The following is a 575368-nucleotide window of genomic DNA, read 5'->3' as shown; positions in this document are numbered from 1 at the left end:
TATGCTGATTGAATAAGCCTTCCCGAGTGAAATAAGCCTCATCAATGACTAAAACATAGGGTGGAAAATTCAAGTCTTGAACACTTTCTTGGAGAAACCGCTGCGCAAAAGCCACACATGCAGGATGATCTTGGGGGAGCAGTAACTGAACCCTTTGCAGATGAAAGGAGTGTAAGGAATCGTCGTGCCAGACACGCTGTACACTGCAACGAGACACTCCTAAGGCAAAGGCAACGGCACGTGTGCTCGTGGTAGGATTAGTCTGGACGGCATTCAACACACTTTCCTCCATAGCGGGAGTTCGCGTCGAACTTGGTCTGCCCGCACTACTCCTGTTACCTCTAAATAACCCATAATCGCACAAATTTTGATGCACACGGGCAAACAAACGGTGGTCCGGTACATGTCTGTCTGGGAAGCGTTCTCCATAAATTCGTTGAGCGGCTCGTCCATTGCCCTCTGCTAATCCATAGACTAGGTGCATGTCTGCCAGCTCACAGTTCGTATATCGATTCATGCTCTTCGTGCGTCGACTACTGCTTGAATGAGTAAACCAGAAATTTTCCCTCTCGCGAACTGATGAACAGCGCCGTGTACCGACTTACGGTGACGTTTCCGGTTATGGGTTCCTATGCGATTCACATTCCTTTAGATGTTACCTACCTCCCTTAAACGTGTGTACCAATATTTTTGAGACACCCTGTATATATAGTTGTATCGAAAAGTATCATTAGATTTTACTGTATTCACACAGAGATACAACAGTTTTAAAAGAACATATCTCCCCTAGAGAATCAGTTATAACAGTAGATATTTATTTATATCCGGGGGAAAAAAAAAGAAGCTTTTTTCATCTATGTTTTCAGCACTGTATCCACTGGCTTGACCTACTCTGTCCACACAAGATTAAACAAAAGTTAGGTAACGTTCGCAGTGCATTACATTTCGATTTTTTCTTTTAAAGTAATTGAATTTATTTTCTGTGATTAAATTGTTTAGAGTTAATTACTAATTAATTAACTTATAATAATAATATTATTATTAGCCATATGGCGCAAAGAAGCCTGAGGCTTATAATGCACCAGCCAAGCCAAAAAAAAAAAAAAATTCTGAATTACCCTGAGCGACAGAGAGAGAGTCAGAAGTAAATGGGAATCACCAAGAAAGAGAAGAATGATGATATCCAGCTCAGGACCCTGTATAAAACTAATTGTTTGCAGTTCACCTTAACGTAATATTCATAAAACTACCTGTTTTCAATGCACCTTAACGTAATATTCATTAATTTTTTGTAATGGTCTTTGCTTATTTATTCCTAGATTTCAACGACAGTTGAAATATAAACAGAAAGGTATTCACAACAGCAGAAACGTATTTAACGTTTCTTCTATAATTAGCATAATAAGAAAATACGTAGTAATAATTCGTGATTTATATTTTTAGTAAGCTGATAACAAAAAAAAAAGAGCTTCTCAAAAGCAACGAGTTTCATATGCGTGAACCAAGAAACCGAGAGCGCTGCTTTTCTGCGCATCCGTCTTATTGCCATTCATTCCTCCAATCAGCGCACAGCAAGAAATATAATATCCACTGGTTCAGCTACAATATATTATGCTAATTATACACAGTATGAAAAACAAGAAATAATAATAATAATTATCGGATTTCTATTTGTTGTGTTTCTATTAAATGATATTTGGGATGAAAGAAAAACTACTAAATATGACAAAACAATTCATTTATTAAATTTATGCCCATACATATTCATATCTATAAATGAAAGAGAAGTGTGTTTAAAAAGTTCTGGAACTGAACTAATATTTGAGAAATTAAGCTTACCGGCTCTTTGGGTGGATCTACTTAGATGTAATCTCTTTGACACTGTATAAAGCAGTTCCAACGCTTCTGCAACTTTTGGAAGCATTCCTGATTGGCTGCTTTTGGAAGTGCTAGCAGTTTCTATCAACGTGAATAATTTTCCCAGTTGTTTTAAATTTTTGACCGTTCAAGGGGATCAAAAAAAAAATCACAGTGAGCTAAATCTAGGGATTAGGATAAATGAGAAACCACAGTGATCGGATACTTCGCAAGAAATTCTCGAATGGAAAGCACCTAGTGTGCAGGAACATTTTCATGATACAAGCGCCAATTCTCTGTCAGTCAACAAATACATAAACGTACATAAACTTACACAAAAAATACATAACATTTATTACATACTTATCACAGTTTCCCCTTAGGTTTAAATCCAAATAAAATCCTCACAAATGGTGTTTTCGCTTAAATCAAACCCAACGCAACTAAACCTGGAAATCATGGAGTAACCAAGCACAGAGATCTCAGCGTTATCTTCGGCCCTAAACTCAGCTTCAAACATCGTGTTTTTTCGGCAACAAAAACCACTTTAAAAATCATTGCGTCTGATGAGTACTGCTCCTTCGCTGAGTCCTCTTCAAGCACAAATTTTCAGCCCTCACACACACTTCAGATATTACCAAACTACTTAATGAGAGAAAAGCCTCGGAACGGATCTTCATCCTCCGCTTACTCGTCTGAATTAAAATGATAGCGAGTAATCAATACGCCAAGTTTCTGGCAGATGTGCAATTGGAGGATTACCCCGAAACTTTTAAGGACCCTCCTCTCTCTTCAGTGTGTGGTTTGGAGGCTCAGGAGAAGCGACAGATTCCTACCCATGGAGATGCTCCACAATGTCCAGGAGATGGATGTTGACTACAAAAAGTTAATAGAAGACGCATCATGAGGGAACAGCTTTCGTCTTCAGCTGAGTTACTGCCATCGTTTTTTCATCGCCCTGTGTCAAGTATGGAAAAAAAATGTTCTTTCATTTCCCATGTTAATGATTTGTTTTATGTAATTTTTATTGTATTGGTTAATTGTTATGTTAAACCCCTAGCATTGTCACTGTTATGGGTATTGCATCAGGCATCCATGTAACTAGTCACTGATTGCAATAAAGATATTATATAAACGCGATCTTCACATTTGATTGAGATTGTCTTGCATTTTCGGGCTTTGGGGCAGACAGTCTTCCAATGAGACGGCTGAGCCATTATTTTCTTGTACTGTATTGCCAAAAATCTCATTCCGTCTCAGATAAGCTATCTGGTCAGGACTGGAGATACTTTTAAGGATTCCACTAACAGGATTCGAACGCAGACTTTCCAAAGAAGTGAAAAGTGACTAACTCACCATACTGTCACGCAAGACAGTATGGTGAGTTATTTAAAATTTCACAAAAACAAGATGCTAAATTTAAATTTTAAAGGCACTAGGGGAAGCGTTGATTGCGCAGTTTCTATGGGAGGAATATAACTAATACAACTTCTTATAGCATGGTGCTCTTTATTTCATTGATTTTCTGCCACGTGATATTTTCGCAATATGAAGTTCAATTACTCTATTAAAAATGTTGGGACCAAACAAGAAGTTTTTCTTCAGAAATAGTAACAATGGTATCTAACTTTTTTTTTTTTTGTTGGCGTATTACAGGTTTCTCGAAGAATATTGTACTCCAGCTTGTTATATTTTTCCTCTACAATATGTATATTGACCATGTACATTTTCGAGATAATATAATACCGGTAATCACTGACGAATTAACCCAAATACAAATCAGCGCAAATAAAGTAACCATACAAATATTAAAACTTGATAGATATTTTTTCAATGTGTATCATCATTAGCGAAGAGAAACAATTTATGTACAGAATTTTATTCTTTTAATATATATCACAAAGGCTATCAATATACCGTACAGTGTAGCTGAAGCATTGGATATTATGTTTGTTGCCAAGCGCTGGTTAAAAATGAGGGGACATTGTGGCGGATGTGCAGAACGAAAATTTTCCCCTTTATGCATAGTCTTGTTTTTGTTATAAATCATGAATTATTACAATTTGTTAACACGCCTAAAATGTAAACAAGTTAGCTAATGTACGTACTGCGTAACTGACTTTGTTTTTTATTACTTTTACCATTCAAAACTCCATAGCCATTTTTTAAAATTTAAACAACCATGGTTCATAACCCACGTTTCTATAATTTTTTTTTTCTTTTTTTAATCCTTATTTTCAGGGCTCGAATACAAACTTTCACCAAATGGAACGTATGTCTCGATAATATGCAGGGAAGGTACTTTTTTTATCCTCATTCCAAGTGATGAAAAAAAAATTTTTTTTTTTTAACCACACAACCTTTGCCCGAAACCAGCCCACAATACAAAATTCCTCCTTTTTGAGATGAGATTTAAACCCAGTTATAATCGCTATGTTAGCTCCAATGGCGATATCAAAAAAAGGTTCTATGCGAGCATTGCTACAAGATATAGAATATGGAGGAGTCCATTAAAAGGGCGCCTTGACTTTGTGGAGCAGTTTAAGAAAAAAAGCAGAATGAATTCAGTAACCAGTTTTTGGCGATGGAGAAACTTGAGTGATAGGATTTTTTTTGGCAGATGTAGGAAAAAGTTCGCTCTTTTTCATCTTTTAGCCATTCTAATACGCTTGCAGTTTCATCACTTTGGTATTCACGATAAACCCTTAAAAAGGGTTCGGTGTTGGGCACACTGTTGTTTTGTATATCTATCAATGAAGGTAAATCAGGCTTACTGTCGAAGTTTGCTGATGATACAAAGGTTGGCAGGGTTGTTAATGGCAGTAATAGCAGTGTGCTACTGCAACAGGATATAGAAAATTTGGGTAGGTGGGCTGAGAAGTGGCAACTGAAGTTTAACATTCAAAAATACAGTACAAAGTACTGCATATGGGTATATGTAACCCCAGAAGAACGTACCAACTGTATGGTACTACACTTACACTGGTTGAAAATGAAAAAGACCTGGGAGTGATTGGGCAGTCAGATATGAAGTTTTCTGAGCAATGCAAACGGCCAGTCACGGGTATTGTCAATGATATACAGGAATTTTGCTAGCAGGGAAAAGGAGGTAATAATTATCCCTTTGTATAAGGCAATGGTCAGGCCACGCCTTGAGTACCGCATTACAGGTCTGGAGGCCTCATTTTAGGAAGGACGTAGAGTTGTTTGAGCGTGTACAGAGAAGGGCAACAAGATTGGTGAGGGGAACGAAGGGGTCCTCTTACGAAGAAAGGCTAAAGTTCTGCAAATTGCAGTGGCTGGAGACTAGTCACCTGCGAGGTGATCTGATTGAAGTGTACAAGGCCTTGAATGGGTTGAGCACGCTGAATTCTGATGGAATTCTTCCGCTTGCTCAGATTACGAACCTGAGGGGGCATAAATTCAAATTCAGGAAAGACAGTTGAAGAATAGCTGTGTGGAAAGTTGCCTTTAGCCAACAGGTGGTTAATTGACGGAACAAACTTCTCATCTGTTGGGGAAGTTTATGGCTTACATAAATTCAAGGAGGAACTGGACAAATTTTTAGAGGGTATGGTTGTGTGAAATTGTTTTTTTTTTTTTTTGGCTGATGCTACACACTTGTTTTCTTGCATCACATTCCTCTATTACTACTACTACTAACTGTGTCGAATCCTTTTCTCCAGTTTCCCATTATTAGCAATCAGATTATTAAAAATTCTTGACTGTTGCGTACAAGCAGAAAGATGGAGAATTTGCATACAATATATTTTCGTATATATTTTTTAGTGCCGCGGATATAAAAGCATGGTGGCGAATTTGGGTAAAAGTATTAATAATATGATAAATTTACATAATAATATTATTAATAATGATTAATTATAATTTGATATAAAAATTACATATTAATTTCAAAAATGATGTACATTAATGATTCATTCACTTTTCCGATATTTAAACAGTGCAGGGTGAGGGGTAAACATTGCCAAACCCAAAAGGTATAATATACAGTATTTTCAATTTTAATATAATAATTTTTATTTTTAATTCCAGCCTTTATAACCACTTTACTAAACAATATATATGAAAATAAAATTTTCGTAAGGCCCGGGTTCGAATCCCGTCAATGACGCGAGGAACTTTAATGGGCTTTTTTCACTCCGTGACTGAATTAGTCGGTCTCAGGCGTAGACAGCAAGGTTCTTTTTGCTATCTACGGGAACAGAAACTGGGGTTTATTCGTCCAGCAAAACAGGCAAATCGACCAGAGAACACAACGCAATTTACAGACAAAATACATATATGGGTATATATTAGAAATAATGGGTGGCCCTAATATAATAATTTTATTTGATTTGTACTCCTGCTACTGCACATGATGCAAGGAACTGTTATGGACATTTTTCACTCCGTGGCTGAGTTACTCGGTCTCAGACGTAGATAGCAAGGTTCCCCCCCCCCCCCCAAAGAAACTGGGGTTTTTTTTTCGTCCAGCAAAACAGGCAAATCGACCAGAGCACACGCAATTTACAGTCATAATACATATATGGGTATATATGTAAAAGATTACGGATGGCCCGAATATAATAATTTGAATTTGTACTCCTGATAGATTTATTGACAGCGCTGTACAGAGAAATTATCACAGAAGAAAAATGACTTACCCATTTGTAATCCATGATGTAATCCACAATATAATCCCTTAATCAGAGATGTTGACTTTTTTATGTTGAAGTGGCTACAAGAGGGTATTTCTGCGACTCCACGGGCCGAACTGGCTTAACAGTGTTTTGCTCCCTAAGACCTAATGAACGTACGAATAGCGTCTTCCTCGAAAAATAACTTAACTAAATTGCAGCATTCAAGCTTAATTATAAAATTATTTTTTGTTAAATGTATATTTAATTATGAATATCAATTAAAACAAGAACTTTTATTATTTAAACTTCTAGAAATGGTAATGAAGCATATGCAGCTTGTTACATGCATATTAAAACGGTTGGGGCGCATGTTTAGAGGTACAAGTATCCGAACCCTTCAGAGGTTTTGGGGACATCAGAAGACTGCAATGACCAATGCAGCATAACCTGCTTTCATTCCCTTTAACATTTTTGCACTTCAGTAGTCAACAATTAGTTCTAATTGTGGATTGCTTGTTGGGAAAAAACAAGCATGTCTACAATATGTGTGAAAAAAAAAAAAAAAAAAAAGAAATAATGCCATACTGACATCTCACGAGATGCTTGATACCTGATAAAGCGCATTCAGGGTGATAGCTGATCGAAATTTTACCCCATTGGCTTGAGAGAATTTCCATTTCCTGCATGGTTGGGCTAATGGTGGTTGTAGAGTGAGCACATTACAATTGGAAAATGATCACTGCCCACGGGATCATCCATAATGGATGATCCCGTGGGCAGTGATCCCAATTTCACAACTGGAAATGGAGAGCAAATTGCGAGATCAATTGCAAGTCTGTCCAGTTGGTAGCTGTATATGAGCATTAAGAATGGTTAGGTTTTACTTATCCAAAAAAGGTTTCAATCAATCGACCATGCCTAATTTACTAGATTTCCACAACCAGCGGTGGCCACTGAAATTGCCCAAGACAGACCAGGGAAGGTATTAGAAGTTCTCTAAGATCACTGCACAAGGTATGATTTGGTGGGAGATATACAGAAGCTAGTGTTAACATGAGCTGAATAATCAAATGTACAGCAACAGCTTTAATTTCAGTCTGAAGAACAATTTGCGAGTTGAGAGAGAGACAACCACAGGCGGCATTTGACGTATTGCGACCTGGAGAGTAGTGATTATCTTGAATGCTGTCGACATTGATATGAAATCCTCTGTAATTCCATGGTAAAAAAAAGGGGAATTACCTGAAGTTAGTAGAAGCTGGATCTGACTGCTTTTTTTTTTAGCATGTAAGGTTTCAGGTTTCAGTGTTTTTTTTGGGGGGGGAAGACGGCTGACCAGTGTCCATATCTTCTTCTCTTCCACATATACTTCTAGAATCTGATCTTCCTGGTTGGATGAGTATCCATAGATGTCTCTTGAATAGGAACTTTGTGATGTTGTAGCAATCACTGCAAGGGTATTACTTGGCTGGTGAGTGCTTAGAGATATCGGACTGTTGCTGAAAGACTGCAGCCTGAGCCCAGTTGGAGAGTGACATGTTTGAGGGGAATCAGTTTGGGTGGCCATTTTCAACTTTATTTTACAATTTTTTCCTGTTTGCCATCTTTGCAGTTGGGACCTTTGTCAGAAATCAGTGTTTAGAGAACTCACAATTGGGCACATCTTTTTTGGGTGGCCATTTTCAACTTTATTTTACAATTTTTTCCTGTTTGCCATCTTTGCAGTTGGGACATTTGTCAGAAATCAGTGTTTAGAGAACTCACAATTGGGCACATCATCTGAGAGTGGCCATACTTTTGGCACTTAGTACATCTCAATTGGGAATGTATGGATGAATATGGCAAAGTAAATGTCCTGCTTTTACCGATGTATGTTTGGAGACAAACCTACTAAACAAACTTATTCCTAGTAGAGGTAAGTTTATCTTAATTCATTTGATGCTTTTACAGTTTGTTCTTGAAGCTCTAGTCAAGTTTTTTTTTCTTCCTCCACATTTAACAGATTCCAGCTATACACATCACCCTTAGATGTGTTTAGAGTTGCATGGGAAGATACTATTACTGTGATTCTATCAAAATTTGCAGCAGTTTCTCCAAATGCTTGCAATTTAGTTTCCATTAGTCTCCTGATTGCAGTCTCTTAATTGTCTTAGGAGATCCTGCAATACTTTTCAGTTTCTGGATAAGGGAGAGTTTACTTAAATGGTCTGCAAGTGAGTGGATTATTAAAAATGCAGGAGTCTGCTGCAAAGAAACTTTTTTTATCTCTTGGGTTGGAAAGTGTCATGGCAGGTTTCTGTCTGTCGCCAAGAGCTTGTCAGCTCTAAAGGTGGAGGCAGGAGCAGGCACTGCTGATGTGACCAAGCAAAGATTAGTGCTAAGAAAAGCAATAAAGACTTCTTCACTTATATTAACAGTAGGAGTTGAATGACATTGGTCTGCTTGATGTCAATGGTTCAACTGTTGATGATCATGCTCAGATTGCTGACAAACTGAACAGGTATTTTGCATATACATTCACACATTGTTTCCTCAGGGAGGAACAATTCCAGAAGTTCAAAATCTAACAGAGCTATATGATTTAGCATTAGTAGAAGCATATGAAGCAAGAAAGCAAGCTTATGCAGCATCAGCCAAAAAAAAAAAAAAAAAAAAATACCACTCCCATTTCACCCCTCCATTCGTTCGAAATACCTGTCCAGCTGAACCTTAAATTTATTTAGGCTATCAACTTCCACAAGGGATGGAAGTCTGTTCCACCAACTACCCGCTGGCTAAAGGCAAATTTCCACACGTCTTTCCTCAATTTGAATTTATACCCTCTCAGGTGTTTATTCTGAGCAAGAGGAAGAATTCCAACAGCATTGAGCATGCTCAAACCATTCAAGGCTTTATACACCTCTATCAGATCACCTCGCCGGTGCCTAGTCTCCAGATACTGTAATTTGCAAAATTTTCTTCATAAGAGCAACCCTATGTTCCATCACTAATCTTGTTGCCCTTCTCCATACTCATTCCAGCAGTTCTACATTCTTCTTGAAATGAGGCCTCCAGACCTGTATACAGTACTCAAGGTGTGGCCTGACCATAGCCTTATACAAGGGAATAATCACCTCCTTATCCCTGCTAGAAAAATTCCTGTATATCATTGACAAGACACCATGAGCTACTCTTGCAGCCCATCTGCACTTCTCAGAGAACTTCATATCTGTCTGCACAATTACCCTCAGGTCCTTTTCATTCTCTACCACTGTCAGTGTAGTACCACAGAGTTGATACATTGCTCTGGGGTTACTGTTTCCCATATGTAGTACTTTACATTTGTCAATGTTAAACTTTATTTTCCAACTCTCAGCCCATCTGCTCAAACTTTCCAGATCCTGTTGCAGAAGCATAGCGTCAGTAGTGTCCTTAACCCTGCCAACCTTTGTATCATCTGCAAACCTGGACATTAATTTTGTGATAACTGAAAGAGCATTTGATGGTAAACATGAAAAAGGAAACTGGGGTGAATGGGATCTATTCAATTATATTAATGGAGGCAGCAAACCCTTAGCCATAATTATGAGAGCATCCTTGGATTCAGGAGAGATCGCTATGGACTGGAGATGAGCAAATGTATCCCCATTTCAGATAGGGGACCAAAAGGTGACAAGAGTAATTAGACTTAAACTTAACTTCAGTTCCACAGAAAATAAGTCACTGGTTAAAGTAATACAAGATCACTTACACTGCAGTTACAGCATGAATTTGTTAAGGGGCAATCTTGTCTGACCAATCGGATTGGATATTATGTAACACAAAGGAACTAGATGCAAAAAATATTTTTATATCACGTACTTGGATTTCAGGAAAGCATTTGAAGTCAAACATTGACAAGTGCATACCGCATATGGGTAACAGTAATTGAAGATAAACGTACTGTGTGGTACTATTCACGGTAGAGAAAAATGAAAGAACTGGGGGTAATCGTGCAGCCAGATGTGAAGTTCCCTGAGTAATGTAGACAGGCTCACAGGATATTGTTCCATGATATATAGGAACTCTGCTAACAGGAATAAGTGATTATCCTGTTGTTTAAATCGTTGCTCTACTTTTCTCCATGCATAACTGACATTTTTTTTTGCAGCATGGAGAACAAGAGATTCAGCAATAGTATGACTTCCAATTTCCGATGCTTACAAGGATCTGTAGTGTTTCTTCACGAAACATTTCAGACCTTGTATGGTGTGGCCTGTTTTTTGAAAAAGGATTCCTTCTCCCCCCCCCCATCAGCTCTGGATGTCTTTTTAATTTAACAGGTTTCATGCTTTTGTTAGCCAGTTTTTTGTAACATATTGCAAACACAGGACATTGTTCCTCAACACTAAGTGAAGCTCAGGTTCATAATTCTTGATATTTTCTATTCTTTTTCATTCCTTTTGATTCGGAATATGGTGGCTATACCAGAAACTGGTGGTCGCACTACACTTGAAATAACGTTAGTGTCCAAGTTTTCACATATTTACCTTATTAGCTTCTGAAGTATATGTAGCAATATTATTCCATCACTCCTTGGCCGTTTTGTTCTGATTACCCAATCGTCCAGGGTAAAATATACATTTTTTTCTCATTAAAAACGAGCAAAATAAAGTACACCCAAGTTCACATGAAAGCACAGAATTTTGAAGAACAAAATGCGTGAACAGATTTGCTATATAACATATTTACTGCCACTGCATATTCACACCTGACCTTTAGGCAATTTGAGAATTTGTAGGAAGCACAAATTAAAGGGATTACTACTCAGCAGTTGAGTAGTACTGAGAAGTATTAATACATACCGAGAAGACTCACTGCTCAGCTGCTTTGTGTCCACAGCCAGCGAGCAAATTAAGGCATATTCCCAACGTAGACAATATATCAGAATGCCGCCTCTGTCACACACTAACAAAATAAAGAGTGGCAGTAGGGTTCATTCGTATCTTAAGACTTCTTTCAAGTAATAAGGTCTGTATAGAGAGGGGAAAAAAAAAAAAAAAAAAAAATTTAAAAATTGCTGCAACTCCTCTTCTATAAAGCAATGGTTAGGCTGCATCTTGAGTACTGCATACAAATCAGGTCTCATTTTAGGAGCTGCTGGAACAGGTGCAGAGAAGGGCAGTCTCACCAAGAGAGGCTTCAGTTTTGCAAATTGCAGTATCTGGAGACCAGGGGCACCTGTGAAGTGATTGAGAAGTTTAAGGCTTTGAATGGATTGGGTAAGCCCAATCCATTCAAAGCCTTAAACAGCATTCTTCCCTCTTGTTCAGACTACACACACGAAGGGACTAAATTCAAACCGAGGAAGGATGGTTGCAGGATACATGTGTGGATGTTTCAGTCAGCGGGCAGTTTGAATAAAATCAAGAACTAGAAAAATTATTGGAAGGAGATGGACAGGCGAAGCGGCAGTTTTTTTTTTTTGACTAATGCTTTAAAAGTTTGCTTACTTGCATCAAATGCCACCACTACTACTACTAATAATAAAGGACTCACCCAATGAACATGTGCAGAAAATACTAACTTTGATGATGCTGTTGGATTTCTTTCAGCATTAAGAGGCAAAAAAAGAGTTTTCAGATGGACCCAAATTCAGAAAGATCTGCCAAAATCAACAGGGGCTGTTCTCAGATAGCTTCCATTCAAAGGAGGACAGTTAGAACAATTAGTGACAATAAATTAAATTTTAATGAATTACGTTCATACTATGCTCATTAACCATACAATAAAACCACAATTTATGTCTCATGGAATAATAAAAAAAAAGAACTCTGTAATACATATTAACCAAATTTTACAACGTATGTTATACAGAAAGACTATCCTTCAGCTGTGAAACAAAGTTTACTTTGTATAAATGAGAAATACAATTAATAAAAAAAAAAAAAAAAAAAAAAAAAAAAATTGTATAAGGAATACCAATCATGAAAAACATTTTAATAATGACCATCTTCCCCAAAAAATAGGCCTTAGTTTCAGTGTACTGTACATGAGAATTTATTATTTTTTAATATACAGATATACATACTCCTCAAATTTTTAACAAACAGTATGAAGGAATATGTAGCCATCACTTTAGTAAATTTTTGAAACAATATAAACGACTCAGTTACTATGTACTCAAAATGTAGTGAAAATTTTGCCAAAGCAAAACCAGGATTAGGATTACGTTGCACTTCCAACTTGTTGCAACACTTCTTTATAATGCCTACCAACACAGCAACAGGGTAAAGAAATGCTGTATCCCTTTTTAGGTACAGATTCAAACCACACTAGAACTATTCCCCCACTGAAGAATCACCAAGCAGTTTCCAAGAGCTCTTCTTGAATTGATTAGGTTCCACGCGCTTCTGTGGGCAGTCTCTCTCTGCACTTAATTTTGTGCTTTAATTTGAACCTTGCAACACATTTTTTTCTTATATGTTTAAAAAAACTCAGTGAATCCAACACTTGAAAACACTGCCCTAAAGCTAATAATGCCTTTTCTTTTTCCAGCTACATAAAAATAAAAACTTCTTGCTAACTTTTTAAAATATTTAACACAACACATGTATTTCCAAAGAACAACACAAAACTGTTCACAGTAACTTTTATTTAAACAGATGTTACATTATTACACATCAGCAATGGTGACTTCTACTTCAACTCCAGGTTCAATGCTAATAGAGGTCTGAAAATATAAATCAAGGAATGAAATACAAGATATATATTTAATCTGCATATAACTTGCAAACCACTGATGTCGGCAGGGTCCAAATACAGTAAACCCCCGCTATTCGCGGGGGTTACGTTCCTGAGAAATGTCGCGAATACCGAAAACGCGAATACTGAGCTATGGCTCCCATAGTAATAAAGGAGTTCCGTTCCACAGTATGAAATATATAAGAAAAAGTAGTCTAAAATTTTGTCAATCTATGTATTATATGTATCTTCATAATATAACTATGTACATAGACAGTACATAGTGAAATGCAAGCATATGGCATCGAAATGAAAATAAGAAACAATTTAATATTAAATGTAATATTTATTAGAAATTTCAAACAAATCTTTCAAACCAGCGCCTTTGCTAGCTAAAAAAACTTATCCCGCCAGTGCTATCACCAGTTTCGCTAAAGTGTTGATAAAGGAGTTTTGCCCTTTCACGAATGATGAGTGAACTTAACGGAATTTTATTTTGAGTTCAGTCTTCTATCCACAGATTTAAAACCTTTTCCATTTTTTCTAATTTAACATCACGAGTTACAGAGCAAATTTTTGAAGCAATTAGCGCGTTTTCACAGACACTACGGCGGATTTTTTCTTCCGATTTTTGGATTGATCGTACCCTTGATTCATTGATTTTATAATGTTTTGCCACTGAGGAGACAGTTTCACCATTAGAAATTTTATCTGATAACTCAATTTTATTCGCTAATGTCATCACCTTCTTTGATATATTCACATTTCTCTTGTTATTCGTAACCATATTTTTGTAGGGGTTAGAAAGAACTTGTCCACAATAAAGTCTCTTTCTTCTGTTAACACACTCGAAAAAGTCTGTTTTACACTGCAAAACGGTAGATTTATCATTTTTGTAAGCATATCAATTTATAAATTGATAAATTTATAAGCATATAAATTAAAAGCAAACGACGAAACCTTCCATGACAAGCGCATAACACATACTGAACAAGGATTAGCGAGAAACATCTGCACTCGCGATTTTGTCACCCCTCTCCCCCCACCCACTGAGCGCTGTTTTGACTGGGAAAGATAATTTTAGTCAAGCCCATGTTTTTCTATGGCGGAAAATATTCACGGCGCTTTAAAATTCACATTTTTTTAGGTTTCATTTTATATTAAATCGGCGATCGCGAATATGCGAAACCGCAAATAGCGGGGGTTTACTGTATAGTAAATGAGTACAGTTGTGCCCCCATATCCTTTGATTCAGTTACCTGCGGGAAAAAAAATGAAAAACTTAACACGTAGTACTTGCGTGTCCAATACGATGCTTCCCTTTATTTTTTATGATGTCACATATGATTTAGTCACCAACATTATAATGGTTCTTTAGAGATTTAATGGATGCACCGTTTTCAAACTTTTGAATAATTTCAAGTTTTTAAGTTGAAAGCACAACTCTTGCATTTGCCCATCATTTTTGCGATTTCTAAAAGGAAAAAAAAAAAGAAAAAAAGAAAAAAACGGACACCCCCCGACAAATAACGAAACAAATTTGTCCTTTTGCAGCGCGACGGAACACAATAATCAATGCAGAACGCTAAATCAAACTAAACATCTGGTCTCTCTTTTTTTTTGTTTTGAGTGGTAGGTGTAAAGACAGCGGGGGTTGCAAGACAATACTTATAGATAATACTTATAATAGGTACACTAATCTCCCAACGATGACTTGATACCAGTTCTTGTCACTTAATTACAAGTTGCAAAATATCTGTTTATACCTATTCTAGTTATTACTTGAATTTTATGATTTCTGGTCGATTTTTTTATTTATTTGGAGTCTTGAAGTGTCTTGGTTAATCCCATCCTGGTAAATCGAGTCTGCTGTACTTTATTATTACCGTATTCAATGTTGGTAATGTCTTATCATGTGTTTAATTTATCAATTATATACTTTATTATATGTATATACAAGAAAATCACATTATATATGGGGTCAGCAGGTGTTTGCTTATACCTGTGGATATGGGGGGGGGGGTCTTACTGTATTAACTAACAACTTATTCAACTGAGAAAAAATAAACACACACACCTTACCTGAGATATTAACTCAGCCATGGTGTGTGTGTGCGGGGCCCATAATAGTTCCTTCCATCTAGACAAGATTTCAACACAAAATAGCAGCAGCCGCAATCATAATTAGTAGCATAAGGTGCCTAGTTTGGAACTCAATGGTCCCTCATCAGATATCAGGTGGAATCTGCAGTAAGGCTTGCTAAAAATGTAAATTAAATTGGGTGTGATCAAATAATGATTTACAAAATTAAATAATACTATACCACCTTAAAGAAATTATTATTGCAAACTGCAACATGTAATGCCATAAAGGTGCACTGTGGGCTGCAATGCAATCAAAAATTACAAATTATACTAACAAATAATAAAATAAATTTAAAATATTTAGTAATAGATACCAACTGTGTGGTACTACACTCAGGGAAGTGGAAAGTGAAAAAGACCTGGGGATAATTGCGCAGTCAAATATGAAGTTTGCTGAGCAGTGCAGACTGGCTGCCAGGGCAGGTCATGGAGTCTTGTCAATGTTATATAGGAATTTTGCTAGCAGGGACAGGGAGGTGATTATCCCGTTATACAAGGCAATGGTCAGGCCACACCTAGAGTACTGTGTACAGGAATGGAGGCTTCATTTTAGGAAGGATTTAGAGTTGCTAGAACAAGTACAAAGAAGGGCACAAAGATTAGTGAGGGGAACAAAGGGGTGCTCTTACAAGTTCTGCAAATTACAGCACCTGGAGAGTAGGCACCTGTGAAGTGATATGATTGAGGTGTACAAGGCCTTGAATGGGCTGTGGCCCCTCAGATTAAGAACCCGAGGGGGCACAGTTTCAAATTGAGGAAAGACAGTTGTAGATTTGGAGAAATTTGCCTTTAGCTAGTGGGTAGTTGATTGGTGGAACAGACTTCCATCTTTTGTTGTGGAAGTTGTTAGCCTAAATAAATTTAAGGCTGAGCTGCACAGGTATTTGGAACGGATGGAGGGGTGAAATGGAATTTTTTTTTTTTTGGCTGATGCTGCATAAGCTTGCTTTCTTGCATCGTATGTGTCTACTAATGCTAGATGAGCAAAGCCTAAACTCACCCAGGGAAGCAGAGCAGCATGGTCTGCTGCAATAAGTATGGTGAAATTGCTGCCTAAAGCACACAAGGAAATCTCTGATGGCACTAAACACAATGGGAGTATATAGGTACCAATTTAAGGAAGAACACAAAGAGAAATTTAGAGGAACTACAGTGATGACTTCTTCAAGGAGGCACTGGACCTAAGAAAATTCCCAAAACAACTTGGGTATTTCAGTAATGGCCATGGATGCCCCTAAGCAACCAATCGAAACAGGCTACAGAATATGTTTCAAATATGGTTAATGCAATAACTATGTTATAATTGTTCCTCACATCTAGCTCGTGCATAACTGTCTAAATAGCTTACTAGGCTAGTTAAACATGATTTTTCCTTAACAAAACAATATTGTGTGTACTACAGAATGCCACATCATCTAAATGCCCTTGGACTGCACACTTAATCATTGCCACTAAGATTTTCCCTACACTGAAGTCAGACTAACCATTCTGTAGCTACTGACTTCCCTTTTAGAACCGCCTTTATGTACTGATGATACTTTGGCAATTCTCCAATTCAAAAAAAAAAAATCTTTCTTGAGTTCAAATTAACTTCAATGGTTCCATACATGATCTGACTACCTCCCTCAAAATTACTGTGTGTATATATGCCATAAACTCCAGGGACCTTTCCAGATTTTAGGATCAAACTTTTTATATATTTTTTTATAATAAACATTCATTTCTGATTTTGAAACAGTCGCAAATTTCATATTTGGCAGCCTCTCCATAGCCTAAAAGGTCTTTCGTCAGTAAAACTGATGAAAACTACCTATTTAGTTCACCAGCAACATCCCTAGTGCACAAGGGTCTGATCCAATTTGTTTTCTTTGTATTCACATACTTAAAGAACTCTGTACTCCTCTAACATGCTGGTACAAATAATAATAATCTAGTTTATTTAAAACTTTTTGTTTCCCCATGGGGAGGTTCCCCCCCCACTTATTCCAATAAGACATTCACACTTGGTTGCTCATTCCATCTGCATGTAGAAACTCATTGTACTCTTCAGAATTCAAGTGTGTAGATTACTCCCATTCTCGTTATACCTTTGCTTCCAACTAACCCACACCACATGGATTCCATGCTCGCAGCCCTAACTTCTAACCCGGCAAAAAAAAAAAGCTCTTTTCGTGCATGGGATGCTTTTAATAAGAAGCATGACCCCTTCTATCTTTCCTAAATACATTATACATACTATAATGAAACTTGCTATCTCCAATTTCAAGGATGGTACCCACCACGTTTCTTTTACCCTTATTATGGCAGCATTGGTTGTTCTAACCAGGGGATCCACTTCATCCTTTTTGTTGGCAACGCTCCTGATATTACTGTAGACAGTTAAAGTATTCTGCTATAGTTTACTACCCCGACACACCCCTCTAAAGTTTAGGCTTGTTTCCCTAGCTTTATCTTCCCATTCATTTGAAATATTGCCATCTCTAAAAAAAATCTTGCCAACAGCAGCTGTGACAAATAAGAATTCTTCAGATATGTCATCTTAAAAAAAAAAGGCATTCATTTCAAAGTACTTTAATCAAATATACAGCATACTACATACATTCTATTTCTGTAGAAATATTTGCCGTTCAGTTTTTTCTTATAGTCTATTTTGTTTTCTCTCTTAAGTAACCAGCAGTAATCTTTCTTCGTGGTAATATGCCAGCAACCTTGGCACTGCTTTTCCACTGAGAATACGTCCTGACGAAAGCATTCCTTTTCTAGTCGCATCTCACAAATTTTGAGGTGAAGGGGGGAATTTAAACAATTGCCAAGCTGGTAGTTCGATATCCTCTAGCTCTCTTTCAGATATATCATGTTTAAGGAGTTACTATGAGACTTAACATATAAATTCCTTAGATAGCAGAATCCATTTTCTTCTTTAATCTGAGCCTTAACAAAATTTTTCATTACACCAAGCTTTATGTGCAAAGGTGGAAGAAGAATCTTATTTTTTTGGTTCAACCAGTGGAACATATTTTATATTATGTCCCTCACAGTAAAAGTTCCTCCCTGTTTTCCACACAATATGCTTTTCTGTTGTGTGATGTCCCAAAAACAGCTGTATTTTGTGAAACCTTCCTGTTAACCAGCGAGTAATCCAATTATCTTACGATCACCAGAGACATTCTAAGCAGTCATGCCACTTGACTGTACTAAGGACCTTGTACAACCTTTCAAGGATCTTGAAGATGTTTCTTTCAAGTCAACAATTTGAAATAGAGGAACAGATGGGGAATGTATTTCCATTGTGCAACAAAACAGAAATTTAAACTTAATTTTGAGGCATTGATAAATGTACACCATTCATTAGGATTGTGCTCTGCCCAGTTCATTCAGAAGACCACTAATATTTCTGCAGAAATGCCATCTTCCACAATAAAATATTTTTAAAACACCTCTTGACATTTATGATATACTGTAATTTTATTTCTTGCTTTGAGCAACTTCCGCTGCTGTAACCTAGAACCAAGGAGTGCTGCTTGCTCTTCAGATAAATTTAAATCACAAACTGTCATTCAACTCTTCTTGATTAATTGTGTGGTATGTTATAATTTTCAGGTTGGTAGTACAAATTTGTTGAAGTGGATGGTCCATCAACGTCTGCAATACAAGAATCCTTGCTTTATTTCTTTTCTTTATTTCATGATTTTGGGGGATCTGGTATCATGCAAGTCTTCATTATGTGGTATAGGCCTTATTGCTGATGATAGGTTAGGATGTTTGATATTGTACTTACTTGTTTGCTTTTTCTGGACATCCCAAATATCTTTGTCATGCAGAAATATTAATTATCAATGTAGTTGTGCAGTTCTTTCCACATCATTGGAATAGCAAAAGGCAAACTTTTAACTTTCTGAGACTAGCCAAATTGTCAGATTTGTGGTGCAGGTAATACAGTACATATTAGGAATTAAAGTTTTGTCCTGATCACCAATCTTGCAATAAAAATACAAAGAATATGTACATTTAGCAATACTGCACATTTTTTCTTTTTGATTTCTTGTTTCAAACTACACACACAGCAAAAAGTGTTAGGGAGATTCTAATCTCCTTTGGCTCTCCTTAAACATTTTAATAATACAACATTAAGCAAAACATAAGAACAAACACAAACAATATGCAACAGACATGTTGATAAGCTGTACACAGCCACATTACAACTGTAATTTGTTACTGAAGAATAATGGAAGCCAGACAGACAAGAGTGAACATGTTAACCATCTCCAATATTACTGCATCTATGAGAACATGCAAACATCATTATTTGCAAGTAATAGAATAAATCATACCTACTTCCCAAAATTGTAGTCAGTTATACTCGTTATCGGTAAACAAAAACCTGTATACGTAGAAATTATGATATAAAATTTTAAGAATTATATTTGAATTGTACACAAAACTTTACTGCAACAGCTGATTTAATAGTAGTGGTAAAAAATCATATCTAGTGGAATTAACAAATATCCTATGCATTTTTATTTTTGGTCATATCTAGTGGAATTAACAAATATCCTATGCATTTTTATTTTTGGTCACTAGTCTCATCAGTTCATCTGACATCTTTTCAGGTCTAAACTTTGAAAAATATCTTTAAGTTAGTATAAAAAGCTTAGTACTTTAAACACTTTTCATCTAGCATCTGCAATTGTTAATAACATCAATTGGTTCTACTGAAAACAGTTTTAAAATGGTCAAAGGCCATGTGTGAATGTGGTCACTGAGAGAATACATATGCAAATTTACATATTTCAAGACCATTTCAAACACGATTCAAATAAAGCATATATTAAATGCAGCAGTATGGATGTTTAATGGTAGAAAGGCAATTGGGGCTAAATTTGCCTGTTCCTATATTATGATTCTACAATAATTTAGTATCAGTATTGGCAAAAGGCACAAGAAAGCAAGCTTATCCAGCATCAGCAAAAAAAAAAAAAAAAAAAAATTCACCTATCCATCCCCTTCAATAGTTTGTCATTTTTCTTCCTTGAATTTATTCAAACTATCCACTTCCGCAACGAATGGAAGCTTGTTCCAGCAATCAACCACCTGCTGGATGAAGGGAAACTTCTGCACATTTATTCTGCAACCACCCTTCCCCTCGTGTGCATTGTCAGAGCAAGAGGAAGAATCTCATCGGAACTGAGTTTGCTCAAGCCATTCAGAGCCTTAAGCACCTCACAGATGCAGAGTCCCCTGATGCTTCAATTTGCAAAACTGAAGCCTTGTTCCCCTCAACCAATCTCACTGCCCTTCTGTATCCACTACAGCAGATCTACATCCTTCCTAAAATGAGGCCTCTAGACATCTGTACAGAACTCAAGGTGTCCTTTGCCATTGCCTTATAAAATGAGATAATTACTTCCTTATGCCAGCTAACAAAATTCATTTATATCATTGACAAAACTCCATGAGCTGTCGTGGCAGCCTGTTTGCACTGTTCAGAGAACTTTACACCTGACTGCACCATTACCCTAGGTCCATTTCATATTCCAATACCCTGGGTATACTGCTACCCATATGCAGTACCTTGCATTTGTCAATGCTAAATTCCAATTGTCATTTCTCAGGCCATTTCTAAGATTTTTCTAAATCTTATTGTAGCAGCACATGTTCATTACTGTCATTAAACACCCTGCCAGCCTTTGTATCAACTGCAAACTTATAAATTAAGCCTGATACTTCAAACAATATCATTAATAAACACAGAAAACAACAGTGAGCCCAGCACCAAACTCTGTGGGACTCGACAAATAACACTACAGGTAGTTCCCAACTTTACGAGTTAATTTGTTCCTAGCGCACACTTGTAAAGCAGGAATTTGTTTCCCATAGATAATGTTGAAAACAGGGGTTCCGTTCTCAACAATGAAATTAGTTAGCTAATTAGTTTATGTTTGAGCAATGACTAATTTATCCAAAGAAATGAAAACAGCCTGTAAAATCAAGCAAATTATAATTTAAAGAAATTATTTATGACTTACAAATGTTAATGTTTATTCTTTATCATCGACTAAATGCACACTCGTTGATCACTCATTGTTGGGTTGGCACTCGCTGTTGGTTTGTTGCACCAGGAACCAACTAATTCAGAAATGTTTTAAGAGGTGTTTGTTTCCAAAATCTTCTCTTTTCTTTATAAATTTCACAATAGAATGTATAAGCATTTTTTAACAGCACACACAAATTGCAACTAAGAAGATATGTGGGGAGTAACAAGTTTATGAAGCTTAAAAAAAAAAAAAAAAAAGGAATGAATAGAAGATTCTGAAAATTTATTTATGTTCTTTATACGATTGAAGATTGATTGAAGTAAAGGGGAAGCACATTTCACCATAATAACGTAAAAACCCACACAATTCCAGCTATCGGTATTTTCGCAAATGCAATAACATCGAGTTTGCTACCAGTTTATAATTAGCATTAGCAAAGGCACATGATGCAAGAAAGCAAGCTTATATAGCATCAGCCAAACCCCCCCCCTTATTTCACCCATCCACTCGCTCCAAATGTTTGTCAAGTTCTGCCTTGAATCTATTTAAGCTATCAACTTCTACAACGACAGATGGAAGTTTGTTCCAGCAATCAACCACCCGCTGGCTAAAGGCAAACTTCCGCACATCTATCCTACAACCGTCTTTCCTCAATTTGAATTTATCTCCTCTCAGGCGATTATTCTGAGCAAGAGGAAGAATCCCAACCGCATTGTGCATGCTCAAACCATTCAAGGCTTTATACACCTCAATCAGATCACCTAGCAGATACCTAGTCTCCAGACACTGTAATTTGCAAAACTTAAGCCTTTCTTCATAAGAGCAACCCTTTGTTACATTCACTAATCTTGTTGCCCTTCTCTGTACTTGTTCCAACAGCTCTACATCCTTCTTAAAATGAGGCCTCCAGACCTGTATACAGTACTCAAGATGTAGCCTGACCATTGCCTTATACAAAGGGATAATCACCTCCTTATCCCTGCTAGAAAAATTCCTGTATATCATTGACAAGACACCATGAGCTACTCTTTCAGACTGTCTGCACTGCTCAGAAAACTTCATATCTGCCTGCATAATTACCCCCAGGTCCTTTTCATTCTCTACCACTGTCAGTGTAGTACCACAGAGTTGATACGTTACTCTGGGATTACTGCTTCCCATAAGAGAAACTAATTTTTCTTTCAAGAAAAATTAGTTTTCTGTAATAGAATTTTTTTTTTTTTTTGTCTGCTTAATTGATTGCACTAACAGAAAAGCCTAATAAACCGGAAACTGCAAATTATTTTTACTGTTTTATGGTCGCGAAATGTGCTTTAGAAAAATATCACAAAGGTATTCAAAATTGATTCTTATAACAGAACATATGATGACGAAAGTGTCGTGCATTTTAATGATTTGAATTGGTAACTAATACAATTTAAATTATAAAAATGGCCTTTTAGAGAGATAAACAGTTGAGTTATATAACAAAAATTTCAAGTTCTGAGGTCTTGGATCAATTAACTAAAAAACAGTGTTATTGGGTTCACATTATATTTTCACAATACGACGGTGTCTCTGGAACGGATTAATATCGTAAAGTGGGATGCACTATATTGTATAGCTAAAAGCGTGGTTTGAAATGTGGGATTTATGAATGTGTAACATTCATTTTTTGCAATCAATGTTCATATTTTCGATTTTGTTGATGATATGCTGTGGAAAAAACCCGGGAACTGCCTGTAGTCCACGAAGAACAGTGTTCATTGATAACCACTCCCCGTCTTCTCCCACTCAACCATCCCTTTATCTATAGCAGTAACTTTCCCTTAATGCCACAATGCTTGGGCGCCTCCGTAGCCAGGAGCAGCAGTGCATAGCACATGCTTCTTGATTAGACCGGAGTTCGAGCCCGTGACCACCAAATATGGAGGATGCGGAAAGGTCAGGGAATGACCACCGCATATCCCCGAAGCAATATGGCCTTAGTTGCTAATGCTCCTAAAAAAAAAATGCTCCATTTTGTATAACAATCTTTTATATGCAACAGTATCAAAAGCTTTCCTGAAATCCAAGTGTGACAAAATTATTTTTTGCATTCAGTTCCTATGTTCCACATCATAGTATCCAATAATATTGGTTACTATGATGCAGAACAAAGTCAGAGATCTCCCCTAAATGAACCAATGCTGTGACTGAAGTATAACTGCACTTCTGTATAGATGGTCTTTGCTACCTCCTTTAATATAATTGGATAGCTCCCATTCACGCCAGGTGCCTTTTTTTGAGTTTAACAATTTTTCTTCCCCTTTCTTTGCTGTTATTAAAAAATCATTTAGCTCCCAGATAGAATTTAATAAACTTCTGGCATCCTTTTCCCTAAAGAATTCCTTGTGTGTGAATAGAGGCAAAATACCTATTCAATTTGTTAGCAACCAGAGCAGGATCATCAAAAGTTAATCCACTAACATCAAGTGACCAAATGTGATTCAACTCCTTCCTTCCTTCTACTATAAGCATTGAAGTATTTGCTGCTGTTCTTGGCCAGACTTCTCATAATCTGCCTTATCGTGTCTAGCTTCCTTTGTGACTTGACTACAGACAAATTTATATATATACCACAGGATTCTGTATCACCCAATAATTTATATGCAGTCGGTGCACTTTTCTAATCTCTGCAACATGTCTCATAGTTTACCTGACATCCATTTAAGGTCCAAGCCTTGAATAGAATTTCTTGGTATAAAAAGGCTAGTAGCTTTTATGATTATTTCTCTGAATGCTTCCCATTTAGAATTCGTTGTTGGTCCCACTGTTTGGAATTTAAAAACTGTCTGGGACCATTGCAGTCTCCTTTACGAAACCAAAAACCCTTCCCTTGATAGTAGTCACATCTTTAAGTAAATCCCACATCAATACACTGTGATCAGTGCTACTTAGTGTTTCTTCTATCTGAAGATTCTCAATGCACAAAGAATCACTGCTGATAATCAGATCAAGAGTACTAATATGCTGCTGTAAAAAACAGTCATCCAATAAATCCTGCAAGTCTTGCTAGTGTGAGCAACCAACCACAAGTTCTGGTCAATATTTATCTGGAAAGTTAAAATCCCCATTATAAGACATTCTAATTTACTGGCCCACTCTGTATATAGCTGTCCACTATACTCATCAGTCATTAAGCATATAACACATTGTACTATCATTTTTGTTTTCCCAGTGCTTCTGTCACACCAAACTGACTCAACATTGCACTGGCCACTCACATTTACTGGTCTGTATGCACTGCCTTAGTTTTTATGTGCTTCTTAACTAAGAGCATAACCCCTCTCTCTCTCTCCTGTCCTGTGCATCATTACTGTACGCATTGTGCTCCCCATATTGAAATTCTGCAGTCCTTATATCTGAGTGACACCATGTCTGTGATAATTTGGCTTCATTTGGTTGAAGAAACAAAGATTTGCAGTAAAGTAGGGTGCCAATTATCCAGAATAATGTCAGACTTCTTCCAGATAACCAAATTTCCCAGAAATTGAACGCAAGGTAAGATTAAATAAATTCTGTTATAATGTATTAAGGTAAAAGAAGAAGACCTTAAATATCATGGGAAAAAAAAAAAAAAAAAAAACCAATAATAATAGCTTATACATAAAACTTTGCACATTTACACATGATGTATATTCGGATAGGCATTTTACTGAAAATTAAGTAGAAAAAATTTAAAGTGACTTTTTAAAATAATGGTCGATTGTTTTTTTGTTTCATTTGTCATGACCTTTGTTTTTTTCCGCTACCAAATCTCAAGTTCCTTAACAATATTACTGATTATATCACATTATTCCTGTTTCTGTCCATTTTAGTGCGATTTCTTTTTGTTGACATTTTACTGTAAAAAAAAATTAGAAAAATAATAAATTGCACAGTTTCAGGCTGACATTATTACGAAATCTGGAGCTAAACTAAACATAATATGAAACGAAGATTACAAAATATGGGTTCATGCAAGCGAATGACTAAACTACCGCTCATGGCTTCCTAATCCAACATTTCACCAGATATACGAAGTAAAAAAACAAACAAAATAGATAAAAATACTCTCGTAACGTAATAAACATGTCTCAACTACTACCATTAATAAAAAAAATAATAAATAAATAAAAAAAGAAAATCAGCCTTTCAAATTATTCCGGATAACTGGCATTCTACTCTATTTACAACGTGGGTAAGAGCTCTTGCAATCGTGACATTATTCTTACCGAATCTGTAGAAAAAGTACAGAGTGAAAAGTACATTTTCGTTTATGGGAAATTTAAGTGCAATCTAGGAGTATACATTTGACAGTGAGCAGTGATGAACAATGCAAGTACAGTGGGGGATCATCCCCCATGAGAAGCAAAATGTGTTAGGTGTGTATGCCCTATGTGTAACCTTGCAAGTAACAACCTCTTCGTGTCTCTTTTGCCTGAAACTAGAATTCCGTAATTGTGGCCCTTGTTTGATTTGGAGCAATTTGTTTATCTGTGAATTCCAGATTTTGGACCACTGAGAAGTGCAGACCCTTCTTATATGCTTCAAAAACTCTATATATGGTACTTGGTCATTTGCCGGTGCTGTGGTGTGATGTCTGCATTAGTCATCACAACAACAAGTGTGATGCTGCATTAAACAAATTTTCAATTTGTCTAATGCAGACAAATGATGAGATGACAAATTGAAAATTTGTCATCTCATCATAAAACAAATTCATTCACTAAAGTTTTGTTGGATCTCAGACTTCTTGTTATTTATTTTTTAGGAGCATTAGCAACTAAGGCCATATTGCTCTGGGGATATGCGGTGGTCATTTCCTGACCTTTCCGCATCCTCTGTATTTGGTGGGCACGGGCACGAACCCCGGTCTAATCAAGAAACGTGTGCTATGCACTGCTGCTTCTGCCCACCTGGCTACGGAGGTGCCCAATCACACTTGTGAAGTCTTTCTAAATTACACTGCTGGCATTGTGAAAAGTGTTAATATTCTCTAAGGGGCTAATTTAATGGAATATAATTCTACAGGATAACTGCTACATTCAACCAATAGTGATATGGAAACTGTAAAAGAAAACACCAATGGCACAGTCTATTTTCAAACCATCTGTAAGTAATGAAATCCTATTTTATTGACCAACGAACTGTTTAAAAATAAATAACTTTAATCTGAGAATTGAATTACATATACATAAAAAAATAAAATAAAATAATAATAATAAATTAAAGACTAAGAATTGTATAAATAAAAGCGCTAAAAACTGTATACAAGAAACTAAAATAAAATACACGAAACCAATGTAAAACTTGTAAATATTAGGTTGCTTTGAGCATTGTGGTGAACATGACCTTTATGAAGTTGTTTAATGTTTTGATCTGCCAGAATTTCTCTTTTTTTTTCCCCCCCTCACTGCTGAAAACAGGTATTGCAGAGTAGAAGATTTACAGACTGGGGTCGGGCAGGTAAGTCGATCTGTTGAAGCACAGCATACTGTCAAATGAAAGTTCCAAGTGTATCTATTTTCATCGGGTTTTCTGTTATAGAACATTGTCTACTCAGGGTTGAAAAGTAACAGTTGAATGGGATGGAGTAGAAAGCTTTGAAGTTTGGTTGCACTGAGAAGCAGCATTTTCCTTCTAAGGTAAAGTGGAGGTTCTTGTGCTTCCAAGTCTGGACAGGGGATGTCCTAAATGCTCCTAGAGCAATGTGCTGAATGGTATTAAGTCTGGTCAGTGCATTTTTCTAGGCTGAGTCATAGACAACAGCACCATAATCTATACGATCTAATGAGAATAAGACAAGAATGTAGAAGAGCATACCTATTGGCATAGATGGATCTATTAAGTTTCTTTAAACAGACAGTTCAGAGGAATGTTATATGCTGAGGGCGCTGACTCTCTTTAAAAATTACAGCTGTGAATTACAGGCTCCGAAAAAGCGATAAGTGTTTGCCTTTTTATTTACCTAATTGTTATTTTATATTGTACTTTATACATAGTCTTATAGTTACGCTGGTTATTGTTATTTTTAATTTAGATAAAGAGTTTTTGTAGATTACTACTTAATATACCTAAAACCGTTATTTCGTTTGAATCTTGCAGCCATTGTTTTTGTATAGAGTAGTAGGGAATTCAAATTTTTAATTGTGGTAACTAGGTAGCTCTAACGTATAATTATATAGCGTAATACGCATCACTGCATTTAGGATTCTATTAGATGGCGTAGTATTGAAAAATTTTAATTAATTAAATTTATTGATCTTATTAATTTAAAATATCATGCCCCAGACTAGAGCAGCAAAGCAACAGGCACAAAGTGGCAGGAGTGCTGTGACTCGGGGGAGAACTGAGGGGGGGCGATTCTCCAACGCATCACAGCCTAAAAAAATGTGCAACTTGTGAAATGTTTGCCAAACTCTCTGGAACAGAACATGATATTGCCATGGGGGATGTCTTTGTGTGTGCCAGGTGCAGAGAATGTCTAGAAATTAGGCATCAACTCAGCATTCTACTGGGCATCTATGAGATGCTTGAGGTGTAGGGTAGATGCCCTTGAAGAAATTAATGAGGGGACCGTCAAGCTCTCAGCTGCCCAACTCAGAGCTCACTCCTGGGCATCAGGCAACACAGCGGCAATCTCCAAGGCAGAATGCGCTGGTCCCAAAGGAACTAGTTATTGTTGGTGACTATTGTCAGAGAGACGGGGAATATATTATGTAAAAAGGATAGATGGAGCAGGACCAGGGTATGTCTGCCAGAGGCAAAAGTTGATGACGTTGTAAAGCATATTTTATCTTTTAAGGGCACAAAGGGTGATATTGTTGTACATGTTGGCACCAATGACATTAAGAGTAGGAGATCTTCAGATTTACTTAAGTATAGGCCAACGTTGCAAAAAAGTCGTGAGTCAGGGTTAAATTTGAAGGTGTCTGCAATTCTGCCTAGACACAATAGGAGGGAGTACACGATGAGAGCCTAGTCAATCAATTCGGCCCTGGAGGGAATGTACAAGGCTCAAGGGGCAGAATTTTTTTTAAGCGTGGTCTGTGCTTGTTAACAGGAGAGACTGCTTCTACAGGGATGGGATACACTTAAATAGAAAGGGTGCAAGAATATTTGCTGATGCTATCGAGGCAGTTAGGTGGGTCGGAAAACTGCTAGCTTGGGGGGGATTCACTAAAAGTACTTATTCTAAAAGTAGCTGCAGGCAGAGGTGAAGGTGATTCTTGCACAACTTCTATTAGAATAAGTAGCAACCTGGGGCAAGGGGTGCTGGGGGTTTCAGGGACTGATGGCAGTCATCGTGAAACAGGTGGGTATATGGGATGTGTCAGGGTAATTAGAAATAGGTGCATGTATACCAATGCTAGAAGTATAGTAAATAAATTTGATGAATTTGAAGTGTCAAGACATCAAAGGTGGATATTGTTGGGATATCACAGACATGGTGTCACACTGATATTAGGAATGCAGAATTGGAATTTGGCGAGTACAATGTGTATAGAAAGGATAGACAGGATAGGAAGGGAGGTGTCATGCTGTTATTAAGAAAAACATAAAATCAAAAGTGCATCCAGTTTATATAGATGAACAGTGCACTGTTGAGTCAGTTTGGTGTGACATAAGCACTGCGAAAGCAAAAATAAGAGTAGGAGTGTGTTATAGGCCTAATGACTCGAATAAGTACAATGAACAATTGTACAGAAAAATAGAGTGGGCTAGTAAATCAGAATGTCTTATAATGGGGGATTTTAACTTCCCAGATATTGACTGGAACTTGTGGGCTGGTCACTCACACTGTAGTATGACTTATGGATTTATTGGATGATTATTTTCTGCAGCAGCAGGTTCAAGAGGCAACCAGAGAGGGTAATACTCTTGATCTGGTTATCAGCAGTGATCATTCGTGTATTAAGAATTTGCAGATAAAAGAACCACTAAGTGATAGTAATCACAGTGTACTGATGTGGGATTTACTTAAAGATATAATTACCATCAGGGGTAAAGGAAAGAGTTTTTGCTTTCGTAAAGGTGAGTACAGTGGTCTCAGACAGTTTAAATTCTGTACAGTGGGATCAACTGACGATGTTACCAACAGTAAATTCTAAGTGGGAAGCATTCAAGGAATTAATCGTGGAAGCTACTAAAAGTTCCATACCTATTAAGAAATACTGTTCAAGGTTTAGGCCTAGATGGTTATCAAATGAACTAATGAGACTCGTGACAGAGAAGAAAAATGCATGGGATGCATATAAATTATCAAGAGACTTGGAAGCCTATGGCAGATATAAGCTAGTCTGTAATCAGGTCACAAAGGAGGTTAGGAGGATGCTAAGAAAAACAGCAAGGATTTCTTTCCTTATATAAACTCTAAAAGGAAGGGGATGAATCTGATTGGTCCACTTGATATCGATGGTTCGACTGTTGATCCTGCTCAGATAGCAAACAAACTAAAAGAGTATTTTGCATCTACATTCACACATGAGGAGTTATTAAGATTTGAAAATGGCAGGTTATCAAATTGTAGCAGGGTGCTTAATGATTTTTTAATAACTGAGAGCAAAGTGGAGGAGAAACTGTTGAAGTTAAACACAAGAAAGGCACCTGGGGTGGATGGGATCTATCCAGTTATATTAAAGGAGGTGGCAAAGCAACTAAGCAAACCCTTAGCCATAATTATGAGAGCATCCTTGGACTCAGGGAAGGTCCCCATGGAATGCAGATGTGCAAATGTATCTCCAATTCACAAAGGGGGATCAAAGATTGGTGAGGGGAATGAAGGGGGGTCTTCTTACCAAGAGAGGCTTAAGTTCTGCAAATTGCAGTGGCTGGAGACTAGGCACCTGCACAGTGATCTGATTGAGGTGTAAAAGGCCTGGAATGGGTTGAGCACGCTGAATTCTGATGGGATCCTTCCACTTGTTCAGATTACAAACCTAAGAAAAGACAGATGTAGAATAGATGTGCAGAAATTTGCCTTTAGCCAGCGGGTGGTTAATTGCAGGAACAAACTTCCATCTGTCGTTGTGAAAGTTGATAGGTTAAATAAATTTAAGGAGGAACTGGACAGGCATTTGGAGGGAATGGTGCGATTTTTTTTTTCCCGGCTGATGCTGCATAAGCTCATACACTTGCTTTCTTGCATCACATCCCATTACTACTACTACTATAAAGTTGAGTTTGGCGAACAACATTAAACCTAAGAAACAAAAATTACTAGCGAGATGGATTGTTAATTCTTTAATTTGAGTATCCATCCTGGATGTAGCTTTCGCTTTTTGCAAAAGTGAATTGCAACTGTTTTTTGTTCTGATAAACAATATCCATGCCTGTAACTTATTTATAGAAAATTGTAGCTGTCTTTCAATGGTTTGAATAATTTGTGAATGGCAAGATATACTAAGATCATCGGCATACATATATAGTTCTACAGTACTGGGGATGCTCTATGTCATGTGTGGTCTAAATGAAACACGAGTAGCACTGAGTATAAGGCTGAGAAAGTAATTTGATAACGGACTTGAAATGTTCTGTGTTTGAAGAAAATTATGAATGAATTTCAATCTGTCTTGCAATCCCAGGAAATAAAGTTCTCACAGTATTCCATACCTCCTGGTAGTGTCAAAAGCCCATTCAATATTCAGACTTACCATTATAAGATGCTCATTTCTGACAAAAGCAATGTGAATATTAGTCTTGGCTTTAACTGTGAGATCCATTTTGGATCTATTTTGTCGGAATCCAAATTGATTGTTGTGTTTTAGTTTCAAGTACCCAAAGTTGCCTGTGTATCGTTCTTTCTAGCATTTTACTTAGGCAGTTGGTGAGGGAGATTGGTTGGTAAGTTTGTGGTATTGACTGGTCCTTTCCTGGTTTAGGAAAGGCTAAAATAATGGACTGATGCCAGGAAGAGGAATACACACCTTCAAGAAAAATCTGGTACAGAATATTAACAGTAGATTCAAGGCTGTTGTGCTGTTTAGTTGTGTCAGCATTTCATAAGATTCCACCAGGTCCTACTGTGCTTTTGGATCATCTATTTAGCGCTGCTTGGAGTTTAGGTAGATTAAAAGGCTGATTGTAGGCAAAAAGTTGTGTAACATGGAAATTTATCTTGTACCTTTCTGATAGAGCTTTAATATGTAGAAAAGAATTGTCATATGCCGAAGTGGCAGACGTTTCAGAAAAAGCCTCTGCAAGTAAACTGGCTAGTTCTTGAGAAAATATTTCCTGTCCATTCTTGGTTAAGATGAGTAGAAAATAGTAGTTATTTACTATTTAGTTGTCAAATTTTTTTTCCAGATAATCTGACTACTAGTATCCTTTGTGATAGTGGAGGTAAACTGTATCTATGAGTCTTTTTTTGGCTTTTCTTCTAACTGGTCTTGCTTTTGCTTTGGAAACTTCCAAAACAGGTTCCAGGCTTTAATTTTTCCTTTTGGGCATTGGTACATGCCCCGTTCCACCAGTGTTTAAGGATTTTGTGTTTACGTGCAGATGCCTGAGGTACTGCTTTGGAAGCTGTGGTCAGTATTTGCTGGGTGACATCATCAATGGGCTGTAGTACAATCAATTAGCTATCAAAGGAAAGGCAGGCTGAACATTTTCCCCCAATCTGCTTTGGACAATTTCCATTTTACTGGATGATCAGCATACAGGGTTTGTAGTCCATACCTAATTGGGAAATGATCACTATTGCATAGATCTTTTAAAACTGTCCATTCTACACTGGGATACAATATGGGGGAACAGACAGTTAAATCAATTGCTGACGTAGACCCAGTGGGAATTTGAGTACAAGTATTTTGACCAGTGTTCAGTAATGTTAGGCTCAGTCTGTCTAGTAGTATCTCTACCAAGTGTCCTCTATTATCCATGGACGATGCACATTGAAATCACCAAGACAAAAAAAGGTGGTGGTATTTGTTTTATAAGGTCTTCTAGTTCTTTCAACATGCGGATATTGTCAGGTGGAAGATTCAGTGATGCTAATTAGAGCGATACTGAAGTGATGCTATTTTCCCACTGCTACACATACAGCAATAGTTTCTAAGTGGGTCTGAAGTAGAATGTTTCTAGAAGGTATTTTATAGTCAACTAAAACTGCAATGCTTCCACTTGCAGACAATGAAGAGTTTATCTTTTCTGTAAGTTGTAAAATTTTTAATTGATGGAGTTACATTAGTCTCTTGTAAGCAAATGGCTACAGGACTATATTGGGAGATTAAATCATAATGTTATTGGTATTGCTGTGTAAACCTCTACAATTCCACTGTACGTGCTGCATTATTTGAGTTTGAAGAGGGAAGGTGAGTCTGTGTTTCTTGTGAGTGGTTTGCTTTTTAAAGTCATATTTTGTTTTATCTTTTTTAGAAAAAAAAAGGGTAACCGCAATCTGTACTCTCTTCTACATCATCAGTTTGACTAGGTGAAAATCCAGTCTCCATATTATCTTCTGCAGTTATATCTTCAGTGCTTGTGCTGTTTGAAGTTGATAGTGGCAATTTGGCTTGTTGCCTTCGTGATTTATATGGCATTTTATCACTTGGTGTAATTTTAGGCAGAACGGTGATGGAGTATTATTTATTTCATCAACTAAAACAGGTTTGGTAGTAGGTTGATGTGTTGATAAGTACAGATTGTGCCCATTCTACAATGGATGTGTTAGGCAGAATTGATACCTCCATTTTGGTTCAAACTGCTTGGTACTGTACTTTTGCGTGGCAGAAGCATAAGTGTGTTTTAGGATTGTTGACTTTATTTGCTTCCTTGCTTCTTGATATGCAACTTTATTCTCAATCTTATACTTTCATATTTTTCCATTTTCCAGAAGTTGTGCGATTTCAAATAAGCTGGATGATTCTTCTTGCAATTTGGACATTTTGAAGACTCTGCTGTAAACTGTGCTTGTGAATGATTTTTTTGACTTGCAATTAGGATGTGTAGTTTCACCTCTGCATGTTTGAGAAAGACCAAAGTTTTGGGACGTGAAACATCTTAACGGGTTTGGAATGTATGGTTGGATATGGTAGTGCAGGTAGCTGCTCTGAGGTCGGCAAATCAGGTGTACTAAAGATCAATATAAAATTGTTTTGGAACAAGCTTATTGTCCTTCTGAATCATTATTCACCTTGCTTGAGTTACTTTCTGCTGTTGTAATTCCATAACTATTTCTGCTTCCGTGGCACTCAATAAATCCCACTCACTTATCACTCTTGAGTTCAGTGTGTTATGTGGAATGACTTTGATTGGGATTCCACTTATAGAGGACAATTTTAATAATAATTCAGAATGCCTTGCTTGCGCGGTTTCGATTAGTAGATCTCCTGACTGGAGTTATTTTAACCATTTATGGTGTACCAGCCACATTTTCGAGGTCGAGACATCTCTGGATGAAAAAGGGAAAGAGTTTGCTTATCAGCTGAGGCAATAAGGAATGAATTATCAGAAAGGCTGGTGGTTCTGATTTGTTAGAATACGTTCTCATTCTTTTTGGAGGTCTGAGGTCATATTCCATTCTGTGGGTGTCAGGAATGGTGAGAGCCTGTTGGCTCTAGTGGTGGATGTGCAGTGCAATCCACAGTTGCTCTTTTAGCCCAGGGCTAAAAGGGGCAACCGTGGATTATAATCCTACAGTTAGGTATAAACTGCTCCAAAATCCAGTTACTAAAGGCGGTGGAGGGAGGGGGGATGTAAGCAAGCTAAGGCAGATTGAGAGCTCCTTGGTTAAGAATGCAAAGAAAAGTAGCAACGAATTCTTTGCATTAGAAGAAAAGAGCTGAACACTGACCTACTAGATATTAATGGTGTAACTACTGTTGCTCCTGTTTAGGTTGCTAATAAGCTAAATAAATATTTAGACCTACATTCACTTGCGAACAAAATTTTTAGCAATGGGAACAACAGAAGTATACCAAGTTATAAATAGGAGCTGTGAGCAAAACAAATCTTGTTATAACCGAGAAGACAGTGGAGGAGAAATTGCTGAAGCTGAAAGTAAATAAGGCACCTGAGGCCGATGGGAAACTTCAGTTACATTAAAAGATGCAGCAAAAGAGGTAAGTAAACACTTGGGCATAATTATGAGGGCATCCTTGGATTCAGTGGAGGCTCATACAAACTAGAAATATTTAAATGTCTTTCCTATTCACAAAGGGAGATCAAAGGGTGATACAAGCAATTATAGACTTGTAAGCTTGACTTCTATTCCAAAGAAAATATGGAATTAGTAGCTAAAGTATTGCAGGATTATCTTAAAAGGAATGGAATTATCCAATCCGATTAGCTACTAATATCCACAAAGAAACTGGATGCAAACAATAATTTTGACATTATATATTTATATTTCAGTAAAGCTTTTCATACTGTTTCATATGAAAGTTTGCTGTACAAAATGGAGTAGCATGGCATTAGAGACAAGTTACTACTATTGCATGAATAAACAGATGGAGTAGCAGAAGATAGAGGGTGGTTATAAATAGGCACTGCTCTTCTTGGACTGATGATATTAGTGGAGTCTGTTGGGTTCAGTGCTGGGGCCCCTTACTGATTACAATGTTTATTAACAATATTGATGAAGGCATATCAAGCTGAACAAGTTTGCAGATGATACAAATATCAGAAGGATGGTTAATGACAGGGATCAAGGTAGTAGCATTAGTAACATAGCAAGCTTACGTAGCATCAGCCAAAAGAAAAACCCCATTTCGCACATCTAAACATTTGTCCAGTTTCTCCTTAAATTTATTTAAGCCATCAACTTCCACAACGACAGATGGAAGTTTGTTCCAGCAATCAACAGCCCCCTGGCTAAAGGCAAATTTCCACACATACATCTATTCTATAACTGCCTTTCCTCAATTTGAATTTATGCACACTCAGGATCATAATCTGAGAAACAGGAAGAATCCATCAGAATTGAGCCTGCTCAACCCATTCAAGGCCTTATATTATTGTAGTAAGAACTAGGAAAATTAAGAAGATCAGCTGATAAGTGGCAACTGAGGTTTAACAATATCAAATGCACTGCACATGAGCAGCAGTAATCCCACAGTGACATACCAATTAGTTGGTACCACTTAACTGGCAGTTCACTGTAGTAGGAGACTGCATCAACAAGAACTCTTCACTGCAGTCCTTTGGTCAAAATCTGTATCATTTTCAGTGAAAGGACTCGGGACATCCAGGAGCTTACTGAAGCCTTCAGTCAAAACTCCTGTTGCAAAGTTCATTGTCTTCTCCGGACACACCATCCTCAGTAGAAAATACTGTTCTAGCTGTACTAGCTACTAGCTCTTCACTACTAAGACTAGAATATCCACATTGCTGATACCAACTTCATTCAATCCTAGTTGGCTGGCCTGACAATGTCACTGGCAACTGCTACTTCATTCTCTTCAAATTCCATGAAGTAGTGATCTCCAGCAATAGTTTCTTCCAGCTACTGTTCATACAGTTGGTTGTCCCCTCCTCCCGTGTTGCAACAATGTTTCCGATGCCTTTCATAATATCGAAGGATATGCCAATCTCCAAATGACTGCTTATCTTTACCCTGTCTCCTTGACTAGTTCCTTAAAGGTAAATCACAAGCAGCAGAGCTTGAAATTTGAAATGACATTCTTATCCATTGGTTGAATCAGTGAAGTCATACATGGAAAAACACTTCTACAGGAACTAAAACTTGTAGGCTGTTCAAATTCTCAGGGTGGCTAAGGGTACTGTCCAGTACCAACAATGTTCTAGACTCCAGGTCATTTTCCTCTCAATGAAGTAGAAAGTGACTGAATTTTTTTTTGGCAGGTGCAGATGAAAATGGCTAAATGATGCAAGAAAGCTCTGCTTTCTTGCATCATTTAGCCATTTTAATAGTAAAGATGCAGTACACTCAAACAAAAAACTCAGCAAAATTAGTTTGTTCCAAGTTATTCAAAGGTATATGCAAGTTTCATCTTTTCCTGTAGGATTTTTTTTTTGTTTAATGTGGACACTGCTTTTCAAAAAACTCATTCACCACAAATTTACTTTTTCATGCTCTTCCTCATTCTCATCTTGCAACGAGAAAGGTATAATTCTGAAAATAGCACATAACTACCAACGAATATGGCAAATTACAAACCTCAAATTCACCTAAGAATTAGCCTTGCTATCCATAATTCAGTATGGTTTTAAGCTATCTGTTAATATGGCAATGGTGAACATATGAAAATTTACTCAGAATAGGGGAGAAAAAAAAAAAAAAAGGATACAATCTGTTTCACAATTTCCGATGGACTGTGTAAGTCAATAATACGTTTGTGGATGCGCATTTGATAACGATCCCACGTTTTTGATCCTTCTCCACAAGGTGTTTTACGAGTTGTAATGCGGAGCACTTTTGTAGGCATTCGAACTGGCCCCTTGACTCTTAGTTCTTTGTCTTTTGCACCTTTTATCAAATCAGTGCACACTATAGAAAGAGAATAAAATTTACCATGCATTATATAACAAAATTAAATAGTAACTACCATATTCAATATGCACATTTTAATTTAAAAAAAAATATATATATATATCTTAAAATGGCAGTGTCCAACTTTTTATCCCTAAAAAACTTCTGCACATCATATATACAAGTATGATGTTTAGGCGCAGATAAAAGTAAAACGTTTAAAGTGGCAATGTTACCTTTTATGACTTAATATTTGATATAAATTGCCTACAAAGATGGACAGAGCCTATCTTTGGTGAATACAGACACTAGACAAAAATTACTAAAAAATAATAATAAAAAAAATTATCTATGATGCCCTTATTTCAATTTCAAAGAAAATTAAACATAAATGAAAACTACAACAAAAAAATTATAAAGCATATGTTTTATAAGCTTTTATTTGAAGAACTCTACATACTTAGAGCAAAAGCAAACCTACATAATATTCTATAAATACAAAATCAAAAATATATTTAACAAATTATTTCTGTTATCAAAAGGAGTTTATGCTTATTTCAAATTCTGTAAATAGATAATTAGGTATACGTAAAAAAAATCTAAAAGAAGATTTTTTAGATGAAAACCATATACTCCAGAAATAAGAACAAAATATTGGGCTAAGACAGGCCCTAGAGATGAAAGCCTGATTAGGCTTATACTATCATCTTAGAATTGTTGTCTGCTGCCTCCCACATGCAGCAGACAATTCTAAGGTGAAGCAAAAATATCGTGCACCTATCTATGGTATGATCTTCTGGAACCTTTTCCTTTGGGTCAGTGAATCCACTGATTGCTGAACATGAAGTTCTTCACAAACCCCTACATAAATCAAGCAGCATCATGTCTGGTGAACACAAAGGCCAACAAAGAATGAATCTGCCACAACCAGACCAGTTATTACTGAATGCTTTTGTTGTTACTGTTAAAGTAGAGGTTTTGTGCCACAATGGCTAATATGATCAAAGTGCCCCTGTTGGAGTGATGCAAAGCAGATTAAAAGTGAACACATAGATTGATCATTTTCAGATAATTAAAAAACTGAGTAAACTGCTGTCATTTCGTTTTAAGTTTAATCGCACTCAAAGGTTAGGCATCATCAGAAAGATGTGATTTCAGTAGATGGCAAAAGAACATCAGCACTGGACCCTGGATGATTGGAGATGGGTTCCCTGGTCTGATGAGTCCAGTTATTTTGAAAGTTCGGGATGGTGCATACCTGGTGGAAACCACACGAAGCTGTGTACTCATCACGTCAACAAGGAACTGTTTAAGCAGGTGGATGGTTGGTAATATTCTCCTATACCCTCAAATGGCACACATTTGGACCTCTGGTAATAGTGGTATATGAAGCAAGAAAGCAAGCATATGAGTTATGCAGCATCAGCAAAAAAAATTCACACAACCATTCCCTCTAAAAGTTTGTCCAGTTCCTCCTTGAATTTATTTAAGCTATCAACTTCCACAGTGATAGATGGAAGTTTGTTCCAGAAATTACCGCCTTCTGGCTAAAGGCAAATTTATGCACATCTATTCTACAACTGTCTTTCCTCAATTTGAATTTATGCCCCCTTACATCCATAATCTGAGCACGTGGAAGAATCCCATCAGAATTCAGCATGCTCAACCCATTCAAGGCCTTATACACCTCAATCAGATAACATTGCAGGTGCCTGGTCTCCAGCCGCTGCAATTTGCAGAACTTAAGCCTGTCTTGGTAAGAAGACCCCTTCGTTCCCCTCACTAATCTTGTTGATCTTCTCTGTACATGCTCAAGCAAATATACATCCTTCCTAAAATGAGGCCTCCAGATCTATACGCAGTTGTTGTTGTTATTGTTATTTTTGGCGCAAGGGCGGGCTGCTCAGGCCATATTGCGCCGAACTATACGCAGTACTCAAGGTGTGGTCTGACCACTGCTTTACACAAATGGATAATAACCTCCTTTTCCATGCTAGCAAAATTCCTGTATATCACTGACAAAACCCCAAGATCCACCCACTCTTGCAGCCTGTCTCTATTGCTCAGAAAACTTCATATCTGACTGCACAATTACTCCCAGGTGTTTTTCATTTTATACCACCCTAAGTGTAGTACCACACAGTTGGTATGTTTCTCTGGGATTACTTCTACACATATGCAGTACTTTGCATTTTTCATTGTTAAACTTCAGTTGCCACTTAGCCCAAATTTTCCAAATCCTTTTGCAGTAGCACACTGCCATTACTGTCATTAACAACCCTGCCAACCTTTGTATCATCTGCAAACTTCGACACTAAGCCTAATATACCTTCATCAATATCATTGATAAATATACAAAACAACAATGGACCCAACACCAAACTCTGTGGGACTAATAACATTAGTCCACAAAGAGCAGCATCCATTGATTACCACCCTCTGTCTTCTCCCACTCAACCACCCTTTTATCCATTGTAGCAACTTACCCTTAATACCATTCTGATCCAATTTGTACAGTAAATCTTCCATGCAAAACAGTGTCAAAAGCTTTCCTGAAATCCAAGTATTATGATATCAAAATTATTTTTTGCATCCAGTTCCTTTGTAACCACATCATAGTATCCAATCAAATTTGTCAGACAAGACTTTCCCTTAACAAACTCATGCTGTGTCCAAATTATTGCTGCGGTCTTGTCTAGATGATCCTGCGATGCATCTAAAATACCAGTGACTTCGTTATTTTACCTGGAACAGAAGTTAAAGTAACTTCTGTTCGGCACTGCATCTTTGAATGGTCCAGGTTACATGTCCATCCTTGCAGATCATCTGCATCCCTTCATGGACAAAATCAACAACACTGTATTACAGTAAGTAGGGAATGGTATTGTAAATAGTCTGAGAATCATCCCCCCCGAAGTAAAAAGGTGTGATGAGTATGCCCAATTTGTGCTCTAAATCATTACAACCTCTTTGTGCCTGTACATGGATACTGCTTTATTTGAAGTGACACACTATATGTCTGGGCATGTTGCAATTAAGTCCACTGTGTCATACGAATAGTTTATTTATAATCAGTAAAAAGAATCTGGATGGAATCAAAGTCAGAAGGGTCTTTTGCTGCTTGATCTACAAGTTCGTTTCTTAATACACAGCATACCTGGGAATCCAGAAAAATTTTACAGTCTGTTTATTTTGATTGAAGTAGTAACACAGATTAAAGTTTCTTCAGCAGCAGAAGAAAGGTTTGGGAATTATTTAGTTTGGTTGTCACTGCACTTAAAAGAATTAGTACAGATTATAGTCTGTGAATTGAAAAGTGGTTACGGTCATCTTCATTGAATACAGTTTGGCAGTGAACACACTGCATCACTGCAGCAGCAAGACTGAAATAGGAAGCTTTACTGCATTTGTACCCTGAAAGGACAGAATTCACGGGATACCTGATTACTGGGCAAAGGGACGCTATCAACCCTCTCGCCAGTGGACGAACCCACAGCTTGGCAGGTATACAGGTACACTGCATCGCTACATTCACGTTGACAGTAATTCAATGTCAGTATGGATAAACACTTGGTTTTTTTTTTTTTGTAAATAGGGGTTTCATCGATCAAAACATACAATCCAATGATTAGCATTAGTAGAGGCACGTGATGCAAGAAAGCAAGCTCATACAGCATCAGCAAAAAAAAAAAAAAAAAAAACCCTTCCCATTTCACTGATCCATTTATTCATTCCAAATGAATGTCTATTTCTGCCTTGAAATTATTTAAACTATCAACTTCTACAACAACAGATGGAAGTTGGTTCCAGCAATCAACTATCTGCTGGCTAAAGGCAAACCTCCACACATATATTCTACAACTATCTTTCCTCAATTTGAATCTATGCCCCCCAGATCTGTAATTTAAGCAAGAGGAACAATCCGATCAGCACTGAACATGCTCAATCCATTCAAGGGCTTATACACCTCAGTCAGATCACCTCGCAGGTGCTTAGTCTCCAGAACCTGCAATTTGCAGAACTTAAGCCTTTCTTCATAAGAGCACCCCTTTGTTCCCTTCACCAGTCTTGTTGCCCTTCTATGTACTCATTCTATAAACTGTAGATCCTTCCTAAAATGAGGCTACCAGACCTGTACACAATACTCAAGGTGTGGCCTGACCACTGCCTTATACACAGGGATAATCACCTCCTTATTCCTGCTCACAAAATTCCTGTATATCATTGATAAGACCCCATGACCTACTCTGGCAGTCAGTCTGCACTGCTCAGAAAACTTCATATCTGAGTGTAACACCACATAGTTGGTATATTTCTCTGGGGTTACTGCTACCCATACACAGTACTTTGCATTTGTCAATGTTTAACTTCAGCTGCTAATTCTCAGCCCATCTACTCAACTTTTCCAGATTCTGTTGCAGTAGCATGCTGCCATTACTGTTATTAACAACCCTACCAACCTTTGTATTGTCTGCAAACTTTGACATTAAGCTTGATATACCTTCATCAATATCACTGATAAATATTGAAAACATCAACCAGCCCAACACTGAACCCTGAGGAACACCACTAATAACGTTGGTCCACATAGAGCAGTACCCATTAATTACCACTCTGTCTACTCCCATTCAACTAGCCTTTTATCTATTGTTGCAACTTGCCCTTAATGCCATACTGCTCCAATTTGTAATTAGAGGGATGATAGTGTGTCCCGACACATGGGTGGAAAGTGGTACAGAAATTGCACTATCCCTGTTCAACAGTATGTTGTGATATGCCATTTCTGGAATAACATCTCGTCATGGACAGCGCTGTGGGCAGAGAAAGGTGGTGGATGAATGTGGTCATCAACATCTGTCTCGCACTGTTTCAGCCAACCAGGGAGAGACTGTGGCACAAATCACTGCCAACTTCAACGAGGGAGGTGCTAGAAATGTCTCCACCAAGACCAGTCGATCATTAGTGCAATAGGTTATAACAAGCGCCGGCCAACCAGAATCCCTTTGACACCACGACACAGGCCTCTACACCTCAAATGGGCAAAACGACATCGGCACTGGACCTTGGAAGATTGGAGATAGGTCTCCTAGTCCGATGAGTCCCATTTCCAGTTATTTCGAGCGGACGGGAGGGTGCATATCTGGCGGAAACCACAAGAAACTATGCACCCATCATGTCAACAAGGAACTGTTTAGGCAGGTGGTTGGTTAGTAATGGTCTGGGGCATGTTCAACTGGCACACGTTGGGACCTCTGGTATATCTAGATCAGCACTTCCCAAACTTTAGTCAAGGAACACTTTTTATCTCTCAGTATATTTACGGAACACGTATTTATGGAAAACTTACGAAACAAGTTTGGTGGGAGCCAAAGAACTGTTTGCTAATATTTTATTACATACGACGCACTGTGCATCAGGATCATCTTTATTTCCAACAGATTTAAAGCTGAAATTCCAATATCTGTCATCATCCTTTCGTTTTGGTCTTTTATTAGTTGGTTCCTGTTTTTTCACTTCGGATTTTAGGAAACAAAAGGCTGCAATTGTTTATCCTCACTTTGAAGTGTGACAATATTGTGTTTGTTTTCATCGACCACAGTGGCAATACTTGCTCCTCATTTTAAAGTTCCTTTTTTCAATCACAAATTCATAGTCATTTATTTAAATAATAATAATTCGAAATACTGATAATTATCAAAAAAAATTTATACAATGAAGTGAGTTTAGTTATGATATCAGTTCGCTTCCCTCTCTCCTTCAACTCGTGTACTCCAGGCTAAATCGCATACGAATGGCATATTAGATTACAACTTTTTTGTAGATGTCTTTACCTCTACGCATACTTCTCTATGCAAAAGCCCACCAAAATAAAATGTTCCGCGGTCTATCTGATTATTAGTCTATGCCAGTATATTAATTACAGAAAAAAATAAATAATGTTAAAAATTATAATGATACAAAAGTGTTGTAAGCTACAAATATGCAAAATTTATTTATTTTATCTTAATTTCTAATTATTAATTACTATTTAATATGGAACACAGTTTAGGAAAAGCTGGTCTAGATGCATCTCTGAATGGCCCAGGTTACACATCCACCCCAGACCATCTGCATCCCTTCATGGTCAATGCACACCCACAGGGCAATGGGCTCTTCCAGCAGGACAATGCATCAACTTCTACAATGACAGATGGAAGTTTGTTCCAGCAATCAACGACCCGCTGGCTAAAGTCAAACTTCTGCACATCTATCCTACAACCGACTTTCCTCAATTTGAATTTATGCCCTCTCAGGTGATTATTCTGAGCAAAAGGAAGAATCCCATAAGCATTGAGCATGCTCAAACCATTCAAGGCATTATACACCTCAATCAGATCACCTCGCAGGTGCCTATTCTCCAGACACTGGAATTTGCAAAACTTTAAGCCTTTCTTCGTAAGAGCAACCCTTTGTTCTATTCACTAATCTTGTTGCCCTTCTCTGTACTCGTTCCAAAAGCTCTACATCCTTCTTAAAATGAGGCCTCCAGACCTGTATACAGTACTCAAGGTATGGCCGGACCAATGATATACAGGAATTTTTCTAGCAGAGATAAGCAGGTCCCTGCTAGAAAAATTCCTATATATTATTGACAAGATTTAAAATAACTAAATGCACAAGGCATAATACATTAAGAGTTTAATATCTATATAATATCGGTGTTTAGATATACCATAGACAACTCTTAAGAAACTACAAAGTAGTTGTTGTAGGCATCATTTGCTCTTTCTCATGTTGTGCTCTGCCTTCACGACGAGTTGCCATGATATTGCACTACCTCGAATAAGTAACGCTTCACTAATAGAGAAGACTATTGTTACTTATTCTCAGTGAGTACCACCACCCAGACATGTTTCAAGGCTACTGGCCTATCATCAGCAGGTGGGCAGGTACCCTGGTATTGCAGACTTGACGACCCAGTTGTGAAGATAATCACGCAATATGAGAGATGCCAAAAGGTGTATATGACAATATTTAAAATAACTAAATGCACAAGGCATAATACATTAAGAGTTTAATATCTATATAATATCGGTGTTTAGCTACACCATAGACTACTCTTAAGAACACCGATATTATATTATTGTCAAGACACCATGAGCTACTGCGCCAGACCATCTGCACAGCTCAGAAAACTTCATATCTGCCTGCACAATTACCCCCCAGGTCCTTTTCAATCTTTACCACTGTCAGTGTAGTACCACAGAGTTAATACGTTGCTTTGGGTTACTGCTTCCCATATGTAGTATTTTACATTTGTCAAGGTTAAACTTCATTTGCCACCTCTTAGCCCACCTGCTCAACTTTTCTAGATCCTGTTGCAGCAGCGTACTGTCATTAATGCCGTTAACAACCCTGCCAAACTTCGTATCGTCTGCAAACTTGGACATTTAAACTTGATATACCATCATCAATATAATTTATAAATACAGAAAACAACAATGGAGCCAACACTGAACCCAGAGAGACTCCACTAATAACAACAATAGTCCACAAAGAGCAGTGTCCATTGATTACAACTGTCTTCTCCCACTCAACCATCCCTTTATCCATAGCAGCAATTTGCCTACCTCCAATGCCACACTGCTCCAATTTGTGCAGCAGTATCAAAAGCCTTTCTAAGATCCAATATACAATATCAAAGTTATTGCCTGCATCCAGTTCTTTTGTGACTGCATCATAGTATCCAATCAAATTGGTCAGACAAGACTTCCCCTTAACAAACCCATACTGTGTCCGAGCTATAACTGAAGTCTTGTCTAGATGATCCTGCAATGCTTCTTTAACCAGTGCCTCCATTAATTTCCCTGGAACAGAAGTTAAACTAACAGGTCTGTAATTCCCTGTCTCCCCCTTTGATCCTCCTTTGTGGATTGGGGTCACATTTGCACATCACCAGTCAATGGATATCTCCCCTGAGTCCAGGGAAGCTGTCATAATTATGGCTAAGGGTTTGCATACTTCCTTTGCCACCTCTAATATAACTGGATAGATTCCATCCACCACAGGTGCCTTTCTTGTGTGTATCTTCAACAATTTCTCCTCCACTTTACTCTCAGTTATTACAGAGTTTAATACACCTCTGGCATTCCCCTCCCTGAATAACTCCTCATGCGTGAATGTAGATGCAAAATATTCATTTAGTTTGTTAGCTACCTGAGCAGGATCATCAACAGTTGACCCATCGATATCAAGTGGACCAATCAGATTCATCCCCTTCCTTCTAGAGTTTACATAAGTAAAGAACTCTTTGCTGTTTTTCTTTGCATCCTTTGCCAAAGATTTCTCGTAATCTGCCTTCGCCTGCCTAATCTCCTTTGTGACTTGGTTACAGACTGCTTATATCTATCATAGGCTTCTGTGTCACCTGCTATTTTATATGTATCCCATGCATTTTTCTTCTCTGTCACATATCTAATTAGTTCATCTGACATTCATTTAGGCCTAAATCTTGAACAATATTTCTTAGTTGGTATGAAAAGCCTAGTAGCTTTCAAGAGTAATTCTTTCAATGCTTCCCATTTTCAATTTACTGTTGGTAACATCATCAGTTGGTCCCAACATATAGAATTTAAATACTGTTTCAGACCACTGTAGTCACCTTTATGAAAGCAAAAACCCTTCCCTTTACCCTTGATGGCAGTTACCTCTTTGAGTAAATCCCACTTCAGCACACTGTGATCACTGCCACCTAGTGGTTCCATTATCTGCAGATTCTTAATGCATGAAGAATCACTACTGATAATCAGATCAACAGTATTACTCCCTCTAGTTGCCTCCCAAACATGCTGCTGTAGAAAGCAATCATCCAATAAATCCACAAAAGCCTTGCTAGTGTGTGAGTGACCAACCCACAAATTCCAGTCAATCTCTGGGAAATTAAAATCCTCCATTATAAGACACTAATTTACTGGCCCACTATTTCGCTGCACAATTGCTCATTATACTCATCAGATTCATTAGGCCTATAACACACACCTACTCTCATTTTTCTTTCCCAGTGATTATATCACACCAAACAGACTCAACACTGCATTTTCCACCTACATCAATTGGATGCACTTCCTTAGATTTTGTGTTTCTTAACTAACAGCATAACCCCTCCTCATTTCCTGTCCTGTCTATCCTTTCTGTACACATTGTGCTCTCCAAATTCCAATTCTGCACTGCTTATGCCTGTGTGACACCACTTCTCTGATATCCCAACAATATCTGCCTTTGATGTCTTGACTAGCACTTCAAGCTCATCGAATTTATTAACTATACTCCTAGCATTGGTGTACATACACCTGTTTCTACTCTTAGTTACCCTAACACAGCCCATTTACTTGTTCCACTATGATTCCCAGCAGTCCTGGAAATCTCAATTGCCTTGCTTTCCAGGCTGCTGCTCAATTGCATTTCAAATAGAAGCAGTTCAAGAATCACTTTCACCTCTGCAGCGGCTACTGTTAATCTATTAGTCCATGTATCCCCCCCCCCAAGCTAGGAGTTTTCCGACCCACCTAACTCTGCCTCGATAGCATCAACAAATATTCTTGCCCCCTTTCTATTTAAGTGTATCCCATCCCTGTAGAAGCAGTGTCTCCTATTAACAAGCATAGACCAGGCTGAGAAAAATTCTACCCCTTGAGCCTTGCACAATCTCTCCAGGCCCGAACCGATCGACAAAGCTCTCATCATATACTCCCTCCTATCATGTCTGGGCAGAATTGCAGACACTTTCAAATTCAATCCTAACTCACGGTTTTTTTTCAGCATTGTCTCGTACTTGTTAAGTAATTCTGCAGTCCCCTACTCTTAATATCATTGGTGCCAACGTGTACAACAATATCACCCTTTGTGCCTTTAAAGGCTATATGCCCTACAACGTCATCAACCTTTGTCCCTGGCAGACATACCCTGGTCCTGTTCCATCTATCCTTTTTGCACAATATTTTCTCCATTTCCCTGACAATAGTCACCTATACCAACTAGTTCCTTTGGGACCAGTGCATTCCGCCTTGGGGGTTGCTGCTGTGTTGCGTGATGTTCAAGTGCAAGCTCCGGCATTGATGTGGGCAGCTAAGAGCTTGATGGGCCCCTCAATTTAAATCCTTCGAGGGCATCCGTCCTGTCCTTCAAGCTCTCATATGAGCCGATAAGAATGCTGAATTGGCACCCGATTTCCTCACACTCCTTACACTGCATGCACACAAAGACAGTCTCCTTGGCAATATCACGTCCAGTTCCTGATTGCTGCACAAGCATCGAACAAGCAGTGCATTTCAATAGACTGAGTCAGAGTACAACCACCCCACTCAGTTTTCCCGTGAGCCACAGCACTTCCATTAGTTTGAGCCTTTTGCTTTGCTGCTCTGTGTCATGATTTCTATTCAAGTTCAATAAAATTCCAATACAAAATATAACCCCAAACTTATATCCCAATGCAGTTATAACACTATATATATGTATTTCGGTATAGAATATTATCTCCGGGTTACATTATATGGCTTTCTTATCCCCTGTCAACTTATATATATTAATTTATGATATTACGTTCGTAAAAACTATGTTGCTATATTTATTTAGTTAAAAAAGTACAATTCAATTGACAATGAAATTTAATAAGATTAATAAATTAATTTTACCGATTAATTGATATTACTATACTCGCTATCTAGTTTTCAGTTAAACCGTGCGCTGCACACGTATCGTATATCAATGGCGGCAAGTTACGAAAGGTTAATCTATGGACATGAGGTATTATTTACTTTCCAAATCGTGGTATCTTAATTCAAATAAACCACAGAGCTTGACTAGGTCTATAAGCTACTTATAGAAAATAATTTAATCTAACAATTAAGTCAATAAAGCGGCTAATATAATTAAAAACTTTGGTTAAAGATGCATGCAGGATCACCTAGACAAGACTGCAGCAATAATTCAGACACAGGGGAAGTTAAGGGAAAGTCTTGTCTGACAAATTTGACTGGTTATTATGATGTGGTTACAAAGGAACTGGATGCAAAAAATAATTTTATCATATACTTGGATTTCAGGAAAGCTTTTGACACTGTTGTGCATGGAAGACTACTGTACAAATTGGAGCAAAATGGTATTAAGGGTAAATTGCTACAATGGATAAAAGGATGGTTGAGTGGGAGAAAACAGAGAGTGGTAATCAATGGGTGCTGCTCTTCGTGGACTAATTTTTTTTTTTTTTTTTTGATTTGGTAGTTGTTGGCGCATCGGCTTCTGTGGCCATATTGCACCTCCCAAGGTTTTTGCAGTACTTTGATCCAAGCCCGAGGCGGGAATCGAACCCGCGACCTTTGGGTTGCCGGGCAGGTACTTTACCCACTCGGCTAGCCCGGTCGGCTCGTGGACTAATGTTATTAGTGGAGTCCCACAGGGTTCGGTGTTGGGTCCACTGTTGTTTTGTATATTTATCAATGATATTGATGAAGGTATATCAGGCTTAACGTCGAAGTTTGCAGATGATACAAAGGTTGGCAGGGCTGTTAATGACAGTAATGCCAATGTGCTACTGCAACAGGATCTACAAAATTTGGGCAGATGCACTGAGAAGTGGCAACTGAAGTTTAACCTTGACAAATGCAAAGTACTGCATATGGGCAGAAGTAACCCCAGAGAAACGTACCAACTGTGTGGTACTACACTTAAGGTGGTAGAAAATGAAAAGAGACCTGGGAGTAATTGTGCAGTCAGATATGAAGTTTTCTGAGCAATGCAGAGAGGCTGCCAGGGCAGGTCATGGGGTTTTGTCAATGATATATAGGAATTTTGCTAGCAGGTAAATCTGTGCTAAAGGGTAAATCTGTGCTAAAGGAAGTGGTTGTCCCTCTGTATAAGGCAATGGTCAGGCCACACCTTGAGTACTGCATACAAGTCTGGAGGCCTCATTTTAGGAAGGATGTAGATTTACTTGAGCGTGTACAGAGAAGGGCAACAAGATTGGTGAGGGGAATGAAGGGATCCTCTGATCAAGAGAGGCTTAAGTTCTGCAAATTGCAGTGGCTGGAGACTAGGCACCTGCGAGGTGATCTGATTGAGGTGTATAAGGGCCTTGAATGGGTTGTGCACGCTGAATTTTGATGGGATTCTTTCACTTATTCAGATTACAAATCTAAGGGGACATAAATTCAAATTAAGGAAAGACACATGTAGAATAGATGTGCGGAAATTTGCCTTTAGCCAGCGGGTGGTTAATTGCTGGCACAAACTTCCATCTGTGTGTTGTGGAAGTTGATAGGTTAAATAAATTTAAGGAGGAACTGGGCAAACATTTAGAGAGAATTGTTTTGTAAATTTTTTTTTTGGCTGATGCTGCATAAGCTCATACACTTGCTTTCTTGCATCACATGTCACTACTACTACATGATCTGGGGCAACCAAGCTATCCTGTCTTCTTTCCATGAACAGAATATAGTGCACAATGATATTTGGAATAAAACCTGTCCAAATGAATCAGTGAATCAGGAGGTGTAATTTGGCAGTTTTTCTAGCAGTTTCTCCCCTTGTACACAATACTTAACACCATGACAAAGCCTGTAAACAGATTCAAAAGAATACGGAGGTGTGCAAATGTCCAGCTGATCTCTACGACTCTCTGGTTCACAACATGCACAAAACTTACCAAGTTGTGACACTTTTCTCAGTCACTACAAATAGCAAAAAAAATGGTTGAACGGGTCAAGCTGAGTTCTTGTGAAAGTTCAACAGTTATGGCAAGAGCTTTAACTATCAACAGTCATCATCGAACTGGATAGCTCAGCCTAAATGCACTTCATCAACTAAGTATAGCCACAAGACCTAGACTTCTAAATTGTGACTGCTATTTCCTCACGTTTAAGACCTTGTGAAAACATTTAAAGAATTATTTTTGTGGCTGCAATGCATACTACAGCAGATTCCGGTTATTTGGGCCACTTGTTAATCGGGGCAGCCATTTATCTGGGGCAAATCTTTAAAAACAGAAACCAATCAAGAAAATAGCCAGTGTTTACTTCGCTTAATTTGGACAGCATGCCGTTTAATCAGGACAGGAGACCGCAGCACTGGAGATTACCCTACGATTGTCTCCGATGGTACCACGTGGTTCGGTCGAAATTCTGGAGGTCACAACCATAAAACAATAAAAACAATTAGCAGTCACCTGTTTATTGGGCTTTTCTGTTAGTGAAATTATCATAAACGGACAGTAAACTCGATCTTACTGAATTTGCGATAACACCGACAGCTGGAACTCTGTGGGTTATTATGGTGAAATGTGTTTACACTTCCATGGAATCCTCAATCATATAAAAAAATTAATTTTCAGATCTTCTCTTCATTCCTATTTTTAAAGTTTTGTAACTCGTTACTCCGTTCTCACTTGCACGTATTGTGCGGGTTGCAATTTGTGTGTGCCGTGTTCTTTGTTATTGATTGCTTATCTTTTTACTGTTTTAAATTTTAATCCCTACCCACAAATGTCAGTGAACAGAAATTTCAACTAGTTCGTATGTACATATTAATTATTCCGATTATCACGTATATCTTCCGATTTTCAGGTATCATTTAATTTTTTAAATGGTAAGGTAATAAAGGGTAAATCTGTGCTTAATATATCTTTGCTTTTATAGCCTATGGATAATATTCCTCCTATTTTCGCTAATTAGAATCGCTGTTTAATAGAATTAAAATTCAATTCACAAACGTGATCACAATGACCAGCGTTTACTGCACATCGTATAGTGAATGGTACTTTACTATGTTGAGTTCGTCGTAACGTGATTTGATTGTACAGTGAACTAATTGTAAGGGGGGGGGGAGTACTTTGTATTTTTAACTATTTACGTGAAACTTCGGATAATCGGGGCAGCCACTTAATCGGGCCAAAATACAGTAGTCCCAATGTGTCCCAAATAACCGAATGGACTGTATTTTCTTTCTTAAATTCATAAAATGCAATATTAATAGCTGTTCTTATGTCACCTGCATTTTTATTTAAAACAGAGAGATATTACCTACATGTACAGTGGCTGACAAAAAAAAACTGCATCACTTGTTGCAAATAATGTTTTGCACTGCATTGTGGGTTGCAGAAATGCATTTGTTAGATGGGATATATATCTCTGTGAATGAAATCCAATAAAAAGACTCCACCTGATATACCTAATTGCCATAAATATCTTCCCAAAGAGTAAAATGCGTAATTAATAGAAATATGAGAAATCATGCAAATAGCAATCATGACAACCAAACTTATATTTCATTACATTTATGATTACAAACTGAAATGATAAGTTAACGTAATAGTATTATGTACTGTAAATCAGCAAAATAAGTCCTCAATATTTTGTTATTCCTCCTTCAGCTGCAATTACAGCCCTGCAACGATTTGGTAGAGTTAACCAACTTCTGGATACACAGTTGCCCAATTTTTTGCTACTAGACCCTTACAACGCTCTCCTGCAGCTGAATCTTACTTGTTGGCTTCTTCTGAGCAATTTTAGAAGACATTATGTACCAGCAATTTTCAATAGGGTTCAAATCTTAACTGTTGCCGGGCCAGTCCAACACTGTAATGCCAGCATTTCTGAGGTATGACTGCACCTTAAGGGAAAAAAACGAGGGAAAACAGTGGTGTAAGTATGTTTTAAGCCTTGTGACACAAGAAGACAAACTCATCATTAAATCTAAATAGCATAAAACTTACCAATTTTGCTGTGTGGCAAGGTGCTGAGTCCTGTTGAAAAATGCAGTTTTGATCGTCTGTGTGGTGATCCCTAAGAGTGGATTTCAGGCAATAATCCAAGACAGCAGTGTAAGTTTCTGCATTCACCGTTCCATTAACTAAATTTAATTTGCCCTACCCCTTTGGTTGTTATGCATCCCCAGACCATCTGACCTGCAGGGAAATTTACAGTTGGTGTTACAGTCAGGATGGTATGCTTCCAATTTTCATCTTCTGACATAACGCTTCCCATCTGAGCCATGCAGGTTGAATTTTGATTCGTTAGAAAAGATGACGTGTCCCATTGCTCTTTTGTTCATGAAACATGCATTTTAGCCCAAGCAAGTTGCTTCTTCCTCATTTGTTGGGACAACAAAGGTTTCTTCTTGGGCTGATAGGCATATAGACAACATTTCAAAAGCTGTCTAGATAGTTTGTGCACTTGTTTCAACACCAGAGGCCATTTCAAAGTCCAGTTTTAGATCAGGAGCACTATTACGTTTACGCTTTAATCTCAGCACCCAGGATACAGTTGACTGCCTATTTTATCAGCAATAGCACGCATAGAAGGCACTTCCTGGTACAGAGCAACAGCTACACTTTTTTTCCCTTGGTGTCAACTGAACATAATGGAGTCATGCTTACACCTCCACAAAACAGGATACTAATGAGAGAGTACACCCATCCAACGTTACATTAATAGAAACGGCTGATGCAATTACTTGCAATTACCTTGCAATGCGACAAACAAAATGACTGTAATTAAACAATATCTTATATGTTTCACTACAAAGTTGCTTCTTCCTCATTTGTAGGGTCAACAAAGGTTTCTTCTTGGGCTGATAGGCATGCAGACCACATTTCAAAAGCCATCGGGACGTGCATTTGTTTCAACACCAGAAGCCATTTCCAAGTCCAGTTTTAGATCAGGAGCACTAGAATGGCAATTACGAAGGCATAGCCATTTCAAATATCGAACTTGGGAAGGCATAATCACTCTCTTACAGCTTGATCCAGGTCTTCTCTTAACATCACCGGTTTCATGCTTTAATTTCAGCACCCATGATACAGTTGACGGCCTATTTTATCAGCGACAGCACGCGTAGAAGGCACTTCCTGGGATAGAGCAACAGCTACACTTTTTTCCCTTGAAACTTTCAGCGAGTACACCCTTCCAATGCCATATTTATAAATGGCTGATGCAATTACTTGCAATGCGATAAACAAAATGACTGTAATCAAACAATATCTTACATGTTTCACTACAAAGTTATTTTTTTTAAGGTGATGCAGTTTTTTTGTCCCACCACTGTAGAAAATTAATGCCTGCACAACTTGGCATAGAAATATTCCATTTAATGCCTGCAGATATCTATTTAAATAAGATAAGTTTGGCAAAGTAAAATTTAATGACTGATAAAAATAACTGCTATGTTACATCAGAAAATTTTAAACAACATTCATTTTAAATTTTCGTATAATATTTAAAACAAGATAAAAAAAAAAGTAAAGGGGAAAAAAAAAAAATTAACTTTTATTATGCCTAAGTAATTGTGCAAATCTATATTATTAGAACCTTAAAATTAATACAAAACAGATTATCAAACAGCAGCATTCGACCATTATAGATCTGAAAGAAGAGAAATTCACATAAAAATTCAGAAATAGGTGCTTAGCAATTATGGAAATTTAAGTTTCAAATAAACAATAGCACACCGAACTCACCCTTTTCAAGACTGCGAACATTACGACTTGTAAGCGTTATTCGAATGCGATGAATAGGTACATTTTGCACATCATCAAGAGGTTTTGTATCTTTAAAGCTCTAAAAAATAAATCACTAATAAAGTGCTGTAGGCACAATGACAATGCTAACTGTAAGCAAAATAAGAATATTAAAAACAATTTATTATTAAAGTAAAAATCAGTTTTCATTCCATAAAAGCACAACTTAACTAATATAAGGTGTTGAAGGCTCTATCCTGCACATATATGATACACATGCAGGACTGACTGTGAATGGAGAAAATAAAATTGCATTTGTAAAAATGATTTTAATTTTAAAATTGCAAGAAAATTTTTTTTAGATATGGCTCAGTATGGACAATGCCCATGCTAAACTGTAGCAATATGAGGCACATAGATTTTGTATATAGAGTTGGTGATACAATCTGTCATAAAATCGGCAGGCTGCAGTTATTTGGAAACACAGATAATAGCACTCAATGGAAGATTATATACAGCCACTCCCAGGATTTACGCAAGGGTTGCGTTCTGCGGAACTTTACATAAGTCGGAATTTCCCCTAAATGCTTATGCAGCGCTTGCAACATTGAGTGCTGAATTTCATTGAAGCAAAAAGGAAATGTTATTTATTCAATTATTTTTATCTCATGTGCAGGAAAAATTACAAAAGTGTACAAAATTACAAAAATTTAAAAATAAAATTAAAAAAGAGACAGGCATAATTGTCAGCAAGTTTTACCTTTCGAGCATTGTTGCCAGAATTAACTCTCCGGCTGATAAGCACGTCACTGCGGAAGTTGAGGGCTGTATAAATTTAGAAGGGGTTTTTTCCAACACATTGCAAAATTTCTCTGCAGCTGCAGAATCAGTACTGGCGACTTCACCGCATACTTTAATGTTTTGGAAACCAGCGTGATACTTGAACCTATAAAACCACCTTGCAACGTACTTATCCTTAATATCATCATAAATACTTCTTGCTTTTGCTTGAATGGCCATTGGATTCAGGGGCACTCGCTTCTGAATCTGATTTTCCATCCATATTATTAATAGCTTTTCCATCTTCGACATAGCACCTGAACGCTGTTTTGTAATCACTGTCGATCTTAAATGCATTGATCCTTTAACATGCTCTTTTATATGCGCACTCTTTCTTAAAACAGTTGTTGATTCATTGTTGAAGGAGCGAGACCTAATTCGGTGCAATATCTGACAATCTTTGTTTTGCTTCGTACTTCTTAATTAATCATCTTTATTTCTAAATCAATTTTGTTTCGTTTCCTATCACTGAAGAAAAGATTCTGAAAATTTATTTATGTTTTTTATATGATTGAAGATTTCAGCGAAGGGGAACTCATTTCACAATAATACCATAACGTAAAAACCCACAGAATTCCAGTTATTGGAATTATCGCAAATGCAATAAGATTGAGTTTACTACCCATTTATAATAGATCGTGCTAACAGAAAAGAATAATAAACGGGAAAGTGCAAATTGTTTTTATTGTTTTATGGTAGTGACCTCCAGAAATGTTTTAGAAAAACATCACAAAAGCATTCAAAATTAATTCTTATAACAGAACATAACAATGAAAGTGTAATGCAATTTCCATTATAAAAATGACCTTTTAGAGAAATAAATAGCTTAGTTATATAGTGAAAATTTCAACTTCCGAGGCCTTGAAATAAATTATCAAAAAAAAAAAAAAAAAAAATGTGTTATTGGGTTCACATGACAATATTTCGCAATATCTCCATTTATTCCTACGGGATGCAAAATACGTTTCCACGGTTTTTTAAGTTTGCATCGGCCAGCAAAAACTTATGCAAAGTCGAATTTCCATAAGTTGAGTATTACGTAAGCAGGGGAGTGCCTGTATTGATCAATGTGCATATTTGCTTGAAACAACCTTGAAAAATTTATGTATATATATAAATGCATAAATTACATTTGTCTGGATACATGTATCTGAAATTGTTGAACTGGCACAAACAATTCAACTTTAATAAACCTAAGTTACATCACCTGTTTAAGTGTAGGTGTAATTATAAATCTTTCATTAAAAAAAAAAAAAAAATCCCACGTTGACAGTCAATGGCTGTGGAGTGGAGTTAGTGCATATACATATTGGTGAAATGGCATAAAAGAACACATAGATGGTATAGCCCTCCTCGAAGAAGACTCAGGCAACTGAACAGTTCATTACAATTAAGTAGTAAGTTATAAAGCTGTGTAAATTTCCCATGGACACCTGTGCAAAAAAAAAACATTTCACTTTGAGCTGGCGCTTGCTTGACATTGTGCCACTATTTTTGTTTTTGTAAACATTGATCCTTTGGTAGAATTTTTTTCTATTTTATTAATGTATCATTAATAAAAAAAAATTACTAGTTAAAAAAATAAAATCAACGAATTCAGCAAAAATTTTTTTGTTGATATACAGTTGTTAAACTACTGCATTCTCCAAAATCAATAACTTTTCATTTTCCGTAATGAAATTAGCTTCCCAGTATTTATTTATCAAATTACTTACTTTACTATTCGATTTCTTCAATAATTCCAAATGCTTCAAATAATATATTATTCAGCTGACATCTCCTATCACGTTCCTTTACTGTATAAAAGATTTTGCTGCTGCTGTTGTTGTGCTAGGTGTTTTTTTTTGGCACAAAGGCCTCCTGGGCCATATTGTGCCTGTTCATGATTAACTTATGGCTGACATTTTCATAATATAGTTATCAGAGACGATTATATATATTAATGCTTATCAAGTACAGTACTGAAATAGAGCTTTAAAATTTGCATTATTGCCAAACTATGTATTGTAAAGTCAAAGGTTCCTGAAAGTTGGATAGAGAGCAAAAACTGGATTTCAGGAACACTTGAATATTGAGGACACTATGAGAATGTTTGATTGTTAGTTGGGATTGACAGAAGTAACATTGAGGGGGGGGGGGTCTTCCCATAAGAATGTGATTTGCATATTTTACAGAAATGAATTGCAATTGATTTATTTTCTGCTAAGGAATATCCATTTCGTTGTAACCACGATTCTAGTCTGACTATGGATAGCTGAAGTTGCCTTTCAATGGTATTTATAGTTTGTGACTGACAAGAGATAATGAGGTCATCAGCAAACATGTATGACAACTGTTTTTGGTATGTCTTGTGTCATATTTGTAATTCTTATTGTGAATAATGTTGCACTTAGGATGGATCCTTGTGCTACACCCTCCTCTTGTTCAAATGATTTAGATAAGCTGTTCATATATCTGATCTGAAACGTTCTGTGGTGCAAGAAATTTTGTATAAATTGGGGTAACTGACCCCTCAAACCAAAAGAATGAAGGTCCTGGAGGACACCATATCTCCATGTGGTATTAAAGGGTTTCTCAATGTCAAGGTTAACCATAACCAGATGTTGTCTCCTTACGAAAGCATTGTGGATGTTAGCTTTGATCATCAACGGTTGAGTGATTTTTCCAAAACTGGAAAGGAAGAAAAGAAATTTAGCAGATTGTTAGCTTCCAGAAACCAAGTTAGCTACCTGTGAACCATTTTTTCTAGGACTTTGCCTAAACAGCTAGTCAGTCAAATTGGCCTGTAATTATGCGGGATGGTATGATCCTTCCCTGGCTTTGGAAATGATAGTACAATTGAGTGACGCCAGGAGTGCGGATAAGCATTTTCTAAAAATATTTGATTGTAGAAATTCAACAGGGAGTTTATTGCTTTGTTATTTAGCTTTTTTAACATTATATAGCAAACCCCATCTGGACCAGCAGCAGTACTGGATGTTTTATTGAGAAACTGTAAAAGTTCTGTTAATGTGAATGGCTGATTATACAGGTGTAATACCATGGTAGAGAAGTATATTTTATGTTTTTCTGCAGATGACTTAATTTTTTTTAAAAGTTTGGCTGTACGTGGACACTGCTGATACACTGGCAAAAGATTCGGCTAATGCATTTGCTATTTCTGTTGGGTAGACAAACTCTTGTCCTTTCCATTCTAGGATTGAGGCTGGGGACCGCATGTATTTACCATTAAGTGCTTGGATTTTCTTCCAGATGAGTCTGTTGTCCATGTCCTTTTTAATGGTGGAAGTAAAGCTTATCCAGGAATCTTTCTTTGCTTTTCTTCTTATTTTACAGAAATTGTGAGTCTTTTAAAGTTAATAAGATTACCAAGGGAATTTTCAAAATAAATTCCAAGCTCTGTTTTTTTCTTGTTTAGCATGTGTGCAATCCTGATTCCACCAGAAATTTCTGTGTTTACCTTTCCCAGGCACAGATTTAGGTACTGCAGAGGTAGCAGCTTGTAATATCTGGGGGTTGATCATATGATCAGTGACATCTATGGGATGAGACTGGATTATATCATCATCATCATCAAACTGAATTAGAGAGGCGTATCATGCCAGCGAGCCTTACGGAATTTCAGTTGGAACTGCAATGGGAACAAGTTTACTCATGTTTGAATCTTACAAAGGATTGGTAGATGATCACTATTTAGTGGGTTATCAAGAACTGACCACTCCGTATTGGCATATATGGAGGGAGAACAGATTGAGAGATCTATAGCAGTCATGGATCCTGTAGACAAATGGATATAGGTAGGCTCACTAGTGTTTAACAGGGTAAGATGATGAGTATCAAGCAGGGATTCTATTAGTTTGCCCCTTTTATCTATTGCTGGAGATCCCCCACAGCAGATGAGCATTGAAGTCCCTGAATAAGCAGAAGGGAGATGGTAGCTGATCTATTAGGCTCTCTAAGTCGTCTGAGGAGAAAGAGAAATTTGGAGGGAAGTATATAGAAGCTATTATGAGAGTGATACCAATTACAATGCACACTGTCACTACTTCAAAAGGAGTCTGAAGAGATACATGTTTGGATGGAATATTGTTTCTGACAATAATCACCACCCCTCCATGAGCTGGCATATCAATACTCCTATCTCGTCTATAGATAGCATAGTTTTTGACGGTAGGACACACTTGAGAATTTAAGAGTTTCCTGTAAAGCTATGGCAGCTGGTGCATACCAATGAGATCTTGCAAATCATCTTTTGTATTCTGAACACCTCTACAATATCAGTGGAGGATTCTTTCCATTATGTGGTTTTATGGATTGTTTTTGGTTCTGACTACTTTTTAGTTGTATTTTGCTTGTATAGATTGTATAGATTTTTGTTTCATCTTTCTTAGCAAAGAAGGGGCAGGTCACATCCATCTCATCGGTTGTATGTAATTCTAGGGTTCCACATTTGAATTATGATGTTCCTCTATGTCCATTCCAGTGAAGAGTGATACTTGCGGTTTCATGGTTTCTGTTATTTTTGGTTTTATCGTTGATGGAACATCGGTTGGTATGGTAATTAGGGTATTACTGGCTTGTTCACTAGTTTGTTGTGTAGGACACTGTTTTGAAATAGAGAGCAACGAACGTGCCCAATTCGCAATAGATATATTCGGAGGAACTGATACTTCAGTCTGGGTCCCAACAGACTGGAAATGCTGAGCTGCTGTGGCATACGTGCGCTTTGTCTCTGTTTTGATTACCTGTCTTCTCGCCTCTGAGTATATCACTTTGTTTTATATTTTATATTTCTGGATTTTTTTCCCTTGCTTCCATAATTCACATGTTTTTGATAAAGCCAGATGGTTACCCTTACAGTTTTGGCAATGCAGTCTTAATGGTGCAGTCAGATTGGTTATGTTTCTTTGAACCACAGTTGGGACATATTGCCTCACCTCGACATGCAGTTTGTAAGTGTCCATATTTTTGGCATTTGTAGTACCTGATGGGATTCGGAATATACGGTTGGACGCTGCAATGCAGTTAACCTGCTTTTACAGATGCTGGTAAGTTAGGAGTGCTAAAAGTAAGAATTATACTCCTTGTTGGAACCAGAGTACCATCTTTTCTGGTCTTCATAATAACTGTACAATCCTACACCAACCGTTATTAAATAAAATAAATAAATAGCGTTGTGTTATATTAAAATAATAATGATACAGTACAAATAAATGAAATAAATAGAATGATATAATATCCGGTGTAATTATATAACTCTATTTCATTTATTTGTATTGTTATTATTTTAATATAACACAATGCTATTTATTTATTTTATTTAATAACTTATTTATTCTACAACTGTTCTCAATTTCAATCTATGGCCCCTCAGGTCCTTAATCTTAGCAAGCAGAAGTATCCCATCAGCATTGAGCCTGCTCAAACCATTCAAAGCCTTATACACCTCAATCAGAACACCTTACAGGTACCTAAGTCTCCAGATGCTACAACTTGCAGAACTTAAGTCTCTCTTGGTAAGAGCACCCCTTTGTTCCTCTCACCAATCTTGTTACCCTTCTCTGTACTCGTTCTAGCAACTCTACATTCTTCCTAAAATGAGGCCTCCAGACCTGTATTCAGTACTCAAAGTGTGGCCTGACCATTGCCTTATACAAAAGAATAATCACCTTGTCTCTGCTAGCAAAATTTCATGCCCTGCTCTGGCAGCCTGTCTGCACTGCGCAGAGAATTTCATATCTGACTGCACACTTACCTCCAGGTCTTTTTCATTCTCCACCTCCCTAAGTGTAGTACCACATAGTTCATATGTTTCTCTTGGGTTAATGCTACCCATATGCAGTATTTTGCATTTCTCAATGTTAAACTTCAGTTATCACTTCTCAGCCCATCTGCCTAACTTTTGTAGATCCTGTTGCAGTAGCATACTGTCTTTACTGTTATTAAAAACCTTGCCAACCTTTGTATCATCTGCAAACTTGGACATTAAGCCTGATATACCTTCATTGATATCATTGATAAAATGTATAACAATGCTTTCAGATTTGAAGGAAGCAATGTTAGGAGATATTGAATAATCCCATAAAAAAAATGTGAAAATACAATGCCCTGTCTTGACTGCTTATTTAGAAAATAATGGTAAACAGGTGGGATTTCATCATCAATAAAAATTGGAGAAAAACTTGATCGTGTTGTTCTTCTAAATTAATCACCGTGTGCCTATGTCAAAATTTCAGACTAATTTCTTTACTATTTAAAAAAAAAAATCCCACATACCCTTCACACAAATCAGCAATACTATTCTTAGTTCTACCATGCAAAGCATTGTTTCCCCTCCTCCCAAGTACTGCTGAAAACATTCCAGTACATGTCACGATGATACAATAAACTACCGATATAATACTTCCACTTATAGCACTACCTCACTTTCAACGTTCTTTTCAGTTGTCCAACTGTCAATCCTATAAACTGTCATGCATTTTCTTATGGTCAGAGCAGTCCTATTTAAATACATACTTTCCCTAAGGTAAAGTAAAGTAAAAGTAAAGTGCAGCCATTATCAACCCACTGCAGGATGGAAGCCTCCTCAACAATTCATGCTGAGGGAAACGGACCATAATCTGCCACGCTGGTCCAGTGCGGGTTGGCAGATCGACCGTATTCAGCAGTCAGGGGCTTGAACCCCGGTCTACTCAAAGAGCGTGTGCTACTGCACTCCCACTCCTGACCACTCGGCTAAGGTACCAAGGAATAAACCCACATATTTATCCCATCCTTCGTCCTGATTTTTTGGGAATGTGAAGAGAAAGAAACTAACTCTAGGAATTGTTAATTGTTCAGTTTTGTTTGCTTCATAGAAATTGCTCCAAATGTATGTGATGTTTATTTTCTATTTAACTCGACTTTTAAAGGTAGACAGGCCACCCTTTACAACTCAGTGTCTTGCTGTTCATCACTGCATTCAAATACTCTCCTCAGCTTTTTTTCAGCACCTTCTGTGTATGCAAGTATTCAAGACAACATCAATAAACTTCATTAATTACAGAATTATATATGTTAACTCATCATCAGTAGCGTAAAGAATTGTTACTCCTCAAAGCACTGGGGTCAAAATAAACCCATGAATGTGCAATTTTAAAAATCAACAAGAAATAAATAAAAATTGTTTACTTTTTGACGGCAAGTTTATTTTCAATCCTTATTGAAAGTACCTGTAAAAAAATCTGACTATACTTCAGAACATGGGTTTGTGGGCATGGCTGAAGAGTGGAGTGATTATCCAGTTGAATTCTGCGATCGGCTGATTATTCGGAATGCATAATTTACCTCATATTGCATTTCTGATTGTTTGATTGAATACAAATTTGCTTCTGATTTTAGTGGGAAATGTGAAATTGTGGTGCTGTTGTGCTCCCTCAGTTATTGTTATTCAGTGTTCATGGTTTGCAAAAGGATGAATGCAAGACTGTAACTGAATGGTGTACGAGTGTGAATGTTTGATGAAGTGTACCAGCTGCCATTTGAGGATTGGTGAGGTGAGTTTTTTGTTTTCAAGTTGTTTCTTGACTGTTTGATTTTTTTTTGCAGTAATTGTATCAGTTGTTAGTATCAGGTTCTCTTTATATTAGTGGGGCAGCAGCCACCACAAAAAAGCAGGGGTCTGGGTGCTACCACCCCCAGATGCAGGGGCAGTATCCCCAGAACAAAAAAAAAATTGGGGGGGGGGACATTTTTGTTGCCATGCATGAGCAATTCTCATTGTCAATGCACGTGAAATTCTAGTAATGTATGGACGAAAATAACCATTAGTTGCATGTGGTGTTAATTTTTGTTATTTGTTTAAAAATAAGTTTCCATTTTGCAGTTTCTTTTAACTCCAACATATTGTGATATCATTTGACACCCCCCAGTGACAAGGCAAGGAGACGGGAAAAGCAGAAAGTGAGAGGTGCCTTCACCAGCCTATCACTGCCTTCTTCCTGCTCCCCAAAGAATGAGGTTGTACCCACATTCTGGAGATAACCATGCATACTAATACAGAGTTGAAGAAACTGAAATATTTTAATGTTTAACTGTCCTGAATTTACTAGCACAAATTATGTGTTTAATTTTCAAAGATGTTCTCAAAACATGACAAAACATCCCAGCAATCTGACAGATTGTGGCATTAATTCACTGAATTTAGAAATGTGCATTTTTTTTTTTAATACACGGTACAAACAGAAATCCTTTGTCCAGAAAGTCCAGATTATGGGTATACCTCCAGAGGAAGTGGCTTCTTTTGCTTGAATCCATCCCGAATTACTGGCGTAACATAACCTAATCTTTTTTCACTAGCCAAAAATGAAGTCCATTAAAAAACACAACTTCTTTTGCTTGAATCCATCCCAAAACTGGCGATGCCCACAACGCAGTGACATTGGCCGAACTCCATAATCTGGAGTTTGGGCAATCCATTTAATATATATTTTATTATACGTTCTGTATAAAAAAAAAGTTCCCAAATACGATTTTTACGAATATATCTTGTACTATTATTATTATTATGTCTGGAGAATTGACTTTCTCTGAAGTTCCAGACACCAGTTTCAAGGAACCTCCAGCTATGATGGAAAAAACACTGGAAGACAAATTTCCCCCTATTCGAGGACCTTTAAATTCTACTCATACGTTTAATGATTCTCAAGATTGTGAACAAACTGGTAGTGCAGCTATTCTTGACTATCTTTTTCAATTAAAAGCAAATATGCTTGATGTTTTTATAGAGGGCTCTACTGTGACACCTCTCTTTGTTGAGATGTCCAAAAATTGGAACAATATGGTTAGTGGTAGATCTAACTATAGAGAATGAAAAGTTGAGAACAAAATTAAATAATCTTAATGTTGAAAGGAAACAAAATATCTTGCCAACCGTTTCGGCTCCCACTTATGTGGGTGTGGTTGCCTTAGGCGCTGGCAAACAATCTCAAAGTGAAGTTAACTTACCGGATGTTCAAACAAAGTACGTACTCTTAGTTAAAACAAATGCAGATAGTAATTGTAAAACTAGTGAGGAAGTTAAAGCTGAAATTTCTAAGTCTTAAATCTGAATTTAAAAAATTAAAGATTAAATCAATAAGAAAAATAAGAGAAAAGGGAGTTCTAATCGAAACTGATAACAGCAAGGATCCAAATAAACTCAAATCCTGCCCTAAGTTCAAGGAGTTAATTTTCTGTGGATTCCTCTAAAAAATTAAATTCAACTGTCATAATATATGACATAACTAAAGATGTCAATGACTGATTTTCTGGAGGACTTATTCAATAAAAACCTTGTGGATCATGGGATTTCCCAGGAAGATTTTGAGTCTATTAAGGTTCGTTTTAAAATCAGGTCTCAGAACAAAAACAATCAACATTGGGTTCTTGAGATCCCAAATAAAATTAGGAAAGTGTTTTTTGCTTCAAATAGCAAGGTTTTTATCGGATGGTCTGTCCATGGTATGAAGGATTTTTTCACAGCATCATGCTGTTTTAAATGTCTTAGCTACGGACACTCGGCTAAAAACTGCCACCAGTCCGAGTTTACCTGCGGACATTGTGGTGACCTGGGTCATCAAATTCATCATCATCATCAGCCATTTTCAATCCACTGCAGGATGAAGGCCTCTCCAGCAACTTTCCAGTTCCTTCTGTTTTGAGCACTGGCCATCCATTTACTACCCAAAAACTCATGAATTTCATCTATCCATCTCCGCCTTTGTCTTCCAGGTTTTCTTCTAGCTCCTCTTGGGTACCATTCTGTTATTTTCTTAGTCCATCTGTCATCATGTCTTCTAGCTATGTGTCCTGCCCAAGACCATTTTAGTTCTTTAGTTTTGATAAGAATGTCCTTTACTTGAGTTTGCTGCCTAATCCATGTGTTTCTCTTCTTATCTAACAGTCTGATTCCCAATATAATTCGTTCCATTCTTCGCTGTGTAGTTCTTAGCTTCTCTTCCATTCTTTTGGTGAGTGCCCAAGTTTCACTTCCATAAGTCATGGTGGGGAGTATACATTGATTCATTATTTTACGTTTCAGACAAACTGGGATATTGCTCTTCAGTATGTGACTATTTCCTGAATGCTATCCATCCAAAATTTATTCTTCTCTTGACTTCCAGCCATTTATCATTATTACAGCTAATAACTTGTCCCAGATAAGTATATGACTCCACCTTTTCAATTACTGCTCCTTCAATCATTATTTCCCTTTCCGTGGCATACTTGTTCATCATTACTTTTGTTTTAGCCATATTCATCTTTAGTCCAAAATCCTTACTAACTGTGCATAACTGATTAAGATTTTCCTCTAATTCTTTGGGATCGTGGCTTATGACCACAATGTCATCTGCAAATCGTAAATGGTTTAGGTACTCTCCGTTCACATTGACTCCTTTCTGCGACCAGTCTAATCTTCTGAAAGCTTCCTCAAGGGCAGCAGTAAACAGCTTCGGAGATATTGTGTCTCCTTGTCGAACTCCTTTCTCGATTTTAAATTTGCTACTGTCTTTGTCTAGTCTAATAAAGGATGTAGCACTCTCATATATTTTCTTCAAAATCATAACATATGGAGTATCTATGCCTTGTCTTTCCAGTGCCCCAAACATTGCCTTATGCTGTATGGAGTCAAATGCCTTTTCATAATCCACAAATGCCAGGCATAATGGTGTTTTATATTCATTTGCTTTCTCCATCAAATTCAAGACTGTCCTAAAATGGAGGAACCTGCTGTTTGCCCAAATTGTCGGCTTAAGAGGAGGAATAAGGACCATTCCTTCAAGGATGTTAAGTGCCCTGAATTTGTGAAAGCCCAAGGAGTAACAAAAATTCGGACCAACTTTACCTAACTCTGGAATGTCTTGTGTATATACTTTACAGTTAAATTGTCAACGATTTTTTTTATTGGTTTTAAGTGATCTTTGTAAGTTAATGGTCCAACACAAATTTCAACTTTTAGGGTTACAAGAACTGTATTATAAGGGTGTTGTCAAGGGCTTTCCTCTCAGCTGTCGCATTATTTCTTCAAACCCTGTTAGAGTTGGTGACCGGGGTAACGCCACTACTACGGTTTGGGGCGCCCTGGTGGTTGCTGACCCCCTCATTACTGTAACAAAAATTTCTAGTCTCTGCTCTGCTCCACACATGCTGCATGTGCATGCTTGGAAGGCTGTTTTCAAAAAATTTATGTGGTTTCTCTGTATGCTCAATGTAGTCAGGCCATATAGCCATTTCTAAATTACATGGAAGACGTTTTGATCCGTTTATCTAATTTTCTTGTCATTTTTATGATGGATGCTAATGCTCACTCCCAGCTTTGGAATAGCCCTACTACAGACTCTAAAGGTGAACTTTTGGAGGAGCTTATTCAGTCCAATAACCTCACTCTGTGGAATACCCCAGGCCATCCACCTACTTTTGTTTCTTCTCTGGGTCAATCTTATATTGACATTACCCTTTCAAACTCTACTCTTGGTTATGGCATTTCCAATTGGCTTAGCCATACTTCGTGGTGCTCAAGCGACCACAATGTCATCACTTTTATGATCAATCTAAGCAACGATCCTATGGTTATCAGGTGCTGTTTTGACTTTCCGCAGTTTAAGACAAAACACATTGATTGGAATATCTTTGATGTAAAGGTTTGTGAGCTTATTTCAGAAGAAATAATTGTCCAACTTGGCTTGCTTCCTGCTGATATGCAGGTTTCTAGGGTTCAGGAGATTCTAATCACTGTCTGTGAGTTCGCTCTAAAAAAGAAAAAACGAAAAATGAATAGTGTTTCATGGTGGACCCCAAATCTCACAATTCTCAGAAGAAACTTACAAAATGTTCGTCGTAATTTTCAGAGAGCAAAGAGAGCTAACAGGCCCAGAGATGAGATTGACAGACTTCAGGAGTTGTATAAATCCAATAGAAGGAGTTATTTCAATACCATTTTCCAAGAGAAGAAACTTGCCTGGGCAAGGTTTGTTCAGCATAACATAAATGAAGATCCGTGGGAATTACCCTACAAACTTTTACTAACAAGGTTCATCCCGGCAATGTTTTCTTCTATTATTGTAAATGGTAATGAAGACCCTGGACTGGAGTTTGTCAATTAATGCCATCTTGGACGGTTTGCTCCATGAGGACACTGCCTCCTGTGAAAACACCATCCAAACTACGAGATTAGATCATTTATCATACCAAGTGCCCCGAACCGAAGCTCCTTTTACGGATACTGAGCTGGAATCTGCTATCTCTACCTTAAGGGATTGTAAATGTCCTGGACACTTCAGGTTTCTATACTTAAAGATTTTGGAAAAATTGCCCATTAATTATATTAAATCTTTTGAATGCTTGTCTGTTTTCATGATTATTCCCACTGGCTTGGAAACAGGCTAGACTTAAACTTCTGCTTAAGTCCTTTGACAAACCCTCCAATGATCCGGCTTCTTACAGGCCCATTGCACTGTTGCCCATCCTTGGCAAAGTCTTGGAAAAATTAATTGTTTCTTGTCTTCTAAATTACTATTTAAACAGAAATTAAGTTCCCCACTTCAATTTGGCTTTACACGTGGATGGTCTTCTGTTGATGCTATTTGTCAGGTTTGGAGTTCTGTTCAAAATTCTAATTAAGTCCTCGGTCTCTTTTTTTTTTTTATTTCAAAGGGGCATTCGACACTGTTTTGGTGGCCGAGTGTCCTGGCGAGGTCCAGAGAGGCAGGGGTCTCTGCTCCTATTTACCGTCTCCTTTCGAATTACTTTGATTCTCGCAGCAGCATCACAGTTTCCTCAGGATTCTGCTCTGTCTCCAGATTTGTTCCTAGGGGCTGCCCTCAGGGCTCTGTTCTTGGCCCTGTGTGCTGGAACATGGTCCTTGATGGGTGGCTCTCGGTTGATCGAGACAACATCCTTCAGACAGCTTATGCAGACAACCTTGCTATTCTGATTTTTGGTAATTCCCGCGGAGAGCTAGAGTGCAGAGCAAATGAAGTTCTAGAGACCCTGAATATCTGGTGTCAAACACAAACTTCGACTAATAAAACAAAACAAATGTTGCTAAAGGGCTCTCTTGATGTGAATAGAGCACCTGTTATTAAGTTGAATGGAGAAATGATTAGGAGTACTTGGCAGCATAAATACTTAGAAATTTATTTTGATGACCGTCTTAATTTTAATTACCATGCAAAATATGTACTTCAGAAAATAAAAGCCTATAAAATTATTAAGATTACCAGGAGTGCTTCTGTTGTAAAGAAATCTTCCATTAAATTATACTACTCTTGTATATTTATACAATTGTATGTTATGCAGCTGGGGCCTGGGGATACAGAATCGGTAACTACCTTGTTCAAAAATATCTTACTCAAGCACAAAGATTCTTTCTTCTTGCTGTAAGTAGAGCTTGTCGAACTCTCTACAGCTGCTCTCCAGGTCCTAAGTCATTGACTCCCAATCCAATATGAAGTAATGTTACACTATCTTTTATATTGTAGAAGAAAAAACGTTTCTGCGATTGTAAATGGTATAACATATAATACTGACCTACAAGAAAATGTATACATTAAAAGAAGGAGAAATGAATGTTGTAGAGCATAGCAAAATACCTGGTCTACTTCTACCTTGGGCAGGGAGACCGTTAGGTTTTTTCCCCGAGGTTGCTGATTATGATAAGAAAATGGACTGGTTCAATCCTGGCTTACATGTTACGTTTCTATATACCATCATGGCAGTCTTAACTCTAAATTGTTCTCATTCGGATTAAGTAACACTCCTCTCTGGAGTTCTGGTGCTCAAGAAACTGTCGAGCACCTCGTCTTTCATTGTCCTTTGTATGTTGATTTAAGACTGGACTTTCAACTTCTCACAAATGTATTCAATTGCATTGAAATGCCAAGACTAGTTACCTGTTCTGAGTATTATGCTGCCTTCTCCACCTATGTGGAGAAAATGTTTAAACGGAGGAAAAGAATTCTTACTCCTGCAGTTCAGTAAAATACTAACCTAATGTTAATTGATAGAAAAATAGTGCTGTCCGTCGGTTAGTTGGAAAGATTTTACTGGGTTGTTTTTTTGTTAACTTTAGATGGAAGGGTTTAGGGCCCTTTTTGTTTTGGAAACCAGAAATTGTAACCATTCTTTTGGAGTATAAATCTTCTTAACAATCAGCTGGTTGTTGGGGACTGATAACCTTGGCTTGTTTGTTAGACTGTTTCCGTTTTTGGATTCTCTTACCTGATGTACTAATTAGTCTGCTGGACTCCAAAGTCCAGTGTTTATTTTGTATCATTATCATTACCATTGTAAATAACCTTTATGTATCATCATCATTGTCTATAGTTGCTTTAAATTGTACACTGTGTATACTGTTACCTTTTAGCGGCGGATAGGGGGAACCCTTGAGCCCACAAAACTTTAATAAAATACTTAGAATACTTTTGAATTATTACTATTATTATTATTAGCTATAGGGTGCAAGGAAGCATGAGAAAAAAAATCTCCAGTTACCCTGAGAGAGAAAGGGAGCCAAAAGTAGAAGAGAACCACCAAGAAAGAGAAGAATGATGATATCCAGCTCAGGACCCTGGGTGTGCCAAGCCCATACTCACCAGATGTGAGCCCCTGGGGTTATATTTATACGTTTCTGCACAACGTCGTAATTCAATGAAAGAGGTTTCATATAAACCATATACAATTTATATACAACATGTAATTATAAAAAGCATTGTTGTGCAAAAAATAAATAACCAAATAAAAAAATAATGCAACACAACCTTCTCGGTCACTTAAAGATTTATATAAGCATATATAAACATCAAAATTATTTAATGAACAAAGATAGTGACTTGGTTAGGCTTAGGCAACATTACACGTGGCTTACCAACTTATTAAAAAATCTAATTTCAGTTCTTGTACTAACAGTAACGCCATTATGAAGGAGATAAATAAAAATCTAAACATTTCTCACCATTTTATGAAATTGTAAAAGTCCAATGGACACAAATAATATCACCGCTACACCAACGCAACAATCGCACGTTTCTCAAATACAGGAAGAACACCTTGTATAACCTCCTTCCAGGTGGTAGAGCAAACTAAATAACCTCAACCCAGTACTTTAACAAATAGACGGAAACTTACTTTAAATGAATATATAAACAATTAATAAAAATATTATAATATACACTTAAAACTGGTAGGTTGTTGTTGGGTTTTAGGATCATCGGTAACTAAGGCCTTGTTTATTAGTGTATTTCGTTTGTAAATTTCGTGTGTTCTGAGGTCGATTTTCTATTTTGCTAGACAAAAAACCCTAGTTTCCGGGAGAAAAAACATGTTCCATCAATCAACAACCCGCCGGCTAAAGGCAAATTTCCGCACATCTTTTCTACAACTATCTTTCCTCAATTTGAATTTATGCCCCCATAGGTTCGTAATCCGAGCAACAGGAAGAATCCCATCTGCATTGGGCCTGCTTAAACCATTCAAGACTTTACAAACCTTAATCAGTTCACCAGATGCCTAGTCTCCAGACGCTGCAATTTACAGAATTTTAGCTTTTCTTGTTAAGAGCACCCGTTTGTTCTCCACATCAGAGACCTGAGACCTGACCATCGCCTTATAGCATTAGCATTAGCATTATCAAGGGTACATGATGCAAGAAAGCAAGTTTATATATCGTCAGAAAAAAAAAAAAAAACACACCCATTTCTCATTTCACCTAACCATTCGCTCCAAATGTTTCTCTAGTTCGGCCTTGAATCTGTTTAAGCTATCAATTTCTACAACGACAGATGGAAGTTTGTTCCATCAATCAAACACCCGCTGGTTAAAGGCAAACTTCTACACACCTATCCTACAACTTTCTTTCTTCAATTTGAATTTATGCTCTCTAAGGCAATTATTCTGAGCAAGAGGAAGAATCCCATCATCATTGAGCATGCCAAAACCATTCAAAGCCTTATACAAATCAACCAGATCATCTCCCAGGTGCCTAGTCACCAAACATTGCAATTTGCAAATCTTAAGCCTTTCTTTGTAATAGCAACTCTTAGTTCCATTCACTAATCTTTTTGCCCTTCTTTGAATTCGTTTCAGCAGCTTTACATCCTTCTTAAATGAGGCCTCCAGATATGTATACGGTACCCAAAGTGTGGCCTCACCATTGCCTTATACAAAGGGATAACTACTCCCTTATCCCTGCTAGAAAAATTCCTGTATATCATTGACAAGACACCGAGAGCTACTCTTGCAGACCGTCTACATTGTTCAGAAAAATTCATATCTGCTTGCATAATTATCCCCAAATCCTTTTCACTTCTACCACTGTCAGTGTAGTACCACACAGTTGATACGATGTTGTGGGGTTACTGCTTCCCATATGCAGTATGGACATTTATCAATGTTAAACTCCAGTTGCCACCTCTCAGCCCATCTGCTCAACTTTCCTATACCTTGTTGCAGCAGCGTACTGTCATTAGTGTCATTAACAACCCTGCCGACCTTCGTTTAGTCTGGAATCTTGGACAGTATGCCTGATATACTATCATCAATATCATTAATGAATACAGAAAACAACAATGGACCCAACACTGAATCCTGGGGGACTCCACTAATAACATTAGTCCACGAAGAGCTGTGTCCATTGATTACCACTCACTGTCTTCTCCCTCTCAACCATCCCTTTATCCAAAGCAGCAATTTGCCTTCAATGCCACGCTGTTCTAGTTTGTGCAGCAGTCTTCCATGTGCAACAGTATCAAAAGCCTTTCTAAGATCCAAATATATGATATAAAAAAAATATTCTTTGCATCCAGTTCCTTTGTGACTACATCATAGTATCCAATCAAATTGGTCAGACAAGACTTCCCCTTAACAAAGCCATGCTGGGTCAGATCTAAAATTGAAGTTTTGTCTAGGTGATCCTGCAATGCTTCTTTAACCAGTGCCTCCATTAATTTCCCTGGAACAGAAGTTAAACTAGCAGGTCTATAATTACCTATGTCTCCCTTTTATCCATCTTTGTGGATTGGGGTCACATTTGCACGTTTCAGTCCATGGGTAATTCCCTTGAGTTTAAACAAGTTCTCATAATTAAGGTTAAATGTTTGCTTACTTCCTTTGCTGCCTCCTTTAATATAACTGGAGAGATTCCATCCACCCCAGGTGCCTTTCTTATGTTTACCTTCAACAATTTCTCCTCCACTTTACTTTCAGTATTACAAGATTATGTAGCTTACTGCCAGAGTTTAATACACTAGTGGCATTCCCATCCCTGAATAACTCCTCATGTGTGAATGTAGCTGCAAAATATTCATTTAGTTTGTTAGCTACCTGAGCAGGATCATCAAAAGATGAACCAACCAGATCAAGTGGAACAATCTGATTCACCCCCTTCCTTCGAGAGTTTACACAATTAAAGAACTCTTTGCTGTTTTTCTTTGCATCTTTTGCCAAAGATTTCTCGTAATATGCCTTTGCCTGCCTAACCTCCATTGTGACTTGGTTACAAACCAGCTTAAATCCATCATACGCTTCTGAGTCACCTGTTAATTTATATGTATCTCATGCATTTTTCTTCTCTGCCACATGTCCAATTAGTTCATCTGACATCCATTTAGGCCTAAATCTTGAACAATATTTCTTAGTTGGTATGAAAAGCCTAGTAGCTTCCAAGATTATTTATTTGAATGCTTCCAATTTTGAATTTGCTGTTGGTAACATCATCAGTTGGTCCCACTGTATAGAATTTAAATACTGTCTCACACCACCGTAGTCACCTTTACAAAAGCAAAAACCCTTCCCTTTATCCCTGATGGTAGCTACCTCTGAGTAAATCCCACTTCAGCACTCTGTGATCACTGCTACCTAGTGGTTCCTTTATCTGCAGATTCTGAATGCATGAAGAATCACTACTGATAATCAGATCAAGAGTATTGCTCCCTCTAGTTGCCTCCCGAGCATGCTGCTGTAGAAAACAATCATCCAATAAACCCACAAAAGCGTTGCTAGTGTGTGAGTGACCAACCCACAAATTCCAGTCAATCTCTGGGAAATTAAAATCCGCCATTATAAGACACTGATTTACTCGCCCACTCTATTTCTCTGCAGAATTGCTTATATACTCCTCAGATTCATTAGTCCTATAACACACACCTACTCTCATTTTTCCTTTCCCAGTGCTTATATCACACCAAACTGACCGAACATTACATTGTCCATGAACATCAATTGGAAGCACTTCCTTAGATTTTATGTGTTTCTTAACTAACTGCATGACCCCCCCCCCCTCCTCGTTTCCTGTCCTGTCTATCCATTCTGTACACATTGTGCTCCCCAAATTCCAATTCTGCACTGCTTATGTCTTTATGACGCCACGTCCCTGCTGCCCCAACAATATCTGCCTTTGATGTCTTGACTAGCACTTCCAGTCATCAAATTTATTCCAATTCCAATTCTGCACTGCTTATGTCTTTATGACACCACGTCCCTGCTGTCCCAACAATATCTGCCTTTGATGTCTTGACTAGCACTTCCAGTCATCAAATTTATTAACTATACTCCTAGCATTGGTGTACATGCAAGTATACATGCTCCTGTTTTTACTCTTAGTTATCCTAACACAGCCCATGTATTTACTTGTTCCACTGTGACTCCCAGCAACCAGAAATCCCCATTTCCTTGCTTTCCAGGCTGCTGCTAAATAGCATTTCAATAGAAGCAGTGCAAGAATCACTTTCACCTCTGCCAGCGGCTACTATGAATCTATTAGTCCGTGTATCCCCCCAAGCTAGCAGTTTTCCGATCCACCTAACTCTGCCTCGATAGCATCAGCAAATATTTCTTCTTTCCGGGCAATTGTCAGTCCCTTCACGGCAGATTTCGGGTGGTGTTGGTGGCTTTTGGTCATCATTGTCCTTTTCTTTCTCATGATATCCTCCAGTTCGTTGTTAGTCTAATCTATGACCCCGAAGGAGTATATTAGCACTGAGACTTCATGGGTGTTTATGGCTTTAACTGTGTTCCCTCCTTTCAGCAGACTTCTGAGTCTCTGATGGTATCTTTCGGTCAGGCAGGCCTTAATTTCCTTGTGCTGTAACTGCTGAGCCTGCATCATACCCAAATATTTGTAGGCCTCTCCCTCTGCCATGACTTCGGTCTCTTTACCAGTTTGCAGCTGGTAGTTTTGGTTGACTAATTTTCCCTGGTGCCATCCGTGGGTCTTGCATTTATCTAGACCAAATTCCATCCTGATATCATTGCTGAATTCTTCGGTGATCTGGAGCAGTTTCTGGAGGTGCTTATCGGTTCCCGCGTAGAGCTTGGAGTCATCCATGTACATCAGGTGGGTGACGGTGTACAGGTTCTTCCTTCCTCCTTTGAGATTATATCCATAATTTCTACTGTTGAGCATGGTGGATAGCGGGTTAAGTGCTAGACAGAATCACAATGGGCTCAGGGCATCTCCCTGAAAGATTCCTCTCCTGATGGGGATTGGCCTGGTTGTAATGTTTTTGACCATAATGGTGGTACTCCATTTCGCCATCGTTTCTCCTAGGAAGTTTGTCATTATCGGATTGACTTTGTAGATGTTCTGCGCCTCTATTAGCCAGCTATGAGAGACGGAGTCGAAGGCCTTGCAGTAATCTGTGTACATGTTGCGGCGCTTCTTGTAGGCTTGCTGCATAACCGCGGCATCTATGGTTAATTGCTCCTTACATCCTTTCTGCTGTTCGGCTATTATGTTCTGGCTCTCCAAGTGGTCTGATATCTTCTTGGTGATGCAGCTGGTCAGGATCTTGTACATTGTTGGGAGGCAGGTGATTGGTCTATATTTCGCCGGGTTTCTTGTATCTTATTGCTCTTATATTATTCCTCCCTTATTGTGGGTTCTACCTCGCGACGGGTATTGCAACAAAATACACAGGGTGATTGGTAGTTATTATATGTGGATATGATTGGTAGTTATTATTAGTATTATTAGCCATATGGTGCAAGGAAGCCTGAGGCTTATGCTGCATCAGCCAAAAAAAAAAAAATTCCCGGGTTTCCCTGAGAGGGGGGGAAAGGGAGTTATCAGAAAGAAAGAGAAGAATGATAATATATCCACGGGTTGCTCACATCTGGTGAGTATGGGCTTGGCACACCCAGGGTTCTGAGCTGGATATCATCATTCTTCTCTTTCTTGGTGATTCCCGTCTACTTTTGACTCTCCCTCTCTCTCTCTTTCTCAGGGTAACTTAGGAACTTTTTTTTCCTGGTACAGCATAAGCCTCAGGCTTCCTTGCATCATATGGCTAATAATAATAATATCCAGCTCAGGACCCTGTGTGTGCCAAGCCCATATTCACCGGATGTGAGTCCTTTATACACATTTCACTACTTTTTAGAGCATTTAAATCTAGTATTTTTGTGTATATAAATCGTGTCTATAACTCTTAGGTGCGTATATACGGATATTTTGGTTCGGTCTGCTCTAAAGTAAAGAAGTTTACTCTAGTAATACGAAAGTTTATTTAGGAAGAAGTTTATTTGCTTTTTAGCTTGTAATTGTTTACCCATTTGTAATTGTTTTTCATTTTAACCTTTTTTTTTTTAATTTAATTTTTTGTGTATTCTTCGTCGAGAGCTATGCGTTGCGTTTTGTAAACATATCGGATTTACGTTAGTTAATAATGATCGTCTGCTTGATGTAGGTGCTTACGAAGTCGTTTATAAACCTTATTCCACACAGCATAATGAAGTTCATGCTGGAAATTGGTGAAATAAGTTGAATAATATGCATTGGGTGTATTTTTTATTATAATTTCATAGTACTGTATTAAGTATTGATTGGTTTAAAGTGACTTGATGACAGAATCGAACATCGATAAAAATGAAGATATAAATAATAATAAAGTGATAATAACACTAGTCATTACAAATATCTCTACTAGTTTTGAAAAACTGGATTCTAGGATTTTGTATATGTGTGGATTGGATTCTAGGATTTTGTATATGTGTGGATTTAATATATGGATCCCTGGATAACTGCTGAGAGACTTCGTTGTAAAGGTATGACTTTTTCTTTTTCTTATTTAGCATCACGCAAAAAAAAAAAAAAAAAAAACACCATTGCTGCCCGAATAAAAATTTACCGTATTGATAATTTAATATAATGTAATATTACCTAGACTTAATTACACCTTCGGTCAAATGTAAGTATTTTTTCTTTTGTTATTCCATATTTTATCTGCTAATGAAAAGTTATTTTTTCATTTTCTGCAGTCTGTATCATTAATATTGGCAAAATGAAAAAAGAAAGAAAGCTGTAGCAACGCAGAGAGAATGGACAGGGAAAAAAAAAAAAAAAAAAAACGGAAAAAGTGCGAAACATAAAATGTAATGTTACCTTATTTTAGTTACTTACATCACGTCATGTATTTTTGAAGTTGGATAGGGGAACTGCAGTAACTTTGAAAAAATGACTTCACTGACTAGAGAGTTTTTAATGTTTATAGATGTGAAACAAAACTTGAGAATATTGAATGTATACCGTAACGAGTGTTTCTCCGTTATGCATGACTGTGTATTTAACCTGTTTGGTTACTCGGTTTTATATATCGTATGTCTGGTTAAATTAGTTCTCTGATATTAAATTGTCGCTATTACCGATGTTAAATTATTATTATTATTATTAGCCCTGTAGTCCAAGGAAGCCTCAGGCTTATGCTGCACCAGCTAAAAAAAAATTCCGAGTTACCCTGAGAGAGAGAGAGAGAGAGGGGGGGAATCACCAAGAAAGAGAAGAATGATGATATCCAACTCAGGACCCTCGGTGTAACAAACCCATACTCACCAGATATGAGCCCCTGGGGTTATCTGATAATTATCTCTTAGCGGGTAATTTACATTACCATCAAAGAAGCACCGATTTGACTAATATGTTGCCGCATTTAATGTCATTTCTAATTTAATTATAATGAAAGTTTAGAAGTATTAAGATATTTTATTGAGTATATTAATATATCATAAGTCTAGAGCCTCTCAAAAATATACAGGGTATCCAAAAAAGATCTGACCATTTACAAAAGTTAATTTAAGAGTGTTTCATAATATGTGGTATGTACTTCCAGCCCTCAGCCATTCGTCCTGTGACGAATGGCTGAGGGCTCACGTTTGTGTAATGTTTTACACGATAAATCATGTGAATCAGCGCACTACCACCAAAACAGCCCTTACCCATTGGCCTCAAGCAAGTAGGTCTTAATGCTTGAGGCCTACGGCAGGGGAAACCACTGGCAAAGTTCCTCGCGTTCCTGTGGCCCAAATCGCCCCTCATTATTGGGACCTTATCATGTATGGTGGCAGCGACTTCTTGTTACATCCTGATATTTAAAAGACTTGATACAGATCTGTGGAACAGCCCTTTTCAAAACATTGGCTTCCTCAGAGATATGGTAAAAATAACGTATCAAAGTTCGTCGCTCCAGAGAATCGTTTTTCGAGCCTTCAGAGCAGTTCCTCCAAGCCTGATATCATTGCTGTGCATTACGTTTTGTGATGAAGGGTTGTGGTCAGTAGGTTATTCATGAATCCTTACTGATGCAATGTGCTTAGTAACAATAACTCTTGTATGCAAAGCCGGACAAAACAGTGGCTAACCCTGGCAACTTTGTGGGTGTGAGGACGGGAGGGCCGTGCAAATGTGGAGTGCATTGAATGCGCCGTACCATGGCCCCTGATCTACGGGGGCTCCAGTCGAGGGAGCCAACAAAGTCTCAACATAAATAAACGAAGTCCCTTAACCCCTTTTGCATCTGGGCCCCGAACTACGTTTGCACGGCCCTGGAGGACGGTGATTATATCAACTGTGCTGTCTGCGTGGGTAGTTCAGTGATGGGGTAGTTACCAATGCAAAAATGGCATTTGGAGTAGTTCATTGGCTGAACAATGAAAGATATACTATGGAGGAACGAATCTCATACGATGCATGAAGAACGCGTTTGTATGTGGATGTTTCTAGACTTGTACTTCCTGTCAGAGTGTGTTATCTCGACCATGAAGCTTAGTGAAGGTGACCAGATGGTATGTATCTGAGGCAGACTAAGTCCATTGGTAGTAATGCTTGAGACTGTGTAGTCCATCATCTATTTGGTCGATTACGCATTACCCTACACTGTGGCAATACTAGAGAAACAGGCTCGTATCAGCATGATACGCTGAGGGTAATACAGTGAGTGATCTGTAGACATTTACATCAAAAATTGGACTGGATCACTCAGAGCAGGGATCTCAATGCCACTGATTACCTGTGGGAAGAATTGTAGCTCATATTAGGCTGAGGACAAAATTACCTTCTTCCAAGCTTGCCTTGCAGGAGGAATGACGGCTAAATCCCTATTATACAGACTAACGGAGGCGCCACCATTCATTAGGTTTTGAAATAAGAGCCCTTTTGCAATTACCTGTGTATATGCTTAAATACTTTTAATCGTTAGTTTGCATGTTAAATACAAAAAATATTAAAAAAAAGAGTTCAGCTTTAAAAGTTGGACTGAAATTGAGCATCATGTGCCCTGAGGATTTTAAGGCTTCCTCTTTTTCATGATGTTCGAAAGTTTTGTGTTATTGTTGTTCCAAAAGTAACCGGTGGCGGCGGCGTTCATGTAGTCTTAAGTACAGTACTGTTCACCTTGTTTGAGTAGGTCGTCGTGTTACTACTGAAATAATGTACAGTATTTGTTTATACGTCATAATGTCTATTCCATTGCTTGTGAATGTGAGGCATACGTGATCAGAGACAAGTTACGCAATTGGGGCAATACTGATTCCGAACAAACCTTAGTGCTCGCATTTTTGAACGATACGTGATAAACCTCGATCCAGGGTCGGTTGTATTAATCCCTTGTGGTGAGAGTGCAGTACAAGATTAATTTAACATTTAACATAAAAGGTTTTTTAATTGGTACTGTGCACAGTTAGTACCTTCAATTCAATGTGCGTTCTATAATCTATGTTGAAGCTGGCTCTAGCCCATTTGTTAGCGGGGGCAGCTTTAATAGAGAAAGTTGTTGATTAGCCCGTACGTCTTTGAAAAATGCACAGGCTGCCCGTAATAAGTAATTCAGTATTTTTGTATTCATTTGTGCAGGTGAAGTCTTCTGGCCTGTGCTATAATAAAACGGAAATTTAGTTAGCATCAAGTAGCTGGTTGCGTAGAAATTAAATCTTAAAAGAGACTGCTGGAAACTTTTAAGATTTAATTTACGTTTGTAGTTAGTAGTAGTAATGGCAAATGATGCAAGGAAGCAAGCAAGCATATGCACCAGCCAACAACAAAAAAAAAAAAAAAAAATTAAAAAACTTCACGCATCTGTACCCTCCAAGAGTTTTTGTAATACTCCCTTGGGTACTTTAGGCCACTTTTCCAGAAGTTTGCTTTTGAATAGGCAAGCGGAAAAATGTGTGCAAAACGTAGATGCTCAGCTGATCCAAATTACAAAAAAAACAGTGATCTTAAAGCTGTCTAGTACCAAATAGAAAGTTTTGAAGTATGCAAAGAAATTTTGCAAAATTGGTATGATAAATGACTAATACCATAATAATTTAATATGAAAACATCAAGAATATTCATATTTACATAAATTTTTTCTTGTAGTGTAACAGAATAAGCCTTTCTTATGAGTTTTAATCACAAAATAAATAAATTATTATTTTTTTTTTAGCGTATTGTGTGTAATGAGATACATTTTTTTTTTTTTTTTTTTTTTTGTATAAATAGTTAAAGAAATATGTTTCTTAAATACTGAAGTACTATCTTCTCTTGTTTTGTTTGATAACTGATAGCAGTGCACACTGTGCATGATTTCATTTCTTATATTGGCCAATTTTTGTGCTTTAAATAAATAAAAGCCAAGTGTTTCTCAAATTTGTTAACACTTACTACCTATGATCTTGGAACCAAACATTATTAGTTAGGAGTTAATTGAATTATCTTTTGAAAAGAGAAAAAAAAAAAAAAAAGTATCACTAGTTGAGTGAAAAGAACTCAGTGAAATGGATGAATATTCATTCACCAGTAACCTGGAAAGCTCTATGCCAAGGGCGTGTTACACATAGCCACATAACAGGACAAGTACCTCATGCTGTGAGTACTTACTTTTTTTTAACAGGTGCATCTCTTAAGTGTTTATTCCAGAAGTCTGTTTCATTTGAATGGCCTTCATATGTATATGCTTTACATCAATTTATACTTCTGGAAGCAGAAAATGATGAAAAAATGGTAAAAAAAAAAAAAAAAATATATATATATATATGGCAAGTGTGCCAAGCATGCACAGTAGATGGTTTTATGTGAAACATCTTTGGCTTGGAAGAGGTTAGTGAAATCCAAGCCAATAGTATAATTACTCATTTGATTGTAGCCATTTGAATGGCTACAATCAATTGGCAGTATCTTTCAAATAGCAGCATCTACAATCAAATTGTAGCTACGGGAAGCATGATCGCAACAAACAAGTTACGATAATTCTAATTCGCCTCTGGCAGAAGCTGCAAATAACGTCACTTCCACATTGCATTTTTTGTGACTGATCAGATATACTCGGTTGAGGTGCCCCAAGGATGTTTCACGTCAAAAATTATTCTAAAATAAAGTTTGGATATATGTTTCTTATACCATTACATTTCAACAGTGTGAAAATATTAATAGGCATTCAAAAACAAATAGAATATAAGTGAATATGTATATAAAGTGCTTAGCATCATAATACACAGCCATTTCTGAATAAACAGAAAATCAAAAACCTTAAAAATTTTCTGTTTATTCAGAAATGGCTGTGTATTATGATGCTAAGCACTTTATATACATAGTCTAAATTTGTTCGCAGCTTGAGGCTCTAGCCCTAAATGCGCCTTAGCCTTAATATAAGTGAATTTAATATGCCTTTATGGAATTTTATGTAAGTGGTGCCTAATTTCAAAGCTATTGTTTAACTCTGAAAATACAAACATAATATCCAACATTACTAGACTTAAAATTGTAAGATTTAGTCCTCCTTTGATGTGACAGACAATAACTAGCATTCATGAGCCTTCATTATGAGTTTAGATCAAATTTTGAATAATTTTTGAGTAGACTCACTTAGGCAGCACTACTGAGGTTTTCAGTTTCTATAGTTGATCAGTGTATATATTTGCATAGCACTTTTCTGTGCTTTCATACAGTTTTTTTGTTGCTTTTCAATCCATACTTCTTAATACAATTTAAATCTTGATTTATATCCCTTTGAGTGTTGCAAGTCTTCAGTCTCAACTCCTTCGAAGTCACTGTGGTGGAGAGCCTTCTAAATTTGTCAAAATGATTCTAATATAAAGCCCTGGACCAAGAACAGAAATCAAGCCCATAAACTAGAATTAGTAATAGTTTTAGAATTAGAATTTTTAAAATTAATTTTTTTTAAATTTAGAAAATTTTAAATTTTTTATAATTAGTAATAGCTTTAGAATTAGTAATAGTATTTACCATATAGTGCAAGGAAACCACAGGCTTTTGCTGCACTGAAAAAAAAAAAAAAGCCAAGTATATAAGGAAATACAAATAATGTGCCTCAAGTAGATAACTATTCAGTTGACCTTTAAATTTATTCAAACTGTCAGCCTCAACTACCTGCTAAGGTAACTTATTCCAGCAATTAACTACTCACTGGCTAAGAGAAAACTTCCTACAATCTAGTCTAAACCTCTTCAACTGTAATTTGAATTTATGGGGCCAAGTTCTGGAATTCTTTATAACAGTAAATTCCACCTTCATTCATTTTACTAACCCCGCCCAGATCCTTATAAACCTCAATCAGGTCACCTCTTATGTGCCTGGTTGCCAAGTTCTGTCCCACCTAATCATAGTCTTTCTTCACAGACAGCACTCTTTTGCTGATCTCACTGTTAGTTAGCATTAGTAGAGGCATATCATGCAAGAAAGCAAGCTTATACACCAAGAAAAAAAAAAAAAAAAACCTTCCCATTACATCCATCCATTTGCTCCAAATGTTCTGCCTTGAATTTATTTAAACTGTCAACTTCTACAACAACAGATGGCAGTTTCTTCCAGTGGTCAACCACATGCTGGCTATAGGCAACTTTCCACATATGTATTCTATAACTGTCTTTCCTCAATTTGAATTTATGTCCCCTCAGGCGATTAATCTGGGCAAGAGGAAGAATCCCATTAGCACTGAGATTGCTGAAACCATTCAATGCCTTTTACACCTCAATCAGATCATCTCGCAGGTGCCTAGTCAACAGATACTGTAATTTGCAAATCTTAAGCCTTTCTTTGTAAGAGCAACCCTTTGTTCCATTCACTAATCTTGTTGCCCTTCTGTGTACTCGTTTCAGCAACTCTACATCCTTCCTAAAATGAGGCCTCCAGACCCGTATACAGTACTCAAGGTGTGGCCTGACCATTGCCTTATACAAAGGGATTACTATCCCCTTATCCCTGCTAGAAAAATTCCTGTATATCATTGACAAGACATCAAGAGCTACTTTTGCGGACTGTCTGCACTGCTCAGAAAACTTCATATCTGTGTGCACAATTACCCCCAGGTCTTTTTCATTCTCTACCACCTTGAGTGTAGTATCACACAGTTGATAAGTTACTGCTTCCCACTTGCAGTACTTTGCATTTGTCAATGTTAAACTTCAGTTGCCACCTCTCAACCCATGTACTCAACATTTCTAGATCCTCTTGCAGTAGCGTACTGTCATTAGTGTCATTAACAACCCTACCAACCTTTGTATCATCTGCAAACATTAAGCCTGATATACCTTCTTCAATATCGTTAATAAATACAGAAAACAATGGACCCAGCACTGAACCCTGGGCACTCAACTAATAACATTAGTCCACGAAGAGCACTGTCCATTGATTACCATTCTCTGTCTTCTCCCATTCAACCATTTAACAATAGCCACTGGCAGAGGTGAAAGTGATTCTTGCACTGCTTCTATTGGAATGAGGAGCAGCAGCCTGGAAAACAAGATGCAGGGTATATCAGAGACTGCTGGGAGTCAATGCGGTACAAGGAAAAACACATGGGTTGTTAGGGTAGCTAAGAATAGGAACAGGTGCATGTATACTTGCGTGTACACCTGTGTCTACGATTTGGTAAATAAATTTGATAAATTTGAAGTATTGCTCAAAACATCAAAGGCAGATATTGTTGGGATATCAGAGACGTGGTGTCACACAGATATAAAGAATGCAGAACTGGCATTTGGGGAGTACTATGTGTGCAGAAAGGATAGACAGGATAGGAAGGGAGGAGGGGTTATGCTATTACTTAAGGAGGTGAAGCCAGTCGACATCGCTGGACAGTGCAGTATCGAGTCAGTTTGGTCTGACATAAGCATTGGGAGATCAAAATTGAGAGTAGGAGTGTGCTATATGCCTAATGAGTATAATAAGAAACTGTACAAGGAAATAGAGTGGACCAGTAAATCACAGAGTCTTATAATGGGGGATTTTAATTTCCCAGATATTGACTGGAATTTGTGGGTTGGTCACTCACACATTAGCAAGGCTTTTGTGGATTTATTGGATGATTGTTTTCTACATCAGCATGTTCAGGAGGCAACTAGAGGGAGTAATACTCTTGATCTGATTATCAGTAGTGATTCTTCATGCATTAAGAATCTGCAGATAAAGGAATCACTAGGTGGCAGTGATCACAGTGTGCTGAAGTGGGATTTACTCAAAGAGGTAACTACGATCAGGGGTAAAGGGAAGGGTTTTTGCTTTCGTAAAGGCGAATACGATGGTCTGAGACTGTATTTAAATTCTATACAGTGGAACCAACTGATGATGTTACCAACAGCAAATTCAAAATGGGAAGCATTCAAAGAATTTATCTTGGAAGCTACTAGGCTTTACATACCAACTAAGAAATATTGTTCAAGGTTGAGGCCTAAATGGATATCAGATGAACTAATAAGAAATGTGGGAGAGAAGAAAAATGCATGGGATACATATAAATTAATGGTTGATATGGAAGCCTAAGATAGATGTAAGCTGGTCTGTAACCAAGTCACAAAGGAGATTAGGCAGGCAAAGCAGATTATGAGAAATCGTTGGCAAAGGATGAAAAGAAAAACAGAAAAGAGTTCTTTACCCATGTAAACTCTAGAAGGCAAGGAATGAATCAGATTTTCCACTGGATATTGATGGTTCAACTGTTGATGATCCTGTTCAGGTGGCTAACAAACTGAGTATTTTGCATCTACATTCACACATGAGGAGTTATTCAAGAAGGGGAATGCCAGAGGTGAAGTAAACTGGCTGTGAGCTAGATGATTTTGGAATAACTGAGAGGAAAGTGGAGGAGAAATTGTTGAGGATAAACATAAAAAAGGCACCTGGGGTGGATGGGATCTATCCAGTTATATTAAAGGAGGCAGCAAAGGAAGTAAGCAAACCCTTAGCCATAATTATGAGAGCTTCTTTGGACTCAGGGGAGGTGCACTTAGACTGGAGATGTGCAAATGTAACCCCAATTCACAAAGGAGGATCAAAGGCTGACACAAGTAATTATAGACCTGTGAGTTTAACTTCTATTCCTGGAAAATTAATGGAGGCACTGGTTAAAGAAGCACCGCAGGATTATCTAGACAAGACTTCCGTTATAGCTCGGACACAACATGGTTTTGTTAAGGGAAAGTCTTGCCTGACCAATTTGATTGGATACTATGATGCAGTCACAAAAGAACTGGATTCAGGAAATAACTTTGATATTATATACTTGGATCTTAGAAAGGCTTTTGATACTGTTGCACATGGAAGACTGCTTCACAAATTGGAGCAGTGTGGCATTGGAGGCAAATTGCTGCTATGGATAAAGGGATGGTTGAGGGGGAGAAGACAGAGAGTGGTAATCAATGGACACTGCTCATCGTGGACTAATGTTATTAGTGGAGTCCCTCAGGGTTCAGTGTTGGGTCTATTGTTTTCTATATTTATAAATGATATTGATGATGGTATATCAAGCTTAATGTCCAAGTTTGCAGACGATACAAAGGTTGGCAGGGTTACGGACACTTAACAACCTATATGTATAATCTATATAAGTATATAATCTATATATACTTATATATACTATAAGTATATAATCTATATATATAATCTATCAACAATCTATATAAGTGATAAGGACACTTAACACTTATATAGATTAATACGCTTCACTGTTTCTATTAGATAGCGTAGTATTGACATTTAATTAATTTAATTTTTTAGATGCCCCCTAATAACTAGAGCAGCAAAGCAACGGACACAAAGTGGCAGGAGTGCTGTGACTCGGGGGGGGGGGGGGGGCGATTCTCCAATGCATCACAGCCTAAAAAAATGTGCAACTTGTGAAATATTTGCCGAACTCTCTGGAACGGAACATGATATTGCCATGGGGGATGTCTTTGTGTGTGCGCGATGCAAGGAGTGTAAGGAAATCAGGCGACGACTCAGCGTTGTTATGGGCCTATATGAGAGTTTGAAGGACAGGGTGGATGCCCTCGAAAGATCTAAATTGAGGGGCCCATCAGGCTCTCAGCTGCCAACATCAACGCCAGAGCTTGCACTTCACGCAACACAGCGGCAACTCCCAAGGCAGAATGCGCTGGTCCCACAGGAACTAGTAGTTGTTGGTGACTCTATTGTCAGGGAAACGGGTAACATGCTTTGTAAAAAGGATAGGTGGAACAGGACCAGGGTATGTCTGCCAGGAGCAAAGGTTGATGACGTTGTAGAGCGTATATCATCTTTTAAGGGCACAAAAGGTGATATAGTTGTACATGTTGGCACTAATGATATTAAGAGTAGGAGACTGGCAGAATTACTTAACAAGTACAGGTCACTGTTGAACAAAAGCCGAGAATTAGGGTTGAATTTGAAAGTGTCTGTAATTCTGCCCAGACACAATAGGAGGGACTATATGATGAGAGCCCTGTCGATCAATTCGGCCCTGGAAAGATTGTGCAAGGCTCGAGGGGTAGAATTTTTTTCAGCCTGGTCTGTACTTGTTAACAGGAGAGACTGCTTCTACAGGGATGGGATACACTTAAATAGAAAGTGTGCAAGAATATTTGCTGATGCTATTGAGGCAGTGTTAGGTGGGTCGGAAAACTGATAGCTTGGGGGGATACAGGGACTAATAGTTTAACAGTACCCGTAGGCAGAGGTGATTCTTGCACAAATTCTATTAGAATAAGTAGCGACCTGGAGTGAGGTGTGTTGGGGGTTTCAGGGACAAATGGCAGTCATCCTGAAATAGGTGGGTATATGGGATGTGTTAGGGTAAATAGGAATAGGAGCATGTATGCTTGCATGTATACCAATGCTAGAAGTATTGTAAATAAATTTGATGAATTTGAAGTGTTGGTCAAGACATCAAAGGCGGATATTGTTGGTATTGCAGAGACGTGGTGTCACACAGATATAAGGAATGCAGAACTGGAATTTGGGGAGTACAATATGTACAGAAAGGATAGACAGGATAGAAAGGGAGGAGGTGTTATACTGTTAATTAAGAAAAACATAAAATCAAAAGAAGTGCACCCAGTTGATATAGATGAACAGTGCACTGTTGAGTCAGTTTGGTGTGACATAAGCACTGCGAAAGCAAAAATAAGAGTAGGAGTGTGTTATAGGCCTAATGACTCGAATGAGTACAATGAACAATTATACAGAGAAATAGAGTGGGCCAGTAAATCAGAATGTCTTATAATGGTGGATTTTAACTTCCCAGATATTAACTGGAACTTGTGGGTTGGTCACTCACACACTAGTCAGACTTTTGTGGATTTATTGGATGACTGTTTTCTGCAACAGCATGTTCGAGAGGCAACCAGAGAGAGTAATACTCTTGATCTGGTTATCAGCAGTGATCACTCGTGTATTAAGAATTTGCAGATAAAGGAACCACTAGGTGGCAGTGATCACAGTGTACTGATGTGGGATTTACTTAAAGATATAATTACCATCAGGGGTAAAGGAAAGGGTTTTTGCTTCCGAAAAGGTGAGTACAGTAGTCTCAGAAAGTTTTTAAATTCTGTACAGTGGGATAAACTGACGATGCCACCAACAGTAAATTCTAATTGGGAAGCATTCAAGGAATTAATCGTGGAAGCTACTAAAAGTTTCATACCTATTAAGAAATATTGTTCAAGGTTTAGGCCTAAATGGTTATCAAATGAACTAATGAGACTCGTAACAGAGAAGAAAAATGCATGGGATGCGTATAAATTATCAAGCGACTCAGAAGCCTATGGCAGATATAAGTTAGTCTGTAATCAGGTCACAAAGGAGGTTAGGCAGGCGAAGGCAGATTACGAGAAATCCTTGGCAAAAGATGCTAAGAAAAACAGCAAGGATTTCTTTACTTATATAAACTCTAAAAGGAAGGGGATGAATCTGATTGGACCACTTGATATAGATGGATCGACTGTTTGTGATCCTGCCCAGATAGCAAACAAACTGAATGAGTATTTTGCATCTACATTCACACACGAGGAGTTATTAAGGTTTGGAAATGGTTGAAGGTTATGAAATTGTAGCAGGATACTTAATGATTTTGTAATAACTGAGAGCGAAGTGGAGGAGAAATTGTTGAAGTTAAACACAAGAAAAGCACCTGGGATGGATGGGATCTATCCAGTTATATTAAAGGAGGCGGCAAAGCAACTAAGCAAACCCTTGGCCATAATTATGAGAGCATCCTTGGACTCAGGGGAGGTTCCCATGGACTGGAGATGTGCAAATGTATCCCCAATTCACAAAGGGGGATCAAAAGGTGACACGAGTAATTACAGACCAGTTAGTTTAACTTCTGTTCTGGGTAAAATAAAGGAGTCACTGGTTAAAGATGCATTGCAGGATCATCTAGACAAGACTGCAGCAATAATTCAGACACAGCATGGGTTTGTTAAGGGAAAGGGAAAGTCTTGTCTGACAAATTTGATAGGATATTATCATGTTGTTACAAAGGAATTGGATGCAAAAAATAATTTTGATATCATCTATTTGGATTTCAGGAAAGCTTTTGGCACTGTTACGCATGAAAGGCTATTGAACAAATTGGAGCAGAATGGTATTAAGGGTAAGTTGCTACAATGGATAAAAGATGGTTAAGTGGGAGAAGACAGAGGGTGGTAATCGATGGGTGCTGCTCTTCGTGGACTAATGTAATTAGTGGAGTCCCACAGGGTTCGGTGTTGGGTCCACTGTTGTTTTGTATATTTATCAATGATATTGATGAAGGTATATCAGGCTTATTGTCAAAGTTTGCAGATGATACAAAGGTTGGCAGGGTTGTTAATGACAGTAATGGCAGTGTGCTACTGCAATAGGATCTAGATAATTTGGGCAGATGGGCTAAGAAGTGGCAACCGAAGTTTAACCTTGACAAATGCAAAGTACTGCATATGGGTAGAAGTAACCCCAGAGAAATGTACCAACTGTGTAGTACTACACTTAAGGTGGTATAAAATGAAAAAGACCTGGGAGTAATTGTGCAGGCAGATATGAAGTTTTCTGAGCAATGCAGACAGGCTGACAGGGCAGGTCATGGGGTTTTGTCAATGATATATAGGAATTTTGCTAGCAGGGTAAAGGAGGTGATTATCCCTCTGTATAAAGCAATGGTCAGGCCACGCCCTTAAGTACTGCATAGAGGTCTGGAGGCCTCATTTTAGGAAGGATGTAGATTTACTTGAGCGTGTACAGAGAAGGGCAACAAGATTGGTGAGGGGAATGAAGGGATCCTCTTACCAAGAGAGGCTTAAGTTCTGCAAATTGCAGTGGCTGGAAACTAGGCACCTGCGCGGTGATCTGATAGAGGTGTATAAGGCCTTGAATGGGTTGAGTACGCTGAATTCTGATGGGATCATTCCACTCGTTCAGATTACGAACCTGAGGGGGCATAAATTCAAAATTAAGAAAAGACAGATGTAGAATAGATGTGCAGAAATTTTCCTTTAACCAGCGGGTGGTTAATTGCTGGAACAAACTTCCATCTGTCGTTGTGGAAGTTGATAGGTTGAATAAATTTAAGGAGGAACTAAACAGGCATTTGGAAGGAATGGTGTAATTTTTATTTTATTTTATTTTTTTTTTGGCTGATGCTGCATAAGCTCATACACATGCTTTCTTGCATCACATGCCACTACTACTACTACTAGATGATCCTGCAGTGCTTCTTTAACCAGTGCCTCCATTAATTTTTCTGGAAAAGAAGTTAAACCCACAGGTCTATAATTACTTGTGTCGTCCATTGACCCTCCTTTGTGAATTGAGGTCACATTTGCATATCTCCAGTTTGTGGGTACCTCCCCTGAGTCCAAGGAAGCTCTTATAATTAGGGCTACGGGTTTGCTTACTGCCTTTGCTGCCTCCTTTAATATAACTGGATAGATCCCATCCACCCCAGGTGCCTTTCTTGTGTTTAACTTCAACAATTTCTCCTCCACTTTACTCTCAGTTATTAAAAGATTCTCTAGCTTACTTTCAGAGTTGAATACACCTCTGTCATTCCCCTCGCTGAATAACTCCTGATGTGTGAATGTCAATGCAAAATATTCATTTAGTTTGTTAGCTACCTGAGCAGGATCATCAACAGTTGACCCATCGATATCAAGTGGACCAATCTGATTCATCCCCTTCCTTCTAGAGTTTACATAAGTAAAGAACTCTTTACTTCACCTCTGGCATTCCCCTTCCTGAATAACTCCTCATGTGTGAATGTAGATGCAAAATACTCATTTTGTTTGTTAGCCACCTGAACAGGATCATCAACAGTTGAACCATCAATATCCAGTGGACAAATCTGATTCATTCCTTGCCTTCTAGAGTTTACATGGGTAAAGAACTCTTTTCTGTTTTTCTTTGCATCCCTTGCCAAAGATTTCTCGTAATCTGCCTTTGACTGCCTAACCTCCTTTGTAACTTGGTAATAGATCAACTTGTATCTATCATAGGCTTCTGTGTCACGTGTTAATTTTTATGTATCCCATGTATTTTTCTTCTCTGTCATATGTCTCATTAGTTCATCTGTCATCCATTGAGGCCTAAACCTTGAACAATATTTCCTAGTTGGTATGTAAAGACTAGTAGCTTCCAAGATAAGTTCTTTGAATTCTTCCCATTTTGAATTTGCTGTTGGTAACATCTTCAGTTGGTCCCACTGTATAGAATTTAAATATTGTCTCAGACCATCGTAGTCGCCTTTACGAAAGCAATAACCCTTCCCTTTACCCCTGATGGTAGTTACCTCTTTGAATAAATCCCACTTCAGCACACTGTGATCACTGCCACCTAGTGGTTCCTTTATCTGCAGATTCTTAATGCATGAAGGATCACTACTGATAATCAAATCAAGAGTATTACTCCCTCTAGTTGCCTCCCCAACATGCTGATGTAGAAAATAATCATCCAATAAATCCACAAAAGCCTTGCTAGTGTGTGAGCCAACCCACAAATTCCAGTCAATATCAGGGAAATTAAAATTCCCCATTATAAGACTCTCTGATATACTGGTCCACTCTATTTCCCTGTACAGTTTCTTATTATGCTCATCAGAGTCATTAGGCCTAAAGCACACTCCTACTCTCAATTTTGATCTCCCAATGCCTATGTCACACCAAACTGACTCGACACTGCACTGTCCAGCGATGTCGACTGGCATCACTTCCTTGGATTTTATGTGTTTCTTAACTAATAGCATAACCCCTCCTCCCTTTCTATCCTGTCTATCCTTTCTGTAGTCGTTGTACTCCCCAAATTCCAGTTCTGCATTCCTTATATCTGTGTGACACCACGTCTCTGATATCCCAACAATATCCGCCTTTGATGCTTTGAGCAATACCTCAAATTCATCAAATTTATTTACCAAACTCCTAGCATTGGTGGACGTGCAAGTATACATGCACCTGTTTCTATTCTTATCTACCCTAACACAACCCATGTGTTTACTTGTACCGCAATGACTCCCAGCAGTCTCTGAAATATCCTGCATCTTGTTTTTCAGGCTTCTGCTCATTCCAATAGAAGCAGTGCAAGAATCACTTTCACCTCTGCCAGTGGCTACTGTTAATCTATTAGTCTTTGTATCCCCCCAAGCTAGCAGTTTTCCGACTCACCTAACACTGCCTCGATAGCATTAGCAAATATTCTTGGACCCTTTCTATTTAAGTGTATCCCATCCCTGTAGAAGCATTCTCTCCTGTTAACAAGTACAGTTCTGGCTGAAAAAATTCTACCCCTTGAGCCTTGCACAATCTTTCCAGGGCCGAATTGATCGACCCTGGAACCTAGTAGTTGAATGTTTAATCTCATGCACGCATTACTGCACGCACAACTCTGTATTCTTTAAAAATTTTGTCTTTAACATCTTTAGCCGGTTAGAATTGCCAATGAAGGGGTCCATGTAATCCCGAAAGCTACATGTCATTTATCGTTTATTAAACTTTCTGGATCAAACAGCACAGTACAGTACAATAGTATGAATAAGGTTAGAAAATATCGTAGGTGAGATCCTACCTCTTAGTTCTTGTAAGAGTAGACCTGTTGTAGTCGGCTCTCTTGATTTCGTTGTGGAGATGGGTAATCCACAATTTCAATGTATGCAGGCTGAAGTTGAAACTTGCACATCCATGTGAGTGTTGTTAAATGGGGCCTTATAACGGAAGCCTTTAGGAATGATGCGGTTGGATTTGCACCTGTGCGCAAAGGATAAATGTTTGTTATGAGCTACCGAAATGAAGGATTTCTGTAACTGAACACAAGTACTGTATACATTTTGGCCACAAAAAGAACGTATGTAGGTAAATGGGCCTGTAGTAATGGATTCCATGACAATAAATAAGTACTGTGCTGTTTGATCCAGAAAGTTTAATAAACGATAAATGACATGTAGCTTTCGGGGTTAAATGTACCCCTTCATCGGCAATTCTAACCGGATAAAGATGTTAAAGAAAAAATTTTTAAAGAATACAGAATTGTGCGTGCAGTAATGCGCACATGAGATTAAACAGTCAACTATTAGGTTGCTGCTCATTGTTGTTGCACGGACCTGCGTGGATTTGCTGCCAGCGTTTATCCAGTTTCAATATACTGTAGTTGCCTCTAAGATAGGGTGTACCCTTGTGCCCTTGCAGCGATTCATAGTTCTTGAATTGCACAAGATGTTAAGTGACTCTAGCCAGAGGCGGTGGCGAAAGTGGCGGGATTGGTCAATCACTTCGTAATCGCGCTTGGGGTTAAGGTCATGATGGGTCAACCAGAAGTGTTCCGCGATTGCGGACTGGTCAGTCTCACCAAGGCGGATTGACCCGTCGTGCTCTGCGAGGCGGTCTTGTAGGCGTCTTGTACACTATAATTTGTACAAAACTTTTAAGTTTATTCAAATTTCCCATTTTCAATTATAATTTTCGAGTATTACTTCGTTAACTGGTGCTGAAGAGGCTGTAATTACTCACTTTACCCTTTGAAACTCATTTGTGAATAGGACAGATTTTTACACATCTCAAGCTGAAGAGACATGGATACTCTCCTTATTGTGGTTAAAACTTTGCTTGTCTTTCCTTCTGCTTTTATTATAATTTGATAGATTCCATCATCCCGAGGTGCCTTATTTACTTTTAGCATAAGCAATTTTGCTTCCTTTCACTTATCATAATATAATTTAACTCCCATTTAGAATCAGGTATACTTTGATACCCTCCATAAAATTGCTTCACATATGAACATAAATGGGAATTATTTAATCATTTCATCAACAACATGGTTAGGATAATCAGTAATTAATGCCATTCATATACAGTAGGATAGGTGGTTCAGCACTTTCCTTTTACTGCTAACATATGCAAAGAACTCTAATTAATACATGTAATATTAGTATTTGTAACATGAACAAGGAAGCAATGCCTATACAATAACAGCCAAAAAAAAAAAAAAAAAAAATATATATATATATATATATATATCCATTTCTTTTCGTTTACCTATTCCTGCCAAATAACACTGATCGACATCGATTTCTTCCCTGAAATAATTTTGACAGATTCTCGTAAAAATGTAAATATGTTCAAAAACTCGGAAATGTGTTTAAAAAGTGCTCATCGCCCTCAGTTTGCAAATACTGTATCGTAGGACCACAGAGTAGTAAAATATCTTATTACTCTGTGCGTAGGATTGAAAATCATGACATGTGGTTGGTTTAATCATCTTTTCCATCTATTTTATCTATTTATTTTTTGAATTCAGGAATTCAGGAATTTTCCGAAATGTTCTAGAACAGGGTTGGGCAACCTTTATAAATGGTAGGCCAAATAACATGTCTGTGCGGTACACTCGAGCCATTTTAGCTTTCCACGATTTTTAATAAATAATAATAAATACATAAATGTTCTGTTTATACTCCGAACGACCACACGGTCAGAGTTCATAAGGTAGAGAGAATACAAGAAACAGCACCGTATTCAGCAGTCACGGACTTTTAGAATTATTAAAATGGTGTATGATGAAAAATTTGTGATCGATATCTGGATCGATATTTGTAGCAATGAGGAGCATTTTCTAAATTTACATTAGAAATTACATTAATTCAAAAATATTGTATTTATAATAAGTGTCAGGCCGTTTATTCTATATACAGTAGAGCATCCAAAATCCGAACGTCAATAATCAGAACGAGCAGCATTTCTTTCTTTTTTTTTTTATGTTGATGCCATAAAATAATTGCCTGTTATTGTGATCACGTTTGCGAATTGAGTGTGTGGGTGTGTTATGGGTGTTGAATGGCCATAAGCTACACTGGCTATAGCGCCTGTCCATAGAGATGTGTTAGGAAATAATTCAGAATTGAAGGCATTTCAATGTTATTTTAGAAACTATTCAGAATCGATGATATATTCCAATTTTTTTCAGAAAACAGAAAAGTTCATTAATGTTTGCTTGGTCGCCAATAATATGCTCTAGTGATATTGGTTCTTGCAGTTTAGTCAGAGAAAGCAGGACTGATGTCCTGGTGATATTGAGGAGAGATGAGTATGTCCAATTCTCTTGCCCGTGCAAGTACCACTTCTTTCCTTCTAGTTGTTTGGATGTTTGAGTGCCAAAATTTTGGTTCCTGTTTCAACTGGAAAAGTTTGTTATTAGTCTGGGGGTGCCATAGCTCTCTCCACTGTTCATGATGTTATCATGGTCAGAGGCTGGAATATGGACAGAGGTCAAATGTAATGTGGAGGGATTTTTTACCAATATATCCGACAGTTCATTCCCCTTTATCCCTTAATGTGCTGGAATCCAACAAAAGTTCACCAATTGTTGACATTGTTCAATATTCAAGAGCAACTTCTTGATTTGGTTTAAAATAGGGTGATTCGTATAGGAGGATTTTGCATTGCTCTAATTGAGTTGAGAGAGTCTGTGTAAATTAAATTAAATAGTTTGAAGATGGGTAAAGATTCAAATTTTTTAGAGCTAATTTTATTCCATGTAGTTCTGCAGAAAAGTTGCTATACTCAGGTGGAAGGGAAGCTGAAATAATAGTGGAGGGAAACACTGCTGCTGCTCCAAATGATGGGTCCAAATCTCAATCAGCTGATTCAGATTTGGACCCATCGATATATATTGGCAGGAAATCAACATAGCTCTGAATATGACTTGCATGGAGTTGTTTCAGGTTGAGAGTCGGTAGAAGATTCTAACCCTATTGAAGAAAATAAGTATCAAAGTTCAGTTGAGGAGAGGAAGTCCAAGTTGGATGAAAGTAATGCATTATCTGTTGAATATTGTGAAGAGGATCTTTCCAACTCTGTGATATTTCAAAAAGCCATAGGCCTACTGGCCTTATTTTATTAGGTTTATTTCTGTAGAGATTAGGTAGTTGAGGATTGAAGAGGTATGGGTGAATAGGACGCAAACAGCAACTTTTTATTTTGGCTGCATATTTCGGCCCCGGGTGCCAAGCGTTCCGTGGCCAAGCGAATGGGACTTACTATCAGTATCAGAAGAAGAGATAATACAAGAACTCAGGGAACAAAAAGTGACTCATGCGCGGAGAATAATGACCAAAAAAGATGGGAACCTACTACCAACCAGGTCCGTCATTTTGACATTTAGTACTCCGACTCTTCCATCTTCTGTTAAAGCAGGTTATTTAAACTGCAAGATTCGGCCATACATCCCAAATCCCATTCGCTGCTTTAAGTGCCAGAAGTATGGCCATTCTCAGACAGCATGCCGAGGCGATGCTGTGTGTCCTATTTGTGGCTCTAAGGAGCATTCCCAAGGAGACTGTACAGCTGCCACTCCTAGTTGCCTTAACTGTAAAGGAAGCCATCCTGCATTTTCTAAAGCATGTGACCTTTGGAAAACAGGCAAACAAATCCAGAAATATAAGGTGGAACATAAAGTCACATACCCTGAAGCAAGGAAGCAAATACTGTTAACCATGCCTAGCTGATCATACGCATCGGTCTCTAAAAACAGCCGGTCAATTTCAACTCAAACAGATGTCTCCATAGAACCAAACATTTCATTTGCCACCTGGGCCAAAACTATGCTAACGTGCAATAAAAAATCTACAGTTAATGAAACCAGCAACACTCCAATCAGTATCCCAACTGATACCATCTCAACCTTGCCCGAAAGAACAAAATCTGTTAGCGTTGAAAATCAAAAGACAATGAAACCATGCTATAGCAACATTCAAATGGAAGTTCAGTCAGAGGACGAAGACACAGTCCTAGAATTACATGCCAATGACACCATGGATACAGGACGCCCAACCTTTCCCAAAAATGAAAAATCAAAACTAAGCAGGCAGAAACCTCAGAAAAAACAGTCAGATCAATCTTCGTCAAATAAACCCAAGCAATGAACAAATTCCTACAATGGAACTGCAGAGGATTACGCAGTAATATAGATGACCTGAATGATTTACTCATACAAACTAACGCATTAGGAGTATGCTTACAGGAAACATTTTTATCACCAAAAGTTTCACTCAATTTCAAAAACTATACTATGTTTAGGCGAGACAGGGATTCTGACACTTCTTCTCGTGGAGGGGTAGGTATTCTTGTCAAAACTACCATACCATCAAGACATCTCCAACTAGTAACCTCCCTAGAAGTTGTAGCGGTTCGGATAGCAATGGGAATATCATTAACTCTTGCATCTATTTATATACCACCTAATTACCCTTGTTCCCAGGCTGAACTTGACAACCTTTTAACACAACTGCCACCTCCTGTCTGTTTACTCGGTGATTTCAACGGTCACCATCCATTGTGGGGATCCTCCACTATGGATAAGAGAGGCCAATTAATTGAAACATTCCTAGATAACCATAATCTGACTGTATTAAACACTGGCTCTCCAACTCATGTTCAATTACCTACAGGTACAACCTCTGCCATAGATTTATCTATCTGTTCAGGATCTCTTTTTCCAAGTATGGAATGGTTGGTGTTGAATGATCCATTCAACAGTGACCATTTTCCCATCATCAGCTCAATTCAAACTCAGGTCGTATCATGCCCGAAAGCCCGTTTATTTTGGAATTTCCACAAAGCAGACTGGAAAAACTACTCTACTTGTGTCCTACTAAATAAACAGTATGTACAGCAACAACGTATTGATGACGTAACCGAACACATTACCAGCCATATATTATCAGCAGCCGAAATTTCGATTCCAAGATCCAAACAGAGCAAGCGGGTACACCAAAACCATTGGTGGAATCAAGACTGTACCATAGCGAAAGTAGAAAAAAACCGTGCTTGGAACCAATTTCGCAAATTCCCCACTACCGCCAACCTTATAGTTTACAAAAAACTGAGAGCCAAAGCAAGACAAATTAGGAAAAAAGCAAAACGTGACTCCTGGATTAAATTCGCCTCAACTATTAACAAAAATACTGACACTGGAATTATCTGGAAAAAAATACAAGCTCTGAATGGAAAATTTCTACCGTTACATTCTCCAATAATACAGTGGAACGGGCAAGACCTATCTTCTCCTACTGACATCGCAAATGCTTTAGCAGAATCTTTCTATAATATTTCCGCCTCTACCACTTATGCGACTGCTTTTCAGAGAATTAAAACTAATGAAGAACGTAAAAAGTTGAACTTTTCCACTAATCTCCCACTTCCATATAACCAGCCCTTTATCATAGCTGAACTCAAAGAATCCTTGAGTAAATCTCCAAATAGTGCACCAGGACCAGACGGCATTCACTACAGAATGCTTAAACATTTGTGTGAAGCTGATCTGTACACGCTATTGCTATTTCATAACAGGATCTTCTCAGAAAACACATATCCTCTCTCATGGCGTCATTCCTATATTTGTGCAATACCAAAACCAGGAAAAGATACCTCTCAAGTTCAAAATTACAGACCAATATCATTGACCAGCTGTTTGGGCAAGATCTTCGAAAGGATGGTGCATAAGAGACTCACCTGGATTCTAGACTCCCAAAATCTCCTTTCTGATCACCAATATGGCTTCCGCAAAAACAGGTCCACCCTAGATTTACTTGTCAAAATTGAATCCAACATACGTAACGCCTTCATCAGGAGACAACGTTTAGTTATGGTCAACCTAGATATTCAGAAAGCATTCGACACCACATGGCGTTATGGTATTATCAAAGATATGCATCAGTTAGGGTTGAGAGGCTATCTACCTCAAATTATTCAGAATTTTTTAAAGTTACGTACCTTTCAAGTCAGATATCAAAACTTCCTATCAATATCTCATATTCAAGAAGAGGGTGTCCCACAGGGTTCAATACTGAGTCCAACGCTATTTGCAGTTAGGGTCAACAATATATTGGAAGATCTTCCAAAAACTATTGAAGTATATATGTATGCAGATGACCTCACCATATCGTGCCAATCACAAAATATGAATGCCATCGAAAGGCAGTTACAGATTACTCTAAGCAATGGATACCATCTTGCTGAACAGAAATCCACTACCACTCATTTCTGCAAACTCCGGTCATTTCATCCTGATCCTGAGTTAAAGATAAAAAATGTGTCGGTTCCTCTGGTTAACACTGTCTGCTTTCTTGGCCTGGTTCTAGATAGAAAACTGAACTTTCAAGCACATGTGGCATATCTTCGAACCATCTGCTTGAAGAAATTGAATATCCTTCGATGTGTGTCATCCATGTCATGGGGCGCTGATCGGCATACTCTTATCCATATTTATAGAGCTCTCATCAGGTCCCGTTTGGACTACGGTTCTCCAGTGTATGACTCTGCAAGGAAGAGTACCTTAGAGCGATTAAATACCATCCAGCACAGTGCCCTTCGAGTTTCTCTAGGGGCTTTCAGAACCTCCCCAGTCCAGAGTCTTTACATTGAAGCCCATGAACCTCCCTTACACCTTCGGAGGAAAACATTGCTCTTGATGTATGCCGCAAAAATCCGCAGTCTTCCCTCTCACCCGAATTGGAGATGTCTGTACAATACCGAATGGGACTCATTGTACAACAGTAAACCAAATGAAAACAGACCTGCTGCACTTAGACTTAAAGAACTAACTGAAACGTGGAATATTGAAATCGGCAATATATATCAGGACATAACACCGCCTGATCCACCGTGGACAAATATCCCTGCAATTTTCGATGAATATTTCCAACAGTGGGGAAAGAACACCTTGTGTCCCTTCAATATCGCACAGTTACATGAAGCTCACTCTGCTTCTAATTCACAGGCCTGTAAGATCTATACAGACGGATCGAAAACTGAGACCCAAGTAGGCGCTGCGGCGATCTTTCCATCATTCACCGCTTCTGTCTCATTACCTGTAGGATGCAGTATCTTCACTGCTGAGCTTTATGCTATTAACTTGGCTCTAGGGCACATTACTCAACTTCTAATTTCGTCTGCCTTAATATACACTGACTCGCTCAGTGCTGTCTCTGCCATAAATAGTAATACCAACTCCTCTCACCCTGTAATAAAACAAATCCATTCTAAATTACTTATGTGTAATGAATCAAACCAAACTGTGACTTTCTGCTGGATTCCAGGTCATTCTGGGATAGCAGGAAATGAAAGAGCAGATCTTGCAGCCAAACAACCAGATAATTCTCTTTTGCAGACTTTTCAAACTCCATATACTGATTATAAGTATATTATCCGTAAAGCATGTTATAACAGCTGGTCATTAATCTGGAAAGGTCATCCAGGAAATAAACTGTACCAAATAAAACCGGAACCAAAACTGTGGCACTCCAGCTTCCAGAAAAGCAGACGAGAAGAAACAATTTTAGGAAGGCTCAGAAATGGGCATACTCATCTCACACACCTCTATCTATTAACTAACGACAGCGCTCCCCAATGTACATCATGTCAAGTACAACTGACCATTCGCCATTTGTTAGTGGACTGTCCCCATTTTCAAAACATCCGCTTAGACACTTTTAAATCAATTACTAATATGCAGAGATCAATAAATTTAATGCAGATTCTGGGAGATGAGCCTAATAAAAAAGAACTATTTACTTTCCTAAACCGGATAGGAATATATCATAAAATATAGTTATTTATTTCATATTCACCATTAGAAAGACACAATATGGTCCAAGTAGCCTATGTGTCGTTAAACCCAACAGCAACAACAACAACAGCTGCATATTTCAGTAGTATCATTTTTCTGCGGAGGTGCAAAGAAGATTCGTGAGCTTCAATATATAGACTGTGAGTTGGAGATGTCCCGAAGGCTCCAAGTTCAATCCATAATGCACTTGGAGCCTTCAGGACATCTCCAACTCACTGTGTTATATAGGATCCAGCCAGCGTAGTACACTCCTCTTTCGGGCAGTATCGTAGACTGGTGCACCATAATCCAAACGGGATCTAATCAATGCTCTATATAGTCGAAGCAACGAGGTACGATCTGCTCCCCAAGACAGGGCGGATAAAGCTCTTAGTATGTTGAGCTTTTTGAGACACGTATTACGTACAAATTTAATATGTTCAAGGAAGTTTAACTTCTTGTCAAGGGTTAATCCCAAGAATATGATGTTTTTGGCAATCGGAATGGTAAAGTCTGACATGTGAAATTCGGGATCTGTATGTAATTTGCGTTGATTGCAAAAGTGTATAGCGACAGTTTTCTGTTGTGAAAGAAGATAGCCATTGTGCACTGCCCACTTTTGTATTTTAATTAGTGATATCTGCAATTGACGTTCAATAGACCTCATGTTTTGAGAATGGCAAGAAAGAGAGAGATCGTGAGCATAAAGGTAAACCTCAACCGTATTTGGAAGTTCTTTTGTAATGGTGTCAATTCTAAGGTCAAAAAGGATTGCACTCAGTACAGACCCTTGCGAAACTCCTTCTTCCTGCAAGAATTTCGTATAAAGGGAGTTAAAATATCGGATAAACTAAACTACTTGATAAACTAAAAACTAAACTATTTTATTTAGGCCACCAGAATAATTAAATTCATCTGCTGTGCTGTGTGTCTGATGTCTGTTAATTGCGTGTGTTCTATGGTCGATTTGTTTGTTTTTCTGGACGAAAAACCCCAGTTTATGGGGGGGGGGAAATCTTGCTATCTATGCCTGAGACCGACTAACTCACGGGGAGTGAAAAAAAAATGCCCATTAAAGTTCCTTGCGTCATCAACGGGATTCGAACCGCGCCTTTTCCACCCGGTGTGGGGAGAACGGTGACGATACCACTGTACTACCGCGCAGACTTCTACTTGATAAGAACGACATGGCGGATTCGGCCTTGATCATGAGATCTAAGGCAGACCTGTTTTGGCGAAAGCCATGTTGATTATTACTCATTAGATTTTGGTCTTCAGTTATCCAAACGAGTCGTTTATGGATCATTTTCTCAAGGATTTTACCGAGGCAACTGGAAAGGGAAATTGGCCGGTAACTAAAATGACTGGAGGGATTTTTGCCGAGTTTCAAAAAGGCCAAAACTGTGGCATGGTGCCAAGATGTAGGATAGATGTTTTCCAGAAATATTCGATTATAAAATAACAGCAGCAGTTGCAATTGTTTGTCATCAAGGTGCTGTAACAAGATGTAATATATTCCATCGGGCCCTGCTTCACTGTGACGTGCTGTTCTAACGGTTTGTAGAAGTTCCAATTACTGAAAAAGCCGGTTATATGGTAAGATTAGAGAGGTGCGAAAGTTTATGGGTCGCTGTTCAGTGATGTTCTTGATTTTCTAGAATTTCGGGGAACAGTTTGATGCCGCTGAGACTTGAGCAAAGGTTTTGCCCATGGCATTTGCTATAGTCAGAGGAGCAGAGAGCTCTTGCCCGTTCCAGGAAAGGATTGTAGAAGGGATGGTCGGAAACTTTCCAGAGAGCTGTCTAATTTTCTTCCCTATTAATTTGCAGTCAGTGTTTCTATTTACAGTGGACACAAACCGAGTCCAGGAATCCTTCTTGGCTTGTTTTTGAATGAGACGCGCTCTTGCCTTGAGTTTCTTATAGTTAATGAGATTAACTGTTGTTGGTGATCGTCGAAATAAATTCCACGCTTTATTTTTTTCCCTCTTTGCTTTCGTGCATTCTTCATTCCACCAGTAGTTAAAATGGCGCCGAGCCGTAGGATTCGTTACTGGAACAGAGTTTTTAGCTGCTGATAACAAGTGGGATGTGATATATTCTATTACTTCATCAATGGGCTGTAATCGTATAATTTCCTCATCCAGGGTGATAGCTGCCTGAAATTTTACCCAGTTGGCACGAGAGAATTTCCATTTCTGGCAGGGGTCAGTTAAAGGTGGTTGTGCAGTGAGCATATTACAAATAATTGGGAAATGATCGCTGCCCATGGGATCATTCATAACAGACCGTTCCATGACTGAAAACAATACCGGGGAGCATATTGAGAGGTCAATTGCAGAAGTTTGTCCAGTTGGCAATTATATGTGCATAGGTTCACCTGTATTAAGAATGGTAAGATTTTGCCTATCCAGAAAGGTTTCAATCAGTCAGCCATGTGTATCTAATTTAGAAGATCCCCATAAAGGGGATCTTCTAAGACCATTTGCTTCGCTGGGATTTGCGAATTGATCAAGATGGCCACACCACCACGGGCAACGGGCAGCGTTTGATGTATTGAGATCTTTTCGATATATAGAGTAGTTCTTTATGGAGACCATTGAAATCTCCCTACACACAGGGGAAGGTAACTGCAGTAGAAGGTTTTCCAGATCTTGGTAAGAGAAGGTATGATTTGGTGGACGATAGATTGAGACTAGTGTTATCGCAATCTGAGTAATGGAACGTATTACAGAAATTGAAGCAACAGCTTCAATTTCTGTTTGAAGAACAATTTGCTTCACTGGGATCTGCGAGTTGATCAAGATGGTCACACCACCACGGGCAACGGGCAGCGTTTGATGTATTGCGATATTTTCGATATATAGAGTAGTTCTTTATGGAGGTGGAAATTTGGGAAGTTAAATAGGTTTATTGCAAGCAGAAACCCACTGGAGGGTAGCAATGAATAAGGTCATGGATATCGTCGATATTGCTGCGAAGCCCTCTACAATTCCACTGTAAAATATAAGGCATTATTTGAGATGAGTACAAGGGGCTGTATCTGACTGCTTTTTCAGTATGGTAGTTTTATGTCGGTCAGAATTCGGTTTGTCTTTTTTTGGAAATATAGGCCGACCAGTGTCCATTTCTTCCTCCACATATATTTCTAAAATCGGGTCTTCCTGGTTGGATGAGTAATTAGTATTCATGGAGGTGTCTTGGATTTTTTTTTTTTTTTTTTGAGTTGGAGCTTTTACTGTGGGATGCAGTAGCAATCACTGGTGGGGAAGGAGATGTCACTGGTATTGTAAGAGGAGTGTTATATGCCTGTTCTGAGTGCTCAGGGATATTGGACTGTTGCTACGAGGGGACAGCTCGAGCCCAGTCAGAGATTGATATGTTTGAGGGGACGGTAACGTCAGTTTGGTGGACACTGTTTGTGTAATACTGGCATAGGTACGTTTGGGCATAGTATGAGCAATTATTTTCCTGGCTTCTTGATAGCTTACCTTGTTCTAAACCTTATATTTAACAATATTTTTCTCAATTTTCCATCTGTCACACGTTTTGGAATAGGCAGGATGGTTGCCTTTGCAGTTGGGACAAGTTTTTTCTGTCGCCAAACATCCACCCCCTGATCTAGAATATTGTTACATGTGGAAGAAATGTCGGGATGTTTCTGGACGTTTCTAGAACTTTCGCGGAGTTCTCTAGAAACATTGTGAGCCTTCTATAAACTTCTCCACTGGTATATATACGAGTGGGTTCCGCACCAAGCAAGCATTTTCGTATTTCAAAAAGCGTTTCAGAGAGCGAGTTATCAATAAAGTGAACAACTGTTTAGTGCATTCGTGTAAATCGTGAACTGTATTTAAATTAGAAATAAAAATTACAATTTCTTAATTGTGTTCTTATGTGCGCATATCTCAACCATACATGAAATATGCCTCTTTCTTGCCGAAATAAGCCTGATGCCTTTTGATAGATTTGCGGAGAAGTATTAAAATTGCAGCTGAAGCCACTGTCGCAACTTGTAAGAAAAGCCTATGAACTCAATTTTGGATGTAAGGTCGGATATCAAGATAAAATATGGGCTCCAAAGATCTCCTGTAGCTAATGTTCAAGGACACTAACAGGATTAGAGGTAGTATAAATCTAATCTTTTTGCTGTTCCGGTCTCGAGGTTCTACCGGAATGATAATTACTCTTGCATGACCAATATTTTTTGTGTGGGGGGGGGGGGGCGCTGAAATCTAAGCATGAAGTAGACTATCACATTAGGGTCACTCGGAAAGTTATTTCATATACCCACAAATGTATTGTGCCTGTAAATTGCGTGTGTTTTATGGTCGAGTTGCTTGTTTTGCTGGACGAAGAACCCGAGTTGCCGGGGGGAAAAACCTACGCCTGACTGAGTGGTCGAATTAGTCGGTCTCAGGCGTAGATAGCAAGTAAAGTGAAAAAAGAGTGAAAATGTGAAAAATAAGTGAAAAAAGCCCATAAAAGTTCCTCCCATCATTGATGGAATTCGAGCCCTGGCTTTTTCCACCCGATGTGGAGAGGACGGTGACGATACCACTGTGCAACCGCGCAGACAAGCATGAAGTAGACAATAAGTTAGTTGTCGTGGACTTGCCTTTAATTTCATAGTGAATTTGATTACTTTCGAGTGGAAATACTCGCGCCTAACCACCGTAGCCGAGTGGTCTGGTGCGAGGATGCATAAGTACACGTGCTTTGAGTGAACGGGGTTCAAGCTGATGACTGCTAAGTACGGTGGCGTTTCTTGTATTCTGTCTATATTGTGAACTCTGACTGTGTTGTTGTCCCATGTCCAATAATAAACAGTAAATTTATTATTTTAATTTAATAGGGGCGGATACACTTTTCAAGATGTTTTAGGACAGATTATGAGATTGAGATGGGGCTAATGTCTTGCTTGCTTTGAATATTTTTGCATTTAGGTAATGGGAAAAGTTCGTAGTGTGGTGCAGTCATTGAAGGGAAGAAAGGGTATTAGTAATAGCTTGATTGAGAAATAATACAAGGTCAACAAAAATGTTATATTAGGGTTACCCGGGAACCACCCATGTGTATGACGTATATATATGTATGTGTCCTTTGGATGGTTTGCCTGTTATACAAGATCAAAAAACCAGACTTTCTATAAGAGAAAATCTTGCTGTTTTCACCTGAGACCGACTAACTCGATCGCAGTGAAAAATGTCTACAAAATTTCCTAGCCTAATTGAGGAGATTCAACCCTGAACTTTTCCATCCGGTGTGGGAAGGACGGTGATTTCGAAACTATGCCACCTAAAAGTATATATACCAGTTGGTAAAATATAAAAACACTTGAATTGTACTATGCCACCTAAAAGGATATATACCAGTTGGTAAAATATGAAAACACTTGAATTGTATTATGAAGAGAGGAAAATTATCCAAGCCAGCAGTTCCTTTTGAAGGAAGATTAAAAGTCTTCCTTCAAAAGGCAGCTTTTCATTGCAGCTTTAATGATGCCTTCGAGATATAGATGGACTTTTGAATTTTTTTCTTTTAAGGTTGTAAAATTGATTACTTTGCAGAGAAAAGTTTCCTAATCGTCCATGGAGTTTGATTTTTTTTTAAAATTCCTGAAGTGCTTTCGTTTTAATTTAAAAAGTTAATTAAGTTGTGATGCCCACCATGCATTTGAGATCGTAGAGGAGTAAAGAAAGTTTTGACTTTACAATTTTTGAAATAGAATTCTCCAGGTTGAAAAGAAAACGTGTCCGATGTGCGTTGGACAAGCGAGAAGGCTTTCCCAAGAATAAAGATTAAGATCAGAACGAATGTTTTAGACCAGGCATGTCAAACACGCGGCCCTCCAATAAAAAGGCTGCGGCCCGAGATTTAGAGATTTCTTGAAAATCTTTTTTTTTTTTAATTAAAAGAAATGGAAAAAATACTAATCAAGTTTATTTTCACATAATATATTTCGAATTTTACATTTAAGCAATTTTCAATTCAGCGCTCGAAAAAGAGAAAAAAGATAGACCATAATGTTTCATTTTTAAGCCTCCGCCTGCAGCTTCGAGTACTAAAGACCGCAAAGTGTTTGCTCAGTTGTATACTGTATTCGTGAATTATATTTTTAACTGTGTGCAATTAATTTTGTGTTTTATTTGTATTAAATTAAAAATACGCATAAAAATAAACATATGTCAACCCCTAATACCAGTATGAGTAAGAAAAGAACAATCAAAGAAGAACGCCGTAACTTCCAAGAGAAATGGGAACTAGACTTACTGTATCCAGAAAAAGAGCAAAATAGTATGCTTAATATGTAGTAAATCTATTTCAGTCTGCAAAGATTACAATATCGGGAGACATTATGATACACATCATAAAGAAATCTATGATAAATACGTTGAGAAACATCGTAAAAGTAAGTTGTTAGAATTGAAATCAATTCTTAAAAAACAGCAAAACTTGTTTACCAAACCGTCTGCGGAAAATACAGCAGCTGTAAAAGCTAGTTACTTGTTATCACATTTAATTGCAAGCAAATCAAAACCTTTTACAGAAGGAGATTTTATTAGTGAGTGTTTAATTAAGTAGGAACACAGTAGCTAATAGGATCGACGAAATAGCTGAGAATTTAAGAAATCAGCTCAATTCAATGATATTTTGAAGCTTTTGCAATAGAATAAGCACATTTGAAGCTTATTCTCGAAATTATCGAAAGTACAGGCATTCGAGATATTGCTCAACTGGCCATTTTTATTTGTGGATGTGATGTGAGCTTGAAAGTAAGTGAAGAGCTTTTAGAAATTATTCCTATGCATGATACAACCACTGGAGCTGATATTTTTGGTGTACTCGTGGAAATTCTGAATAAATATAAATTACCATTGAGCAAGTTGGTTTGTCTTGCAACTGATGGCACACCTGCCATGCCGGGTATTACTAAGGGTATCGTTGCAAAACTAAAAGGAACATGCAAACAACATGATAATAATCATTTCGAACATTTTCATTGCATTATTCATCAGCAAGTATTATGTTCCAAGGTTTTAAATATCTGACATGTGCTAAAAACAGTCTCCAAAATTATAAATTTTATTCGATGTTGTTTGTTGTTGAGTTTAACAACACATAGGCTACTAGGGTCCAATTGTCTTTCTATTGGTGAATATGAAAAATTTTATTCGAGCACGTGGACTTAATCATCGACAATTTGTTTAATTTCTGGAAGACATAGAAGGTGAACACACTGATCTACCCTATTATACAGAAGTTCGATGGATTTCGAGTCAGTCTTAAAACGATTCTTCGAGCTGCTGGATGAAATCGTAATGTTCTTGGAAACGAAGAATTGTGAATGTACTGAATTAAAAGATGTACAATGGATAAAGGATCTGGCCTTCTCAGTTGACATTACAAGTCATCTTAACCAACTTAATCTTAAACTTCAAGGAAAACATCACATTGTTACAATGTAATTTGATAATATTAATGTTTTTAAAGAAAAATTATTATTTTGGCGCAGACAAATAGAAAAAGAAAACTTATCTCATTTTAAAAGTTGCCAATCTCTGTTGTTAAAACCACGTGACTTAAATTTTACAGAATAAACACACCAAATTAAGTTGTTAGAAATGGAGTTCGATGGAAAATTTTCTGATTTCAAAAACTGTGAATTACAGTTTCGTCTTTTTACTTCGCCTATGTCTATTGGTATTATGAATCAACAGGGCTTACCTTTATTTTTGATATAGGAAGCTTCTTTTCCAACTCTCCTTGTCCAATTCGCTAATAATTCATGGGGAAGGCGATATCAATTTTGCAAGACATTGTCATAAAGTTAGATTTTGGAGGTCTAAACTGGCTAATAATTAAGGATCGATTTTTTCTTTTTGGTGCTGTGGCAGGAATTTTGAGTTAAATTTAGGGGTCTAATAATTGGATATGGGGTGGGGGGGTTATTCTTTACATTCCTTAAGTCGGACTAGAACTTTTCGGGGTGTCATGTTCACAGGAAGAGAGCTACTCACAATTAATCCGAAACTTTTGTCTTATGTTGTAGTGTTTGTTCTTCATGCATGCGTATAAGTGACCAATCGTCGGACAATAGGAATGTTCTACGGATATTGATTGAAGTTGCATGTAGTTTCATCTCTAAAGTTTCTGCAATAAGTAGTTTGTAGTAGTTGTGTTGAATATTTATAATTTTAGTTTCATTAAAGCCGAATGTATGTCGTTCATTTATGGCGTGGAACGAAAGTTCCGATGCATTTGAACGATCCGCCCGCACTGAAACTTCGTGTTGTTTTGCTCGAAGCTGTACCACTCCCATGGTGGATCCTACGTAGACAGCGTCACAATTTTTGCATGGTATACTGTATTGCAAAAATTGTGACGCTGTCTACGTAGCAAAACAACACGAAGCTTCAGTGCGGGCGGGTCGTTCAAATGCATTGGAACTTTCGTTCCACGCCATAAATGAACGACATACATTCGGCTTTAATGAAACTAAAATTATAAATATTCAACACAACTACTACAAACTACTTATTGCAGAAACCTACGGCGCCTCCGTAGCCAGGTGGGAAGGAGCAGCAGTGCGTAGCACACGCTTCTTGATTAGACCGGGGTTCGAGCCCGTCACCACCAAATACGGAGGATGCGGAAAGGTCAGGGAATGACCACCGCATATTCCCGGAGCAATATGGCCTTAGTTGCTAATGCTCCTAAAAACCAAAAAAATAACAAAATAAATAGCAGAAACCTTAGAGATGAAACTACATGCAACTTCAATCAATATCCGTAGAACATTCCTATTGTCCGACGATTGGTCACTTATACGCATGCATGAAGAACAAACACTACAACATAAGACAAAAGTTTCGGATTAATTGTGAGTAGCTCTCTTCCTGTGAACATGACACCCTGAAAAGTTCTAGTCCGACTTAAGGAATGTAGAGAATAACCCCCCCCCACCCCATATCCAATTATTAGACCCCTAAATTTAACTCAAAATTCCTGCCACAGCACCAAAAAGAAAAAATCGATCCTTAATTATTAGCCAGTTTAGACCTCCAAAATCTAACTTTATGACAATGTCTTGCAAAATTGATATCGCCTTCCCCATGAATTATTAGCGAATTGGAAAAGAAGCTTCCTATATCAAAAATAAAGGTAAGCCCTGTTGATTAATAATATAATAGAATATAGGAAATATCGAGCACTTAATAGCCCTCTAGTATCAAGTCTATTGGTATTGAAATTATTGATAAGAGTTTCAAATGGAATTAATTGAAATCCAATGTGATTCTTTGCTAAAGCAAAAATATACGGAAGTTGGAATTCAGGACTTTTACACTTATTTACTCGCAGATCGATTTCCAAAAATGTGATCTTTCGCTACGAATATACTGACTATGTTCTGAAGCACATATTAATGCGAACTACTGTTTTCTTCGATGAAAAATAACAAAACTCCAGAAAGGTCGAGATTAACCGAACACCATCTATCATCAATCTTAAAGATTACATCAGCTCAAGACATTCAACCAAATTTTGATGATCTGCTTTGTGGAAAGCGATGCCAAGTGTCCTCTAAAAAAATGATATACTGTATTGTCCAAACGATGGAGAGTCAATTGTATGTCTTCAGTGTTTTATACGAGTCATCACCCATCAACTTTTTTCCCAGTGAATTTTTTGTCCAATTCCATCTAGTCTTATTCCGTAGCCGAATAATCAGGAGCAAGAATGCAGTTGCACGCTCTTTGAGTGTACTTTAGTTCAAGCCTGCGTGACTACTAAAATGCGATTAACAATGGTATTTCATGATTCATTATAAACTCTTCTGACCTGGTGGTCGTTCTGAGTATAAACAAAGACATAAAGTGTAACTATAAACATACTACAAAACCCCACTTTTTGTAGAAATTCCACCGAATAGGTTTCCCCCACCGCTCAAAACGGAAGCCTAAAATACTGGTAAGTGATTTAATACATTTTATTGTTTATAAGGCTCTTTTTAGATTTTTGTGGGCCCAACCCTCAAATTACCTTTCTTTGCATAGAAAGTTAGTATTCTGCAAAATCTATTTTCCCATATTTTAGAGTTTAACATGGTATTTACATACAGGGTGATTCAGGAGGGATGGTAAATATTTTGGGAGGTTATAGTATCGATTATTCTGAGTAAAAAGGTTCATATAAACATGTGTCCAATTCTCAATGGATATGGAGATACAGTTATTTGAGACTGGCGCGCACAGCTCCAAGAAGCAGTTATAACCTGACGCTGCTTGGTGTTAGAAGTGTTGTTAAGAATGCTGCACATCTTCACACTAGTTGAATATGCCGATATGGTGTTTGTCTACGGTTTTTGTGGTGGAAGTGCTACTGCTGCTTGTAGAGAATACCGTCGACGGTTTCGTAACCGCAGAATACCTTATTCAAGAGCATTTACATCAAACTGCGTGAGACTGGTACAGTTCCCAGCGCTCATATTTCTTCTGAACGTGCAAATAAACAAAATGTGGATGAAATAGAACACATTCTTCTGTCGGTAGAACGTAGTCCTACTATTAGCACACGAAGAATTTCTACGCGTATCGGTGTTCCGCACACAAGAGTATGGCGAGCATTACGTGAGCACGGCTTGTATCCATTTCACATGCAGCGAGTGCAACACCTTCCAACCAGGAGACGACGCCCAACGATTGGAATTTTGTCGGTGGTTAAATGCTAATCGCCGATTAATTCCATTAATACTTTTCAGCGATGAAGCTACTTTCACCCTGACTGTATCAACAACATCCGTAACTCTCATAGGTGGCCAGAAGAAAATCCACATGCCACTATAAAAAAATTTCCAACATCCCTTCTCTGTAAACATGTGGTGCGGTATCATCGACAATCAGTTGATTGGGCTTGTTCTGTTTAAAAATCGTCTTACAGAGCCCATTTACCTAGAATTTTGCAAAACGAACTTCCACTACTATTGGAGGATGTTCCCTTCACTACAAGGATCGGTATACATGCAGTTTCAGCATGATGGAACTCCTGCCCATTATACCCGTCTGGCAGTGGCATAGCTAAGTTTTTTTGGGCCTTAGGCAAGAAATCATTTTGGGCCCCTTATTTTTATTAAAATAAATTTTAATTAGGTATAATATAAAAAAGGTTGAATCATTTTAATAACATAAATATTTATTTTATTTACGATTTCTTTATAATTTTACAAACATGAAAATTAATATTCCAATATACTACTTGTTAAATACAAGTTGACAAACATAAAAAATTATACTATAACTAATAAATTTGAGAAAAAAGATTAAAATGTTACTTTTAGCGCTTTTACATTTGCGAAATCATTAATAAAATCTATTTTACTGACATATTTATAGCCAACATTGCACAGTCTACTTTAATCAGTAGCATTTATTTTATAATCTTTTATTATTCGTAATTCACTAAATGATCTTCTTTCGGCAGAGGCAACTGACAGGGTAAAAAATAACATAAATTAAAAATTTCTGAAGAGTCAAAAAATTGTCTGATAGACATGGCTGCTGATAAATCTTGTACAATAAATGTGATTAAATTACAATATTGAATTGGCAACTGGGGAGAGAGAATACAGACGAATACTTTTTTTTATTATATTTTCACACTCACTTAATATATCAGCATTTGACATTTTTTTCGGTTCTAATATTGCAAAAATAATTTTTTACTAACTTCATACTTTTGAAACGATTTTTAATTTGTATTATAATTTTGTCTAAAACAGTAAAACACACTGATTTAAAAAAAACTAATCTCTATTATCAAACAAAAAATCTGAAGCTAATTCATCGGACTGTCTTTTAGTTCTATGTTGTCGTTTGTCTTCAAATTTGGGATCTACCCCAAACTCCTTGGCTATTTGCTCAGATTTGTATTTAATTTGTTCGTATGAATTTTGAATGTTTTTTTATTTACTGACTCGTTCCAATACAGAAGTACATTCATCGAGGTCTATATCATGCTTCTGTCGAGTTTTTGAAGCATAATTATTTTCGCACATCACGTTATTCAAAAATATACAAATGAAAATAAAATCAAATGTCATCATTTGCTTCATTATTCTACGCGTTTCGTCTCGGTCTGCTTTGTTAGTTGATTTAAGATTAATTTCTTTCAAAGCTTTTATAATAACCCAAGGGAAACGTACCAACTGTGTGGTACGTTTCCCTTGGGTTAGGGAAGTGGAAAAGACCTGGGGGTAATTGTGCAATCAAATATAAAGTTTGCTGAGCAGAGCAGAGCAGACGGGCTGCCAGGGCAGGTCATGGAGTCTTGTCAATGATATATAGAAATTTTGCTAGCAGAGACAGAGAGGTGATTATCCCGTTATACAAGGAAATGGTCAGGCCACACCTAGAATACTATGTGGAGGCCTCATTTCGGGAAGGATGAAGAGTTGCTAGAACGAGTACAAAGAAGGGCAACAAGATTGGTGAGGGGAATAAAGGGGTGCTCTTACCAAGAAAGGCTTAAGTTATGCAAATTGCAGCGCCTGGAGAGTAGGCACCTGCGAGGTGAGCTGATTGAGGTGTATAAGACCTTAAATGGGTTGAGCAAGCTGAATGCTGATAGGATTCTTCCTCTTGCTCAGATTAAAAACCAGAGGGGAGGCATAGATTCAAATTGAGGAAAGACGGTTGTAGAATAGATGTGCAGAAATTTGCCTTTAACCAGCGAGTGGTTGATTGGTGGAACAGACTTCCATCTTTTGTTGTGGAAGTTGATAGCCTAAATAAATTTAAGGCTGAGCTGGACAGGCATTTGGAACGAATGGAGTGGTGAAATGGGAAGTTTTTTTTTTTTTTTTTTTTGGCTGGTGTTGCATAAACTTGCTTCGTATGCCTCTACTAATGCTAATATCCGCAAAACGAACTTTCACAGCTGTTATAGAATGTAATCTACCAGACCATGGAGTAGGGTTGAGTTTTTTTTTTAATGTAACTTCAGATTCCCCAGTAAATTTAGAAAGATCTTTTTGTACTATTTCCAAAAAAATTATACAAAATTTGAAGAATGTCGAAAATTATGAAACGTGATTACAACTATTTACGCTATCATTAATAACTAAATTTAAATTGTGACTTGCACAATGAATGTACTCTGCATTTGATTGGATCCGTTTAATGCGTGACTACACACCCCACTCGTGGCATTAGCCCCATCATATCCCTGACCATAACATTTTTCAATGGGAATATTTAGTTTGTGTAATATTTTCATTATATTATCCGTCATCATTTTTGCCAAATGATCATTCATGTTATAGAATCCTAAAAACGTTTCACAAATTTCAAAATCTTTGGATTTTTCATTTTCGTCGCGAATTATGTGAACATGTCGTACAATAACACTTAACTGATATATTTTTGTGAGATCTTGAGTAGTATCCAAAATTAGTGAATAGAATGGTGCTGAATTAATTTTGAGTGTAACACTTTTCTTTTGTTAATTTGGTTTCTTTTATTAATTTAGTACCTAAACATTCTATTAACTCATTTTGAATAGTGGGGCTTAAATAAGTTACTGGACCAGGTGGCTTATTAATAATTTGTTTCATTATGTCATCATAGTATGAAAGTAAACGGACTTCCGATAAAAAAAATTTCCGTTGTAATCTTCTGAAAATCCTTTCCGATGACTGCGAAATGCTAAAGAATTTTTAGCCAACATAGATAGCGCTTTCCGAAATAACCGTTCTAGTACCATTTTCCAAAATGACGATCTGTTTCTTACTTGTTCCTCAAGATCTTTATCAATTGTTGCGTTCTTTACCACATTTCATGTATAGCACATGCCTCGATACGATGTTGAGAAACACTGAGTTTTTATCCGAAAAGATAAATTTTTCCAATCTCGTAGTCCGGAGTAGCACAGCCACAAACGACGAATTGGACATACGTTGAAGTAGAATAGTAGTACGTGTCACTAAAACTTCTATTTTGTTGTTCAGGATCCCTTGGATCCTGAACAACAAAAAGAAACAATGTTTCTTTTTGTTTCATCGGAAATGTTGATGTCCACGTATTCTTCAAGATCACTTGAAGGAATAAACGGTGCAGTGCGTTCAACACTAAATTTCCGACGGAGGCATCTATGATTGTTGAATTGTTTTGTTGAATCTATGATTGTTGAATTGACGACCCTGCTTGATTTAAATGATCCGCAGATATATTTACACCAGCAGCATTCTTTTTCGCATTTTCCGATTCAATACTGGTCCTTTAGTTTACCTTCTGGGCATAATTCATTACTGTGTTTTGTAAAGAAATGATCTAATTTAGGTAATTTATTGACAGCTTGTTCTTTTTCGGGCTCCACTCTTTCCCTTTTTATCAATTTAATTTTAAATACAAATACAGTAATAAACAAATACATTTTTGTATGTGAATTGCTGTTTTGGTAATGACTTGAACAAACTTGAATGGAAATTAATCAACTAGCAACTTTTGACCACCGTATATGGCTGTGGGGGCCTATCCCCCCTGTCAAGTTGGGGAATCTCGAACACCATACGAGCATACACACATAGTACCGAATGGGTGTCTGATCACTATACAAAGTTGCATTTGTAAAAGCAAAATAAAGACTGCCGCCTGGGTTTGTTATGTTTTGGCGATAAGATATAAGAATTCCTTCCTTATTCTAGATGTATAACATTGTTGAGGAGCTCAGTGAGAAAAATATTTTCATTACATATTGCGTCTGTCTATAGGCCCTAGCATAGTAGGGGCGGCCCCTACTTGCATTTGTTTATGGGTCCTGGTGAAGTAGGGCCCCTAGGCTTTGCCTACTTTTGCTATACGGTAGCTACGCTCCTGCCGTCTGGTGATACAATATAACTAAATCGAACTTTCCCTGAACGATGGATTGGCCGCGGTGGTCCCGTTCATTGGCCACCAAGGTCTCCAAGACCTCACAATATGCTCGCTCGCATTTTGGACACGGCTGCCCTCATAAAGGAACGCCCAGACGACCTCAGAAGAACAACACGTCATATTACCACAAGAGTTGCAAAGTGCATTGAGGTTGGCGGTGGGATTTTCGAACATCTATTGTGAACTGTAAAAAATTTGTCAATTATTTGTGTTTTGTATCATTCAAAAAAGTCAATAAATGCAAACAATAAGTTTGCATTTATTACCTCTCATATCGTTCTTTAATACCTCTCATAAGGGCTTTGTGGGCGCCAGTTTCAAACAGCTGTATCTCTGTATCCATTGAGAATTGGACACATGTTTATATGAAACTTTTTACTTAGAATAATACTATAACCTCCCAAAATATTTACTATTCCTCCTGAATCACCCTGTATACCTTATTTTATTTGTTGTTTGGGCTCTCCTCCTTGGTCACGGGACACTGTGCGCCGCATCCAAGCATCCGCACCCTTCTTACACCGGCTTCTCAGGACTTCAAAGTGTTCCAACGCAAAACTGACACTCGTACATAATGAGGTTCTAAAAATTGCTGAGTACAAAAGTACTTGATTTTAAAAGTACCCGATTTTGGATTGTTGTCTAAATATTCCCCTGCAAGATTTAGTTCCTGAATTTTTTTAGCACCAAGTCTACAAGTGTTTTCAGCTTTTCAATGGACCATAGTTCAAGGGGAAGGGGTCTGGTTTAATTTCGCCACCGTGAATAGTTCCGCCACCAATAAACAAAGTTGTGACGTCACTTTGACACCACTTCACCTGTGTACCGTCCGTCTAGAATCTGTTCATTATTAAAGTAAAGTTAACTTAAATTCACGAAAAGTAACTAGGTTAATTTCAGTTGTGTGTGTTGTTATTTGGTTTTTAGGAGCATTAGCAACTAAGGCCATATTGCTCCGGGAATATGCGGTGGTCATTCCCTGACCAGTTGTGTGTGTGCGTGTTCATTTTATTTGTTAATCTTATGCCACCAAGTGAAGTATATAATTTATTTAAAATGAGGAATGACATCAAAGTAAAGGGTTCATGTTACGTGGATTCAAAACTCATATACTGTATATTTTTAAAAATACTTTTTATAAGGGGTCTGTATTTTTTTTTTTTTTTTTTTTTTTTGGCTGATGCTCTATAAGCTTGCTTTCTTGCGTCATGTGCCCTGTTAATGCTAATAACTTTCAACAATGTCATTAACAAAACCGAATCTAAATGAAAAATTGATTTATAAGGTCGTTATTGGAGAATTAGTTGGTGTTAGAGTCAGTTGACGTTTTCATGACGTTTCTAAAGTTCCTAAGATATTAAAAATAATAAATAATAATAAAAAAAATAAATTTTCTGTTTATACTCCGGCACGACAACCAAGTCAGTAGAGTTTACAATAAATCGTCAATACAAATATTTATCGTATTTAGTGGTCACGGGCTTGAACCCCGGTCCACTCAAGGAACGCGTGCTATGCACTCTCGCTCCTGACCACTGGGCTACGTCAGGCCTATTGAAAATAACTTGGTTAGCTCTCGTGGAATAGCAAAGTTCTTTTAAGACTTTTGTTGAGATTAAAGAATTTTTTTCAAGCAGTAATTGCTATTAACTTAACTTTAGTTTAGTTATGATTATATTCTACACTACACAGGTGAAGGAAGCGACCTAATACAACGTTGTTAATTAGCGGCGGAATTGATCCTGGCGACTGAACTGTTCACGGCAATGGAATTCAACTCCAACCTGTTCAAGCTTTCGTGATTGCTAAATACGGTTAACAATTCTGTTCATTGTTGAAATGATTAACTTCTATTCCTCTGACCCAGTGGTCGTGCTAGAGTAGAAAAAGAACAGAAACTTACTGCGTGTTTTTTTAATTTTTTTTATAGAATTATGAGTTTGAACTGCAAATTTTAACTTAAATTCAACTCGTTTACTGTTTATATGATTAAGTGAATTTGAATAAGTCTGAAAATTTATTAGGCAATAAGCTGAAAGCTATGTTACGTAGTGGTCATTCATGTATCCGTGAATTGAGAAAAATCAACAAAAAAAAAATTTAAAAAGAACTAACATGTTCTGTCCGAATAAGTGGTCTCCGCTGAAGTAAAAAACAAACAAACAAAAAAAAAAGCTCTATATATACAGTATATATAATTTTTTTTAAAATTGTTTCTCTTTAATTGTGGAAAGAATGAAACTCGATGAAGGTTATCTGAATTCATTTTTTCTTAAAGTGTCATTAGTTTGAAGAATAAACAAATGTGCGGTTCCACTTACCATTAACAGGACTTGGGTAATTTCGAATTTTTTCAATCACTTTTTTCATTTAGATATTTCATTTAGAGCGTTACGTTACAAAGGAACACGATATCACATGGTTGATCCTGCGTAATTTTTGGTTTTCTTGGTAGGTGCAGAATGTAGAAATGTCAAATAACCAATTGAAAACAAATAAACAAAAGTTTTTTGGCCAATTCGACCATTAAAGTAAATCTGCGTTCCGAGGATATTAACGTGGGGGAGAGGATTATTATTATTTTTTTTTGGTAGTTGTTTGGCGCATAGGCTTCTGTGGCCATAATGCACCTCCCAAGGTTTTTGCAGTACTTTGATCCAAGCCCGAGGCAGGAATCGAACCCGCGACCTTTGGGTTGCCAGGCAGGCACTTTACCCACCCGGCTAGCCCGGTCGGCAGGGGGAAAGGATATTGGCTCGACTGGACACTCCTGGCGGAGCCTTACTGAATTGTCCAAAAGGTTCGCATTCTCAAAAAGGTTTGAGAATCGCTGCTATAAATCAGCAATATACTTGCCCCTCCATCCGAGACCGATTAACCCAATCGGTCAAAATCTAAAGAGTTTGATAAATTCTTTAGAAGTTTTTGACACAATCACCGACGTGAGGGGATCATTTCTGTCTGACAAGAAATTTCATATTTAGACGACTGGCAAGTGAAATAGCTATTAGACTGGTACTGATGGCCTTAATCTTACAGTTATTACACCCAAGTGAATTTCATTTACAAGAAATACATCCCAGCAGGGGCGGCTCGTTGGTAGGCACTGCAGCACCCCCAGCTTTTTAAATCTAAATATACAGTCAACGGAGTTATATGAAATTTTATGAAGAACAATGCAACGCAATGAATATTTTTATTAACAGGTCCCGCATACAGCATACTCATCCTCTATTTCTAATAATTATTTCAATAATAAACGAATAAAAACACGAGATCGTGTTCAACTTTGAAGTTTAACCGTAGGTGAAACTGTGGGCTACGCATTCTACATTTAGGCCCCAATCAGTGCTTGGTTGGTAGGTTGCCAATTCGCATTTGTTAGAGGTGATAAAACGAGTCAAAGAAACTGCGGAGCGAGCAGTGCCGATTTGAACAGTGCACGAAACTTGAATGAAAAAGTTATTAAATCTATTTTCAACAAATAAAAACCAAAGAATGGATTTTACTTTTAAATAAAATTTCGAGATTACCCAAGAAGTCTGTTAATGGTAAATGTCCAGTTAATCTTTTGTAGTATTTTTAACTTTCTTCTTATTATTATTACCATCTATATCTAGATGTCTTATAACCAGGGCAATTCAATGTAACTTTAAGAAGCAGCACCCCTATACAGAGTCACGAGCCGCCACTGCATCCCAGTTATATATATATATATAAAAAAAAAAAAACCCATATAGCAGAGTTACATTAAAAATATTCATTATGTAATAATAATGGATGTAAGCTTGGCATATTGTTACACGAATAAACAAATGTGCGGTTCCTTACCAATAAGGCGCCTCCGTAGCCAGGTGGGAAGGAGCAGCAGTGCGTAGCACACGCTTCTTGATTAGACCGGGGTTCGAGCCCGTCACCACCAAATACGGAGGATGCGGAAAGGTCAGGGAATGACCACCGCATATCCCGGAGCAATATGGCCTTAGTTGCTAATGCTCCTAAAAACCAAATAACTAACCTTACCAATACGCTAAGAACTATTGTTACATAGTGGGCATTCTGACAAAATTAAAACGAGTTGAATTGTAATGTAATTTAAATCGGCGTTTTTGCCGCGCTCGCGCGTGTGTGTACTATAAGAAATAAATCACCACTATTTCAGTTAATCAATGCATTTATTAAACAGCAAGCTAGATGTTAGTGTTAACCCTATTGGACAATCTACACCATTTACCAGTTTGAACATTCGAATGAATGTTGTCTTTCCCTAGACTTTCTTAGAGACAAACAGACGATCACGTATAACACATAATGATACATTCATCTTTTTTATATGGTGGCACTGGACCATTGTTTATCTAAATGTCAAAAAAAGGACACTTAATATAAAAGCACTTTAAAACACTTCCTGCAACAAGTATGGCAAATCATGTAAACGGAGTTTTTTGGCATGACGAAAGGATGCCTCAGAGGAGAGGATTTCATCTTTCTTCATTATTTGTTTCGCTGCTCGGGAGAAAAGGAAGACCATTTGATAATATATATATATAAGTTTTAAAATTCCGCCTTGCGGATATCCATTTGGCCACTAAACGTATGAACAAGTTCAGTTGAGCATTCAGTGGTGACATCTCGTGGCCCTGTCCTCGAGACAATCCTTTACTGTTGCAACGAGTTCGTTATTTAACAAGATCGCGCGGAAATAACATTTGGCAACTAAAATATTGACAAACACAACTATTTTGGCATTTTTTTCATCGTGAGTATTGCAGCATGAATGGAAGAGTATTAAAAAAAAGATTTTCCAGCACCTTGTATCGAAGCTCACACTCAACACCTAACTAGTGACGTAAAAGTTCCAGTCACGCTGCTTCGGTCCGTACAGTGCTGCCACCTGTCGTCAATCTTAGCACCTATTAATCGACACATTGAGCATGCAAAAGTTGAGCACATAGCCGACCGCTGAAATAAACGAGATGGATGATATGGGAAAACTGATGGTACGAGTGAGGGGGGGGGATTGGCATCGGTGATATTCCTTGTTTTCCATGTCCTGATAATGACACAAGCTTATGACAGTTAAACTGGCCTGTATGTGATGAAGATAGTGATGGAGATGAACAGAACGCCAGATTTTTTTTTTATAAATAAACAGTTAAATACCAGTCGTAGCGGAGTCCTTGAGCAATAAGGGGGCCCATTCAAGGCTTGGCTATTTTTTTTTTTTTTTTATCTCTGCTGTCATCTGTGATCCTTTTCTTTCGTACGCAAGCATCCTTAAAAGCCACACACGGTTCTCTCTCCCACACGTATTCTCACGCACGCACACACTCACTCATACACACATACATACACACACACAAGCTTGCTGTACATGATTCTCTGCTGCTCCGTTGTTATAGCTTCCTCCGTCCCTCTCCCGAGAAGCTTTACCACCATCATTTTTTCTGGTCCTCTTTCTTGGGCTCAACCACTAGCGTGACATCACTGGCCGCTGATTGCTGGTAACTGGCCATTTGTTTGTCTAAAATTTTCAGAGATTCAGACACAAAGTTCTGTACAGCGGATAGAGCAGCAACGATAGCAGGGCTCCCAAAACCATGAGTGATGAGAGAAAAATGAGTCAGATGCCGCTGAATTGCTGGTTCTAGAAGAGTTTGCGGCCTGGTGTTACATAGTGGAGACCGGTCTTGGTTGAGAAGGTCGATGAACTCCTTCAGAACCTGCCTGATGGGGTTAGAGGGGAGGGGAGAAGAAAGAAAGAAAAACAAACATCAGTAAGAGGTAGAAGAAAAATGAAGTTATTTCTATTATATTATAACTAGAAATATGAAAGCTAAAACTCATAAGGTGTATAGTGAATTGCAATAAATTAACTTTTAAAACACTCTAGTCTAACTAGAACAGATTTATAAAAATAATAGCATTCATACATATATATATATAAATTTTTTTACTCAGAATAATACTATAACCTCCCAAAATATTTACTATTCCTCCTGAATCACCCTGTATACCTTATTTTATTTGTTATTTGGGCTCTCTCTCGGAATAATTAGAGGAAGTCTATGGCAATGCCAAGATACTCTCCTGCAAGCATACAGAAAGAAAGCGAATCCAACGGCTAGGACAGTTTCACGGATAACATCGAAATGTTTGTTATATGTTGGACATGCCGTCAAATAACAACGATACTTATTTGTGGTGCATTGGCTTGTAGTTGATCAAGCACTCTATACTCTTTAAACCCGATATAGACAATTTAGTCATGTATCATTGCATGTCCAAATAATTATCTATATGGCGATGTTTAAAGGATTATTCTCATTCTCTGTATAAAATTTCGATAATGCGAACAGAAGCACCTTTGCAAATAAAATTACTATTTGTATGCAAAATTTTAATAATCTACTAGTCTATAATCTAATTTTTAAATGTTTTATTTTTAGTCGCTATATTTGACCATCATATTTTTAGTCATCGTGTTTCGGCATTAAGGACAAAAATAATTTTGGTATGGAATTTAAATAGAATCTTTCCTAGTCTTATTAATAAATCTTTCTAGCTCAATTATTTCTTTAAAAAACTCATTACAAGCAACTTAAATAGTGTCTAGTCTTGTAACGACAGAATTCGGATATGATTTTTTTTTTTTTTTTAATTTAGTCATAACTAGACTACTTGTCGGCAACTCAATTTTAATTGTGAAGAAATCGCAAATACCGAAAATGGAGAAAATGTCCAGTTATAATAAGCATCACTGAAACCCTGAATGGCTGTCATTTACAATCCACTATTAATCAAACTGAAAAGACTTGCAGGAGTGTCTACTCGTTGTTTCCGAGATGTTTTCACACCCATCCCTCAGGCCAAAGGGGAGGTAGGGATTCACAAGCGTTGCCTATTTTAGCAGTTGCACCAGCAGATATTTTGCAGATTTATTGATGTATGAACGAGACATTAATTACTACTATGGTCAGCATACATTTGAGGGTGGGGCACAATAAAAGCCTAGAGCATTTTTTTTTTTTTTTTTACGTTAGGGGTGGGGTGAGAAACAAGATCCACCCATTCATATCAACTCCACCCTCAGCGTTACGTATCCGGTTATAAAAGTTTCGAACTGAGTACCAGGGTAAGCTTCGCCACAAAAATCTGTGTTTATTTTCCTTTGTGTATTGTCCTCTCCACACTGAAATTGATTAGCTAACATCCCCTTATCCTCGCATTTAGATGGCTTTGATACGTACAACATAGTCCACTGATTAGAGGCAATGAAGTTTCACAGAAGTTAACAATATTAAAACATAGCGGATCGCATATTCATGGCCCACCTCAACCAACGTGTTTTGCCAGGGGGATTCTTCAGCGTTCCGGGTCACGGTCAATGACGTGAGTTCGACATTGTAACACAGCTGAACAGACTCATTATAACACATGCTCCTAGACGCTACGGTAGAGGCGATCCTATAATGGCGTAAGGAAATGTAAATATGAATCTGAGAGCTGTAATTGCGGTAACATCATCTTATACATGAAATCTCTGCTCTTAGACAAGCCTTAAGGAACGCAGAATCACGTACAGTACTTCAATTAGGTATCATTGAATATCTGGATGAAATAGTCGTTGACTTACATGGGGAAGGTAACTTTGCTTATTTAACCGTACTTAAGCTTATGCCAGGATTTAAGCTTGTGCTTAAATTCTACTGAAGTGTATTTATAAATTGTGATTGTGCAAAATTCAGATGAGGATCACTGGAGTAGCTACAGATGGGTGAATTACATCTTCCCCCTTTCTCTTTTCTCTTCCCCACGCTAATAGATGAGCCCTCTTCAAGGAGCAGGAAAAATAATCTGGGCTATCTAAACCAAGGAAGATTGCGAAACTGATTAAAAACATTTACTTTATCAGAAAAACAGATTAGATTAAACTTTTCGTTTTTTTTTTTTGTTTTTTTTTTCCCTTTTTTGCCAGACAATCTATGAATCATTAGAACTTCCCCGAAGGAGCAAGCAAGTCCCCATTCACAAAGATGCATATCTACGGTGTTTATCTGAATATTAATGAGATCCTTCTGGCTCCGATGCGGCTCACCTGCCGCCTCTGCTCAGCGTTCCCTACCTGGGCGGGATTAAGTGAAACATCACGGGACATCACGAGGAGGCCCCGATACATGAAATGACTTCTAATTATTCCATGATACTTGGGCTATTAAATGTTACCTTCTTCACTTGGTTCTAATAGCCATTTCATTCTTTTGTCTCAGTATTTATGCCGATTGTACTATGGACGTAATGCCACGGAGAAGTTTTACCTATCAGAGTAGATAAATAAAAAAAATAAAACGACTAAAACGACTGCTGTAATTAAAAAATAAATGGTAAATGGTGATTCGTTTGAAGCACGTGATTAAGAATTCGGCGATCTTACAGTTACAGGTGTCGGTTAAGTGAACTGATTTTAACTTCTCCTAGAGAGATTTAAATCAGCTCATTTTCTGTACAAGTGTGTTCACGGTCGATTTACATGTTGTGAGAGCTGTAAAACCCTTCTCCCTCCGCCTGAGATTGGCCGACTATGGCCTCGATTGAAGAGCGGCCTTTAGAAATTCATCCAGCCTATGACAAGATTCGAACCCAAACCTCTACAAATGAGTGAAAAGTGGCGAAACCACTATACTATCACGGAGGGCTCGCCTTCCCCATAACTATTTGTAGTGCGGAAGTGTATTTATAAAAGTAGTATCCGACATTCCCCACAGACTTTGAACTTTACATGTCATTCCTGCTGCTCGGTTTGCCATCTGACGGCTAGTACCTGAACCTAGTTACCTCCCCCCCCCCCCGCGCACACACGTATTGCAGGCAGGTAAGACAGATTCCCGGTAGTGGCGGGATACTGACACGTGCTACTGCCACACCCGGTGATTAGCGGACGCGGATCCGGGAGGGGTGGGTGCACGTGCGTGTCAAGTCTCTTCTAAGCATACCGAGTGCGACCCCGTTAAACATAAGTAGCTGTTGGCGTAAGAACAAAAGGTTAGATAGGATCGGAGTGCGACCGTTTCGGTCCGAGCTGATAACACGCAATGAGGCACCGAAGAATAGCCCGCGAAATGGGCTATGAAAAAAATGTCACATTCTATAGAGAGGTTCCAACCAGGCTGCCCACAAATATTGCAGGACACTTAGCGGAAAATTCCTATCTTGAGGGTTCCCCTAGAACATCCTTACCATTAATGAATAAGCTGTAATATTTGTTATACCTATTAATAATACTTATTTTTAATCACAGATGTTCAAATGAATGGTCAGTTTGACACCCCACCCACTCACAATTTGGAGATTCGGGTGCCCAGAATTCACTAAATCTTGCTTGCCGGTGTTCTATCAAGAAAAAACGGATAAAACATTTTTAAAAACTTTTCCAATTCAAGCAGTTATGAAAGTATCCAAATACTCCGTTGGACACAGTTTGAGAACAATTTTTCTTCGTGATACACAATGAATAAAAACATTGGATTTGTTTCCGTACCGAAACAAAAAGAGCAGCAGAAACTTTTGTTGTTTGTCCTTCTCCTACATGCTCTTACTGAAATCTCAGGTGTCTCGCTGTTCGCCACAATTTAGCATCCCTAGGCAGCGTTTAGTATGCCCCCCTAATTAAATATAAGGTTTCAAGGTTTTAGATAGTTGTGAAAAAATATGGAGGGGGGTAACGTACAGCCCCTAAGCAGCTGTAAATCTGTCCTTACAAAAGCTGCTGTCCGATGTAGGCATAAAAGTCGACAACTTTATCCTCACCACTGCTGAGCTTGTCCAACTGCTGTCATCCAGGAGATAATCCCTTTACGATGGCTTTCATTATGATTTCATCCTGAAACTTTGGAAAAATGTCAGATAGTACAAAACTGTGGGAGGCATAAAAAGAGAAAACATTTTGTAAGTACGGATCATCTCATGTTGCTACGTCTCCTGAGCTTTGTCCATATAGCTGCAAGAAAATACCGAACAATGTACAAAACAAAACAGCCCATAATGCTACTCTAAGCCTACTGTTCAGCATAATCCTTTGACCACGTATGGTACTTACTTGGTTGCTATGAGCACCTCTTTCCTTCGGTACAGGTCAGTGGGGTCAGTGTGGCCTCGACTGAGGTATTCCGCCACATGTCGCGCAGGGAACTCGGTCTCGCAAACATAGCCAAAGTCACGAGCTAGGTGAATAGCCTCGCCTGCCGGAAGAGGAAGAAAACATTAGCTTATTGGTAGAGAGAATGCAAAAAAAAAAAAAAAAAAAAGAAAAGAAAAAACATAAATTAATAATAATTATATACACATCCATAGAGCAAATATACTGAAATCAGAGAGGGCAATCAAAGCAGATGTTACATCACCGGTACTCAGGGGTAAACTTTGGGAGCATAAACCAAGTTTTTCTTTTTCCCGGACAAGTGTTCAGTTGACTTCGCATATAGCATTTTGCTTAGTTGGGAATCATCTTTATTCATCCAATAAAGAGAGAGAATGTGTGTCTGGGAAAGGGGGAGAGTCACTTGCGTTGTTCGAAGCGGCCTGCTTATTGCACGGACAGCTTTGAAATGCTTTCGAAGCGTTGCTCCATCAAAATACCAAATAAGAAATTCTGAGGCATATTTCACTCAGAGGGGTGTACATTCCAGTGCAAAACGTAAGTTGTACTGTACGTCTATTAGTCGTTGTCATATCTAACGTAATATTAAGTTAGCATAATTTAACCCCATGCATATTAATCACCTCTGAAAAATCTGCCCATATTTCTTCAACTAAAAAAAAAAAGAGATGGGGGGGGGAGATAAAAAGAGTAATCTTAATCATTTTGTTCCGAAAGCTGAAAATCACTAGGGAAGAGCACTACATTCCCAAGTATCTTGGGATGAATTTTGATCCAAAGCTTTTGTTCCCTACTCATATAAACCGGCTTAAAACTTTCTGTCCTTCAGAAAAATGTGGTTTCTCAATTAGAAATTACTACGTACTAACGATCAGGACATTTTTTTCCGTTACATTAAAATGCTTTTTTTTTTTTATTACCTTTGGTTCCGAGACTCAGTCAACAGCTGCTCCTTATTGTCTGAAAGGTTTTCTGTCAATTGAAAGGCGGTTGCCATTATTTAAGCGATATATTTTTTTTTCCAATTTATTTACATATTTATTCTAATACTTATCCTTCTATGGGAGAAGCTTAGTTGGTTCCCATTTGGGTTGAATCCTCCAAGATGCACTAGGTTGAAGCTTCCCTCAGTCCCTTTTGCCTACAGAATCATTTTCTTACACAGGCTTTTCCATATCCATCTCTCAGGCTACACCCAATCTTTGAATCAACAGTTTTGAAACTAGACAAACGCTGGCAGCAATCCCATACACGTCTATTGCACCACAATGAACACAGATCTAGTGAATGAATGAATGTAGTAGTAGTGGCATGTGATGCAAGAAAGCAAATGTATGAGCTTATGCAGCATCAGCCAAAAAAAAAAAAAAAAAAAACACACCATTCCCTCCAAATGCCTGTCCAGTTCCTCCTTAAATTTATTCAACCTATCAACTTCCACAACGACAGATGGAAGTTTGTTCTTGCAATTAACCACCCGCTGGCTAAAGGCAAATTTCCGCACATCTATTCTACATCTGTCCTTTCGTAATTTGAATTTATGCCCCCTTAGGCTCGTAATCTGAACAAGTGGAAGGATCCCATCAGAATTCAGCTTGCTCAACCCATTCAAGGCCTTATACACCTCAATCAGATCACCGCGCAGGTGCCTAGTCTCCAGCCACTGCAATTTGCAGAACTTAAGCCTCTCTTGATCAGAGGATCCCTTCATTCCCCTCACCAATCTTGTTGCCCTTCTCTGTACACGCTCAAGTAAATCTACATCCTTCCTAAAATGAGGCCTCCAGACCTGTATGCAGTACTCAAGGCGTGGCCTGACCATTGCCTTATACAGACGGATAATCACCTCCTTTTCCCTGCTAGCAAAATTCCTATATATCATTGACAAAACCCCATGACCTGCCCTCGCAGCCTGTCTGCATTGCTCAGAAAACTTCATATCTGCCTGCACAATTACTCCCAGGTCTTTTTCATTTTCTACCACCTTAAGTGTAGTACCACACAGTTGGCACGTTTCTCTGGGGTTACTTCTGCCCATATGCAGTACTTTGCATTTGTCAATCAGTTTAACCTTGACAAATGCACAATCTCGCGACCATGTGCGTATCTGAGCACGCACAACTCATTTAGTATTTATTTTATTTTATCTCTAACGTCTGTATTTTGTTAGTATTCTGTATGCGTTTATTCACTTGCTGAAGAAGGGGTTCGTTTACCCTGAAAGCTACGAATTAGTCTTAAATTACTTGTTCATTAAAAATCTAATTATTGTCTCTACTGGATGTGCTGTATTATTATTATCCATCTCTTAGACTGATGAAAGTACACAATACTGATTTTCACATTTCTCTAGATAATAAGCGTATAAATGATATTTTTAAATGCGTTCTACCTGCCTTTATGTAATGTTGTCTTGTAATTGTTGTGATGATATCTGTTCCGCATGTATTGCTCTTTGCGTGTCAATTCATGTTCATCTCAACCTGTTTATACTCTGGAGCGACTATTACAAATCAGAAATTTGCAATTAGTTATTTGACAGGAATATTATCAGTAATTATTTTGTGATCACGTGGATTCAAACCACGGTCAACTCATTGCATATATTACTGTACTTCCATGTTGCCCACTCGGCTGCTACGGCCTGCAGTAGAAAATACAAGCACATTATCGTATTTTTATGGCACAGGTGGGTTCGAACACGGCGTAACTAACTCTGCTTATATAGCTCATAATTCTGATGTGTCTATTTGTATATACATCTGCGCTATACATGTAAACCTTTCTCACTGTGTTATATTGTTCTAACCAGTAAACTGGCATTTATATACTGTATTTTATAGATGCTACTAGTCTATCGCTGTTAAATATTTATAATGCTATGCATAACTGATGCTGACTCAGCTCCATACCGATAATCCGTATGAATTTTGCGCTGTTACACGATAGTAGTGAGGTGTTGCTTTTGTCGACTGTAATTTTCGTTATCCACATGCTTTTCTGATTTGTATCCAACTCATTGAAATATCCTGAAGTATTTCTTGTTACGAGGGATGATCATTTAATTCGCGGACTAGTGCAAGATTTTATGTTTACCGCGCGAACTTTCCATAACTGCCGCTAGGGTGCTCTCCCTAATCGCTACTGAGCAGACTGTGTGCGCATGCCGGTACTTGTCGAGCTAATGTTACGTGAAGAGTTTTTTGTAGCCGGATGTCACTGATGATCGTTTTGAAGCAAGTATCATGTCGGACATACAGATTGAACAGCGATATGTGATTCGTTATTGTGTCAAGACGGGGCTTAAATGCATCGGAAACAGTTAAAGAGATGAATGAAGCATATGGTCATGAGTGTCTTGCCAGGACGGCCATATTCCTGTGTAACCAAACTTACCAGTGTGAAGTGGTTTCTCCATCAAGACAATGCCAGGCCCCATACGGCTGATACTGTGCAGGCAGTGATTCGAAAAATGGCTTGTAAGAAGCATTTAATGCGTGGGTACGACCGTAGAAAAAGTGTGTAAAGTTCAAGGGAGAGTATTTCGAGAAGGAGAAATCCACAGAAGATTCAGATGAAGACAATTAAGATAAGATCTTGCATCAGTCCGCGAATTAAATTATCACTTTCGTATATGTCATCCAAACAGGCGGGTTTGTTTTGTACATCCTTATCGTACATATATTCATTTGTCTGGATTCTACATCTGGTCCTCGGCTTCGTCATTATGCCATCTGCAGAAGATGCAGCAGTCGTGTCTGTTAAAGGTTTCGCAGTTTTAGAAGGTGTCTTGCTAATATAATATGTCTCCAGTAAGTTATTTCCAAATTAACTTGTAATACAGACCTGCCTACTGATATAAAGATCCAATATGAATGGCCACTTCATTGAGTACACCTACAGAAGAGCGAGTAGATCCTTCTCTTAGCCCTGAACAGCTGAATTCATTGTGGCATGGATTAAAGAAGTTTCGAAAGCGTGCCGCATGGATGCTGATCCATGTTGACTTAATTTTTGAGTCATGTCTCTCCTCACGCGGTTCATCCATCTCGGGAATCCACTTTGGAAGCTAAAGACTTTCTTTCCGGTCATATGATGGTACAGAAGACCAGATCTCACTTGGATACAGCAGAGTTGCAGCAGCTTTGAGAATGATGGTATACTGATTTATCTTTATCTAGCTGCAAACCTACAGGTTTCTTGCTAAGAAGTTATCTTTCTTTAGGTATCTCCACCTTCAGCTATCTTTCTATTAGATTTATCGATTAAAATCCAATTCATTCGGTCGCTCTCCTTTTAACAAATAGTTTAGGATGGCTATAAATTCTGAACGATGAAAATGTTTCTTAAGGATTAAGTTGAATTAGGGTGTATACTGAAAATAATAATGAGAATTTTTTTAAAAACTATTTTATTTTATATATAATATACTTACGGGTTTATTAGTCTAATTTTATACTTATCCTAATCTTAATCTTTTTAAACAATTGTCCAAATTAATCTTTTCTTTTTCGAAGTCATTGATAATCGCTGTTATTTGCGAATCACTTTCAGTCTTTCTTCATAAGTATAATATATTAAAATAATATATTATAATAATATTAAAATTATGGAAATTCCTATTATCTCGCTAACTTCTTGATTTAACTTCAGGACTTAGGCAAAGCTTCCGTTACGAGGCCACTAGGGTCCTGGAACAGAAGCTCTGCCCAATCCTATAGTTCTTCAGAGGCATATGGATATGTTTTTAGTTTATAGGCCTAATATGGCGCACTTCATTACAATTCATTTTAAGATTTATTACTCGAAAATATCAGGCTTAGCAATAAATTGGAATGCCAAGAGACAAAAACATCTAATAGTGCTGAAACGTTATTGGTTGTTCTACGTCGCTTCTGATAACAATTCAGAATGTTCCTAAAACAGTTTCCATCACTATTCCACAGGTAATAAACACCCACAGGTATTTAAAAAATAATAACAATAATAAAAGTCATCACTCACGTTTTCAGGTGCAACGTGTTCTAATGTCGATGATTTCTATTTTAACTTCCATATCTATCTTTGTAAAGTTTAGACTAAAATTTGAACTTTTCTCCATAGAGCGTGGTAAAAATTAAAGTTGCATTCCGTTTATTTTGCACAATAACATAGCTTATATTTATTGCATGGTATCTTATTAAATTGTATTCATAGTAGCAGTTTCAAAATCTATATTTACTAGTTTGAGATTCCATTATACAATATTACTTTCAATTAAACGCTTAAAGTTTTAGTTTTCCTTTTCAGTACTGCTGTTGTCTTCGTGTATTATGTAGAATTGGGTGATGAAGTTCATATTTTTAAATACTCCATCCATAAATAATGCGTGGAATTGTAAATATTCCAAAGTTTTTGATGATAAAAAAAAATATCATCATACATACCACCATCCATGAAAAGAAACTGTTCTTCATTGGATAATTGCAATAATTTTATGGGAATTTAAAATTCTTTTCTCAAGGAATTTTAATCGACCCATGTGCTCCTCTTCCGTTCTCTGCGTAGAATGAACCCCATTTCTTTTATTGATGGCATTTTCTCCCTTCATTAAAAAATTTCATATCATAATTCTAACATCCAGTCGGCATACTGATATGAAGATCCAGTATGGAGTGGCCACTTCATTGGGTACACTTACGGAATAGCAAGTAGATCCCTCCCTTAGCCCTGAACTTGTCATGTACTCTACGAAGTGCTGAAAGTGGCACGGGGATGCTGATCCATATTGATTCAATTTCTTACAGTCTGCACAGTTCTGAAAACCAGATGATTGTAGATCTCTCCTCTATACTTCAATTGGACTGTGATTTGGCCACCGCAGTAGGCTGAATTCACTTTATGTTCCTGAAACCAGTTCTGTACAATTCTGACCGTGTGACACGGCATCTTATCCTGTTAGAAGAACCCATTCACTGGCGGATACACTGCATCTTGAAAGGATGCACCTGATCAGAAATAATTTCCAGATAACCTGCGACATCCAAATGTTTCTCCACTAGTATCATTGATCCCAATGTGCACTTCACGCACCATTACACCACCACATGCCTGCATTGGTAACATTTGTAAAGATGGATCCACGGATTTGTGGTGTTTCGCCTTATCCTGATACTCCCATCAGAGTAAAACAACAGGAGCTGCGATTCGTTCAATCGGACCACTTTTTTCCATTCCCCCACTGTCCAGTGTTGATTTTCCTGAGCCCACTGTAATCGTACATTGTTTTTTGCTGACAGGAGTGGAACCGGTTTGGTCTTCGACCACATTACTCCATTCGTGACAAAGTACGAGCTGTGCGCTCTGAAATGCTTCTTTAATTGTCACTGTTATACTGGGTTTTTATTAGATCGACCGTAACGTTTCTATTATCCTGTACTGCCTTGTCAGTCCACGTTGGTCTCTCGCATCAGTGAACTTTTTCCAACCAGAGGATCGTTGTTAGCTGGATGTTACATGGTTATTCAGCCAATCTCGATACATCTGAACACCTCATCACTTTAACCCTACCGGTAAAGTGTCAACGTTATCTGAATTTCCAGATCAGCCAACAACATTGGAGACTTACATGTCTGTCTTATAGGCTCGGTATCTCATGCCAACCAAATATGAATTTAAGGGAAAGTTTCAATGCCACTGAACTGTAGCAAACGTTATCTCAATATGCAACTAAATTTATGTATAAAAATTTGGCTTCAGATCTGGTGTAGTGAGGATCACATATTGCCTCAATTATTAATATTCTAATTTATTGTTCTTTATAATGTACAAATTTTTGTTAATTCCTGCCGCCAACTACAAGACCGTGATGGCCAAAGTAGAGTCGATTCACAAACTCCTCAAGCAATCAACTTTTTTTTGGTTGGGGGGTAAGAATTTTCTTTTTTGCCCACCGTCTGCTACTAGCGTTATAGAGACCCTGGGGTGTACTGTGCGATAAATGTTCGGTTAAGCTGCGTAATTTATTTCATTATCTATCAACAGTTTCTTCAAAATTAAAAAAAAAAAAAAAACATTGCGTGGTGACAAATGTTATGGAAAATATTGGGGGATCTCTCTCTCTCTTTGTCTGTGTGTGTGTGTGTGCATACATGTACGTAGAATCCTTTTCAGTTAAAGTATATTTTTCTTTGCGTCAAAGCTGCATATGATAGGATTTCCATCACATCGTTACTTAACATCCTGAAGAACTACTTCAGGATCTATGATAACCTCCTGACCGTACTCAATAAAATTTTGCAGGAAAGACGGCTCCTTGTAGAATACAATGATCTTTCTCGTTTCTTTACTGTCTGTAGAGAGGTACCACAGGGCGGCGTTTTGTCAGCAGCACTGTTTGCAGCTGCTTTAGAACCTCTGCTGGCGAATTTCCAAAACATGATCTCGTACGCCATGATTTTAAGCTTTTCATTCATTCTGATCAGCCAGAACAAGCGCTCTCAGTCCAAAGAACTGCAATAAACCAAATAAATAAGTAAACATCTTTTTGCATTACATTGGTCTCGAGCTAAATGCCGAAAAATCTGCCCGGATGATGTTCACAAAGAAGAAAAGAATCTCAATGCATGTCTCTAATAAACGGACATCAAATCGTGTTAGTCAACTTTCATAGGGACCTCGGTTTGGTTTGGGATTCGAATCTGTCTTTTCTGGAGCACTTCAAGGAAGCATGAAACATTCTTTGCAGCCCTTTGGTCTGCTCGTCAGGAACTGATTAGTTACGGCAATAAGAGGCTAATATCTAAATTTATCCAAACTTGTGTTGTTCCCGTGGCTCTCTACGCATCGGAAATCTGGTCCTCCGCTCCTCCAACCTACCTGCAGAAGTTCTTGGGGCTTGAGTATCGGCTGCTGCGATCCCTCAATAGGTCTTCAGGACATCCCTTTACTATCTCTAGGGCTATACTACACTCACTGCTACCCCTTGGAAACAAATAATCACTACTCGCAATATAATGACCCTCTCCAAGCTTATTTCGGGTAGACTTGATGCTCACATCATCAATAGGCTTATCATTCTATCCAAAGATAACAGAAGAGCAACTAATCATCAAACATGTAGGATCCGACCTGCCCTCAACCAAATCAGCTCGCTCACTCATATGTTTCCAGTAAACACGATTGGTCTCCTGAACGACCTAAATATTAACCCTGAGGTGATTTGCGTCGACAAGACATACAGATCAAAAGTCTTTGCGGATACCTACGCAATACTGCAATTTTAGCTGTTTCAAGTTTCCTTCGCTCTCCATAGGCTTCTGTGTCTGTGGAGAAACTGCACTCCTCTCCTGTTCTGGACAGCCGTCTAAAACTTGCCTTCTCTCTCGCACTGTGCTTCGAGGGATGCTGAATTTATTTCGAAAATTTAGCCTGAATATTGTATTAGCCTGCTGTAAGAAATTTGAGCTGTTTCCTTTATATTAATGTATATATTGTTAATTTGTTATTGTTATGTTTATCCTCCTAGCAAATGTTTGCTGTGTAGGGATAGATGTAACTTCTCCTTTTCCTTTACTTGAATAAATAATAATAATAATAATAATATATTTCATGACAATTAGTATTTTACGAACAATTAACAACTACTTTCAGTGATGTGTAGTTTCAAAGTTGTGATTTCAGTAAATTGGGGTAATTCAATGGGCTAGCAATGCTGTTGAGTGAGCAACATTAATCCCAAGTTTAGATTCCATTACCCGTTTTGAATTGCTTATAAAAATAACTCAAATTAGATGAATAACTTAAACACTTTTTTTTTTTAATCAGATCTTTTAACTTGTCTCATCCAAGTGCAAGTCAAAGCTCCGTCATCGTTTTAATTAGTGAGCGTGATCGTTGGTGGAGCGTACTATGAGCGATGTCACGGAAGGAGCACATCTGTTTTGGCTGCTGTTCCGCCAATGCAAAATGAAAGGATGATGGAAACACCTGCGTTTAATATTCTGCATAGTCTTCGTGGTGTGGTATCAGTCGGGTTTTGTTGTACAAGAGCCGCCACTTCATTATTTCCCTGCGGTATGCAGCACAAGAATCAGATCCGTCAAACTGCTGCTTTTCCGGCTGCCAGTGAACCGAACGAAGCAAGGAAGAAAAGTTGCCTGTCTCCTTTGACCTCACTCTGTAAGAGTAAGCGATCCGGAAGCGATTTTGAGTAACATCCGTGAGAAGCATCGACGAAGAAGTACGTCAGAGGAGGCTCAGGTAAAAGTTAAAGAAACATGGGAAGCTTCTTTCTCTAAAAGAAAGAATTTCTACTAAATTATCCCCACTAAACTCGGGGAACCTGCTTATTTATCGCCTTGCAGTAATTCTGCCCTCTCTAAAACACATACCTAATTCCTTTATCAACTCCCCAATTAGCTTTATCGCTTTGAGATGCAATTTACTGTATTTTAAATGCTCACGCGGTATCTGCCACCTTCATGTCGAACCTCAGTTGCCCAACACACAGAACTCTCCCACCTCAAAACACAGCAGGTATTAAATCAGCGCAAATATTCTTGATTAACAAAGAAAAAGCACTTCGGAAACAAAAAGGAACAAGAAATAACCCTCCCCTACCCTCAATTTCGTCTTCTTTCTATTTGTCTGCACTTTCCGTGAAGCTGCACGCTGATGTTTCCTAGGAACACGCACGTAGTCTGACTAGTGGTGTCCTTACAGATGGGAAAGACAGGTAACAATGACAATAACAGGAAACAAACTTGCGCAATCATACAATTGCGCATGCGTACAATGAGAAGGAATCACAGTCCAGTGGAGGACTAATTGAGAGAAAGAAACGGCTAAAACAGCGTGGGAAAGACTTAATAGCAATAAAGATAAAAAGGAACTGCTAAACTTCACTTAGGGATTAAATGTAAACATGGCAGTGGTGCGAAACCTATCGACATTGTAACGGACACCAAATATCCACATGACTACAACCTGAAATTCTTATATATGAGCAAAAATTCAGAATGAGAGCGATCGAGAGAAAGAGAATTGTGGGTTACGTGAAATGCGTACGAAAGAAGGGGATCGTAATACTTCATACCCCTCGTTAAAACTGCAGTTTAGTGCTGTATATAACTATTTATGCTTCCTTCTTACCAGATTAAATCCTGAACTTATTCAAGATCTTCAATCAAGAGTGTTTGTATTTTTTATATATATTTTTCCTTTATAAAAAATATCTCGGCTGATCATAGTCATTTCTTATTTCATCTAATACAAGAAAGGAGCCCAGCGGTCAGCGCAAGAATACAAATAGTGCACATTTTTGGGTTTATCGTGGTTCAAGCCGCGTGACCGCTAAACACGGGTGTTAATATTCATTGCCAAATGATTAGTTGTGAACTAACTTATATGCCTTACGTTCAACCCAGGATTGCAGGCATTGTCTCAAACAGTCCTCCAACTAACGAATTCCATCTTCCCTCTACTCCGGAGAGACATGTATAATACCTATGTAGGGCGGCATCCGAACGTCAGTTGAACTCTGCCTTGGTACACTGTGATGGATACAGAACTTTGTAAAGAGCTAGAAATGTGTATAGTGTTATTTTTGTGCAGTCTGTGGTGGTTCTGGCCATTTTGTCACTAGGAAGGCAATCACCTGGAAAGCCTGGCCAGCGTCCGTCTACACCACGGGGAGTTGGCCACATTTACTATTTGATATGTAATTAATTATACTTAGAAGTCACTGTTAAAAATGGGTATAAAGACGAATTTTTTTAAAAGAAATATAAATTCTCTTAGGTTTGCATCTTCTATTATCTGTTGTAATGAAAAGTCATTCAAATCTGCGGGGTTCATTTACTGTCTGCACCAAAGCTGGCAACAACTGTAAAGCAATTATTAATCAGTCAAAACTAGAACTGGAACAAACTGAGTAGAAAACTTGGTTCTTGTCCAAACAGTAGTCGAGCATTCTGGTATCTGGCCAAAGCTATTGGCTGCAACTTTTGACCATCCGTACTCCCACCTATATTAAAACCTGATGGTTATATACAGTGGCGGCTCGTGACTCTGGTGTACGGGGATGCTGCTTCTTAAATTTACATTAAATTGCCTTGGTTATAAGACATGTGGACATAGATAGTAATAATAATAATAAGCAGATTAAAAATACTACAAAACATGAACTGGACAATTACCACAGACTTGGGTAGTCTTGAAATTTTATTTTAAAATAAAATCCATTCTTCGGTTTTTATTTATTCAAAATAGATTAATAACTTTTTCATTCAAGTTTGGTGCACTGTTCAAATCGGCACTGCTCGTTCCGCAGCTTCTTTGCCTCGTTTTAATCCCTCTAAACAATGCGTACTGTATTAGCAACCTGCCAACTAAGCATTAATTGAACCACTGGGACCAAAATGTGGAACTGCTTAGCGCACAACTTTGAAGTTAAACGATTTCGTGTTTTAATTCGTTTATTATTGAAATTTTTATTGGAAATAGAGGATGAGTATACTATATGAGGGGCCTGTTAATAAAAAGATTCATTTCTTTTTGTTGCTCTTCACAAAATTTCATATAACTCCATTGACTGTATATTTAGATTTAAAAAGCTAGGGGTGCTGCAGTTCTACAGTGCCTACCAACAAGCCGCCCCTCGTTATATAGCCACCGCTGCTAACGATAAAGCTGACTTACTAGCATCCAACTTTTCTTCTAACTCTTGTGCCGACGACTTTGGTAAGTCACCTTCTGAAGGATGACAGAAGGGTGTTAGAATAATTTTGAACAATCTTGTTGCTAAGAAAGCTCCAGGTCCTGATGGCATTTCTCCGAACTTATGCTTCTCTTCTGTGTCGCCTTTATACACTTTCTAATTCCAATGTCGTCTTTCCTTCTTGGAAATTTGCTCATATCCAACCAGTTCCTAAATAGGGTGACAAGAACTCTTCTTCCCATTGCGCTTTATTCTTCTCAAAATAATGAAGAAATCTATCAACTGGCAACTCAAACTATCTCGAAATCTATCCATCTGATCTCCATCTTGTATATTTTGTCAGTATCGATCTACCAGTTATGTGTTACTCATCTTTACAAATTGGATGGAAAATTTTGGTGGAGCCCGAGCAGTTTCCCTTGACATTTCTAAGGCTTTTGATCTTATTACGCATAAAGGTCTTCTCCCATCTTATGGATTGCCAACTTTTTTTTTTTTTTTTTTTTGTAGTTGAGTATCTAGTTTTCTTTGACTGCTCACTGCGTGTGTAGGTAAATTGCTCTCTGTCTTCTAACTTCTCCACTAATACTAGTATTCTCCAAGTTTCTATTTTTTGTCTCCCACTCTTTTCCTCTTGTATATTCTTCTTCCGCTGACTGGAAGTCCTATCCATAGTTTTGCTGATTATAGCACAAACTTTCCACCCTACAGTTTGAAAAACCTTGCCCTGCAAAAATTGGCCTCAACTTCTAGAATTTCACCCAACAAATCCTTAAATGTCAGTCTCCAGATAATTTCCCAAATGGGCAAAGAAAACTTAGTAAACTTCAATCATTCTAAAACTCAGTCTCTTGTTTCTCGCAAAGAGGAGTCTACTGCTCATCTTTGACAAGGTCATGTATCTCTATTAGAGATTATCCTGATTTCTAATCTCTTTTCTCTTGGCCTAAGCAAATTGCAAATATTGCTTTCTCTGCATAAAATAAAAAACTGGGTTTACGTTTTCTCCCTCAGCATCTGCACAAATCTCAAATCCATCCTGTCATGGAATATTTTTCCCTCAAGTGGTGCCCCCAAACCATCTGTAAGCTTCTAGACTATTCAAAAGAGAAGTCAAGATAATTAATGAAAAATCTCTTACCGCTTCTGTCTCCGCTGTCTTTTCTGTAGATATTTCTATGAACACTGTTCCTTCTGAATCGGCATCTGTAATTCCCCCACTCTGTTCCAAACCAGTTCGAACACGCGCCTCAATCAGTCAACGTCCATGCATTACCAAACTTCAAATGCACAGAAGTAATTTTTCCTCTTCCTAATTTATCGCCCTCTAATTCTGCTGTCTGAAACAATTTTCCTTCGCACGTATTTTCCGAAAATTACAATCTACAGAAGTTCAATTCTAATATGAACAAGTACCTTCTGAACCTTCAATACATGCATAGACTGAATAGTATAGGTTCTAATACCTTTCGTGTTTGGCATTTTTTTTTTTTTTTTTTGTAATGAAAATGTTCCAGAAAAATTTTCATTAAAAAGGAAAACGAACGTTCCAGTAGCGAGATGTTACTTGGGCTTGACCCGTGGTCAATTCAAAGGCGTGTACTCCCTCCCTTATGCTCCTCTCTCTCTCCTGAACACATTATAATTACCAAAGTTAAATTCCTCATCACCAGCTTTAGGATGATACCACGTCCCTGTTATCCTCACAGTAACTTTAGGAGAACTGTCAGGAGCTCAAATGCATTCCGAGTTTGTTAACTACTCTCCTGGGATTACTACATAAACAATTAGATTTTTTGCTACTTTTGTACATCCATTATACCTAATTAGGTAGGTTTTATTGATTGGTATGTCTCTTCCCCTGCAAGGTTTGAAGGTAGGATTTCAGTTGTTTCTTATATGAGTTTTTTTTTTTTTTTTTTTATTAATTTCATTTTGGTTTGATGTTGTTTTAAGTAATGAACAACTTTCTTTTTATTTTCTTATATGATTTCTTGTCTAATGTATTGAAATGAGCTGGTTTCATATGAATTGATAGGACATTTGTTTTCAATAAAATCTAGTGAGTCTGAAGACAAGTTTTGGTTCCTAAAGTTGAATTTTCTTGATTTGAGAGTACCTTTGTACCATGTCAGTGAAAATGGGAGACAGGATTTCTAATAGTTTAAGTACTCAGTGTTGGCTGTGATCTGTTTGTTGAAGGGAAAAGAAGTAAGAATGTTTTTCTAGTTATTTTTTATGGGTGAATATGGATTTCGCTGATAGCCCTTGTATGCCAATTCAAAGTCTTGTAACAAGTTAATTTTCTTTGCATATCATATGCTTGGCACATATAATTTATACGTACAGCATTGCGATTTATTTATTTATTCAGTTGGAGATCATAATCTCACCCCTGGACAGCAATGTGTTGTGGGGTTTACATTAGTAACAATTCGGTAATTACAATAATGATTACAAGACTCAAGAGATAAATTATTAGTGTATAATAATAATAAAATAGGAGATTTGTGGGAATAAACAAATTAAAGTAAATGTATAACGACAAGAGTAAATTAGATAAATTAATTCCATAAAAATGAACAGAAATTGATCAATACAATTAGTAGAAAAAAGTCTGAAGTCCATTTTGAACTCTATCATAAAAAAGTTGTTGTCATTATTTGGTTTTTAGGAGCATTAGCAACTAAGGCCATATTGCTCCGGGGATATGCGGTGGTCATTCCCTGAGCTTTCCGCATCCTCCGTATTTGGTGGTCACGAGCTCGAACCCCGGTCTGATCAAGAAGCGTGTGCTACGCACTGCTGCTCCTGCTCACGGAGGCGCCTCTCATCAAAAATGACCATTTGCACATCCCAGGAAGAAAACAGCATTCCCAATTGGCCTGTCAGTCGACGACGTGGGGTTTCTGGTTTGTAGAGCTAATGAACCATGGAATCGCTCGTTCTGCGTCAGAATTGAACCACGGAGAAGGTTTCAGCCAGGATTTGTTTTCTGTATATCTTTTCAAAACATATTTTACTTAGGTTTATTTCAAGAATGTTGCAAAAATTGATGATATTCGAAGGGAACATGTATGAAATGCATGTTAGGCTTTAAAGTGCGTTTCTGTAGATAGTAAAGTTGTAATTTTGGTCTCTTTTTCTTCTTCTCTTCCTGTTGCATAAGATGTTGTCAATGTCGGGGGCATCCAAAGTGTGTGCAAAAACAGCTGACCAAGGATTATAACATTCCATTTAACGATGAGATGTTTCCACGGTGGGATGTTCAAATTTGAGAACAGTACCGCCTTGGAGATTGTGAAGGGCTTCCTCGTGGCCCAGTTCAGCCATCACAGTATTCTAATCCAAGACGGCATTTCAGGGAGGAGGGCGGGGCAAACGACTAAATCATTGATTGTCCTTTTTATCTTGATGCGTAAAACTCTTGGCCTTGTTGTTGCGATGGCTGCAGCAGTCTTTTGTTGCAATTATTTTCCACTATTGTTGAAATACACATAATTTATTATATTACAAGTGAAACAAAGTGTCAGCTGAGAGACTGAGTTCAGTTTTTTATAATAAGAGCCACGACAGCGAAGGCCATGAGGCATCAAATATCATGTCTGTTAATTGCGCGTATTCTGTAGTTAGTTTATCCATTTGAGGACAGAAAACTGCAGTTATAGAAGAAAAAATAAACAGATAAAAAAGATAGTTCTTTCCATGTGATTTATGAAAATATTGCAGAAAACAATTGCTAAAGAAGTTATTAATGCAGTGCTCCATTTCACTTTAGTGTTCGCCTTACAGCCATTTGCTATATACTGTATTACTATTATCTGAAGCTCATCTCTTTCTTTGGTTACATGTCAGTATTGTGTGTTGAGGGAAATGCAATTCAGTTTCCGTTAGTGGACAATGCAACTCAGTACCATGACGTTATCAAGTATTACCATAATGGATGGTGAAGCCATTATGGCCGAATTAAAATACAACCGAACTTTTGCTATGAATCACTAAAAAAGATGACGAAAAAAGTACAGCAAATGCCATGCTTTTAAAGCATTTTCCAAGATATTTATTAAAGTAAAGAAAAGAAAGTGGACTTCCCCAGCATTTCGTCAATGACAAAGGTCGTTGACTCCAGCTGAAGCGGTTATCATGGGAACGGCTGTTCATTTCATTCCTTCATGCTTCTCTCGAGAGCCACGCGAACAGAGTTTATTGTTTTTAACTAAGCGATCGTCTATGACGTAACAATGGATTTCAGCCATCATGCAACTCGTGTAATAAAATTGGTCATAGTAGGCAGTACTTACCTTCAACTAGTGACGTCAGCAACGTGACGTTTGCAGCTTTCCGCCTTCCAGCGGGAAGGTTGAGACCGATCTTCTCCAACTTCTCACGTAGCGACCTCCCGCCATTCTTGGACTTGGCCCTGGGAGTAAAAAGCAAAGGGTCAGTACGTGGACAATACATTAGCGTGAGTAGGTGGTAACAACACTGCGTTCAACTTATACATCAAAACCTAATGGCTTTACACCGGCAACAATTGATGGACGGTTCACTTCTGAAACGCCCCCTACCGTGCGGCGAATAATTTCAACAATGCAACATGCGTTGGTAGGATAAGAAACCTTGGTAAAAACGTGATTTGTAGCATTACGGGATACTTTTACGACTTACCTTTTTTTATCATGGAGATATATCTCTAAGTGGGTCCTCATGATTTGTCATTCATGTTACCATAATGTGAAGAGTAGAAAAAGAGAAAACCAGCTTTGTTCTTAGAAATTTGTAACACCCCCCCCTCGTCCTTTTATGGGATTGTGCGCTATATAGTAACTTTATGAACACAGAGATGGCGACACTAGTCATGCTTATATTTAGTATTGAAGCAGCAAAAAGTTATGATCGTTTCTCTGCATTAACGTTTGAGAAATGCGTATTGTCATCTATAGATGTCGTCATGAAAAATATAAGTGGTGTAAATGCTAGTGAATTATATAAAACTTTGAAAAAAAATCTTGCTTTTCAACTTCCTGTCCATATTTTATGTTAAATAAATCGTGACCAACCATCTACAAACTTCCTTTCTTGCTGCTTTCTGCAGTCCAACTCACCATAGAGTTTTAACGTAACAGTTTTAAAAAATGAACTACTACTTTTTTTTGCCTTGATTGATTGTTCAATTCTCATTAGGAATCTGTAAGGGCCATATGAATGTTCACGTATGCATCAAGCTGTGATGTCATGAGCTAATTTCATAGAGATTACTTGGACTTGCTCTGTTTTAATGTATATTTTTTCCAAGACGTGGGTAGCACTGAATATTTTTAAACATCAGTTTTTAATACATAAGTGCGCTCAGTCGGTCTGTTTTTACGATTCAATACTATAATTCCTTGTAGTATTGTGATTTATGCGGTCGTGCAAACCCATAACTTAATAGACTGCGCGTAAACAGGTCTTCATTTTGTTTTCTACTCCTACAGCTTTTTTTACCACTTGAAACTCGCCGAATTGGCAACTTAATTACACATCTGAAAACCCGGATGAAGTTATGAGTAGTCTATCCTCTACTTTGGTATCCCTCTTCCGTATCACTGAGCGCTGGCCTTCGTCACACAATTATCGCCTGCCAAGGATGTGAACTTTGAACATGGCTGTATTATACGTAATGGCAGCTATTGGAGGCAGGTATTAATAGCGCATTACTTGTCAATGAGACCTTATAGAGAAGGTGTGATGACATGCGGTAGATTTGTCAAGAACAAAAAGCTAGTGAGGTAGACGTGGGCGCGGACAAACTCCGGAACTAGGGGAATGATGATCCTTCCTTCCCCTTCTCCAGAAACCTGTCAGTATGCTTACTGCAGTCTCAACGTCACACGGTGACAGTTTCCGTGTGTTCGAGGGGGGGGGGAGTAGATATCAGACCACTCAGATTATTTGTGTGACTTAAAGCACGTGCAATCTTTGGAGTACAAGTCTCTTCTTCCCGCCAACTCTGACTTCATGGGGTGGAGCTCTTTATTCTACCGCATCCCTTACACTGAATTTTTTTTTTTAGATGTTTCACACTATACAGGGTATTTCAATTAACATTACCGAGTCTATGTCCTTTATGTTAAGGCTATTTGTCGTCCGAACTTTTTTTGTCATATTTGGGCTGAAATTTTTGAATCTGATATTGAAACTGGGCTAAATATTTACCTTTATGTTTCAAGATTTATAAATTAAAATTTTTATTAATCAACTTTTTTTTTTCTGTCCTCTGTGTTGTTTAAAATATCAGCGCACTTCTGAAACGAACACTTTTACTTGAAGAAAAAGCAAAATAATAACACAGCGGTTGTATGTGTTATACAGTATTCAGTATGTTCCTGTGGTTTTACAGAACGGCTATACCCTTGGCATTTTTTTCCCTCCCTTCAAATAAAATCGGTTGACGTAATTTTCAGAAGTACACTTATGACAATTTTAGACTATGCCGAGGACAGAGAAGTCAACTTCCCCACTGAAAAAAAAAAAAAAAAAAAAAAAAAAAAAAAAAAAAAAAGGCGGTTGATTAGACAAAAAAAATTTTAAATTTAGAAATTGTAAAATCTAACCGTCATACTTAGCATCAAATTCAAGAATTTCAGCCCAAATAAGCCCCCCCCCCAAAAAAAAAGAGACGATAAACACCCTAAACAAATAGTCCAAAAATAAATGTTATAGACGCCGGTCTCTTTTAATTAAGCACCCAGTATAATAATGCACTTTTTGGTTGGTACCATAATTGACGGTAGATGGCAGGCCAAGTTCAAACGATGAAGTCTAGTAGACTGGCTATTCTAATATTTGCAAACGTTTTTAGAAAAAAAAGGGATAACAGAACTTTGTAGATATGATTCCATTAATTATACTTTTTTTTTGTCTTTTAGTGATTTCTGTCTACGACGAATTAAGCTTCTGGTGCATGGAGTAACGAGGCGCCAGTGCATCTTAGCGCTGAAGAGTGATTACTCTCGTAATAACCCCAACCTTGACCTTGAGATTATCTCAGGTGCTCATTTGGTTGATTCCCTTCTCGAAATTGGGCGTTTGTTTCCACCTGTCATTTGGGTCCCACCCTGTGTGCTTCCGCAGAGAGAAACTTTTGCTACTTCAAGAGCTGTTATTCTCTTTCTATTTTGCTCTTTCGGATTATCTTTTAAGAGCTGTAACGAGGGGTAGGGCATGGGGGGGGGGGAACTTGTCCCAATCGCATCGAAACAGGTTAGGAAAAACAGGATTTAAAAATAATATATTTATTTTACTTTTAACTTTGGAAAAAAAAAATCAAAATCTGGGTGAGCACGATACACATTGTGCAATATTTCATTATTTGTTTGTAATGTTTATTTATGGAGGATTAGGGGCGCAAAATTTTTATTTTACACAGGACGCAGGAATACCCAGTTACGGCTCTGGGTCTTTTGAGACAAATCTTTAAAGGAACCTTTAAAATACCTTCTGAAACAACCGTGACTTTTCTGATAAAATAATGCTTACACTGATCATGAAGCTACCTAAGAAATAGTGATTTTAAACTGGGTTAAAATGTTTGCTGATATTTTCGATGTTCCTATTATTTCAAAACATTTTAAAAATTACTATTAATAATGAATATATAACATTGTACACTTTTCAAGTAATAGCAGCATGAATAACTGATCACATCCACATACATCCTATAAAAGGCCGTCGTAGCCTAGTGGTCAGGCGCGCGGTTGCATAAGTACACGTGCCTTGAGTGACCGGGGTTCAAGCCCGTGACTGCTGAATACGGTGCTGTTTCTTGTATTCTGTGTATCTTATAAACTCCTCTGACCGTTTGGTCGTCCCGGAGTATAAACAGAAAATTTATTTATTAGTTTATTAGAACATCCAACGCAGTGCAGTGCAAAGGTACTTGGGGGATGCAAAAGAGGTTGAGAGGCCTCGTTTATTTATGTTGAGACTTTGATGGCTCCCTCGATTGGGGGTGCCATCAATCCAGGGCCTCATAGATCGGAGGCCCTGGTGCGGCACATCCAATGTCCTCCCCCCGCCATTTGCATGGCCCTGATCCCACGTTCCGGTATTTCTTATTTCTGACGTGCTCCATAGTCGGAAAACAAAACGACCTTGTGATAGTACGAGCTCATATGGGTGATTTTAAGATGTTTAATACTTCGATATATTCGTAAAAAGTATACAATTCTAAAGGCAAGTGACATCAGCGCCTTCACGATTGCCTGATGATCATAAGTGCCTCTACACTGGGGAGTGACAATAAGGGAGGTAGTCGAGTTCCTCCGTATATTTTGACGGGCAAAGTCTATGGGAGCGGTAGGCACCAGGGAAAAAATGTCACACACCAATGAAAACCATCAAATCCTTATCAGCAATAATGTTTTTTGTAATCGGAAGATGGCTGGAATGAAATATTTTAATTATTTCATTTAGTTTTACTCGACTACAAAAATATATTCATAATATCTAAAATGCATCGTTAGAAACTAATTGAGTGTTTACGTACTAGCAGGTGAGCCAAGTTTTCAGTTCATCAGAAACTCGATGACTATCCCCATCTGACAAACACTGACAGATGGGCTGTTTTTACAGCCCAGATATACACAACTGTGCACAATTCAAAGAATGTAATCTAGTTTAACCATATTCAGGGACATCGAGAGAGTCAGCTTTCTCCTGGCTCGAACATTTTAAAAAAATATCTGTACCCCCCCCCCCCCTTACCTGGAAAGGAAAGCCTCTACGGTGACGATGTTTGTCCCAGGACCTTTGGGGTAAACAGCCTCATTGGACCAATGAATGAGAAATATGGCAGATGAACAGAAACGAAATATTTTCGGTTCATGCAACTCTTTTCTTTGGTAGATTTTGCTGTTTACGACTATGTCAATGTTTTGTTAATCGATTTTCAAAGTTGGCAAGTAAGGCCTGGCGAGTAACATATGAGACGCTGGTCAACCTTCATTCTATATGTCCGCAGTCAGTAAACAGGTTAACTCAAATTCCAGGGTCAACAATATGTGCTGGTTACTCTTTTCTTCGTGTACATACCCTAATAATGGGATTCTCAAACGAAGTATTGCCAGTTGCGCCGAATCATTAAAACCTTAATTAAAACCATAATAATAAATAAAAAATTTATTTATTTATTATTATGACTTTTTTCCTTATGGGATTTCTCCCACTCCGTGACTGGTACCGGTACCAAGTGCATGAAGTAGTTGGTTGTGTTCGGTTATTATTATACTTTTGGTCGAGAAATTCTGACTATCTACAGGCGTCCAGGATGGTAGCTTACTGTAATTCCATATAAATGGTCCCTGGAAGTCCTATTGCTGATAGGTTCTTATGGAGACTCTTTGGCATGGTACCATGCCAGTGGTTGACGCGGTGATCGGGATGGTTACTTGTTTCCATGGGAACTGGGTCTTTCTTAATTTAATTATTTATTTACTTCTTTGTATATATATATTTCTACCTAATACTCCCACCTTACCTTGGAACCTCAATAGGCTGTTGCTGTAAGTTTAAATTCCAGAACTGGGATCTTCACTCCCATCCAAAGTCCACAAGCTGCCTGACTGCAGTGTATCCTTAATCAGAAGGTTCCATGTAATGAGGATTCTTATTTTATCCCTTTCTTTCCAAGATACTAAAGTAGTTTCTACAGTGCTTTATGTATTTTACTTAATGATCAGACATTTTTTTTATATTATAAAAATAAGTTTTATTACACAACATACATCTCATGAATATTACAATCGAGAGAGAGAGAGAGAGAGAGAGAGAGAGATAATCTTTTATTACCCTTCACGGCCAAAAAGCCAGGGGCTTACAGTTTCCCAAACTTGGGAAAATTGAACAATCGCTCGCTTAATTAACCATAAACATATAATAACCTGCTTCTTCCTCCTAATCTATAAAATTAACTCTTTCATATAATTCCTTTTTTTATACAAATGTTACATATTCTAAATATAATACTATATGTACACACAAAATTACATTATAACCGCTCTTGCTCCATATACACTGAGTGATCACTGAATTATGACCGCCTACCTAATACTTGGTAGGTCCTCCTTTTGCCCTCAGTACAGCAGCTATCCGACGTGGCATTGATTCAACAAGATGTCGGAAGAGTTCGGTAGGTATGGCCAACCAAGCTGTGTGTAATGCGGTCAGCACAATGCAGGTGATTGGTGTACCAGACGCCCGATATGCCTTTCCATAGTGTCCCACAAGTGCTCTATAGGATTGATATCGAGGGGGGGGGGGTTCGAACGCCAATCGATATGCTGGAAGTCAGAACCGTGTTCCTCAAACCATTCCTGCACAACAAGTGCCCGATGGTTCGGCGCATTGTCATCTTGGAAGACACCATCGCCATTCGGGAAAAAGTGTAACACAGCAGGGTGTACACAGTCAGCAAGCAGTTGACGATAGCGGAGACCACTGATACGTTGTTCCACATGCACCAGGGATCCACGTTCCTGCCAGTGAAACATGCCCCACACCATACAACCGCCTTCACCAGCCTGCACTTTTGATACCTTGCATGATGGATGAAGAGCCTCATGGTGTTGACGCCAAATCCATACACGACCATCCACGGTGTGGAGTAAATAACGTGACTCATTCGACCAGCACGCCTTCTTCCAGTCTTCTAACGTCCAACTTGCATGCTCTTTGCGCCAGGCGAGTCTTTTACGCCGATGAACCTTGGTTAGGAGAGGATGCCGTACGGGTCATCTGCTGGTATAGCCTACGTCCGAGCGTGCGCGTTGCCACCGTAATAATCGACGGCGTGCGACATATGGTCATGCGTCGCATGACCAGTTGAAGAATGAAGAGTTTACTGAATAGTCAACTCTTATTAACTCTTCAACAGTGCTGCGCCTGTTCGCCTGTACGAGTCGTCGGGTCCGACGCTCACTTCTAACATTAACCTTTCGCTGACCTTTTCAGTTTTGACGTTGGGTCGTTGTTTGACCATTCTGACGCCAGTCCTGGTACACTTTAACAACGGCAGCTCTTGAACACCCCACCAGTTCAGCCGTTTAGGAAATCGAAGCACCAGCTCCTCAAGCACCCACAATCTGTCCTTTATCAAAGTCCGATAAATCCTTCCTTTTACCCATCACACTCGGAATTTTACTACCTACTGAACACTGACACCTTGTCTATGCTACGTAGGTCGACTAACTGCGCACTCTCGTACCTCACGTGGTGAACGGGTCGCATTCAGTTTTCATAGGGGTGGTCATAATTCAGTGATCACTCACAGTGTATCTTTGCACATTAACTTCGATATATGACCTTTTGTCCACAGATTCGTACAGATTGCTAACAGTGATTTTTTCACTAAAACACTTCTTTAGGTGTACCTCCATAAGTACCTTCAAACTTATGGCTCTGCACCTATTTCTTTGTCACAGAAAGGTAACACACTCATTCCTTCTCACTACGACTGTTCCCTATCTATACTACCTTACACAAATCTACCTATCACTACTGCATATTACTTTTAAGACTAGCGAACAAATTTCAGTGAACTTACTTTTACTTTTTCTACTCGTTTCTCTTTCCTCGATAGGGTTCTTTCCTCCTGAATTCCTTTAATCTGCCGTCTTCCTTATGGGCTTCCGCGTAGCACTGGCTTGACTTTCTCCTTCCTCTTTTACTTTTCTTTGCATATGAAAGTTCTTTGAAGCTCCTCGTTGCTTAATCTCTATTTCTTCATGCATTCTTTTTCCCTCGCAGACTTTCCGCAGTTACCCACTAAATACATTTCACTTCCCACACTCCTTTACCAAAAACTACCCTACTTTTTCATAACTTTTTCTCTTCTCCTTCCTTCCACACCTTCCCGAACTGGACTCGGACTTTCTCCCAACCACACTCCCAAAAATTCTCTCTCCACACCCCTTTCTCTCCGCGTTTCTCCTTTTTGTTTTTTCCTCTCCATCCTTTCCTGACCAGTCACCGTCAATTTCTCTTTCTTCATCTTTATTCGCTAAGGTCTATCCTCTTTGTCTTGGGAACTTTCTGTATGTACAAGCTATCCCAGGGCCGGTTTTGGGCTGTTAGCCGCCTGCGTGCTGAGATATTTGGCCATCCCTATCAATGCGGATCGCGAGTAGATTCATAACCTAACCCAACCCATGGGAGCCTACTAGTATGTTTTTATGACAGTTCCATATAATAAATAAATAAATAAATTTTCTGTTTATACTCCGGCACGACAACCAAGTCAGTAGAGTTTACAATAAATCGTCAATACAAATATTTATCGTATTTAGTAGTCACGGGCTTGAACCCCGGTCCACTCAAGGAACGCGTGCTATGCACTCTCGCTCCTTGACCACTGGGCTACGTCAGGCCTATAGTTGACGAGGGTAAAAAAATTCATAAAAATTTTTGATATATTTATTTTAATTTTATACAAATCAAAAATGTACAAGATATATAAAACAGAAGTAACAAAATGTACCTATAAAGTGAGAACTGCACTCTTCTTGCTTTCTTATTTGCCAATTCATCAATAACATCTGATAATTCTAAACTTTCACACAATTCCTTTTCTATAGCTAGTCCTAGATCATTAAATCTTTCTTTAGTCATTGACGTTCTTAAATATGTTTTTATAAGTTTGAGTTTCGAAAAACTCCTTTCACCTGATGCTACACTAACTGGTAATGTCAGAAAAATTCTCAAAGCTATAAACAGATTAGGAAATGATGACATCAATTTATTTTTTGTAATATATGTCAAGTTTTTTTTAATGGGTCTGCAATTCTACTGCTCAAAATTCTATATGTTATCAGCTCATTGAAGAGCTGAAGAATATCAATATCCTAAATATTTGTGCTTCCTTTATTAATTTGAAGGGAAACATCTAAATCAAAACAAGATTTTTTAATTTCCTCTTCAGTCATTTCTCCAAATTCACAAAGAAATTTAAATACATTATTACATTCATTTAGATTTTCAAACCTTTCCTGAATGGAATTTAAGGCTGTATCAACAATTGTTAGATAAAATTGTATTTTAAACAATTCTTTTGAATTTATGATTTCTTCATCGAGACTTTCATAATCAAAATGGCGAACTTTAGTTCTTCTTACAACTGGAAATTCTGCCACTACATTTACTTCTGCAGCTAAAACTTTTGCATCCCTAATATATTTATTAAATGTCTCATTAGATCTGGCTACACTAAGAAACTTAACAAGCTCATTCAAAACATTAAGAGATTAATTTATGTTGGATTGAGGGCACTGCAACATTTTACTTACGTCAATTTTTGACAGAATATCGTTTCATATAACGACTGAGCAAATGAACTTGAAAGACGCAACCTGATCTAACAAACATTGAGCTGTACGTTTTGTTTTCATGTCTTGGGAATTATCATCTATTATATCATTTAAACTTTTCAAGACTTCACTTAATTGCAATCTGAGAGGTCGCACTGCTTTTATTCTACTCTCCCATCTTGTATCACTTACAGATTTCAGTGTTAATCTAGTGATATTACGATTTAGTATATCCCATCTGTAAGGGGATGCAGGAAAAAAACGTGTACAATTCTTGAACAATGTTAAAAAAAATTAACTGTTTCAAATGTTACTTTGGCAGCATCATTTACAACTAAATTCAATGAATGAGATGCACAAGGTACAAAAAAGTTCTAGGATTTATATTCCTAATTTTTTTTCTACAACCCACTATGCTTAACCACGCATATTTTTCACGTTATCATACCCTTGTCCAAGCATATCTTGAATATCTAATTCATAATCTGTTGATAGTTCACTTAAAAGATAATTACACAAACCTTCCTCGAACCTTCGAACGCGCGACTTTTGGGTTGCCAGGCAGGCACTTTACCCACCTGGCTAGCCCGGTCGGCTTTATGTCGCTTGCTAAAAGAGATATGATTTCATTTTGAAAAGTATGGCCTAAGTAATGAGGTATACGACATTTAGCAGGTTGAGATTGTGTTATGTTATTGCCATGCTGTCAGATAATGGGGTCAAATTTCGCCAACATTTCTATAGTCTTTAAAATTTAAAAATTTTCCATTATTTGTTTCATAAAATTTATCATTTTTACCTCTGAAAGATAAACACTGCCCTGTTAAAACCTGGACAATTGTAATGATTCTTTCACCTTCCATTTCGTCCTTACTGTCTGAAATGAATTCCGAAGCGACTGTGTTGATGCTGTCGGGTCACCCTCGTCCAACTTTGCGATTTCAGCATGGATCCTTGTAATTTTTCCTTTTCCTTATCACTTTCATTCTTCTGCTTGCGATAAAAAGCACCAGACTGACGACTTAAACATCATATGATTAAACTTAATCATAAGATGATTAAGTTAACACTCACCATCGCCTGTTGCCGCACAGAGTTTTATGTCCATGTATATCAGGTGAGAGAGGGTGTACAGGCTTTTCCTTCCTTCTTTAAAGATATATCCGTACTTGCTGTTGTTGAGCATAGTGAGTTGAGTGTTAGACAGAGCCATAGTGGACTGAGAGCAGCTCCCTGGAAGATTTTTCTGATAGAAATTAGTATAGTCGTGATGTTGTCGACCTTAATGATGGTCCTCAACTTCGTCATAGTTGCTTGTAGAAAAGTGTGTCAGTGTTGGTTTGACACTATTGATCTTCAGTGTCTCTAGCAGGCAGCTATGGGGTACACAGTCGAAGGATTTGCGGTAGTCGATGTAGGACATGTACAGATTGCAGTGCTCTTTTTAGGCTTTATCCATAACTGCCAAGTCAATGGTCAATTGCTCCTTGCATCCTTTGCTTATATCTTTTCTGTTTTTCGACCATGATGTTCTAGCTCTCCATGTCGTCTGATATCTTAGTTATGCAGCTTGTCAGGATTCTGTTCATTGTTGGGAGACAGGTGATCCGTCTGTACTTCGTGGGGTCTGTGGTGTCTTTATCCTTATCTTTCAGATAGGTGATTCTCTGAGTCATAGACTCTGGGATTGTGTCAGGGTGCCTTATCATCTGAGTGAACTGCTCTGCTATGTGCAGCTGAACTTGTATCAGTAGAATAGCTGTGGATGCTATGTATCCCTGGGACTCGCCAGTTGGAGGCTTACTGATCGACTGTTGTACTTTTTCCCTCTGAATCTCCCATTCTGTCAACTTTTGTATGGCCTTGGTTTTCTACTGTTCTAAGTCTATCCGGGAGGCACAGCCATTATGGCTAACTTCACTGCGCTACAGTTTGCCCAAGAACAATATTGAAGAACTCAGGTTCTTCATGGCGACTGTCCGTCCTTGGTCAGCTATTGGCTATTCAGTGACCTGAACAGTCAGGAACAATTCCAACTACTTGGTGTGTATTTTCATTCTGTTCATTGCCATATCGGTCCATAGTTTGGTTACTTCGTAATATTCTCGCATGATAAACGTATTCATATCGCTGCTCCACTTCATGTGTTGGCTTTTTCTTCCTTTCTGGGTGGTCACTAGTGCAATAAGCACTTCCTATTGGTTGGGCTGCATGTTCTTGCCCTTTCCTTGTAGCCATACGAGGAACAGCTCCGCTTTCCCCACACCCTTCCTCGAAAGAAGATCTCCAACTTTTCGAACCAACCCCTCTGGCTAAAGCCTGAACGTGGCTAACTTTATCCTGTGTCATGAAGCTTGTCATCTTCACCCAGCTAAAGAGGACTGTTTAGCTTTAACTTTTTGCATCCAGTGGCGGGTAGCAGTTATTGAGAACGACACCAGATGGAGCCACTCTCTGCCTAAGCCACTTCTGTCTTGGGAGAGATATGTCCGGTTAAGCGACTTTCGCGATCTTTTTCCTTTGCAGCGGGATACACCTCGGACTCTGGTCCATCACATTGGTCTGGCGTCGCAACCACTGCGCCCCTTATTATTTCTCTTTCTTCTCCTTATGAGTTTTATTAACAAGTTTTCATTGTGTAATTTTGTTTTGTGCACTATTAAGGTGAATTGTATCGTACAGTAATATTATTAAGTTCTGTTTATTAAATCTACAGGGATGCCAGCACTTTAGGAAAGTGATGTACACATACAAGGTTAGATGGTCTTACAATTGTCACTTACACTTATTGGAGCGGAATATTCAGATATGCAACAGTTAAAACTGTGACATTACGTACTTAATTTCCTCGATTTATAGGAATTTTCGAGATATAGTAAAATCCCGTTACAACGAACTGGGGTACACAAAATTATTTCGTTGTACCGAAATTTTGTTCTAATGAATATCACTGGAAATTAAAAACGACTATTTGTTCAAATAAATTCAGCTGCACTTCTGAATTACTACTTGTAATGTGCAGAAGTAGTATTTATTTATTTTTTTTATTAGTAAAATAATAAGAGGAGTTTACCTCAATATAGTACGTAGAACACTTTCGTATGATACCCTCCAGAAATTAAAACGGAAAAACCGCAAAAATCGACAACTTACCGGTACATTTCTGGAGGGTATCATACGGAAGTGTTCTACGTACTATATTGAGGTAAACTCCTCTTATTATTTTACTAATATTATTATCAACGTAGAACATATTGAGTATTACAGCTCTGATTCATACTATCTTATTTTTTTATTGAAATATCGACTTTAAAATTCAATAAAAAAGCTAAATGTATACAGTACTACAAAATAAAAAAAATATTTTGTAGAGAGAGAAAATTGTTAAAGGCATATTTTTATTTATAAGAAATGGCACACATTTAAAAAAAATGTACATACAGCTTATTGTATCGAAATTATATTGGAATTCATCTGTAGTGCAATCGACAACGTGTTTCAACTTGCACCAATTCCGATACTTTTTTCTGTGGATCGAGTGAACTTTTAGGTGATTATAAGCGGAAAGGTTGAAATCATGAAAACACGAAGACTGTATCGTTGCTGCTTCCAATTTCCTTTGCATATTTTCAATATCAATATTTTTTTAAAGATGGTCTATAAAAAAAATAATAAATAAATAATAAAAAAAACAGTAACTATTGGTACTTCGAAAATAATTCGTTGTACAGAATTTGTCAAAAATGTTTCGTTCAAACCAGAGTTACGAAGCATTTACAATTAAAACATTTATTCGTTGTAACAAGATTTTACTGTACTTATTTACCTGAATTTATTTACAAAGTTTTTGGAGAATATTATTTAATTATAATATTTTGGACTAGATACTTCTTTAAAGTAACTTGTCCAAACACTATTTCCATTCTTAAGAAAAAAAATATTTTGTTTATTGAGGTCAGCACATCAGTTGAATCTCTCAATAATAAACGTCACTATCCAGATAAAGCTAATAGTGGCTGAATCATTCCACAGATTGGCCTGACAGTTGCTATTCATTCATTCTTACGAATGGAAATCACAAGATGCTTGCCTGGAAAGCATGGGTTATTTTGTGGTTACCATGGATTGGTCAAATTGAAGGTTTCACTGGTTAAAGAGGCAGCAGATGGCAAGTATTTGGTTCATACAGCTGACATCTTCACTGTATTTCGTTGGGACTACTTGTAGCTTGTTGAATATATCAATGGTGTTAAGCTGGAAAATATCTAGTCAGCTCACCCAGGTTGGTGAGAGTTTACACTATGTTCCTATTGGGAGTTTAGTGGGTCTCTGAGGATGATTCGGGATAGAGTTGATGTCAGGAGTGCCACATTGCCAGTTACCTTACCAGTTAATATTTGGTTAAGATCTTCAGGTTCCTCAAGATTATTGAACGTTTCCAAGGTGTTGTGTTTAATTTTAAAACAGTTAATGTACGCAGTCTCCTTGTTAATTAATTACTAAGATTATAATTTTATAGAACACAATAAAACTGTATATTTTTACATTCTCTAAACTTAGCTGTTCAATTTAATTACAACTGTATAATATTCGCTTCAGACTACACTCGCCTGAGACAACTAACTCAGCCACCTTGTAAAAAAGTCCATAAAAATTTCTTCTGTCGGGACGCGAACTTAGGTCTTTTCCACCGGAGTTGGGAGGACGGCGATTCTGCTTGAAGTATGACCATTTATGACAACTAATCGCCTTTAGCCATCCAACGAAGGACCTTGCCCTTAATCCCAATTCTTCGCGATTAACACGACAGATATAATCGCCCCCCCCTTATGGGTTTTATTTTTCACATCCTTGCTGTAGTCTGTCTCACAGGAGGGTTGCATAATTTTTCTCCCAGAAATTCGGACTTTTCGTATGGCAACCAAACAAATCAACCACAGAATACACGCAATTTACAGGCACAATGTAATGTCATCTCACATCCTTAGTTTCTCTGGCGCTTAACGCGCGCGCGTTTACACCAATATGCTGTAGTTTATATATCAGCCTTTCTTGGGGAAGCGCAGCAAAAGCTTTAGTGAAACCCATGTACAATAATGTCAGTGTTGTTTCTCGCGTCTAACTGTTTTATAATTTCGTTATAAATAATTAACCAGATTAAGCAAGAAAGGTTTCCTCTTCACGAACCCATGCTGTGATCCATTAAAAATACCGTTCCCATTGATATAATCCTGTTATTGTATTCTTCATCAGGTATTCCATGAACTTTCCCACCACCAAAATCGAACTCGTTGGTCTATAGTTATTCATCACGTTTTTCTTTTCGCACCGACTTTGCAGATTGGGGGAGACGTTGCGCTTCTGCAGTCCAGGGGGTAACGTCCTGACTATAATGATCTCACTAACCACATCCCCTGCGGAATAATGCTCTCATACGCAGCTTTTTTTTTTTTTTTTTTTTTTATTTATTTTTTTATAGTATAACAGGATGTATGGCGTCTGCTCCTGGTGCCTTTACTTTGCTCAGATTCAGTAGCTTTTCCAATATACTCTGCTCTGAATTTGATATATCAGATAAGATATACCTAATCTAGATAAGTTTGATTCCTTGTTATTGATTCTTCTTGGTTAATGGTCTTTCAACTGTAAAGATAGTTGCAAATCTATTCAACGCCCGCCACAGCCGAGTGTTCAGGCGCGAGGGTACATAAGTACACACGCTTGAGTGACTGTGGTTTAAACCCGCAGAACTACTAAAATACGGTGATGTTCTTGTAAACTCCTTTGGCCTTATTGTGATCGTCCCAGATTATATACAAAAAAAAATTATTCCAACAGCCATCGTAGACGAGTGGGCAAACGCGAGGGAACATGTGCACGTACCTTTAAATTGACATTGATTTAAGTCCCCCTGATAAATACGGTGATGTTCTTGTATTCTCGCTACTTTGTGAGGTTCTCTGAACCTATATGGCCTATGCTTATTTATTTACCTCATCTGTTACTTCTACTAGGATTATATATTCATATTATGTACCTTTGTACTTCAATCAACCTTTGTACCTCATCGGTACTTCAATCGACCTTTGTACCTCATCGGTGAAGACAGGATATTAGAGCTGGAAAAGGAATTAGAAAATGTGAATTGGAATATCATCGGTTTGGCTGAAACAAGAAGAAGAAAAGAATCACTTATAAGTTTATCAAGTGGAAATCTGCTGTACACCAATGGAAACAGTGAAAGGAGTGAAGGTGGAGTTGGGTTTCTGGTCCATAAAGATTTTAAAAACAACATTTTGGAATTCAAAAGTACATCACCAAGGGTGTCAAGACTAATACTCAAGATTTCTAAGAGGTACAAGCTAAAGATTATAATGATTTATGCACCAACATCGAGCCATGACGATGAAGAGGTTGAAGAAATGTACACCGAAATTGAGTCTTCTAGATGAGCAGAAAACCCACTACACTGTTATTATGGGGGACTTCAATGCTAAGGTTGGAAAAAGACAAAACAGTGCAGAAAGGGGAACTATAGGAAATTTTGGAATTGGTGAAAGAAATGAAAGACGTGAAAGACTTGTGGAATTTGCAGAATCTCAAGGACTGTCAGTAATGAACACTTTTTTCATGAAAAGGGTGAACAGAAAGTGGACATGGAAGAGTCCAAATGGATTAACTACTAATGAAATTGACTTCATCCTCACTAACAGAAGATATGTTGTGAATGATGTTACCGTCCTGAATAAGGTAAATGTTGGAAGTGATCACAGAATGGTAAGATGTACACGATATAGATGTAAGAAAGGAAAAAACTGACTCGAGTAAATAATACAAAAGTCTTTGAGATAACAGAAGAGGAGAAAAAGCAGTATGTACTGGAACTTGAGAACAAGTTTGAGCTTCTGCAGACTGTTCAGGACCAAGATATCGACGAGGAATATTACAACTTTCTGAAAGTGATAAAGCCCAAGAAACCTATAGGGAAAAAGAAATGCAAAGAAGAAAAAAATCAGTCAAGAAACACTTGTCATGATGAACCGAAGACGACAAATGAAAAGCAAGAAAAACACTGACAGGGAGAAAATTGAGTATACTGAGTTATGCAAAGCCATTAGAAAGAGACTGAGAGAGGACATAAGAAGATTTAACACAAGAAAAGTAGAACAAGCATTAAGGGAAAACAAAGGATTTAAGTCAGCAGCCATGAGCAGTAATACAGAAAGACAAATGATGCTGAAACTGAAGAATAGCGATGATGTTCTTATAAACAGTAGAGAAGGCGTAATTCAAATAGCAGAAGATTACTATAGAGAATTATACAAGGAGCAGGGGAATGATGCCAGCAGTGGGGAAGATGGATTGCAAAGTAGTAACACATACGACATAACCGATATTCTTCCTGATGAGGTAGAACATGCATTGAAGAAAATGGAGAATCGGAAAGCCCCAGGGGAAGATGAAGTTACTGTAGAGTTGTTAAAATTGGGAGGAAGAGACATAACACAAAAACTGGCAAGCCTGTTCACAAAGTGCATTAGAAAAGCTGTGACGCCTAAGCAGTGGAATAATGCAATCATAGTTTTGCTGCATAAGAAAGGAGATAAATCAGAAATTGGAAATTATAGACCAATTAGCTTGTTATCCCACATCTACAAGTTGTTCAGATTATAAAGAATACTTGATGAGAATCAACCGAAAGAGCAAGCTGGCTTTAGGACAGGATTCTCAACTATGGATCACCTTCACGTAATATCACAGCTAATGGAGAAAGCAAATGAATATAAAACACCATTATGCCTGGCATTTGTGGATTATGAAAAAGCATTTGACTCCATACAGCATTAGGCAATGTTTCGGGCACTGCAAAGACAAGGCATGATACCCCATATATTATGATTTTGAAGAAAATATATGAGAGTGCTACCTCCTTTATTAGACTAGACAAAGACAGTATAAAATTTAAAATCGAGAAAGGAGTTCGACAAGGAGACACAATATCTCCGAAGCTGTTTACTGCTGCCCTTGAGGAAGCTTTCAGAAGATTAGACTGGTTGCAGAAAGGAGTCAATGTGAACGGAGAGTACCTAAACCATTTACAATTTGCAGATGAAATTGTGGTCATAAGCCACGATACCAAAGAATTAGAGGAAAATCTTAATCAGTTATGCACAGTTAGTAAGGATTCTGGGCTAAAGATGAATATGGCTAAAACAAAAGTAATGATGAACAAGTATGCCACAGAAAGGGAAATAATGATTGAAGGAGCAGTAATTGAAAAGGTGGAGTCATATACTTATCTGAGACAAGTTATTAGCTGTAATAATGATAAATGGCTGGAAGTCAAGAGAAGAATAAACTTTGGATGGATAGCATTCAGGAAATATAGTCACATACTGAAGAGCAATATCCCAGTTTGTCTGAAATATAAAATAATGAACCAATGTATACTCCCCACCATGACTTATGGAAGTGAAACTTGGGCACTCACCAAAAGAATGGAAGAGAAGCTGAGAACTACACAGCGAAGAATGGAACGAATTATATTGGGAATCAGACTGTTAGATAAGAAGAGAAACACATGGATTAGGCAGCAAACTCAAGTAAAGGACATTCTTATCAAAACTAAAAGAACTAAAATGGTCTTGGGCAGGACACATAGCTCGAAGACATGATGACAGATGGACTAAGAAAATAACAGAATGGTATCCAAGAGGAGCTAGAAGAAAACCTGGAAGACAATGGCGGAGATGGATAGATGAAATTCATGAGTTTGTGGGTAGTAAATGGATGGCCAGTGCTCAAAACAGAAGGAACTGGAGCGTTGCTGGAGAGGCCTTCATCCTGCAGTGGATTGAAAATGGCTGATGATGATGATGACGACTTCAATCAAGTGAGGGGCATATTCACTCTCAATTTTTGCATTCACATACGAAAAGAACTTTGTGTTCATTTTTTTTTGTTCTTTTTGAAAGTAATTTCTTGTACTGAGCTTTCACACCTCTTTTACGCTTATAATATGCATATAAATCAGTATCTTGCGATAGACTGTAACCGTCTCATACTTTTTTGCTTAATTCGGTTAAACCCTTAATCTCTCTCTGGATATAAAAACTTTCCCACCACCACTTGGGCATCTTTCTTTTGCAGAACATCACCATTGGAACAAATGCATATGTTGCTTTCAGGATAAATCCCTTTAATTCTTCCCATAATGAACTCTCCAACAGCATACAGTTGTCTGCCCAGTTAGAGCCCAAAAATTACATCAGTGAAATTTAGACTCCTCTCTTGAAATTGAAACCCACCCCCATTTTCCTTTGCTCACAGCAATCTCTTTGGACACTACTCATTTTCAGACTGGCGGTCCCTATCGACTGTTGGTTCCTGCATTGTAAAATTTTAGAGCAGTTTGGATCCTTGGTAAGAATCAAGTAGGGAATATTAGAGTTCCTTGTACAATTATCTCGCATGTTGGAATAAGTAACAGTCATCTAGACGGCTCAAAAACCTGTTTAACCATGAGATATTGCTCGTCCACGAAGGCAGGTTGAAGTCGTTTATAATGAGAACAAAAGGGTGCTCTTACCAAGAGAGGCTTCAGTTCTGCAAATTGCAGCGCCTGGAGACTAGGCACCAGCGATGAGATCTCATCGAGGTGTTGATGGCGTTCTTTCTCTTGCTCAGACTATACTTAAGAGGGGGCATAAATTCAAATTGAGGAAGTTGGTTGCACTACAGATGTGCGGAAGTTTGCCTCCAGCCAGGGGAGTGGTTGATTGTCGGAACTTGTATCTGTTGTTGTGGAAGTGGATAGTTTAAATAAAGTTAAGGAAGAACTAGACAAATTCTTGCAGAGAGGATGGATGGGTTAAGTGGCTATTTTTATTTTATTATTATTTTTCGTTGATGCTGTATAAGCTTGCTTTTTTGCATAATTTGCCATTACTAATACTATACAAGTACATACTAAAGGAGCATGACAAAAATCGTTTTGTCATGCTCTTCAGAATCGTCTGTTCTGCAGTACATTCAAACTATCATCTTCCCTTTACCGCACCTCACTTTGCAACTTACACACACAATGTCCATCTGAACTTGATCTGACTGAGTAGCAATTTCCCTGAACCCTTAAGACATCCTCAATGACACTTGCAAAAATTCTTGCACTTCCTCTGTTCAAATGAATTTCATATTCACAAAATAAGTTTATTTTGTTAAATTAAGATAGGCCAGCCCTTGCCCATAATCCTTGAAGTCCTTAAATCTAAAGTTAATCCATAAGGCTTTTATATATATTCCTTCCTATCATGTCTGGCCAGAACTGCAGACACAAGAGATTTGGTCACTTTTCTCGAGACAGTTTTCCAGCACAGTTTTCTTATATTTCTTTATCAAGTAATCAATTTGTTCGCGTTAAAGTCATTAGCAGCACATGGATCACTATTCTCCATTTAGTACCCTTAAAAACTGACAGCTAATTAGTAGCTGTCAGTTTTTAAGGGTTCAATTATCAACTTCCGCACCTGTTGCAGACATAGTCTGGTTCTATTCCATCTGTGTTGTCTTTATTAAGAATATATTCTGGTTTCCCTTACAATTCAATCCTCCAGTGAAACTACCTCCTGTGAAACCAGTGCATTCTGCCCTTAAATGAGGTCTGTCGAGTCTGGTACAGAATGCACCCCGACTCTAGAGAGCAATATGGAATCAGACACTTGTGTTTCTGGCGAATTCCCAGTTCAGATTTTCTCTAGGGCACCATCTCGTGTTTTCAGAGTCTCAATCTCGCCCACAGCATCGTCGAGTTTTAATTAAAGTTGTTGCACTCCCTACATCTAGCACATAGAAAAGAATCGCCGTCACCTTGAGATACTTATGCATACATGCGACAGTGGGAACAAGGAAAAGGCTAACTCACAGGTGAATTGTCAGTGACTCTTTCCCCATCATTCCTAATATAATGGGACATGGTATGAATACCTTTTCCAGTTGAAATACCGGAATATATTTTTACCTTTGTCTTGGCGCATAATAGCCACTGCTGCTAATACGCCAGAAAAATCCAATCCAGCTGAAACCATAATTATTTAAATATTAAAATATTAGCACTAATGAATCGCCTTCAAAAATGTCTTCAAAATTATCAAACTATAATGTCTATCACGCTATAATAGTCTGAATAGGTGGGGTCGACTGCTTAGCGCAGATGGGGTCGCGAATTTGCAGCAAGGCTTGATAGGCTGCGGATTGGTAATTCGCTATAAGAATATCAGTGATATATCACCATATTTTTCCCGTAGTAGTAAAAAAGCTATAGAAATAGTGTAAATGGAATCGAGAGATAAGATACTAAACCCGCCCACTTATTGGATGTAGTGCAATACTCAAGGCTTAGTGGCACACCGACGATAGGCCAACAAGCCTTGAAACGGTGTCGTCTGGGTGGTGATATCCCCAAGAATAAGTAACAATAGTAAATAACAATAAGTAGCAATATATGGTAACTCGTTGTGAAGGTAGTCACAATATGAGCTACAATTAAATCGATGCCATCTAATACTACTTCTATAGTTTTTTTTACTACTACGGAAAAATATGGTGATAACAATACTGATATTCTTATAGCTTATTTATATACAGTGACTTTTTTTTTTTCGATAGAGGTTATTCTCATTGTAACATCTAAAGCTAAGTCCCCTTACAACATGAAGGCGACAAATGCCGATTAAAAAGAAAAAAGGTAAACATAATTAAAATTAGGGCTAAAACTTCGTATCGTTAATCATATCATTCTGCGTCCATTTCTCTGATATCAGATCAATTGTCACGAAACTGTACAGCTTTTTTCTTAAAAATCGTGCAGTTTTTAAAAAAATTAAAAACATTTTCTATTCCTTTTGTTGTCAGAAACACACCATAGAGTTTATGATATGCAATTCTGTGAATCAACTGTAAATACTATTTAAAGAAACCGCGGCATTTTGATAGACAACGACGCTATTTGGCAGATGTAAACGGATCAGTTAACTCACTACATCTAAATGTTCAACTATGCTGGTTTTGACGGTAAGTATTGCATGTTTGAGAGTCGTTTTCTGTCAAGTGGTTCTTAAATAATTCCTCAGTAATTTCAGCATTGAAAACTATTCTCGCTCTCTCCGCATTCTGCACTTACAGACGACATAAAAATATTTCACTGCAATCTCAATATTTGTAAATAGTTTTTCCTTTGATATTAGCTAACAATGCAATCAAGTCGAATTTACGTATGAGTACGCTCTTTGAGTAGACCGGGGTGTAAGCCCCTGACTGCTGAATACGGTCGATCTGCCAACCCGCACTGGACCAGCGTGGCAGATTATGGTCCATTTCTCTCAGCATGAATTGTTGAGGAGGCTTCCATCTTGCAGTGGGTTGATGATAATGGCTGCACTTTACCTTTTTTTTTACGTAATATATCCCTGTACGAATTAAACTGTACTGATTCTTTCAATTTTTGTCAACGTTTTACCACATATTTCAAACGCAATTGCTGAAGCGTGTTTAGCCTACAAAGCCCTACATAAATGTGAACGAAGTGAAAATTATAAAACATTAATTAATGTTTTATAATTTTCACTTCGTTCTTTGAAGCATACACTAAGATCATGTAACATTTTATTTTAAAGCATTTACTCAGTAAGCTGAATAATGGTTTCCTGAAAAATCTACATCCTTTCCACGCATTTAGATTAAACAAAACTTCCTTGCCTGCTTTCTCTTTCCTTGGTCTCCAAAATCTGCCCTCACACATCTCACTATAGCAGATTCGCCAGAGCTTTATTGCCCCAACCAACCAATAAAACTGAAGGCTATTCGCACATCTTTAATTTTATTGGTTGGTCAGGTTATTATGCACTGGCGAATCCGCTTCAGTGCCGCTTGTTTGAACGAAACCGAAATGTTGTTTCTAAAATTTCTCAGTTTAATATAGCTCATGAAAATCTCTTCACTACAGAAAGTCGCCTAATACCGGGGCAATTCCTTATGAAGACAAAGTTTGTTCTTCTGTAAACATTAAAATAATTACATTAAAAAAGCTATTTAAATCCTATTGTGACCGAAAAGAAAAAGAAAAAAAAAAAAAAAAAAAGCGGGCATATAATTTGAATAAGGACAAACAGCATTGGCTAGCTTATTTCATAATTATTAAAAGTGTGTTTAACTGCATTTGGCGCCTATGGCAGAGGCCACATTCGCCATAATTGGCTACGTCACTGACGTTCACACTAATGCAGACAATATATGTGGCCGTAAGCGTATATGTTATCACAGAACATTTCGAGAGTTCATGATGTGCTGTGCAGAATATTAATGTGGAAAAAAGAAAGCGTAATCTCAAGTACTGATGATTTGCAGTATTTGTGGTCACATTCTAAAAATCAGGGACAATCAAAAATTCAGATAGTCAATTCCCGGACGTCTGGTAACCCTATTCTAGGGGATATTACTGGCTGAGCGCAATTGGCAATATGTACTGGTTGTTACGTACTATTATCATGTTTGGCCGGTTCTTAAATGAATAAAGCTCCTGAATTTTCTTTGTACTTGTCCATATGTTTGCACACAACAACAAGGATCCTAGTCGACCAATTCTGATGGAATTTTATATTTGGGTTTCTTTTATAAAGATTTTCCAGGCTATCAAATTTCACTAAAAATTCTACCAAAATGCTACCAAATTTCATTAAAAATATCACAAATCACTAGATATGTTTTCTGATGTTAAGTTATATGTAATTATACGAAAGCTGGTTAATAATTCAAGAGAAATTCAGCTTAATTTTTAATTACTGTTAATCATATCATCTTTTATATCGCCCTCCTAGAAGGCTGAATCAGACCCTATCTGATTTTCTGGAATAAACTTACATCTGCTCTCTGTTGCGCAAAACGTTCTTAATAGAAAGAACTGCATCCAACCCTATAGATTTATGTATGCTTCTTTGGCAGGTCATTCAACAGACCTCCACCTGTACGAAGCAGTTCGTACTGGCATCCATATGGGGGCTACGGAAGGGCCGGCGGCTAGTAACAGCTCACAGGCATCGACATGTGTAGATACAAAAAGTTTGATCATCACCACCGCACGTAAGCTACGCGGAATTTCCTGTTCCTTATTTCAAGAAACATTGAGCTAGCGAACGGAAAGAAGAAGAATAAGAAAAAAACTCTTGCCGGTAATTAGTCTCGGCTGCATGCACAGCCTGCTCAAACAATGAAACACTAGGTTAGACGCGAAATTAGGCCTAACGGATGTCGGACGCTATTGTTTGCACAACCGATACATTTGGCCTTGCCGAAGGCGCCGTTCACGGTCAGGTCTCTGGAAGTAGCACACTGTGTGACAAGTTCCGGGAAAGGCAGGTGTTGGTGCTGTCTCTGTGTTGATCTGTAACGGTGTTTTTTGCTCTCGCTCTCTCTCTCTCTCTCTCCATTTACTAATATGTGAAAGTGTCGCCAGAATGATCAAGCTTAAATGGCCATCATGGAGATTTCGCCGCAGAAGTTGGGCCTATTATATTGTGATTATACGTACTTAACTAACCAAGATGGAACACAACACTTTAATCGCAATCTTATTTAAACTGAATATAATTTAATTTTCTCTTGAAGTTCTACAGGAAACTGGAGTTTCCGAATTTTCCTTGTTTTCCAGACCGTATTATTTATGCTTTTATTTCAAGAGCTTATTTTAAGACAGGAAAAAGATGACGGAAGGAAATTAAATTCTGGGGTTTCCTGAGAGATTTTCAAACGTTAATTCTCTCCTCCCCCAAAGGGATGGATTAGTAGTTACAAAGTGAACCCAGGATGATCCCTAACCTAGTAAATAAGCATTTAAATAAATAAACTTAGGATTAATTAACAATAAAAACAGGTGCATGTATAATTGTGTGTACAAATGTACAATAATGCTAGGAGCATAGTACATAAGTTTTATGAATTTGAAGCACCGGTAAAATCATAAAATGCAGACTTTGTAGAGATATTGGGATTTGGCGATGCAGAATTTGAATATGGGGAGCATAATGTGTAGAGAAAGGGCAGACAAGTCAGGAGGGGAAGGGTTATGCTCTTAGTTAAGCACAAAATCTAAGGCACTGCATTCGCTTTATATGGGTGTTTCGTGTCAGTTTCGTGTGACGTAAGCTCTGGGAAAACAAAAATAAGAGTAGGAGTGTGTTATAGATCGAATGATTGTGACAAATTGAGTAGGCCAGTAAATCATAATGTTTTAATACGGGAGATTTTAACTTTCCAGAAATTGGTTGGAACTTGTCTGTGGGTCTCACACACACTAGCAAGACTTCTGTAGATTTATTCGATAACTGTTTTCTATACCAGCATGTTAGAGGGCAACAAGAGAAAGCAATACTCTTGACCTGATTATCAGCAGCAACTCTTCATGCATCAAGAATATGCAGTTAAAAACCACTGGGTGGTAATGAACACAGTATATTTATGTGAGATTTACTTAATAATGATGTAACTACTGCCAAGGGCAAAGCTTTTGCTTTCGTAAAGGCGACCACAGTGGGTCCACGATTTTAAAATTCTATTTTGTTTATATTATAGAATTTATATTTTGAAATTCTAAAAGTTACCAACAGAATATTCTAAATGGAAAGCGTTCAGGGAAGTAATCGTAGAAGCTACTAGGCTTTGTATACTAACTAAGACGTACTGTTTAAGGCTTAGACCTAAATGGATGTCTGATGAGAGTAGTGGAAGAGAAGAAAAAAATACGGGATGCACATAAAGTAACAGGTGCATAGAAGCTTACAGTAGACAAACTAGTTTTCAGTCAAGTCTCAAAGCAAGTTACGCAGAGTAATTCTCTTGCAGAGAAAAGTGGAAAAGATTTTCATTACTCATGTAAACACTAGAAGGATGGGGATGAATCACATTGGTACGAGAGATATGAATGGGTTAACTGTTTGATCCTGCTCTATTTGCTCACAAATTGAATAGGCATTTTGCATCTATATTCACATGTGAGGAATTTTTTAGGGGTGTCAATTACAGAAGTGTATGAGATTCTAACAGGGAGGTAAGTGATTTTATGATAATTGAGAGGAAGCAAACGTTAAAAAAAAAAAAAAAAAGTACCTGAAGTGGATAGGATTTATTCAATTAAAGTAGGCCCTCGATTTAATGGACAAAAAATTTCTGCCCTAAATGAATTTAGAACCTATTTATATCTGATGTGCGTGACGCTATCAAACAGATGTGCTGAAAATTCCTTCTAATGAAATAAAGGCTGTTTTACTGCCAGATAATGCACCTGCTTACCCTAATGCTGAGAGGTTAGTTAGCAGGGATGGGAGAATTAAATGTTTTTCCGCCTCTTAACACTACTTCACTGATACAGCCAATGGATCAGGGTGTAATCGCTGCTTGTAAGAGGTTGTATAAGAAGTTTTTGGAAGAAACAGAAGAAGATACAAGAGGCACCAGGACACTGCAAAATTTACATGCATACAACATCATATCTGCTGTCTTCAACTTAGCAACTGCGTGGGAAGATATGACGACTACTACAATGGCCAATGCTTGGAAGAAGTTGTTGTACGACGTTGAACCTGAAATGGACTTTGAGGCGTCTAATTTTCGGGACACTCTTCTGAGGGCCGGCAACAAAAATGCAACTGAGAATGATGTGGAACAGCGGCTCGAAAATAATGAAGGTGATCCGGGCTATCAATTTTTTTCTGGGGGAGAGATTGAGGAAAATGTTCTTCATGGAGAACAAGAGGACGATGATGATGATGACAAAGAATCAGTTGCACCTCATCCTAAATTGTCTGTTATAAAACAACATATGGATTACATCATACATTATATTGAATCATCATCATCAGATCTTGATGTGTTTCCTTATCGTGAACATTTTAGAGAATTTTGATCTACAGTAATAAGGAAGCAGCACCAAGGTGTAAGGCAATTGAAGCTTGATGATTTCTTCAAGACCACTTCATCAACTGGACCTGTTTCACCAGAACCCTCTACCAGCAATGAATTAGCACCTCTCCCTCCATATGACAGTTGTTTCTGACTCTGAAAATTGTGATTCTTTCAATTAAGTTAATATTAATATTGAATATCATGTTTCTTTTTTTAACGTTTCAATGTGAATTTAAATGAAATTTAAATTCACATTGAAAACAACTTTGTGTGAGCTTTAAGGGGAAAAAACAAATAAAAGTGGTGGAAGCACTCCATTATATTGTATAGTTTTTGACGTGTTTAATTAAAATAAAGTTTGGTTCCTGTCGTAAATTTATTTTTATATTGTTAACAGATGTTTTAGTATAATTACTCAATGTACATTATAATAATATTTTATTCATACTTATACATTATAACAACATTTTAATACATCCTGTACCTTTTAAGTTCGTTATTAATATACGTTTTTAAAATACATTCGATTTAACGGACACCCCTTCCCCCAATTAGTCCGTTAAATCGATGGCCTACTGTATATTCAGGGAGGGAGCAAACCTTTAGCCATAATTATGAGAGCGTCTTTGGATTCTGGGGGGATTTCTATGGACTGGAGATGTGCGAATGTGACCCGAAATTCACAAGGGGGGGGGGATCAAAGGGTAACATGAATAATTACAGACCAGTTATCTTGACTTCTATTCCAGGAAAAATAATGGAGTCACTGTAGGACAATCTAGACAGAAATGCGGTTATACTGCAGCAACAGTATAGATTTATTAAAGGCCGAACTTGTCTGACCAATATGACTGGATGCTATGATGCAGTAACAAAGGATATGAATGCAAAAAATAATTCTGATATAGATAGGAACTCCCCGACTTATGTAATACTCGACTGATATCGTGAAAATATCGTAATGTGAACCCAATAATATACTGTGAATATATATATATATATATATATATATTTTTTTTTTTTTTTTTGTAATTCGTTCCAAGTCCTTGGAAGTTGAAAATTTCGCTATATTACTAAGCTATTTATCTCTCTAAAAGGTCATATTTATAATGGAAATTGCACTACCCTTTCATCGTTATCATATATTCCGCTATAAGAATCAATTTTGAACGCCTTTGTGATATATTTTTCTAAAGCACGTTTCTGGAGGTCACGACCGAAAAACAAAAACAATTTGCACGTTCCCGTTTATTGGGCTTTTCTGTTAGTGCATCTAATTGTAAACGGGTAGTAAACTCGATCTTATTGCATTTGCGATCATACCAATAACAGGAATTCTGTGGGTGTTTACGTTATGGTATTATGGCGAAATGAGTTCCCCTTCACTGAAATCTTCTTTTGATTAGACCGGGGTTCGAGCCCGTCACCACCAAACACGGAGGATGCGGAAAGGTCAGGGAATGACCACCGCATATTCCTGGAGCAATATGGCCTTAGTTGCTAATGCTCCTAAAAACCCAAATAACAATAACAAACTGAAATCTTCAATCATAAAAAACAAATTTTCAGAAACTTCTCTTCATTCCTATTTACGTATTACAATGATGAAGGGAAAGCGACCAATGAAAAGTGCAAGTGGTGGTAGTGCCAGGAAACGAAACAAAATTCATTTAGAAATGAAGATGAAAATTATTAAGAAGTACGAAGCAGGACAAAGTTTGTCATCTGTTGAAAGGGAATTAGGTCTCGCTGCTTCAACAGTAAATACTATTTTATAGGACAGTGGGCGTATAAAAGAACATGTCAAAGGCAGTGTTGCCAACTCTTAATAATATTTCCCGCTAGCCGCATACTCAAAATCCGCTATTTTTAACACTTAACCCGCCAAATTTTTTAAATTTTCATTTGTTTGTACTTTGTAGTGAATAAAAACAAACAAACAAATAGTATATATAAATAGTTATTTATTTTCTGTTTTTAATATAAAATCAATATCTAAAAATCGAAATTAATTTCGAAATTCAATATCTCCTCATCATATGCTTCTTGTGTACCTATTTTGCGAAGCACTTCTTCAGGTAAAACAATTTTTACAACACTTTTGAGCCCGTATCGTACTGATAAGATTGCATTAACCATGCCAACACTCATTCTGTTGCGTGTTTTGTTTTTTACTAGATTTAAGTTGCTGAATATTCTTTCCACATCTGCATTGGATAATGGCAAAATTAAAATACCCAATGCAAATTGGCTAATTTCTTTAAATGGATTTTCACCGCTTGCATCTGGATATTTCTAAACTTCTGACCAAAACTTCATTGTATTGTTCATGTTTTCCCATTTAACAAGAGTAATGTTTATATACTGTTGCTCATTTTTTTCAATTTGATTCAAAAGATTTGTTTACTCTTTGTACTTCAGATAAGATAGGTTTTAAAAATAAAATATACGCTAAATTACTTTCATCTTTGAACATTGAATAAAGAAGTTGTGCAGTATAACGTTTGTAAGTCAAACGAGTTATTTCAAAATTTTAATTCAATATACTGTTCTAAAATTCTTGTTATAGCAACTTCAATGGATAATCACCTTGTTTGACACGAATGAACTATGTTTTTCGGATCTGCACCATCGTTTATGGCACTGTATAAATATTTGAATTGATTTTGTCGGTTGGTGGATTTCCTAAACCAATTATAAGTTTCAGCGATCATGAATTGTAGACTTCTAGGGAATGTTTCGCGGGTTGCATGAGGTACTGCTAATTGCAAAGAATGAAATACGCATTTAATTAATATCAATTTCGGTACATCGGACTTCAAATGTGTATAAACGCTGTTATTAACTCCAATCATAACGCTAGCATTATCTGTCCCAATGCCCACAAATTATTTAAATTCTGGGTTTAAATCGTTTCAGCTAATTCTTCATATTATTTTTGGTATATTGTAATTATGGAAGGTAGATTAAATGATACTGAAAATAGACTAGCTCTGATGCCGTAGCCTAGTGGTCAGGCGCGCGGGTGCATAAGTACACGTGCCTTGAGTGACCGTGGTTCAAGCCCGTGACTGCTGAATACGGTACTGTTTCTTGTATTCTGTGTATCTTGTAAACTCCTCTGACCGTTTGGTCGTCCCGGAGTATAAACAGAAAATTTATTTAAAGGAAGTTTACAATTTTTCAGCATTATTTTAATTGAATTTGAAATATTTTCAGCGTTACATTGATCTAATTCTACAAGAGCTAAGAATGTAGAAACTCTTTTATCGAATTGCTCATCATAATACACAATTGCAATACCTAATAGTTTTGTTACACTAATATCGTGTGATTCATCTAGTAACAAACTATAATTTGAAAAGCCATTGAGCACTGACTATAATAAATCTTTCTGAAAGTGGGGGTGTAGGATATATTTTATAACGCCGTTGCATTTTGTTCGATGAATTTTTAAAGTTTTGGCTGTTTGATCTTGGAATGCATTCTTACATAATTCACCAAGGTGGTCTATTGCCAGTATTGACGAGTGAGCACAAACAAACAAACTTAACTTTGCTTCAGCTTCCACTATTTGTAAATTCTTGGTGGGAAAATTTAATTTAGATTGGTTGCCTGATCTATTAGGTGAAAATGGTTCTTCTACTGACTTAATATGTTTGAAAGTTTTTAAATGACTTTTAATGTTATGTCGGTAATTCGGATTGCATTTCTTGGAAGCCAATCAAATACGACGAATAAAAATTATTCAGTGCCATTTCTTCGCGGTTTCAAAAAAAGGTGTCATTAGAATTTTTCCCACATTTTTAGATTTGATTCAACAATTAAAGCTATGACCCAACGGTCAGGTAGTTTGACAGCGGGCGTAACTACGTAAAATTGTTGGGGTTCTCCTCAGGGAAATTCCAAGAATAATATAAAACCGATTCTTCGCTTTATAAAAAAAAACAAAAAAAAAAATTATGAAATATGATATCCCTACTATGTTTACGATGTATATCAATAAAACATTTCAATTATGAAATATTTTTATTGTTAATTAAATAATTAATTGAACAATTAATTTAATATTTGTTAAATAAATATTTCTTAATTTAAATGTTACATTGCCAAAATATATAAAATGCTAAACATTTATACTCTTCCCGCTAAAAAATCCGCTATCCGCTATTTCATATTTTAATCCGCTAAACCTGAAGCAATTATGCTAAATCTAGCGGGAAAACCGCTAAAATGGCAACACTGGTCAAAGGATCAATGGACTTAAGATCAACAGTGATCACAAAACAGCGTTCAGGTGCTATATCGAAGATGGACAGCTGTTAATAATATGGATGGAAAATCAGATTCAGAAGCGAGTGTCCCTGAGTCTAATGACCATTCAAGCAAAAGCAAGAAGTATTTATGAAGATATTAAGGATAAGTACGGCGAACCCCAACCCAAGTTCGTGGCAAGCAACGGGTGGTTTAATAGGTTCAAGCATCGCGCTGGTTTCCACAACTTTAAAGTATGAGGTGAAGTTGCCAGTAACGATTCTGCAGCTGCAGAGAAATTTGTGATGTGTTGGAAAAAAATTATTGATGAAAGTGGCTATTCAACGCAGCAAATTTATAACGCTGACGAGACTGCTCTGTATTGGAAAAAAATGCAGGATCCAACATACATTGCCAAAGATTAACATACAATGTCAGGTTTCAAGGCGTCAAAAGATAGGGCCACGCTCTTGCTTGGGGTTAATGCAGCGGGAGAATACAGATTAAAACCACTGCTTGTGTACCATTCTGGAAATCCTCGTACATTTAAGGGCATCAATAAAGCCACCCTACGCGTGCATTTCTGATCAAACCAGAGAGCATGGATAAAAATATCTCTCTCCTTGAGGATTGGTTTAAATGCTGCTTCATTACCGAGGTTAAAAAATATTGTAAAGATTACGACGTTCCTTTCAAGATTTTGCTTCGATTAGATAATGCTTCTGGACATCCTACGCATCTATATGATTTCAATTCGAACGTGAGAGTAATATTTCTACCGCCAAACACGACTTCACTCATCCAACCTATGGATCAGAGCGTTATTTCGAATTTAAAAGCATACTATTTACGCATATTTACTCAGGCATTGACTGCAGCAGACGACGAGAAAGGCGCAATATAGCCGAAGCAGCTTTTGCGCCACAAAACTACCAACAAACAACAACAAATGATGAGAAAAAATTTACGTTAGAGTCTTTTGGAAATCTTGCAATATTTACCACGCCATCTTAAAAACATTAATAAGGCCTGGACGGAAATGAATAAAAGTTGTTTAAATGGCGCATGGAAGAATATGTCCACGGCACGTAAAAGGCTTCGAAGGATTTGAAAAGGACGAATCATATGAAGAGGTTACAGATAAGATGATCCAAAATGAAGAGCAGAGACCCTCCATCACCAGGAGAGAGAGAGAGATGACAATGGCATTTCGTAAAATTGCATCGGCAGTAGTGAGGTTTGAGAAGATGGATTCTGACAGTGAACGATTCTTAAAAGTTTACAGAGGGGTGAATGATAAGGTTGCTTGCTACAAAGAAATCTACGATGAAAAGAAAAAAGGCCAGCGATTCAAGGCCGTTCAGCAGAAGATGCTCGTCGACAGCTCATGAATTCTGTCAAAAATTCAGTCACCAAATACTTCTTAGTAATATCAGTGGATTTCGCCGGGGCCTTTGACTTGCTCTGGTGGCCAAGTATACTACGAAGACTCAGAGAAGCTAGCGTCCAGCAAATCTTTACAGCTGCATACAGGACTATCTTCACAGCAGAAGTGTTACAGTCAGAAATGCCTATCGACAAGTCTCCAGAAATGTCTACAGAGGATACCCCGCACGGCTCTGTCCTTGGCCCTTTCCTATGGAATGTGGTCATGGACGAGTTCCTGAACCTAGAACTGGGGGATGTTTCCACCCAAGACTTCGCAGACGACTTGATACCGACAGTCACTGGAAACTCCAGAGCTTCCCTGGAAACAACAGCCAACGGAACCCTTACAAAGCTACAAGAATGGGCCAGCCTCCATAAACTCCATATATCCCCTGAGAAAACTAAATCAATTCTACTCAGAGGAACCCTTAAAATAAGCAGGCCGGCGCAGATTAAAACTGCTGGCAAAACTATCAAACTGGCAACCGAGATGAAGTACCTTGGGGTAATTCTCGACCCGAAGCTCACGTTTTACCCCGCAATATAGACTACATTCATCGCTGGGGCCTAAATCGCCGCTCACTGCAAATGCTATACAAAGCTGTATTTATTCCCACTATAACCTACTGTGCCGGTGTCTGGTATCATCGTGCACTCATTGTTCATAACCAAAGGAAGCTCACCCCCATTCAGCGTAATACCATTCTCACTATCACCCTTTCCCGCTGCACAGTAAGCAACCCAGCGCTCCAAGTCTTGGCAGGAGTTCTCCCTCTGGACCTGCAGATAATTCGCAAAGGTGTGCACTACCAGCTCGCAAAGGAACTCCCTATCACCATCCTGGATTTCACTAAAACCCAGCAAACACCATCAAAGAAGAAAAAAAGCGCCTTGCAGTCTGCCTTCTTAACGCCTGGCAAAACCGACGAAATACCATCCCCACAGGTTCCATCACTAAAAAAATTCTTACCTGAAATAGCCCAGATCTATCTTAAAGCTCCAGAATGGTACAGTCCAGGTTTATATACCACTTGCCTGATTACAGGCCATGGATCCATAAATCACAAACTTGCCTCTATGAACGTCGTGGATGACCCTCGCTGTCTTTGTGGTGAAAACGAAGACTGGGATCACCTATTCTGTTTGCCGGCTCTACGAGGACCTGCGAACGTTGCTCATATCAAAAATACATTCCTTGCCTCGAGGAAATGAACATTTTCTGATCAATGAGGAAGATCAGTACCACGCTTTCTCTGCCTTCGCCCATGATCTCTTTACGAGAAGCAGATCACTGGTGCAACGTCCTGGAACTGATGCACATTGATCAACACCCTTTTCTCATGTACTGAACATCTCCACCTGAATTGTGACCACTTCTAGCTACTGAACTTGACACTCAGGTCGCTTGAATTGTTTCATCCGTGTCTCTCTTGATACGTGACTGTCTTCCCACTCTCTCGAGGGTCCCCTCTTCTTCCACTTAGGTGGGAGAATTCCCACCCAACCTGCAGAGGATGCCTTCCCTTACATCCTCCGTCGCTCTGTCTATACCTCCTTTCCTTTACTCTCTCCGGTACATCCTGTACCCTATATCTTTTTTTACTTGATTTCTTTCCAGGAAGCTCATGCGACATGGAGGAGACTAGCCAGAGAATTATGGACAGCCTGGCTACCTCCTAGTGGTGTGTGCGGGCAACGTGAGGTCCCACCAAGGGCCCTGTGGCCAAAAGCCAGGACACCCAACAGAACCTAGCACAATACTTCATTTACAACACAAAAATTTTTTCTGGCTTTCACAGTGATACTGTTTGTCTCCACAGAGTTCATATGGCGCAGATGTGGACAACCACCGGACGTGCCTTTCCCCCAACAAACCCCTTCTAAATCTTCACAGCGGCACACTTATCAGTCGAAGACGTCGATTCTGGCAACGATGCCAGAGGAGTAAAACTTACTGACGTTGTGCCTGTCTCCTCTCTTTTTTTGTTAATTTTATAATTTAATTTTTTTTTTAAATTGCACGCTTTTGTAATTTTTCCTGCGCATGAGATAAAAAAAAAATTGAATAAATACAATAAATAATTCTATTTACATGTTCGTCGAACATTTGTTTTTTGATTCAATCAATTCAGCGAGCATAGTTGCGAGTACAGTACTGCACAAGCATGAGGGAAATTCTGACTTACGTAGCGTTCGGCGGAACGCAACCCTTGCGTAAGTCGGGGAGTCCCTGTACTTAATTTCAAGAACGTTTTCGATACTGTTGCTCATAAAAGACTGCTGTACAAATTGGACCACTGTGGCATTAAGGGGCAAGTTACTGCTATGGATATAGAAATGGTTGAGTTTGAGAAAACAGAGAGTGATTATTAATGGACACTGCTCTTTGTAGACTAATGTTATTAGTGGAGTCCCCCAGACTTCAGAATTGGGCCCATTGTTGTTTTCTATATTTAATAATGATATTGATGAATATCAGGCTTTATATCTAAGTCAGCAGATGATACGAAAGCTGTCAGCGTGGTTAACGACAATTATAAGGATATGCTAGTGAAACAAGAGTGTAGAAAAACTAGTCAGATCGGCTTCGATCTGATCGAGCTGTGTAGCTTGGGACGTGTCTTTGAGTTGCTTGCAAAGGCACCACGAGAGTCCATTTCCGTGTGTTCGTATTTTCGGAATTTAAAGCACTTCAAGGGATTCATGTACAATGTATATACAGTATTGGGCAGTGCAGGTACCCAGCTGTGATTGAATTAGGAGACGCTGGTGAGTTACAAGTAAGGATGAAGTTTCTGGGCAGGTACTAGATTCCCATTCGTACGTGCAAAAATTTTCTTTTTGCAGCCGTCACTGATTGTGGCTTAAATTCAGAACAGATTTCTTCAGACCCTGCAAGAAAAGTCTCAGAACAGATTTCTTCAGACACGTCAAGAAAAACCCATTCGGAGACCACACCATTAGATGAATTAAGTATCCCGGAGGAGTGGGGGGTGTAATCGAAATTCCTTGAATAGAAGTGGCTGGAAGAAGCTGTTCGGAATGCTTATTTATTTTGTTTTTATAGGTCACCAGAACTAGCCGTTTCACCGATTTAGAGGGAGCCTGCCAATCGTGCAAACCCTTCTGCATAAACAACGCTGTCATATTACCTATGGGCTTTTCACTATTAGTGTGCATTATCAGTAAGCGTGGCGTAGGTCCTAATATTTCCTCCGTTCAGGGTTTTGCTGCTGCTGCTGTTGTTTTGATTTATTTGTGCAAGGGCTACTAAGGCCATAATGCACCAATTACAATATTATTTGGTACAGGCTTTATAAACAGGTGGATTTAGATTACATGGAATTTGTTTATTGTTGTCTGGATGGTAAAGAGATCATTTATATCTGGTCGGTCTCCAAGAATTTTCTGTAAAGTAAATTGATTAGAGGAACATAGATGTGAAGAGAAAGCTGTTTGTCGTTCTCTTAAGTATAATGGGCAATCAAGAATAAGATGTTTTACTGTGAGTTGAGTTTGGCAGTTGCTGCATAGTAGAGGATCGTTCCGTGTGAGTAGGTAACTGTGAGTTAGGTGTGTATGCCCAATACGCAATCGAGAAAGTACAACTTCTTCCTTCCTATTCCCTCTGGGGCTTAATGGCCACAGCTTGTGATCGTTTTTAATTTGGAAAAAATTTATTGGTTTTGTTTTCCTGCCAAATGAACATCCATTTTTTTTCTTCTGGCACTTCTTATGATGTGTTTGTAATCGGTGTAAGGTATCTGGACGTCTGATGTTATGAGACTAGCATTCTTGGCAGAAAAATCTGCTTTTTCGTTGCCTGTAATTCCAGAATGTCCAGGAATCCAACAGGGGTTTTTCTGCAGTGGTAGTATTATTGGCATTGTTTTCGGGTAGAGACCGTGTTGGATCCCAGAAAAAAGATTTAAATTATGAGGATTCATTAGAATTGTTTGGTTCTGAGATAGAGCTCCTAACACCACCACGGAGCCTATAAGGACACTCACTACTCACACAATAAATGCGGGAGTGGGATGCCAAGGCTCCCCAGGCACCATTCCCCATCTCCACCAGCCTGAATCCTGTCCCTCGTACCATGAGGGCATGGCAATCACATAAACACGATTTACCTTGCAGGCGAACCCACTATTCGAGTGATTCTGTACAAGCCACCTGAGTACCACCCATGTTGTCGAAGCAAGGGTCAAAGTGATGTGTTGAAACTGAACTTCCCCTCAACCTCCAGGTTCCCCCTTAACGAATTTCCATGGGTTGCAGTGCAAACATGCCGGATTTCTATGATATTAGCCTGGAACCTTGGCTGTGGGTGTTGTCATTATTGATCACAGTAATACTAACCTGGAGCACCAGCAGCATCACTGGGATATACCTTCGCCACGTGTAGGTGTTGACATTGCTTTTAATAAAAAAAATACTACAGATGCTATATGACCGAGTAGTATTCTTGAGTTTTGACCTCCTTTTTTTTTAAAAAAAAGGATTAAATTGATTTTTGGAACTTTCATATCAGGGAACCATTTTCAGGTAACGATTATAATGGAAAATACGGGGTGTCTATAAATTATTCACCTGATTATGAACCTCGATTAAAATTTTCGATTAAAACCTCCACATGGCCACCTTGCAGAATGTGAAGATGGTAGCCAATTCCTTCCAATTGTGTTTTGAAGAATCTCTTGAAAAATGGAAGTCACAGCTTGTTCAATCTGGTCTTTTAACTCTGTGACGTTAATTTGTTTTGCATACAGATGGTCCTTTACGTAGCCGAATACAAAGAAATTAATAGGTGTGATATCCGGGGAACGACGAGGTCATGGAATGGAACCAACCCAGCCGATCCACCAGTTAGGAAATTTTTTATTGAGGAAATCGCGCACATGCAAGCTCCAGTGTGGTAGTACCCGATCTTGCTTATAGAACATACGAGGCTGCATATCTTCCAACTGAGGTGCAACATACAATTCGAGTATTTCTAGGACATTTTCGGAGTTCACAGTGTTTTCGTGGAAGCAAAATGGCCCAATCACCTGGCTGAATGGTGCGCACCACACCTTTATCTTGGGACTATCACGCTCGTGTTCATGAACTGAGTGGGGATTTTCACATCCCCACATGCTACATTGTGTTTCTTAACGTTACCAGACAGGTGGAATGTTGTTTCATCACTGAAAACGACATTTTCCAGAAAGTGTTCTTCATTTATGCGATTGAGAATGTGAACAGCTAATCCCTCTCGGTTAGTTTTGAGGCTATAATCACTAGAAGTATTCATATTAATGAACTTGCAGATATTTTACAGAAAAACCTTACTGTTGGCTTGTGCATGGATATAGTATTGGGTCAAGAGTGGTCATACAGATTATTTAGGGAAAGATTCAGTATTTTTGAGAAAAGTAATTGCGATGCTGAAACGAGGCATTCGCATTCACTTATTAGAAAATACACTTTCCTCACACTTCCGTATGTCATGTCTTTATAACGTTGACATTGCTACAAAAGGTATGAAAGGAATGCAAGAAAAACCTGCGGAAGTCGTATTAAGCGTATACATGCGCTATCTTTCGTCTTGTGAGATTTCAAAAACTTAGTGCATGCTGAGCATACGCATCCACAGTTCGACTCATGCAACTGCCCTCAAATTATTTTTCTGCGACTCTTTCACTGCTGAAATTGACTTTTTATATTTGGAATTCTTGGTATATGTTGATAACTGAGGTTTATGTTAATGACCGCCTGTTTTTTTCGATGATATACCCTCCCAACGTAAATGAATAACTTGACATCGCTTATACATTATTAAAATAAATTATCAGTTTTTTTTGTTAGTTGTTGGCGCATCGGCTTCTGTGGCCATAATGCACCTCCCAAAGGTTTTGCATTTTACTCTGATCCAAGCCCGAGGCGGGATTCGAACCCACGACCTTTGGGTTGCCAGGCAGGCATTTTACCCACCTGGCTAGCCCGGTCGGCTTATACTCCGGAACTTCTACATAGTCAGAGAAATTTAAGGACACAGAATGCAAGAATATTTCTGTATTTCTTAGATTTACGCAGTTTCAGTAACTCTGTACTGGCACCTGACCATCCGGTTGTATGCTAGTAAAGAGTTTTTCAAGCTGCGTGTGCAAAAAAACATTTTTTTTTTTTTTTTTGCTTTGTTTCAATTTTTGTCGAAACGTCGCTATCTGCTTATTTATTTTCACTTAATTTAGATTCTTTGATAGTTAAAACAATTAACAAGTTCACATTACTACCAAATTGAGCAATTCGGAGATCAGTCTCCAAATTGCTTTAACTTTTTATTATGGTTTCCATATAACTCATTTGCAAGAAACTCATACTGATTTGCAAAACGAAGTGGAAAAGAAAGTGTGTCATTTCCTCTATAACCTAAAACACTTACCTCCTGAGAACACCTCCTAACAAGGAGGCATTAAGACATTCTGGGGGAGACAGCCGTCTTTGGACTTCTCCAACAGTAACTTTATATTTAGATGTGGAACTGAGGAGAGAGAGTCGACCCGGGACGGAACAGAAAACGTCACCCTGTGCCGCCATGCCGGTAATCACCATTTCCTTGTGGTTGTCATTGTTTCGAGGTTTGATACCTACAGTAGAGAACGATATTTTAGAAGAGCCTAGACTGTAAAGCTACGTTTTTATCTGGATATATGTATAAGAACTTGTATAAATGTTTACATAAAAGAAATGTAGATGGTGACAACATTAGTTTTAATCTCCCAAATAATGCTTTTTCTAATTATCTCTATTAATAACTGCTTTTATTTTGTTTTACGCTTTTTTTTTTTTTTTTTTAACTGAAAACGAGAAAACAAATGTACCCTGCAACATCCGTAATTCGGATTATTTGGGAGGTGTATTCCAAATTATAGAATATAATTATATATAATATTCGCAAGCCACAGTTCATAAAAACAAACAATTTATTCACAATCCAGAATATATGTTAATTTAGATGACGAAAAGAAGGAGAAAAAAAAATAATAATAATAAATGTTATATTCAAAGTAAAGTTAAATACAAATAGTTAAATCAGACAGAAATTCAATTAAACATTAAAAACTAAATTTAATCAGTGGACGGTCACTCTCAAATAGTGTTTTTTTTTTTTTTGTTGTTTTTTTTTTTTTTTAATTAACCCGAAAATTTCTGAGAATCAGAAATTTTCTGTTGAGTAAAGATCCAGTAACGTATTGTCATTTCGTTTTTCATTTTGTTTAGAAATTAAAAATGTTTCTATCCCTCGTCAGAATTAGCAATTTAGCAAGAATATCGAAGCAGCTTCTGCTTTCGTGTAATTATTTTTCTTCTTTACTTCCTTCTTTTTCCTCACTTCCTGTTTCATACAGCCTTTTCTACTTGAAATGCTGTGACTATTTCTTCTTCCATCACCGGACAATATCCAGCTTCACCTTCATGTTTTAGTCATCTTTCCTCTCCCAAATTAATATCATTTTCGTCCCTGTTGTACAACACATTTCGTCACACTTCATCTTTGATTCCATTTTGATCAATAAGGACACTGCCAACATTCAATAGCTTTTCCCCCCGCATTTATTGTCCTATTCTTATCTAATTTCCAACTTCTTTCAGCACAGTAGCATTTTTTATGTAATCATTTTTATTATTGACCACTGTCTTCTCTTGCGTCCTGCTCATTGTCACACTCGCAAAAAAAAAAAAAAAAAAAAAAAAAATTTTCAATTGTTTTCGATACGCACAAATTTACAGCTGAGAACGAGTCCCGGACCCATAGATGGTATGATGACTGTGGTACTGGGAAGTAAAGCCACTTGATGTTATCATCGTTTGATACAATTTCAGCAGGAAAGTATACAGGTACATCATCTAACAATAGCAATGCTTCAAATGTTTTCATTTCGAATTTAAAATTTTTCTTTTGAATAATTTTATTTTTACGAATTGATTATGAAGTCATTCTGAAAGAAGTTCGAAATCTTATCAGTAAATTCTCGTTTAGGAAAAATATCCGTTCTGCATAAATAATAATAATTACAAGTATATCCGCCTTTGCATCGATTGTTTTAAACACACGAAGCGAAACATTAACATGGGCAGTTTCCTTTATTTCGGACAAAAGTTGATTAAATGCGCGTATGCTGGTTCTGCTCACGTCATTTAAATGGCAAACTCGCCATATACAAAACGGCGCCTAGATATTAAGACATTCAGGGATATTTCATACGAAAGGCATTTAATACAATTTAATTGATCATTTGTATGAACTGATGTAATGCGACTTGCCAATTAGGTATGCATCTTATACAAGTTCTGTTATAGATATCCAGATGTAAACGGAAAATGCAAACAATGTATTCACAAGATTATTTTTTTAAACAAAAAAAAAAATAAATAAATAAATAAATAAAATAAAATAAAAAAACACATTTTTCTTCTCTACTAAAGAAATAATTCAAGTAAATAAAGTGCGAAAACACGTATACTCGACTAACAGTTTCAGAGTGGGATGCGTGAAGGTGAAAGGTTTCGGATAATTCTCGATGCTTCCACTACATGAAGTTAGTATACATGACTGAAAACTGATTTTGGTCAAGAGATGGCATGTACGGTCATGAGTAACTTTTAATATGATAAAGCTTGAAATGCATTTAAACGAGATCCAAAACAGAATCCATGAACAGCTTCCCCAATTGCTGGGCATGTGGACGCATTAATTGCCAACACATCATTTCAGGGGGGGGTCATTGATTTCTAGTTTAAAATATGCTAAATTCCAGTTTTCTTATTTTAAATCAGTTCAGATTAACCTACAGAGAAATAGTAGTTTCTTACTTGGACATACTAAGAGAGAGGGTGCCAGCGTACCTTTCCTTATTACACTATTGTGGTCTCCTGAGAACAGTGAGGCTGCATCATCGACTGCTGTCGTCTGTCAAAAAAAAAAAATAAAATAATAATAAATAAATAAAATAAAACAATAATTAATATATATATAAATAAAATAAAGTAAAGTAAAATAAACAAAAGAAATATTGTGAAAAATTATTCGGGGAACAAAGATCTATTCACTAGAAATCTACAGTTGTGCTTGCGATGTAGCAATGATGTTAGAATTAATTCGATTATCTCTCCCCCCCCACCTAATTTCCTAGAAGTAGGGTGGAGAAACGAATATGCAGTTGTATCAATTACCTATATGAATTTCGGGCTGGATCTCTGCATTGTACGTGAGACCAAATTCTGCTATCATTCTCGACGATCCTTTAGGAATATTTAAATTAAACTAATTTTCTTTCTTTTCATCGACTACGAGATGAAAAAAAAAAAAAAAAAAAAACCATACATAAGTGTATATACATACATACATATACATTTCATGGAAGTTATCTACAACTGGAATCACTGCCTTCTTTGTTTCCCCCCCCCCGCGCTTGTCCCGCCATCTATTAACGAACGTTTTGGCTCTCGGTGCGTAAATCGACAAAGGAACGTCCCGACACGTAAGTGCGGTAGATTGGCTTCATTAGACACTCATGTTATGTCGGGGCCTTCATTTTCCCCGCTGCTCGCATACTAATCATTACAGTTGCTTGTGAATGAACACGAGCACGCCCACATTAATGGCCCTAAAAACAACAGTTCTGTCACAGGCTACATAATAGCTTCAAAGAGGAGTTTTGCTCACAAAAATCTCAGCTTCCATCCCTTTTCCCCTCCACAATACCCTTCCTTCCTATCGTCTGCAGGCAACCTATTTAGTGCGATTTCAGGATCCATAAAGCTAGTCTTAACTGACGTGTGCACGAGACGCGACTTCATCGTTTAGCGTTACGCCTCGTTATACTTGACGTGTCCCACGCTGAACCCAATTACGGCTCAACTGAACCTTGCATTGTTTGTTGACTTGATAATCGTGCAGGTAAATTTACAGTAGGTATTACGTAATCTATTTACTGCATGCGTATAGTCAGATGCACTGAAAGTCTCTTACTCAACTGCTGATAAATTCACACTGCTTTCGCTAAATCGGCACTAACCTAAAACAGGAAGAAGAGTAAGGATCTATTTTTTTTTTTTTTTTTTTTAAGTAGGCTGCTTCTTTAACTCAAAAAAGTCGCAAAAAGTAACAGGAAAAAGTTATTCAGGGTGAGAAAATACCAGTACACAGTGAATAAGTATAATTAAGCCAATGACGTCAAATGAGCTGATAATTGACATGTCAATTTGAAATTACTCTTTACTGTCTGAAAGAAAGAGTTGAGGATAGTTTAAGATTTTCTATTAGTTTCTTAAATTTTCTGTATTTTGTACATACATATTTTAAAAAATTTTCAAAAAGATTCTGTTCATCTGAAAAATTGCTTCTTTATGAATTTGGATACGTTGATTTGGAATGTTTTTACTTAGCATCCAATGGTTTTCCTAGAGATGAAAGAATTATGCAATACTATAGCTGATTTATTAACTTATGTACAGAATACAGTGTTAATATTTGCTAACAGTAAACGACAAGCTAAGAAAATACAAATTAAACTTAGAAACTTTGTTCGGAGGGGTTCCAGGCTGCTCTCGTTTTCTTTTTCTTCTCAAGGGTTGATCTACTGTCCTATAGGCAGAAAAAGTAAGGAGGAAACCATTTTGCAAATCCAGAACGAACCTAAGCATCCCGAAGTCCCCACAGACATTCCATTTATACTAGTCGTACTTGATCGTATCTAACACGTTTCACATTTCCGTCGTCTCTAAAGCTACGTTTACAATAAAGCACAACATGCCGGCCGACATGTTGGCCAGCAAGCCAAGCCACAACGTAAACAGTTGTCAAAAATGAAAACAATGTTGACCGGCATGTTGGAGCTGGATCGTCAAGACAGGCCCCGCTTGTTGTGTTTGGGTGTATATTTTTAGCTTGTAAACGCCTAGCCGCTGCTCTCGTGAGTAGCACAGTTGGTAGAATCGCCGTCTTCCTACACCAGGTGGAAAAAGCCTGAGTTCGAGTCCCGTCGATGACGTGAGGAATTTTATGGGCCTTTTTTCACAAGGTTGGTCTCAGACGAGGATTGCGTAGTTTTTTCGTCCAGCAAACAGAAAATCGATCACAGAACACACGCAATTTACAGGCAGTATATACGGAGCAAAATGGCCTTAGTCGCTGATGCTCCTACTACAACAACAGCGACACTTAGCCGGCAAGCCAGCGATGTTGGGGATGGTCTGCGCTACACTACTCGCGTCCAGTCGGTTGTTAACTGTCCTCGGATCAAATCAACTATCTGTTTTGAATTTTTTTATTCATTAATTAATTGTGCGAGCTTTACTATAGTGGATTTGTGTTCCGATTTAATTTTTATAGAAAATGAGCAGTACAAAGTACTCAAGCGAGTGGAACAAGGCAAACACCATCATTTGCCTTGTTCCGTTTTATAAAACACTTCCTGTCAGCATTACAGGAAAGGAGATGCACAACGGTGCGTTGTCCACCATCTGTAAAAGTCGACTGAAAGGCGGACTTGATTTTGCGTACACCTCAGAGCAGGCCGGCTACCTGTTTGTTCCATCATAAACGCTTGTAACTTTTTCCTAACACATTGAGTACAAATGACACCGGCCAAAATGCCGGCAGACGGCTTGTTCCAACGTAAATGTAGCGTAATATGATGGATGCGCAACTGGAATCAATGGGTTTATTTCGTGAAGCAACATATCTTTCAAACATTTACTTCATCTGTCTACGAAAAGACGTCACTCTTCAGGATTGTGATTAATACCAATGTCATCATAAGGAAATTAGCACGGGTTTCTGCAAACATAAAAACATGCTATAAGTGGCATGTCTTTTTTTCTGTATGTGGAAGTCTTGCAGCTGGGATCCATTAGATTCCATTCTTTTGAAGATGTCAGAAGCTTCTCATTGGATTTGGTCAGATTAAAATCCTTCAACAAGTCATCTAATTCTTGCTGATTTGGAAAATGTGACGATCACTTGGACTGGGATTAGGATTATTCTGAGGTATAATCCCAATCTTGTTTATCAGTTTCATCATCCAGTTCTGAAGACTTTTCTGGAAGGTGAGTTGGGAATTGGCAGGTCTTCATTGCTTGACAAAGGAGCACTAAAGGATGGTAATTTTGAGACACTGTTTTTCGATTACAGACTTCTTAATTTTTTTTTTTTTTTTATATTCACCATACGAAAGTAGCTAGCAGTCATCTTGATGGTTTGTAGGCTGTTTCTCCATATTCGAGGTGTATCGAAAGGCATACCATTTATGACTACCTTGAAACCATCATTTTAATGTTGACCTGCAACTACCGCAGCAGACAGGTGCCCACAACTTGTTTTAATCACTCATAAGCATTCGAAATTAAGCTTCATATTTATAGGACATTGCAAAACTTTGTGCCACCAACGATGTTATGGTTCTCCTGTTTCGGAGCTATATCCACAAACATAGCAGAACGCCTCTAGGTATAACGTTTTCTTTGGTTGGGTAACCATAACAGATTTTATAAAAAAATTGAATGATAATAAATTAAATAATAATAAACAATAAAACAAAATAAAAGCTTATTATCCGATTAGTACAGGCTCTTATATACCACAAACTTGGTAAGCACGTATGTAATACATAAAAATCTCGCAAAAACATAGACCTTCAATTTTAGCCAAAATACTGACACTAGGAAAAAAAAAAAAAAAAAATCGATGACATCGTCGGATTCAGCATAAAAAATACATATAAGAAACAGTTAAATATAAACAAAGTTTTTATTATTACAGAGTGTTAATATATTTTTGTACATGCCATGCAGTAATGGCTATTGCACGGCATATACATTGTTATTTTTCTATAGTGCTTTTCGACTGATTAATATATAATTATTGAGAAATACATCAAAAATTTATTACATGTGCATTATATTCGGCGGCTGGTGAACTCTGGACACGTTCTTTCTCACTAAAAGGTAATAAATTATGTAGTCGATTTTAGATTGTCCTGTTTAAGCCTGCGTTATCACAGCCCATCTTTCCTCTCCCTTTAATTTTGTCTGAACGTTTTTGGCCGAAACAAAGGAAGCTGCATTCCGTGTATTTCCATCAACTTACAGATAAGGAACAAAGAGTTTCGAATAAATTCTAGATGCGGTGGTAAGTTACTTTTTGGCACCTGCGTAATGTTTTGGCGTCAAAAATGTTTGGAAAGCATTGCTGTACGCCCTTCTTGCCAGCAGGCTGTTCAGGGATGAACGAAAAATGGTTAATAAATTTGATTTAATAATAATAACAATCGGTAAGCAAAAATGAGAATTATCTCAAATGTCTAGTTGAAAACAATAGCCGTTAAGCGAGGTATAAGTCACTTAACGAAATTTCATTGTGATGACACTTGAAAATTACCACCAGTATTCTGTTTACAACATCCCTTACCTCATTACAATGATACTTTGAAAATAATTTCTAGAAAGCATGCCACTGAACAGCAGCAGCACTTCAACCTGGATAAAAATAAATTGTTGTTGCGACGTTTATGGTATACGGTACCCGGGCTTTATATGGTATGTTGCGTATTACGTCTGTACATGGTATGTTGCGTATTACGTCTGTACATGATATGTGCTCACCGGCTAATTTGCATGTTTTGCGTATCATACACTCCTGTAAAAGCAGAATAAATCACTGGTTTCGGTCTGCACACAGAACATAAATTCATGTGCAAAGAGTATGTCACCCGCTGGTTTAAAAACCAGTTATTATATACGGAAGGCCACTGCAGTTTTTGGATAACACAAGGTTTTTTTATATATAGTCCATGCTAGTAAATATGCGGAATGAATATCATGTGCAAATCATACCAAATATGTTGTTTGCTGTAGCCTAGTGGTCAGGCACAAGAGTGCACAAATACACGTGCTTTGAGTGACTGGGGTTCAAGTCCCTGGCTGCTAAATACGTTGCTGTTTCTTGTACTGTGTGTGAACCCCTTTGACCGTGTGGTCGTCCTGAAGTATAAACAAAAGATTTATTTATAGCAAGCGATGGCAAGATAGTGGTTGGCTTGTCGTCTCTTATGAATTGATTCAATAAAGACACCTTGACATAAACATCTGGGAGTGAGACACCTCCACTTTACAATCAAAAGCAGTCATCCGGTTGACTTTTCGTAGTATTATGTTGATTCTAAACAAACTTCTTTACCGAATGATCAACGATTGTTTCCGTCCGAGGTTTAAAGCCATACGATTCTGTAGCATAATTACATATAGATTGCAGAGCCACTTTATTAGATACACTTTCCACGAAGGGATAAGCCTAGTTGAAAAGAATTTCCAGATATTCTGTGGCAACCACACGTTGCTCCGCTGGTATCAATCGTGCTCCACGAAAAATACTTCCCACCAGTACACTGCCAATGTCAGCCTGCACTGATTATACCGGGAGGATGAGTCCATGGACGATCTGTTTTTGCCATATTTTGGTCCTCCCATTAGTGTGAAACAGCAGGAAACTGGATTCTTCAGTCAAGTAACATTTTTTCCAGTACTCCACTGTTGGTGTTCTAAGCTCACTGTAACCACACCTTGTTCTATTTCTGACAGGAGTGGAACCCAGTTCGGTCTTCGACTGCGATACCACTCGTGACAAGGTATGACAAATTGTGCGTTCTGAAATGTCTCTGTGGTTATCGCTGTTATACTGGACTGTTATTTAGCTGTAATTTTTCTGTCACCCTGCACAAGTCTTGTGAGCTTCTGTTGGCCTGTCGCATCAACGAGCTGTTTCCGACTACAGATTCTCCGTTAGTCGGATATTATTTTATTATTGGTCCAGTTTCGATACACCCAAGACAGAGTCGTAAGTGAAAATCATAACAGGACTACAGTTTCTGAGATACTCATACCAGGCATCTAACGCCAACTATCATGCCACGTTCAAGGTCCCTAAACTTTTCGTCCCGCCCATTCTTGCGCTGAATTGCACATATACATCATCTCTGCTTTATATCGCATGATACGAATATATGATTCTATTACTGAAGGAGTACCTCTCATGGAAAGGTTACGGTACATGTACCTAATGAAGTGGCCACCTAATGTGTTACTTCCTCTACACGTGCCAGTAAATGCAGAACTATTGCTATGAAGATGTGAATTTTTTACCGATATCAGCTCCTGTTATTGCGAGTTTTGCTTAAATTTTGAATATAAGTACGGTGTAAAGATGCGATTAGCCAGTTTCTGTATCCTCACATGGTGCGGTTAGATTTGGCAGAACACGTGATATGATGGATAACACTTGGACACGCCCTACCAAATGAAGACAATGACGGAGCACTTTGTCTGCAGCTCTCTTCAAGAATTCAGTTTCACTTAAGGTAGGCATAATTGAAGAAAGACAAAGTGCCAAACAGTCAGTTGAAGGAGACTCATAAGTTGTTTATTATCGATTAGTTATGACGGACGTGTTTAAGAGCAACGAAGATAGCAAAGAAAAGTTCATGATGAGGTTACAATGTGTCTACAGCTCCGACTCGTATTGCAGCTGATGACAGTTGTGCTTTACAATTTTTTCATTCCCTCAATTCAAATTGATTCCCACTGTTGAAAAAAATCGCACAGCCAGCTAACTTTATATAAACTTGCATGATGGCTCAACGTATAAACCTTCATTCTGTACAAAACAAACAAAATTATATCAGGATCACTATATGAAAGTAAGTATTCGGAAAGCAAACATATATTACAGATTTATAAATGAGACAGCAACACGTAATTACGTCCCAGAGAATCAATAAATAAATATATGGGATCCACGTGTACATTTTTTATTTCTATTGTAAAAGTACAGAAATATTTGAGGGAGGGAGATGGGGGAGAGAGAGAGAGAGAGAGAGAGAGAGAGAGAGAGAGAAAAGAGTAAAATAAGTGTTCCTACTCAGTGGAGAACGCATCTCTGCACGATTTTCATTCTGTTATAGATTATCGAAACCGTTCTTAAATATTTGTTCTTCCATGATATTGGGCTGGTGTTTTGCATCTATAATGATAAATCATATATCTTTCGAAAAGTTACAATTAGAACTGGAATTTATGATATTAAGTTGAGGAGAACTTAATGAGTGAATTGTTAAATAGGAAATGAAGTAATTGGTTCATTTTAATAAATGTCTGACTTGTTACTGTGCTTATAGTATCTTGTTTGAAGTTAGGATATTATAAGCACAATGATAATAGTTGAACCAGTAGTGTTAAGAATTGCATCATGATTTTATTACTTAGTATATACGTGGCGAAATCAAGAAGGTAGCTTTTTTTTTTTTTTTAACTCACTAACTATTCCTTGATTCTTTTGACAGAAAATTGAACGAGGTGATATAAATGAGACAAATAAATAAACAGACAGACAAACATGTCAGGGTGAAGGGAATTTACTAATCAAATAAATTAACCACTGTACATTAAACTGGAACCTTATTTTCAACCTTTATAACGAACCTCGTTGGCATTCTATTTGGATCACAAATATAACAAAGTCAATCACAGCATAATTACTGATAAAATAAAATGTCCACTTTGCATATGTGTCGTAGGAGTATACCAAATGTGTAATCATATTTCAATCTGTTGAAATATGATTATTTCATATGTTTCAATCAATAAAGGTTGAGTTAGTAATCTACTAACTCAACCTTTATAACACGTGTTGTCGAATATCTTTGAATGCATTCGTCTTTGGTACGCCGGGTTAGTTTAGCTTGTAAATATTTCTCGCTTTCTTCCTTTCAGTCTCTCTTTCTTTGAAAAGAAACATACAGCTACCAAATATTTCTCTTGAAATTCAGTAATCTACCTTTATATAGAAAGTAATGTAGTATTATGTTGGATAAAAATAGGTGACTTTTCTTGGTCAGGAAGGAACATAGTTCGTTTACTGCAAAGTGAAGTAGACGTGTATTACAACGAACTGATAAAAATAGATGCTCTTTTGCTTACAGGACAACTAGGAATGAGGGAAGAATATTGTCAAGACATTTTCAAAAATACTATTCTCTAAAATTATCTCAAAATTAAATCCAGTTATCAAGAACTTTGCAGTTTACTAACAGCATATTTCCTGATTATTAACTTGTTTCAAACGATCAATATTCGATATTCAAACGATCGTTTGAAAATTGAAAGAGATTTACTATATGTTTACTAATGTTGCGTATTGGTAGTGTACAGTGGCCAATCTAATGTCTGGTAGGGCAGCTCTGGTGGTAAGCATCTGTCAGTTGAACTTCATATAGAAAATAAAATGCCACTATAGGAATCCCCCTCCCTATCTGCTGCTATTTTATCCCTCTCTAAATTACCATCTAGATGGCAGGGTCATCTAGAAGCGGGTGAATCTAATTGGTCCACTTGATATCGATGGTTCGGCTGTTGATGATCCTGCTCAGACAGCAAACAAACTGAATGAGTATTTTGCATCTACATCCACACATGAGTTATTAAGGTTTGAAAATGCCAAAAGGTTATCAAATTGTAGCAGGGTGCTTAATGATTTTGTAATAATAGAGCAAAGTGGAGGAGAAATTTTTGAAGTTAAACATGAGAAAGGCACCTGGGGTGGATGGGATCTATCCAGTTATATTAAAGGAGGCGGCAAAGCAACTAAGCAAACCCTTAGCCATAATTATGAGAGCATCCTTGGACTCAGGGGAGGTCCCCACGGACTGGAGTTGTGCAAATGTATTCCCAATTCACAAAGGGGGATCGAAGGGTGACACGAGTAATTACAGACCAGTTAGTTTAACTTCTGTTCCGGGTAAAATAATGGAGTTACTGGTTAAAGATGCATTGCAGGACAATCTACACAAGACTGCAGCAATAATTCAGACACAGCATGGGTTTGTCAAGGGAAAGTCTTGTCTGACAAATTTGATTAGTTATTATGATGCGGTTACAAAGGAACTGGATGCAAAAAAATTATTTTTATATCATATACTTGGATTTCAGGAAAGCTTTTGATACTGTTGCGCATGGAAGACTACTGTACAAATTGGAGCAAAATGGTATTAAGGGTAATTTGCTACAATGGATAAAAGGATGGTTGAGTGGGAGAAGACAGAGGGTGGTAATCAATGGGTGCCGCTCTTCGTGGACTAATGTTATTAGTGGAGTCCCACAGGGTTCGGTGTTGGGTCCGTTGTTGTTTGTATATTTATCAATGATATTGATGAAGGTATATCAGGTTTAGTGTCGAAGTTTGCAGATGATACAAAGGTTGGAAGGGTTGTTAATGACAATAATGGCAGTGTGCTACTGCAACAGGATCTAGAAAATTTGGGCAGATGGGTTGAAGTGGCAACTGAAGTTTAACCTTGACAAATGCAAAGTACTGCATATGGGTAGAAGTAACCCCTGAGAAACGTACCAACTGTGTGGTACTACACTTAAGGTGGTAGAAAATGAAAAAGACCTGGGAGTAATTGTGCAGTCAGATATGAAGTTTTCTGAGGAATGCAGACAGGCTGCCAGGGCAGGTCATGGAGTTTTGTCAATGATATATAGGAATTTTGCTAGCAGGGAGAAGGAGGTGATTGTCCCTCTGTGTAAGGCCTTGCATAATGGTCAGGCCACGCCTTGAGTACTGCGTACAGGTCTGGAGGCCTCATTTTAGGAAGGATGTAGCTTTGCTTGAGCGTGTACAGAGAAGGGCAACAAGATTGGTCAGGGGATCCTCTTACCAAGAGAGGCTTAAGTTCTGCAAATTGCAGTGGCTGGAGACTAGGTACCTGCGAGGTGATCTGATTGAGGTGTATAAGGCCATGAATGGGTTGAGCACGCTGCATTGTGATGGGATTCTTCCACTTGTTCAGATTACGAACCTAAGGGGACATAATTCAAATTGAGGAAAGACAGATGTAGAATAGATGTGCGGAAGTTTGCCTTTAACCAGAGGGTGGTTAATTGCTGGAACAAACTTCGTCAGAGATTTCTCCAATCTGTGACGAAATTTGAACCTCGATTTCTCAAAACTAGAAACAGTGGAGAAATCGCTGTACTATCGTGGAGTACATTACAGGGAAAATATATATTAAAACTTGTAGTGCAGGCAAACCTGACATTTGCAAAAAAAAAAAAAAACCGCAATCATCGAAATTTGGCAATTCCTCCTGGGAAACCCCGTACAGCGTCTCCATAGATAGTTACAGGAAGATGTAAGTTGTTAATTCAACTTACATCTTGTTGTTAACTCAACCCAAGTTGTTAATTCAACCTTTTGCGCCTGCAAGCCAAAAATGAACTTGAAACAAAAATATAACGATTTTCGGATGCCATATAGGGGAGAGGGAGAAAAAAATCCAGACCAAAATTAGTAAATAGTAGTTTTTATTGATATTATAAAATGGTAACAATATTTGAAAGTTTCAAATTTCTAATGAGAACTTTGTACCTAGGCTAAGTTAGCCTAGGTACAAAGTTCCTTGAAAATTACTCCAAAAGAACCATTATTTCTTGAAACTGTTTCAGTTGAGGCAGAAATTGTTTCAAGAAATAATGGTTCTTTTGGAGTAATTTTCAAGATATTCATTAGAACGAAATTATTCATGAATCCTCGCCCTGAAATTCATAATAACAAATTTCACTATATTATATTTATAGTGTAATATAACTAGATAGTATGAATCAGAGCTGTAATACTCAATATGTTCTACGTTGATAATAATATTAGTAAATTAATAAGAGGAGTTTACCTCAATATAGTACGTGGAACACTTCCGTATGATACCCTCCAGAAATTAAAACGGAAAAAACGAAAAAATCGACAACTTACCGGTACATTAAAGTAAAATACTTTACTTTACTTTTACTTTTATTAAAGTTTACTTTAATTATTTAATTATTTATATTTTACTTTAATGTACCAGTAAGTTTTTCGTTTTTTCCGTTTTAATTTCTGGAGGGTATCATACGGAAGTGTTCCACGTACTATATTGAGGTAAACTCCTCTTATTAATTTACTAAGTGTAATATAACACACCATATCATGTAACTGACCTTGAGCCGCAAATGACACCCGTACGATAAATTGTCGTTTATCTGAAAGTAAGAAAAATCAATCGTCTGCAACGCCCTTAAAGCAGCGATTCTAAACCTTTTTTCACTCGCGTCACCGTTGTAGTGAAAAACATTTGTGGTACATCTGAAGAGAAATTTCCATTAGTCTGAACAGAATATTTCGTAATCTGGAAGCATCCCACAGTGTCGTGGTCACCCCAGTTGAGAATTACTGAGTTGTGATCGTAGCTCAGAAATCAGTGTGTTGTACGAAGTGGTTGACCTAACCTCATACCATGTGATCCACAAAATACAGAAATATTCTTGTAGTCGCCATCTTGCACACTTCCCTGGCCCTATGTGGCTGTCCCGAAGTATAAACAAAAAATTTATTACTATTATTTATATTTTTTCCTTTTTCGTATTAGCAGGGGTGGAAATAGAATTTCAGAACAAGGGAGAAAGATCAGCTTTATTTACGTAGTTCTAGGAAGATAGCCCAACTCCCATGAACATACATCCATCATGACAACTCTGGAACTAGGGGGTCGGCATCCTCCCTCATCTCAGTTTAACGCTAAGCCTTTGTGCCTGTCACGCGACTAAGTGTAAAGACGACTTCAACATTTAGTTTACTCAACCCTTTTAAAGCCTTAAACAAATCAATTAGATCACCCTGCAGACCCTTTGTTTCCACATACTTCATTAAAACGGAGTTTCCAAGCTTATGGTGCAACATTCAAGATGTGGCTCAACCACTGCGTTATGTAATGGGATAATTAGTGATTTTGGTGTATAATTGGTAATAATTATACAATAGTTTTGGTAATAATACAATAGCTGTATTATTTATATTTTCCCCGAAATATTATTTATATTTCGGGGGAAAATATGGCCAGATATGTATTCTTTGTGATTATAAATTGTACAATAATGAATCAAGAATTATTTTTCAAAGTCTGATTATCCGAAGAGAAAAAAAAAAAAAAAAAGGTGATGAATGTGCAGGTAAAGCGTTAAAGAAAAGTATTTCTTAAAAAAAAAAAAAAAAAAAGTTGCATGTAATGCATGTAGTTTGGTTCTCTGGTCAAAAGTCCAAATCTGACGGTAACAAATATTCTGTACAGTCCGCAATATCCCACCTCGAATTACACAGCTGCCGCAATTATTATTATTAGCCATATGGTGCAAAGAAGCCCGAGGCTTATGCCGCACCAGCCAAAAAAAAATTCCAAGTTACCCTGAGAGAGAGAGAGAGAGAGAGAGAGAGAGAGAGAGAGAGAGAGAGAGAGAGAGAGAGAGAGAGAGAGAGAATTCCTGCTGGTATTGAGAGATTTCGGATCCATCTTTCCACGTAAAATTTCCTTGGACGAATAAATGGAAAATCCCGTGAGCCTTTCTTGTCCTTTAGCAGGTCTTTCTGCTCTGGTCAGTAGTTTTTCCCATTTCAACTAAAACAGCAACCTAAAATGTGTTCCATCGTTGAAAGAGATGAGACTGTAAGAGAGGACGCCTCTTTTTCACATGGAGGGAGGCAATCTGACTATCACGTGCCGGAGAGTCTTAGTGGTAACCTGTTCGACTAGATCCCTTAACTAGAGTGGAACACGTTTGTGGCCTATTTCGTGTCATTCAAAAGGTCCAGCTAAGCTTAACATGCCTGCAGGGAGGATGCCGCTGTTACAGCGTTCCACTGGAGCCATTTACCCCAGCGGCTACGTATCCCCCCTCCCTCACGTGTCCCCAGCTGCGTTCTTTGCCGAGAGGTCGTTGAAAAAATGTCCGTAGGCGTAGATGTCGAAAAACCTGTAAACCAGTCTTGTTCTTAGCAGTTATTTTTTTATTATCATTATGATTGTTTTGTTTTATTTTCATTAATTTGTTGCGTGAAATGTGTAGCTTAACTCCCCAAACTGTGATGCATTCACTTGCATGCTGTCGTAATCCAGATATACTACTTTTTTTTTTTGATATTATGAGAAAATGTGCGAGGTTGTAAGGGTATTCTTACTGATTAAAATATTGTGGCGTTGTGTCATTTGTTTACAGATGGTCTGGGAGCCAATTAGTAGTTTATCCCGACTAATAAAAAGGATGTGTACTTGTCTCGTATTGCAATTTTTTTTTATTATTATTATTATTTAGCACAAACAAAAATGTTCTAAATTATGATAATATTTGGTTATAGCAGTTATGATTAATTTGAAACTACTAGCACTTTTTCTGTAAAACATATATGTGGATATCATTTCAGATTTGCGACATATCATTGGGATAATAGGGAAATCTGAATAAAACCCATATCGAAATAAGTCTACATAGAAAGTTAAACGATTTGAATTCAGATTGACTGCCTCTTAGAAACAAATGAAGTTTATTAATTTCTCTTAACATGCCACTCCTGTGCATACTGTGCTGAAGGGCGCCCTGGAGTGAGGGAAGAGATTCGCGCGAGCCCCCTTTCTCATTTTTTTTAAGGAATAATCCGAGCCCCTTGTCAAAAAAAAAAAAATTAAATAAATAAAATAAAATAAAATTTAATCAGGGATGACCCCTAGCTGAAATTCTCGGGCGAGTCCCGTGTTAGTAAAATTGGCAACCCATCCCCCTTTCTCCATCTTCAATTAAAAGAAAATAAAGTAACTTAAAGACTAAACTAAGATTATTCACATAGAATATGCAATACACACCCATATAAGCAACAGAATTTGAAATAAGTAGCTCATTTCCACACTCAGTCTTTAAATATTTTAAACTGTTAATGTAGCTTGAGGTTTACGCCCTAAACGCTTTATACTGTTAATGTCATTAAAAAGTTATTAAAAGAAACAGCTGGGCTCAGTTCATTGCAATATGTGGCTTAATTAAGCTTAAAAAAAATTAACTCGGACAACACACTATGTTCTTTAAACACAGAAATGTAATTCGTGTTTAATTTATACCATCTATATATACACGTGGAGATAACTACATAAATGACATACCTGAGAGAGAATTTTTTCGTGTAACCCACCCCAGAGAATTTTTTTTAATAACTTCAAACAAGTTAGTGCATACGAATCATATTAGTAGGCAGCTAAACTCTGAATTAGCACAAATATGCAAAAGCGGCATCATTTAAGTTATATCTCAAATTGTGAATACCTTCACAACGAGTTGCTATGATATTGCACTACTTCGAATAAGTAACGCCTCACCAAAGGAGAAGACTGTTGTTACTTATTCTCAGCGGATACCACCATCCACGGCACCGTTTCAGGGCTATTTGGCCTTTTCTAACTTCAAACACGAAATTTTGAAGAACCTATATTACTTTAATACCGAGCTACAAGGTCATTGTCGTAATACACCGTCTTCAGGAGAGATAAAGAGGATTGAAAGGGATTGGTTATTTTTTTTATTTTTTTATTTTTATTTTTAGGAGCATTAGCAACTAAGGCCATATGGCTCCGCGGATATGCGGTGGTCATTCCCTAACCTTTCCGCATCCTCCGTATTTGGTGGTCACGGGCTCGAACCCCGGTCTAATCAAGAAGTGTGTGCTACGCACTGCTGCTCCTGCTACCTGGCTACGGAGGCGCCAAGGGGATTGGTGTGACACTTTATCAAAGGCTCAGTGACCACATATCATTTCAAGTTTTAAAATCTGCAAATCCAACTCGATTTGGCATGAATTTGATTCTACCGTGGTAGATATTTTTCAAATAGAAAATTGTGTCGCAATCAAGCATTACTGAATCAACACGGAAACCTACTAATTTGGTAGAAAGAAAAAATCATTTATCCTAGGCTTTTTTGAATTAGTGTGTATCACATTTTGAATAGTTGCAACTTCAGTTGTCAGTGAGAAGTTACTTGAAAGAGGTACAGACGATTACCAAAAATCCTAGCAAGTAGGGGGCAGGCAAAAACTCTTAATCCCTAAGGTGTTACAGGATTCTGGGACCCTATTGTTACAAAATTGTGTTTTGTATGTGTATGCAAGACTGGCTACCCCTAGACGTCTAGTGTGACTATGCGTAAATACACTACTTTTTTGACTATTATGTACAATAGAATGCTTTGCTGTATCTTATTTGCAATTACAATTCCTTCACTTAAATTATCTACAATTATTTATCTGACTCTGGGCCACGATTATACTAGCTTCGTTCTATGTAGTCATTATGTAAAGATAGAAATATGCAATAAAGTATTTAATTACAGTGGTAACACTAACAATATTATACTTGAGCTGAATTACATGCATAAAGAAATAAAATACGTTGGGACTTTTCCAGTATCATATGAACAATAAAATGCACGATCAAATTCATAGGCTGACACAGAATGACGTTTCTTGATTCAAAAGTAAAAATAAATGCTGAAATAAAATTTAGACTCAATACATGAAATACGTAAGGCTGATCCGTGGAGGAAGGGGAAGTCGGAGAGATAATGGAAAATTACGAGTTATTCCCACTAGACCGTTGCATTATCCCCAAACGAGAGCGTGGCCCTATCTCTTGACGCGTTAAAACCTGGCATTATATTTTCCTCTTTGGCAAAATATGTTCGATCCTGCATTTTTTTTTTTTTTTTTTTAATACAGAGCAGTCTTGTCAACGTTAAAAACTTTACTGCGTTGAATAGCCGCCTTCATCAATAATTTTTTCCAACACATCACAAAATTTCTCTGCAGCTGCAGAATCGGCACTGGCGACTTCACCGCATACTTTAACGTTGTGGAAACCAGCACGATGCTTGAACCTATTAAACCACTCGTTGCTTGCCACATTTATCCTTAATAACTACTTGTTGCTTTTGCTTGAATGGTCATTAGACTCAGGGACACTCGTTTCTGAATCTGATGATTTCCCGTCCATATTATTAACAGCTGTCCATCTTCGATATAGCACCTGAACGCTGTTTTGTGATCACTGTTGATCTAAGTGCGTTGATCCTTTGACATGTTCTTTTATACGCGCACTGTCCTATAAAATAGTATTCACTGTTGAAGCAGCGAGACCCAATTCCCTTTCAATAGATGAAAAACTTTGTCCTGCTTCGTACTTTTTAATCATTTTCATCCTCATTTCTAAACGAATTTTGTTTCGTTTCCTGGCACTACCACCACTTGCAGTTTTCGTTGGTCGCTTTCCCTTCATCATTGTAATACGTAAATAGGAACGAAGAGAAGTTTCTCAAAATTTGTTTTTTATACGATTGAAGATTGCAGTGAAGGGGAACACATTTCACACCATAATAACTTAAAAACCCATACAATTGCAGTTATCGGTATTATCGCAAATGCAATAAGATCGACTTTACTACCCGTTTATAATCAGATGCACTAACAGAAAAGCCCAATAAATCAGAAAGTGCAAATTGCTTTATTGTTTTTTGGTCGTGACCTCCAGAAACGTGCTTTATAAAAATACCACAAAGGCGTTCAGAACTGATTCTTATAACGGAACATATGATAACGATGAAAAGGTAGTGCAATTTCCATTAAATTGCCATTTAAATAGTAATATAGCGAAATTTTCAACTTCCAAGGACTTGGAACGAATTACAAAAAAAAACCAAAAAAAAAAAAAAAAAAAAACAGGTGTTATTGGGTTCACATTATATTTTTACGATACCTCCATTTATTCCTACGGGATGCAGAATACGATTCCACGAATTTGTTTAAGTATGCACCGGCGGCAAAAACTTATGTAGAGCCAAATTTCGTAAGTCGAGTATTACGTAAGTCGGGGACGTCGTGTACTCTGTTTATTTTCATTTGTATAAATAAATAAATAAAACTTTATTTTGAAGTACAGAGTAACAGCACAATATCCCATCACGGGAACGAGCGGCAGGAGTTCACATGTAGTAGATTGAGAAAAACTGAAAATATACGGCATGCAAATACAAGACAGGTTACAAAAAAAAAAAAATAAATAATAAAAAAAAAAAAAAAAAACACACATAATAGCACAATTCGGCTTTGAGTATACACATATTAGAAGCACAGTTCGGCTTTGAGTATAAACTTTTATTAATAGATACTTCAATATATTTAATGTGAAAGAAAATTGAGAGGAAATAAAATGTGCTTCATACCTGGATTTGTGGGTCGGGTCGGTTTACCTATATTTTGTTAAAAATATGCTTTATAAAAAAACACCCCATTCCTCCAAGACCAGGTGCGTTTCCCCCGGAGGGGCACCCCCCGCACTTGGGAATCTCTAATATAGCTAACATATTCAGCGTTATCCTTCATAATCTAAATCATAATAATTTAGATTATGAAGGATAACGCATGGGTAATGAATTACATTTCTACCATTTTAATTATATCTCATATCGTAAATACCTTCACAACGAGTTTCCATGGTATTGCACTACCTCGCATAAGTAACGCTTCACCTATGGAAAACACTACTGTTACTTGTGCGTAGTTTAATTTAACCACGCACACAATCTCTCATATTGTGGAGTTATACTTCATAACTGGGTTGTCACTATTGCAACAACAGGGTATCTACCCACCGAAGAGCCGCCATAAAGCCTTGAAATGGTACCGTCTGGGGGGGTGGTATCCCCACCACCCACACGGTACTGAAAATAAGTAACAATAGTCTTCTCCATAGGTGAAGCGTTACTTATTTGAGGTAGTGCAATGCCATGGAAACTCGCTGTGAAGGTATTCATAATATGAGATATAATTAAAACGATGCATTAAAACTATCTTGGTAGTAGAAATGATGTGTGTGCATTACCCTTGCATTAGTAATGCATACACACTTATCCAACTCTTAGGCATTTATCCAAGAAATATCTTTTAATAGACTGTGTTGGATTCTGTACTCGGCAAGCTTAGATGAGCCAATAGCATAATTTAATGCAGTCAGGACCATTTTAATTTTACCGACGTGAGTTCACCGAGAGTTTTCGATTGCATAATAAAATAAGCACGCGTTTTGCTAATTAAATTATCTAAAAATATTGTCGGAAATCACATGTGAATTTTTTTTTTTTTTTTTTTAGCTAATACAGTAGCTCTGATTCCTAATCTTCACTGAGCGAAAGTAGCCAGCGCTAAGCCAAACTTATAAACACATGCTGCTGGATTGGTCAGGTGTGTAGCAGGCATGCTAAAGAAATACAGATCGTATGTTAAACTCCCCCTCCAGTGTGGGTGTTGCGGTTGTCCAATTATTTTTAATATGCGGCCGAAATAGTGTGATATAATTTCAGCAATCGAATCGCCTTGAAAACTAAATACGATAATGTTCGGTTTGCTCAGTTTTAATTATTCTAAAATATGTTATCGGTTTAGATTCAGGGTAATAGAATCTGTAGTAATCATAACTCATGTACTAATATTCAATTTAATTTTGTAATAATTTATTAAATAACAAAGATGTCTGCCACTATCATTCTGTTGAGTAGCACGTGCATCTGAAATACATCTCAGGATTTTCTAAGGGAGGTTGCTTAAAGCAGTTTTTTTGGGGAATCATTAAGTTTTAATAATCGTTTAGCAGTAAAAAAATTCCAAATTATTCTGATCATAAGAGGGCGCCTCTTTCCCTTATGATCAAATAATGAATAGCAACACTGACACGTTTCAACAGATTGGTTCTCGCTACTACTATAATTTTTGCTGGATAAATGGGCATATGGTGTTTATTTATTTTTTCTTCCCCCAAAGCAACTATGGCAATGAGCAGTGTCTTGTCTGTAAATTACATGTATTCTACGATTGGTTTATGTTTTTTTTCTGGAGGAGATTATGACGAATATCGAAATGGTGCTGAAGAAATAGAATCTCGATGTCCGTGTGTACCACATCGCTGTTGTACAATAGAACTTCCCTCACTGCAAACCCTTAAGGCTCTTGTAATAAAATTGCTACAGGTCAGACAAATAGCAGTCTATATAATGTGATAGACACCCTTGCCATCAGAAACTCCGGCACTAGACAGAAGATCGTTCCATCATTGCATGCACCCACAGAAATGATTAAAAATCTTAGGCTATGGAATTAATATCAGCAGAGAATGAATATGAGGTAAAATGGAATTTGCTCTTACTACGCTTACCTTCTGATCTCTCATCTTTCTCTCTTGTCATAAAGCATATCACGATTTTCTGCATGCATTTTTTTTTCCCTTACGCACCAAGGGTTACTTCTATGCACAGTTACTAAATTGTGCACAGAACTAACGATGAATAGAGGTAAAGAAGAACAGAAGTAAAGATGTATAAATCGCAAATCTATTCTACCCGAAATATCTTTCCTATGCCTGGCGGATACCAGCAAGGCGGGGCTCGGAATTGGCCGGCGCCCACTGTCGCATTCCTGTTCGTCACATGCTGTTATTTGATTATTTAAAAAGAAGATATTTTATTAACGAGTGTTTCAGTTTCGGAACCAGTCGTTAATAAAATTTTCTATATAAAGGTATATTTGGGGAACAGAAATTCTGGAATCACTTATAAGTTAGGTGGGGGGAAGAGGAGCTAAAGTGGTTCAAGCCTAAAAAGACTTAGGTTCAGTCTGACATGAAATTTCTCATGCAACGTAAATAAGTGGCTAGGAAGGCACATGGTGTCCTCTTCGTGATTATAGCGCCTTTGCTAGTAGGAAGAAGGCCGTCTTTATCCCTGTTTATAAGGCGACGATTAGACCGCGTTGGAATATTATATTCAGGTCACGAGCCTGTACTAAAAAAAAAAAAAAAAAAAAACACTTCTAGATAAGTTTCAGAAAAGAGAAGGGCGACCAGATTGATAACGAGATCAAAGCGATGCACCTACGAAGAGTAGAAGGCGGACTGCAAATTTAACAACTAGACATCTATGAGATGTAATTGAAGTGTATATAAAGCACTGAACGTATTGAATAAATTGAACGAGGAAGGTTTCTTCTCCCTCGTGGGTGAGACGAACCAATGGGTTGTCCAACATTGGAATAAGTTACCTAACAACGTGATGAAGGCGATGAATCTAACAAAGTTTAAAGCAGAATTGGATAGCAGAAAATTCTGTTTTATTTTAATTTATTATTATCGTTTTATTTATTTTTGGTTAATGCAGAAAAAAAGTTCGCTTACTTGCGTCATTCGGCTTTACCAATATTAATTCGAACTCCTACTGCAAAGCCATTGTAAAACTCATCCGTTGGCGCAGTTCAGACAAGGGCAGTTACGTTAGCTAATTTATCCTTCTGTTATAAATTAATCCACTTTTTTTTTTTTTTTTTTACACAGATGTACAATTATTGTCGCATGCTTTATTAATTATTTCCATTGGCACTAGTGGTTCTTCCCTCTTTTCGAAATCAATCTGAATACATTCATCATTTAGCCGCCATCCATTCAGTTTTCTTTCAAATTCACTGAACTATCTTTTATTATTATTATTTTATCCCTTTTATTATAATTTCTGTTCTTAATACTCCTGCCTTCTTATGTATTTCCTGACATTTACACCGTACATACTGAAATTCATCAATAATGTTTATAAGTTCCTTCCGACTTTTTTTCAACCCATTCACGGTGCTCGAGTGTTATAGTTTCAACAAATTCTCGTGTTTTGAGATTACCATAAACAAAAAGAAAAAAAAAAATAAATAAATAATTGTAGGCCAAATAAGGAACTATTGGTCCTTCTCTTTCTATAGGTGATAAAAAAAAATATTGTTGCCTCAGAGCATGCAATTTGAGACAATATTTCAGCTGTCGATATTTTGAATATGCGCGCTTACAATTTTTAAATTTAATTTTAAAATGGGGTCGAAATGATTTCTGTACGCAAGGTCCACTCACCCTCTTGATTGCATAGCTCCACGGCACAGGAAGTCTTCTGCTTAGAGTGGTGCCATCTGGTGGCAATTTTAAAAAACCTTGGCTTTCTTTACGATTTGTACATAGAGATGGCTAATTTACAAATATGTAGTCGGGTAAAAAAAAAATAAATAATAACGAAATGTAATAAAATAAACTGAGTTCAGTCAGCAGGATCGGTACTGTACATGAGACGTCTATAGATGTTTCCCGAATCGAATGAACCATGGAATTGAACAATAGCGAAGTGCAAATTTGAGCTATTTTCTACCATAACTGATACTTTAAAGACGTACTACTTAAACTCTGTTTGAACAAAAAACCTACAATATATTTAGACTAACGGATTTCCCTTCCTTCCTCAGTTTTCTACAGTGTTAAAACTGAAAGGAGTGTACGAGTATTACCCACTTTTTTCTTTTTTCAGTGTTTATAGTCTAGAACATTTCCCTCTTTTGTCGTCTCCCAAAATGACACAGTCCTTTCTCCACCCGAGAGAGGCCAGCTCAGTCCCAAGAAGTCCTCTATGTCATGGATAGGATCCAAACTTAGACACCCGAACAGCAAGTGACAAAGCCACTAAAAAATTTAGAGGGCATGGTAAATTCTCAAGTATTGTATGTGTTTGAAACTGACACTGTTTTTATACTCCCTGTAAATGTGGTTCGGTATACTTGTTACACTTCCGTATATGCTTAAATACTTTTTATATCTGTATAATACTATTTGTCTTAAAGACAGTTCACCTACCCTCCTTTTTCGCTGTTCCCACCATCCAGAGGAGTGTGGAAGGAACAAATTGAAGGATATATCACAGTAACAACAAAAAAGAAAACGGAACCAAAACTGAGGTAGGCCAGTTAATGTTAAAAAGGGATGCGCCCTCTTGCATATTTAGAAAGACTTCCTGGTTCCTCAATGTTGTCATTGAGGAAGCTGGAAGTTGCACCCACCTGCTTGAGCGAGGAAGCACAATCAATCAGACTTACCATACCCTCGGCGTTTTCTGCCATGTTCACAAGAACAGGGATTTTAAACAGCGCTACCAGCAATTATTCACTGTGATGAAAGATAGTTTACCTTCGAAGTGTATGTACGCGCCAGGAAATCGGTTTTAATCTGGTGACAATCTTCCAATTAACGAAATTAAAAGGAAGAGAAAACGCTGAAGCTTACCGAAATAAGGAATGAATTTAGGATCTTTTGGGTGTATTCAGAGCTCGAACGAATTCTAACACATCGGAACTCCCGTTCGTTACACGCATTGGGAACTCCCTACGGCACCAAATTTTCCATGATTGTTGTTTGTTTGGGGTTAATGGATCGAGGGCAGCCATAATACGCCTAATTTATGGTGAAAAGTAACGTACGGTTTCTTAAACGGTTTGTGACTAAAACTAAAAGTGCATTATACCATCATATCCCATTGAGGTTCGTAAATATTTTGGCTATATTCGGCATATCTATTAATAGTGAGGCTAAAGCTAAAGGCAAAATCGTGTTGGAAAAATGAGCCAAGTTAGTGTGTCGATCTCTATTATGTACGGGACAGTCGATAACTATATTCTGTGAGTTGTGTATTGCAGCTTAGGCATTCTGGCGGGTCAGTGGCTCTGTGCAGATGAGTTAGGTGGGTATGATCTGCCTGTAGTGTAGCCAGCGATGAGGTGAATCGCTGGCATCTGAGTCAAGCCCTTCTTTGTTCCTCGTACTGATGCGCGATCTGTTTTAGCACCCACAGGACTTGCACTACTGCCTATAGGTACAGAATTTGGTGCATTCAGGACAGCTCGTGAATAGTTGTTGTCCATCTCTTCGTGGTGTAGACGGTTGCTAGGGAGCAGCCTTCGTGGTACTCACTGCTCCCTAGTATCAAAGTGGCCAGAAACAACCAAACAACAATACATATTGCACAAACAGCACTACACTCAAAGCATTTCTGGTCATTTTGCAGTGTTCTATATCACCACAGCATACTTTGGTGGAGTGGAACTAGTATTCAGTAGCCGTCCGACACGAGATACAACACATATCCACATAATCTCAGCTGTAGATATACACAATTTTAAATCTTTGTTTATGCGGAATAAATTGGTTTTCCCATGTGGATATGTATAGTGTCTTTTGGAAGATGGCTCCTCCATTAGTTCAATTCTGCCATGGTTCTATTGTCTGTGATGATACACGAAACTTTGTAAAACAGCCAAGAATGAGTGTAGAGCTATGTTTGTGCAGTGTGTGTGTGTGTGTATTTTAGTTCTTTCTTGCCACGTAGCTTTATTATAAACTTGTAATCTGAGACAAGCGTATTGTTATTTATTAGTTTCGACAGTTAAACCAGCATGCTCGTTTCCCGGATGGCACTCTGACCCAGGATACACCAACAGGCGATGCTCGTCCTGTTTTCATTTAATTTGGTTAGGATATACCATTTCTCTCCCCACCCCGTAATGGGTTGTCATTCTTTTTTTTTTTTTTTTTTTTTTTTCCCCTTTGGGGATCATCTTCGATCCCAAGTTCATCTTTCATGATCATGTAATTCATCTACATACAAAGATCCCCACAATGAGATGGCGAGCAAAACAACACCAATTTCATGTCTCCGACCCCTAGATGACTATTAAATATGCCAGCAGAATTATCTACCCAGAAATCCTATATGCATTGGAAATTAGGACATTCGCCGCCCCCACAACTGCTGACAGAAAGTTCGCTAACGAATACTAATTGTTGAAGTGGATTGCTTACAAACGTCGCGTCCATTCAGAACTTCGCACATCTCATAGCAAGAGCTGTTCAGAGGTTAAATGTCAAAATTAATAATGCACAGCTGTTTGCAGCCACTAAAATGCTCATCAGTGATTTCAATCCTCCTGGTGGTTGGTGAGCTCTTGGGTCGAAACCAAACTTACCTTCCGAGCTATTGCCAAAATCCGCCAATTGAATCTCAAATAAACATATACCAATAATTAGGAACTTTTAAAATAGCAAACAAAGATATAGAAGGGACTTCAGTATATGTCTATTTGGAGCAAATAATAAGCACAGAATACGGACAAAAGGGAAGAAATGGAAAGAAAAATTCTGGAAAAATGAGAACTTATATTTACAGATGAAACATTCCGAGACGTCTAAAACGAAAAAATATGAGGTGTGTTTTACCTGGAATATTATATGGAAGGTGAAACATCGTGTCTAACAAAGACTGAACTAGGCACGTTGCAAGATGTGGTGATGAAAGATGAATAAAAAAAAATAAAAAAAAATTAGTGGAATGGAGATCAGTGGATGGTAAACGAGAAGGGGGAAGAAATGGAGAGATGAAATTGGACGGAAGGAATGCACTGGATGGAAGTTTCAACATGCAAGATGTGCATGAAGAGACATGGAAGAGAACTTCGTCCTGCAGTGAGCTGAAAATGGTTGAAAAAGAAGACAGTGAAGCTATAGTTAGACAAAGATTTATATTCATTTGTGCTGCGACTAACACGGTGTATCCTTAGTTGGACTGATTTCATCAGAGAGCTAATTATCAACGCTACGCCTTAATGTTCCAGATTTTTTTTTGAAAATGAAAACCCCAAACACGAGAGGTATTAGACAACTTATAGTACTTAGTAGCGTGCATGGGTTGAGAAGATGAAAAAAGATACTTGTTGACATTAGACCTGAATTTCTGTAGATTGTAATTTCGAGGAAATACGTATGAAGGGAGGTTGTTCCAGAAGGAGGAAGTTGAAGGAATGAATGAGGAGGAAGAAAAATTGGTTCTGTGAGTTTGATGCGGATTGCTGTTCGGACTGGTTTAGAAGAGAGAGAGAGAGAGAGAGAGAGAGAGAGAGAGAGAGAGAGAGAGAGAGAGAGAGAGAGAGAGAGAGAGAGCGGGAATTATAGAAGACAATTCAGAAGAACAGTGCCCACCGAAGTATTTATAGAAATGGCATTTAGCAGAAACAGAACGTCTATGGATAGAGCGACTTTGTTAGACACGAGTCATTAATTAACCTAACTGCCCTCTTTTGAATGGAATCTAGAGGTTTTGGGGGCACTGCCCCAGATGTGGAAACAATATTCCATGGTAGAGTGGATTTGCGATTTGTATAGAGTGAACAGCTGTTTGGAAGAAAAGTAACGCCGAAAGCAAAAGAGAAAACCCAGTTTTTTTAAATGCAGAGGAAGCAATATTTGCGATGTGCTTATGCCAAGAGAGATTAGAAGTCAGGGTAGTTCCCAATAGAGATATATGACCTTGCCTAGAAATCAGAGTATCATCGAAGATAAGCACAGGAGCAGAAGAAGAAAAGTTTTTTTTACGAGAATAGGATTAAAATCAATTAATCTTTGCTCCACCGGAGAATTACCTGGAGATCAGCATTTAAGGAATTGGTAGCGGATATTCAAGAAGTTTAAGATGTTTGTGCAGGGCAAGGTTTCCCAAACTGGAATATAATGTGCTATCATCAGCAAAACTATGGATAGGATTTCCATCACTTTGTCATCTTTGTCACCGGTCAATGGAAGAAGGTCATTAATATTCAAGTGGAAAAGAGTGGGATAAAGAACCGAACCTTGGGGAACACCAGCATCAGTGGAGAAGTAAAAAGACAGAGAGCCATCACCCGCAGTGAGCGGTTAGAGATAATTGGATACCCAGTTATAAAAAAAAAAAAAAAAAGTCGGCAAACCATAAGATGGAAGCTTATTTAGAAGAGCTTTACACCAAATACCATCAAAAGCCTTTGAAATGCTAAGAGCAACTTCTTGAGTTTCACCAAACTTGGCCATTGAATCTGACCATAGATGGGTAAATAAGCCAGAATATCACCAGTGGATCGACACTGACTGAATCCATATTGGCGATAATTGTTTAGATGGAAGGTTTCTAGGTGGTTTAAGAGTTGGCGGTTAATAGATTTCTCCATTACTTTAGAAATATAACCTCAGGGCTCAACATCTGGTGAGTATGGGCTTGGCACACCCAGGATCCTGAGCTGAATATCATCATTCTTCTCACTTTCTTGGCGATTCTCCCTTTTGGGCACAATACTGACTTTAAAATTTGCATGGGTAATTAAGAATATATTTTTTTTTGACTGGTGCAGCATAAGCTTCAGGCTTACTTGCACCATATAGCTAATAATAATAGTATAAGTAAATGCAATGGGACGATAATTGGATGGGAGGGATTTGTCACCCTTTATAGGAACTGGCTGGATTTGAGCAAATTTCCAAGCAGAAGGGAAAATACCTGTGGAATGAGCAAGTGAAAAAGGAGACAAATGAACAAGTGGAATGGAGAAATGCCATCAAGACGCTATCTTGCTATCAAGGCTGTTCACATTATTTGCACGCCATGCCGATGTGTTACACAATTCCAGAGTAGAGTGGTTATCTGTGGAGTTAGTTTGGATTACTGCCTCTAGATAGGTTTGTTGTTTTTTTTTTGGGCCAACTTACGCCAAATTGCGCCGTATATATGTTTGTAAATTGCATGTGTTCTGTAGTCGATTTGCTGTTTTCTGGACGAAAAACTATCCTCGCCTGACACCGACTAACTCAGCCACGTTGTGAAAAAGATCCATAAAAATTCCTCGCATTATTGACAGGATTCAGTGTTTTCCTCCAGATATGGGAGGACCGTGATGATTATATCAACTGTGCTAAGAAGTAGTCAGAGCAGTGAGACCACATTGTGCAAGGAAATCTCGGACGTCTGTAAAATTACTGCGGTGCAGTATCCCTTCAGTTCCACTGAAGGAATGTACGGATTATTTGGATTCAGAGGAAGTGGATTTTTGCTCAGTTTAAGTTTTCATTTTTTCTCAGAAGTACGGTTTGCCTGTGTCCATTTTCTCTTTGGTATATAGTTCCAGAATCTGGTCATCTTGGTATGATTTGTCTTCAACGTCCTTGCTGTCTTTGATGTTGTTTGCATCAGGCACTGCGGGTACACCAGTAGCTTGCTGGGGAAAAGCACATGCTAGTATAGTTATCGGTGTATTTTCTGCTTTATTGAGTGCTTACTCGGAGCTTGGTTTACTGTTACGGTGACCAGTATTGAGCTAATCCACTGATCTAGGGATCCTCCCGGTGGGATGATTACCTCTGTTCCGGTAGCAATTTATACTCCTCTCATGGTTAACAATTGAGCATAAGTTGGCTTGTTAGGGGCTGGCTTTTGGTTTCCCCACAGGTAGATAATGGAACGCTCGGTTTTATGTCCTATATCCTTTTTTCTTGTTTACATGATTTTCGAAGGTAAGGATTGTGTTCCGCGTGGGAACTAACACACCTTATTGCTTTGTCACGATTCGTCTCATATTAAACACTCCACAATCCTGAGCTTCTTGCTTTGGTCTTTGTCTGGTCCAACTCAGTAATTAAACCTATTGAGTTTGGTTTACTGTTACGGTGACCAGTATTCACCTAGTCCACTGATCTAGAGATTCTCCGGGTGGGATGATGATTACCTCCATTTCAGTAGCAATTGATACTCGTGTAATGGTTCCTAGTACATAAGTTGGCTTGCTCGGGGCTGGTTTTTAGCTTCCTGATAGGTTATGTAATGCACGGTTTTGTATCACTATATGCTTTTTTTTCTCGTTTACAGAGGAGACACTCCTTAGAATAAGCAGGGTGTCCTTGTCTGCAGTTCAGACGTCATAGTTGTGGAGCCAATCTGGTTATATGCGGTAGATCCATATGTCGCGCAGGTGGCTGCGCCTCTGCAGATTGCTTGCGAATGCTCGAACCTCTAGCACTTGTAGGAAACGTAACAAGATTTAACACGGATTAAGGTAGCCTGCCTTGATCATTGTTGGCGGTTTGGGATTGTTGAAGGTAAGGATTATGTTCCATGTGGGAACTAACACATCTTCCTGCTTTGTCATAGTTAGTCTCACATTAAACACTCCCTGATCCTGAAATTCTTGTTTTAACCTTTGTCTGGTAGACTGATCAGGTTAAACTTCGGTAATTAAACCTCTTGATGTATTCAACGAGGCTTCTGGGGAAAATAATAACAGAGATTTCACTAAATGTTGTAAACTTTTGTAATTTCTCAGATTGTCGAGCAGTGACAACTTCAACTAGTAAATCCCCTGATTTAGGCAATGAACTGTATTGGGAGTCCCTGTTGTACTTTGTAGGTAGCCGACCGGGCTAGCCGGGTGGGTAAAGTGCCTACCTACCAACCCAAAGGTCGCGGGTTCGATTCCCGCCTCGGGCTTGGATCAAAGTACTACAAAAACCTTGGGAGGTGCATTATGGCCACAGAAGCCTATGCGCCAACAACTACAAAAAAAAAAAAAAAAAAAAAAAAAAAAACTTTGTAGGCATTTTTTTCACTATAAAAAGCAAGGGTTGATCCAACATAAGATCAACCACTAGGTTGATCTTATGTTGAATGAATAATGAAAAGTGTCAGCCTTTTGATATTTTGTTGGGACAGAACCTAGTTCCTTATGTTTACGAGGATTTTTGTCAGGTCAGTGAACTCAATAGATTTCTGGGATGTAGATTTTTTTTTTTTTGCTCCATTTCGCCCTGGACGGGGGGAACTTTCCGTCCAGGTTACCGGCCCTTCCAAGTGGAGACAGGAGCAGTGCCACCCCGTCACCATTTGGTAGCGGGTGAGTATTAAAAATAGACAGAAAAAAAAAAGAGGAGGGAAAAGATTAGGAAAAGACGTTACGTGGCGATTTTCCATGAAATTTTTCTCTAAATAGGCACTCTTATACCACATGAGTTTCTAGGGTCCGTAGTCTAAAGAAGGACCCTTATGTCATTCGGTTGTCTATCTGTCACAGCATTGTGTCTCTGGAACCATTCAACCTACTGACTTTAAATTTTGCATGGGTTTGTACATCACGTGGGCCAACATAACGCCATATTGATCGTTGTTGAAAAAAAATGTCTGAGAAATGGGGGTAGGGTAAAATGTGGGGGGACAAAAATGTTGTCGACATCCTAAAGCTTATTATACACAGTTGGAAAGAGCTTAACGAGTGGGTTTAAAATATAATTTTAAAATATTTTTAAAATTAAAAATGGCGGCGCCAGACAGGAAAATTGTCCCCCCCCCTCTCCGTCACTGATGGAGCTAAAAATTTAAAAATCACATTAGCAACGTCGGCTTCCAGCAGGCGTCTGGCGGCTAAATGACCAGAGAAACAACGGTACATAACACTACACATTAACAATATCCAGACACTTAAATCTCTGGCCTTCCCAGCGAACTGGTACACGTACAATGAAAGCAACGAAGAGAAACCCCTGGTGCTGTTAGACATCAATACACTTTACACCAGCTATGCGTTATTTGATGCTTATCAAGGGAAAACAATCGGAATCGATTGAAATCTATCATTTATTTTTTGTGATAAAATTAAAAAAACAATTTTTATTGCACTTCAATAGCGCGCTTCTTTGTACTAAGTAACTCTCCTTTTGGTGACAAAACGTTTGCTAAATAGTTAGTTAATAATTCTATAAAGGTCATTTATTAAATTTGCGACGAGAAGTATTTTTTAACAATTTTCAAAGCTGGAGTTGTCCGGGCAAGGAGGTGCTCAGATAGCCAGTGTTGAGGCGGGGGTGGTGGTTTTTTTTTTTTTTTTTTGTTGGCGGTGAAGCATTAGGAGGTAAGGGTTCTAGAAATTGTGTCCATTTTCAAGCATGGCCTCCAGACTTGAACATCATAGTCAGCAGCAATTTTCAATCCACTGCATGATGAAGGCCTCTCCAGCAACTTTCCAGTTCCTTCTGTTTTGTGCAATGGCCATCCATTTATTACACACGAACTTGTGAATTTCATCTGTCCATCTCCTCTTGGGTACCAACTCTGTTATTTTCTTAGTCCATCTGTGAGCGTGTCTTCGAGCTGTGTCCTGCCCAAGACCATTTCACTTCTTTAATTTTGACAAGAATGAACTTTATTTGAGTTTGCTGCCTAATCCATTTGTTTCTCTTCTTATCTAACAGTCTGATTCCCAATATAATTCGTTTCATTCTTCGCTGTGTAGTTCTCAGCTTCTGTTCCATTCTTTTGATGAGTGCCCAAGTTTCACTTCCATAAGTCATGGTGGGGAGTATACATTGGTTCATTATTTTACGTTTCAGACAAATTGGGATATTGCTCCTCAGTATGTGACTTTTTTTCTGAATGCTATACATTAAAAATTTATTCTTCTCTTGACTTTCAGCCATTTATCATTATTACAGCTAATGACTTGTCCAAGATAAGTATATGAATCCACCTTTTCAAATTCTGCTCCTTCAATGATTATATTCCTCCCTCCCTGTGGCATACTTGTTCATTACTTTTGTTTTAACCATAGTCAACTTTAGTTCGAAATCCTTACTAACTGTGCATAACTGATTAAGATTTTCCTCTAATTCTTCGGGATCATGGCTTATGATCACAATATCATCTGCAAATCGTAAATGGTTTAGGTACTCTCCATTTACATTGACTCCTATCTGCTACCAGTCCAATCTTCTGAAAGCTTCTTCCTAGATGTCTCCTTATCAAACCCCTTTCTCAATTTTAAATTTGCTACTGTCTTTGTCTAGTCTAGTAAAGGAGGTACCGTTCTCATATAATTTTTTTCAAAATCAATGTATGGGATGCCTTGTCTTTCCAGTGCCCGAAACATTGCTTTATGCTGTATGGAATCAAATACCTTTTCGTAATCCACAACTTCCAGGCATAATGGCGTTTAATATTCATTTGCTTTCTCCATTAGCTGTGATATTATGGAAGGTGATCCATAGTTGAGAATTCTGTTCTATAGCCAGCTTGCTCTTTCGATTGATTCTCATCGAGTATTCCTTCTAATTGGTTAGTAATGAATCTTGTGAACAACTTATAGGTGTTTGACAACAAGCTAATTGGTCTGTAATTTCCAATTTCTGATTTGTCTCCTTTCTTATGCAGCAAAATTATGATTGCATTATTCCGCTCCTTAGGTGTCGCGCCTTTTCTAATGTATTTTGTGAAGACTCATGCCAGTTTCTATGTCATATCTCTTCCTCCTAATTTTAACAGCTCTACTGTAACTTCATCTTCTTCATGTTCTACCTCATCAGGAAGGATATCTGGTATGTCATATGTGTTGCTAATTTGTGATCCATGTTCTCCACTGCTGGTATCGTGCCCTTGCTCCTCATATAATACTTTATAGTAGTCTTCTACTATTTGAATTATGCCTTTTCTGCTAAGTACACCATCACTATTCTTCAGAATCGATATCATTTGTCTTTCTGCTCAAGAGTGCTAATTTAAATCCTTTGTTTTCCCTTAATGCTTGTTCTACTTTTGTGTTAAATCTTATGTCCTCCCTGAGTCTCTTTCTGATGGCTTTGCATAACTCAATACTTAATTTTGTCCTTGTTTATCTTGCTCTTCATTTGTCGTCTTTGGTTCATCTTGACAAGTGTTTCTTGACTGATTTTTTCTTCTTTGGATTTCTTTTTACCTATAGGTTTCTTGGGCTTTATCACTTTCAGAAAGTTGTTGTATTCATCTTCGATATCTTGGTCCTGAAGGTCTGCAGAAGCTCAAATTTATTTCTAAATTCCAGTACATACTTCTGTTATCTCAAAGACCTTCGTTTTATTTACTAGAGTAAATGCAGAAGTTCAACCTATTAAATACCTAATGTTGTACCTACTCTTAGGAGGGTTCCTAAACTCTTTAAAATGGAAAGCGCTTTCCAAAAGAGGGTTCGAAATTTTATCGTAATTGTGCAGGATTGTTTGGTCAAATGGACTCTTTTGTAATTAGAATCAAAAAAGATGAATTTTTCTGAATACTTTATTTTTTTTTTCGATCTGCTATGTTGAAGCAAGTTGACATATATTCAAAGTGAAAGCATCAGCTGATAACGTCTTCTAAAATAATGGTTTTTATTACATTATTTATATTGGAAGAGACAACTCGCGATAAAAGAGTGCAAAAAAAAAAAAAAAAAAAAATCCAACTTTTAAAAAGTTAAGACCTAAGTGGAAAGGGCTGGGGGAGTTGCAGGTTCGCCGCCTTGTACCTCGGATGAGGACAATTCACATGACGATTTAATACTGTACTATTATACTTTGATAGGAAAGCGTCTGTTTAGTTGTATCTAAACAAACCTACACGCCATTTTAATTCTTATCTCATACGATTATTGGCGAAAAACAAAATTTGATTTAGTATTCCTGAGACCGGTTCTATCCAAAAGACCAAACAGTGCCCGGTTATTCGACGCAATGTGTTCCTCCATCGTCGGATGATGGATTGTGTGATAATGAAACCCAGTTTTCCATAAGAACAACGTCCCAAATTAAGGTTAGGCACTTGCCTAATAGTCAGATATAATTAGGGTATAGGGATACCCCAATTATATTCCCCTAAATAATCCATAAATTTATATTAAATTGATTATACATTTTAAGAACAGTAAGCTACAATACTATATCTATCAAATGAAATTCGCAAGCACCTTAAATACAAAAACTCAATGTACCTATTTATGGTTATCAACAATAAACTCCTGGCCTTATGTGGTGGTGTTCCGGAGAATAATCGGGAATTTTTTTTTTTTTTTTTTTATGTTTAAAAATCAAAGTACCATAAGTGCAATACAGTAAACCAAAATACCATCAATTAAAATAATGTACAATAAAGTAAAAACAAATTACGTTAAAAAATATAGCATATTATGGCACTTTTGAGCAGGGGCCAGCATCTTTTCCTTATGTCTCGAGATCGATCTATTTTAAATAAAATATGTTGCAGAATTGTTATCATTTTTTAATTATGTAAAACTTGAAAGCTAAATCAGGTAAAAAAAAAAAAAAAAAAATCAGTAAGATTTTTGGTACGTGTTCTCCAGAAAATTATATTTTTATTTCTATGCACCCCGATCGACCATAATATGTTTTAAGATCAACTGTTCGATCGTATCTACCATTTGCTGGTGTCTGCTGAACAGCATGGTGTAATGTTGTTGGCTAATCCACAGGGAGTTGACAAAAGAATGGAAACACCTGTGATAACAGTTACAGGTATGAAATGATGGTGTTGGACCACCTTCTGCTTTGAAAACAGTTTGTGCTATGTGGAATAGATTAAAAATCCTGAATTATCTTAAAAGGAATATCGGACTATTGGATCCACATCATGGAGGAACGTTTCAGGCTCCTTCAGTGATGAAGGTGGAGGAAATCCGCTTCTCACTTTCCTCTCCAAATATGCGCACAGCTCAATAACGTTTAAATCTGTGCAGGTCATAGGAGATGCTCAGCTCAGTTTCATGCTCCTCAGCTCAAGACCGGACACATCTGTTTGTGTGTATTGGAGCATTAACATCTTGATACATGACATCGTTTGTGGGGAAAACAATGTTTGTACTATGGGATGAATCTGGTCAGTTCGAATATCATGGTAATCAGTGGCAGCAATTCGCTGTCCAGGGTGTGATAATAGGACCAAGAGAGAGAATACAAAGATATTGCTACCAAAAGCATTGTTGATCCTCCACATTTGAACGGTCGGCACAAGACAGTCAGGATGATAGGCTTCCTCTGGTATTGGCCAAACGTATACCCTCCCTGATGTTGGAAAAGTGTGAGTGATGATTCGTCTGAAAATATGACACGTTTCCAATCTTCAAGTGTCCAATTTTTGTGCTTCTCGCACCATTCATCCTCTTTCTAACATTGCCATCAGTAACGAGCGGTTTAGCAATAGCGGCTCTGCCATAAATTTCAGCTTTATGAAGTACTCGCTTAACTGTTTTGCTCGCAACTGGATCGCTAAGACTCGCATTAAATTCTGTAGTTATTTTTCAGACAGCAGTTTTCGGGATGGAACCCTTTTCAATGTCCGGCAGTCTCTTTCAGTCAGCTTCGAATTTCTGCCAACATTAGAACTATCTGATTTTGTTTTTATTTTTTTATACTTGGTAATTGCAGACATCACTTTCGATACAGTTCTGGATTCGTTAAACAAAGCAGCAGTTTTAGTTATTGATTCCTCTGCTAAACGTGCACCACTAATTTTACCTCTTTGAAATTCAGACAGGTCGGTCATTTTCTTCATGTGCCTTTTTATGTCACCTCTAAATAAACATCAGTTTTATCATCTTTCCTTCACAGTACCCCCCCCCCCTGTATATCCAGAAACATTGCTGTACTGTACCGTACTGTTTAAAAAGTTTCGAATTACTGAATATTACACCTTATAAGAGAGTCAATGCCACAATCTTTTTTTTTTTTTTTTTTTTTGGTAGTTGTTGGCGCATAGGCTTCTGTGGCCATAATGCACCTCCCAAGGTTTTTGCAGTACTTTGATCCAAGCCCGAGGCGAGAATCGAACCCGCAACCTTTGGGTTACCAGGGAGGTACTTTACCCACCCGGCTAGCCCGATCGACAATGCCACAATCATGAAGAATCGGAAAGCGAACAGTCATATAACAAGAACTTGTATTCAAGAAGTACTTGATGTCGTGGATTCCTTCAACCATTATCACTCAACGCTTCTCTAAGAGGTACCAGAGCCATCGTTCATACATGCTTTAGAACTCTAAATACATACAACTTAAAATTAATTTCTTCTATCCGTTACTTAGCCCAACCCTACCGCCTGAATAATCAGACCTTGTAGCGCTGGTTGCCACTCCTGTATTGGGAAGGCATATCTTCCAATATCAATATAAATCACAAGCATGTATTACATGACTTCTTACTATCGCCTAACTTCTACACCAATGTATGTACACTGTGCTCCCACTTTATTAGGTACACCTACCTAGTAGCGTGTTGAACCTCCTATAGCCTTCAAATATACCTGAATTCGTCTAGGCATGGATTGAACAAGATGCTGAAAACGTTGTGCAGGAATAGAGTACCATGAACACACGAGTGTGTCACGCAGTTCCTTGAGATTCGACGGAGGTGTAAGCCTGCAGCGAACAGGCCTTTCCAGCTCATCCCAAAGATGTTCAATAGGATTGAGATCCGGAGACTGAGCAAAGAAGTCATTGTCATGTTCCTGGAACCATTCCATAGTGATTCGGGCTTTGTGCTCCGGCGCATTATCCTGCTGGAAGTAACCATCTGACTGAGGATAAACTGTCGTCAACATGAATGGATGGATGCACTTGGTCAGCAACGATGTTTAAGTACGATGTGGCATTCAGACGTGAATCTATGGGTATCAATGGACCTAACGTGTGCTAAGAAAACATTCCCCACACCATAATACTGCTCCCACCACCTTGCACAGTATTTGTCAGACATGACAGGTCCATGGAATTCATGTTGTTTTCGCCAAATTCTGAGCCTTCCATCAACATGATACACCAGTAACTTCGACTCGTCAGACCAAGCAACTGTTTTCCAATCCTCGATAGTCCAGTGCTGGTGTGGCTGTGTCCACAGGAGGCGTGCTCTCTTGTTGTTCTTCATTGATAACAAAGGAACGCGATGTGGGCGTCTGCTGTTGTAGCCCATTCGCGACAAAGTGCGACTAGTCGTCCGTTCCGATATTTTGTTCTGCGCACCAAGGTTGTATTCTGACGTGATGTACGACATTGTGGCCCGTCTGTTTGCTTGCACAATTCTAGCCATCCTCCTCTGACCTCTTTCATCAAAAGGCGATTTTTTTCCACATAAGTGCCGTTGAGAGGATGTTTTCTGTTCGTTGCACCATTCTCGGTACACCCTTGAAACTGTGGTGCGTTAAAAGTTCAGGAGAACTGCCGTTTCAGAGATGCTTTGTCCAACACTTCTTGCACTTACTACCATGCCACGTTCGAAGTTCGTTAGATCACTCCTTTTTCCCACTCTTGTTACGGTTTATACGCTTAACTGATACTAGAAAGGTTGTTCTGCTGCATTTATATCCACAACTGTTGTCATGTGACTTGAAACGTTGTGGGACAAACCATTTGTGTGCACAACAGGGGTGCACATAATAAAGTGACAGTCAAAATCGTTAAAATCTGTTAGATTGACATTAATGTCAATTTTAATATTGCTCAATTAACGTTTCCCTCCGATCTTCATCATTAATTGTCTTGGAAATGAAGTTGTTTTATCACAAAAAAAAAAAAAAAGGGAAAAAATTAAATAGAAAGGCTTAATTTCATTTTGGCATATGTTGTACAAAGGTGCGCTGTAAAGCCGATTTTGATAAACATCTTAGGAAAATATGAATTATCGTTCACTACGTTTCCATAGTAACGCCGATTGCCCTTAACGAAACTGGTGCTCCTGTTTATAAAGTATGCCAGATGATGTATAGATTAAAAAAAAAATTAAAACATGTTTTCGATAGGAAAAATGCCTTATTTATGGCGGTGTCCACTACAGTATTACAATAAAGAATAGCATCAAAATGTCAACAGTTCTGAGTCATTTGTTGTTGATTTTAAAGTTATAAAATGGTATATTTTATCACAGGGTGCGCTTATCAGTTAGGAAACTGGTGGGCCCATTCGAGGGATACCTGATAGAGAATAAAATCCCACATCAACTGTTCCATATTAGATGCTCCACATATGCGCCTTCCATCCATAATGACACCAAAAGCACTTAGTCTGGATCTTAATACATGCCCTATTACAATCATCGTATCAAATAATCCAAATGCCGCCTGCTTCTTACCTTGCATAATGTACTCACTTCAGACAAAAAGGCAGAATAACCCGGGCCTCATCAAAACCGTCCAACGTGCTGCCACATATGTTCAACTTCTTGTTGAAATCTTAGACTCTTCCTTTAAATCTCTCATCATATGTTCTATCAACGTATGGAGTAGCTCTTACACAATATAACCAAAGAGATTTATTATTCTTTGTGGCAAATTCCAGCATTTTCTTTATATTCACAAAGTCTGTTGGCTCATAACCACCAACAACTGTAAAGAATCGTTGGAAACAGTCCAACAGGCCCCTATCATTAATATCAATTCGGCGATTTTTGTTCCAGGAGAGGCAGAGATTGCTGAAATAAAGATTCCAGGCATTCACTAAAGAAGTGGTCCAAGAAGTAACACGAAACATCGGAGAATAACCTGTAGCCCTTTAAGAAATTAATCACATATTACACTCTGCGCAGGTTGAAATGCTTATTTTCTCACCAATTTCCAATTCCAGGTTCCCCGAGACAACTTTGAACTGAATGGATTAGGGAAGATTAGTACCCTCAACAATGTCATTGCCCATTTCTTCACCCATTACATCCTTCCTGAAATGAGGCTCCCAGACTCGTTTGCAACTCAATATGCGGCCTGAGCATAGACTTGTACAATGGGATAATCACTCTAAGCCTGACATAACTTAATAAATATCATTAATAAATACCAAAAAAGCGCGCCCCCCACAAATTTATGACACCAACGTAAACATCTAAATATGAGAAGAAACACTGCTTGTTTCGACTCTTTCTAAAGATGAACTAAATACGTCTTGGTAATTTTTCAGAGGTTATAAGCATTTATAATCGAATTTTTACATTGCAAACTACAGATTATCACGCATCACCTTTAAGCGGTGTTTTGGCTAAAGATAAATCCTGTTCATTGAGAACTGGTTTTCTTCATTTTTTTTTTCTCAATGGTTTTTATTTATTTATTATTATTATTTTTTTTTACACTCATTTTGGACTAAAGATGGACTTGTTCAATTAACGTACCCATCAGTCGTAACTATTGTTGGAAGACAAAAATATATGCGATCCATTTTGGAAACCAAATTGTAGAAAATGCCACAGAAAATTCTATATTCTGGTTAATACACGCCCGCACAAGTATGACGCTAGTGTGCAGGGGACGATTATTGCAGCTTTAACAATAAACAGAAATTATAATGCTATGTCAAAAACAAAACGGCATGTTAAAACTAGCTTGGTAGTGCACTATTTTTTTAATAACACGTTGCAGCACAGAGCTAAAAAATATTGTCACGCGATCTTAATATGAACACCTGGACACCGAGAGCTAAAAACACTGCTTCCCCACTCCCTTATACCTTGGGTCTCACGTTTGTCATCAACTTAGTACAGGAAACTTCTACTCTTCCAACCCTGCCCCCAACTAATCCCCGTAAATGACTCTGGAGACTGTCACGCTAACTTAAACATCAGGAACACCTGCGTCATCCAAAGTAAATGTATTTTACGATTGTTCTTGGGGGACGGGGAAAGAAAAGAGTCATTACAGGATGATGTGAAAGTCGAAAAAAAAATGTGGCTCTCTTATGACACAGAAGCCATGCCACACATGCTTGGGAGGAAATGTCCAATATCTGTTGTAGCTTTGCAATATTATTTGGATTCAACTAATCGCAGAAAATACCCTTTGGGATGCGTGTGCACATAAGGGACCAGAATGCAGCGTTCCCTGTTACTAGACTCACCTTAGGTAAATACGTTGCTCTTACAGCTATCTCAAGGTTCAGTGCAAGCACGAGCGTACGTTCTGTATACATCACATAAACATACATACAATGTTTATTAGCAGGTGAAGGGGATGGTCTGGGTTAGCTAAATACCATCACGACCACAGGGAAAAAAATGACGCTTCTCTCATACCGGAGGGTATTAAAGGAAACTATAATTTGCTCGCTGTGGATCAGGAAGAAAGCGCGCATGTAGTTGCCTTACCCTTACAGCTCAGTTATTTTCGGTACCTGGAGTCACTGTGCGGATTTTTTGAACTGAAAGGGAGGTCAGAATGTGATGGAGATAATTAAATTCTGATAAGGAAACAAGACTTCGTAGGCCGAGTGTCACTGCAATATTTATTCCATTCTTCTCGAAAACCAGCCCCTCGGCAAAATTATGTGATCTTATCAGGCACGTGTTGTGCTTCTTTCTCAGTGCGAGACCCGCTTAAGTCTGAATCAGGAAGATTTAATTTCGGATCTTGAAAACAAACAGCATCCTGTAGTCGTTGTACCAGCACGCGCACCGTAATTAAATAAATAGAATGGCAATCGAATCTGGTCATCTTGTGCTCATTCTATTTAGTCTTATACAAAATATTTGTGTATTATCCCCTAAACCTGGCAATTTATTTATTTATTTATTATTATTCTAAAACACTTTACTGTAGCATTGTCATATAGTTCCTTTATGATATGAACCACTTTGCGCTGCCCAAGAAGATGGGGTTTTTCTCTCCATCGGCTTGCTTAAGAGATCGGCATATACTTCAGCATCATTTCAATATCATTAATAAATTATTCTGTCAATAATGGGTTTTTGATATTTTCAAAATAAAAGTGAAAAGTTGCGACGTCATCAAATCTGGGAATGTGAATATACATACACTCGATAGCTATCGTTTTGCAACGCAATCTACCGTAGTTTTCGCTTTAGAAAATGCACCCATTGTAAAAACTTAAAATTACACTGCGTCCTGTACAACGAATGTCCAAAGCCACGGAAGCTAAGGGAAAGGGTTCTATTGCAATTAGAAGTCGAACGTAAGTGCACTCATTAAGATGAATAGGTGCACCTCACCGATCGTAGGATGTGATAAAAAAAAAAAAAGTGTTATGTCGACAGAAATGTTTTCTCCTACATTTGCATAGGAATTAAAAGATGCGACCAACGGTAATTTGCACCATCTGACACCTAATATAGCAGTTAAAGTTATTATAGCTGCTAATTAAACATATAATAACTATTAAAGTTTATATTTTTTGATGGCCCATGACCAGAGGCATTTACAACTTTTTTACGAAAGCAAATTGATCAGCGTTTACTTTAGAATGTTTCGTACACTTTTTGTAGCAAATTTACAAATTCCGTATCATTACATTGGAAAATGATCACGAACGTTATGCCAAGGTAACCAGCAAATACAAAAACGCTGAATTAATAATAAAATTCACTGTAAGTTTATTTGGCACATAGTGGTTATGATTGTTGTTTTTCTATGTGTGGAAAAGGAATTGAGTTGGAATCCCGTCTCTCTCTGGTTTTTTCTATCCTTTAAACAGACGAATTTACCATTGGTTATGCTATATTGACTACTCATGGTTTTGGTTTGCCTCGGCGTTGTTCTGAATAACAAATCCAACTACATTGCCCACTCAGTTGCAACTCGCTTTGTCTTTCAAGAACGGTCTGCTCTTAAAATTTACATATAATGTGCACTGTTATTTTAACCATTATAGGAACTATATAAAAAGATTAGAATAATAAAACCAATAACTTATAAACACTAGTAAACACATTTATTTTAGATAAGCCAGCGGTACGATCGTAGTGATCGCCACGAAACATCAATATGTACCCATGAATGTGGTACACAGCGATGGCATGTTTTTACAACAAGATGGTTTAAAATATTTTTTGAAGAGGTGATCACCATTGAATCATGTCACAGAATCCGGGTTTCTCAGCTGGGTGGGGTAGGAAGTCTTGGAGACAGCGTAACGTTTTGGAAAGCGCCTGGAGACCAACGAGGGCAAGACGATTAATGAGTACATTAATCACCACTATGAATCTCATTATTGATGGCATCCGATGTTATCGCCTCACTATTAATTACTCTATAAATATATAGAAAGTCGGTCATAAAATTCGAAAAATGCTGTTCCTCAGTACTGAGGGGTCTCACGCAAACGGTGATATGTGGACAAACTATCAAAGTTCCGGCAGGGCATCAGCAACCTGTCGGAGCCACAGTTTCGAGATATGTGACATGACGTGTTCGTAGAACCTCGACCTGACGGTCTAGGCAACCAGTAATCTGCTGTTCCTCCTGTCTTCCTAGAATGTGCCCCCCCCCCGGACCACTCACCTTTCAGAATTCCCGAATTCTTAGAACAGTGTTCGTAGTATAGCCATGAATTGCTCTGGACGTGCGCAGCCTTATTCAGAGACAAAAGTTAAGTGGCACGTGTATCACAAGAGAAAGTTTCCATTTCTTCGCTAGCCATTAGGCGCTCTTAACCTTTTAGAGTCCAGAAGCCTGCCGCCTCCCACCCCCACTTTACCAAGTATCATTTTCTAACGCTCTTCATTAGACAAATCAAAGCAATGTACAAAACTTGTTGAAAAAAGATTTACTAAGTAAACAAATTTAAGAGTAGTATATTGATGGATTTCGAAAGTTTTTTGTCGAAAAAAAAAATTTTTTTTAAATGCATAACTGTGTTAATTTAAGAAATATTCAAGGTTCTGTTTAATCCTTCGAAGACCTCAAGAATTTAAATGGACCGATATTACAGATTTAACAAACATGTTTACATGATAATTACAGAATAATCATTGGTAGCTATGGAAATTTTTTTTTTTTTTTTTTTGGTAGTTGTTGGCGCATAGGCTTCTGTGGCCATAATGCACCTCCCAAGGTTTTTGCAGTACATTGATCCAAGCCCGAGGCGGGAATCAAACCCGCGACCTTTGGGTTACCAGGCAGGCACTTTACCCACCCGGCGCTAAGGAAATATAAATAACAAATTTTCTGTTTATACTATGGGATGGCCAGAGAGAGATACAAGAATGGCACTTTATAAGTCACGTAGATATACCCGCTAGTAGCTGAAATGCGTGTACTACTGTACGCTAGCGTTTGACCACATAAACATACATACATGAAATAAATTTTATATAATATTTATTTTATGATTGATGATTTTATGATATCAATGCTTCTCGGTTGCTAGGTGGCCAGCAGATTACAAATAGAACACTACTAATGTTGGGTTTTGAGCAGCCCCTTCCGCCACAAGGAACGGCAGTATCCCGTTGAGCACTACTGCCGTATATTGTTTATAAGAAAGAAAGCTTTATATTCAAAATACTATATTTTTATTTGGAATTTCACCGTTACAGCAGACTTCCGATTATTCGGGAGCGGATTAACCGACTTGCACATTAGCCTGTATCTCATTTCACTTTGATTTAGGTGGAGTCCTACTTGAAAACATGAAACGGGGATTGTCTGATTGCACTAAACAGTAGACCTGATTTAAGAAAAGTCTTCTCTTAGTTCGTAGCTTCAGCAAGGGTTTGATCTCTTGGTTGAGCCAAAAACTGCTGCGGCGTGCGATTCCACCAGCGGTTGAACCAGTGCGGTCATATTGCCTTCAGGAATAGGAATGTTCGCGATCTCCGTTTGAGCTGCGTTAAGATTGCAATGATCGCTGAAATAGAAACTGTAACCCCACTTTTTACTAAATGGAAAAAAAAAAAAATAAAAATAAATAAAGGAAAAGAAGTCGATAATTTTATTTGTTTTCATTGGTCTGGTGAGGGGAAGATATAATTCCAATTTTGCGAGATGCGAGCTTGCGTTCTAATCGCACTTGATGGAATTTTCTTCAGTCAGTGCAAACTGACTGCAGGGGAACCATTGATGGAACAACAGCCTTACGTCCTTTTAACAAGAGTACGAATTGACTTTTAGAAAGGATCAGGCAGGTAATGACAACCTCTTTAAAGTTCTCTAGTTTTTGCACCTTTACAAGGAGCTCTGTGCATTCCACAGCTTCTGCATTTCAGTGTGTATCCGTAATTTTATTTTCATTCTTAAGAATATTGAAATGACTCTAGATAGAAAATGGGAGTGCTATCCGTGAATATTCACGCCTAACGTTTTTCCCTAGACGAAGGTAAGATCATCGTGCTGGGAAGGGGTTTTAACAACAACCATGGCGAAAACAATAGGCATCGTCAGCAAACAGTTACAATATGATGAGGAAAATATTGATTTGTTTAGAAAGACATTCGGAAATTCTTTATATAAAAAAAAAAAGTGAGACGATAAATTAGTAATAGTAGTGGAAAATAATGCAAGAATAGAGTATCATAAAAAAAAAAACTACCCATTCAACAATTTGTCTAGTTGTTGAATTTATTCAAACTGCCCACTTCCACTACAGCAGATGGAAGTTTGTTTCAATAATCAGCCACCCGTTGGCTGAAGGCAAACTTCCGCACATCTATCCTGCAAAAGAAATGCAACAAACAAACAAAAAAAAAAAAAAAAAAAAAACAGCCCTTCCTCCCTTTCCAATAAAAAAAAAAAAAAACAGATCATCACGCATTAAATGTAATTAAGGTGAAAACTAATAAAGATGAGGACTTCGTCTTTGTTAATAATGAGCCGTTTTCATATTTCTGTGCATATAACCGAGCAGTTAAGCAGGTCCAGTAGTATGTGCGCATCAGTCGGGCGAGTTCGTAGCCTACACGACTGCTGAATACTGTAATGTTATATTTTTTGAAGATCGAACTTAAGTTTATTTTTCTGGCGTTTTTTGATTTTTTTTTTTTTTTTTTTTTTTTTTTTTGAAATCTATTTCATGAAATTTGTGATTTCTTGCTTTTCATAAGTACATGTGTACACTCCCTCTTAAAAGTTTGGAATCACATTTTATTTTTCTTAATTTTCAAAGTTTTATTAAAATAGGATTGACTTGTTTACCAGTTTTTATTAAAATATGTTCCATATGTATAAAAATAAAAAAAAAAAATAATATTTTTTAAATATTTAAGAAATTTCTAGAATATTCCAGAATATGGTAGTGTTTTAGATGATTCTAGAAAGTGGGAGTAATTGTTTCAATATTATAGAAGATTGCAGATGATTCTAGAGTATTTTGCAATAATATAAATTGAGGAGTAAGAGCTTATAAAACTTATAAAATCGAACACCCGTCAGAAAGTTTTTGGTATAAATTGCGTGTTTCATGATAAACATAGCAACAATAAGGAAGTGAGCGTTGAGAAAAAGGAGTGCTATTATGACTCTGTATAAAGAAAGTTATACCATGAGAAGTATTGGCAAAAAACTAGGTGTTTCATTTCAAGGAGTACAAACTACCATTCAACAATTCAAGGAGACTGCAGTTTAAAGGATAAACGACACCCAATACGACCGCGCATAACACTGGAAAAGACCTGAACACGAATTTCTAAACGCAATCGACAACTTACTGCACTTGAAATACGAGCTGAAGCTTAACAGGAACAGAGAAACTCCAGTGTCTACACCCATCGTAAAACTTCGTTTTAAACAAGCAAGAATGGTCACATAGCGGTCCGAAAATTTTATAAGGGTTGGCTTGGGCTAAGCGCCATCCACGTTTAACAATTGAAGAGTGGAATGTACTCTGGACTGAGGAATCCAAATTTGCAATTTTTTGATCCAAGCGTAGAGTTTGTGCGAGACGAACAACTGAAGAAAAAAACAGTGCAATCAACAAATGTGGTGGTGGTGGTGGTTCCTTCACGATCTGGAGGTTGCTTCTGTGTTTCTGGAGTGGGTGACATCGTCAGAATTGAACGAATTTTATGAAAAGGGTATAAAAACATTTTTGAACATAATTCAAAATCCTCCATACTTTGACTTTGCGAAAGAAATTTTATATTACATCAAAACAATAACCCGTAGCACAGTTCTAAGGTGTGCAGGGACTTTAGCAACTAAACAACGATAGAGGGGGGGGGGGTATTGCAAATTATGGTGTGGCCACCCCAATCGCCTGACTTAGCCCATTAGAGCTTTTATGGGATCATCTAGACCAGGGTTTCCCAACCTACGGCCCGCGGGCCGGATGCGGCCCGAAAGACTGTTTCATCCGCCTCCTGAAATTTATTCTATAGAAATCTTTTTTGGTTGCTATATATCGTATATAAGGATATTTTTAATCAAAATATAATGTAAATGCGTCCAAATATAATTTTGTAACATTGTTGCAACTCTGTGCGCTTCCACTTGGCAGCAGTGTTTCCTGCGATGTCGGAAATCCCAACAGTGCGAGTGCCCAAGGCTATAAGTTTATAGCCTTGAGTATTTCCGGCGAACACGAGTTTCCAAAAAGTGAAATAGTAAAGTTAAAATAAGCGACTGTTAAAACAATTGCTAAACACTAATCTAAATATTAATCAAGTAAGTATTAGTGAAAGAATTGTATGCAGTTTGCAATGCAAAGACGAGTACGCGTATTTTTCTTTCTTCTGGTCAGCTATTCTCATTCAGACCGTAGTCGTCGGGCCGCTGCACTGATTATCATGCGCAACAATTTATTAGTGCTATTTGTATAAATGCATATTATTTTTAATTTTATTTAACTTTGAAGATTTAATTTTAGCGAATCAAGATGTCAAGGAAAAGAAAAATTGATTCCGAATGTCGTGTCTTCAATGAACTTTGGTCGATTAATTATTTTTTTATAAGGGACAACAACCGATGTACCTGCCTTATATGTAAGGAAGCAGTTTCTGTGTTGAAAGAATATAATTTGAAACGGCATTATACGACAAAACATGCCCAACTTACGATAAACTTCAAGGAGAGTTGCGAAACAAGAAATTACAAGAGCTGAGCTTTGATTTCAAGAGGCAACAACAACAGATGACATGTTTCACTAATCAGAATTTAAATTTAATTAGAGCTAGTTTGCAAGCATCTCAAATCATTGCTGAAGAAGGAAGGGCTTTTACTGATGGCGAGTTTGTGAAAAGGGTGTGCCTATCAACTGCAGAAGAAATATGCCCTCAGTACTTCGCTGCTCTAAGTTTATCAGCGTCAACTTTAGCAAGAAGAATCGAAGACTTGTCTGCTAATGTTAAAGATTAACTGAAACAAAAAGTTACAGATTTTATAAATTTTTCGATTGCAATTGATGAAAGTGAAGATATTACCAACACAGCACAGTTACTCATTTACATACGCGTAAATTGATTATAAATCAAAATTTTGAAGCCACAGAAGAACTGGCTGCACTTGAAAGCTTGAAGAATAGAACCTCTGGCTAAAACATTTTATAGCGTATCAAAAGTGTTTGAAGACCTGCAAGCTTGATTGGGAATTGCTGACAGCAATTACGACCGATGGTGCAAAGAATATGGTTGGAAAAAATCTTGGTTTCATCGGCCATGTTAATAAATATTTTGATTCCAAAAACATCGAAAGACCTATGCAATTTCATTTTGTTATTCACCAGCAAACGTTGTGCGGTAAATTTTTGTCTTAGAACTCAATCATGTCGACTATAATAAGCATTGTGAATTTTATACGCAAAAATGGCCTGAACCATCGTCAGTTTAAAATTTTCTTGGAGGAAATCGAAAGCGAATATGGTGATTTGTTGTATCATACGGAGGTGCGATGGTTGAGTCGCGGTAATGTGTTAAAAAGATTTTTTCAACTCAGAACCGAAATAGACATTCATGAACGAAAAATTAAAACCAGTCCCAGAATTAACAGACTAAATGGTTATGGGCACTTGCATTTTTAACAGATATTTGTGAACATTTGAATACATTGAATAAAAAACTTCAAAGTCGCGATCTACTTGTAAATGACTTGTTCTACAATATTAAAGCGTTTCAGACAAAATTAGAATTATATAAAAATCAAATTTAACAAAATAATTTTTCCCATTTTTTGTGTTGTGAAAGTTTATATAATAATATGCCCAATTGTGATTTTTCTACCGAAAATTTTGTCCGAAATCTTAAATTATTGATGGAAGCATTTGTTGATTTCGAAAACAATAGAAAATCATTTACATTATTTCAGAATCCATTTGATGTAAATGTTTCACAAATAGATAAAGATCTAGATTTTCAAAGTAACGATAACCTGAAAACATTATTAAAAAATGAAACATTAGCTTTTATAAAAATTTGACAGAAAATAAATTTCCAGAATTAAAAAAAATTAGCAAGAAGAATAATTTCTATTTTTGGTAGCACTTACCTATGTGAACAAACATATTCAAAAATGATATATATATAAAATCCAAACATCGATCAAGAATGACAGATGAACATTTGCAAGACTTTTTAAGATTGGAACTTTTACTATTAAACCTAACATTTCAATTATTGCTAAATCAAAACAACTACAAACATCTCATTGATTTGCTATTTCTGTAATATCAAATGTGATTATAATAATAAAAATTGTGATTTTTAATATGACTATGTCTTTATTTACAATAAATATCCCTTGTTTATAATTTTTTTATAGTTTTTCTATCTTGTACCCCGTTTGACCTGGTAAAGTCGCTAAAATTGCGTTTTATGGTTTATATGTTTTTAGTCGTCAAAATTGCACCGACTCCGGCCCGCCATTTGTTATGAATTTTCTATGTGGCCTTCAATGAAAAAGGTTGGGGATCCCTGATCTAGACTGTGAAATCTGCCCATCTTTGAAAAATTTATGAGAAACCTTGCGGATTGCTTGGAATAATGTTAGTCAAGACACTATAATAAAATTAATCGACAGAATGCCACATCTGTGTAAGGCATCTGGAGGATATTTTGGTGAAAAATCAGTATGGTTGTTAACGTTAATCATTTCAATATTTTTTGCTATAAATTTTTCCATGCTTAATAAAAAAACAAACAAACTTAAAATGCTTTGTAGTGTTTTTTTTTTTTTTTTTTTTTTTTATTAAACCTTACATTGTCATAGCTAATTTCAAAAAAAATTAACGAAAACTAGTCATATTCTGTGATTCCAAATTTTTAGCCGGGAGTGTAGATCATACTCTATACGAGAACCAGTTAACATTGAAGTTTCTGATTAACTGATAAACCTGCAATGCAGTTCAATTGTTTAGATGAATCTTAGGATTTTTGATGGGTCTGTTTTGGAACGTCATCTTTAGGGTTTTAGGATTTTTGATGGGTTTTAGGTTTTTTCTGTTTTGGAACGTCATGTCATTTTGACGAATTATGGGGACGAGAATGAAATCCTCAATTTTCTTAATGAGTTTTTTGCCTTCATTTGCTTTTGAGGTTGAATAGAGGGTACCTCTCCTTTCCTTGATACGTTAGTTCGTAGAGAGACGGCCCAAGAGAGAAGACAAAAGTTCATAGGAAGTTCATGTGTAAGAAGAAAATTTAAACTTTTATATCTAAAGTCTAGAGATAATGGTTGTAGCCATTGTCTCCCAATGGGAGACCTTTAATCTTGCATGGGAACATTTTCAAATGCAATTGAAGCATTCGTTGAGCAGAACATTGAAATGTTTTAAGTTTACGGGCTGCTTTTTTATTGACTTTTCTGGACTATGCAACTCGGAGGGCTTTAATATTTTTGGAGAATGAACACTGGCCGCTTTTAATTCGTTTACACAGCCTTTCTCTTCAAACTGCTGAGCTAAACGAAGTATCGCGTTCCTTTCAGGTTCTCAATGAGTTAATAAACCTTTAATGTTCTGTTTCATTGTGAGGTGCGAATTCTCTGCCATTTTGCTTAATGACGAGAGCACGTGAGATTCACAAGCATATAAAATGCTCTGACTTATTGCTGCTCCAGCAAAGTTTATAGGAAGTACTGCTATAACTTTCAAAAGAAATTTAGTTCATAGTTCAGTTTCAATTGATGATACAAGAGTGTCAACGTTCCAGCCTATAGATTAAAGTGTTATCGTGGAACATCATGTACATGTTCAAAGAGTTGCAATTCCTTCGGTTGAGAAGGAAAGGAGTGGGATACTTCAATCATCGTCATCATCACACGAGCTCCCACTGTTTCGCATTCAACCTCGTAATAAACAGGCATATAAGTTAGTGCAGGCGCATCATGTCTATACGCAGTAAATTAACCGAAGTTGTTATAGTGACATCGTTTCGTTACATTGTGAATGTCTTCACAATGAGTTGCCTATTCGGTTATACTTCAAATAAGTAAAGCTTTCCCAATAGAGGAGAATACTGTTACTTATTCTTTCTCAGTGAATACCAACAAAACGGCCGTTTCAGGGTATGTATGTGGAGATGTAATGCTCTTTAACCTGCAGACTCCTAAAAGTTGGAGAAAAGCTTAAGGGTCAGCGGAAAGAAGAGGGAAAGTAGGAGACTACAGATTTATCCCGAAATAAAGGAAAGCAGCCACATCCATTTTACTTACACTCATTCATTAATACATGGAATAACGTATCCCCAATAGAGAAGACTATTGTTATTTATTCTTAGTGGATAACCCCCCCCCTCCTCACTAAAAGGCTATTTGGCCCTTCATCGGTGGGTAGGTAGATATCCAAATGGTATAACAGCTAACAACTCAGTTGTAACATTGACACAGTCCTGAAATGGCCGGCTGGGTGGTGGTATCGACTGAGAATAAGTAATGCGTTTAAGCTCGTTTGGACCTGATTATTGTATTCTCTCTACCTTTTTACCTCCTCTGACTGTATGGTCGTCCAGGAGTATAAGCAGAAAATTTATTTAATTTGTTTATTATTTTATTACTTATTCGAGGTATAAATTAGTGAATGTGAGTGAAATGGATGTGGCTTCTTTCCTTTCTTTCGGAGTAAACTTTGGTCCGTTAATAACCTTCTCTCTGCTAACACTTAAGCCTTTATCCAACATTTAGGATCCTGTAGATGAACAGCATTAACATCCCTACATATCGAGGGTTTAATGTCAAACAACGTTAACTACAAAATCATTTTACAAAATCATTTTGTAGTTAACGTTTTTGTAATTAAGAAAAAGTCATTTGACATTTTATTGGTTTACCGGAAATGTGCTTGTAGTCCAAGCTAACTTGTAAAGTATTAGAGAGATACAGTTCTATGACATGATATGCATTGATATTTGTATAAAGTAAAACTAAAGTTGTTTCAAAACAAAAATGCAGTTTTGTAGTTAAGGTTGTTTGACACTAAACCCTCGATATACACCCTGAAACTGCCGTTTGGGTGGTGGTATCCACTGAGAATAAGTAACAGTAGTCTTCGCTATTGGGGGAATGTTACTCATTCGAAGTATAACCGAACAGGCAATGAAATGATGCCACAATAACAACTTCGGTTGATTTACTTCGAACAGGCATGATGCATTTGCACCAACATATATCTGTAAATCTTCCCAGTTTGGGGATTCTGCCGTGAATTTATATTAAATACCTTGTAATAAATTACACCTTTTAATACAAAGACGTATATGATGATGATGCTCGATTAGGTGATATGCTATCAAGCACACTCGCAGGATAACAAAATTGTGACAGACATTTCAAGCGCGACATGTGGTGCACTGGTGCGGTCTTTCCGCTTGTCTGGGCAAGCGAAGAACTTCTTTGACAGTGTGGGCATGTTGACAATATGTGAATTTGGACCTGATTCGCATATTGTCATGGCTTTTTTCTTTCTTTTCCTAGAAGAGAATTCATGTGTTCACTCGTATCATCGGTTGACTTCGTTTTCTCCACTGATACGAGAAATCAGTATGTTAACTGTCGATATTCAGAATGTATAAATTAAAAAAAAGTCATCTTTATAATCGATGTGTTCTCTACCCTTTTCTCACAGGAGGCGTGAGTAATGCATAATTGCATGAATTCTGTCACCTTTGCGCTTCATGTGAAATGCAAGCTGTCACGTGACTTAGATCTGTAGCCGAGGTCCTAAGCACTCGACGTCTGCAAAGATTCATGGTCACTTGGGAAAGAAATGAATCCTTCACGTCAAGTTCGCTTGTAATGCACGAGCGAGAGAAAACCACACATCACGTAGTATGCTGTAAAAAGCTGAAACGTCTGTGTTCGCGGAAAAGCTATTCTTTCTTCGTGCGTGGCTTTACCGGCTCCTCGACCTTCACAGAGCGACATCAGAAGAATGAGGGCGGGTGTTAACTTCCCTGCCGTCCTTAAGGTTATCCTGGCTGTCCAATTAACCCCCGGGAACAGGGGACCGCTCAGGTAAACGGCTAGGAGATAACTGGACTGCCTGCTGAGATGCGACCTGTCCGGCGCCCGATTTCCAAGATCGAGAATAGAACGCCTTCAAGCCGCCATCTTCCGAACGTTGAAGTGGACAGCAGACACACCTTAATACCTTATCAATTCCGTCAGCCATTAGCCACCCTCCCTTTCCTTTCTGCTTGAGCGACTTTTACTTTTCTTAGTTCCTATGTAATAAATCATAGTGGCGGCTTTTGCTAAAGAATCATCGGAAGTATCGCTCACTGACCCCACCCGAGCCTTATTGGATAATTACAACGAGTATGTTGGTTAGAAGAACAAAGCAGTACGTGGACACACGAAAGCTTTCAAGGACGTTGATGGAGCAGATAGAAAACATTATTCTCATACGCTGAGAATGCTTATGAACGGTAGTGCATTGCTTGCTGTTTACTTGAATAAAGTTGAATTCACATGGGGGGGGGGAGCATGAAGCTTTTTAATTGCATTTTGAGTAAAAAGTTACCTTTCGAAGATTTAAAAAAAAAAAAAAAACTCAACCAGAACAAGAACACCCAAAAATAAATACAGTAATAATAAATAAATTTTCTGTTTATACTCCGGGACGACCAAACGGTCAGAGGAGTTCACAAAATAGACAGAATACAAGAAACAGCACCGTATTCATCAGTCACAGGCTTGAACCCCGGTCACCCAAGGCACGTGTACTTATGCACCCGCGCGCCTGACCACTAGCCTACGGCGGTCTTTGTCCACTACCTTCCGCGTGTTTATATGGCTTCGTTTGCATCACCAATTGCAACGGTATTCACTATAAAGTTAAACTTATACGCATTCCCATTTTTTCTTTTTAATTAAGATTTTATTACCCTTACAGATGTTTGCTAGCGCTTCAGAAAGATAGGGTAGGAGAATGTGACAGCAGCTCAGTGTTCAGGATGAATGAGGTGTCAACATCAATTACCTTATTGGAAACCGTTTCTAAATACTTCAAACTAAGTTATCTAACCAATTATTAAATTAGTTCTATAGTAAGAATCATAGGCACCGACTACTCGATACCTATGATTCTTACTAATAAGGTGGGTGGGGTATTCCTATTTCTCCAACTCTCATTTTGCAACCTATACCACTAGTGACACTTCGCAATATTTCTAATGAAATTACGTTAGAAATACAAGCGAGTCACGTACAGATGTCATGGAAAGTTATGAGAAAAACACACCATCAATAGGCAGTCGCCCTTCTAACGGTTTCAGGACTGGCTGGACTTAGTCGTCAATGATTAATATAGTGATGAAAGTATAAACATAGCAAAGAATGTTGGTGGTGGTGGGGGGGCGGGGTGGATAAAATGTGCCACTAGATACAAATAAATAAATATCCTTTATTGTAGTATCCAGTGATAAAAAAGAACGTACAATTTTCTTAAAAGTTTTCTCCATGGTTTATTTCCTTCAACATTGACTTTAAATTATAACACGGATATTTTCGCGATAAAACTATTTTATCCAAAAACATAACATCCCAGAATCTATCTTGAACACAGATGTAAGAAATCAAGCTCAGCAGAAAACTGAAAAAAAATACATTGAATCCTCTTATATCCGGAAATCTTAAAACATGATCCTTCATCGATTTTAGAATTTTCCCCATTTCTGGTGTTCAAATCATAGTCATAAAAAAAAAAAAGTTACGAAAAACATTGCGTTATATCTGTTCAGTTATACAGTAAAATATTTTTTTACCGTACGCTGTGGAAGGGATGGGGGAGAACAGTGGAAGCTAAAAGTTTTACTTACCGGTACTCAACTAAGTTTGTGGATTCGCCTAATTTTCCTAAACAGAGCCATTAAATTGGTGGTGCTGGATAATGAACTGCCAGTTTTGCAGGTATTGCTGTAGTGTACTCTTTAATGCGTTAAACAACAGAAACCAAAACGACAAGTTACCAAGCGGTAGTATCTAATCTTTGAAATCATAAAAGATAAAAATAATAAAAATACGATTTCATCGATGCTTATTATTTACAAATAGTGACATTAACTTTCTAAACTAATGGTATTTTTAAATATATAAGCTATCGTAATTATTATTATTTTTTTTTTTTTTCAGAATAACCAATAGGGCTTTAAAATATAATCCTCTGTTAGCAAAGTGATGGCAACGTGATTATGTGGGGTTAACGTCAGTTTAACTGTACACAGTTGATTAATATGATGACACAAATTATATTTTATTATGTACATTGGTCATTGTCGATTCAGAAATGATGATATTTGTTTGAACGTTTCTGCTATTATTATATTTATTTATTTATAAATTTCACACCCACGGAGTAAGCAGACCTAAAAATTTCGGTTTAAAAAAAAAAAAAACCCAAAAAAAACTCCTCAGCATTTATACAAACTGTCTTAAAGAAACAAAGTGAAGAGTAATTTTTATACACAGATGGGGTAAGAGTATAATCAATGTGATGTTCATTTATTAATAGAAATGAAACTGAACAGAATACTAGTGGCTAAATAGTAAGTAGGAATATGTTCAATGACTAGAATACGTCATAGAGAGAGAGAGAGAGAGAGAGAGAGAGAGAGAGAGAGAGAGAGAGAGAGAGAGACCTTTGTGAAGAAATGACGGAGAATCAATAATGGAGTTTGATATTGTACACAAAAAGTGACCTATGGAGTTGTCGTCTAGAGCCGTGGTTCTCAACGGGGGCCATGCCGTATTTCTGAGAGGCCACAGGTAAAGTCGTAAAATTGGGGGGCGTGGAAACTTAAGTGGGACACGAAAAGTTCACCTCTAAAATAAAATTATTACTAATATATAAAAAGAAAGTAGTAAGATCCGTAAGGATCTCACTAAACTAAGTGACAATAATATTATTGTAATATTTTTTGTTAGGAGCATAATTGTATATTGTGAATAAACAAAATATATGAGTAAAAATTCTATTATAAATAAAGATTGTCGTTAATAAATTCCTTTTTTATTATTAATATTCCTTTTGTATTATAAACAAAACATTTTATAAATAAAAAGTTATAAATATTACATTTATTATAATTAAACAATATGAGGGGTGGGCCACATAGGTGAATGAAAAAATGAAACTTAGGCCACGAGCAAAAAAAGGTTGAGAACCACTGGTCTAGAGGGGGGGGGGGAGAGACGATTCTGAAACTGACAAAGTGATTCATAGTTTCGTTCATGATAGACAAGGTGATTTCCAAACACAAGTTTAATGAATTTGATTCGGATTCGTGCTAGTTTGCGAGAAAACGGTTGCTGTTTTGGGGAGTAAATCATATCGCTATAGAGAAAAACTGGATGTAAACTGTTTATAGAGTAGGATTATAACTTTGTCACTCTGGAAAGCCGAGGTAGAACGTTTAATTAAATACAGAACTTTGGAAGTCTAAGGCTGTAGTGGAGGGTATACGCCATATACCCTCTGGATTTTTTTTAAAGTGAAAGCATATACCTTCTGGTTTTTGAAAGGCTTGAAAAAAAAAAAAAAAACCCAAATATTATTAAAATATTTAATGTTATAGCATTCATAGAGTATACCTTTTGCTAATTTTACGACTACAGCTCTGCTAAGACATAGGATGAAATCGGTGTGGTGGGAGGAATGGTTGAATCGAAATAAGGCACATTAATTCTTAGTGGTATCAGTTAGAGCTATTTCGATTCTTTTGAACATTTATGTAGAATATTCTTTGGACCTTTACACAAAATTTAGCGTCAACAGGCTAAACCATATCTCATGCACCTGCACTCTTCTTCCAAAAGGGGAAAAAAAAAAAAAAAAAAAAAAAGCTACACGAATCTAATACCACGCCTAATTATCACGTTAACATCAGATGGCGACGTCCACCTAATGGGTAGCCATGGCAAATACTCCTTGAGTACTTGTAAACGAAGAGTGGCTATGGAATTGTCGTCTACAGCAGAGAGAGACGATTCTGGAACTGTGACAAAGTGATTCATAGTTTCGCTGTTGAAAGACTAGGTGATTTCCAAAGCATAAGATGCTTACAGACAGCGCTTTTTTTGGGACGGTACGCAACGGCACGTCGTACCGGCACCTTTATTAATAATGACATGTGACATTTGAATGCAGTGCACTTCGAAATTTGTAATATTCCGTAAAAAACATGTGGAAAAAAAATTTTTTCCACATGTTTACCTACTATTCAAATAAGCTTAAAATTACTTAACTAAATTTGCATTTTTTTACTGTGTATTTTTAAGATATTTTCTACATAAAACTGTCTAACCATTTTTAGAATTCTAAATTACTCAGTCGGGCCTCTGTTTAACGAAGTCCTCTTATAGCGAATTATTTTGAATTCCCCTTGGAAGTTACATTTAAAATAGTTTCCGTTGAGTGAAGAAAATTTTCATATAGCGAACGGATTAACTCGGTACGCACTGTTCGCATTTCTGGCCTTCAGGCAATTAGTGCTACTGCGCGAATTAAGAGAGCTAACGCACTATACACCTTAGTGTTATCTGGTAAAACCTATCCGACTACCTGTCCCACATACGGAGGAGTTGCGCTAGTCAAGAGTGAGCAGATCAATTTGTATTCCCAATGGGCTCTGCCCCACCTTCTACTGCAGTGGTGCCCAACCCTTTCCTGTACAGGGGCCATATTCAAAAAAATTCACTTAGATTTCTTTAGTGCGTTATATTTTCCCTATTTTGTTGCATGTAAAAGTAAAATTGAAATATTCGAAAATTTTATTAAGTACAATCACAATTACATTTACTGAATATTACATTTAATGAGAATTGTTTTGATAATTAACAAAATTTAAAATGCTGTTTTAGTTCACCTTCCTAGCGGGCCGTAGGGTGGACACCTTTGTGAATCAACCGTAAGCGCCCCGTTCGAGAATTAGAAAAGTGATTTTCTTTTACCTCCGACAAATAACCATCTGTTGTTTCGCGAAAGTACGTTATCCACATTTTCCGTAAATTTCCCTATTTCTGTTTACATGGTCACAGTACCTGAATATCTGAATGACACCAACATTTTGGGCAGCTTCAAAAAAAAAAAAAAAAAAAAAGAAAAGAAAAAATTCAAATTTAAGAACTAGTGACAATACCTATGAGGAGAGAAGGAAAACGAGGACAACGATGGTATTAAACCTTCTAAACATGAATTATTGGCATTTGGTGAAAGTGAAGTTAGAAAATTGTCAATTAGGTTACAGTTAAATGAAAGAGGCAATTCGTGGATACCCAAATGATAAGGTTTCAGAAGAATTGAAGCATTTGATGAACGCTCTGAGTACGATACCAATTTCATCAAGTGAATGTGAACGAGGATTTTCACAAATGAATCTGATCGCCAGCCCAACCATCGCTTCGTTGATGACAAAAACAATTTCTTCACTACTGTTTCTTAAAATTGTAGGCCCGCTGCCGACCCGCTTCGATCCAGCAAAATATGTCGATTCGTGGCTGCTTCGGAAACGTCATTCAGCAAACGACACACAAAGAGGAAGAAAAGAAGTCGGCATAGGACAGGGGTCGGCAACCTGCGGCTAGCGAGCCGCATGCAGCTCTTTTAACATGTAACTGCGGCTCTTTAACTTTACAGCTCACATGAAGCACAATTTGAAATGGAGTTAGAGGACTGAAAAATCAAGAACATGTGGAGTGAAATACTAAAATGCCTTAAAACTGAAATTGGGGATTTGGAGAGGCAAAAGGCTGCCCATGCAATTCTACACAAATGGACGGCGATAGATGAGTTTAAAATGCAGACCAAATTGTGTTCGATGCGTGATGTAGCTTACCGGACCCATATATAAATTTGAAAATATTTGCGTTTGGATTTCTCTCAATTTTTGGCTCGACGTTTTTCTGCGAGAAAATATTTTAGAACGTGAACTATATTAAAAATAAATCAAGAAACCGTCGTCTGAACAATGCGAGCATGTTTAACGCTCAGCATGTTTAATTACGACATACTCGCATGATGTTGGAAGACACTTGCTCAAGAAGTTCATCAGCAAAAGTCTAATTTGTACCTAATTGGATGTTTGTTACTTTTTTTCAGTATTAATAAATAATATTTAAAAAAAAAAATTTTTAAATAAACGCTTTCCTATCTATTCCATTTCTTAAAAACTCTCGCCCCCCCCCCCTCCCAGCTTGAGCTGAGGTTCTTCGGATTCTCTTTTTTAAAAATTAGATCAAAAACGGCTCTTCACTCCAAAACGGTTGCCGATCCCTGGCATAGTGTGTCGGATGAGAACTTAATAAAAATTTGGAATATTCTACAAAAACTTTATAATGAAATTATTTTTACTTATGTTAATTTTTGTTACTTATTTTTTTATATACTTGAATAATAAATTTATGCTTAATAAACTGTGTGTTAATACACTTAATTTGTTGTTCTTATTCTGAAAATATTACTACTAAAGTAACAATATCAGGAGAAAAAAAAATTTCAGAGTACTTTTCATATCCTTTTAATTCTCAATTTTTTCTGATAGCAAAGAATGAGTACCGGCACCTATTTTTTTTTTTACAAAAAAAGCACTGCTTATAGAAGAATATTTCTTGTAGAAGAAGAATATTTCTAAAGCTTAAGATACAATATAGAAGTTTTTTTAATTCTGTTATTTGATAATCGAACATCCTTGAAATGTAAAGCAAAATGGGGGAAAATTTTTCAGCACTCGTAGTCTGCGAAATTTCTAGCTTTATTTTTCATAAAAATGCAAATTGCAAAGTTACATGTTATTTCAGGAAAAAAAAAAAAAAAAAAAAAAAATCATGTATACCTTTGGAAGAAACCATAATTGACTTTTTTGCATTACCATTAGTAGTGGCAAATGATGCAAGAAAAAAAAAAAAAGCTTATACAACAGCAAAAAAAAAAAAAAAAAACCCACAAAAAAACATATACTTAATAAGCCATATTAAGTACATGTATGCCTAATAAGGTATACCTCATAGAATTCTAAGAGAAGATATCAATTATTCATTTTTCTGTAAACAAGTGTTTTGTTTCGTTGGTGGTGATTCTTCATCAGATTTAGGGGTAGTAGTGGCAAATGATGCAAACCTATAGGTTTGCATCATTTGCCGCATCTGCCAAAAAAAAAAAAAAAATAAATAAATAAATAATAAATAAAATAATAATAATATAATAAGATAAATCCTGTCCATCCCCACTCTAATAATTGCTGCAATTTTTTCTTAAATTTTTCACACTTCCAACAATCAGCCGCTTTCAGGCTAAAAAAAAAAAAAAAAAAAGTGATACATTTTTTGAATCATAAAAAAATGAGTGGTACACGATTTTGAATCATAATTAATGTACGTTCATTGGAAAATTTTCGTTTTACGAGGAGGGTTCGAAAAAGGCTTGTATTTACTCAGTAGTTGCGATAGAAAGATGAAATTTTTTTTGTTTGATACTTTGAAATCTCTGTAGCTTTGGTTTTCGACCTTTTTTTTTTTTTTTTTTAATAACGGCACATAAGATTAATTTATTTTATTTTGCGGCGCCTCTGCTCAATTTTCTGCCTGTTAGATCCGATTCTCTCTCTCTCTCTGTTTATATATAAGATATACAGTATTATGATAATAATAGTGAGTTAAAACTTGATGAAATACCTTATCATGTATCAACTTTTATTTTGCTGATATCAGATTTATTTGCATATTTGCTTTGTTTCCTTATTGATATATAGCCAAATTTACCCGCCCTTATCTGATGCCAGCTACCGTTACTTTTATTACATGTCACTTTATTTTTTATATTACTTATTTCTATCCTTTTAGCTTTGGGCATTCTGTGTGACTTACACTTCCATCATTATATTTTAATAAATATAAATATTATAATACAGTGTATTTATATTTATTATATAAAATGATTTATATGATAAATAATTATATAAATTTAATAAATTTATATTTAATAAAATATTATATATAAACTAAAGTAAAATGTATGCCAGTAGTATGGCCAACCAGTCGAGCGAAATAATTACTAAACCCATAAAATACATAAAGAAAATAACAAAGGGGGGGGGGGGGGGTATATAATGAAGAACATTGTGGGAGGAACGCTCCTACAACTTGCTTTACGATTTTCAGTTGTTTCTTCTTATATATATTATAAAGATATTATGATAGTCATAATAATATACCGTAATTATAAACAAAATTACAATTCACAATACAAATTATATTTACATAATTTTATTTTTTATATAGAGGTACTAAATAAACATCAATTATATAGATCACCACAAAATTAAAAAGATACCTTACAATGTGAAGTTTTTTGGTTTTTTTATTTTTTGGAATTGTAAATAGAATGATCATTTGACATATCAGCCAGCCGCCGTAGCCTAGTGGTCAGGCGCGCGGGTGCATAAGTACACGGGCCTTGAGTGACCGGGGTTCAAGCCCGTGACTGCTGAATACGTGCTGTTTCTTGTATTCTTTCTATCTTGTGAACTCCTTTGGTCGTCCCGGAGTATAAACAGAAAATTTATTTATATGGAAATATTATTTTTGTTGTTTATGGAACACAATAGGGATGTACCTTTTTATAATTAAATAAATATATAAATTTAAAAAAATAATAATAAGTTTAAGTAACTTAAACCGAAATTACGTGGTGCCCTGGCACCACGGTTGAAAACCACTGCTCTATAGCAACCATAAAAATTTTGGTTTCGACCTGACAATTTTTTTTTCTCTTTGCAGCTCCGAGTAAGTGAAGAAGAGTCACAATGGATAGATAAAGTGGAATACAGATCAGTGATTCGGTTCCTCTTTTTGCAAGGGAAAAACATCCAAAGCAATCCACGAATAAAAAATTGGTCGCTGTTTATAGCGAGACTGCCCAGGTTGCAGTGTTGTTGCACATTGATATAAACAATTAAAATGTGGAAGAACCTCAGTGCATAATGAAGAAATCCCAGGACGACCAGCAACTTATAGAAGAATATAAGAAGGTGTTGCAAAAATCGAGGCATTAATCCTGGAGATCACCGTACTAGCGTCAAAGAACTATCTTCAGAGCTCCAAACTAGTGTAGGGTCTGCGGAGAACATCATCCATAAAAATTTGCATTCGAATAAAGTGCCTGTTACATAGGTTTCCAGGCTTCTGACCCCTTACCAGAAGAAAGAAAGAAAGAGCACAATGTTCACATGAATTGTTGTCGATTTGCCAGGAAAAACTGAAATATTGCCGCATTCTCTTTATTCCCACAATCTTTTACTCTCGGATTTCTTCCTCTTTCCTGCCCTGAAGAAGTCATTTCTTCGTGGAAACACTTTGATGCTGATGATGAGGTGATTCCTGCTGCCGAGCCTTAGTATGAAGGACGGCCAGAAGACTTGTACAAAACTGTCCTTTGGAAGTGTATTAAGAAGTGGCAAAAATATGTCATTTTTGCCTGGTGACTTGGTTCAGAAAGTGTAATACATGGTATTGTTCTAACTTTCTCTCACAACTACTACTGAGTAAATACAAATCGGTTTTGAAACCCCATTAAAAGTAATCTTCCAACCAAATATCATTAAAAGCAATCTATCGGGGGGACCCTGGGAGATTACTTTTAATGATATTTGGTTGGTGCCACCTTAAAATAAGGTGGCACCAACTTCAGTATAGATGGCCTAATAAGGCCATCTATACTGAAGTGTTTAGAGGCTTGGATCATTTATCACTTAATCTCTCTCTCTCTCTCTCTCTCTCTCTCTCTCTGAAATTACAGAAAACGTGAAGAGATAGATACCCGCGCCTAGGGTTAAGCTTAGTACAACGCAACATGAAAAAAAAAAAAAAAAAAAGGAATGGTGATGTCAAATGTTTATTATCTTCGAGTCAGTTTCGAGCCCCTGGATGATGTTCACCCCCCCCGGAATTTGAAAATTTGTCTTCAGAATTTAGAATTTTCCTCCACAGAGCTTATCTAGCTAATAGCTAATTTTTGCCAAACGACAAATTCTTAAATAAGTTATTACATCCCTATATTATACATATCATTCATTTTACGAAAACTTGCCATATCAGGAACAAGTGTTTCTAATAAAGCCAGTTATCCCAAAAATTTTTTGAATTTTTAAAAATAATCTTTGAATATTTTTAAAATCCAAATTTTGATTTTTGAAAATTTTAATCCAAAGAGGGTAACCTGGACGAACTCTGGTAATTTTTTCTTAAATTTTCAGGCTGGATAAAATAATTTAAATTAAATCTTAGGTACCTTATATCTACCACGATATGAGGTACCTACCTGCACCGGTTGTTAATCTGGGTGTCATCTACGATGACACCCAGATTTCTAAACAAGACAGGAGTGAATTTTAGACAATAAATAAGACAATAAATTTAAAAATAAGACAGGAGTGAATTTTAGAAGGATTAAGACTAAAGTTTTTTGTGCTTTGAGGAATTATCTGGAGATTGGTGGTGGAAGTTCTAGAAGTTGAGGCCACTTTATGCAGAGCATGGTACTTCTTAAACTGGAAGGTGTAATGTCATGATCTACTAAGGATACGATGTCCAGTCAGTGGAAGAAGGCCATTAATATACAAGAGGTAAAGAATGGAAGAAAAAAAAACTTCGGTTTCCCCAAAGTATTAATGGAGAAGCTGAAAGAAAGGCAACCCATCTACCATCACCTGCATTGAGCGGTCAGAGAGAAAACCGGATACCCCCAAAAAAAAAAAAAAAAAAAAAAAGAAAAAAAAAGAAAAAAAAAAAGTCAATCAGACCATAAGAAGTGAGCTGTTTTAGAAGACCTAAAGAAAACACGATCAAAAAGCTTAGAACTGTCAAGAGCAACTGCTTGTTTTCTCCACGTGCCATCTCCTAACGGAGGTCGGCGTCCACCACGGAAAATGTTTCTCAGTCTCTGGTATATCTTTGAACAACTGCTCGGTGTTCAGTCCCGTCTAAATCTTGATGTTATCTAGCCATGATATGCGTCTTCTTCCAGGCTTTCACTTGCCCTCCATTCTCTCCCAATAATTAGCAGTGGAATTGCATATTTGTTGTTCCACATCAGGTGTCCAAGATAAGCAGTTTTTTTTTCCTTTACATTCTTAACAATTCACGGGTTTTTCCAATTCTGTGCAGGACACTCATTGGTCATCCTTGCTGTCCATGGTACCTCTAACATTCTTCTGTACGTCCACGTACAAATGCTTCTAGTTTCTTGATGTTAGTTTTCAGCGGCCATGTCTCGGCAATGTACAACAAAACTTACCAAACGTAACACCTCATTATTCGGATCCACCCGAGACCGTCATCAACGCATGACAATATACCTACCGCCTAAATTCCCTACTCTCCAGGCATGTCTGGCCAGATTTCAAAAATCCTCCTGGAAAACCGCATAAAATGCTTGCAACTACCTGGTAGAAGCTTGCGTTCTCTGCTTTCTAACGTGAAGACTCCGATCACCTCTTTTTTGCGCAGCGGTGTGGTATACAACATAACTCGCAAAGATTGTGGCAGCTGCTACATAGGGGAGAGCTCGGGACGGCTTCAAGACCGCCTTGCAAAGCACGACAGGTCAATTCACCTTGGTGAGACTGACCAATCCACAATCGCGGAACACTTCTGGTCGAACTACCATTACCTTAATCCCAAGCGTAACTATGAAGTGATTGACCAATCCCGGCACTTTCGCCACTGCCTCTGGCTAGAGTCGCTTAACATCTCGTGCAATTCAAGAACTATAAATTGCTGCAACTATCTTGAAACTGCATAAACGCTGGCAGCAAATCCACACACGTCCGTGCAACAACAATGAGCTGCACCCCAATAGTTGAATGTTTAATCTCATGCACGCACAACTCTGTATCTATTAAATTTGTCTGTAACGTCTTTATCATGTTAGAATTTTGCTGAAGAAGGAGTCCATTTAACCCTAAAAGCTACATGTCATTTGTCGTTTATTATTAAAACTTTACTGGATCATACAGAATTTGTCTGTTTATCTGCTATGGAATCTAGTACTAAAGGCCAATTTGTCTACATACAACAATTTTAATGTTGGGGGGGGGGGGAGCTGTTTTTAACTGGTTACCCAATTTTCATTTCCTAACAGAATGTACGCAGTTCCTTTACGGGTACGGAGTAATATTTGGTGCTATTTTTATTTGAATAAAAAAAAAAAAAAAAAAAAAATGTACTCGCGTCTCTGTTCCTTAGGCTTTTAGCAGTAATGTAGTTTAGCAACAGACTTGATTATTTCTGACCTTGTGACAAATTATCATGTATCCATAGCTCATGTGCACATAGCACACCCCATCCGTGATGGTTGAGTCAGTATCATCGTTCACATATCTCTCATTTTTCTTTGTTGGGGACGCCCAAATTTCTGTAGAATAAGATGGATGAGGTATAACACTGATCCTCCCCGTGAGTTATTTGGGGATAAATAATGGATTTTGATGGCAGGGAGGGGTGTGAGCTCTGGAACGAAGGTCGATCATATCCACCCTAGGAAGTTACGAGTTCACATAGTCCTGTATTAAATGATGTTTTCAGTAGGCCGAAAATAATGAGCTACGGCAACTGTCTTGCACTAATAACCACTTTTTTCTCTCTTTTTTCCCCCAATGTTCTGACGCACTGTTTTCTGTAAATAGATCGACTAAGGTTAACCGTAATCTCAAATTTACAGAAGAGTCATTTATATTAAATGCTCGTTGCAAGTGAAAGATCCGTAGTCTAGTGGTCAAGCATTAGAGAGCGTAAGTACACGTGCTTTGACTGACTGGGTGATCAATCCCTTTACTGCTAACTACGGCAGGGATCTCGTATTCTCTATCTTGTGAACTCCTCTAACCGCGTGTTGTCTCTGAGTATAAAAAGAGAATTTATAAATTTATTTTGGCTCTCTGTTGTCTGCATCCGGAGGAAATATGTTATAAGAAAGGCCCAAGAGATCAAGTGAAGCTAAATAGTATTATTTTCATAATTTCATTCAGTAACGTTTAGTGCTGACCATGGCTTGGAATGGCTTCAGAATACCGTTCCGGTTCGTCATATATACCGGTAATGTCAGGTATACGCGTTAACTGCCTTTTGCACATATTGTCTTGACGAGCGTTCCGTCTAGTAAAACTTTTTACGCTGAGAGCTGCTTCTATCCTATGGTCGCTATGAACTATGGCAATTCTGCACCTTGGTATTATATTTATTCAGTTATATTACATAAAGAATATGATTAAAGCAGTTCTGGGGAAAAAGAAATATCATTTAAATTAATGAAATCACGAACTGGTCGACGGCAGAATGTTTTCACGGTAAAATACATTTTCTCTTATACTGGGTATAAGGGGAAAAAAAAAAAAAAAAACATAAATAAAATAAAGGGAAGAAAGAAAGAGGGAAAGAAAAAAAAACTGTTATATGTATGGATAAATAGCATTATCATTTTTCTACCAGTCGTGCGCTTGTCCACTTGCGTCTAGAATCCGGAAGCGAATTCGCTTGTACAAGTGAAGTGTAGAAGTGAATCTCCCCTTTTATTTTCTAAAAAAGAATATTAAATGTATGTTTTAATGCACTCAGATTTTTCAGTTTAAAACTACTGATCTTTTAAGTGTCAACAGAGGTAAAGTAAGAGAGAAGTTGATCGCCAGAAACTATTTTACAGAACTGGGGTTAGGTTAGTCTCCCAGAAGGGCTTTGTCTTGTTATTTTTGTTTCTGTTGACATTTAAATGATCAGTGGTTTTAAATGTGCTATCTCTCAGGTGCGTCTAGCGCGCTTGCTACCTGGGAGTCTAAAACGCTGATATTCGGGTAACACGCAAAGTTAAGTGGACCTAATTTTGGCAAAGTCCGGTCGGTCTGTGAGAGCCAAATCCTCTGCTTGCGAGGTTGGGATTATTAGTAATTAGTTGGGTATACGGATTATTAGTTGGGTATACGGCACCTAGTATACTGGAGGTGACCAGCCAGGTGCGAACAAACGTAAGCAGGCGTTGAGTTGTGGTGTCCCTCTGTGTTACCAGGCAATACTAGGTGGTAATGACTCTCGTTTACCGGTGCAATACCTCTACTCTGCTTATTGGAGGCTTAGAGTGGCGGAATCCATGTTTAGTTTCCAGAGCAAAGCTCCGTAACCCCCCCCCCACCACCACCACCATCTCTTCTGTCATGGAGTGAGGTTATGATGGACATCCTGGCGAGATCCAATCTTCCTTACATTTCGAGGGTACAGCTCTAAAACGGTGTTCGCAGGCCAGCCGCTAGATAGTCCACCGGACCGAACTTATTGGTTATTCTCTAGGAGGCTTCCGTAGCTGCTAGTGCATAATCTCGCTGCCTTTACTCTGCCAGATAGTGACTGGAGGGAGTCCGAGTAGTGTGCACACGGAGGATATTGTCGAGACCACGTTCTGCCAAGGAGCTGGGTCATTCTTGCCATGTGTACGCCATATCCAAGAATTTCATTACTTCATACAGCATGACTCCCAACTTTTTCTTACTACGGAGTACACCATGAATTGTCAAACTAATAGAACAAATTTATCTGCGAAAAGATCTAAACCCCCTAAACACTTCCTCATTCATTTCATAAATATACGTGGTCTCAGTTCCAGTCTCAATGATGTCTATTTCCACTTACAGTATGCCAAACTCCATGTACTCTTTCTGACAGATTCTCAATTATAAGTTGATTTAACCACTGCCCTTCTCAGTTGTTCATATTATTCTCTGCATTATTCTTTTCGCTTCAAAGGTGGTACTTGTGCATATGTACGCACTGATACTGTTAGCATCCTACTTTTCTTCTAACTCATGTACTGACGGTCTTAATAAACCACCTGCTATTCGTAGTACACTCCATTCAATGCCTCTTGTAGTCTTCCTTCAAAAAGGATGTCAGAATGATTTTGAACAATCTTGATGATAAGAAAGCTCTTCAGATCCTGATGGTATTTCTCCACTTATTTTCAAAACCTGTGCTCCTAAACTTGCTCCTATTATGCGTCGCCTTTTTTCACTTTCTTATTCCAAAGGTGTTTTCCCTTCTGCTTGAAAATTTGCTCATATCCAGCCAGTTCCTAAAAAAGGGTTATAAATCCCTCCCATTCAATTATTGTCCCATTGAACTTCCATTCTACTCTTTCTAAAGAAATGGAGAACTCTATTAACTCCCAACTCAGACTATCTAGAAACTTCAATCTGATCAGTGATCGCCAGTATGGATTCAGTCAGTGTCGATCCACTGGTGATATTCTGGCTTATGTTACCCCTCTATGGACAGATTCAATGGAAAAGGTTGGGGAAACTCAAGCAGTTGCTCTTGACATTTCAAAGGCTTTTGATCGTGTTCAGCATAAAAGGTCTTCTAAATACGCTTCTATTTTGTAGTTTGCCAACTGTTTTTTGTAATTGGGTATCCAGTTTTCTCTCTGACCCCTCATTGCGGGTGATGGTAGATGGCTCTGTCTGCTAACTTCTCCACTAATGCAGGTGTTCCTCAAGGTTCGGTTCTTTCTCCCACTCTTTTCCTCTTGAATATTAATGATCTTCTTCCATTGACCGGAAATTCCATCCATAGTTTTGCTGATGATAGCACATTGTATTCTACCTTCCAGTTTGAAGACAATCAAAGTGCATTTCCCTTGCACAAAACGTCTTAAACTTCTTGAATATCCACTACCAATTCCTTAAATGCTGATCTCCAGGTAATTCTCCAGTGGACCAAAGTAACTCAGTTGATTTTAATCCTTCTAAAACTCAGTCCTGTCTTATATCTTGCAAAAAGGATTCTTCTGCTCCTATGCTTATCTTCAATGACAGTCCGATTTCTAGGCAATATCATATATATCTCTATTGGGGATTACCCTGACTTGTAATCTCGCTTGGCATAAGCACATTACAAATATTGGCGCCTCCGTAGCCAGGTGGGCAGGAGCAGCAGTGCTTAGCACACGCTTCTTGTTTAGACCAGGGTTCGAGCCCGTGACCACCAAATACGGAAAGGTCAGGGAATGACCACCGCATATCCCCGGAGCAATATGGCCTTAGTTGCTAATGCTCCTAAAAACCAAATAACAAACAAACATTACAAATATTGTTTCCTCTGCATCTAAAAAACTGAGTTTTATCTTTCTCTGTGTTACTTTTCTTCGAAATTGCTGTCCACTCTGTACAAATCGCAAATCAGCCCTACCATGGAATATTGTTCCCACATCTGAGGCTGTATCCCTCAAATTCAAAATAGGGCAGTTAAGTTAATTAATCACTCGTCTCTAAAAAGTCTCTCTACTCTCTCATAAGCATTCTGTTTCTGCTGCGCACACCTTTTCTATAGCTACTTCCATGGGCACGATTGTTCCGAATTGTCTTAATTCCCGCTATCTGTTCCAAAGCAGTTCGAACACGTGCTGCAACCAGTCACCATTCTTTTACTATCCAAATAAAATTCACAGAACCTTTCTTCTTCCTCGTTTATTCATTTAGATTCTGTCTTCTTGAGCAACCTCCTTTCATAGGTATTTCCTCAAAATTACCGTCTTCAGCCTATGCACGGCAACTAAGTACTATTGGTTCGTGCTTGTTCTATTAAAAAAAAAAAAAAAAAAAAAAGAGTGCATTATATATATATATATATCTTTACTCAATTCGGAGGAGATGCCCATCGACAAACGAAGTTGAAGGCTACGAATAACATGGAAGGATGAACTGCCCCGACTCATTTTAGTAAATAATGTGCAGAGAAATTCACTTGTATACGCGAATTCGTTTCCTGATTCTTGCCAGAATGGACAAAGGACAGATTGGGAGGAAAATGATGATCCTACTTGTAGATAGTCATTGGTTTTTTTTTTGGTTTTTTTTGCGGGGCCCTTCCCACCCATTAAAGTGAAAATGCAATATCTTGCCACGAAAACGTTCTACACTGGACGGCGCGTGATTTCAATGATGTTATTTATATTAGAATGTTTAATATAAATACCAGAAGGTACAGAATTGCTGTAGTCCGTAAAGGCTTCTAGGCTACGAGTGAACATGACCAAAGGAAATTATGAAAATAAAGCCATTTAAGGCCCATTGACCCTTTTATAACAGACTTCCTTCGAACGTAGACCAGGGAGACAGAATCGTTCACCTGTGATGAGAATTTAATAATGATTTTTCTATAAATTTGAATTTACAATTAACCTTAGTCGAGCTGTTTAAAGGAAACAGTGGCGGATGTATGACATCAAAAGGAAGGCGAAAGTAGCTATTAGTGCACAATAATTGGTACTCCATGAACGTTCATAATGAACAAAAAGTAGCCGGCCTTCGGTAATCCACTTCTATTGTGACGACGGAATGTTAATGTGCTATTTGTAGTGTAGTAGAATATATTTCACAATTAAAAACAGATAGTTTGTGTTGTTTACAGATCACTGATTTCGCAATGCTTATTTATTCCTTAATTTCTCATTTATTTACAAAAGGAAAATTACAATAAAAAAAATGATAAACTGTTGTTTATATTAATAATCTGAATAGGAGTAAATATGAGAGTTACTTTTTTTTTTTTTTTGCAATAATAGTCTTATACTACTTCCTCCTGTACCAGAAATTCAAACATCTGTGTGGTATACAGGAAAGATTAAAAAAAATAATAAATTAAATAAATAAAAATAACTATCATCAGCTCTGCCAACAGATTTAAACTACTGGATCATACTTCAATAAAAAAAAAAAAAAAAAAAAAAAAAAAAAAAGCAGCAGTAATAAGCCCAGCAGCAAAGCTCTAAATCCACAAAAACGTCAGCAACAAATTTCAGCAGGACTGCACAAGAATTTCCAGTTGTTCCTATATAAACTCCTACTTGGTAAGTAGGAGTTTATATGAGAACAACTGCAACCTCAACAATTTTTGACAGATAACAAAATCTGAACGAGGAGTTGTTCAGATTTTGTTATCTGTCAAAAAGTGTTGAGAGGCCGCACGAAATATACCATACATTTTCTTAAGATCAGTGGTTCTCGAACTTATATCATAGAACAGGTGTGGTCAATTGATTAATCCCGAAGTACTTTCTGATCCATCTCTTTGAACTGCTCGTTTTTTGTTACTGTCAAACCACACTAAACGTCTTTGAAGACAATCAAAATGTCGTAACACTACTTCATGTCTGATCAAGTTCATTTCGATTTAAATGGAAAAAAATTTTAGAAACAAAATTTCGGTATCTGGGCTGAAGAATTTAGAATGCTCGTTCACTTCTCAACAGCAAAATTCAGTTTTATATCTTTATGCCAATTTTCATCTTACATTGTCTGCCAGTTGTAGCGTTTTTGAATATTGCGTTTTCTGATGAATTGTGCATTAAAAAAAAAAAAACTTCAGACCAAATTTTATAATTAGAATAAAATTGTTTGACAGAGGCTCAAACGTCTATCACTGGAGCAGGTGTGATCAACTGGCCAATCCCAAAGTAATTTGGAATCCATTTCTATATATTCATTCGATAAAACCATGTTAATTTGAACCCTGGTATTTCGAAATGCTTACATTATATTTATAATTAAATAGAATGTAGGTATTCTTTAAAGAGTGTGAATTTCTGTGCTATTTCTTCATAGATCAACTGGGAGGTGTCTGCATCTCCTGAAGTGATGAATAATTTCAAATCATCGGCATATTGAGGAAGTCTTGGTTGACCGACAGAAAAAGTTCTAGTGCAGCTGCAAATACAATTGAGGATGGATGCCCGCTTATAGGACACATCTGCAAATTATGTAACCTATGTGGAAGTGCTGATATGCAACTTGGAGATGACTGTGTTGAATGAGTGATGCCAGCGCTTTCAAGAGGTCGCCAGTGATGTCGAATAACGTTGTTCCTCGATATCAAGGAGCAAAACGTCAAGTTGCAACTTCACTTTGAAACCTTTTCTATACGGAAAAGGGTATCTAAAAGGTTGGTGGCTGTGGATCTTCCATTACTGCATGCAGATAGGGAGGTCTATAGTTAAAACACTCATCGATTACTGTTGCGTGGATAACTTTTTCAGACATTGAGTAGTGACCATATCTTTTGAACACTTTGGGATTTTAATTTTTGGAACTGGTTTAACAAAGTAACTCTTACAGATTCTTGGAACTGTAGCCGTGTTAAAGATTTCTGAAAAATGTGGAAGAGTATCGATTACATAGGTTCTGAATGTAATCAAATCATGCAAATGACAGGAAAAACAGGAAGACAGGAAGTTTTGCCTTGCCTTAAGAAAATATCAAAAATTCACAAACAATTGTCTTTATTCATGTAATGTTTGAGAAAGGGGAAGGCATGGTTTCTTTCCCAAAAGATATATTTTTACCTGGTTTAAACAGATCATTATGAGGACTGTATATTAAAATGACCACAAAAAGTAATTTCCACTTATTATTTAATGTATGACTACAATTGAAATAATTATATGTCATGTTGTTGTAGTAGGATTTTAGGAGCATCATTATTATTATTAGCCTTATGGTGCAAGGAAGCCTGAGGCTTATGCTACACCAGGCAAAAAAAAAAAAAATAGATAATAATAATAATAAAAAAATTCTGAATTACCCTGAGAGAGAGAGAGAGAGAGAGAGAGAGAGAGAGAGAGAAGGGAATCACCAAGAAAGAGAAGAATGATGATATTCAGCTCCCTGGGTGTGCCAAATCCATACTCACCAGATGTGAGTCCCTGGGTCAGCGACTAAGGCTATACCGCTCCATTTTCTGTAAATTGCGTGTGTTCTGTGGTCGATTTTCTGTTTGTGAACGAAAAACCAGAGTTTCCGGGAGAAAAAAAAAAAAAAAAAAAAAAAAAAACCACGCTATTCTCGCTGAGACCGACTAACTCAATCACATTGTGAAAAGGGCCAATTTCTCATCAAGTTGCTGGAGCCGAACTCGGGTATTTTCCACACGGTGTGGGTGCTACTCACGTGGACATATATGGTGTATAATTTTAATGTAATTAATAATTTTGGGCTGACTGTCGCCTTATTTGGGATTTTTTGGATTACTGCAATGATATGATCTCTCGAAATCACTCCTTAACTGCTGATGGGAAAGGTATTCATAGGGTGTAAGTACCGTACAGATGTATCGGCTCATCAAATGTATTTTCAGACAACTCAAAGAAGGCATGTTCATCAAGAATAGAGTTATGGGATTGTTTGACACAGTTCCGCTTGACTTGTGAAAGGTAAGTGAGAATCCTACAAGAATGAGCTTGCCTTTTTAATGTGATGAAATGGGCCGCCTCTCTTTTTTTCTTAAATGTGATCTCCTGCTGATGTACTTTTCCTCTATTTTCTGAAGGCATTTTGCTTTCTGATAAAGGCTGTTTTCAGGTATATGGAAAACTAAGGACTAGTTATCGAGGAGACCCTGCCAATCAGCTATCTTAAGGTGTTGGTTTGACTTCTCTAGTTTGAATTTTGTCGAGAAAACTGTTTTAGACTATGTGGCATAAGTGCGTGACCATAATCCTTCAGTGGGAAATTCAAATGGAAAAAGCTGATGATTATATCTAAGTTTGAAATTTTGTGGAATGCGAATTATACTGCACAAATTATGATAAATGAGACAAAGGGTTTCAGATCCTCTGGGGAGGAGGAAATCTCTTGTTTAAGCCCAAAGGACTTCAACTTCAGTTCTCAGACAGACATGGACTGGAAAAATTCATCCCTAAAAATAATACTTCAAGAAATGAAACCTGCGAGCAGCAACTAAATATTTAATGATTTTAATATCTGTTGACATTAAAAAAAAAAAAAAAAAAATTCCCGCATTGTTTCCAACTTTTATTCATCTAGAAATATGCGGTGCGGGCAGTTGTGTCCTGCCTTAAGAAAATATCAAAAATTCACAAAAAAAAAAAAAAAAAAAAAAAAATCGTGTCTTTTGTTTTTAACTCCTCAAGTCCTAACTTTTTCATAACTTGAAAACTATATATACAACATTGCCATTAAATATATGTAGTCAACTTTATATTGTCATATAACATCCATATGATTATAGTAGCTTTTAACTTAAAGGCCATCTATCTTGGCAGGGTCATGTAATGTTTGCGAAAGGGTAAGGCATGGTTTCTTTCCCAAAGCATCTCTTTTTATCCAAGTTTTACAGATCATAATGAGGACTGAATATGAAATTGACCACGAAAATTCATTTATAATCATTATTATTATTTTAATGTATATATTAGCAATGTTTTTCCTGTAATTTTACTTCGTGATGCTACCTTATTTATATTTATTAATGACAGAGCCTTAACTGGATATTCCGGGGCCAAATAAAAATTTGGCGGCCGCCCCCTTCCCCTATAAATAAATAATGAATACTCCTTTTACTTAGAGCTGAAACGATCTTCTACTTACCATGTGCTATCATTCTAAATAATCTAGTAATTCTAGTTAAACTTCTCTTTTAATTAAGTAATTCACGTAAAAAAATCTGCATAATTATGTTGATCAGGAAAGATTAAAATAAAAATCAAACTACGTCCGCTAATAACTAGTAAGCGAACATTTTCCATTTTGAAATTTGTACAAGCAGGAAATGTCACCCCTTAAAAAAAAAAATAATAATAAAAAATAAAGAATGCATTGCATAACCCACAAAGAAAGTTATAAATTAGAATATAATATTAGAATATAAAATAGCAAGAATTGAACCACTTATTTTCGATGTACAATTCATTTTCACTTTTTTTCGTCGAAAGATGTGGTTCACTTTATGCCATTTTATATTGTAATATAAAGTTTTAGTTTTTTGAATTCTTGATTTTCTTTGTAGCTTATAAACGGAAGTTCTTTATTTTATTTTATTTATTATTAAGAGTGACAGTTTCGATTTAAAATGCATTTCAATATGGGCAATGTCGTTTAGCTATTAACAGAAATATTTCATCTTTATTATTTTAATCATTTCCTAATATTATAAAAATCATCAGTTATGCAGATTTTTGAGGTGAGTTACTTAAAAAAAGAAGTTTAACTAGGTTATTCAGAACAATGAATAAATAAGTAAATAAATTTTACAAAATTCATATTGCACTCGCTTATTTTGTGGAATTCCAAAAACGGAAGTGGCACGTTGTAATTCAAACTTCCCTCAACAGATGGTGGTACAAGGATTGTCCAAGTAACACAACCAGTTTCGTTAGCAGCATTAAAGTTCCATGTCACGATTTTGCAGTGGAATAACGAACGAATATTAAATTTTGTTTTAAAAACTGGGAAAATCTACAATAGAAACATATGAAATGTTAAAAATTGTTTATGGTGAATAAACGTTAAGTCGTACCATGTGTTTGAATGGCATTTTCTTCTTCTTTTGAAGAAGTTCAAAAACGGATGTGAGGATGTTCGCGATGACCAAACAAGTGGGCGTCCGTCAATCTCTCGAAATGAGGACAGAGTGCAAAATTTTGGGAAATTGTGGCAAGTGATCGTCATTTGATCCTCAAAATGGTGGCTGATGAGTTGGATATGAATAAGGAGACAATTCGTTAAATTCTGCGTGAAGATTTAGGAGAAAAAAAAAAGATCCTGCAAAATTTGTGCCATACAACCTCACGGAAGAGCAGAAGCAACAAGAGTGTCCTCATGCAACGACTTCATCCAGGCTTATTACAATCCTAATTTCCTTGGCTGTATTGTCAGTGAAGATGTGTTGGGTGTTTCAGTGCGACCCAGAGACGAAGTGTCAGCGCATGTAGCGGACTTTAAAATCATCATCAAGAACCAAAAAGTTTCGTTTACAGAAGTCCTAGATCAAGACGATGCTGATCATGTTTCTCATGAGACGGTGTGATTTTCAAGGATTTGTACCCGAAGGGTAAGAAAGTCAGTACTGCGTTCTACGTATACATTTGCTTCAAAGACTATTGAAGTGCATTTCCCGGGTGAGGCCACAATTTCGAGAGAAATTGTGGCCTCAAAATATTTTGTCAGAAATATCTTCACTTATTGTGACGAAACATAGTACTGTACAGATCAACCATCAACCCTACTCTGCTGATCTAACGCCATTGAGTATTGGGTATGTTGAGGGTATAACGGCTCCTGGGATTTCTCCCATCTCCGCGTACGTTCTCTGTGCCCTGTCAATGCCAGAGGTTTGACAGTGTGTGGGTTATGTAGAATGTAGTGCCCATTCATCCGGCCTGTTAGCCGCCGGGCCCTTAGTGCGGCCCGACGTTACCATACCCAGCGACGGAGACGCCGGCCGGGTGTACCAATAAGACTAATTGTACTCTGGAAGGTCTTTTTTTTTTTTTTTTTTTTTGTTAGTTGTTGGCGCATCGGCTTCTGTGGCCATATTGCACCTCCCAAGCGTTTTTGCATTTTCTACTCTGATGCAAGCCCGAGACGGGATTCGAACCCGCGACCTTTGGGTTGCCAGTCAGGCACTTTACCCATCCAGCTAGCAGGTCCTGAGATTTCAGTGGCTAGGGCCTAAAGGGGAAAAAAATTATTCGTGGTTTTCTTAATAAAACGGTTTGTTTAAACATTGAGATCTAACGCCAGCGGACTTCGTCTTTTCCAAAGTGAAAACTGCCTCAAAGGTTGGTTGGTTTGTTATTTGGTTTTTAGGAGCATTAGCAACTAAGGTCATATTGCTCCGGGGATATGCGGTGGTCTTTCCCTGACCTTTCCGCATCCTCCGTATTTGGTGCCTCAAAGGAAAAGAGATTTCAAGATGTTGAGGACATATGGAAAAACGTAACCGCCGAACTGGACATCGCTTCTTTGGACGCCTTTGCTGACTCTTTTCGGAAACTTAACGGTGTAATAAGTGGATTTAATCAGGGGGTGATTACTTTGAATAAAAATGAAACTATCCTTGAGCTCCTTCGCTTTGTGTTCTCTTTATTGCACCAGTCAAGGAACTTTATTGCCACACCTCATATTTATTTATGTCTAAACTAGAAGTTACGTAACCTTTACAGATCAGAAGACACACACACACTATATTTTTAAATCCTATGTTTTTGTGCCCCACGTTGTAATGCGCCTTGGAAAATTCCCTGTCTTTCATGCCTTCTTTACGGCTCTGATTAATGAACATGCTAAATGTAGCTGAAACGAAGCTTGAAAATCTAGATTTTGAATGGCTCGATCTGAAAAGTAGATTTTTACTTTGCACGAGAATTTTATTAAATAAAATTCACTAGCGGCTTTTTAAGCGTTTGAATGTTACCTTGTATAGCTTTTAAACGTTCGAAGAGTATCTTGTGCGGCTCTTGAAATTACTAAAGCTTGTCCACTTCTGTAATAGAAGTAGACAAGCTTTAGTGATCACCACCGGATTAAATGCACTTTAGTAGTTATATTTGTGGTATACCTAACGGGAACTGTACTGAATGGTTTTTCCTGTTCTCGCTGCACGCCTGGAGAAATTCGTGGTACACAGTTCGACAGCTCTGGACGGTGTTCAACCACAATTAAAACACACACATATGCGATATACTTTTAAAATGGAGTGGGTATCAAAAAATGCAACCCTTCCTGAAAATAATAACCCCACGATCTACTTCTATCTTATCAATTCCTGGATTTTTAGTAAGGTATAGCAGTTGTTTCACTGATATGTAAGTAATAAATGTGCAATGGTCACAAATGCAAATGTTCATATCTCGTTACTACTGGGTTGTCGAGGTCTTCACAATGCCTACCTGCCTACCGGTGAGATCTCAAAAAAAAAAAAAAAATTAAAAAAAAGCCGATATCCGGATCTGGGTAGCCCTGTCTGTCTACCCAGAGCAAGTCAAGGTTGTGAGTTTTCCCACATTAATTTCAAGAGGTTCGAAATTCGAGTCTGGGTAGTGGCATACACTTTAAATTAAAAGCAATATACTTTTTCACTACAGCAGTGCTTTTTATATGGAGCAGTGCAATACCAAGACAACTCTACATAACATTTTAAACTGCGTAACACACGTGGGTCGCTTCTCTTCTCCTTAATCCTCCAGTTTGCAGGAAGGGATATTTTATATTCTTAATTGATTATGTACATTTCAATAGAAATGTATATAAAAATTCAAATTTATTTGCGATCTGTTTCTTGAACAATACCTGTACAGTTCTGAAATAGTACAAGTTTTATATAGTTATTTGTATCTGGTTTCTTAGGGAATACTTCCTGAAAACCCTTTGGCTTATGTGTTCTCCTTTCCTTTTGCTGTTATTTCCCTACAATCGTAGAAAATGAAACGCTGCTGTGGTAAAATAAATGCGAACTATCGATTATATAATAATAGTTTTTTCTGGTTTAAGGTATGGCCCCGGCACGAGCATGCATTACTAATTTTCTTTTTGTTTGACTATTTGGCGCTAATGAAACCCATCAAACGAAACATTTCATTTCCAACTTTTGCCAACTTATTATCTTTCCGGTGGAAAGGGCAAAGCCTGGCTAAAATAATTTAAAGATTTATTTTTCTGCTTCATAAATGAAGGCGTAGTAAGTTGTATTTTGTGTTTAACTTACTGATTCACTATGATAAAGAGCACAGAGATAGAAACACTTCAAACTTGTTGATAGTCTGTCTCTCTCTCTCTCTCCAGGGAGGGGCCGATATGAAGATAATATTCAAAATAAACGGTCAAACTGTTTCTACCTAATGTTATCTGTATTATAACGTTTCTCTTCTCTCCATTTATCAAGGTAAAAGAACGCCTTCATCCTTGCGGAAATGATCATCAATGTTCATTTGCTGCAGCAACAAAAGAGCTAGCCACTTCCTAACATTCTTATCTTGCAGCCATAAACTCCAGCACGGAAGAGGGGAGTGTTTATAATATCAGTGTGCAGGTCAAGTATAGGTCATATGCTAACGAATAAGACCACATTATCCAATACAGAACTATTTTTACAGTCCTGTTAATGATATGTCGCAGACACGGGATGCGGCACCTCCCTTTTGTTTTCGTAAGACACCATCAGTCATAAGGACAGCAAAAGCGACATCTAGTGAGTAATGGAGCTATTAGCAGTAACTCATAATGTAGGTGATTTGTCTCAACACTTACTGCTATGGAGATACATCGTTACCTTAAGGGGTTTCGATTCCCCTCCCAGGGGTGAAGCGGACAAATATTATAAAGAACATAGTGATGACATTAAAAACATATTCCTTCAAAACTTCCTCGGGAATACAGCGTTGTAATCCCCACTGTCTAAGCTATCGTCAGGTGTACCGAGGAATTTGCTGCAGGTCACTGACCGACAGTACAGCCGCTGTGGGATGGCATCCGGATCGGTAGGATGGGTAAGTGCGGTTTATAAAAATGGCGGAGGATTAAAAGCAACACGGAACTTGGAGGCGAAAGACGTACAGCAAGAAGGAAGGGAGGGAGGGAGGGTAGCAGACCTGTCCTGTCACACGTGGAAGGCGGGATGGACAGTGGGGAGGAAACAGGTGCACGTGCATGTTGTTCAAGATAGGCCGAAGCAGTAACAGTTTCTCTTGGTAATGTTGTTTTCACGAACGAATGAGTTTTTTTGTTTTGTTTTGTATTTTTTTCCTTCTTTCTCCTGTTGGGGAGGAGAAGTAAGAGGCGCGAGTCTATTTACTCATTTCTTGGATTGTTTAGAACACTTTTTCTTTTTTTTTCAGCAAAGCCTACGAGGCATCAAGGTATTATATGTCCATAAACTTGCGTGTATTAAAATAGATGGTGGGTTTTCTCCTATGGAAAACCAAGTTTCCAGGGGTTAAAACAGGTGCGGCCCCAGCCGGAGACTGACTAACTCGGTCACGGTGTGAATAAAGCCCATAAAAATTGTCATGTTTACAGGTTATAATGCAGACCTTTTCATTCGGTATTTGGAATGACTATCTATATATCAGGTGCCAAGACTTTCCCCAAACTAGAAACAGCGTTAACTAGTAACTTCTCGTGGCCAGTTTGAGGTTTGCAAACCACTTTTTTTTTTTTTTTTTTTTTTCAATGAAATGAATTCGGTATTACTTGTAAATTACAGTAAGTACACGTTCTCGATAACTAGAAGTTGAAAGGACACGAAAGCCAATTCAGGTTATCGAAAAATTCTACTCAGTTTTGTTGCTTTTCTATTAAAAATTAAGTTATTGCATAAAAAAAAATCTGCAAAACTATAATAGACTGTATTCATATGTTGTTTTACCACTGAAATTTTAACTAAATAAAAAAATTGTTTTATAGCTACAGAACTGTATAATAATGTAAGCTTAATTTATACACTCACTTCATTTAAAATATTCAGCAAGAGGTTTGCTGTATCAGGCTAACATTTGTAAAATAAACTCATCTTTTTTTAGAATTTCAGATGTTGCGCTCATTGCAGACAGCATCACTAACATTTGAGTTTTCTTCACAAAAATCTCGAACAACGATGTCATCTCTTTTTTTCGGGAATTCAGTAGCCACCCACTTATCACCAGTAAGTTCTCTGCCACATGGCAAGTCAATGACAGTCAGAATTGAATTTCATCATCTTCTGTAGACCTTTAACTCTGTCAAATCATCCAAAATTCCAATTCTACTTCGTGTCTTGCCCATCACATTTTCATCAGTTGCGTCTATTAGCCAGTCTCTTCCCTCAGTATTTTCCAACCCAATTTTTCTTTCTTTTCCTTATAAATAAATTTTATAATCCTGGACGACCGGGTCAGAGGAATTCACAAGAGAGTTGTTATTTGGTTTTTAGGAGCATTAGCAACTAAGGCCATATTGCTCCGGGGATGTGCGGTGGTCATTCCCTGACATTTCCGCATCCTCCATATTTGGTGGCTCACGGGCTCGAACCCCGGTCTAATCAAGAAGCGTGTGTTACGCACTGCTGCTCCTGCCCACGGAGAGAGAAACAGTACAAGAACAGCACCGTATTTAGCATAGCCGTCACGGGCTTAAACCCTGGTCACTCAAAGCACGTGTACTATTGTACCCTCGAATACTTTCTCACTTTTAACCTTATCTGCCCATTTCACCCTTTCAAAGTCTCCAACCACACCCCGCATCTAAAAAGCCTAACTTCTTATAATATCCCTCCCTTTCTTTACTGGCCATATCTCAGCTTCTGAAGCAAGATGCTCTATACAAAACAATTAAACAGATCTCTTAAATCAGTATTCATTATCTCTGGAAATTTCTGCTTCCTGTAGGCTATATTACCTATTGCTTTTTCTTTTCTTTTTTCCAGTTTTCCGATTTTAGTCTCTCTTTCCATTTAGCACCTTGCCAACGGATTTCCCATTGATAACCTCTTATCCACTTTAATAGTTATTTCCTTTTTATTCCTTTCCATCTTTAACAGATATCAAAGTCAATATCATCTGCAGGTCTCACTGTCTACAATTTTAACTCCTCCTCTCAATCTTTACATAATCCTCCCTCTTAGTATCTCTTTCCATTCCCATCACTTTTCTTACTATTTTTCCCGGATTGACTATAAAGGATCTTTACCAAATTATTAGAATTTTCGCGAATAAGTGTTGACTTTCGAGGAATATTCTTCTCCCGGCAAACCACTTTAATACAAATTGGTCCGCATCTGGATTACTTTTTCATTCGTTACTTCTTACGAAGGGATTGTGCGTACTTTGCTAGTTTCTACATTCCATCCTTTTTACTAGATAAATTGAAAGTAAGTGTATATTAGAAAAAATCCCAAATTTAGCAGCAGTTACAAACATCTTGTTGTCACCCTTTTCTACAGGCCGAATGATCAACTTTGTCTACAAATGAGTCATTAGTTTTCTCTTTGGCGCTATCCTGCATACTGCTGAATCAGGTATTTCTTGAGCTCTATTAACTGAAATTAGTTACTACCATATTCTCTTTGATAATAATGCATTATGGGAAGTGTTTAAGAGATTTATCTTCGAGGCCTCAAACGCATTAATTGAAGTTGAAAAGTACCGCAAAAGAAAGATGCCAAAATGAATGACAAGAGAGAGCAGAAAGACTAAACTGACGAAAGAAAAGAGCATGGGACAGTTACAGGCTATTGTGACATTGCTTCACATGATAACTAAGTAAATATCTAATAAAAGTACTGACGGGGTAAGACTGAATAAGTATTTTTGATGAAGATATTTTGCAATTATGTTTATTAGTAGGTATTAAGTTGAGCTTTAAGCGCCAAAGTTCTGAGGCTCAGTATATTGTCTGCAACTCAATGTATTCTTCGATGGGCTTGCTGGATAAAAAACTATTGTTTTAATGAGAAAGAATTATGTAACTCTCTCCCGAGACTGACTAACTCAGCAACGCTGTTAAAAAAATCCCATAAAGATTCAGCACTTCATTAACTGGATTCGAACTCAGGCTTTTCCCATCCAGTATGGACGGGATGGAGATTATATCTTTGTTACTGAAACCACATTAGTACCAAGGGAAAATAGTGAAACCGAGCTGAACTGTCTCTGATATCATAGGTTACGTATGACGTCAGAGAAGCACCTATGTGAAAACCTGCTAACGCTGAGAGAGTGTAAAGTCCCAGGGCGGATAGTGTACATCTAGTTATAAAGGCAGCAAGTGAGTGCATCCAACCATTAATAATGTTAATGAGATCATCACTAAATTCAGGGATTATTCCCTTGAACTCGAGAAGAGTCAATGTCTCCCCAATCCCAGACCAGTGAGTTTGTGACTTCTGTTGTTGTTGTTGGTAAGATATAAAATCTATGGTTAAAGACAGTACATGACCATCTCGACAAGAATGGTATCTTAAATGGGTATTAGCATGGTTTCATTTAGAGGAGACTTTGCTGACAAATCTGGTAAATTATTATGAAGAGGTCATGAAGCAGTTGGATGCATGAAACTACTTTCGCATTATATATCTGAATTTTTGTAAGGCTTTTGATATGCTTCCTCAAAAGATTATTATATAACTCCGGACTAGGTCGGGATAACAGGGAAGTTAGGGAGTGGTTGAAGGACAGGAGACAGAGTGGGCATAAATGGGTATTCTTTCAAATTGGGCTAGAGTAGCAAGTAGGGTCCTCTCGGGCTTAAGTGCTTTGACCTCTCTTGTTTCTCATCTTTCTTAATGATACTCATGAAGGATACGGGAAAGTGGCACAGTTTGTTGATGAATTTGAGTTTAGGAGAGATGATAATTTTTGGTTTTAATGGTGCAAAAACGTCAAAAGGTTATAATGCACCATTTAGGAGGGTGGTTAGCGATCAGAACCACACTATGCTGTATCAAATTGATTTGCACCGGCTGCAAGAGTAGGGGCTGAAAAATGGCAGCTGAAGTTTAATGCCTAAGAAGGCAAGGGGGCACATGGTGGTCTATGATTTATTGGAATATTGTATCCAGGTCTGGAGGTCACATCTAAAGAAAGATATAGAACTTCTAAAGAAGGTGCAAAGAAGAGAGACTCGACTGGTGACGAACGCCAATCATTGCCTCTATGAGGAGCGGCTTAGGTGGGGTCTCCAGAGCTTAGCAACTAGATATTTTGAGGGAAACGGATTTGATTGAAGGGTGTATATATAAATGAAATGAACTAATATTCTGACTGGGGAGCGAGACAAGGATTATAGGGTGCAAATATAAAATCTGAGGGAGTAATAGTAGGCTGAATCTTTTGAAGCTTACCGTCCGAGAGCACGTTGTAGAACGTTGGCATGAGTTTCCTGCGTGGCTGACTTGGGGAGATTTTGTCAAAATTCGTGGAAGAATTGGACGGGCACTTTTTTTTTTAAATAGGTGTTGCAGAGTAAGTTAATATTACGTGATTTTGCCAGTCAAGTCAGAGAGAGAGAGAGAGAGAGAGAAAAAAATGTTCCATGAAATAATATAAGGATAATACACGTCCTATGAAATAATATATGTGCTGCTGATGCACGTTCTATCCTGTCCATTTATGCTTGGATTTGGCCTGCTCAGAAACATGTTTTAACAGAGTTATACGGGACAAAAATAATAAGAATGTTGAGTAATTGAATTAAATTTATTTCGTTAAATTCGTTTCATTCATTAAAATTCATTAACGATTTTAATGCGTTATTCTTAAGGCACCTCCGTACCCACTAAATACGGAGAATGCGGCAGGTCAGGGAATGACCACCGCATATTCCCAGCCCGGATAAAGGGTGAGGGGTTGGCGTCAGGAAGGGCATCCGGCCGTAAAAATTGCATGCCAAAACAATAAAAACGCTGACTCCATATAATAATGGGAAAAGGGAGAGTACAAAAAAAAAAAAAAAAAAAAAAAAAATCTTACGGATGTTTTAAGAAGAGATTGTTCGAGTTCGAGATATATCGAGGGATTCGACTTACTGCCATTCACTATGGAGATCTGCTGAATTTTAATTACTGGCACCACAACTGCTTTGTTATACACTATCGTTTTGTTTTTCTTCGCATGAAAGAAACAAGGTGCAGAATTACATTTATAGCTTCTTTATGAATATAGCTTTTTAAGTTTAAAATCGGTAAATATAATAATGATCATAACTAATGATTTTTGAAACTACAAAGTTTCAAAAATCAGATCGCAAGATGCAACCACTAGTTTCTTATACCAAGATCTGCCATTGATGTTAACGCCAACAAAACTAAGCAAACATTCAAAAACTTAAAAGAACACCCGAAATTCTACTTACACAGAATACATATCTTGTCTCTTGATCTGCATCGGCAGGCCTCAGTGGACAACTAACGAGCTATAAAAGACATTATTCAGTTCTTAATGCGAAAGCACATTCAATAGTTTTTCAGGTTAGTATACACTTAGTGGCCACTTTATTAGGAACGCAAAATACTCGTGAAGCCTGACGAAGCGGATATGTCATTAACCGCGTCTTTTGCCTAACATTGCATTTCCAATTTCAGCAATTTCTCCATACTTTTGTTTAAAATCACTTCCAAGTGTTTAATTTTTTACTGTAAAAGAAAGCCAATTTCTTATTTTTTTTTTTTTCACTCTAATTCTAGTAAAATATAATTTTGTTAATACTGTGTATAGGGGGTACGTACATTTAACAGTAATAGCACGTCAGTAGGGGAATGCGCTTCTAGCCCACAGTGTGTTGCCGCAAGGTAACATTGCGAGTTGGAAGTGCATTTAACTGTTTTAAATCTCACACAAAACAAGTACACATACTGGCTACTTCATTAGGAAACCTCAAGTGACCTCCAATAGTTTTAATTTTATAGCATATTAATGCTCCAGATTAGATTTGAAAATAACTCCATCTGCACTGGAATTAAATCCTCAGTCCCATTTTTACTGACAAAGACAACAATGGTCTGATTCACCGATGTGATCTCCTCGAATCATTTTACAACTGGATCTTTGCATACCTACTTGTCGACATATAGGGCTTAGGCAATAGTTGCTCTTCTTTGGCAAATTATCAAAAGGATACCCAGTTCGGGGTTCCCAATAAAGTGGCCAATACGTGTATACTGAAGAATGCTAGAACATACAATTCAACTAATTTTACTCATCGATATAAAGAATATCAAAAAATTTATAAAAGTAACAAGCAATCCATTACTCATTTTAGCTAAGAGAATCAGAAGAAATACAATAACTGAACTTCCTCCTTGTATATAACTGCGCACTCAAAATTGTTAAAAGAGAGGAATGAAGTACTTTTATTAACTGGTGAGTATGTTTCATCAATTTTCATTATTTATGTTAATCTAAATTTTCTCACTGAAATACAATGCTGCAGATTTTGATCTTGTTTATGTACAGATATAATCCGTTCATACTATCATATTTCTTGTATTTGCACTTTTACTTCTTAGATAATCTCATAATGAAGTACTAATAAATGAGGTGTACGTTGTAAATACGACATATTATTCACCCTCCTAGTCACCATGTATGTTAGGAATAAACGGATATTTTATTCATTCGTTATTTCAATTGAAGTGAAGAAGGAAGGAGCTGTGAGAGAGAGAGAGAGAGAGACGGTAACTAAAGCCAAGCTACTGATATCGAGATTCTCGTATCTTAGCTGTGAAAAAAATTTCTAATTGCTTATCAAAAACGCGATATTATACTTTGGATAATCATAATGTAATTGTTTAGTACAAATATTTCTGAAGAATTGTACGTAAACAGGTTCTTATGATAACGAAGCTTTGTAAGTGGTAGGAAAAATGCACAGTTGAATTCAATTGAAGAGAAGAAAAGGCTCAAGACGAACAGGAACTAAGATGACCTGTTCATCTCAGAGTAGCGAAACGTGATCTACCTTCCAATTTCCAGTTGTGATTTCGCAATATACTTCTGCACGTGCGAAGATGTTTAAAGTTTGCACGTCTCGTTAACCTTTCAAACACTCACTGGCGAGTTTTTTTATTATTTTTTTTTAATTTCAGATTGAAGTCTACTACTTTGGATATGGCAGCATGCACACTGTCTCTCCTCTGCGAAAATATCCATATTTGATAATGAGTTGATACATTCCATATTTCTTTCTCAATAGGGATGCTTTTTTTTTTTTTTTTGTTACTTTTGAATGAGCCCAGCACCTTTGATAACGCAGTGCACACAATGTACTCCACTGAGATATTTGTATTTGGTAAATAACTGGATTAATCCTACTTTTAAACGACCTTCGGTTTCGGGCAATTGTTTTCATTCTTCTGGAACGGACAATAGAGAATTATTAGTAAAAATTTAAAAATATGCTCGAAGGACTTCCTTCTTCAAGAAGCACAGCCAAGTGCAATGGACTAACTTTGCGCACTCTCCATGCACTGACGACAGTAAAGATACCCAAGTCGTTACTGTTGTTAGCATTGCAAATCAACCACACTAAAAGACAGAATAATCTTGTAAATCCTCGTCTTGCGTTATTTCAGTTCAGAATTATGTGTATGCGTCCCAGGAATTGATGGAATCTGAAAATTGGTCTTCTATTTCTACATCTGGCCAGCTTCAAACAACAAAACATGAAGCAGTGGCGTGAATGCCATCTCTCAAAAACTTACTCAGCTATAACAATGTAGTGACGCAAGTAATAACGCATTGTTCTCGTGGGAACGGGGTGAGCCACCTAACAATTGGGGAGCACATGTGCATGGCTATGTGATTATGTTGGCTATTGAACGCAACAGCCTTTATTATTGTTTTCCAGAAAGAAAAAACTTTTGTTCAGCATTAGGACAACATCTGATTCTCTATTTAGTCTTTAAAATATTTTAGCGCAGGGCTTTAATATTTTAATCAACAACAGTTTGAAAATCCCTAGAAGAGAAGAAAACGAAAACTGATGTTCCCATCCCTCCTTGGAAACGTATATAGTTTCTAAATCATATTCTACAAACTCAAGAATTTCCGTCCCCCTCCGCATAAAATTATCATAAAAAAACAACTGGCATTTCTACTCACTAGCAGTGAAGATACATGTGTGCACACGTCTACACTGTAATAAAACTTAAGTTTAATGGATCCGTATCCAAATTTAAAATATTTCTAATTTGTTATAGTATTTTTTGGAAACTGTAGTGGAACCATGTAATTTCAGTAATGAAAATTCCTTTTATGACTTTGCAAATATAGACAGACGATATTAATTTACGACAGATCCCAGAAAAAAAGAAAAAAAAAACCTTTAATAATAATATCTAGTCGACACTGTCAAAATTTGTTCTCCAGTTGGGGAGGCAAGGAGAGCAAATATGCGAAAAAGTTTTAAAACGGCCATTACGCATAAACGTATGTCACGTGATGAGGCGAAAACAGCGGTGTTTACCATGCTTGATGACGCTAAAATATTAATAAATCAATCTCATGCACGCTCCGTTTGTTGAGCATTAAAACATTAATAAGCTCAGTAAAAATTAAAAGCTTTTAAATTTTTTTGCGTGGTTAACTTATATCTAATTAGCATGTTTTTCTCCCTTTACATTCGCAGACAAAGTAGCCTCAAGATTTTTGTATTTCCGGGAACAGAATTAAATATTACTAATAACAATTAAGTAAATGATATTATAGTTATATTAGATTATAAAAAATAAAATAAAATAATTAAATTATGTGGAGTTGGACTATTTTTCGAAAGTAGTGCAACATCAGAGTGACTCGTGAAGTCAAAGTTTGCTTGATGCCACATTTGCTGTACCGTACATGTACCATTCACACTAAGACGGCCATAGCAGCAATAAACGAATGTCTTTGTTGAAACTTAGGGAGGAGGTGAGGGGGAAAGAGAACTCGTTATGTGATGTGCGCAATATTTATCTGAAAAAAAAAAAAAAAAAAAAAAGTAGTCTCAATTACGTGATGATTTACACTTCATATGAATCATCTTTCTGGTGACACATTCAAAAATCGGGGAGCATTCTGTGGACAGGTAATGAAATCCGCGCACGTCTGGTAACCCTAATCTATATGTTGAATTAATTATAAATATCTTGACTATTACCAGCGTATCAAAGTAATGCGAATCGAAAGTAATAATTCATGATTTATAACAAAAAAAGAAAGGGGGGAAAGTGCAAAAGGCAACTTTTATGCGCGAACCAACGTTTCATTACTGCGCATCTGCCAGATCGCTCACTTATTCCTCCAATCAGCACACGGAAACAAACATGATACCCAGTGCTTTAGCTACAATGGTGCGGTACATGGATAGTCTGTATCGGGAAAAAAAAAATCGATAATTGCCGGATTTCTATTGGTCCAGTTTAGTAAAATTTAGAAATGCTCCACAAATCTTTTTTAAAGGGCCAATATAAAATTTTGTGAACATCCAATCCAGTAGGAGTCGAGTTATTGCGGACAGACGAACGGACATTATGCAAATAGTAGGCGCTTTATGTCCCTCTCCCTTCAGCCAATAAGATTCTTTTCCTAAAATAATGCTGTCGATAGTATAGTGTCTGTATACAGGGTGTCTCAAAAATATTGGTACAAACGTTTAGGGCAGATAGGTAACATTTAAAGGAATGTGAATCGCATAGGAACCCATAACCGGAAACGTCACGGGAAAGTAGTAGCAGAGGCACAAGAAGCAGAAGTGACACAAGACAGTAATTAGTGGCAAACATTTATTTGACATAATAACAACAATGGAATACGAGATGGATGCATTTCATGATGTTACAACAGATGCTCGAAGGTTCCACCACGAGACGCGATGCATGCGTAACACCGAAGCAGCATGGATTGGCGGACACGGTCGAACACACCTGGAGTTTGACAGTAGCAGCAGCGCAGACGAGTCTCGCACGAGATCCATTTCCATCTCCACAGGCGATTCATACACGATAGATTTGAGGGTCCCCCCCCCTACAGAAAGAAATCAAGGCTCGATAAATCAGGTGAGCATGGGGGCCAGGCAACTGGTCCACCACGGCCAATCCATCGACACCCAAAACGCCTGTTCAAATGGTCACGAACACACCTTCCATAATAGGCAGGCGCCCAGTCATGTTGAAATCGAAGGTTGCGTCTCACGGGAAGTCGTGACAATCCTTTCAAAGTATAGGGATCATAAAACAAGATTTGGAAGTTCAACCTCAACCGCTAGATTGATCCCTAAGGTAAAAGGTAAAGTGCAGCCATTATCAACCTACTGCAGGATTGTTATTTGGTTTTTAGGAGCATTAGCAACTAAGGCCATATTGCTCCGGGATATGCGGTGGTCATTCCCTGAATGACCTTTCCGCATCCTACGTATTTGGTGGTGACGGGCTCGAACCCCTGTCGAATCAAGAAGCTTGTGCTACGCACTGCTGCTCCTTCCCACCTGGCTACGGAGGCGCCCCCACTGCAGGATGGAAGCCTCCTCAACAATTCATGCTGAGGGAAACGGACCATAATCTGTCACGCTGGTCCAGTGCGGGTTGGCAGATCGACTGTATTCAGCAGTCAGGGGCCTGAACCCCGGTCTACTCAAAGAGCGTGTGCTACTGCACTCTCGCTCCTGACCACTCGGCTACGGAGGCCTCCGTAAGGTACTAGTTGCCAATCCGAATTTCTTAGCCAGATTTGCAACTAATATTTTATTTTATGCTTAGATAGAGCGTATGGAATTCGTTATAAGTTCTCTCTGACGTTTAGTAACAGTAATACCACAACGCAGTTTCTCTTACACTGTTTTACACTGACATTCCTGCTACCGAACAGTGTACCGCAACAGTGAAGCATAAGAACACGAACAAATCACGACAGCTATCACAACAGAACTAGATTCGAGCTCACAACAAACAGCCAGTTTCTAATAGCAAGATCCGTTGCTGTCGCCGCAGTCTGATGTAGGTGTAATCCAAATCGGAGCTCGACAAACTTTGCGGTATTACTGCTGCTAAAAGGCAGAGCATTTAATGAATTCCATCCTCTATCTCCAGTAGCCAAAGCCAATCCACAGACTCTTTGGGAATTTAGAATTTATTACGTTTAAAAGATGCTGAAACAGTGCAGAGAAGCCTCGCTCAGGGCCTTCTCGGGCATCTAGTTCCACTAGATGCGAATACATAATCAATATTTTAACTAAATGTGTGAGCAGCTGTATCGATCTGTTCTAAAGCCGTCCAAGAGGGGGGGGGGGAAGTTAGTTGTAGGTCTGTACACAGTGTTGTAAAGGCAATAAGTTCATCCCTACAAATAATGCATAACTCAAAAACTGCACCGAGATGAAAATGCTGGAGTTGAATTTTGCGACTGGATATCAATCAATGCAAGGTAAAACCCCTCTATTCTTTAAGATATGTTTCAGTTCAATTTAAAAGGAAACTCCTGTAACTGGAACGATGGACAGTACCACGAGGCGGAAGATGTCCATTCCCAAATCGATTCACGGAGTGCAGTACTCGTCTAATTTGTGGACCAACGGTTATAGCTCCTGTTTTATTTATTAATTTTTGATGAATGCGTGCACCCTGCCATATTGCATTTTTCTTGGACAGAAACGGATATTTCTAAGACGATAATGCATTGTCATTGGGCTCGCACACTGTGCACAAGTGTTCGAGGAACACAGTAAAGATATCACACATCTTGACTAGCCTCCAAATTCGCCAGACCTCACTCCAATTAAACTCCTCTAGGATGTTTTGGAACGGGAAGTGAGGCGCATGGAAACGTAATCGTCATCTATCCCGAGACTATGGAAAGCCTTGCAGCCAGCATGGTTGCAAATCTTTACTGACATCTTCAGACATCTTGTGGAATTAATGCCTAGGCGAATAGTGACTGTTATCCGTGCGAACGGTATCACAACACGATACTAGGTAGGTAGTCATAATTCAGTCATCACTGAGTGTATATATAAACTAAAAACAAGCAAATCTCAGGGAAAAAAAAAAAAAAAAAAAAAAAAATCACAGGTAAAGATACATCTATTAAAATAGAAAGTTAAATGTAACATTTCTAATTTTTTAAAAAAGTAACAATGTAGACGTTGTTTTTGTCAGATAAAAATCTGCCTGAGTGTGTACAAAGCTTAGTCAGATGATGAAAGCTCCAAAACATAAACGGCGTTCACGGATAAAATTTGCACGTTCAATAAACAAGCGCTTGATGCATAAAACACTGTCCTCACATAGGAGGGTCATCATCCATCGCAAAAAAAAAAAAAAAGTGTCGGATGGCTCTGTCCTATGCGGAGCGAAGCTAAAACAGTATTAGCATTAGTAGTAGCATACGATGCAAGCTTATAAACCCTCCCATATCACCTAACCAATCGTTCCAAACACCTAGTTCTTCGTTGAATTTATTTAAGCTATCAACTTTCACAACGTCAGATGGAAGTTTCTAGCAATCGACCACTCGCTGGCTAAAGGCAAAATTTCCGCACATCTATTCTGCAACTGTCTTTAACCAATTTGAGTTTATGTCCCCCTATGCTCAGATTACATACTTGCGGGGAGCAAGTGCGTAATCTGAGCAAGCAGAAGAATCCCATCAGCATTGAGTTTGCTCAAACCATTCGAAGAGTTATAAACCTCAATCAAATCACCTCGCAGGTGCCTAGTCTCCAGACGCTGCAATTTGCAGAACTTGAGCCTTTCTTGATGAGAGCACCCCCTTTGTTCCTTTCAACAATCTCATTGTCCTCCGCTGTACTCGTTCCGCCAGCTCTATATCTTTTCTAAAATGAGGCCTCCAGACCTGTAGCAGTACCCAAGTTGTGGCCTGACCATTGCCTTATACAAAGAGATAAATCACCCTATCCCTGCTTGCAAAATTCCTGTATATCATTGACAAGATCCCATGAGCTGCTCTGCTCAAAATAGCTTCCTCTTTACCATCCCTGTGCAGACCAGTCGGCCATTGTTCAATTACAGGATTAATATCGTATAGCTGGTTTGCAGTCTGCTCATGCCTATGAATGTTGCCACCGTGAAACCGGTTTCTTCCGTATTATCTGCCTGTAGTTTGTATAAGGGACGAAGGTTATTCAGAGATTTCTGATTTGGCGAAACGAACTTAGAGAATCGGTATATATTATACAATTTTGGTGGTGGTGGTGGTAGTGTTTTTATATGATCCAAAGCCAGCTCAACCCGCGTGCAATTCTACCGCGAATATGCCGCATTCGAGGGAGGGGGATTTGCTCGGATATCGTAGTGCCTAGGAAAACAGCTGCAAATCCCACAGATTTTCCTTTCGTGCACATCTGTGCAGATTGGCAAGGAGTCAGAATGTTCAGTTAGATATGCTGAGTAGAACAATGACCTTCTTCCAGTTGTTAAGAGAGAAGTTGTAGGCCACGAGCATGCCAGGGTGGAAGGAATGACCTGAGTGATGGGGCAACCTTGTCTACAGTGATATGTAAATCTCCGAGTAGCCGTTGGATATGAATACCGAATGGATGGTTGGTAGTCTGGCGAGTGTTGTACAGATTTTCCCAGCGTGGCTAAAAAAAAGGTGTCCAAGTGGGATAGTCTGGCAGGGATTTCAGTTTGAAAGCATACTGTAAAGACAACTATTTCCCACGAAGCAATAATAATGGTTCATTTTCTTTGACTGTGGACAGAAGATATTCGAAATGCTCCAGTAACAATACAAAAGGCCTGATGGTGGATGGGATCCAACCATCAGAGTAAACAGAGTCTAGCGTATGTATACCTGGGACCTATAATCTAATTTTTATCGTGCAAGTGCACGATAGAGGCATAATGAAGTACGTCGGTCAAATGTGAAATTCCTAGGCGATGCACTTTCTTTAAATACCAGTGTATATCATAGACAGGACACCATGTCTTCCTAGCCTCATTTTTACACTGAATGGAAAAGTCCATTCTAAGTGAAACGTAACCCCCAAGCCCTTTTCATCCTGAACCACTTTTAACTTTCCCCCCCCCCCTAATTTGTAAGTAACTCTTGTGTTTCTGTAACCTAGGTGCAAAATATTTGGAAATATTCAATTTAGTTACCATTTTTGAGACCATTTGTTCAACTGATTAAAATCATTTTGAAGCAAAATGACCAGGTTTAATTTGTTAACTGCTCCTGAATTTGCTCATCAGTAAAGAATGCAAGGAACAAGCGGCCCCAACATTGATCCTTCAGGAATCAGTGGTTGGGGCCACTTGTTCTACAGCTTCGCCCTAAGATATATCCATTTGTGACTACTGTTTTTTTTTTTTTTTTTTTTCCAGTTAGTCCGCCCTTGATCTAACGAAGGATCCTGCCATTAATCCCAATATGCTATAGTTTATACGATAGTCTTTCATGGAGAACTCTATCAAAAGTTCTACTAACGTTTAAGTAAATAACATCAAAGTTGTTCCTCGCATCGAAATGTTTTCCGACTTCGGCATGACACTTAATTAGATCGGTCAACCAAGTCTTTCTCCCCCCTGCTATGATCTGCCTTTTTAATCATGCCTTGATTTTGCCATGATCTGACTGTTTAATCCTGGCGCGTCCCTCGTAGTAGTTTATACGTGATTTTTCGTGTGGTGTGTAGTGATGATGGTTTCAATTTATTTCAAAAAGTGCATGAGTAATTACAGGTAATATGCAAGTATACACAAGGAAGGTGCAGTGAGATTTTCACTAAGACCCCCACTAAGAATAACCACAGCTATCCATGGCTGTGTCTTGGTATGGATGCTGATCAAATCACTCAGCAATTCTCAAGCGGTTTGTCGCCGAAAATCTGTAGTAAGTTTAGAAGTAATAATTTAAATAAATTGGAAAAAACAAACAAATAAATGAATAAATTTCCCATTCATTTCTCCAATCAGTTCAGCAACAAACAAAATATCCACTGCTTCAGCTACAATATACAGTACAGGAATAATCCATGTGACATGAATGGAGTAAAATAAAAGAAATAACTGCTGGATTTCTAGGGGTCTGATTTTAATGAAATTTGACAAGGCTCGACAGATACTGTCAAGAGATCCAAATATAAAATTTCGTCCGTCCACAGAGAATCGAATTATTACATGTGGACAAAGAAACAATAATTTGCCAGATTTCTCTTGGTCTGAATTTAATGAAATTTGTGAGGGCTCGACAAGGTGTATGTTGTCAATAGACAAGGTCACCTGTATTTAAAAAAAAAAAAAAAAAAAAGGGAAAAAAAGTGGGATGGTATGGAGCTCCATTGATGCACAGATAGCTAAGAAATCATATAGTCTATCCCTCAAATATTAACCCAGAGAGGGGGTACCTGTGAAGAAGGTGGGAAATGGGAGATTCTTAAACTGGCATCTACAGGGAATCCTGAACTGTTAGACATATATATATTTTTTTTTTTAACCAAATCATGACTGGTCCATGCATAAACAATATGCATGTTCATGCTTGTATTATTCTACGTATGTTGAGGAAAGCGCCGTTTATCATCAACTCTATTGAGCAATCGGATAGGTAGATATTAAGCAGGATCATTCAGGTAGAAGCTCGGGGTTAGGTCACGTTAAGGGAGGAGGTCAGCTTTATGCAGCACTTGAGAACTGTTAAATTTACCTAGCATAGGACATACTAGTAATTGATTAAGTTTAATTGTTGCTTTTTTTTTTTTTTGTAGTTGTTGGCACATCGGCTTCTGTGGCCATAGTGCACCTCCCAAGGTTTTTGCGGTACTTTGATCCAAGCCCGAGGCGGGATTCGAACCTGCGACCTTTGGGTTGCCAGGCAGCCACTTTACCCACCCGGCTAGCCCGGTCGGCTATAATTGTTGCTACCTGGATACTGATTTATTTACAGACTTCTTCGCCCATAGAGCACACAGCTCCTAGATAATGGTGAGAAAGCTGAGCATTACAGAGAATCAATACAAAGCAGTCACTAGTATTAAAATATATGCAAAATTTGGATTAATAAAAAACAAAGTAAAGAGCAATTTCTTATACATAGATCGTTTAAGTGTGAGATCAATGTTGTGATTATTCAATACCTGAAGGAAACAGAATAGAGGACTGCCAAGTAAGTGTTGAGTACAAGAGAGAAGCAGTGAAAAATTAGTTTTATAACGAGAATTCAAGCGGAGGTATAGCGAAAAGAAGATAGCTAAGAAAAATAGAATCGCTAGCAGAGTACGATATTGTAGACAAAAAGACTCATGGATTGTTTTCTAGGGTGGAGAGGAACGATTCCGAAGCGAAGGCAAGGGCGATTTCGAAAGCATAGGAATTTAATGAATTTGATTTGAATTTGCTCAAGTCTGTGAGAAAAATATTCCTGTAGTGGGGGCAAAATAATATCACAATAATCAAAAAACGGAAAATAAGCTCCTCGTAGAGAAGAATTATAACTTTGCCACTCTTAAAAATCAAAGAACTCTTAATTAGGCCTAGAAGTTTGGAAGTCCGAGATATTACGTGATCAACGTGACATTATGGGGGGAGGGGAGTTCAGATCAGAATAGGGCACAAGTCCTTGACTGAATCAGTACTTTGCAGTTAGAGTTTCCAATGTAATAATCAGTTATGATTGAGGGTCGAACTGCACGATTTGAGCGAAAGCGACTTAATTTACATTTTAATGGGTTTTTAGAAACAAGTTATTTTTATTGAGGAACAGGAATGGAGTTTATCGCTGTCAGCTGAAGAACGAATAACTTTGTAAAGTTTAATATCATCTGTATAGAATTGCCGTTCAACATTAACAGACTGAAAGAAAGTTGACAAGATCATTAATGTAAACAATAAAGAAAAGCGGACCCAAGGGTGAGCCTTGAGAAACACTTTGCGAAACAGTAAGTGGAGTTGAAGTACTGTCGATTATTACGGATAGTTCACGATTTCAGGAGGGGTATGCATCCCAATTCCGTCCCTCTCTTTGTTCACGTCCACAAAAAAACAACACTTATAATCGACACTTTCAGAGCTGTTGTGCAAGTATAGACGTATTGGCAAACTGAGGGCAAAACAACTATCCATTTATACCGATAAACAAAACAGGATATGCAATGTGAAAGAAGGGTGGAAAGGTTAGTACTTGATAACAGGTCACCCATCTGTGGAGATAGTTACCAGAGAATACAATAGTTAGCAATCCAGACCCATTTCACATATCCTCTACTGTTTAGGGCATAATAGCAGTTGTTCAAGACGACCCTCCCTCTCCCAGACAAACTTCACAGCATTTAGAAATGCAACTCGCGTGATGTCAGCAATTTGGGATTCGACAGTCACTGTTGACCTGCCGAATCTTATTTCATTTTCTATCATACGGACGGTAGACTGCGCATGCTGATAACAACATGAGGCAGTGGACCTAACATATTATCGTACACCGTTCAGGATAGTTGTAGCGGTGTTACAGTGTTTAGGTATTGTTTTGTTGAAAGTCTGAATCCTCTGATGTAATAATCCATCCATGCTGTTTGTGGGTTTTGCAGAACAATCAGAACACTTCCTCCTCTTACTTGCGTAGTCGGCACGAGCCATCGCAGTCTGCACCTGTTGTATCTTAAAAAAAAACATCCAGGGCAGCACATTGATTATATCACCGTCCTTCCGTGGGTTCGAATCCTATCAATGATGCAAGATTTTAACGGACTTTTTAATGTGAAATATCTTAACGCGCACCCCTCCCCTAATTTTCGACACAGAGTAAACTCGCAGCATGTATGTCACAAAATCGGGTGACGGAAGTAATTACGTCAATGCCCCATCACTCAATCGGCTACAACAGAGTGCACCAGTCTCCGCCAGGTACTGCTCCAGTGTGGAGTAACTAGCCGGTGTCATCTCATTTTGTGACAACTAGTTCTACTGTACCGATTTTAAAATTTCAAAAAGTGTAGTTTTAATATGGTTAGGGAAGGACGTTTCGTGGTTTCTATCCATTTAAATTATAATATATCTAAATTAAAGCCACTAAACCTTTTTGGATGAATTGGAGCCTCTGCTTCGGGTCAGCACATTTAGGTCTGAGCGTCCGGCTAGAGGATTCGGTCAGCAGCAAGGTCTAATGATGGGTATCGGCAAGATACCTGAAACGTTACTCAATGTATATTAGTTTAGGTAATACCTAAATAAAATTTTAAGATAGGAAGGGCGGTTAACACTTCGAGCCTGGCCATGTTGTTTAAAAAGGCTTGGATCGATTGCATATATGATCCGAAAAAAATGACAACTAAAGTTTACTGCTTCTAAATGGAAGGTTATCCATATCAAGCACAAGTTACGTTAAGAGGGAAGAGGAGTGAGGAGCTAAAAGTCGTTCGGGAAAAGACTTGGGGGTTATGATTCAGCCGGACATGATATTTACCGTTAAGTATAAATAGGTAGTTCGGACGGAATATGGTGTCCAGTCCTTCACAGAACCTTTGCGAGTTAGGGAGAAAGGTGTCATTATCCCTTGTTGAATCGATGTTTATCTTGTCCTTAAAAATTATTATTTTTATTATTTTATATATATGATATTCTGGGATTAAGTCTATACAAGTATGTGTTGGCATACTTATATATGGCCGATATGCTGCATGTTATTGGCGCTGAATAATACAAAGCGAACCATGGGAATTAGCTTACTTTCATCTGTGATCAGAGGAGGAAGTAGGGTATGTTAACTAATAATTTGAAGCTTTTAAATATTCTTCCCGTTAAATCTCTAACGGAATTCGAACCCAGCCCTCTCCAAACGAGAAAAACGTGATAAATTTCGTTATGGAGGATTTTTAGCTAAAATAGACAAATCTATTTGCTAAAAATCTGTGAAACTGGTTCAACACTTGGTAGTCCTCTGTTTCGTTTCCTTCAGGTATTGAATAATTATAAGATTGATTTTACACTTAATCCATCTGTGTATAAGAATTTTCTCCTTACTCTTTTTTCTTAATCTAAATTTTGTACATTTTAATTTATGTTTTGTATTGATTCTGCAACTGAGTTCTCGCCATCATTTAGGGTCCGTGTGCCCTGTGTGAGAAGTCTGAATATAAATAAATAAATATTCAGTTTCCGCTGTATTCCTTTTCTATGGATATGGAAATGTCCATATTTCAGTTAATTCAAAAGAATAATGTCCTATTCTTCTGAATTAGCATTCGCAATAATCTCTGTTTCTTCCAGATCAGTTCAAAAGGCATTCACAGGTCAACTCCGAACTCATCGAGCTATTTTTTTCATTTATCTCGATCTACTTTTGTTCTTTGGAACAACTTTCCCTTATAAGAATGTCCTGAAGATTATAATGTACGTAAATCCATGTTTAACTTCAAATATATTTTGTTTTATCAATTTTCAGTCTGCACACTATACCATAAATTTCAATACCTTTCGTGTTTGTGGTTACTACATTTTAAAATAAAAAATGAAGAAATAGGAATGGAAGTGTGAGGGCGTAGTCAGCGATTAATTGGGGTATCTGGGAAAAGATTAGGTTCTTGTGCAAACAGGGCCGGATTAAGGATGAAATTACTTGACAAAAATGTAAAATAAGAGTCAAAAGTGTTGTTATTTTACTTTAAAAATAAAGTAACAATAAAAACTATTTTAATAGAAACTTTTAACTTATCATACAATAAAAAGGTATAAGAATAAAATTTAAACACTTAACAAGTTAAGTTTAAGTATGCTTTTATATTACACGTTTGCGTGATTTATTATTATTAGAAATTTTTTATCACTACTTTAGAAAATATTTACACTGAAAATGAGGCCCCTTTTCGGGTGAAGCCCCTGGCCATGGCCGGTTTGGCCGTAGCGTCAACGCGGCCCTCTGTGCAAAACACCAAGATCTTTATGGGAGTCGACTTCCTTGCTTTCATTATCGTTGTCCAAAAACTTGTTATTCTTAGCCTTTTTTAAGGCAGAAATGTTCTTTCGAATCAGATTGAACTAATATCTATAACGACGACATTTTTGAAGCAACTGCGCCACTGAGTCGGAATTTCCGAGATAGACAATTAAAAATTTTAAGTTATCTCCGCATTTGATGAAATATTTGGGTGGGTGAAAAGAAATGGCCCAAGACGAGCAGCAAAGTGGAGAATGTCTCTCTCTTTGCAGCACACTCAATAGTGGGGGTAAACTTTGAAGGAAATTCTGTGAGACTAGCAAGTGCTTAAGTCGAAGGTCTGCTTCGAGGATGTGTAGGAGATTATCTGCAATGCCAGAGTAGTGCTTCTTAATTTGATGTACTAGAAATTATGATCAGAATTTACTTTTCTCAGGAAATTCCAGTGGTCTACTACAACAATATTGATGTCGTGATATGGTGCCTAGGAACTATGAACGAAATGAGGGAATATTATGTATCGACTTTTACAGAACAATCCTGAAAAAGTATTCTTTGCAACTTTAACTAATATTGTTCTCTTCGTCAGGAAGAACATCTTTCGAAAAATATAACTCCTAAAAAGTTGGTTTATAGAACCAAAGTGTTATGTATGTTGTTGTTAGATTTGTTGGTGCATCATCATCTGAGACTATAATGGACTGATTACTGTCTTTTGTCTTTCTCGTTTATCTTACAAGTGACACGAGTTCAGATAAGGAAGTATTTATTAATAAATTTTAGGAAAGCAAATTGTTAATCCATGTCCTGTCGGTCTCCTAGAAGCAGTTTTCTGTTCTCTCAGGTATAACGGCGTTCTATGATGATACTTTTATATTTCTCTTTAGTAAAGTGTTACTTATTTGTAGTTTAGCAGCGAGGAAAATCGTTGTGACAGCCTCACATTATGGGAAATTGGTACCATATATTAAAACCTGTGTCATCAACAGGTTTTTGTTTGCATTTCTGTCTTTTATAAAAATCGCACGTCACCGCAGCTTTTCAATTCTGGATAACCCTTTGATTATAAAACGTTTCATTTCTCAAGAATAATATAATAATAAGTACAGTGGACGCCGCTATTATTGCGATTACTTTGGAACTCAACTAAAGTGATAACAATAACCGATTAGACAAGAATGCTCTGTTTAGCGTTGTTTACTGTTGTAGAGCGGAAATGCGTACATAAAAAGGTGTACATGTATAGAAAGAAAACATTAAAATCAAGCAATACAAAATGCTTTCTAACTGCCAACGATTTATTCGAGAATAAAAATGGAACTATCATCGATGTTGATGGAAACCAATGCAAACCATTAAAAACAATTAACGAAAATATTAAAATAATTAGAAAAGGATTAATGCTCTACTGTAGAACAGTTAGATTGGTAGGAGAACAGATACAGTAATAAACCGCGATAAGACAAAATTGCGATGACACGAACCGAATCTGATAACAATAAACAGCGGGACTCCATAACGTTAGCTGATACCATAATTCGTAAGTGATAACCGTATCCGTGATTACAATAAGAGGGGTGCGCTGTATAGCTTAATAAGATCTTAATGCATTCTTTAATTAGAGAAAAATTCTACTGTGATGCAACAAATACATATAATTTTTGAAGTTAGCTTTCGTAGAATTATCGAAATCACTTTATATAATTCTGTATTGCAATAAAGAGAATGAGTTTGGTGGATGTGAAACTAGTGTTACTGTTAATTGATTAGTGCGGACTAGATAGTTAAGGGCTATTCTCCAATATACATATTGTTGTTGCAGTAAAGATTTCTTTCATTCATATTTATAAGTGGCTTGAAATGGTGTATTGCAAGTGGAGAGGTGGGTACAAACGATAGTCGGCCATCTCTGGACTACTTTGTCTTAATCCATGGTTATTAACCTTTTTGGCCAGGTCCTCAGGTGCCCCTTAACAGGCGGTTTTCGGATTTTTGCATGTATATACTGTATTATAGCGAAACCAAAAAAATAATCGCTACTTTTTTTTTTTCCTTTTTAGTTTAAAATTGTAAGAGTATTATTAAGACTCCAAATTAAAAAATAAACTTACTCGATGAATCTAATGAGAGACCTGCTGAATAGATTTTCAGCGAATGTCTGCTGAAGCGTCAAGTCTGTTTCTCCTTTTTGATTTTGTGTCGCAATATTTGGCAAACTCACATTCACATAAATACGTCGTCACAAATGGTGAAAGTTTGTCTGCTACATTAGGGAAACAGTCTAACAAACTAGCCTAACGAAGACAGCGGAACACTAAAAAAACCTTTTCTTGGAGTGACATGTCACAAGAGATTTCAATAGTTCATCTTTTATAGATAGGGCAGAGGAGTTTCGGTTTTTAAAGAAAGGAATAGCTATATCAACCTGTAATTTTCAGTGTCTGTATCGACATGAAAATATTACTCAAAAGCGATCAACAGCTTTGTGAAGCGGTCAATTATTGCTTTCTGTAAGTCTGAGTCTGCGAACATATTTTTTCAATAAGACATTTAGTAAAAATATCAAAGGGATCAGATTTTCCTGCTTCAGCTTTCTCCAAAGAATACTTTTATCTTTGAATGCAGAGATTTTATAATTAGCCTTGAAAAGTGTCATGTTTTACCTTGAAGAGGCCGCCGTAGCCGAGTGGTCAGGCACGCGGGTGCCGCGTGCATAAGTACACGTGCCTTGAGTGACCGGGGTTCAAGCCCATGACTGCTGAATACGGTGCTGTTATTTGTATTCTATCTATCTTGTGAACTACTGTGATCGTTTGGTCGTCAGAGTATAAACAGAAAATTTATTTTAAGTGATAGATTCAGTGGGTTCAGTTTGTGAGATATATCGGCAATTTTTGCAACTCCTTGTAAATTATAATTTTGCAGTGCATCTCGAGTTGTCTTATAGCTTCAGCTTTAGTGTCTTAAAAATATCTTTCGGTTTCGCAGGAATGTTTTTCGCAGCTGAATTTTCTTCATGGAGTACATAGGAACTACTTGAACAAAAAGGGTATGCTTTTTTTTTCTTTTTTTTTTTTTAAGAAAACCCCAAACACGAGGAATTAGAACCTACTTGTACAGCGCATAGAAGAGTCCAAATGGATTAACAACTAATGAAATCGACTTCATCCTCACTAACAGAAGATATATTGTGAATGATGTTACAGTCCTGAATAAGTAAATGTTGGAAGTGATCACAGAATGGTAAGATGTACACTTGATATAGATGTAGGAAAGGAAAGGAAAGGAAAGGAAAAAACTGACTCGAGTAAATAATACAAAGGTCTTTGAGATAACAGAAGAGGAGAAAAAGTAGTATGTACTGGAACTTAAGAACAAGTTTGAGCTTCTGCAGACTGCTCAGGACCAATATATCGACGAGGAATATTACAACTTTCTGAAAGTGATAAAGCCCAAGAAACCTAGAGGGAAAAAGAAATCCAAAGAAGAAAAAATTAGTCAAGAAACACTTGTCATGATGAACCGAAGACGACAAATGAAGAGCAAGAAAAACGCTGACAGGGAGAAAATTGAGTATACTGAGTTATGCAAAGTCATTAGAAAGAGACTCAGAGAGGACATAAGATTTAACACAAGAAAAGTAGAACAAGCATTAAGGGAAAACAAAGGATTTAAATCAGCAGCCATGAGCAGTAATACAGAAAGACAAATGATACTGAAACTGAAGAATAGCGATGGTGTACTTATAAATAGCAGAGAAGGCATAATTCAAATAGCAGAAGACTACTATAGAGAATTATACAAGGAGTGACGGAATGATGCCAGCGGTGGAGAAGATGGATTGCAAAGTAGCAACACATACGACATACCCGATATTCTCCCTGATGGGCCGACCGGGCTAGCCGAGTGGGTAAAGTACCTGCCCGGCAACCCAAAGGTCGCGGGTTCGATTCGCGCCTCGGGCTTGGATCAAAGTACTGCAAAAAAAACCTTGGGAGGTGCAATATGGCCACAGAAGCCGATGCGCCAACAACTACCGAATCAAAAAATCTCCCTGATGAGGCAGAACATGCATTGAAGAAAACGAAGAATCAGAAAGCCCCTGGGGAAGTTAGTGTAGAGTTGTTAAAATTGGGAGGAAGAAACATAACACAAAAATTGGCAAGGCTCTTCACAAAGTGCATTAGAAAAGGTGTGACGCCTAAGCAGTACAATAATGCAATCATAGTTTTGCTGCATAAGAAAGGAGATAAATCAGAAATTGGAAATTATAGACCAATTAGCTTGTTATCCCACATCTACAAGTTGTTCACAAGGGTCATTACTAACAGATTAAAAAGAATACTTGATGAGAATCAACCGAAAGAGCAAGCTGGCTTTAGGACAGGATTCTCAACTATGGATCACCTTCACGTAATATCACAGCTAATGGAGAAAGCAAATGAATATAAAACACCATTATGCCTGGCATTTGTGGATTATGAAAAGGCATTTGACTCCATACAGCATAAGGCAATGTTTCAGGCACTGGAAAGACAAGGCATAGATACCCCCACATATGATTTTGTGGAAAATATATGAGTGCTACCTCCTTTATTAGACTAGACAAAGACAGTAGGAAATTTAAAATCGAGAAAGGAGTTCGACAAGGAGACACAATATCTCCGAAGCTTTTTACTGCTGCCCTTGAGGAAGCTTTCAGACGATTAGACTGGTCGCAGAAAGGAGTCAATGTGAACGGAGAGTACCAAAACCATTTACAGATGACATCGTGGTCATAAGCCACGATCCCAAAGAATTAGAGGAAAATCTTAATCAGTTATGCACAGTTAGTAAGGATTTTGGACTAAAGATGAATATGGCTAAAACAAAAGTAATGATGAACAAGTATGCCACAGAAAGGGAAATAATGATTGAAGGAGCAGTAATTGAAAAGGTGGAGTCATATACTTATCTGGGACAAGTTATTAGCTGTAATAATGATAAATGGCTGGAAGGCAAGAGAAGAATAAATTTTGGATGGATAGCATTCAGGAAATATAGTCACAATCTGAAGAGCAATATCCCAGTTTGTCTGAAACGTAAAATAATGAACCAATGTATACTCCCCACCATGACTTATGGAAGTGAAACTTGGGCTCTCACCAAAAGAATGGAAGAGAAGCTGAGAACTACACAGCGAAGAATGGAACGAATTAAATTGGGAATCAGACTGTTAGATAAGAAAAGAAACACACGGATTAGGCAGCAAACTCAGGTAAAGGACATTCTTATCAAAACTAAAGAACTAAAATGGTCTTGGGCAGGACACATAGCTCGAAGACATGATGACAGATGGACTAAGAAAATAACAGAATGGTACCCAAGAAGAGCTAGAAGAAAACCTGGAAGACAAAGGCGGAGATGGATAGATGAAATTCATGAGTTTGTGGGTAGTAAATGGATGGCCAGGGCTCAAAACAGAAGGAACTGGAAAGTTGCTGGAGAGGCCTTCATCCTGCAGTGGATTTAAAATGGCTGATGATGATAGTACAGCGCATGGACTGAAGAGTGAGAAGATGAAAGAAAATACTTGTTCCCCCAGTATGCTAGGTGCCGAATTTCACCTAGGAGTTGTACCCAGGGTTACAAACAGTTCCGCCATCGTGAAGGTGCAAGCAGAGGATTTTGCTGTCGCAGACCGACCAGACTTCGCCGAAATTAGGTCCACTTGACTTGATTGTCATACGAATATCAGTTCCATCAGCGCTTTAGACTCTCAGGTAGCAGGCACAGCTTGAAGGACCATACATAGCCTTCGCACCGTCACGATGGTTCAATTTTTTCAAAAATATCAGCTCCTATAGGTGTGGATTTCAAATAGTCACAGATAAGAATGTCTTCGCACCATTATACGGGTGTTTAATAAATACTAACTGCACAGCTAGGCTAAGTCAGACAACTAACACACTTATCCTAGTTATGCAGTTAGTATTTATTAGACACCAGTATAATGGTGCGAAGACATTCTTATCTATGACGATTTGAAAACCACAACTACAGGATCTGATATTTTTGAAAAAATTGACAGCTTTTTTGTGCCCATGGAACTCGATTGGAATAATTGCACAGCTAGGCTACTGTGACATCAGTGATCTCATCCAGTTGCAATGTAAAATAAGGAGACAACTTAAATCTACGAATGAGTTCATTGAGAAGATAGGCTGAGCAAAATTAAAATTCTTCATTTTACGCTAATATTAGAGAGCGGCACCTGTTCTATTTTTGCTGATTCGTTGGGTCCGAATACTGTCTCCGTAGCTAAGTGGTCAGGAGCGGGAGTGCGGTAGCAAATGCTCCTTGAGTAGACCGTGGTTCAAGCCCCTGACTGCTAAATACGGTCGATTTGCCAACCCGCACTGGACGGTGAATTTTAGGAAGCAAAATTGTTAATCCATGTCCTGTCGGTCTCCTAGAAGCAATTTTCTGTTCTCTTAGATATAACGGCGTTCTATGATGATATGCTTTACTGGAAGTTGGCATAAACAGTTATGGTCCATTTCCCCCAAAATGAATTGTTGAGGACGGTTCCATCCTGCAGTGGGTTGATAATGGCTGCAGTTTGTCTTGCATAGGTCAATGACGCATGGCATTATCAAATTTTCGCCAATAGTGTGGACCTCTCCTTGACAAGCAATGCGATATACATATATATATTTCACCAATGAAGTCTTTTTTTTTTTTTTTTTATGTAATACTTCTTTTTCTCTTCGAAAAAAAAAAAAAAAAAACAAAACAAAACAATACACTTAAACGTTCATGTCACGATTATTACTTTCAAAATGTCATCAACGGAGAAGGTTTTATACAGTTATTGCTGAGTTTCTGTTCACATAGTAGACACAGGGATTTGATTCTGTTCGTCACCACAATAATAGAAGCCATATTTCAAATATTCACTTTGATGAAGTCATCGTTTTGTTTGATTCCTATCTGAAGTTGATTTGCTCGTAGATGGACTTGGTGAATGGTCATGACCACACTCGTCACTTGGTCTGTCATACTTAGGTGTTCTCGACTCATCTTAGCATCTATTCTCGGGATTTTCTGTTCTCTTGGTATTTAACTTTCCTTTGTTCCTCTTACCAAACATTTATCCATGATTGGACAGTGTGGAAAAAAAAAAAAAAAAAAAAGAGTTACGCAGACAAAACCACCACGTCGCTCTAGCACAAAAGCGTTTCTGGGAATCTGGGAATACAATACAAAGCGTTTCTGGGAATCCCCCACAGTCCAAATATCGGATGCGACTACGCGATTTCAAAGCGCTCTACTAACTGCACCGGGAGCCACAGCAGTACAGGTCCAACTGTTCTCCCCCACCACCCGAGCTTGACTTGGCGTAATATAGCCTCAGATGCTGATGCGCCATAAAACGCCTAAACAAACCGCCCGAGTGGCGTACAGAGAACACTCTCTTCAATCGCGTTGCCGCATCCGATATTGAGCCGTAAGTCTGAACTTCTACTAACCCCCTGTTTCCTCATAATAGAAATATTAAATACACATATATATTAATGATTTAGAATCTCAATGATTTTGAAATAAGCTGATAAATAGTTTACTAAAAACTAAGCACATCAAAACCAGCCATTTTGGATGCAACGTCCGAGGTACCTCCGGTTGAGAACCACGGCTCCAATCGGAACACATTCATTGAGATTTATGTGTATCTCATGAATCATTTATTTTTTTAATTAACAATGTGTCATGGTAAATAGGTCTACTGTGCATGGTTGATTCTGAGATCCCCCTACATTTTCTTATAACTGTGTTATAAAAAATATAACAAATGTTTAACTACTCACTTTATGTTCAGTCATTGGTGTTTTGCATCCACCGAACCACCATTTTGCATAGCTTCTTTGTTATTATACCTAATAAACAGGCTATGCAATTAATTCTTTGATATAAAATAATAACGCCGACGGATAGCTAGAAGTTTCTATTTATATTACTGTTTCTTTATTTGATCAAAGAACATGATCAAAGGCCGAAAGTGACTTAGTGTATTCGAAATCCAGTTTCAGAAGTATCGTATTAAACGTGGATTTTTAATATTTTTTATTATTAAAAATAAATAAAAAAATCCGTATGTACACCTCCTCCAGCTTAGTGCATTCTAGTAAACTAGTTTTATAAATATAATTTTTACTCCAGTTCAATGGCTAACTGGTGAACAGTAACATCAGAAATTAAAAATAATGATGGATGCAAGTTGAATGAGAGGAGGAAAAGAAAAAGAGATCAAGATGCACTTGGAACTTGTATACTCCTTCAGCTGTTCGCATTATGAAACAAAGGCACACATCATATGACGTCACCCTTCCATTATCTTCATATACAGGAATGCCTACGTCACCACGCATGCGTCATGCAGTACCTGTACTACCTGAGAAGAAGAATGACTTAATTCTGCCGGAAAGGAGCAACAAAATTCTCCGAACTATTCACAGCAACGCCGGATATGGGTGAAACCAAAGGCCGATTTTCGCTAAATGAAGGGAGGAAAGAATCAGGGGAGGTTGGACAAAAGGCATCTGCGAGAGATAAGTAGGCTCGTGACGGACACGTCCTTGACCGAGATTGTCTGCGTTAACGGTTAAAGGTAGAAAACAGAGCAGTGGCCTGCGCTACGGGCACCTGAATTAACGGAGTCCGTCTATGGGGAAGGAGTAGGGGGGCATAGAGAGAGACTAGTGGAATGAACAAGAAAAACTAAGTGTTAAAAAAATGGTGGTGGACTTATTAAGAAGTTAGGTACTCAACCAGTTGAACACTTATGCTACAGAGATATCAGTTGTGAATATGCTCACTAAACTATTTCTAGATTGGACATTGCTGTCCAATCTAGAAATAGTTTAATATGATTCTAACAGGAAGGACAGAGTCTGCGGTGTGGAAAGGAGGAGGCGAGTAAACTGAGAAAGGTGAAAAAATAAACAATGATACCATATGATATAAAGAAGAAAGCAGGTATAAATATTTCCACTGAAAACTCAGGATATATCTTGGGAGGAACCTAACAGAAATGATAATGGATTGACAAGTGAAAGCGAAAAGAACATCCTTTTTATTTTTTTGCCTGTTGTACTTCGGTCATAGTGCGCCATTTCAAATGGAATGCTAATTCATATGACTTTTTAAAAACATGTGCTGCGTCTATAAAGTTTATGTAACCTTTCTGAGTTGCAGGCTAAAAAATCCTGAATAATCCATGGACAAAACCTTATTTCCTTCTCATGAGATAGGCTAGTATACATATCCATTGAAGAGGCCATTAAGAATTATTCTAGTCTGGTGGGATTCGAACCCGCACTTCTTTAAATGATCGACGAATTCAGTATACTGAAGGAGGACGTAGAGATGGGTTGTTTTTACGATGCATCATTATCTTAGGCCATATCGTGACAGTGTATTATGTATGCCTTTACGATGTAAAAAGTTTGTATTAATAGGTTGATGTGCGTGCGTGTGCAGGTGTTGAAAAATCCATCCAGGGGAAATTCCTTCGTGAACTTCTCAAATGGAAGGAGTTTACACTCCTTCCATTTGAGATTAGCCTAATTACAATCCCGATTGAAGAGGCCTTAATTCACCGACGGGATTAGAATCCAGATTCCTCCAAACGAGCTACAAGGGGCGAACCAATATACTATCACGAAAGACTCAGAAGTAACAGTCTGAGATATGTAGGAAGCTATAATTACAAGGGATAATAATTAGAATAATCCGGGAATAAACTGCCACAAGAAACGTAATAATTTCTTCTGTACTGCCCTTGTGGATAGTCCAGCGGCAGCATCCTCGCTCTACTACCCTTTGTGCAAAGGCCTTGGTTTGCACAAAATTTACAATATGCTGAGGATATTACATACGTACGCTTCATGGTTCTCATTTGCCAAACTCCAGTGCTCTTTATGAAATTGCGATCAATGTCGTTCCAATGGACTCTCCTCTTGATGTTCCACCACTGATAAATCTATGTGTTTATATCTATCTCTCCGTATGAGAAGAAGGGCGGAAGATGCATATTCAGAATTTTGTGAATTCTACACTTGGTAGACTAGCGTAAAAGAATATTACGCACAACAATTTACTGGCCGAACTTATTCCCAGAAAACTAAGCCTAGAAGTGGAAATTTTGTAGGGTTCGTAATTTGAAAAATTTATTCTGGAACTCCACAGTAGGTGCTTTTGTATGTATATTTTGTCAAGGGTTCGCACTTTTATGAATTCGCTCCTTCAAATTTGGATATTGCATACCCGAGATCAACACATTATTTTAGTGCTGATAAAATCCTGCTACGTTACGAATGAATGTTAGCATCAGACAGCAATCATTAACTTATGGAGGAAAACTCGACATGGCAAATTCGTGATAATTTCGCTAGAAATCAAAATCCCTTTTAAAACCTAAAAGGGATTATTATTATCCCTTTATTTATCTGCAGATGGAAATACCCCGTGCTGCTATGTGCCACAAGGATGTACTGTTTACAGTACATGTACATCGGATTACATTTAGAGTACATGTGGGCTGAGCCCGAAAATTTATATATACAAAAAGGTACAAATATTTTGAAGACTAAATGCACAAGACATAATATGTTATGGATTAAATTAACTATATAATATAATATATAATATAAATTAACTATATAATATAGTTAATTTAACCCATAACATATGTCTCGTGCATTTAGTCTTCAAAATGTTATTTTTTTTTCTGTTTATACTCCGGCACGACAGCCAAGTCAGTAGAGTTTACAATAAATCGTCAATACAAATATTTATCGTATTTAGTAGTCACGGGCTTGAACCCCGGTCCACTTAAAGAACGCGTGCTATGCACCCTCGCTCCTGACCACTCGGTTACGTCATTATCTTCACCATTTGGCATCTCTCATATTGTGGAATTAACTTCGCAACCGTGATGGCATGTCTGCATTATCAGAGTACCTTCCCGCTCACCGATGGGTGAGCTAACAAGCTCCGAAACGCGTCTGAGTGGTGGTGCCCACTGAGAATAACAGTAGTCTCCTCTACTAGAGAAGCGTTATTTATTCGAAATAGTACAATACCTGGTATCTCGTTGTGAAGGTAGCCACAATATGAGATAAAATCAAACGATGCCGTTAAACTACTTATGTCAGGGGTCGGCAACCTGCAGCTCTAACTTTTAGCCCACATGCACTACAAGTGACATATTTCTGCGAGCAAATATTTTCGAACATTAACTATATAGCACACCCACGGCCCTGAGCTGGATATCATTATTCTTCTCTTTCTTGGTGATTCCTTTCTACTTCTGTTTCAGGGTGATTCAGAATTTTTTTTTTGGCTGGTGCAGCAAAAGCCTCAGGTTCGTTGCACTGTTTGGCTAATTCAAAAAACCGTCTGAACAATACGAGTCTTTCAGCACGCTTAACGATTAAAATTACGGCATACTCGCCTGATGTTCAAGAAGTTCAGCAGCAAAAGTCACATTAAGTCGTACCTAATTGGATGTTTGTTACGTTTTTTCAGTATTAATTAATATTTCGAAAAATATATTTTTTAATAAAACAACTTCCCACTCTCTTCCATTTCTTAACCCCCCCCCCAGCTTGAGCTGAGGTGCGGTTCTTCGGGGTTTTTTTTATTTTTTTTATTTTATTATTAGATAAAAAAAAAAATGGCTCTTCACTCGAAAAAGGTTGCCGACGCTTGATTTATGTAGTTAAATTTATGGGTAAACTATGTAATATATAAAGGTACAAATAATACAACTGTTTGTAGATACATATTGGCTAACAATCTGTTTTATTACAATTAGTAGGGTTAGTCAAGATGAGTTTATTTCTTATTTGCTGGTTGTCGAGTGGCTTGACTCCTTTGCACGGAACAAAAAACCCTCTTAGATTCATCGAGAACATTCCAACTGTTCAAATTTGTAGGCGGTTTATCATTTATGGCATATTTTACATTTGTTTACTTAGGGTCGGGCGATGCACTTGGGTACCCGACACAGCTATTAAAGTGCACCACTCTCTCTCCCAAGCGCTTAAATATGCTAGTTTTTGCGCTCCTTATAATTAGGGTTCATAAGCACTTTCCAGGGCCGAAGCTGGAACAATTTACAAGTAAATTGCGGGGTCCCTATCGCAGTATCCTCGCTTAGCTTTGTGTCTACTGATAATATTCAATAAATTACCTTGCCCTATTGCAAGTTCGCAAGTAATTTGAGAAGTTATTTACAAATCGTAGAATAACAGAAAAAAAAATATTATAGTGAGTGCTGAAAAGAGCAGTCACCTGCCGTACTGTTCCACTGGATACTCTGTAACGTAACATCAGTGAGCAATTTTTAAATTCTAATCGAAAGAGGCGTTGTTTAGCTAGCGAAGTTAAGATAACAGTGGCCTTTTCCCGATTACTCGTGACGTTGACCTCGAATAGATACTTGGCGTAACTAACCGATAACTAAGACAAGTGGAACGATGACTCTACAGTAAACTGGTAATTGGCTCAGGAGCGCTGCTGCACGTTTCGAACGATAATTAAAAAAAAAATAATAATAATAAAATTTATGTGCGCGCTTTAACCAGCACTAAACGACTTAGTCTTGTTTGATTCCAGTGTCTCCATCTAACAATATCCCACTTGAACTGTTCACTTGCACGAACAGGAGAAAGGCGAACAGGTGATGGGAGGTGTATAAGGTAAAAAAAAAATAATAATAACGTAGTCAAAAAATTCCGGCGTGGGTCACAGTAAACGTTTTCTATCCAAATATGCCTATTAATTCGCATGTTGAATTTATGTCCAAACCAGTGACACTGTTGATGAAGATTTTCTTGATTAAACAAACCGGGACAATCATGTACCACAAAAACTCGTACGTAGGATGCTTTTTTTATACATGAATGACGTCAGAGGTAAAGTTCATTAGCAGCGTCCGACTACCCACCTTTCCATTATACTTCAAGTTCAGAGCAGGAGGATTGAGGAAAGGCAGGCGAGAGAGAGCGCAGGTGGAGAAGAGAGCTGACACCTGCTGAAACTTCGAAGAAGGCATTTATTTACTCGACGACTTCCCATGCATCGAGGTGGCATTAATACTATGCTTGTTAAGTACTAACACCGAAGAATGAATTTCGATGAACTCGGGATATGGGCGATGTTACAAACGACGAGTATTTCTGGTCTTCGTGACGTAATAATGGGGTTTTTGAGCGACTCGTGAGCCTCTTTATTGATCTCTTTTATTATTCTGGTTGCTAGAGAGATTCTCTAGAGATCCCGCATCATGTCTAAAAGTAATAAACACACAAACAAGGTAACGTCGTCCGTGCGAGCTAATCCCATTCCCCTCGTTTCTGCTTTCTTATTGGCTCCCGATAACATCTCTAAGAAGTTCGTGAAAAAATTTGACCTAAACATCTCCATAAGGGTCGAATTGCAACGATCAGACAGGTATAATGGATGGGATAGTGTCACATTCGTCAAACGCACCTTTTGGCACGTTACAATTTGATGAACGATGAGAGGTAGAGATGGACCTGAAAATTAGCAATCTATTACACGGATTTCTCGCTAATTAGACTGGAGACCCAGCTACAGATTAAAGTTTATCGTTGCAACACGCTAATGAAACAGTTCCAGTTAATTCCCAGTTTCCGGTCTTTTAAACTATTCTTCCCTCCACACAAAGGCATTCTTCGCGAATTACAAGAAATTTGATTGAGCCTTAAATATCTGTTCTTACAAGAATCAAGAGAATATGCTAATCTAGGTAAAAAAGAATAAACGACTGAGACGCTCAGCATATCACTGTCCATATTTCGATTTTATTACATACTTTTTTTATTTTATTAGTTGCAAATTAAGTCTCATCTCTTTGAACAAACCGAGACGCCAGGTGCGAAGACTACATGATATTTTGCGGCGATGAAGTTTTACCCTTTTAGAGGTGTCAGCTATTAAAAATGCATGTTACGTTAAACTTCATAACCTCACGTGTCATACCTACGGATACCACGAAGCGCTTGTCGGAATGATGACCTCGCCCATCCCGGTCATGCAATAAATGTCCTCCAGGTCCCATGATCGGACCGAAAAAGGGGCCCCAACCGGACTACTGGTAGTTACCAGGTACCTCTGGCTACAAATTTCGAGGGGCCCCGAATTAGGGTTGCAGAGTTGCTCGTGCAGACGACGACATTATATGATATTTATATATACGAACACGTAAAATTCTCGGGAAGAGAGTGTTGTTGTGGTATGTGACGCAAGTGGTTGACCTTTGTTGGCAATGACGGTGTTACTGAAAAATTATAGATTATTGCCTGCTGATGAATCACGTGACGTCCGAATGTCTGAGAAGATGCTCGAAGAGTTTAGAAGAGAGCATGCCGCCTGAGAGATAGCAATGCCTGTACGCGTCGCTTTATTTCCATAACTCGTTTGAACAATGGAAGAGATAATTTTGGGAGGCCTCACCAGAGGGCACAGACAGCTAAATGTACCAGACTCATAAGGATCCTTAACTTTCTAAGAAATCATATCGAAGCATCAAAAAAAAATTATGTAGGTTTATGTGTGGTGTAGATAATTATGCAAATTCTATTCTCCAAGAGCATTTCCTATGTGACACAAAGCTTAGCTATGACCTGTGGCTCCACCTGGAAGGCTTAATTCTTTGATAATAAGGTGTATCAACCATGACAGAATTGTAATGTACTTCGTGACCTTTCTAACCTTCTCGTTTTATGTCTCGCACGTGGATTTAAGTTGGCGACAAAACGAACGGTGCCATACACATGAAACGCAAATGACATGCCTTTAGGGCAGAATCGAAAACACAAAGGCATATGATCATTTCCTTAGCAAACACCAAGCAAGCTATTAATGGAGATGATGGTGGGAAACTGAATTGTTTGGAGAGTCATCAAATGCAGATGACTATTTCCACACTGACTGGAGAAAACTTATGCCGAACTGTAGCTAAATCATATCTGTTCTCACGGGTTGCTGTACTTTTCTTTGGTCACGAGATCAGCACAAAAGATTGGACAACACGATAATGTTACAAGTACAAGAATACACACTTTCGTTCCATTTCATAACATCACTAGGCATAAAAAATAAAAACGAAAAAAAAAAAAAAAAGAGTAAACCAGTAAGATGGAGTTGGCTGGTTACTTTAGGCTTTAATGGTGTATCGGCAACGAGGACAATGATCAAAGTCCAATACGAAAGAGAAATAAATCACTGGTTTTACAGGAAAGTTGAATACTTCACTGTGTAAATAGTAGATACAGCATTACCGAAGATGTGGGTGTTTGATTTTATTGAATCATCTTTTATTGAGCATTCTTGGATTCAGGGAAGGTCCCTATGAACTCGAGATGTGCGAATATCCCCAATTCACAAAGAAGGCTGGATCCTAGGGTAACACAAGTAATTACAGACCTGTTAGCTTGACTTCTGTTCCACGGAAAATAATGGGGTCACTTGTTAAAGTAATGTAGGACCATTTTAACAGGAATGGAATTATACTGCAGTCAGCATGGTTTTGTTATGCAGCGGGCTTCTCTGACCAATCTGATTGGTTACTATCATGCAGTAACAAAGGAATTAGATGCAAAAATAATTCTATCATATACTTGGATTTCAAGAAAGTTTTTGATACTGTTTCTCATAAAAGACTGCTGTATAAATTGTATCATGTTGGTATTAAGGGCAAGCTACTGTTATGGATAAAGGAATGGTTGAGTGGAAGAAGATAGAGTGGTTATTAATGGACACTGCTCTTCATAGACGAATGTTATTAGTAGAGTGGCCCAGTGTTCGGTGCTGCGCCCCATTGGTGTTTCTATATTTATTAATGATATTGACGTATCAAATTTAAATGTTTAAGTTTACAGATGATACGAACTTAGCAGGATGGTTAACGACAATAGTCAGGGTATGCTACTGCATCAAGATCTAGAAAAATTAGGCAGATGGGCCGAGAAGTGACAATTGAAGTTTAACATTGGTAAAAAGGTACTACATGTGGGTAAGAATAATCTTAGAGTGATATACCAACTGTGCGGTACCGCACTGGGAGTTGTGAAGAATAAAAAAGACCTGAGGATAATTATGCAGTCAGATATGAAGTTATCTGGTTAAACCATATCTTTGAGTACTGCAATCAGGTCTGGAAGCCTCATTTTAGGAAGGATGTGAAAGGGCAACGAGATTAGTGAGGAGAAATAAAAGGATGCTCTTTTGAAGAAAGGCTTTAGTTCTGCAAATTGCAGGGCCTGGAGACCACACACCTGTGAGATCTGACTGGTGTTTAATTCTTAGAATGAATTGAGCAAGTTCAATGCTGATGGAATCCTTTCTCTTGCGCAGATTGCACACACGAGGGAGCATAAATTGAAACTGAGGAAGGATGGTTTCAAGATGTACAACAATAAACTACGCGCTTCAGCCAGCGAGTAATTGATTACTGGAACAAACTCTTCCACATGGTGTTGCAGAAATGGTAGTTTGAATAATTCCAAGGAAGAACTAGACAAACTTCTCCGGCACGACCACCAAGTCAGAGTTTACAATAAATCATGAATGCAATCGTTAATCGTATTTAGTAATCACGGGCTCCAACCATGGTGTTCTCCAAGAGTGTGCTACAGCACTACTTATTTTCTTGCGTCATTTGCCATTGCTAATATTATAAGCAATTATTAAAAAAAAAAAAAAAAAAATAGTAAAGATAAATGTTCATTACCACTTCATGAGCAGTAAGAGGAATAAGTAAACAAGAATAAACAGGGGTTGCATATATTGGCACTACTATGTAATGAAATATCCGCAACGTATCACGCCATTTTGTCTTAGAACTAAATGGCTTGATATGGTATCTATAAAAAATATCAAAACTCTGGTATCTACAAAAGTAGATAAACACAAATGAATGATTAAGATCCAGCCGAGCCTTTTTTAATATTTTTACGAGTACTTGAAAGAAACGCTAATACATTCAGATTGTGTGAATGGTTACAGTGCCAAGAACAGCATCTCGTCTTATTTTATCCTACTTCCTCGCGGATTTTCTGGAATCTCAGTATTTCTGTACCCCCTTTAATAGTTAGATTTAATGATGTGAATGTTAGACGAAAATCTTTGAAAGTCTCTTAATAATCGAGATAAACTACGTACAAGTTAGTAACAAATGCATCATATTAGTACACAGCTAAACTGTGAATTGGCAATGTTTTGCAAAGGCGGCATCTTTTAAGTTACCGTATATCTCATATTGTGAATGCCTTGCCTTCAACAACGAGTTGCCATGATATCGCACTACTTCGAATAAGTAACGCTTCACCAAAGGAGAGACTGTTTTTACTTATTCTCAGCGGATACCACCACCCAGACGGCACCGTTTCAGGGCTATTTAACCCTTCTTCAGTGGGTGGGTACCCTAGTGATGGCAATACTGGTAAATATAACTCCACAATGAGAGATGCCTGATGGTGTATAAGATGAATTAAGACTAAGATTCATTAAGTGCTTATGCCTCAGGCTGCCAGAGAATTAGACTACGTACAAGTTAGTGCAAATGCATCATATTAATTCTCTTGCAGCCCGACGCATAAGCCCTTACTGCATCTTAGTCTTAATTCATCTTGTACACAGTCAGGCATCTCTCATATTGTGGAGTTATACTTCATAACTGTTTTACCATCATTACATCACTAGGGTACCTACCCACCGAAGAAGGGCCAAATAGTCCTGAAACGGTGCCGCCTGGGTGGTGGTGGTGATATCCGCTGAGAATAAAGTCTTCACCTTAGGTGGAGCGTTACTTATTCGAAGTAATGCAGTATCATGGCAACTCGTTGTGAAGGCATTCACAATATGAGATATAACTTAAACTATGCCGCCTTTGCAAAAAATTGCTAATTCAGAGTTTAGCTGTGTACTAATATGATACATTTGCACAAACTTGTGCATACTCAGTGATGTAACCATTCCAGTCACTCAAAAGGAAACTATTTAACGAATATATTCTGCCTGCGGTGAAATGGACTCAGAGCTATGCTCAAAAACATGGATGCTGAACAAAAAAACAAAACAAGCTCTTAAGGAAAATTGAAAGAATAATAATCAGAATCACCATGAAAAAGAAGAGACACACATGGTGGGAGAGAGAGAGAGAGAGAGAGACACCCCAGAACAAAGGTAGAAGAAAGAAAAAAAAAAAAAAAAAAGTGTATGGTTACAAAAAAAAAAAAAAATTGCCATATCAAGGTTACCCGAGAAAAATGTCATCCACATACGCAATTTATGGACATTATTATGCCCATATATTTGGTGTGTTCTCTGGTCAGTTTGCCGTTTTTCTGGTTTCACTCAACCACAGAGTGAAAACAAGCCCCATAAAAATTCCTTTTGTCGTTTACGGGATTCGAACTCGGGCCTTTTCCTAGTGTGAGGGATGGTGATTATAATCAACAACACCATTAACAGCAGCCTGCATTATTGACACCTGACAAAGGCGGGTCCGCAGACCCATGCTGCTTCCCCAGTAATTTTGCCCTTCAGGGTGAACCAGCAGGAACTATAAGTCAGCAATAGTATGAAGAATTTTTTCATCGTGCACGCTGGGCCTCCAGATATCAATGAAGCAACATTTGAATATCACAAGTTATCTGAAAGCTGTTCAATAGGTTCAGCCCATTCTGGCCATGCCTCAAGGCCAGAATTGTAGAGAACTAGTCCCAGTTACATGAGTGAATTCAGTCTACTGCGGTGGCCTCCTCAATCATTAAATCAATTCAATTTAGCACCTGTGGGATGAGGTGGAACGAGCTCTTCTGGGTAGCGATTCGCAACCATCCAAATTGCTAAGGCTGTGGGAAGCAGTTAAATCAACGCGAATCACCATTCCTGTGGCACTTTATGGATACTTCATTGAGTTCATGCCACAACGAATCCAGATGAAACAGTTTGTGAAAGCTTTACCTCAGGAAGGTCCCTGCTTCAACTACCTTTGTATGAAATTCATATCGATCACCCAAGAGAAGCCAAAATAAGGTATTTTTGTTGGACCACAAATCCTCCAACTGATGAGAGAATCATGAATAAAGAGAAAAACAGGCATGGATTAGTTTCAGGTCTGTTGTTGAGAACTTATGGAACAAGGATTCAGACCACAAGAATATAGTTAAAATGATGTTAGCAAACTTCATGAAGCTGGACTGCAACATGAGTGTAAAGGTACATTTTTTACACTCCCACATAGACTACTTCCAGAAAATCTAGTTAAGTGTTAGCAGGGTAAGAGGTTTCACTAGGACATTAAAGACAAGGAGATGAGGTATTAGAGGAGGTAGAATGTCAACATGATGGCTAACTATTGCTTGTTGATGAAGAGGCTCCAGCAATAGTAAAGTATAGCAGAAGGATCGGCAAAAATATCAAATAAAAAAAATTTGACCCAACGCAGATCTGTTTTCAAAATGAGAGGCGAGTATTAGTGGAATTTTACCACACTGCCCTTTTAAATGCATGTTGAAAACATTTTTAATGTATTAAATATGAAAGTCTGGTAAAAGTAGAATTTTGTTATAATTTCAGTGCACAAATTCTGGTAAAATAAATAAAAATTTGTGAAAAATCGAAACTTTCTTTCGTGATTTTTGAAGAAACTCTACGTGATGGAAACAAACGGAAGTCATTTTTGAAATCAGCATCAGAAAATGATTCAGAAACACCCTTTTATGAGAAAAGATCAGTGAAAATTTTCAAAAGGCAGATTAGTGTATAATTTTTGACATGAATAGAATTTCTCCTGGCACTTTTTTTTTGCGCTTTTCCAGACATTTTTATAATCTTATATGTTAAATTGAAAAATAAAGAAGCAAAGGTTTATACTCAAATTGATTGGCAAATAATGGGAGGTTATCAATGACTTTGAAAACTAAAGAATTAATTTAAACGACTTAAATGTATTAGGATGCGTACAAAAATTAGAGTTGCATTTATACATATTATACATGAAAAAGAAAAAAAGTAAGAAAAAAAATTTCAGTTATTATTTTCGTTATCCTATTCTCATTTATCTCAAATCGGTAAGACAGTTTCAAACGCTTAAAAAAAAAAAAAAACTTCTTAGGCGTCCTAACCTAATTGCTAACGGATATGAAACTGGAACTCTGCAGTCTGTTACTTTAATCTTCACAAACATATACTTCACTTTGTGAGAGTGAAACCTCATTGGCTAGTTGCCAAAGCACCACTATTTTTTTTAGCAGTTGACCAATGAGAACTTTACTAGGTGATGCGTAATTGTTAATGTTAGGATTTAGGTAAAAGCGAAAAAAAAAGTTATTATTTTTAACGTGGAAACTATCATATTAGTCTCTGGCGTGGAACTGGTAGGAGCTGAACTGTACACTGTTGTTTAACCAGCATGGAAGCTGTATTCGTGAATTTAGTATTCTCATGTTTCGAATTCGCACAGCGAATCTCTTGTTATTTGGACGCATAACCAGATTTCACTCCGAATTAATTTGCCAACACTTCACTGACTTGTTCCTGCTGTAAATCGAGAATTTCGCACCTGTTTATATTCACTGACATAAATCCAAGGTATTAGATTTTCTCGACACAGATTGTAATTTTTATCCAAGAAAATTAATAACGACGGAATTTTGGGGCACTGTTTTACAATCTCGCGAGACTCCTTTGAAAAGTCTTATTTTTTAAGTATGACGTCTATATATTTCATTAAAGATTAAAGAAATAAACATAACATAAAAATTGAAATTGATAATTATACTTCTGGTTCTTTTATAATACCAAGAATTTTTCTTTAGTTTAGTAATAAGAAGTGCATGTCTAAACTGCTCTAACCATATCCACTGCACCATCAGGTACAGTATCTCTGATTTAATTTTGATGGAAAGTATCTTTTTTGATCAACTAATGACCTCATAACTGGATCATATTTACCTTTATGGAGTTTGGATAATCGTCTTTGGTCTGCTATCCTGACCCATTTCAAATCCCATATCGTGTATTTGCAAAAGCTTATAAATACAGTAGTTGTGAATGCTTTGAATGGAATCTATTCCAAAACAAGTTTTTGCAGCCGTTTTTTAAATTTTATTCGCTTTAATTGATTAAGAATTATTCATGAAATACGTTGCTATTGGCAGCAACCAATTTAATTTTTAAATTAACCAAAGGATCGGGATTATTTATTAGGAATATATATGGAATCCCTTCCGTGTCTACTTTCCCATGTGGCCGAAGGCCACAAACGTCATCACCGGGGTTGGGAGGGACGAGGAAGTAAGGAAAACAACTTCAGATCGTTCCTTTCTCCAACTTTTTACTTACGATTAATGTGTCGAAGTTAACTCTTTCACATCGGTCTACATTTTTCCAAACATCGTCTGTCATTCCGAAATATGGTTGTGTTCTTGCGTTTCCTTCTCCCCCCCCCCAAAAAAAAAAACCCTCAAAAAATTCTGTGATAAAGCTGAAAAATCCTGTCGAGTTTGTTTGGTATGATATAAATCCATTAGATATCGTTACAACAGATTTCTGTGGAAGAGTCCACCAAACAATTGGAGAGGGAGGAATGAGTGATCATTTGTTCGTCGTTCATTCGTGCGATGGTAGAGCAATCAGAAAACATGACTTGTCTATCTGCCTTAGTCACTTTTATTTATTATTTTTTTTATTTTTAAATGCCCTTAATTATGAATTCTACACTCACCTGACCATCTTCTATGACGGGGAGGGCGCCAGCGTTGTGAAGGTTAATGAGGTCTTGTTCGGTTAGCCCATGGCCCGCATGCATGAGGACATCGGGCCTTCGGACTGTGGCATAAGTTGGGTCGGCCCTCCGGGTGGAATCTGCGAAAGATGACGGAAGAGCTGCATGCATACTAGTCTGTAAATGAAGGGGGTCGTCTTCCCGCCGAGTTGCTAGCACATTGTGCGTTCTTTGAGGCGCATGCAGCTGATGATACTGTTGTGGGGTGGCGGTAAGGCTGTTCGTTAGATGGGCGTAAGGATCAGCATTCACATGCGGGAAGTCCAGCTGCTGCTGTTGCAGGTTGTAGGGAGGAGGGAAGTAAGGGGGCTGGAATTCTGCCGATGTGGGAGTGTGAGTGAGGCGTGGGGTAGTGCTGAAAGTCGCTGTAGATACCACGGAGCCGATACAGGTGATGGCCCCAAGGCTCGCTGCCTGCCCCGTCACCAGATCTCGTCGCTCCTGAAAAGAAAAGCAAATAAAGGAGGTCAGATGAGTGGCATGTGTAAAGAGATTTGGGTTAAGAAAGAAGTACAGGAAGCTAAATACTAATTCTCTATAATCACTAAGTAAGATCAATGCATTATTTGATACTCAGGATTTAAAAAAGAAGAAGGAAAAAAAAAAAAAAAAAAAAAAAGATATATATATTTGAGAGTAATGACTGTTACATATACAAACTTTTCATTCCTTTGTTAAAGTACAGGAAATAATAGTTCGTAATATTTAGTAAACGTTTACCCCCTCCCGCCCTTGCATATCACTAAGCGCCATCCCACAGGTTGCTTTGGTATTGAACTAGAGTATCAGCTACTTATTATCATTATTCAGTTTTTTAAGCTTGATTTCACCCCCTGTACAGCTGGATGGCTAGAAGAGTGTACATACAAGTGTGTATATAAAAGTGAAAAATGCATACATTAACAGGACAATAGATAACGTTTGATAACACACCCACACACGGGAGAAAACTCAGTTTTGAACATGTGTACACAGGAGAATTGATTAAGTTTACAATATAAATTCAGTTCATAATCTATTAAAAAGACATTCAAATTCTTGAAATACAGAGAATTTTATGCTTCTGCAGAAGGCATGTGATGAACTGGTAGATGGAACGACCTGATCGTGTTAGTTAGGATTCACTGGAGGTCGGTGCTTCGATGCAGGTCTTCCAGGATATTCTTCCTGTATTTCTTATCACCAATAGTTTGTTGGGGTCAGTTTGCAGCCTGAAATGTACCATAATGTTTGCTGGGAACATATCTCTAAGGCAGACAAGATGGGTAAGAGTTGACCGATAACATAGTTTATGTCGCTTTCTTCGATGGGTACTTAAATAAGATGATTACTTGAACGTTGGGTAATTAATCTATTAGTTAATAGTTTGGCAAGCGTTATCAGATTCTTTTCCAGAATTTTAATTTTCCATGTTATCATGTTCGCATGTAGAATAGATCTTGAGATGGTGAACGGGTTTCCATGGATCCTGTTCAACCACCTCAGAACCCAATACTCAATAGACAGGAATTTCTTTACAATACTTATAGGCAGCTGATATTCTAGTAGGATATCTTCAGAATACCCACTAAGCATTGTTTTGGCCCTTTTTGCTGCTGCGGATTCTGCATCAAATTTTTGGAAATGGTGTAAACCAGGTAGTTGATTTTGTAATTGCAGTGATAATATTTTCTGTGATGTACGTCACTATGTAATTGATTGGCTCCTGATTGACTATAGTGATATTAAACGCAGCCAGATGTTGGAAGGAAGGCATTCCAGTCAGCCTGATCAGTCTTCCACCAGAATAACCCAAAAGGAACACAGTCTCCCATTAAGTAACAAATTTATTGCAGGAAATTATTTGCGTCCAAAGCGTTTTATTTGGCTTTCGGGGAAGTTCGGGAAAGAAGGTGTTACTTCTCACATTTAAAAGGGAGAAGTAATTGTCAGTGCGCATATACTCTATGATACGTTTCCTCCTATTAATATCAATGCTATCCCACAGGGTAGCATGTCCATCGAAATCCCCAAGAAATGGCAATTGCATAATAAGATCATCCAGGTTCTCTATCAGGCAAAAAATTGAGTAGGGGTGCCACAAAATAAAATAAATCACTTAAAGAGTGCCATTATTTAAAAAAAAAAAAAAAAAGGTCGAAAACCACTGCTCTAGGGGATGTCCATTCCACAGCAAATAGATGCAGCACACTGTTAAAACCCAACTGCGAGTCTAATTGCTACAGCCTCTATGTTGGTTGTCAGCAGCAAAACTAAAATGAGGTCTGGTTGCTCACAAGGAAAACTGCTGCTGCATGGGAAGGTTCATTCCTAGTCCTATTCTCACATATGATAGTAATATTATTCAAGGAGTTGGGGGGGGTTCATCTGCTTTTAGAATTAAGAGATGTCTCCTTAAGCAAAAGAAAACTGGAGGAAGGCCTTAATTTCGTCAGTATTTCGTCGGAATTCATGACAGTTCCACCGTAGGAATTCAGGCATTATTTGGACTTTGTAAAGTTGTTCTGAGTGCTTGTCACTTTCTGTCCGTCGGCTCCTGAAGTGCTGAGGGCATGTTTTTCTCAGCTTTGGTTCTTTCTTTTTTGGGAAAGTATGGATGCTCTCCTGTGTCCATCTGTTCATTCTCTCTCTTTTTCTTTTTATACTCCGGCACGACAACCAAGTCAGTAGAGTTTACAATAAATCGTCGATACAAATATTTATCGTATTTAGTGGTCACGGGCTTGAACCCCGGTCCACTCAAGGAACGGGTGCTATGTACTCTCGCTCCTGACCACTGGGCTACGTCAGGCCTAAATTCGCAAAGAGTTCCAAGATTGTATCGCCCGGTATCTTCGACATCCTTTTTTTCTTGTGTTACAATAGGCACGTTGGGTTTTTGAGGTATCTCTTTACCACTTGGTTTTGTTAGCGGTGGAGCACAAAAAAAGTATTGATATAGGAATGGCAACTGACTGGACGTTCTGTGCAGATTTTTGGAAACTTAACAGTGTCCAATGGGAGTAAATGACTCTTTAGGTAGTACAGTCATTTTAGTTTGCTTTCCAGTGGAACATTTCCCCACAGTCTTCTCGATCTATGAAGGTTTACCACTTTTCTTACTTCTGGTATAAGATTTTAATCTTTGCCATCAGCTGTGGTATCTATTTTTCCTCTTTCACCTCTTTTAAAATTGTTTTAAGCATTAAATTGTTTTGTACATTCATTATTGTTTGAAAGGCTCTTAGACATTCTCTATGAAATTTTGGACAATACACCACGAAGTGATATAGTCAGTGGAAATTAACAGTTTTGACATTGGGGGGTTAACTTAAATTATTTGGGTTTTGGAGCTGAACATACTGTTATTTTATGGTCCTTTGCACAACATCGAAACTAAAGCCTTTAGCCTGCTCAGAGTGCATTATCAATTCTTGGTCCTTCTGATTAAACAGGAGTATTACTGTTTAAATATGGAGGTTAAGGTGTAAACTAAGTCTCCGAGTGAAACACGGATAGGTAGCAACCCTAACCAGTATTAATTTATACTCATAATGTAAAAAAATGTTATTTAAAACAGGACTGAAATAAAGCAGAGTACAGTTCAATAGCCAGTTAATGGAAAAGGCTATTAAACAGTGACGATGTACTTATTGATTTGAGCGAAATCAAAATATATTGCAAACAATGGCTAAAAGGTTACTAATTTGGTGAATGCAAGATATGGCTAAAAAGATGAGGCTAGATATCCTTCGGTGACAGAAAAAGACATAACAGCATTTCAAGGGTACAAAGAAACTGTAGGGGAAGAAACGAGAAAATTAAGTTACATTTAGACAGAAGGTGCCTAGATACTCTTAAATTTGCTAGACTAAGTTGACGAGAAATTCGAAAAATATTTTTACACTCTAAAGAATGAGAAACAACATTAACATGTATGTACTGAACAAAAAATTTCCAGTTTCTTTAAAAAAGATAATACGATTTGGAAGCTCTGTCTATGTGATTAAATTTGTACCCGACGTTTCGGAAATTAAAACTTCATCAAAAAAAAAAAAAACATGTTCTGTTTAGGCTGACCTCTGTATTCAATATGAACATTTGCACATATATTTTTTCCTTTTCATCATTTATATCCTGATACCACTTTCCGTAGCCCAGTGGTCAGAAGCGGGAGCGCAGTAGCACACGCTCCTTGAGTAGATCGGGGTTCAAGTCCCTGACTGCTGAATACGGTCGATCTGCCAACCCTCACTGGACCAGCGTGGTAGATTACGGTCCATTTCCCTCAACGTGAATTGTTGAGGAGGCTTCCATCCTGCAGTGGGTTGATAATGGCTGCAGTTTATCTTTTTTTTTTTACCACCAAATTTACTTGTTACGCTGTTCTGGATAAATTCACCTGTTTTGTGAACTAAATGATTCGCAAAAGTAGCATCATTCATCCACTAGCTGAAACAGAATTCATTCACCGAAAATCACGTCCAGTGTTCCTGGTACTTTTACTAACGTTTAATTAAACGTCTAGTAATGTCTGATCAATTGGGGGTTATATGCATGGTTGGGGTTCCTAATTTATGTTTCATCATTTAATAGTAATCTACACTTATCAAAGATGAGTTTCGACCAAAATATTCAAGGTAACACCGCATTTCATAACTTTAAATTAAATACAGGAAATATGTATATAAAGTGCTTAGCATCATAATACACAGCCATTTCTGAATAAACAGAAAATTTTTAAGGTGGCATCGTTTTAGGTTATATCTCATATTGTGAATGCCTTCACAACGAGTTGCCATGATATTGCACTACTTCGAATAAGTAACGTTTTTGCCATCATTGCATCACTTGGGTACCTACCCACTCACTGACGAAGGGCCAAATAGCCCTGAAACAGCATCACTTGGGTACCTACCCACTCACTGACGAAGGGCCAAATAGCCCTGAAACAGTGCTGTCTGGGGGGTGGTACCTATCTGAGAATAAGCAACACTAGTCTTCTCCTTAGGTGAAGCGTTACTTATTCGAAGTAGTGCAATATCATGGCAACTCGTTGTGAAGGCATTCACAATATGAGATATAACCTAAAACGATGCCACCTTAAAAATTTTCTGTTTATTCAGAAATGGCTGTGTATTATGATGCTAAGCACTTTATATACATAGTCTAAATTTGTTCGCAGCTTGAGGCTCTAGCCCTAAATGCGCCTTAGTCTAAATACAGGAAATATTTCATTATTGGAACAACTTCGTTTTGTTGTAAAGTTGTTCCTTAACTTTAAGAACAACTTTAAGGCCTGTTTCTCAGTCAGAAGTGCCATTTTCACTTTTTAGGCACGTTTGCCTAACTATGCATGCGCTTGTTGTCTTTGCCATATCCGTCCATATGTAACAACTGTACTCCCAGTGGACGGATTTTTATATTTCGGGCTCTTAAAAATATTTGTCGAGCCATTCCAAATTTCATTAAAATCGCACAGATATTAACCGGACCGACAAATCTAACAATTATTATTTTACACACACGAAAGAGAGACAAAAAAATAATAATAATAAATAAAAATATATATATATCTAAGCGGAGAGTTGTTATTTGTGTTTTTTTTTTTTTTTTTTTTTTTGTTATGAGCATTAGCAACTAAGGCCATATTGCTCCGGGGATATGCGGTGGTCATTCCCTGACCTTTCCGCATCCTCCTATTTGGCAGTCACGGGCTCGAACCCCGGTCTAATCAAGAAGAATGTGCACTGCTGCTCCTGCCCGCCTGGGCGGATAGTAATAACATTAACCACATAACTACATTAAACCGATCGGTTAAGTTCAGAACATAAAACCACAGTTTTATTAAGTGTTCTATAAAATTATAACCTTAGTAATTAATTCATAAGTAGATAACTATACTGATTTTTCACTTCTATTAATCCCAGAACATGAAAAAAAAAAAAATTTAAGAAAAAATGGAACGCGCGCCTGAAGTGTAACACACTGCGTACACTAACTAACTTGTTAATTAATATGTTCCTTCTGAATTCAAATGCAAGGAGGACCAAGAAAGGATGAATTCTGCTAATGGAGTGGACTTGCAAATTCAACTCTGAGCTATCTCACAGCTACAAGCTGATGTGTAATAGAGCCACAGAAAAGGTTCGACAGGCAAAGGCAGTTTATGAGAAATCACTAGCAAACAGAGCAAAGAGGGGAGATAAAGAATTATTCACATATATAAATGCCAAGAAGAACAGGACAAACCAGATCGGACCTTTACGCAAGGGAAAGGGGATAGTAATAAATACACCAGCTGCCGTTGCAGATGAACTCAACAGTTATTTTGCATCGATATTTACAAATGAAAAGCCTTTTGTGGCAATGGGAAATTGTGGGAGCGAAGTTAAAAAATATGTAATTAATGATATTGAAATTTCGCAAGATTATTTAATGAAAAAACTTTCGGGCCTACAGACCAGTAAGGCTCCTGGAGTTGATGGAATATACCCTATAATCTTAAGAGAGGCGGCAAGCGAGTGCATTGAACCATTGAGGCTAATTATGCGAGCATCACTAGACTCTGGGGAGATTCCCTTGGATTTGAAAAGTGCAAATGTATCTCCCATACATAAGGGTGGCTCTAAAAGTGAAGTTGGAAATTATCGACCTGTCAGTCTGACTTCAGTAGTAGGGAAAATCATGGAGGCAATGATCAAGGGTGGAATTCAGGATCATTTGGATCAAATTGAAATTCTCAAGGATACTCAGCATGGTTTTGTAAAGGGAAAATCATGTTTAACAAATCTGGTTCGCTATTTCGAAAGGGTCACTCACGAGCTGGATTTAGGGAATAATTTCGACATTGTTTATTTAGATTTCAGCAAAGCTTTTGACTCAGTCCCACATGAGCGGTTGCTTTATAAGCTGGAACAGGTTGGAATCACTGGGAAAATCCTTAGATGGATAGAAGGATGGCTTCAGGGCAGGAGGCAGAGGATTGTGATAAATGGCTATTCCTCAGATTGGGTTGATGTAAGAAGTGGGGTTCCCCAAGGATCAGTATTAGGACCACTGTTGTTTTTAATTTTCATAAACGACATTGATGAAGGGATAGAGGGCGTGATGTCTAAATTTGCAGATGATGTTAAAATTGGTAGAGTAGTTAATGATCACTGTCAAGCTGAGCTTCTTCAGAGAGACCTAGATAGACTTCAAGAATGGTCAGAAAAATGGCAGCTGTGCTTTAATCCAACAAAGTGTAAGGTATTACACCTGGGAAACAGTAATCCCAAAAAAACCTATTCACTTGGTGGAGTTCAACTAAACCCAGTACTGGAGGAAAGGGACTTGAGTGTTACGATACGGTCAGACATGAAATTCTCTGAGCATTGTAAACAGGTTGCAAGGAAGGCCCATGGTGTCCTATCGATGATCTATCGAACTTTTGCAAGTAGAGATAGGGACGTGATAATCCCATTATATAAGGCTTATGTTAGACCACACTTGGAATACTGTGTTCAGGTATGGAGACCGCACCTAAAGAAAGACATCGAGCTTCTTGAAAGGGTGCAAAGAAGGATAACTCGCCTGGTGAGATCGGCAAAAGGGCGTCCTTATGAAGAAAGACTTCGAATATGTGGGTTGCAGAGTTTGGAAACTAGACACCTTAGAGGAGATTTGATTGAGGTGTTTAAGGCTCTGAGAGGAATCAGTAAAATGAATGAGGACAAAATTTTCAAGATTATAAATGATGCTAGAACTAGGGGACATAAATTCAAGTTACGGGGGAAAATGTTTAGATTGGACTGCAGGAAGTTTTATTTTACCCAGCGAGTTATAAATTACTGGAATAAGTTGCCTTCATGGGTGGTAGAGGCCGACAGTTTGGGGAAATTCAAAGGTCATCTGGATAGTACTTTCGGGTAAGGGAAGCGCATAGGATGATAGGTTTAATTTTCTTTTTATTTATTTATTTATTTTTATTATTTTTTTATTTATTAATTATTATTATTTAGTTATTTATTTTTTTTTTTGTTTTGTTCGGATTTTTTTTTTTTTTTTTTTGGCTGGTGCAGCACAAGCCATAGGCTTTCTTGCACCATGCGGCCGTTACTAATACTAAATTACTATAATCAGCAAAACATTTTGAAAAATGTGCTCTTTAGAAATATGTAATGCCCATTCCTCAGGCATCAAATCCAGACGAAGGGGTAGTTGAACCATAAACTTACATTTTAATGGTTTTTAATATTTTTGTCAGCCGGTGAGTTGTAATCAAAGTTATTTTCAATTATCGCTTACTTCTAGTCAACATCATTTACCATTAAAACAGATATTCCCAGTCTGATGCTAATTAACGTGATTAATTTATCTAACAAGCATTCACTGTGCACGGTGACGAGCCGCTGGCTTGATAGCATCTCTCGTTTTAATTAGAACAATGCATAACACGAGCATGAATGCAATCTCATTGGGAAAAGCTCAGTGATTTATTCAAGTACTTGGCTTTCAAGCTCTTTGAAACGTCACCTACGCCTTGAGCAAGATTAACTGCGTCACTTTAAACTAATGGTGTAAGTCACTGTTACGTACATCCGGGTCAAAAGACTATTGTTGACGACTGCTGTTATGCTATGTCATATTCTAGCTTGGAGACGTGCCTGTCAGTCAGCCATTGTTCACTTCATTTTGCTCATCAAGCTATCGTTCAAATCACGCTCACGTGCTGCCCATACTCAATGCACACACAGATAAATATCTCAAGGAATACTATCTTCACTTTATTGAATTACGGTCATTTATTAGGTTTTGCTTTAGGAGTGAACAGGTAGCAAAGATGCTGTCTCCTTTTTTTGTTTCTGCAGGGCAAACTCCCGGAAGAGAAGAGAAGTGAAGGGAAGGGAAGTAGTCAAAGTATATCTTCATGCTAGCGATATTTAAATAACAATACGCAGAATCAAACTACATTATTGTTAACACGTCATTTCTTATTCGAACATCCACTAAAACATGTGGAGGTCAGTGAAAGTTCGAAACACTGCAGCATGTTCAAGGGAGTGCTTCGTCTGCATTGATCACAGACTTACTTCAAGAATCTTTGCGCTTAAAAAGCTGACACCATAATAGTACAGCTCATGTATGACAACGTGACAACAGCCGATACTGTCTGCTATATGTTTTGGATTAATGCTTTTCCCACCGGAAACATGCAGTAAAAAAAGAAAAAGAAAGTACATTCCTTTGAAGAGCAGCATTCCAGTTTCAAAGTCATCTGCGTGAGCAATTACAATATCGAGTCTTTTCATGACTTTGTCGCTCTGATCTCTGCAAAAAAATGAATTGAGATAACATTTAAAATTCTTGCAAGTCGATAAAAAAATTCATCTTTTCATTTTTTTTTTTTTAAACTGCGAATGAATCAAGGACACAATTTGCTGGCTTGGGAGGGAAGGCGGAGTATGCTAATGTAACTCAAGTCAAGAGACGCAAGCGCATCGTGTTTGTAAATTACGTGTGCTCTAAGCAGTTTGATCAGTCTGCATAAGAAAAACCTTGAAAGTTGGATTCCAGGAAACCTTGACCCTCCAATCGGGGTGGGACAACTTAATCCTGCTTGAAATGTCCCCATTTCAAGCAGGATTAAGTGTATATACCCATTATATGTATATACTTACACTACAAAAAAAAATAAAAAAGAAAAGAAAAAATCAATTAGAGATAATTAAGGGTGTATAATTAAAATTTATCCGGCGCACTAATTGTCTCAGAACCAAAACAGAGCTGCTAGCTTTAGTACTAGCTCGGTATTAATTATGTCTTAAGTCATTAGTCGTCTTTCGGTCCCATGTGTCTTATAGGAAACAAAACATGCAATCACTCGAGAGCGATTTCGAGATATTTCAGAGTGTCACAAAGTGGGTTCAACGTACCAGGCTCCTGGCGCCTTCTACAAGGATATTATCTTTTCCCGAAGGGTGTAAAAATTACCTTTAGGAAAAACCATTTCTACTGGTAGGATTATTCATTTACTTTATTATTACCAACAACGTATGTTCTATTTCGAGGTCTTTTCTAGTGTATGCTCCACTACTTCCTCGTCGTCCAGGCAACACGCCCGCCCGAAGAACTGTGATGTAATAACGAACCGACACATAGATTATGAGTTGCTATCATTGTTTGGAAGGAAACCAGGCCATTGCTGTCGCTTTTTATGAGTGGGTAATTACTGGCTAAAATTTTCAATTAAAAAGATAACACTACAGTCATTTATTCAACTGCTACAGTGACCCACTGTTGTAGCATATATTTTACTACTTAAGGTGACTGAACTAGAAGTTCAGCATTCACGTCTTCGTGTAGATGGCTCTTTTGGAAGTAAAACGACCAGACAGGGACTCTTGTTACTTTATTTATGAATGATTAATTCTTAAGTTTTTCCTTTTGAGGAGTTCTTTAGTGAATCCTCTCGTCCTATAGGGATAAATCCCGCCAGCCTTAGAACACATGGAATTTACAGACGTGATTTATTTACTAACTACTTATAACGAGTCACTTATAATGGACGCCGAAACGTCGTCCGTCATACGTGTCGTAATGTCACGCATACGCATTAACTGCTTTGTGTTCTATCCTGACGAGTTTTTTTTACGTAAAATTTTCCATGTAGAGCCTTTCTTGTAATCTTTCACTTTTTATGTTATATGAGACTTAAGGGACGAGAAACAAATTCCGATTTTTTTAATACGACGGTCCATGTGCGCACCATGGTCTGATTTGTCGAATGGAGGGGGGGTGCATTACAAGAGGAAACTCGTAAAACTGACTAGTGTTTTAAAATGATGACACTAACAATCTAATATAAAATTTGGTAAACTGAAGTAATCTTTAATTTTGTAAACTCAAAATATAGGATTAGAAATGAAGTTCCATACTGCACTGCATGACATAAAAGCGTGTTGTCGACCCTGGCATAAGAGGTTAACAGTTTGATGGTGTTTGAAGGGGGGCGCAGCTGGATCTGTAACTTCTGGCGGTTGGAAGAGTGTAATGCGAGGATTACCAGGTTGTATAGACAAAGATTTAAGTGTGTGTGTGTGTGTGTGTTTTACTTATGCAGCAAAAGCCCAGCTTCCGTGTATCTCATGACATTGTTTTATACTAGTGTATAGTGTTTTTTACTTGGAATAGTGTTCAGGTTTTAAGTAGTTAATAGCTATTCAGGAGTGATGCGCCACGTTCATTCTGCTGTGCTGGTGGATTGAACCCATTGCAGGCTTCATTCTGGTTCATTATTTCTAGTGCTAGTAGAGAATTTTTGAAATCTGACCTCTTACACGTCTGAGTGTAAAGAACTGATTTACTATTATTATTTTGCAGATACAGCATATACATAATGTGGGGGTTTCTGAATACATTTACAGATATTTCACTTTAAAATTAAACTGAAACACAGGCACGCTTCTAGTTTGGCGACTTCACGGGGATACCATATTGGAATGATTCAATGAAATTCTATAAGAATGACTCACCGATATGGCCTCTTGCACTCTCTACTAATATTAATCAAACTGAAGATATCCAAAAACAGGGTAGAACGCTATTGAAGCTTGATCATTTTATTTACTTTTATAGGTAAAATGATCAAGCAAAATACATTTCCTAGCTAAACGTAGACTCATAAATGTTATGAAATACCATACAAAATGATTCACATAATATTAAGTGATTGGTTGATTCATTTATGGTTATGCGTTCCAGCCAAGAGCATCAGGAACATACTGCATCTATCATTCCTTCAACCATGCATTACATGTTCTTCTTAGTTCTCTAAACAATGACATTCACCTCCTTGTAGATGTTTCCCACCTTAAAAAAAACAAAAAAAAAAAAACACCTTTCTGTTGCCAACCCCTGCTCTAGAAGCTCCTTCAATTTAAACTAGGCGAGGATTTATTTTATGTCTATACATGTTAAAATTAGTGCAGTATTTTCCATGATGTTACTCTACACTGTCCGAAGATGAGCGACTATTAACTGGCCACGGGTCCTTCAAGAGGAGCTTTCTAGAGTTCGGCCTAGTGGAAGATGCCCTCCATACCTGTGGAGAACGTGAAGACTGGGACCACGTGATGCACTCATGCAACGTGTACTTAGATCTAAGAACCCAACTACTCCTAGACCTTCACACTACATCACTTCGGCCAGAAACCAAGTTATTGGAGTCTAACGATACCTTCCGTGCACTGACCAATTATACCAACGAGGTCTTTCGTCATCGCTGGCATCACCTGCAAGTTCCTGACACTACTCCTGGACAACCTCTAACACAGCAACTGACACCCAGCACCGGAAACTCTCAGTCATAAAACTGCAAATTGGGCTCCTTACCCACTCTTCCTGCTAGCCCAGGGCGCACTCCTGGGTGAGATTATCCTTAGGGGGCCACCCAATTAGGTGTCCCGCCGACTCCGCTCCACTGTTCACCATTGTGGCGATCTCCGACTCTTTAATTTGAACCTTACCTGTTCTCTTCTCCCTATCCACAGTCCTTCTCCAGGAATCCTCCAACTGCACTTGACACCCTTCTTGCTCCTTTTCGCCTGGAGGATGCCTACACTCTGCCATTTTCCTGTCTCATCTCTGTTCTTTCTTTGGCTCCTCTCCACTCTCGCTCCTGCAAGGGTGTGGACGGCCCTTCAAATGCTATTCTACTCCCTGGCCCGTCTTTTCGTGCCAGTGGACGGATGCTCCTTCCTGATGATCGACCCCCCCCCCAGTAACGAAGAGGCCAGTCAAACAACACACTACTCATAACACAACCCACACCGACTGGCTTTGCAATGTTTTGTAGCATCACAGAGTGCTTAACGCGGATTTATGGGAAGCTACAAGAACCGCATAACAACATGTCCGAAGATGAGTGTGAATGTGTATAGGTGTATGTATATAACTGTGTGCTCTTGAATGTGTATATGAATGTATACATGACGATTCACTGTGCGCGTGCCAATGATCATACGTGTGAGAGTACGTATGTAAAATGCTTGCCTTCTCCCTCCCACCATTTCGCCTTTTAACCCTACTACCACAAGCACTTTAGTGCTCTTGCCAGTCTCCCCCCTGTGGAGGGTAGGCTCCTTTCCACAGGGGTGCCCTCTATTCCTTTAACTTCCGAGTTCCAGATGGATAGTCTTTCTATCATCCACATGTTTTATCTTCATCCCCTTTTCTCCAATAATTGAACTATCACCCCCGCCCCTCCTATATCTATTCCCTACTATATCCGGCTGCTCCTCGTGGGGATGGACGGGCAACTTGGAGTTTCACTAGGGGACCAGCGGCTAAGGGCTGGAAGATCAACACGACACTATGCAGACACACAAAAAACTCACACTATTTCTGGCATCTACAGAGTTTATACTGCGACACAGAGTATACTACACGAGCTAGGAGGAACTCCGGGTGCCGTTTAACAAGAAACACTATGTCCGAAGATGGCGGATAGTGCGTCATCTGCTGACGTTGGAACGTGCACTTGACATAATTCTGTCATCTTGCTAATACGATAAACTTAACTTGTTACTCATGCTTTATTTTGGTTGCGTGGAATTTTTGTATTCTAAATTTTAAACTTACTTTTTTTTGTGGCTTCCGAGGTAATCCTATATTCTGATGTTGCAACAAAGTTGTAATATGTTGTTATATTGTAACTCATTATATGAATGCATAAAACATTTATGCATACGAATGCAAACTTGTTATATGAATGCATAAAATATGTTATTTTTGGGGGGGGGGAAAGTGGGGACTTCGTAGTTTCGTATATGCTGATCCCAAAATCTTAAATGTGGCAATGATGCAAACGTAATTACATACAGAAAACACGAATGATTAGTAAACCGTTAAACAAGAAGTCAGGATTCCCACTCGCCTAGTCTTGCTGTGTACTATATTTGTAGAGTAGAAAACAGATGGGAAGTGAAGACATCGTGAAAGATGTATCAATGAGATCAACCGTTCCCTATTTGAGAGACAGACAGAATAAGCTAATGTCTCGTTCGCTTACTTAAAGCAAGCTTGACATAATATCAATATTGACACCTCAAGACACTTAATTCATAAACAGTGTGCTTGGCTGTAAGTCAATTACACACAGGCAATGCTTACCTATGCGTTGGCTATATGCCAAGTGCCTGAGGGTGGAGACCCCCTTCCCGATAGCTCCTTTGCATGTGTGCGTACGCGCGCGAGCTACTGTATATATACTGTACAGTATGGCTCTTCGCAACACCTCGTTACTGTTTGTCTTTTGGGAGGGAAAAAACGTATTAACAGAGATACCGAAGGATTCACCGCCAGGGGGCACACTATAAAGTTCTCAAATAAAGTTTCAGATTATTGTGAAGTGCGCTGTTCCAGACACAAAAGAAGTAAAAATTTCCTCATAAAAGATGTGGATGACTAAAGATACCTATGCTAGTAATAGTTGCAGCTTCCGAAGCCAGATAGCGACAGTGTCCGCATTCTTCACGAAGCGGAAGGTCGGGGAAGGGAAAGGGGAAACGTTTCTGTTTCCGGCGAAGCATGAAAATACATTACTTGGTCGAGTTCTCGCTCACTTAGTTTAAGATCCTTAGGGATATGGGGCACGCCTACTCTTCGACTTTTGCTTACTTGTTTGGAAAAATTAATTTAACTTAATTGCACAATTCCCAACTTAGTGCGACCTTGATTTCATTGGGCTGCCGATGATAAAAAAGAAGTACCAGGTAAACTGACGACTTTTTTTTTTTTAGCATTAATAATTGTGTAGAGATTTCCTCCAAACCTACAGAGGAACGTTCAAGAGCAAATAATTGTAAACTGTTACTATGGTAACGAATGTCTTCGTTGCATCTCCCTCCTATTCTGTGGATCATATTAATGATAGCATCTCTAAAGAGACAATTCAAGCTGACCGCATGAGCAGCAATAATTATGTTCTGTAGACTTAGAGGGATGAAGCTGGAAAACACCTTCTGAATGCAGCGAAAATATCTTGGAATTCTGCTCTAGTTCGTTCACGCCCGATCCAGTAAATCTCCGGTTTTTGTTGTATGATTTTCCTTACAGGGAACACGCAGGATCCTGGTTACTTGCTGACATTAGGATGGAGATATTCTCTCAGTTTAGATCAGAGGTCTTCGGTCCCTGCTCTAATATGCGCACCACAAATGAGATACATAGTAAAAAAAATAAATAAATAAAATAAGATAAGCTAAGCTTACTGTCATACTAATTCAAAGAGGTAATAAAGCTGTTAGAAATTTACTTCTCGAAAGGATGCAAGGGAGCATCATGGAATTCTGTAGCAGCTCGGGAAGCTTAGATGTAATCGATTTATGTATGGCTTATATGGGTTTGTTGAATTGCATTTTTAGAGGGAATTATGCGGGTGTCATTGTACAGGTGACAGTAATGGCCACTTGCATCATTTTTCTAGTTTTCTTCGTCGTCGTTTCAGGGTTCTCTCTGTGAGTAAAGGCCTTAATCAAAGCAAACAGACAGGGTCGGCGCAAGGGTGTTGATGACCTGGGCGAGCTCTTACATGTAAGTTTTGATAAGCTAATAATACAGGAGCGAAATGGTATGTTAATAAAACACCCTCTCATCTCTCAGGAAATTTTTTTTTTTTTTTTTTTTTAGGTAGCTGTCATCATTCAATTTTTTCTAATTTTGCTGAGTATAACGCCCTAAGTAATTACCTAGTGGGTAGCGACGGCCCTGCGACTAGTGAAAACAGTAGAATTCATCAACAAATAGAGAGCAATAGTGTTAAGAGAAAGGCACGGTGACATTTGTAGAAAGACCATTAAATTATCTTTGTGAAATCAGACAAAAAAACCATGAACAAAATTTTAGTGTACATTTTTTTTTTACAGATTTGTTCTCAAAATTCATTGTTTTTGGAACTTTGTGCATACATACACACTGGATAAGAAGGGATCCGTGTACGAAAATATTTGCGTGACACTGGTCTAGATCAGAAATGTCAAACTCACGAGGGATCGTGGGTCGCACTATTGTGCACACAACAAACAGACTGTTGTGGCATTACTGAATGAAATATTAAATATTTTCCTCTTGCACAAAAATACGCGATCTCATAACCAGTAATATTTATTAAGGTTCATTTAATTTTTTACCATTATTTTCATAAAGGTTTAAAACTATGACCCGGCAAAATTTGACATTTCACAGAACTAAATCTGCCAACTAAATCTGGACACACTACATGAATTACTAATAATGAAATAATGACTGCCCCATTGCTTATCCCTGCTACTAGTAATATGACTTATTTATTGAATATTATCAGTTTGTGACGAAAAAACATTGAAAATAGCCTGGATGAAATCTTAAGCCTTGAGAGTAGCTCAGTATTCCAGATAAATTAATAAATCCTACAAAAGTTTACCCTGTAAGGAAATCAAAACGGTAACCCCCATGTTCAGTAAGAACAGATAACAGTTCATAATGCATGCAATATTTTTTTTTTTTTGTCTGTTTACTAAAGTTATTCTACAGATTTAGCCTGTAGACTATTTTTACAGACGTAAAAAGAAGTCGGAAATGAAGAGCAGGAAGAGATTAAGACAATTAAAAATAAAATCAATAAAATTTTCTTTTTATACTCCTGGACGACCACAAGGCCAGAGAAGTTTGCAAAATAGAGAGAATACAAGAAGCAGTACCGTATTTAGTAGTCACGCAGGCTTGAATCACGGTCACTCAAAGCATTTTAAATTTTGTACCCTCGCGCTGACCACTTAGCAGCCAAGTTAAATCAGCTTGCTAAATTAAAGGTTAGCTGTCATTAAACCCCGAGGATTGAAAAGAATCCATCGGTTCCAAAGTTAGGACTTAACATTGACGCTGAGGTAACAGTCGTACGTCATTGGCAGAATTCAAACAACTTTGTATTCGCAATATTTTTAAAATTCGATTCACCATTTATAAAATTTCGCAGTCTACAAACAGACTGTAGCTGTAGCATGCTTGAATTGGCTATGTTAAAATCTGTGCGATTTCTTTTCATCTTTTTAATTTCTTCATTTATAAATAAGATGGTGTTGATATGAATTGCAACTTGTTCAAGTTATAAATTTCAGAGGCTTTCGAATATTAAGAATTAATAATTACAATAAAGTCCTACAAAATTTTACTTGTCCTACTTTATATTAATTTAATTTTTGCGTAATGGACTATAGTCATCACCAATAGCATATTATTATTCACAAAACAGAAGTTATTTTTTGCCCTTGTAGTGAATCGCGATAGGACTCAATCCAGACTAACATGAACACTGCCAAATCCAATCAAACGTGTTTTCTGACGAGTTTCGCAGTCTTGTTTTTAACTACCTCAAGATAGAAAAAGACTTCTGATGAATAGAAGAAACTGGAAGTAGGGTCGTCTTTCCACATGGTATATAGCCAGTAAGTACTGCCCCCATCCCCAATAAAGGCGGGGAGGGTCTCAAACAGTAGACTTTTTATCTGCATTAGCATTATCAAAATAGCAGTTGTTGGTTTAGGGATTTATTAGGCGCATCGGCAACTGTGGCCATAGTGCGCCATCAAAGTAGCCTCAAAAGTTTTGAGTACCGGGCACCTACTATCGTATAAAGAGAGCCCAGACTGGAAGGGGGAAAATTTTTGGCCTGTAAAAATGATAAAACAAGTATTTCGGCGAATTGGGGGTTTGATACCCCCTAATTCTTCCTCTACGGCGCTCTACCCCACCTATGATAGGTTTTGTTTTTTTTAGCACAAAGAAAAAAAGTTACAAAATTTATCCAATGATATCACTATATTCACATGAAAATCTAGAAGTTCGACGATTTAATTGATTTTTAATACTGTGTTCCTAATATCTCTTCGTCGATTGTAACAAAACGAAACGTAGTGATGCATTCAAACAAATCCAAGCTACTCAAAAGATTGCGATATCTGAGAACTAAAACTTAATGCGTGAACAAAGGCGCCAGAATTTCAAGAGAATGTTATCAGATGTACATCTTATCAAGAGCTGCGCGGAACACCTGCGTGTTGGCACGCAAGCGTTAATAAAGAAGCTCGTTTAAGAATGACTGGAAATGACTCCCTCACTGGCCTCACCTTTGTGCTACAGAGATGAGCGGCAAACTGTGTGTGTTTTCTGTCTTTTTCCATATAACATCCTGCAGAAACAAGGACACACACACACGTGCAAAAACAATGTGCAGATGTCTCCAGGAGCGGAAAACGGTGGGTTGAAACGTAGCGTGCATTATTTCACACACAAAGCACAGAAGAATAAAAGAAATGCAGTTACCATCACTAAAAAGGGGTTGGGAGGGTGGAATAATTGTACAGCACTCATTACAGTATAACAATCTGCCATTCCACTTCAAAAACTGGAATTCTGTAGGCATAAGCTACAAAAGGGACCCAATCGAAATGGTTGACTTCCTTTTTGGTTATGCCTTGAAGTCGATGGAGTCGACATAAAAATAAGCCTTGTTTATACTCGGGCATGACCAGAGAAGTTTAGAATTAATTATATCGTCAATGAATTAATCACAACTAGCTGTCACTCGGCTTTGGAGCACAGTCCATTAACACGCATGTGCATTACTACACTCTACTTTCGTTGATATTCTACTACAAGTAGAGTAGTAGAATATTAACGAAATTATTCAAATTCTTATACCCCTATACAAAAGAAACAGTGATTCAACATTTACTTTTGATGCTCATAATATGATAAAATTATTAAATGATCCTTTAATAAAGGACTGCATAAAGCAGCTAGCAGCCCAACTAAATTGGCTCAAATTCGCATTAAAAAAAAAAAAAAAAAAATACTTAATGTAGCTCTAATTTATCATGAATCTATTCTAGAAAATTAAACGAAAAATGTGAATGAATATCAAAGAATATTCAACTCCGTTTTTAAACAAAATTGCATGACAACATTACGCTGATCATCGGAACTGGACAGAAAATATTTCATGAGAAAACTATAAATTTATTAGTGTTTAATAAGCTTGTAAGTTTATGTAAAGAACAATAACTCAAGCTAAGTAAAATCTCAGATACTCATTTAGGCCAAGTGATTTACAAAGCAGTTAATATATGACCCTGTACTTCAAGTTAGGCGACTAACCCAGAGTGAGTTGCAAGGTTAAAGAAGTAAGTGTCCCTCCCCTACCGCTATTGTCAAGTAAGCTTACCAGTGTTAAACAAAAACTGCGTTCCAACATAAAATATCATCCATAGTTAGACATGCTAGATTAATTTGTAATTCTTATGATGGTTTCATCTCATGTAGCAAATCCCACAATACTTTTGTATCATATATCCATTCCTTCGAATCCTTGACACCACTCTTATCTTACTGCACAGTATTTAGAATGGGCTTATTGAAAGCATCATCGTGATTGCTTATTCTCTAATCGTGAACAGCATATACCAGATTAAGAGGTACTGGCGATCAGTCGATTTTTTCTCTGGATTGTCATCCAGCGTACTCCATCGAACCCAAAGTGTCAGCACACCTATGTCTCAATAGGTTCCGTGACCTAATTATGTCAAGCAACTCCACAGCACAACGCAATTCACAGAATATAAGAGCCACCACGACCTAACTATTACGTAAAAGATGAGCAAAGATTTAGAAAGGGGGGAAGAAAAAAATCCTATATCATTTATACACGCACCTGCATCCTACGACTCAGGAGATACGATACGCCTGTGCTCACTCATCCACGAACAACCTATTCTCTTCCTCTCTCTGATCAACAGCCCCGGGTATAATCCTTAGGGGTAAAGACTACGGAACACTGACATGGAGTAGTGAGTTAGTCAACCTCCGCGTCCAATAGCTGCACGTCGTTAAGGTGCTGATGTTTGATCACAAGTGATCGACGCAGGCGCCATACGTGTTGTTATGAAATCTACATGCGCGCGCCAGATCCCGAGCGCGCTTGATTTTTCGCACGCGAATTGGTTTTAGAGACAACAATGAACAAATCACGTGAAGGTTTCAGGTGACACGTCATAGCCAATACCCAGTTATTGGCTGGAGGGAAATAAACATTATCAGCAAATATAAATGGCCAAAGTTCTGGGAAAGTACAAAAACAAGTCTCCAGTTTAATGACTTGGGCTTTATATTCGCGAGTCTTTAAGAGGCGTGTACTTCTGGATCCAAGTATTTTCCCTCTATTATGTTTTCTTGATGGCAATACTAAAATGTGATCTATAATATGAAAAATGCGCTACAGGCAAAATGACACCCATTTGAAGAATTACATGTTTGCTTATCAGAACTTAAGATTTACATACAAGAAATAGTATAAAATATTTTATAGCCAAGACAGAGAACTGCCTTTAAAACTTCAGTTTGGGTTTCTCCTCCCAGTTTTCCTCTAATTAATTAATCGAGGATATGAGTATGGGACCGTTTCTCGGTTAATATCTTACGAACGCGAGAATGGAAGATAAAGGATCTCTTAAAGTTGACTAATTTTAAATGCTTGTTCTCCCTCTAACCAACTCAAGTGTGCTAGGGACATAATGAGCTTAAAACACTAGTACAGACAAAAGTACTGATTCCGATCTATTTCTGGGTTTTAATATAAAAACTCAATTGTAGATAGTGAAGTAAGTGTATGTGTGTGTGCAAACAAGCATAACTACAAATATGAACACTTCTGTCGTAGCCATTAATGTGTCTTATCTACCCACCTAATGCGATGACAGCAGTACTCGGGCAAATGGATCCACCTACCGCTCTCCATAAAACAGAATTCTAAATAAAGCTATCTTGCTAGATTTGACTTCCCTTGTTTGGTATATTCATTAATCTCCCACCAGTAGACGAGAATAAGTACGAAATGAGAATGGGGGTGAGAATCGTTACGGTTCTGCGACTACCCCCCCCCCCAACATACACTTTCAGTTCCGGCGTCTCCCAGTATATAAAATACCAGAAATATTACCTCACGGTAGGCTGCCCCATTCAGGCACTCCGGAAAAAAACTGGGGAAGGTGGGGGAACAGAAGAAAAGAAGGAGGGGAGGGTGAGCCTTATCGCTGCGGAATGTACATTTCCTTGGAGCGTTTATAGATTCACCCGTCAAGCTACACATGCCGCCAGGACAATTTATCTGCAGGAAATAGTGGCCAGTGACGTCATCATTGTTGGAGCTTCAAATGCCCCAGTGCAATGACCATTAGATATCAATCTATCGGAACTCTTTTCTTAGCATTGTTCGAACAGCATTTGTAGATTAGTCGGCAGCTGGTGAAATCCGAAAAAAAATGCCTAGGTGTGATGTTGTGGGGATGGTCATACACCATTTTCCTAAAGAGCAAGATAAACTTTGAAGCTATGATGACAAACCTTTGATTCTAGCTTATGGGGTAAGTGGAAAAAGTGACTACGTTGAGATATCAGTGGTCTTGAAATGGTATCCATTTCTTTGGCTGTGTTTAGGGATACAAACAGGGACTGAATTAGTGAGAAAATATAATCTTTCGGAGGAGACAGTCACGAAACGATACTTAGTATGCTTTATTATTATTTCATTTTTTTTTTTTTTTTTTCTGGGAACCGATGTTACCTTTTGTGTTTCTTATCCTGCCTGTGGTTGCAATTTCAATGGATCACTTTAATGGTGGAACTTCGTTATTTCAATGGTTAGTTCGGCCTATGATTGTTTCCATCGTTACAAAGTGTCACTAGTGACAATGAAATTATTACATCTCCGATTTGAGCCTAATAGAACCATTGTGTAAAAAAGATATGAGTAGTCGTCCATGGAGGCCGACATTACGTAATGGTAAAAGTAACAGAGGCATGTGATTTAAGAAAGCAAGCGTATTAGTTTATGTAGCATCAGCCAAAAAAAAAAAAAAAAAAAAATTCACACAACCATTCCCTCTAAAAGTTTGTCCAGTTCCTCCTTGAATTTATTTAAGCTGTCAACTTTCACAACGACAGATGGAAGTTTGTTCCAGCAATTAACCCCCGCTGGCTAAAGGCAAATTTCCGCACATCTATTCTATATCCGTCTTTCCTCAATTTGAATTTATGCCCCCTTAGGTTCTTAATCTGAACAAGTGGAAGAATCCCATCAGAATTCAGTGTGCTCAATCCATTCAAAACCATTTACACCTCAATCATATCATCTCGCAGGTGTCTAGTCTCCAGCCGCTACAATTTGCAGAACTTAAGCCTCTCTTGGTAAGGGGATCCCTTCATTCCCTTCACCAATCTTGGTGCCCTTCTCTGTACATGCTCAAGCAAATCTACATCCTTCCTAAAATGAGGCCTCCAGATGTACTCAAGGTGTGGCCTGACCATTGCCTTATACAAAAGGATAATCACCTCCTTTTCCCTGTAAGCAAAATTCCTGTATATCATTGACAATACCCCACGACCTGCTCTTGCAACTTGTCTGCATTGATCAGAAAACTTTATATCTGACTGCACAATTACTCTCAGGTCTTTTTCATTTTCTACAACCCTAAGTGTAGTACTACACAGTTGGTACGTTCCTCTGGGGTTACTTCTACCCATATGCAGTACTTCGCATTTGTCAATGCGAAGCCCATTGACCCATCTGCCCAAATTTTCTAGATCCTGTTGCAGTAGCACACTGCCATTACTGTCATTAACAACCCTCACATCCTTTGTATCATTTGCAAACTACGACACTAAGCCTGATATACCTTCATCAATATCATTGATAAATTCAGAAAACAACAGTGGGCCCAACACCGAAACCTGTGGGACTCCACTAATAACATTAGTCCACGAAGAGCAGCACCCATTGATTGCCACCCTCTGTCTTCTCCCACTTAACCATCCTTTTATCCATTGTAGCAACTTACCCTTAATACCATTCGGCTCCAATTTGTACAGTAGTTTTTCATGTGCAACAGCGTCAAAAGCTTTCCTGAACCTAAGTATATGATATCAGAATTATTTTTTGCATCCAGTTCCTTTGTAAGCACATCATAGTTTCCAATCAAATTTGTCATATAAGACTTTCCCTTAATAAACCCATTCTGTGCCTGAATTATTGCTGCAGTCTTGTCTAGATGATCCTGCAATGCATCTTTAACCAGTGACTGCATTATTTTACCTGGAACAGAAGTTAAACTAACTGGTCTGTAATTACTCGTGTCACCCTTCGGTCCCCCTTTGTGAATTGGGGATACATTTGCACATCTCCTGTCCGTGAGAACTTCCCGAGTCCAAAGATGCTCTCATAATTATGGCCAAGGGTTTGCCGCCTCCTTTAATATAACTTGATGAATCCCATCTACCCTAGTAGCTTTTCTTATGTTTAACTTCAACAATATTTCCTCCACTTTGCTCTCAGTTATTACAAAATCATTAAGACCCTGTTACAGTTTGATAAACTGCTGGCATTTTCCTACCTTAATAACTCCTCATGTGTGGATGTAGATGCAAAATACTCAGTTTGTTAGCTATCTGAGTAGGATTATCAACAGTTGAACCATCGATATCAAGTGGACCAATCTGATTCATCCCCTTCCTGTTAGAGTTTACATAAGTAAAGAACTCTTTGCTGTTTTTCTTAGCATCCTTGGCCAAAGATTTCTCGTAATCTACCTTTGCTTGCCTAATCTCCTTTGTGACTTGATTACAGACTAGCTTATATCTGCCATAGGCTTCTGTGTCGCCTGATAATTTATATGCATCCCATGCATTTTTCTTCTCTGTCACGAGTCTCATTAGTTCATTTGATAACCATTTAGGCCTAAACCTTGAACAATATTTCTTAATAGGTATGAAAAGCCTAATAGCTTCCAAGATTAATAATTCCTTGAATGTTTCCCACTTATAATTTGCTATTGGTAACATTATCAATTGGTCCCACTGTACAGAATTTAAAAACTGTCTGAGACCACTGTAGTCACCTTTACGAAAGCAAAAACCCTTCCCTTTACCCCTGATGATAATTATATCTTTAAGTAAATCCCACATCAGTACACTGTGATCACTGCCACCTAGTGGTTCCCTTATCTGAAAATTCTTAATACACGAATAATCACTGCTGAAAACAAGAGCAAGAGTATTATCCTCTCTGGTTGCCTCTCGAACATGCTGCTGCTGCTGCAGAAAACAATAATCCAATAAATCCTCAAAAGTCTTGCTAGTGTGTGATTGACCAACCCATAAGTTCCAGTCAATATCTGAGAAGTTAAAATCCCCCATTATAAGACATTCTGATTTACTATAAATTAAATTAGAAACTGGAAGGAATAGCGACACTTTCATTGACATGAATTGGTGGAAATTTATGAATACACGTACTTTACAACTGGCTACAAGAGACATTAATCTTTTTTTAAATCTAATCTTTAAACCAGTATTAGTATTCTACTTATGTAGAACCTATTGCCAAAAGTAATCGGACGCCTGCGTGCTTCAAAGAACCAGAATATTTAATAATGTGTCGCCCTGATGGTGTCGGTTTTGTCTTAGCTACATAACTGTATCCTCGTCGACTGATTTCGAACTAATTTTTGATAACCGTAAGGCAATATTTCGATCCATTTCTTCTTCGGCACAACGGTCAGGTCAGCATGTTGGCCTATCCCGGAACCGACGTTCCATTCCATCCCAAATGGGTTCCGTGAATTAAGGTCGGACGTCTGGGCACGACCATGTTCTCGAACCAACTTACTACATGCTGTGCAGTACGATATGTTGCATTGTGATGCGAAACAGAAAAAAAAAGACTCTGCCCTAATACCGCTGGAAAAGTGTAGAAAGAGTGGAATTATCCAGAATGTCAATGTACTGCACGGTATTCATTATTCCAGGAACGATGACCATAGTGTGTATAGTGTTAGGCGCCACCTGTGGTTTCCCACATCTGCGCAAAAATGACCAAAAAAAAAAAAAAAAAACCCAAACTATTATATTTAGGCCACCCGAATAATTAAATTCATCTGCCGTGCTGTGTCTTATGTCTGTTAATTGCGTGTGTTCTATGGTCGATTTGTCTGATTGCTGGACGAAAAACCCCAGTTTCTTGGGGAAAGCCTTGCTATCTACGCCTGAGACCGACTAACTCAGCCAGGGAGTGAAAAAAAAAAAAAAAAAAGCCCATTAAAGTTCCTCGCGTCATCGACGAGATTCGAACCCGGCGTGGGGAGGATACCACTGTGCTACCCGTGCAAACATGACCAATGGTTCAAGCCCAAACCACGAGAAACAACCCCAGGCGGTGTTGTTTCTCGTAGTTTGGGCTTGAACCATTGGTCAGCATCTCCGCCAAACTTCTCCAAGCACCTGCCAGACCTAAACATTGCAATCAAATAGGAAAACCGTATACCATGATCCATCACAGATCTTTCCAACGTTTTAGGCCCCAATTACGATAGTGTGCAAGATTCTGATTTTCAGCCACAAGAAAAATCGAATCTGTGCATTGCTTGGCTGCGCTCTTTGATTTGTGTGCTGTTTTATGTAGTCCTTGTACTAATATCAGTTTCTGTAGCCACCCTAAATTCTTTGTTGACAGCATTCCATGAGAACTGATGATAATCTGTTATTCTAAGCGCACTCCTCTGTTTTCGCACCTGCAGTAGCACCATGATTTTCCACTTCGTGATTACGTCAGCCCCCGTTGAGTTGGGGTGTTACAGTTTTGCTGCAATAGCACGAACAAGTTCATTACTAATATATAATCCTATAGCGATTTTCCCGTTCGAAGCCGCTAAATTTGTCGCTTCGTCCGACCTGCTGTATTTCTTTGGTCCGCTTGCTTTTAAAGGTGACATTACTATTATACGAATTCCCGACACGTTGATGGTTATCAGTGTTCATTTTATCGAAATTCGAGGGTTGTCGGCATACTTTTGGCAATATAGATTTGACTGTGGTTTGAGTCCGTGTAATCGCTAAATACGGTAATATTCTTAGATTCTCTATTTTGGAAACTATCTTATGTAGACATCTCCATAAGATAGTTTCCAATATAAACAGAAGACAATATAAACAGAAAAGACAATATAAACAGAAAATTTATATTTAGTTTTTTGTCTGAACTTTTTTTAAAATAAGCGATTTATTGTTTTCCCCGATAGCTCTAAAAAAATATCTCCAATTTGATACTGCACCTGCGTATGTGATAAACGTTGAACCTTTAATAGGAAATATAATCAACCGAGTACGCAGGCATATCTTTGTGTATCTGCACATCACTGGCATATGCGGGAGATGTAGAGATAGACGTCATTAGTGACTGATATGGATATGCTCAGTCAGTTTGCGAAAGAAAGGAAAGGTAGATGTGTGCACCATCTGTTGGAGTGAATTATTTTCATACTGCACTTTCCAGAATGTTGCAGTTCAAAAGAGTAGTTGATTTCTCTTATCCTGTCTACGAATGCAAGGCACTATATTAAGAGTGTATAGATATTATTAATAGCCCTCTGTAGCCGAGTGGTCAAGTGCGGGAGTGCAGTAGCACACGCTCTTTGAGTAGACCGGGTCTTATTATAAGTATTACAGTTTTATTTTTGATAATATTGTGACAGCTTTGTAATTGCAGTCAAATTTTGTTGCCTACGTTGTTTTAACTAGAAAAGGTATGTGCACCATGTCTTTTCAGGGAATTGCCTTTGGCCAGTCATAATCTCAATTCTGACGAGTTGTTTGCCTGGAAATTAACAAAGTGGGGACTGAGCAGTTATTCAAGTGTCCAGTACTGCGCCATGGTACACTCTATGGAGGGCTCCGTCATCAGGAATGGAACATACTCCGATTCCAAGTTAGACAGTGCTAGTGAGCGAGCCAATTGTTAGGAAACTAGAAATATTCTCTGTAATCGAGACAGATAGAACAGAACCAGGATATGTTTACGAGATGCTAAATTTGATGTTACTAACCAGTCATTAGTTCTTAAGGGAACCAAAGGGCTTGTGGTCATATACGTGTGCACTAATGACTTTGAGAGAGAACTGACACTTAATAAGTGTCAGTTCTCTTATTTAACTTATATAACTTAGTCAAGGAATATAAAGTCATACTGGAAAATTCCGCGAGATCAGTCAAAATGTTATTGTTTGCAATTCTGTCCAGACATGATAGGAGAAACTATAGGATAAAAGCCTTGTGGATTAACTCGAGAAACTCTGCAAGGCTTATGAGGAAATTTTTCTCAACTTGGCCTGCCCCAGCTGAGAAAAACAAGAAGGGATCTGCTTTGTAAGTCTGGAATTCACTTGAACAACACAGGTGCAAAAGTATTTGCCGATGCCACAAAGGAGGCCTTAAGGGTTCAGGATTACCTGATAATTGAGGGCGGGCAGGGAAATCTGTAGCAAGAATCAGATTAAGAGCATCAACCAAAATTACACTTGGACCATCCTCGAGAGCACTTGAGGGATACTTCGTAATCAATGGCGTAGCTAGAATTTTTGGGCTTCTACGCAAAGACTACCGAACGGTCCCCTCTCTATTCATTAACATGAAATGCCAATGCCTTACGGCGCCTCTGTAGCCATGTGAGCAGGAGCAGCAGTGCGTAGAACACGCTTCTTGATTAGACCGGAGTTCGAGCCCGTGACCACCAAATACGGAGGATGCGGAAAGGTCAGAGAATGACCACCGCATATCCCCGGAGCAATATGGCCTTAGTTGCTAATGCTCCTAAAAACCAAATAACAAACAAACAAACAATGCCTTACTCATAAAAATATTACATAATGTGCGTTTTAAGTAATCTTCAAATAATTAAGTAATCTTTAAACTATAAAAAAAAAGTTGGTACATAAAGTAAGACTTTAATAATCTATAATGTTATAATTAGGTTAATTTATAAACCTTTGTTCTTATTTAAAATTTCGTCTCTTTCCTTTATGTTCGCAGAATCGCTAATCACTTCTTTAAGGTCCATTTTGGAGGGTTTTTTTTTTTTTTTTTTTTTTGTAATTTACTGAATGACCTTTCACAGTACCACCGTTATCGAAAATGTAAGGAATAACGTACAGTGGCTCGCTACTATTATATAATATTAGTACTATATTATTATTCAATAAGGGTATCTTTCTATTTTTATAATATATATATATATCCGGAAATGCCCGTGACCTTCCCCCTCCCCAGTCTTCAAGGGACCCTTACGCTTTGCTAATCCTTGCGCAGTGATACCTATGCTTCTCTTCGTCATTTTATGTACATGGGTAAATAACTAAGGGATTTATTAGGATAGCAAAAAAAAAAAAAAAAAACCACTAAACCTGCCTGTACAATAATGCTAGGCTGTAAAGAAAATGAGTGAATTTGAGCTCGTTAGGTCAATCAACACTGATATTGTACGAATAGCTGAAACATGGTATGATCTCGATAGAGGGAATGACAAATTTCATTATGGTGGGTTCAAAAGAGAGATAAAAGTGAAAGGGTGGGAAGATTGTGTTGTTTATTAAAAATTTTGTACAGTACACACGGTTCCTAAAGCCTAATCAAGTTCAGACAGACGTTGAATCCGTGTAGTGTGAGAGGAAAGATGATAGTGGGTATTTGTTACAGGTTAAAGGATTCCAAAGAACACGATAAAAATCTCTTTAGGCAACTTGAGTGACAAGCAAGTGCGTCATTGTGACTTTATAATTTCCTACTTATAGATTAGAATTCATTGACCTGCAGTACAAAGTGTTTGGAAACTTCTAAGTGCCTCACTGTAGCTTCTGCTGATCGTTTGTCTTACTTCAGAAAACATTTTTATAGAAAGACAGCAATTTGGTTTGCAGGATGTTCCGATTTCCGTATCACTTCGGTATTTCTATTATAAAAAAAAAAAAAAAAAAAAAATCGATTTTCCAGTTTGCAGATCTTTCAAAATCACAAATGACTTCTACTTGATTTTTCATCATACAAAAAAAAAAAAAAAAAAACCACCCTAAATAAATAAGACAAACAACAAGAACAGTACTTTGCATCAGTAATGGACAGCGCGGACATCACTATATAAACAAGATGGTGGGAGGGGGGGGTTACAGCGTTGGCCGCAAGTGGCACAACATTTGTAGCCTATAGCATGGATGGAATAACTGTGGCACTATTCGGCATATAATCCGACACAGCACCTGTATAGCAGACAAACGACAATCATTCACTTATTCAACTGACTTTCAGACTTCAAGACGGCGACTCCATCAACGGCTCAGACGCAGCTTTCGGAGCCCGATTTCATTAACGGTTGAACAGGTACGGTTAGATTGCCTTCAACAATAGATGTCGGAATCGCAGGCTGAGTTGTCTATCGATGCGACGAGATAGCAATGTTCACTGAAACAGAAATTGTAGTTCTCCTTTTCTTGCTTGAGAGAAAGAAAAGGATTGGACATAACAAGTACTGGATTCATCTATTAAATTGTGAGTCAGCGCCATTTGATTTACAGAGATGGACGGACGCATTCAAATAAGGTTTTTTTTTTTTAAATAAATAAATATTACTAAAAAATGAATAGCAAATGCTTAGAAAACGGTACTCACCTTGTATAAATCTGCAATCATTTTTTTTTTTTTTTTTTTTTTTGATAGATGGTGGTTAAATTTAGGTTGGAAGAAGCATTAAAAAGAACTAAGGCGGGGAATGGGGTGAAAATATTTTAAACAGAATTTAAAATGAGCTCAAGGAAGTAGAAATGCAGATCTCCAATCCTTGGTTGTCATAAAGAGGTTGAAAGACGTAAATGAAAAAAGAGAGAAGACCGGTGGTGCAAAATAAAAAAAAAAATATTGTAGATTTATACAAGGTGAGTACCGTTTTCTAAGCATTTGCTATTCATTTTTTAGTCAGATATATCACGGTATTATAAGGTTACTATAATTTCACTATTATAAATAAATATTCTGTTTATACTCTGGCAGGATCACGTAGATCAGAAGAGTTTACAACTATACCCTTTTCACAGAAAGAAGGCAGTGTGCTTATTACAAAAGCGCACGAACATTGAACTGAAGACCACGAGTCTCGGGTTCCAAATATCTTATTTGTTGCCCCGTGTACCGTTAATTCTATAGTTTTATTGGTCAATATTCTACTGAAGTACAAGCAACCAAATCTTTTTCTACCCTCAATTCCCTTAAATATATATTTACTTCCAAAAGTTTCGTGGTCTCCGACAAGTGATCACGTTAACGCACTGTTTATTTGCGGCAGCTATCTCCTTGTCGTGAATCAATCACTTTGATATTTAGCAGTTACGTCAATTTGAACATGGTAATGACAAACGCTTATGCTGCTGCACACCCGCGTTAACCAGTCCTTCGAACCACTCGTCCAGCTGGTCCATGAACATCCGAAGAAAACAGGGCATAGAGGAGACGATATTGGATCTGAATGAAAAGGGGTGAAATAATATTGGGTGGGTGAAATAAACAGATCACATCATAAGGAACTTCACAAAGCCGGGGAAAGGGTGGTTAAGATAAAAGTGTATGATGCATTAGGGATGGGCGTACGAATACTATTTCACAGGTTTTCCATAATAAATATAGAAAAATGATTTTACGAATTAGTATAGTTTGTTGCGTAGTAATAGAAAGGAGGAGATATAAAAACTGTTGTTGAAGTTTAACGGAAGAGGGGGTGGTTTCAAAAAGTTATAAAAAATCGAATTAGATAATATGTAAACGCCTGTAAATAGATATAACGCATGTTCTTAATTTGCTGATTATATACAGTATTTCAAAATAAACACCACCTATTGAATTCATAAATATATTTGTTTTCCCTCCTACAAAAATTATTTCCGTTGAAAGAACCCTCTATAAGGTCGAAATCACGATACATTAGTTCTGCATACATCGATGGCACTATTCAAAATTCCTGTAATATCGGTGGAACTATTAATATAGTTGTATACAACGTAAAATATAGATATAAAACTATAAATTTAAATGTACATTTAAAAACTTTAAAATAAGTTGTATAATTGAAATCAAATAAATTCTATAGTACAATTAAAATACTAAAAGGGAACTGCAAGAAAATACGGTAGCTTTCGATAAACGAGTAGTCTTCTCAGTCATATTAACTTGTCTAGTAATCCGCTTAATTAAGCTGCCTGACACGTGGGATTGGCCATGCGCCCTACGTTACTATGTACATGTAAATGATGTCTTCATTATCATATTCTGTCATATCCATTGATCCACTTATCCCCCCCCCCTTTGTATTTCATCACGTACAGTCATATCCCCACGAGAATGAACAAGGTCACTATCAGATGTAGTCTATTTTAGGAGTAAAGGGGTGATTTTGGTATTTTTATCTTCAGTTTACTCTAAATGTGATCATATAAATGTATGACAAAATAATGTATATAATCGATTCTAATCTCATTAAGATTTTAGTCTATAAAAGAAATATAATACTGTATATGCATTCACCCTCTTTTACCTTACTGCACTAATCCCTCTACTTCTGGCTGTGTATGCCAGTGACCTTGAGTTCTCGTGGAGGTAGGACTAACCTTATCAAAGCAACAGTAGACTCAAAGACAGGGTGCCGACCGTGTTAGCCAGGTGGGTAAAGTACCTACATAGCAACCCAAAGGTCGCGGGTTCGCCCGCCTCGGGCTTGGATCAAAGTACTGCAAAAACCTTGGGAGGTGCAATATGGCCACAGAAGCCGATGCGCCAACAATTACAAAAAAAAAAAAAAAAAAAAAAAAGACAACGTCTATACGAGTGCCTCTGCCTGTTTATCAATTGTTTTTCGTTACGTATATGCATAGCCTGTAGCCAGCGACAGCATTGCTAGTCATTTTCGTATCCGATAATAACTAGCAAGAGAGTTTGTGTGGTTCCATTTTTGCCAACCGTGTTCCGGAATTGCCGAACTGAAGTCTGCGCTTCATATCGGGCCAATGCGTTTTCCTAGCCGATTCTTGAGACATCTTTTTTTTTTTTGCCTCAATAAACAAAAAAGATGTCTCAAGAATGTTTGTTTACATGAAGTGAACTCCAAGAACGTGAAGGTACAGCGAGTGAAACGCTAATCCGGTCAAGTGTGTATTTGCATTTCAACCGCACTCGTTGAAATCGATTCCATTTCATTCAATGTAATGTACAAATGCAGCCAAGGCGTTGCCGATCAACTTTTGCAGGTGAACCGTTGATGGAGTCCGAGCCCAAGTTTCGAGTCAGATCCACTGTCACCGTGGCTAAGCAGTTTCCGGGTAATGAAGTCACCTATCTTAATGCTGGCCTTAGCTATTTAAAAAGAGTCAAATTATCACCCCACCCCTAAACATGCCTGATATGCATCCTAGAATCTAACCAGGGGAGGCCAACCCGCTGCACGCGTGCCACTCCTGGCTCACGCAGCTCTTGTTAGTGGTCCGCCTTCCCATGGGGGGGGGGGGAATATATACAATCGATTTGAAAAATCAGAAATGAAACGCATGCAGAAAACTTTTTCAAAGTGGCGGTCTCATCGTGTATCAAGGGATTTCGTCAAATTTTGGCATCATGCCATCATTCTTTCACTTAGATTTCCTTTCACTGCAAATATTGATATAACTGATCGATTAAAATACTATTATTGATTAATACAAAATAATATTTGTTTCTTCATACTGAAGGTCGGTTATCTCTAGACACGTTCTTTCTCTCTGAAAGCTGACCTAGTCGATTTCAAAGAGCCGTGGTTAAGTTTGTACCTAGTTATGCACATTTTCACTCTCCTAGTCCTGTTTACATGTTTTTGGCTCAAAACAAAGGAAGTTGCATACCGTTGCATATACTAACGACTTTAAAGATAACTGGAGAAAAGGTAGGGGTGTCAAATTATTGCACAATTGCCGGTAGGGTGTCCAATTACTTTTGGTATGAGTTAAAAAACAGAATTTGGAAAGCACTGCATTACATTCTAAATTCGTTTTATTGCTTGAAATTATGAATTTGGTTTCAGCGTGACGGGAACCTTGTTTACCAACTCATAGCGCTTTAGCATTTTAGCGGTAAGTATGGGTGTTAGTGAGCTTCTTGACACCATCAGTTCCCTGATGACGAACAACTACTTCCCAACAAAAAAAAAAAAATAAATAAAATAATAATCGTTACCCTATATTAAATTTATTCCTTTACATAGTTAACAAAAGTATTTAGAAACACAAAGTCCGGATCAGGAAATGGAGGAGGGGAGTTATTAATTCCCGTAGCTTCTCGATCAACCGCTAGGTGGTACACAATGCATTTCCAATGTAACGTTGGAAAGGCACATGTAACATTAAGCAAATTTTTCTGTCTAACGAAATGGGAAACCACAAATTTTAAATTTAAGAGATGTGCTTACATATCTTCCTCAAAGAGATCGACGTAGCATAACCACGTAAATTTTTAGACAGGATTGTGATGTCCTGCTGAGGAAAAACTACAAAGCGCTTTTGGCATTTTCTTGAACGCCCTTGCCCCAACCCTGTGTCCTAATTTAACCATCACATCAAACTAAAATTTAGATCTCCCTGATTCTTCCAAGTCCTCTCCCCCCCGCAGTAGTTTACCACGGTATATGGTAGTTTCTCCACCGACGTCCTGATGTAATTTGAAATGTTAAATCTGAATAAGATTATAAGGCCCAGAACGTTTATACAGATTGGTCATTTTAAATGGGAACTCACGAAAATACGAATTAAAAAAATGATAGACGTTAAATTTATAAGTACAGTATTTTTTATTCTTCTCATGTTCCAAGGGAAATAATGGAGTCACTGGTAAAAGAAGTAATGCAGGACCATCTACACAAGGCTGCAATTATACTTCAGACATAGCATGTGTTTGTTAAGCGGAAATCTTGTCTGACCAATTTGATTGGACACTACGATGCGGTAACAAAGAAACTGGTTTCAAAAAATAATTCTGATATCATATACAGTACTTGGATTTCAGGAAGTTTTTGATAGTGTTGCACATAAAAGACTGCTGTACAAATTGAAACAGTGTGGCATGTTACAGGGCAAGTTACTGCTATGGATAAAGGGATGGTTGGGTGGGAGAAGACAGAGTAGTAATCAATGGACATTGCTCTTCGTTTACTAATGTTATTAGTAGATCCCGCAGGGTTCAGTGTTCGGCCCATTGTTTTCTTTATTTATCAATGAAGACATATCAGGCTTAATGTCCAAGTTTGCAGATGATACAAAGGTTGGAAGGGTGGTTAATGACAGAAATGAGGTATGCTACGGAAAAAGGATCTAGAAAAGTAAGGCAGATGGGCTGAGAAATAGCAATTTAAGTTTAACATTGACAAATGCAACGTATTGCATATGGGTAGCAGTAATCCCAGTGTAACGTACCAAATGTGTGATACAACACTCAGGGTAGTGGAATTGTGCAGTCGGATATGAAGTTATCTTGCTAATGCTCCTTAAAAAAAAAAAAAAAAAAAAAAATTTTTGTCTGGTGCACAAAAAAGCTGGCTTCCTTTTATCATTTAGCCTTACTAATACTAATTTTGAGGATCTTTTTGAACTGATAGAGAAAAGATTCCAAGTTTCTGGAGAAATTTTAAACTCAACATGGAAGAAGTGATTGATCATAAACTTGTATTCAGGTGCTTTATTCTTTACGTGTGACTTCTGATGACCTACAGACGACAATTTGGTCATCCGCAGTAGACTCCAATGTTAAGTAATTTTGAGATTGGAATGTGTGTGTGTGTGTGTGTGTGGAAGGTGAGTTTGACGTTTATCTCTTCGAAATCCGTAATATTACATAATCTAATCATTCTCTCAGTGAGACCCCCCTCATAGGACTTTCTGCCCAATATTGATGATTGTATGAATCCGTGGGATTTTTTAAAGTGGAAAATTCCTGGTCAATTGCTGTTTTTTTTGCTTATCGTTATAACAAGAAATGTGATAAACACGTGGACTAATTTAATAGCGTGTTCAGGCTGTTTGTCAACTGGTTACTGACCCGGCTTTCTGGAAAGCGCTGCTCAATGCAACAGACATCTCTTAAGAGGAAGAAAATATTGGCTTAATTGTGTGATGTGTGGAAATCGGATGACTGCTGTATTGTAGTGTTCGAACATGTCCTGTCGGACAGCATTAAAATTATATTTGGACTAGTCTCCAGCTTCTTTTTTGACACAATATTGTGTCAAAAAAGAAGGTAACTTATGCGTTTACCATGATGTGTAATTTTATTTGTAAAACCTGTGTATTCAGATGTACCGGGATACTCTGTAGTCTGATTTTCTGGACAATAAGTTAACTTATTGGCGATCGATTATATAGTAATCAATCAGCATAAGTCACCTTATTGTCGAGATATTGTATAGGTGATTGATTATATAGTAATCAATCACCTACAGCGGGAGTTTACTTTCGTAAAAAGTATCTTAAAGTTCCATAGAAAATCACAGGTTAGGGGAAACCCATAATCATTCCAATGATTTATATGAAAAGTAGCTATGCATTCATTAATAGGAATTAATGTGAAAATATGTATTTAATATAAACTCTATATATATATATATATATATATATATAAAATAATAATTTCAGGACGAGCCTACATGGGCAGTATGTGTAACCCAAATAGGCTCGTATTGGTTACACATACTTCTTACCCTAGAATATAAATAGCACCCTCCTGGCACTTAGCCTTCTTTGGTTCATTTGTGGAAATAAACGGGTATTAAGAATGATAACAGCGACACAGCAAATTTCTTTTTCCATATATGCAACATGAAAACAATGATAAGGTTAACACACAATCACGAAAATAGATGAGAACAACATAACCAGGCATACAAAATGACCATTATCCTGTTATGTCACACTTTCATTTGATGCGGCGACAAAGGCTTCTCAATCTGCATAGCGGTACGAAAACAAATCCAAAATAAGTCCTGGAAAAAGCGTAAATGTTAGTCAAAAATGCGAAAATCTACAGAGGCAGCGAGACGTCCACGCACAACACCGTACTGTACGTAAAGTATAAGACGTTATACTTTTCTGCCAGCCTAAAATTCAGGTGGTAGATGACTTTCATCAACCGGTGAAATACCACCGCTTTGCTTATTGGAGGCTTGAAACCCATGTTTAGTCTCTAGAGCAAAGTTTCCGGCATCCCCCTTCCCCCTCTCCTTCAACCCATGCATGGTACTAAGTACTATAGGTTTTGATACCTTTCGTGTTTGGGGTTTTCATAAAAAAAAACAATATGGTACTGCGAAAAGCCTTTATTAATTAAGAGGGTAGAGGGCGGTGCCCTAACCGTCTGTCTCAGCACCTCGATGTGCCGAGAACCTTCAAGCTGCCGCGAGACTAGGAAAAACTTGAGTTCGTTGACAATCTGGAGATTACAGGGTCTTTTAACTCGAAGTGTGACGAGATTGACAAAAGTTTTGTAACCACTGAGGTAGAGTGTACACAAATCTCCTCCCTTTGCACTACCCCCCAATACCCGTGCCCATGATCTGTAGGAAGCGAAAGTAATTGTTCTTTGTGTAAGGACACTGGATTGGACTGCATATATACATTAAAAAAAAAAAAAAAGAAAAGTCAGATTACTATATAACTATCCCCCTCCTACGACACTTGCTTATTGAATTTAGTTTCATATTCACGAAGTCCCAAGAACAATTAAAGATTAATTTTAGGACTAATTAATTATTTCTTCTTTGGCCTCTTTTCATTATTTTCTCCAAGAAAGAACGCACATTATTAAAAGAAAAAAAGAAATCGAATTATCTTATAGGGCAATGGTATTCAACATTTTTGGTTTATTTGTACACCAGGCAGTTCACGAAGAATATTGTACTTTCGTTATTTAGCTATCTAAAATATGTATTTGGGGTATGTTTCCTAAATACATTTTCGATATGCCTGTTCGTAATACCGATGAATTGATCCAAGCGCATGATTTACACCAACAAACTTACCATATAGTATTCAAAACGTATAGGTAACTTTTCCATTAAAGTGGATTTTGTATGCCAGCATATCTCCCCCTACTTCACCCGGAAGAATCTCGCATACTTCCAGAGACGCGTGTGCCACTAGTTGGTGGTTGGATACCACTGGTTTAAAAGGCAATGCTAAGATAATACCTTTTAACATCCGGAAGATATCTGTAAATCGCACATTTCTTGTGGTTTTATATTGTGTTTACCATCCTTCTAGGTTTAATTTACTTTCGAGTATTTGGAATTCAAGTTATTCAATTATGAGATAATGTGTGGTTTTTTTTTCCGAATACGGACCTGCCGAATTTAATATGCACTTCAAAGCCGCCGTTAAGCTATTCTGCTAGTGTTTAAAGAACAATTTTTTAAAAAATCGATTTTAAAAAATTGGAAAAGTTCAAAAGAAATTCGTGGCTCTTCAAATGGATCACATTTCAGCATTGCGAAAACAGCGCTGATGCATAATATGTTACGTTCGCGTGACAGATGAAATATGAACAGACTCCACATTATGCCTTACATAGTAATGTGAATTAGTCTTGTTAAGGGGGGGGGGACTGCTGTAGGTCTCTGCTGCAATGGACATACTTTTATTTGGGAGAGGGGAAAGAAAGCAGGTTAGTCTACTACTGCTTGCTATTTTTGAATGCTCCACATCAAAACGAATGAAGAAAGCTTATTTTGCGAAATTTGTACATTTTGCCAGATTTAACTTTTAGCGTATTTTAATTTCAGTGTTTGTTTTCGTGACATTGTCAATTTTTACATATTCACATGCTATGCATATTTTTGATTCCGAACGAAGACGGGTCTAAATGCTAAAAATTTCAAGTCACTGAAACGAAAATTAATGAATAAAATTCTTTTAGAACATACGAAAAAACAAAACAAATAACTTTAAAATAAAGATTATTAATATGAATTTGAGGGGGGGGGGAGGGTTCCAGTACGCTTTTCTGGAATGTTCTGACTGAAATAAACTAAGTTTTCCGGATTCCGATTTCTAAAATGCTCCTAAAATATGAAATGCCTCGGCCTTATACACAAATTATCGTAGACAGGAAAGGATTAAACGCATGGCTAACCAAGCTGCTAACTGTGGCCTCCAGTCTTATTGAATTGGCGAATTTGGTGTTCTTATCACTCCAGTAGGACATAGCATTTTTGGACACAACTCCATTAGAGGTGTGCATCCCCAGTAAATGCGAACTGTGAATGAGATTAAGTCGAGTAGCATTCCAGGCCAGATGATGATGACGACTGATAACCAGAGAAAGGAGATATGTGGGTTATCCGCGGTCGTCACTTCGAACTTAGGAGAACAGTCCAATTCATTCATCTTAAACAATATCTCTTGAAGGGACTCCATAAAACCCCTGAAGTAAGTTTTCGCAAACTCCCCTTTCCACTCATCCTTCCTGTCTTCACACATCTCCTAGTCATGCGGTGTACTCATCACTCTGCTCTTATCTTTCCGTTTCTCGTCAGTTGAAAAGGCGTGGCTATGTTTACTTGTCTCCGCAGCTCGCGAAGTGACTCTCGTGCGGTTGGCTGGCTTCCATGGCTGTCCATCAAGCAGCGTGTTCCACTCATAGCCGCCTTCGAGCTGTGGGCCGACCTTAAGACGTTGGCTGTCTCTAAGTGGAAGGCCGACCCTCGAGTAATGACCTTTATGCTGACCTTTGACGAAAGTAAATACAGTATTATAGATGTCAAGGTCGTGGAGGTGAATCATCGTAGGAAAGTGGTAGCGGATTTCTCAGCAGGTAAGGAGTGAAAAACAGAATCTGTAGCACGGATTGAGCGAGTGAAGGTGCGACTAAAAAAACTGCAAAGTTTCTCACAACGTTCACCGACAACTCCATCCTTTAAAGGTTGCTTATCTACCCACGAATGTATAACTGTGGAACTATTATCCATACTCATTTTCCTTATTTTATTATTATTTTTTATACAGGACACGTATCAGTTTGTAAACCCGTAACAAATGTGTAACCAACTGGAGGACAATATGTTTGCAACTGATTGTCTGAAATCATTGCTCAGGCAGATAGTGGACCACTTTTAGTTTTGTTGTGTTTTTTGAAGTAGGTATATACTCCAAAACGGACTATGAAATAACCGGAGTTAAAGGTTCATTCACCCGAGGGTAAACTTTGGTACACGAGGGTCTCGCGCTATTTTTTTTTTTTTTTTTTTTTTTTTTTTACCCAATCTTGGTTAAAATATGCGACACCGTAAGTATTACAGTATTTGCATTCCATTAACGTTGGTGCTCTCTTCATTACTACGACCTCTGTAGAGGGTCACGACAAAGCAAAGATGTAGGGACATGATTGCGTTAGCAAAATTCCGGAAATTAATTATTTTGAAGGCAAGGGAGGGATAAATGTAGCACAGAGTACAAACGATACCACTGGAAGGCGCTGAGTCCTCGGACCACCAAACTACTAGAAACGGAGATGGAATTTTGAGTCACGAAATAATTTAAGCATTAGGTTCATGATTTATTCCTTCAATATTCACTTAATGAAGTCGTTGCCCTTGCACGACATATCAGCGTAATCAGAAACTTAAAGAAGTTGGAGTAGGGTTGTTAGTGTAGTGAAGTTCGGTTTGAATTTGATGTGAAATCGAGCGGTGCGCACTCGATTTTGAAAGCAGGATGTCGCTTACACTAATAAATAAAATATATTATCTCATTTTTTCTAAATATACAGGTATCCCTGATATAAGTTCAGCAAAGTGGAAGATGTATTCTACGGACTAAAAAAAATGGGAAAAAATAATAAAATAAAATAAAACGTTATGAAAACATGGGTCCGGAAATGCTTCGGACTACAGTTAATTTACAGAAATTTTTCTCGACAACAGGAGAGTAAAATTTCGTTTCAAAAGTACCTTATTCTAGTGACCAAGTTTTAAGGAAATTGGAGTTTAGAGTAAAGATGTGAATGACTATTTGCCTTTTACCAGTACTGTACTATCACTTTCTCCATTCGGCAACAAAACATAGACGTCGTGTTTATAGTGAGAGTGTGTCGATCATGTGCACCAGCATGTGACAACCAGTCGCTGTAAGGAGGCGTCCATTTCCAGTGCACACAGTCCTTTCAGTGAGTAGTTGATTTGCAATTCTGTACTTAAAATGGACGACTACACATTTCAGGGGTATGCATTTAATTCTCGGTAAAGTGCGTGGTAATGAGACAGAAAGTATAAGGTTATACACGGAAAGATATCTTGAACGTAGTATGCAGAATCATTGTACGTTTAAATTTTCGCATCAGGAAGATCGGTACTGTTCGCCCTTCTCCAGTAGACCGTGGAAGAAAAGTACTAAACAGTTGATAATGGAAGAGCACGTACTGAAACTTTCGAATAGATCTAGTTGTTAAATATGCATTTCCGGACCTATGTTTATAACAATTTTTTTTTTTTTTTTTTTTTTTTGATTTTAGACCATCGAACACAAACCTCCAATTTACTGCGCTTATTTCAGTGAAACCTTGCATATCATATATATATATATATATATTTTTTTTTTTTTTTTTATGCGGTGGCCTGGAAGTCCTTGCCCAGCATCTGATTTCTAGTGCAATGTCTAGGGTATGCTTTGTGATGCAAATGACCATCTTTTCTACATTAATTCTCTCGCCCTCTGGTATGTCATTCAAAAACTTGTTTCAACCTCACCCTCTTATTGTGCTAACTTCAAATTTCCTTCATTGGATGGCTCCCATGAAGACAACACTTATTAAACGAAAGAATCTTCTACATGAATGTATGTACTCGTACACTGGATTCTCACACCCTGTTCTCTGCTTCCCACCATAAGGCATGAGAGTATGGTTTCATTACACCAACTTTACTCGTTCCACAGAAAGAGTTTATATGACAGACGAAAATATTGAAGTCTTTTGATAACATAAAGCAGTTGGTCTTACGTACACTATAGTCCAAGGCTTCGATATTTTACAAATGCCTTGCTTTCCTTAAGGAAGTCCACCCTTTCTCCGTACCTTTTGCTAAATCCGAAATCACCCTTTCCTAAATTTGAAGTAATAAAATATATTTAGTTTATTGCAGTTTACCCAATGAAGGGCAACCGTGCTCCTGGTCCAAATGGATTGGCCATAAAATTTTACAAAGAGTTGAATAAGTGAAGCCTTTAATGCGACGGAAAACTCATAACTGGCAAACGTCAAATTGTTATTTACTAACAGCCTCCGGGAATAAATTTTACAAGGCATACTTAAGAGTTATTTATTTAACTCATTTTAGGTAATATAACCGTATTAGTTTTCCTAAATGCTTAGTTAACAACTGGTTACTGATTATCCTATTTTAGGTAACTTAAGCCTTTTTTTTTTTTATTTTTTTAAATAGCAGTAGGGGTTTCGCGGTATAAGAAAATGGCGATTACAACTTTCTTTTTGATTTTGAAAATTTCTTATTTCCGAAATCATTGCCTATAAGTTCTTCCACAAAAAACTAGGTGGAAGCTTATCCCAGCAGACGATTACTCTCTGGATGATTGATAATCCGCACGTCTCTTCTGCAACCATCTTTTTTTTTCTTAGCTTAATATTGTTCATAAATTCTTGCGGTAACGTCGTCCATTCCTCTGTCAGCGCCACCTTCTGCTGGTGAACATTTTCTGGTGGGTGTGGACGTGCCGCTAGGCGTCTCCCCAGAGCGTCCCATGTGTTCAATGGGATGTAGATCGTGGAACGGGCAGGCCAATCCATACGAACAATGTCCTCACTTTCCAAATACTGTATACATATCAACAGCTGCAGTGCGATGGGGTGTGGCGTTATCATCCACAAACACGAACTCGGGGCCAATGGCACCTCAGAACAGACGCACATGGGGAAGGATTACCTCAGTACAGTAGCTTGCACCGGTTACAGTACCGCCTTCCAGTATCTGGAGTTGTGTATGTCCATCCAAGATAACGCCTCCCCAGACGAGAGCACTTCGACTACCATATCGATCCCTTCCAGTGATGTTTGCGAGGTGATACCGTGTGCCAACCTCTCGCCAGATTACTGACGTCCAGAATCGCTGCTGAGACTGAATATACTCTTATCAGTAAAAAGTACCTTAAGTAAAGATTTTGTGGTAACCTTTAGAAATAGTGTTGGTCCTTAAGTTTTGCACACCAGTGTATAAGCTGGAACATGTTGGAATTACTGGAAAAATTCTAAGATGGATTGCTGAGTGGCTGCAGGACAGTGGGTTGTGATTTGGTGGAAAAGGCAGAAGTGTGGGGGGGGGGGACCAAGGATCGATTCTTGGATCACTGTTGTTTCTGATTTTCATAAACGAAATCGACGATGGGACAGAAGGCTTGTGTCAAAATTTGCAGACGACGTAAAATTTGGTAGAGTAGTTAATGACCAGTACCAAGCAAGGCTCCTTCAGGATTGAACAGGCTACAAGAAGGGTCAGAAAAGTAGCAGCTTTGTTTTAATGCAGGAAAATGCAAGGTCTTCCACTTGGGGAACAGCAACTCCAAAATAAATTATACACATGGTGTGGTTGAATTAAAAAAGAGTAGAGGAAGAAAGGGATCTGGGAGTTATCATACTGGCGGATATGAAGTTTTCTGAACAGTGTAAACAGGCAGCCGCGAAAGCCCATGATGCCCTATCGATGATTTATGGAACATTATCCTGGAAGTCATACTCCCATGGCATTAAGGCAATTGTAAGACCACATTTGGAATACTGTGTTGAAGTATGGAGACCTAATCTGAAAAAAAGACATTGAGTTTCTTTAAAGAGTCCAAAGATGGGAAACTCGAATGGTTGTTGTTTTGTTTGTTAGGAGCATTAGCAACTAAGGCCATATTGCCCCTGGATATGCGGTGGTCATTCACTGACCTTTCCGCATCCTCCGTATTTGGTGGTGACGGGCTCGAACCCCGGTCTAATCAAGAAGCGTATGCTACGCACAGCTGCTCCTTCCCACCTGGCTACGGAGGCGCCGACTCGAATGGTGGGATCGGCAAAGGAGCGACAACATGATGAAAGACTCCGTATATGTGGGCTGCAGAGCATGGTAACCAGGCACCTCAGAGGTGACATAACCGAGGTTTAAGGCTCTGTCTGGGTGGAGTTAGTAAAATGAACGAAGGCGGAATTTTCACTGTTATAGAGAATTCCAGAAGTCGGGGGCATATTTCAAATTACAAGGGAAGAGGGTTAGACTAGATCAGCGTTCCCAGACGGTGGTTCGCACTAATGTAATGGCGTCTGCTTAGATCTACATAGGAAACTTTGGAAACAAGCTTTTGAAATGAAAAGGGCAGAATGATTAGGACAAATTGTAGGATAAGAAGAGACTTTAGACAGTGGAAAATAAGTAGCATAATGAGTAATAAATATAATTTTAGTTTTATGTTTCCCAGGGGAATGAGTGCCCTTTAACCGGAACGAACCATAAAGAATGGCAGTTGAAAGCTTTTGTGATTTGTTTTCCTACCTTTCTCAGTGAAAACACAAGAGAGACTTAGCTCAAAGAGCTGACAAATAAATTTGTATAAATGTAATAATTAAACGAAGGCAATGTTTGGAACGAGGAGAAAAAATAGAGAGATTTGATTGGCCGGGTTGTGCCGTGTAAGAACAGGGAAATAGTTCATGGAAGAAATATTTCTTCCGCTCCAAAATTCCATATATTATATGGAATAAATTATAATCATTATTAATAAAAATATTATTTCAATTATAATAAATAGAATATATTATATGGAATTTTGGCGCTAAAAAGAGTGGTGTGTGAAGAAGCGGTTCGCGAATCAAAAGAAATTGGGAAGTGCTGGACTAGATTCTAGAAGCTTTCTTTCAGCTAGCGAGTCGTTAATTGCTGGAACAGGTTGCCTTCACAGGTAGTTGAGGCTGACAGTTTGAATAAATTTAAAGGTCAACTGGATAGTTACCTATGTGAGGAGGGACGCAAATATGTATTTTCTTATCTACTGTCCCCCCTCCCCGGCCAGCTCAGCAAAAGTCTGACTTCCTTTCACTTTAATGGCTATTACTTACCTAAATTCTTTGGGAAATAGTTGAGATGAGGGCGCAAGACGTGTACCTTAATACTCATATTGCAGCCTAGTTTTCTAAACTTGCCAATAGATTGCCCTAAATACAATGCATGCATATTACAGAGAATGATGTCTCTGGATTGAGGACGTGTGTCATTTTATCCCCCTTTTCTTCAAATAAGATATCAGGTGGCATTATAGGGGAACAATAAATAATATGCCACAATTCACTCATTAGATGTTTCTAGAACTATCTATCTTCGCGTTGCGTTAGCACTTCATACTTTTTGTGATTATTACAAATAACATGAATGGACGAATTATTCTGTAATAATGCTTTTTTTTATTTCACATTTGAAATTCATAATTGAGATAAAAGGGAAAAAAATAAATTTATTAACACTGTTAATCACCATTTCCCATGATATTTGTAATACGTAAAGTGGTGTCGGCCAATCGTACTGTCTGGGTCAAACAGGGACTACTTATTCACAGGGCCGGTTAAGCCTGCGCTCACACACGCGGCACCAAGGCGGATCCGGTAGTGCTAGTTGCCCCAGGCAACCAATAAAATTAAAGATCTTTCACAGTTTTAATCTTATTGGTTGGGGGATTAAGTATTGGGGAAACGTTTCACAGTCGCATGTGTGAACTCAGCCTAAATGACTAAACCTCCCACCCAAATCGTAAATATAAGAAGATTAAAATCAAGCTTACATTGCTATTATTATAATATTCTAACTTTTAACATAAAATATCGTCAAATAATATATAAAAAATTCAAAAAAGACACCAGTCCTTCACCTTAGCACAGTGGCTGCGATCGCTCTCTTTCAACGCCGTGTGCAAGAGGCCTGGGTGGTTTCAATCCTATTCCCGGGGGGAAAGGTGGGTAATTTCTGTTCTTTCACAACGTGGTGGAGTTAATCGAAACAGTGTTTTTGGAGTTCTTTGAAATTAAACATTGTTTAATTTCAAAGCAGCAAAAGCTGACACTGAAGGTTAAAGTTTAAACAAATGAGAAAACAGTTCTTAAATAAAATGTCTAACAAAACAGAAGTCAAACTATAAATAATTTATGCAATATAAATGGTGTGAATTTTGTGTTCATGTTACTTTATTGATATTATATAATGTATCTTATTTACACAATGTTATTTATGACATTTAAATGAATTGTTCACTGTTTTTGGTAATTTACTGTTTCGCAAATTGCATCTTTTCTCGGTAAACTGACATATGCCTCACCTGTATTTCATAATTGTTGGAAATAATAGCAAGCAGTTTTATTTTTAAAAAATATTATTTCATTTAAGGGTTCAGTTCACTTTCTCGATTTTTAATCAAGGGAATACATTACTTATCTCCAACTGTGTAATGTTGTTTTCCAAAATATTACACTTAAAACATTCCGGCTCTTCACCCCCCCCCCCATAAAAAACTTCTTTTAACAGCTTCCCTTTCTTCGTCCCAGTTACCGCATTTTTGATTGTAATGATTATTCCTGTTAAACAAAACTATATATATATTTAACTACTCTTAACTACTTCATTGTGCTAATATATATGTATAAAGTGATAAAGATGCAATGAAATTACTGAAAGTCTTATTAAACAGGAATGAGAAATTAAAATTTATAAAAAATATGTAAAATACATATAAAACTGGGTTATGGATCCGGGGTCTATGGTAAACGTAGAAAAAAAATCAGGCAACCATAATGGAAAATAGACAAAAAGATAATTATTTGTGTATGAGCTGTCAGTTGTAATAGCCATGGAAGAATTGAGAATTTTCTAGCATACAGGTTCTCTCAATTCTTCCATGGTTATTACACCTAATAGCTCAACTTCTCTACCAAATATAGCTCAACCAAATACACAAATAATTACCTTTTTGTAATTATATCTGAAAAGGCCTAACACCATAATTAAGAATATATAAGAAAAATGAATTTTGTATACCTTTTGGACTTTGTTCATTAACGAAATAAATGCTTAATTAAAATTTTATCATTTTAAAGAAGTGACCCGTTTTCTGCTAGGTTTGGTATTACTTTATTTTAGAATAATTTTGCATCTTTTCAAATATTTCCGGTAAGGATAATCAGGTTCCTTCACTTCAGTGTTCTTGAGAATTTACGGAAATGTTAACCTATAGCTTATCATTACAGGTTTTTTGTTAACTCCAAAATAATTGCCTTAGGCCTTCAAATGATTACACGCGTTGATCAAAGGCAGCGAACGGAATTGCAAAGTTCGAAGGACAACCTCATATACTGCATATATGTATCGCACAAAGGGGCATACAACTTTCACTATAATAATTACAGTATGCTAATTACAAAAATAAATTTATTCCAAATTACCTCCTTTTCTTCCCAGTTGGTCTCTACCTTTGTCGGAGTCTCCAATACAACTACTTCCATTTCATCTATCCTGTACCTGTCCATAGCTGATTTTTGTTATTCAACTTCGCCAGAAGCGTCCTTCACACGTCTAGGTGGATAACGGAATATGTCTTGCCCTCCAGGTGGAGCACGTTACAAAATTAATTTGTTCCCTAAGGCAAGGAGATTAATACTCTGGAAGATTTTTTTCTTGCCGTTGTTACCATACACTTACGGAAGGTCTGTTTTACTTAATAATTGTCCAGATGGAATGTTTGTCCGAAAGCAGAAAACGCCTAATACGAGAGTACCTAACAGTATCCATGTCCACTGAATCTTCTGCTGGAAATTTTATTTTCCGATAAGTGAGAAAATCTGACCCTATGTAATTCTTGCCATCAGATAAAAGCTTTTATTCTTAGAAGTAGATCAGTAGCTCTTAGAATACGCAAACCGATTTAGGGTATTCCATTATATTCTAGTGTTTTGTGGGGGGGGAGCAAATGTTGATTTATGATGAGTACACTATATATTAGGGGCACCTTTGTGAATTACGGGCTGATAATCCCTTTATTTCTCACCATACGTTGGTAATATTCTAAAACTGACCACTAAATTGCGAACCAGCCTTTCCTGGAATTGGTGTTCGGTGATTTTCAGGTTAAAGGTTATCGGGAAATTATTATGAGGAAAGGGAGAATGGTTTTCTAATTCAAAATCGCTATTTAGCGTTAGTCTTTTTAGATACGATCAAAGACAATTCGATGAAACGTTCTTTGAAAACCTTATAATTTTTGTTGAACAGTTTTATATTTAGCCAGAAAAAATTCTACTGTAGAAAGAATAACAACATTGTCACGAAAACAACAAATAAATAACCGAAAAATTGTTGTTCTTGATCCGAAAGAAAACTCGAGAGGATATATCAGTTAAATCATCAAAATGAATTCATATTCTCGGAAACAAATCAGAAGCAACATTCAAAACAGTTATATTGATGGGTAAAAAGTGTCGAACACTTTAAATTTGGAATTTTGGCGAAAATTGATTTTTGATGTAAATTGATTTTGTGAATTGCTTTTTCGGAGTAGATTGCAAAATCAAGTGCTTCGACAAAACTGGCAATTAGTGCATGTGAAGGTTTTCATTTACATTTTAATACATTTTCTATAAAATGCATAATTTTTTTTTGTTTTTAAGTTTCTCTGAATTTTTAAAAATTTCAAGACTACACGTATATACAGTGAATCCCGGAAAAAATATCCAATTTTTTTGTTATTATTATAATACTTAAACGTTTGATTATAAGTTGTATGATTTTTTTGCAAATTTTAATCAGTGATTTTGACATCAGTAAATTGTGATTATTGTCAGCAATGTGGTGTGTGTGAACTGATTGTATACTGTTATTATTTAAGCGTTAAAAATAAATATTACCTTTTGCTTCCTATTTTGTTTTCTTATACAGGGTGTCTCAAAAATATTGGTACAAACGTTTAGAGGAGGTAGGTAACATCTAAAGGAATGTGAATCGCATATGAACCCATAACCGGAAACGTCACCGTAAGTCGGTACACGCCCTATTCATCAGTTCGCGAAAGGGAAAATTTCTGGTTTACTCATTCAAGCAGTAGTCGCCGCACGAGGAGCATGCATCGATATACGAACTGTGAGCTGGCAGACATGCACCTAGTGTACGGATTAGCAGAGGGCCCACACGATGTGCGGGCGCCTCCGTAGCCAGGTGGGCAGGAGCAGCAGTGCGTAGTACACGCTTCTTGATTAGACCGGGGTTCGAGCCCACCAAATACGGAGGATGCGGAAAGGTCAGAGAATTACCACCGCATATCCCCGGAGCAATATGGCTTTAGTTGCTAATGCTCTTAAAAAAAACCAAAAACCAAATAACACGGTGTGCGCGCCCCCATGCGGCACAACATCGCTTTGCAATAAATGTGTGGGCAGGTAATGGTCGGTGACTGCTTAGTCAGCCCATACCTGTTACTATCCCGCATGAACTCCGCTAAATATCGGATCTTTCTACCAGGGTTACTTGACGATGTTCCAGCAAATGTGAGACGCAACATTTGGTTTCAACATGACGGGGCGCCTGCCCATTATGGAAGGTGTGTTCGTGACCATTTGAACAGGCGTTTTGGGCGTCGATGGATTGGCCGTGGTGGACCCGTTGCCTGGCCCCCAAGCTCACCTGATTTATCCAGGTTACTGCTTAGTCAGCCCATACCTGTTACTATCCCGCATGAACTCCGCTAAATATCGGATCTTTCTACCAGGGTTACTTGACGATGTTCCAGCAAATGTGAGACGCAACATTTGGTTTCAACATGACGGGGCGCCTGCCCATTATGGAAGGTGTGTTCGTGACCATTTGAACAAGCGTTTTGGGCGTCGATGGATTGGCCGTGGTGTACCCGTTGCCTGGCCCCCAAGCTCACCTGATTTATCCAGCCTTGATTCCTTTCTGTGGGGGACCCTCAAATCTATCGTGTATGAGTTGCCTGTAGAGACGGAAATGGATCTCGTGGTGAGACTCGTCTGCGGTGCTGCTACTGTCAAAAGAAACTCCAGGTGTGTTCGACAGTGTCCGGCAATCCATGCTGCGTCGGTGTCACGCATGCATCGCGTCTCATGGTGGAACCTTCGAGCATCTTTGTAACATCGTGAAATGCATCCATCTCGTACTCCATTCTTAAGATTTTGTCAAATAAATGTTTGCCACTAATTACTGTCTTGTGTCATTTCTGCTTCTTGTGCCTCTGCTACTACTTTCCCGTGACGTTTCCGGTTATGGGTTCCTATGATTCACATTCCTTTAGATGTTACCTCATCTCCCCTAAACGTTTGTACCAATATTTTTGAGACACCCTGTATTGTCTTATTACAGTGAAAATCATGAATATTATATGATAAAAATTCGAAAAGGTGAACAATTCGTAAATGAATTGGATTTATACAGATAGCTAATAACAACAAAAAATAAATTGTAATTATATATTTATTCAAATAAGAAAAAGGACAAAGCTACACATGGACCAAAACGTTTAGAAACGTTTAGGTTGGCTGAATAACTCCAAATCACTTGTTGGGCATATATCTCTGTGTTTAGCTAGAGATATAAATAATTTAACGTTGTGGTCGTTAAGGTATAGCTTAACGTATATTCCAAACTTATTAGCGTAACGTATATTCCAAACTTATTAGCGTAACGTATAACGTAAAAGTAGATAGCATAATACGTATCACTTTGGCGTTCTAGAGCAGTTATCATAATTTAAGGGCACAAAGGATGATATTGTTGAACACGTTGGCATTAATGACATTAAGAGTAGGAGATCTGCAGATTTACCTAACAAGCACAGGTTAATGTTGAAAAAAAAAAAAAAGTCGCGAATTAGGGTTAAACTAAGTAAATCTACAGATCTCCTACTCTTAATGTCATTAGTGCCAACGTGTTCAAAATATCATCCTTTGTGCCCTTAAATTATGATAACTGCTCTAGAACGCCATAGTGATACGTATTACGCTATATACTTTTACGTTATACTTTTCGCTAATAAGTTTGGAATTCACGTTACGCTATACCTGAACGACCCCAATGTGAAATTAGTTATATCCATAGTTAAAACACAAAGATATAGCTCTAAAAGTGATTTGGAATTATTCAGCCAACCTAAATGTCTTTTTTTGTCCATGTGTAGCTTTGTTCTTTTTTTTATTTGAATAAATATATAATTACAATTGTCTTTTTTGTTGTCATTAGATATTTGTATAAATCAATTCATTTACGAATTGTTCACCTTTTCGAATTTATATCATATAATATTCGTCATCTTCACTGTAATACGTCATAACAGTATACAATCAGTTCACAAACACCACATTATTGACAATAATCACGGTTTAATGACATCATAGATTAAAATTTGCAAAAAAAAATCATACAAATTATAATCAACCGTTTAAGTATTATAATAATAATCTTAATAATAATACTTAAATATTCTTAAGTATTATAATAGTAACAAGAAAACGGGATATTGTTTCCTGTTACCATACAAAGTGCCATATCACTGAAAATAATTGTGAAAAATAAAGTTGTTCAATGTCGTGATAACATTTTACATGAAAGGGTCAATCACTAGATAATTTGTTCAAACCATATCATCTTTTTATATAAATTTAAATAATTTGTCTTATTTTTTTATAGTTTATAAAAAATAAGAAATTATTTATAGTGATTATATATATATTTTTATAGTGATTATATATTTTAAATTAATTTAATTATAATAATAAATTTAATAAATAAATGTTTGTTATATCGCTATGGCCCATTCAGAATCCCACATAAAATGTTTTGCGAACAGTAATAGTGGTGTTATTTTAATTATCTGAAGTGAAAAAGGGAGTGGGGTGAAACAATCAAAAACTAACGTGTCCAGGCTTATACGAACACAGCTTTTCGTATAAGCGGGTACACGACGCTCCAAATTCTGGGAGATCTACAGAATAACTAAGTCGATGGTCCCGATTCATTCCACTTTTGGTCCTTCGGACCCACGATGTAGGGTAGCTTATTTCTGTACAACTTTCTCTTAGAGATGCCGACTCGTATAAATTATTCTGTAGACTGAATCACAATCTTGGGATGGGATAGGGCCGCAGCGGCTAACAGGTTTTCAGAATTTGAATCGCCTTGTTCAGGCATACCGTAGGGCGGGGCCATGTTCATGGCTTTTGAACTGGATCAAGGTTCCAATCGCTGATATTACAGAAATATCAGCGATTTAGCAGTAGGTTGTGGTTTTGGGAAAAATGTCAGAAAAACATTAACCTCTTTTTTAAATCGTTGGGGAGATCCATAAAAAAAAAAAAAAATTATATATATAAACTGGGTTTCATACTATTGACTAAAAATGATGTAGTGTTAATATTACTGTAATAGGATAAATGTGTGCAACGTTAAAACTATTGTACATAGTCAATTAGGCTGTGCATGAAAATATTTTGTTCAATTTCATAATTTAATTGATTTTAATTTAAACTACCTGTAAGGAAAAAGTTGTGAATGAACGGGACATGACTAACAGATTATTAAAATAATACTGGCCTTAGTCTGGCTAGCCTATGATTAAAGGTGAAAGGTAATAAAAGTAAGAAATGATAAATAGAAGTTAATAAAGCGAAAATTGAAATTAGAAAGGTTAAAATAACACACACACACACAACGAGTATTCCCACTTTTCGTCCGGATGAGGCAGTCATGCGGCGAGGCATTGAGTCCTCTAGTTCACGAAAGCGTTCCACACGTATTTACATGCTTGCTTGCTGCATCACTGTTCATAATTCCGTCGCATTTCTGGGTGGAGGATCCAAAGCTCGAACGGACCTTTCCACAGCAACCCAAAGATAAATAAATTTTCTGTTTATACTCCGGGACGACCAAACGGTCAGGAGTTCACAAGATAAGACAGAATACAAGAAACAGCACCGTATTCAGCAGTCACGGGCTTGAACCCCGGTCACTCAAGGCACGTGTACTTATGCACCCGAGCACCTGACCACTAGGCTACGGCGGCCCCACATGGTTCATGTCCGGCGAACTGGGAGGCCATTCCATGGTGGTAAAATCTGCGGAATACTCTTCGAAACACGTTATAGTCACTATGGCTCTGTGAGGAGGCGCACTGTCCTGCTGCAAGAGTCCATTGACCTCTGGGTGCATGATGACCATGAAAGGATGCAGGTGGTCTGCAATGATGGACACGTAACCTGGGACGTTCAGAGATGCGTCTAGACGTACCAGAGGTCTCAGCGTGTGCCAGTTGAACACGCCCCAGACCATTACCAACCGTCCACCTGCCTCAACAGTTCCTTGTTAACATGATGGGTGCATAGCTTCGTGCGATTTCGGCCAGATATGCACCACCGTCCCGTCCGCTCGAAATAACTGGAAACGGGACTCATCAGACCAGGAGACCCGTCTCCAATCATCCAAGGTCCAGTGCCGATGTTCTTTCGCTCAGTTGAGGCTTAGAGTCCTGTGTCGTGGTGTTAGCAGTGGGACTCTGGTGGGTCGGGTCCCATAACTTATTGTGGCTAATGATCGCCTGATGGTCTGGGTGGAGACATTTCTGGCATCTCCCTCGTTGAAGTCGGTGGTGATTTGTTAAAATGTGAAACAGACGTCAACGGCCACCTTCATCCACCACCTTTCTTCGCCCACAGCGCTGTTCACGATGAGATGTTATTCCGTAAATGGCGTATTCCAGATATACTCTTGATACTGTCAAACGGGGATAGTGCAATTTCTGTACCACTCCGCGATAGAGTAACCCATGGGTTAGGCACCCACTATCATCCCTCTTTCAAAGTCGGCTAGCTCACGACGTTTATCCATACTGACATCAAATTACCGTCTATGTGAATGCCATGTGAAAAAAAAAAAAACTGTATACAGTACCTTCCAAGCGGTGGGTTCGTCCACTAGCTAGAGGGGTAACAGCGTCACCTTGCCCAGGAACCAAGTGTGTGTGTGTGTAAGTAATTTTTACGATAATAAAAAAAGTAACACCTTTGGTGAATGGGGGAAGGTCATTTTTTCTTCTCTCTTTAACAGACTTTAAAAGTAATCGTGGATGACGTATACAAGGACGAATGGCTTTACTCTCAGAAGGGCGGAAAAGTAAAAAAATATACAAATTTGTATATATGTGTTTCATGAACAACGTCTATTTGCTTGGAGTATGACAACTGTTTGCAACAAATATCTACATATCCAGTAAAAATAGAGATAATTATATTTTGAAATTTTATTTTATTTTTTTCACCCTATTCAAGTTTGCATTAGTGGCAATTTATTTTAAAGGCCTTGTGTCCTTGGTCACTTTAGCAAATGCATTTAGGTAGTTCCTTGGCAGCTTTTAGTGAAGGTTCCATTTTAGCAATATAGTAAAAATGAAGATTGTGGAAATCAATAAGAAACCTTTAGAAATAAGAAATATAAGAATATTTCTTATTTCAATAAGAAATACAAAGATGGTAACGTCGTTAAAAAAAATTCAAATGGGCATTTGTTGCGTGTCCACGAATTAAGTTCATAGTAGGAAAAGCTCTTTTATTTTTAATATATTTATTTTTGCAGTCAACATGCATGCGTGGTCTATACTGCTTCATTTAGCACAGCACCTGAGGCCTCAAATTGGAGCTGCTGCCGTAGTCTGGGCGGTCGTAACTGTCCCTAATTCAAGAACTCATTCTCGGCCAAGAGACCTATTCCAAATGTGACTTTCGCTGAGCTATTATTATAAAGATCTTGTGCGACTAACCATGTTAATAAACGAAAACAGAATTGTGAAATTCAAGCTATGCTTGTTTCCTCCATGATGAAAAATAGCCCACGTTAGCTTTCTATTATATATCACTTTATATCTTCAGGGCTGGCTGCTTGACAAGTATTGGTCTAGCAAACTCGGGGTGCCTAGCTGAACTAAGCCTTTCTGCTTTGTAGATTTAGTTCCTTTTACTTTCTTTTACAGTTCTTAACTTCGCTAATTGAGAAGTTCATATTTCTCTTGTATATGAAAGTGGAGAACTCAAAAGTTCGTTATTACGAACTTTTGATGGTGATGAATCCGATGGCAAGGGTGCAAGACCTAGCAAGAACGTGAAGTCTCAGTAGTGAAAAAGCGAAACATCCGAAGGATTGGGGCCACGTGCGGTATTTGTAACTCACTGAGTGTCTGTAATACCTCGAACCCAGGGTTAGAGGTATCTACATAGCACTCCCTTATCACTTAGCCATTCCGGAGTGATTCCTCTGTGAAAATTAACAGATCTTAACAATAATAAGGTGAGGAATTTTATATTGTGGGGAGAAGAAATGGAATTGCAATAGTGTTAAATAAAGAATTAAAGGAATGTGAGGAAGCTGTTGAATATATTACTGATTGGATAAAAGCAGAACCAAGAGATTTGGTGCTGGTTCAGCACCAAATATTCGATTGTGATGAAGAGGTAATAGATGGACTGTATGAGAGAGTAAAAGGAGTACTAATTAATACAGAGAAAAAGAACTGTCATCTGGTAGTAATGGGAGTTGGAATGCGGTGGTGGGAGAGATGAGAATTAGTTGGGAAACAATAGATTAGGAAAGAGAAATGAGAAAGAGGGAGAAAAAATGGTTGAATTTGGGAGGAGAAATAAATTGGTGGTGAAGAATGCGTAGTTCAACGTTTATAAAAGGAGGCTTAATACCGAAATGTAATGCTAGGGTTTGTGGTGGTAAGGTACCAACTGGATTATATAATGGTAAGATAAAGGTATAGGAAGAGTGTTAAATTTCGCATGCCTATTCAGGACCTCATATTAATAGCTATCGCAATACAGTAATTATGGAAGTAATAATAAAATTTTAAAAGAACTGAGAGGGCAAAGGATAACGGAATATGGATAGGGAAAATTTTGCATGATTAATTGAAGAGAGAGATTGAAAGGGAAAGTCGAAGGTGAAAACAACCTGGGTTGAAATAAGGAATTAGATTATGGGGGTCGATGAGAAAGTAAGAGGATATAAGAAAGGAACTATAACTAAAAAATAACTGAGTTACGGCAGAAGTGATAACAAAAATGGTAGAAAGAGGATGGAAGAAGGTGAACACACAGTGGAGAGAAATCTAGAGAATATAAATTCTAGCTTTCTGTTACTCGATACCTTGCATTTGGTAACATTCAACTTTAGCTGCCATGTTTGCAGTCAGTCCAAATTCTTTTGAAGCAGCATAGCCTGGTTCTGATCGTTACCAACCTTCCCGACCTTTAAGTCATCGGTATACTTCTACAGTATTCGCTATATTCCCTCATTAATATCATTTAGGAAGATAAACACCAAGAGAGGTTTGAGCACTGATCCCTATAGGAATTCACTGGCTCTTCCAAGCTCACTGTGACGAATACCAATTTATGACCACACTCCATTTCTTGCTTTCCACCAACCCTTAATCCACTGATAATTCTACCTTCTTATCCCAACTTGCTGTATTTCATAAAATCCTCTCAAGAGGAACCGTATGAAAAGCATTACTAAAATCCAGATATTTAATGTCAAAGTTTTTTCTTGCAACCAATTGCTTTATAACCTTCTCATAACAATTTACCAGAGGCCAGGCAAGATCTCCCCTTAGCGAAACTATGGCAATGCCATTTAGGATACCATTCTTGTTGAGATAGTTCCGTATTGTGTCTTTAACCATATATTCCTTAATGTTACCAACTACAGTAATCAGGCTCGGTAGTCTATATGCCTCGCTTTTTAGCTCTTACTTTATGATTTTGGCTCTTCTCCAGTTCAAGAAAATAATTCCTGAAGATAATTAGAATCTGATTAACATTATGAATATTTGGATGATGCTCCCACTTGACGCCTTTTTCGGTATAACTGGATGTACAGCATCAGCCCCCGGAGAATTTCAATCTGTCCGCTTCGGCAGCTTTTCAGATAGGCACTTCAATGATATCCTTAAATCGTTTACACTGCTCTACCATTAATATCCTGACACCAGCATATCCACAAATAACCTTTATTTATAGGAAAGCTAATAAGGTGTGCTGAAGATTGCCTGTAGTCTCTGTAGGAAAACTTGGACATTAACTCTGATATACCTTCATCAATATCATTGATAAATACAGAAAACAACAATGGGCCCAACACAGACCCCTGAGGAAATAATATTAGTCCACGAAGAGCAGTGTCCATTGATTACCACTCTCAAAAGCTTTCCTAAAATCCAAGTATATTAGAGGCCTACGATGCAAGAAAGCAAGCTTATGCAGCATCAGCCAAAAAAAAAAAAACTTCTCCCATTTCATCCCTCCATTCATTCCAAATCCCTGTCCTGGTCAGCTTTAAATTTATTTAGGCTATTAACTTCCACAACAAAACATGGAAGCCTGTTCCACCAATCAACTACCCGCGCTGGCTAAAGGCAAATTTCTGCACATCTATTCTTTGTGGTCAGGCTCTCGGCTGGCCACTCTAACATTTTGACGCTCATATCGCCAAACCAGTACACGAGCAGTATGACACTGTCGTGCTGATACATGCTGCCACAACGCAGGTAACGCATTATTGTCCAGGACATCTAGACAGACCTCAACATTCATGGTTTTGTCCAAAACAACCAATAGTCCCAGGCCAGACCATGAAAAATAGAACCAGACCATCAGGTTACTTTCGCCAAACTTCATTGTCGGGATGATAAAGTTTGGCAGGTACATGGTCTAACAGTCTGAAGGCACGACCTTCCGACTGGTAGATCATGTACGTTACTCGTCACTCCAAAACATAGCTTTCCACTGGTCTACGGTCCAAGGGCAGCGGGCCTTACGCCGAATCAGACGGCGTCTGGAATTAGTCGGGGTGATTAATGACGTGTGGAAGATAATGCGACTTGGTAACCCATATTGTGCTGCATCCTGCACACTGTACTGTTGGTCATATGGGTCCTAATCATCTCACTGATGGCCTGTGTGTGCTGTGGCAACATCGACCTGCGATCCGAGCTGACTATTCTCTGCAGGACTCTTCTGTCATCTTCTCATGAGCTTCAGAGAATTTCGGGGTCGTGTTGTTCTGCCTCCATTTGCGGATAACATAACCAGTCACCGATCTAGGGATCTTCGGTGCCATTGAAATATCACGTACACACAGATTACTTTATGTGGCATCCATTTATCATTCCACACTGGAAGTCAGTTTATTCTGTCGATCGCGGCCTCTGCATTCTCAGTCGTACGTACTACTGTCTTCTCGGAGGCCTACGAGCCTATTTATAGTCCTTTCTGACCCGTGGTACTTGGCTGTATTGGTAAGCACTACAATTCAACTTGGCTTCTTTATTTTTTTTTTTTTTTTTTTGGCATTAATGTGCTTTCAGAGGTCTCTATCACAATATGTGACATGCTTGTACCACAAGATGTTCATCAACCAGAAATATGAATAAAGGTAATTATAAAATACCTGTTTGACTCGTCCGTTATTTCGGCTTTATTGTTGAGTGTACCACTACTTTGGTTTTTCAAGGAGGTCTATCGAATTTGCTCCCTGCTTTTTTTTTTTTTTTTTTGCATTTATATGAGGTCTGTTCAAAAAGTATCTGGACTGCTACAATACAGGAAAATAAGCATACTTATGGGTGGCCGACTTAACCCCCTTCGAAATATGTCTTTCTGATGTGACATGCTTACCGATTACGTCACTTTTGGAAGCTCTTGTGGAAAGCAGATTTTGAAATCGCTGAAAGCTGAGTATCGTATTACTGGTAGAATTTTTAAGGTGCCGTTGTTATTGGGTTTTAGGAGCATCGACGACTGAGCCCATGCTCCGTGTATATTGGCCGTAAACTGCGTGTATCGTGAGGTCGATTTTCTGTTTGCTGGACGAAAAACCCGAGTTTCGGGAGGGAAACCATGCAATCCCCTGATACCGACTAACTCAGCCACGTTGTGAAAAAGATTCATAAAAATTCCTCCCGTCATCGACGGGATTCGAACTCAGGTCTTTTCCACCCAGTGTGGGGAGGTGCAACCATGCCGTAGGCTGCTTTAAGATCTTACTCATCGGCCCGTTTCGTGCATAATTTTGGAAAGCGAACAGGATGAATTACTGAAATTCAAAGAATATCTGAACAACATTCATCATTTCCATACTATCTTTCTTTTCTTGGACGTTTGGTGATCAAAGAGATCACTGAGACTGGCTAAGGTCACACGAAGCCGACAGATTCGGGGCGATACATAAATTGTCTAATCTAATCACTCGAAAAAATATTAAAACATGTATTATCAAAATTTTAATGAGTAGATGTTTGAAATTTAATGAAAGAAAAAGTGAACAAAATCAGCACTATTAAAAGGATTATTATTAAATAATGGGTACCCATTATGAATGGATATTCGAATATTTTTAAATGGTCTTGTTGGTTAAATAACCAAGACCATTTAAAAATCGATCTCACGACACACGCAGTTTACATACAATGTACACGGAGCAATATGACCAGTGTGGTGTGACCTAAATAATATTTTCAATAAAGGCTTAATTAATCAAAGTTCTTCACAAAAACATAATCCACAACAGTCACCTATATAAGTTCTCTTTATAATCCGGCATGGCCATCAGCTTAGATGAGTTTACAACTACTCATTAACTTTGTCTATTAGTCAAGTGAACTTGAACCACCGCCAACTCAAATGCATGTGTTACAACGCTCCCGTGTTGAGCCCTCGACTACTTCTTTGGTTCCAAAAATTTTTAACCGAATATATGCCTTAAAAATTTACAAATTGCGGAGTTTGGATTTGTGTACTCATTTGTGAGATGGATACATAGATCCAAACTGATAAAAATTCCTTGATATCCCTTCTGACAAATGGAATCTACTTCCCGCGTTTCTGCAATAAGCCAATTTCAACAAAGGCGAAATGAAATGATTTTTATTGAATCAATAACAATTCTATGAGGCCTAAATTGTAACCTAAAAGCATTAAATTTATTTTGAATCAACTTAACGTCAATACATTCCCTGTTCTTATTAGGAAGTGGCGCAAATATTAGTGATATACAGTATAATGCCCATTTTTAAACAATGAATTGTAAAAAACGAATAAGAGTACCATCCATGTAAACGAAATCGGCAATTGTTAAAAAATGAATTTGAAAAACTTTTACTCGTACCATTAGTATAGTTATCATTATAGGATTAAAAGGTTCAACGCTGTTTTTGCACATTCCATTTCATACAAACTTTGGGATACTTCTTGAATTCTTAGGAAGATGAGAGAAACTATGCATGTTTTTCCTGGCACGCTGAGTATTGCACATTTAAATTTTAAGAAAATTCATTACCTAAATTCTTTAAAAAATAAGTGTTGATGGGCTCTCAGACAAAATCTTCAACAGTTTTTTTTTTTTTTGTTTTGTTTCAAACTGTTGTACACTAACTTTTTGCCTTTTTGCTAGTTATGACTTTACGTTCATAGCATGATTAGGATTCAAGTATTTTTGTATGATTGTTATCGCACAGCGTGTACGAGTAAAACTTAGACAAACAAATCTCATAGAGCGTTTTCAATGAACATTGAAAATGTGCTAAGGGAGAAAAAGTCAACGCTTTTTATAAAGCGTTGACTGTTCTAAATTTATTATTATTCAACAAAAGCAAGTTTTTCTGTCTTTAAATGGCGCGATTTCCATTCCAGCATTCACAAATGTGGTTCCTTCCCAAATTGAGTTTTAAAACTCGAAATTTGATAAGAAGAATATCGAGTTATTTGACTGAATTATTAACAGTAGTTTACTGCAAGGGATTATGCATGTAGACTAGTCAATTTGGATATTCCGCATTTATTCAGCGAAGGTTACTCACGATTTATCAAACGTTAGAGAGGTAACAATCCCACTGCATAAGGCAATTGTAAGACAATATTTGGAATACTGTGTTCAATTGTGGAGATATCATCTGACAAAAGGCTTCTTGAAAGGGTTCAAAGACGGGCAACTCAAATGGCGAGATCGACAGTAGGACTGCCGTATGAGTCAAGACTTCGATTATGTGGGCTACAGAGCTTGGCAACCAGTGTACCGCCCAGTTAACAAAATCTCTATAACGTTCTGGTGAAATGCACAAGAATATTTATATATATATATAAAGTTACTGTAGTGCTCTCGGCGATTCTGTCGCTGAATGAATGCAGTACCTGGACAAGGTGATGTAGACATTGAAAGGTATCTTTTATACCTGGAAATTGGATGCCCAAGCATCACAACGAAGTCATTACGAGCACATATACTATTTGGTGTCTGAGCATGACTACGCGATGATATTCGTGCGGATATAGATAAGAGAAAGTGACCTTCCTCTCCCACGGTTTTAGGAAGCCGCTGTTCGCATAAGCAATGAGAGTGGTCGAGAACGCAACAACTTTGCAATACTGATATCGGTGTTTTCCTTACTTCAATAGTTAGATGTGAAAAAGCCGTGGGTTGTCTCTTTTCGGATTCGAGTGATGAAGGAATGCAATAAACATGACGATGCTCAGCAGGTGGAGAAAACTGAGGGCAAGTAGAATTTCAGAGTTAAGGATAAGGTTCAGCTGCCAACCAGAACATTGCTATCAATGTAGCAGTGCTACGAATATTTAATTTTCCTTGCATGACAGATTGTCAGGACGTGAGAACACATGCCCGTTGACAATGATGATGAATTTAGGTTAAAATATATACCGGACGGTTTTTGTTGGTTTAGGGATTTATTAGGCGCATCGGCAACTATGGCCAGAGTGCGCCGTATACCGGAGGGTGGGGGGAGATATAGAAAAAAAACTTGCAATTAATGTAAAACGAGACAGTTTTTTTTTCCTAAAGAAAATATTTATAACAAAAGGTAATTTAATTATAAAGGATTTGGTGGTAGAATTGAAACAAAAATAGTTACGGTTCTAGACATTTAAAATCATCTTCATGAATTGTATGTGGTCAAGAGACCGTCCAAGACCATTTGAAACATCGGCATTCATTCAGGTCACTCGTTTAATTTTTTAACTTTCAAGTCTGAAATAATTTTTAAGTTTCATTTAAAAAAAGAAAGAAAACGAACGATGTTGGCTGAACTTTTTTCAAGCAGAGTTAATAATATTTTTGATTAGTTATCATCCAAATTTGTTATAGTGGATGTGCATAATCGATTCTGCCATCTCCTATTTGGCTTAAAACCTGACTGCTTCTCCAAGACTACACTCAACGATACTACCAATCCTCTTCCCTCAGATACTTGCATAAAAAATTCATATAGTTTCCTATAGAGCGAAATTCTTTCTGATTTCCACAATTAGCTTTATTTCGCTTTTTTATATGTCATGCTTCAATCTTCTGGAACTATCATTCGGAAAATGACCTCTGAATAATCTAATAATCTTGTTTAAACAAGAGGCTAAAGGAAAAGTTGGGAAGCTTTTTGGAAAGATGTTTTGGTGTTTAGTTAAAAAAAAAAAATCTGAAACTTGGGCGGGGGGACCCCATAACTACAGTAATCACGAAGTAATAAAAACCTTATTAGAATATAATGTGCACAAGATATGTGTTAGAATAGTAGTTTGAATAAATTCAAGAATGAACTAGACAAACTGTTAGAAGGCATGGACAGGTGATATCGGAAGTAATAGTTTGTGTGAAGTTGTTATAAGCTTTCTGCTTTTTTTTTTTTTTTAATCATTTACCACTAATAATACTAATTTAAAAAATGATAAGATTAAGATGAAACAGAAGAGAAGGATATTTTAGAAGTGCTGTATGGAATAAATACTTTCCTAAAATGCCTAACGAATTAGCTGAAGACAACTGAAAACAGGAAAAGATTGAAATGCGAGAAATTTTGGATATTAGCTCTATTATTAGTCGTGCAAAATAACAAGTATATATAAAAATAGACCTATAATGTTTCAATCTAGAAGGAGGGAACAGGAATAGTGATAACACTATTCCTGTCCCCTCCCTCCCTCTAGATTTTACCTATATCTCGTCTACTTTATATTCCAGTAAGGGTTTATTCACCGAAAATTTTAAATATTTTTTCTTTTTTTTTCTAATTGCCTCTAACTTTTTACGTTCACCATGACTTTCTAAATTTCCTCCTTTTTACAGAGCTTACGCTTTTGCAGTTTCCAATAAAGTTATTTTAATTAAATTTTTGTCATTCTGAGGTCACTTTAGAATTAAAAAACTTTTTACTTTTGATCTATGGTCTTTTTGATCTTTTGATCTAAATGGAATGGTACCCAAGAGGGGCTAAAAGAAAACCTGGAAGACAAAGGCGGAGATGGATAGATGAAATTCATGAGTTTTTGAGTAGTAAATGGATGGCCAGTGCTCAAAACAGAAGGAACTGGAAAGTTGCTGGAGAGGCCTTCATCCTGCAGTGGATTGAAAATGGCTGATGATGATGATGATGATTTATGGTTCCTTGAAAATCTGAGACCTTTTCGATTTTTATCCTTTTTAACTCATTTTTCATAACCCCTTATTTTTTAATTCAGTATTAGATGATGGTCACACCCAATCTGTAACCTTCTAATATACCCTTGAATTTCCAATTAGTCGTTTGAGATGCACTTTTCTATAGTAACGTAGTCCATATATGCTTTTCCCCCTTTCGTTGTGCTTCCTATACGGAAACATGTACCTATCTTTATGCAGAATTGCTGTGTTTAATAATTAAGAGTGCAGGTTATAAAATTGTGCACATACGTATTTAATATGTGATATGGTTGTATCCAAAGGAGAGTGATGTTAATTTAACAGGAACGTGTTATAAAGGAACTTTTATAACACCTTTTATAGGCGGTGTTATAAAAGTTATACATTTAATAGAGTATGCAGCCACTGTGGGCCTCAAAAATAACCCCAGAAAACAAATTACTTTCTAAATCAAGTACTTTGCGAGTATTTAATCGATTGCCCCTTCAGTTTAAATTACAAAAATGTGCAATAGTTCAAATTAGCATGTAAAATTCAGAGATTGGTTTTACCCAGAGTACAAAAATGAAGTCCACATCTTAAACCTATTTATTAACTTTGGGCCTATTTTAATATAAATTAAAATCCACAAAGAATTTGTTAGCAAATTCGGACAAAATTCGCAATTAGGGTTGTTGCATTACTAACGAAATCATGAAAAATGACATTAATCACTCACTGTTTTAATCAGTGTTTTTGAGCAATTTCTTAAATATAAAAAAAAAAAAAAAAAAAAACGGGCTGGTTAGAAGATAGAATCCCGGAAAACAAATGCGCTCGGGAATAACTTTCAGGGATGAAAGAATAGTCAGTCAATTATTTCATTCAATGAAAATTTAAATTACAAATGTGAAAGATTTCAATATCATTTCCATATAAAATCCACATATACAGTATGTCCGTACTGGTTTTGCAAGGGTAAATATTTATATTAAATTGAGACATTGCAACGTTTATTTTAAGTAACTTTATTATTTAAATTTAAAAATTGCAAACAATGCTTTAAAAAAATTTAAAAAAAGTCTGCTATAAATAGGTTGCTTGATTTAACATGTTTATCAATTAGATAGCCTAATTAGTCATACTGGAGACCTGCTGTGTTAATCCCTTAGAGAATCAATCCGCTTTCTCTGTTGCTTGCTTAATCCCTTAATTAATCATAGTACATTAGAATAAGTTTGTGTTTTCGGGGTTTGGCAATAACTTTAGTGCATTCAACGAAGGGTTATTAATCAAAAAATGTTGAGGACAGAAGGATCTTTAAAAAAAGGTTCAGAGCCACTACAGGTACGTGTGCAGAAATTGTACATGAGTGAACTGATGTCACTGCATGCGATTTTCAGCTGAAACATTCCTTTTTAATATTAAAGTTGCTGCTGACTTAGCAATCAGAAATAAATGTGAAGGGAAGTTGATTGGATATTTGCGTTTGGAAGAAGTGATATAAAATTATGCTGTCAGGTAATGCCGCAGCAAGAAAGTAACGAATAATATTTTCGTTATTTTCTGGAAAGATTTATTACAGTTCCATACCCCCCCCCCCCCCCCATCATAATTCCTCTTCAAACAAACTCTCTTAAATAAACCTTCAAAAGTAGAGCTCTTTGATACTACTTTTGGTAATTATGTAATGACTGTTGTATGGCGACTTAGTAACATCCAATAATATTGGAATATGATTTCAATACCTGGAGCTGTTTGTTTCTTTCACTGGACTGAGATTCCTAATAAATTCGATTGTGACAAGTCCCGTTTTGTTTTTTATTCTATTCGCTATTTGTTAAAGGCTAAAGTAAAAATTCGTAATGGTATCCGTGCACCAGGGATCATGTAAAAGGCGAGAAAAAAAGTGTCGTATTTGTTTCCTTTTGTTTTTTTTTATAGATTGGCCACATGCCATTGAAATGTGCGAAGCTGATATCATTGAAAATTCTACCGTTTGAAGATTCATTATGATAGCCTATGATGATTCATCATTATGATCTACCTCATTTATTTGGAAAATTAATTTCAGAATAGCTCATTCAGGAGTGAAAGAGGTTCTCCACACCTGAGTCTGGTTGTGGATTTATAATTATTATCTATCTTGTAATGCTTTCCCGCCTTTCTCAGCCTCCCACTATCCCTTTATCTCGAACCTCATAAATCTAAATCAAGAGTCGCCCACTACTTCTCCTCCTCCCTACTACATTTTCTGCCCTATGGGAATGCACGTTCTCGGTTCGTTGGCCCGGCAACGAATCCAGAACTACAAAAGAGCCACAGATGTGGACCTTAAGGAAATGAGAAAGGAAGGAAATCTATCCACTTTACAGTTTTGATGACAGTGAACAAGTCTTCAAATTCCCACTCCTAGTAAATTCCATAGTTGGCCACTAATCTAAAACGCAGTTGTAAAAGAATATTGTTCTTAAGATTTTCCATCCTCCTATTTCATTCACTATCTCTAGCAGTTTCTCAGACAGCTGAGAAACACTAGTAGAGATGGTGTTAGATGTTTATTTCATAATGTGGTGGTCCTTTATATCATATGTTCATGGTATATCCCGACGCTTCGACAATTCTGCTTGGTGTGCCGAATTCATATAGTCTTATGGGATTTTCATCATGTACAGGCATATTGCACTAGTACGTGTTCACGGGCATATTTGAATGTTGTGCGGCTGGGATCAGTTGACTACAGCTCCAAGTAAAAAAAAAAAAAATAAATAAATAAATAAATAAATAAACTTTAAAAATTTCCCCTGGCTCCGACGGAATTTGAACTCCGACCTATCCAAGCGAGTGGCAAATAGCGATCCGCCGTACTCTCAAGGAGGATGTATCCTTCGGTTACATCGGAAGTGGCCAACCAGCGGCACAGGTGTCACGCCTCTCGTTGGTCCTCCATGAAGTATAGTGGTTTCGCTAATTGTCATTCGTTTGGAGCGGTCTGGGTTCGCGTCCCGTCTATGACTGGGGGAATTCTAAAAGTCACTCCAATCGAGGTTGTAATTAGCCAATGTCGGGCGGAGGGAGTGGGGTTTACCCTGTGAGTTATTCCTGGTTTATCATCCAGCACAACATTCAAATCGGCCCGTGAACAGACATAATGCACAACGTCCCAATATGGGCTAAGTTGCTGTGCATCTAAAATCCGACAAAAAGAAGTTCCCGGTATGAAAAAATAAAATAAAGAAAAATAAATATAAATAATTGAAATAATTAAATTTATTCGACTGGTTTGAAAAAAAATCAGATGTAAAGCTAAACAAAGTTTACATTCTACCTTTTATTTCCAGAAATTATTATATGGTAAAAATAGCATAACTCTTTAACTATTTTTAAAAAAATTCAAATAGGCATAACTCCATAACTGTTCGGCATCGAACACATGTTCAGGATCTGAAGACGATGGGAAACCGCCCACACATTAATTACTCGTAATGAGAGCAACCCCCCACACACACACCAGGAGTTTCAGAAATTGGAAAATAACGTTTTGTTTAAAATTTAAAAACTAAAAAGTGTTCAAATTTATACTCGAGTTTGTTTCTTAATTAAAAGATGTCATTTTATATGTTATTATATTTTGTAAGTAAAGATTATGCGTTCTGTAGTTAAGAATATATCTGGGTATATTCAGAATTTACCCTTTCAACGAAAAAGTCATTCATCCCCCCACCCGGAAGTTTGGGGGTAAGGGCCCACTGTACCATACAGAAAATCGCTTCTTATCCCATCTCAGAATAAGGATTTCAGTGAGGGTTATCGGAAGAAACTATTTAATGTGCCCTCTGGATCCGTCCATTGGTGGCATGCTAGGCATTTACAAAATAATAAATGCCGCACAACAGGAAAAGGCTGGCTAATCCTGAGCTATATTAACCAGTGCTGTACCATTCCGAATATTCAGTCTGAAATTTAACCTTGGGAAGGAATTTTATAACACTTTCCAACACATGGAAAGCCGGATGCATATAGTTTTAATTTTTAAATACATTAGATGAATGAATTTATCTAACTCGTCCTAATCATATTCTGCTCAGTAAAATCGAGATTTAATTAAAAATTTTCGAGCTCTTGTTTCACACACTTAAACTATAGTTTCCAAAATTAAAGGAGCAAAACAGTGAGTAGATAGTTAATGCTATTTCATCCTATCAAGAGTACTCCTGCATGACAATAATTGAAATGAATAATTTAATCATAAATTATCAATTCGTATAAGACTATAAAGCGTTTAGGGCGTGAGCCTCAAGCTATGGAAAAGTCTAGAGTCCAGTGTTTCCCAACGTGGGTCCCACGCCCCACATGGGGGCAATTTGATTGTTCAGGGGGGCAATTCAAAAATTGCTCGTCTAGAGTTTAAAACAACCGCCTACTATGATTTAACTTGTACAAAAGAAGAATTGTTGGTATCTCAATTTTAAATAAGCATTCGTTAAATGTTGTACTTTCTATAGAGCTGCACTTGAAAGTTTGGAGTAATATCAACTACAGTTTGCTCGGAGAGTATTGCTTACTATGCCTAGTGAAGGAATAGTACATACTGTATTGGACGATTGCTTATGGCATATGCAATGTGCAAGCAAAGTGGTTGTCTACTGTAGCCTACCGCAAACTCAGCATGTTATATGAAATAGGTAATTCCTTTCATACAAACGCTCGTTTGGGCATCGTGACTGTACATTTGGATAGGTTTGACGATCTCAGATTAAAATAAAAATTACTTTGTCCACGCACAGAATTATTATTAATGAAGAACCGTGATATACAATGGTATGTATTTGTCATATATGTATTTCTGTGGTCTCAGTAAATAAGCAAATAAGTCCAAAAACTCGAATTTGCAGGAGAGGAAAAATAAACTTCACACTCTCATATAAACACGCATATATTCGAATATACAAATATTTATTACTCACGCTAAAACTACAATAACGAAGATAGCTGCGTGTCACATAATAGTAAATAATAAATACTTTATTATAGTGCACTTATCTCATTTTTGACAAATTAGACTTATCTGCTTGTTCACAGAGCCCACAGATTTAATAGCCCGAATTCAGTAATTCGTGCGATTTATTCATTCAAAAAGCGTACTAATAATTAATTTTGATATATTAAAATAAAATTAAATTAACTTTAATGCATAGTTTATTTTTAGTTTTTGATTTATCTTATATTTATTTCTTTCAGTTGCGCAGTAAAATGAGTAGTGCAAGTAAAAAAAAAGTTCGTCAGTATTCAGAGGAATACTTAAAATTTGGTTTCATACCCGCTATCCACGATCAAAGGTCACCTTTTTGTCTTTTATGCCAACAATGCTTGACCAACGAATCAATGAAGCGAGGTCGTCTTGAGGCGCATTTGAAGGCGAAACATAATGCTCATGTAAATTCAGATTTAGATTACTTTCAAACTTTAAAGAAGAATTTTGAAAAAAGAGCAACATTAAAGTCTGTTTATTGCTCATACTGCAACTGTCAATCGTACTCTTGAGGCTAGTTATGAAATTTCTTTACTCATTGCTAAATCTGGGAAAAATCATACTATAGGAGAGAATTTAATCAAACCATCAATATCAGCATTTCTTAAAACAGTTCTGGAAAAAGATGACAAAGACGTGAAAGCTATGCCACTCAATAACAATACTGTTAGCAGAAGAATAGATGAAATGAGTGAAGATATTGAAATACAACTTGTTGGAAAGCTGAAAACAAGAAAATTCTCAGTGCAAATGGATGAATCAACTTTGAGAGACAGTGAAGCCGTACTGATAACTTATGTGAGATATATTGATAAAGGTAATTTTGCTGAAGAAATGTTATTCTGTAAATCATTAGAGAGCACCACTACCTCCAAAGATATATATAATAAGCTAAAAAATTACTTAGATGACAATAATATACCAATGAAAAATATAACATCTTGCGCTTCAGATGGTGCTCCTAATATGATGGGCAAGAAAAATGGCTGCTTAAAATTGATGAAAGATGAGAATCCAGAAATGCTTCTTGTGCATTGTGTTATTCATAGGGAAAACTTGGTAGCTAAAAATATTTCGCCTGTTCTTCATGAAGTACTAAAATCAGTTATAAAATGTGTCAATGCTATTAAAGCTAATGCCAAATGTGAGCGTCTCTTCAAGCTTTTTTGTGAAGAACAAAATGGAGACCATGTGAGACTTTTACTTCACACTGAAGTAAGGTGGCTCTCGAAAGGGAACTGCTTGAAAAGATTCATGGAACTATTTGATACTATTAGTGACTTTTTAAGTGACAAACCTGAAATGAAGCATCTGTTAACGGTCGATGGTAAAGCATTTGTGAGTTATTTAGCCGATATCTTTGAAAAACTAAATATATTAAATAAACAACTTCAAGGAACAAATAAAACTCTCGTCGATGCAAAAGCGAAGATATTTGGTTTCATTACATTTATTGAATTATGTCAAAAATATATTTGTAACAAAAATTTTGAACAGTTTCGTTGGCTGCAAAAATGTGAAGTGACTGATACCGCTGTACTTGTTATTGTCGATCATCTGAAAATTCTGTCCGCTGATTTAAAAGAAAGGTTTTCTGATTTAAAACAAATTGATTTTCCAACCTGGATGATGCAACCAATGTTAGTGGATTTGTCTGATGTATCAATGCAGTACCAAGAAGAACTCTCAGAAATGCAAAATGATGAGTCAGTTAAAACTTTATTCAATATAAAAGGAGCGATGGCATGGCTTTGTGATGAAACAGAAATTAAATACCCAAATTCAACCAACTTTGCAAGAGAGCTATTGTTACCGTTTCCATCTTCATATTTAGCTGAATGTGGATTTAGTGCCATAAATGATTTGTTCCTAAAGAAAAGAAATCGACTGGATATCACAAAACGGAGAGACTTGAGACTGAAGCTGACTAAATTGGAGCCCAATATAAAATCTCTCTGCGGCAAGCATCAAGCACAAGGGTCTCACTAAATTTAGTGCACTCATCTAGAAGTGACTTCACATGGAATGTTGAAATTATTAAACAATTAAATAATAATTACTAAAAATTAAAATATTATAAAAAAATCTTTCATATAAATTATTTTGTACTTGAATTTTAGTTGTCCATTATATGTTTTGAAAATTTACTTACTGTTTTTTTCTTAATAATTTCCTAATGATTTCTTCCTAAAACCTAAGTTTTGTGTCCTGAACAAGTTGTAATTAGGCTTCATTTAGGGAATAATTCAATTTTTGAATATAAAAAATATGTATATCGGTGTTTCCCAACGTTACATAGGGGGCATCAGAATTTTAGAAAGACTTAGGTGGGGCATGGTAAAAAAAAGGTTGGGAAACACTGGTCTAGACTATGTATAAGTATAGTGCGAAAGCATCAATATTCTGTTCATTCAGATTTGGCTATGTATTATTGATGCTTTCGCACTATACTTATATATAGTCAATTCGTATAAGTAACTTTTATGAAAAAAATGACAAATGTATTGGGTTGATGAAACAAACAATTTTGATTTCATGGTGTTAATATGACTTCTCAGACTCCACTTGCCGATACTCCCAAATTAACTGGTGGCAGCACCCTTTGCCTGTATGCACTTCAAGTTTCTGGGAGCATCGGCAAGAGGCGTCTGACAGCAGGTACGAATCTAATCTGTGTGTGTGTTTGGTTTTACTTAATTTAATATCTGTTTCCTATTGTAACGGTAATTCAAACTTAATACTTTAGACTTATTATCTACAATTAATTAACGTATTGGAATTTTATATAAGTAATTTTAATATTAATTAATTGTAACAATGGTAATCGTAATATTCAAATTTGTAACCCTTTCTCTCTGTCTCCCAACAGCATGGTCTGATGATAGGTATCAGTAAGATGCCTGAAACGTCACCTTAAATTGTATAGTGATTTAGGCGATTAGCTTAATAAACTATGTTATTAATTTCATGTGATATATTTTTTATGAATGGTATTAATTATAGTAATTTTTTTAACTTAGTCGTTGATAATCATTGTTATTTTCGAGACAAGTTTTAATATTTCTCTGCTTCTTCATAGGCATACGAATATCTTCTCTGTTTATAATATATTGTGCACTTCATTTGAAACGACCAAATGTATTAGATCGAAAGTTGTTAGTTCGAAAACAGTAGATATATTAGCTGTTAGTTGTGCAATTGTCAAGTGACAGAAAACAACAAATTGTATCGAAACATGTTCTGTTGTTGTTCTGTCGCTCCTGATAATAAATCTAAATGTCCCTAAAGCAGACTTTTTCATCCATTATTCCACAGAGTAATCGTTCTTCATCCTTAGATGAATTAGCCATAACTATATTTAAAAAAAAAAAAAAGTTAAGTTTTCAGGTACAACATATGCTATCGCCGATAATTTTTGATATGTAATTTAACTCTTTTCTTTGTAAATTTTAGTCAGATCCAAATCTTTCAATCAATGTTCATCCAACTTTGAGGGATGAAACTACATTCATAGCACCATTTCAAAGATTTTCTTAAATTTGTAGCCATCCTAATCTAAATGATAACGGGCTCGGCACAGATTAGAAAATATCAGATTTGGATCGGCATGTGACTGGGAGGAGTTGAACGATAATAACTTTCAAAATGGAACTATAATATGTTTAAAATCGATTGGCTTATGGGCACGCATGCGCATTAGCAAAACCTACTCAGAAACAGGTAGGTAGTAAAAGCTCCCGGCAATTAAAAGATTTAATCTGTTCGCCGCATGAACTAATCTTTGTTTGAACTAATCTTATAAATTGAAACAATGTCGTCCCGTATAAACACAAATTAGGTAGCGTAGCAGTGCGTTACAGGCGTGTTAATAATAAATAGTAATCAGGGGAGCATATGCCCCCCTTAACCATGCGTGTAAGTGTATGCGGATACGTGTTTCTAGGTCTATCTAAAAAAAAAAAAAAAAAAAAAAAAAATGTGGTCGTCATGCCCCCACTTTCGATGACACCCGAATACTGTACTGATAGTAAATCATTCATGATTTATAACAAAATAAGTCAACCCATCGACATGAAAATTTGTTACAAAGATTCCTGAAACAGAGCTCCTGTTTTCCAAATGGAAAATTGAGGAAGGAATGCTATGAAATCGGAATTCAACTAACCAGATTGATTGATTTTGGTTTTTACGACGCATGAGAGATTAAAACCATGATGGCTAGAGGTAACGAGGGTTGTGTAATCGTAACTGGACCCCGAAATTTTCTCAAGGAATAACAGAAGGTTGAAAATTTGGCCTCAACTTTTCGTTCTACAGTAATACGCTAAATATATTTTCATTTATATGAATGGATTTCTGTTGTCGGGAAGGGGTAGGGGAAGCTATGCCTGATCTTAAAAACATTTCAGAGACCGGGAAAACATACGCGGAAAATGTGATGTCGATTGAACTTTTTCTTATTAAGTAATGTCTAAACGTCCGATAACTTACTTCCATTACAAGTTAGGTAATGTACGTAGTGCGTTACATTTTAGGCACATTGTTTTCTATTCTTCTTATCAATTAATTACTAAGATTGTAACTTTATAGAACTCTTGATAAAACTTAATAGTTCTACGTTCTTGAAACTTTGCCATTCAATTACAACTCTATAATGTTATTGCTCTTTTCCATGTACTTTTAAGTCTCTCTTTTATATATAAAAATAAAATCTTCACTAGTGACACCACGTTCACGAGTCTTACATAACAATAATCGCGAAACGTTCATGGGTTGTCTAAAGCTTTTTTTCCATCTAAATTCTATGGAAAAAAAATAAATAATTGTCGGATTTCTGTTTGTCCGACTTCAATCAAATTTGGGATATCCCGACAAATCTTACCATACGAACCAAATCAAAAAAATCATGAAAATCCATCCACTGGAAGTTCTTCTGTTACATGCGTACGGACAGACAAACAAAGGGACGGACATGGTGGAGACAATAAGCGTTTATGCATAAATGCTAACGCATATGGCGACCGCTCAGCCAAGTAATGCCCTCTAGAATGAACTTGCCAACTCCTCTCGGCAATCTAATTGGCACATTAATGCGACCCGCTAACTTGATTTAATAAATAAAATAATAGTTCTGGTCGATGGAGTAAATTATTTCTGGTCATTGACTGCATCCGTCCACTATTCCTTGTACTGTATGTACACAGTACTGTAAATTAAATGCTCATTTCATTACTATAATGAAATGATTATGCAGCTATTATTATACAAGTAGGTAAAAGATTCATGCGTGACAATAAGCAGTCAATGTGCAATAATGTTTTATAGCTTTCGTAGCATGCGACTTTCATCCTAAATTTACTTTGGTATACAAGCACGTGAATTTTCTTTTCGCTATGCCATACACAGCGTGTAAATACGCTTTATATTTAAATCACACGATCGAAAAAGACTAATTGCAAACAATAATAAATAAATGTGTTTATACTCGGGACGTTCACATAAGATCAGAGGGCAGAAAGAATACAGGAGCCCTACTATAAAGTAATGTGGATTTGAACACGGACATTGAAATGCGTGTAAATCTGTACCCACGAACTACTCGGCTATATTCACTAGTCTCATTTTTATTTTGTATCTCCTGATTGAATCTGCAGTTTCACTGAATGAAAGTTAATTTGAATGACAACTATATATCGCATTTAGTGTGGTAATAGAAATGATACATTATGCGTTAAAAAAAAAGTCGCTATTTAAATAAATAAATTTTCTGTTTATACTCCGGGACGACCAAACGGTCAGAGGAGTTCACAAGATAGATAGAATACAAGAAACAACACCGTATTCAGTAGTCACGGGCTTGAACCCCGGTCACTCAAGGTACGTGTACTTATGCACCTGCGCGCCTGACCACTAGGCTACGGCTTTTTATGAAGTAATCATGAATCTTGATGGAAAAAGTGATTCCTCTCTTCCTGCATTACACACACAAAGTCCCGGATAGAAAATCATGTCCTGACGAAAATGTAGATTTTTCCTTCTTATCAAACTGAGGCAAAAGATTAAGAGCATATTATCGAGCGAAACTACAGTCGACTTTCGAAACAACAGCACCTTCTGGATTCAAGGCGCTGTTATGTCGATTTTTCCGTTATCTAGAAAGTTTAATTTCAAATGTATTTAATACAGAAATAATGAGGCCAAATAAGAAATAGAGAGATTCAGAATGCAATTTTATTAACTGCACATAAAAAAACATACACATGTTGACGATCCAATGTTATATTCTGCAATTTATCCATCTGCTTACACCCCATTCAATTTCCTTTATTATATTAAGGTGGAAAAGGCCCGGGGGTCGAATCCTTAGGTCAATGACGCGAGGAACTTTTATAAGTTTTTTTTCACTACGTGGTGAGTTAGTGAGCCTCAGCTGTAGCAAGGTTTTACCCCCAAAACTGGAGTTTTTCGTCCAGCAAAACAGGCAAATCGAGCAGAGAACACACGCAATTTACAGACACAATACACATGGGTATATGAATTAACATTCCGGGTGACCCTAATGTAATAGTTTGGATTATATCAAGTTTGTCACTAACCTTTAATGTTATTCTTCTTTTCTTCTTTTCTCTGTATGAGGTTTATTAGCTTTAGGAACCATAGTGAGGAGTTTTTAATTTAAAATAAATGTAAAACAGCTGTGTAATCCGTGATATCAGTACAGAATTGCACTTTGAAAATGGCGAACTTAAATAAATACAGTAATCATGTGACTTGTCGTTTTCTTTTTTTCGGCACTGCAAGACATCTGCACTGTATGTATACATCCGATCTTAATGTGCCGTTATTTCCACAGTCTACTGTACATGCGTTCCTGCAACTATTTGTCCTCCAAGCGATTGTTGGGTCGGATTAACTTTTCAAAATGGGGAATCAATCCGAGCACAGTTGGCATATGCTCAGAATAAATAGTTTTATTGGATGGAAAATCAGACAGTATAATCAAGAGGTTTAATTAAAGAGTGCATAGTTATTACGCTTGTCATGAAAACTAATATCGTTCACCAAATCAGGGCTGTTGCTTTATCCTCCCCGCCGATAAAATACGATTTGAACTTCTCCAGTTAAGGAAAATGTGAATTCTTAAATATCATGAGGAACAGTAAAGGCGTTAAGTTTTAATTATTATTTCTGTTTGTGTTTCGAGAATTTTTTTTTTTTAGTTTGTTCAAACAGACAACTCTGCCTTAGAACACACCGACACCTGTTGATCCAGGTTGCTTTGACGTTGATTTAAAATAGCTCCACTTCTTTTTCTCCTAAACCTAGACAAACAAATTAACTACCTACGCTCACTTCGCTGGTGACAATGGTTACGATCGCTGTTTTTCCACATCGTGTGGAAAAGGTCAGGGTTTGAAATTCCCTCCAAGATAAATAATTTATTAGCTTTTTTTCCCCCCAACTGTGACTGAATTAGTCTAGCGAGGGTTGTGCGTCCCCCGACACTTGGATATGCTCAATTTTCAGACAATATACTAATTCAGAGGTTCCCAAAGGTGTGGGGTGCATGCACCCTTCGGAAACATACTTCGTTTTGGGGGAAGGGGTTGCTTTTAGGTAGCAGTTTTTTAACAAAATATGGAGAAACCATTCCGCTAATCCAGGTACGAAACGTATTTTATTCCAATCTTTGAGATTAACTGTATTAATTTATAAAAGTATGTATACTCATAGCTAATGTTTATGTCAGATCTATTTATTTGCACTTTTCTGGAAATGGAGGGGCGTCAAATTTAAGAAATATTTTAAAGGGGCGCAAATATTTTAAGGTTTGTGAGATTAGTTTGCAACTGATCTCACAAACTTGGTTGTTCGACGTAAAAAAAAGCAAAGCAATAACTGCTATCTGGTAGGCATTACTCGTTGAAATAACTAACACAGCACATATGGTGTGCACCATTTAATCATTAACTTTAATCATTAACCAAAAGTCAGCAAATAGTCACTTACACAAGTAGTTACTTCCCATTAACTAGTCTTCCACCATTCCAAGAAACCTGGCCCGATTTTTTTAGAAAAATCACTCACTATTCTAGCGTTTCCCATGTATCAACAATTTACATATTTCAAATCTTCAGTTCTCTCGAAAAGTACGTCATTCAGTCATTAATTTAAAAGGTCGCGTTATCCCGGGTTTTTCTGCGGACAGTCTGGTTTTCTTCTGCCAACGTAGGCTACCCTCAAGCAAGGTTAGACATGCTGTGTGTAAGCTACATTTGAAACGCTACTTAAATATTGTCGCCTCAGAGAGTTAAATTCAAAGAGCAATTCGCCGAAACTCTTCACGTCATTCAGTGAACATACCGAATAACTGGTTATGGAAGTAATGAGCTAACTTGTGCAGAAGGTTTTGTCGTTTTAAGCTATTCGACACATGAGCACTTTCGTCTCTCCTCTGTGGATATCTGACAGTAGCCTTCAGAAATTAGGTTGCTGAGGACCACCAAAGGTTACTTCGATCAGAATTCATATTGATCAAGGAGACTGTTCAAATATATCTTTACTTAGACATGGTGATTCTTTTAATAACAGACGAAAGGCAGTCCATTCTGTCAGAGCCTACATCATCTGTCTGTCTTTTCCTTTGTTCCCACTTCTCTCTCATGTTAAGTGACAACTTTTGACACCAAAGGGGGGCCATTTTGGACCTGTGGGGAGTATAGAACTTGGCGGACCCCCTATCTCTTCTACGGATATTTCTATTCCTGCACATGTGTGACCGATATAAAAAACTGTTACCATAAAAGCTCAAATATTTATGTATCACGTTTGGCGCTGTGCCAACCCTTTGTAAAAATAGAAACTGGCTCCGATGCTGGCCTGCCACAATGTAAACATGAGGTCACTCTGTGACGTCATGGCATGGGATTTGCAAAGGGTGCTGTACGTCAGCGGTCCCAACCGGTGGTTCGCGAAAGTGTTCCAGGGGGTTCTGTAATGGAGTCTGCTTAGATTTACATAGGTATATTTTTGTAAACTACAAAATAATTTTATTTAAATTTATGCGGTTCGGTTCAAAATCTTATAATTAGGTTAATATCTTACAGAAGTGTTAAATATGTTTTCCATACTATTTTTTTTTTTCGTTCTCAAAGACCATTGTTATGTATAGGTATTTAATAATAATTCTATATTATTATGCAATATCACTTATAAAAAAAGCGTAGTACTGAAATATTTTTTAATAAAAATTCAGAGGTATTATATGATTTCAGAGAATATAGGCTTGGTGGTTCGCCATAAAAATATTATGTTGAAAGGGTGGAAACTGCTGTCGTACGTGAATCACTTTCTTATGGCATGTAGCATTAGTCGATACAGTGCATCTAATATATTTCGCCGAGTATAGTGACAGTGGTATTTTTTTAAATATTAATTCAAAGCATTAGCAACTATATGTATATATATTAGCATTTCAGTATTCATATTCATGTATTCTTCAGCATGTTTTTGCAGTTTGTTAATGCATTTTTTTAGCACTGTTTCATGATTAATACCATTTAAAAGCATAATTTGGGATGTCAATTATTTGAAAAACTCATAAGGTGGATGGAATGGTATTTTAAAATATTTAAGATAAAATAGGCTGTCGAATTCCCACGAAAAAAAGAACGAAGTCAGCTTTCATTGCTGCTTCAAAGTCTGGAAACGAATAAGATGAGCAGTTGACAAAGCTAAATGTATAAAGTTCAGAGAATAACTTGCAACTAGGAACATCGAGAGAGGAGGAAGGGCGGGTCACTGAGCCTGTCCACGACGGGGCATGTGCTCTCCCTCTCTCGACACCTCTACTTACAATGATGGCACATCATTTGTTCTTGTACGAAAATAATATGAAGACCAGCTATCTAATTTTTAAAAAGTTAATTAAACTCCAAAAACAGCAGCAATTTTTTTTCTTCACCTACGTATTACACTGATAAATAATCACTTGAATATTAATAAGTGTATTATTTACCTCAACAGAAGTAAAAAAGGTAATATTTATAATTTTATAGATCGTGTTTTGAAACCCGACAATGTCGCTGCCCCATTGCAAAACTCCATTTCCATTGCAAAGAAGAGATCACGGAAGAGTACTGACTGTTTGCCAATGCCAAAAATTTATAGAGAAGAAATAAGCATCCTCTTCAACCAACGATTGGAGCTGATAGCTAAGGTTTAATAGCCATTTATGCGGCTATTAAATAAACTTTAAATAAAGTAAAAATAAAATCCCAAAATACCATTGCAGATCCACCCAGTGCTAAAAAATAAATTGGTAATAAGCGATTCTTCGAATTTCCTTTTTTGCAACATGGTGCCACTGAAAGGATTTTAAAGTTTGCAAACAAGACGAAAAACATTTACTGTACCACTGAAAGGTTCCCCCCCCCCCGTCGCTCTTGGATCTTTAGAAGTTTAAACATCTTTACGTCATTCATGTTGAGATCGGCGGTACATTCGAAGAACCGCAGAAACAAATTAAGCAAATTTTACGACAATTTCATAGCACAGTAGATGGAAAATACAGTTATTATTAAGGAAAATTGGAATTTTATTACAACGAATGCTACTGCAGCAGTAATAGTTGGGAGGATGGAATCCTCAATTAAATAATTTATTACGGAAGAATCAACTAAAAGTATTTCATTGAGTGAAATCCCTGAAACATGATGCAGAATATTGCGATTTTTTTTTATGTGAAAAGAAAACTCTCGGAGGGGGTAACGATGCAAAGCGCCATTCTCGTAAAGCACAATGAATGCAATTACTGTTGTCTGCACACGGAGTGAAAAAGGACAGGGTTCGCATTTTCCATCAATGACGGGAGAAATTTTTGTGGGCTTTTTTTCACAACATGATTGAGTTAGTCGGTCTCAAGTGAGGGTTGCATGGTTTTATCTTCTGGTTGCTTTTTTCCGTCCAGCAAATAGGGCAAATCGACCGCAGAATACACGCAATTCACAGATAATAAACAATAGCCCACAGAGCGCGTGCAAAACACACTGCATTAAACTGGACGAGCGAATAGGAAGAACTCTACACACACCAAAACGATTTAGATCTTGGGAAATACTTTGAAACACTGGCCTATATTCCAAAATTGAAGTAGATAATTATTGCCTGTATTATGTAAATGATGTAAATTATTTTTGTAGTTAAAAAAAAAAAAAAAAAAAAAAAGACAACGTAGGATAACATAACGCATCGCAATGCTTACAGGTAATACCTGAAGCAAAAGACGTTATTATCCAAAGGCTGCACTTTTTTAATAGGCTGGATATGAAGTTGATATGGTATCCTCTTCCCCCCCCACCCTTTTTTTTTTTCTGATGACCAAATAAATATTTCACTGGGCACAGTGGCTGTCCTAGATAGAGGCTGAAGGGGCGACGCCTAACCCCTCATGATAAAAATATGTGCGCAAGTAACATCTTCAACGTTGCTACGGTCAAGTAAATATCACATCAAGCACAAGTATCCCCTACCCAAAATAAGTAACCCAAGATTTTGCATTTCCGATTTTAATGCAATTTGGAATAGACTGACAAATGTTTCTATACTTTTATGATTGTCTGCACTTGATAGGCTTTCCCCCCAAAAAAATATAGCATGTGCTCTAAGTTACATCAAAATATACTAATATACATAATTACATTATGTTACATTACAGTTACAACGTTCAGCTTATATTTTTAGTTATCATTAATAAAATAAATGTGTTAAACAGAGACAAAATCGTCAATAAACTGTTGATTGGGAGTCCAGTTGTTACAGGTGAAGGGGGCGAACTTGCTGAAACCGTTAAATAGATGCTTGGATTTATGCGCTACTGCACAAAGCGGCCTAAGAGCCAATAAAATGTACCGACATAAGCATCTAATAACATTTCTGCAATGTTCTGCTGAATATCGAAGATGTTTCTTCGTCCCATCGTTCTCCTCTTCATATTTACAAGGCTCGTATTTTTATTGCAATGTGAATCCTCGCGAATTGCTTTCCAATCTTCGGATAGCTATTTATGCGCAGAATGAAATTCTCAATGAAATATCTAATTTTAGATATTTCATTACTTATTTCAAGATTAGATATATCTAATCTTGAAATAAGTCTTGAAACTGATTTCAAAAGACACGTCCATGCATATCTCATCACATTAATAAAAAGTGAAGAGGTTATAGTTCTTCAAATTAAACATATCTTATTTATCTGTTATAATATTTTCTATAGGAAATAATGCTTGTCATTCAATAAAACTATTGAATCATTAATTACCATCCTCTAAAATAGTCATAAGTCATTGGACTGATCTAAGCCACTCTAAATATAGAGAAATGGAAGGTCTCTTTTTTTTCTTCGTTGTTGATCTTCCCCACGATCTTTTTTCGACTACAGCATGAAGGAATGTTACGCTAGATAATACAAGATTGTTATAAGAATTTAGCAGTATTTTGTTTGAGACATTATTCTTTCCATCGACATATTAAAACAACTTCCAAAGCTCTTAGAATCTCTGATCTAGTTAAGCGTTTTGGCAACTTTATTTCTTTAGCCACTCTGTACAAATCATCAGTAATCCTAGTTTGACTATGGCATCTTCGATTGATGCCCCTGCCAATTAAACCTTTCTATACAGGAATGCTTCATCCTATGCTAAAACATCTAGAGGCATTAATAAAGATTTATAATAAGCTGTTTCAAAAGAAACACTTTTGTAAATCTTTATCATGAGCAGACATACGATAGTTTAAGAATTTCAATCTTTTACTGTTACATGTTCGCAGATCCATTCATATATACCCTTTGCGACTAAATTAGTTAATGGTAAGATTAATTCTCTGTGTATGTTTTCCTCGCTTTGGTTCTCATTTCTTTGGTTTTTCACCTAAATACGGACTATAAAAAAAAACAACAACATCTAAATCCAGGATTATAAAACGGAAAATTTATTTTATTTTATTTTAAATTTGCCCTTTTCCCTTAAATGGATCTATTTGTTTTTTGTATCCTTTAATATTCATTATTCGTGCAGAATAATTAAGTCTCCGCACAAAGATATATTTAGTTGGGAGCTTTTGACTCGTCATGTTATAATTTCAGCTATTTTAACCATTCTACCAAATGCATTACTGTAAAATGAATATTTATGTTTAAATTTCGATTTAGGTTTATTTTCATGTAAATCAAAATACGACTACGTCTTCCTAGCTTGAATCGGAACAAGCATCTCTTCCTGCTGATTGCGAGCTGATTTTGTGAATAACTAAATAAAAATTTCGGTTAATTTTAAAACGTTGGATCATTGAAAACAGAGGAGGGAAGAATATAAGCTAACGGACAGACTAGAAAGATATAGATATTATTCGCATATTCAAACTTTCAATAATAGTGATTTTGCATTTTCTGATATGACCACCAAATATTAGAACTGCAGGAGACCCTTTTTGCAAGATTAATTCATATCGTACTGGAGATAAAAAGTTGAATTCAGACCATATTGAGCATACCAAAATGCGAAAAAGAAAGGTGAATGACTATTTCAGAGTAGCAACAAAATTACAAAACTAGGTAAATAAAAAAAATAAATAAACAATAAATGGATGAAGTTTTTCTTGACTTTCGGTTAGAGCTCTTCAACTTGTCTTTCTGTGGTAGGAATTTGTTGTCAGTAAACCCTAAGATACTCTAAAGATCTCACATCACTCTGGAAAATTCTTGTTTAGAAAATCCCATTTCAGGATTGCTCTATATAAAATCAGTTCCATGCAGTTAAAAACCTCTTCCAGCATGTTTAATATCAATTTCACAGATACAGCTTGCTCGTGTCTGTGAAGTTGATATTCATCTCTACAGTTGGAAAATGTACTTTCAGAATTCAGCTGGAGAATAATATCACAATTGTTTAATACATTTATCCAAGTTAAATATGGAACGTAAGATACTAGAAAGAAAATTCACTGGACGGTTTAATGCGAGAGGGGATTACAAAATGAAATATTAACATCACAATATAAATTGCTATGAATACTGTCCCATCTACAACCCGGTTACTCGAGATAACTTTGGATTAGAAGAGATTATCAGTAGTAGCATCTACAACTAATTATACTGCATGCGTAATATCAGTTTCACAGATACAGCTTGCTCGTGTATGTGAAGTTGATATTCATCCCTACAGTTGGAAAATGTACTAATGTAAAATGTATTAAGTTCTGCACCGAATTTCGATATGTAAAAATCTAATTGAAAGTTAGTCACACAAAATTTACTGGAGCTATTAATAGACATGTTATTATAAATGATACCTTTCTTCATATTATTTTCTATAAGTAGGATATTAACCAAATAAAATCGGTACCAGTTTTTATCTCCAAAAGAAGTGCGAAATTTGATTTTAGGATTGAAGAAGTTTCTCCACTAACATCAAGATAACCCTTAAAGAAGCTGGCCTCCGTATAAAATGCTACAACCCGGTTGCGGAAACGAAATATCATATAGCAGTTGAGTCATACAAACCATAGTAGCTTTAGAGAATGGACTGATGTTCATAATTCTTTTAAAAATAGCGTTAGCTATAGCTAAGGATTATAAAGATATGCAAGATTCATCCTTAGAATCTGACGATATTCATACTTCTGCTGACTGAATTTTTTAACTTTATTTTGAGGAAATCCTGGAATTCCTGTTCTTTCACAAAATTATTACATCTAAGTTGATAACAAGTTAACCCTATTTATTCTTTGCAAAATAGTTCGATCCTTACTTAAATATCTTATAAATGTCTCCTTCAGCTATTAAATCCCCAAACTAATTCAGTAATTTTCTTTCCATTGAAGTCGCACCATGTTCTGCACCGAATTGATTGCTACAGTTATCAGCATCCACATACACAGACATGGCAGTTATCTCTTCAGTGCGCCGAGGATGTTTAGTAAGGAAAAGGAACAATTTCTATCAGGTATATATTCACCTAAGTGTATTTAATTTATCTCAAGATTTCTATAAATTAACAATGTAATACCTAAGTGTTGATTGCAAAGAAATGATCTGTTGTGCGAAAGTTTTAGTTTAAAAATCAATTTATATACTAAATTAAGAGTTGGCAACTCAGCTACCCATCCTAATCCAAAACGCAGTAGAAGTACGGAACGAACAATGGCGGATCTGTAGAAACAAAGCCTCACCCCGTTCGAAATTCTTACACGCTCACAGTATGCGTGCAGGGGACAGCAACCACCTTTATAAGTGAGCAACTCCCACGAGTACTTTCCGCCTTATGCTGAGTGCAGTCTTAGAGTGGAAAAGAAGTTCTTGCAAATCTCACAACGCTAAGAAGACTTGATGGCACCTGTGGAATCATCATCACAGTACAACGCTCATACCTGCACGAGTTCCCGCCGAACTGGGTGTAGATAGCGTCGCGAGGCTGATCAAGCACGAACAATAGCAATGTGTGTTAAAAGGAAAAGCGAACTCTAGTTTTAACTAAATTTTTAAAAATTCACGTAACGTAAATGCATAGTCCGGTACTCTGTAGGAAGTCGAGTATATCGATGTTATCTATTGTTATGGACACTGTTGGAAAATTCGATTCTTGAAATTTGAAGAAATTCAAGAAATGGAAATTATTTGATCTCCCAATAGTCGAATTCTTAATAAGACAATAGAATGATCATAGTAAAAAATTCCCAAAAATAGAGCGGCTGTTGACATTATCAGTATTTTTAAAGGAGGAAGAAATGTGATGCATGAAATTGGAAGGATAATGGGGATTCATGCATTTATTATCTTAAATTTCAAGCCAACTTCTGAAATTCCAAATCGGAAACAAAACTTACGATATGTAATTGCATTCTACTCCAATTAAATAATTCGAAATTTTAAAATAGGGTTAAATATAGCTTGTTCGTGTGTGTGTGTGTGTGTGTGTGTGTGGCGTTTTGAACCGTCCTTATATCAACTACACTTTAAAGGATTGTATGAAAAGTCAGGAAAAAAGAATTCTTTAACGGAATACGTATAGAAAAATACAAACCGAGTTTATACAAAGTTTATTAAATAGGCTGATCACATAAATGAAAACAATTGATTGCCTTTAATATCAAATAGTAATAAAACAAAAAGCACTCACTAGTGGGAAATTCCATATCCTAACAAGACACTATCAAATACGAAGTTTTCCCCCAACAATTGCCCGAAACTAAAAGTTAGGGAGCATGCGCACTGTATTTTAATGTTAAACAGCCCAGATACACCTGAATGAAAGTTGGAAGGCTTACAAGAGTTGGGTCAAAGTACCTCCTTTTTAACCCTAAGGGGGTGGCTGATAAGCGTAAGTGAGCAAAACGCGGGAGAATTTCCAGGTGTCGTTAGTCCGTGAAATAGCGCTTTAGAAGGTGGAAAAAGACCTTCAGAATGTACAAATACTCATCGATACAAATAATTAAGGATATGCGTTGCACAAACACTCAGCTCTGCCTGGAGCTGCATCACACATCTAATAGCAAACTTACACACTAAAAGAAATATAAACAGATACCTCCGCTGTCTCGATGAGGGCGAACGCTGACTGCATGTCATTTGATTTGGCGGTCTGTCCCGGTGACATTTGACCCGTAACATCATCAGCATCCTCTGTCCCTTTCCTCTTCTGGCTCGTTCCACCATTTGGACTGTCCGTTTGGGTCAAAGGGCTAACTTGGGCCATGGATGACAGTTTGTACAACTCACACGCACACACATACACGCACGCACAAAAAAAAAAAAGTCTGGCGAAGAACACTGGCGTTAAACTCAGTTAGGCCTAAATCGGTAGACACTCAAGCGTAACGGCTACATCAGAGGTCGGACAAAAAGGGGGGAAGGCTCCGGGCGCTCGTGCAGGTGATGGCAAACTTCCCTGAGGAAACGATCGCAGAATCCCTGTCGGTGTTTCGAGATTGGGAAGAACGGCAAGTGTCACGAGCTTTTTCGTCACACTGGCTCGCTTTGGTCGTCGCTCCAAGCCCTGTGCCTTCGAGGCGGAATCGTCGGCAAGCGTGATGGACCTGTAGCTCCAGCTACCTGACTAGTGAGTGTTCAACGAATCACTGTGCTGGACAGCGGGAGAATACATTCTTCTCCGTTGCACCACAACCAAGGGAACGCTAGGGGAGAGAGAGAGGGAGGAGTACTCGAGAGGGGAGTTCGACTATCCGAGCAAGGTTTCGGTCGGATAGCTGCCCAGGTTGCCGAGCGCACAATGCCTCAGGGCAACTACGTACCAGACGCTATAATAGCGGCTAGCAAAGGAGGGGGGATAAGCAGGAGGGGAAAGGAGTAACACGCACCGCTGACGCCGAAGCTTCTGCGTTCTTCCTTTTGTATCGGGGCCCAGCCGAGCCTGTTTGCTGCATACATTAGCCATTCCATAGCTCGCTTCCCAGAATGTGTCCTACCTGCTTGACAAGTCCTCACCCCCAACCCCCACGTGTCCCACGAAAGAACCTGTACGGACGGGACGCTTATATTCATCTCTGCCAACCTGTCCTGAACGCGGGGTGCGGTAACTCCGCCTACCGGCGACGTATCGAGCACCTGTTGTTCGCATTACTTCAGTTGGAGTCAGCGAAGGAAGTGCGCAGTGCATGTTCGATGGTGGAGTTGGCGATTCGGCGCATCTGAGTGTTCTAACAGGTTGCATTGTACAAACGTCTGATGGATTACCTCGCTGATATGTGTGTGTACGCATGTATGTGTGTGTGTGTGTGTGTGTATTAAGTACATTTTCTGCAATAGTTGCAAATTTTTTTCTTACCTAGTTAAAGTCAATATTACTGTGAGAATGTCGAACATCCTTCGTTGTTCCTTATCTTTACGCAACTGTTGATCATGATGATCTCCTATCGCTCATTAGGATCTTGTTAATGATCTGGGCAGAGAGCATGGGAAATTGACCAACAACTGAAATAACTGTTTTTATGCATATACAGTTCTATTAATCAAGAGCTTGGGACACTTCAGGCTGTAAAGCGACCTCTGGTTTGCGACAGGTCATTTTCTCACATACTTTCTTTTATTTGGTAATTAACCATGTGAAAATTTGAATTTACCGATATATTTTGGGCAGGCACAAAGACAATGTAGCTTATCTTGCTAAAAATAAATAAATAAAATAATAATAATAAAGGATGAAGTCTCTCATCTGATCGATTCTTGCGGAAACACGAGTGAGAGGCCAGGAGGAGGAGGAAATTCTTGAGATTTAACTTTAGCTGAATGAGTGAGCATTTAACTGACGTGAGATGCATTCTCATAGATGGGTAGTTGGTCACCATAGCGATTGCCAACAGCGCTGCTGCACAGGGCAATCAGTCTGGAGAAAGACAAAAAGAGCGGAGAAGAATTCAATCGAGTACTGCGTTGAAAATTTAAAGATGATCGCAGGATTTCTGTTAATACATGATTTAGTACATGTATTTTCCTTTTTTTGAAATGCGTCCTTCTGTGTGTTTCTGTAGAAATTTATTCTTACACAAACTCATGTTATTTATTTCATATTTTCTTTGCGAAATTGAACTTATCATTTTAATGGCACCGGAAGTTGTCTCTCATATCCATATTTTTGTCTGTTGAAGTGCGGATTAACAAGCCGATTTGAACGTTGTGCGGGCCGAAAAACTCGGAATGACTCACGGGCTTTCCCTGCTCCCTCCGCTTGAGATCGGCTGACTACAGCCTCAATTGAAAGGGGCTTTAGAAATTCCTCAAGTCACCCATAGGAATCGAACCTAGACGCATCCAAACGAGTGATATACAAAGATGTATCGTGCGACTAAACTGCAACGTAGGACTGACTTTCTTTTTGTAGGCTTCTGGTGCTGAATTGTCAACTGCCGATTAACCGTCCTTAACTGTAATTTTTGATCTTGTATATAGTCAAAATTTCAAGTCTCTCCATAACTATGTTGTGCACTGTATTATATTTATTAAATGTACTTTTTTACGTTTAGCGTACTAAAAACTTGTACTATATTCAATACCTGCTCTGGAGTTCGTCATTGAATTCACACTTCATTTGACTCATTGTAAAACTCTAACATAACCATACTTTTAGGTCTTCTATGGAAGAGGTTGAAGAGTCTAGAGCCCGACTTTTTTTTTTTTTTTTTTTTTTTTAAATATAGTTGTTAAAGGTGGGTTAGATGTAAGGCCCATTTCAGATTTTCGCGTAGTTGGGACAGAATTTGTAGTTTTTTTTTACTCCAGCAGTATTAAAAATACTTAAATACACAAAATAATAAGAAATTATAGCAGTAAGCCCGGTATTACCAGTTGAAATACCTTTGCAACATAAAATACGCCAGCAATAAGGTACCTTCGGGACTTAGTCCTTGCCGGACCTTGGAATTTGAGGATTTCGGGTCGTTATAACGCATTAAAAAATATATAAATAAAAGAACAAATATTACATTTCTATTACAACTTATTGTGTATAGCAGGGGTGACCAACAGCGGAATGCGTGCCACTTGGGGCCCGTACAATTCTTGCTAGTGGCATACCGTCCTATGTCAAAAAAAAAAAAAAAAAAAACCGTAAAAATTATACAACCGATTTGAAAAATCAGAAATAAAGCTAAACACATACAGTTTAATTTCCGCTTTTTTTTGCCAGAAATTGTAACTCGGTTGTAATGTGACGGGTACTTACGATTCATACATACTGCCTTTTAGTGTTAATTTAGCACAGGTAACTAGGGACATTAGTGAACGCCTCATGACATCGATTCTGTATGGATGAACATACAGAATTTGTTAACCCATATTAAGATTATTTTATAAAATAAAATTGGTTTGTTTTGTTATATTACAATCCCTTTGCATAAAATTCCTTTTTGTAGCTATGTGATCCCTATATGACTCCCCCCCCCTTACTGATACCCAGATGCTGATCTGTAAGGGAGTTTTTTAATTCCGGTATCTTCTGTATATGTCGCTAGGTGGCGCAGGAGGCTTTTCCAGCATATCTAGCGCGCTGCAAGAAAAGGTTGGCCACCATTGTTATATAGTATTGCACTTGTGTAGCTTTTTTCTCTAGATGGAAGTAACTTGCAGCATGACCAAAGTACAATACAGTGAATATTGTACAGTAAAGTAAAAATAAAATTATTTTCACTTCAAAATAGATAGTACCTTTCATAAGGTACTTTTTTTTTGGTAGGGGAATAGTGAAAGGCTTTAAACAATTGCAGTGTTGAGAGTGTTTTTCAATACAGCCATTCCGGCAATAGATAATGTGGGCTATTTGCTTTTCTCTTAGGTGGCATTTGCAAAGGAGAAAGTTGCTGTTACGTTGTTAAACGACAATTTAAAAGTTCTAAAAATGTTCTCTAAACAATTAACCAAAAAAAAAAAAAAAACTTGTAGGGATAGGAGATATGCCCAATAACTTCTTTAAAAATTGGAAAATTTATGAACAATTAATGCGGAAATTTTTGAAATTATCATTGCTTCCCGTTTCGAAACGTTATCTACCAACCCTTCGGGGATAGGGAATATATTTCCCCCCAACTACAATGCTCTTGTTTAAAACGAGGAAAAGTGACCGATTCATTAATGCGAAACATTTTTGAAAATATCACTACTGAGCATCACTGTTGATGCTCAGTTCGTACGTACCTTTTCAGGTTAGAACCATTTCCAGTGCGAATTTACACTCCAAAAATAAACTGTGCAATTCTTGCTTGTTATCAATGAGTCGTTAATCTTGTTCCTGAGTAGCAATTAGATAATTCCACGTAATAACAACGTGTCGTTGGGGGGGCTCTTATGTGAAATCTTATGGCTCTTATGTGATATCCTCCACATAGCACAATCAACTGTAATGCTGTATATGGTCAATCCTAGAACTAAATTGCCGATAAAGGGATGACGTCAGATGATGGATTGCCATATTTTAGAGGTTAAACTGTACTTTGCACTTTAATGTGTTGCAAAATCGAAACTAAAACAAAACGCCCAAGTTTACAAGCGATTTTTAATACAGACAACTTTGAGTTTTTTAATATATAATCAATCGCTATTAGTAAAGTAGTTAATGACAATATCATCATGAGGGTATTAGCGACAAATATCAAATATACACACTTGATTAAAAAGATAGTACAGATTATATTTTATTATTGGTCATTGTGGATTCAGAAATCGTGTAATTTTATTTTATTTGAACATTTCTGTTTTTATTACAGTATATGGAGAACGGATACTACACTAGTTGAAAGTAGCGTAATGAATAAAAAGAGACGCTATACCTAAGGCAAATATTGGAGGATTAATGACAAGGCGTATATACCTCCTCTGTTACAACGGAACCCTGTGGGTTTAGAGGGTTTTAATTATTGTATCCCGCGCCATCGATTATTGATCAATCAAGTGATGGCGTCCTCTTTATTAGTGACAACATTGCTCGTGATCATCAGTCGACAGTTTTTAATGGGAAAGCTTTTAAATAAATGTATATACTGTACTTTAGAGAGTCCAGAAATTTGCAACTAAAGAGGAGCAAATACACAAATGCTTGGAATTTATGAACATTTGTGCATTCTAGAGATTTCGTAGGCGGCTCTAACAGGCCATTACGAAATTTCTGGAATTGTATTCTGTGTACAGTATTAAGAATAACCCATGAGAGTAAATCGCATACGAAATCATTGCTCTAGCTGCAGATGTGACAGACGTTTTCGGCTTCCACTACTAAAAGCTGGATGGTTGAAACATTGAAGAAGGGAGATCGTTTTTCACTTCTGGGAACAAGCAGCTAATAGCCAATAAGGTGGCTTGCCCCAGTCTCCTTCGTTGAGAACCAATGAAATAACACTTATCATTCATATATAGTAACTTTCCACTTTCTTCAACGTGGATGAGTACTGTGAATCCTTCAACGTCGGATTAGGTTACTGCAATAATGTTTATAGGCAATAATATTATTTAATCTATGAAAATTTTCATTCATCCCCTTCCAACTTCTTAACTCCTAATATCCTCGAAATTTGATGTTTTTAGAGATGGATGGTATTGTCGAGGAACTGTCGTAGATCCGCATATGTACGTATGCTTTCATGTAAACTAGTTTAGAAAGGCATTTTTATACATTGGTCTAACTGCTTTAATGCTTAATCCACCGGCGCCTCCATAGTCAGGTGGGCAGGAGCAGCAGTGCGTAGCCCACGCTTCTTGATTAGATCGGGGTTCGAGCCCGTGACCACCAAATACGGAGAATGCGGAAAGGTCAGGGAATGACCATCACATATCCCCGGAGCAATATGGCCTTAGTTGCTAATGCTCCTAAAAACCAAATAACAAACAACGTCTCACCCACCACATTGACCTACCTAGTAATGCCCGATGAACCAAAACATTATGACCAGCGAGTCGTTATGCAAATCGAAGCAACTGCAGGTGAACTACGGCGCGTGCGCGGGTCGGGACACGGTATAAAAAACACGTGATACTGAGCTCCGTTAATGTGTTACTCTTGTTCTTCAGATGGCAAAGGCGGCGGACTTAAGAAAGTTTGACAAAGGCCAAATTGTAATGGCCAGACGACTCGGTCAGAGCAATCCGAAACGGCACAGCTGGTGGGATGCTCAAGGTCAGCAGTGGTTAGTATCTACCAAAAGTGGTCTGAGGAGGGAAACCCACGAACTGCTGGCGAAGTGTTGAACGACCACGGCTCATCGATGCTCGAGTGAGCGAAAGCTTTCCCGGATGGTACATGGCAACAGAAGGGCGACTGTGGCGCAACTCGCCGGGAATTGGAACGCTGGTGACGGTAGTAATGTACCACAACACACAGTACATCGAACCCTGCCGAAAATGGGGCTGTGTAGCCGCTCCAAATGCCCATGCTAACCATGGTTCACCGGCAACAGCAGCTACAATGGGCACGCGAGCATCGAAACAGGACCTTGAGTGATTGGAAAAAGGTCGTCTGGTCCAATGAATCACGTTTTCTGTTGCACCATGTGTACAGTCTGTGCGGGTAGCATAGTGGTATCATCACCATCCTCCCCACAATGCGTGGAAAAGGCACGGGTTCGAATCCCGTCGATGATGCGAGGAACTTTAATGGGCTTTTTTCACTCTGTGGCTTAGTTAGTCGGTCTCAGGCGTAGATAGCAAGGTTTTTCCTCAAGAAACTGGGTTTTTTCGTCCAGCAAAACAGACAAACCGACCATAGAACATACACAATTAACAGACACAAGACACAGCACGGAAGATGAATTTAATTATTCGGGTGGCCTAAAAATAATAGTTTGGTTTTCTTTTTTTTTTTTAACCATATGGACGGCCGGGTACGTGTGTGTCGTTTACCTGGGGAGATGATGGTGCCTGGATGCACCATGGGAAGAAAACAAGCCAACGGTGGCAGAGTCATGCTTTTGGCGATGTTCTGTGGGATACCCTGAGTCCAGTCATCCATGTGCTGGGCACTCTGACGTCTACCGTCTACCTAAACATCATAAACTAGAGGAGAGATAGCAGGAAATCTGGTCCACAGCTGAAGTGGGGGATATGACTAGGTGCTACATCCTGGAAGCAAGAGAATTGACCAAGAACGAAGAGCTATGGATGGCACCAGGCCTACACACAACATTCCTTATGATGGGACATGGTAGCATAAATGCCAAACTACACCAACTAGGACTGATCAAGCACCACACACACTGCCATTGAGGTGAAATAGAAACAGCTGACCACATCCTCGATGAATATTATTACTATCAAGACCTCATACAGGAGCTCTCCTGCTTGCTGGATGCCATACCACCAATCAGTAAAGAAAACCTGATTGCAACAGAAAGTAACTTCGAGGCCTTTAACACATTTGCCACCAAGGCCTTCAAAAGAAGAGAGACTATTAGAAGAGAGGACGGCCGAACTGGACCTGACAATCGCCAACTCATGCACAATAATTAAGCGAGGACAACATCAAAACTCACCTTTCCCCTACTCCCCCACCATCCTGAGTGGGGGAATATTTCTACTTGCTTAACACTTATTTCTTCTATCTAGGGCAGATCTTTCCTTAGACCTGCTCCCTGTCTATCCCCCTCCTTCTCCTTCCTCTACCTTGAGCCCTCCTAAAGTTCTTTAGGAGTGCTCAGCATGACGATAGTGAACCCGGCACGCCTTCACGTGGCAGGGTTGGAGGTGGACGCGGTGAATCGGTGTCTCTGCCCCCCCCCCATCTGCTAGGTTGCCGATCCGGCCACAACACACAACAGAACAATGGCCGGAAGAGAGATGCCATATTACAAGAAGAAATGAAGCAGCTAATGGGGGAAACTCTGGGCTCCGCTCAGGCAACCCAACACACACACACCTAAACATCAGGATCAACAATATGGCCGCCGTTATGTGTGGACAAGATATTTCGCGCTCCTGATGTTTAATTTTAAAATGTGTTATTTCCAGTCAACAGCTAAAGTTTTTTGCACACAGCAAGTTTTCAACATGTGGAACATTGTGGTGAGCATAATTTTTGAAATTCTTGGGGTTTTTATCAGATTTCAGTGATTTTCTTTATTTCCTTTGTTTGTGAGACAGCATGGTCACCTTGCAGCTCACAACGGGGATATAGCGAAGTGCGCCGGTACAACGTGCTTGCCGCGCTAAGTCTGGACTTTGACTGGGGTGCTACCGAACAGTGAGTAACCTCAGATTCCCAATTTTCGCCGATCTAAACATATAAACTGCCATGAAATTACGACGTTAGTGTCTTCCCCCCATCTGCCATAAAGTTTCAATGGTGATGTGCTATCTTCTCCCCTGTGCGCCTATTAACTTTATCAACCTGCCCAGCGTCTTCGCCATCTTCAGATACCCCTTAGGGAAGTGATCCTTCTCTTCTAGGGGCAATTTAATACTAGGATCCCCCCCCCCACAAAGCGACTTGGGGATTAGCCCAAAACTTTAACGGCTCAGTAGGAGCCACCAAATTTGCCTACGAACTTGTGGCTGTCAAGTTTATCCGAACTGTGTCGGCATGTAAGGGAAATCATATAAAAGCAAGGACTCCCAACAATCAAACCAGTATAAGGACGTTCAGATAATTACAGACCAACAGAATGACATGGAGGACACCCGACTGTGGACCTCCCAGACCAGGCGGAAGAATATAAAAAGGACGGTTCCTGAATTGTAACGAGAATGCGATCCCAGAAAGAGGCGAAAGAGCAACTGGACACTACATGTTCACAGAAGGAACAGAGAGAAGATAAACAGCAGTACCTACTACTGGATCCTGCTCTGCCAGAGGGTACCGTCTACCAAAAGTCTCTCTTCTTCAAGACGCCCCTTGAAAACTTATTCAATGAAAACCCGAGTAGGGTATCCCCAGAGCCCAAATAGTTACCATCTTCCACAAAATGGAAACAATACTAGTGGATATGCATCTTGAATGTGAAAGAGTTACCACCCATCAACAAGCATACATGGAATATGGAGCAAACCAAATGCCACAGCGCGCCCCCACATATACCAAAACGCTGAGGACCAACACACAGGAATCACCTGCTGCGACAACCAAATGCAAAAGACTATTGCCAACTCCAAACCTGGTCATCCTCCGACCAACCTCCACGGAAGAGCACGCCACAAGCGAGGCAGCGAAAAACACTGTAATAACAAAACTGGCAGACGATCTCAAAATAACAAGAATTAAATCTGTCCGCAAAACAAGCAACACTGGCGTTATAATCGAAATCCTAATTAAAGAAGATGCCCAAAAGATAACAGCAAACCCGAAAATACAAACCCTTGGCCTGGAAGCCGCACCTCCCAGGAAGAGAGAGCCCAGTACAATCATATATGATACGGACAAAGAACTGACACCAGCAACGCTTCGGGGTGAACTCTACTTAAGAAACCATCAACAGGATCACTCGGAAGCTGACCCAACAACGCTAATAACACCTGGATACCAGACGAAATCTAGATCAGGCACTGCCACAAACTGGGTGGTGGAGATCTCGCCGGCAGCATGGAGGACCATAAATCAGCACAATAGGGTATTTATAAATTGGGGCAGTCATCGATATGATGAGGACGTGACCGTCCCCAAGTGCTTTAGGTGTGGCCGTTTCGGACACACTACGCATACCTGTGCCCAAACCGTACCCACATATGGCCACTGTGCTGAGAAAGGCCACGAATTCAAGGAATGCTCTAACAAAGAAATACCTCCAACATGCGCAAACTGCGTCGCAACAAATACAAGCAGACCACTTGATCAGGGACAACAAGTGCCCCGTGAATACCAAAGCAAAGAGAATGTACCAACTAAGACTGGATTATGGCAGCAGGCCGTAAACAATACAACAATCGAGTACAATTCGTGCAGATAAAGGCCCACAGATCCATGGCAATTGCTGCACAGCTGACCAAAAAAAGCTGATGATGAAATCGTAGACATCCAGCTCATACAGGAGCCCTACACCCACAGTAAGGAGGTCAGGGGATATCCTCTGAACTACAAAATCGTTCAAACAGATGGTGAAACCCCTTGGGCAGCGATTCTAATAAGAAACCCTAACTACACGGTAACCAAGTCATGGGCGGCGTGTGCCCACGTAGTCACAGCACTTGGCGAATTTTACGCGGTTTCACTCTACTGCAGGCCGGGGGAGGACATCCTACCAACCATAACCTACCTGCAGAACATATATACAGACTTAAAAAACGCCAAAATAATCATAGGTGCAGATGCAAACTGTCGCTGACCAGCCTGGCATAGTGAAACCCTGGCGCGACGTGATGCAGCAAACGGACAGCGTCTCGACGAATTCCTTGCAAACAGCTATTTCACCATCCTAAGCCTACCTAATAATCTACCGATATTTTCAAGCACAATGTGGGAGGCCACAATAGATATTACACTGGCCACCAGATTTATTACGGATCACATTACCACTTGGGCCGTTCCGGAAGATTGGACAACTTCCGATCATAGAGCAATCACCTTCCATCTAAACCGATCCATAACCAGGACAATAATACCCAGGCAAAAACATTTCAGATACGCTATCGAAAAGGCTGACTGGCCATTATTCCAGGAACCGCTACGGACATCTGCCCATGCACTTGAAACGAAAAGGTTAAATCCGGACCAACACCAAACTGCAATAACAAAACCAATTACAGAAGCGGCTGACAGAGCAATCAAAAGGAAAAGACCGACCCCGGGAGCTGTCCCCGGGTGGTCTCTGGAGCTCCAACAACTCTGAGAGGAGATGAACACCTCTAGGAAAAGCTTCCAGCGCGTCAGGCGTAGCTGCCCTGCTGTTGAAGGCGAGGCACTATGGGAACAATATCGCGCAACTAGAAACCGATACACAGCTAAGATCCGGGAGCGAACACAGCGTACATGGGAACACTTGGTCTCCACGAGAGGAAATGATGATCCACGGGGAGTGGTTTTTTGAGTAACCACGAACAAGTTCCCAAGAGGTGAAATCATCCCAGCAACCAGGAAGCCACAAGGAGAATTTACCAAGACATGGAAGGATTCCATTAATAACATCTTGGACGTCATGTTTCTGGAACACCAGAACCCAACCACCCCAGAACAACTGCTGCCCTTCCACCAAAACAGCACCTATACCTGGGCACAAGATGAGGAACTCTTCACCAGGACTGAGCTGGAAAATGCAGCATCCAAACTACGGAACAATAAATCCCTAGGCGCGAACCTCCTAGAGCGGGAGATTGTAAAAAAGGCACAGGAGGTCATTCCCGACAAAGTACTAAATCTATATAATAAATGCCTAAAAGAGAGATACTTCCCCCTTGCTTGGAGGGTGGCGGCGCTCTACCTAGTCTTAAAAAATCCTATCGACCCATAGCACTCCTGACAGTCCTAAGCAAACTTTTGGAACACCTCCTGCGGAGCAGGATTGAAAACCACTATCCCAACTCCGGATTACAATCGCCAAACCAGTGCGGCTTCTAGAAGGGATACTCAACTGTAGATGCCCTGGACAATATCGTCAAAGTGGCTACAACAGAAAACAAAAAAAATACTTTCTTGTCATCGCTACATCGCTATTATCAGCTACATAGACAGTAGTCAGTAGTCTCTGTAGCTGATAATAGAGCATTCACTGAATAGCCCCTTTTTTAGGTACATCTACATTTTTAATGAAATGGAGCGCTCATTCCGTAACAACATCACGTGTTCATATCATTTGATAAAAAGTAGGTGGTCAGATACCTAGGAGTGCTGTATGTGTGCAATTCAGTACGAGAATGGGCAAGATAGAAAATTTAATTGATTTTGAACGGGTCATGGTAGTTGGCGCTATACGCGCCGTTATTAGTATCTCCGAAACTGCATCCCTGTTGTGACTTTCATTTTTATTGTGTTGGTCCAATAAATATTGGTACAATTTGTTGGTCCAATAAAACAAATAGCATCACACCAATTGCTCTCCTATGTTCCGAAACAGCTCGTTGATGTGAGAAGTCAACATAGGCTGATGAGACTTGTGCAGGGTAATAGAAAGGCTACAGTCAGTCAGATAATAAATAACTCAGTACAATAGTAGTAGCCTTGCGGCATTTAATAATATACAACTTGTTTTTTTTGGTGTTAAGCGCATCACAGATTTAGACCATATAGCACCATTGTGTATTGCGTCCGTACAAGTGTGAGTTCACGATGACATTTGCATATTGTGCAGGTTGAAAAACCCGGAAAAACCCATGGGAAAGCCTTTAGAAATTCTTTCAGTTTAACACAGGTCTCGAATCTAAACCTCTACAAATGAGTGCCAAGTGGCACACCATTGTTCAGTCACGGATGGGGCATCGCAGTCGACGACCGAACCCGGTTCCACTCATGTTAGCAAAAGATGAGAAGGTACAAGTAGCTACAGTGGGCTTAGTAACACCAACATTAAACAGTAGTGGATTGGTAACATGTTGCTTGGTCTGATGAATCTCACCTCTTGCCTTTGCACGCTGATGGGAGGACCAGAATATGGCGAAAATAGCAAGGGTTCGTGGACCTATCCTGCCAGGTCTCAACAATGCGGCTGAGTGGTGGTAATGTAAAAAAATATATATATATATATTTGTAGAAGAATAAGAGAAATTTACCTCAATATGATACGTAGAACACTTTCTAACTCTCCAGAAATTAAAATGAATAAAACATTAACACGAAATGATTACAGTAAAAAAATCAATTGAATACAATTCAAAAATTAATTAAAAATTCACAAAAAATATACAATAAAATAATTTAAAAAATTTAATGTAAAATTTGAAAAAAAAAAACGATTTTTCAAATTCAAATTTTGCGTTAAATATTTTTAATTATTATTTATTATTATTTTATTGAATTTTTCATTAATTTTTGAATTGTTTTCAATTGATTTTTTAATGTAACCATTTCGTGTTTTTAATCTGTTATTTGTTTTAATTTCTGGAAAGCATCATATGGAAGTGTTCTACGTATCATACTGAGGTAAATTTCTCTTACTTTTCTACAAATATTGATATCAACGTAGAACGTATCGAGCATCATAGCTCTGTTATATACTATCAGACATATGATATATATACTGTATATAACTTGATTTAATTAACCCAACTTTACTGCAATTAAGTAAATGAACCAAAACAACTTTAATTATAACACAGATATGAATAACTTCGTTGCGAAACCTCATATTTTTATAAAAATGCGAGATTTATACTGTTCGCTGACACACAAGCAAGAACTACTCATAAGTCGTAACCATAAGTAGTTCTTAATCTTCTATCAGAGCTGACCCATGACGCACAGTGACGAAGCATCAATTTCGCAAAGAAAATAGGCGATTGCAGGTTCCAGGATACTTTTATCTCGCAATTTTAATTAATAGAAAGGGTAAATTACAGAAAAATGTTTTTCATGATTTTCGGACAAAGTATCGGACAAAGGTTAAAGGGAAATGATACAAGTTACTTGTACTACAGCTGACTAAACAATGTTGTCTAAGCGCGCGCGCGCGCACGCACACACACAAACACGACGTTCAGTTTTGATGTAATACTTTTGTTTGACTTTCTCACTTGTACTGTTACATTATACTGTTTTGTCGATGATGCTCCTGAAATCCAACAACATCACGGTATCCTGCCTTTCTTTATATGGCCTTTGCTAATAGGAAGAAGGACGTCATTATCTCTCTTTACAAGACAACGGGCAAATCGCATTTGGAACATTGTATTCAAATCTGCAGACAGCACCTTAAAAAGACGCCGAACTTCTGGAGAGGTTTCAGAGAAGGGCGTCAGATTGTTGACGAGAGCAAAGTGATGCATGTATGAAGAACAGCTTAGAAGGTCTGGACTGCAAAGTTTGACAACAAGACATCTAAGGGGAGATCTGATTGAGGTGTACAAGTCACTGAAGGGGTTGAGCAAAATAAATGAGGAAGGTCTGTTCTCCCTCCTGAGCGAGACAGGAACCAGAGTCAGTCCTGAAATTTTATATTAAAAACTGTGGACCGATGACAAAGTGGGCTGTGCTTAACGAGGAAGGTCTGTTCTCCCTCCTGGGCTAAACACGAACCAGATATAAAATCCCAGGAAATAAGAAAAGATTGGATCTCATGAAGCTCACCGGTGGGCAATGAGTTGTCGAACATTGGAATAAATCATCTCATCTGCTAACGTGATGGAGATGGTGAATCTAAGTAAGCTTAAAGCAGAATTGGATTGTTATCTTATGGAAATAGTATGAATAGTATTATATTTTAATTATTAATAGTATTTTATTCATTTATTTATATTTGGTTGATGCAGAAAAAGTTCGCTTCTTTGCGTCATTTGGCCTTGACTAAGTCTAATACTAACAACTACCTTCAAAAAAGTGTTTTTTTTTAAAGGTAAAATGAAAAACGTCCTAGCAAAATATTCTTCGAATCTGCCGATAAAATCGCGTCTCTTTTGCCAGTTATTAGTAGATCACTGAATAATTTGGAACTACATAAATTCCATCAAATTTTAAGCAGAATTGCGTCTGCCCATCTCACCAGGAACCTCTGTAAATGAAAGGAAAGGAAGTAATGATCTTTCAGTAACTCCACCAGTAGGCAGGATCCAGAAGCTGTGGCTCTATGATGTGACAACTTGAAATGCGAATTTCCTGTCTGGAAATATATGCTAATGTTATTATATTTATCTGTATTATAAACTCCTATGATCTTATATATGGTCATCTCGAAGTATAAAAAAAAAAAAAAAATTAAATTTATAAAGCGGACCCGGTAGACGCCACTTGATACAGGGAAAAACGATGATTTTATTGATAAATTGATTTAATTTCTTTTATTAATTTCAAATATAAAATAAAAAATAGAGAAATAAATTAATATCATATAACACTAGGGGGCTTCCCCCCTGCTCGCTGCGCTAGCTTCTTTTTAATAAAATAAAACAAAATACTTACAGAAGCTTTCGACACTGTGTGTGTCTGTTCCGTAGCTATGAATACATAAATACATTATACTGTATATGGTAATCAAGAATGGTACCGCGTGGTCATGCTAGATAAACAAAGCGCATGCACGAGGTTTATCTAGAATGATCATGCTAAAACAGGCTTCTGTTTTACAATAGTAAAAGCTTTTGTTACGTATTTTAGTATTTGTTACGTATTACCACGTTACCCGCATCCATCTTCTCCCATCGGCTGAGTAAATACCACTAGGAGGAAAATTATTTTAATATATATAGAAAGATGTGGCTGTTTCCAACAATTGCAGTCATGGAAAAATGTTAATTGTCAACGCAACGCGAACTGCGGATAAATGTGGCTTATTTTCAGATTATGTCTTTTGATATTTTCTTAAAAAAGAAAGAAAGAAAAATTGAAACAGCCCTCCAACCACCAGCACGTCACTCTTGATATCAAAGTCTGCATTATATTTTATTTATATTATACTTCTTAATTTTACTGTATTAAAAAAGGACTCTGTTTACTAGTTACTGTGGAGTTCTACATTAAATTTACACTTTCGTTTTTTAATTGGCTAGCTTTTAAATAAGTGAAAGTGAGGTAGAGAATTTGGAAGTAAATATGAGTAATTTCAATCATTTGTGTATTTTGCCAACGGCAGAGACTTTCCGAATATTCTGGACAGAATTTCGTAAACGGCTAAGGTCTTTTCAAAGTTCTGTCGAAGTTATCGCATCGAATGTATTCTGTGACCAGGAAAATTATAAAAATAAATTGCATAATGAAATAATTACCCTAACCTACAGATTTCTCAAGTAGAAATCTGTAGAAAACTGTTGAAAGATTGAAATTTAAAATACAGCAAAAGGGGTCGTTTTCAACGTCTCAGAAGACGTGGCCAGTACATTCCTCATCTTAATCCATATTTCACATAGTGTAATAGTGTTTTCTTTATTTTATTATCTTTAAATGATAAGACGCCATGTATTGTCCCCCTTTCAACTTAATTCTTAATATTTTCGAAATTTCTCGAGGAATGAAAGGGATAATGGTGTTGACCAACTTTCATGAGGAACGTCGCATGCCTGTGAGCAAAGTATTATTGGCACCCTCTAGCCAGAAAAGAGTTGGGGGGGGGGGGAGAGTCGGAATTAAAAAAAAAAAACCCCTTCGGATTAAAACACAGACACACACACACAGTGCAGTTATGTGCTATCACGTCACAACAACAACATCAACATCAAACAACAAAGTCTTTTATCAGAGTGTGTACTATCGTTATAATTTTTGCCTGAAGCCATGTTTTAGATGATAATGTAATGGACTGGTAACTTTTTAGTAATGTTTATAGTAAAGTACAAACAAAAACAAGAATAATCATTCTCATTTTTAATTTTTGAAATTTGTTGACTGTTAACTCCTTATGGCGTCCACCTTATTAGGCGCATTTGTGCGGTGCACATCTGTATGCCGAGGCCCTGAATGTCATATTCTCTGATAAAGATCAGACTCTAAAATAACCTTTAAAACTCTGAAATAGACTATTATTTATCCTTAGGTCATGGCCATGTATTATACCGTGAAGCAATGCAAGATGTTGGTGAACGTTATGGAGGCAGTTGTTTTTCAATGGACAATGACAACAATGTAATTATTCACCTGCGCATTTGTAGTAACGTAATTTCTCCCATTGGCTCGAATAAATGTCACTAGAAGGAAACCTTTTTTAATGTATAGAGATAAATAAAACTAAATAGATCGCATATGTTCCCAGAAATTAACAAACAGTTAATTTCTGGGAACCCCGCGCACACATTTCTACATAAAATGTAGAGGTATGACGGAGCAAGTCAGTCCTTTTCTACATAAAAGACACACCTGTCGAAACGCAGCGATCGATATCTAATCAGGAAATGACCTATGTAGTTATTTACAAGTGAATTTGTATTGACGTAATTGCCCCCACCCCATTTGTAACATGTGATCCACAACCCTCTTCTCCCATTGGCTACCGCACCACACAGCATTCTCAAGGTGGAATAAATATCACTATGTAATCATTTACATGCATTTACATAGGTCACTTAGGAAAAGGCCTTTTGCTTCGGGTTCCATAATGCATGAGGAATATTGTTGCATCCGAAAGAGCAGAACTAAAATATTTACAAACTATACAAATATTTAAAATATTTACAAAATACTAAAACTATTTATAAATATACAAACTATATTGGGTCCCTTCACCAGTTGACATTACAGTGGAACATCGAATAATGCTGGTCATGGTCATGTATTAGACAGTGAAGCAAGTGGAAGATGTTGGTGAACCTTATGGAGGCAGTTGTCTTTCAATGGGAGACAACAATGTAATTATTCACCTGTGCATTTGTAGTAATGTAATTTCCCCACCTGCTTCTCCCAATGGCTCAAATAAATGTCACTAGGAGGAAACCTTTTTTAATGTATAGACACATAATACTATTACTATTATTATTATTACAGTATACTCATGAGCCAAAACATTATGACCAGCAAATCGAAGTAGCTGCAGGTGAACTATGGGGCTTGCAGGTCGGAACACAGTATAAAAAACACCTGACACTGAGCTCTGTTAATCGGTGTTATTCTTGTTCTTCAGAGAGGAAAGGCAGCTGAATTAAGCGAGTTTGACAAAGGCCAAATTGTAATTTCCAGACTACTGGGTCAGAGCATAACCAAAACTGCACGGCTGGTGGGCTGCTCATGGTCAGCTGTGGTTAGTATCTACTGAAAGTGGTCCGAGGAGGGGAACCCACGAACTGTCAGCGAGGTGTTGGATGGCCACGGCTCATCAATGCTCGAGGTGAGCGAAGGCTCTCCCGGATGGTACATGGCAACAGAAGGGCGACTGTGGCGCTGGTAATTGGGAATGCTGGTGACGGGAGTAATGTGTCACAACACACAGTACATTGAATTCTGCTGAAAATAGAGCTGCGTAGTCGCAGGCCACTCCGAGTGTCCATGCTAATCATGGTTCACCGGCGACAGCGCCTACAATGGGAACGCAAGCATCAAAACTTGACATTGAGTGATTGGAAGAATGTTGTCTGGTCCGATGGATCCTGTTTCCTGTTCCACCATGTGGATGGCTGGGTATGTGTGCGTTATTTACCTGGGGAACTGATAGTACCTGGATGCACCATGAAAAAAAAACAAGCTGATGGCGTGGCGGTGTAATGCTTTGGGCGATGTTCTGCTTGGATACCCTGGGTCTAGTCATCCATGTGCCGGGCACTCTGACATATACCACCTATCTAAACATGTATCTTTCTCACTCTGATGGGGCATGGGCATGTCGCACTACCTGCAGGGGCCATCTACTCTGTCGGCCCCTTATTTCCAATTTCTTCCCCCCAGTCTTCATCCTCCCCCCAAACTTTTGTCTTGCACAGCGTTTAGCCCTACATGTCAAAATCAAAAGAGAACATCAAAATTCTTGCCCGAATCTATTTGGTTTTTAAAACTCATTTTCACCGCACAGTTCCACGTCGCATACTATTAATACTAACTTGTTAAGTATCACTAATTTCAAATTCGATTTTTTTTTTTTTTTGGTCCTAGCCACTGAAATCCCAGGAAAGTAAGTGGCAAGACCCGCCAGAGTACAAATATTGGTAACACCCTGCCGGCCTCCCCGTGGCGGGTATTGGTAACGTCGGGTCTCACTAGGGGCCCGGCGGCTAACAGGCTGGACGAACAATGGGCACAACAAACTACATAGTACATATCCTACACACTGTCTGCGCGGCTAGCACAGTGGTATCGTCACCGTCCTCCCCACACCGGGTGGAAAAGGCCTGGGTTCGAATCCAGTCGATGACGCGAGGAACTTTAATGGGCTTTTTTCACTCCGTGGCTGAGTTAGTTGGTCTCAGGCGTAGATAGCAAGGTTTTTGTCCCTAGTAACTGGGGTTTTTTCGTCCAGCAAAACAGGCAAATCAACCATAGAACATACGCAATTTACAGACACAAATACGGGTTAATGTATTTAATTACGGGTAACCCTAAAATAATAATAATAAAAAAATATCCTACACACTTTTAAATCACTGGCTTGTCCGATACAGAGAACATACGCGGAGATGGGAGAAATCCCAGGTGCCGTCAGACCCTGAACATACCTAATACCTATCTAAACATCATTGCTGACCAGGTACACCCTTTCATGGCAACAGTCTTTCCCTCTGGCGGTGCAGTCTTTCAGCAGGATAATGCACCATGCCACACCGCCCGGATTGTTCAAGGCTGGTTCGTGGAACGTGAGGAAGACTTCCAGGTATTGCCCTGGACTCCAAATTCACCAGACATCAATCACATCAAGCAGCTGTGGTTTGTGTTGGAACAGCAACTCCGATCTGCAGCATCTTAACCATGCACCTTACAGGTGTTAATGGATCTGTTGGTTACATGTTGATACCAGATACCACAAGACACATTTAGAAATCTTGTAGCGTCCATGCCTTGCCGGGTACGAGCTGTTTTAGCTGCACATGGAGGACCAACATCATATTAGGTAGGCGGTCGTAATGTTTTGGTTCATCGGTGTATAGTATATAATACATATAATGATAATAATCCTCTGGAGAGGTGCGTAGCACACGCTTCTTGATTAGACCGGGGTTCGAGCCCGTCACCACCAAATACGGAGGATGCGGAAAGGTCAAGGGAATGACCACCGCATATTCCCGGAGCAATATGGCCTTAGTTGCTAATGCTCCTAAAAACCAAACAACAACAACCTCTGGAGAGTCACAGACCACCTCAATCGAAAATTTTAATACCGCATTACCTCGACAACAATGGTGTAACACTGGACGCCATCCACACAGGCGTGTATTGTACTGCCGTATCAGCCACTAGGACTAATGGAAGAGAAACGAGAAACCAGCAGCAGATGCACCGAAAACAGAAGGAACCGCCAGCTTGGGAAAGAAGACGTCAGCAGAAGATAGAAGAATTAAGAGTCAAGGTAAGCCAATTGACCCAGTACCAACGGGGATATAGGCCGCCGTAGCCTAGTGGTCAGGCGCGCGGGTGCATAAGTACACGTGCCTTGAGTGACCGGGGTTCAAGCCCCTGACTGCTGAATACGGTGCTGTTTCTTGTATTCTGTCTATCTTGTGAACTCCTCTGACCGTTTGGTCGTCCCGGAGTATAAACAGAAAATTTATTATTATTAAATAGGAGTAAGAAATGAATTGGAAAAGTGAAGAGCATCCTCAAGAAAGACAGCGTCCACAGCAAACATCCGACAAAAAAAATCAGAGAATAGGAGTACTTGGACACATTGAAGCAGAACCTCCTTGCACTCAGCAAGAGACCACGCCGATACAAAGAGAGCTCCCAGAGGAAAATAATCAACCGAATCTTCGATGAAGACCAAAGAGGCTTCTACAGGAGTCTCGGAGAAGACGGGAATGAAGGGAACGGATCACCCGAGTAGAAGACGATTGAGGAGTTCTAGGGAAACACATGGAGCAGGGAAGAAAGACATAACAGCCGAGCCTCCTAGATAGAACTAGAACGCAAGAAAACCAAAGACGTACAAGAAATGAGAGAGTGGGAGATTCGGGAAGAAGAAGTAAAACAGACGATCAAGAACTCTCACAACTGGCGAACTCCAGGAATAGATAACATCCACAACTACTGGTACAAGAAGCTCACTTGCACGTACAAGCAACTGGCAGAGCATTTCACCTGAATGATAAGGCACTCGGAAACAATTCTGAAGTTTCTCACTGAAGGAATCACATATATGAAGCCTAAAGACGAAGATACAATAAACCCGACGAAATATAGACCAATCATCTGCCTTCCAACAATTTACAAGATCCTGACCAGCTGCATAACCAGGAAGGTATCAGACCACTTGGAGAGCCAGAATATAATGGCTGAATAGCAGTAAGGATGCAAGCGGCTGAGCAAAGGATGCAAGGAGCAATTATCCATAGATGCCGCGGTTATGGGGCAAGCCTACAAGAAGCGCTGCAACATGTACACAGCCTAGATCGATTACCGCAAGGCCTTCGACTCCGTGCCTCATAGCTGGCTAATAGAGGCGCTGAACATCTTCAAAGTCAATCCGACAGTGACAAACTTCCTAGGAGAAACGATTGCGAAATGGAGTACCACCATTAAGGTCGAAAACATCACAACCAGGCCAATCCCCATCAGGAGAGGAATCTTTCAGGGAGATGACCTGAGCCCATTGTGGTTCTGTCTAGCACTCAACCCGCTATCCACCTTGCTCAACAGTAGCAAGTTCGGATATAACCTCAAAGAAGGAAGGAAGAACCTGTACACCCTCACCCACCTGAAGTACATGGATGCACCAAGTTTTACAAGGGAACTTAGATGCACCTCCAGCAACTACTCCAGATCACCGAAGAATTCAGCAATAATATTAGGATGGAATTTGATCTAGACAAATTCAAGACCCACGAATTGCACCAGAGAAAATTAGTGAACCGAAACTACCAGCTGCAGACTGGTAATGAGATCGAAGCCATGGCAGAGGGAGAGGACTACAAATTCTTCGGGATGATGGAGGCTCAGCAGTTACTCCACAAGGAAATTAAGGCCTGCCTGATACCGAAAAATACTATCAGAGACTCAGAAGCCTGCTGAAAGCAAAGCTGAACGGAGGGAACACAGTTAAAGCCATAAACACCTATGCAATTCCAGTGCTAACATGCTCCTTCGGGGTCATAGATTGGACTAACACCGAGCTGGAGGATATCATGAAAAAGACAAGGACAATGATGACCAAGAGCCGGCAACACCACCCGAAATCAGCCGTAGAGAGACTGACAATTGCCGGGAAAGAAGGAGGAAGGGGCCTGATAGACCTCATTGAAGACGGCGATTGCTAACCTGAAGGGTTAAGTCCAGAAACGCACAGCAGCACTCCAGCAGGCCATAAGGAAGATAGACAAGCGGTATACCCCACTCAACCTAAGCGAGGAGTCCCCTCCCAACCAGAAGACACAAACGAAGCTAGAAAAATGGGCGGAGAAGACACTCCATGGCAGACACTACAATGACCTCCATCAAGATCACATAGATGAAATTGCTTCCAATGCATGCTCACGAGCGGGGCGCTCTTTCCCGAGACTGAAGGATTCATGCTCGCCATCCAAGACCAGGTAATCAACACAAGGAACTATAGAAAATACATCGCGAAGGAGCCCGATGACACATGTCGACGATGCCACCTGACCTCAGAAACGATCCAACACATCACCGCAGGATTCAAGGTGATCACCCAGACTGAGTACACTCATAGACACGGCCAGGTAGCCAGGATAATACATCAGAAGCTAGCAAGTAAATACCAGTTGATCGAAGAAAGTGTACCGTACTACAAGTACGAACCCCAGGCAGTACTAGAAACCTGAACCCACAAGCTGTACTGGGACCGCGCCATAATAACGGATAGGACAATCCCGCACAAGAGACCGGACATAACCCTTGTGGACAAGAAGGAAAAGGCTACCTATCTGATTGACATAGCAGTACCCAACACTGGCAACCCGCAGAAAATCCATGGGAAAAAAATCAGGAGGTACACGAACCTAAGAGAGGAGATCGAAGAGACGTGGCATATGCAACAAGTAACGACCATCCTGATCATCGTGTCAACCACAGGTATGGTGCCAAAGACCATACATAACAGCCTAGCAGCGATAGGTCTCCCAGCGAATATCTACAATGCCCTCCAGAAAGTCGCAATCCTGAACACCTGTAGGATAGTCAGAGAGTTCCTCGACCAACAGTAACACCAGACGTAACAACAACCACTCTGTTTACTTGGTAGCAATACCCGTCACGAGGTGGAACCCCCAATCAGGGAGAAATAATATAAGAGCAATTATAATAATCCTAATAATAATAAAGGACCGCACTCCTCGAATGCGATTAGCCAGGAGAAGAAACAAAGTAATCCTTTAATTGTACTGTGCAGAACGCAGTGTAGTTTACAAAACTGAACAATTGTAATTCCTGTGTTATTAACCCTGTCACTATTATTTAAATAATCACTCTGCTTAATGCTTATTCTCTTACTTACACACTGGGAGGGCAATGTGTAAGTAATATTAGATAGGAAGAAGTCTGTTATTGTAATGAAATTGCTTTGTTATTAAATGCCTTTGCACGCTGCAAAATCCGGTGTGCATTTACAACTGTTTCCCGAAATAAGAGAGAATATCCTTTTTTTTATTATTTTTTTTTAATTCAGTATCTGTAAGAATTCAAGGGGCAAGAAAGAAGACGTAACATATCAATTAGCAAGTTAGAAATTTCTGATATACAAAATCATCACTATGCATTTTTTGCTGTATATGATTTTCTTCACTCCTCGCGCCGCTTTGCTTCCCCCCCCCCATAGCGGAGTTATAACAAGGAGATTAATTTTCATGCAGAGATTCTTATTTGGAATTCTGTGTGCAGAATTCTTTTCATCTTTTTGGTGACTGTTAAGTGAACTTGTTTAAACACGAAATGCTTAAACTGTTCCCTATCATGTGAGAAAAGGAAAGATCTTTGAAACCATTAGTGATTGTGATAATAACCGATAGATGGCAGTGACGACGCTTTTAAATGTATTCTGCTGGCTGAATTTTGACAGGAAGTGAGTGTCGTTTCAAATTTGTTAACTCAGTCACGTGTAAAAGTGATAACTTTTTCACCAAAGCTAATTATTGAGAAAGCGTCTACCTAACGTCTAACTATTGTTGGCTAGACTTTAGCCAACACTGGCAATGTTTCTAAAAGAAGAACTGCGACATTGAGCTTAATAAGCAATGGGGTGGGAATAACATAACATTTCTTCATCAACGTAGCCGGAAATATATGTACTGATAACTGAAGAGGCTCACTGGCACACCGCATCCATTGTTCAAAACTTGACATGACCTCTTACAAAAGTTATGAACTTAAATTATAAGCTGGAAATGGAAATTGGGGATTCCAGACAGTTAGTGCAGTTATACGTTTAAAAAAAAAATCAATGTTTTTGATTCTTATCTTTTTGGAGAATCTTAATGCAGTCTTAGTCTGTTTTAGGTCTCTCATGTTGATGAAACAAAGATGGCGGGTGCGGTAATTTGAAAGCTGCACCCTCTCCAAGCGTTGCCCACGTCCTTGAATATTTTTGCGATATTTCGGTAGACTCGACAGGCTTACTGAAAGAATTCTTTTGTACTAAATGGAAATCATTTGTTACTGCCATCATTAGCGCCGAGGTTTTCTGTCCTTTGCTGGTGTCTAGGTCATGCTTGAATTCTAAGATACAGTTGAAATGAATGCTACCAACAGACAGAGTGATTCGCATTGTGCTCTGCAGCGTCTTGAATTTAAATATGGGACGTTCGAGCGACGGATGTTTCTACATATGGCTGCGAAATATCAGAAAAAGTTCCATTGTTTTGTAAATACCACTTAGCAATAAGAATCAGTGCCCGGTTCTATGGTGGTTCTAGAATTTGCAAGGCAAGTTGTAAAATAACTGGGGGCTAGCGATTAGTATTCGGAAGTTGAGATGGACATCACGAGTGCCGATGGGCCCAAGCACGCATTGTTCGTTGTGTTTAATTTGCATTTAGAGCCGGCCCTGATAAGAATGAGCACTTAAAACTACAAAATTTCTTTCCTCAGTGAGGCTTGAATAAGCATACTGCACGAAAAAACTTCTAAATGTGATAGTTCTTCCTACCCCCGTTTATATTAGACATCAGAACAGTGTTTCTCAAACTTTAGTCACGTAATTATGAGCTCTATTAGCTTTAAAGTTTTTCCGCACCCTCTAAACTACCCAAAATTGGCTATGTGCTCTATATTTTTTCAGATTTTAAAATTTATAATTTTTTTCTGCATTTACGAGATTTTTGTTCTAATCAAGTCTTTTAACTCCAAATTTGAAGCCTCTTTAACTGGGGAGCCGATTGCGTGTTTAATATCTTATTACATTATATGCCATCGTGGGCAGCACAGTTGGTAGGATTGCTGTCCTCCCCACGTCGGGTGGAAAAGACCTGCATTCGAGTCTATCTATAAATGAAAATGATTGAAAGAAGGAAAGTAAGCCAATACAGTCCAAGGCAGACATTGCTAAACCTTAACAATGCACGTAGAATAAAAATAAAGACATAAGAGAGATAAAGAGAGGAAAGAGAAAGATGAAAAAGTGAAAGGAAAGAAATAATAGAGGAAAAAAGATAAAAAGAAGGGAGAAGAGAGAAGAAAGGACAGGAAAAAAAGAAGAATAACAATTATGAGACATATAAATTTAATGAAGAAAGGATGTTGCTGTACAATTCCCAACACCCGGCGTCTTCATTAAGCGTCAACCGCTGGATTGCAAGAAATAACAGCAGACAAATTTGTCTCCATTAATTTATTTATTTTTCGCTCCCGCTTATGACGATGTAAGGGTAGTTCTCTTTCTCTTTCACTTTATATAAATTTAGACCTATGCCTTTATATAATTTACAGAGACACGATGTTGCTGTTATTTCTTGTAATTCCGGTGGTTGATGCCTGATGAAGACTCCGGGGTAGTGAGTTGTACATCAACATCCTTTCTTGATTAAATTTATATTTTATATGTGTTATACATTTTTTCTTGTCCTTTTTTCTGTCTTCCCCCTTCCTTTTTATCTCTTTTCCTCTATTATTTCTTTCTTTTCACTTTTTCACCTTCATCTTTCTCCTTCTCTCTTTCTCTCTCTTATTTCTTTATTTTTACTTATAAATATGGGTATATATATTATTTGGGAAGGGGAAATGCATAACTTTAATATAAGTATACTCGTCTATTCCAGGGGCAGTCGGCCCTTGGAATAGACGAGTATACTTATAGTAAATTTATTGTTTGGGTTACATTGAATGAAAATATAAAAGTTTCTGTTCTTCAGTGATTTAAATCCTCCTTTGCCTTTTCTACTAATCGATAATATGCTTGCCACAATTGGTCTTCCGAATCCCAACAAGAAAATCCAAAACCCCCCTCCCTGACCATTTTCATTTACAAATATGCAAAATTTTATGCATTTCCAGTTTGATTCACATTTTATTCCTTATCATTTACACTTCATGATTTTCCAATCTAAAAAATCCAATCTTATTTTTGTTTCTAAAAAATCCAATCTTATTAAACTCGCCTGACGCCTTTAAATTTCGGTATTTGCTGTGTAATGTACTTGAAAATCGTCCCAGTGACCTTGCTTTGACGCTCTTGACCTGTCGTGCATAGTCATCAACACCTATTCTCCCGTGTTAAAATTTCCGGCATATAAAAACTACAGTATGATAGTGAAATGAATAGCGCATTTAAGCTAAGACAGAGGTTGCCCGTTAAAGGTCTAGAACTCCTCAGAATATTGTAAGTTATAATTTATTTAGCTCTACTTTGCCTTAATAAAAATCAATAACTGATATATATATTTTTTTTTCTCTCTTCCCGTACTTCTCGTTGATTAAAGAGGTATTGTGGAAAGCTGGGTCGTCTCCCTTTCTTCCGATTGATCTTGATTGGATGGATTTCATTTGATGCAATGATATGCTGACACTCTTAAAAATCTCAGTAGCCTACAAATATTTTTCAAGAGATTCTTATCTACTCTGTTTAATTCAGTAAAAATGAGAGATTTAAAAATTAATCAATATGCTTTCTTTATTTAAATTAAAAATTAATCTTTATTAATTTAAAAATTAATCAATATGCTTTTCAACCTGCTGCACCGGATAAAGTTAAATAAGGAAAGATAAAAAAAAATCTAAAGACAAATTTTGGAGCTGCGCATAGACTCTGTTCCTAACATTTTAAAATTTGCGATTGCGTACATCTTAGAATCACTAATTTCTATTTTCAAAGTATTTTAAATAAAAGATACTTTAACAGTTAATGGAATTAAGATAAAAACACACTAATACCATGTGAGACTTTTTCTGTAAGCTGTTTATTGAAATGTTACTACCTCAATCTGTTTAGATTGAAATTTTATTCACTATTAAAAGAACAAACCATGTAACGTCCCCATTCAATTAACGAAACGATATTATCCTTCCTACTGACTACAGTATAATGTTCACCCAGTTCCTAAAATTAAAAAGGCTGATCCAAAAAAACTCTTCACACCTGTGGCTATTCATGTCTTAATTCAAAAAAAAAAAAAAAAAAAAAAAAAAATCTTCTCCCTTTATTTGTTAAGCAGATTTTCCCTCAACGATTCTGCCACATGGCTAATAGGAAGTACTTGATCGACGTGGGAAAGGAACGTGATCTGACGGACTTCGAAAATGGGATGATTATCTGGTACTGCTGGGGTGGTTGGGGGTGGCAGTATTACGGAAACTGAGAACCATAAGATTCTCAGTTTCCTACAACACGGTGTGTTGTAGTTAAGGTGTTTCAAGAGTAGACGGATAGTGTGCAGATCAGCAGCCAATAGTCGCGGTGAACGTAGGCTATATGTCTCACCTTGTGCATGCCGATAGATAGAAACCGGTGGAACGGCTGATTTTGTCCAGTGATTATAATCATCGTTCTCCCCACATCGGGTGGAAAAGGCCCTGATTGGAATTCTGTCAGTGACACGAGGAACTTTTATGGGCTTTATTCACTCTGTGGCCGAGTTAGTTGGTCTCAGGCGTGGATAGCAAAAATGCCTGAGTTCCTCCCACCGACTCGGGATTTTCTTCTGGCAAAACAGACAAATCGACCAGAAAGCATACAGTTTATGGGCATATTACAAGTGGGCAGAAACCGACCGGGCTAGCCAGGTGGGTAAAGTGCCTGCCTGCCAACCCAAAGGTCGCGGGTTCGAATCCTGCATCGGGCTTGGATCAAAGTAAAATGCAAAAACTTTGAGAGGTGCATTATGGCCACAGAAGCCTATGTGCTAACAACTAACAAAAAAAAAAAAAAAAAAAAACGTGGGCAGATGAGTTGGTTTTCGGCTGACCTCAATATGACTGTGGATTTTAATCAAGGGATGACACACAGTTTATTAAAGCTCACACAGTTTATGGATATATTACACATGGGAAGATGAGTTTGTTCTCGGCTAACCGTAATATGACCGTGGATTTTAACCAGGGGACAACCAGTGGTGTTTCTATGACCATTGTCCAACGAACCCTCCTCTGTATGGCATACTGGAGCAGGTGCCCGGTCAAGGTACCAATGCTTACTGCCATCCATCGACAACGACAAAAGGCCGCCGTAGCCTAGTGGTCAGGCGCGCGGGTACATAAGTACACGTGCCTTGAGTGACTGGGGTTCAAGCCCGTGACTACTGAATACGGTGCTGTTTCTTGTATTCTATCTATCTTGTGAACTCCTCTGACCGTTTGGTCGTCCCGGAGTATAAACTGAAAATTTATTTATTTTATATAAAGTTTCCATCTGAATGGCGTCATTGGGCTATTGACGACTAGGAAAAAAGTTGCATTTTCCGATTAATGATATTTTCTGCTATGCCATGTGGACGGTAGATGGAGGTTACGGCGACAAATTGTGAAGAGAAATCACCCCGATGTTCTGGTCTAATATAAACAGACTTGTTGCGACGGTGTTTTGGTGTACAGGATGTTTCTCGGGAATCTCTTGGTGCTCTCATACCGCTAGATCACATTCTGAATGCAAAAAAGCTATCTATCCATTGTGGGTGATCAGGTATATCCTTTCATGATGACTGTCTTCTCGGATGGCACGGGGCTTCCCGTAGCAGTGCTCATTTTCCAGCAGGACAGTGTGCCGGCCACGTTGCCGATGTTGTTCGAGAGTGATCTTCCGAGCACGAAAGTGATTTTAGGTGCCGCCTTGGCCGCAAAATTTACTCGATATGAATTCCATAGAACACCTCTGGGATTACGTCGATCGACAGATCCGGCGTTTGGCCCCTCCACCACGGACTATCACAGATCTACGTGATGTAATCCTGACGACATGGTACAACATACCTCCTGCAATGCTCAGAGGCCTTACAGAGTCTATGCCTCCCCATGTGGCAGCATTACTTGGAGCAAGAGGAGGAAATACCCACTATTACGTATGTATATGTATTTTTGGCAGGGCGGCTCCTAAAACGTCAGTTCAACTCTTCCTCGTTTCACCGTGATGCTACAAAACTCTGTAAAAAAAGGACAGGCGTGTATATAGTGTTATGTTTTTGCGTAGTGCGCGTTGTGTAGTTCTGGATACTTGGCTACCCAGAAGCAGCAATCACCTGGAAAGCTGCTTCTGAGTATTCGTCCATACCACGGAAAGGTGGGCCAGTTCCAGTAGATAGAACACGTAATCTCATGAGAGACGAAAAAATAAAATCCTCTGGGAACCCACCCCGTTGGGGGAATATCCATTATTGGGTAGGTGTTCTTAATGTTTTGATTGGATTGTGTATATTATAATTTATTTCAGCTTCAGCTACTCTCCTTTTGCCGACTTTCCAAATTCATCAGTTATGTCTAATGACGGTATCATCGCTAAGAAAGTTCAGTTTCGTCAAATAGATAATTGCTCTTATCTATGGTTATCTATAATATCCTGTAAAGAAATGAAAAAAATACGTGTCGACAGTCACCCTTCTCACTTTTTTCGTACTTATAGCCGGCGTGTCGAATCCATGATTACTTAATATAGGAATTAAATGATAAAAAGCAATGATGAAGGCTACAACGTGTCAACTATTCATATTTAGATGAAACAATAACTATTCTTTATTGTAAACCAAGTTATAAAAGAAGATTTCAGCAAAGCTTTTGACTCGGTCCCACATGAGCGGTTGCTTTATAAGCTGGAACAGGTTGGAATCACTGGGAAAATCCTTAGATGGTTAGAAGGATGGCTTCAGGGCAGGAGGCAGACGGTTGTGATAAATGGCTATTCCTCAGATTGGGTTGATGTAAGAAGTGGGGTTCCCCAAGGATCAGTATAGGACCACTGTTGTTTTTAATTTTCATAAACGACATTGATGAAGGGATAGAGGGCGTGATGTCTAAATTTGCAGATGATGTTAAAATTGGTAGAGTAGTTAATGATCACTGTCAAGCTGAGCTTCTTCAGAGAGACCTAGATAGACTTCAGGAATGGTCAGAAAAATGGCAGCTGTGCTTTAATTCAACAAAGTGTAAGGTATTACACCTGGGAAACAGTAATCCCAAAAAAACTTATTCACTTGGTGGAGTTCAACTAAACCCAGTACTGGAGGAAAGGGACTTGGGTGTTACGATACGGTCAGACATGAAATTCTCTGAGCATTGTAAACAGGTTGCAAGGAAGGCCCATGGTGTCCTATTGATGATCTATCGAACTTTTGCAAGTAGAGATAGGGACGTGATAATCCCATTATATAAGGCTTATGTTAGACCACACTTGGAATACTGTGTTGAAGTATGGAGACCGCACCTAAAGAAAGACATCGAGCTTCTTGAAAGGGTGCAAAGAAGGGTAACTCGCCTGGTGAGATCGGCAAAAGGGCGTCCTTATGAAGAAAGACTTCGAATATGTGGGTTGCAGAGTTTGGAAACTAGACACCTTAGAGGAGATTTGATTGAGGTGTTTAAGGCTCTGAGAGGCATCAGTAAAATGAATGAGGACAAAATTTTCAAGATTATAAATGATGCTAGAACTAGGGGATATAAATTCAAGTTACGGGGGGAAATGTTTAGATTGGACTGCAGAAAGTTTTATTTTAGCTAGCGAGTTATAAATTACTGGAATAAGTTGCCTTCATGGGTGGTAGAGGCCGACAGTTTGGGGAAATTCAAAGGTCATCTGGATAGTACTTTCGGGTAAGGGAAGCGCATAGGATGATAGGTTTAATTTCTTTTTTATTTATTTATTTATTTTTATTATTATTTTTTATTTATTAATTATTATTATTTATTTATTTATTTATTTATTTTTTGTTTTTATCATTGTTTTGTTCGGATTTTTTTTTTTTTTTTGGCTGGTGCAGCATAAGCCATAGGCTTTCTTGCACCATGCGGCCGTTACTAATGCTAATACTAAATACTAATACTAATAAAATAAACTCACCACGGCACAAAATCGGTGACAAAATAAATAAAATAATAAATAAAATAAAAATAAGCCTAAAATACATATGATGGATAAATAATTAACTTTAAAATGCCCTTCTAGAGGTTGTGTGGGACACGTGAGAAATTGTTCCAATGTAGAAATGAAGACTGTGTCACTATTTGTCAGTTCAGAATTTAACAACAGTAATGCTAAATTTGAGGAAATAAATTATATAAATAATTCAGATTGAAATTAAACATCGTCAGCTATTAATTTCTCCTCTCTGGTAATACTTATATTTTCATTATTTAGTTTGAGAAGAAACATTAATAGAATTATTGTTAATTTTCCATTCTTTATTGCGGTCAACCGATATAACAGATTATTTAGGCATTCTCTTATTCAGAAATTACCTTCATTCAAATTTTTAACAATATGTCGAATCTTTTCGTGCAAGCCCATGTATTATTTGTTCCTTTTGTGTAAGTCTTTTCGACATTTTAGAAATTCATACTTTGAATCTTTTAGAATGGGTAGCAATACAAAAATATTCCGCTCAAACTTACCAACATTTCTATTTAAATGATTATGCCAACTTTCTAATCCATTTGTGGTGCGATGCATTTGTCTTAACAGATGGGAGATGCACATATCTTTCACGGGTATCATTCTCCAACCGATATACAAAATAATTATTAACTATGTTTTCATTTTGAGGCGCATATTTTAGTGGAGAGCTGTCCCTCGTCGGTCGCGTTACCGACGAGAGACAGCTCATCTGTAATGCAATAGAAATATGGGACAGTTCATCCCAATTGGAGCTGAGACCATGCCGTTTGGAAGTGTATTTGACGGTCAATGTATAATCTTCTCATAGTCTCAATTCAACTTGCAGACAGATTCTTTGAGGAATCCCCTACTCTCCTGAGAATGGTGTATCTATGGAGGCGGTTGTATTGATGACAAGAATAGTCACCATTAACAGTTGTGCCGTGAGCATTCGACTGAGACTTCCTCATTGCCCTTAATGCCTCATTGCAGTTTCAATGGGAACTGAGACATTTCAGTCTCAGTTCCCATTGAAACCAGTTCTTATGAAAAGGTGAAAAATAAGAACAATGGAAGCATTTTCAAAGTTTACAACTTTGGAACATTCTTGATGCTAAAAAGTAAGGGAAAAATTTAGTTCATGTTATGTACAGGAGCAAATCTCATATTGTCAAAATATTAGTTACCTTTAGTCAAAAGAATAATTTATTTCGGTGTTGCTGAAGCATACTCGGTTATTATTTATTTGTTTGTTTTAGAGTTTTAGGCGCATCAGTGACTTAGGCAATATTGCGCCGTATATATTATATCTGTAAATTTCTTGTGTTCTGTGGTTCATTTGTCTATTTGTTGGACGAAAAAGCGCGAGTTTCCGAGAGAAAAAATCATCCTATCCTAGCCCGAGTCCAACTGACTCAATTCCTCAATGACATTGTGAGAAAGGCCCATAAAAATTCCTTATGTCGTCAACGGAATTCGAACTCGGGTCTTTTCTACCTGATGATGGGAGGACAACAATTATATTAAATGTGCTACCACGAGGACTGTTACTATTTGCAATTCTCAATCTTTATATCATTAGCAAACTTTGACATTAAGCTTTGTACGCCTTCATCAGTGTCATTAACAAATATCGAGGAACCCAGTAACAAACCTATGGGATTTGCAGACGACCTAAAGATTGGTAGAGTAGTTAATGATCAGTACCAAGCTGCGCTCCTTCAGGATGAACAGGCTCCAAGAACACAGCTGCCACTTCAGAAAAGTGGCAGCTGTGTCTTAATGAAGCAAAATGCAAAGTTTTGCACTTGGGGAATAACAAACAATCTGAAAATAAATTATACACTTAGTGGGGTTGAATTAAAAACAGTAGAGGAAGAAAGGGATCTGGGAGTTATAATATGGGCAGATATGAAGTTTTCTGAGCAGTGTGTCAATAGACAGCCAGGAAAGCCCAATGTTCTATCGATGATTTATCGAACATTATCCTGTAGAGATATGGAGGTCATAGTCCCACTGTATAAGGCAATTGAATGACCACATTTGGAATACTGTGTTCAAGTATGGAGACCGCATCTGAAAAAAAAGACATTGAGCTTCTTGAAAGTCACCATGCGAGTTCGCCGTCTTTGGTCCAAAGACGGCGAACTCGCATGGTGAGATCGGCAAATGGGCGACCATAAGAGGAAAGACTCTGATTATGTGAACTATAGAGCTTGGCAACCAGGCACCTTAGAGGTCACCTGATTGAGGTTTATAAGACTCTGAGAGGGGTTAGTAAAATGAACGAAGACGGAATTTTTTTCACTCTTATAGAGAATTCCAGAACTCGTGGGCATAAATTTAAATTACAGGGGAAGAGGTACATTGTAGGAAGTTTTCTTTTAGCAAGCGAAGTCGTTGATCGCTGGAACAGGTTGCCTTTACGGGTAGTTGGGTCTGACAGTTTGAATAAATTCAAAGGTCAACTGGTTAGTTACCTATGTAAGGAGGGAAGCAAATAATTTGTATTTTCTTATCTACTCTTTTTTTTTTTTTTTTTTTTTCTCCTCAGCCAGTGCAGCAAAAGCCTCTGGGTTCCTTGCACCGTATGGTGTTACAATTACTATTAGAATTCCATTGGCTATCTTGTGCCACTTAAAGTAATTGCCATTTATAGACGAATAGCCCATTCTTTCAATTTATATGAAAAGCGTTCGTATGGAACGGTATGAAAAGTCTTGCATAAGTATAAATATGGGAAATATTGTATGGTTTCTGATATTAACCGATTTGCTCTTTGTTAAACTAAAATTTCCTGGCAATAAATAATATTTAGTTTTCTCTCTTCTTTCTGTAATTGTTTGTTGAAAGATTTCTTTTTTTCTTTTTTTTAATTATTAGATGCAGTAAAATCTTGATCATGGTTTTAATATCCATTAGGCTTAATAACGCTTAAAATGAACTCTTTTATTTTTTTAATATCTACAATATTTTTGCAATAGCTATATCGTTTAAGTTCCTATTCGTCTTTGTTTTAATTGATAGGCAAGTTGAGTTTTTGAGTGCCTAGTGATTGTTCAAAAGCACAATGTATTTCATATTTGATGCTCCCAACCTCTTACCACGTGGATCAACTGTGATTCTCGATAGTAAGTAGTGTACTGATCAATTACTTTATAGTAGAGAGAATTTTTATGGATTGGTTAAGGTGATTCCCTAGTTACAATTCTACCCCTTTTCAGCCAGAAACTGTTGGTCTAAGAAACGTTCTGCTTACGTAAGCACTCAGTACCACGAATTATGTGGGTGAAAGTTATACGAAATGAGAGAGAAGAGGACAGTTAACGAAAGCCTTTTAACCTCCTATAGAATTCCTCTCCACCATAATGACGTTGGGTGCGTGAAAGAATAATTGTTCAGTTTGTTATTTGTACTGCAAAGAGGTGTCTGCTTCAGTTGCGGCGAATTGGGAGGAGTCGTGATCCTATTATGGGTTGCAAAATGTTTCCAGGAATCAATAAAATATTAATGCTAGTACAGTTGTAAGTAAAATGTCGCTGGAAGGTAGGAAAAGATGGTAGGGCGAAATACATTATAAAAATAACAGTTCTTTTAAGAACAAAAAAAAAATAATAATAAATAAATAAATAAAATAATAATAAAAAAAAATAAGAATTTTAATTTTTTTTTAAATTCAATAAATGCAGTCTTATTTTATCTTCATATATGAATAATAATACTAAAGACATATTAGTTTTCAGTGTGTTAACTAGTGTTAATTGAAGTGAATTCAAGGTTTAAAACATACAAACAAATAACCAAACTCATTCTGAAGAATAGCAAAAGGCAGTAAAAAAAATAAAATATTCTCGATTGTAAAGTAGTAGTAGTAGTAGTAGTGGCATGTGATGCAAGAAAGCAAGTGTATTTGCTTATGCAGCATCAGCCAAAAAAGAAAAAAATAATAAAATTTCACACAACCATTCCCTCTAAATGTTTGTTCAGTTCCTCCTTAAATTTATTTAATATATTAACTTCCACAACGACAGATGGAAGTTTGTTCAGGCAATTAACAATTCGCTGGCTAAAGGCAAATTTCCGCACATCTATTCTACATCTGTCTTTCCTTAATTTGAATTTATGCCCCCTTAGGTTCGTAATCTGAACAAGTGGAAGAATCCCATCAGAATTTAGCGTGCTCAACCCATTCAAGGCCTTGTACACCTCAATCAGATCACCGCGCAGGTGCCTAGTCTCCAGCCATTGAATTTGCAAAACTTAAGCCTCTCTTGGTAAGAGGATCCCTTCATTCCCCTCACCAATCTTGTTGCCCTTCTCTGTACACGCTCAAGCAAATCTACATCCTTCCTAAAATGAGGCCTCCAGGCCTGTACGCAGTACTCAAGGCGTGGTAGTCATTGCCTTATACATAGGGACAATCACCTCTTTTTCCCTAATTTTCCCTTTTTCCCAAAATTCCTATATATCATTGACAAAACCCCATGACCTGCCCTGGCAGGTTGTCTGCATTGCTCGGAAAACTTCATATCTGACTGCACCATTATTTCCAGGTCTTTTTCATTTTCTACCCCTTTAAGTGTAGTACCACACAGTTGGTATGTTTCTCTGGGGTTACTTCTACCCATATGCAGTACTTTGCATTTGTCAAGGTTAAACTTCAGTTGCCACTTCTCAGCCCATCTGCCCAAATTTTCCAGATCTTGTTGCAGTAGCACACTGCCATTACTGTCATTAACAACCCTGCCAACCTTTGTATCATCTGCAAACTTCGACACTAAGCCTGATTTACCTTCATCAATATCATTGATAAATATACAAAACAACAGTGGGCCCAACACCGAACCCTGTGGGACTCCACTAATAACATTAGTCCACGAAGAGCAGCACCCAGTGATTACCACCCTCTGTCTTCTCCCACTTAACCATCCTTTTATCCATTGTAGCAACTTACCCTTAATACCATTCTGCTCCAATTTGTACAATAGTCTTCCATGCGCAACAGTGTCAAAAGCTTTCCTGAAATCCAAATATATGATATCAAAATTATTTTTTGCAGACTTTCCCTTAACAAACCCATGAATTATTGCTGCAGTTTTGTCTAGATGATCCTGCAATGCATCTTTAACCAGTGTCTCCATTATTTTACCCGAAACAGAAGTTAAACTAACTGGTCTGTAATTACTCGTGTCACCCTTCGATCCCCCTTTGTGAATTGGGGATACATTTGCACATTTCCAGTCCGTGGGGACCTCCCCTGAGTCCAAGAATGCTCTCATAATTATGGCTAAGGGTTTTCTTAGTTGCTTTTCCGCTCCTTTAATATAACTGGATAGATCCCATCCACTCAACAGTCGAACCGTCGATATCAAGTGGACCAATCAGATTCATCCCCTTCCTTTTAGAGTTTATGTAAGTAAAGAAATCCTTGATGTTTTTCTTAGCATCCTTTGCCTGCCTAACCTCCTTTGTGACCTGATTAGCCTATATCTACAGACTAGTTTATATCTGCCATAGGCTTTGAGTCGCTTCATAATTTATATACATCCCATGCATTTTTCTTCTCTGTCACGAGTCTCATTAGTTCATTTGATAACCATTTAGGCCTAAACCTTGAACAATATTTCTTAATAGGTATGAAACTTTTAGTAGCTTCCGCGATTAATTCCTTGAATGCTTCCCACTTAGAATTTACTGTTGGTAACATCGTCAGTTGATCCCATTGTACAGAATTTAAAAACTGTCTGAGACCACAGTACTCACCTTTATGGAAGCAAAAGCCCTTTCCTTTACACCTGATGGTAATTATATCTTTAAGTAAATCCCACATCAGTACACTGTGATCACTGCCACCTAGTGGTTGCTTTATCTGCAAATTCTTTAATACACGAATGATCACTGCTGATAACCAGATCTAGAGTATTACCCTCTCTGGTTGCCTCTCGAACATGCTGCTGCAGAAAACAATCATCCAATAAATCCACAAAAATCTTACTAGTGTGTGCGTGACCAACCTACAAGTTCCAGTCAATATCCGAGAAGTTAAAATTCCCCATTATAAGACATTCTGATTTACTAGCCCACTCTATTTCTCTGTACAATTGTTCATTGTACTCATTCGAGTCATTAGGCCTATAACACACTCTTACTCTTATTTTTGCTTTCGCACTGCTTATGTCACACCAAACTGACTCAACAATGCACTGTTCATCTATATCAACTGGATGTACTTCTTTTGATTTTATGTTTTTCTTAATTAACAGCATGACACCTCCTCCCTTCCTATCCTGTCTATCCTTTCTGTACACATTGTACTCCCCATATTCCAGTTCTGCATTCCTAATATCAATGTGACACCACATCTCTGATATCCCAACAATATCCACCTTTGATGTCTTGACCAACACACAAAATTCATCAAATGTATTTACTATACTTCTAGCATTGGTATACATGCAAGCATACATGCACCTATTCCTATTCGTAGTTACCCTGACACATCCCATAGTTTCTATAGACATTATTTACTAACGTGTAAATTCGTTGCTAAGTTCTCGTATGTTAATAGCGGTATGTTTTTTGAGCTTTCTCTCTCTCTCTCTCTCTTTCTCTCTCTCTCTCTGCTGTCAAGTGCTAATGACCAGTCTGCACCTATAGAGCACTCGCATCACATAGAATAGCTGCTATACTGCGCACGCGCAGAACGCTTCCACGGGGAACACTTGATATCCCCATTTTGCTCGTTCACCTCATGCGAGTCACTTAACAGAGTTGTTCAGCGTGTTTGAGTTCATTCATGAATCAATTTATGAATATTTAAAAAGTAGACGATTTTCTATATAAATTAGTATATTACTGTTCTGAATATACTGTAGTAAAGTTTCGATAATATAATCCGAGTTCAACGGGATGAGGGCCAGCTTGGATTATTAAAAATTCTGATTATACTGATGTATAAAGAATACATTTATTTATTCAAATTAATAAAAATAATCCCTTTAAGTTATGAAAGAAAAGCGCGTTTAACTTTAAATTTTTAAATTGGATGCATTTTTTCCTTTTCTGCGATTAACAGACATCAAAAGCAAATAATATTCTTGTTAACACTTCAGTAATTAATTGACTACTACTAATATACAAAAGTAACTATTTTCACATCACTGCACATACCTCGCAATATATTTCACGGATCTTATGTGATTTAATAAAATAAAAGCAATATACTGCAGATTATAGAATGCCGTTATCAGGTTTATAATGTACCTTTATTTCCTCCTGGATATTAATAATAATTGTAAGATAACATGTATTTCCGTTTTTGTTATGATTAATATTATTAATAAGAAAATAGCAAAACCTCATGATTTATATATTTAGTAATTGATAACAAAAAAAAAAAAAAAAAAGAGCCCATCAAAAAAGCAACCATTTCATATGCGCTAACCGAGAACATTTCTCTTCTGCATATTCGCCATATTGCCCATTCATTGCTCCAATCAGCGCACGGCAAGAAACAATATCCAGCCCTTCAGCTATATATGTATATGGATGGCCTATGTGATATGTATGGAAAAAAAAAAAAAAAAAAGAATAATAATATATACCGGATTTCTATTAGTCCGATTTGAATGAAATTTAGGATAGCTTGACAAATCTTTTTAAAATAGCGAGATATTTAGAGGTTTCATAAAAATTCGTCCACTAAAATTGAGTTATTACCTCGGGCGAAGAACTTTTGTACGAAGAAACTGTACCAGAAACTAAATTCATGTACATGTCACAAGATTCACATCAAAAGAGCGCAAAGGGGGCCAGGCCTTTCCTCATCATCACCTTTCAACAGCTTGCCGAAAGTGTCAGATGTCAGTAGAGTGTCATCTAAATCTCCAACTAGAGTATTCGAGGGTTCCCTAGAGTACCCCAGCAGGAGTTAAATGGAACTAAATCCATCAGCAGAAGAAAATTTGAGGAAAAGTCGATTGCTCGATAGTATTTATATACCTTGTTCCCGCATAATTTTATCTTCTCTATCTATGTTTCCCTTTCCACCAACCAACCCTCTTTCCGAATCACGTTTTTGTAAGCCCTATTGTGATTCCAGAAATGTATTACAGGGTGTCCCAAAAATCCTGCAACTTAAAGTTGCATTTCCTGTTTTTTATACCTAATTAGATTATAATTACATAAACAACATACGTTGAGAGTGCTCTACACCCTGTTGTAGCCAACTCAACCTGTTTTAATTATTTCGTAGAAACTAGACGAAGAGTGGTGCCGTTGATTTTGATAATCTCCATTGCAGCGTTATTTTTTAGTTGATATAACTCTCGTGTATTGTTCCTATACAGCTGCTCTTTTAGTAGAAAATGGTCAGATGTTAAACCGTAGAAGCCAACAGGCCAAAATTTTCTTGAAATAAGGCAATAATCAAATACTTCCTGTAATATTTCGATTGTTTCATTCGAAGTGCGACAAGTTGCACTGATCTGCATAGCCAACAATCACGTTATTCAATTCAAGAATTGATTTAAATTGAATTAGTGTTAGTATTTTTGCCAAAAGGCGGCTATCCAATCAAATTGTTCGCGCTAGTAGCACAGTGGTTATAGCACAGTCCTTCCCATATCTGGTGGAAAAGTCTTGGGTTCGAATCTCGGCAATGAGTAGATGAGTTGGTTCTCCGGTGGACCTAATATGGCAGTTTTATACAATCAAATTTAAAGTAGAATTGTAAGTCATTCCACTTTGAATTCTATCATCTTTCTCTCTGGCAGGCTTGTGCCTCCTGGTTCTCCTCTCTTCTATCAGTGAAAATATGCCTTCCTTATTTATTTTACTGATTCCCTTCAGGGTCTTATAAACCTCTATTAGGTCCCCTCCCCAAGAGGTCTAGTTGCCAAGCTTTGTAGTCCGCATCTCCAAAACTGTTGTTCATACGGACATCCATTAGCACTTCACACCAATTTCAATGCACTTTGAAACATTTCTAGAAGTTCTATGTCTTTTTTCAAGTGTGACATGAACATAATATTCTAAATACGGTCTCACCATTTACTTATATAAAGAGACACTGACATTTCTTTTCCCTACTTGTGAAGAAATATATCTTTATATTATAGACAGGACACCATGTGCTTTTCTAGCAGCTTGGTAAATTGCGTTGCATTGTAAATTTAACGTCTTACTGAATTGTAACCCCAAAGTCTTTTTCGTCTTGAACCACTGTTAACTGATCAACACCTCTAGCTTATAAGTAGCTCTTGGATTTCTGTTTCCCAGGTGTAAAACTTTATATTTAGAAGCATTAAACTTCATTTGCCATTTTTGAAAACATTTATAAAAACCAGTCTAAGTCATTTTTAAACAAATTGGACTAGCTCTTGTCGTTGACCACCATTCCTACTTTTAAATCATTACCATTCTTTGACAACTTTCCTTGTACTCGCTCATCAACATCATTAAGAAAGATGAGATACAGAAGTGGACCTAGTACTGTTCCCTAAGGGGCAACTTACTGCATTAGTCCACCCTAAAGAATGTCTATTTCTGACTACTCTTTGGCTCCTATTTTTTAGCCAGCCTTTGATCAAATGAAGACATTAGAAATCCCAATTTGGTTCTTCACCTACCTAATACTTCGTGGGGTCGCTCAGCGCTATCGTCTTAAAATTAGCAGAAGGTATACTCTGTGAATGTTACGTAAAGCAGAAAGTATACTGTGCTGTGTATATCAGGCTTCTCAATCGAATTCCAGAGGTTATACAGTGTCTTTAAAAAACCAGAAAGTATACGCTATTCACCTAAAAAAATCCAGAGGATATACGGCATATACCCGCGTATACCCTCCACTACAGCCCTGGGGTCACATTTTGCCCTTAATACAGCTCGCACACGTTTCGGCGTGGACTCCACAAGATGTTTTAGGGTATCCTGTGATAGCGCCACCCATGGGTTGCACATGTAATGCCTGCACATTGTTAGGCGGATTGTCGTAGCATCGAAAGACCTTTTCCAGTAGGGCCCAAACATGTTTAATTATGTTGAGATCCACTGAGTTGGGCGGCCATGGAAGGACGGAGAATTCGTTATGTTCCTAAAACCAGTTAGCAACCTGCCTGGCCGTGTGGCTTGGTGTTGTCTTGTTGATAGATGTCGGAGTTGTCTGGATACACTGTTGTAATGAAGGGGTGTACTTGGTCGGCGTCGATAGAAAGATAGGCTTTCCCATTGAGCTGTTGATTAACGGTGATCACAGAACCAGCGCATGCTAAAAAAACAGTCCCCAAATGATAAGACTACAACTTCCAGCTTGCCAAACAACACCAACAGTACATCCAGGTGCCATGTCCCCTTGATGCTATCTCCAAGTGCCGATACGCTCATCAGCATTATAGATTTGGAAGTGTGATTCATCAGACCAAGCGACAGATTTTCACATGTCGGTGGACCAGTGTTGGTGCCAACGCTCCCGGGTAGTGTCAGTTCCTTGTGTCTTGTAGTAAGAATGGCAGTCGGCTGCTATAGCCTGTCCTAGCTAATGTATGGCGCATAGTCCATGTGTATATTAAAAATTCCCACTTTCTTGAGAGGATCAAGAGATAGTGATGCTATAAATACGATCGTTGGTGAAAAAGTAATAAAAAAAGGATTTTTTATATTTTGAAATTTCATTTTCCAGTGTACAGACAGTTTCTTAATTATCTTTCCATGTCACAAAATCTCAGACCTACTCCATAAGGTGACGTTATACATACACTTACTGGCCAGAAAAATTGGAAACCTTTTTCAATTGGCGTTGTTGTTCTAGTAGAGTTATAGGAGTATCAGAGACTAAGGCCGTGTTGCTCTGTGTATATTGTCTGTAAATGCGTGTTCTGAGGTCGATTTTCTGTTTGCTGGATGAAAATCTCGAGTTTCCGGGATAAAAACCATGCTACCCTCGCCTGAGACCGACTAATTCATAATTACCCTCTGTTTTGTTTTGTTATTTGGAGCATTAGCAACTAAGGCCATATTGCTCCGGGATATGCGGTGGTCATTCCCTGACCTTTCCGCATCCTCCGTATTTGGTGGTGACGGGCTCGAACCCCGGTCTAATCAAGAAGCGTGTGCTAGGCACTGCTGCTCCTTCCCACCTGGCTACGGAGGCGCCCCGACTAATTCAGCCAGCCACGTTGTGAAAAAGGCCCATAAAAATTCCTCACATCATCGACGGGACTTGAACTCAGGGCTTTTCCACCTGATGTCGGGGGGGGGAGAAATCTTACTTATTGGCTAGCAACGAGGGTACAATTGGTGTCGACAGATAATTAATTGTACGGTATGCAAATTAAGTTGTAACATGATATGATCACAAGTTCCCTGTAGTATTCATATGATACCAAATCAGATTAATACTCTACGCTTTCCTTGGACTTCTTATTAGATCCGATATTGGGGAAGACAGTGATCTTTTTGATTTTCTGAAAGGTGCTCCTGTTGGAGAACATTTAGCATTTGAGAAAACAAAGAAAGTCACCGGTGTATCGAAAGCAACCATCTCGAAAGTAAACAATGAGTGGAAGACAAAAGGAGAATGCAGGTGTAAAATTCTGAATGGTATTATTTGATTTACCTGTTCTATTATTATCTTCAATATTTTATACATATTTTATATATATATATAAATAAATATTTTATATTTTATATATTTTATTTTTATAAAATATATATAAAAATATAAAATTTTATATATATATAAAATAAATATAAAATATATATTTATTTTATATATATATATTTTATATATATATATTTATTTTATATATATATATATTTTATATATATATATAAATAAATAAATAAAATAAAATAAAAAAGTTGAGCGTTGGAGTTAAGTTAAAGCCGTAATAGAGTTTTAAGTTAAGGTGTAGAGTTAAATTTAGGCGCTTGTTAAAGTTAAGTTTAGGTAAGGGACATACGCGGTAGGCTTGGTAAGTTGGAATAGGGGAAGAGACTGAAGGCTGGGTGGGACAGAGAGAAATATGGGGACGATAGGGAAGATGACTCCAGAATGTCAGTGGGGATGGGCCCCACCACAGGAAAAAGGGGAGCCAAAACTGGACTGTGGATAAAGATCATGTGATCTGACGAGTTTCGATTTACACTCTCGATTTTTTGCACTACTGGTAAGGGAAAAGCGTAGCGTGAACCGCATCAATTCATGCATCCATACTGTCTCGTGTTTACCCCTCAAACGCCTGGAGGTGATATCATAGTATGGGATATGTTCTGTTGGTACGTGCTGGGTCTTCTCATACCAAAAGGTCGTGTTACCTACAGTGAATATCTTTCTGTCGTACCAATCCACTTCACCCTTCAGTGATTCATTTTTACCCGAATTCCCTAGACCACAACGCAAGTAACCACTGTACAAAAAAAGTTCTGTTTCCAATGGATTGAGAAACACGACCAAGATTTCCAACATTTGCCATGGCCGCCTAATTCTCCAGATCTGAATCCAATTGAGAATGTCTGGGATATATTGGAAAGGGCAGTTCGGTTTTGCAGTTCTCTACCGACAACAATGTCGGAAGAATTGTCAAATTTGGAGCTAGGTTCCCTGACACCTATTGGAATCCATACCCCGATATGGGGTATGGATTCCAATAGGTGTCTGAGGGATAGGTGTCAATAGGTGTATGGACTGTAATTTGGACAAACAGTGGCCCTACTACATATTGAATGAAGGTTACAATTTTTTAGCCAAGGTGTGTACGTGGCAGTGACGTAGTCGAGTAGTCACAATGGAAGGGATATTAGTACATGTATTTCAGTTGACTGTGGTTCGACTTCACGTGACCGGTATACTCTTCCAGTCCTATATGGTAGTGAAACAAAATCATTTATTTTTTATACACTCATTGATCACTGAATTGATACCACCTGCCTAATACCGTCTTGGCCCACCGTTCGCACTGATAACAACCCCTATTCGACTAGGCATTGAATCACTAGGTGTGTGAAGACATCCGGAGGGATCTGCAGCCATGCTGTCTGCTTCCAGAACATCCCATGTTTTGTTTGATTAAGGTCAGGCTAAATTGGAGGTCTATCAAGGTGAGTGATAGCATCACCGTGTTCCTCGAACCACTCGTGTACAGTGCGTGTCCGATGACACGGCACATTCTGTCAGGGAAAAAATATAATATGGCAGGGTGCACATGGTCTGCTAAGCGCTGTCCGTAGACCTCACCAGTGAGTCGGCGCATTAGCACAGCGATATCGTCACCTTCCTCCCCACACCAGACGGAAAAGGCCTGGATTCGAATCCTGTCGATGATGCCAGGAACTTTTGTGGGCTTTTTTTTCACTCCGTGGCCAAGTTAGTCGGTCTCAGGCGTAGATAGCAAGGCCTCTCCTCCCGGAAAAACTGGGGGTTTTCGTTCAACAAAGCAGACAAATATACCAGAGAACACGAATTTACAAATATGATACACATGGGTAATTGACTTTCTAGGTGACCTTAATATAATAGCTTAGTTTTTTTTTTTTTTTTTTATACCTCATCAGTGAAACGTTCGTCCATACACACCGGGGGTACTAGTTCTTGCCGGCAAACCATGCCCCATATTAAGCAACCACCGCCACCTGTCTGAATAGTGGGCACCATGCACAATGGGCCCATGGACTTTTGTTGCTCGCAACACACACACGAAGTTCGTCGCCGTTTTTGCACAAGGTATTCATCCGACCAGCACACTCTCTTGCGTTGATCAGCGGTGAGGAAGGTTGTGTCTTGGGTCGTCTGCTGTGGAACCCCATACTTCTGAGTGTGCGGCGCATCGTCATTTACGATATTGTTCTTGCATTCCTCATTTGTATTGCGATGTCAACTGTCGCACAGTGACCTGCCGTTGAGCCCGTTCCGTTTCCGAAATGGAAGCACCCGAGGTACGAGCTCCCACAGTCATGCCCTTTTGAAACTCCATGATATCTTTACTACGTCCCATAGCTTTTACTTCATCACTTTGACTTGCACGATCCGATGCAAATTACCACTGCTCTAGCGTACGAAGCTGTCTGGCTTTTTATACTGCGAGCTAAGCAGGATATGGATGAGGTAGTCATAATTCAGTGTTCATTGAGTGTTATCAATAAGCAAATAAATGAACAATAATTTTATTATTGTAAAGGTACAGACAATCTCTTCTTGGTCCTGAGGGATAGAGGCAACAAGTTACAGTATTATCTACGAAACAGTTAATTACACACACACACACACACACACACACACACACACACACACACACACACACACACACACACACACACACACGTGTATATCGGCAGTACCGTACTGTAATGCCAAATTCAATTCAATAATGCCAGTCCCGCAAGAATTGCGGGACTGGCATTATTGAATTTGAAACAAGAATTCCGTTCTTGTTTGAAACAAGAATTCAATTTTGTAGGTGCAGCACTTCATATGTTCTCATGGGTAGCACAGCTGGTAGAATCGCCGTCCTCCTCAAACTGGGTGGAAAAGGCCTGAGTTCGAGCCCCGTCAATGACATGAGGAATTTTTATGGGCCTTTTTCACAACGTGGCTGAGTTAATCGGTCTCAGGCGAGGGTAACAAGGTTTTTCTCGCTGAAATTTGGGTTTTTCGATCATAAAACAGAAAATCGATCATAGAACACCCGCAATTTACGGACAATATACACGAGGCAACATAGCCTTAGTCGCTGATGCCCTAAAAATCTACAACAACAATAACCAACTTCATTTCAACTTTTTAAGACCGTTAATTGGGGAGATAAACAGTAGCACCTCTTCATCCTATGTAATAATTGAATTCAAAATCTTAGGGGAAATGGTTACTTTTTTTTTAAACGTTGCAGAATATACTCAATACTTTTCTGAGAATTTATTGATATTCTACATAAGAGTATAACAGGAATTAAAACTGTTATTGTTGTTTCCCTAAGTTGCAATTGATTGTTAGCTTTTTAAAAAAACAAACGAAGCCCTTTATTTTTCATAATTGCATAAAACGTGAGCTCCCTGTTGCTAGGTAACAGCATCATTTATGTTGCTGTTTTTGGCTTTACTTCCGCCACAGTTTTACTGTTATGTTGAAAAACATGCTTTTAACTGTATTTATTGTGCGCATGATTGATCACACGCACGACTGCGCATCACTTCACAAAATTTTGCTGACCGAGTCGGAATTATCGACAATAACTTTTAGTGTTTCCATGGGATAAAAGCCACGAAGAAAAAGAAGCATCTTTTTTATTAGACCCACAGTGTTCTTTAAATTTATTTCAACATTGCTTTTTAATTAATTAATTATTTTATTTTATTTATTTATATTTTTTAAGGAAGTGGGATGTGGGCGACCATGGTGCAATATAAAGCTTTCTTGTTAACTGTGGAAAATACTCTGAAATATTGCTGACGGATCGGCTCTTGGCTTATAGTACTGTGTGTACCATTCGAGGCTTTTAAGTATGACGTAACCATGAAAATAAGGATCTCGTGACTTCTGTAAGCGGTATTGTTTCTCTATCTCAAGTCTAATGTGTAAATCTACTTTGGATTTCTCACAGGCTTCAGTAATTGGTGCAGAGTAAAAGGGAGAGTGAGAATCCTCTCCCATTCTCTGAGAAAAATCATGACAATGAATCTTGACCTAACCGAACACTCTCCTCCGGAGTGCTGTATAATTCTGCCTTGGCGACATACCCTGTTTTTAAGCAGAACACTGGTTTTGTTCGGAGGTGCGGAGATGGCTATCAGCGCGATTTCGTCCTGCAGCGAAAGAAGATAGCTTCCCATTCGATTCTTGTTGGTGAGCAGACAAAAGGCACACACATACGCACATACAAGAGTTGCCCCAAGGCTTACTTTAGGACAAGGATTGTCTACGGTGAACTCAACCTGTCAACTCGCACCATCATCGCTACACTGAACACAGGGCGTTCAGGCAGGAAGGGGACTGATGCGAGAGGAATGTTCTGCTCTTTATGGCGCAATCTTGAAGAGAAATCTATTATAGCTTCTCTGTCGACGCGTGTGTCCCGTATCGTATGTCATTGAACACGGCTTCGAATGGTTGCCATAGTCAGTCTGCATATCGTATACTCGCTTTTCATAATCCGTTCATATTAACGAGTGTGTTCTCATAATAACAGTGAGTATCGTTATGAAAGTATTTATTGTGGAATATGCATATTGGAAACCGCATTAACACGGAAGCCACTGAATCCGGGCGTCTGCCCTGAGTGCTGTCAAATCAGTACAAAATTACTGGACCCGTTTCATATACGTCTGCTTATATGAAACAATCAGATACTCATATAGGCAGACCTATATGAATCTGATCAACACCGCCCTGTGTATGTAAATATAAAAGTTTCGAATCAAATAGTGCGTGCGTAGGGCATTATTTGCGAAATGCATTCTGTTATTTAGAGTACAGTAAGGAGAAAAACAATAGCCAGCTCAAGATCATTCACTAGGCCTTTCCACTTCACACCTAGACTGTAGTAAGGAACCGAAAGCCCAATGAGTTACTTTGAACGGTCTCTTGTTTTTTTCTTCGCTATAGCCATTTGTTTTTGACGCTAACAGCATAGCAGTTCAGGTTTAATGTTGAGGTTTAGAGAAACCGAAATATAAATAGCATAGGATAGAAAACGACATTAACTTGAACACTGATGATTGTTATTAAGAATAGATTGGGAAGATGGCTAGCACTGTCCTGAATTCCTTCCTGAAGTCGCATCGACTCTGATGTGTCCCTGATTGGCGCTCTGACACGTCAGCGCCTTGGCGATCACCTGATTAGTTCGCCTTTAACGTAGGCCCTGATCGGGATCCAGAAACGTTAATAACTGGCACAGTTCTTGGAATATGAGAAACGAACCTACCGAGTTTTCTTAAGCGTTCTCTCACCTTCAAAACTTGATACAATAGTGAAAAAATTGCACAATTATTTGAACAATAAATTGCAAAATTACTTGGGGTGGCATAACTAATAGCTATTAACAAAGTTCATCATACTACAAAATATTGATAAAAGAGAAAACAGTTCTAATCACTTACTTATTATTGCAACCTGATATATACATTTAAACGAAAATACTGTTTTCTAGCTTATCAATTTCTAGCCCATTATTTTATATGCTTCATTTATAGAAAGGTGTCGTCATATGCATAAGGCCCTTACGGCACAGTAATTATGACACACTGTGGACCGAATTTAAAATTCGATTTCCACACTTATTACAAAGTTCAAAACATCCATACCAAACAAATACTTAAAATAATAATAATAATATACTAGGGGGCTTCGCCACTGCTCGCCAACCCCGCGCACACTTTTCTACGTAAAATGTAGAGGTATGATGTAGTAAGTCAAATCTTTTCTACGTAAAAGGAACACCTGTCGAAATGCACTGATTTTTTCCTCCCCTTTTTTATTCCCCTCCTTCAGTTATCTCCCTCCCTCACTCATGTTTTTTTTTTTCTTTTGTTTTCCATCAGGAAGCTCAGGTGACCCCTGGTGGAGAGCAGCCAGAGTACTGTGGACAGCCTGGCTCACCTCCCAGTGGTGGTGGCGGGCACCGTAGAGTCCCACTAGGGGGCCCCTGCTGCCAAGAAGCGAGCACAAACAACAGAACCCAACAATAAACTACATATGCAACACACAACACTTTTCTGGCTTTTACAGAGGTTCTGTATTCATCACAAGACTACTGATGGCGCAGACCTGGGAAAGAAACCACAGTAGCGTCTTACCCAAATACTATGCCACTATGATCGAAATCTAATCAGGAAAGACTATGTAATTATTTACCTGTGCATTTGTAGTGACGTAAGTGCCCTCCCCACTTGTGCCACGTGACCCACACCCGTCTTCCCCCATTGGCTACCCCACCCCCGCTACGCGGCATTCTCAAGGTGGAATAAATATCACTATATAATTATTTATCTGCATTTACATAGGTCACTTAGGAAACGGCCTTTTGCTTCGGGTTCCACATAATGCATGACTAAAATATTTAATTAAAATATTTACAAAATACTAAACTATATCGGGTCCTTTCATCAACTGACATTACAATGGAACATCAAATGATGCCGTGCTGGGTCATGTATTACAGAGTTAAGCACATGCACAAGGTTCGTGAACGTTATTATGGAGACAGTTGTCTTTCAATGGAAGACAACAATATAATTATTTATCTACGCATTTGTAGTGACGTAATTGCGCGCCCTCTTCTCCCATTGGCTCGAATAAATATCACTGGATGAAAACTTTTTTTAATGTATAGAGAGCTATGTTTCTGCGATTTATAGCGCTGCAATATAGAATAAAATCTTGATGCTCTTTTTCATGTTTTCTATATGAACTTTTAGATTTGAGTTGATTATTAGAAAATTTTAATTAATTAGTGTTTTCTTTTATTTTATATTAATATGGATGCGTGACTAAAAAAGATACACACATTATTCTGTTTTGTTTATTGTTTCATAAAATTATTTCCCTATTATGATACGCGATCTGATAAATTACAGTATATTTTATAATATTAATTATAAATTTATCATTTTATTTTGAAAGTTGTAACTGAAGTGTGACACAAAATTTTGAATATGCGATCATTTAAACATTTTTAAACTTGCATTATAAGATAATGAAGAGTTCACAGAAGCTGAAGTTATTACTTGCTCCTTTTTGCCCGACTTGAAAATTTAATTTAATTTAATTGTTAATTACCTTATTCCCCCCCCCCAACAAAAAAATAATTTTCTTTTTGGGTCAAAAAAATAAAATATCCAAAATTTCCCATTTCCCTATGTCTTATGGCCCGAATCACGAATCACGTTATCACGTTTAACAAATCTGTTTAGCTATTTTGACAGGGTAACTCAAGAGCTGGACTTAGGGAATAATTTCGACATTGTTTATTTTGATTTCAGCAAAGCATTTGACTCAATCCCACATGAGCGGGTGCTTTATAAACTGGAACAGGTTCGAATCACAGGAAAAATCCTAAGATGGATAGCAGGATGGCTTCAGGGCAGGAGGCAGAGGGTTGTGATAAATAGTTATTCCTCAGATTGGGTTGATGTAAGAAGTGGGGTTCCCCAAGGTTCAGTATTAGGACCACTGTTGTTTTTGATTTTCATAAATGACATCGATGAAGGGACAGAGGGCGTTATGTCTAAATTTGCAGATGATGTAAAGATTGGTAGAGTAGGATGTCATAATCCCATTATATAAGGTTATTGTTAGACCACACTTGGAATACTGTGTTCAAGTACGGAGACCGCATCGAAAGAAAGACTGAGCTTCTTGGAAGGGTCCAAAGACGGGTAACTCGCCTGGTGAGATCGCCAAAAGGGCGTCCATATGAGGAAAGACTTCGAATATGTTAGTTGCAAAGCTTAGAAACTTTAGAGGAAACTTGATTGAGGTGTTTAAGGCTCTGAGAGGCATAAGTAAAATGAATGAGGGCGAAATTTTCACGGTTATAAATGATTCTAGAACTAGGGGCCATAAATTCAAGTTACGGGGAGAGATTTTTAGTCTGGATTGCAGGCAGTTTTATTTTAAATTACTGGAATAAGTTACCCACATGAGTGGCTGAGGCTGACAGTTTGGGGAGATTCAAAGGTCAGCTGGATAGTCACCTACGGGAGGAGGGAAACGCATAAATTGTCTATTTCCTTTTCTTTTATTAATTATTTATTTTTATTATTTTCTTCTTATTTTATTTATTTATTATTTATTTTTTTTAGCTGGTGCAGCATAAGCCATGCACCATGTGGCCATTGCTAATACTAAATACTAAATCTGAATTAACAAACTCTTTAAATTAACCCCTTGAAGAATGCGAATGTTCAGATCATAATATTACTCTTCGCATTCTGTGCCGTATAAAACTTTGTTCTACACTGGCATTTTGTTAAGTAAATACTTCTGAATCTGTATTTCAAACATATACAATAATTTTATTTTTTTCCCCAGAATTTTCCTTCTAAATCGTGGGAGTGTTTTATAGGCATTTATAGGTAAGTCTGTTTCTTTTTCTATTATTGTATTACACTGTAGCAAATACTAAATTAAAAGTTATTTACTTTTAATTATTATTTTTTCACGGAGTGCATGATTTCGTCATAACATGCGAGTATTGCCTTTTGATGAACGACTTCTTTTTAAGTGAAGTATACCTGTACAGTACAGTATTTGTATGCACAATAGATTGTAGTATAAAAATTCATTTTTTTCGCTATTTTTATGACTATAATATGACCACCCGAAATTTGGAAAAAAATCAAATGTTCTTTTGATTAATTGTTATTGAAAATACTGCGTGTTTCAAAAAATAACAGAGATTTTGCTGAATTTTAGAAGTACCTTTAAAAAAAATTAAATTAATCGTCAAGGCAACTTAAGAGCAATATTATATTGAATTTCACCAGGCAACGTCAGCATATTGTCTAGTAGATAAATAACAACCCGCCATATATTTTTTGTATCATTCTTCTGTCTGCTACTGAAATTTTATGAGGTTGTCATGACATGGAAGGGTAACTTAGGGAATAAAATCACACTCGCAAACAAAAAAAAAAAAAAAAAAATTGCAAATAGAAAAACAGTTTATTTTGAATCTCATTGAACAGAATGCAGTTTCGAAATGTGTTTCAAATGGGCGGCTACCTTGTCTTTCTTCAGTATTAACAGCAAATTAACTAAAGAGAAATTTAATTTTTATTGAAAAGTGAAAAATAAAATCACTCTTATACAACTCTGGCCTGCAGTTCTTTAGTTAATTTCGCAATAGTACTGAAGAACGATGGTGCAATCCATTTGAAGCATATGGTGCGTAATCTCTTCAAGAAGGTTCATGATAGACTTTATTTTTATAGAGGCTTTGTTTATACTGTACTCAGTGTGATTCTGCAAACAAACCGAAGTACGTATTAAAAATAAAAGATTTTTTTCACAATCATGTTAATCTGCGTCATATGCAACGCATTCACTCAGTTTCAAATTGGATAGTGCAGTTTCTAGCTCAACAGGACACTTCCGACTAACTTCCATGGTGAAAAGTTCTTATATAGTGATGCTTTTGACGAATTCTGTACTCCCACTCGGTATGCTGGCCGTAGCTTCTTCTCGATCGTGGATTTGAATAATTACCGGCATTTTTTGTGGTTAGTTGGTTTTTTTTTTTTTTTTTTTTTTTTTGTAGTTGTTGGCGCATCGGCTTCTGTGGCCATAATGCACCTCCCAAGGTTTTTTTGCAGTACTTTGATCCAAGCTTGAGGCGGGATTCGAACCCGCGACCTTTGGGTTGCTAGGCAGGCACTTTACCCATCTGGCTAGCCCGGTCGGCTGGTTAGTTGTACCTAATTATGTTAGTAGCTTATACAGCAGGTAGCTTGTAACTATCTGCACATAGCTGGATGAGTAAACAAGTTATGCATAATTTTTGGATTTCACGAACTCGACTTGTCTCCACATCCAATAGAAATTACACTCAAGAAGCCAAAGTGTCGACTGCTTTCTGTTATCTTAGCATTTCATTTTATCACATTTTCCTGTATTTGCCAGAAGTCAAGGTTGAGTTGCGGAGTTACGCACGAGCGCATTTCAGTCATTGCAGTTAAAGTAGCCTATTTCCGGCATTGCGGATACCATTGTCAGCAAGAATTTCGGTGAAACAACAACACTCCTCGCTGCCCTGAATTCACTAGCAATGTTTAACCCTTTGTTTCTAAGAATGTCGTAAGAAGGAAAGGTTTTTTTTTTTTTTTTTATCCAGCTTATTAAAGTACAGAACCGCACCTAGTCCTAAACTTAATTTTTTTTAAAATTTTATTTTTAGAATTTCGATTAGCAGTACGAGTACACTGAATGTTATTTCTCATGGTTTTTATCAGTACGTATATTCATATTGTTAACGTACACAGTATATTCTAATTTAACAAACTACACTTTCATAAATAAAGGAAATTTTCTCTTTATGCTCTTGGACGCCACTGAACGTTCAAGAGTATAAAGAGAAAACAGAAACAAGAATATTCTCTCTAGCTTGGGTCCACGTTATCTGCGTGACTTCAAATCCACGGTACATCTCAGAAACTAGAGAAGTTGGTCTTTGTGGTCGATTTCGTACGATGCCACTCCAATTCGTTGTGGAAAATTTTGTCACATTGCCTTATTATGTGAGCCATGGTGCGCTAGTTCTTGGTACTCCCGCTGATAGTCTGATATCGTTCGTCGTGTATTATCTCTGATTAAGTGTGTGTTCACTAGCGGATTCGCGTGTTGTGAGTGTTAAAAACAGTAATAAGTCATGGGAAACTCTACTCCTTCTGACCGAGATCGGCTAACTACAACCCCGATTGAGGAGGGCTTTAAAATTATTCTACGGTGTCCCAGTACTTTTGGTAGAGTAATATATACATAAAATTAGCCTACTCGAGTTCATAATTTTAACCTTTTTCCATGAAATGGTGCGACTTGATTTGTAACATTTAGTCCCAAGTTGAAATTTTGAAACTGAAATGCTGAAGTGTTTAAGAGTGGCATGTAATAAGTGTTTTTAAAACTCAATCATGCAGTACAGGTCCATCTTGAGAAGAATGAGACGCAATACTAAGTTTCGGTATATAACCATCTCTACAAAAATGATATCCTGAATGAATCTCAGCATGGTTTCGTGACGGGGCCTAATGAGATAAATTGTTATGACAAGGTTATAAAGCAGTTGGATATGGAGAAACAGCTTTGACATATATCTGGATTTTAGTAAGACTTTTGATGCAATTACTCATGAGAGGTTATTGTGTAAATTAGAGTAGGGCAGGATAACAGGGAAGATCCACCAGTAGATTAGGAGTTGTTGAAGGATAGGAGACAAAAGATAGTTATGGATGGCTATTCTTCAGAGTAGACTGGAGTAGAAAGTGGGATTCCTTAGGGATCAGTCCTCGAACCACTCTTATTTGTTCACTTCCTAAATGGTATTGGTGAAGGAGTCGTAGTAGAGGCATGTGATATAAGAAAGCAAGCGTATGAGCTTGTGTAGCATCAGTCTTGGAAAAAAAAAAAAAAAAATTCACACACCCATTCCCTCTAAAAGTTTGTCCAGTTTCTCCTTGAATTTATTTAAGCTGTCAACTTCCACAACGACAGTTGGAAGTTTATTGCGGATAGTTGATTGTCCTGCAATCAACTATCCAAATTATCCGCTGGCTAAAGGCAAATTTCCACACATCTATTCTACAACTGTTTTTCCTCAATTTGAATTTATGCCCCCTCAGGTTCGTAATCTGAGCAAGCCGAAGAATCCCATCAGAATTGAACCTGCTCAACCCATTCAAGGCTTTATACACCTCAATCAGATCAGCTCGCAGGTGCCTAGTCTCCAGACGCTGCAATTTGCAGAACTTAAGGCTCTCTTGGCAAGAGGACACCTTCGTTCCCCTCACCAATCTTGTTGCCCTTCTCTGTATTCGCTCAAGCAACTCTACATCCTTCCTAAAATGAGGTCTTCAGATGCAGTACTCAAGGCGTGGTCTGACCATTGCCTTATACAAAGGGATAATCACCTCCTTTTCCCTGCTAGCAAAATTCCCGTATATCGGACAATACCCCATGACCTGCTGTGGCAGCCTGTCTGCACTTCTCGAAAACTTCATATCTGACTGCACAATTACTCCCAGGTCTTTTTCATTTTCTACCACCCTAAGTGTAGTACCACACAGTTGGTATGTTTCTCTGGGATGACTTCTACTCGTATGCAGTATTTTGCATTTGTCAATGTTAAACTTCAGTAGCCGCTTCTCCGCCCATCTGCCCAACTTTTCTAGATCCTGTTGCAGTAGCACACTGCCATTACTGTCATTAACAACCCTGCCAACCTTTGTATCATGTGCATACTTGGACATTAAGCCTGATATACCTTCATCAATATCATTGATAAATATACAAAACAACACTGAACCCTGGGGGACTTCACTAATAACATTAGTCCACGAAGAGCAGCGTCCATTGATTACCACTCTCTGTCTTCTCCTATTCAGCTGTCCTTTTATCTAGTGTAGCAACTTGCCCTTACTACCATACTGCTCCAATTTGTACAGCAGTCTTCCATGCGCAACGGTATCAATAGTTTTCCTGAAATCCAAGTATATGATATCAAAATTGCAGGGTAAACTGTCAAAGCTGACGACTTATACATTAAAAATTAACGATTAAAGGTTAATGATCACGCTCAGGCTATTTTGCTTCAAAAGGGTTTGGACCGATTGCAAGTACAATTCCGAAGAAGGTGCAAAGAACAGTTACTAGATTGGTTAAGTGCTCTAAGCATTATCCGTATGAGGAACGGTTTAGAAGATGTAGTCTTCAGAGTTTAGTAGCCGACACCTTAGTGGGATTTGATTGAAGTATATAAAGCCCTGAGGATGGATTAGTAAAATGAACGAGGGAGGAATGTCCTCACTCTGTCACTGGTAAGTAACACAAGAACCAGAGGAGGCAATCTTCGGGAAGTACGCTAGATTGGAACTTATGAAGTTCACTTGTGGGCAGCGTGTTGTGGTACGTTGGAACAAGTTGTCTGCGATTGTGGCCGAGGCGAAGAGTTCAGTGGATATAAAAGGCCTGCATTTGATCTCGTCAGTGACGCGAGTGTTGCATGCGTGTTTGATTTTTTTTCCCCCTTCAGAAACTCAGGGGTTTGGTCAAGCAAATCGTCTGAAGAATATCGGCAATTACAGGCACAATATAATGACCCATCAACTTTAGTTGCTGTTGTTGTTGTAGGGTTTTAGGTGCATCAGCTTCTAAGGCCATATTGCTCCGTGTATATTGTCTATAAATGCGTGTTCTGAGGTCGATTTTCTGTTTGCAGGATGAAAAAGCCGGGTTTCTGGGAGAAAAAACCATGCTACCTTCGCCTGAGACCGACTAATTCAGCCAGCCACGTTGTGAAAAAGGCCCATAAAAATTCCTCCCGTCATCGACGTGACTCGAACCTAGGTCTTTTCCACCCGGTGTAGCTGCTTTAGTTGCTTTGGCCCTTAATATGCACATTTGCAGAATCAGTATGCTTCCTTGCATGATCATGGCATTTTAATTTTAATATTAATAAAGTTTTTTTAATACTAATTTTTTAAAAAAGATAAGCATCTTTCAGTCATACAATTCTTGGATTCGATTTTTACTACCACTACACTAAGCTCCATTATGTCTACCTCCTGTGCAAAATATCACTCTCTAGTTTGTCAAGTCTTATGTACTGTATAGTGTATGGTCCTCTTTGGATTACAGTAAGTATGGGCCTCTTTGGATTACACTTACATGTTTTTATATGCATAATTAATATTACTGATTCTTCCTATTTCTGTTGTTTAAAAATGCCTTTCTGCATTTTCCAAACTCGTATGGGATGTAATCCCATCTCTGTCTCTTCATGCACTACTTTAAGGATTTGCTGATGAGGAAGTTTTTTTCAGTCGCTAACTGTACAGTACTTTGTGAAGGATATAGGTTAAAGTTGAGAGTTAAAGCTGTAACTCAAGCATTTCCCAGCTCCTCCTGTAACTAACTGTCCGCTTCTATTTCCAGCATATTTGCAATACGAATGGCTATCTCGCATTGAGCAGTTTTATCCTCACAACTTGTAGCTTCCTCATAACTGTAACTTGATAAAATCAACTGGGGGGGCGACAGGTACCCCCCTAATAGAACTTTTAGGAACCCCCCCGTTCCCGCAATTTTTAATTTCTGAATGATTCAATGTTTGCTATCCTATAGGCGGCCAAGCTGATGCACTTTAATGACAGCCATTGCTATCTATTATTATTAATTTTATTTATTTATTTATTTTTACCATGTATATTTATTATACGATGGATGATCATTTAATTCGCGGACTGGTGCAAGATCTTATCTTAATTCTGATCATCTGAATCTTCTGTGGATTTCTCCTCGAAATACTCTCCCTTGAACTTTACACACTTTCGCCACCGTTGTATCCATGCATTAAATGCTTCTTGCAAGCCATTTTTCGAAAGACTGCGAAGTGCTTCCGTTGTGGCTCTACGAGCATCGTTGTGCCGGACGCAAAACGCTTGTCTTTCAGAGCTTTCTTTAGACGTGAAACAGGAAGAAATCACACGGGGATAAGTACGGTTAATAAGGGGGATGTGGCAAAACCTCTGCACCTATGGCAGTGATCACTGCCTGCACAATATTAGTCGTATGTGGCCTGGCATTGCCTTGATGGAGAAACCACTTCACACTGGAATATGGTCATCCTACTAAGACATTCATCACCCTATGCTTCATTCATCTCTTTAACTGTTTCCGTTGTATTTAAGCCCCGTCTGACACAATAACGAATCACAAATTGCTGTTCAATCTGTATGTCCGACATGATACTTAATTCAAAACGATCATCAGTGACACACGGCTAAATAACTCTTAACACAACGCTAGCTAGACAAGTACTGGCATGCGCACGCAGAGTCTGCTCAGTAGCGATCAATGAGAGCGCATGTAGCGGCATTTATGGAAAGTTCACGCGGTAAACATAAATCTTGCACCAGTATGCGAATTAAATGATCATCCCTCGTATATCTTCTAATTGGGTTGGAGCCTGAGACCGACAAACCAGCCACATATAAAAAAGCTCATCAAACGCTTCCGCGTCATGACGGGAGTCGAACCTGGTCCTTTTCCATGTGGGTGGACGATAATTATGACCACAATGTTACTGGAGAGAGAGAGAGAGAGGGGGTTGACAGAGCTGCGTTAAGTGTGAGCCCAACAACCATGAGAAAAAGCTTGATAGAAAGAGCTACCATGATCATAAGCTGCTGGCAAGCTTATGATCATAGTAACTGAATTGAATTTGAAAATCCTGGGAACTAATTTTTTCTATAACCAAAAATAAGAAGGCATTCTAATGTTACTCACTAAATCATTACAGTTCACGAAATTATACTTCTTTCCCGAGTAAGATATTTTGAATAAAGAATAATAATTTTTACACTCATAGTACAATATTTATGCTTTGACATTCTAGCAACACTGCCCACAGATTTATTCTCGATTGCCACTGTCATCCGTATTTGTGAGGTATATTTACTGCGTTATTATTATTTTTTTATTTTAACTCCTCAATGTCTGATCCAAAATCATTTGTTTCGCAATATTTTATTAGGAACTCCAATTAAGAAAGTGCAAAATGTAAAAAGCATGGTTCGACATTACTATGTCGAGGCTGGTCCGCAAGTGGGTTAATTCGGCATTTACAAAGGAGGCGCTCAATAGATAAATTGACTGAGTCAACAGGCAGTTGGATTTGTAAGCGCAAAGTACTTAAAGACAGTGAAGAAAGCACTTCTGCTGGTAAGCGAAAACAAACATTATTAATGTATTTTGCTAAGAAGGAAAACGATACCCTAGAAGAAATTGTTAGCAAATTTGTTGCTGTTGATGGATCCTCTTGATGGACGTTGTAAATGCAATTACAAGAAGTGCTTTTATAAGACAGGCAATACGAGACAAAGGTTATTCGCTTCCTGCAAACCCTAGTGATGTAATGGATGTCATGTATAAACAATATGATATCATTAAGCCAAAGTTAAAAATGAAATTTCTGCAAAGAAAAAAGCAGGATCAAGGTTTAGTATAACTTTTGACGAATATTCATCTCTGAAAATTATAGAAGATACTTAAATGTAAACGTTCATGTGGATGAAGGCAAATTTTGGAGCTTAGGAATGGTACGAATTATTGAATCATTTTCTGCAGCAAGTGCTGTAAGAGCAGTAGAGGGTAAACTCGAAGAGTTTGATCTCAGTATTCAAAAGCACATTGTTGCTTGTGTTGCTGGCGGTGTCCGCATGATGATTAAATTTGGAACACTAATGAGTGCAGACATCATTTATGTTATGCTCATTGCATATATCTTGCTGTTTGCGACGTTCTTTATAAGAAACAGGTGATTCTTATATAAATATTAGCATAGAAAATGAGTCATATGAAGGTGAGTTAGGCGAGGAACTAGCACAGCAATTGAAATTGAGGAGTTAACTGCAACTGAGAAAATTAATGAAATTTCCATCAAGGAGGACATCTACAATGTAGACGAAGAAGGCATGACAATGGTCCCATATATTAAACTCTCAATAAGGTTAGAAGAATTGTAATATTATTTAGAAAGTCACCACCACTTAAGAATGAAATTTTATAAAAAAAACGTGAAAGCAGAACATGACACGCTCTGCTTTCACTTGTGAAAAGGTGAAAAGATGTTCATTTTAGATTCCAGAACTCGTTGGAAGAGCTTACGGGCAATGCTTGAGCGATTTTTAGAAATAAAATCAGCAGCTGCCAAAGCCATGATTGATATTAAAGAAAAGCAACCTCTAATGAAGAATTTGATGCCCTTCACGATATTGTGTAAGTTTTGCAACCAGTAAAAATTGTCGCAGAAAAATTGTGTAATCTTGATGCAACTTTGCTAACTGCTGATGGTCTGTTTTTATAATTGCTGAGCTAAGTCAGCAAAAATCAGGATTTGCCAAGAAATCGAAAAGCTCTTTAATGCAGAGGATTACTGAGAGATATACTACTTTGGTTGTGCTGATTCAGTATTTAAACGTTGGGGAAAAATATGAAAATTGCGAAGCTGCTCTTGGCTTCTCTGCACTTCACCGAATAAGAAATCATTATTTGAATATGTACAGATGACATTGTCAAGGCTTTTCAATGAAGGCGAATCACAATCTAGCTCTTCACATTCAGAAGAGAAAAGTCAGGAAATTGCACAATCCACGACATTAACAGACGAATTAGAAGCAGCAATATAATCAAAGACAAAAACTATGCATCGTTCAAAGTTTTCCTATGAGGCTCTGAGTTTAAAAATTTAAAGCAAGAACTGTTATTATTCGAGATAACAGGGAACAGAACTTCAAACATCATGAATTTATTTAATGCACTGAAAACCACTTCGCCAACTTTTGTTGAATCAGAAAAAGCCTTTTCTGCAGCAGTTTTTTTTTTTATAACCAAGTTCAGAACTCGTCTTAGTGATAGAACCATTGATTGTTTACGTTTTCAGAAACTATTTTAAAAACTTTGATTGACTCTTTAAATATTTAAAAAAATATTTTTTAAAAACTCACTTAAAATAAAAATATTTTTTTAATTTTCGAACGAACTTAATTATAATTAAAGGAATATAATATTTTAGCCTTTAATTTGTCCTTTGCTGATGAATAACATGATAAAAATTATGTTCAATAAATAATAAATAGCCATTACTGATGGTAAATACAATTCAAGTATTACAATGTACAAGCGGTCATCTAGGTATAAGTAATTAATTTTCCCAATTATAAAAGGAATATACCACCATATCCTGGATTTCCCAGGAATTAGTTTCTTCATCCTAAGAATTCCCGGGATGAAGAAATTCATACAAAGAGAAACCCTTAGTAGGGAGTCGAGAAGATTGCGAATGTCATCTTGGTGAACACTGAGCCCTGCTTTTTGCACTTCGTGCTTTGAGTTGTACAACGGTGGTAGGGGGCGAGAGGCAAAGGTTGGTGAAGGCCCCATCGTATCTAAAATTTGTTCGTTTGGCGACTGATCTCATGAATGGCAGCGAAAGCCAATGAACTATGTCAACATGAAGTAGGCACTGTCGAAATAAATGTGAGAGCTGTATGTGGTAGGGCATTTTTCTGCCGGAAAATAGCGTTTGGGATGGAGCACGGTAAGAGCAGAAGCACTGCTGTTAGAATGGTTTCAGCATAACGTCTTTTGCTGTCAACGTGCCATAAGTAACGGCCAGTAGAGAATGGCTATTGTACCTGATCCATATTATGAATAAATAAAATAAAAAATCTTTTATTGCACACAACCAGATAAAGTGGGCAATACATACCGATCACAGCCTACAAGGCTAGGGATTTGGCAAGTTGAGTGTACAGCAACATACAATTAGAGATTAGCAATAAGGAAATGTAATAGGGGTTATGTTAACAGTTGCCATAATCGAAAGAAAGTTTTTAAAACAGTTTCATAAAATAAAATTTAAGGTAAATTAGAGTTAAAGATTATGCGATATTTACATTAAAATTACATATAAATATAAAAATACACGCAAAAATCAATTGCAATTCACCAATTGGTCCCAGTTAGTCAATTCACCAATTGAATTGGAGAAGCACGGGCACTTAATTTGGCGGGCAACAGCTTTAGTCTTCATCACTAATAAGGCCTCCGTAGCCGAGTGGTCAGGAGCGGGGGTGCAGTAGCACACGCTCTTTGAGTAGACCGGGGTTCAAGCCCCTGACTGCTGAATACGGTCGATCTGCCAACCCGCACTGGACCAGCGTGGCAGATTATGGTCCATTTCCCTCAGCATGAATTGTTGGGGAGGCTTCCATCCTGCAGTGGGTTGATAATGGCTGCACTTTACTTTTTTTTTTTTTTACACTAACATCTGAAGGCTGTGCGCGCACACACACACACACACACACACACACACACACACACACACACACACACACACACACACACACACACACACACAGTCATCAAATACACACGGGCCGTTTAGATATGATACTAAATAAACCAGGGACTTGCTCTGCGATTTGGCATCAATATGCGACTTACAAATTTGTCCATATCCACTCTACTTGATTCTAATAATTGAATGGCTGGTAGTGACGGCGTAGGTGTGAATCTGTCGCTCCATTGGAGCCTACGTAACTTTGGCAGCATCGGTTGACCTTAAGGATTGTGCAGGCGTGCGTCGGGTAGAGAGATACCAGAAATTTGGAAATGTGTTATTTATGAAGGGCCCACTTAAGTAGCCAGTACTCTTCAGCATTGATTTTTTTCTTTACCGTCGGAGTTGCTGATGCCCAAAATTTCTGCTGCATAGAATATCGTAGGTTACAGTCTGAATATATTTCTTGGTTATTCTCAAGTCATTTTCATTTTATTTTTCTTTAATGTGCCGTCTCTTTGCAGAGGTTGACTGTCATCTTTGCAATGGACGTACGTGAGGTAGAAGCCCTGAACAAACCTTTGTTACTCTGAGGTTTGCCAACCAAAATTTTCTTCTTTTCCCTCGACTTCTTTTTCATTGATCTTTTCCTGGATTATCATTTGCAACATCTTACATTTGTCATTCCTCATCATATGTCCTAAATATTTTAGCTTCCTCTCCTTAATGGTGTTAGTTATTCCTGTTTTTCCTTCATTCGTATCATGATCTCATCATTCTTTATCTTATCAATGACTCAAAAGCATTTAACTTATTCTGGGTTTCTTTGTTAGTGTCCAAGTCTCAGCTCCATAAAGAGGCACAGAAAAGATATAACATCTCGGTATTCTTATTTTTAAAGGAAGCGTAAGATCGCTACGATATAGAAGATTCTTCATTTTAAGAAAGGCAACACGTGCTTGTTAAATTCTTGAGGAAACCTCAATAGAATGGTCCCAGTCCTCGCTCAACATTCTTCCCAGATAACGATAACTTTTAACCATTTCAATTTCTTCATTAATGATTGTAATTCTGGTTCGTACTTCTTTTTTACTGATCACCATGAACTTTGTTTTCTCGATGTTTAACTTCAGACCAAAATCTTCACTTGTTCTATTTACTCTATCAACTAATGATTGCAAATCAATCTCCGAACTGGCTAGCAAAATAGCGCCATTTGCATATCTGACCATGTTTACAGTATTGTCATTAATCTTTATCCCTTCTGCACAACCCTCTGTAGCTTCTTTGAAAATTTCTTCAGCGTATACGTTGAACAATATAGGTGATAGAAAACAACCTTGACGAACTCCTCTTTTTATTTCTGTATCTTCCGACCTTTCTCCTTCTGTGTATACTTTTGCTGATTGTCTCCAATACATATTAACAAGTATTCTGATGTCCTTGCCATCAATTCCAATCTTCTCTAGAATTTTGAACAACTTGTCATGTCTTTCTCATAATCCGATCGAAGGCTTTCTCATAATCTAAGAAGCAGATGTATGCCTCTTGGTTCACATTTCGACATCTTTCTACTAGAGTTCGTACTGCAAACAATGCTTCCCTAGTACCCAGTCCTTGCCTGAAGCCAAATTGAGAATCACTAAGAGAATCACCGCGCACATCTTTTAAAAATTCGATTGTGTATAATCCTTAGAAGAATCTTCAATGCATGGCTCATAAAACTAATAGTACCAAATTGAGAACATCTATTTGCATTTGTACATTTCGGAATGGGTATAAATGTCGATCTCATCATTTATTTTCTTCCTGATTTCCGTTCTTATTTTTTTGTATTCTGCTGGGTTGTTTTTATTCTGTCTTCTCTTTTCCATTAGCTCCAGTATATCTCTCGTCATCCACTTCTGTTTTGCTTTTAGAGGTTCACTTTTCAGATGATTCTCTACTACTTTAAGTACTTCTGGGAGGATATAATTCAGTTCATTCTCCAAAGCGTCTTCGTCTTCTTTTTAATATCTTTGTTCTCTACTTTTGGAGGTCAATCCGTTGCTTACCCTCTTTATTTTTTATAAGTTTCAGCTTCGCTTTCAGTTCGCCAATTAATTCATGAAGAAGGTTTTGTTTTGCGCCCCATCTACGGCTACTCATCCTTGTTACTAGCGCCTCAATATGTTGATGGAATCTAAGTTTAGGGTCGAAAATAACCACAAGGTCTTTGTGGTTTTTCGCTATGGAGATTTGGGTGCCACTGAAATACTGTAGAATTTTGGCTGGCAATGGCTTTAAAGAGAATATCATCATCTCATATTTACGGGGATTTAGGCTCAGCCCAAACCGTTCAAGGTCGAAAGCTAACTTAGCGATCCTGTTATTTTTAGAATTGGTAATTTTATCTGGGTCGGATCTAGCAGGACAGTGTCAATATCTTGATGTCGTCTTTTAATATTATGATTCTGGCTATCAGCCTATGCTGATGAGGCTTAAGGCCATAAGATTTAAAAAAAAATATTGTGGTTGCATACATATTGAGTTATTAAGGGCAGCCAGATTTTCAGCGCCACAGTTCATAGTGAGCCGGATCATACAGGCTCGAATCCCAATCTTCTCACTTGTGGCTGCATATGCTGATCACTGGAACAGCCCGAGAACATGATTCGTCACTAAAAAGTACACAATCCCATTCTTATCTTTGAACAGCTTTCCCCCTGCAGCACTGCAAAGGCTGACAACGATGGCATGGCATCAGAGCCAGACGCAGTTACGAACAGCGAGAATTCTTGCAGTCGTGTGCTCCATATTATCTCTCGATCCCTGTCTCCGACACAGGTGCAGACAGGGATCGCATCTTGCGGATTGTGATCGATAGTTGTCAGATCCGTCAGTCCTCCCATTCTAACGTTCTGATGCCACAGCCCTGGCGATGTGTCCAAGTACTCTCCTGTATCATAGTGCCATCAGCGTCTAATCGTCCGGGCATCACGACCCACAAAATGGCGATTTGCCAGATTGACATCCAGTCTGCGCGGTAGTACACTGGTATCGTCACCGCCCTCCCCACACCGGTGGAAAAGGCCCGGGTTCGAATCCCGTCGATGACGCTAGGAACTTTAATGGGCTTTTTTCACTCCGTGGCTGAGTTAGTCGGGTCTCTGGCGTAGATAGTAAGGTTCCCACCCGGCAACTCGGGTTTTTCGTCCGGCAAAACAGGAAAATCGACCATAGACCACATGCAATTTACGGACATAATACACGGAAGATGAATTTAATTTTTCATTAACGTTGACCATCCAGCTTCGGACAACCAAATAACCCGATCCATTTTAAAGTCCATGAGCTTAACATCGCCTTACATGTGTTAAAGGCATTTCACATTTTTAGACGGTCATTCTCTAATAATTTTTTTTTTGCTTCTTGACATCTCACACATTTTTATAGCATCTTAAAATTTTTACGTCACTGCAGTAACAGACATAACACCGATCAATTTGACATACTAATCTCTTATGTCCCATACATATATTTTACCACTTTGAGAACAGTCGATAACAGGATGTTAAGTTGTTAAGTAATATTCCCGAAACATAAAAAGTCACAGAATTCTTCCTTTTGTTAATAGAATTTCATTTACAATGATGACTTTTCTGCTTGCACTATGATCACCTATCTCTATGTTTCTTTTGCGGATACGTCTACGATATTCAGTTTGCACACTTGAGACGTACAGTGCCAATTTCGCCTGATATCATTGTGCCATTTTTGTCATTTTTTTTTATCTTCGTTTTCGCGGTCTAGATATTGTTTATTCCACATTTTAGTCCTTATGCCTCACCGCCCTCGTGGGTAGCACAGTTGGCAGGATCGCTGTTCTCTCCCACACCGGGTGGAAAAGACCTAAGTTCGAGTCCCGTCGATGACGGGAGGAATTTTTATGGGCCATTTTTCCAACGTGGCGGAGTTAGTCGGTCTCAGACGAGGTAGTATGTTTTTTCTCTTTGAAACTCGGGTTTTTCGTGCAGCAAACAGAAAATCAACCTCAGAACACACGCAATTTACAGACAATATACACGGAGCAATATGGCCTTTGTCGCTGCTGCTATACAACCTACTGCTATACTCTACTATACAACCACAGGGGCTCACATTTGGTGATTATGGGCTTGGCAAACCCAGGGTCCTGAGCTGAATATCATCATTCTTATCTTTTTTGGTGATTCCTTCTGACTCTCTCTCTCTCTCTCTCTCTCTCTCTTTCTTTCTCAGGGTAACTCGTGAATTTTGGCTGGTGCAGCATAAGCCTCAGGCTTCCTTGCACTATACAGCTAATAATAATAATAATAATAATAACAGCTTCAATGGTTTACTATCTCCAGACGTTTAAAGTGTCAGTTTAATTATAGCCATTTTAATGATCTTATAGATTAGTATAAACAAAAGCAGAGGCATGCGTCGGGCGTAAAATGACATCTGAACACGGTTTGAAAACGAAATTGAGACAAGGAGATGTCTTTTCACTTCTGTTGTTCAATAACTTATGCTAAAATAAATAATTATACTAATAATAATAAAACAATTAAAATGAAATAAAATAATGAAAGAGGAGGCTGGACAGTGGGAACTTGCTTAACCCCAGCAAGTTCCCACTAAGTTCTCCATGTAGCTAATCATTTAGTTAGTACAGTACTGTTTCTGTGTGGTTAATCGTTACTCTGTTTTAAATGGGCGCATCTATGAATACGCAGTTTGAGCAAAGACCAATGTGAAGTTATTGAGTTTCTTACTGCAGAAATGTTAGATCTGTAGGATGCATTTTTAAACATAACGTTTATGTTAATTGTGACTAGAGATGAATCCTGGATTCATCTCCGGTCTGGTCCAGAAAAAAAGAGACAGTACAAGGCATCCATACCGAAATTTTGGAAAAAGGACCACACTCCACATAGGTCAGTGAAGATTTAGAGTTCTACTAATGAAATAACATAAATGGTGTACAATTTTAAAATTTGTTGACATCAGTATTGTGCTACAAGATAATGCCAACATCAGAATAACATTCAGAAACAATTTTATACCATCCAAAATCATATCAGGTAGTGTAAAATGGCTATATATAAAACCCTGTAGTTTCGTAAGTCGCAGCACCTTGAAACACAACTGCTGAAAATTTACTGTTTTCAAGTTATAATTGTTTTTTTAATCATAGTTACTCACTACCACATAATTAGTCTTAAAATTTTCAAATTTTGAGATTAGTCATCTGTATCTTTGAAATATTCGTCTAGCGTCCATTCTTAATCCCAGTTCTTTTGACCGACTCTAGCCTATCCTTAGATGTCAATGAAAGCTACAGCAAATATTTAATCTATTTATATTGATGTAATATTAATCTTCGTAAAAACGAAGATGCATAGATATCTTTATGTATCGCCGTATCTTTCTTGTGGGTTTGAAGGTTTTCACTGTGAGCAGAAATATTCTTAGAATTTCATTCTTCTTACATTGCTTTTTTGAATTTCCTCATCATTTATAATACGCTAAGAGGCATGTTAGTCCTCCATAACAGCAGGGTTGCAAAAGGGAGGTGCGCTGGATGCGACGCGCCTGGGCCCCGGCACAGAAGGGGTGGGGACGGAGCGTTGCTTAAATGTTTTAACATAGTTATAACAAAAGAAAGGGGAATCCCCAAAAAGCCAGCATGCACCTGAGTCGCCATTGCACGCCCCTACATAGCGTATAGTAGTTTCGCCGTGGTGCACACATTTGGAGAGGTCTAGGTTCGGATTCCATCACTGAGGAAACGAAGGCCTGTTCTGTCGGGACTGCTTTAGCCGATTTTAGGTGGAGGGTGTAGAGTTTCGTACCATAAATTATCTAGTTTTTTATTATTATTATTTTATTTATTCAGCTCACACAACATACAAATCGGCCGTCAACTTGTACAGACACACACTCACACACATACATTTCCTAACTCGTTTGGTCAGCGTGTTGTCTTATGACCAAGTTCATCTATCCCAGTTAGCAGGAGGCCGGTGGTCCTGCAGTGGATTGGATAAAACTGACGAAGAAGACAAAGCACGTTAAAATATTTACATAACAGTTAGACAAACTTTTAGAGAATTATGGTCAACGATTATTTACAGTATAGGAAGGAATACAGGGAGCCGATATGAAGTGTGGTGAAAATTACAAATTATTATTTAATGGCACTGGAGTTTGCGCTGCTATCCGTATGTGCACTGTACTTCTATCTGTAGAGGTGTGTTTTCACGGGTCGATTTGTATGTGTGGACTGAAAAACCCCGAATAACTCAGGAGTGGGAACCTTACTCCATCTGCCTGATTACAGATTGGCTGATTACAGCCTCTATTGAAGAGGGCTTTAGAAATTCCTCCTATCATCGTTGGGAAACAATTTCAGGCTTCTCAAAGGGAATGGCAGATTTTGATGTATCCCGCCGACTAAGCTGCCACAGTGGACAGAGTGTAGTAAAGTGTTTTGGGGTTTGTTAGTTTTCGAATAGCCAATATTTATTATTGGATTGTCCGTTGTTCTGTATTATCAGTTGTATTGACATCATTTACCGAATAATCGACAGGTTATTGTATTTATAATAATCACTAACAGTAATTACTGAAGGTTTCATTGTTGATGATTCCCCACACTGTGTGATACTGAATTAAAAAAAAAAAAAAAATCTAAGATAGGAACCAAATCGCAGAAAAGGGAGGTAGAGCGGTGCCAGTTACCTTGGCCTTGACAACACACCATTCTTTCCCCCCCAAACATCACTAGAGTCATTTGACGTCCGCGATCAGAGGAGATTGGCCAGGCATACTTCTCCTTACTTCACCTCGGCAGACAGTGCGCATGTCCTATTACCTACCACTCCTGGCACGTGACAGTGATGAATGATGGCAGGCGGATACTGGAAAGGGTCTGAAGCGCCACCAAGCGGTCACGCGATTACTGTAAAGGAATGTAGCCGGAACTAGTGCTACGCAGGTCATTTTTTTTTTTTTTTTTATTGTATTATTTTATTTATGCATTGCCAGAAAAGAGAGCACCATTAAAGTCCGCCAGACACAAATTACTGGCAAGTAATGCACAGGAAGTGGAGGGTGGAAACATTACGTAAAGCATAGCTAATATTTTACGTAGAAAAAACAAACAAACAAACAAAATCCGATATTTACATCACATTCTTAGTGTTCAAAGCTGAACTAAACCAGAACTTGTTTAAATGCCATTTTCTGTCTTTCAGAGACGAGAGAGAGAGAGAGAGAGAGAGAGAGAGATGTTTCATTCAGCCCTTCTACAGTGTGATTCCTTTAAATAAATATTGACAAGAAAGGGCTTCAGTTTATTTTACCAATTGAGAATTTGCACAGCCATCTATTGGTTAATAATAATAATAATAATAACAATAATAAGAATAAACATTAACGCAATTATTATTAGTATTTAAATGTATGCCATTTAACAAAATTAAATACGAAAGTTAGAAACCCAATCGGAGATTTAAATTTGAATTCCTACTTTGGGAAAGCCAAGTGATGAAGAGCTGCCAATGGTGTTGCTTATAAGAAAATTCTCAGACATATGTGTTTGGGACTAGTTATTGTGAGAATGGGAAATTTCGATGTCAGAAAATCGTATGTGGAAAGTATACAAATAAAAGTTGTAATGAATGCGACAGTATAAATGTATTTATTGATCGCTCTGTGTGTGTATGTATCTGTTTGGGGGGTGGGGTGAATTAAACTTTCCATAAAAGCATTTTGTCTTTAGCTCTAAGTTTTTAATTAACAAAATTAACACGTAATTAAATAAGAATTAGTTAATTTATGAATTAAGAAAAATTTAGAATCAATGCCATAATTATAATGTAAATTATATGAAGACGATTAAAATTATATCATATAAATATAAATAAATAGGATCTTTATTTGTAAGATCCTAATATAGTCGAACTAAACCGAAGCTCATGAAAAAGTGTAAATAGTTGCATGTATTGGCATGTTAATTTATTTATTTGTATGCTCAACAGCAATAAAACATTACTGTTAGAGTTGTAGAAACGAGGTAGTAACATCGCGTCAAAGGGCAAGGCACAACCATCTAAAAATAAAGAAGAAAGTAAATTCTTAAAGAAAGAATTTTATATAAAGATCAAAGTGATTTTACTTTGCTATTCCCATTGTGGAAAATTTCGATTCCTGGCAATGATTATAATAAATGACGCACTCATAAATATACGAGTAGCTGTTCTCAAGTGGTAAAAATTTAACCGAGCAGTGGTCGCTTTGATGTATTTTATACGCCAAAATTACTTCAGAGTTAGATAAGAGCAAATCAAGGTTGCTATAAGGTGTGTCAATCTCATATTATGAAGAGTTTCCTCAGTATTGCATTGCAAATAAATAGAAAAATAGCACTACTTACCATGCAGAAATTGCCATATGGCAATTTCTGCATGGTAAGTAGTGCTGTTTATTTGAGGTGCAAGACTTGTTTCACAATACGAGATTGATGCAACTAATAGCATTATTGGTTTGCTCTTATCTTCGTACAAAATCGAGGCTTTTGCCAACTACAGTAATGTAGTTAGCAAATTTTGGCATGTACAGTATTTTTTTAAAATTAGGAAATTACAGTTTTAAATCGAATTAGATTTTTCTAACCCTACTTTAAGATTATTTTACTATTAGATTTTTTGCGCTCCCTGCACCTCCATAGATTTCTAGACTGGTCAGTTAACACAACTAGAAATTAAGAGTGGTGCTCTCTTGAAAGAAATATAAATGTGTAGCTGGAGAAACAGAATTTACATAGCTATAAAATATTCATTTCACAATAAGGAGCTTAACTTCCAGTTAATCTGAGATTTATTCCGGTGATAGGGGAAAAAAAAAAAAAAAACCCACCAGGCTGTCACGTTTCTCCCATTTATGATAGTGCATTATAGTGTTGGGCTTAATTAAAATAAATTTTAAATTTTTGTGATTTTTTTTGAATGGTTCCGATTAATTGTTACTTTTTTCCATCTTATTTTAAAGTTTCATTTATTTTTTAGTCGGCCATGGCCAGAAGAATTCATTGTGAATGCTGACACGTGTTTAATTATTGATGGCACCCGGATTTTTTTCAGGACTATAGCTCGTAATATGCCGTGCATTTTCTGTGATAGCGTGCGGGCTCGATCTTGAAATCCCTTACTCGTTGCTGCACCCACTGGACCACGGTCAGCTCCCTTTCACTAGCCCAGTGGTTTTCAACTTTTTTTTAATAACGGGACCCCTAAGTAATTTATTTTATTTTGCGCACCCCTACTCAATTTTCTCATATATATATATATATATATATATATATATAATATTAAAAAATATATATGTTATATGATATTTATTACAATAATATAATTATAAAAATTACATTTCATAATACAAATTATATATATATATACAGTATATAATTTTATTCTTTATATAGAGGTACTAAGTAATCAATTATAGATCACCACAAAATTAAAAAGATACTGTACACCTTTTTATAATGAAATAAACATATAAATTAAAAAATAATAATGTTTAAGTAACTTAAACCCAAATTACGTGGTACCCCTGGAATGTTGTTGCGGCCTTTGTTGTTCCCTTTCCTTATTTTTCTAATAAGGAAAGGGAACTAATAAATACAAAATAGCTTTGGTTATTTATTTTATATTTATTAGGGTTAAGTTTCATTATAACAGTTTCATTATATAAGTATATAAAAAATTCTCTAATACTTGTGATTCCTAAATGAGATGTGTGCAGTTAAAAGAGCATTGAAGTAATTCGTTATGCAAGAGAAACAGTATTTTAATTCAAATATGATTACGCATTTTCTTATGGAAAAAAAAAAAAAGTGTACCAAAGTGCACAAATTGTCCGATGAAAAATGTGCTAAGCAATGGAAATTAAGCAGTGTTAGTTGTGGGGGATTCTTATTAAATTCCAAAAACTCGATATATTGTTTTGGAAAGGTCATTGCAAACGTTAGGATTACTGCACATTGGTATGTGTGTGTGGGCCAACTGTTGTCAGGGCCGGTATGATGAAGAGAGAGAGAGAGAGAGAGAGAGAGAAAGAAGATGATTGTATTTCTCACAACTGAACGTCGGTGACAGGCCAAGGTTGCAGTAGCGGCCTAGAGACGCCAAGTTCGCGTTCAATCACGACTATGTTAATCAAATTATAATGTCAGGTGCCCCACTTCGTAAACAATGGCAGAAGACGAAAGATAGCGGAGAGCTACGCCGTCTGTTTAGCTACCTGGCTCACCGATCTGTAGCTAACCTAAACACGATGCGCAGAAGTATATTGCGCATCTCCAGTATCCTCGGCATCGAATGTCAGTTCACTAGTACGATTATGTATGTATAAAATCTGCCCTTCGCGAATGTGTGTGTGTGTGTGTATGTGTGCGCGCGCATGCACGCCAGCTAAAGTCGTCCCGCAATTATTACTAGCAGAAGACCTCGATTATACACGTGTTTTGAAGTAATACCGCTTCATTCATTGGTCAGAGTCCCGGATGATAATGTTGCGCCTTCGATAGCGTTCTGTCGTTAATGGGCCATTGTTTCTTCCAGTTCACACACACACACACGCTAGCAATGAAAAACAAAACGGGGGAAAAAAAAAAAAATCGAGAGGCAGATTCATTACTGGATGCAAGTATGCAGCTGAGAAGCAGGATTTTATGATGAATTATGCATCAGCAGAGGACCAAAACCAAACAGGTTAGACGACATACGGCGTGAGACGAAACGCACTCCTATCCGACAAGGGGATAGTTATGTGCACGCGTGTATTTGCCGCTGCTGCTTATAAGCTGCGTCGCCAATGGTAACGTTTTTCATAATGCAGCTGCCTCACTTCAGCCAGAGAACATTTTCGTTTAGTTTTTACGAATCACGAGCGGAACACTCGGCAAGTGTTTCGATCCGCGCGTTGATAACTAAATGAACACGCGGCATAAGTTCCTCTCTGCGTCTTAATGAGATCAGACTTGATCGGCCAGTGGACTGAGGCTATCAAACCTGATTATTATTGCTTTTCTACCCCCCCCCCCCGCTTCCCATCCACGGTACGTCCAGTGGTAGAAACTAACAAGTTCCGTATCCCCGACGTCCTATTGCATGCGTGCACAAATGTACTGGCTATTAAAAGGTTCCTTTTCATCACTATCTTCATTTTTGAACGTGGAGGCAGATAAAATAAAAAAAATAATAATAAAAAACATGTCATGTTGTATACGATATGACACGATATTTTTATGCTGAATGACAAAAAAAAACTGTTACTGCGTGCGTTTTCCTCATTTATGGTAATAGTGAATGCAGCACTCGAGCTTTATTGATCACGGCCAGTTGATGTTATAAATTGGTTACATATATTTGTTCGATATTGTATATATATTTCAAAGTTTACCTTACTAAGTTATCGTTAAAAAAAAACAAAAAAAACAGGCTTCTTCTGTATTATATTTCTTTTTTTTTCTCCTCCCATTTTATTATTTTTCCTCCTTCCCTTACTCGAAGCTTGTCTTTAACTCTCGTTTCAGGGTCCTTCTCAAGGAGTGAGAGTTATGACCTCAGCATACCCGAGTATATTCGGGTAAGCTGTAGACTTTTTTGTTTCCCATATATTTTGGATTTTTAATTCTTTCTCTTTCCGCTTTTCAAATGATTAAAGTACTCGCGAGGGCGAGACACGTTTTATCGTTGTTTTTACCTAGTATTTCTTTCTTCTTCTTTTGATAGTTCAGTTCTCTCCAGTAAGTCCTCCCTTATATTTTATCATAGCTTTGATTTACTTTGGAGTCGTAACTGGGTGTTCCTACGCCCAGAAAAAAATAAACATGCTGCGCTCCTAATCCTCTCCATGAATAAACATTATACATCAACGCTGAATAAATAACGCAATTGCAAAATGTGTGACGCTCGTTCACTTTGAGGTATTTCACAAAGTTTAAAAAAGAATAATAAATAAATGTAATATATATTAATGTTAAATCCTACTTTTTTTTCTCCTGATTTTTATGCTCCCGGGGGCAAGTTCTCTGCCTTTTGATTTGATAGGATAGCATAGCATATATATGCTACCAATGCTAATTGGACACCTTTCTGATTGCAAGAAATTCAGTCACAACAAAAATGTGCAAATATTTTGGCCTATAAAGGTGGTCATGGGTAAGTTATCAATGAAATTGGTGTCGTGTGAAGAGGTACTCCATATGCGCTGTCATTCTGATGGATGTGTTTGGGTATGGAGCATGCTTGGCGAATGCTTACTACCTAAGTCTATTGTGCCAACTATGAAATTGCGAGGAGGAGGAGGAGCTGTCGTTGGGTTATGCTTGCCAAGGTATGGACTAGCTCCACTGGTCGCAGTTCATGGAAGCTTGAATGCTACGTTCTACATTGATGTTTTGGACAACTCTTCTTGGCAGTTTTATGGAAGCAGCCCTTATACTCTCCAGCACAATGATTGTGAACTTTTGATTTCAAGAGAAATAGTGGTGGACAGCACAGACCTCCGACTATTACCAAACTGAATAATTTGAAAGTAGAACGGAATAATTGGAACGCAGAATTAGGACAAAGTCAAGAAGGTCGTTAATGGAAGCTCACAAATCCTTTAAAGAAGAAGGAGCATAACACCACCTGGTGATATTATGCTCCCTTCAGTGCGTTGTGGAAAGTGTTCCACAACGAATTGAAGCGTTCATTACGTTGTTGAACACTGTGCAATGAATTATGCAGCCAAAGGCGTGCCAACACTCCATTACTTTGATTGAATGAATGTTTTGTTCATAACTGAAAATGTTCCATGATCACATCACCACCACAAGTCCTGTTTTCCAATGTTCCATGATTTTGCTAAGATAATGAATATATAAATTGACCTTCCGCGTGATGGAGAGCGAAATGAATTTATAAGAGCGGGATGATTAATTAATCTGACTGATGTCTTTTTGATAAGTATCCAGGCGTTTTGAAGAAGTTCTGGAGCACCAATCTAGATGGGAACAATATCTCATGTTAGGACGGCTTAGTGGTTTATACAGAGCAGCTCTTTAGAAGAAAAGTAAACATCAGGAACGAAAGAAAAAGTCGTAGTTTTTTTTCCGTGCAGGAGGAAGCAATATTTGCATTATGCTTATGCCAAGAAAGGTTAGAAATCAGGATTATCCTCAGTAAAGATATGTGTTCTTACGTTGTATGAAGGACATACGTGAGAGTAATCGTAAATTCTAATGATTGCAAAATTAACACACAAATTTACGTGAATGTTATGCTTAACATTTAGTTCAGCGAAATTATACAGAATAACCTAATTTATTGATAGTGGTTCGAAAACGAAGCAATATCATCGTTTTGTTTTGAAAATTTGCTTTGTTTGAAGAATTTGGTGAGCTGATTCTATACAATTTCGTTAAACTGAATGTTAAGCATAACATTCACGCGAGTTCGTGTGTTATTTTCACAATCTTTAAGTTATGTGTTCTTGTTTAGAAATCCGAGTCTTATTGAAGATATAATGGGGAAGTTTCTTTTTGGAGAAATAAGATAGGATTAGGTTTCAGAAAGATTAAAGTTAACCAAGTTCTCTCGAAATATTTCTCCTTTCTCGTTTCCCTTCTTCAGTAACAAAGATAAATCAAAATGTAGTACATTACAACGAAAATAGAACTATACAATGTTTCTCATCTGTTTTATTTTTATTTATGGTTTATACTTGTTTTTGATTTCTATATACTATATGTAAATAAAAAATAAATCCGCAGCTATTGTCAATCCACTGCATGATGGAGTCCTCTTCAACAAGTCATATTCAGAGAATGGACTATAATCTGCTATGCTGGTCCAATGCAGGTTGGTAGATTGACCTTCAGAGGCTTGAAGTCCAATCTACTCAAAAGAGCGTGCACTATCGCACTCCTGCCTGACCACTCAGCTACGGAGGCCTTCATATGCTTTATGTATAAGATGTAAAGGAGAGGAATACACCCCTGAAACATAGTATTATGGGTTAATTGAAATTTTTTTTTTAATCGTAGCATTAGTAGATTTGTTTTTTATATAAATACAAATAATGATACAAATATACAAATTAATGTGTATATTAATTGCCTTGTTTCTCACAAACAGTAAAAAAAAAACGAAAGTCATATTTGGTCAGACATCATCTTTCTCACGTTCTGGCTTAAAAGGAAATCGGTGAAAGTTTCTTTCTTTCTTTTTTTTTTTTTTTTCATAATTTATTTCTACCGTAATAATTTTAGAATATAGATTCATAGCACTGAGCTATTAAAGGTATTGTCTGAATTTCTCATTACCCTCAGGTGGGAGGTGATGGGGAAGCCATATCCTCAGTTATGTATACATGTCTTAATAGCGTGCTTCCCGTTGTAGTGTTTTTATTTTATTTTATTTATTTTTTTATTTTATTTTATTTTTTCCTTCACCGGCAGACTGGCACCTCGGTAAATCTTAGCCCAATAACAAGCAGTAATTAAGGGGACACTCCCCAAAGTTACAGACGCAGATAAGGTGGCCGATTAGAGCGCCGTTCCCGACCAAGATTTACGGCATTAATCACGAGGTAACAATCCTTCCTGTCAATCATGTGAGCGTCGTCAAGCCAAGGACGAAGGTAAGGAACAAGGCGCACACAAATTCAGGAAACCCCACCCCCGACTTTCGATATTATCATCCCTCCAGGGAAGGTAACGAGGGGTTCCTAGAAGCGTGAGGTCGCAAATACCTGGTTGTATCCGGAGGAGGGGCACGACTTGAATTTGCCGGAGCTGGTGTTAACGAGCAACTTTAAAAGCCCCCGAAAGTAGATGGCGAGCCAAACACACCTTTCTGAATTACCTGCCGTCATTAGGTGCAGAGTCGACCAATAAACGGACAAAGACATTGTCTTTTATAGGTCGCACACGGGATCAATAGAATGAATGGTCATTTCAGGATGCTACTCAGGTTAATTTGCTCATGGAGGGAGAGAAATAGGGGGGTTATCTCCTTAGTGGGCCGGGGGGAGGAAGAAAGAGAGAGAGAGAAAGACTCGGAATGATGGTTTTGGTGCAATCGATCTTGAAACTTTTTTCCCAATAAAACAAAAGGCATTCATCGACGAAATTTAATAAAAATTGTTTTAATAAGAAGGTCTTTTGCATTACAGTGGTTCGGAAATCTGCATTGTCCACATTTTTCTGAATGTGAATGGATCAGATGTTTACTTTTGAGAATATGAAACGAGATTACCATATACAGTCGATTGGCACAGCTTGCAAAGTTTTAGCCCTTCTTTTGAATACCTGTTCATTTGACACCAGATGGCAGCACAAACTCAATGATAATGCTATGCTCTTGGTGGCAAAAGCATTTCATTTTTTTTCCTCATCTAATAATAAACACTTTGGCTTTATTTCATTGTTTTGAGAGAGAGAGAGAGAGAGAGAGAGAGAGAGAGAGAGAGAGAGAGAGAGAGAGAGAGAGAGACTAGCCATGTAGCATTTAATGGATTGTTGACTGTCTTACTGTATCATCCTATACTCGAAACGTCTAGGAAAAGATTGATGGACTTTGGATGTGACGACAAATCTGCCGTGAGCAGAATGCGATGCTAAATATAAACTCCTCTAGAGAACAGCGGCTACCACATAACCTTAGGGTATTCAGATTAGGAAGAATAAATGCGGAAGAGTTGCTTTCTTTGGTGGACTTGATGTCGGAAGATAAAGATCAAGATCTTTATCAGGGAGTCTTCACAGAGAAGATGGATGGATGTGTTTGACATGTACCCACCTGCAATCTCCCTGGCAGTATCATTAGGGGATGAGATAAAGCTCCAGGAAACTTTCAGAGGATGAGGAGGATACCTTTTGTTTTCCTCTATCCATCTAAGAAAGTGGCAGGCTGCGGAAAAATATGTGAGAAAGGTTTTCTGATTGCGTCTGTCTGCCGATCACAAGTGTGGTATTGAATGACATTGCACAATCTTATGGGTACAGCAAATAAAGAGACGAATAGTACTAGTGCATTTTGAAACATAGGATATTTTTTGTTATTTTTAGAAATGAGGATGATCAGGAAGGGATCATACAGCCAGTATCCCCCCCCCCCCTTCAGTGTTCTTTAAATTTAATAGAAAAAAGGAGGTGGACTTTTTATCTTAATAAAAAGAAGAACGAGTTTCAAATAAATGTAGAAAACGCATAATAGCATGTCTTCAGTTACTTTACTACTAAAATAACCATTGTCCACTTTTAACCCCTCCTCTCTCCACACAGATTCCCCCCCCTTCATTTTCTCTATGCGGCGTCTTATTCGTACAAGTTCAGAGACCTCGAATAAACCGGAAATGCCGAAGCACGAGCGCGTTTGACAGAAGCCGAAATGCAGGCTGCCTAATGGACAAAAATTGTTGCTTCAATCACGACAGCGTAATTAGAAAAATGGCCACCAGGTAGAGTTGGCTACAATGAGGAAACGTATATTTGTTGTTTATTTTGGTCCAGCCCTGCTGTATGTTTTACACTCAGGACGTGGACAAACAATTACCATTCCACTAAAGTCTGTAGTCACGAGTAAGTTGGCGCGAACTCCGCATTATGACGTGCGATGTCAACTAGAGCGAAGGATTAGTACGGATAAATTTATTGAGATTAATAATAATAATAATAAGTAACGCAGTCTAAATAACTTGGAAATCGATATCTGATTGCCTGACTTCCTGCATCCTGATTTTCTTTAGATTAAAATTAATAAAGCTTCTTGAACAAGAAGGAGTTTGAATTAGTGTTCCAATCTTTCATATTTTCTTCATAAGGCGTAACCACAGGAAGCAGGAGTGTATGAGGAATTCGTGGTATTCTGAATGCTTTTGGTTTTTTGCTCACGAGCTGTTTGACATGACCCTATTTTAATCACATATCCAAGCAAAGGGAGGAGGGGAGAGAAAGTTAGCTTTCATTTTCTAACTATTTCATCTGTCATTATAGGGCTTATCTATCCAAGAAAAATTAGTGCATGGTGGAATGACAACCATGTTCGCTTAAGAATGCAAGCGGATCCTGAAGGTCAGATAGGAAATAGCGGGATTGCTTATTGAAGCATGCCTAGAGTGCATACAATGAAGGTTACATATTCTCTTCACCTACCTCTCCGTATAATTAAATCAGAAACGGTAGAAGGAGACTGCGAATGTTTCATAATGCGTTTTCTAAATAGCCAATTCATTAAGAAACGAGAGTCGGCATCCTTTGTGATGTGCATCCCAATCCTCTACCGGAACTTCGTTAAGAAAATGTTACGTAATGATTCTAATCAATATAATTAAAAATCAAACAGGTGTTCTCACTTCTTCTTCCCCCATTGCCTTTCCCGGAAATTGCATCGGTGGCCCACCAGAGGATAGGAATGAAGTGTAATGTCTTGTATTTCATGTGTTAGGTTTTCTTTATACAACTTCCTATATGGGGAGTCTCGAATACCTCCCGTTCCCGTCCCCCCACATACCAACAATAACACACACAAAAAATTCACGGTAGAGTTAGATAGAATATCATAGTTAGTGTGTCAATTAAGCACGTGCTCATGAACACCGACATGTGTTCGGGATACAAAAGCTGAGGTTAATGAGGTACAGATCCATCATACGTGCCATCAACGAACTTAGAACAAAAAATAGCCACTTAAAACGGATGTGTAATAATCTCGTAATACTTGTCTCTGCGTTTGACTCATGATAGTGAGACAAGAAGGCAAACGTATAAAAGGAAGGTGGATGGTCTTCCCGTTTTCCCACGAGCATCACTAAATTAATTCGGAAACATTTTGTGCCATTATTCAAGTAAAATGAAAAGCTAGCGAGATAAGAGAAGAATATGTATAAGCAACGCACACGTGTTCCAAGAGGCCAAGAAAAGAATCATACTCTAGGCCTGGATGTAAAAGAAACTGATAGGGTAGAGAGTATGATTCTTTTCTTAGCCTCTTGGAACATGTGTGCATTGCTTATACATACGATTTAAATGTGAAATAATGAAATTTGTAAAAAGAAAAAAAAAGTAAAAATGTTACCATTGTTTAGTTTTCAGGACTACTAAACCCGGTATATAGTAAATAGACGTTTACCACGCCAATAACAAATATGAAACGTGTGGGTATCACAGAAATTTTATGTTGGTTGCGTTACTGCCATCTGCGTACTTTGTGGAGAAATATTTCTCATGGCAATGAAAGAAAACGTACTTTCTGTGAATTTACCGAAGTTGTTTATCACAAAAAAAAAAGTTTACCATTAGTAAAAATTATAACAGAAGAAATCTTACTGCGCTGAAAATTTCTCCAATTGTGTTTACATTTTTGCAACCATCGACCGACTGGATTCAATAATTTAAAATAAAGACATATATAAAATAAATTAAAGTAAACTAATTAAAAGCGGTAAAATATATCAATAATAAATCTGATAAAAAAACACAAAATGGATTGTAGCTTTCGGCTTCTGTATGGAACTTTTCTCAACTTTGGAAAACATTGGCAACTATTGTAGCTGTACTGTACAACACGGCCAGGAGATTGTACACACTATACTATTATGGGATCACTTAATTGAATCATAGAGGGAGCCAATATTGTCTATGGATGAGCGCAGAAGTGTGTGTGGGGGGGGGGTGTTTATTGATAGACATGACCCATTCCTAGCCACTGACGTACAGTATATAGCCTCAACCCTAACTAATGTTTTCTTGGTTGAAAAAGGCTCTATCTAGAAGCCAAAAGCTGCTATCCATTTCAAAACAAATAAATTTTCTGTTTACACTCAAGGGGAGTTCTCAGATAGAGAGAGAATACAAGGACAACTATTCAGCAGTCATGCGGGATTGAACAACGGTCATTCAAAGAGCGTGTACTAAATACACCCTCGCTCCTGACAACATGGCTATGGGCCATATCTGTTCGCCGTTTTATCAGAGTTATTATTGATATGTTTTAAACTCATTGAACTAATTTCAATTGATTTTTACGAAATGTTAGAAATTTCTAAAATATATAAAATCAATTAGACTTCTTTAATTGATTTTATATATGTATTATTTTATTGCTTTTATCTAGAGTTATAATTATTTTAATTTGTACATTTGATAGTAATTAACTTCATTACAAAATTATCGGTAGCCGCAAGAATTTATATCGTGTTCCTGACCTCAGGGTCTTTTACTTTTTCTTGTCCATTTTATTAAAGTTAATAAAATTAAATGCACCTATAGAAATAAGAGCACTGCCATTTGTTAGTTTATTTTTTTCTGGAACATAGAAAAAGGAACAAAAGTTAAACCATTTTTTCAATTGAAAAGTGCATTCCCTTTTCTCATTAACCCCGTCTCCCAAGCGATGATTGGCATGTAAAATTTCACCCGCTTTCTTCAGAGATTGGGGTGGATTTTTTTTTTTCTTCAAAAAAAGATCGCTTACAAGTGATCTTGTAAACGATCACTTGAAGCATCAGCTGATCCTCTCCTTCTCCACCCGCTCTTTTTCTGTTCAATTTTTCACTGAACGAATGGTTCTCAATTGGTTTCTGATTCATTGTTTTTCACTGAATTTCACTTAATTTTTCACGGAACGAATTCATTGTTTCCTCCTTCCTGTTTATACATGTTTACCATCCTGTTTATTAATGGCCATATAGGGTCAGAGGAATTTACAGGATAGAAAATACAAGAAAATTCCATGGTCAATGTTTTCAACGTGAGCCGGAACCATGATCAACTTAAAAGCACGTACTATTGTACCATCACTTTGACCATTCTGCAACGCCAGGTGTATTGTATACGGTATGATCAGCACCAAACCTATGAGCAGTTGTGGGCACTTACTAATTGCATAGGTAACTGTCGGAATTATGTAACCTAATGATGGGTGAATTATTTCACCAATCATTTAGTGAGAGTAACGAATTTTGCTACTCTCACTAAATGCGCCTCTGGTTAGAAGTCCTAAATATCTGCTAGCTTTTGTGCTGCCACCTGTTGCTATTAAGTTGAAACTCATCATTGTGTAATGATGGGTGAAATGGAGGACACCTAGTTTAATCACTGTGGGTGGTCCAGCAGTCGTGTTCTGCATGGGGTGCTAAGCTCTACGGTAGACAGTAGTCGGCAGTTCTGAAGATATCCAAGAAGGCGCAGAGGAAGGAGGAGATATAGGAGGACGTGGAATGCAAATGATTATATTTCACTAATGCAAGAACGCAAGATTCTAGAGTAACTGAACGTTAAAAAGCTTTCCTATTCTCTGCACGAAATAACTAACAACTTTTTAATGTTAATTTCGAGATTGCAGAACTTTGTTTGCTTCCTTTTTGCACCTGAAGAGAGAATAAAGGAGAAAGTACCTGAATATGGGATACTCTACTTTAAAGAGCAAGTACAGCATCATCTACTTAACATTAGAGAATTATAGTAAGTTGCAGGCATAGCGAAACAAATTTTTTCCATAAGACTGAAAATTCTCAACATGAATTAAATATTTAAGCAATTAACAGTTTCCCCAAAGATGTCAAAACATTACAAAATACATAAAATGTTATTGTGCATTACAAAATAGATGCATTATGTCCATACATCTGTATTTTGGAGTGCAATTCATGTGTTTTACATTGTGTGATAAACTGCTAAATCACGTAAGAAGTAAACTCTTGATCTTTCTTTATAATTTATTAAAATAATTATAGGAGCGATACAAGCATTATGATTCATGCACGAATAATGTTATTACAATAATCAATTTCTGAGTTTTGCTGTTCTGAGTTTCGAACAAAGCTCATATATAAATTTGCACGCTCAATATTGGCACATCTTCGTGTACCTTTTTAAAACAAGGATGCGCTGAACCCACTTTTCTTCTCTAATATCATTAGAAATAAATCCGGGCAATAGAGACATTTGAAATCTTCATCATTTTTGTTCTCAGTTATCATCGGAATCAAGAAGCTTAGTTAATTCGCTAAACTCACTACACGCCCAGAAACATCTAGAGAAGTACTGAACATGAAATTCTTTGTTCTGGGAATATCCTGTCCCATATAAAGAATTTCGCGGTATTCCATACTAGGGCTAATACGGATTTAGATAGTCTGGGACGAGATGACTGAACTGTAGAGGAGATGTGATATGACTTTTCAGTCCATTTTGTAAATGGCTGAGATTATGGCAGATGTGCGAGAGCGAGCATTATCATAGTATACTCACCATTGATTGCTTGGCTACGCTGCAAAAAATCTATAAAAGCGATCTTCTGGTTTCCTAGAAGGCTCCTTATTAGTCGCTAGATCATACACGTGCACCAACGTTTAAGAAAAGCTATTCTCCTTTTTTTTTTTTTTTTTCGATTATCGCTTGCATTTCAGCGCATACCGCCATTTTTTTCAATTTCATATCCTGTGATATATCCTAAGTGATGAGATAATACTTAGGATATAACAGAATATATATTTATTCTGTTATATCGTTAAAAAAATAAATGTTCAATTTTAGTTAATGTTTAATAAATGTTTAATATTGAGTTTGTTTGTCATTGGCTTTAATGAGACCACTAACCCTCTCATGACACATTCTATAAGTTTTTAGTGTAAGGAGACTGGAACCTTGCTGCACTCCTGTAAGGTTGGCAGCTATATTTCGTTTAGCGAAAGACGAAAGAGACGTCAGCGTTCCTTATTTGGGAAAAGTTGATCGCTTAAAATTTGTGATCTGAGGCACAAGCCAACAGTAATTAGAAAAGCAATAGAAACGTCACTGTGATAGATATCGGCGTTAGTGTGTTAAGAAACTGAATTGGAAATTTTACGAAACCACCACACGGTCAGAGTAGGTTCACAAGATAGAGAGAATATAAGAAACAGCATCGTATTTAGAGTCACGGGCTTGAACCCCGGTCACTCAAGGTACGTGTACCTATGCATCGTTATGAATGACCACTTCAGCTACGGCGGCCTAACGCATCTAATTGCGAATGCATATCCAGAAAGTAAAGACCCAACACAGAGGAACCTTACAAACAAGTGGGGATCTGCCATATCGACGAAGTCGTATTAACATAGTGTTAGTAAACACACAGTATAAGAGTTTAGTTACTGTGATTGCGTTGTGTTGCTCAAAATAACATAAAATCATACAAAATGGAAGATTCGTTTAGTCTTATGGAGAAAATATTGTGAATCGCCGGAACGTAGCAAATTAGTGACGTACATTTGACGAAGGGAGAACTAGTGTCCATTTGTCCACGATGAAAAAAGCAGTGGGAGACCAACCGTTACTGATGCCAGTTGGATTCAGAGAGCTGAGGAAGAAATTCCGGAGGACACGAGGCGAACAATTTCCGATCTTCATAATTGTTTCCCCGTCACTGCTTCATGAAGTTGTGAAACAGCATCTCATTACTGAAAACTGCCAGATGGGTATTGAAAATGTTAACCGATGCTTACAAAGAGAAATGGATGGCCAGCGAAATAACTTTTCTGCATTGTTACGCAGAAAAGGGTGATTCATTTAGTCAGAATAGTGACTAGCAATGAGACCTGGCTTAGTCATTACCCGCTAGAGAGTAAACATCAATCACTATGGTGGAAGCATACGGGCTCACCTCGAACAAAGAAATTCTAACAGTTTTAGCTAGGAAAATCACGGCTTCTGGTTTTTGGGACAGAAAAGGTGTTTTGTCCATTGAATTTAGGGTGCAGAACACCAAAAATGCGGACACATACTGCGATACGTTACGGTAACCACCGCGAGCCATTCAGAACAAAAGGCGTGGTTTACTCTCTGAGACGTTTCTTCATTGCACGGTTATGCAAGACACTCTGCCGCTCGCACGCAAGAACTGTTATCGTAATTTCGCTGAGAAATCTTCAACCATCTGCCATATAGGTCACATCTGGCGCTTAGGGATTACCACCCCTTTTTTTCATATGAAGAATGACATGGCTGAAAAAAAGTCTTTTCACACGAAGTGAAAATTGAATCACAAATTGATTCGGTTGGTAGGAGTGGTAGACTTTTATGATCAGGAATACGTATGTATGTATGTGTTAAGCGCCAAAGTAATTAAAGCTATGAGACATTAGTATATCGTATCTGTAAATTGCATGTATTCTATAGTCGATTTGCCTGTTTGCTGGACGAAAAACTCTTTTTTATGAGTAAAAAAACAAGCATACAACTATTCTCTGAGACCAACTAACTGAGTCACGTTGTGAAAAAAAAAAAAAAAAAAAAAACCCTAAAAAATTTGTTGCGTCGTTGACCGTATTCGAACCTTTTCCACCCAGTACGGGAGAATGGTAATTATAAACCACTATACTACCTGCGAGGACAAAAAGACGTGCATACTCGCTGATAGGCAGATGGAAAAGAAGAGGATGATGAAAAGGATCTAGATCCCATTAGAAATCGTATGCTATGAGGTTGTCACTTGGTGGACATGTCCATTCATTCACCAGATATATTAGAAAGAGTGGGATTCCCAAAATGAACGAACTTGTGGAAACATCATACGCTATTTGATGACTGAAGGCTATTAGATCTTTCATCTTAGGCCACGTAAATTACTCCAGAGTATGTCGCCAGTTTAAAAGGATGGTGTGTGTAAATCTCAAAGGTACCATTAAATGACTAGACAGCTTCTTGTAAACTAGAGCCCTGTCCCAGCACTACATGCCATCATAGGGAAAGAACAGTGGTGTTGGATGTTGTGTAACGTAAAGTTGTTGAAGAATCACAACGCTACACAGTGCAAGCATCAGTTGACGCACCTGTGTGTGGCATATCCCCAAAGAACGATTTCACCCAGATTGTATTGCCTCAACAATGAAGTTCGGTGATGGTATGGACTTGTTTTACGTGGTTTGGACTTGATCTTTTTTTATCTGTTATGTCATTCTGAGTAATCCTGCGTTACCATTGTGGCACTTTGAAGAGGGAATTTTGAAGTTTGGGATTTGTATTGCATGAAAACTCCAGTGTCTCAAGCACTGTTAATACTCACAGAGAACGTGGTAAACCTGCCATTTAAAGCTACAGAACCTACACTGAATCCAATGAACACTTTTGCAATGTTTTGGCATTCCAAAAGTGTTCATCAAAAGTGCCCAGTTCAAGCAAAGAACTAGTCTCACCCTTAACGTACAACCAACGATCCATGGTTGGTTGGACGTTAACCAGTGCACACGTACAGCACATTGCTGCACTTGATTGTATACGATGGCTGTGCCTTTCAGAACTTCATAGCAAGATAGTTTTTGGAATAATTTTGAGTTTATTTATTTATTTTTTATTTTATTTAATACACTAACCTGTAGTTAATATATAGTTTGGATTAATAGAGTCACATAGGTTAATTTATTTTTGTATTTAGTTAAATATTTATAAAGCTACAGCTTAATATTTAGAAAGCTTTTGTTATCGATGTTTTGGTAGCTTAAATTTAACTTATCTAATGGTTAAAGTTTTTTCAACAGTTTCATTTCTGTAATATTTTGATAATTTGAATTCTGTAATACAAATGACAAAATTTAAATTGTCAATTTAAATTTTGTCATTTTTCTAAAGTTCAAATTTTACTTTAATAATGGTTGCCTCAAGATCCACTTACAGTACAATACCCAAGGATATTGTGACCCAGACGGAAATGCCCACCGTCGTTTCCGGTGTGAGTCATGAGTAGTCATTTGTATAGCCTGTGGAATGTATTCTAAAGTTGGTTAGTGGAAAAACCTAGCCCAACTGATGATTCTTTTCCTTGCACCCGATGTACGGAATGTATCCATCTCAAATTAGAACTTGGTGCATTACGAGAAGAATTTGAGTCACCGAAGAAACGAGTGTTTGCCCTAGAAACAAATGTAACGGGGAGCTTGTCAAGGACTCAAGCGTCTCGTGACTTGTCAAATAATGCACTCCAGATTCGGGTCCCAGATAAGAATAGTCGAGTACATACCGCTCTGGTTGAAGGTGATCTAGTTTTATTGGAAGATTCTATTGTCAGGGAACTCGGTAATATTTTTTGTAATAAAGATAGGTGGGCTAGAACCAGGGTGTGTTTTCTGGGATCAACAATTGATGATGTTACCAACAGATTGTCAGATTTTAAGTGGCGGGGGGGGGGGTAAAGGAAGCATTATTATTCATGTGGGGACTAACGATATTAAACGAACACGACCTGACCATTTGTTGTATAAATATTAAACCATGCTGAAAAAATGCCGTGAGTTAGGTCAGAATGTGTCTGTGTCTGCAATTCTACCAAACCACGATAGGAGGGATTATATGCTGATAGTCTTGTGGATTAACTCCAGACATGAGGGAATCTGCAAGTCACTAGGGGCGAAATTTTTATTATCATGGCCCGCACTTGTAGGTAGAAGAAATTATTTTAGTGGACAAACCTAGCCCAATTAGAAATGATATTCATTTGAATAAAGGTGGTGCAAGGATTTTTGCCAGTAGCATTGAGGATACCTTATGGGTTCAGGAAAACTGCTAGATAGGGGGAGAAGCGTAATATAGATCCGTGTTTATTGGATAATATGGACCAAAGCAATGCTTGCACTCACCTCAAGAATTCTTGTTTGTGGTGACAACGGCCGATGTCGACAAGATGTTCTGAGGGTAGCAACGTTTCAAATGAACGAGATGAGAAAGACAGGGAAACAAGCCTTAATAACCTCAAGGGGCATGTCAGGGTAGTAAATTATAGAAGAATACTTAGTCTTCACTGTGTCTACATAATGTTGGGAGGGGTGTGAATAAAATGGCTGAATTTGAACTCCTGGTTAGGACAACTAATGACGCCATAATAGGGCTAACAGAAACGTGGTACCACCCAGAAATTGAGGATGACGAGTTCCACTATGGTATTTATAATGTATTCAGGAAAGATATGGAACGCAGTAGGGGTGTTGGTGTCTTACTTATCAAAAGCAGCCTGAGCGTGAAAAGAGCTTTTGCTCAGTCTGAAGTTGTGGCCGCCAACATGGAATCTGTGTGGCGTGAATTAGTTGGAAGCATAGGTATAATGAGAGTGGGAGTAATCTACAGACCGGAAGATTTTGAAGAATATGACGAGAGTCTTTACATGCAAATGGAATGGACAAGCAAGGACGAATATCTTATTATGGATGACTTTAACGGGCTCAAGATTGATTGGAATAAGTGGGAGGGAAACTCGCTTTGGGGAAAAATTTTTCTAAATAAACTAGATGATTATTATTTGTACCAGCATGTTAGAGAAAGTGCTAAGGGTGAGAATATTCTTGACCTCATCATTACTCACGAAGTAGATGATATCACAGGGCTAAAAATAGAAGAACCATTAGCAGGTAGTGATCATGCAATCGTCAGTTGGAAGATGAAGAAAGATGTTGCAGTAATTAAAGGTAAAGGCACGGGTTTCAATTTCAGAAGAGGGACTTTGGCAGTTTAAACGCTATAAGGCATCTACAGTAGATGTTTTTTCATTTAGTGTCCCAGTCATTGGCGTCGGCAGGATATTTTGCAAGGTGGGAATAAATTTTTTGTTCACCAAATTTTCATCAAAATAAATTAATGAAAATATTAAAAATTGTGCATTACTTCGAAATCAAAAGGTAGTGCACCTGCGCCATCTTGCACCATGCTTCCGGCGCTCATGGTCCCAGTATATGTTGGAGGATAGTGTGTATATGATTATGAAGTCTTATTTTCCTAAATGGAAACCTCTTTAATTTTCCAAATAGAAAGTTATAAATCGATTTAAATAACTTTCTAAATGGAAAGTTATATTTAAGTAGATTTAAATAACTTCTTCATCTGGTCCGAACTCCGATCTTAATATCCCATTATTTACTTTTAGTAGGATATTCATATCCCACTAAGTAAATAATAACCATCTCTTTTGACGATGACAACAACAACAACAACAGTCTCCCGATCGCTGTAGGACGTTCTGTTTGTCACCGGATGTGTTGTTGATTTGAGACTATCACTCGATTCAGTATTAACTGTCATTTATCACGGCAGGCACTAGAGGGCGCCATGGCGCGTTTGTTATCTCTGCCGGATTTCATTCTGCTATTTTTAGTGACTGATCATTTACGTGCATCGATATCAAACAAGCTGAATAGTTTTATTGACTTCGGGAAGACTTCATATCATTATCAGTAACTGTACTGTACCAATGGCGCCTCCGTAGCCGGGTGGGCAGGAGCAGCAGTGCAGGGCACACGCTTCTTGATTAGACCGCGGTTCGAGCCCGTGACCACCAAATATGGAGGAGGCGGAAAGGTCAGGGAATGACCACCGCATATCCCGGAGCAATATGGCCTTAGTTGCAAATGCTCCTAAAAAACCAAATAACTGTACCAATCGGCAGTTATCATTATGTTCCTGTTGAATGTGTTTATATCAATGGAAATTGCGCTGTTAAATTAGAAACATATATGAAGTATTTTTAAAAATTTTTTTTTTCGTTATTTCGATGCTTTTTGCACCAAAATGGTGCTCAACGATGCCATTTTGTGACTGTGAAATCTAGCTTAATAGAAACAGTTGGACAGTGATGGCGAAGATTGAGAGCCTTTTTACCAAAGCAGAGCGGAACTGTGGTTTAAAACAGCCGTCAATGTCTATATGTTTAAGGGGTTTTGGATTTACATGCTTCATCTTGAGGGATGAAGCATGTAAAAAAAAGAAAAAAAGCAAGGCTGTTCCTGTTCTTTATAATGTATACACATCAATATAGATTATCATTCCCTAAGTCCCTGCAGTTTTTTATCCCCCCACCCCGTCTCTCCCAGCAACTTTCGTCATTGTGTTTCATGCAGTTTCGCCGCCCTACTGCATCATGGAGGGAAATCTCAGTGTTGTCACACGAGTCGCCACTCAAGAACGCGCGCGCAAGAGAGAGAGAGAGAGAGAGAGAGAGAGAGAGCTTGGCGGGAGGGTTGTGTAGTAGACGAGTTCTTTTTCCCTCAGTTCCGATACACGCGTTTATCTATGGTTGCAATGACGGGCAAATAGACAGATCACCTGCACTTCCTCTTTCTCGCTTTCCTCGTCTTCATCATTTCCTCCTCGTCCTCCTGTAAATCCCCAACTGCCAAACTACCCCTAAAAACAGCGGATTTTCAATAGGGACAGAAGTTATCGAGATGTAGTGATGACATCCTAAATCCTTCCATTCAAGTAGTTTCCACAGAGTCATACTGCAAATGTCCACTTCATAAACAGGTACGATTGAACACGTTCACTGTACAGTATTGCTATTGCAGACTGATGACCTGCTGGTCATCTATATCTTGATGCTATTTAATTTTGGAACTATATGAGCGCTATAACTAGTTTCGATATATTCGATTCTGGTTGGGTTTCTGTCATTTCGACCAGCTTTTGGGGATTATAACTGAGTACTGTTCGGTTAGCCATTCCAGCGATTTGTTTTCTAAACGTTCTACATTGAATTATTATGTTTTAATGCTGGTTTATACAAGATGGTTATAATTAAACTACGTCACTCTGTAGGCCTGTAAAACGGGTAATTACACAGATCTGAAATTAAAAATGGACAACAGTTAAGCAGTACGGGGAGGAATGGCACAAAAAAAAAGTTTCGAAAATTTTACTATGTGGACATGGCTCTGTAAGTCATATCCACATGGGGTAGCATGTCAACTTGTATAAACGTCAACAGCTGTGCATCAGTTTTATTCAATTCGTAAACGATACCTATGTTAAGGGTTAATTTTCATCAAACGGTTCAATATGATATCAGCTAACGTTAACAATATGTTGGAATCGTGGAACCGTATTGTCAATTGCCACTCGTAGCGTTTTTTTTCGGGATATTCCCATGCTTAAAAAATCGACCGCAGAAAACACAGTTTATATACAAAATACACTTGTGAGGCAGATGACCAAAGAAGCAGTTGGTAACAGATGGACATGATGAGATCTTCATGCGTCGCGAGGCAGCTAGTGTCACTGAGTAAGCAGTATGTACTGACGATACATTGGCACTTCTCCAATCCAAAGGAATCTTCCCTGGGTCCAAAGACCCTCATAATTAACCTCAATGGTTCAATATACTCTCTCACGCTCTCCCTCAAAACTACAGGGTAAATGCCATCAACTCCGGGAGCGGTGATTCTTCATTCTGCATGAAAACTACCGTGTCCAAGCAGCCTCTAACTTGAAAGTTGGGAATGACTCGACGGGTGAAGAGTTCATAGTATCACGCGCCAGTCACCGCACATGTTATGGTACAGTGTTATTGAATTTATTGAAGAAGATACTGTTCAATATTGCTGTTGAAGAATACGAGTCCAATAATGAAGGAAGCAGTGACACTGCACCGCACAATACCACTTATAAAGTGCAATGGAATGTCAGCGTTGATACTTAGATGTGATATTTCCATTATCCGATAATTGTGAATATTCACATTATCGTTCAGATGGAAGAGCTCCTCGTCGGTCGGATGATATAAGAACATATATCTTATATTATCCTCTTCGAATAATATTGGAACATTCTGTGGAATGGTCCTATTATTATTATATAGGAACCTTCCACAGAATGTTCCTCTATGATAATAAACTGGTTAAAACAATTAGGAAACAACTGAACACGATATTGGACAATCTACTGTATCGATATCTGTTGTGGCCGTAATGACAGCATACATTGAGATGTAAGTTTTTAAGTTCTTCAACAAATATAGACCGAGAAAATGCAAATTTAGGTATGCGACCGGCAATAGAGGAATGACAATAGTAACAATAGACCTTAGTTATGCAACCTTTTATAGATTCTAGATGATGGGATCTAGTGATTAATCTCTGCAATGAGCACTACAGCGAGCCTGTTAAAAAAGAAAACCCTTGACATAACTAGAATTCCATTTGCTGGACAGGACATAGTAATTGCAGAATACGAATCTAATATGAATGGACACAGTTTTTTTTCTTTTTCTTTTTTTTTATAGATCGATGCTAAGGAGAAATATTTCGATGGGAACTGTTTTTCATGAATGGCACTTGTAAGGGTTACTGTGGTCGATTCAATTAGTTATGCACAATACAAGTCATAAATGGGTCATCATTGAGAAATTTACCGTTAATTTATTCGTTGCTACTAAATTAAAAGGTTAATTTTGGTTTAATTAAAAATGTATGTCCATCCTGGTTTTACCCATAAAATTAAAATATTCTTTGAAGCTGCCTACAAACTGTAGAAAACGTTTTCACAATTTTGTAATTTTTCTAGTTATAACTTGAATTTTAGCCAATATTTATTGAGAGAAGTTTAAAATTTTGGTTTATCCAAGCTCTGTTCTGCTGATTACAAGTACGAGGACTCATGTATAATGTGTAATGCTCTTTTGCATATACTATCGGATAAAATGGATGATGATTGGTATTGTATATTGTTATAGAAAATTCTCCAGGAATGGACGAAATTACGTATATGAGTCGCATTTTCTGGTTGTCCACAAATTATGTAACAAACAGCATATGCAAAATATATGTCGCATATATGTAGCTTTTGGAATTGATATCAGAGGCATATGGCAACCATTGTGGCAATAGGGTGGCATGGCCGACGGAACCAGAGAAAAGCTAATTAAAACACAGCAGAGTTACTAAATTTATTAAATTAGGTTGTCTTTATAATTCGTAATGCATGGTAGTATTTTTAAGTAGTTTATACTAGCTTTGCGATGAAATAATTTTATAAAATGAAACTAAATAATAAAATTTCGAAAGGTAAAAACAATGACCAAAACAATAACTTAGCGGGTGACTCTAATGTAATAGTTTGGTTTGACAATAACTCCATTTTCTTGCCAATTTTTTGTTATGGAACTTCACTGTTGTGCACAAGAGCCACCATTCGATGTAACGAGACAAAGCTTGATTCAATCCAAAGAGCCATGCTCCTCACAATTACCAGGGCCTGTCGTACTGTGAGTACGCCAGCCCTACAGCTCCTACCTGTAGTCATGCCTCTCTACCTTGAGGTGATTAAGAGAGGTGTCTTCTACAACTTAAAGAAAGGTTTGTTTGTTATTTGGTTTTTATTAGGTTTTTATTTGTTTGTTATTAGGAGCATTAGCAACTAAGGCCATATTGCTCCGGGGATATGTGGTGGTCATTCCCTGACCTTTCCGCATCCTCCGTATTTGGTGGTCACGGGCTCGAACCCGGTCTAATCAAGAAGCGTTTGCTACTCACTGCTGCTCCTGCCCACCTGGCTACAGAGGCGCCCTTAAAGAAAGGAACACCAACAAAAATCCTTGACTTCCATTTTGACTTGGCAAATGATCCTAATACAGAGCGCAAGCGTATTACTGAAAAACTCCTTGGAATGTGGCAAGACTCCTGGACCAATACCACCAAAGGCGCCATAACCAAGCTCTTTCTTCCCTCTGTTACCTTCACCTGCCCAAATCCTCCTTCCTGGTTTTCACCCGGATTTCAAACAACCTTCATCCTCACAGAACATGGTCCATTCAAACAAAAATTCGTCGATTTAGGGATAGAGCAGGATCCTCGTTGCACTTGTTCAAAACCTGAAACTTGAGAGCATGTGATGTACACCTTCCTCCTTTACGAAAAATTCAGCATTTGGCTTATAACCAAAATCCAAGCTAATCTCGGACATCAGGAACACCTCTACCCCAAGGAGAAGAGTCATTATCTTGCCCGTACTGAATGTGCACAGTCAATGTTCCAACTGAGACGAATGATACAGCGAAGAAACATTCCTTGAACAGATTCTCTTTAGAACATGATCATCTGTTGTCCCTCCTGTTCCTCCTAAAACTCTAATGTGGTTGAGACCTCTGCTGGCACTCCGCTGCTGTGCAGGATTGCCCTCTTGTGGAGAGGATCCTCTCAGGCACCATGCTTGCTGAGTAGGGTGTTTTCTTCTAGTGGGTAGGATTTTCTGCTAACCCTTCTGGGGGTAGGATTAACTGCTAACCCTGCAGGGTAGGATAATTTGCAAACCCTTTGGGATTTGATTAAACTGCAAATCCCTCCTGGGGTAGTACCCTCCAGGAGGTATATCCCAGGAGAATACTTAATGTGGGACAGAGCCTATACACCCTTGCTGACTACCAATTGGCGCTTTACTTCACAGGCACTCCAACCCAAGAGTTCCCCAAATCTTCACCCCTTTCCCCTTCTCCATCTAGTGGAGGATGCTCTTTCTTCATCTTTCTTTCCCCTACCGTTACTCCCACTCTACTCCCATCTCCTCCATTCAATTTTACCTATTTTATTATTATTATTATTATTACTTTTTTTTGTTTTATATTTTTTTAACTTGACATCTGTCAGGAAGCTCAGGTGACCCTGGCAGAGACCAGTCAGAGAACTATGGACTGCTTGGCTTACCTCATAGTGGTGATTACGGGGCAACGTAGAGTCCCATTAGGGGCCCTGCGGCCAGAAGCCAGAATAACAACAGAACCGAACACTAACACAAAACAACACACTACACCCATTTCTGGCATTCACAGAATTCTGTTTAATTCACACGCGAAATGATGAACCTATTGTGGGGAACCACCGGCGGCGCCCCAAACCAAAATACTATGCCACTATGACAAATAAATGAATTAAAGAACTACGCTGTGACTTATTCAATGGCAATTTTATGAGGTGAAGTGCAAATGAAATAGAATAAAACATCAGTAACATGTGTAAAAGTAGAAGAATTAATCAAGTAACACCGAGAAAAAATTTCAGCGAGGAGAGATTACCATTTTGAAATGCATTCTCAATACTAAAATCACGATAAAAGTGTAGTACTGTATAATTTTCACCTAGGTGGCAGATGACTCATCATCCGGTACACTACTACCGCTCTCCTTATTGTGCGCTTGAACTGGCGAAAACCGTTTAGTCCCAGGGCAAGGCTCGCAGCATCTCCCCAAATCTTTCATGCAATATGGGTCATGTCTTTTGAGGCCATGCGAGGCATTATAGTCCTTGCATTTTTCGCCTTCCTGAGTAAGCACAATAGTTAAAATTGTTGCCTTCCTACGCAGAGTGAAAAGACTTGGGTTCGAGTCCCGTTAATGAAGCGAGGAATTTTTATGGACTTTTATCCTTCTCCCCCCCCCCCCCAATGGTAGTTAGTTGGTCCCGTCCAGCAAAGAGGCAAGCCGACCAAAGAATACGCATAGTCACATTATACCGACGCTTTATAGCCTTGTTGCGTTGGCGCTTAAAACACACACACACACACACACACATCCTTCATTCAAGGGTACAGCTTTCAAACGAATTTTTACAAGCTGGCGCTGAGGGGCCCACCGCACCGAACCTATTAATAACGCTTTAGGAGGTTTCTCGCTGTTTCTACTCTGCCAGGTATAACTGGTGGAAGACCCAATAGTGTGTGTCCGAATAGACTTGATTTCTCGTATTGTTTGGAGGTGCAGTGGAAGCACTGCCGAGACCATGCTATTTCATGGAACTGGGTATATTCTTGCCGTGTGTGTACGCAATATAAACAATTTTCATCCATTCGTACTACACGTTCTCCCCAACTTTTATCTCATCTATTCCAATGCATCATGGACAATCAAACTAAGAGAGCAAAGTTATCTACGAAAAGAAAAAGTTTATGAGAATAAACAAATTAATTTCACAAATGAACACGGTCTTAATTGCATGCTCAGTAATTCATTTCCTACCAAGGAACCCTCCCCACTTACTTCCCCTCCCCCCACAAGATCTCAATTTTAACTTACTTCAACGACCACTCACTCTTCTCATTTGTCTTAATTATTCACTGTATGGTTAGTTCCGCATTAAAGTTTTAATGTTTATAACTTCATCTCTGGATTTGATTTTCTTTAGTTGCGCGGACCGAGTTCGTTGAGATGCTGAGGCTTTTCCGTTACTAATGATCGCACACACCTTATTCATTTACCTAATAAAATAGTAGACATTCCTACCCGTACGCCAACATCCTTGATCTTTTTCTCACCAACAACTCTTTAAAAGAGACGGTCACTATTAATGGTCCACCAGACACTTCAGTTCACAACTTGGTGATGGTTTCTTCTCCAGTGGAGAACCTCTCTCATTTTCATTCCGTCTCGTATTGTTTGGCATTACAAGAATGCGAAATAGAATGATATGTGATGAAATGACCTCTTTTCTTTGATTGGACTACTGTTTTGAATCTTCTGATCCTAATATTTGTCCAGTCGTATGCGTGAAATTATTCCTGTAGGGATGAAAATCTGTTATTCCTCGGTCCATCTTTAACCTCCATTCTTTATTTAAACCTTAGTTTTCCAATAAATGTGATAACGGTGTCGAAGATAAGTATGTTGCATATCGCAATCGGCATGTATCCAAATCTCCATTTATTTTCTGCTTACACTAATGGTCGAAACAGTTGTAAAACGATTACTATCAATCCAAACTGGATCCATAGTTCTGTGGTCAAGCGCGAGGGTGCAAAAGTGCACGTGCTTTGAGTGATCGTGGTTCAAGCTGCTCGACTACTATGTTCTTGTTTTTGTTTATATTCCTGCACGACCACCAGGTCAGTGGAGTGTACAATAAATCATTAATACAATCATTAATCGTATTTGGCAGTCACGGGCTTGAACCTCGGTCCATTTAAAGAGTGCGTGCTATTGCACTCTCACTTCTGATCACTCGCCTAAATACGGTATAATATTCTTGTATTCTCGCTATCTTGTGAAATCCTCTGACTTTATGTGGTTGTCCTGGAATATAAACATAAATTTATTTATTTATCTATCTGTCATTTTGAACAGGCTGAGAGTAGAAAACTTGCTTCTTGTCTAAATGGTAGTCGATCCTTCTAGTCTCTGGCGAAAGCAGTTGGCTGCAATATCTGGTTTCTTATCTTGTTTTGAAGGAGGAACTTGGTAACTTTTTTTTCCCGGGAAACTAGTGATTTGCATCCCGCATACAGGCAATTTAGAGACAACTCACCAAACCTCATGGTATTAGCTACTTCAGTCTTTATTATAAGCAACCTGACTGCAGGTGAAGGTCCGTCGTATCTGTGGGCCGAATCTTGATTCATTTGTGAACAGTGACGAAACTACCTTACCGCCAGGTACCCCACCACGGGGACATACACGGTCCAGAATACGGGGGGGGGGGGCTCCAGAATTTATAGTTTTGCTACTGCCTGTGAAGCACATCTATTCATGGCTGTCAGATTCCCTTCACGCACTCTCCATACTGTATATAACCCCATTTTAAATTCTCATTTAGGCGCACACCTTGGATTTTACTTTTAGGAAGGGACTGAAGATCACAGCCACTGCTTTGACATAGAGAAACTATAAAAAATGTTTTTTTTATTATTATTTTGTTCAAATCTATGGGGGGGGGAGCGATAAATCCCAGTCTCCCTCCCAAATGCGCTCCCTGCTCCGTAAACAGCCTTCTTGGAATAAAATTTTCCTGTGGCAGCGGTAATTTCTAATCGAAGTTGACGCAATGTAGACTCCGTGGCGTCTTTCAGTTATGGCAGTATCGGTTGTGCCTTCGAAGTCACCCTAAGACGACCTTGGACAGCCTTAGTGACACATGCGTTGTCTTCACAACATGCTTAGCGCAATGCGGCCAGCATTAACTACATACTGTACGTATATTGTACTGTATTGTCTCTGTTTGGTTTAGGCCTGTTTCAGTTGTCTTTATGATCCTCCGTCTCTGTGGTTCGTCTTAGGAGAGTGTCACCTTGACATTTAAAAATTCTACGTTTAATTCACCAAAATTGACTTATTTACATAAGTTCGTTCAAAACATTCTAAGTCACAGAGACAGCTATATATATTTTGTTGCCTGTCTGGTTTCGCATTTCTAAACGAACTTTTATGTAAATTTTCCATTCTAGTCAATATGCAAAAATATTTATGTAGTTTCATGTATGTACCGTACAGTTCCGTGATCCTTCATTATTTTTCTTTATGCTCGTACCAGTAGCCCATCTAGGAGGGAGAGATCGCTTCCCAGAGAGCCTGGGTAAATTGAAGCAAATAGCTAGCTTATTTTCTGTTACTGCCAACCACATATATATCATCACTGTTATATATCTTCGCCGAGAAAAGCTGTCTTGATCCACCAGTGATTCGTATTATTTCTTTATTTTATTTTATTAAAGTAGTGATAAAATATGATTTTTTTCCTTAACTATTCTTCATCATTCCCATATTGAATTTGAGCATGCGATGTAGTGGAGGGAACTGTTTCAGTGAAAAATTGTACCAAAATATACCGTATACATTGTGGTATATTCTGGAAAGAGAAATAATGTATTTTATTTTTACTGTACTATAGCAATATGTACTCTGTATTTATTGTACTGTACTTTATTTTCTCTCAGGCTAAAAAAAAAAAAAAAGCTAAACTGGACGGCACTGCGTACTAGTCAGTTGTAGTATTTTTTCTGTCTTTGATATGCTTTAGCCATTTCAGTTTGACTAAATCACTGGTAAAAAAAGACAACCATTAATTAAACCAACTAATTTGAGGATATATTGCATTAATATGAATGAAAGATTGAAAGTCATAACGAATTGCGATTCTCAGATCCTAGTAATAATGATCATCCGTAAAATTCCATGTATGTTTTAGAGCAAGTGTGTCAAGATATTGAAAGTATGCACAACCAACGTGCTGCTAATGCTGTATCATCATGCTGTAGCATTAGCGGTAGTTCAACGCTGGTCTTCCATTCCAGGAAAATGGAATTAAAGATTCTTTCATTTCATTTCCTTATTACAGTATATTCTTCATACAACTACTAATCACCAAGCTGTCACATACACTCTGGGCTCTTGTGCCCAGCAAGACCTAGGCTCGAGAACACTGCACAGAAACATCCATCTGGAGTAGGCCTGCCCTGCCCTGCCCTATCCCAGTTCACGAGCTCCACACTTCTTTCAATCTTAGGCTGCTCACAGAGTGACTCGTCCACCCGGCTAGAACAGAGATCGCCTCCTGTGGCTCACTTCCCAATAATTGACCTCCTGGTTAAACTTATATTCTAAAACACTAAACCCCTACCAAGTAACTTAAACAATTACAAACAAATCTTCCTTAAAATGTGATAGTTTTACCACCTAATGCCGAAGTTGACATAAAATGGGTAGTGCACGCCCACCTTCAGCATCTAGGAGTATCTGTCCTCTCCAGTTCTACCAATAAAAAACTCTGAACCGAGGAGAGTGTAGGTTGCACAAGGGAGGCTTAGACTTGTGTAAACACTGTCCTAAGGAATGGATAACAGTGATCTGCACTGTTCTGCAGTAACAGAAGGGCGAATCTCATTAAGTTAACCTTCGGGCAGCATGTTATAGCTCATTGGAATAAATTACCTGTCATTGTAATTTATTCTAGTGATGGGAAGAGTATGAGTGACTGGATATTTTTTTTCTTTTTCTTTTGGCAGATGCAGAAAAAGTCCGCTTCCGTGCATTATCTAGCCATTCCATCGGCAATACTAATACAAATGCAATGTCAATTTCATCTTAGAACCCTCATTGGGTTCTAAGATGAAATCTCATGTGCAGCATACTAGTTGAGATCCATCTTTGATTGCTATCCTCTCCCCACAAAATATCTTCGTCTATTGTTAAAGTATTCTTCCAAAGGGTTGTAATTTCCGAAAAACCTGAGCAATGTTCAGTATGAAATCTGAAACTGTCTTAATTCTGTAATTGAGACCACAAAGCAGATAGATCCTTGCATGTTCTGAAAAGTGAGGAATAAAAATATGGCATGATTTCGGCTTGACCCATAGACGCGTATGAAGCCCAGATGCTATTTTTCGTCTCCATAAAAAAAGTACCAAATCAAGATTTGCACCACATGATTGGCCTTCGCAGAAGAAATAGCATGATATAAACTGTTCTCCAGTGATAGAAGTTCCACTAAACTCATCGTAAAAGTGGCATTCCAAAAAATTCCCTGAACTTCTTAAAGTATATCCATTCCTGCTTGCTCTCTTGATGTCGATCATTCGTGAAGTAAAAAAAAAAAAAAAACTACTTCACGATCCGGTCAGCAATCCCGGTAAACAACAACACATGCATCAAGTAGGAAATTATCACTACTTTCACCACCTACAGTCTGGCTTCGGAATCCTTCCTGCATCCATAAACCTAATTACTATGAACAACTCACTTCTTGCTTCCGTAAACGTATTGCGTATATCTTACAAAATTTGTCAAAGTAACACACCTTCAGTGCTTCATCATCTGTCCCATTCTCCCCCCCCCCTTCCGTCATCCTCCTTCTGGAACATGGTACATATCCTTGTACAAACAACTCTGGTGGGCCTCCTCCCTGCCTAAAAGAGTAATTAAATTTTCCACAAAGTTTGTAAATTTTTTTTTTTTTTTTTTTTTTTTTTTTTACAGTCTTAGTGAAAGATTGTAAAATAATAATAACTATGGGGCTTCGCCCCCTGCTGGCTTTGCTCGCCCACCCCCACGCACTCTCTTCTACGTAAAATGTAGAGCTATACGGAGTAAGTCAAATCTTTCCTACGTAAAAGACACACATGTCGAAACGTACTGGTCGATATCTAATCAGGAAATGACCTATGTAATTATTTTCTTGTGCATTTGTAGCGTACAGCATTCTGAAGGTCAAATAAATATCATGGTAAAATTCCAGAACGGTGTACACCCTCCAACATAGCTGCAAGCAAAACAGTGGGAAAGCAGTGACTGACAAGTTGTGATTCCCATATTTCGACAAACGGACAGGAACAAAGCAGTGATTGGCAGATACCAATCACTACTTTCCCCGCCCATCCTAGGTTGATATGTCTAGAGTTAAGAAAAAGGCCTTTTGCTTCGGGTTCCATAATGCATGAGGAATATTGTTACATCCCAAAGAGCAGGAGTAAAAGATTAACTGAAATATTTACAATTACTAAACTACAGCATTTACAATTATACAATATTCATTAATATACAAAAAACGTTACAATGGAACATCAAATCACGTGAACGATGTTAGTGAACGTTATGGAGCCAGTTGTCAATAATTAATTGCATATGTAGTGACGTAATTGCCTCGCCCTCTTCTCCCGTTGGCTGAATAAATATCACTAGGAGGAAAACGTTTTTAATGTATAGATGGATAATAGGTCCCAAAAATATGTATCAAATTCTATAAGTGTTGTATCCGGTTCTAGTCCTCCAACGTTTAAAACCTTTTAACACTTCATTTACCCCCGCCCTACCAAAGGGAGTATTTCACAAAAGCATTCAACATCTCAGTTCGAATCCCTGACCTCCACTATACAGATCGTAATACGTAGGAAATATCAACATAATTTCTTCCCTCGATGACTACTTGACCTCTTTAAATGTCCAATGCTACTTTCCTCCTCTGGTTAAATAAAGCTGCAGAGGATTTATCTCACTTTCTAAAAAAAAAAGAAGACAGCCTTGTGTAATGCAAATATTTCCGCTCACTTTTTTAAATGTACTCCAATTTCTTCCTCTGTTTCTCTTTTCCCCGTAGCCAGGTGGGCAGGAGCAGCATTGCGTAGCACACGCTTCTTGATCAGACCGGGGTTCGAGCCCGTGACCACCAAATACGGAGGATGTGGAAAGGTCAGAAAATCTGAGCATTCCGCAGTAACTGTATATATATTTCTATATTCAAGTTAGTTCCTTGTCCAATACTTGAAAATTTGTCTGGATCTTGGCTTTCAGTTGGACCCAACCAGCCCTGGTAAGATGACCCTTCTTGTTAACCTTATAAATCTGCGTGAAATCTAATTTCAGTAAGTGAATATTCATCCTCTAACAATCCATCTCCCGCGTAATGAATTTTAATGGCTCCAAATTTAACAGTACTTACTTATGGTCAGAACATATTCCATCTAACACGATCTATCGCAGAGATTTTAAAATCACAGGATAATGATGCCATAATAAATGCGTGCCATAATAAATCTGTCATAAAATAAGATATTTTTATTTCGAGACAGATTTATTTACGAGTCTCGCGTGCCACTGTTTTCCCCATCATCGTTCTTGATCAAAGTCCTTTCCCCCAATACGCAACTGTTGATGCTCAACTGGTATCGGCTGATGAATTGGCCTACTCTTGACTTGTGCAAAATGGTCATAATTTAAATAAATGAGTGATTTCGTGGATAAAGCGGTACAAACGTCACGCTATAATCGTTACAGTACAAATGGCACGCACAGCGAGAAAAAACTAAAAAGGAAATTTTCCATTATTGTACTTTAGAACATAAGAAATCCATCAGAATGTCATTTGCACAGCACGATCCCAATACAGCACGTACGCGGAGAATTTATGCGCGGCTCCTCCTCTTTAAATTTAGTTTATTGGCATAATCTGTCGACGGCAGAGATGGAAAGCAACGAACTGTGTTAATGACGTCACAACCCTCGGCAAGCATACAAACCAATAAGGGAAGGATATTGACATTTGCACTTTACTCTTAACTTACACACTGCCTCGTGTTTATAACAGGTGAATGCCACGTGCAGCGAGCTCACATTCCATTGCTCAAGCACGCATTCTGTAACGATGCTCTCGAAACGTCAATTGGTTAGCACGTTATGACGTCACGCAGGCGATTTCCTGACTGCAGTTTTTGCTACCTTACACTGGGCCAACTACCTCTTCTTGTTTCTCTGTTAATCTCTCTCTCTTTCCTCTCCCCCCTCCTTCAGTTCGAGTGTTATCTGCATAGAGTTCGTTGTGCCCAAAGTGATCAAAGCTGGTCGGACTGCATCAGCTTGGTAATCGGTATGATGCTCATAAAAAATCAGTTTAAAACGTTAGGTGAGAAGAGCTGGACGAAAGTTGTTCCGGTTCTTCGGTAAGAGTCTCAATATTTAGCTGAGGATGTTTCTAAGTAGAAATATACAGTAATGCAAAAAAAAAGGTGCGCTGTTGATGTTTAGGAAGGATATACTGAACCTAATGAAGGTAGCTACTTTATTCTCAATTCACCATTAGAACGTCCAAAACAAACAGGTTCATTGAGGAAGCCACTCAACTGTTCTCCCCTCTGTCAGACTTAATGCGCAACTGCGGTCACTTGTGGAGTAGCCGACGAGCAGACCGACACGCGGAAGTGCTGTTTGGGAGAACATCGTGCGGTGCTCCACTCATTGTCAAGCTACAGAGCACGCGGTGTTCCTTCATGTACGAAACTCGCACAGTGACGTCACGAGTTATGGGGTTGTGTCTAGGCAGTTGTGTGTTGAGCCGCGGGGAGTTTTTAATTCCGGAAAAGGTGAAGTTCTTCCATCTATATCACAACCTCTAACTGGCCACTGAAATGTGGGTTCGTTCAAAAATCTCTCGGCAGCACCACCTGTTTTCGTGTCTTTGGGTGGGAAATAAAGTTTTCATTTATTTTACGTGCGCAAATTCAAAGTGTAAGATCCGACGTGCAAATTACAATAAAAGTAAAAAGCAAACCGAAGAAGTTAAATTAAAAAAAAACTTTTAATTTAGCATCATATTAAAAAGTTTTGACTCATTCGTCAGATTTCTATACGAATCAGACGCAAATAGCAAGTCTATGACTAACTGAATGCAACAACGCGATAATCTGGTGGCAACGACCCTTATCAACCAACATATACCACATGTGCCACGAAAGGGTAGTGCGTAATGAATAGAAAAAAAGTTTATTGCTCTTGTCCACAGATGGCAGTAAGGTCGCTGTCAATGACTGTTATAAGAGGAGTGGAGAATATAATTTCATCTCCTCGCCAACCCCAACATTAAAATGCCTCGGAAAGGGGAAGAGTCGCTAAATTCCTGTTTAGCGAAGGAGACCATCTAATTTGGAGAACCGACGCTCTGAGAGGACCACTTTTTGTGTAGGCCATTTGGTCAAGATATAACAAGATGACCCGCTTTTGAACCTCCTTGATGCTCATCGGATGCGTGGGAGTGAAAGGACAGTAGCTGTCAACGAGGTTATGTAATTGCCGTGTTCTATCATCGCAGTATAATCGCAAGAGCGGTTCGGTCTGCTGCTGCACCATATTTGGGATGAAAAACACTCCGACGCTGTTAATGGGAATAGGGAACCGAAGAAATTATAAGGGATATAAAGGATGCACTCGAATTATTTCCTACTTCTGGCACAGGCGCACTTCTAGATGAGAGGTTAGTTGACACACAACTTGATCTGTTTTTATATCAAATATTGGATTGCTCGAATATTTCGTGGTTTGCTCCAGTAAATTGGCACATTGTCAAAGCAATTTCTGTCGTCCTATTTATCTACCGGTAGATGGATGTTACTTTTTTTTTTTAAATTACCTGTCCTATATTTTATTATTTTATATTTTTTTATTACGGAATCCTATTCCATGTTATTGTTTTTTATTTAATGCAAATAAGGATACATATATTTGCACCAAAATGCAACGAAGACGACTTATATTAAATTTATACATTACTCAATACAGTACACTGAGCGGACAGAAATAATAGGATACCTACCTAGTAACGGGTAGGCCCACATTTCGCCCTGATAAGGGCAGTCACACGGCAAGGCATTGAGTCCACTAGTTCACGAAAGCATTCCACAGGTATTTCCATCCATGCTTGCTGCACCGCTGTCTATAATTCCGTCGCATTGCTGGGAGGAGGTTCCAAAGCTAGAACGGACCTTTCCACACCATCTCAAAGATGCTCCACAGGGTTCATGTCCGGTGATCGGGGAGACCATTCCACGGTGGTAAAATCTGCGGAATGCTCTTCGAACCATGTTCTAGTCACCACGGCTCTGTGGGGAGGCGCATTGTCCTGCTGGAAGAATCCATTGCCCTGTGGGTGTACGATGACCATGAAGGGATGCAGATGGTCTGCAAGGATGTATACGCCATCAAGTAAATCTCGGATCGTGTTTACTACGGAATTCTAGTGTTACCAGTGCTTTCCATGTACTGCATATCAAGAATTAACAAATGTTTCTGTTTATAGAAACGGCCACATAGCGTGAGACGAGTTCACAAAATAGAGATTATGAGAACATCAACCTATTTAGCAATCGTCTGAGCTAGGATCACAGTCACCTTCACCTCAAACGCGTGCACTACTGTACCCTGGTGCTTGACCACTCGGCTGCGTTTCGTCGCAGGAAAAAAAAAAAAAAAAACTTATTATTATTTATATAGCATCGAAGGCCATGCCCTCTATGATTATATCCAAATAATAAAAACATTGGAAATAACTTATGTCCATTTATATAATGTGCCTATTTAAAGACATGTTAATCGCCATAAGTGTCTGTATTGAGTAATCAAAAATCAGCTAACTACAGCCCCGATTAAACAGGCCTTTAAGAATTATTGAAGTTTCCGATGGGATTCGAACCGGGACCTTAACAAACGAGTGAGAAGTGGCGAATCCACTTTACTGTCACGGCGGACAGAAGAAAAAAAAACATTAAGATGAAACAATTCTACAGAGACTTCGTGTAAAATAAACTTTCTAGACAAAGAACACCTCTGCCAGTTGTACATAAATCCGTATCCGTTTCGATAATATATGTTTAAGAATTTTCCAGTAATATTGAAAAAGTTTACGTTCAAATGAGTCAATGAAGAACGTTGTAAGCACGTTAATAAGCCATTAATTATAAAATAATAAACGATGGGAGAAATTTTTCTATATATTTTGAAATAAGACTGAGTTAGCTTCAGATAGAGCTTCCTGTTTTCTCTGAGGAACTCTGAGAACTGTTGCCTAATCATTTCACGATTGTAGGTAAATATCATATTGACAATGAAAATAAATAGAATATTCAGATAAAGGGAGAAAAACGAACAAAAAATGCCAGTACAAAACCGATAGATAAACTACTGTAAGTGCGTCTTGTCTTGGTTTTAGAGCGGTGCTATTCACTGGGATTCTATATTCCCCTAACGACTATTAACACTGCGTTAATTGTCTACTTGGATGGACATCAAAGCAACCAGAAGCATGCCTACAAATTAATCGGCCCAAGAGAGTAAGTAACCCACATCGGAGCAGCGTGATTGGTATTATCAAGCCTTGGGAACACAATTGTCCCTCCCTCGTTTCCCTCGCGCTGTTATTGTGGGCACACGCTCACTCAGCGATTCAAGGCTGTCCCCCTGTGTCCTACACGGTGGAACACTGTAGCAGCCATTGATGCCTGCTCAGATAAGGTGGGTTCTCCGTTATACTTTATTCTGCATTAAGTTACCGAGGAGTCCGTTGGCTTATTGTTCGCCCTCACCGAATTCTCTTCTACACCCCCCACCGTGTTTTCGTTTAGTTTAACATTGCAAGTAGCTGAGTTCGTAGGAATTCTCAATTCGTAATTTTTTTCAGCCTTAAGCTCAGCCAGTCATATCAAACGTCGTTGGAAAAGTCTAAGGAAATACAGTTAATATTTCTCAATAATAAAAATAAATCGAGGAAACATCTTCAGTTTCCAAGTCAAAATAGATCCTAATTAGGACGAGAAAGTACCTTAAACATGCAGATTAGCCAACTAGTTACACAGCCAACGCCAGGCAGTGCTAGTAAATAACCATTCTTTAGGATACTGAAAATTTTCTACTGCTTGTCTTTCTTCGCCATTTGCTAGGGGAGCAAAATAAGGGTCTTGACAGGCTTGAAAAGTAAGGACGGACACGTAGCATTTGGGAACGCACGCAAACTTTACCGCCTACCACCTGACACCAGAAGAAAGAAAGGAAAAACGGGTCAGTCAGTCTGTGTTCGGTTGTAGGCTGAGTGAGGAAGAGATAGATATACGAAGGGATGCAGTATGTGGGGGGGGGGTTAAATTCGCATGAAGCATCATGGTTTAGAGTGGGGTTAATGCAATGGAAGTTTGAGGCACGGAGGGGGAGGGTTGTACTTATATAATTAATCACTTCGGGACCTGGCCACAATGTTTCGTGACGGGATACCAACAAAAGGTTTCTGAGGGGGAGTTGCATTGTTGAAACCACCGAATTCTTTGTCACACTAGATTGCAAAAAAGCACGTGAGTGTTAACTACATGGGACTTAACAGACAAATCTATTACGACTTGTGCTTTCTATATTTTACAAGGTGGACCACAAGTCATGAAAAAAAAATGTATATTTTTTATCATAATTATTATACTGCAAACACTTATAAACTGCGTGCTGTTTCAGGACACTTTAAAATTATTTTATTTGAACAATGAAAAAAAGATCTAACGAGGAAGTCATACAAATAGTGAAGCGATATCATTGCTCAAAAGACGAAGGAGCTTATCTTAGTTTTTCCCTACTGCTGCTGCTGCTGCAATTTTTAATTACAATAGCAGCAGCAAACACATAAACACGTTTCTTAAGAAAATATTTTATAAATCTTCTTTCAAGACACGCTATGTAACAAAAAAAAAAAAAAAAAACTCAGTTTATGCTGATATTTAATTTTGTATTTTTACATATTAAAATTTTTGTTTCTTATAAGTATTTTGGTGCTGAATCCAACGGTGTTATTGGTTTTTCTTTAGCGACAAATTTTTGTGGCACTTTTTTATTTTTGTGATATAAATTGTGATGTAAGTACATGCCAATAGTGTGATATCTAATAGCCTCTAGTATTCGTATAATTTTTTTTTGCTGTTTCCTATGGCTACCAAACGAAGGTTTAAGATATCTTCAGACTCGCACTGAATGTTTTTGGACTTTATATTCATATAGGTCCGAGAGAGAGAGAGAGAGAGCCCACAAACAGTCATGACGACTACTATTTTTATGGTGGATATATCAAGGTCTTAAAAGCCTGCCGATTGAAAACTTGTGGTGTATCCAAACACACCATCCTCTATTACTCTAATGTCACACCATGGTGAACCTGCTATTCCCAATTTACCTTCCGGAGAAGAGTCTTCAGAACTGGAAGATGAATCTGGTGAACAGGATTGCACTTCAGACGTCAGTAAAGCATCACATTTATTTAACGAAATCAGCAAGAATTGAATTACTTCGAAACTTGGGTCTAACCACTCCATCACAAAGCTCCTGACAAGTAATTCCACACCTTGAAAAGAGAAATTACTGGATCTCAGCTGCAAGATTTCCTTCTATATACAGAAAAAAACGTGTTATTTATACGCGTTTCTACAGAATCGCGTATGTTGTAGAATCCTTGCACTATTCTTTTGATTTCTTTATGAAGAAATTGTTATTAGGTACAATTCAGAAGAGTGGCATCTGTTTAGTTCCAAAAGTCAGTACTTTTATTCGACCTGTATGTTTTTTTTATCGAACTAGGCAGTTCGAGTAAAAGTTTGAAAGCTGAGTTACTTGTCAATGGAAATATACACCCATCGATTCATGTTGCGCAATCTTTTCATATGATGAGGGCCTCGCAGGTAGCACAATTGATATAAATGTCGTCCTCGCCTCATTAGTTGAAAAAGATCTGAGTTCGAATCATATAGGTGACAAGAGGAATTTTTATGGGCCAAAATCAATTGTGATCAGTATAAATGGAATGTTTATGGGGGTTTTTAAGATGTACTGGGTTTAAAAGGTAGTTTCCTTGCTTTATCTGCCTCTGGGACAGCAGGGCATTAGATCAGCACTACAGGAGAATGGAATGGTCTGCCAAAATTGGATTGCAACACGGGGCTCACAATATAACAATCCCTAATTCCATGAAAAAGGCCTTTCTTTTACCAGTCTGTATTAAGCTGGGATGCAAACAATTTGTTAAAGCATTGGGTCCTCAAGGTAATACCTTCAAGTATATACAGTTTATGGTTCTAAAACTGTCTGATGCAAAAGTGAAAGGTGGCATATATATTGGTCGATATGTTAAGCAGATGTTCACAAGAACTGGAAGTCAAAACGAGTGGTACCGAGTGAAACGCCTAGCAGTCATTTTCCCTTGTAGTGAATGGCCTTCTTGGCAACATTAAGAATGAATATTGCAAAGAACTAATTGAAAAGTTGATTGAAAATTACAGGAAAATGAGATGCTGAATGTTAATCACGCTCCATTACTGGCACCCCCACTTAGATTTTTTCATACCAGATGGGAGCAGTGTTACCGATGAGCGTGGGGCGAGGTTCCACAGGACATAATCAATGGAAACAAGGTATACCAAGGAAGGTGGAATGAAGCTGTGATGGGCAGCTATATCTGGTTCTTGGTTCGGGATAGTTACACTAACTTCGAAAGACAAAGACGCTTAAATATGCATTTTTAAGTTTTTTTTTTTTTTTTTTTTTGTTGACCTGAGGAGGGTTTCTACTTTTTAATCCCTTACCACGTTAAGATATTTTTATGTCTATGCCACTTCAAGATAAAGTGTACTGTATGGAATTGTGTCCAGTCTCATTGTTTGCTTGCTATACGACGATATCTGTATGAAAATTTTCTGGAAAATGGATGTACGTTCACGAACCTATCGAATAGTTCCTGAAGTCATCAGATATGGCTCCACAGATTAATTTCTGTAGGATTCTCTAAAAGCTAAAATGTATCGGTGAATATCTACAGCCCAACTGGGCTGTAGATACGTTAAAATAGAAACTAAAAAAAAAAAAACAACACCAATGTCAAGAGCAACAAAAAACAATATTACTGAGTTTTTAAGAAATTAATCCAGTCGTAGGTACTAAAGTTTGCCAAAATGTTTCAAAAATACTTGTGCTACGTGTTTGAGATTAATAACTGCCATTTTGAACATTAGTCATTTGACACCGGTTTATTGTAGAATTTTAATCTAAACTTAATACAGTACAGCCAACGTTTCATGTGCACTGAGTTGGCTTTGCATTAGCAGCATCTACCTAAGCCTCTTGACACCAACTTTTGTCCATAATACAGACCATACACATCCATGCTTATTGAAAGTCACAGTGTGCACTGTGACTTTCTATAAGATGGACCGATTTTGCTGATTAATTGATTTGTTTACTAGTTATAGTTTGGGCAATCGTATAGTATATTAATCAGCAAAATCGGCCCGCTGCCATGAACATCTTTTCATAATAGAACAAAATTATTACAAGGCCGTGGTTGAACATGACCAGACAGTTTTTACAATAAAACATGCTAACCAACGATTAACACTGGCTCAAAATACAACTCTAAATTAATTAGCTAATCCAAGGCACTATCCCAGTTCCCAAGGAGCCTACCCTGACCCGGTTATGACAATTTCATTCTGACCCGGATGAGATCATTCCCTATTGTGACTAAAGAGAGTCAAGCCTTGGAGATGGGCCACAACCACAACTTGATTAGATTGCTGACATTTGGCCATGGCCATGGCGTGGTGTCGGATTGCTGACGCTGGCTTATGCCAGTGTCAGATAAAAATACTGTACACCGGAATTGACTGCTGACATTGTGTCTTGGCATGATGCGGGATTGTTGCTGACGTGGCCTCAGGGTCAGTGTTAGAATGCCATTTGGCAAATGCTCACGATTGCGACAGAGAGCATTAAAAGAACGGAGCCCCCACCACAGGATCGTCGCTTCCAAGCAGCATTCACCGATAATGACAGCTTACTCCAAGTTTGGTCTTCTTACCGCATGGCGTGGTATTGCTGACACTGGACACATGGGAACTGGTGTGGTGTGACGTAGGAATTTGGCCTGTTTCAGACCCATTACGGTCCCAGCTCTCACTGGGTTGACAACCTTCCCCCACATAGGGTTCCTTGGCCCTATGACTTTATTCTTCTTACACCAGGCGTGGATCCCTTTTCCCTACTGTCCCCACTTTCGTTTCGCCTAAAGATGGGGCGAAATGTTCCCCCACCTCGACTCCCCTCTCCTAAACCTGAAACTGGTGCATACCTTTCCCCTGCATCCACCAGATGACCATAAACAAAAACTTCTATGTAATATTTTTTCTGGGCCCTCCCGGGGAAGCTCAAGCGACCTGTAGTTCCCCCTCGCCCCAGAGTTTTATTTCTCCCTACTTCCTTAGCCCGGCTCCGCGCCAATCGATGGGCAACAGAGGCTCAGGGTATTCAGTGGTATCCCTGGCTAAGAAGCCAGACGAAGAACATAACGACACAACTCATCACTAACACTACACAAAAATACAGTACTGACACTCTCTGGCCTTTACAGAGTTTGTATACGACACAGTTCACTACGAGTTGAGGGAGGCTCACCTTGTCGCTTTTCATGTAACACTAAACAGTCCATGTGTATATTTGTCTTGCTGTTCGTACGTTTTGAGGATTTAATCATGTTGGCTGTTGTCGAGGTACTGGAATCTCTGCATATCTTTCCCCTACAATCATTGCACGTTCAATGTCTGAAAGATCTCGATGTCCACCCATTATTGCTCGTAAACACTGAAAAACTGATCGCCAATCATCCGTAATTGATTACATATACCCATATATTTGTTTTGCCTGTAAATTGCGTGTGTTCTCTGGTCGATTTGCCTGTTTTCTGGACGAAAAAACCCCAGTTTCTGGGTGGAAAAACCTCGCCTGAGACCGACTAACTCAGTCACGGAGTGAAAAGAAGCCCATTAAAGTTCCTCGCGTCATCGACGGGATTCGAACCCGGGCCTTTTCCACCTGGTGTGGGGAGGACGGAGAATACCACTGTGCTACCGTGCAGACGATCGCCAACTACAATCATATCAGCTGTTTTCGACTTTGAGCCTTCACCAGCGTCACAGAACAGTCCATTCTTACACAAGAGGGTATTACTAATGCAACGCCAATTTAGTGTATATGCTTAATAAAACTAACCTTCATTTCCGCTTGGTCTGATGCAAGAACATAAAAAATTTAAAACTTACTCCCTCCATGAAGGTACATCTTTGCATGATAAATTTTCATTCGACTAAAATCCAATCGAAACGGCAAAAGAAAAAAAAAAAAAAAAAAAAAAAGTGAGCAGCTGAAACGAAGAGCTTTCAGATTCATGTCCTCATGCTGACTGTAGCTAAACACTTAGAGAGATTAACTTAAGTGGCTTCAGGAATGTCGGAAATCGCGTGGTATTGACATGATTATTAAACTCCATGAGCGAAAGAGAGACACGTTTTAAATTCCTTATTTTTGAAAATTTCGATCGGTAATCCGATCTGTAACTCGTGATTCGAAACCCTTCATTTAAAATCCGAATGTGTGACCAATACAATATCTGCTCTTTTAATTTTCGAATTATGTTTTTCATCACGACAATGAATTTAGAACTCCGTCTGTATATACTGTTTTTATGATAAGTTTATATATAAACAGCGTCACAGTTTTCTTGACAAAATATTCTATAAATGGTACTATTTGCATCCTTGATGTCCAAGTCCTGATAAATCTTATATTGTGTTGAACTGGGTGGAGGGGGGGTATAGCTTATAAGAAGACCACGGGAATTTCGTTTGGTGTCTTTGAATACAGTACTTGCTTAAGCAAGTATTCAAAGACACCAAATTTCTATGCGCAAACTGAGTGTGGTATGGAATGGAAATCGGGTCCCGGAAGCGAGATTCTTGCACGTGATGAACAACATGAGGATTTTATAACTTGTTTTTTTATTTATTGCATAGCTTGGATTATTAACTGTTTAGTATTGTCTACTTTTAAAGACTTTACATAAATAATACAACTCGGCTTGTAAAACACAATCTTCAAAGCTAAATGTGAAGCTTACAGCTGAGAAAAATTTACGTATGAATGTTTTATCGTACTATCATCATAGCTGTTTTATATATTCAACCGAGTTTGTTGCTCACATACGAAAAATAACTTATGCCTGCCCTGTATATGTAATCTAGAATCTCCGTGTTGGGATCTATTGTAGCCATGTTTAAATTCTGTATTGTAATGAATTATTTTTTATTTCTTTTCTCTATGCAAAGTAACAAACTGTTGGTGCATTGCTTGTTTATTAAACATCGTTCACTTTTGGTGTATCTTACTCACTTCATTCAATTGCACTGCCGATAATTGAAGTTGCGACCCCTAAAAGGAGTGCATGCCTTTAGCTCAAACTAAGTGGAATGTTAGATATCAGTGTGTGTGTGTGTGTGTGTGTGTGTGTATCAGCTTAGTAGTATCTACCTACGAAAACGCGATGCACATGGGTATATATTGTATCGTGTTCATTTTAGACCTCCATGAACGTGATACAAGCGGCCAACATCGCACTAGAGTGTCAATAAGATGGCGAATGTCATCTCAGTAGATATTGAACCACGGTCTTTTTTTTACTTGAGTTGTGAATGGGCAAGAGTGGTTTGGGGCTGAGAGGCAGAGGTCAGTGAATGTCTCATCATCTCCCAAATGTGTTCGATGGGCGACAGATCTGTTGAGCATACAGCCAAAAAAGCATGTCCATATCATGTAAGTACCACTGCTGGTGGCCGTAAGTGGATGGTCATTGTCCTGCTGGAAAATAGCGCTCGGGATGAAGCGCAGAAAAGGCAGACGTGCTGGTCTGTTAGAACTGTTTCAACATAAAGTTTTGCCATCAGCATACTATTAATAACGAGCAGAAGTGAATGACTGTTGTAGCTGACAGCTATCCATACCATGATTCGGAGTGCCGTATGCTGCTCCATGGTGCAGGCTGTATTTCATCTGTCCTTGCACCATGAATTGAATGAGTAACATTCGTTTACTGTCCTTCCCTTTGGGTAATCCCATCCAAAGATCCAGCGATTATTTGTGTGTGTGTGTGTGTAATGGCTCCACAAGGATTTTTTAAATTACTTCAGCTTTTCCATGGTCAACGCTATACGTGATGGATGCGCAAAATGTTTTTAATGCAAAGTACAGTTTTCATGATTTTTTTTTTTAATTGATTGAGTTCCTTTTACAATTTCGCTCGATATTTTTAGCATTAGAATGGGAATAGCCCCAAGGGCTCACATCTGGTGAGTATGGGCTTGGCACACCCAGGGTCTTTCTATCTCTCTCTCTCTCTCTCTCTCTCTCTCTCTCTCTCTCTCTCTCTCTCAGGGTAACTCGGAAATTTTTTTGGCTGGTGCAGCATAAGCCTCAGGCTTCCTTGCACCATATGGCTAATAATAATAATAATAATAGCCATCATGGCGTTTGTTACGCTCAAGATGGCTGTGGATAGCGAGACGTTCTCAAACTGAATTATACGTATCAGAATGATTCAATTCAGAATACCGTTCTATGTATATCAGAGTAGAACAGTAGCGTTGGTTACTGACATCGCTATGCAGACCTCAGCTGAAGCCCACCATTAAAACTGATTTTTATGGTCGTTGTAGTCGTAGTTTTTTTTATTTTTATTAATTTTAAATATTTTTCACTTATTTATTTTATTTTTATTTTTTATCATTTTTATTTATTATATTTTTATTATTCATATTTAATAATTTATATTTACTTTTATTTTTAATTATTAATTTTTATTAATGATTTTTATTAACTTTTATTTATTTTTTTTTTTTTATGCCAAACACGAGAGGTATTAGAACCTATAGTAATTAGTACCGTGCATGGGTTGGAGGTTGAGAAGACAAAAGAAGATTTTTGTTGACATTAGACTTGAACTTCTGTAGACTAATTTTAGGAAATACGTATGAAGGAAGGTTGTTCCAGAAAACAGCAGTTGAATGAATAAATGAGGAAGATGAAATGTTGGTTCTGTGAATTTGAAGTTGGACAGTAAACGAATGTTAGCTGGTTTGGCAAATGTTTGGACTGGTTTCGAAGGGAGAGGGGTTAGTTATAGAAACCAATTCAGAAGAACAGTGCCCATGGAAGTATCTGTAGAAAAGCATGCAGCAGAAACAGTACGTCTATGAGACAGCGAGTGGAGAGACTCTGTTAGAAATGAATCATTAATTTCTCTTCTGAATGGAATCTAAAAGCCTGAGAGAGGTTTTGGGGGCACCGCCCCAGATGAGGGAACAATATTCCATAGTAGGGCGGATTTGCGATTTGTATAGAGTGAACAGCTGTTTGGAAGAAAAGTAACGCCGAGAGCGAAAGAGAAAACCAAATTTTTTAGATGCAGAGGAAGCATTATTTGTAATGTGCTTGTGCCAAGAGAGATTAGAAGTCAGGGTAATCCCCAAATGAGATATATCATCTTGCCTAGAAATCGGAGTGTCACCAAAGATAAGCATAGGAGCAGAAGAATCCTTTTTGAGAGATATAAGACAGGACTGAGTTTTAGAAGGATTGAAGTCAATTAAGTTGTCTTTGCCCCACTGGAGAATTGTCTGGATTGGCATTTAGGGAATTGGTAGCGAATTGTGTCTCGAGATGCTCATAGAGCTGTCACTGGATCTCGAACAGAAACGGGATTCTTCACCAAAGAGAGACACAATACTATTCTTATTCCCAAGTAACTGTCTTCCTGCACTACTGCAAACACTGACGACAATGGAACGGCGTCAGAGGACGAGGAAAATGCGCAGACCTGACGGATTGTCGCAGATCTCTTTCATCTCGCTAGTCGATCTCCCATTCTGACCTTCTTCATATGCTTAGAACCTTGGCGATGTGTCCGAATACCTTTCTGTACCCATTGTTGCCAACAGCGTCCAACCGTTCGGGCATGTTGACCATCCAATTTCCGACAATATATATACTGTATAATCTTTATTGTGTACGAAAGGATGTATACAATGTACCCTTCACAGCAGGAATGCCAGGGGCTTCACATTGGCTGTATATAGTGATCTGATCTCTTTCAAAATCCGTTCGTTGTACATAATGTCGCTTTTTAAGTGTTGAAGGCATTACTGTTTTAATTAGTATTAGTATTAAACATGCATTACGCACTCTTAGACAGTCATTCGCTGTAGATCCTCGCATTATTCCCGTCAATAACGGGAGGAATTGTTATGGGGCTTTACGCAATGGCTGAGTTAGTCGGTCTCAGGCAAAGGTAGCATGGTTTTCTCCCGCAAACTCAGGTTTTTCGTCCAGCAAACAGCAAATCGACCATGGTACACACGCAGTTTACAGACATTATATACGGCGCAATATGGCCTAAGTCGCTGATGCGCCTAAAACCCTACAACAACCAACATTTTATGTGTACAGTACTATGAATTATTGTTGCTGAGAAAAGGCTAAAAGTATTATTTGAGTAGTTAGAAATTATATGAGTGGTTAGAAATGAAAGACAGTTATTTACTAGGCTGGGTTAGGTTATGTGCGTGTATGTTAAGCGTTTAAGGAACTAAAGCGATGAGGAGTCAGTGTATTTGTGTCTATAATTGATTGTATTATTCGGTCAGTTTGCTGTTTGCTGGATAGAAAACCTGAGTTTCAAGAGGGCTTAAAAAAAAAAAAAAAAAACAGTTATGAAAGACAGTATTAAAGCGGACACTTTTGTGTTATACGTTCTGTGTAGTGATAGAAATACTGTAGTAATAGTGCACAGACTTTTTGATTATCTTAAGTATTACTTTGAAATGTTGTAGTTGCCCGGTCTATAACACAATACATTAGCACCTTTCCGGAATTCATTGACAAGTATTGGGATAGACTATGTGCCCTAGCAATAAAAATGTATGAAAACTTTTAGTCACATTTCGCTGTTAGTCGACTAGTACAGTGGTTGCGACCCTGTTCTTTTTACCATGGGAAAAGCATGATTTCGAACCCGACTAATAATTTCGTCTGTATGGATGGACTTTTTCACAAAACGGCCAAATTAGTTTGTCTAGGGCACTACTAAAGGTTATTATTATTATTATTATTGTTGTTATTTTCTGGAAACTCAGAGAAACCCGTCCAGTAGTGTACTGACGTCTTATGGCTTTTGATTGCCCAAATTCTAAACAACAAACAAGTATGTTTATTAAGTATGTCTTATGTACAAAGGTTGATAATTTAATTATCGGAATACACCTACCTAATTTTAATCTTTGGCCCTCCAACGCAATGGATATGATCACCGTCCTCCCACAGGGGTGGAAAATGCTTAAGCTTTTTTCACAACGTGGTTGAGTTAATCGTTTCAGGTGACGGCGGTCGCATAGTTTCCCCCCCCCCCGGAAGCTCGGGTTTTTTGCCCAGCAAACAGTAAACCGATCGAAGAACACTCAGTTACAATCATAATATACTGAACTTATAGGCTTAGTTACTTTGGCGCTTAACAACACACATGTAACGTTATCTAACCTAACCTTTGTCGCTGAGGTCTGCCGATGCGCTTTAGTTTTCGTAATATTCTCCTTCGAAGTCCATACTCTTCGCCGTCTATGAAGCCACTTGTAGAAGCACTCCCGGAAACTATTTTTTGATAATTCTTTGGGAGAAGTTGTTGTGGTCAAAGATTTTTTTGACCTTCTTTAATGCTCGTGTGCCCTCGTAGGTAGTACGGTTGGTGGGATCGCCGTCCTCTCCACACTAGGTGGAAAAGACATGAGTTCGAGTCCTCGATAACGGGAGGAATTTTTATGGACCTTTATTCACAACTTGGCTAAGTTAGTCGGTCTCAGTCGAGGTTAGCGTGGTTTTTCGTACAGCAAACAGAAAACCGACCTTAGAACATGCACACACGCAATTTACAGACAATATATACGGAGCAATATGGCCTTAGTAGCCGATGCTCCTAAAACCATACCACAACAACAAATGCTCTTGTGCATCTTAAAAATTGCAGTTTTCTTTACTTGTCTCCGTAAATCTGTGATATTTCTCTCACAGTCTCTGAAGCACTCGTACCATGTCAAGCATTGCAATGAACAACAAAACGTTGCAACTACCAGATAACGTGTCAGAGTTTGCAACTGGATCAGCGTATTCTTCGACATACACTCGCATGACATCTACCGGCATTTCGCCAATACTTTAGTGTCTGTACGATGGTGCTGTCATTCCACGAATTAAATCAATAGCCTGTGTATAATGCACATAATGTTTTGTACATTAAATGTATTACAGGGTGCGTCAATAAAAATTACCTCATTTTAGACTTGTGTAATTCCGATACCATCTTATGTACTGTTATTTTCATTGCAAGTGAATAGAGTAAACACTTAAGAAAAGCTTTGAAGATGGTTTTGATTATTCCACAAAAAAGTGCAAATCATTGAATTTATTTTGATTCAAAATCCTTGGTTCACACTGAAGTCGGCTTAGTTACCAGTCAATCAGAAGCTCACTGACTGAAGAAAAAGTAGTCCTTATTGTGTAAGTATTGAAGGTAAAGTGTACCAGTATAAAGTGGCATCACTTAGGTATGCCCAGGACTGCATGGACTCGGGAGAACGTTAATGCTGTGCAGTGCGCTGTGCTTCAAAGTCTATGAAAGGGACACCAAAAGCGTTCACGGTAACTAGGATTGCGACCATCTTTGAGAGGCTATTGACAGTTGACCTTGCACTATTTCCCTACAAAATCCAGGTGAGACACAAGTTAGCCAGTAATTACAAGTGTACGCTTGTCGAGTTGTGCATTCAACTCCATTGTCTCCAGTTTTTGTACGAGACGTTTGGGGTTGATGTTTCGAACGTGCAATTAACTTAAATCAGTTTGATCGATGAAAACTAATTCTTATTTCGGAATCAGTCTCTATTTCACGGTATATCATTAAGAATATTCTTATCAATCACCAACATTACTTTCTGAATTTTCGGAAGCAACTCGCAGCATTGTATCAAATTTCATGTATGTCTCCTAAGCTTCTATATTTCTCATATGTGGGATTAAAAAAATTAACTGCACATATTGAGAAATACAGAAACTTATATTTTCAAGCCTTGATAATAGCTATTATCATGGCTTGAAAATATAAGTTCACATTAAGAAAAATTTGCTTTTCCGTTCATAATAGTAGAATGAATATATTGAATATAAATGAATTCTTTAAAGTCTATCACATTTTGTTTTACAGAAACAAAAATTATTTTATTCAGATATGTTTATTTCAAATAAATCTTTATAGTTTGTAAATATGGTAAGTTGATAAGAATAATTTAAGATTCATATTTTTAAGATTTTATCATCTTTTTTTCCAGTCTAAACCTTTATTATTTAAATACACGATTTGTTAATAATTTGCATATATTATTGTTTTAGGTACATTTATTGTTTTCTTTAAATTCTGTGGAGAGGATTTAATTCATACAGTTAGATATTTTTCTTGAAAGGTATAATTGCTGAGCGAAAATAATGCCTAAGCACTATTATGCTGAGAAGTTGCCTTGTAGATCTAATAACGAAAGATTAATGTATTATTATATTGACTTTGTGGAACTCTTGGAAACTTAACGAACACTTAGGTTTAAAAGTAATACTGTAATTTCAACCAATAATTCTAACGTTCCTTTCAAATCCTTAGAGCTGTATGAGGAGCTCATGCTATCATAATCCGAATTTTTTAAAATCGACCACTTTTACAAAATAAACCAGAATAGACCATTTTACAAAATAAAATCAACATTTTATAATCCGGAAATATTAAAACAATTCGGCACTAATATCAACGATTGCATTTGTCTTTAACAATCTTGGCAAAAAAAAAAAAAAAAAAATTGACATTTCTTTCTTTATAAGGTGGTTTCAGGACTGTCTTGCACTTCAAGTTTTTGCAGCCAGAATGAATTCAACTGCACAAATAATAAAATGATCTTTATTCTCACAGCAAAACAACCTTGCCTTGCAAACAGTTGCCTTGGTATTGCACTACTTTCGAGCAGATGACCTCTATTAAGGATTAAGTGACTATTTGTTTAAAAGACGAGACTGCTATGTCAGCCTATTTCAGGATTAACTGGTCCCTCATCAGATAGCAGGTGGTCTCTGGTGACAAGACGCAGACAAAACAGGCATAAACAGTTGCTCCATGTTTCGCCTATGCACGAAATCCGTTTTCAAAGTGGTAATAGAGCTAAAGCTATTTTAAAGTAGTGCAATACCAGGGGAACCGTTACGAAGGCAAGATTTTTCTGCTGTGAGAATTACAACCATTCTTTTATCCGTGTAGTTTAAATCCCGTTGCCCGTAAAAAAAATGAAAGGACAAGATAGTTATAAATGTTTACAGATATAAATAAGTTTAGTTGTTTGCTCTTAATATTTATTGAAACGTGCTCCTCTAAACTCGATCACTGGGCATACCGCTCTGAAATCCAAAACTTCTCAATCCTCAAGTGTGGCGAATTTAAAGAGTTTATTTTATTATTGGCATAAATTAAGGAATAATTTAAAGAATTATTTTTTGCGATTACAGCTAAAATCAGATGGGAAATTTATGATATATCGTATTATATGAGGTGTTATGATAGTAGCAAGAATTACAACTAGAATTTTATAAATAATATTGGCTTTTTACTTAAGGTATCAAGTAATTTAAAGCATTCGCAGACTAGTCGATCACTTGATCTCAGTGTAATCTGTTCGTCTCATGGCCTGTCTTTCTAGTCGGCCTTGGCACGTGAGTTGAAATAGTTTTTTTTTTTGGTAGTTGTTGGCGCATCGGCTTCTGTGGCCATAATGCACCTCCCAAGGTTTTTGCAGTACTTTGATCCAAGCCCGAGGCGGGATTCGAACCAGCGACCTTTGGGTTGCTAGGCAGTTACTTTACCCACCCGGCTAGCCCGGTCGGCGTTGAAATAGTCGGAAAATACCTATCCATCCCTCATCAGGATGAACCGCCTTTGAAATTAGCATTCATGGATTAATAATTAATTACAGTGGCCGTGTTGCCAACAGCTAGGAATGTCGCAGAAAAAAAAAGTTATATATCTATACATTTTTCATGAAAGAAAAACGCATTTTTAAAATTCGTTAAAAATATTTGTTCACAGGAAAAAAAAAACATAAAATATATATATTTATTTATGTATATATGTATGTGTGTGTGCGCGTAAGATTGTCATCAATCACAGAATATGGTTATTAACACATGTTTGAAAGTCTCTTGTCTGCAAACGGCCCATTGTCATTAGCTAAAAAAATACCTTGAACCAATACAAAATCAGTTATTAATAAATGTGACATGCGCATATCCAATCTCTAACTGACCCTCTGTATGCAGCGCGTGCAATGCGCCATCACCGGCTGTCGTTTTTCTAACGAGGAGACTGCGGAATAGTTAGTTACAGCCAAGCGAACTCTTTGTTGCACCCGTTTCTTGTCAACAATGGTGTTTCGAGGGTTCCCGTGGCCATGAACGAACACATCGTAGATAAGTTTTCTGCTACTTAGCGTTTAGCAGCAGAACTAATGAACAGCAGGACTGATGGGGAAAAGAGTGCGTTATCTCAATCACCGATTCCAGTTTATCTTGGAGTTTTTTTGTTTTTTTTATTATTTAATCTTTGGTTGCTCCAGCTGCTCCCTTGCGTAAGGATTAAAAAAAGTAAACGAAACAGTAAAATGTTCTACAAAGTTTCCCCTAATGAACGAACAGGTTTCTCCAAAGGAAATCTCGATCAATAGACGGATGATATATTTCCTTTACATTGTGCACATCGTTTTGGTATCCATGTAGCGCAATTAATTCCACCGGCAAATGACACCCGCCCTGTAATCGGAGTTGGATTACTGATAAGGATACGCATCTACACTTATGCAAGTCCAGATGTTTTATTAATTTCCCACAGTTCCAGACATGGCTACTAGATAATACCTACTTTCAATCTGATATCCAACATCGGTGACGTCGGCAGTTTTTCAAGCTTTTTGCTGCTCGGTTGTTCCTCCCTTTATCGAGATGGGAGAGTATTTACAACGGATTTGAATCCCTTTTGTGTTTGATTGTTAAGAATTAAAAAAAAAAAAAAAAGTAAGAAAGGAACAAAGGTGTTTTTGGAGAATATCTTAACACGTGATGCATTAATTATGCACCGAAGGTTTCGTTTTGCGCTGGATGAGTTGCTACTGAAAGCAGAGTGAAGTAATTCATTTCCTGATTCATCTTTAGGACGTAATACACGTGCACGTCAAGTCCTGGCACTTCATCCGAACCACCTGGCTAACGCAGGCCAGCTGCACAAGAAAACTGTGGTGCCTGTAAGTATGAATGCCATATTTCATACAGAAAGGTCAGATGCGCACACGAAACATAAAATATAGTATCCTACTAATTAAAGGCACTTGACTAATTGTTGAATGTAGCTATATAGTGTGGCTGTGAGAGTACAACTGGCCTTGCTGTTGCAGTTTGCCAGGTCTGTTGCAAGAACTTGAACATTTTTTTTTTAGCAGCTAATGCAGACAACATTGGTAAGGCCTGAGGGGGAACTCAGCTATGATAGGGATCCCAAAATTTATTTAAATTAAACATAAATTTTTTGTTTATACTGCAGGATGACCACACGGAGTTCACAAAATAGACAGAATACAAGGAACAGCACCGTAATCAGCAGTCACGGGCTTGAACCCGGGTCACTCAAGGCACGTGTACTTATGCATCCGCGAACTGACTACTCGGCTACGGCAACCATAACACTTATTGAGTAAATTACAATTTATTCAATAAGTATTATGTTTATTTACTGCTTGATAAATCTCAAAAATAATTGCAAATAATCTAGAGCCGCCACAGAATCTTGTCCAGCCGCGGGCTCCGAGAGTGTTTAATTAAATGGTCCCTGAACGATGGATACAACACGATAGTAGTATACGAGGAATGGTGACCTGGCTGCAAACAAATTGTATCGATGATGTGTATCTCAGCCACGAACAAACAAATGTTTGCAGTTCATCCAACAAAAGATCGGTTTGTCTTTTGTTTTGAATCAGCAGTTTGCAAAATGTTTTTATAGGAAACTATCTTCCACAGTTAAAATATTAGTTTTCATTTTAGCCTTCACTTTCTCTTAAATCTCCAGTACGATAATTTTTTGTTTTCAGTGAACAAAGGAAAAACTTCTTTCGAAAATATAAAGGTTTTATTCTGTAAGTAGTAATTCACGTGCTGCCGAGAGGATATTTGTACTTGACTTATTCCTTTAGCAAGTTCTTTAAAGCAGTAATCTTTAGTAGATTTACCTTCCAACATTGCTTAAGCGCTAAAGATCCTTGAATCAGATAAGAGGTTATCCTATTTTCTTATTAGTCTACGTACTTAGTTCCATACTGCAGTCAGGATTTTATTTCTGAAATGTTGCACTTCCACAGCAGGAGTCTTAAAAGTAATTCTGTATTCGCAGCAGCACTTTCATGAGGTGAACTAACCTTTAAAAGGGGTTAGCAAGGTTATCCCTAGTTGAGAAATACGCTTCTTCTAGCTTCTTGCCTTTGTTTTAATTCAAATTGAATAAACGGTTGTTCAAGAATCAAAAAGTGTATTAACAGTGCCATCTGTTGTCCGAGTTTAGCAAAATATCTTATTAATTTTTTTTTTGCTTGTTTGTTTTCTCTTGACTATTTCTAGCACGTCGATCTTGATAATTTTTAAAGTAGCTATGAATCATATTACCCTGGCATATAAAATAAACATACTGTAATGAATTATTTATAGCCATCAAGAATTATAGTAAATGTTATATTTTGAGGGAAGAAAAAAGTACTGAAGAATGTCGACTCTTCAGAAAGGAAAAATCATTGATTAGAAGTTAAAGGAATCTGTTTAAATCTTTGTAGTTTCCCTCTCAGTCACGCGCATTTTGTGACTTGGTTCATATTGCTCCAACCAGATGTTCTGTATTGTTAAATTCCTCTATGGATACCCATCTGGTGCAATCATCTTTACTAAGTATTTTGTTGTCAAGTTTTCCCCTGGTAGTATTTCTCTAATCGGACTGGATTATATTATATTAATACGATTAAAATATCATTATTATTGGCGTAATATATATATATATATATATATATATATATATATATATATATATATATATATATATATTATTTTTTAATTTTCAGTGATGAATGAAAACAGTGTAGAATTTTTTTTCTATTTTTTAGTACTGTTTACTATTAAATATTTCAACTCTATAAAATCATTTCAGACATCCGTGATTCTGAAACACCATAATAAATTATCTAGTCCTTCGATTAGGGTTTTCTGGCGTAAAATTAAAAGAGAAAACAAAGGAAAACGTTTTAAAATTACTTTTTTTGTGTGTGGTCATTAAGGTGTTGCTTGCTTAGCGACTGGCTGGATGCTGTGACTGACTAGCATCAATTAAATAAGATGTTGAGCCAAATAATTTTTAAAATTTTTTCTTCTGTGTTTATCTTAACGAGGGTTGATAAAGTGTACTTTTATGATGAAGCCCACTCACTATACGGGAGTGGAGGGCGTGAGTCGAAATCCTCCAAAGCAGAACTAATAATACAGAGCCGGCTTGCACCCATACTGTGGTTTTTCCGCTGGATTTCATTTGTCTTAGCTAGATTTCTTTGAAACACACACACAGACACACGCATACACTTCAAACTTTTTTTTTTATTTTGTCTTTTCCGCACCCAACCGTTGAAGAATGCTAATCACGGACAAGAAATGAGGGTCATCTTCTCCTAATGGTAAAATGGAATTTCCTGTAAGCTGTAATCGGCAATGCACCCAGATCGCCGATAAAAGTCCAAACTAGAGTAAAAGAAATTCTGAGAATTCACTACTCCGTCATTGAGATATATTGTCAGGGCCGGCTTATTACATGTGTTAACAGTGCCACTGAACTGGGTATCGTGCATACAGAGAGCGCATACTCTCTAATAAGAAATATTTGTTATACTTTATGAAGTGTATACATTTTAAAACAGTTTCGAAAAAAAATAAATTATTAAAACACTGCTATGGTTTAAGTAAAAGGGGCTGTATTTTCATCATTAGCCTAAGATTTTTTTTATATATGTATATTTTTAATTTTTGTATATCTGTTTATTTATATTTGTACTTTTAATTCTTACGAAGTTTTCTTTAAATTTTTTTTTAATGTGCATCGTGCTTCGTGATTTTTTTTAAGGTTGTATTTGCAAATTTGCTACCGGATGAAAAATTTCATATTTGACTTTTATCTACAAGTATGCATTTCTTCACGCCCTTGAAGTACGCAGACCCCTAGGCGTAGAAGAGTGATAATAACACAAACTTGAAAAAAAGAAGAAGAAGAAAAAAAAAAACGATCTGAAGAAGGAGCAGATTATGTATGCGAAATATCTAGCATTCTAATGTACAGTATTCTCCGTGATGATTTATTGCTGGAGAGTAATCATGAATAATCAGGCTTGGTAAGGCTAATAATATATATTACAAGAATGCTGATAATCGAAAGGAAACAATGGACAGCTCCTAGCACCAAGCTAGGACAACATTAAGGATAAAACCAACAGAGAAAAAAATATATTAGAATGAGTTGTTAATTTTGTCTTATATGTACAAAACGCGGCCCATGTACTAGTGGTAACACCATAGAGGCATCTTGGTTTGGCCAAAAGAAGTTCCTGTGATTATTCTCGATAAGGTGAAAGTGTCTTCCGTTGTAAGCGATCGCTACACGGGTAGGTTTCTGCAAATTTCAAAAAAAAAAAACAGAAGACAGTGGATCGTAGTGTAGTTGCTGTGGACCTCAGAGTTTCCCTTGTTAGCCGCTTTTACACTTCTTGTGGTGAGGCTTGCGCCAAGTCCGGTCATGTGCGTGTAGTGTTTTTTGTATAAATTTTGTGCTCTGTTCTGGTGTTATGTTGTGTGACCTGGCAACTTACCAAAAATCCCATCCTTGTATCAGGATCAGCAAAGAAAGAAAGTTTGTCCGGGACATTCCTGTCTTCTTTGAGGAAAGAATCCAAAGCTCATGGACTAAATTTCACCTCATCACACTCCATTAATAGGGTAAGATTTAGTATTAACAAAAATATACACTATGTACAATGAACAGCAAGTCCAAGTTGGCTTCAACAGTTCAGCAGACAATACAAGTCCAGAAGGAAAATCCACTGGAGTAGCTTTCCCAATGATCAAATTGAAGAATCTTTAGAGGCAGTAGAAATCCGAAAGTAGTCACGTGTTGACACTTGTAAAGGCTACTATTGTGGAACGTGCGGAGCATCTTCCCAGTTAAAATTTCTGGGCGCGCCACTGGTAGGTTGACAGCTCCCTCGTGCAAATATAGCCCCATTACGCATATAAACCCTGCAGATGTCTTTAAGCAGTTCTTTATTTTATTTCATGAAGAACAATTATTCGATCTTCGTTCAATTACTGGCGGAATAACTGAATTGAAGTAACTGTTTGCCTTGTAATTCATGGTTTGCACAAGTATCTATCTGTGCAGTATGTAGAATGTATTGCTGGACTGGAACATTCTTTAGATGTGAACGATTTATATAATAATAATTATTTTTTAAATTAAAAAAGCTCCACTATTTCTGACCGGTCCCCCACTACTATAAGAAGTATGGGTCGATGGCCAGTGATCAGACGTGAGACACTTAAGTGTCCCCCGACAGGTGGCGCCGATTTATGGTAATTAAGAGCTCATAGTTTCTCAGAAAATTTTACCTAGTATTTCCAATTAATTAATTATACAGTATTTTACTTTGGAAGGCAGTCAAGATATCTGATAACTATTTCACCACTGCGCAAGGTCAACAGGTCTCTGGGTTGTATCTTTATAATCTACGAGTTTTGTTGGGTCATCGGAAGATATGTAAGGTAGCTGACCACAAGACATTCTCTTGAGACGGAAATGCCTTTAGAATGATTAAAAAAAAAAAAAAGAAAAAAAAAAGAAAAAAAAAGAACGGGAATGTAGCCATACCATACTTCAGGCTGTTTATAACACAAGAGCAGCAAATATAAAGTTACAGATCGAATCGTTCTATCAATGAACTCTGGATGCATAATAAAATAACTTCTCCTCTAGCATATTAGTCATCAAAAGTCATCAGTTATAGATGCCCAAAAAACTGTTTCTGTAGAAATTCGTTTTTAAACAGAATGGACAACAGGAGGCAGGAATGTCTTGCACAAAGGGTACGTTATGTACTGGAATGATAATTATGGAATTCCACATAAATAAGTAATGTGATGGTTGAAAGGAATATGGTAAAGAATTTCGGCAAATTAATGTTACACTGCTTCGCAGTGTACTTTAATTTGGAAATATACATAGTCATTAAACTGCGAGGCTTTAAAGCTGGGTTCAATTGTAAACTAAAAGATTCCTTTTTCACATTTCTCGAAGGATGCTTACAAACGCGCGCACACTCACACATATACGAGTGCACACCTTCCAGCTACAAATACGGACGGACAGACTCACACACACGGGACAGCAAATAGAATTTCTGTAACAGGTGTACTTACCATATTGGGATCCGAAGCCAGCATCCGTTGCAGTCCTACGGCACAAACCAAAGCAACCAGGGGATTGTCAGTTAACCGTTAGCACGCGACTAAAGAACACATATCGTCGGGGTCATACACAGGCTGAGCAGCGGGGACACCGGCGCATCACGTAGTAAAGTCTTCGATCACCGTTTTTAGCCTGGCGCGATGTGCGCGTTCGCTTCCGCCGGACGTAATGGACGGGCGGACTGCTTATCACAGGTGCGACACTACTCCGGAACTCTTCGACATCCCTCGGTGTGTGTGTGTGTGTGTGCGTGCGCGCTCACGCGCGCGCGAGGTTTCCGTGAAAAGTGATGAATAACAGAAATAAAGAAGAATTACAGTAGAAAACAGTGCGGCGAATAATCACGCTGTTACGGGGTCCATCGGTCGGTCGAATGTCACGTTGCAAAGCCACAGGAATGCACACGACTACCTAGACGCAGGATTCAGAACGTACTTGCAAAAGCAAAACGTGCGAATAAACGTCCCTGGCAATGTCTGTATGTGAGTGTGCCGATCAACCGTGGCGTCCCACCCCGCTACACACCCTACAGAAAAGCGCCGTTCGCTTCTTCACCAACACGCGGAGAGTCGTCACTGTATCCTTCCGGGCGTTCGGCTGCTCGAGATGCTGATTGCTCCCCGAGTGTTTCGCCCCGGGGCGGTTCTGTGCCACGGTCTGGCCACCGACCGAGCTCGCACACCACTGCCGGGAAGCGGCATCGTTTAGTGCCGCAGGTCATTTCCTTAACGTTCACCGCAGGTTCCTTGGTGTGCACGCTGCCTAGAAATTCTTCGTTCAGCTACGGGGAAAGAAAATGGCCCGAATCACTCTCTAAACGCCTCGATCATGGGGGTGGGGAGGAGCGTTTGGCTTGGTCTTCTGCCGACAGCCGCGTTTCCGATTGCTGTGAGTGCCATTGTTTTGATGACAACACTGACGTCGTGGAAATCTCTTTGCAATTAGTATGAGATTTCCTCTGATCGATGTATGCACTCATTGACTCTTATTGGAAAGTTTGTGGGGGGGGGGGAGAGGCGGAAAGAATGCTTTCATACTAATATACTAAATTTATTTCTGCAGTCAGGGTCAGTGCATCTTGAAAAAATGGAGCTAGCAGTCCCAGTATTGGAGATCGTTGCAATGCCAGTTTGGGACAACGGGGTCTGAGACTGCACCTCTGCAACAAGCATAAGCAAAAAAACCAGAGGGGAAAACTATAAATTCTGTGCTCCACAGCCAAATTGCTAGACAGCCCCACGTGATCTTAAAAAACCATAACAAACCAGCTACCGGCCCGCCGAATCTTGCTCCCCTCCTGTAGTAGGGTACCCGACGGTATGGTCGTTTCGCGACTTACAAAAGCAGATTAATGAATATACAAATAAACGCAAAAGAGATTTCCGGCAGGCACACTGTATGCCTGTAATAAGTGTCCACCAGTTATTCAATGTTTCCAATTCTTTGTGAAATCATATTAAACATGCCATGCTTATATGGTTTCGATATCCTGAATTTTCCTCTGTGATTTAAATTCGTTGTTCTTTCCTGTGATGAAAAAAATATCCCTGGCAGCTGAGTTGCCATATCGATGCTCCTGTTGCATTTATAATATTGATCTAATAAGAACACCGATAATAAATAAAATAAAATATCATTTTATTTTATTATACTCTCGGAAGACCACATCAGTTCGAAGTAATTTACAAAGTAGGGAGAATACAAGAACATCACTATATTTAGCAGTGATATGAGTTTGAACCACGGCTACTCAACGGCCGTACTTCTGTACCCTCGCGCTTGACCCTTGGGCTGTAGTGTCCTGGGCTACGCAGCCTCACTGTAATAGTAATAGTAACTGTAATAGTAAGGTCTATTTTTTTTTTTGTTATTATTATTTTTTATTAAAATAAATCTCCGTCATAGCCGCTTTCTTTCCCTGAATGGGTTTTATTTAAATTATTTGGATTCTTTTAAATTAACTTGTCTTATTTTAAGATTAAGACGTCAATTAACTACAACGCTGTAGTTAATAATAATAAAAATAAATTTTCTGTTTATACTGAAGAACGGCCACAAAGGCTCAAGAGGAGACTACGTGATAGAGAGATTGGAAGAACGTCACCGTATTTAATAATCATGAGGACTAGAACCACGGTCAACTGAAATGCGTGTATTACTATACCCTTGCGTTTTTCATCACGCTGTTAGTCCGTTATTGTGTAGTTTCTGTTTAATTTTATCTTTCCAAATTAACGGGAAATTCTTATATAATAGTATTATTATTAGTTTTGAGAAAATGCAAAACCCTACAGTTAGATGTATTAAACTTTACTTGCCATTTTATTTTACGGACGATATATATATATATGCAACAGATCCAAGTCTTTTTGAAATAACGTGGCCAGAATGGGATTTTTAACCACCTTCTCCACCTTTAAATCGTCAGCAAACTTTGACAGCTTACTTTCATTAATATCATTTATGAAAATTATAAATAGGAGGAGACCGAACGTCGATCCCTGAAGGACTCCCCCTCCCCATTGTTATGCTGGTTAACCCTAAAGACTGGCCATTTATGAAACCCTCTGTCTCCTATCTTTTAGCCAGCTTGCGATCCAGCGTAGGATCTTACAAGTAACTTCATCTTCTTTCTCTTTATACACAAGCCTTCGATGAGGGACAGTATCAAAAGCTTTACTAAAGTTTAGATATATATTGTCAAAATTATTTAATTTTGAAATTTTCAAAACTGTTTAATTACGACATCATCCAGTAATCATAGTAACTTACCAGATTGGTTAAGCATGATATCTCCTTAACGAACCCATGCTGAGATCTCTTCAAGATACTTGTCGAGATGGTTCTGAAATGCATCTTTAACCATAGACTCCATTATCTTTCCTACCACATAAGTCAAATTCACTGGCCTATATTTACCTACATCCCTTTTAGCATCACCTTTGTGGATTGGGTAGACAACACTTTTTGAGTCCAAGGGAATCTTTCCGGAGTCTAATGATGCTCTCATTGACATTCCCAACGGTTTGTTTCACTAATATGCAGCCTTTTAATAGTAACTGATTGTCTACAACTGTCCCACAAGCCACACTTGTTTCTTTTTGCTCATTCAAACTCTTAACTGCTATGAATACGTTTGTGACTTCAAGAATAAATCCTTGAACATTTCCCATGGTGTACTTGTATCCGACTCCATACAGCAGTCACTCCAATTAATCGAGCCAAGAGATATCCTATTCCATTATAGGCATTTCTCTCTTGAAATTGAATCAATCGCCTTTTGTATTTCATTTTAACGAAGTAAATTTCTTTTAATTATGTATGAATAATGTAGAGTATGACTTCGCATCGGTATAGTGGCTTTCTCTTTAATAATACTTCTGATTGAGCAGCGAATGCGCAGAACAGCGAAATTAGTATACAGAGCGCATAAAGGATGACGAAATTTCAGGAATTCACAAGCGAATAAAGAGGCGCTTGTGTCATCTCATTCAGCAGTTCATTATAGAGGTCAACAGTTGTCTTATGCAACCTGTACTAAATATCTGCGAATTATAATAAATGAATAGTTGAACTTCAATAAGTATGCAAAATATGTGAGGGAAAAGGTGAATGGGGAACATTGAGCCGGAGACACTTGCTCCACGTTGTCACTTGTGCCTTTCGAGATGTTTACTGAAGTTCGCTTCAAGTAAAGTTGTGGATGCCACTTACTTCGTCATCAAAATGAAAGGAGAAGCTGAGTATGAGCCCCGATAAAACTTCAAAATTTTGATAAAACTTTGATTAAAAATATATTTTAATTTTATACATACAACTGTAAGCTTTGCGGAAGGAAAGTTGTAATAAGATTAATAAGTAAGAAAAAGTGAAACATTTATTTATTTAACTTCAACAATCCACACTATTTACGTAATAAAAATAGCAATTATTTTCACCGATTTTTGAATTTAAGTAAATGCGTCCAAGCACTTTCTGAGGCCCAATCATCATCATCAGCCATTTTCAATCCTCTGCAGGATGAAGGCCTCTCCAGCAACTTTCCAGTTCCTTCTGTTTTGTGCAATAGCCATCCATTTACTACCCACGATCTTGCAAATTTCATCTGTCTATCTCCGTTGTTGTCTTCCAGGTTTCTTTTAGCTCCTCTTGGTACCATTCTGTTATTTTCTTAGTCCATCTGTCATTATGTCTTCGAGCTATGTGTGCTGCCCAAGACCATTTCAGTTCTTGCGTTTTGATATGAATGTCCTTTATTTGTGTTTGCTGCTTAATCCACTTGTTTCTCTTCTTATCTAACAGTCTGATTCCTAATATAATTCGTTCTATTCTTCTCTACGTAGTTCTCAGTTTCTCTTCCATTCTTTTGGTGAGTGCCCAAGTTTCACTTACACAAGTCATGGTGAGGAGTATACATTGGTTCGTTATTTTATTTAAGACAAATTGGAATATTGCTCCTCAGTATGTGACTATTCGCAAAGTTATCAATGATGCGAATTCACAGATTTGTGAAATCATCGAGTACCTGAAAGATCTCAATCTGAATATAAATGCGAGCAAATCTGCTCAAATTACTTATTCCCTTCAGAAACAACCCAACCACATAGAAATAAAAATTGCAGATGTCCCAATCCCAAATGTTTACGCTCACAAAGACCTTGGAGTTGTTTTTGATAAAAATCTCTCCTTTAATGCCCACTATTTATATGTTGCTCAAAAAATTCAAAAAGCAAAATGGTTAATCAAACAAGAAACAGCAGCGATTCAAGACAGAAAAACAGTCATTAAGCATGTTCAAAGATGCATCTTTCCCATTCTGTCCTATGCTTCCGAAATCTGGTCTGGTGCTCCTCAAGTAACCGTCAAGAAATTCCTTGCCCTAGAATATTGGGTTCTTAGATGGCTCAATAGTAAGCTTCGTTTTCCCCATACAATATCCAGGCAACAGCTTTATAAAAACCTAAAAACAAAGCCTCTGCAACAGATGATCAACGAGTCTGGAGTCATGCTTCTTGCAAAGTTAATCACCTCTGCATGCGATTCGCCAAACTTAGCCAATATAATAGCTATCCCCAACAGGGAAAATTCAAGAAACCAGCAATTCAAATCCAACCTCTCCAGGCTCAAACAAATGGACAGAATGTTCCCCAATGCATCTCTTCACCTCATAAATCATCACAACATTGATTGCAACAGGTTAATCAACTCTGAAGCCTACAGGAGTCAGATCTCCGATAAAATGAAGAAAAATAATCCAACCCAGTAATTGCAACTTGAAAGCCAAATGTCCTTCTGCAATTTTTTTAAATTCATAACTGTTCTGCAACTTTTAAATTCATAACTAAAATTCCTAGGCATTGTTAATATCTATATAAAATCTGCTATGTACATATACTCGATTATTTTATGTCATTCCCGTTGTATTTTTACCTGTCCCTAGCCATGTGCTGTGATGGGCTTGCTGTATTTGCAATAAATGAATATTTATTTATATTTCCTGAGGCCCAATAGAGAAACTATAAAATTTGAACCTCTTAGCGAAATTCACCAACTGTTCTTCCTCTTTATGAACCACTTATAAACGAACCTTTATTATTTTTTATTTTTTTAACGTAGATTGTTTTGTTCGGTTTTTCTCTACAAATTAATAGCTTTCCTTTCACATTAAAAAAAAAAAAATTATTGTATTCCACTTCATGTTTTATAGATTTCCCTAAATGAAATACATTTAGATTATTTAATTTATTAATTGTTGGTTCCATTCTTCCAATCCACCATTGTTGCTTCGGTGGTGTTCTCTGTGATAATCCCATATTTCTTTACCAATACTGTAATTCTATTCTCCATTCACACATTCTAGAAAGCGGTCGTAAAATTGGTGGCGGGGACTTCGCGTACAATAATATACACTGAGTGATCGCTGAATTATGACCACCTACCTAATACTTTGTAGATCCACCTTTTGTCCTCAGTACAGCAGCTATCGGACGTGACATTGATTCAACAAGATGTCGGAGCGTTCGGGAGATATGGCCAACCAAGCTGTGTGTAATGCGGTCAGCAGTGCAGGTATGGAGCTGATTGGCGTATCCAGACGCCTGATATGCCTTTCCATAGTGTTCCACAAGTGCTCTATGGGATTGATATTGGCGGAGTTTGGAGGCCAGTCGATATGCTGGAAGTCAGAACTGTGTTCCTCAAACCATTCCTGCACAACAAGTGCCCGATGGCTGGGCACTGTCATCTTGAAAGACACCATCGCCATTCGGGAAAAAGTGTAACATAGCGGAGTGAACACAGTCAGCAAGCAGTTGACGATAGCGGAGACCACTGATACGTTGTTCCACATGCACCAGGGGTCCAAGTTCATGCCAGTGAAACATGTCCCTCACAATAAAACCGCCTCCACCGGCTGGCACTTTTGATACCATGCATGATGGATGAAGCGCCTCATGTTGTTGACGCCAAATCCGTACACGACCATCCACGATGTGGAGTAAATAACGTGACTCATCCGGCCAGCACACCTTCTTCCAGTCTTCTAACTTTCAACTTGCATGCTCTTTGCACCAGGCGAGTCTTTTACGCCGATGAACCTTGGTTAGGAGAAGATGCCGTAGGGGGTCTTCTGCTGGTATAGTCCATACGTGCGAGCGTGCGACGCCTGGTCATGCCAGATATTGTTCTGGGTTGGCTCATGTTGTATTGGGTAGTCAACACTTCAACAGTACTGCGCCTGTACAAGTCGTCGGACCTGGCGCTCACCTCTAACATCAACCTTTCGCTGACCTTTGCAGTTTTACCGTCGGGTCGTTGTTTGACAATTTCGACGCCAGTCCGGGTACACTTTAACTATGGCGGCTCTCGAACACCCCCTACAGTTCAGCCGTTTGGGAAATCGGGCACCCGCTCGTCGAGCACCCACAATCTGTCCTTTATCAAAGTCCGATAAATCCATCCTTTTACCCATCACGCTCGGAATTTTACTATCTACTGAACCACTGAAACCTTATCTATGCTACGTAGGTTGACTACCTCCGCACTCTCGTACCTCACGTGGTCGCATTCAGTTTTCATAGGGGTGGTCATAATTCAATGATTACTCAGTGTATTTTGCTGTATGCACCCGGACAAAAAATTAGTCACTCATGTAATTTTTCAATTAATAATACGTGCGTGTATATATATATATATATATATATATACATATATATATTTTTATTGAATCAGTGAATAATTATAGATGTATGCCTGATGCAATACCCATAACAGCAACAATGCTAGGGGTTACAGCAACAATGCTGTAACCCCTAGCATTCGATGGGTTACAGCAACAATGCTGTAACCCATCCTTTAGCATGACTCATTCATGAATTCTTCTTGGTAGGGATCTAACTATAAATTATTGACATTAATATTAGGCCATTATGAATAGACCCTATTCTGATTTGGCCGTTATAAATAAACCCTATTCTGATTAGGCCCTTGAATAGTTGATATCAGTATTAGGCCATTCTGAAAACAGTTGAGCCCGTAATTCATTCTGGTGTCGTAGATGGTCTCGTGTTTCACTTTCCATTCAAGATAGTCCCATACGTTCTCTATTGGACCTAACTATAGTCACTTGGCTGGTCACTTTAAATGCCATACCGCTTCTTCACGTTCGTCATGCCAGTTTAAAACAGTAGAGGCGCTGAGAACCAGGACAACTGTCATCCAGGAGTATCGAATGTCATACAGGAGTATCGAAATCATCAGTGTCCCTCATACGTTCAGCAAAAGGCACAACCTGATAATCCAGAATATTTGTTTAGTCAGCCTGATTCATTCTAGTTGGTATTTCAAGTAGGTGACTCACTTCACAATAGTTAAAATATTCCCAAAGTATCGCTGATCACCACCAATCTGTACGACACCTTGCATACAGTTTGGATGAAATGGCTCATTGCTTCTTCTGCGAACTCGGTGCCCGGCCTTAGAGTAAAAGCAAAATTGGATCCGTCAGAGCACATCACAGCTTTCCAATTTGTTTTTATGCCTTTTCTGTACCTTTGAATTCCTACCTTTTAACCCATATTAGCTGGGCTTTTTATGCGGAGCTGCGAACATTGATCTTTTTGGTCGTTTCCAGATACCATATTACGCAATTCTCTTCTTAATGTTCTTTCAGATATCGGTTGGTATGCTGCAAACAGTTATCTAAGGACTACATCAGCCGATTACTTGAGACGTTTTTCATTTACTATACGTTATATTTGTTTGTAGCAATCTCGATCACTTAGCACAGACTATCGACCACACCTTTGCCTCTGGTTTCTGGTTGCTTTCGACTCACACAGTTCCTTAAAAATCCTTATTATTGTTTTTTTTTTTTTTTTTTTATGAAAAAACAGAAAATTCAACTATTTCTTAAACAGGACGTCCTTTAGATCCTGCGAAATTCTATCATTAACATCTTTTCTGCGCCGCGCCCATCTTTCGTGGTGGTTGCTTCTTCATTCCCAGCTGGTATATCTGTAAATAGAGAATACAGGTTAATCTTATAGTCTAATTTCAAGTGCTGCAAACAACTTTATTTTAAATGTCTCCAAAGCATCACTGACCCACCACCATCCTGTATGATACCTTGCATACAGTATGGATGAAGTGGCTCAATACTTCCCTATGTTTTATACCCTTAATAAAACAAGTAATTAATATTTTATTCAGTGTCCTTATATTGTTTAGTGACGAGGATATAAAGAAAAGTTGAAATGGAAAATATTATATATTAATATTACCTTTTAGGATTGGGGATATATCTCCCATGTGCTCTTTTGGGTGGGATATGTTCCTCCTATGCTCTTTTTGAAAATTTAACTTTATTATAATGGTTTTTTTCATTATCAAATTGGCATAATGGTTTTATACAAATTCGCCACCTTATTTTCATATCTGCATCATATAGAGTAAACTCCCGTTATCATATTTGTAGAGTACCAGTCAAAAAAAGCGAGCCCCCTTTCGGCTTCTATTTTTCATATTTCGCCAGTATCCTAATCAGCAACGTTGATTTTTTAGTTTTTTGCTCTTGCAGTGTTATAAGCAATGATTTATACATTACGTGAATTCCTGCACATATAGTGTATTTATGCTCTTTTTATTTTATTTATTTTTTTCTTTTGTGGCACTTTCAGTCTTTTTTCATGCTGTTACCAACGCCATCGTGGTAGCACAGTCCGTAGAATCGGTCCTCCACACACCGGGTGTAAATGGATTGAGTTCGAATCCCGTCGATGACGTGAGGAATTTTTAAGGGGATTTTTCACAACGTGGCTGAGTTAATCGGTCTCGGGCGAGAGCATGGTTTTTCTCCAGGAAACTCGGGTTTTTCGTTCAGCAAACAGAAAATCGGCCATAGAACACACGCAATTTACAGACAGTATACACGGAGCAATGTGGCCTTAGTCGTCGATACTCCTAAAACCCTAATACAACAATAAAGAAAAAAAAATATATTTTAAGTTAAACAAAACATGTCTTGAGTATTATAAACTTGATAAAGTTGTATTGATATAATGATAATGCTGTTTTTAATGAAATTTGTTCATGTCACGTTGAACACACAGAAAAACGACGCTGAATACTGTACCAGCATGGAAAGTGGACGAAAAATTAAAATTGGAAAATAAAAAGAAAATAAATAAAAAAAAAAAAAGCTGTCAGAGCTCTGATAAATGGGAATATGCCGAATTGTAAAGAGTAGGCTTTCTGCCTTCAAAGTTTCGAGACATAAATAAACAAATATTATCATCTGCACCAGGAAGGATTTCTGTGAAAAAATGAAAAAAAAAAAAAAAAAGTGTACTATAAACGAATCCTAGAATTTAACTTCTATCATCCCGCTATCAAAACCAGCAATCAACAGGAAGAGAATTATATCCGAGTTAATTCCTTTTTGGGACTTTAAAAAAGCAATAAAGGGGGAAAGTATTTCAAACGGGAGCGCTATTCTAGAGAGAGAGAGAGAGAGAGAGAGAGAGAGAGAGAGAGAGAGAGAGAGAGATGATATGATATGAAACGAACCATTATCGATCTCGTCTTATGACACTAAACACTGAATGGACAGAATTCATGGGATACCTGGTTCCTGGGCGACGCGACGTTGTCACCCCTCTCGCTAGTGGACAAACTCGCCGCTTGGCAGGTGTATAGGTACATTGCATTCACGTAGACGGTAATTTGATGTCAGTATGGATAAACGCCGTGAGTTAACAGACTTTGAAAGAGGGATGATAGTGGGTGCCCAACGCATGGGTCACTCTATCGTGGAAGTAATACAGAAATTGCACTGTCCTCGTTCGACAGTATCGAGGGTGTATCGGAATACGCCATTTTTCCGGAATAACATCTCATCGTGGACAGCGCTGTGGGCGGAGAATGGTGGTGGATGAACGTGGCCGTCGACGTCTGTCTCGCATTGTTTCAGCCAACCGGAGTGCGACAGTGGCACAAATCACTAGCAACTTCAACGAGGAAGATGCCAGAAACTTCTCCACCAAGGCCATGAGACGATCATAAGCCGCAGTAGGTTATGGGAGCTGCCGACCCCCCAGAAGTTCCATTACTAACCGCCACACAGGACTCTACGTCTCAATTGGGCGAAAGAACATCGGCACTGGACCTTGGATGATTGGAGACGAGTCTCCTGGTCCGATGAGTCTCATTTCCAGTTATTTCGAGCGGACGGGAAGGTGCGTATCTGGCGGAAACCTCACGAAACTATGCACCCGTCATGTCAACAAGGAACTGTTCAGGCAGATGGACGGTCAGTAATGGTCTGGGGCGTGTTCTGGCACACGTTGGGATCTCTGGTACGTCTAGAACGGTCCAGGTTGCGTGCTAATCCTTGCAGATTATCTGCGTCCCTTCATGATCATCGTGCACCCACAGGGCAATGGACTGTTCTATCAGAACAATGCGCCTCCCCACAGAGCCATGGTGACTAGAACATAGTCGAAGACATTCCGCAGATTTTACCACCACGGAACGGCCTCCCAGTTCACTGGACATGAACCCTTTGGACAGAGCCGGCCCCAAAATTTGCGGAGCCCTATTCAAGAATTACTTGCGAGGCCCTGGGGTTCCGTGCAAAATTTATACGGAGTGTTTTTCTAATAGTGATTTTTTAATTTTTCAAATTTTATAATAAATAAGAAATAATTAAATAATTTTATATTGTACTGAATAAAATTTTTAAATAGGAATAATATTTAATACATTAATCAACAATATTGTTTTGACCATTTGAGCGCGCGGTCATGTTCGACAGAACTGGTTGAACATGTTTGTGGCCGGCATTGCCTGTGGAGCATCTTTGAGATGTTGTGGAAAGGTTCGTTCGAGCTTTGGATCCTCCACCCAGGAATGCGACGGAATTATGGACGGTGGTGCAGCAAGCATGGATGGAAATGCCTGTGAAACGTTTTCGTGAACTAGTGGACTTAATGCCTCGACGTGTGACTGCCCTTATCCGGGCGAAAGGTGGGCCTGCACGTTACTAGGTAGGTATCCCATGATTTCTGTCCACTCACTCAGTGTATATTATATATGCAATATACATACGCTGACTGATCACTGAATTATGACCACTTATCTAATACCGTGCTGGGCCACCTTTGCACGGTTAATAGCCGCTATTCGACTAAGCATTGTCTCCATTATTATTATTATTATTATTATTATTATTATTATTATTATTATTATTACCTGTTTATCGCTCTGCTCAAGAGTCACTCCCTGGACAGCAGTAAACTGGTGGGGTAATATTTACATTCAAAGGTTAAGGCAGGGAGATGTGCCCTGGGTTACATGGAACACATGTATGCTTAACCTGAAAGGTATAGTATTTAGGAGTTTTTTAATTACATACTCGAAAATTGTGGAAATCCGAAGTGTCCAAAATTAAGAAATATATTATTTTAACTAAAAGTGCTGAACTTTTAGCATGAAATATGTGAACAAAAAATAAAGCATTTCTTTGGTTGAGACAGTATTTTCCTTCTTGTGGTGTTTCTGTGAGGCGTAACAGTAGATTTGTGCAGGTGTCCATTAGCTTCTGGCGTCTGTATGTATGCTGCTGGCAGAATTTATCAAAATCGATGGACAGATTGTTAACCAGATCTCCCGTGTTTTCATGAAACATGCGTGCCAGGTCTTTGAGGTTGTTGAAACTGATTCTAAGTGGGAGTCTTGGGTCTACTTGATTTGTTCCAGCAATTCGGGGAGTTTTTATCAGATTAGTGATGTCAGGGGCGTCGAGTCGTCCTTTGATTAGTCTGGCCAGTGCAAGAAGGTTAGCTGCCACAATATATTGTTTCCATGGGGTGACTTCGAGAGTGATGTAGGATTGGGCCCTAGAAATAGTGTATTGGTTGCCAGTGCGTCGGTTGAGCCATTTCAGGACCCAGTATACCAGGCTGAGGAACTTGTTGAAGTGTATTGTAGGGGCAGAGGACTAAATAGTGACATAGTGGCATAGTATTTATGGTTAGGCGCCACCTGTGGTTTCCCACATCTGCGCCGTATGTGTTCTGTGATGGAATGCAGAACTTCTGCATAAGCCAGAAAAAAAGTGTAGTGTATGGTTTATGCAGTATTATGTTAAGTTCAGTTGTTGTGTCTCTGGTTACTTGGCCGCAGAGCCCCTAGTGGAACCCTACGTTGCCCGCCACCACCACTGGGAGGTGAGCCAGGCTGCCTTCATACTCTGGCTGATCTCCTCCAGGGTCGCCTGAGCTTTCTGGACGGAGACCAAAAAAAAAAGGAGGGGGGAGAGAATGGGGAAGATAGTAGAAGTGGTGGAGTCAAAAGTAGGCAAAAGGAGGGGGATGGGGAAAGAAGGTATCCTCCAGCGGAAAGAAGAGGTGGGAACGGAAAAGTAGGAATCACCCCTGGTCTGGGAGCCCACCGAAGGCCAGGGAAAGAACGACAGCTTGCAGAACAAGGAAGGCCTGCAAAGTTGGGAAGGTGCAAAGGGAAGTGTCTGAGTTTGATTTATATCAGTTCAGTTTCGTCATTCCAACGTGGAAGATGTCTAGTTAGGTGTTCATTCAGTTAAATTAGGGATGAACCAGCCAAGTCTTTGTTTGTTGAGGTAGGAGACACTAGGTAGAAATAGTTTGGTAGTACTGCCTTTGGTGGAATCATCCCAACGGATTTGCCAGAGGGAAATAAGTTCCTGCCAAGTACGCCGGAGGTCTTGTTTCGGATCTGCATCGACAATAGTTTTTATCCCCAGGAATTCAGTTTCTTTGTTCTTTCTGATGGCATCTGAAAGCGCTGTGAAGGCCGCTTGGAGGTCAAGGGGGATACAACCTGTTAATACTTGTAGTGCTGCTGTTGAGGTCGTTCTGGAAGCCCGAATCATTTTTAATAACATCAACCGTTGTAGCTGCAGAATAACGTTCCTAGTGCTGATGATGGACAAAGGATGGAACCATTCAGCAGTGCCGTATGTTACAAACCGTACAAAATCAGCTGAATAAAGAAGGTGGAGTGCAGGTCCCTTAAGACCACAGTCTTTGCGGGTGAAGCGAGCAAGCATATTGATATACTTTTTGGCTTTCTCTTTCATGGACTTTAGATGTGGCATGAAAGTTCTGCGATCATCTAGGGTGACACCTAAGTTGCTGCATAAAGAGGAATGGGACAGAGAACGTACAGTATTTCTTTACTAGTTCAGCATTGTGTACCCCGTTCCTGGCGAATCGCCTACGTTTTTGTGATCAGGAGGTGAGCCTGGAAGGTCAGATCATCGTCCCATACTAACACCAGATTCTTGTATGTTTTAACCTTTTGAATGTATGATTCATTGATGGTAACATTGATATTATTGCGTCACTGCTTCTAGGTGAAACACATTTAAGCTGTAAACCGATTGAGGCCAGAAATTGTTCAAGTTGATGTTCTTTTTATTTTCTTGCTGAGTAGTGGTAAGAACCTAATTTTGGTCAAAAGATGTGATGTATAGTTACAGGTCATCGGCGTATGATTGGAAGTCAGTTTGGGATGTCAGGAAGGACTCAAGCGCTGCGGCAAATAGGGTTAATGATAGGACTCCCCTTTGTGTACCCCCTGTTAATAATGCGTTCTTGTCCGAAAGCTGCGATGCGACATGATGAGATGGCTATGCTCCAGGATTGGTTTAATTATACTGAGAGCATTTCTTGTAATGTTGAAATAATGCTGAAGAATGGTGATTAGAGCTGTTATGTCTATTTTGTCATAGGCGGTCTTTATATCAAAGAAAATAACATCAAGCTGGGTCCTGGCGTTGAGGGCTTTCTGGATTTTGATAAGGGAGTCCATGAAGTTGCTATTGCTAGATCTCCCCTTAATCACAGTATTATTATTATTATTTTTTTTTTTTATTTTCTCCTAAGAGACACTCGCTTACGGCTATTAACAAGGGGATGCCCATTCATATATACAAATATAAGTTATATACATAATTACCCATTTATAATTTATACATATCGTTGTCTTAATAAATTATACAAATTATACATTGTCTAATTAATTATATTATACATATCATTGCCTTATTTTACAAGACAGGCAGATAGGAAGAGAGCACAAACATAATTTGCAATTTTACAAGGAATTAGAGAATGTTCACATCTACACCACTATTTGCAGTGAGATAACAGAAAGACAAGACGTCCAATATAAACATAACAGGAGCAAAAACAGTCCCGACCAGTTCATTCTTCATTTCCTGCATTCTCTTTTGTTTCCTCGTATGGAGGTACGGTGGCCTGTGGTTGAAACAGTAGTCTGCAATGGAGGGCTGAATTGCTTTTTCAAATATAGTAACGAACCCTCAGCTGGGTGCAGTAGGCCTGAAATCTTGTAGCCGCTTGGGGTCTCAGCACTTGGGGACTGGACGGACGCATACGTGTTCCAGATCTTTGAGATCTTTCCACTTTCTAGGATTTTATTGAAAATACGGACTAGGAACAGAGGAAACCGGTCGGGGCCCATTACAGATTTCAGTGGTAGTTTTTTGACAATCTCCATCAGATGGCTTCGAGTTATGTTTATGAGTGATATTGGAAGTTTGCAAGGAGGGCTAAAAAGTGTAACAGGGAGTTGTGAATGTGATTGGTCAGTCTGTTGAAAGGTGAGCTCAGTCCGTTCCCTAAATATTTCTTCCTTCATAATGATTTGCTCGCTCTGTTTTTGGAGTCTTTTATATCTTTTCAAGGTTTATCTAGGGCAAGTTGGTTGCAAGCTAATCTTTTCTGTCTTACGAAGAGAGCCCTTGCCTTTTTGTAGACGCTTTAGTCTTCAGCGTCAGCAGATTTTCTCCATCGTCGGTAGGCCTTCTGCTTCTGGAGAAAAGTTTGATTGTGCGATTAAACCATGCGGAGGTTTTTGAGGTGATGAATTTTTCTTTTGCAGTAGCCTCTGGCTGTTCCATAAAGCTCTTCGGCTAGATAGCTTAGGGCTACGTCAGGAGGGACAATGAAAAGGTGTGTCCACTTGAAATCTCTGAATCGTCTAAGGACGATTCTTGGTTTCAGCAATTTTGTGGAAAAGATCAGTTCTCTTTCAGGTTGGATTTCTTTTCTGGGCAGATGAAGATTGTGATTTTCCTGTAAGGCGATTTCACATATGATTCGATTTTGGTCAGAATAGAATTTAAAAGAAGAGGTTATCACGGAGATGCTGTCAAGATTATGGAACAGCAGATCGAGTGTGCTATTACCCCTGGTTGGGCTAGTAATAATTTGTGCGAGGCCTAGGGAAGCAAATATGGTGTCAAGTACTTTCCTGGCTTCTTCATGGCGTGTCCCTATTGTTTTGAGGCCTGTTTCCAAGTTTGGGGCTATCCAGTTTGTGTAGCTCCGCTCTTAAGTTTTCAGTATGATCTGGGAGAAAATATACTACACATCTGGGTATCCTTGATCGATAACGCTGTGGAAAGAGCTTCAAAGTTGTGTGTTGCGCTTGTTTTAGTTTTAGTGAGTTGGTACTGTTCTCTGAAGATCAGGGCAACTCCATCGCCTCTTCTGGCATCTGTGGAATTCTCTAGAGCATCCCTGGTCGGCTGCATGAGTGTATCTTAGATAATTGCTCTTGGGTAACCACGTTTTTGTGATACCAGTGCTTTCATATTCTTCCACGAGGAGCAGGGATTGTAGTGTATTTAGTTTGTTAATGAGACTTCTGACTTTTTGGATGAAGCAACTGAGCTGAAGGCATTTCGGGTTCATATGTTCTTGGCCTGCTAGTTGCTACGCCGAATGGTTGATTTCGTTGTTGAAGAAATTTCCTCTATGATCCCTGTCAATGATTGATTTAACTAGGGTTCCTGGAGGCCAGATATTACGATCTAGAATTATACGTTGTTTATCTGGAGGACAGAATATGACAAAAGAGGAATAGGCAGGGCGCCTTGTTTTGATAGGTTTCGCTTCTACCTGTGCTGCGAACTTAGTAGCCAACATGATCTTGATGTTTTTCCCCGCTGAAGCGGGGCTCAGTCTTGACACAAAAGTTTTTCATCCAGTTGGGACAGCCATGATATTATAAATTGAAGATAGGCGTTGTGAATGTTTATCCCTACGAGTATTCGATGATCTTGTGTCTGGTGAATATTCATTTGCGTGAGGAACGTTGATGCCTAGGTCAATTAACTGAACCACACCGGCTGATTGCGGGTTTTACTGCTTGACAGAGAGGAGGGAGGTTTAATTACTGACACTGAGGTTTAGCCTGTCCTGCTTTTCCGAGTGCATCTGTACCACCTTGGCATATGTCTGTTTGGTGGGAGGGCCTTAAGGGTCACCGCGATTGTTATTCTGGAGGTTATCTGGAGGCTGACTCTGAAAGCTTCGTGTATGTGTGCTTTGACTAATGTTGTTAGTTGTTGGGTTGTTCTATTGTGCCGTCTGCGCGGGTAGCACAGTGGTATCGTCACCGTCCTCCCCACACCGGGTGGAAAAGGCCTGGGTTCGAATCCCGTCGATGACGCGAGGAACTTTAATGGGCTTTTTTCACTCCGTGGCTGAGTTAGTTGGTCTCAGGCGTAGATAGCAAGGTTTTTCTCCCCAGTAACTGGGGTTTTTTCGTCCAGCAAAACAGGCAAATCGACCATAGAACATATGCAATTTACAGACACAAATACGGGTTAATGTATTTAATTACGGGCAACCCTAAAATAATAATAATAATTGTTCTATTGTGCCATTTCGCTGAATGCCTCCACTGGGGAATGTTGCTGGCTTGGAATTGCAGTTGAATGTCTGAATACGCCCATATGCAGCCGTGCTACTTGCAAGGCTCTGCACATTGTCGGAATAGATAATGGTTGCGTGTACATAAGCCTCACTTCTGTTCCAAATCATCTCACAGGTATTCAATTGTATTGATGTCAGGTGAATTTTGAGGCTAATCAAGATGGATGATATTTTCACTGTGTTCCTCGAACCACTCGACCACTCGTGCACACTGGGATAACGACAACACGGCGTATTTTCGTATTTCTGTCCGGGAAAAAATGCAACATGGCAGGGAACTACACATGGCCTCCTAAGAGCTACCAGCAGACCTCACCAGTGAAACGTTGGTTCATATGCACCAGGAGTCCTAGTTCTTGCCAGCAAAACATATCCCACATCAAGTTGCTTGCTTTGGACACGAAGGCGTCCATCGGAAAGGTATTTGGACTCATCCGACCAGTACTTTCGTTTCCAGTCTTCCAGTGTCCTACCAGCATATTGTTGACAGCACAGCATTCGCCGTCGACGATGATTGTCGGTGAGCAGAGAGGTTTCTTGGGTCGTCTGCTATGGAATCCCATACATCTGAGTGTGCGGCGCATCGTCATTTGAGATGTTGTTCTTGTATTCCAAATATTGTATGCGATGTCAACTGGCGCACCAGTGACCTGCCTTTCAACCCGTACAAAGCGCTGCACCCTTCGCTTACTACGAACATCCACATTTAATAATCCTTCACAGTTCTGTCGGCGAGAGGTCGTTTGACCTATTACACACTATTCTTTGTACACCTACAGTGGGCTTTGAGCAACCGACAAGGCGTGCCGTTTCCGATACGGAAGCACCCGACGCACGAGCTCCTACAATGCTGCCGTTTTGAAACTCTTTGATATCTTTACTTCGTCCCATGATTGCTACTTTATAACGTTTACGTGCACCTCCCGCAGCAGATTAGCACGGCTCTAGCATACGAACTTGTGAGGCATAATCGATTACGGATGGGATGAGCATAATTCAGCGATCACTGAGTGTATGTATTTCCTATTAGAGTTATCCTAGAGAACAAACCCATTCATCCATGTGTATTATATTATGTATGTAAATTGCGTGGTGTGTGTGCGTGCGTGTGTGTGCGCGCGCGCGCCTGTTTTCTGGACGAAAAGAACGCGAGTTTTCAGGAGAAAAAATTCTGCTGTCCACGCTTGAGACCGACTATCCCATGATGTGAAAAAGGCCATAAATGTTCGAACCCAGACGTTTTCCATACAGTTAGGAAGGGCGATGATTAAAACCATTGCCCTACTCGTGAGAACACGTAATGGCAATATGCAAACACAGAATGAATTCGAGCATTCAGTCTTAATTCCTCATTTTGGATCTAATCTGCCACAAGAACATTCGTTTGAATCTTCGTCGCTAGATGATTCCTTTGAATGCTTTGCAACAAACCACACCAAACCCTGCCCTCGTGGTTAGCACAGTTGGTAGGATCGTCATCCTCATCATACCAGGTGGAAAAGACCTGTGTTCCAGTCCCGTTGATGACGGGAGGAATTTTTATAGGCGCTTTTTCACAACGTGGCTGAGTTAGTCAGTCTCAGACGAGAATTGCACAGTTTTCCTCCAGGAAACTCGGGTTTTTCGTCTAGCAAACAGAAAATCGACCACAGAACACACCCAATTTACAGACTGCATACGCGGAGCAACATGGCCTTAGTCGCTGATTCTCCTAAAACCCTACCACTACTACTGCATCAGACGCTTTTTATTGAAAACTTTTAATGTAGTGAGTGTATATTTTTACCTTTACATTTCTAACACTGTACAATAAAGTCCTGTAGTTATGAAACTATTTTTTTAGAAATTAATTTAAAATTCTAATGATAAAACAGTCTATTAAAATGGCTTGCTGTATTTTTGCAGTTTTGTTTATACAATAACTTGTTTTAAGTAGAAGGCAGTAAATCTCAATAAGTCAAAGTTTTTCAACTCTGAGTTATCGAAAATTCACTGTGTCTTCTTCCTTTCCTATTTTTGTTATTATTAAAACCAGTTTGCTGTTACCGTAATTTGGTGCTCTGTAGTGCATTTTTTCTTTTCTCTCTCTCTCTCTCTCTCTCGTTTTTTAAAATTTTTTTTTAAAATCGACTTATATTTTCGGATGTACTGTTGACAGTGGTATAAAATTGCGTAAACTATTTACTAGTCTTTAAAGGTTCCTAGAAAAATTCTTTTATTAATTTAAAATTCTACACCTTTATTAATATTTAAATGATTATTTAGCAGTGTAACGTGGAAAATTGAGATTGATACTGTTTTGAGAGTTTCATACTTAATTTTTAATAGGCTATTCTTTAACAAATTAAGTAATTAATATATTTAAAATTCATCTCTTTGGCTTGTAAATATAGTCTGCCGTTATTTTCTTAATTTTGTTTTTAAACGAACCGTTTCTCTTCTTGGGATATTTCCATCAGAAGAAAGTGAATTATCCACACAGTTACACCAGGATAACTTTATATTAAAATTCTGCCTTTATGTTAAAAACACTTCCTGTTTTTTTTTTTTTTTTTCAGACATATTGTTTCCATTTTTTAGGCGTATTAGCATATATGCATAATGTGCCTATTGTCTTCACCCTGTCCGAATCTCTCTCTCTCTTTTCTCTATGAAAACCCAGCACGAAAGGTATTAGAACCTATAGTACTTAGTACCGTGCATGGGTTGAAGGTTGAGAAGATGAAAGCAAATACTTGTTGACATTAGACTTCAATTTCTGTAGATTGTAATTTTCAGGAAATATGCATGATGGGAGGTTGTTCCAGAAAATGGAAGTTGAAGGAATAAAGGAGGAAGAGGAAATGTTAATTATGTGAGTTTGAAGTTGGACAGTAAATGAATGCTGACTGATTGCGGCACTTGTTCGGACTGGTTTGGAAGAGAGAGCGGGAATTGCAGACGCCAATTCAGAAGAACAGTGCCCATGGAAGTATATATAGAAAAAGCATGCAGAATGGAATCTAGAAGCCTGAGGTTTTAGAGACACTGCCCCATGGTAGGGCGGATTTGCTATTTTTACAGAGTGAACAAAATTTGTTCACTCTGTACAAATAGCTGTTTGGAAGAAAAGTAACGAAGAGAGCGAAAGAGAAAACCCATTTTTTTAAATGCAGAAGAAGCAAAATTTGTAATTTGCTTATGCCAAGAGAGATTAAAAGTCAGGGTAATCCCTAATAGAGATACACTGTGCTGCCACTTTATTAGGTACACCTACCTAGTAGCGTGTTGAGCCTCCTTTAGCCTTCTAAACAGCCTGAATTCGTCTAGGCATGGATTGAACAAGATGCTAAAAACGTTGTGCAGGAATGGAGTACCATGCAGACATGAGTGTGTCACGCAGTTCCTTGAGATTCGACGGAGGTGTAGGTCTGCAGCGAACAGTCCTTTCCAGCTCATCCCAAAGATGTTCAATAGGATTGATATCCAGGGACTCAGCTGGCTACTGCAGCAAAGAAAAGTCATTGTCATGATCCTGGAACCATTCCATAGTGATTCGGGCTTTGTGTACCGGCGCATTATCCTGCTAGATGAAACCATCTGACTGAGGATAAACTGTCAACATGAACGGATGCACTTGGTCAGCAAACGATGTTTGGATACGATGTGGCATTCAGACGTGAATCTATGGGTATCAATGGGCCCAACGTGTGCCAAGAAAACATTCCCCACACCATAACACTGCCCCCACCACCTTGCACAGTAGTCGTCAGACATGACGGATCCATGAATTCATGTTGTTTTCGCCAAATTCTGAGCCTTCCATCAACATGATGCACCAGGAACTTCGACTCGTCAGACAAAGCAACTGTTTTCCAATCCTCGATAGTCCAGTGCTGGCATTGCTGTGCCCACAGGAGGCGTGCTCTCTTGCTCTTCATTGATAACAAAGGTACGCGATGTGGCAGTAGGCTGTTGTAGCCCATTCGCGACAAAGTGCGACTAGTGGTCCGTTGTGATATTTCGTTCTGCCCACTATGGTTGTATTCTGACGTGATGTGCGACATTGTGGCTCTTCTGCTTGCTTGCACAATTCTAGCTATCCTCCTCTGACTTCTCTCATCAACAAGCGATTTTCTTCCACAGGAGTGTCGTTGAAAGGATGTTTTCTGTTCGTTGCACCATTATTGATACACCCTTGAAACTGTGGTGCGTGAAAAGTTCAGGAGAACTGCCGTTTCAGAGATGCTTTGTCCAGCACGTCTTGCACTTACTACCATGCCACATCCGAAGTTCGTTAGATCACTCCTTTTCCCCATTCTTGCTGCGGTTTGTACGCTTAACTGATACTATAAAGGTTATTCTGCTGCGTTTATATCCACAACTGTGGTCATGTGACTTGCAACGCTATGAGACAAACCATTTGTGTGCACAACAGGGGTGTACCTAATAAAGTGGCAGCACAGTGTATGTGATCTTGTCTAGAAATCTGAGGTTCTCAAAGATAAGCATAGAAGCTATTACCATTTTGTCTTTTACCATCTTTTATCATAAGAGCTTTTTTTTACCATCTTCCTGTAAAATGATTCGACTTCAAATAGATGAATTTTCATGAAATTTTATATTTGGGCCTTTTCGAAAGATTTGTAGGACCCCTCCATATTTCATTAAATCCAACCAACAGAAATGCCACAGTTATTCTTTCTTCGTCCAACTGCATGTAATAACTCGCCTCCCAGTGTAAGGACTTTCATGAAATTTTATATTTCGCTCTTTAGAACTATTAGTGAACCCTTCCCATATGTCATTAAAATTGAATCAATAGAAATCCGGCAATTATTATTTATTAATTTTTAATACATATAGGATTAGATATCCATATACAGTATATTGTAGCTGAATCAATATCTTTGCGGACAACGTGGTGGAAGCGCAGAAACAAAAATTATCTCAGTTCGCGCGTAAAAGTCTTGCTTTTTTGCTCTTTTTTTGTAATAAATCCTGAATTATTTTTATTTGCTAACGCGCCTGGAATGTAACGCACTGCTTACATTAATTCAATTTGTTAAACACTTTAAAGGAAACAACAGCCATCATAAGTTTTCCTTTTTTCCTTGATTTTCCTTTCGACATTTCAATAGAATTCCACTACATTAGTTAACCTTATGCATTTATGAAGAAAAGAAAAATAATTTTACTCCCTTCTGCTTTGTTACTGCTTCTTTTTTTTTTTTATTGAAGATTGTACACGAAATTATTGATGTTTGTGAGTTAGCAGATTGGTGTTTCTGTGCACTTCGGTCCCATTCAAGGTCTGATTCTAAGTAAGTCTCTTGTGGCGTTCCTAAGCCATTTAATAAATTTTGTCGCTAATGCTCCAAGCTCAAATGCCCCCACAGAAAAAAGTTAAGACACTTTTATTAAGAATTATGACAAAAGAGTGGGGGAAGGGGCTAAAGGCACCCTAAATATGTTATATAGTTGTGTATTTTTTTCTCTTGTTTGTATATGTTTCTACTGCATGGAATCATAGAATTTTGGTTAAGAGGCGAATAATGTCAGAACAGTTTTGGTTGGTTTGGGCCTACTTTACTTGATATGGTGTTAGACAAGTGGGTTTAATGATGGTACTACCAAATGGAAGAATTATTGAAGAACTGACTAAAGAAGGTTTAACTGTTGGATTTTGTTATTACCGTTGGACATCTCTTTGATGCATAAAATGAAAGTGTTTGATTGCATTTTATTTACTTGTATAATATTAATTTCTGTTTTTATATTAGTGTTCTTTGCGTATTCTTTGCATTTACATAGAAATAAAATTAACCTTATCTTCATGAAAAAACGTGCTTTTACAATGCGATCGTTTAGTTTTTTAAGACTACAATAGGATGTATCTCATGATTAACATATTTATTAATGGCTACAGTACAGATTCAGCAAGCAATTTCCTATCAAGTGTGGGTTTTACCTATACATTTAGGAATTATTTTATAATCGAGGGCCGTGTATCCTGTAATGAGTGCATCTTGAAGGCAATTACGCCTATCCAACATGATCAGATACGTAAAAGAACTGCCTTCAAGATGTACTGACTACAGGATACACGGCCCCCGATTATTAAAATTAATTCGTAAATGCAAACTGTAGGTAAAATCTACACTTGATAGGAAATTGCTTGTTGAGTCTGAATAAATATGTTAATAATAATATTAAATACATCCTATTGCAGTATTAAAAAACCAAACGATTGCATTGTAAAAAAAAATAAATGTATCCCATAATTGCATTGTATCTGATCATTGTTGGTGTGCACCAACGTATATAATTAAAGTAGAGGTGTAAGTTAATGTTTGAATTCTTCTGAATTATTGCACAAGGGCATAATTTCGTTGGCGATATGGGGAAGGACAACCGAATGAAAGGCAGATTATTTAAATAAATAAACTTTCGTTTATACTCCGGAACAGTCATATAGAGTCAAAGCCTCTGATTATTTACATGATAAAGAGAATACACGTGCAGCACTGTATTTAGCAGTAATGTGACCTCGAACCACGGTCAAGTAAAAAGCATCTACTACTATACCCTCCGGTTTGACTTCACAGTTCCGTCGGAATCTAAAGGTGATTAATTGAGTTTTGCCCTTTAAGATAATTAAATTATTTATAAGTGATTGAGATGTCTTTAAAATTTTATGAAGTTAATGTATACATTCAGGATGTACTTAAGAAGAATTTTGGAATTGCGCTCCATTTGGAGGCTTGTGCAATAAAAGAATTATGAACTTGTGGACACGTGTTGTATGCTATCTAGGGAGGCTCCACGGCCGAGTTCGGTGTTCAACCATAGTACACTAATTATAAACGATTCCGTAAAATTCCCAGAAATGAGCATAGTGTTATGGTTTTGCAGTTTGTGCAGTGTGTGTGTGTGTGTCTTGTTATGTTTAGCTCTTCTGTGTGTGTGTGTCTTGTTATGTTTAGCTCTTCTGGCCACTTTGTTACCAAGAAGCAGTGTTCACCAGGAAGGCTGCTTCCCAGTACAGTACTCGTCTACTCCGCGAGGAGGTGGGCCACAGTCGTGGCCCACTCATTCTCCTTTTTCATTCTCTTTCTCATTATATACCTTCTATGCCTTCTCGCGGCTAGAGGGGATATAATGACAAATGACGGTAAATACCCATTTTGTATCTACCAAGTACGTAGCACCAAAGAGATCCCACCCTCATAGGAACGCAGAGACCGAACTTATGAGTGCCAGCAATCCCGTATTTCCAGGAAGCCCCCGGTAGAGGTATTAGCAGTCCAGACCCAATTGGATCAGCAAAAAGCGGCGGGGCATCATTTTTTTTTTCTTTTTTTTTTTTTTTGGGCGGGATCAATTCAGAGGTCAGGTCTAGGCGATTGAGGTCCACACTTGGATTTTAGAATTTACAGAGTTTACAGTAGCAAGAGTTAAAGATTTTCTTCTGGAGAAAAGCTGATGGGCAAAATCTTGAAGAATTTAGAATGAACTCTGATTATCTACAAAATAATTTTATTCTCCAGTCTGTAGGATCACTGTAGATGGGACAATAACACCTTAAATGTATCCAGTCTTCTCTGGAGTTACATGAACAAACATTTGAACTCTCCAATCCGAGATCAAACAATTTAACCTTAATCGAGCCATGCCCAGTGATAAATACGAGGTGTACGTCTTAAGCAAGAACCATTTTTTTGTTATTTTTATCGGCCGAAATGGTAACATTCGAATGACATTTTTAATGACAATTCCTTTTATAGAGACGTCTCATCGAGCTTGTTAGGAATTTATTAAATCATTCCAGTAGTAATTCTTTTCTCTATTGTTCTTGTTTTTATGTATAGTTATACCCATAAACCCAGAAGGAATATTTTTTTACTTATTTTGTATCTGAGACCTTCAAAAACTAGATGCAGGTCTAGTGGCAAAATTCCAGCCACGAATTAATGAGTAGTGTCAAGACCGTCTGGCAGGCTGAAACAGTGGCAAGTAATATGATCTCGGCATCGTATGAAGTTCGGATTGACATTTCACATAAAAGGTCCTACACAACCACTTTCCAGCAGCGTACGGGACCATAGGGACAAGCACTGCATCGTAATAAATGAGGAGGGTTTTATGCCTCAAACCCCCCATCCCCGCCTTGAAAGTTGTATTAACATTCCAGTAAATCTTTGGCAACAAGGTGATTGACAAACTATGAACTATGATGAATGATGTAAGAAAGAGCTATGAGGAATAACTTAAGAAATAGCTATGAACTATGAGGAATGATGTAAGAAAGAACAATGAACTATGGCGAGTGATCTAAGTCTCGCCAGTCTTCAACATGTTAACGATAAGAATCTCAAAAGTTAGCTCTCATACAGATGGAGATTTTTTTTTTTAATCTGTGTAGGCGATACCAGCCAGTCCTATGGGAACCTTGGCGTGTATGATGTGAATATACCGTACAGATAGCCAATCAGTGTGGTGGTGTACATGTACTGTAGTGTGGTGTTGGGTTATGCTATTTTTTGTGTTGATAGGCTTCTTGGTCCAGCTGACGCTGGGCCAAGCGGGCTGTTACTCAACGGGAAAAGTGTGCGGTCATTTCTGGCCATTTCTATCAACTGGAATTGATAGTAGACCCTGGTCCGGCAATGGCCGGACCAGGGTCTACTATCGAGTGCTGAAACGGTAATACTCATCAAGCACTCCTCCTGTCTAGGAAGAGAGAGAGAAAACACTATAAAATATGATATCAGATGACAGTTCGAATAAATAACTGAGCCCTGAAGAGAGGTCGACGATTCAGCTCCTGTAATACTAATATCTGATGCTAAGGGTCACAAGTTCATGAACTCACAACCGATAATGTTATATAATTTAGAAGAAAATCCAGTAATGACAATCATATCAATTCATAATAAATGAGATAGTTCATTCTCGTAATACGTAATCGGAGCTTCAGAAGCTGGGGATCAAAGTTCAGGAAATCACAACAGATAGATCACATCAGATAATGGCATACTTTCCCAAGAGAAGAATTCAGTAATAATAATCATAGCAGTCCATAATTCTTATTAAGTTATAGACTATATAATTCATGATTCGTAAAAGAATGTTTAGAAAAAGTGAGAGCAGACCGATAACTCTACAAAAGATCTACCAGATATGTTAATACTCCCTTAATGTTGTACACAATTACATATTTACAACTCAGTTTACTGAAAATTGTCCATTTTAGTTTATTAATCAATCATTATCCAAGCAAAGCAACAAGAAAGTTTTCATTATCATGGAAATTACCTAAGATTCCAAGAAAAGCCTTGGAATCTTAGGTAGTATTCTTGATCTGTTCACTAGTCTTGATCTCATACTTACGGGAAATTGTTCTCTATTCGTGATTTAACGTAATGAATGGCATTATCACAAGTAGGGCATTTCGTACTTCGTGTAAAGAGAGAGATGAAGGATACTTTGTGTTAAGACAATTTATACAAATAGGATTGTCATTCTTTACTGTGCACTCATGATAGGAGTGACTACCCTGTGCACAGTGTGAGCAAACTATTTCCTTACTATAGCAACACTGTGATATGATCATAACCCTGGAAACGATAACATACATGTAACTTTACTAAGTAAAACCTCTTGTATCTATAGCTTCTCCGCCGGATAAAAATATGGTCCGATTTCTCCAAGAAATGTTGAATCTTGAAAAAACATTCCAGAATCCACTCACGCACCGAGCCATTCCTGTTCACCTTTGAGAAATGGGTTAAAGTATCCCAATAGAACTTCTCCTCTTTCTCACTTTCAAAGGCAGATATATTCATGATAGATTTCCTTTAATAATTCCTTTTTGTCTAAAAAAAAATCCTGATCCACGTCGTACAATACAATGCGAAGCTTCAACCGCGACGGTTTTGCAATTACAAATCCAGATTCCTTTAGTGCTGGATTTGACTTAGCTCGCTCTACATCCTTGAAGTTGTCAAACAACTGGCTTATCACGTCTGTTGTTTATATTTAAATTCGACCTTTAGCTCAAAGGAGTGTACATTAATTATTTTCATAATGAATACAATCATTAACCGTATTTAGCGGTCAAGCGGGCTCGAACCATGGTCCACTCATAGTACGTATACTTCTGCACCCTCTAGCGCCTCCCTCGTAGGTAGCACAGTTGGTAGAATCGCTGTCCTCCTCACACTTGGTGGAAAAGACCTGAGTTCGAGTCCCGTCGATGAAGTGAGGAATTTTTATGGGCCTTTTTCACAACATGGCTGAGTTAATCGGTCTCAGTGTTTTTTTTTTTTTTTTTTTTTTGTCCCGGAAACTCGAGTTTTTCGTCCAGCAAACAGAAAATCGGCCACAGAACACACGTAATTTACAAACAGTATCGGAGCAATATCGCCTTAGTCGCTGATGCCCCTAAAACTCTATTATGACAACAACCCTTGAGCCTGATCACTGGGCTACGTCGTCTCTTACTTAATTTCTTAAGCCTTCAAATTTGGTTTAACCTCAGAGAGAAGTATTCTTTTAATGTTTCCACTTGTTGAGCAACCACAGTTAACCCCAGTCTTTATAACGGGCGTGTTGGTATTAGTGTTGGTTCACTGGAATCAGTAGAAACATCATCTTTAAGAACCTCACTCAAAACTTGACATGTCCATTACTAGAATTGTTTTCCACACTATTATCTAAATGGAAATTAGATTGTTTAAATTAATTCAAACACCAAACCAAACTCTTATTCATTTCCACCTTTGGCCAGAGACTGGAAGGCTCAGCTACCATTCGGATAAAGTTGCCTGTTTAAAATCGAGTATGAGTTGATTAATAACAATTTTACAACTATTACGAGCATTAGCGTGTGAGGAATATGAAGCTGGAGATTGATACAAGCCAATTACTATATGCTATATTCTTATCTTGAACAATCTTAGCACATTTATTGAAAAAACCAGATTGAAATGAGGGACGAGATTTTAGAGTGGAATGAGGAATAAAAGATTTCCTCCCTACAAGAATAATTTCACTCACTCGATCTGAGCAAACATTAGGATCAGAAGAATAAAAATAGTAACTTACAAACAGTATCGGAGCAATATGGCCTTAGTCGTTTCCTTATTCAATAAAGGAAACGAGGAACACAAATCACGCAGATCATCCGATTGCGCATTCTTCTATTATTAGACGATATCAGTTTGGAACTGTCCATGGGAGAGAGAAAGGCTACATTGAAGAAAGGACCATTGCCAAGTTGAGATCTGAGATACCGAGGACTCCTAAGAATAACTGCACCTTGAAGGGTTGTAGGTAACGAATAGGTCAAGAGTGTTGATCTATGGTTCAGATTGTCTGGTATTTTAGCGTGTAAATAACAATTTATATGAGAGCATTAGTAATAGCAAAAGCCTCAGCATCTCTTCAAGCCAAAGCTACGAGAAGTATACACTTCTCGCAGCTTTTAAGTATACTGGGATGATACACTCTAGTAAATAATGTTCTCTGGACATCCGCCAGATCCAAACACGGTCCTCAGATTGGGTCCTCGGGTCCTCAGATCATTCGCCACTCCATAACATATCGTTTCAACGTTCAAGGGACCAATTAGTTGTGCACTAGGGTCTAGGCCAGTTGACACGGAGTATTGGGTGCTGTTTTGTTTTATTTGCTGCAGCTGTTCCGTAAAATCTGATTCTATGCATTCCCTACTTATCGTCCTTGTACCAATGTCAGTTTATATGCTCTCCTTGAACTTCCACTTGACAGCATTCGATAATTACTGACAGGATCTGTGTATTACTTTTCTGAGCGCACTCATGCCTTTTTCCGTAAATATCTGTGGTCTCAAGATTTCCGGGCTGTAGCAGCATCATGATGTTTCCATTTGACGATTACGTCGGCCACGACATAATATACTGCATCTAGCTGCGATGGCACAAACACATTGATTGCTAATATGGCATCATAATTATGTTGATTTCCCCGTTCGAAGTCCCTAAGCTCAACGTATCAATCTATTCTGTTTTGCCCTCGAGTGCTCACACCGACAAGGAATCAATGAAGCGAGGAATTTTTATGGGTTGTTTTCACAACGTAGCTGAGTTAGTCGGTTTCATGTGTGTGTTGCATGAATTTTCGCCCCGGAAATTCGTGTTTTTTTTCGCAGCAAACAGCAAGCCGACTGAAGAATACGCCCAACTACAGGCACAACATACTTACGCCTCATAGCCTTAGTTGTTTTGGCTCTTGACACACACACACACATAACCTTATCCCTAAATCTAATGTATCTGTATTTCGCTAAGTTGTTTACTTCTATCTTGAACGCAGTCGATTTTGTATCTGTTCTTGACTACATGTCGGTTGTGGTTCCTTTCTCCTTGGCGCCTCCGTACCCAGGTGGGCAGGAGCAACAGTGGGTAGAACTCGCTTCTTGGTTAGACCGGGATTCGAGCCCGTGACCACCAAATGCGGAGGATGCGGAAAGATCAGGGAATGACCACTCCATATCCCGGAGCAATATGGCCTTAGTTGCTAATGCTCCTAAAAACCAAATAACAACAACCTTTCTCCTAAATCCTAGGGTTGTCTGAATTCTTTTGGCCGTGTAGTGGATGTATATAATGAAGTATAAAGGTGACGGTAAGGAACTCCGATCTATGATTGCATCGAGGCTGATATGCTGTAGCTACATCACTGATTGGATGCTCGAAAATTCTCTCTCTTTATGGCTTTAATCCAGTTCTCTACATTTATTCTTCAGAGGAAAGTTAAAGGTACAATTTAAATTCTGTTTCTAATTACTTAACTTATTCCTCACACACACACACACACACACACACACACACACACACACACACACACACACACGAAAAAAACTCTGGCGTTTTCCTCCAGCAAAGAGGAAACCGACAGATGAATGCATACTCAATTGATAGACTTAATAAATGATGGGTTTATGAGCTAGTTGCTTGGCTAACCCGAAATGGTTAATGTTTCTTTTACATGAAGCAGTTCAGGGATAGTTATGTTTTGGGCAGGATAAGCTACCACGGAAATGTTCCAGAAACAAATAAAGTAATTTGGAGAAAAAAAAAAAACAAAAAAAAAAAAAAACACATTTTCATTTTACCAGTTCCTCGTTCTTCATCCGCATTGGTACTAACATTATTGTGTTAGTACTAATGAGTGTCTTTGGTTAGTTGGCCTGTTTTTTCCTGAGTTTCTGAGCAAAAAAATTGTTACCTTCGTTCGAGCCCAACTAATTCGGCCCGGTATGAAAATGGCCCACAAAAATTCCTCTCGTTGACGGGATTCGAACCCCGTTTCCACAAGATGTGGAAAAGTCGGTGATTGTAACTGATGTGCTACCGGCGATGGCTACAAAAAAAAAAAAAAAAAAAAAAAAAAAACCCGGAAAGTTAAAATTTTTATTTTAATGTCACCAATCCTGTCACTCGTATCTGTATGTTTTTTGTCTGTAGGGGCGTGTGTTCACGGGCTTATTTGCATGCTTCGGAGGCTGAAAAACCCGAAATGACTTACCCTGAGATTGGATGATTACTGCTGTTATTGAACAGGACTTTAGAAATTTCTCCAATGGTCGACGCGAATCGAACACAGACCCCTCTAAACGAATGCTAGACGGCAATTTACACATTATCAATTTATTCCGCACCAATGTATTTTGCAATCATTGGTGCCACTTTAGGGAGGGTGGCATATTCTGGCCACATCGCTGTATGAGTCGATTACTTGACCCGATTAATTATCGCTTAGATGGTAGCCGTCCCCTGCCATACTTCCCAAACCTTTTGAAAGTCATCATCGTGAAGAGCAGTCAAACACATTTTGTGTTATCAGTGTTGATCATTTGTAAAGCAGTCTTTTCAAAGTAGTCACAACAAAGCACTCGAAAAGAAAAGAATAGTGGTCAAGTGCAAATGATTAAGAAAACAGTACGCTGGAGGCTCGAAATTACATATCGATTAATTATAGAAGAGAAGTAAAGTTTGGGAGACAGGATAAAGTGAACGGCGGTAGTAGAATTAGCGCAGGTATTCCAATGAAACTTGAGGGGGAAGTTCAACCGCGGGTTTCAGATAATGTGATTTTACAATTATTTTACAATCCTTATTATTTTATCTCTCATTTTTAAAGAACTATATAATGTAAGAATCAACTTGTAAAGAAGTTGTTCAGTTTCTAATATAGGATCGGATGTAAATGCATGCAGTCCTATATTAGGAAAAAAAAATAATAATTAATAGTCTGCTACATAAACAGTAACACGTTTACGTATTTCTGTTGTTTAAAAACTAAAATTAAATAAAATTGCTCTTTATATTTCGGGAGGGCCAGGGCGACCTAGGATCATAGGAGTTTACACTACACTGATGCAAATATCTGTTACTGATTAATGCTTCCAATCGCGAACTAGAACTAGCGGCAAGGGGAGGGAGGAATGGACAATAAACATCTGCGGATAATTTATACGCTGGCAACTGGCTGATAATGATCCCAATTTTCGTTTTATTTTATTATTATTATTATCATCAGTTTATTAACTCAAGGTTCACCCCCTGTACAGCTAGTGGGCTAGGAGGGTGTACAGAAATTTTGAAATATACATTATACACTTTTATGCAAATTTTCAGATCTTTACAATATAATTATTGCATTGTAATAATTATTAAATAGATATATACATTTGCTTAATTGTGTTCACTTTGAAATAACATAGATCTTAATAATTGAAGAGTTAAATACACAATTTGACTTATTTATCTTTTCTTCAGCAACTAACATAACAGATTTATTTATTTTTCATTATATTATTGCATTTAATTGTTCATATCATACAAATTTCTGATAAAAACTGCTCAATTTTCACAGCAGTCCTGGGGATTTAGTCCAGATTTGGTCTATAATTTGGCTTCTGAAAGTTTTTTTGGCTTCTGTAGGTTTTATTGACTTCAAACTTTACCGGATCAATGGAGAAGGTCTTGAAGTGTTCAATGGTGTTACATGGGAACATTCCTTTTAGGTAGTCCAAGTTTGATAGCTTCATCCTAAGGGGGGGATGGCTTCTATTTCTTCCTCTTGTTAGTGCGATGATATCTTCTATTGATGGGGCATCAATCTGGCGAGTTAGCAGCTTGGTGAGTGTTGACAGATTTTTTTTGAGGACAGTCAGCTTCCAGGAGGCCATGTCTAGGTTGACTAGGAGAATGGATTTCGAGACGGTGAACGGGTTCCCTCCCAGACGGTTCAGCCACCGCAGAATCCAATATTCCATTGACAGAAATTTCATACATCGAGAGGTAGATGCAGAGGACCAGATTTCTGAGGCATATAGTGGTATAGGTGTGAGACATCTATTAATGTATTGGCCGATCAGTTTGGTGTCGTGATTGTCATGTGGGCTGACTTGGCATTGTTTAGTTGGAGTCCAGCTCGCTGTAAAAAGTCAATTAACTGTTGAATTTGCTTGGAGGTTTCATTATTAATTTCTTGTATCTGTTTGGGGGTCTTTTGAATTGATAAAGAATTTTTGATCATCAGCGAAGGAGTTAAAATTTGGATTTTTTGCGAGGAATGGTTGTCGACATCACCTCACCTTGAGGTACACCCTTCGTTGCATAGGTTGTTTTCTGGTGAATTCCACTGGCTATAATTAAGTGTCTTCGCTGTAGTAAGGACTTCAGAATGCTGATAATTTGGTTAGATATTTTGAAATATTCTATTAAGATGCCTATAAGAGTAGGAATGGAGACAGTGTCGAAGGCAGATTTGATATAGAAGAAGATTATGTCCAGTTGGGCTCTGTCATTCAAGGCTTTTTGTGCTCTGAAGAGAGTATCAAGGAGATTATAGAGGTGGTGGACCTGTGGTGCAGGACTGTGTGGAGGTGGGGTGGTCGGTGAGCAAAACAGTGTTAAATAATCACCGGGTATGAGTTTTTCAAATATCTTTAATAATGTACATCCTATGGAGATTGGACAGAAGTCCTTAGGAGTCTTGGGGTTTCCAATTTTAGGGACTGGTTTGACATAATAAGAGTTCCAGATTTTCGGTATAGTGCCTGTCTTTAGAATCTTCTGGAAGATGTTTAGGAGAAGATCCACAATGTACACAGAGCACACCTTAACTATAAACAGTGGTATACCGTCAGGGCCCTTAGTAGCTTTGTTGGGCAGACCATTTATCACGTCAATGAGCTACTGCTTAGTGATAATAACATCATCCATGGCAGAAAGAGTTTTCTGGTTTACACTAGGTAAGGTTGAAATTTCAGTGGTCGCATCTTGATGATCGAAAGATATGCGAGTCCACTCCTCAAATAGCTTTTCATCCATGTTGAGATGGTTGTTGCAATTTGGGAACATTCTCCGGGATTTTGTAGTTTGGGATAATATATACTGTTCATGTGCTCCTCTCTTGAAGCGAAGGAAACGAGCTCTCTCTCTTTTAAAGTTTTCGTGGTCTGTACTGCTTCTCGATTTTAACCATTTTCTATATGCCCTCTGCTTACTTCTAAAGGCAATTTTCATATCCGAATGGAACCACTGCTGGGTTCTCTCGGTAGTTCTGACTTGTTTAGATTCTCCGATCGTGGCGATATGTCTCAACTGCTCAGCTAAGGTCTGGATTGCCTCTTCAACAGATAGTGAAGATAAATTATCCCAATCAATGGTGAAGAGATGGTTGATAACTATTTCAGATTTCAGGAATTTTCGAGAAAAAATCAGATCAGAGTGAGTATCCGAATAGTAATTTCTAATTTTCTTTCCCGATAACGTTGGTATGGAGAAGGTACAGGTGCTAGGTGAGTGATCTGATGAGAATGAGAAAAAGGCTGGGTATGTTATTACAGTTGCGAAAGTTGTGGAACACTAGGTCTAAAGCTTGACCTGCTCTTGTTGGCGGTGTGATATGTCTCCTGAGGTCTAAAGAATTCAAGGTTAATGTTAAGTCTTGTAGAGCTTTTACATGTTTTGGGACTGGCATATTGAAGTCTCCACCTACAACAGTTTGTTGAGTAGGGGCTAGGCTTGTGACTGACCAGGTCTAGAGTTCAATCCGTGTAACATCAGAATGATCAGGAGGGAGGTCTTTAGCGAGCGACATATGGAGCCGAGGATATAGTAAACATCCCAGCATGTAACTGGCTAATTACACTTAAGAGTAGTGCTGAACAATTAATGGGTCTAGGCCCCAATCGATGTATGGGAGAGAAAATTAGCAATGATTAGAGATTGAATATTTCCGAATCAAGAAATGGAAAACTATGAACATACGAATATCATCCCATGTAAACACCAAATTCTCATCAAGAATTTGCTCTCTCTCTCTCTCTCTCTCTCTCTCTCTCTCATATATTTATATATATATATATACATATGAGTCATTCCTCTTTTAATGCATGGGCTGAATTAAACTTCAAATGGTTTGAAGATAAAGGCAGTATTTGCAATTTCAGTATAAAGAAAACCATACGATCCAACCTTACAACTATCCATGTTATTAAAGATCAATAATAACGGCGATCATCAAACCTACTAATAAAGCTACAATTAGCCGGGATGGATTTCCCTGCTTCATATTCAGTTTTTAGTGTTTACATTATTGATATCCTTCACTGCTTATTTAATGAAATACTAAAAACTGGCTCCACGCCTTTAATCTGGAAATCCTATTATGTCATACCAGTTCCAAAATCCAAATCCTCAAAATGTCTGAAGGATTACACACCAATATCGATTGGGTGCTCGCTACTAAAAGTTTTTCCAAAAAGCAATCCATGCAATAGTTGATCATTGTTTTAGCCAGAGACCTGCATATCTCCATAATGTCATTGGTGGAAGAGCTACCGTAACTAATCTGCTCCAAACTCTCTTTGAAATACAAATGGCATTTCACAGTACAAGTCAATTGGATGTTATCTTCCTAGACATGTGTAAAGGCTGCATAGGATAACCTCTCATTAGACACTCCTCTATACATACTGCAGTTTCATTTAAATTTTACTGGGAACTTCCTTGGGTCTTGACTGGAATCCTAACCAGTAGAATACTGCTGATTTACCACAATGGTGAGCAGCTAATTTTAAAAATAACTAGCGGTGTTCCACAAGGTGGAGTTTTGTCCTGAACACTGTTTCCAACAGCATTGGAACCGTTCTTGTTGGTAAATCCTAATTTTTTGGTTTATGCTGATGACATCAATCTCCTCGTTCGTTCAAAGGACTATGTACAGATGGTCAACCTTGAGGTCTAAAAAAATAATGCTTGACCTAAATAATTATCTTTGTTCCATTGGACTCTACCTAAATAAAGACTAATCGGCACAACTAACGTTCTCAAAGAAGCGTGTAGAAAATGACGCCCATGCCTTCATCGACCTGTCACAAATTCACTAGGTAACTGTATAAGGATATGGGAGTGATCTGGGACAAGAATCTCAGTTTTATTTACCACTTCAATGACCTTAAAAATAAATTTTATGCTATTCACTGGAGATTTAAGCAAGAATTAATAGGGATTACAAACCAGAAGCTACTAGTTCAATATCTTTTAATGTGTATCAACCCCGGCATCCTATATGCATCAGTTATTTTTGTCATCAGCATGTCCTACCCAAAGCGTGTTTATGCGTTTCAGTACTGGATGACGACAAATTTGAATCGGTGTTTGAATAACACTCCCAAGATATCAAAATCAGTCCTCTGTGCCACATTTGACATTACACCGTGGAGGTACAGCGTAGTCTCAAGGAACCTAAATATATTGCAGCAACTAATTTCTGAACAGATGGATACACCTTATATTACACCTCAACAGATGGATGAATAAACAATATTATGTATTTTGATACTTGAGAGAGAGAGAGAGAGAGAGAGAGAGAGAGAGAGAGAGAGAGAGAGAGAGAATCTTGTAAAAACTCCTCTGACCGTTTGGTCGTCCCGGAGTATAAACAGAAAATTTATTTATTTAATTATTTTGTTCCGATAGAAAACATAGGACGTCGACGCTACAGAAAGTGTATCGATTTCCCCAACTCTAGACTGCCAGTTGATTTACCAGCGACTCTGCCAGACCTAAAAAGAACTTATTTGATTGAGCGTCTCCTTTGAACTATATTTGCAATTGGGTGCTCCCTATTGGCTTAACAACTGCTGCTCTGCCTATTATCCGTCCACTCTTGGAACACCTTAACTACAGCATTCTGCGAACAGCCCACAATATTTGCAGTTCTTGACAAACAGTACCCGATGATCAGGCCCCTCCGTAGTCAAGTGGGAAGGAGCAGCAGTGTGTAGCACACGCTTCGTGATTAGACCGGGGTTCGCGCCCGTCACCACCAAATACGGAGGATGCGGAAAGATCAGGGAATGACCACCGCATTTCCCGCAACAATATGGCCTTAGTTGCTAATGCTCCAAATAAAGAAACAAACAAACCCGACCATCATTCCTTTTTCGTAGTCCGTAAGATCACGTCACTTGCCCATGTATTCATATTCACTCCTATATTCGTAAGAATTTATTGTGCAGATAAGACATACAGGAAGCAAACTCTGGCTGAAACATTTGTGCTCACTGAAATTTAGAACTGATTCTTCCAAGCACCTATGATTAATAGCCTACTCAAATCGTGTGATTCACCTAATTTCAATCGTTATATATTGATTTAGATCAATATATAACGCTAATGAAGCTGCATGTTACTATTTTCCCTTTTGTTTAATTTTTTCGTAAAAATTATTTTGACAGTATAATGAACACCCTTCCCCCCCCTCCTTCATCTGGGATGTTCGTCGAGAGGTAGCACTGTCCCCCGGGTCAAACAATTTCGTCGGAATTGCCTTTCCTCTCTGTTCCTCTTTTCTATAGTTCACACGATCCGGGTCCCCCTTTCACGATGTCCGGGCTCCAAGCAGCTGGCTCCCTTGTCCTCTGCTCTGGATGATCCTGCCTCTAATCATGTGGTGTTTAGGGGTGAAACCATTAAAAGTTAAAATGATATGAATATGTGAATTGAGACAAAACGTATGTTTTTTCCCATAAGGTTTTCTGAAGTTTCAGCATGAAATAGAACTTACTCTGAGCGTTCTATAAATCATTCTTATCTCTTTCCCTTTACTTTAATAGAATGCTAATCAGTATCTGGTTGTGAATTTTCTTCTAAATACTCCTTTTCTGTTTAGGCCATCCATACTTAAAGCACACTGAGTGAGCAGGTACGTGAGAAGACATGTAGTCCAGCCACAGACGCTGCTTACTTGTTGAGAAAAACCTTTTGAGAACAGGTGATATTGCAAGGATGTTACTTGCAAAGGGTTGAGAAGCGTTTCACAGAAGCAACTAATGTCGGTCTAGGAGATCTCACACTCAATTCTCTTGATTATGGCGCCATCTGTTGAGTGTAAATGACAGTTTTGATTTAGGAATTGAATACAACAATGTATAAAATTGGTGGTGCACTTTTTATCTTTATTGTGAACGATAATAAGGCTTACTTAAATTGAAGTTTTGTTGCAAAACAAATCCACTTGGAAGTGGGAGGAGTGCATCGTATTTATATTACCTACTTTACTTTTCTAGGTCATTTGAAAAGAATAATTTAATAGCTAAGAAATAATTTATAACAGTTAATCTTCCTCATATGGTGACAGACAATAAAATCAAGTCAGTCCTAAGAGAAAAAGTAAAAACTTTAGATATTTCAGTAAAATATACGTATAACAACGCGTATGTGCATGCTTGCGTTCTGAATTTAGTCAATTTTGCGACAGGAAAGAACGAGTGTGAGATCACCGTGTGTTTGAAATGGAATATACTCTGTTTAGTGAACAGAGAGTTCTAGGGTATCCTGCTAGTGTTGTTTTTATTCGGATCCAGCATCATGATGCAAGACGAATGATGACCATTCAGATTAAATGAGTGGTCATTACCTTCCCTTTAGAATTTGATTGCTTAAAGTTCGATACAAACGAAATGAACTTTCACTACAATGGAAGAGTGTTGAAGAGTATGCCTATAGCAGTTTTATTTCCTTCCGCCATCTTGGATCGAGTTCGAAATAGGTTCCATTGTTCACCATGTTGATTGAAGTGTAAAATAGGCTTCTGTATTGATATTAGATATGTCAGTATGGGGTTTTCTTTATCCCAGTTGTGCCGAAGGAACGTGTAGTGGTCAGGCGCGTGGGTGCATAAGTATACGTGCCTTGAGTGACCGGGGTTCAAGCCCGTGACTGCTGAATACGGTGCTGTTTCTTGTATTCTGTCTATCTTGTGAACTGCTCTGACTGTTTGGTCGTCCCGAAGTATAAACAGAAACTTTATTTATTTATTTTAAGTTAAGCCGTTATAGGATTTGTTGCAAGTGGATGCATCCATTCACTGTATGGTGCAGGACTGAGATCAAGAAATATTCTCCTGGATTAGAATGAATACATTGTACACTGTTTATGATACATTATCAAAATCGTTCTTGAATATATGTTTGTTCACAATAATAGTCTCCAGTTTTGAAACCAAAAAGATAAATCATATAACATTCGAAAAGTCTTAAGGAATCGAATTTATGATATTAAGCAGAATTTAATACTTTAATTTTTAAATACGTAATTATGTAATTGATGCGTTTGCGGAAATGTCTAATTATCATTGTAAATTAGGATAACATAAGATAATGTGCATTTTTCTTATTTAGAGTATACGTGATGAAATTCGATGTATGCGATTTTTTTCTCATCCTACACTGGTGTGCAAAACTTAAGGACCAACACTATTTCTAAAGGTTACAACCACAAAATCAAACGAAACAGCATGTGGCGAATTGCATAACTGTGGCCGTTCAATAGAAAGGCAAAAATTTGAATCGTGATGAGAGGGCTCACATAAACTGATAAAAAGCAGCAGTTTAGCAGTTATGTGCAAATTACCGAATGGTGAGCACGATTGTTACAGACGTTCGATTGGTTTCATACAGTGCTACAGACAACGAAATGGCCAGTAGACAACATCTGGATGACTTTACCCGGGGTCGAAGTGCGAGGAGTGTGACTGCAGAATTCGGTATCGCCCATAGCATTGTCTCACGTGCGTGGTCGGCCTTCAGAACGACAGGTACAGCTGTTTGAAGGACCAGGGGTGTCATCCACGAAAAATAACGCCCAATGATGACCGCTGTATATTCCTACAGGCCAAGAGGAACCGACACCAGACAGCAGGATCCATTGCAAATTAGCTGCACAGGAGCGCAGGACGCAGGATATCGCGGTTTACTGTGGCCAAGCGACTCCACACAGGGGGACCGTTTGCCGGACGGCCAGTACCCTGTGTCCCTTTAACACATTTCCATCGGAAATACCGTTTATAGTGGTGCATCGAACACAAGGACTGGACAGCAGCGCAATGGGGGTAAGGGTACTCTTTACTGGTGACAGTAGATTCAGTCTCGTCAGTGATTGTGGACATCAGCTAATCTGGCGAGAGTGTTCTCGCCTGGGGAGGCGTTATCTTGGATGGACGTACACAACTCCAGATACTGGAAGGCGGTACTGTAACCGGTGCAGGCTACTGTACTGAGGCAATCCATCCTCATGTGCGTCTATTGGCCCCGAGTTCGTGTTTATGGATGATAACGCCACACCCTATCGCACTGCAGCTGTTGATATGTATACAGTATTTGGAAAGTGAGGACATTGTTCGTATGGATTGGCCTGCCCGTTCCATCGATCTAAATCCTATCGAACACAAATGGGACGCTCTGGGGAGACGCCTAGCTGCACGTCCACACCCACTAGAAAATGTTCACCAGCTGAAGATGGCGCTGACAGAGTAATGGACGATGTTACCGCAAGAACTTATCAACAACATTGTTCTAAGTATGGACAGGCGATGCAAAGCCTGCATCGACATTAGGGGTGGCCATATCTCCTACTGAGGACCACCTGTTCCCTTTGTTCCAACTTTGGCAGTGATGCATCTGTATCATGGCAGCCAGTGCTATGTTGCCATTTTTGAATAAAGTCCCTCTATACCAGTGTTTCCCAACCTTTTTTTTACCATGCCCCACCTAAGTCTTTCTAAAATTCTGATGCCCCCTATGTAACGTTGGGAAACACCGATATACATATTTTTTATATTCAAAAATTGAATTATTCCCTAAATGAAGCCTAATTACAACTTGTTCAGGACACAAAACTTAGGTTTTAGGAAGAAATCATTAGGAAATTATTAAGAAAAAAACAGTAAGTAAATTTTCAAAACATATAATGGACAACTAAAATTCAAGTACAAAATAATTTATATGAAAGATTTTTTTATAATATTTTAATTTTTAGTAATTATTATTTAATTGTTTAATAATTTCAACATTCCATGTGAAGTCACTTCTAGATGAGTGCACTAAATTTAGTGAGACCCTTGTGCTTGATGCTTGCCGCAGAGAGATTTTATATTGGGCTCCAATTTAGTCAGCTTCAGTCTCAAGTCTCCCCGTTTTGTGATATCCAGTCGATTTCTTTTCTTTAGGAACAAATCATTTATGGCACTAAATCCACATTCAGCTAAATATGAAGATGGAAACGGTAACAATAGCTCTCTTGCAAAGTTGGTTGAATTTGGGTATTTAATTTCTGTTTCATCACAAAGCCATGCCATCGCTCCTTTTATATTGAATAAAGTTTTAACTGACTCATCATTTTGCATTTCTGAGAGTTCTTCTTGGTACTGCATTGATACATCAGACAAATCGACTAACATTGGTTGCATCATCCAGGTTGGAAAATCAATTTGTTTTAAATCAGAAAACCTTTCTTTTAAATCAGCGGACAGAATTTTCAGATGATCGACAATAACAAGTACAGCGGTATCAGTCACTTCACATTTTTGCAGCCAACGAAACTGTTCAAAATTTTTGTTACAAATATATTTTTGACATAATTCAATAAATGTAATGAAACCAAATATCTTCGCTTTTGCATCGACGAGAGTTTTATTTGTTCCTTGAAGTTGTTTATTTAATATATTTAGTTTTTCAAAGATATCGGCTAAATAACTCACAAATGCTTTACCATCGACCGTTAACAGATGCTTCATTTCAGGTTTGTCACTTAAAAAGTCACTAATAGTATCAAATAGTTCCATGAATCTTTTCAAGCAGTTCCCTTTCGAGAGCCACCTTACTTCAGTGTGAAGTAAAAGTCTCACATGGTCTCCATTTTGTTCTTCACAAAAAAGCTTGAAGAGACGCTCACATTTGGCATTAGCTTTAATAGCATTGACACATTTTATAACTGATTTTAGTACTTCATGAAGAACAGGCGAAATATTTTTAGCTACCAAGTTTTCCCTATGAATAACACAATGCACAAGAAGCATTTCTGGATTCTCATCTTTCATCAATTTTAAGCAGCCATTTTTCTTGCCCATCATATTAGGAGCACCATCTGAAGCGCAAGATGTTATATTTTTCATTGGTATATTATTGTCATCTAAGTAATTTTTTAGCTTATTATATATATCTTTGGAGGTAGTGGTGCTCTCTAATGATTTACAGAATAACATTTCTTCAGCAAAATTACCTTTATCAATATATCTTACATAAGTTATCAGTACGGCTTCACTGTCTCTCAAAGTTGATTCATCCATTTGCACTGAGAATTTTCTTGTTTTCAGCTTTCCAACAAGTTGTATTTCAATATCTTCACTCATTTCATCTATTCTTCTGCTAACAGTATTGTTATTGAGTGGCATAGCTTTCACGTCTTTGTCATCTTTTTCCAGAACTGTTTTAAGAAATGCTGATATTGATGGTTTGATTAAATTCTCTCCTATAGTATGATTTTTCCCAGATTTAGCAATGAGTAAAGAAATTTCATAACTAGCCTCAAGAGTACGATTGACAGTTGCAGTATGAGCAATAAACAGAGACTTTAATGTTGCTCTTTTTTCAAAATTCTTCTTTAAAGTTTGAAAGTAATCTAAATCTGAATTTACATGAGCATTATGTTTCGCCTTCAAATGCGCCTCAAGACGACCTCGCTTCATTGATTCGTTGGTCAAGCATTGTTGGCATAAAAGACAAAAAGGTGACCTTTGATCGTGGATAGCGGGTATGAAACCAAATTTTAAGTATTCCTCTGAATACTGACGAACTTTTTTTTACTTGCACTACTCATTTTACTGCGCAACTGAAAGAAATAAATATAAGATAAATCAAAAACTAAAAATAAACTACGCATTAAAGTTAATTTAATTTTATTTTAATATATCAAAATTAATTATTAGTACGCTTTTTGAATGAATAAATCACACGAATTACTGAATTCGGGCTATTAAATCTGTGGTCTCTGTGAACAAGCAGATAAGTCTAATTTGTCAAAAATTAGATAAGTGCACTATAATAAAGTATTTATTATTTACTATTATGTGACACGCAGCTATCTTCGTTATTGTAGTTTTAGCGTGAGTAATAAATATTTGTATATTCGAATATATGCGTGTTTATATGAGAGTGTGAAGTTTATTTTTCCTCTCCTGCAAATTCGAGTTTTTGGACTTATTTGCTTATTTACTGAGACCACAGAAATACATATATGACAAATACATACCATTGTATATCACGGTTCTTCATTAATAATAATTCTGTGCGTGGACAAAGTAATTTTTATTTTAATCTGAGATCGTCAAACCTATCCAAATGTACAGTCACGATGCCCAAACGAGCGTTTGTATGAAAGGAATTACCTATTTCATATAACATGCTGAGTTTGCGGTAGGCTACAGTAGACAACCACTTTGCTTGCACATTGCATATGCCATAAGCAATCGTCCAATACAGTATGTACTATTCCTTCACTAGGCATAGTAAGCAATACTCTCCGAGCAAACTGTAGTTGATATTACTCCAAACTTTCAAGTGCAGCTCTATAGAAAGTACAACATTTAACGAATGCTTATTTAAAATTGAGATACCAACAATTCTTCTTTTGTACAAGTTAAATCATAGTAGGCGGTTGTTTTAAACTCTAGACGAGCAATTTTTGAATTGCCCCCCTGAACAATCAAATTGCCCCCATGTGGGGCGTGGGACCCACGTTGGGAAACACTGCTCTATACCGTTTTGTTTTCGTTGTTGTGTCGGTGTTGTTTCCTTCATCGTTTCTGTACCTCACGAGGTTCCTTTGGTATGCTTTTCCCATGTCCAGGCCACTCCTACGAGAAGTTACAGGTGAAAACCTGACTGGTCCTTAAGTTTTGCACACCAGTGTATTACTTGTTCTTCTGTTAGATTGAAAGAAGTGATATAATACTGAGAAGAGAATTTATTGATTAAATAAACTACCACTGAACGTTGAACTGGTTACTCATATCTTTAATTTGGTAATAAAATATTTTTGACTTTACAGAAAGATGTCTGAGAATGTCTGCTGGTGAATGTTAGGATTTTGTACGGTAATCATAAGTTTAACTCTCTTTTTTAAAAATCCTTATGGAAGGATTTTTTCAATTTTCAGTACTTTACCGGCTGTACACCGGGTTCACTCAACTTCTATACATTGAATAACAATTAATGTGATAATGTTTTCTCAGACGAGCAGAAATTTCAACCTCCATGTATCTTATAGTACTTTGAACTACAGGCACCATTTTGGATCATTGACCACTGGTGCGAAAAATCCCAACCGCGTCTTAACATAGTTTGGATTTTTCGCACGTGGCCAAATATTATCGATTTCATTTGATTTTCATCGATTTTTACTAAATTATTATTATTATTATTTCTCCTGATTGGGGATTCCACTCCGTGACGGGTACTGCTACTGGTCCTTAAATAGTAACATCAGACATTGCAACCACACAGGGTGGTTGTAATGTCTGATGCTACTGTTGGTCGAGGAACTCTCCGACTATCCTACAGGTGTTCAGGATTGCGACTTTCTGGAGTTCCTTGTAGGTGTTCTCTGGGAAACCTATTGCTGCTAGGCTGCTATGTAGGGTCTTTGGCACCTTATCGGTGGTTGACACGATGATCGGGACGATCGTTACTTCTTGCATATGCCACATCTCCTTGACCTCATGTCTCAGATTCGTGTACTTCCTAATTTTTTCCTCATGGGTTTTCTGGACATTGCTAGTGTTGGGCACCGCTATGTCAATCAGGTAGGTAGTCTTTTCCATCTTGTCCACAAGGGTTATGTCCGGTCTGTTGTGCGGGATGGTCTTATCCGTTATTATGGCGCGGTCCCAGTACAGCTTGTGAGTTCGGGTCTCTAGTACTGCCTGGGGTTCGTACTTGTAGTATGTTACACTTTCTTTGGTAAACTGGTATTTCCTTGCTAACTTCTGATGTATTATCCTGGCTACCTGGTCATGTCTATGAGTGTACTCAGTCTGGGTGATCACCTTGCACCCCGCGGCGATGTGTTGAATCGTTTCTGAGGCCAGGTGGCATCGTCGACATGTGTCATCTGATATTCCGGGCTCCTTTGCGATGTATTTTCTATAGTTTCTAGTGATGATTACCTGGTCTTGGATGGCCAGCATGAATTATTCAGTCTCGGGGAAGAGCATCCCGCTTGTGAGCCATGCATTGGAAGCAATGTTATCGATGTGATCTTGATGGAGGTCATTGTAGTGTCTGCCATGGAGCGTCTTCTTTGCCCATCTTTCTAGCTTCGTTTCTTGTGCCTTCTGGGCGGGAGTGGGCCCCTCGCTTAGGTTGAATGGGGTATACCACTTATCTATCTTCCTTACGGGCAACCTTTTGCCGATAAAAAATGAAGGAGAGGTATAGAGTGGACTGTAAGAAGTTTTGCTTTAGTCAATACGTTTTTAATCATTGAATAAGTTGCTTTCTTGAGTAGTTGAGGCCGACGGCTTCGGAAAATAAATAAATTTTCTGTTTATACTTGAGAGGGGGGTGAGTTCATGATTAGAGGAGTTCACAAGATAGACGTAGAACAATGCGAGACGTATTGCTCGTCTTTTTTTTTCCACGTGTAGCCTCCATCCCTGGATCTAGTGCTTCAAGTGTAGTGTCACCACAATTGCCTTATAAGTGGAATTGTAACATCTTAATTATCTACAGATTACCATGTTGTTATTTCCTAAGTGTAAAACTTCGCATGCATTTTTCAACATTAAACATATTTTACACTTACCTGATCATTCCTGAAGCTTTTGAAGTCATTCTGAAGGAGCTCTTCTCAATCATTCTCCCAGTCTTTAATGCTTAATGTCATTTAAGAAAATCAGAAACTGGAGTAAGTCTACTACCGATCTCTGATAAGTCTCCGCTTCTAATTCTTGCCCATTTGAGGAGGAACCATTAATTGTAATTATTTCCTTCTTGTAATATAGCTATTCCGTAATCTATCTAAGTTTTTTTCCCGGTGTGTGCGTGTGAGTTCCAGCCAGGGCCGTGCCGAACCATTTTAGTACCTAAGGCAAGAATGAAAAATTGCGCCCTGCTGTTAACGATGGCAGCGTTGGCAATTATTTAATCTTTCTTTTGGCGCCCCTTTCAGCTTTTAACCTTAGGCAACAGCCACGTTCGCCTCACCCCAGGCTTGCCCTGGTTCCAGCTTATACAGTATAGCATCCCAACGAGTTGTAGCTAATAATACAGTATCCCAGTGAGTTGCAGCTTATATAACAATCTCCAGCTTGGAACTAAGTCGAACACTACGCTAAAGTCTAAATAAACAATGTCAAAGTTATTTTCCGTATCTGATTTATGGGTGACTCTGTCATAATAGTTTATCAGGTAGGTAAACAAAATTACCAAAAGTACAAAACCATGCTGAGTTTACATAGGGAAATTATTTGAGGATGCAGTACAAGACCTATATGATCTCGTACTGCATCCTTATCATCGCAAGGGGGCGCCTCCGTAGCCAGGTGGGAAGGAGCAGCAGTGCGTAGCACACGCTTCTTGATTAGACCGGGGTTCGAACCCGTCACCACCAAATACGGAGGATGCGGAAAGGTCAGGGAATGACCACCGCATATTCCCGGAACAATATGGCCTTAGTTGCTAGTGCTCCTAAAAACCAAATAACAAACAAACATTATCATCGCATTCACGATTTTCCTTACTACTGAAATCAGCCTAACTCTTCTGCAGCTCTCCACTTCGTTCTTAGTACAGCATTTATGGATTGACGTTACATTGACCCTTCTCCAATCAAAGAGAATGATTCCTGAATCAAGCGACTACCTCATAATTAACCTTAATAGTGCGCATTCCTTAAAATCAGTGGGTATATGTCATCTATCGCATGGGCCTCGGCTTGAGGCTCAAAACGTTTTCTAATAAATAATCCACTGCAATCTCCGTATTGCTGCTTTAAGAGTGCATAGGATCACCAGCACAGTTTCTCCTCGCCATAGAGGGGGCCTCTTCTGTAAAGGTCGATGTAGAGGTACCATTTTCATCACCTGGGTTATCAACAACTTTCACCTGCATCGCTAAGGGTCCAGTTTGATTGCTTTTTTTTTTTTTTTACTTTTTATTTTCATATTTGTAAAGCACGTTCCTTTTTCTCTCTTGCTTTGCCTTTGGTATTTCACACGCACCTAATACCTAATATATTCACTAAAACCTAAGCAAGTGGGTCTGCTAAACTCGTGCTATCCATTTTTTTATTATTATTTTTTTTAATGCATTTCCATGTGGTGTGGTGTCTGTTCCTGCTGCGTCATCTATTCCGGTTTTATCTTAAAAAAATATTTGATATACGGCTGGGACAATTTCCCTAATTTTTTTTTTTTTTTTTTTTTTTTTGAAAAATGAAGTGTTGGTTGTTGAAAAAAAAATTCATTTCAGCATGACTTACTTTCATACATACATGCACAAACACATACTGTACATTAATGTTTAGATCTATTTGTCTTTAGGACTGCATTTTACAGTAGGTAAAGTTACTATTTGCAGAGCAGCGACTTAACAGGAACCATTTGGTTCTAGAAAGTCACTTGGGACGAGGCTGATGTTCATGTGTCCAGGAATCTGTTAACAATGAAATACGGCCCTGAGCAATCTTGATGCTAAGAGAGTTCAAGGTGCTAATGGCATTTCTCCACTTGTTCTCAAAACCAGTGCTCCTGAGATTATGCTACTTTTGTGTCGCCTTTTTACATTTTGTTGACAAATCCTTTTTCCCCAGATATCATCCCATTGCATAGTGTGCATAGTGTTGGGGGAAAGGCGCCTCCGGTGGTTTCCTACATCTGCGCCATATGAACTCTGTGGAGACAAACAGTATCACTGTGAAAGCCAGAAAATTTTTTTGTGTTGTAAATGAAGTATTGTGCTGGGTTCTGTTGGGTGTCCTGGCTTTTGGCCGCAGGGCCCCTGGTGGGACCCGCGTTGCCCGCACACGCCACTAGGAGGTAGCCAGGCTGCCCATAATTCCCTGGCTAGTCTCTTCCAGATCGCTTGAGCTTCCTGGAAAGAGACCAAGTAAAAAAAAAAAAAAAAAATATAGGGTACAGGGAGTATAGGATGTACCGGAGAGGGTAAAGGAAAGGAGGTATAGACAGAGCGACGGAGGATGTAAGAGAAGGCATCCTCCGCAGGTTGAGTGGAAATTCTCCCACCTAAGCGGAACTGGAACAAGAGGGCCATCGAGAGGGTGGAAAGACAATTACGTATCAAGAGAGACACGGATGAAACAATTCAAGAGACCTGAGTGTCAAGTTCAGTAACTAGAAGTGGTCACAATCTAGGTGAAGATGTTCAGTATATGAGAAAAGGGTGTTGACCAATATGCATCAGTTCCAGGACGTTGTACCAGTGATCTTCTTCTGGTGAAGAGATCATGGGTGAAGGCAGAGAAAGCGTGGTACTGGTCTTCCTCATTGATCAGAAAATGTTCATTTCCTCGAGGAAAGGCATGTATTTTTGATATGAGCAACGTTCGCAGGTCCTCGTAGAGCGGGAAAACATAGAATAGGTGATCCCAGCCTTCGTTTTCACCACAAAGGCAGCGAGGGTCATCCACGATGTTCATAGAGGCAAGTTTGTGATTTATGGATCCATGGCCTGTAATCAGGAAAGTGGTACATAACCCTGGGCTGTACCATGCTGGAGCTTTAGGGTAGATCTGGGCTATTTCAGGTAAGAATTTTTTAGTGGTGGAACATTTGGGGGTGGTATTCCATCTGTTTTTCCAGACGTTAAGAAGGTAGACTGCAAGGCGCTTTTTTTTTCTTCTTTGATGGTGTTTGCTGAGTTTGTAGTGAAATCCAGGATGGTGGTAGGGAGTCCCTTTGCGAGCCGGTAGTGCACGCCTTTGCGAATTATCTGCAGGTCTAGAGGGAGACCATTGCACTTACCTCTCATCCCATTGCACTTCCCTTCCCATATCATCCCATTGCACTTACCTCTGCTCTTCCGGAGTAATGGAGAACTCCGTCAAACCGCCAACTCTTACATAATCTTCATCATCGGTGATCGCCAATATGGATTCCATCAGTGTCGATTCACTAATGATATGTTGACTTATTTTACTCATCTTTAATACAGTTTCCTTTAATACACTTCAGTCTTCACTGACATGTATTAAAGATTAGCCTTTAATTATGTTTTTTGCAATTTGGTAACCTGCAGTGAGCGAAAGAGAAAACTGGATACCAAATTCATAATATGCGAGTTCGTTTATCAGACGTTTATGTCAAACGCCGTCAAAAGACTTGGAAATGTCAAGAGCAAGTGCTTTCAATAGACGCTTCTCTGTCTCCTAACTTCTCAACAAATGACAGTGCTCCCCAAGTTTCAGTTTTTCCACTCAATTTTTAAATCTCAAATATTAACGACTTCTTCCGCCGACTGGAAATCCTAGTGACAGTTTTTCCGATGATAGCACACTATATTATCCTGCACAAACAGCCCCAACTTCTCGAATATCCACCACCAATTCCTTAAATTCCGATCTCCATGTAAATTCTCCAGTGGGACGAAGAAAACTTATTTAACTGCACTCATTTTAAAACTGGGTCCTGCCTTATTTCTTACAAAAAAGTCTGCTGCTCCTATACCTATCTTAAGAAGAAATCTGAGAGACACCCAGATTTCTACTTAAGATCACGTATTTGTATTGGGATCACCCTGACTTCTAATCTCTCTCTTGGTATAATTATATCGCAAATATTGTCATGTGATGTAATGTCATGTCTGTAAATCTTTAGTGTAGGGCGGCTCCCGTATAAAGTGTCCATCTCCTTGTAATTCTCTGCTGGGAATAGTACTAATACCAGTCGGTGTCTTTGTGAAGTTTGTGAAGAAGTGTGGGTTATGTTTAGATGTTGTTTGACTTCCCACTTTGCATCCAGAAAGCAGCAAGCAATTTTCTGAACAGCTGCCAAAATTTTCTTCCTCATCTTCCTTTTCTTATCATTTTTGGCAACTAAGACATTGAAACAGCAAAAAAATAAAAAAATAAAAATAAATTAAATAAACGTTTAAAGAGTAAAGACAAAAAAACTAAACTAAACTAAAAAGATAAAAAATAAAATAAAATATAATAAAAGAAAAATTGCTGTTTTCTAGTTCCCGATATTGCCATAAAAAGGCGGGCCATATGTCAGTATGCCACTTACTGATTGTAGAACAATCAAAACAATAAAAAAATAATAAAAGTAAAATAAAAATTCTGCATGCTGCTAGGGCCTAGTAGATAGCAATAATGCTGATATTTCCAAAGCGATAACCCCCCCCCCCCCAAAAAAAGACCGCTTGCCATCAGACCCAGCCTGGCGGCCACAACTCAAATGTCTTCAAGGAGATTCCCCTTAAAAATTGAAAGTAATACCTAATAAATAAATATAGTAATGAAAGAAAAATAATAATACGAAGAAGACAAGAGACTCATTGATCACATGATGCTAATCAAGGCAAGAATGAGTCAAAGAACAGTTAAAGTATCACTAGCTACATTTTGAATTTGAGGGTTACGCATAAATTATTTGGCAGGATTATGTATCCCTGGTGAGAGTACAAAAAGTGCAACTTTAGTGTTCTCCTGTTATGCTCGGCTATATTGATATGATTCAACAAGCTGAAATAAATTCTTGGCCTGAGAGTGATTGATCTTGTAAAACAGAGGTTCATTTACCACGAGTGAATAGTTAGGCTGTTAATTGAGGATTTAAGAGGATAGTTCTCCTAGAAAATGCTTTTTTTGGCAAAGACTTGGAGTGCATTGAAATTTTTCTGATTTTGAATAATCAGTTGTTCACATCTCTAAGTAAAAAAAAAAATAAAAATGAATAAAACGCTCATTGGAGGAACACCCATGTATGTATATCTTATCCATAAATTATGTGATCTCTAGTCGATTTGCCTTGTTTTTTTGGACGAAAAACCCGAGATTCTTGGGATGAAAACTTGCTATCCACGCATGAGACTGGCTACCTCAGTCACAGGTGAAAAAATCCCATAAATGTTCCTTGCGTCATTGACGGATTCGAACGAGGCCTTTTCTACTCGATGTGGGAAGAACGGTGATTCTAACCACTGTCCTAACCGCGCAGACTGCATCCTTAAGTAAGTTGTCCGATCAGCATCTGAAGTGTTAAGCATAGATCACTATAAGAGGCTCAATGCATTAGAACATGGGCTCAGTCCTCAACAGCGCTCACTCGCTATCACAGAGATTAAAATAGTACAATCTTGCATTTAAGGAACCACGTCCGGTAATCAAATAAGAAGAACAGAGCCCAGGTGGGAACTTTAGTAGCTTTAGTTATGTTAAAGGTAACGTTTGGGAAAATAGTTTTGTGGACTCTCCTTTAGTGGAATTAGTCAAGCGAAGCTGCCATAACCGAAGCAGTTCTTCCTAGCATTTTTTCATTTCAAGTTTAGTGTGAAGTTCATTACTGATGGTGATTCCCCGGATACTACACGAAAGGACTTTGCGAAGGTGGAAACAGAGGCCTTTAAAGATGACATATAGGTCTAACGGGAAGGAACGAGAGAAGATACGTAGAACAATAGTTGAGACAATGCAACAAGCCTTAGTCATTTTCAAACAAGTAGCTCCTTTGAAATGAGTTAAGTCTAGCTTGTGAGGTCTTCTTCATAGCGATGAAGTTCCAGAGCCCAGCCCAGCAAGTAGCAAGAGGAATGAAGACAGCTTTATAAAGGAGAATCAGAGCCTTAAAAATTAAGACCCCAGTCCCGTTTAGAAAGAAATCCCAATCAGTTGAGCAACCATTCATTTTTTTTTTTCACTTTTTGCAAATCTTAAATAAGATGCTGGTTGAAAGTCAAAAACGACTCGGAGATGCTTGATAGAAGAGAGTTCCCCTGTAAAAACAATAGCTTTAGATTTATTGGGAGCAACTTTTAGTTTATTATCAGATGTCCATGGAATAGGTCCTCCAAAACAGTATGAGAAATTTGTTCTAGTTGAGCAAGTGAATTTCTGTAGATATGGATAAACAAGTGGTTAGCGTATGCTATCACAAATATTGCTTCCTGTGCATCAAAAAAAAATTTTTTTTTGATGAACAGGAAGCAATATTTGTGATTTTTTATTTTTGCTCTCGGCGTTTATCTTCTAAATAGCTGCTGACTTTATACGAATCCCATATCCACTCTACCATGGAACATTATTCTTATGTCTGGGGTGCTGCCTCCAAAACCTCTCTCAGACCCTTTGACTCTATTAAAAAGAGGCAGGTTAATTAATGACACATCTCTTATGATGTCTCTCCATTCTGTTTCACAGATACTCAGTTTCTGCTGTACTCATTTCTATACTTAGGATGTTCTTTTGAATTGGCATATACACTGAGTGGACAGAAATCATGGATACCCACCAAGTAACGGGTAGGCCCACCTTTCGCCCGGATAAAGGCAGTTACACGGCGAGGCATTGAGCCCACTAGTTCACGAAAGCGTTCCACACGTATTTCCATCCATGCTTGCTGCACCGCTTTCCATAATTCCGTAGTATTCCTGGGTGGAGGATCCAAAGCTCGAATGGACCTTTCCGCAGCATCCCAAAGATGCTCCACAGGATTCATGTCCGGTGATCAGGGAGGCCATTCCACGGTGGTAAAATTTGCGGAATGCTCTTCGAACCATGTTCTAGTCACCAGCTCTGTGGGGAGGCGCATTGTCCTGCTAGAAGAATCCATTGCTCTGTGGGTACACGATGACCATAAATGGAGAAAAAATGCAGATGGTCTGCAAGGATGGACATGTAACCTCGACCGTTCAGAGATGTATCTAGATGTACCAGAAGTCCCAACGTGTGCCAATTGAACACACCCCAGACCCTTAGCGACCGTCCACCTGCCTGAACAGTTCCTTGTTGATATGACGGGTGCATAGCTCAGTACGGTTTCCGGCAGATACGCACCCTCCCGTCCGCTCGAAATAACTGGAAACGGGACTCATCGGACCAGGAGACCCGTCTCCAATCATCCAAGATCCAGTGCCGATGTTCTTTCACCCAGTTGAGGCTTAGAGTCCTGTGTCGTGGTGTTAGCAATGGGACTCTGTTGGGTCGGCGGCTCCCATAACCTATTGCGGCTAATGATCGCCTGATGGCCTTGGTGGAGACGTTTTTTGCACCTCCCTCGTTGAAGTCGGCGGTGATTTGTGCTACTGTCGCTCTTCATTTGGCTGGACACAGGCGTGGACGGCCACGTTCATCCACCACCTTTCTCAGTCCACAGCGCTGTCCACGATGAGATGTTATTCCGGAAATGGCGTATTCTCGACTCTTGATACTGTCGAACGAAGACAGTGCAATTTCTGTACCGCGATAGTGACCCATACTTCGGGCCCCCACTATCATACCTCTTTCCTCCCAGCCTTCAGTTTCCCTACCCTTCTCTTGACTATACACCACGAAAGTCCCACACATCCAAATTTAAATTAACACCAAAATTATTGCCCGCCCCATTAGGCCTCTAGAGCTTGTCATTTTAGCGTACAACCCCATGGTCATTTCGGTGAACAAACCCAACATACTATGTCTGAATAGCGATCTTGCAGTAATACCACCGCGATTATCTTTTTTTTTTTTTTTTAGGACCCAGCCGCTGAAATTCCATGAAATTAGGTGGCGGGACTTGCCAGAGTACAATAAATTTCAAGGAACACCTGGCAGCCTCCTCGTTGGCATAGTACGGACAACGTCGAGTCCCATCAGGGGCTCTACGGCCAATAGGCCAGAAGAACAATGGGCACAACATACTACACGACACATGATCCACACACTTTTAAATCTCTGGTCTTGACAGAGTATTGTCCCTCGATACAGCGAACACTCGCGGAGATGGGAGAAATTCCTGATGCCGTTTGACCCTCAACATACCAATATACTTTGTACTTTGTATCATCCCTCTTTCAAAGTCGGTTAACTCACGACGTTTATCCATACTGACAGCGAAAAACCGTCTACCTATATATGCAGTGTACCTATATACCTGCCAAGCAGTGGGTTCGTCCACTAGCGAGAGGGGTGACAGCGTTGTGTTGCCCAGGAACCAGATATCCCATGAATTCTGTCATTTCAGTGCACACATTCAACATAGAACACTTTTCTGTCATTTACAGTAGTAGTGCATTTCTTCATAGCGTACATATGGCGCAGATGTGGCAAACCACAGGTCGCGTTTGACCCTAACACTATGCACACTATGTTTAGACCTTGTGTACAAAGGTCTCTGCTACAGAGTAAAACACACAGTGCTCATTGAAATTCTTGGCATAACTGTAGTCTAGATGCAGATGTTAAACAAAAACAAACAAGCAAAAAAAAAAAAAAAAAAAAACCCTCAAAATATGAAAAATTCTGATAAGGATCTGGCAAACCAAATGGGATACTGGGCACGTGTATGGACCATCGTTTCACACTGGTGAGATTTTTTTATTTTATTTTTATTAATTAGGCCACCCGAATATTTAAATTCATATGCCGTGTTGTGTATCCTATGTCTGTTAATTGCGTGTGTTATATGGTCGAGTTGTCTGTTTTGCTTGACGAGAAACCCCAGTTTCTCGTCCAGCAAACCTTGCTATCTACGCCTGAGACTGACTAACTCAGCCAGGGAGTGAAAAAAGCCCATTAAAGTTCTCGCGTAATCGACGAGATTCGAACCCGGGCCTTTTCGGTGTGGGGAAGACGGTTACGATACCGCTGTGTCACCTGTGCAGACACTGGTGAGATATATACCGAAGTTCTTTGGAGACCATGTGCATCCTGCCATGTTGCATTTTTTCCGGACAGAAACGGAATCGTCCAAGACAATAATGCGCCGTTCATCATCGGGCCCGCAATGTGCACGAGTGGTTCGAGGAGCACGTAAAGATATTACCCATCTTGATTTGCCTCCAAATTCGCCTAACCTTATTCCAATTGAACACCTATGGTGTGTTTTGGAACGGAAAGTGAGGCATATGGACACGCAGCCGTCATCTATTCTGACACTGCAGAACGCCTAGCAGGCAGCATGGTTGCCGATCTCTATGGACGTCTTCAGTCATCTAGTGGAGTCAATGTCTAGGCGAATAGCGGCTATTATTTGTGAGAACGTTGGCCCAATGCGGTATTAGATAGGTGGTCATAATTCAGTGATCACAGTATATATCCGTATTAATTCATGAGTTTCACGTTATTTTAATTCAAGCTTAGGATTTTATACTCGGCGCATTTCAGACGATTTTTTATTATTTCAGAACCGTCTTATACGCCGGCACATACGGTAATTGTGGATAGTGAGATGCAATTGTTCTTTTTAAAATTTTAGAAACAGAAAACACAAATTTATTGGACAGCTGTATATTTTTTATTATTATAATTTTTTTATAGTAACATAGAGATGTAGGAAGCTGGAAAATATAATATTCATCGAATTAGCGCTTTCAGAGTTAACAGAAAAGTATATTCATGCAACGTTTAATATATTTTTAGAAGCTAACGGTAAACAAAAAAGTCATACTTAATAAAGTTTTAAACAAAAACTGCCAGTCAAAAATGATAATGTCAGTCTTCTTTAAAAAGTTAAATGTTGTTAGTTGTGATTGAAAACTTCATTTTGCTCAGTTAAAGAAGTTAGGTTATGTGAGTGTTAAGCTCCAAAGCAACTAAAGACATGAGGCGTCGATACGAGCATATTATGTCTGTATTTGCGTGTATTCTTCGGTTTGCTGTTTGCCAGGCGAAAAACCGTATAACCCTCGCCTGAAATTCCAGATAACTCATTGACATTGTAAAAAAAGTCCATAAAATTCCTCTCGTCATTGACCAGATTTGAAATGAAACCTTTTCCACCCTGTGTGGAATGGCGGCGACTATAATCATTGCGCTACATGCGAGGGCAATTAACGAAATAAAAATTAGCACTGGCAGATGTTTTCAATTTTAAGAATGCCCCCCCGAATGTTAACAACAGTAAACTAATTTTGAAGTATGCATAACAGTTGGGGAAACAAATCAGTGTTTTCTTTACTTCGAAGACAAAAACGAAAGAATAATGTTACATATTCTGCTTAGACTTAATATTTACCGGTACAAACAGGATTTTTTTTAAAAGTTTTATTTTAAATCTTCTAGTTAAAATTCATTTGAAACTTTAGATGTGTTCCATTACAGGTAAACAAATTTTGAATTTTGTTTATTTTTTTCCTCAAGCGAGGAAGGAGGTGTGGGGGAGAGAAGCCAGTGAAAGTCTCGAAGAGAGGGAGCGCTGCATAAAGAAGGAGGCGGAAATGGAAGCAGCAACTCGATTTCCTGAAGCAGATCACAAAGTCGCCCTACTTGAGAGGTGATAGCGATGTGATAAACAGGAGCCGCATCATTTACTAGGTACCATCACATTGAGCATAATCGGATATGCCACTGCCAAGTTTAAGGGAGCCTCTTGAAAAGAATCAACCGGTTCGTTAAAGGCTTACATCTCTGTTCAATCTCAGCTGGAGGATATTAAAGATGGCGCCTGTAAGGAAAAGGCTGAATAAAGGCGAAAATGATCTATTTATAGTTAAAATGAACAAATGTTAGTGGTAGAGCATAATTCACGTAGCTGACAATGTGAGTGATTAGATGAACGCGCCAGGTGGACAAACCTTTAACATCGCTCACCTTGGCGATTTCTTCGTTCATTTTCACCTGTGCGTTGTCTTATTACCCACCGACACGATTTGTCCATTGAAAAGAGCCCAGAGAATTTATCTTCTATCCTCGGCATATCGCTTTTCAGTGATGTGTCGTAAGGTCGGATCCCTTGTTCTACCAACTGGCCCCCGCACGGCATTGATTCCTTCTCTATTCGATTAAAGTCTAACTGAGAGGCTGACAAGAGTCGGGGGACATGATGGATGCTGTAGGTGGAGATCTGCAGCCACATGATTGTTATTTGCAAGCTGATGTAGGGAAGAATGGCCACCTGTGTTAAGGCAGTAGCGAAACGCTATTACATTTACACTAGCGATGGAATTAAAAAAAAAAAAAAAAAAAAGTTGATAACCGTGGAAGTCAAACCTTACCAGAGAAACTCGTTAAGAATTCCCACGCGTACTCCACACTGCTCCCTCTAACGGTAACATCCGTGTACTCCGTTCATCCATCTCACTGTTGCATGCTGTCGCTAGCCCTCAGTGAATTTCGTAATCTTTCTCTCCTCCTTTCTTAATACTTCATAACTAACTTTTCTTTTCGATTTTTCTCTGCTTAATTGATTAAAAAAATCTGGAATATATCCTTTTATAAAAGGTCAGCTCAGAAAACTGAGTGTGAATGCATTTGAAAAATAATTAGAAACTTTATAATGACTTCATACTTAATACATTTGCTATAATTTTTTGGCTTATTCTGTTGTTTTTTGCTCTTTCACGAAAAAAAAAAAAAAAACCCCAAAACTTACTGACATGTTGAAAAGACCTGAATAAATACTTCAATTTCATGCATTAACAATTTAAGATGGAGGTATACCATTTTGTGTACCAGAGAGTATTCAGGTACTTGAGAGTTTTGTGTACTGAGAGTCTTGGGATTGTCATGTATAAGATCCACACTTATGCAGAGGATATGCGTGACACTATAACATTTTATTAAAATGTTAATTCTAATATTTTAATTATTCACTAGTCCACAGAAAAATTGCATTCATCGCTAAAGATGAAACAGTTGATGAAACATTTTGTTATCCAACTGCGTCAAAGTGCGTACACAGAAATCATGTTTTCTCGTGTCTTCATGGTGGGTTGTAGTTTGTGCAAAGCTGTTATGCTCCACAATACATTGGGTGATCAAGCAATCAAGAATCAACAGAGATCAAACAGTTCGCCAACTCCACAGTACTTGGAGTTGACGAACTGCTTGATCTCTATTGATTGTTTAAGGTTTTTAACAAAATGTGTCCTCCTGTTTTCCACACTTTCATTACAAGGAGTCTTTGGCAAATTTTTTTATCGTGTAGCCATGAAACCTATGCGTGCAAAATTCGTCTACCAGTCATAAATGTCATAATATCTATTGGGATGTTGCTTTTCATATCGCGTGCGAAAACTTCGTTGAACTGATGTTCCGGACTTTGCTCATGCGCCTTCGCTCGTTCTGTTCTATTGAAAATCACCTTTTTTTACATGTATATATATAATATGTGCCACTAACTACCAGCAAAACTTGTAGCCAAATCTTCACGAGCCTCTGAGAGCTTTCCTTCCTCAATACCTTTTCCAAAATATCAATGAAGAAAAGCGCGTTTGGCATACATAAGATCTAATTTGTAGACCAGACGAGTCCAAGCTTCAGCAATAACCGTAGTATTTGGAATCATGCGAACTGCTCTTTGTACTTGACTAAGTACAAATAGCAGTTTGCATAATTCTAAAAGTAAAAGCTTCAACATCACGGCTTTCATTCAATGGATGGTATGCTTCACTAAGTTAAAAATATGCAAAATTATAAGCTTACAAACAGTTACGAAGCCGCCTTTGAATTACCCGGTATAGCCTATATTATTTTCTTGTTTTTAGAATTTCCTGCACATCGACTGCTCTGATTATATTGTGCTGAATTCATATGGTGCTACATGTGCCATGGTGGTACATCTGCAATTAAATGTGTTTTCACGGGCTGATTTTTGTATTTTGTGAGCTAAAAAACTCGAAATAACACGGAGAAAATCCTTTCTTTGCCACTTTCTCCTGATGATGAAATTCTGACAAAACTCACAAGTGTAATGAACAGGCTTCCAGGGAATTCCCTACAGTTCTTCAGCCCCCTTGGAATAAATCCATCCAGACAACTTTACTAATGACAAGATACAGGCGACATATTTTTGAAGACACCTACTTACAAGCGAGCTTTCAGATCTTAAAATAAATAACTTTGTTGCCCCTGTACCTAGAGAATGAATTAAATAATTCGGACTGTCTCCATGACATATTATTTCACAGGCTGATCAATTGCGAAATGGCAATCACTCAAGTGTCAGCGAACTACTGACAGATGTTAGGAGGGCATATATCCAAGAATACGCCGACACAGTTGCAAGTTCTGACGTGTTGTCTGGAAATTGCAAAGTGTTATTTGCTATTGTGTTCGTCTTGATATGAGGGCTGCAGAACCTGTGAGATTTAATTGTGATATGTTAAAGTTTTCGGAGACAACTGTTGGAAGAAAACTGAAATTTTAAAGTAGCACAGGCATGTTAAACAAGGTTGAGAATCTGTAGCCACAATGATCACTTCAAAGGCTTATCAAGAAATGGCTACCGAGAGTGGTGCTTCTGTGAGTAAGTTCGTCGAAGGCTCAAGGCTATACTTGTATACTTTAGTATATAGAGTGGCGGACAAAAAAACTGTATTAAAAAAAGTAACATTTGTAGTGAAACGTATAAGATATTGTTTGATTACAGTCATTTCGTTTGTCGCAAAGCAAAGCAAAGGTATTGCGTCAGATAACACTTCTATTGCATCAGACAGTAATTGCAAGGTATTGCATCAGCAGTTTCTATAAATACGGCATTGGAAAGGTATGCACGCTCATTAGTATCATGTTTTGCGGAGGTATAAGCATGGCTCCATATGTTTAGTTGATACCAAGAAAAAAAGTGTAGCAGTTGCTGTCCTAGGAAGGGCTTTCTACGCGTGCATCGCTGACAACAGTATCCTGGATGCTGAAATTAAAGCGTGAAACCGGTGATGTGAAGAGAAGACCTGGATCAGGCCGTAAGAGAGTGACTACGCCTTCCCAAGATCGATATTCGAAACGGCTATGCCTTCGTAATCGCCATGCTAGTGCTCCTATTCTAAAACTGGACTTTTAGATGACCTCTGGTATTGAAACAAGTACACGAACTATCCAAAGACCGCTTTCGGAATGTGGTCTGCATGCCTATCGGCCCAAGAAGAAGCCTTTGTTGAACCAACAGGAAGAAGCGAAAATGCATGTTCATGGACAAAAGAGCAGTGGGGCACTGTCATCTTTTCTGACGAATCGAAATTCAACCTGCATAGTTCGGATAGGAAGCGATATATTAGAACACGAATATCGGAGGCATACCATCCCGACTGCATAACCGACTGTAAAGTTCCTCGCCGTTCAGATGACCTTGGGATGCATAACAATCAAAGGGGGTGGGGCGAATTAAGTTTATTAACGGAACGGTGAATGCAGAAACCTACACTGCTGTCTTGGAGGAGCTGAAACCGGTTATTAGGGATCACCACACAGAAATCCAAAACTGCATTTTTCAACAGGACTCAGCACCTTGCCACACAACAAAATTGGTAAGTTTTATGCTATTTAGATTTAATGATGAGTTTGTCTTCTTGTCTCACAAGCTTAAAACACAACAATGTTTTCCTTCGTTTTTCTCCCTTAAGGTGCAGTCATCCCTCAGAAATGCTGGCATTACAGTGTTGGACTGGCCCGGCAACAGTGCAGATTTGAACCGTATTGAAAATTGCTGGTACATAATGTCGTCTAAAATTGCTCAGAAGAAGCCAACAAGCAAGATTCAGCTGCAGGAGAACATTGTAAGGTTGTGGTACCACGAAATTGGGCAACCGTATATTCAGAAGTTGATTAACTCTATGCCAGATCGTTGCAAGGCTGTAATTGCAGGTGGAGGAGGAACGACAAAATATTGAGGACTTATTTTGATGATTTACAGTACAGAATACTATTACGTTAACTTGTCATTTCAGTCTCTACACATAAATACAATAAAAAAATGTGTGTTTGGTTATCATGACTGCCATTTTCATGATTTCTTATATTTCCATTAATTACGCATTTTTATCCTTTGGGAAGATATTTATGGCAATTAGGTATATCAACTGGAGACTTTTGATTGGATTTCACTCAGAGAGATATATATCCCATCTAACAAATGCATTTCGAACATTTCTGCAAACCACAATGCAGTACAAAATACATTATTTGCAAAATTCACAAGTGATGCAGTTTTTTTGTCCGCCACTGTATATGCTCATATACTATGCTCAAGTGCATCGAAGGCATCTCGAAGATTATTTTGAAAAGGGCAGAATCAGCGACGAAGATTAAAATTCCATTCTGCGAATTAAATTATCAACCTGTGTGTACACCTGTATTATACACAAGGACTTGTAAAATTTTTACACAAGGACTTATAAAATTGTATTAAGTAATGAATTTAGTCTCTGTAATGAATTTTATTTGGTTAAGTTGGTTTGGACTGTTGAATCGACTCACATTCTTGTTATCAGGCCCAAATAATTATGTATCAGCTATCAGCGATGGGATTCGAACCTTGTTTCAGCAAGGTTCGAATCCCATCGGATCATTCAATCCCTGTTGAAACATTAGGTGTCCTAGTGTAACTTCATTTTCATGTCTTCATAATTCGTTATTGTGGTTTTAGATGGACTCTGAGCTAGCAAAAGAGACAGACCTTAACAATAGGAAATTTTGAGATTTTTAATCCATAAAATGTTTAATTTAATATTACCACCGTTTTGAGATTGTTGGAGGAACTGGAATATAATTTATTTTTAGTCCATGACAACATCAATTTATAAGACAGAAGTGTACAGACTTATCACATCCCACAGTGAACGGTGTATACCGAGGTAAATATGGAAATTGCAAAGGAGCACATGATGTTATCAGATAGAAACGGATATTTTTAGACAGATGGTGGAAGGAAATTTCATTATGTTATTGCTGTAGTAGTAAAATTTTAAGAGCATCAACGGCTAAGGCCATATTACTCCGTGTATACTGTTTGTAACTTGCGTGTGTTTTGTGGTCGATTTTCTGTTTTCTGTTTGCTGGGCTAAAAACCGGAGTTTCTGGGAGGGAAAAAAACCATACTACCCTCGCCTGAGACGGACTAACTTAGCCACGTTGTGTACAAAGCCTATAAAAATTCCTACTGTCATCGACGGGACTCGAACTCAGGTCTTTTCCACCCGGTGTGGAGCGACAGTTATATCAACCACTACAATTATACCCACGAGGGCACAGTTTCATTACGACAGTTCTGGTGTTCTTGGAGCAGCATTTGGTGTTTTACATAATATGAATTTTTTGCGAGTAGAACTTGGGTTTATTATGGAAAGTTACTTTACATTCAAATTATTTTTGTAGTGTCAAGAGCCATCTCGAATAGCAGACGGTATAATAACCGTTCTCTCTACACTAGGTGGAAAAGCCTTTGGTTCGCATCCTGTCAATGATTCGAGGAGTCTTATGGGCTTTTTACGCAATATGGCTGAAGTTTCTTATGGTGGATTGCATTTTATCTTCTTGAAGCTCTGGTTTTTCATCCAGAAAACAAGCAAATCGACTAGAAATAATATACTGACACTTAATAGCCTTAATTGCTTTGATGCTTAGCAAACAAAACTGAAGTAAAACCCTAAGTACTGCATTTGCGCCAATGATGAACGTGTTCTTCCGAGAGTTGTATCAAGCACAGTAAACGATATGCTAATGAGCAAGGCGGGCACTTCTAGCACATCATGTAACTGTTTAAAATTAAATTCTGTATTCGTTTTTGTTACAGTTTTGTTGTAATTAAAAATAAAACAAACAAAAATACAACTAAAAAAATTTTTAATAACATTTTGTTAGTTGTATTTTTATTGGATAACCTGGTGTGGGAACAAAGGAGACACGCCCGTAGCCTACTTTTTTTTTTTTTTTTTTGCTTTGTGTGATCAGAGTAGAAGTACAGTTACAAACGTCGCTTTTTGTTTGAATCTACGTGATACCAAAAAATACGCCAATTTGTTATTATGTCCATCTTCTAAACTTCTATGATTTTATGGGGCGGGCCGTTCCGGAGTATATAACAGCTACTGTATTTTAAACTGATATAATTTGAAATAAACTTTTGACATAATTAAATCAATGGCCGGAAAAGTAGACTTTCTGTGGAGATGGGAGAAAGTTTTAGGATGCTGAGTTTTTTGTGCGGATATTCACCGTGCCAAGTCTTATTACACGTACAGTATTTCAATAGTGTGGAGTGAAATAAGTATTTGTTGAAAACAAACATTAGTATATACATGCAGTGAATTGACAATATCCAGTGACAATAATTGGTGAATTGACAATAGTCGGTAGTTATTGACGTAATTATTAATGAGTTATTGTTGATGAGTTATTATTAATGAGTTATTGTCATAATTGATGAATTAACAATAGTCAGTATTTTTGTTATTTGTTGAAGTTGGTGGAGAACTGGAATATACGAGGAACTTGTAATATTAGTGTTCTGCCAAAAGGGATGGATGTACAGCGGTCGCCTTAAAGATGGACCTCTGTTTTGAAGGTAAGTGAATTTTCGACTTCTAATGGTAATTGAATTCCTACGTCGTCATTTAGGCATTGCCAATTTGTTCTTGGTGTTTGTGAATCCGCTATTTCTGCAATACTTTCTCGTAGTCAAATATCGATTACACATAGTGGACATGAATTTGGAAGCATAATTTAGTGCTATTCGCTTAAAGTTTCCAGAATTCAGGACATTGGGACACTTGGCTATCTCTTTCTTCCACCAGTGTCTTGAATTGTTTGTAAAGTTTCTGCCAGAATTCTAAACATTTGTGAAACAAGAGAGAGAGAGAGAGAGAGAGAGAGAGACTGCTAAAGTGTGTCACACTGAAAGTTCATATTTTTAGTATTGGGTAGTTTATCTGTCACTGTTTATTTTTTAGTGCACACGTATTTAGAGTTTTACTTTTCCGTATGAATGTTTTGTCATAATTTATGCATAAATAATACGAAGTGAATAATAGTTAATGCATTCTAGAACCTGTTTTAAACAGGAGTCTAACAGGAGGCTCGTTAATAAAGCATCTTACTTTTAATAACCGAGTATGTACACGACGTTATCGATTCATATGACGAACGGGAACCACGTTTCAGTCCATTCCGAACCCTGATTTTAAAGAGATTATGTATTATTTTTCTTTTTATTAATAATAATGAATAGATTTCAATATCCAATAAAAAATACATGCAAGTGCGAAAAGCCACAAAACCCTGTTGGGAAACGCTAGGATGCACAACACTCGCAGCTTGTTTTAAGGAATAGATTTTTATAGCGTTAATTGAAAATGTCATTTATTATTAATTCATTTATGCCGTTAAAAATGAACACTACCGTATTTAGATGGAAATATGGCATGTTGAGATGAGTTCGATTCAAAGATGCGAGATTTTCACTCCAAAATGGAACACGAAGTAACTAGCACCCCTCATTTTTCACTCCAAAATGGAACATGAAGTAACTAACACCCCTCTAAGTACCGTATGGCATTCCATAGTATAGATCAGTGGTTTTCAACCGGGGTGCCGCAACAACATTCCAGGGGTGCCACGTAATTTGTTACTTAAACTTATTATTATTTTTTAACTTATATGTTTATTTCATTATAAAAAGATGTACAGTATCTTTTTGATTTTGTGGTGATCTATAATTGATGTTTACTTAGTACCTCTGTATAAAGAATAAAATTATATACTGTATATATATAATTTGTATTATGAAATGTAATTTTTATAATTACATAATTGTAATAAATCTCATAACATATATATTTTTTTAATATTATATATATATACAGTGAGAGAGAATCGGATCTAACGGGCAGAAAATTGGGTAGGGGTGCCGCAAAATAAAATAAATTACTTAGGGGTGCCGTTATTTAAAAAAGGTTGAAAACCACTGGTATAGATGGAAGAAAATATTATTACTGTAGGCCTATTTTGTTGTAATACAGCATTATAAATTTACACCTGCCTTCGCCGAGGAAGGGGAGAAGATATTGTTAAACCTCTTAGGAACAATATTCTTTTCTTTCTTTTTGTCGCTTCCCAATGTACAGGTATTTTATGTAAACGCGTATGCATGCTGGGGGGGGGGTTAACATTTTGATAGTCATCTACTTTTATGCGGCTTGATGCAGTTATCCAATTAGGGTACAGAGCTTTCCAAAGTGGGTATCCCCAAATTTTGGCATCATGTCATAGTTTTTCACTCTAATTGCCTTTCACTGCATATACCGATGTAGTTGATTGGTTATCATAAACTTGCTGAGTACTACATTAAAAATTTAAGAAATTTTTATTTCTTCATGTGCTTCATACGCAATAACCGATAAGGAACAGATAGGGTACAGTTTTGAATTGTCGTAGTAGAATAAGCAGAAAAGAAAAACAGTAACGTAAAAACCTAATCACTCTAATATGTAGTCGCGTTAATATTGAATATTAAGTTTATATAAATATATCGTATAGTCTGTGTTTGCATACGCTCTGTGGGTTGGAAAAGATATTGATGTATATATTAATGCTCTGAATATGATGTGTGCTGTTTAACTTATTATAATGTATGTAATACACCCTTCTTTGCCTGCTGGTTGTGTCTAGGTTCCATTGTTTAGAATAAATTAATATTTATTATTACAAAATTCTGGGTCAGGTGTC

The 575368-nt window shown here is 38.1% G+C and overlaps 2 protein-coding genes across 8 annotated transcripts; both read right to left on the bottom strand.

Annotated features, from left to right (window-relative positions):
* Positions 1-13093: 13093 nt before the first annotated feature.
* RpS20 (ribosomal protein S20) lies at positions 13094-69236 on the bottom strand. The gene is made up of 4 exons (XM_090382052.1): positions 69110-69236; positions 53299-53398; positions 36631-36830; positions 13094-13188 (listed from the first exon to the last, which is right to left on the bottom strand). The coding sequence occupies exons 1-4, from the start codon at positions 69110-69112 to the stop codon at positions 13132-13134; spliced, it is 360 nt and encodes a 119-aa protein (XP_090238178.1). The 5' UTR covers positions 69113-69236; the 3' UTR covers positions 13094-13131.
* A 48583-nt stretch (positions 69237-117819) lies between these two features.
* Positions 117820-510228, bottom strand: LOC150080996 (transcription factor AP-2-epsilon-like). 7 transcript variants are annotated; one of them, XM_090382049.1, is made up of 8 exons: positions 510063-510228; positions 299005-299505; positions 262696-262755; positions 180352-180448; positions 177920-178124; positions 139819-139937; positions 123760-123901; positions 117820-119390 (listed from the first exon to the last, which is right to left on the bottom strand). In XM_090382049.1, the coding sequence occupies exons 1-8, from the start codon at positions 510084-510086 to the stop codon at positions 119102-119104; spliced, it is 1437 nt and encodes a 478-aa protein (XP_090238175.1). In that variant the 5' UTR covers positions 510087-510228; the 3' UTR covers positions 117820-119101. The 7 variants fall into 7 exon arrangements, with proteins under 7 accessions (XP_090238175.1, XP_090238169.1, XP_090238170.1 ...); XM_090382043.1 differs by lacking the exon at positions 510063-510228 and adding an exon at positions 383122-383850; XM_090382044.1 differs by lacking the exon at positions 510063-510228 and adding an exon at positions 383122-383850 and having other exon boundaries at positions 180385-180448.
* Positions 510229-575368: the final 65140 nt, after the last annotated feature.

This window comes from Mastigoproctus giganteus, chromosome 9 (assembly GCF_048544385.1).
Source record: "Mastigoproctus giganteus isolate SK-2022 chromosome 9, ASM4854438v1, whole genome shotgun sequence".
Taxonomy (NCBI): Eukaryota; Metazoa; Arthropoda; class Arachnida; order Uropygi; family Thelyphonidae; genus Mastigoproctus; species Mastigoproctus giganteus.
This window is presented reverse-complemented; position numbering and strand designations above follow the sequence as displayed.

Bases quoted from the DNA above. Each gene is read 5' to 3' on its own strand.
- RpS20 (XM_090382052.1), bottom strand. The intron at 36,831-53,298 runs GTGAGTTCGGTG...CTCTTTCTATAG, and splicing joins TGTTCGCAGTCTTGAAAAGG to TGTGCACTGATTTGATAAAA. The intron at 13,189-36,630 runs GTATCCTTTTTT...TTATATTTTCAG, and splicing joins CGGAAATTGTGAAACAGATT to ACCTCTATTAGCATTGAACC.
- LOC150080996 (XM_090382043.1), bottom strand. From the start codon at position 383,289: ATGGCCCAAGTTAGCCCTTTGACCCAAACGGACAGTCCAAATGGTGGA. The intron at 262,756-299,004 runs GTGAGTGTAGAA...TGTCTTTTATAG, and splicing joins CCGTCATAGAAGATGGTCAG to CTCGTTAGTTGTCCACTGAG. The intron at 139,938-177,919 runs GTAAGTGTTTTA...TTTTACTCCCAG, and splicing joins TTAGGAGGTGTTCTCAGGAG to GGCCAAGTCCAAGAATGGCG.